Source organism: Capra hircus, chromosome 15 (genome assembly GCF_001704415.2).
Source record: "Capra hircus breed San Clemente chromosome 15, ASM170441v1, whole genome shotgun sequence".
Taxonomy (NCBI): domain Eukaryota; kingdom Metazoa; phylum Chordata; class Mammalia; order Artiodactyla; family Bovidae; genus Capra; species Capra hircus.
This window is the reverse complement of record NC_030822.1, coordinates 47,490,341-48,067,056: the sequence shown is the minus strand read 5'-3', so window position 1 is coordinate 48,067,056 and position 576,716 is coordinate 47,490,341. Positions and strand designations below refer to the sequence as shown.

The following is a 576,716-nucleotide window of genomic DNA, read 5'->3' as shown; positions in this document are numbered from 1 at the left end:
GAAATAAAAACAAGAGGAATTGACTTGCTCACTCAATTTGTAGATGGTAGAACTGTGACCCAAACATAAGGTTCTTTGTCTCCAAAACTTCAAGGACTTAACTTCTCCTATGAGAAATTCACCATCAAAAGGCACTTCTATGTGCAGATCAGTCAGAAAGGTAATGACTCATTGTGCAACGGAAAGTTCTTAGATAAATGTTGTGTGCGTATATGTGTGTGAGAAAAAGTAGGAACTCACTCAAATTCTGGGTGAATGAGAAACCTGTACTGGGAAATGGGAGATGAGAAACATAAATACAAAAGTCTTGTGGGTAAAGACATTTTGAATTTCCCAGGAAAATTAGGAAAATGTTTTATCTTTGAATCTGCAGAAACTAGCAAAGCACTTGGTAAGTAGTACTAAAGATACAATCTAGAGTGAGGATAAGACATCAGTGGTGAGAACAAGGTGGGTTCACAAATGATTGTGATACAAAATATATTAAGAGTAAAATACAGAGGATCAGGGACTCCCCCTGGCAGGCCTATGGTTAAGACTCCAAGCTTCTACTACAGGGGGCGAAGGTTTGATCCCTGGTGGAGGGAGGAAGTTCTGCAAGCCACGATGTGAGGCCAAAAACAGAAAAAAGGTAAAATACTAAAAAGCCTCTTGATGAAAATGAAAGTGGAGAGTGAAAAAGTTGGCTTAAGGCTCAACATTCAGAAAACGAAGATAATGGCATCTGGTCCCATCACTTCATGGGAAATAGAGGGGGAAACAGTGGAACCAGTGTCAGACTTTATTTTTTGGGGCTTCAAAGTCACTGCAGATGGTGACTGCAGCCATGAAATTAAAAGACGCTTACTCCTTGGAAGTAAAGTTATGACCAACCTAGATAGCATATTCAAAAGCAGAGATATTACTTTGCCGACTAAGGTCCATCTAGCCAAGGCTATGGTTTTTCCTGTGGTCATATATGGATGTGAGAGTTGGATGGTGAACAAGGCTGAGCACCGAAGAATGGATGCTTTTGAACTGCTGTGTTGGAGAAGACTCTTGAGAGTCCCTTGGACTGCAAGGAGATTCAACCAGTCCATTCTGAAGGAGATCAGCCCTGGGATTTCTTTGGAAGGAATGATGCTAAAGCTGAAACTCCAGTACTTTGGCCACTTCATGCAAAGAGTTGACTCATTGGAAAAGACCTTGATGCTGGGAGGGCTTGGGGGCAGGAGGAGAAGGGGATGACAGAGGATGAGGTGGCTGGATGGCATCACTGACTCAATGGACGTGAATCTGAGTGAACTCTGGGAGTTGGTGATGGACAGGGAGGCCTGGCATGCTGCGATTCATGGGGTTGCAGAGAGTCGGACACAACTGAGCGACTGAACTGAACTGAACTGATAGATACGCAAGGTAGTTTACATCTCAAGCAGTAAAAGGAACATGAAGGAGGTACATTTGAAACCTTCCTAAAGCAAAGATAGGACTTCAACAGGAGGTAATTGGAAAGCAAGACATTCTTGATGGGAAAACAAAATGGAGGAAAAGCTCAGAGGCAGGAAAGTTTCAGATCTGAGATGAAGAAAGTGAAAGATTTAGTTTATCTGAACACTGGACACATTTAGAGAAATGATGGTGGGTAATGCTGGAACAGTAAGTTAAGTAAATAGTCTTTAATGCCCTTTTAAAAAGTCTGATTTGATAGGTAATTGGGAGTCACTGGAGATTTCAAAGCGTATGAGTAAGGTGATAGGAAATAAGTTTAGGCAAATTAATCTGGCAGAATAGGAGACATGGAGTGGGCAAAATGGGCAAAATGACTGCAGTAGATGTAGTAAGAGGGGAGGAGGGGCTGATGTAAGAGGGCATAAGAGGGAGTGAGGGGGGAGAGGTCTGATCCTGGAGAAAACGTGAAGGTAAAAGACACTGGATTTGGCAAATGACCAGATGTGAGGTTGGGCTTCCCTGGTGGCTCAGACAGTGAAGAATCTGCCTCCAATGCAGGAGACCAGGGTTCGATCCCTGGGTTGGGAAAATCCCCTGGAGAAGGGAAAGGCTACTCACTCCAGTATTCTTGCCTGAAGAACCCCATGGACAGAGGAGCCTGGTGGGCTAAAGTGAGCGACTAACACACACAGCCATGGGGCAAGGGAGGAAAAGTCATTCTAGTTATGGTCAATGGGGAAATTTGGGGGGGCTTCCCAGGTGGCTCAGAGGTTAAAGCGTCTGCCTGCAATGCGGGAGACCCGGGTTCAATCCCTTGGTTGGGAAGATCCCCAGGAGAAGGAAATGGCAACCCACTCCAGTACTCTTGCCTGGAGAATCCCATGGAGGGAGGAGCCTGGTAGGCTACTATTCCATGGGGCCACAAAGAGTCGGACACAACTCAGTGACTTCACTTTCACTTTCACTATATATATATTTTTAACTGTGCCACTTCTTAGTTGTGGCATGTAGGATCTAGTTCCTCGACCAAGGATCGAACCCTGGTCCCTGCATTGGGATCACGAAGTCTTAGCCACTGGACCACCAGTGGAAATGGTGGGGAAATTTTTTATGTCATTAGAAGTTATAGAGAAGATAACAGGAGTGATTTAGGGGAGGTTCCTGATCAGGGAATATTCCACATGCCTCGGAGCAATTAAGCCCTTGTGTCACAACTACTGAGCCTGGGCTCTAGAGCCCAAGAGCTGCAACTGCTGAAGCCTGGGCACCTAGAGCCTGTGCTCTGCAACAGGAGAGGCCACCACACTGAGAAGGCCTGGCACTGCAACCAGAGAGCAGCCCCCGCTTGTCACAGCCAGAGAAAAGCCTGGGCAAAGCAATGAAGACACAGTGCAGCCATTAATGAATTATTGTGGTGAATGCAGTTCCAGTGACTTCCAGGATTTCTCCAATAACATTAGGCAACTGTTCCCAAAGTCTGGGTGTGACAAGGTGGAACAGAAGTAGAAAGTGTTGAGGTGTCCTAGAGTGGTAGTAAGTATGTTTGTGAAATGGTTAATTAAATGCCAAGTCAAACAGATGGATAGAAAAGGACAATAAGGAATCACAGAAGGGGACTTCCCCGGTGGCCCAGTCGTTAAGAATCCAGCTTGCAATGCAGCAGACTCAGATTCGAGCCCTGCTCTGGGAACTAAGATCCCACTTGCCGCAGGGCAACCAAGCCTGTGCACCACAGCTGCTAAGACCTGACACAGCCAAATAAATAAATGTTAAAGGAGAATCATAGAGTGACTTGTGATGACAGTAAAAATAAGAAGCAATTTTAGGGGTTGCAAGCAGCTGAGAGAAAAGGAAGAGCAGGAGATAACTGCCAGAGAAGATATACTGGGGGTTGGACTCTTTGGGATGGAGCCACACTGAGGAATAAGCAAGTCTGTATGGTGGGCATCCTGTTAAGTGACCAGGGTACATTGTAAATAGAGGACATTGGAGTTAAGGTGATCAGGATAATGCTTTTTTTTTTTAATTTACAAATTTGAATTATTTTTCCAACAAGCAAACATTACCGCAAAGCAGAAAAAAAAAAAATCAAAACAAATAGTCATGGGATTCAAAGGAATGAAACAGAGGAAGAGATTCCAAGTTCATATGGAGGTCAGTAAATCAACAATTCTTGACTAAATTCACTAAATGGTCAGCTGGACTGGACTGAAAACTGGTAGATGTTTGCAGATCTCTGGAATTTAAAAGAAAGAAAACATGTGAGGCCAAAATATAAGAAGAGTTATCAGCGTGGATTATTGACATTCGTGAAGGCAATGGTGGTATAAGAAAAGAGAACAGCCTTTCGCAGATGGAGAAGTCACTGAGGAAGATCGATGGTTTCTAGGGAAGTCGGCAGAGAACTTGGAAGAGGCTTGTATGAGCCCCACAAAGGAGGAGCTGAGTTGAGTCATTTGTATAAAACTATGGTCTCATTATGGCAACTGGGAGCCTGGATAGTGAATGCTTCTCTTCCAGGGGAATAGAAGTAAGTGGAGCACACAGCCTCCTTCCAAAGGATTCCGGGAAGATTAGTACTGATGAGAGCTGAGCGAGAAAGTACGAAAAGATCCAGTGAATAGAAATGAAAGACATACCAGTCAAAAAGGGAGGGGGGGAGTTTGTTTCTAAAGGACAAATGAAAACATAGTCTATCAATTCTAATAACAACATAGTCCTCCTGCATACACTGGAACTTACGATGCCCAAATACAACCCCAAAATAAGCATCTGTGCCTTGCCAGCAATTCCCTGAGGGCCTTAAAGACTGCGAGGGTGGAGTCAGATCTCAGAGGGAGGAGAAGATGCCTTTTGTTTTTATGAGGGAGGGAAGAGACACACACTTGGTCCTGTTTTTGTGTGTAGGAGAGGTGGCTGAAGTGATCAATGCAAAGAAATAAAAATAAACCATACAATGGGAAAGACTAGAGACCTCTTCAAGAAAATCAGAGATACCAAGGGAACATTTCAGACAAAGATGGGCTCAATGAAGGACAGAAATGGTTTGGACCTAACAGAAGCAGAGGATACTAAGAAGTGGCAACAATACACAGAAAGTGAAAGTGAAGTCGCTCAGTCGTGTCCGACTCTTTGCAACCCCATGGACTGTAGCCTATCAGGCTCCTCCGTCCATGGGATTTTCCAGGCAAGAGTGCTGGAGTGGATTGCCATTTCCTTCTCCAGGGGCTCTTCCTGACCCAGGAATCGAACCCGGGTCTCCTGCATTACAAGCAGACGCTTTACTGTCTGAGCCCCAGGGAAGAAGAGGTGGCAAGAATACACAGAAGAACTATACAAAAAAGATCTTCATGACCCAGATAACCATGATGGTGTGATCACTCAACTAGAGCCAGACATCCTGGAATGCAAAGTCAGGTGGGCCTTAGGAAGCATCACTATGAACAAAGCTAGTAGAGGTGATGAATTCCAACTGAGCTATTTCAAATCCTAAAATATGAGGCTGTTAAAGTACTGCACTCACTATGCCAGCAAATTTGGAAAATTCAGCAGTGGCCGTGGGACTGGAAAAAGTCAGTTTTCATTCCAATCCCAAAGAAAGACAATGCCAAAGAATGTTCAAACTACCACACAATTGCACTCATCTCACCAGCCAGCAAAGTAATGCTCAAAATTCTCCAAGCCAGGCTTCAACAGTACATGAACCATGAACTTCCAGATGTTCAAGCTGGATTTAGAAAAGACAGAGGAACCAGGGGTCAAATTGCCAATATCTGTTGGATCATCAGAAAAGCAAGAGAGTTCCAGAAAAACATCTACTTCTGCTTTATTGACTATGCCAAAGCCTTTGACTGTATGGATCACAACAAACTGTGGAAAGTTCTTCAAGAAATGGGAATACCAGACCACCTTACCTGCCTCCTGTATTCAGGTCAAGAAGCAACAGTTAGAAATGGACATGGAACAACAGACTGGTTCCAAATCGGGAAAGGAGTATGTCAAGTCTGAATATTGTCACCCTGGTTATTTAACTTATATGCAGAGTACATCATGTGAAATACCAGGCTGGATAAAGCACAAGCTGGAATCAAGATTGCCAGGAGAAATATCAATAACCTCAGATATGCAGATGACACCACCCTTATGGCAGAAAGTGAAGAGGAACTGAGGAGACTCTTGGTAAAAGTAAAAGAGGAGAGTGAAAAAAATGGCTTAAAACTCAACATTCAGAAAACAAAGATCATGGCATCCGGTCCCATCACTTCATGGCAAATAGATGGGTAAACAGTGGAAACAGTGAGAGACTTTATTTTGAGGGCCTCCAAAATCACTGCAGATGGTGACTGCAGCCATGAAATTAAAAGATGCTTGCTCCTTAGAAGAAAAGCTATGACCAACCTAGAAAACATATTAAAAAGCAGAGACATTACTTTGTCAACAAAGACACATCTAGTCAAAGCTATGGTTTTTCCAGTGGTCATATATGCATGTGAGAGTTGGACTATATAGAAAGCTGAGTGCCAAAGAATTGATACTTTTGAACTGTGGTATTGGAGAAGTCTTGAGAGTCCCTTGGAGTGCAAGGAAATCAAACCAGTACATCCTAAAGGAAATCAGTCCTGAATATTCATTGGAAAGACTGATACTGAAGCTGAAACTTCAATAGTTTGGTCACCTGATGCAAAGAACTGGCTCATTGGAAAAGACCCTGATGCTGGGAAAGAATGAGGCAGGAAGAAGAGGGGATGACAGAGGATGAGACGGTTCGATGGCATCACTGACTCAATGGACATGAGTTTGAGCAAGTTTCAGGAGCTTGTGATGGACATGGAGGCCTGGCATGCTGTAGTCCATGGTGTTGCAAAGAGTTGGACACAACTGAGTGACTGAACTGAAGTGGAAACTAGGAGTAAGGAGACTATTTCTTCTTTAAATCTCATCACTGGAACTTCCCTGGTGATCCAGTGGCTAAGACTCCAAGCTGCCAATGCAGGGGGCCTGGGTTCAATCCCTGGTCAGGGGGCTAGATCCCACATACCACAATTAAGAGTTCAAATGCCACAACTAAAGATCCCATGTGCTACAACTAAGACCCTGTGCAGCCAAATTTAAACAAATTAAATAAAATCAGTCTCATCACCAACCATCTACTGTTTGGGTCTTCATCTTCAGGGCCAGATGGAAAGGTGAGAGGAGGATTTCAGCTCTTTTTGATATCCTTTTCCAAAGTTTAAATTTATTTATTTTTAATTGGAGGATAATTATAACGTTATGTTGGTTTCTGCTGCATATCACCATTGAACCAGGCATAAGTATATACATGTCACTTTTCTCTTGAACTTCCCTCCCACTCCATTTTCACTTCCTTTTATGTCTCATTTTCATTTTCCTTTGTTTTTCCTTCTTCCCCCCCTTTTCGTTCCCTTTTCTTTCCTTCTTTCTCTCTGCTGGCAGCAAGGAGGCAGAGCCACAGCTACAACTCTTCTTCAGCTGACAGGATCTGTTGATGTTGTTTCATTCATGGATTGAGAAGCACCGACTCCCACTCCTCAGCTTCCAGGCTCAGCTGACCTGACAGCCCCCAGGAGAATGAAGGGCAGCGTGTACATGGCTTTCCTAGAAGTTCCTGCCCCGGCAACACAGAGTCCATTCCAACCCAGTGGGGTAAGATGAGCGTTTGCAACAGCTGCCGACTGTGGAGCTTTATTTAGACTCTCATCCAAAGTTACTTCTGCTCTCAATCTGACACTGCTCCCAGCTAGATGAGGCTGGCACTAGAGACTCCACTTGGGCTAGGGCTGTCTGTGCAGGCAGAGTTCACAACAGCACCAAAGCCTCCACGGTTCCTTAGGGGACGGCCTGACGACACCGCGCCTGAGAGTTGAACCAGGCACCCGCTGGCCATCAGTCTTTGCCCAGGTCCTCCATTCTGCCCCCTTGGGTGGTGTCATTGCTCCTCTTTGAACTAATAGAAAGAGACACATCCAGGAAGCCAAGGTTCAAAAGTAGACCTCCACTCAGAGACAAAGAAGAGTGATTCAGAAATGTTTGTTGTTTTCAGATAGACCAGAACAGGAAGAAAGGGAATACAAATTCCAGGAGTCTGAGATCAGATATAATATAATATAAAAGCATTTGAATCTAAGATATTTTTTTTTAAAAAAGTAACAACCCTTCCTGAGTAAAAACAACCATATCCTAGAACGGCCTCTTTAAATAAACTTATTTTTCTGCCTTTTTTTTTTTTTTTAACACTGAGTTGCTTTATCTCTTTAGAGATACCTATAAACCAGGAATATTTGGAAGACAAAATACTCAGTGGCAAATCTTAAATCTTTTTAAAGTTCTTGAGGAAAATAAGTTCTTGGTGGTGAGCTGGGAAGAGTAAAAAGCCCTAATTTATCAGTTTCGATAAGTACTCCTACTAGGACTAATTTCTTTTTCAGAATTTCTTTCTTTATTTATTTGGTTGCTTCGGGTCTTGGTTGTGGCACACTGGATCTTCTGCAGGCGCAGGGCTCACTAGTGGCACACAGACTCTCTAGTTTGGGGGCTTGGGCTTAGTTGCCCTGCAGCATGTGGCATCTTAGTCCTCTGACCAGGGATCGAACCCATGTGCCCTGCATTGGAAGGTGGATTCTCGACCACTGGACCACTAGCGAAGTCCTCAGGACTAATTTCAAGCTACTGACGTGATATCCCTGAGCATGGAATTGGGAAGAAAAGGACATATGGGTCTTGTGAACCAATACAAACCAACAGCAGGATAGCAGTGATGTTAATTCTAATCTGGGCTTCCCAGCCAACCTCCGGCGAGGGGCTAATGAAGATCAAGCTCAGAGAGGTAAGAGGTACGTCCTTATGTGTGCTTAGACACTCATCTGTTTGGGAAACACTTCACATTGCAGGGCGCAGGAAATCTTTGGAGTGGAGGAGATGAGCGCTTTCCCACTTCCAGAGTTCTTATTCCAGTCTCAGAGCGGCTGGTCTGCGTTAGTCCCTGATTTGCAGCCACAACATTATAAAGGGAGACACTGCTTCCCCTGAAAGAGTTTCTATGGCAACCTCACCCAGCAGGCAAAGAACAGCACTCTAAGCTTCAGGCGGAAGGTTAGGAGATAAAAATAAATTCTGATTAATCCAGGACCTGTGTATGACTAAGGTTCAGGAATTACCTGAAAACATAAAACCCCTGGTTGGAGTGAAATCTGCATGTTTTCCTTTCCTTTCTTAAGAAAACTAAAACCCACAAACAAATGAACGGATGCTTTTTCTTTATCATTATGGCTCCTTGAAAAGCAGAGCCCTTTCTCTGAGGCAGGATTTAGCTGGTAGGTTTTCTCTCTGAATTTCTTATTCCCTGTATGTCAGGTGGCAAAGGTGGCTATAAACTGAGAGCTGATACGACCCAATAGGAAACTAGTGACCACAATTCCTGTTTCAGAGTTGATCGCCACAGCCCAGAGACCTGAAATGAAACTCCATATATCATGAGTCAGTGAAATCTCTAGATTTCTTAAATCTCTTACCTTCAGAAACACCTTCCCTGACAACCTTTCAAATGAACAGTGAGGCTCAAATGAGGTCATAGATGTGAAACGATTTTGAGATAAATGAGAAGGTTCTGTGCAAATGTAGGTTGTGATGATGGCTATTATTATTATGCCTTGGGTTTGGGTGAGGGGGCCGCTGAGGGAGCAGGAAGAGCTCATGCTATGGGGGCAGGAGGGGGCTAAGTCCTCATCAGCCAGGGATCAGATGATGGAGCCAGACAATCAGTGCTCATAAGCTGAATGTTCATCCCTGCAACACTCGAACTGCAGACTCTGTGTTCTCATTTCAAAATGATTTCCTCTAGTGTCTCTCCACCCACCCTCACAGAGGTGTTCCCTCCTCCCATTCCACCCCCCCCCAAACCCAGATTTGAGCCAGCCTGTCTGACCCTGTTATTCTCTCCATGTTTGGATGTACATGAACACACAGCCCCCTTCTACTAAAATTGTAGCCCACATCCTCGCTCAAGGCATATTATTTTTCTCCCGTTAGTTCTAGAAATTTGCCCTACTTACCTCTGCTCTCTTTGGGCTTCCCAGGTGGCTCAGGGGTAAAGAATCTGCCTGCCAATGCAAGAGATGCGGGTTCAATCCCTGGGTTGGGAAGATCCCCTGGAGAAGGAAATGGCCACCCACTCCTGTATTCTTGCCTGGGAAATCTCTTGGACAGAGGAGCCTGGCGGGCTACAGTCCTGCGGGGATTACGAAGAGTCGGACACAACTTAGCGACTGAACAACAACCTCTCTTTTCTTTAGCGGCTGCTTCCTTTTCGGGCTTTCTTTCCATACCTGTCTCTATCTTCAGCGTAAGGAAGAGAATCTCTGAAGTCAGTTTAGCCTGCTTCAGAAGACTAAGAGGCCTTTGAAAATTTGAGGAGATAGGTCATTTTTTGAAATGTATTTTTATTTTTTAGTTTCCCTATTTTTTAAAACAAAAGGTTTTATTTTGAAGCAATTGTAGATTCACAAGGAGTTGTAAAAAAATAGGGAATTTCCTAGTGGTCCAATGGCTAGGATTCTGGGCATTCACTGCCGAGGACACAGGTTCAATCCCTGGTCAGGGAACTACGATCCCAAAAGCTGAGTAGCATAGCTAAAAAGAAAAATAAATGGTACAAATAATCTTGTGCCAGTCTTCAGCCAGCTTCCCACAGTGACATCATATATAGCTGTAGTATGATATCGAAACCGGAAAGTTGGCATGGTACATTAGTGTTAACTCGACTACAGATCTTATTCACTGTTTACCATTTTTAAAATCTACATTCATTTCTGTGGTTGTGTGTGTATATAGTTCTGTGCAATTTTATCGCATGTAAAGATTTGTATAACCATTCCTACAGTTAAGATCCAGAACTCTTCCATCACCACGAAAGGACACCCTTATGCTGCATCTTCCTATGAATGCCCACCCCCGCGCCATTTCAGTCCTATCCCTGTCTCCTAGCAACTGTTAATCTGTTCTCCGTTTCTATTTATTTATTTATTTATTTTTGGGTCATTTTTAGAATGTTCTATTAAGGTAACATTTTGAGATTGACTTTTTTCAGTAAGTATCAGTTCAGTTCAGTTCAGTCGCTCAGTCGTGTCTGACTCTTTGCGACCCCATGAACCGCAGCATGCCAGGCCTCCTGTCCCTCACCAACTCCTGGAGTCCACCAAACCCCTGTCCATCAAGTCGGTGACGCCATCCAATCATCTCATCCTCTGTCGTCCCCTTCTCTTCCTGCCCTCAATCTTTCCCAGCATCAGGGTCTTTTCGAATGGGTCAGCTCTTCTCATCAGGTGGACAAAGTATTGGAGTTTCAGTTTCAACATCAGTCTCTCCAATGAACATCCATAAGGTCCATGAATTCTGTTCGGGCTGTTTTATGTATCAAATTTCTTTTTATTAATAAGTACTTTCCAGTGATATGGGTATATGAGAGTTTGTTCTATCATTTATTCAAAGAAAACTTTCCAGTTGTTACCAGTATTTTGTTCTCATAAATAAAGCTGTTATTAACATTTGTGCATAGATTTTTGTGTGAACCTAAGTTTTTATTTCTCTGGGATAAATGCCCAAGAGTCATATGACCCAGAAATTGCTGGATCATATGGTAGTTGTCTGTTTACACTGATAAGAAGCTGCCAAATGTTTTCCCAGAGTGGCTGTAACAATTTCACTCCCACCAGCAATCTATGAGTGATCCGATTTTTCTGCATCCCAGCCAGCTTTGATGTTGCCATTATTTTTTTTTAAAATTTTGACTGTTCTTAAAAATGGTTTTTAACCTGGAGGGGTGGGATGGGATGTGGAGTGGGAGGGAGGCTCAAGAGGGAGTGGACGTATGTATACCTATGGCTGATTCACATTTTTGTATGACAGAAACTAAACAATAAAGCAATTATTCTTCAATTAAAAACAAATGTTCTTTAAAGTGTGTTGTGATATGATTTTGTTCATTGCTGTGATGTTGAACATCTTTGCATGTGCTTATTTGCAACCGAAATCTTCTTCTTGGTAAAATATCTGCTCATATCTTCTGTGAATTTTATAACTGTCCTTTTAAAAAATTGTTTATTATTTAGAGTTTCTTCTATGGTCTAGATATAAGGTCTTTGTCAGATACGTGGTTTATAAATATTTCCTCCTGATTGTAGTTTTTACTTTCACCCTCTTAAATATTTTTCACCAGGCAAAAGTTTTTAATTCTGATGAAGTCCAATTTATCATTTTTTTCCTTTTATGTGTTGTGCTTTCGGTATCATATCTAATTAAGTCTTCACCTAGCTCAAAGATTGTCTCCTATGGTTTCTTGTAAAAGTATTCTAGTTTCACATTGCATTTAATTTATTTTTAAAATTTCATGTATTTAGTTTTATTTTTTTAATATTGTAGTTTTATATTTACTTATGTATTTGGCCATGCTGTGCAGCATGTGGGATCTTAGTACTCTGACCAGGGATGAAAACCACACCTGCTGCAGTAGAGGTATGGAGGTGGAGTCTTAGCCACTGGGCAGCCAAGGGAGTCCCCCACACTACATTTAAATCTGTGATGTATTTTGATACATTTAATAGTTTACATAATATTAAAATTAATTTATAATTATATAAAATTTAATGTTATATCTTATATATAATATTTAAATTAATTTGTAATTATTTTGTATATAATATAAAATTGATTTATATAATTAACTTATAACTGTATAAAATTAAATATGTACATTTAATTTTTGTATATAATACAAGGTTTCTGTCAAGGTTCATTTTTTTGCCTACGTATGTCTAACTATTTCATCACCGTTTGTCAAAAAGACTATCCCTCCTCCACTGAATTACTTTTGCATCTTGTCAAATATTAGTTGGGATGTTTGTGTTGGTCTGTTTCTGAATTCTTCATTCTGTTCCACTGATCTATATAATTATTCATTCACCAGTATCATACCATCTTGATTGCACTATCTACAAAATAAATTTTATTATAGGCACAGTGGTTCTTCCCACTTTATTTTTTTCCAAAATTATTTAGGCTTGTCTCTTTTGCTTTTTTCATATAAATTGTATATGAAGCTTGTCCATATCTACAAAATTTCTTGCTTGAATTTTGACAGAAATTGCTTGCTTGCTTGATGATTTTGAAGAATAGCTTTATTGCTTTGCCAGGCTAAGGGGACCACAGAGGGCCAATGCCCTCAAAACTGTGTGTCCCCAGGAAGTGCTTTAAGTGAAAGTGAAAGTGGCTCAGTCGTGTCCGACTCTTTGCGACCCCATGGGCTATACAGTCCATGGAATTCCCCAGGCCAGCATTCTGGAGTGGGCAGCCTTTCCCTTCTCCAGGGGATCTTCCCAACCCAGGGACTGAACCCAGGTCTCCTGCATTGCAGGTAGATTCTTTACCAGCTGAGCCACAAGGGAAGCCCAAGAATACTGGAGTGGGTAGCCTATCCCTTCTCCAGTGGATCTTCCTGACCCAGGAAACAAACCAGGGTCTCCTGCACTGGCAGGCAGATTCTTTACCACTGAACCACTTGGGAAGCCCCTTCTCAAACTGGTATACCTCTTATTTCCTTTTGTTGCCTTATTGCCTTGACCAGGACCTCCACTACTATGTTGAATAGGAGAATGAGAGTGGACACCATTCCTGTGTTCCTAATCTTAGGAGGAAAACGTTCAGTCTTTCATTGTTAAATATGACGTTAACTTCTGATTTTTATCGATGATCTTTGCTAAGTTGAAGAAGTTTCCTTTTGTCCTTAATCTGCTGAGAGTTTTATCATGAATAGATGTTGAATTTTGTCAAATGTCTTTTCTATATTAATTGATTTTTAAATATTGTTCAGCCTAGCTGAATTATTCCAGTCCTTACCCCATTGGTCATTGTATATAATTCTTTCAATATATTGCTGGATTTGGTGCTCTTTCAGGTTTTTAAAAAATAAATCTTATTTTTAGCAGAGTTTTAAATTTTAGTATTTATTTATTTGGTTACATCAGATCTTAGTTGCAGCACGCGGGATCTTCATTGTGTCACGTGGTACATGGACTCTCGTTGTGGCCTGCAGGCTCTGGAGTGGGCAGGCTCAGTAATTGGGTGTGCAGGCTTAGTTGCTCCATGGCACATGGGATCTTAGTTCCCCAATGAGCGATCAAACTTGCACCCCTTGCATCGCAAGACAGATGATTCTTAACCATTGGACCACCAGGGAAGTCACTGCTAGGAGCTTTAAAAAGTATGTTTGCATCTAAGTTCATGAGAAATATAAGCCTGAAGTTTTATGGTTTTTAAAAAAATTGTATTTGTCTGGTTTGGGTATTAGAATAACATTAGCCTCATAAAATGAGCTGGGTAATGCTTTCTCCTCTTGTAGTTTCTGAGAAACATTTTGTAGAACTGATGCTAATTTTTTTTCAAATGTTTGGTAGAATTCTCCAGTGAAACTATCCGGGCCTGAGGAGTTCCTTCTTGGAAGTTTTCAATGTTTTTAATAACTACTGCTGCTGCTGCTAAGTCGCTTCAGTCATGTCCGACTCTGTGCGACCCCATAGACAGCAGCCCACCAGGCTACCCCGTACCTGGGATTCTCCAGGCAGGAACACTGGAGTGGGTTGCCATTTCCTTCTCCAGTGCATGAAAGGAAAAAGTGAAAGTGAAGTCGCTCAGTCGCGTCCGATTCTTTGCGACCCCGTGAACTGCAGCCTACCAGGCTCCTCTGTCCATGGGATTTTCCAGGCAAGAGTACTGGAATGGGGTGCCATTGTCTACAGATGATGTCATTTCTCTAATAATGTTCAGATGATCTGTTTTATATTAGATGAGATCTTTAATGTTTTTTAAGTCTGAAATCTGGATTTCCTAGAAAGAAAACTGGAGACACAAGTTTATGGGCTATTACTTGGTTAGGGTGAAATATCAGAAAGTGGGAGAGAGGGAAAGGGGAGTTGAGAAGGGAGGAGGATAAAGCAACACAAGAGCATGTTACTGACTCGATCATCAGCTGACATAGAGCAGGACTAGATGCTTGATTTCATTGGATCTCCCAAGCTATACATAACTCTATTTCAGGAAAGTTTCTTTGGGGGCTTCCCTGAAAACTCAGTTGGTAAAAAATCCGCCTGCAATGCAGGAGACCTGAGTTCGATCCCTGGGTTGGGAAGATCCCCTGGAGAAGGGAAAGGCTACCCACTCCAGTATTCTGGCCTAGAGAATTCCATGGGCTGTGTAGTCCATGGAGGCGCAAAGAGTCAGACACAACTGAGCAACTTTCACTTTCTCTGGGGAAGGAAGAGAGAATTTATCCACCAGAGCTCATCTTCCACTGGTTAGAGTTTATCACGGGGTTACTTTCTCCTGTGCTCTGAGGAGCTCATGTGTAAGTGCCCAACTGGTCCAGTGGTTTCTCACCTCCATGTCAACACCGAATCTCCTGGACCGGAGCTAAGTGGTACCAGCTCAGGCCTAAAGCAAAGCACTGTCTCATTGTGCTGCACAAAGCTGGTCTGTTTAGTAGAGATGGCTGTTACAGTGAACAGATCTAGAACAGGTGATCCAAGGCCTCCAAGATGGTGAAGCTGAGAGCTTATTCAAAGGTGCAGGAGAGGTGCATGGGGCCAGTGAAAAGCAAGAGCAAAGGGTTTAAAATAAGCCAATCATTGGTTAAGTTTCAAGAAATCTCAAAAATAGTCTCCTAAGTTTTGTACTTAATCTTCACTTGAAATATAAGTAGAGCTGAGCCTGACTTTCTCATACAATCTTTCTCCCTTCGTCTTTTGCATCCAGGAATGGAGTTTATCAGTCTCCCACTTCCCTCAGCAAGAACCCCTTCCCGCCTGGTGAGTGCATGTTTTCCTTCCACAGAAGAGGCCCCATGGATGTCACAGAAGCTCTGTCATGAAAGAGCCACACCTGGAGGAAGGAGAGAGGCTGCCAGACCCAAATGGATCATCTAGAGTCTTAAGTTCCTCAAGACGAATGCCTTCGTTCCTGTCTTCCATATAAAAAGGGAGCTTAGGCCATTCCCTGAGACAAAATATTTCCACAGTCCTTAGCCCAGAAGCCATCGTTTTTTCCCCTCTGGGCTGTCCCACTTGATCTTAGTTCCCCAGCCAGGGATTGAACTGATGCTGCCAGCAGCGAAAGTGCAGAGTCCTAACCGCTGGACTGCCAGAGAATTCTCAGAAACAAGAAAAAGATTTTCTCACCTCTAAATATCTTAAGAGTCAATGGACTATGCCTCTGTTTTCAGGCAGGACAAATCTCTACAATCCTAAACCAGAAAGAGTTTATTAAATTTTTAATTAAATTGTATTATTTTACCAAAGTAATAAATATACATAATTTTAAAGCCAAATAGTACCACAAGGCTTATAATAATAAGAGTCTTCCCTGTCGCCCTCCCCCCCGCCGCTCCATTCTGAAATTCCAGTCTCTCAGGGCAACCATTCAAATCTCCTTTAGCGGTTTCTTCTGATGTTTTCCTCTATATAACAGAACAATATGGTTGTGCTGTTATACCTTTAGGTCTGAATTGTAGACAAATATATATTTAAACATACGGGGCTTCCAGGTGGAGCAGTGGTAAACAATCTGCCTGTCAATGCAAGAGATAATCAGAATCTCTGAAATGGGCACAAACAGTAAATAACAGGTTTTTCCAATGTGGAGCCAGGGCTGAAAATCAGTAATGAGGCAGCTGGGGGTGCGGTGGTGCTGGGGCAACAGTGTTGATTCCGAAGTCTGATGACGCTTACAAAATACATCCCCCCAACCCCTTTCTCTCTCACGTGCACTCACACTTTCTCATCTGCTTCTTATGCGTGGTGGTCCATGCTTAGCTTTGGGAATGAAGCCTTTGGGACTGCTGGAACCTGCCCTGACTTTCACTTTTCTGTTCTATTCCAACAATTACTGACCTCACAAACACGAGGGAAAACATGCATCCAGAACCCTGATTCCAGTTACCTGTAGGATAAGAAGTCTCAGTTCCACCTGTCCTCTATTTACTTCACTCTGTGCTAAACAGAAGCCTCAGAATGTTGCAATTAGTAGCTAAACTGGCAGGCTGTGGAGGGAAAGAAAAAATTTAAACTAGATCATTGCTCCCAGTTTCTGGACTTTAGAAATTTGATCTTCCCCAGTCTTTGCAAAGATGTTTTTAATTTGATTATGCATTTAAGATCCTTTGGAAATTGTAATGTGCCTGGAACTGTTTTTTAAAAATCGATAGTGTGTAATTTTGCAAGGACTCACTACAAGGTCACAAATTAAGAGTCGAGTCCACGAGTCGGGTAAAATCTTTGCAATTAAGTCTAAGAAAGAAAATTTGATAAAACAATCATTTAACTAGACACAGAGACCAGATGATGGCATGTCCACAGTCATATGATTACATTTCATTGCTTTAATTACTTAATTAATAGTTTATTATTTTAATTATAATATTTACTCTGATTTAATATGATTAATTTTTAAGATTTTAGCATTCTTTGCTCAGTCTAAAGATCACATCAGCTGTTTTTATAGTTCCTCCCCACCGTTTTTTGGCCTCATAGTGTAACATGCTGCTAAGTCACTTCAGTCGTGTCCGACTCTGTGCGACCCCATAGACAGCAGCCCACCAGGCTCCCCGGTCCCTGGGATTCTCCAGGCAAGAACACTGGAGTGGGTTGCCATTTCCTTCTCCAATGCGTGAAAGTGAAAGGTGAAAGTGAAGTCACTCAATCGTGTCTGACTCTTAGCGACCCCATGGACTGCAGCCTACCAGGCTCCTCCGCCCATGGGATTTTCCAGGCAAGAGTACCGGAGTGGGTTGCCATTGCCTTCCTCCATAGTGTAACGTGCAGGATCTAAATTTCTCAACCAGAGATTGAACCCTTTCCCTGCCAATGGAAGCCCAGTGTCTTAACCGCTGGACCACAAGGGAAGTCCCCTATAGTTTTCATTACTTACATGCTGGTTTTCTCAAATTTTAAGATTCCCTGAACCAAATATAGTCTTAGTGTTGGACAGTTCTCCCCCAGTGGCTCAGTGGATAAAAAGTCAACCTGCAATGCAGGAGACACAGGAGAAGGCACTTTGATTCCTGGGTCGGGAAGATTCCCCTGGAGAAGGAAATGGCAGCCCACTCCAGTATTCTTGCCTGAAGCATCTCATGGACAGAGGAGCCTGGCGGACTTCAGGCCATGGGATCACAAAGAGTCCAACATGGCCGAGCGACTAAGCACACACACTGTGCTATGACGTGGTGTTTAGGTAGAAGGCCTAAATGTCTTCTCGCCACCTGCACATGTGTTAGACATCATCATCCCACTGAGAGAACCAGGTTCCTTCTACCTCGTATATTCGGTCCTATGTGATGCATAAGTTTTCCCTGCATGAGGAACTGGTTGCATTGTTCTCAGTTGTGTAATTGTGTGTGTGAGTGCATGTTCAGCAAGCATGCATTTGCTCATCTGGAAAATAGTGATTCAGCACCCACTCTGTGCTCCCAATGCCTCCAAGTGATGGGAATAAAGCAGTGAAAAAAATAGTAAAATTTCCTTTCATCACTGAGCTTATATTCTAATGAGGTCTTGGTGTTGGTGTGTGTTTGTAACAATATGTTGGCAGGATACCCCTTTGCCTGTCTGCTTTGGGATTCTTGACATAACAAGCAGACTACTAGGATATGAACTGGAATGAAAACCAAAGACTTTCTTAGAGAAACAGCAAAAATACTTTTGATTTGGCTTGTCAGACACCCAGACATATGGTCTTAAAGAGAAATATTCCCTTAAGTTTCATCCACTATATCAACTTTCTAAAAGAAATAACAATCAGGGACTTCCCTGGTAGTCCAGTGGTTAAGACAGTACTTCCACTACACCAGAATTGACCCCTGGTCAGGGAACTAAGATCTTGGGGGAAAAAAAAGAAAGGAAGGAAGAAATAACATTCAAAAATCAAACCCAAATTTTGAAGACTATGACCTACTGGTAGGGCTGAGCCTATCACTTCTCGCTGCTCCCTTATGAGGTCAAGATCAGTGAGAGTTAAGTACATTGTAGATGGGCTGTCCCCTTGTCCCTAACATCTAGGACCCCACCCCGATTCTGATCCTGTCCCTTTTTACAGACCTACAGTGGACAGCAGTCTGGGCTGAGCAGGTGGTTTGATGACCATTCCCTTCTGGGAACAGTCTATGAATGAAGGAACACAGATTGTCTCTTGAAATACTTTTCTAGGCTCTTTTGAAGATATCCAAAGGAGAAATGGGTTCTGGTTTGGGCTGTTCTTTAGCAGGAAAATCAATTTTAAAAAAGGACCTTGGGCCAATTCCCTGATAATCCAGTGGTTAGGACTTTGCCCTTACACTGCAGTTGTCATGGGTTCAATCCCTGGTTGGGGAACTAAGATCCTGTATACTGCTCGGCATAGCCAAAAAAAATTTTAATATAATGCAACAGTTTTTTTTTTTTTTAACAAAAGAAAAATCTTGGCTTTCCAGTCTGAGTGGGTAGCAGGGAGTGTATGTTCTGTCTCCGTCTTACTCAGAACCCAGGGACCTGGCAGCAAAGCTTCCTGAAGACAGACGGGCAGGCTAGTGTGAATATGTGCTCCTTCCTGATGCCTAGTATTCTTTTTATAAATGAATTCTTCTCATGAGAAAATGTCAGTGCAAATGAGCATTAAGTATATCACAGCCCACAAATGGGTTTTACTGGTTTGCTTTTGCTGAATAGCAGCTGGAGAGTGAATCAGACAGAACCAGTCTTCGTGACTGTTCTCTTAAAAACAGAAATCATTAATGAGTCCATATTGCTACTGAAAACTCCTAGCTCAATGCTTTTAGATCCAGGTCACCTGTTCTGTTTTCTGCTGCCAAGGCACTGCTGTCAGTCTCAAAACTTCAGTTAAAACTTCTACCAACCGCCCAAACTGGGAATTGAATTGGCAGGCCATTCCTTTGCTACATTGCATAAGGTTCCTTACAGAGGCCGGAATGGAAATACTTGCCGGTAACTAATGCATTTGGATTTGGAACCGTGGCAGAGCGATTTCTAGCAGCAATACTAGCAAACTCGTCTTGTGTTTGATTGTCACCAACTCTCCCACACATTGCGTATTATGCAAGTTGTACTGTAACTCTGAGAGGTAGATATTATTACCCCCTTTTTACAGATAAAGGAACTGAAAATTAGTTTAAGTGACTCTTTCATTGCTAGCATCTGCTTGAGTTTGGACTTAAGACCTTTTTTTGTGTATGTGGTTTAGAAAACCCCACAAAACATAAATTTACCATCCTAACCATTTCTTAGAGCACAGTTCAGTACCTGCTAAGTGTATCTGCACTGCTCTGCAGCACATCTCCAGAATTTTTTTCATCTTGCAAAACTGAAATGCTTTACCCATTAAACAAGAACATCCCTGTTTCTCCTCCCCCAGCCCATGATAACCCAATATTCTACTTTCCGTTTCTATGAATTTTACTACTTTAGATTGCTCATGTAAGTGGAATCATACAGTATTTGATTTTTGTGACTGGCTTATTTTCTGAACATGATGTTTTCAAGGTTCATCCATGTTGGTTTTTTTTCAGTCACTAAGCTGTGATCAACTCTTGCAACTCCGTGGACTGACTATATAGCTTGCCACGCTCTTCTGTCCATGGGATTTTCCAGGCAAGAATACTGAAGTAGGTCACAATTTCCATGTGATAGTATGTGTTAAAGATTTTCTTCCCTTTTAAGGCATAATGATATTCCATTTTATGTATATAAATAAATATTTTGTTTATCTCTTCACCCATTAATGCACACTTGGGTTGCTTCTACCTCTTGGCTATGATGAATAATGCTCCAATGAACATGAGTGTAGAGATATCTCTTCAATACCTTGCTTCCAATTCTTCTGGGTATATACCCAGAAGTTGAATTTCTGAATCATGTGGTAATTCTACATTTAATTTTTTGAGGAGCCACCACACTGCTTTCTATAGTGGTTGCACCATTTAACAATTCCACCAACACTGCATGAGTGTTTCAGTTGTCACACACCCTTGCCAACACTATTTTCTCTGTTTTTGAGAGTAGCCATCCTAATGGCTGATTGAAGCCTTTTCTTGCAACTGCAAATTCAGTGTGGTGACACCACAACAAAGCAACTATACCACATCACACTGACCACAACTGCCTAAGACAACAGAGAAGCCATCACAGAAATATGTGGTCCCACACCTCATGGCCCCTTCTGTCCTGGTGAGAATGGTTCATACAGTAACAGTATCTAGAGTACAACTCTGCTTTGTACTGAATTTTACAGCACAGAAAAACTGCCCATAATTCCCTTCTTAAAGCCCTCATCCCCCATATGATGGTTTTAGAGGTGAGGCCAATGGGAGGTAATAGGTTTAGATGAGGTCATGAGGTTGGGGCCTTCAGGATGAGATTAAGGTCCTTATAAGAAAAGACCCCACAGACTTCCCTTGTGGTCCAGAGGTTAAGAATCCACCTTCTAATGCAAGGGATATGTGTTTGATCCCTGGTCAGGGAACTAAGTTACTACAGGACCCAGGCCAACTAAACCTGCATGCTACAAACTAAGACCCCACACAGCCAAAAATAAATATTTTTAACAGATAAGACCCCAGAACTCTTCTCACACAGATAAGAGGTCACTGTGCCCTCACAGTGAGGAGGTGACCATCACCAACCCAGGCAGAAAGCTCTCACCAGAAATCAACAATGCTGGAATCTTCATCTTGGACTTCTAGGCTCTAGAACTGTGAAAATATAAATGTCTTGTTTAAGCTGCTCAGCCTATGGTATTTTATGGTAGCCCAAGCCGACTAAGTCTTGCCCATTGCTTTCCTCCTCAGCTTTACCCAGTGTCCACTTCTGCCAGTGATGGTGAATTCAGCCTGTTCCATAGTCACAAAGCTGCCAGGTTCCAAAACCTTATTGAACAACAGAGGCTAAGAAAAATGCTATCATCAGTGATAAATTATCTTAGAAGGATAAAAGCCAGATGTTGGTAGGGTAGGGGGACGCCCCAATGTACACAATTTTTTTCATTTTTTTGTCGTTATTGAATTGTTACGACAGTGTTTCTGTTGTATATTTTGGCTTTTTAGCTGTGAGACATGTGCTATCCTAGCCTCCCGACCAGGGGTTGAACCCTCACCCCCTGCATTGGAAGGCAATATCTTAACCACTGGATGCCAGAGAAGACCTGATATGAGTCTTTAGCATGGGGCTTGGAAGTAAAGTTTCCTGAGAACTTGAGAGGTAAACGTGGATGGCTCCCATGTGATCTGCCTGGAAATAGAGGGCTTGAACATTTCTTGCATCTCCACCCAGTGAATCTCTGATGTCTCCTCTCCATTCTTTCCCAGAATAGATTCTATAACAGCTTCCAAGACGTGAAGGAGATTTTAGACTGGCTTCATCATAGGAATAAAGTCTTTGAATTTAGCCTTGGCCCATATCCTTGGCAGAAAATAATTCCTGTATTTGCCATGTAGGCAGAGAGAAAAGGGCGATAGGCAGCTAGCTGTTCTCAGAGCATCCTTGGAAGCTTTCCCCATTTAGATACGTGAAAGAGGAAGGAAATATCTTGTTTCTCTGGCTCGTATTGATTTCCTGGCCATGCCTGATATCTGCCCGTGGACAGACTTAATGGCTGCAGATAAATGAATCTTGTTCAGCTAGCAGAAGGGAGAATGGAAAGAAAAAAAAAATCGCCCGCAAATGCTTGGTTTGTGTGGCTCTAAACAAAAGTAATGGCTTCCCAGGTGGTGCAGTGGTAAAGAATCTGCCTGCAACGCAGGAGACATGGGTTCAGTCCCTGGATGGAGAAGATCCCCTTGAGGAGGAAATGGCAACCCACTCCAATATTCTTGCCTGGAAAATCGCATGGACAGAGGAGCCTGGTGGGCTACAGTCCATAAAGTCTCAAAGAGTCAGACATGACTGAGCGACTAAGCACGCATGAGCACAAACAAAAATAAATGTGGCTTTTTAGGCCACAGTTTACTGTGACCCAGTCAGACTAGGTCCTGGGAAGAATTTAAATTATGGTGCTGGACTCCGCATCGAAAATGAGAGATTCAGGATCCTGTATGGTGAAGCACAGAAGTGGGATTCAGCTTCTGCAGTGACGTGGAGCTGGAGGTGAGGGGACATGCCATAGAGCTGCTTTGCCACCTGGCTCTTTTAGGTGAGCTCCCCCTATACCCCATTGTGCTCCCCTTAATACTAGAACGCTGGGCTTGGTGCAGAGGGCCAGCAGGAACTGTTTGGACTGTATTCTGACCACGATTCTTCACTGTTTTCCTAATGCTAAGTCTTTACTGCGTAATGAATGTCCGTGCCACTCAATCATTGCATAGTACGCACTAGCTTGTGTTGCTTTTTCTGTATTCTGTCTGCCAATGAGATTGCAAGCCCTTTGCATGCAGAGACCAGGTCTCAAACTCTTGCCATCTCTAGGACTTGCCCCACAGCATCATATGCATGAGCAGGGCTAGGCATGATTTGCTTAAAACAGCAGGAAAGGACAGAGAGGATGGGCATGGATCTGACACTAGCCCTTCCTAGGATGGGGGAGACAGCTGAAGCTGAAGGAGCAAGTACTGTCTGGTAAGCGGATCATGGCATAGAATTAAGAGGACAGCACATACAATGGGGAGCAATTCTGTACAGCAGTTTCCATCAGGGAGACTCAACAGGAGCAATGGGGGAGTGTTCCTTGGACAGACAGAACACAGTGGTAGAGAATCTGGGAGTAAGCCACACTCAGGGTCTCAACAGACAGAAGGCAGAAGCAGGGCATTTTCTCATCAGATGGCAGAAGCCTAGCCACCACCTGGGCCTCAAGGACAGGGTCCCAATCCTTGAGGATCAAAGGATGGATCTAAAGGAACAAGGAGAGGGTGTGGAGAAAAGGGAACCCTCCAACACTGTTGGCAGGAATGTAAATTGGTGCAGCCACAATGGAGGGCAGTTATGGGAGTTTCTTAAAAGACTAAAAATAGAGTGATCATATGACCCAGTAATCCCACTCCTAGGCATATACTCAGAGAAATCTGTAATTAAAAAAGATACATGTACCTCAATGTTCATAGCAGCACTATTTACAGTAGTCAACATGGAAGCCACCTACGTGTCCATTGATAGATGAATGAATAAAGAAGACATGGTATATGCCTCAGTGGAATATTACTCAATCATAAAAAGAGAATGAAATCAGGGCGGCAGCAGGGATGGACCTAGAGATGACCATACTTAGTGCAGCAAGCAGATAAAGATCATGTGATATCACTTACACGTGGAATCTAAAATAAGGATACAAATGAACTTATTTATAAAACAGGAACAGACTCACAAACATAGAAAACAAATTTATGGTACCCAAAGGAAGGAGAAAGGTCAGAGAGAGGGATAAATTAGGAGTTTGGGATTAACAGATCCATGCCACTATATATTAACTTCCCTGGTGGCTTAGACAAACAACAAACTACTTACTTAGTAACTTGTAATAACTTATAATGGGAAAAAATCTGAAAAATAATATATATATGTATATATAAATGTAACTAAATCACTTTATTATGCACTGAAACACTGTAAATCAACTATATTTCAGCCAAAAAAGAAAAGAACAAGGTAAAGTCTTGGATGCAGAAAACCTACCAGTATAGGGTATTTACAGGTGTGTAAACTCAGAATTTAACACCCTAGGCTTGTGCCACATTACAAGCTGTGTTACCTTTGAAAATTTACTAAAATTATAGATGCTTTCTCATTTGATGTATGGGGATGACAGCAGGGTGTATACCTTACTGGGTCATATACATTAAATGATATAATCCACGTGCTCATGTCACATAAGGACAGAACCTGGCATATAGAAGCATTAAATGAATGTTGGCTGCTACTGTTGGTTTCATTACAATCAATGTTACTATTATAAGATTGACTCACATAAAATTGCTGACATTTGAATGTTTTTATCTTTAAAAGGACAATTTCTTTTTCTTTCTGCCATACCACTCGGCTTTTGGAATCTTCATTCTAGGTCCTCAGCAGTGAGGGCATGGAGTCCTAACTTCTGAACCATCAGGGAAGTCCAAGGACAATTTCTTATAATAGACCTCATACTAGTCAGGTTACACAGACAGATAATCAGGAATAAGAGTGACAGTATTATTTATCATTTATTTTATGATGCTATTTTGGTTGGTCCTTTAAGCAAGTCACATGGGATTAGATCCGTTAGACGGAGGAGAGAAGAAAGGTTCAAAGAGTTAACCTGGGCTGGTTACTGCCCGGCTGGGATCTGCTCTCTAAATCAGACATTGATCCCTAGTCAAGAGAACCAACAGCGATGAGGATTATATTAGATAATGCATTAAAATATACTTAGTTATGGACAGAAAGGAGAAATGCATCTTGTGGGACAGTTGGAGTACCATGGTAGATTCCTGTTTAAAATGGGAGAGGTCCATCTTCATCATCATCTTCATCATCATAACAATAGACAATATTTACTGAGGGTTTATTTTTTCCAGATGTGTGTATAAGTACTTTGCATTTATCAGTTCACAATCTCATACAATAATTCTATGAGAAAGAGAATATGATGGCTCCCATTTTACAGATGAGAAAACTGAGGCACAGAGGGGTTACACTGCCAATGAGGGGCAACCAAGGATTTGAGTCCCACTTCAGAGTGAGTCCTTCATTTGAAGGGCTCAGCAGAAGAGATAATATTAAAAATACACACACATTTGAAGGAGAAAGAGCAGATCGATGAAAGAGGTATACAGGCAATTCCAGGCATGTAGCCTTTGACCTAAGAGATCTGAGGTGGTAGCTTTTGTTTTCAGTTTATGGATACTTTGTCTATATGGCATCACTAAGGAGCTTAAATAAAGACTCCAGAGGACAGGAAAAGAGTCAGAGGCCCTGCAAAGGTCTCAACTGGAAACAGAAGCACAGGGCTCCTCAGACCCACTTTGCAGTCACCGCCAAGAAACGTGCTTTGCTGCGACAGGTCCATGGGCCACTTGGCTGAGCTGTTCTTCAGGGAGAGTGTGGATAGCTGGGTGCTTTGGGGTCCCAAGCGTAATGGATACAGGAAGGAAAATTAGAGAATGAGGAGAATTAGAGAATGAGGGAAGTGACTGAGGTGGGGAACAGGACCCTTTTTAAAATCTTTATTGAATTTGTTACAATACTGCTTGTTTTGTTTTGGTTTTTGGCTGCAAGGCATGTGGAATCCTAGCTCCTCCGCCAGGGATCGAACCTATACTCCCTGCATTGAAAGGTGAAAGCTTAACTGCTGGACCACCAGGGAAGTTACCAAATCAGTTCATCTTTCTGGGCCCATTTCTTCTTTTGTGAAATTTAAGGCTCTTTGTTTGTTTAGCGTCTCTGAAGGCTTTTATGACTATCATCCTGTGATTCCATAGCTTTGATAGAGCGGGCTGGGTACACTGCAATGCCAATCATATCATGGGCTGTCCTGTGTCCCAGTCATGACTGTGGTCCTCTTTACTCCCCATGCCTTCATAAAGGCTGCCTAACGTTAATCGTGCTGAGTACTAGTCACTGGGATCCTATGCTGGGCTAGAGCATGGGCTCACTAAGTCATATCAGCTGTGTCTGACTCTTTTGTGACCCCATGGACTGTAACCCACCAGGCTCCTCTGTCCATGGAGTTCTTCAGGTAAGAATACTGGAGTGGGTTGCCACTTCCTTCTCCAGGGGATCTTCCAGACCCCGGAATTCCAGCCTTAAAACAGCCCTGAGAGACAGATGTTACCTTGACTTTACGGACAGGGAATTCTGAGGCTCAGTAAGCGACTTTGTCAAGAATACATAGCTAGCAATGTACTTTGGAAATCAATCCTGAATATTTATTGGAAGAACTGTTGCTGAAGCTGAAGCTCCAATACTTTGGCCACCTGATGCGAAGAGCCGAATGATTAGAAAAGACTCTGATGCTGGGAAAGATTGAAGGCAGGAGGAGAAGGGGACAACAGAGGATGGGAGGGTTGGATGGCATCATCAACTCAATGAACGTGAGTTTGAGCAAGCTCTGGGAGTTGGTGATGGATAGGGAAGCCTGGCATGCTGCAGTCCATGGGGTCTCAGCGAGTAGGACATGACTGAGCTACTGAACAATAACAACTATGTACTTTTGGGAATTCAAATTGAGGCTTGCCTTGAAATTTTTGGTGTTTTTTTTTTTTTTTTTTCCTGAAGTCCAGTGATCTTTATTTCTGTGAGGCCCCACCAGGGTTGTCATGCGAGCACAACTGGGGCACTGCAGTTCAAGGTGGGAGATTTCTTCTCCTCTCCCAGCTCAGAGCTTAGGGCCACCACCCACCCCTCAGGGAGAGGAGCTATTGCTACCCCTCACCAGTCTGGGGGAGCTCAGTTGTTTATTAACAGCTTCTGTGTTTTCTGTGGGTTTCTCCTGGCCCCCAGGCCAGCAGCGATTTTCTCTGGGGATGGTGGGATGGCAAAGCAGTGTCTGAAGTGGAAGGAAGGTACTAGGTTTGGCCCTGTAAACCATGGAGACCCCTGGAAGGGACTCAGACAGCACAAACCCTGAGGCTGAGCGCTTTCTTAACTGCTGCCTGGAGTGGGCATTAAATAAAACTTTGTATGCAAAGAACTTACAAAGAATCCCAACAGGTTACTTTCTTTTTTAAAAAAAAACAACATAGTATTTGCACGTCACAGCAGTTGCTGTAACAGAACAGTCCATTATTAGCTCTGCTCTTCCAGTAGCGTTTTCTACTTAGAGGACCCCCTGCCCACTTCCCCGGGAGGCTGGCTGGAAAGCTCAGGTAGGGGGTGGAGGCACTTGCCCCATAGGGCAGAGCTGACATTCAGCCAAGGGGGTGGGAGAGTTCAAGCTGCTGCCCTCTGAAATCTTGAAATCACTCACTCATTCATTCAGTCAGTCATTCATTTAAAAATGGCTCCTTGCTCCTATTCTGTCAGGGTCTGTTCTAGGCAGTAGAAAATCTAGTGATGTACAAAGAGAGGCACAGTCCGTGCTTTCAGAAAACCAGTATTATAGCGAGGGAGATAGAAAGAAATCAATTAGACAAATAAATACATATAACAATTAATACATAGTATAAGGACATATAGGTCTTGTAATTATAATACATACTATAACAAAGAAATACATATTAATATTATACATATTATTTGTTAGAGAAAGTAAATTATAAGATGAGGCAAGAGGTGACAGGAATGTTATTAAGTAGGGTGTCAGGAGAGGTCTCCCTGAGGAAATGACAACGGGACAGACTTGGATGTAGTCGAGGAACGGCTGCGGAAACTCTTCCCCATGCCGGGAAGAGTGGTCCAGGAGAGGAACAGGAAGAACACGGCCTGCAGGCGGGGATGGGAACAGCAAGTTCAAAGAACAGCAGGAAGCCAAGCTCGGAACTATTAAGGAATGAAGTTGGAGACACATTATGGACCATGGGAAGGATTTGGGATTTTATTTTAAATATGATGGGAGACTACTGGAACACATGGAGAAGAGAAAGGAAACACATGATGAGGTTTGTGTTGAAAATAGTCTCTGTGGTTATTTAGATTGCAAGAGGTCTGGGGAAAAGCTGGGAGACCGATTGTAACAGTCCAGGCAAGAAGTAACGGTGGCTTAGATGAGATGGATGGTGGTCAAGGTGGACAGAGGTCATAGGAGTCAGAATTTTTAAAACGATAGAAACAGTAACATTTGCTGGTAGATTGGCTGTAGGATATGAGAAAAGAGAGGTCAAGGATGACCCTGAGTTTCTTAGACTGAGTGAATGGGTAGTATATTCTACTGGGATTGGGAACATTTGGGGGAACAGCTGGTTTGGGGAGGGGAGCAGAATAGGGGTCAGTTTGGGGTGTGTTAGGACTGAGATCCCTGTTAGACATTCAAGTAGCTATTCCATTCTAACGTTGGATGTTTAGAGGGGAGACTACGATGGAGATTTAAGCTTGGGAATTACCAGTGTATCGGAGGCTTTAAAGCTGGAGGGCTGGATTATATCATTCAGGGAATAAGAATAGATACAGACAGAGAGAGATCCAAGGACTGAGCCTCAGGCACTCTGGTGCTCAGCGGGTGTATGAAGCTGACGATACAGGAGAGAAGACTGAACAGAAGTAGCCAGAGCAGGAGGAAATGAAGGAGCGTGGTTTCCAGGAGGAAGTGCTCGACTGTGTCACGTGCTACTGCAATAGCATAAAGAACTGAGACAGCGTTGCTGGATCTGGCAGCCTAAATAATGGTATTTTCAGAGGATGGTGAGGAAAAAGGCCAGACTGAACAGAGTTTAAGAGAGGAATTCTTCTTGATGGTGGTGATATTTTTAGTGAGTTGTTAGAGAGGGTTTTTTATTTTTAAATCTATCTTTCTCTAGTTCTAGGGCTTGAAAAGTAGTAGGCTGAATAATGCCCACCCAAAGAGATCAAACTCGAAGCTCTGAAACTTATAAGTATTACTCTATTTGGAAAAAGAGTGAATACTGTTTGATATGGTAAAGTGACTAAATTGGGCTTCTCCAGTACTTCAGCAGGTTAAGAATCTGCCTGCAATTCAGGAGACACAGGAGACGTAGGTTCGATCTCTGGGTCAGGAAGATCCCCTGGAGAAGGAATGGCAACCCACTCTAGTATTCTTGCCTGGGAAATTCCATGCGAGAGGAGCTTGGTGGGCGACAGTCCATGGAGTCGCAGGGTCAGACACGACTAAACACATGTGACTAAATTAAGTATCTTATAATAAGGAGATTATCAGGATGATCCGAGTGGGTCTTTGTAAGATGGAAGTTTTAAACTTACAGTGTGGAATTATGGTCTCCATAACTAAGAGGTGATGAAATTCTGTTGTTTTAAGCCACCACGTTTGTGATAAGTCCCATTTGTCGGCTTAAGTTAGGTAGTTTCCCAGTGCTGCTTTCTTTCTGCTCAAAGTCGACTTTGATCAGCGATTCTCAGTCATCTGCCCGATTTGTCTGCATTTGGATCTGGCCTGACTGGAAATGGCAAGCACGCCAATCTCCCTCTCTACCTCCCCACCTCCATCTGACAGTGACCACTCTAAACTCTCTGAATGTGCTGACTTTTCAGTGTATTGTGGGGAGGCAGGCTGAGGCACAGCTGAGGCAGTAGGTGGGGAACAGGGCTAGGAGTCAGAACCCCATATAGCACAGCGGTTAAGGGAACAGGTTCTGCGGTCACCCTGTCTGGATTCAGATACTGGCTCCACCACTCACTTCTGGGGGTCTGTGGACAGTTATTTAATCTCTCTGGTTAAGGTCAGCTGTTTTCTAATTTGCCTTAACTCTATTCTTTGCTAGCATTAAATGAATGTCACTGCCACTCTGAGCTTTATTTCCTTCAAAAAAAAAAAAAGAGAGAGAAAGAATTGGACTAGACTAGATGACTGCCTCGCAGAAGGAAATGGCACCCCACTCCAGTACTCTTGCCTGGAAAATCCCATGGATAGAGGAGCTTGGAAGGCTGCAGTCCATGGGGTCGCTGAGGGTCGGACACGACTGAGCGACTTCACTTTCACTTTTCACTTTCAAGCATTGGAGAAGGAAATGGCAGCCCACTCCAGTGTTCTTTCCTGGAGAATCCCAGGGACGGGGGAGCCTGGTGGGCTGCCGTCTGTGGGGTCGCACAGAGTCGGACACGACTGAAGTGACTTAGCAGCAGCAGCAGCAGCAGCAGGTGAATGCCTACGTGGCGCTAGTGGTAAAGAGCCTGCTTGCCATTGCAGGAGATACGAGACTCAGGTTCCACCCCAGGGTCAGGAAGATCCCCTGGAGTAGGTAACAGTAACCCACTCCAGTATTCTTGCCTGGAAACTTCCAGATAGCAGATCCCAGCGGGCTCCAGTCCATGGGGCTGCAGAGTCAGGCACATCTGATCGACTAAGCACATGTCCTGAGCTGACTGCCACGCCTTTCAAACCCAGGATTCCATAGTTCCAGTAGGAAGCAAGGGACTGGTCACATTTTGCTTCACTTGTTTGGTTCAAATTGTTTCCTCCTTTTCCTTGAAGCCTTTGCTAATCTACATCCCCAAAGACAGACGTCATCCCTCCTCCTGGGCCTTGTACAGTGGTGAAGCCATTAAGTAATGGACTAGACCTTGGACTTTATAACCAGATCTGTCTAGGTTCTTTCTCTGCCACATGCTTATTACACACACTTGGACAAGTTACTGAGCTCTCCGTCTCAGCTTCCTGATTTGTAAACTGGGATTAGCAATTGCACAACCCTCTTCCCAGGTGGCGCTAGTGGTAAAGAACCCACCTCCCAAAGCAGGAGACATAAGAGACCTGGGTTCTACATCTGGGTCAGGAAGGTGCCCTGGAGGAGGGCATGGCAACCTACTCCAGTATTCTTGCCTGGAGAATTCCATGGACAGAGAAGCCTGACGGACTACAGTCCATAGGGTTGTGGAGAGTCAGTCACGACTGAAGTGACTTAGCATGCTCATATTGTGATGACTTTAATCACCAGGGAAGTGCAAATCAAAACCACAATGAGATCACCTCACACCTATTAGAATGTATATTATTAAAAAGACAAGAAATAACAAGTGCTGGCAAGGATGTGGAGAATAGGGAACACAATACAACATTATTTAGCCATAAAAAAACCTACCATTTGCAACAACATGGATGAAACTTGAGGACATTACGCTAAGTGAAGTAAGTCCAACAAAGCCACATGCCATGTGATACCAACTGTGGCTTGGATTTGGCATGCATGCTCAGTCGTGTCCAACTCTTTGCAACCCCGTGGACTGTAGCCTGCCAGGTTCCTCTGCCCGTGGAATTCTCCAGGCAAGAATACTGGAGCGGGTTGTCATTTCCTCCTACAGGGAATCTTCCTGACCCCGAGATCAAACACGAGTCTCTTGCATCTTCTGCATTCTCAGGCAGATCCGTTACCACCGAGCCACCTGGGAAGCCTGTGGTCAAAGAGAAAAAACTTTGTTACAAGAGGACTAAGCTCTGGGGGGTCTAATACACAGCATGGTGACTGTAGTTAATAAGACTGTATTGTATACTTGAAAGTTGCTAACAGAATAGATCCTAAAAGTTCTCAACATACACCCAAACACGATAACTCTGTAAGATGATGGATGTGCTAACTAATTTATTGTGGTAATCCTTTTGTAATATATACATATATTGAATCTTCACCTTGTATACCTTAAATTTATACAATGTTATATGTCGATTATATCCCAATAGGACTAGGAAAAAGAATTACTGTGATGATGGAGATAATACATATCAAAATGCCTTACATCTAATAAACATTCAGTGATGTTAATGATTGATTTCTTTTTGTTTATTGATGAATAACTTATATTTGATGAAGTACACAAATCTTTTATAGCTCAGTAAAATTTTACATCTGTATATACCTGAGTATACAGCCTTGATAAAGACGCAGAATATTTCCAGTAAAACAGTTGGCTCATTTTCATCCCCTTCCTCTCAATATTACTCTACTCCCCCAGATAACCAATATTCTGACTTTTATCCTCACGGATTAGTTTTCTTGTTCTTGAACATCACCTAAATGTAATCACATAGTATATGCTCTCTGAGGTTTAGCTTCTTTCAGTCAACATTACATTTAGTGAGATTCACCCATGTTGCTATAGGTGGCAGTTATTTTGTTCTTCCTTGCTGTGTAATATTCCAATTATCGCATATGTTGTACACATATTATGCTATATTTATATTTTGTACTCCTGGTGGATGGGGCTTCCCAGGCGGCGCTAGTGGTAAGAAACTCACCTGCCAATACAGAAACATCAGAGATGCAAGTTTGATCCCTGTATTGGGAAGAGCCTCTGGAGGAGGGCATGGCAACCCACTCCAATATTCTTGCCTTAGAATCTCATGGACAGAGGAGGCTGGTGGGCTACAGTCCATAGGGTCGCAAAGAGTCGGACACGACTGATTCAGCTTAGCCCCTGTGCGTTAATGGATGTTGAGTTCTTTCTGTTTTTTGCTATCATAAATAACCTGCTATGAATATGTCTGTGCAACTCTTTGGTGCGTGTAAGCATTCACTTCTGTTGGTTTATACCCAGAGGTGGAAGTGCTAGGTCACAGGATGTTTGTCAGTGTAGCTTTAGTGGAGGGACCAAGCGTTCTCTAAGTGGTTGTTGAGTTCCCATTCCCCACAGCAGTGTGAAGGTTTCCGGATGCTCCACAGACTCTTCATCTTGGTTTTCTAAGTCTTTTTCATTCTCATCATTCTTACTGGGATATAACAGTATCTCACCGACCTTTTAAACATTATTTATTTCTGACTGCTCTGGGTCTTTGTTGCTGCAACAGGCTTTTGTCTAGTTGTGTGAGTGGGAGCTACTCTCTAGTTGTGGTTCTCGGGCTTTTCTCTGAAGTGTGGGCTCTAGCGAGTGTGGGCTTCAATGGTTGGGGCATGTGGCTTAGTTGCCCTGCGGTATGTGGGATCTTCCCGGACCAGGGATCAAACTCATGTCTCCTGCATTGGCAGGCAGATTCTTAACCACTGGACCACCAGGGAAGTCCTCACTGACCTTTTAAAGTGCACTTGTGTGATGACTAGTAAGTACTTTTTCATACTTTTTGTATTTGCATCCCTTGTTCATGAAGTGTCTGTTCAGGTCTTATATCCCTCAAAATGTTAGTATTATTTTCATTATCTGCATAGCTAACTACTCTCCCAATAGATTATAAACTTTTTGGTATCAAGGTCTATGTGTTATTCACTATGAATTCTTTGTGCCTAGCAAAGTCCTCCCCCTGGACATTTGCTGATTAAATTAATAAATGGCCATGACTCAATCTATCATGGGCTTCCCTTGTGGCTCAGCTGTTAAAGAATCCGCCTGCAATGCGGGAGACTTGGGTTAGATCCCTAGGTTGGAAAGATCCCGCGGAGAAGGGAACGGCTACCCACTCCACTATTCTGGCCTGGAGAATTCCATGGACTATCCATGGAGTCGCAAAGAGCTGGACACTTTTCACTTTCACTTTCAATCTATCATGATAAAATATCGCCATCTGGTGTCATTAGCGTGAATTACAAGTTGAGGATGCAAAGTCTGCGGGCTAGATGGATTCATTAAGCTTCCTGTTTGAGCTTTCCCTTGTGTGTGTTTGCTCAGTCATGTCCGACTCTTTGCGACCTCCTGGACTATATATCACACCAGACTCTTCTGTCTATAGAATTTTCCAGGCAAGAACACTGGAGTGGGTTGCTGTTTCCTACTCCAGGGAATCTTCCCCACCTAGGGATTGAACCCGAGTCCCTTACATCTCCTGTATTGGCAGGTGGATTCTTTACCACTGCACCACCTGGAGCTTTCCCTTACATAGAATTTTTTTAGATGACCTTTTATATTGCCTCTGCATATTTGATTTTAAAATTCTTATCTGGAACTTCCCTGGCAGTCCAGTGGTATAGACTCCACCCTCCTGCTGCAAGGGGCATGGGTTTGATCCTTGGTCAGGGAACTAAGATTCCACATGCCATGTGGCTCAGCCAATGAATAAATAAAAAAATAATATAATAAAATAATTAATGAATTTTTTCTGCATTTAATTTTTTCGAGGCTATTCAGATCTTGGAGGCCTTTTTCACTTTTTCAGTGATTACATTTTTAAAAGCTGAGTCGCATATCCATAAACAAGCCAATCAGTTCTTACCATATTCTAGCCCTGTGACAGGTGCTAGCATATACCCTAAAGTATATTCAAGAGACGAGGAGTTCATAGGCATATAATGGAGATATTAAAAATCAGAGTGAAGTATTGTTAATAAATGTTTAAAAAAAAGGTATTCATTCATTATTAACAGATATTTACTGAGCACTTACTATGTGCTCAGCACTGTTATAAGTACTGAGAACTCAAGGTGTGTGCTCCAAAACCTGACTGCTCTAAGAAAACCTATAGTGAAAATATATTTTTCAAGGATTTGGATTTAGATATGTTTTCCCTTTAATGTAAATGCCTGCAGACAGTGCGCCATGTGAGGCCTCCAGCCTTTATTAGGGTTCTACATAGAACATTTTTAACCTAAAATGGTCCTAGATAAAAACACTTTTCCAAAAAGCCTACTGTGGTGGAGGGCAGGTGTTCTCAATTCTGGTACTCCTCAATCACCCACTGCCAAGAAGAGCAGCTGCAATGAACTGTCAGGCTTATGAGTGTGGTGGTGTCCCTGGGCCCTTAGACATGGCCACACTGTTGGACAGCTTAGGCCTGGGGGTGACCTCCTTCTGAGAAAGGCCAGTGAGGGTGTCTTAGGCTAGCTCCATTCTAAGCACGTGGGGTGCATATTCTCTCATACCTTTCTTCTAGTACTTCTTTTTAAACAATAATTGTATTTACTTATTTATTTTTGGCTGTGCTGGGTCTTCGTTGCTGCTTGGCTTTTCTCTAGTTGCAGCAAGAGTGAGCTACCTGTGGTGTGCGGGCCGCTCGTTGCAGTAGCTTCTCTTGCTGTGGAGCATGGGCTCCAAGGTGCACTGGCTTCAGCAGTTGCGGCTTCTGGGCTCTAGAGCACAGATTCAATAGTTGTGGCGCTGGACTCAGTTGCTTCGTGGCACATGGGATCCACCCAAACTCTTGCATTGGCAGGTGAATTCTTTACCACTGAGCCACCAGGGAAGCACTCTTCTAGTGCTCCTTGTGAGCAGATATATTCCGTTATTTCTTCACGTTGGACTGTCTAGAGGTGAGATCCTGATGTGGGCTTTGGGATGAAGGAACGACATGAGGTTCCGCCACATTAACTTGAGTTTTGTGATGGTGTTTGGAGCCAAGTCCTCAGTTAACTGTCTTACTGTCTTCTCTGCTTCTGTCTATCTTCAGGAACTGGTGGTATGCAGTAACTGGTCAAAGGAAATATTCCTGGTCCTCTTCCCAAAATAACACCTTCATGAAACTGGTGTGTCCGAGACTATGTTTCCATCTTTTTATCCTCTATTATACTAGTTCCTGTATAGTTGTTGTTTAGTTTCTAAGTCATGTCTGACTCTTTGGGACCCCATGGACTGTAGCCCACCAGGCTCCTCTATCCATGGGATTTCCCAGGCAAGAATACTGGAGTGGGTTGCCATTTACTTCTTGGAGGGATCTTACTAAGCCACAGATAGAACTCAGGTCTCCTGCATTAGCAGGCAGGTTCTTTACCTCTAAGCCACCAGGGAAGCCCTCCCATAAAGTGGTTATGACTAAATCAGTCAGCTTTCACACATTCTCCTACGCTTTTTCAGATATGACATTACTAGTCAGTAACCACTTATTGACTTCCTATTATGTACCGGGAATTATGCTGTTCAGCAAATGAAACCAAGAGAAAAGTTACTTAGCAGATGATGACACACAGTTCAATGACGAAAGGGCTGCGTGAGAAGTTTATGAAGGGAATAGAAGAGCAAACTTCTGGGAGGATGTAAACCACAAGTTTTCAGAATAAAAAGGAACCTGCAGGTGAGTGGGCCATGGACAGAACTGGGAATGGACAGCGGAGCTGAATGAGAGTAGGGCTTGCATACTAGGGCCTTCGTATTCCATCCTGAACATGCTGGGGAGCTGCTGAGCAAATTTATGCTGATTTAATATTTTGAATGTTTTCCAGCAATCATGTAGAAGACGAGTTATGGAGGGGAAACAGTGGAAGCAATTAAGTCTGTTAGAATGCCATAGTAATGCACATGATAAGGCCTGCCTGCACCACTGCAGTGGGGATGGGGGCAAGAGGACATGAGAGGAAGGCACAGATGTGGGGTCACTAAGGATAACTGAGGATCAGCATTACTGATGGGACACAGAGAGGAGGCAAGATGAAAGAACCTGAGACGAATCACAGGTTTCTGATTTAGGTGGCTGGTGGCTGGTCAAGTTCAGGCAGAAGAATAGATTTGGAGGGCTTCCCTGGTGGTCTAGTGGTTAAGAATCTGCCTTGCAATGCAGGGGACACTGGTTCAATTCCTGGTCCAGGAAGATCCCACATGCTGCAGCACCACTAAGCCTGTTGAAGCCCGCAGCACCCTAGAGCCTGTGCTCTGCAACAAGAGAATCTGCCGCAACGAGAAGCCTGTGCACAACGAAAAGCAGCCTCCGCTCGCCACAGATTTGGGGATGCTGGCTTCAGTGAGGACACAATGCCCTACATTATCTTATTTTCATTTCTGAGGAGAGCTCATGGGTTTCTGGTGTAATAAGAAAAAAGGCGCATGGCATCATGTTGTATTTTTGAGGATCATGGTAGGCACCATGATCAATGTCACTGTCTGTGACAGTGCTCAGGCCAGAGTGCCAGAGGAGAAGAGACTGCCTCCCAGCCTGACTTCTTATGAGGGTTCCAGGTGCAAAGAAGTGGTGGCTCAAAAGCAGCCCAGATTTTGCACATCCACCTCTTGAAATTTGGGGGGCGGGGAGGGAATTGAAATTTTGAAAGCCGTGGGGAGATTCCAAAAATCTGGGATCCCAGACATTTCCCTATTTCTTTCCACCTAACCCCTAGCTTTGCACATCTGGAGTCCCTGGAACAAGCGTCCAGAAGGAAGAGTCGACCTCTAGTGGTAATTCCTTAAACTGCAGAGTAACTTGCTCGGAGATTTAGGTTGATTTGCAAGGCCCTGGGCAGCTCAGAGTTTGGACTTTGGTCTGATGGTGTCACACATAGCACTTACTACCCTCAGGTTCCTTCTCCTGTTTGGACAGTCTTTTAGACTCTCCCTGTATATATGTGTGACTTGGTCCACGGGATCTTTTATTAAGTCTTTCTTCAAGCGTCACCATTTCTGTAGAGCCTTCCTCCATGGCTTCCTCCCCTGTCCCTGGAGCTCTGCCTCTGCCTTCCCCGATTAATGTTTCTTCTTGGCATTTGTCTGTTAGTACGCTCCATGAATTAGTACTTTATTTCGTTTACTGTTAGTCTTTCTTCACCATAACATAAACTCCATGAAGGTAGGGATGTTTGGCTTTTTCTTTTTTTTTTTTAACTGCCATTCCCTAATCTAGAATGGCATCTGCTACATGATAAATATGTACTTTTAAAATACTTTCTGGGGACTCCCCTGGCAGTCCAGTGGTTAAGAAACCGCGATGCCACTACAGGGGGCGCAGTTTAGATTTCTGGTTGGGGAACTAAGATCCTGAGAGCTACATGACATGGACAAAATTTTCTAAAAAAACACTTTGTATGAAAGTAAGGGTAAGGAAACTCATCATGAAGCTCAGGAACTACATGTTCTGAACGTTTAGATTATATTTGCTCTAAACATGTCCAGCTTCAACAGCTTATGGTTCACTGACTGTGTGGCCTTCTAATCAGTGGGCCCCCCTGGTAAACTCTAGGCAGCTTTTCATTGAGAAAATTCATCACAAGAATTTTGTTGGTCAGTTTAGTAACAGAACTTTCTACAAGTAGCAATTATGTACAATTACTTTCCTTTTCATGTAATAGTCTTCTCCATCATGAGAATAACCAAGTGAGCTGGGTTTTTTTTGTTGTTCTTGTTAAATTTAGATAGAATGGAAGAAGACTGCAGATAGCTGTTCAATAGTTTTATCCTGGCCCCAGGCAATGGCTACTCTTCCACTATGTCCTCAGAAGATCAAAGCCTGGTTGAAAAGTCTAAACCCTCAATCCATTCTTAAAATCAATCAATAAACCAATAGAGGGACTTCCCTGGTGGTCCAGTGGCTAAGATTCCACTCTCCTAATGCCGGTTCAATCCCTGGGCAGGGAACTAGATTCTGCATGCCACAATGAAAATTAAAGATCTCACATACTGCCATTAAGACGAGGCGCAGCCAAAAACAAGACTTTCAAGATACTGAAATAAAAAATTAATAGATATCTAAGGGTAAGTGAGGGTTCCATCAGTTTAATGCAATCCATCCTGACAAAATGAGTTGAGTTTAGGTTTGAAGCTATAGGGGCCTCAAATGATTGGAGGAGGTTTAAGAAAAGCTGTCAAGCTCTGTCCAATCATCTTCAAGCTTGCAGCTCATGTAAGTTCAACAATACGAGCTACATTGTCATTCAGCTCACTCTGATAACACATTGATAGATCCTCAAATCTCAGAAGTTCTTTTAGCTGTTGTTAACCAACTCACTCTCTCAGTTCCCAAACTCGAACACTCTCCTGCTCTTTCTGGGCCTATTTCTCTGCTTTCCCATCCCTCCTGCCAGCTGATAGAAGCAGAACTTGCCACAGAAGATGGAAACCATTTGGCAATGGATTCCCTTCACTTTACTTTCCCATGTCTATAAGCTGATCAGATTTTGTACTCACCTGAACGTGTTTTACTTTTTGTCATAGAATACTTTTCCGTGCAAACCCATCCACTTCTGATCCCATCTTCTTAAAGATTTGTTTCTCCAACTATCTTTTTTTTTTTTTAATTTTGTTTAAGCCACTCAGTTTATGGTATTTTAATATTTATCTATTTGGCTGTGCCGAGTCTTAGCTGCAACATGTGGGAATCTAGTTCAACATGTTTGAACCCAGGCCCCCTGCTTTGGAAGCACAGTCTTAGCCACTGGACCACCAGAGAGGTCCTTATCCCTCTTTTTGTAGTTTTAATGTCTCAGTCTCCCTTTGCTCCTTATCCTCAGTGTCTACAACTTGATAATATGCTTAAATACACCTTTGAACACAGGGTCTAGAACTTAGCAGGTGGTTAATAAATGTTACTTTAACTTCTCTAATGCTTCAAGTCTCCCTTATCCAGAAATGCTGACATCCTTTCTTGACACTCAGTGTCCCCAAACTGCCACACTCTTTCTTTCCTTTCCAAGCTTCTTCTAGCATCCTGTATTTCCAGTCTTTCTCCACTCCTACCTGCTTATCCAATTTTCACCACATTTCATAATCAATCAAATGCACTGTCTTCATCAACTTGACTCCTTGATGACATCTGTCAACACTTAGCACTTTCTAACATTTTCTCCTCTTTGGGGTGTTTTTTTCTTTTCTGAGCCCACTCTTTAACTCTTCTTCTTCACTTTTCTTTGTTGGATAATCTGCCTCCAATTCTTCCTTAAATGCTGAAAAGCACAGATTTCTGTCATTAGCAAATTTTTCTTTTTCCATGCATTGGAGAAGAGGCTGAATATTCCTTGGTTATTCCTAAAGTAATGGCCAGATGCTACTATCATTTTCTTAACTTTGTTAGCAAATCACTTCATTTCCAACAATCTAGTAATTTTCTAAGTTGTCAATTAATTTAGACTAGGTAGCTGAGATGGTAAAGAATCTGCCTGCAATGCAGGAGAGCCAGGTTTGATCCCTGGGTTGGGAAGATCTCCTGGAGAGAGGAATGCCAACCCATTCCAGCATTCTTGCCTGGAGAATCCCATGGACAGAGGAGCCTGGCAGGCTACAGTTCATGGGGTCACAAAGAGTCAGACACAACTGAGTGACTAAGCAAGAGCACGAGGGACTTCCTTGGCAGTCCAGTGGTTAGGACGCTGTGCTTCTGCTGCAAGGGTCACAGGGTTGATCCCTGGTCAGGGAACTAAGATCCTGCATGTGCCATGGCACAGCCATAAATAAATAAATAAGGCTACATAAGGCTACTTTATATCTTCCTTCAAGTAATCTTCAAAATCTTGCCTCTTTTTCCTCACAAACTTTTATTTAGTAAGGTGTTCGAGAACGCCAGGAGTCAACTGTTTACAGAATCCTGAAGGACCCTCAGGAATGGCAGGGTGCCCTGGCCTCCAGCATCCCACTTTCAGCTGTACTGCCTGCTGCTCCTTCCAGGTTCTGGTACTGACCCTGCTGCTATCAACTGTGGACCGTGGTTCAGCTTGTGTCCAGATTAAGGAGACAGTGTGTCCTTCCAGGAACCTCAGAAAATAGTCATTTAAGGTGACCAGAGATTTAGTGTCAGTGTATGATACTTTGCAGGGGGATCAGTGATAAAAACACTCGTTGATTTTCCAACACACTGGACTGTATCTCAAACTTTCTTTCATGTGTAATTCCCTAGACAAGATTTTCACCTACTGCAGTAATGCACGGAGAAGGCAATGGCGCCCCACTCCAGTACTCTTGCCTGGAAAATCCCATGGGCGGAGGAGCCTGGTAGGCTGCAGACCATGGGGTCGCTAAGAGTCAGACACAACTGACTGAGCAATTTCACTTTCACTTTTCACTTTCATGCATTGGAGAAGGAAATGGCAACCCACTCCAGTGTTCTTGCCTGGAGAATCCCAGGGACGGCGGAGCCTAGTGGGCTGCCGTCTATGGCGTCACACAGAGTTGGACACGACTGAAGCAACTTCGCAGCAGCAGTAATGCAGCCAAGTCATCGAATTAAAAATCAACTTGCTTTCACCTCCAGAATTTTATCAACTTCCATAAATGTTATATAATCTAGGAGACATCACTTTTTTGGTGCTATGGCATTTCATCCAGACAAACTGCGTGTAGACGTTAGATCAATGGCTCAGAAGTCTGTGTATCAGGACAGTCTCCTGTGCAAAGTCCAGACTCAGATATTACCACGATTCCACTTATAGCTCTGCTAACCATGCCAAGGCTTTTCTATCCTCACAGATAGCTATCCTGTCCTCCCAGATCTCTCTGTATGAATGATCTTCAGAAGTCTTGGGAACATGAAGTCCTGAAAACTGGATGGGTGGAAAGCCCTAGGAACCAGGGATCTCGGCTGTCAGTGCTTTTTAAAAATTTCAATAAAAAAAATAAAAATAAAAATTTCATATGTACATGCTTCTAGGAGGACAACAGTCAACCGGAGTTAAAGCCAGTCAGCTGGAACACCATCATTGACCAGAACGAGAATCCCTTTTGCTGAGCTCTTGAGCTTGAGGCTCTGTCTCCCACTACCCACGCTCTTCGGGTGAACAGTGGCACACAAGAGCTCGAGAAACAGAGCAGAAGAAACCGGGCACAGAAGACAGTCTCCCTTTTCATGCTTTAATCCCATACCCTGTGCTCCATGGTCGGAGGGAATGGTCTCCCCAGTCCTGGCCATGCCCACAATCAGAGCAGACGAGGTTCATAACTATTCAGCCTCAGCTCCACAGAACCTCTACCAGACAACGGAGACCCTTGGGCCAAGAGAGCCTACACTTTAGTTCTTACATGAAAATGAAATCATGTAAGAAAAAGCAAACAAGGCAGACATGAAAGCCATTTACTCCTGGAAAATTCTTCAGGGTCTCAGGTCTCCCTGATGTCAGAGGGTGAGGCAGGGAGGATGAGGGTGGGGAGTCAGAATAGTCTGGATGGCCTTGGTCAGTAGCAACAGCTCTTTCTTAACTTTCCCATAATTTGAGCTCAGATCTTCTCCACTTTCCTTCATGTAAATAAAGTGAGCCTGTCCACCATGATTCTACAATCATTAAGAGTGCCTCTGTCAGCTGATACCATTTCAAAAATCCCCTCACAAACCCATGTGATGAGGATAGGGTGGGTGGGCTTGTATATACGTGGAAATGCAAATGATTTCACCGTGATTTTAATCAGGCTTTACTGAATCCCTTGGCACTCAAATGCTACATCCCACTTATGGCAGAGTAAGTGCCAGGGACAAAACCAAGAAACTGGGAGGCCCAGGCACAAGCCTTCTCACAGGAGAAACACACACGAGCAAAGAGGCTGCTGACTGGGCCCCCCTTTCAAGCAGTGCCTGGCACCTGGTGTCATTTTAACCTTGGAGAGGACAGCAGCCTGAAAAGGCCTACATGAAGCTGCCTTTATGTTTCTGCCCATCAAATGCTACTCACACCTCTCCCCAGAGTGAAAGGAAAGTGCATGGTGAGGAAGTGAACCAGTGAGAGGTTTGTACAGGTAACCTGTGGGGTGAGGCGTGCCCTGACTTCAGGGCTGTGTGCTTTAATGTTAGAGCCCAGGGAGGACGGCATCCTAAAGGCTGGTTCCTACCAACCCTGAGGATTGGTCCTGGGCCACTTCAAAGCTGAGACTGTTAACTTGTCTTCAGGATGGGGGCAAGTATAATAAGCCCAACCTCTTGTGTTTTCTACTCCCCCTGTTTCACACCTGCCAGGAGGAGGCGGGAGCATTTTAGCCAAGGAGAGGCCTCATTTCAGGCAAACTTTGGGAAGAAAATCTCCTCACGGTGTGGAGGAAGGCTGAGAGGTCCTGCCAGGGGCTACTTTAGCTGCCGGAAGGTGTCATCAGACTTGGGCAGGTCAGGCAGATGCCCTAGACAAGGTCTCCTCTAGCCAACAAGAGGGCCTCACCCAGTCCGTCCCCGGGAGAGGGCCGAAGGCAGATGTCCCCGCGTGCAGCCCTGGCTAGGAGGCCTTTTGTGAATGGGTCCTCTGGTGCCTGATTAAGTGGTAGCCTCTGCTGAAGCTCTTCCCGCAGGTGGGGCACGTGAACGGCTTCTCGCCTGTGTGTGTCCGCTGGTGCCTGACGAGGTGGTCCCTCCGGCTGAAGCTCTTCCCACACTCGCTGCAGCGGCAGGGCCTCACCGAGGCGTGTCCCCGCAGGTGCTTGGCGAAGGCGGCGCTGTGGCTGAAGCAGCGCCCGCACTCGCTGCACAGGTACAGCTCCTCGGCCGCGTGCGTCTTCCGGTGGGCCAGGTACCGCCTGTGGTCGCTGAAGTCCTCGCCGCACTCCCCGCACAGGTAGGGCTTGCCTCCGAGGTGGATTCTTTGGTGGGTGGTGAGCACGGATTTCTGGCTGAAGCTTTTGCCACAGATGGTACAGAAGAAGGGCTTCTCTCCCGTGTGCGTCCTCTGGTGCCTGACGAGGTCGGAAGTCCAGCGGAAGTGCTTGCCGCAGTCCTCACACCTGTAGGGTTTCTCCACGGGTGGGGTTCCCTCGGCCTGGGCCTGAGGGGCGGCCTCACCCAGACTCCTCCGGTTTAGCGGGTATTTGTGAGGAGCGTTCATCCTGTGTATTTTTTGGTGCCTGGCGAGATGGGAACTCCGTGTGTAGCTCTTCCCACACTCCATGCATTTATAGGGCTTCTCTCCTGTGTGAGTTCTCAGGTGTCGAATGAGGTGGGAGTTACAAGTGAAACTCTTTCCACACACAGGACAGTCATGATGTCTCCCTAACAGCGGGTGGACGGGCATGGTTTCCTGAAGATTCGTTGAACTACTGACTTGAGAAATCTTTGTGCCAAATCGTCTTTCAGTAATTCTAATGGGATCATCCTCAAAGACTATTTCCCAGTCTGGAGTTTGGTGAATTTCTGCATCTCCCGACACAGACCTGTGTGGATCCTCCAAACTCAGATCTTCTTGCTCAGGACGCTCTTCCTCGTCGTCACTCCTGTCTCCTGTAGAAACAGAGAGGAGAAAGGAGATTACAGACGTAAAAGGTGTGCCTTCTGCACAGTGGAGAGAGTTTTACACTGTTCTGAGAGGGCAAGACCATATAGAGAGAAACTCGCTTCTCAACTGCAGAGGCTGGAAAAAAAGAAGTAACTGGTCAACTGAGTGCCTGTTGTATGCTGAGAACTTTCTTACATGTTATCTCATGCTGGCAACAGCCTTCATGTGGACAAACATTATCATCCTCCTTTCACAAATGTGGAGGGACTTCCTTGGTGGTCTAGAGGTTAAGAATCCACCTTTAAATGCAGGGGATGTGGGTTCAATCCTTGGTTAGAAAACTAAGATCCCACATGAAGTGAGGCGACTAAACCTGTGCATCACAACCAGAGAAGTCTGTGTGCAGAACAAATGTGGAGACTGGGGATCAAGAGTTTGTGTAAAGGCTTAAAAAATGGTATAGCTGCAATTCTGAAAGTTTCCTTTTTTTCTTGTCACCATTTTGTATTACAGAGCCCTGAAACCAGTGACAGGTGTGAAGAGGGGACAAAAGACAGAATGTTTGGCTTCAGAGGGAGACAGTGGTGTTGGCTGAGCCGTTAGAAGAACCAGAGAGAGGGGCTCTCCAGAGGGCGAGGGGAACACTGGCTAGAGGAACTGCCAGCCAGGGGGTGAAGGTGGGGCAGACCCCCTATCACTCCTCACCTGTATAGGTGAAACTCAGAATTTCTGGCTCTTCAGGCTCCTGAGGCTCTGGGACCAGAGGCTCCTCTTCTCTGACGTGGGAGAGCTCGTCTAGTCTGGGGATTGGAAAGGCTGCTCAAGAGAGGGAAACAGGACATCACGATTGGCTCAACAGTCCCCTATGTCAAGAGCAGATCTTTTCTGTTCGGTAGACTGAAGAAAAATCCCATAGGCAGGCCATTCAAACCTTCTGTCCCTTTGGCTTGAGCCCCTGATGGGAACTGTGTATCTCTTGCCTTTTACCGGCAACTCAATAATCACACAACTGGCAGTGTTACTCTCTTTTCCTATATTCAAGCAAGTAGAATATTCCAAACTTTTATTGCTTGCTTCAAAACTGATATGCTTACCTACGCACACTGAACTAAAACTCACACTGAAACTATAATATTACAGCTCTATTTTCTTGTTCGAGTTTCCAACTACTTTCTAGGCATTTTCTCTTCCCTTTAATTTTGAAAGCTATCATCTTCTTCAGCTGTCCATGTCACCAGTGGGGTCAGCATAAGAGAAGTGTAGTATGTACAATCACAGGTCTAAGACACCCTCAGTTTCCAACAAGAGGAAGATCTTTGTGCTCAGGACACTCTAGAAACACTTGAAATTCCTTACACAGGGAGACCACGATTCCACAGTCTTCTTCCAAGACGTATTCCCCATAGAACTCTTTCTGGGTTGGATCCAGATCGCTCCACTGGTCCTGGGAGAAGCACACAGCCACATCCTTGAAAGTGACCAAGCCCTGAAACAACACAAGGATTCCACTACAATGTGATGCTTCATGAAGCCTCATATCTAATTCCTGGAATGAAGGTCATTGGTACAGGCACAGTCCATCCAAGAGACAGAGAAACTCAGACGGGACACCTGGTTCCTTTCAGGACACCTGTGTTTCATTTTCTGTTGCTGCTTCCCAAGTTTCTGCTCTTGCAACTGACCCTCTTCTTGTTCCCTCCAATCCAACCACTTTCCCTCAGCACCAGACTACACTGTTCTTCCCAAGGATATTATTTACAATATGAGAAAGGTCTTGGAAGTCATCAGTCTAATGCTATCTGTATCTCTGCAAAAATTCATCTTTTCTAGGAAGTTCTTCCTAACTGCCCTTACCTAATCATGTACCACTTAAACACTCTACCTAGCATCAACAGGAATTCCCTCTTCAGCTCTACAGTCTAAAAATAAGGATGAGCTCTATTCCTTTATTCTCCAGCCACTCAACTTAGTTTCAGGGCTCCTGACCTGGTGAACTCTTCATGAATGCCATGGCCTGACTGAATGAGTCTCTAGAAGAGAACAGCAACCAAAATCAGAAATCGATTTTGCAGGCCAGTCAGTCACCCTTACAAATGACTATCAAGTTTATTTCTTAAAATCAAAAACAAATCCTCATTTGACAACTTCAAAGCTGTACCAGAGTTTTCCCAAAACAACCCCATTTTGTTAGTCCCTCGGGTCAGTGGCAAATCAAGAAGCTCTGGAGCCTGCAGATCCAACTAAGATGTTCTCCGTGAGATGCAGCTCCTTCCCTTCCAGACACGCGCAGAACTCAGAGCTTAACCTGGCAATGGACAGTGGAAGCCTGTGTCCTGTCTGACCTGTTCAGCGTACAGCTAATGCTCAATGGTTCCTCTAGTTCCCTGCGGTGCAGACGGAAATGAGGGCGCACCTGTGACAGAGCAGTGAGAAGGGCAACCATCTCGGAGTTTCCAGGGTTCCTCTCTTCAGGAAGGGCTGGGTCCTGGAGCACTGGAACCTCTAAGAAGACAGGAAGGGGAGATGAGTCACGTGCAAGGCAGCCCTATAACCAGCAAAGAGCTGAGCATTCCCCATGGTCTCTGGTGGGAAGGGTGGGGTCGAGACACTGGCCTAAGGACAGTCTGAGTCACCCCGAAGCTGCCACCTATAACGTTACAGGAATGCCAGGGGAATAACCAAGAGTTCTGCTGTCCACAGTGGCCCTGCTCTTGCGAGACTACGGCTAGTACCACCTCCTTTCAACACCCTGAGTCCTGTGGCTTCCTCCACTCATGCTCTACCAGCCTCCAGGTCTGAGAGCAACACCCCCACCCGTCACTCAGCCATGACCCCCCCCTTCCTGCGGGCTTCCCACCGCTCTCCTGTAGGGGCTGGAGCTCCGACTCCTGGCACGGGGTCTGCTCTTCTGACGCCCCCAGATCTGGGCTCTGTGTGGTCTCCTCACGGAGCTCCTCGGGGGTCAAGGTCTGTGCAGGGTCCTGCAGCTCACTAGGTGACCCGGGCTCTGCTCCTGGAGGCACTGTCTCCTCGGACAGGACTTCCTGGCCGTGAACATGGACAGTCACCTGGGAACAATTCCAACTTCCAGTCACCGCTGAGTCAGGATAAAGTCCTGGGTGTCACAGAGCTTACATCAGGAGAAGCTGCGATCAGAAAACTCCCAGGGAGGCCCAGGTAAAGAGGGGAACAGTCCCCCTGGTGTGTGCGAGGGGAAGCTCAGGTTACTGTCGCCAGAACAACTGGTGGGGCAGGGAGAGGAGCGCCGGACATTCAGATACCACCCTGTTTTCTTTTTTCCTTCAACCCTGCCCATCACTGGGGCTCTGAAGTGCCATCCTTCTGATCACCCTCTGTGGAGGGGCCTCTCTGACTGAGGGGTTAAGAACCTCTGAGGAAGTCACAGAATTCTCCCCCACCCCAGGAAAATGAGGTTCAATACCCAAAGGGAAAAGGAAAGTGGTATCACCCTTGGTGATGAGGCCGCAAAGACGGCCTCCCCAGGCAGGTGTTTCAAGAGCCAGAAAGTCACACACACACACACACACACACACACACACACATACACACACACACAAACACACACTCCACTGTCCCATGGGGCGTATGGATCTAAGTGCAACCAAAGGGCAGAGCCAGTTAAGTTTACGAGGTGATTTCTGTGAGCCCTAGCCATCCTTGCAGCCGGTAGACCCCCTCCGCATCACACAGATCAGGACTCCCCCTCCTCACCCACCGCCTTGGTCTCCTGGGCTGTTTCTGCAAACCCTCCACCAGGGTCACAGCCTCCTCGCCGCTCTCGGGCCGCTGGCCCCGCACCCAGCTCTGCAGCTCTCCGGGCAGGACAGTGAGGAACTGCTCGAGCACCAGCAGCTCCAGGATCTGCTCCTTCGTCCTCCGCTCTGGCCTCAGCCACTGACGACACAGTTCTCGGAGTCGGATGAGGGCTTCCCGTGGGCTGGCTGCTTCCTGGTAGCGGAAGCGCCGGAAGTTCTGGTGCGACGTCTCAAGCACAGGGTCATCCCTCTGTGAGACAGACTCCGGCCGACAGGGGAAGTCGTCTTCCAGTTTCACCATGAGAATTCCCTCTTCTTCCCAAAGATCCTGGTCCTCCGGCTCCAAGGCAGTAGCCATTGTCTGGCTCTGAGGCGGCCTCAAACCATCGAGAGCTCACACCGTTCCCCCTCTATCAGCCTGGGCACCTCCAAGAGTTTCCTCCCAAGGGACCTGGAGTAGAGACGTGAAGACAGACAACAGGCTAAGCATGAAGGTACACACAGGAGTCACAGTTCTGAGCTCAGTCTTAGTCCTGTACACATAACACTCCCGAACTCAACTCCCCTTTCCCCTAATCTCTGTAACATACTTTACATAGACCTAGTTGGAATAGGGTAATCCATGCCTGAAGGTATGTTCTTCCATTCCTTTTCCTAGGCAAGGATCACACCTCATACAAAAACAAACTCTGCATTTCTATTTCATAAAATCTGTGAACCTTAAAGGAAAACGGTAGGAGAAAGGACACTTAAAACTGCCTGCTAAAAATGTGGTATTGATCACAACCCGTTTTACAAACACACACACATGCTGACATATACATGGGGATATATGTTCCGAGAAGTGACATCAATAGGCCTGAAATAGAGAAGACTTCATGGAGGTTCAGTGAAATGATCACACTCTGTTATCAATTTCTTCTGTAACGTGGGGACTCTCAGAGATTTGAGGGGAGGACTGTATGAGGTACCAGTGAGGAAAGCCACAGAAACAGCAGCTGGCACACAGGCACCCCCTGAAGCGACCTTCCTCCTAAGATGTCTTTAATTGGGAGAACTACAGACCCTCAAACCTGAATGCTGAAAACTAAATTCATGATTCTTACTCCCAAATCCACCCCTCTTCCTGGTATCCTCTGTTGGTTGAGATCATCACTTTGTTAAGTAAACACTCAACTTTATAATCTTTGGATTCAATGTTGATTCTTCCCTGTTGCTTATAGCTCATTAAACCAGTTCTGCCTCTTAAGCCTCTAAGTCTGTTTCCTCCTGCCTGGGCCCTCACCTCTTGCCTGGACTATTGCCATGACTTCCTTGTTGGGAGTCCTGTAGCACTCAGCTATGAGCAGAGTGCAACAAATTCACCAGTTGAGCTTTTGCAGAACACAGAATCACACATCATTCTTCTGGACACTCTGATTCAAGTCAGTCTAGACAACTGTATCTTTAAGAAATGCTACATATGGTTCTGATGTACACCCTGGTTGAGAAACACCTAAGGCATCTATGATTAAGATTGAGAGTCCTGGAGTCACACAGCCAGACTGTCAGGGTTTGAATCTTCGCTCTACTGTTTATGAGGTGTGGGGCCCATGGTCAATTTTTATCCTCCTTCCCCATTTCCAGAATGGAGGTAAGGATAGAATCCATCTAACGGGGTTACTATGAGGAGTATTTGTGAAGTGCTTAGAAGAGTGATGGTGCCCCAATGTTAACTATTATCTTTCTGAATTACAGTTACAATGGCATCACCCAACATTTTAAAACAGTAACTTTGTAAGGAAGATCAGTTCCAAAATCCTTGGCATGGCACATGAAGCCCTTCACAACCAGCCTGTTTACTGTTCAGGGCTCGTATCCTCCCCTTTCCTCTGTGGCACTTGCTATAATGAATGCATTGCTCACCTCCCTACAGTAGCGTGTCTTTACAGACCTCCAAGTCCCTAAGGGTCTGTTCCTTATGTATGGAAAACTCCCACCCCCGATGCTGCATGTGTGCTCTTATTTCTTCATTTCCGGGATTTGCAGTTTAGGTCTTAAGCAGTTTTCTGGATTACTGCAGCTGCCTCTTCATGTGAGCTTCCTGTCTACAGGTTCATTACCTTTAAGTTACCATTCATCGTTATCACCAGAGTCAGTGCTCTTCACAAATCTGGTCCTGTCCCTTCCTTATTTAAGATACTCAATCACTCCTCTCTGTCTTGTAACTGAAATATGAACTTCTAAGGATTATGTATTAGGTTGACCTTCATGTTACTCCTTTGCCTTCCTCTCCTTTCAAACACACATACACACACACACACACGCAGAGTGCACGTGGAGCACACAAAAGCCCCATCCTCTCTGTCCTCTCCACATGCAGTTCCTTCAGAATCTTGACCCTTCATTAGGTTAAACTTGTCTTTCAAGACATAGATAAGGCTTCATGTTTTCTGAGATGCTTTCTTTGAACCCATTCCCTGGCCCTTAAGCATGGTTAGGAATCACTGCTTCCCTAACTATCTGAGCCCATCTGTATCTCAAATCTGCCATATCACACAGCCAGCGTGTATCTTTCCTGTGAAACTTCTTGAAGTAGGGAGCTATGCTGTAGTCAATCTCCAATACCCGTAAGAAATCGCACAATTAATGCATCTAAATGAGTAAGTTTCCACTTTGAAGTTTCCTTCCTACATTAACAGGATGAACGTCTTTCCTACTGTAAGTTTCTATTCTTTTATTCACCAAATCTTGTTAAATCTATGTTCTAAATCTTTTAAGTTCATCCACCTCATCTCCTCTGCCATTCCCTTAGTCAAAGCTTGATGATCCACTAACCCCTATGACCGCAGAGGCATGTGTGTGGGTTCAAATATCACCAATGTCCTCCTCGTGGCTGTCCCCACCACCACTCTTCATGTGCAACCTGAGGGGTTCTTCATGTCCCCATCTTTTTCTGCTTCACTACAACTGCCCCTGGAGAAGGAAATGGCAACCCACTCCAGTGTTCTTGCCTGGAGGATCCCATGGACAGAGGAGCCTGGTGGGATACAGTCCATGGGGTCGCAGAGTCAGACACGACTGAGCAACTAAGCCATACGTGCACAACTGCCCCAGATTCACCTCAATGTCAGTAATCCACTCTTTTTAAACTTTTTGACAACACCACATGGCACGTGAAGTCTTAGTTCCGTGACCAGTGATTGAACCCATGTCCCTTGCATTGCAAGGGCAGAGTCCTAACCACTGGACCACCAGGGAAGTCCTAGCAATTCATTCTTAACAGCTATAACATGCTGTCTAATGTGCAACACTGCCCATTAACAACCAAATTATTCATTCTTAAAATCTTAATTCTTAAAATTATTCATTCTGCTTGTATCTCAAAGCAGTTTTCATTCAGGCTCACTTCATTTTTCTATTACCTTAAAACATGTACTATGTAATTTCATGGTCTGTTCTAGAAAGTTCCATAATTAACAGATCTCCCTGGGCTAATTTTCCTACATATTAAATCAGCTCTACCTCATGGTGGTTTTTCTTCATGAGCAGTTTGTAATTTTTTTAATGCTTTTGCCCATTTTCTTTGGGAGACCTGAGAGCCCTAGGTTATAAAAGTGAGCCCTTTGAATGAAATTTCATTTGCTTCTACCCAAGTACTAGTGGTTTCAATGATCTTAATTTCTCAGAGTATTTCCTGAATCATGCTGACAGTGTGTTATTTAGGCCTAAGCCTCTGACCCAAGGCTATAAAGGCCTACACTTCCCTTGCCCTTCTGTGTGATCAGTAGACACACTTTCACAGGAGTAGCTTTTCCAGGCTCCAGCTGGCAGATGGTTCAACTCCATATTCCTCCCCTGTCCCTACCAGTCCCCCACTTTCATATCACATTGTTGGGAGTACAGGTATTAGAACCCCAAATACTAGAAGCCTTTATTTTGGTGTGAAATCTCCTTGGGCTGTGGTGGAGTCAAGAGTGACTCCCTCCTCCAGCTTTTATTTCTGGAACCTACACATTTACCTTTAGCTTTGGGGAAGGGAGGTGGATGAGTGCCAGCATCCCGAAATGGACAGGAGTCATGTCCACATCAGTTCTACTTGCAATACTTTGGTAAGGTCTGAGTCTTTTTTTTTTTTTGATGTGGACTGTTTTTAAAGTCTTTATTGAATTTGTTACAATATTACTTCTGTTTTATGTTTTGTGGGATCTTAGCTACCCGACCATGGTTTGAACCTGCACACCCTGCACTAGAAGGTGAAGTCTTAACCACTGGACCACCAAGGAAGTCCCTGACTAAATTTCCTAACTTATAAAATCAGCCAACACCTCCACACTGTCCACAGGAAAAAATCTGAACTCCTTATAATTTGACTCTCGAGGCCCTGCAAGACCTTGCCCCTGCCCATCTTTATTCCCATGACTGCTACTCCATTGTACGTTGCTGCCTGCATGTACAGCTCTCTCTCTTTTCTATGCTCTCACTGGGTTTTTGTTCTTGATGATGTTGACACTCTTTGAAATACCCTTTCTACCCCCTTTACTTGGTCAACTCTATCCTTCAGACCTGCTTTTCCTGGACACCTTCCCTGGTCCTCCCAGACTGTTTGCACAGGAACCTAGACCCTGTATCACAGCACACACATCCATCTACTTTATGCGTGCTAAGAATCATTCACACTCCTGTTTAATTCACCAGACCACGAAGCTCTGAGGACAGGGCTGGACAGCACCCAGCTCAAGGCTGTCAACAGGTTCCCAGGCAAAGACCACGGTAAGTCTGTTTAAGTCTTTCTCCAGAAGGACAGATCCAGTGTCTTATTAATTTTTATTCATTCATTTGTTCAGCAAACTGTGTGCTAGACAGATGGATAAATAAGGAAAAAACACTTGTTATTTGGATTGTGAATAAAACAGAACACTGTCAGTGGTTCCTGAAGTGAGAAAACCACAACTCATCACAAGGAATCTTCAGGTTGCCCTGGGATAATCCACATATAAGTCACAAGAACTGTGTGTTTGGAAAAGAAAAACAAAGTTATTTTCCTCTGAAGATTTGAATCAATTTTAATAATCACAAAACCAGACATAAAGTAATTTAATGCAACTACAACGATTGATGCCTTCAAACTGTGGTGAGAGTCCCTTGGATAGCAAAAAGATCAAACTCGTCAATCCTTAAGGAAATCAACTCAAATATTCATTGGAAGGGCTGATGTTGACACTTCAATCCTTTGGTCACCTGATGCGAAGAGCCAACTCACTGGAAAAGACCCTGATGCTGGGAAAGAATGAAGGTAAAAGAAGAGGGTGGCAGAGGATGAGATGGTTAGAATCACCAACTCAATGGACATGAGTTTGAGCAAACTCTGGGAGATAGTGAAGGACAGGGAAGCCTGGCGTGCTGCAGTCCATGGGTCACAAAGAGTTGGACACAACTCACCAACTGAACAATGATGATTTACCAGGACAATGCCCCCCCCACCCCGGCATCTGCAAGGCAGGGGAAGAAGATGGTATTGATACACAGGGTCTCCAGCTTAATGAAGGGATTTGTATTATTAATGTCTTAAAAGTCCAAGAACTTCCCCAGCAAAGCCGGCCAGGAACTCTCACTGTTTTCATGAAGCACAGTCCACAAGATTCCCTATTACAGTGTCTATGTGCTACAAGAGAGGGTGCTGCTCTTACAGGGCTTTGCTTTCCCCAAAAAGAGGATATAATAGCACCACATAAAACCTGATTTATTTGCTTGTTTTGTATTTATCTTGGCAGACAAAGAAGATGAGGTGGAGGCAAAAGGTCAGCAACAGCGGGGACTTCCCTGGTGGTCCAGTAGCTAAGAGGACCTGGGTTCGATCCCTGGTGGGGGAACTAGATCCCACATGCCACAACTAAAGATACTGCATGCTGCAACAAAGATCAAAGATCCTGTGTGTCACAACTAAGAGCGGGCACAGCCAAACGTGTGAATAAATATTTTTTAAAAATCAGCCAACAGCAGAATAAGGGGAGGCAGAGCTGTCCTTGTTGGGGCAGGAGATGGAAAGGGAGGAGGCGGGCAGTGCTGTGGGAAGAGTACCAGATTCAGTATCCAGAGATGTATGTCCAGGCCCACATCCCTATGAACCTGGAGTTTCCTGAGACAATGGACACGAGTTCTTGTAAAGGATGAAACTCTCTGCAGACAACCACGCCCCTAATACACAGGATTCACTGAGGTCTGTGACAGCTTACAAACAAGTGTGCTGTGCAAATGTTACACGTCAGTACTAGAGTCAGAAAACGGACATTGTATTTTATTCTGCCCTTTACAGGATGGGCTACCCTGCAAGTCTGCCTAGGAATTCGTTGCCTTTGCTATTCTAATGCCTCCCCTCAGTGTCTGTCCTTGGAATGGCTCTACAGTGATAGCTAAAAACCCAAAACCAGGATGCTATAGAGAGATCTTGAGGCCAGGCCAAAAAAAGTGAAAGACCTGGTTTCAGAAGGCTTGAACATGATGTCTGCAGAGACGCTTCATGAGCCTTGGCCTGGGCAGGCCGTATGACCTAGTCTCTTCAGTGTTTCTAAGATGTCTGGGGCAAGACTGGGGGGAGAGGTGGTGAGGCAAGACATTTCTCCGGTCTTTGGTCCAGCTGTCTCTGTCTCTGAGTGAGTTCCATGCTAGTGAGCTTCCCAGGTGGCTCAGTTGGGATAGAATCCACCTGCTAATGCAGGAGACTCAAGAGACACGGATTCAATCCCTGAGTCAGGAAGATCCCCTGGAGGAGGAAGTGGCAACCCACTCTAGTATTCTTGCCTGGAGAATCCCATAGACAGAGGAGCCAGGCTACAGTCCATGGGGTGGCCAAGAGTCAGACACGACCGAGCACACATGCACGCATGCACACACACACACACACATGCACGTGCGCGCGGGCCAGTGAAGGCCCTAACTCAATCCTACTGACAAGAACAGAACACTACAGGCTGTGAAAAGATACCTGGGTCTCTAGCTTAAAATGTGACTACGTGGGTGGTCTATAGTCCTACAGCATCTAACCTAAAGACTGTTAGGATCTGCTGGATCTATTTACTGGCAAATAATCTTCAGAAGCAAACAGTGATCAGAGGTTCAAATGATGATATTCATCTGATACTTAAATCCCTCCCAGTCTCCCTTCTCTGAATGACGCAGGCCCAAAGCCTGGAGATGTGAATGTCTGTTCACTGGGGCTAACCAGACCTGGCAACTGCTCCTCCTGCTGTTCTAGAAATCAGCCAATAAAGGTTGTTCACTGCCCTTTACCACTCCTGCACTGTTCTTTAAAACTAAAGATTACCCACGAAGATCCTCCTACTGGAAAGATTCTTCCACTTTACTGTTAGTTATTCTTAGGCTAATATCTAACCACATTCTACATATAATGGTTAGGGGCTCTGGAGCCTTAGTCTGGACCCCTCTCCTCATTTATTAGCCAGGGGATACTCCTTAAACCTCAGTCCAAATTTCAGAATGTGGCCAACACTTCACACCTCACATAGTTGTTTACAGGATAAATGAAGTAACACACTGAACTGCTCAGCACAGAGCTTGGTATATGGCAGATGCTCCATATATTCTGTTCTCTTTCCTTCAAATTACTTTAAATTCTTTTGGGAAGAAGGCAAGATTTAAATGATAAGCAAAAGTCCTTTCAGTTCAGTTCAGTTCAGTTCAGTCACTCAGTCGTGTCCAACTCTTTGCGACCCCATGAATCGCGGCATGCCAGGCCTCCCTGTCCATCACCAACTCCCGGAGTTCACTCAGACTCACATCCCTCGAGTCCATGATGCCATCCAGCCATCTCATCCTCGGTCGTCCCCTTCTCCTCCTGCCCCCAATCCCTCCCAGCATCAGAGTCTTTTCCAATGAGTCAACTCTTCGCATGAGGTGGCCAAAGTACTGGAGCTTCAGCTTTAGCATCATTCCTTCCAAAGAAATCCCAGGGTTGATCTCCTTCAGAACGGACTGGTTGGATCTCCTTGCAGTCCAAGGGACTCTCAAGAGTCTTCTCCAACACCACAGTTCAAAAACATCCATTCTTCGGCGCTCAGCCTTCTTCACAGTCCAACTCTCACATCCATACATGACCACAGGAAAAACCATAGCCTTGACTAGACGGACCTTAGTCAGCAAAGTAACGTCTCTGCTTTTGAATATACTATCTAGGTTGGTCATAACTTTTCTTCCAAGGAGTAAGCGTCTTTTAATTTCATGGCTGCAGTCACCATCTGCAGTGATTTTGGAGCCCAAAAAAATAAAGCCTGACACTGTTTCCACTGTTTCCTCATCTATTTCCCATGAAGTGATGGGACCGGATGCCATGATCTTAGTTTTCTGAATGTTGAGCTCTAACCCAACTTTTTTGCTCTCCTCTTTCACTTTCATCAAAAGGCTTTTTAGCTCCTCTTCACTTTCTGCCATAAGGGTGGTGTCATCTGCATATCTGAGGTTATTGATATTTGTCCCGGCAATCTTGATTCCAGCTTGTGTTTATTTCATCATAATTCCAAGAAAAAAATTTAAATGCACAGATTTAAAATCTTGGTCTGTTTACTATTACATCTAAAGTACAGTGTCTAGGGAGTTTTCTGGGCTTCCCTGGTGTCTCAGACAGTAAAGAACCTGCCTGTGATGCAGGAGACCCAGGTTTGAATCCTGGCTCTGGAAGACCCCTGGAGAAGGAAAATGGCTACCCACTCCAGTATTCTTACCTGGAGAATTCTATGGACAGAGGAGCCTGGCGGGCTACGGTCCCTGAGGTTGCAGAGTTGGACATGACTGAGTGACTAATACAAGGGAGTTCCCTGGCAGTCCAGTGGTTAGTCCATTGTTCTCACTGCCATGGTGCAGGTTCAATCCCTGGTCAGGGAAGCAAGATCCTGCAAGCCACTCAGTGCAGCCAGAAAAAGAAAAAATAAAGTGTTAAACCAAGACGAGAGTCCTTGAAAGCACTTACAAGCAAAGATTAAACAGGGTCCCTGGGACACAGACAGGATGAAAACTTAAAGATAGGTTCTCCTAAGACCACGTTAGCAACGCTTCTACTTAAATCACAGTTCTGTCCCCTCCCTTGAACAGGAAGAGGCAACCTGAGGCAAATCCAGCGTGTACAGGCATACCCTGTTTTACTGTATTTCATCTTTATTATGCTTCAGAGATAAGGTGGGTGGTTGTTTGTTTCATTTTACAAAGAAAAGGTTTGTGGCAACCCTGCATGGAGCAAGCCATATTTCCACCAGCATTAGCTCACTTGATGTAATTACACTTTGATAATCCTTGCAGTATTTCAAACTTAATTATTTTTATATTTGTTATGGTGATCTATGATTAGTGATCCTTGATGTTACTACTGCAATTGTTTTGGAGTGCCACAAACTGCACTCATATAAGATAGCAAACAATCAATAAATGTGTACTTTCTGATTGCTCCACTGACCAGCTGTTCCCCCATCTCTCTCGTGTCCTATTCCCTTAGACACAATAATATTGAAATTAAGAAAATTAATAACCCTACAGTGGGCCCTAAGTGTTCAAGTGACAGGAAGAGTCACATGTCTCTTGCTTCAAACAAAAAATGAGAAATGATTAAACTTGATGAGGAGGGCACATTTCAAAGCTTCATCCAGAGTATGGCCCTACTGCTGCTGCTGCTAAGTCGCGTCAGTTGTGTCCGACTGTGTGTGACCCCATAGACAGAAGCCCACCAGGCCTCTGTCCCTGGGATTCTCCAGGCAAGAACACTAAAGTGGGTTGCCGTTTCCTTCTCCAATGCATGAAAGTGAAAAGTGAAAGTGAAGTCGCTCAGTTGTGTCCGACTCTTAGTGACCCCATGGACTGTAGCCTGCCAGGCTCCTCCACCCATGGGATTTCCCAGGCAAGAGTACTGGAATGGGGTGCCACTGCCTTCTCTGAGAGTATGGCCCTAGCCCTCTTCAATTCTCTGAAGGCCAAGAGAGTTAAGGCAGCTGCAAAAGAAAAGTCTGAAGCTAGGAGAGGTTAGTTCATGAGGTTTAAGGAAAGAAGTCATCTCCATAAACATAAAGTGGAGGGAGAAGCTACAAGTACTGATGAAGAAGCTACAACAAGTTATCCAGCTCTAGCTAAGAAAATTCATGAAGGTGGTTGCACTAAACAGCACATTTTCAATGTAAACAAAACAGCCTTTTACTAGAAGAAGTTGCCATCTGGAACTTTCATAGCTACAGCGTGTATATTCAGTCATGTCTGACTCTTTGCAACCCCATGGACTGTAGCCCACGAATCTCCCCTGTCCATGGGACTGTCCAGCCAAGAATACTGGAGTGGGCTGCCGTTTGCTACTCCAGGGGATCTTTCCAACCCAGGGACTGAACCCACATCTCTTCCGTTTCCTGCACTGGCAGGCGGACTCTCTACCACTGCACCCCTGGGAAGCCCTCATAGCTAGAGGGAAGTCAATAACTGGCTTCAAAGCATCAAAGGGCAGGCTGACTCTCTTGTTAAGGGTTAATGCAGCTGGTGACTTTCAGTTTAAGCCGCTGCTCATTTACTATTCTGAAAATCCTACGGCCCTTAAGAATTATGTTAAATCAACTCTGCCTGTGCCCTATAAATGGAACAACAAAGCCTGGATGACACCACATCTGTCACAACATGGTTTGTTGAGTATCTTAAACTCACTGATGAAACCTATTTCTAAGGGTGAAAAAGACTTCTTTCAAAATATTACTTCTCATTAACAATGCACCGGGTCACCCAAGAGCTTTGATGATGTACAGATTAATGTTGTTTTCATGCCTGCTCACACAACCACCATCCCATAGCCCATGGATGAAAGACTAATTTCGACCCTCAAGTCTTATTATTTAATAGCAAGAGAACTAGAATCAGAAATGGAGCCTGAAGATGTGACTGAATGCTATAATCTCATGATAAAACCTTCATGAATAAGAAACCTCTTCTTATGGAAGCAAGTGTTTTCCTGGGATGGAATCCACTCCAGGGAAGGTGCTATGAAAACTGTTGCAATGACAACTAAGGATTTAGAATTTATACAGCTTAGTTGATAAAAGCAGTGGCAGGGTTTGAGAGAAATGACTTCAATTTTGAAAGAAGTTCTACTGTGGGTAAAATGCTATCAAACAGCACTGCCTGCCACAGAGAAACTGTTTATGAAAGGAAGTCAACTGATGCAGTAAACTTCACTGTTGTCTTATTTTAAGAAACTGCCACAGACACCTCAACCTCCAGCCAACAGCAGCCTGATCAGTCACCAGCCATCAATATCAAGGCAAGACCCTCCATCAGCTAAACGATTATCATTTGCTGAAGAGTCAGATGATCGCTAGCATCTTTTTTTTTTTTTAGCAATAAAGCCTTTTAATATTAAGGTATATACATTTTTTTAGACACAATGCTATTGCAGACTATTGCATACAATTGATTACAGTACAGTGGAAACAGAATTTCTTGGGAAACCAAAAAAATTGATGTTTTTTACTGTGGGATCTCCTTTATTGCAGCCATCTGGAGCTGAACCTGTATACCCAAGATGGCCTCTGCAAACCTAATCCAGAAGGTAAAAGAAATGAAAGGGAAAAACTTCACAGACTTCTTGCCTTCTACCACATCATGATCAGTGTGCTTCAAACCATGTTTAAAAACTATATAAGACAGTCTGGCCATTTAATTTTTTCTGGCTTCATTAGACTCAACATATAAAGACATAAATATCTCCTGCCCCCAAATTTTGTAGCCTTTTGTGGTTAGGGTCAAGGTCTAAAAATGTAATTGAGAGTAAATATAAACATGAAAACTGTAAATAAAGCTATAATAATCGCAATAATTCACTTTAGTTTTAATTAAAGTGTTTCCTCAGAGAAGGTGATGGCACCCTACTCCAGTACTCTTGCCTGGAAAATCCCATGGGTGGAGGAGCCTGGTCGGCTGCAGTCCATGGGGTCGCTAAGAGTTGGACATGACTGAGCGACTTCACTTTCGCTTTTCACTTTCATGCATTGGAGAAGGAAATGGCAACCCACTCCAGTGTTCTTGCCTGGAGAATCCCAGGGACGGGGGAGCCTGGTGGGCTGCCATCTATGGGGTTGCACAGAGTCAGACACGACTGAAGCAACTTAGCAGCAGCAGCAACAGCAAAGTGTTTCCTTTAGGTAGTCAAAGCTATGGTTTTTCCAGTAGTCATGTATGGATATGAGAACTGGACTATAAAGAAAGCTGAGCGCCAAAGAACTGATGCTTTTGAACTCTGGCGTTGAAGACTCTTTAAGAGTCCCTTGGACTGCAAGGAGATCCAACCAGTCCATCCTAAAGAAAATCAGTCCTCAATATTCATTGAAAGGACAGATGCTGAAGCTGAAACTCCAATACTCTGGCCACCTGATGCAAAGAACTGACTCATCTGAAAAGACCCTGATGCTGGTAACGATTGAAGGCAGTAGGAGAAGGGGATGACAGAAGATTAAATGGTTGGAGGGCATCACCGACTCAATGGACATGAGTTTAAGCGAGCTCTGGGAGTTGGTGATGTACAGGGAAGCCTGGGGGTGCTGCAGTCCATGGGGTCACAAAGAGTCGGACACGACTGAGCAACTGAACTGAACTGATAGGTATGTCCACAGGCCCAGGAGGCACTCATGTCCCACTGTTGACAGTTCTGCCTTCAGACAACCTGTGTTCTTCCTCCTGGAGATTATCATCTGGGACAAGTCACATCAACTTATCCTGAAAATGGGGATGATTTTCTACCTAAAGGTAGAGAGCTGGATCATTTTGAGAAACTATCCAGCTTTTTGATGCTAACAGAGGAGGAGCTTTGAGGGGTACAAGGATATGTGGCCTCTTTATTGAGCACTTGAGCCATAATTTATTAGCTTAGCCTGAAGATACTGAGAGGAATTTACTCAAGAGTTGAGAAGGGCCAGAGGCCAAATACAGGCTGCCAGTCCAGAATTACACATCCTGCCACCACGAGCCTAGTGGTTAACCTCCAACATGAAGCTAGGCTTTTTAACCTTGCAGGTTTTTACTCAGTGGTTAATAGCCTGAATAAAGCGGGCCAATCTATATGCCTCAGTTTAAAACTGAACATCAAAAACTAATCTGGGAGGGGGATGGGAGAAAAAAAAAAAAAACTAATCTGAAGTAGGAAAAAGGTGACCACCCAACCTGACATCCACCCTGATGAGGGCAGCAGCTTTTATGCAGCAGCCAACAAGAGTTAAACTAGCCAAATGCATTTAATTCACTACAATGAATATGGTCAATGTCAATCACAGAGAGGAACCATTATTTAATGAGAAAAAAAAAGGATAATATATTTTGTAAATATAGTCTGACCTGAGGTGTAAATATGGATAATTCAGAATAGTTAATTCAAAAGTCATTCACTATGTTTTCAGTTTTTAATTAATATTCTGTCAAGATACTCCCTGCTCTGTATCTAGATGACTTCCTCCTGGCTTTGCTCCCCTCCATATGATGAGATGATGAAGGACGGGACCCACGCCTGCTGGACGAGAAGAATCGGAGTGGTACCAGGTTTCCACTGCAGACTACGTGACGGCCCTAAAGTAGAAGTAATCACAGGATGCCATTCTTGTGCTGTTTAGTGTCTGTCTCCCACTGTGAGCCCCATCCCTGAAGGCAAGGGCCTCCTTATATATTCTGATATTTCCAGTTCTTAACGCTTTGGTAAACACTTGATTAAAAAAGATGCTCAATAAAAAGTGTGATGCATTCAATTAAGTGGCTCACTTCTCTTCCTCCAACTTGAATATTCAGTTGTAGTTCAGAATCAGTGGGTACCAGGGCTTCTGGGGACAGTTACAGGAATTTGACATAAGCATTTATTTCAATCCCCTGCGGAGAATCAGGTGGCATGGACAAATACTACTTTGTTACAAAGAATTAGTGCAGAGAAACTTCTTCAAGAGAGGAGAAAGGTAAGGGATGAAGTTCATTCAGCCCAGAAATATCTACTGAACATCAATTGTGTTTCCCACACAATTCAAGGTGCTGGGCAAAGAAAGAGGAAAAAAAGCACAGGCCTTGATCTGAAAGAATCTAATGTAGTTAAAAAAACAGCAGGCACTTTAATATACTAGGAACTCACAGCAAAACTTGAGAATATGGGTATAAGCTATATGATCAAAATTAAAGCTCCTATTAAGAGAATTAAGAAAATCAAGGGGAAAACTCAGTATTTCACCATCAATTCAGCTTAAGATAATGTTGCACTTGGCTGCAAAGAAGGACATTTTCTTAATTTTACAAATGAAAGAACTCAGACCTGAGTAGTTATACTACCCACACGAGATCGTGTTACTAGTTTCAAGCAGAGAGGTGCTCACACACAGTTCTTTTGATGCTCAAACCACTGAGACGTGTGAAGAAGTTTGGCCAAAGGCAGTGGTTCTCATTCTGAGAAAGCCAGATCAGCAGCGCCAGCACCAGAGGACTTGTTAGAAATGCAAATGATCAAGACCCAGCTCTGACTTACAGACAGTATCTCTGGGGGTGGCTCCAGTAACCTGTGGGCCTTCCAGGGGATGCCGATACTTGCTAAGTCTGAGGACCAGTACCAAAAGCAAAGGAAGGAAATCTAAGATACGACTTTTCCAGTGCTGCCCAAATGTAAAGGCAGAAAAGTGTCTAGGACCATTATATGTTTTACGCCTCTGCCAAATAATTGGAAAAATAATGTTGTAAACCTGTAACTTACCTCATCTGTATAGTTTATAATGCTCAAGAGTCCCTCATTTAGTAGTAAACCTTGATATGCCCTTGAAATGACTGTCTACTGACATATATTATACACAGAGAGAGTGCAAAAGTGGTACAGCAGAAGAAAGGGGGAAAGCCTAGGAATCCCAGGTGTTTGGTCCTAGGAAGAAAAGTTCCCATCCTCCCTCCACCCCTGGCAACCTTCTTACACAGGACGGTAAAAGCACAAAGTTACCCAAGAAAAATGCCTGCAATCCGTAACAGCTCCCCTGTCATGTATCTCCCACTAACAAGCCTCCCATGGCTGCTTCACACTTCCTAAGTGGCTTTCTGGCTCAAGGCCCATAGAGCAGCTTGGAAGGGAAGTTGGAGGGATGAGCGACTCCACTAGCTTTCCTTGTGGCTTCTGAGTGAGGCTACCCTGGGTGTCACCAGCAGAATGTGGACAGACAAAAAGCAACAGTTGTTAAGTCTAGCCTCTAAGTAGACCCTGGATGTGCTAAGATGTGGGAGCACCCCAGGACCAAGGCAGGCAGGGTTATCAAAGTGACCAGGAGAAAAGAACATCCGTGTCCAGAAAAATTAAAACCTGGCTGACAACTTTCCGAGAAAACGAAGCAAATCCATGGCAGACAAAGTAACAAACTTTTAGTGAAACCAGACAAAAAGCCGGGCCCGGATACTCCCACTGAGGGTAGCGATGGTGTCGAGAAGTGCCAAAACTAGCTGCTAGGGGTTGAGGAAGGGACGTTGCAAGTTGCAAGTGAAGACAGCAGTCGCTAGCTTGAAAGAAGATTCGGATAGGTCACGGTGAGCTGAAAAGGCACAGACCAGATGGTCTCCAAAGCCTCCGATGATCACGGGTAATAAAATCACGGGTGGGTGTATCTACGTGTGTTGCAGCGGAGTTAGTGGTTGGCAAGTGATGGGACTCGCCAGGACAGGGAGCCTTCGGGAGGACTGCTCTAACCAGGTGAGAAGCGGGGTGAGAAAACACCGAGCCGCCGGAGAAAACAGTTCAGGCCGCCGGAACTGAAGGGGCCTCGACCACTCCTCCCTCGGTTTCAGGGGGAAGGGGGGCCGCTGGCGCGGAAGCAACGGGAGGTACGAACTAACTGCGTTTCTGCAGGCCTCAGGAGGGGGCGGAGGGCGGTGGCTGCAAAGAAAGAAGCATGGATCGCCATCGACATCCCCGGAGGCTCTAGCTTCGGCCTCCAAGACACACGGGGACCACCACGCCTCGGCCCCCTCCACGCACTGCCGCCATCCCTTCCCCAGGACAGTACGATTCCCCCGGGGCTCCAGGGGGGCGGGGTCTCCGACCCCTCCCCCTCCTCGCCGCTTAGCCCCGCTCAGCCCGCTCCGGCCCGGCCCGGCCCAGCCCCCAGCACTCACGGCTCCAACAGCTCCGGCGGCTCCTCCCCTGCCCCGGCTTCTCCCCCACCCACTCCCGGCAGAGGCAGCGCCGCCGGATCCGAGCCGCGCGGGGCCCGGCGGGTCGGAACACGTGGGGCTTTTGCGCCCGGAACCGGAAACTGCCCTTCGCTCCGCCCCCTCACCGCCCTGGGGCCTTTCTAGGCTCTGGGAGGATTGCTTGTTTCTCTGTGCCCCTTCGTTCTAGGAGGCCTCTTGTTCACCCGGACGCGAATCCGAGTCAAGGGCTTCAGACAGATCGCTTCTGTCCAGCTCTCCTGCCCCGCTCTGCAGGGGGACGGGCTATGGGGTTGTGGGGGGAGTGCATTTACACTCGTGCCCTTGCAGCGGGGGGTGTGTGGGGGGGACTCTTTTTTCTTTTTTCTGTTTCAGCTGTTTTGTTCGTTTTAATTTTGATACCTATATCTTTACCTGTTTTTCTTGGTCCCCTCCCCCCCTTTCTTTGCATTATCAGGGAAGCATGGTAGAAAAGAGCAGTTTGGGGGTTGACTACTGCCTCTTGTAGCTGCCATCAGTTGTAGGGATTCGGACAAATCCACCTCTGAACCTCAGTGTCCATCTTCTTTAATGGGCCAAATAATACTGTTACTGTAAGGGCTAAATAATATCTTGCATGTGAACTGATTGGAGCTTAGTAGAAGCTTGCTGGTCTGCTGCTTAGTGGCTTCAGTCTTGCCCAGCTCTTTACTACCCCCCGGGAACTGTAGCCCTCAAGGCTCCTCTGTCAATGGAATTTTCCAGGCAAGAATACTGGAGTGGGTTTCAGTTTCCTACTCCTTTTGTGCGTATGCACATGTATGTGTGTGTTCATGTTGGAGTCATCGGTTTGCCATTTTCTCCTAGTTGTGGAGCCAGTGTGAGGAAAGCAGGAGAGACTCCCGTCCTGAAACCTGTCATCCATCTTAAAGCAAGATGTAAACTGGGCCTGAACCCTGCCCAAGAGTGAGGAAACTGTTGCCAATGAAAATCACATCTCCTGGAGACTTCCCTTCCTACAGATGGCAAACGCATATCATAGTTCAGGTCAGGCTGCCCCTCTTAGATTAACCATGAAGACATCCCCCCTTGATGTAAAATCATTGTCCCCCCTACCCCCCTCACACATAGGGTTTAACCTTAATTGTTTATTCTCCTAGCACCTACTGTAAAACTCAGTCATATACAACAAAGAGGTTGCTAACATGTAACCAGTCCTGTGGGGGTCAGGGGGCGTGGTATAAAACTGGGCCTCTCAGAAACATCAGGGTCCTTGTTGGGAGCTGATTCCCCTTGGACCTGCTGGCATAATAAACTGTACTCCACTGTCTTGAGTGTCCTCTGAGGTGTGTTTTGTGACTCTGGATTCCACAACATTAGCAAGGGGTCTTGGACATCTGTTCATAGTACATATATTTCATCCTTATTCCTTCTGTCTTTCTGCATGACATTCCACAGTCTGAATAGCCATTCGCCTAGTAATAATATATGTTGTTTATAATTGTTATCATGGACAGTGTTGTGTCAGTCTGAGTGTGGGTTGGAAAGGAATTTCCGGACACAGAGTATTTCAGAAAGGGGTAAGTTTATTAAGAGCAGGGAGCAAACATAATGCGGTCCCAACATATGCAGCGGGCAGACCTCATGACTGACCAGAGAGAGCCAATGCTTTTCGGGGACTAGTAGCCAGTATTTATAGTTTCAACACGAAGAAAATCCTGCTGGGAAGGTGGCATTAGGTGATTGGTTAGGGTGGGTATTTTTGCCTAATACAAAATACCAGGGGCCAGGAAGCTGCCTGGTAGGGATCCGGGGTCTTTTGGCAATGGTTGCTATGGGGCTCATTCAATTCCAAAGATAACCTTGGTGCTGGGCCCTGCATCTGTGGCCTCAGTCTGGGACTCCCAGACAACACTGTAATTATGCAACAATGTCACTAGCATTCTCACAAATGCTGAGAAATGTATACACTTAATAGCTGTGTATGAGAATCTTTCCTTCCATATCCATGTGGTTACTTTATGTTGCCAAATTTGTATATTTTGATCCATCTGTTGGATAAAAGTGACATCTCCTTGTTTTACTTTTCTGTAATTAATATTGTTAAAAAGCAAGAAGCTCCAAATAGGGTCATTTGCAACCCAGGATAGCAAACCAAGACTTAATCAAAGTTTCAACCGTTACCAGAAATGTGACCTTTAAAACAGTCAGTCTGAAATTACTTCATCAACACTAGTGAGGTCATCTGCATGATAAAGATCCTGCAGTACCTTCCCTTCAAAGAAGGCAGCCTGGTCCGAAAGAATCCTTTTTCCTTTGTTTGCTCATACAGCTCATACAATCTATATATATCTTCCTATATACTTAAAAGCAGAGACATTACTTTGCCGACTAAGGTCCATCTAGTCAAGGCTATGGTTTTTCCAGTGGTCATATATGGATGTGAGAGTTGGACTGTGAAGAAGGCTGAGCACCAAAGAATTGATGCTTTTGAACTGTGGTGTTGGAGAAGACTTTTGAGAGTCCCTTGGACTGCAAGGAGATCCAACCAATCCATTCTGAAGGAGATCAGCCCTGGGATTTCTTTGGAAGGACTGATGCTAAAGCTGAAACTCCAGTACTTTGGCCACCTCATGCGAAGAGTTGACTCATTGGAAAAGACTCTGATGCTGGGAGGGATTGGGGGCAGGAGGAGAAGGGGACGACCGAGGATGAGATGGCTGGATGGCATCACGGACTCGAGGGACGTGAGTCTGAGTGAACTCCGGGAGTTGGTGATGGACGGGGAGGCCTGGCGTGCTGCAGTTCATGGGGTCGCAAAGAGTTGGACATGACTGAGCGACTGAACTGAAATGAACTGACTGATATATATATTCTTTTTTTTTAACATTCTCTTTTAAAAGCAGATTTCTTTTTTTTTTTTAATAATTCTATTTCCTTACAGATACTATTTCCTTACAGATGCAAACCCTAAAGATACTATCAGAAAATTAAACAGAGTTAATCATGAATTTAGTAAAGTCACAGGGTACAAAATCAATACACAAAAATCACTTGCATTCCTATATATATGTGCAGACAGGGATGCCTGGTGTGCTGCGATTCATGAGGTCGCAAAGAGTCGGACACGACTGAACGACTGAACTGAACTGAACTGATATACTTACAATCATCTCTGGGTTACTTATAACATGTAATAGGACGTAAATACTTGGGAAATAGCTGTAAGTACAATGTAAACACTATGAAAATAGATACTTGGGTGCAGCAAATTCAAGTTTTGCTTTTCGGAAGTTTCTGGATTTTTTTTTTTTTTTTTTTTTTTTTTGCCATGTAACATGTGGGATATTAGTTTCTTGACCAGGGATTGAAACCACACCCCTTGCTTTGGAAGCACGGAGTCTTAGACACTAGACCACCAGGGAAGTCCCATCTGGAATTTTTTTCTGGATATTTTTAATCTGTGTTGGTTAAGTTCTTAGATACAAAAAACACAGATATAGAAGGCCAACTGCATGCTCCGAAAAACAACAAAGGAAACTTTGGGCCAACCCAGTACTTGCCCCAGGCCCCAGTTAGTGATTGCTTTTTTTCAAAGTTTCAAAGGGGCAGTGAGGAGCTTGTTCCTCTGCTGGTTTACCTGGTAACTAATGAATCCACCGACGTCATTTCCCCCCATCCCCCTCCCTGCCTTGGGAATGAAGACTGCCACCATGTCCTGCTCACTGGGCCTATACTTGGAGGGGTGTTGCTCCAGCAACTGGCTTCAGATGTGTAAGATCCTCCATCCATTAAACTGTTGATGTCTCTGTTGTTGACTCCAGGCTCATTCTTTGTTCTTAAAGCTGGGCAAGTGCAGGCCTTATAGACCTGTGGGGTACAGCCCAACACTGAGTTAGATCTAGGATAAGGAGAAGTTTTTCAACAAATAATGTAGCTAAAGGCAAAGGAGAAAAGGAAAGATATACCCATTTGAATGCAGATTTCCAAAGAATAGCAATTAGAGAGAAAACCTTCCTCAGTGATCAATGCAAAGAAAGAGAGGAAAACAATAGAATGGGAAAGACTAGAGATCACTTCAAGAAAATTCTAGATACCAAGGGAACATTTCATGCAAAGATGGGCGCACTAAAGGACAGAAATGATATGGATGTAACAGAAGCAGAAAATATTAAGAAGAGGTGGCAAGAATACACAGAAGAACTGTACAAAAAAGATCGTAATGACCCAGATAACCACAACGGTGTGATCACTCACCTAGAACCAGACATCCTGTAATGAGAAGTCAAGTGGGCCTTAGGAAGCATCACTACCAACAAAGCTAGTGGAGGTGATGGAATTCCAGTGAGCTTTTTTAAATACTAAAAGATGATGCTGTGAAAGTGTTGCACTCAATATGCCAGCAAATTTGGAAAACTCAGTAGTGGCCACAGGACTGGAAAAGGTCAGTTTTCATTTCAATCCCAAAGAAAGGCAATGCCAAAGAATGTTCAAACTACCACACAATTGCACTCATTTCACACAGTAGCAAACTAAGGCTCAAAATTCTCCAAGCCAGGCTTCAACAATACGTGAACCATGAATTTCCAGATGTTCAAGCTGGATTTAGAAAAGGCAGAGGAACCAGAGATCAAATTGCCAACATCTGTTGGATCATCAAAAAAGCAAGAAAGTTCCAGAAAAACATCTACTTGTGCTTTATTGACTATGCCAAAGCCTTTGACTGTGTGGATCACAACAAACTGTGGAAAATTCTTAAAGAAATGGAAATATCAGACCACTTTATCTGTCTTCTGTCTCAAGAAGTAACAGTTTACCTGTCTCAAGAAACAACAGTTAGAACTGGACATGGAACAACCAACTGGTTCCAAATTGGGAAAATAGTACATCAAGGCTGTATATTGTCACCCTGCTTATTTAACTTATGTACAGAGTATATCATGTGAAATGCCAGGCTGGATGAAGAAAAAGCTGGAATCAAGATTGCCAGGAGAAATATCAATAACCTCAGATACACAGATGATACCACCCTTATGGCAGAAAGTGTAAGATGAACTAAAGAGCCTCTTGATGAAAGAGGAGAATGAAAAAGCTGGCTTAAAACTCAACATTCAAAAAACTAAGATCATGGCATCTGGTCCCATCACTTCATGGCAAATAGATGGGGAAACAATGGAAACGGTGACAGAGTTTATTTTAGGAGGCTCCCAAATCACTGCAGATGGTGACTGCAACCATGAAATTAAAAGATGCTTGCTCTTTGGAAGAAAACCTATGACCAACCTAGACAGCATATTAAAAAGCAGAAACATTGCTTTGCCTACGAGGTCTATCTAGTCAAAGCTATGGTTTTTCTAGTAGTCATGTATAAATGTGAGAGTTGGACTATAAAGAAAGCTGAGCACCAAAGAATTGATGCTTTTGAACTGTGGTGTTGGAGAAGATTCTTGAGAGTCCCTTGGACTGCAAGGAGATCCAACCAGTGCATCCTAAAGGAAATCAGTCCTGAATATTCATTGGAAGGACTGATGCTGAAGCTGAAACTCCAATACTTTGGCCATCTGATGTGAAGAACTGACTCATTGGAAAAGACCCTGATGCTGAGTAAGATTGAGGGCAAGAGGAGAAGCAGATGACAGAGGATGAGATGGTTGGATGGTATCCTGACTCAATGGACATGAGTTTGAGTAATCTCCGGAAGTTGGTGATGTACAGGGAAGCCTAGGGTGCTGCAGTCCATGGGGTCACAAAGAGTTGGACACAACTGAGTGACTGAACTGAACTGAATGTAGGATCATGAAACCATCGGGCTTCCCTGGTGGCTCAGGGAAGAATCCTCCTGCAATGAGGGAGATGTAGTTTCAATCCCTGAATTGGGAAAAAACCCTAGAGAAGGGAATAGCTGCCCACTCCAATATTCTTGCCTGGGAAATCCCATGGAAAGAGGAGCCTGATGAGCTACAGTCAACAGTCAATGGGATTGCAAAGAGTCAGACACCACTGAATGAATAACAACAACAACATGAAACTGTCATTTAATTGGTTAAAGGGAGGATTGCAAAGTCTTCTTTGGGAATGGTCATTGCTCTGATTTACATCATAATTATGGATACAGTTCTTTAAAAAAAAACCCAAGATTGCACTTTCATATGCATAAACCTGGGCGTTGGAAAATATTTTTTTCAACATAGTATTAAAGATTCTGAGATGTTGAGTAGTGAAGGATCCTGCTCAACCTCTAGCTCTGCATCTCCCCTAATCTGAATACTGAGCCCTGCTTTGAATAACTAGTATACTGTGGAACACATCATGGAAACACTTGTTCATACTAAAGTGTGTACACTTTCAATAGTGCGCAGACGCTTCAGTTGTGGTCGACTCTTTGCAACCCCATAAACTATAACCTGCCAGGCTTCCCTGTCCATGGGAATCTATAGGCAAGAATACTGGAATGGGTTGCCATGCCCTTCCCCAGGGGATCTTCCTGACTCAGGGATCGAACCCATATCTCTTATGTCTCCTGCATCAGTAGGCAGGTTCTTTACAATAGCACCACCTGGGAAGCCCATGTATATTTTCAGGAACAACAAGAGCTCATTGACAAGGATTTGGCTCGGATAGATCCAAGGAGTTCAACCTCGTCATTAGTGTTACAGACAGTAGAAAAATAATTAATATTCAGGGATCTGAGTAGGAGGTTGTTTATGATATTTTTGGGTGGGTCCTTGAGTAATTTCTTTCTCTCTTGGAGAAAGCAGGGATATGTACATTTGGGGATGACATTTAGCTCTTGAGCCCCAAGACACAGTAGGGTGAATGTGAAGCCTCAGGCTCTGGCATGTTGTGTCTGTGGCCAGGGCTCCTTCTCCTCAAGACAGTGCTCCAGCTCCTGCAGGTACTTGCGGGTAGACAACACTCTCCTTGGTGGTTCTGGGGGCTGCCATATTGGCAAAAGAACCTCAAGTCTAAGGCAGGGCCACATAGTCTTCTTGCAGTTCATTTCTTTACTTTTTTCTTTTGTCTCCTCCCTGTAGCATGCAGGATTTTAGTTCCCCCACCAACATGGATTGAACCTATACCTTCTGCAGTGGAAGTTCAGAGTCTTAACCACTGGACCACCAGGAAAGTCCCTCATTTCACTCTTGATGCTCAGATGTTGAAGCATCACCATTGGAAAGGCTTTTGCAACTCGCATGTCTAACTCCTAGAATTGATTCTCTGGCAGAATACAAAAAAATTTTTTTTTCAGCAGACACAGTACCAGCACAGTTTGGTACACAATACAAATACATCAATAAAGCATGGAAAATGCATGAATCCCATTGGTGTTTATTTTTAGTTTGGTGAGCCTGAATGTACTCTCACATTTGTTTTTCTCTCCTTTATAGGATCTGTCAAGGAGGCTTCCCTGGTGGCTCAGAAGGTAAAGAATCTGTCTGCAATCCAGGAGACTGGGGTTCAATCCCTGGGTTGGGAAGATCCCCTGGAGAAGGAAATGGCAACCCACTCCAGTATTTTTGCATGGAAAATCCCATGAATGGAAGAGCCCGGTGGGCTACAGTCAACTGGGTCCCAAAGAGTCAGACACAACTGAGCGACTAACACACAAGGTGTTTTACATTACCTTACCCTCTTGTCTGGGCTTCCCTGGTGGCTCAGTGGTAAAGAATCTGCCTGCCAATGCAGGAGACACAGGTTAGATCCCTGGGTCAGAAAGATCCCCTGGAGGAGGAAAGGGCAACTCACTTCTGCATTCTTGTCTGGAAAATCCCATGGACAGAGAAGCCTGATGGGTTACAGTCCATGGGATCACAGAAGAGTTCGACATGACTTAGCAAATCAACAGCAACAACAATATAGACATCCTGTTCATATGTGCATTTGGTAATGTAGGAAACTTTCTTTACTGAAGGCTTGAGAAGAAGACAGATGAACATTTTGGAAATGTGACCTCAAGTTGAGTGTTACCATCTCCTTTTTTTTTTTTTTTTTTCCGCTTAGCCAAGGGGCATGCAGGATCCTAGTATCCTGACCAGGCATTGAACCCCCATGCCCGTTGCAGTGGAAGTTCGTAGTCTCAATGACTGGACTGTCAGGAAAGTCCCAAGGCATCGCCCTTCTTAAAATATGCTGGAGGCACCCCAACTTAGGAGAATTTTCACTGGTTTCTCCCCACAGAATTTCCTGCTGTATTCCATCTTTGTAGCTCTTTCCTCCCTCTTTCCTTTTTCTTCCTTTCCATCTAATTAATTAATTAATTTTTATTTTGACTGTGCCGAGTTTTCCTTGTGATGTACGGGCTCTTCGTTGTGGCTCGTGGGGGTTCAGTAGTTGGGGCATGCCCGCTTCATTGCCCTGCAGCCTGTGTGATCTTAGGTCTCCAATCAGGTATCAAATTTGTGTCCTCTGCATCGAAAGTCAGATTCTTAACCACTAGACAACCAGGGAAGTCCCTCCCTATCCCTTTTCCTGCTTTGCTGTTTTCCTCTCTAGAGAAGCACTACATACTATGCTTATTTTCTCATTCGGGGCAATTTAAACCATTTGATTGGTGATAGGGCTCCTGATGATATTCATGCCCTTTGGTTTTTCCTCTTTGCCTTCAAATGACTCATTTCCTCTGCCCAGCCCCAAGACAGATCCTCTCGCAGAAAAGCAGGTAATAACATCTTTATCTCAATACACTTTGTTTTGCATTTGCAATTTTCAGTTCAATACTAAAAGAAATATGCAATAATCCTTTTCCAAAAATCACAATTTTACTGAACTTTAGATGACAGTCTTTTTTGCTATTGCAAAAGGGACGTATATAATGCAGTAAGTTCCCTGCACATGAACCTTCAAGTTGTGAACTTTCAAAGATATGACTGTTCGCATGTCTAATCATGTAAGTTCGTCCATGCGTCTGGAGTACATTGTCAAGTGTATGCATCTCTTGACGTGTGGTTATGCTTTACTGTAAAGTACTGTATAGAGTCCTGGAGAAGGAAATGGTAAGCCACTCCAATATTCTTGCCTGGAGAATTCCATGGACAGAGGAGCCTGGCTGGCAACAGTCCGTGGGATCAAAAAGAGTCAGACATGACTGAACGATTAAGACACACACACGCAGACACACTGCATAGAATACAAGAGTGTAGTATCTTTATTTCCAGCCTAGGCTGTCTGGAAGCAAGTGTAAAGCAGCGGTGGTGTAAACAGTACTACTGTACTTTCCAAAGAACTATATACTATAAGATTAAAAAATGTTTATTTTTTCCACGTTTGTTTTTTATGTGTCATTTGTGTGAAAAGTTTTATAAACCTATTACTGTACTATACTGTATAGCCGATTGTGTTAGCTGGGTACCTAGGCTAACTTTGTTGGACTTAACGAACAAATTGGGCTTACTTCCAAATGCACTCTTCGTATGTAGGGGACTTACTGTATTTAATATTACAAACTGTGACTCATCTGTGTCATCATTCTCTAGAAAACTTTTTCTGCCAGATGTCTTCCCTCAGAACAGGGTTAAACCAATGTTTGTCACCTGCCTTAGAGGATCTTACAGGCTAACTCAAACGTAAGATCTTAATGTAATGGGGAGGCTGAGCTTTGCAGCAAGAAAGACTCAGCAGTTACACTGGCTCTGAGACTTCTACTCATCTCCTAAACACATGGCTTACCTGGATTGAAGCATAGAAACTGGCATACTTCAACTGGAAATTTTCACCCTGATACCCTCAGGATTTGGTACTATGTGGGAATAAACACCTTAAGGTTTATCTAAAAATTTGTATTATATCAAGATAGAAGTTGCCGTACTGAGGCATTATCAAACAAAACCTGGTTCATTTCAAACAGTTTTGAAAGACCCTTAAATTGATTAAGAGGCTTTAGGTGGGAGGACTTTCCTGGTGGTCCACGGGCTAAGATTCTACACTCCTGATGCAGGGGGCCTGGGTTCAATCCCTGGTAAGGGAACTAAGATCCCATGTGCCATAACTAAGAGTTCACATGCCACAACTTAAGATCTTTGTGCCGCAACTAAGACCTGTCACAGCTGAATAAATAAATAAAATAAATACTTTTAAAAATTGGAGGGACAGTGGATACATGTATATGTATGGCCAAGTCCCCTTGCTGTCCACCTGAAACTATCACAACAGTTAATGAGCTATGTGAAAGTGTTAGTCACTCAGTTGTGTCCAACTCTTTGCGACCCCATGGACTACAGCCCTCAAGGCTCCTGTCCATGGGATTTTCCAGGCAAGAATACTGGAGCAGGAACTGTTCCCTTCTCCAAGGGATCTTCCCGACCCAGAGACTGAATCTGGGTCTCTGGCATTGCCAGCAGATTCTTTACTGTCTGAACCACCAGGGAAGCCTTAATGAGCTATAGTTCACATAAAATAAAAAATTAAAAAGAAACAGCTAATTCTGATTCTATTTAAGGTCCTTCATGACAAACCCTTCCTTTACATTTACATACACACCAAGCATTCCTTCCTTACTCATAATTTGGCTTGTTCCTTTGCCAGATAAACCAACTTTTAATGGACTTAGAAAAGCACATTTGAGTAGTGGAAAAGTACTTTTTCACCTTTATACAGCTATGAGGATAACCATTATAATTATCTGTCCATCATCTACACAGTTTTTTTTAAAATGAACACTGTATCGAGTGGGATGGGGCTTCCCAGGTGGCAGAGTGCTATTGGCCAGTGAAGTAAATGTGGGTCCCATCCCTCAGCTAGAAAGATCCCTGGAGGAGGAAATGGTAACCTACTCCAGCATTCTTGCCTAGAAAATCCCATAGACAGGGAAGCCTGGTGGGCTGCAGTCCATGGGGTTGCAGAGTCTGAAACCACGGAGCATACTTATCTACAAACACCCAGCTGTAGGCTCACAAGTAAATCACACTCACATATCCTGAAAGAAAGTTCTTAACTTATAAATATGTTTTAAAAAGCTGATTTTCATATACACACGTGTATTTTTATAAGTAAAAATCATTGCTGTTGTATATTAGCAATGAGATACAACTTAAATAATGGAGCAGATGTTTTTCTAAAGAACCTTGTTCCAATCTAATTCAGATTCATTTTTTAAAGTAAACTAAAAAATATTCAAAATTAAATGAATGAAATTACTTAGCAAGTGGGGAAATGTACTAAACTTTAATTAAAAATTCCAAGACCAACTGAATCAGGGCCTAATACATAGAACAACCTAATAAATGTATTTTGGATAAAGATTTGCAGACACAAACTTATCACAGTGAAAAGGCTAGCAAATGCTAAGGATAACAAACTGGAAACCCTTGGAATACATTCCTATCAAAACTGCCTGTTGTAGCTAAGTATCTTTCTATACCAGGACTTCCCTAGGGCCTCAGATGGTAAAGAATCTGCTTGAAATGCAGGAGACCTGGGTTCAGTCCCCGGGTCAGGAAGATCCCCTGGAGAAGGGAATGGTTACCCACTCCAGTATTCTTGCCTGGAGAGCCCCATGGACAGAGGAGCCTGGTGGGCTACAGTCCATGGGGTCACAAAGAGTCAGACATGACTGAGTGACTAACACAACACAGCAATCTTTCTATACCACAGAAAGCACTTCTGTTTGTATATGCAAAATTTCATAGACTGAGCACTTTCTTTCTGTTCCACTAAAATTCACCAGAAAATAGTAAAATTATTTATTGTCTTACTCAGGCTATTCTTTCATATGGTTCTTCTTTGATATGGGTAAGATAAACTGCTCTGAAATGAATCACCCAATTTCCAAAGTATGCAGGAAATTTAACATAAAGAGATAGGTCACAGCTGATTGATAGTTTGCTTAATTATATCTCTATATGACAGAGCATGAATTCTCTGAGAGTTCAGGGTAGAAAAATACTTCTTTCACTCCCATCTCTTTTCTAAAGAGTTATTTTTTGTCTGTAATGTCACAAACCCAGTTCTCTTCCATGAAACTATAAGAGTCAGAGATGTATTTGAATTTCTATTAATGGCTAGTATAGCTGGCCATGAGCCTGGTCCCTCTAAACAGGATAGATAGAGGTTTATCATCATTCCCCATACAGAAAACAGTGGCATTCTCTCCTGGATGAAACAAAATTTCTAAGGGCTAAACATTTCAGAATTTAAGGAATTAGACCTATTTATTTCACAGGCACTTATTGAGAGCTTACTATGTTCCAAGTCCTGCTAGGGGATTAGGGAGCCTCTCATTAAAAAAAAATTTCTTTAAAAAAAATTTTGGCCACACTGAGAGCCATGTGGGGTCTTATTTTCCTAACCAAGGGTGGAACCTGTGCCCTCTGCATTGGAAGCACCAAGTCTTAATCACTGGACCACCGGGGAAGTCCTCAGAGAGCTTATCATTTCGATAGGGAGAGAGCCCACATACAATTACAACATAACCCAGTGAGTGAGTGAAAATGTAGAGTTGTGCACAGATTGTTTAGGGAACAATCAGAAGAGAAGATTTGCCCAGCCTGGGTAGGGGTTAACGAAGTTTTTCCAGAAAGGAAGTTGCCTAAGCTGAGTCCTAGAGGATTTCAATAGGAAAACAGAGTTGGATGTGGAGGGGAAATTCATTCTGGATAAGAACCCCAATCAATGCTTGTGAAACAGAGCTGGAGCAGCAGACTGAGTTGAAGCTGGAGTCAGGATTGTCTAGGCACTTCTGATAAGCTAACACAGGTGGGACAAGCCTCCTGTAAGTCAGTTTAAAAGATGGATTCATGAAGTTTTTTTTGCGGGGAGGACCTTGAATCAGGGAGTTTGCTAACATGGGACAAATGCGTGTGTGTGTAAAACATGTTATCAGCCTTCCTCTCCAGCACACGTGCACATTTACGCTCTATAGAGAAAAGGGCTGCCAGTGGTGAATGAGCTCTTTCCAGATTCTCCAGTGACAAGGTCAGGACCTTGAGGGTAGCATCCAAATTCCTTAGTATGCCGTTCAAGGCCACTGATGATCTTGTCCTACTAACCTCATCTTCCAGCCTGAACTTCTGCCATTTTTTTTTCCTTTTGTTCCATGCTTATTGAATTATCCAGGTTCAGAATTTGGCAAACCCTGGCCCTGTTTTTGTAAACAAAGTTTTATAGGACCATACTCATTCTTTTTCATATTGCCTTTAGCTGCTTCTGTGCTCCAGTGGCAGAGCTGAGTAGTTACAACTGAGAACAGATGGCCCCCAAGCCTAGAATATTCACTGTCAGGCTCTTTACAGAAACAGTTTGTTAACCCTTGCTCTAATTCCCTGAATGTGTCAGCCTCTCTATCTTTTTAAAATATTTATTTGGCTGCACTGGGTCTTAGTTGCAGCATTCAGGATCTTCAGTTACAGGATGCAAACTCTCAGTTGCGGCATGTGGGACTGAGTTCCCTGACTGAGGATCAAACCCTGGTCCTCTGCATTAGGCGTGCAGGGTCTCAGCCACTGGACCACCAGGGAAAGCCCAGCCTCTCTCTTGTCTCTTAATCGCTGTTCCTGTTCATGCCATTCTTTTGCTTAGAATGCCCTTCCCCAATCTCTTCATTATTTGACTAAATCCTGTCTGACTTAGGATCTCAGCTGAGGAATCACCTTCTGGGAAAACTTCTCTGACTTTCCATCTCTGGTCTAGTAAAGATGTTATTCTAATGTTCTTGTGCTTGCATTACACCCTGGGCTTATCTATATCTGAACACTTAGAAAATTGTATTAACTGCTTCCTTTGCTTGCTCTGTAAACTCTAAGGCCCTTGAGGGAAGCAATATAGGATCTGTAGGACCTAAGCATAGAACTTGGGACGAAATAAGCCCTCAAAAGATGGTTTCTTAATGCTTATTTAAGTGAAAAGTTTGTTGATACCGTGTCCCCAGTTACCTATTCATTTACATAAACTGATATTTGCGTATGTTTCCAAAATGCTACCATCTCTATATTTCAAATGCTGGAGATGTGTTTTAACAGGGACGGTTTGCTGAATAATTTGTCAAGTCTGCTGCTGCTTCTAACTTTTCTTATGTAAGTTTTTCTCCATGTAAAGCTTTCTGCTCCATCTTTCCTGATCAAGGCTATGGATTTCCTATTATGTTTTGGATATTATCCTAGCTCTCCAGACTTCCCAGAGTACAGATATTTTTCTTAACCCATTTAATGCTCAATGGCTTGAGATGGAATTGAGTCATTTTTCTCCCAAGCTATGTTGTTGCAATCAAGCATCTTTCAAGTTTCTTAATCTTTTCATAGTCTCAAAAGAAGACAAAAAGTAGAAAAGTATTAATATATTTCTTTTCTGGATTTGGGCTAAGGGCAATATGTCCCAAGCTTTGGGCTTTTTTTTTTGTTGTTTGTTTTGTTTTGTTTGCTTATTCATTTTTTTTTTTGAACCTTTAACTTTGTATAACTGATTAACAATGTTGTGATAGTTTCAGGTGCATAGCAAAGGGACTCAGCAATACATATACATGTATCCATTCTTCCCCAAATCCCCTTTGCATCCAGGCTGCCACATAACCTTGAGCAGAGTTCCTTGTGCTGCACAAGAGATCCTTGTTTGCTTATTCATTTTGTTTTTTAATTGTTGATAAAGACCAACTTCAATTTTTTTAAGACTTCGATCATACAATCAAGCTGAAGATGTTTAGTTGTTTACAATCTTACAGCAGGGGCACTCAGGATCTATACTATAAACTGCCCAAGGGGAAGTGCATCAAAGATCACTACTTGGGGAATTCTCCTAGGCTAAGATGAGAACAGAGACAACCAGTTTGAAATTCATCTGAGGAACTGATGATTTTGGGTAAGATGTAGTGAATTTAGACCTTCATTTTACTTAGGAAGCTCCAAGTCCAACTCATCGTTCTGATTTTCTGCGTGAGACTGCAATTCACTTATTGGAATTTATAGCAAGGCTTCAAGGCATCAAGGCTACTGTATCCATTCATCCTAGAGAAGAGCAGACTTTTATTTCCAAAGAGTACTCTTTCCCTCTCTTTAGCAACACAATACTCACAGCACTAAGGATTCCCAGGGAGCCACTTTGGTCCTGAGATGTGTCCTTGTCCACAAGTAGACTGAAAGAAATGGAGAAACTGGTCTTAAAGGCAATCTAATTGGATCAGAAAAGTTTCCTTCTTCTTTTGCACAAGGAAAATGAATCATTCTGGGATTTAAGGCAAATGCTGTTATGCATCACTGAATTCTATTCATAAAGATTTTAAGAAATGGCGAGACTTCTGTAGCATTTAGGGAATTGTATTGAAAATGATTAGTAGATCAGTTCACACTGATCTAGGTCAAGAGTTCCTCTCTGAATATAATGATTTGTTACTGGGGCAATTTTATTGATTCCTCTGGGACATCAGTCTCCAGGGATGTGCTTCACAGACTCCCAGAAGAAAAAGGAGGACTCACTAAAAGTTTATTTGTAAGTCAAGCTGAGGAATTTGCAGTTTTCTAAATCCTAAATGGTACTAGTCATCCCTATACTCCTGAAGTAATTAATCAAAGTCTAGGAAGCAATGATGTTATGTGTTTTAGATCTTGAATTTATCTATTTCTCCAAGAAGAGAGATCAGTGGTCTCTTAGCAACTAAATGAGATCCTCTGATGAACTGAATTAAGCCTCTGTTATTTTATTGCATACTAAACTAGTGAATTAGTTGGAGAAGGCAATGGCACCCCACTCCAGTACTCTTGCCTGGAAAATCCCATGAACGGAGGAGCCTGGTAGGCTGCAGTCCATGGGGTCGCTAAGAGTCGGACACGACTGAGTAACTTCACTTTGACTTTTCACTTTCATGCATTGGAGAAGGAAATGGCAACCTACTCCAGTATTTTTGCCTAGAGAATCCCAGGGATGGGGGAGCCTGGTGGGCTGCCGTCTATAGGGTCGCACAGAGTCAGACATGACTGAAGCGACTTAGCAGCAGCAGCAGGAAATATGATTAATAATATAAAAAAATGGCCAGGTATTAAGAAATGCAAGAGTAAGAGAACTATATTTGATTTTCTTATGAACCATCTTATGGTGATAAGTGAAAAGACAAGACCTTAAATTGTTGAGGGTCATATGGAAAGTTGATGGAAATAGCATGTATATTGCTGATTGTTGGAGGAGACTGTAAAAAGAGGAAAATAGAGTTGGAATTATAACCTAAAAAACACTTTAACGAGGTATAATTTACATAGAATAAAATCCAGTCATTTTAAATATGCCATTTAATGAATTTTGGCAGATGTAGATGCCTATTTGGGTTTCCCAGGTGGCTCAGTGGTAAATAATCCTCTTGCGATGCAGGAGAGGCGGGTTCAATCCCTAGGTAAGGAAGATCCCTTGGAGGAGGAAATGGCAACCCACTCCAGTATTCTTTCCTGGACAATCCCACGGACAGAGGAGCCAGGTGGGCTGCAGTCCATGGCGTTACAGTTTTGGTTTCTCTGATGGCTCAGATAGTAAAGAATCTGCCTGCAATGCAGGAGATCCAGGTTCAATCCCTGGGTCGGGAAGATCCCCTGGAGAAGGGAAAGGCAACCCACCCCAGTAATCTTGTCTGGGAAATCCCATGGACGGAGGAAACTAGCTGGCTGCAGTTCTTGGGGTCACAAAGAGTGGGACACAACTGAGTGATTAACACTAGTATGTGCCTATTACCACTTCTATTAAGATTTAGAAAGTTCAAAGCACTCCAAAAAGTTCCATTGTGCCCATTTGCAGTTGGTCTAATTCAACGCTCTGTCATACCACACTCACTTACCTGATTTCTATATCTGTAGATTTCTTGACTGTTATGGTTTTATATTAATGAAATCATATAGTATATATACTGTTTTGTGTTTGGATGCTTTAACTTAGCAAACTACCTTTGAGATTCATCTATACTTTTGAATAGAAAAAGTTCATTCCTTCTAATTGCTGCATGACTATATTTTGTGTGTGTGTGTGTGTGTGTGTATTGAGGAGGTGGGGTATGGATTTTAGTTGCTTGACCAAGGATTGAACCTGGGCCCTCAATCATGAAAGTGCAAAGTCCTAACCACTGGACCACCAAGGAATTTCATATATCACACCTTTTAAATTCACTTATTAGTTGATGAACTTTTGAGTAGTTTCAGTTTTATTATAATTAAAGTTGTGGTGAATAGTCATGTTTATTTAACCTATATGCTGAGTACATCATGTGAAATGCCAGGCTGGACGAAGCACAAGCTGGAATCAAGATTGCCAAGAGAAATATCAATAATCTCAGATACGGAGATGACACCACCCTTATGGCAGAAAGCAAAGAGGAGCTAAAGAGCTTCTTGATGAAAGTGAAAGACGAGAGTGAAAAAGTTGGGTTAAAATTTAACATTCAAAAAATGAAGGTCATAGCATCCAGTCCCATCATTTCATGGCAAATAAATGGAGAAACAATGGAAACAATGACAGACTTTATTTTCTTGGGCTCCAAAATCACTGCAGATGGTGACTGCAGCCATTGAAAGACGCTTGCTCCTTGGAAGAAAAGTTATGACAAACCTAGACAGCATATTAAAATAAGAGACATTACTTTACCAACAAAGGTCCATCTAGTCAAAGCTATGGTTTTTCCAGTAGTCATGTATGTATTTCCAATGAGAGTTGAACCATAAAAAAAGCTGAGCACCAAAGAATTGATGCTTTTGAACTGTGTTGTTGGAGAAGATTCTTGAGCGTCTCCTGGACTGCAAGGAGATTAAACCAGTTAATCCTAAAGAAAATCAGTCCTGAATATTATCAGAAGGACTGATGCTGAAGCTGAAGCTCCAATACTTTGGCCACCTGATGTGAAGAACTGACCCATTGGAAAAGACCCTGATGCTGGGAAAGTCTGAAGGCAGGAGGAGAAGGGGACGACAGAGGATGAGATGGTTGGATGCCATCACTGACTTGATGGACATGAGTTTGAGCAAGCTCCGGGAGTTGGTGATAGACAGGGAAGCCTGGCCTGCTGCAGTCCATGGGGCCATAAAGAGTCCTACACGTCTGAGTGACTGAACTGAGCTGAACACTCATGCAGGAATGTTTTGGTGAGTATATGTTTTTATTTACTTGAGGTTAATGATTAAGACAGAATTTCAAATTATGAGCTAAGTATAAGTTTAATTTTTAAAGAAAAAGCCTACTGTTCTGCAGTGAGGTTACACTATTTTACAGTTCCATCAGCAAACGTTTGAGAGTCCCAGTGGCTCCATATTTCACCAATATTTATTATTGTTTTTCTAAGACATATCATAGGAGTATGGTTTTTCTTTTTATTCATTTAATTTGCATTTCTGTGATGACTAGTGATGTTGAGCGCATTTTTATATGCCTATTGACTGTTCATATACAATTTCTTATGGAGAATTAGTTTAAATCTTTTCTCTATTTAAAAATTAGATTGATTTTCCTTTCATTATTGTCATAAAAGTTTTAAATTCTAGTTATGAGTCCTTTGTCAGATGAAAAATTGAGAATATTTTTCCAGTCTCTAGCTTGCTGTTGATTTTCTTTCTTTCTTTTTTTGGCTGTGCCGTGAGGCATATGGGATCTTAATTACCTTAGTTCAATCCAACTGCAGGAATCAAACCCTTGGCCTCTGCAGATGAAGTACAGAGTCTTAACCACTAGACTGCCAGAGAAGTCCACTGTTGATTTTCTTTATATTTTGATATAGAGAAGTTTTAAATTTTGAGATCTAATTTATCATTTTTTCCTTCTTATGGCTCATATTATTTTTCTTTGGATTTTTCAAAAAAAACTTTGCCTACCCCAAGATTGCAAAGATTTTCTTCTATGTTTTCATTTAGATGTTGAAGTCTGTGGTCTATTTTGAGCTAATTTTAAACATTACTTGTGCTGAAGGTCTGATGGCAAATTTTTTCTCGAGCTTTGGTTTCTTTGAAATGTATTACATGTCCTTCATTTTGAAAAATATTTTTGCTGTGTAAAGAATTAAACAGTTTATTATGCCTCCCAAGTCATTTAAAGATATTGTTGCATTGTCTTTTTATTTGCATGGCTTCTAGTGAGATATCAGCAATATTATGCATATGTGTAATTTAATCTGTTTGCTTTAAATATTTTTATTATTGACTTTTGGCAATTTAATTATGATATGTATAGGTGAATTTTCTTTTCTTTGTCTTGCTTGGTATTTATTGAGCTTTGTGAACCAGTGAATTGATATTTTTCATTCAGTTTTGAAATTTTCTTGTCATTGTCTTTTTTTTGATTGTTGGATATTGTCCCAAAGGCCACTGAGGGTCTATTCACTTTGTTTTTATCAATGACTTTTATCTGTCCTCTGACATATAGCTTGGATAGTTTCTACACTTAATCTTCAAATTTTATTTTTATTCTGAAGCATTATATTAGCAATTAAACCAATCCAGTAAAATTTTGCTCCAGCTCTCTGTGCTCTTCAGTTACATTTGCCTCCTTTTTGTATTTTTCATTTCTTTCTTCATTATGTTCACGTTTAAAAAAATCTTAGAACATGTTGTTGTTGTTCAGTTGCTAAGTCGTGTCCAACTCTTTGTGACCTCATGGACTGTAGCACCCCAGGCTTCCCTGTACTTCGCTATCTCTTGGAGTTTGCTCATACTCCCGTCCTTTGAGCCGGTGATGCCATCCAACCATCTCATCCTCTGTTGCCCCCTTCTCTTCCTGCTTTCAATCTTTCCCGCATCAGCGTCTTTTCCAACGAGTCAGCTCTTTGCGTCAGGTGGTCAAAGTGTTAGAGGTTTGGCTTTAGCATCAGTCCTTTCAATGAATATTCAGAGTTGATTTTCTTTAGGATTGACAGGTTTGATCTCCTGTCTGTACAAGGGACCCTCAAGAGTCTTCTTCAGCGCCACATTTCAAAAGCATCAATTCTTTGGCATTCAGCCTTCTTTATGGTCCAACTCTCACATCCATACATGACTTCTAAAAAAAACATAGCTTTGGCTATATGGACCTTTGTTAGCAAAGTGATGTCTCTGCTTTTTAATATGCTGTCTAGGTTTGCCATGGGGGCTTCCCTGATAGCTTAGTTGGTAAAGAATCCGCCTGCAATGAAGGAGACCCTAGTTTGATTCCTGGGTTGGGAAGATCTGCTGGAGAAGGGATCGGCTACCCACTCCAGTATTCTGGCCTAGAGAATTCCATGAACTGTATAGACCATGGGGTCAACAAAGAGTCGGACATGACTGAGCGGCTTTCAGTAGGTTTGTCCTAATTTTTCTTCCAAGGAGCAAGCGTCTTTCATTTTGTGGCTGCAGTCACTGTCTGCAGTGATTTTGGAGACCAAGAAAGAAAATCTGTTGCTGTTTCCACATTTTCCCCAGCTATTTGCCATGAAGTGATGGGATTGAATGCCATCATCTTAGATTTTTGAATGTTGGGTTTTAAGCTAGCTTTTTCATTCTCCTCTTTCTCCCTCATCAAGAGGTTCTTTAGTTCCTCTTCACTTTCTGCCATTAGGCTGGTATTATCTGTGTATCTGAGACTGTTGATATTTCTCCTGACAATCTTGATTCCAGCTTGTGAGCCATCCAGCCTGGCTTTTTGCATGATGTACTTTGCATGTAAGTTAAATAAACAAGGTGAGAGTATACAGCCTTGAGTATTTCTCTTATAGTTTTTCTTTGCCTGGGCTTGTGGAGCTTCAGCCTAGGCACACACATACAGGTTATTATTTTCAGCTATAAACTACAAAACACTCCTTTGCAGATATCTGAAGATTTTTCTTTACATAGATACTTCCTTTTTTTTGTACTCTCTTCCTTAGCTGCTTCAGCCTCCTTTAACCCTGAACTTTGTCTCTTTACTTCAGTGATACTGCTATATCCTGCTTGGGTTTGCCCTCTGTACACTGGTTGCTGATAAACACCTCCAGGTGGAGAACCCTGGCTCCACTATGAGTCTACTAATCAATCTCCCTCGTCTTACAGATCAAATATCCTTGATTTCTTTATGTCCAGTGTCTGAAAATAGGTGTTTCATATATTTTGTCTAACTTTCCTTGAGTGTTTTTGATGGGATGGTTAGTCTAGTCGAGTTACTTTGTATGGTTATTTATTGAATTCTTCCAAAAATTAAAAAAAAATAATTTCTTTATTTGGCTACACTGGGTCTTAGTTGTGGCATGGCATGTGAGATCTAGTTCCCTGACCAGGGATGGAACCCAGGCCCCCTACTTTGGGAATACAGAGTCTTAGCCACTGGACCACCAGGGAAGTCCTGAATTCTTCCAAAATTTATTGAATGGAAACTGGAAAGTGCAGGGATCTCCAAGAGATAATTTATTCAGAATTGGAGAGATTTAAGAGAGTTCAAAAGCAAGTAAGACAGCACTAGGAGGGGAGAAGAGGGTGATTTTAGAGAAGGATGTTATGTAGCAGGAGTCAAAAACAGAATCACATAACCTATTTATGTGTGCAGTTATTTTATTGCTAGTATTATTGATACTCTTTACCTGTCATTTCTCAGAGTATCCTTGATCAAATATTCTGCTCTCTTTGGCAACTGCACCTCGCTTCCCTCTGCCTAATGAACTCCTTTTCCTCTTCTTTAAGAAAGCACAATTCTCTACCTTAATAAAACATTGGTCACTTAGCTATCTATCTTGGATGTATTTTATCGCACACTTTCTTAACTAATATGTATTTTAGTGTCCTGAGATTTGGTTTCCACTTCAAAATTTTAGTGAATTATATATTATACCTAAGACTGTTCTTTTAAATAATTTTTATTTTATTTATTTTTGGCTGTGCTGAATCTTCATTGCGGTGCAGGCTTTTCTCTAGTTGTGACGAGAGGGGGCTACTCTTCATTGTGGTGCGTGGGCTCATTGCAGTTGCTTCTCTTGTTGCAGAGCATGGGCTCTAGAGCACGAGGGCCTCAGTAGTTGTGGCTTCCGGCTCTAGAGATCAGGCCCAACAGTTGCAGCACATGGGCTTGGTTGCTCTACAGCACGTCGGATCTTCCCCCATCAGGGGTTGAACCCACGTCTCCCACACTGGCGGATGAATTCTTCACCACTGAGCCACCACTGAAACCCCCTTATGGCATTCTTAAGTGTTCTTATTACCTGTCAAACCCAAAAGGATTTTCTTAGTGCTCATTAAAAAGAAAATCAATCTGTATTAATCAATACCACTGACAACTTCCTTTTTGGAACTCTTCCCTCCTGTACACACTCTCATCTTCTTGGTTTCTTTCTTCCTCCTTCACCTTGTCTTCTTAAGGGGAGAACCTCAGTTTTTCTTAACCTATTCTTTCTTTTGAGCAGTAAGTCCCAATAATGACCAAAACATATTCAGTTAGATAACTTAAGTGAGAATTCTTTTGATCCTTGTGTGGAATAAAGTAATGACACCCTATTGATCTCATCTACATGTTTTGTTTAGGCCCTCCTTTTGGTTTGTAGTATTCAGCAAACTTGTCATCTATCTTTCAAATTTTGGATATTTAAATTAGATTTCTAGATCATATATCTTGTTGTAATTTAGGTCTGTGAGCTGCAGTGGGAAGCAACTTAAAGTCCATTCACAATTGAATATTTAGAAATATATCTGGGAGCTAAGGTGGTCCTTCAATGAATTACAGAAAAGCAGTCTGTAAATTCTCAGAGAAAACTTACCATGTATAGGAAATCTGGTAAGGTAGGAGTACTTTATCAGTGGGAAATCTTTAGAGAATACAGTGATGTTCCAAGTGCAGGATGGAACGAGGCTTGTCCCCTGGCCCCACCCAGTCATTCTTCCCTTGCCCTCATCGTGTTCTCTCCTTGAGTACTTGTGTGCTTGGGAAATGAGAGGACCAGGGTTAAATGGAAAACTTTGTTATGGGAGAACCAAATAGCCCTAGGAGTTGTTTCTAGGAATTGTTGGGGAACAAAAATATTCCTTGTACCCTTTCTATGTTCTTTCAGTTCAGTTCAGTTCAGTTCAGTTGCTCAGTCATGTCAGACTCTTTGCAACCCCGTGGACTGCAGCACACCAGGCCTCCCTGTCCATCATCAACTCCCGGAGTTTACTCAGACTCATGTCGATTGAGTCGGTGATGCCATCCAACCATCTCATCCTTTGTCATTGCCTTTTCCTCCTGCCTTCCATCTTTCCGAGCATCAAGGTCTTTTCAAATGAGTCTGCTCTTTTCATCAGGTGCCAAAGTATTAGACTTTCAGCTTCAACATCAGTCCTTCTAATGAACACTCAGCACTGATCTTCAGGATGGACTGGTTGAGTCTCCTTGCAGTCCAAGAGACTCTCAAGAGTCTTCTCCAACACCACAGTTCAAAAGCAGCAATTCTTCGGCACTCAGCTTTCTTTATAGTCCAGCTCTCACATCCATACATGACTACTGGAAAAACCACAGCTTTCTAGATTCTTTGAATGGTCTAGTAGTCAAATTGATAGAAGAGAGAAAAACAACCAGAAGTTTAATAACATGTATACCCTCTGTATACATGGGAGAGATTCAGGACACTGAATAGTGAAAGTCACTCAGTCTTGTCCAACTCTTTATGACCCCATGGACTATACAGTCCATGGAATTATCCAGGATAAAATACTGGAGTGAGTAGTTGTTCCCTTCTCCAGGGGATCTTCCCAACCCAGGGATCAAACCCAGGTCTCCCACATTGCAGGCAGACTCTTTACCAGCTGAGCCACCAGGGAAGCCCAAGAATTCTGGACTGGGTAGCCTATTCCTTCTCCAGCAGATCTTCCTGACCCAGGAATCAAACTGGGGTCTCCTGCATTGCAGGCAGATTCTTTATCAGCTGAGCTACTAGGGAAGCCTGTTAATTCACCAAAATGGCCAGAGCTACCACCATAAATACCATCTTCAGCTAAACACAAAAGATGTTAAGGGGAGCCAGTTAAGGGAGGTCACCAGTGGCTCAGTGGTAAAGAACCTGCCAGCAGTTCAAGAGACTGCTTGCAATGCAGGAGACTCGGATTCGATCCCTGGGTAAGGAAGATCCCCTGGAGAAGGAAATGGCAACCAACTCCAGTATTCTTGCCTGGGAAATCCCAAGGACAAAGGAGCCCGGTGGGCTACAGTCCATGGGGTTGTAAAGAGTCAGAAAAGACTGACTCAGAAGAGACTCAGTGACTGAGCATACACAAATGTAAGCCTTCCTGCCAGCTTCTGGACCCAGAACTGTCTTTCTCAAGGATGTGGGAGCCATCTTTTTGAAATGTAAACAGCAAGCAATATAGGGCTCTATCTATCTCACAGTTCCTGTGGGAGGGTAGAAGCCTAGCTGACTTGGGTGCTTTGCTCAAGTTGCAAAACTCTCTCCTGTCATAGAGATATGAGAAGTTTGTTTTTCCTCTGGATAAAGCCAATTAGCAAACACAGCTGGTCACTCCAATTACTGGATGAATCTAGGATGAACTTTGTCTTACAAAGGGTGCTGTCAAATCCTCCTACTTTGGGCCTAATTATTGTTTATCTTGAAAATATATATGTAATGGATTGTGTTTGCCTAGTTATACACAAGGTTGAGGTTTCTTTCTGTCTTTGCGAATTCTTAGCTTGTTGCCTGTGATATGCATCACATTCTGGATTAATGCTTATTTTCTTTAATTGGAGTATACTTGCTTTACAATGTTGTGTTAGTTTCTGCTGTACGACAATATGAATCAGCTATACGCGACTCTGAGTGAACTCCGGGAGCTGGTGATGGACAGGGAGGCCTGGCGTGCTGCGATTCATGGGGTCGCAAAGAGTCAGACACGACTGAGCGACTGAACTGAACTGATACGTATAAATATATCCCTTCCCTCCCAAACCTTCCTACCACCCCCTTTAACGCTTATTTAATATTGAAAGTATTTTCTTTCTCTGTTGCCTTTGTGAGAGATTTTGTTTTTAATTGTATTTCCCCAAGAACGGGTAATGAAGGAGAAGTAAGATTTAAAATGTTCAGAGTCAGAAGTAAGAGCAAGATTGAGGCTGTGAAAAAACTTCTTCCCATCATTGGTCATGTGAGAAGGCAAGCAGACGGTTATCACTGATACCCATTCAAGGCAGAAATTCCCTGCTGCTGCATGTATCCTCCACAATGCAGCGTATACTATTACAAAGGTACTGTAGACGTTTATCTTGTTTGACAGAATCATATACATTTATCCATTACAGATACGTTGTGAAGCTAAAAGTGACTTCTCTAAAACATAAATAAATTAAAAACACACTTCAGTTAACCATATTAGAAGAAATCTAAATTAATTTTCCATTTTCTTTATAGAAAATGATATTGCAAAATCACTGAATGATTAAACAGTGAAGAAGTGAAGTCGCTCAGTCATGTCCGACTCTTTGTGACCCTGTGGAGTGTAGCCTACTAGGCTCCTCCATCCATGGGATTTTCCAGGCAAGAGTACTGGAGTGGGTTGCTATTTTCTTCTCCAGGGGAATCTTCCTGACCCAGGGATTGAACCTGGGTCTCCTGCACTGTAGGCAGGTGCTTTACCATCTGAGCCACCAGAGAAGTCACCAAAATTTTCCATTTTCTTTATAGAAAATGATATTGCAAAATCATTGAATGATTAAAGAGTATGCACCTAAAAATACAGCAACATCAGCTAAAGAGAGGAGCATCAGCTCATAAAATATTGTATTTTTCTGAATTATGTGATATTTATAGTATTTTTGGTTTTTAAAATAGTAATTTGTTGTGAGTTTTACCCCCTCATTTAAAATGCATATTGGGAATTCCTTGGTGGTCCAGTAGTTAGGACTCTGTGCTTTCACTGCAGGGGGCAAGGGTTCGATCCCTGGTTGGGGAACTAAGATCTTGAAAGCAGCCTGGAAGGGCCAAAATAAAATAAAATATGTATTAATTTTTCTACCTAGTCTGTATTTGTAAGGTAGTATTCTTTTTCTTAAAGATAAGACTTCCTCTATGTGCATTAGCTGCCACAAGTTTAGTCCAGTGGTTAAAAGATTAAAACATTGTCTTCCAGGAAGATGACTCATGTTAGAATTTCCTTTGAATGGGCAACCATCACTAAGAAAAAAGTTTGGTTTTTCCTAGCTCTCAAAATATGAAATACCGTCTTTTGTTTCAGAACTCAGGTGCCTCAGAACTGCTGGTAAAATTTCTGGGTTTTGAAAATAACTACTAAGTACAAAAATGAGAAGCAGTGTATAAAATCAGAAAGGAGTTAAAAATGTTCTCAGTGTCCTTTTAAAAGTCAGACTAAGCTTTCACTACATTTAAGATTCAGACTGTTATTCTAATATGTCATTTTTTGCTCTGCAGTGATTTCAGTGAGATTACAAATTCAAGTACAAAACTTGTAGATGACCCAAATCTGATGGTATGCATTTCTCAAAGTAAAAAAATAAAGATAAGGAACTTTTTTCGTTATAAAAATTGGTTAAAATAAAAAGTCATGATAATCAAAGTCAAGCAGTCTAAATATCCATTGACAGATAAATGGATAAAGAAGTGGTACATACAAACAATGGAATAATGCTCAGCCATAAAAAAGAATGAAAGTATACCATTTGCAGCAACGTGGATGGACCTAGAGATTATAGCACTAAGCAAAGTAAGCCAGAAAAAGCAAGACAAATATCATGTGATATTACTTATATGTAGAATCTAAAAATGATACAGATGAACTGATTTATACAATCAGAAGCAGACTTACAGATATAGAAAACAAATTTATGGTTGGCAATAGAGAATTGGAGGTAGGAATAAATTAGGAGTTTGGGATTAAAATATACACACTACTATGTATAAAATAGATAATCAACAAGGACCTATCACATAGCACAAGGAACTATACTCAACATCTTGTAATGGCCTGTAATTGAAAAAAATCTGAAAAAGAATGGATATATATGAGTGTGTATAGTTGAATCACTTTTAAGTGTGCCTGAAACTAACACAACACAACATTACAAATCAACTACATTTCAATAAAAATTTTTAAAGTGATAAAGCACATTTGCACAGTGCTTACTGCATTCCAGGTACTATTCTAAGTGCTCTTTACAATCACTAAGTCTTTGTAATCTTTACAACAACCCTGTGAGTTAATGTTACTATTATTATTGCATTTATAAATGAAGGCATTTTGGAAGAACCCTTCTTGGCTACATACTTTTGATGCTATATTGCTATTATATAAACAAGTAAATTGGGCTTCAGTCCTGTGGCTCAGTGGTAAAGAATCCACCTGCCAATGCAGGAAACTCAGGGGACATAGGTTTGATTCCTGGGTCAGGAAGATCCCCTGGAGAAGGAAATGGCAACCCATTGCAGTATTCCTGCCTGGGAAATCCCATGGACAGAGGAGTGTTGTGGGCTACAGACCATGGGGTAGCAAAGAGTCAGACATGACTGAACACATCACAGTCACATACAGTCGTAATTTCCTAGAAAACCAAAGTCCAGGTAGGTAAATTTCTTTCCTTTTATTCACCTCAGAGGCAATGTTTAATCATTGTAATACTGTGAACTGAATTATTGCTTGCCATGCCAGTAAACAAGGGATGTTGGCAGCCATCATATTATGGCCGCTCCAGATGGTGAGCCCTGAGGGAACTCAGGATAGAAAAAGGATGCTGCCACCTAGCGGTCAAATCCTGCAGCCACATCCCCCCCGCCCCCCGCAATGACTGTGCACCCCGAGGAGACTCGGGATGAGAAAGCAAGGGATGCTGGCCCCAGATAGCTTATTCAGATGAGCTTCCTGCTAATGTGCCACTGTGGCAAGCAGGTTATTCTAAGTTTAAGGCAATCCAGAGCCAGCAGACTCAAGAAAAATGTTTACCCTTCCCTTAATTACCCAAATTAATTGAAATAGGGGCCTGGCCCAGAAAGAAGTAATTATTTTTCTCTGAATGACTTATCTGTATGTCAGAAAAACATCTAATTATAAGCAACTGCTCTTCTTATCATCCTGTGAATTACTCTCTTCCTCTTTGAAGTCCCAGGTCCCTATCCTAGTCCTTAGCCCAGGATAGGTTATAAGACTCAATTGCCCAACTTGTCATTGGGTCTCATTGTCCTTGTGAGGTCCTGTACATAAATAATTAAATTTGTTTTTTTCCCTATTAATCTATCTTATGTCAATTTAATTATTAGGCCAGTTGAAGAATCTAAAAGGGAAGAAGAAAAATTTACCCTCCCCAACACTTGGTAATTTTGGTAAAATTTTTCCTGCTTTATTTCTTATTTGGTGAGCCAGTTCTTCAAAGGTCTAGATTCTGGTGTAATTTACAAGCAAATCCATTTTTATTTTCCAAAAACTCTTGTTTGAGTCTTTCTTTGACAGGGGAAAAACTGTTTTCATATTCCTAAGTGTCTCCTTTTTTCCATCCTTCCTTCCTATATTGAGAACCTATTAGATGCTAGACACTTGAGCATTTGAACAGACACAGAATATAAGAAGGCAAAAAAAAAAAAAATCACAAAACACAAACATACAAGAAAGTCAAATACAATTTGGCATGGGACAAAAAGACAATAAGTAAGAATGCTAGTTGGAAATAAACCTGAAATTTTGTAAGTCTAGCCTCTTTATTATACATATAAGGAAACTGACTGCAGTGAGATAAAGCAATTTCGGTCAGTGTTGTAAGTGTTATAGCGGATGAACCTGGATAGGATCATGGTTTCTTGAGGCTTTTCAAAACTCTCTCCAAAGTATGTCCCTCATACCTTTATTTATAGCACCTCCCTTACAGGGCTCTACATGCAAGACACAAAGTCATTGTTGGCTGTCTAATTCAGTCAGACACTTATTGGGATTATACTTTCCAATGGATTTGAACCTAAAAGGAACCAATCAGTAAAAAATAAAAAGTTGACTCTGGGTGAGAGAAGTTAAGTGCTCTTATATGTCTTCAACTTTTTTTTGTCTTCTTTTTTATGTGTTAAGTTTTTATGTCAACTTTTTTATTGTCTTCAACTAATTTTTATGATGACCATGCATTAATTTAGGCTTCCCTGGTGTCTCAGATAGTAAAGAAGCTGCCTGCAATGCAGAAGACCTGGGTTTGATTCCTGGGTTGGGGAGATCCCCTGGAGAAGGGCATGACAACCCAGTATTCTTGCCTGGAGAATTCCATGGACAGAGGAGCCTGTTGGGCTACAGTCCATGGGTTCACAAAGAGTTGGACATGACTGAGTGGCTAACACACACATGTGCATTAATTTATACTTAGCAAAAAGTTGTTAAAAGGAAAAAAACAGTAAGTCTTACTATGAAAATTGGCAAAAGCATTAATGGAAATGAATCATGAAATTTCAGGGAAGGAAAGAGTGGCTGATTTGGGGAAAATGGAGAGGCATGAAAACTGGGGAGAGGGGATGTTTTGGGTGGATTTTTGTTCTGGCAGGAGAGGAATCACAAAGTGAGAACTTGCCAAGAAGAATTTTCAACTCTAGAAACTGCTGGGAATAGCTCCCCAGCAGCTGCACGCAGGCCTGCCTTAACCAAGCTTGTCCTAACTTATCCTGCAGCTATAGACATTCACAGTTCTTGAAGCTCATTTTTTTTCAAATCTTCATCTTCAGGTCTTGCTTTAAGAGATCATACAAGATGTGATTGGGTTGGATTTCCTAGGAAATAAGGTTGAACAGGCAAATAGCTTTAGAAGAGCATTTTTAAATTTATGCCATAAACATTTCTCCTAAAATACATGGTAGGCAAATAGTAGGAGAGAAGAAGAGAGTACTAGGGCTGTTATGAAGAAGGTGATGGAACCCAGAAGATTATGGAAGGTAAAATGTGAGACTGTAGGCAGAAACAAACATTTTAGTAGCCACAGTCAGAGTTGTTCAGTGGTTCAGTCATGTCCAACTCTATGCGACCCCATGATCTACAGCTTTCCAGGCTTTCCTGTCCTTCACCATCTCCCAGAGTTTGCTCAAATTAATGTTCATTGAGTCAGTGATGCCATCCAACCATCTCATCCTTTGTAGCCCTCTTCTCTTCTGTCCTCAATCTTTCCTGGCATCAGAATGTTTTCCAATGAGTCAGCACTTTGCATCAGGTAGTCAAAGACCATGGTTTTAAACTTAAAATCATGTGGAGCCCCTGTAAGCAAGATATCTTCAACATGCCTAGATAAGTGGGATCCCATTTCCTAGAGGTTTTTCCTCTGGAGAACAATTTTCGAATGACATAAGCAGTTTATATATGCAGTGGCTCAATTTAAAGAGCTTACAAGCCAATCCCAGACAGTTCAAAGAAGATGGCTTGGTTCTAGAGGAGCCAGGTTAAAGTCTTTTTAAAGCTAGTCATTAGAGGACAGCCCTTCCAAAGGAAGAGACCAAAGGCTGAAAAACTGGCACAGTTTTATTTGAAGCAACCCTTCTGGAAGGCATTGAACTAGGTTACTTTTTCATACCCTAAACAAACAAACAAAAAAACCTCAGTGGATTAAAGAGTTAAATGTAAGACCTGAACCCATAAAACTCCTAGAAGAAAACATAGGCAATACACTCTTTGACATTTCTCATATCAATATTTTTTAGATCTATCTTCTTAGGCAAGGGAAACAAAAGCAAAAATAAACAAATGATACTGCATCAAAGTAAAAATCTTTACACCGTGAAGGGAGCTATCAACAAAAATGAAATGTCTGCTTACTGAATGGGAGAGGATGTTTGCAAACAATATAGCCAATATAAGGGTTAATATCTAAAATACACAAAGAACTCCTACACTTAATAGAAAAAATAATCCGATTAAAAAATGGGCAGAGTACCTGAGCTGACATTTTTCAAAAAAAGACATATCGATGGCCGACAGACATGTGAAAAAGTGAACAACATCCATTATCCTTAATGTAAATCAAAACCACAGTGAGATATCACTTAACACCTGTCAGAGTGACTATATCAAAAACAACAAATATTAAGTGTTGGTGAGGGGGTGGAGGAAAGAGAACCCTCATGCATTGTTGGTGAGAATGTAAATTGGTACAGCTGCTGTATAAAACAGTAGGGATGTTCCTTAAAAAATTAAAAATAGAACCACTATATGAACAAGCAAAAAACAGAACCAGCAATTCTACTTATGGGTGTTTTTTCAAAGAAAGAAAAACACTAATTTGAAGCAATACATGCACTCCTATGGGGCTTCCCAGATGGTGCTGGTGTTAAAGAATCTGCCGGCCAAGGCAGGAGACGTAAGAAATGTGGGTTTGATCCCTGGGTTGGGAAGATTCCCAGGAGGAGGGCATGGCAACCCACTCCAGTATTCTTGCCTGGAGAATCCCATAGACAGAGGAGCCTGGCGGGCTACCGTCCGTAGGGTTGCAAAGAGTCGGACACGACCGACGCAGCTCAGCAGCAGCATGCACTCCTATGGCCGCTGCAGCTTATTTACAATAGCCAAGATAGAGAAGCAACTCAGGTGCCCATGAACAGATGAATGGGTAAAAAAGAGGTGGCATATACATGTACAATATGGAGCAGGAAATGCAGCCCACGCCAGTATTCTAGCTTGGAAAATCCCATGCGCAGAAGAGCCTGGCAGGCTGCAGTCCATTGGATCACACAGAGTCAGACACGACTGAAGTGCCTTAGCATGCATAGCGTGCATGGAGATAAAACAGATAGGATGGAGAATATGGTCAATAATATTTATCTTTGTTTGGTGACAGATGGTAATTAGACTTGTTATGGTGATCATAATATATGACTACATATCTTTTTCAAACAGTCATAGTATATTTACAGAGAACTTAGTCATAAACAATATCTTACAAATCAGGATCCTACCTGAACACAAGTTCTCACATTACAATGAAGTTAAATTAGAAGGAAATACTAGATAATAAAAAACAGATGACTCTAAATATCCCCCTATTTTGGAAATTTTAAAATCACACTTTTAATAAAATCTGAGGGAAAAAAGAATTCATAAAGTATACCATTGGAAAATGCTTAGGGAATTCCCTGGTGGGGTCCGGTGGTTAGGACTTGGCACTTTCACTGTCAGGGTTAGAGTTCAATCCCTGTTTGGGAAACCAAGATCCCACAAGCTGTGTGTGCAGGGTGGCCAACAAAAAAAAGAGAGAGAGAAAGAGAAGAAAATGCTTGGAACTGAATGATAATGAAAATATTATGTATCTCTGGAAGAGGAGAAAAAAAACATCTCCTCTACCCTTCTAGTTGCTTCTGGCTGATCTAAGAATTAAATTTGACATGAAACAGATTAATAGGAGTAAAACAAATGTTGGGGCCCAGGATAGGACACCACAAACTTTTAATTAAAGTTACATGAGAAATGGCTAGTGCAAGGGGGACCCTTTTATCCTCCCCTTTGTCTTCCTGAAAGCAGGAAATAAATCTCCCGTGTGAAAGGTACCCTCCTTGAGCAGAGAGGTAAAGACATCCTTATCACCAGAGACAGACAATTCAGGGTTGAGAAGCTTATATAAACAAAACTTGTAATTTTTTTACTAATTACTATCTTGTCTTAGACGTACGTTTCTTTGTCCTGTCAATTTCTCTCAAATTTATTTTTTCTTTGTCTAAGAATTATAAAACTGCCTGCTTTGGTCACTTTTGAGTTCAGTTGTGTCCAACATATTTGTGACCCCACGGACTGTAGCCTGCCAGGCTTCTCTGTCCATGGGATTTCCCAGGCAAGAGTACTGGAGTGGGGTGCCATTTCCTTCTCCAGGGGATCTTCCCAGCCCAGGGACTGAACCTGCATCTCCTGAGTCTCCTGCAGCGCAGGTGGATTCTTTACCACTGAGCCACCTGGAAACCCAGAGCCTGTATTCGCAACAAGAGAAGACAGTGCAGTGAGAAGACTATGTGCCAAAATTAGAGAGTAGCCCTGGGCCGCCCCACTAGAGACGGCCTGAGCCCAGGAACAAAGACACAATGCAGCCAAAAATTAAAGAAAAAAAGAAAACGTTGGTAAATAAGTGTGCTGGACCATGAAGTGACGACGGGACCCAGAGCAAACTCTGATTTCTAGGTCCCGCCAGGTTTCCCCACCACACTGAGTCCATATTTGCCAATAACTTTGGTGATCACTCTCTCTGAGAACAGGCCCTTTATCTAAAGTCTTTTAGGTAGTTTACAGGGAGGTAACATGAAGGACTTTCTGAATCTTCTATTTCTTAAAAACAATCGGCCTAAAGTAATCTTCATTCCAAAGAGTCACATTTTGGGGTAGCAAATTTTGTTCCCCATACATATGAAAATATATGCAACATAGCTAAAGAAGTACAATTAAAGGAATTTTTTTTCTAAGCTTTAAATGTTTAGAATTGCTTCTTAGAAAAGCATGCTGAAAACCGATGTGGCAAGCATCCAGTTTAATAAGTTATGGGGGAAAAAAAAAACAAAGAATTCCTGGAGGCGTGTTATCTTGTAAAGAGACTATCGCCCAACTTCAGCAGAAGCAGTAGGACTGACTTATCTGATTGGCACTTTGGGGAGAAAAGACTGAACATGTTTGACCAGGCTTTCTGGAGTTTTCTTTTTCAGAATCTGCTGCCTCCTGAGAGGGTGCATAGGATCTCAGGCTAAGTTCTCACCGTGTGTAAGCTTAGCTGAGCAAGTTCTACGTCTGATGAGGTGTTCATCTCATTGGCAGAACTGCTCATAACCAGAGTGTGTGACCTCTAATTCCTGGATGACATATATAGGGAAGTCAAAGCCATGTTTTCCTATTGACTCTATCAGCAGTAAAGGAGACAGCTCCATCTTTATCTGTCACTTGTGTCTTATGCCATAGTTAGTTTAATTTATTTCTTCATTTGACAAGTACTGCTGAAACTGTATAATCCAGACTGGGGCTTGAACCACAGTCTTTTAACTGAGATCACATCTAGTCTCAGGACTTAATGAAGCTCAGCTTCCTGATATCTGATAGCAGGAAGAATTCAGTGAGCGACAAAGTGGTAGGTAAGAAGTGGATTTATTTAGAGAGAACACACTCCACAGACAGTGTGGGCCGTCTCAGAAGGTGAGAGTGGCCCCAGGGTATGGGGTTGTCAGTTTTTATCCGGGTGGGTAATTTCATAGGCTAATGGGTGGGAGGAGTATTCCAGGTATTTGGGGGAAGGGGTGGAGATTTCTAGGAATTGGGCCCACTTCTTTACCTTTGTGGTTGCCCTTGAAACTGTCATGGCACCTGTAGGTGAGTCATTTAACGTGCTGATGAACATATGCTGAGGCTCAAGGTCTAGTGGAAGTCAACTGGCCCACCATCTTGGATCTGTTTGGTTCTAGTCAGTTCAGGTTGTGTCCTTGGGCCATGTTATTCTTTCAAAGGTTGTGTCCTGCCCTCTTCCCTCCAGTTTGACTGTGATCCAGAATTATGGGCAGGGAATTTTTTATTTATTTCTGGGGGATATATTTAGGCAAGGGACATGCCTTTCCTTGGCATTTGCTTTGCTCTGCAGGTGGAGGTAGCCATTCAGCACTCCACTTTCCCTATCAGAGGAGAATTTCTGAGTTCAATAGTCATGTAAACCGCAGTCTCTAAGGAAAATGGATGTAGTATGGTGCCATATAGGCAATTTGTATGCTGACTTTTATTTTCCAGGTAATGAAATTTCACCTGGCTTGATTTCTAGCTTCTTCTCTCATGTTGCGATCAAGTCATATATCTAAGGTATGTGTGTGCGCACAGTCACTCAGTCGTGTCTGACTCTTTGCGGCCCCATGGACTGTAGCCTGCCAGGCTCCTCTGTTCATGGGATTTCCCAGGCAAGAATACTGGCATGGGTTGACATTTTCTCCTCCAGGGGATCTTCCTGCCCTGGGGATCGAACCCTTGTCACTTGCGTCTCTTACATCGGCAGGTGAATTCTTTACCACTAGCAACACCTGGGAAGCCTCATCTATTTAGGGTGTCTTACATTAATTAATATTCTCCTCATTTAAAGGACCTGAGAAGATTCAAGATGACTCATGGATATTATCCTTTTAATGCAAAATGTTGAGAGGGCTGGACAGAAGATACCCACATGTAAATGGTTATATAAGCCTCTCTCTTCACTGTGTTCTATATCTCTTTCTTCTTTCCAAGCTTTTTAATGTTTTGTCTTTCTTTATCTGTGACTAGCACATAACAGATCCCTCAAATGTCTCAGAAGTTCTTTTTTTTTTTTTTTAGGATATATTCAGTTATTTTATTTATTTTTATTTTTTATTTTTTGTTTTTTAATTTTAATTTTTACTTTGTTTTACTTTACAATACTGTATTGGTTTTGCCATACATTGACATGAATCCACCATGGGTTTACATGCGTTCCCAAACATGAACCCCCCTCCCACCTCCCTCCCCATAACATCTCTCTGGGTCTGGTACTCCCAGATTATGCTTTAATGGTGAATAATTCTTTTTCCATTAACTTGTCTTCTTTATCTCTATTTAAGACATTCCTTATCTGGCAAGGTGAGGTCATGGTATATACGGGAGTAAGCATTTAACATCCATTTCTTTACTGGAGAAGTTTTATTTGTTTTGCCTAGAGAATATTTTTATGGTGTCCATTTGGGATCATGGTTAGATAGTTACAATTCCAGTAGGAGTTCTTTTCCTTCTCTGCATTTTTCTGTTTGGCTTCATGGTGCAACTTGCAGAATCTCATTTTCCCAACCAGGAACTGAACTTGGGCCTTGGCAGTGAAAGTGCTGAGCCCTAGCCACCAGACTGCCAGGAAATTCTTTTCTTCTCTTCGTTTATGATGTAGGACATGTGAAATTTGGTATGATAGGTGTATGTTAGATATTTCAAAGACATGTTTTAAAAGAAGCAGCCTTGCCATCAGGATAGTATAAACTCCCAGACTCTTCCGGGCACTTTTTAGTGCTTATTGGCAGGTATATTAGTCTGCTCAGGCTGCCGTAACAGAAGACCACAAAATAGGTGTCTTAAGTAACAGAAGTTTATTTTCGCATAGTTCTGGAGGCTGGAAGTCGAAGGTCAAAGTGCTGGCAGAGGTGGTCTCTGGTGATGCCTTCTTTCCTGGCTTGTAGATGGCCACTTTTTCCTGTTCCCCACACTCTTTTTTCCTTTTGGCCACGCTGCACGGTGGGTGAGATCTTAGTTCCATGACCAGGGATCGAAACCAAGCCCTCCTGCACTGGGAGTGTGGAGTCTTAACCACTGGACCACCAGGAAAGGCCCTCTTGGCCGTTCTTGTAAGAACTTTCCTCTCTGCTCATGCTTTGGAGCTTTCTTCCTTTTCTGCCCACATGGTCATATTGGATTTGATCTCTTCCTGATGATCTCATTTAACCTTAATTACTTCCTTCAAGGCTTTATCTTCAAATAGTCACATTGAGGACCTCATCTTATACATTTTTTGGGGGGGGACACAGTTCAGTCCAGAAAAGCAGGTGATATGTTTCACAAGCTGTCTGGGGCCCACAAGAAGGAAAGAGCACCAGATAAAACTCTTAAAGGAAATCACTGAAAGTTTTACTTTTCCTTATCTCTTGGCTCCACTCTTTTTCCTTTTTTATCAGCTGTGCTGTACAGCCTGCAGGATCTTAGTTCCCCAACAAGGGATGGAACCCCAGCCTCAGCAGAGAGAATGCGGAGTCCTAACCACTAGACCCACCAGGGAATTCCTCCCCATCTTTTCCTAGATTGATGGTTTGTGAATGGTGGGAGGGACTAGGAATAAGCGGAGAAGAGTTTAGAAAAGATGTTGCCACAGAGATCGGCTTATTCTATGTAAACTTTGGAGACTTCTGGTTTCTGTCAAGAGGGTGACGCAACATGTGTTGTTGGCTCACTCACAGAAAAACAGTCTGGGAGGAACCAGGAAGCAAGAGGGAAGCATGGTTTCCAGAATCTAACAATTACCAGGGGACAACAAAATTTATGCACCAAAAACTCCAGGGAGACAAAAGGTTGTCTTTTTTTCTTGGAAGAGGCGAATAGTTGCAACTTGGTTTCCAGGCAGGAAGAGGAGGCTTCATGAGGCTAGATTAGTCAGTGAGCACTGGGGCTGAGCTCCCTGGATCATACAGCAAATCACCACTGGTTATCTATTTTACGTACAATAATGTATATATTTCAATGCTACTCTCTTAATTCGTCCCACCCTCTCCTACTCTCACTGTGTCCACAAGTCTGTTGTGTGTCCGCATCCCTCTTCATCCTATGCTTTAAAAGGGCCAATCAGATAACTTACTGTCTCCTTTTTGGTTGATTCCACCAGGAAAACTGAACCAACAAATTCTAGTGCCTTACTAGCTAAAATGTGAATGTGAATAACATCAAATGTGATGGAAGCTTACTGGAAATACAGAACACTGGACCCCATTCAAAACCAGTGAATTAGAACCTGCGTTTTAAACGGGTTCTTTAGACTATTTGTATGCATGTTTTATTTTGACATCAGGGCCTAGGGCAGGTCATCCTAAAATATGACTCAATGGCATACTTATTTTTTTGAAATTAAGTTGCTTAAGAAGTGGCCCATACAAGAGGAACAATTTGACTCTCTCTCAGAATCAGAAAATGAATGTCCCATAAAATGGTATCCTCCCTGCACTGGGAGGTAAGAAAGACATTCTTATCACCAGAGATAGAAAATACAGGCCCATGAAGCCTGTATAAGTAAATCTTGTTATTTTTCTATTAATTTATTATCCAAGCCCAAATTTAGCTTACCCAAACCTAAATATCTTTGTCTTGGCAATTTTTTTCAAATTTATTTTTCTCTATCTAAAAAAGTATAAACGCTGCCTCCTTTGGCCACTTCTTAGAGCCTATGTTTATGAGACCTCTGTGCGCGTGGATTAAATTTGTTTCTCTTTCTCTTGTTTTGTGCCAATTTTATTATTAGTGCAGCCATAAGAACTACCAGGGGTGGGGGGGGTAATTTTCCCTTCCCTGACATTGAGAAGCACTTTTATACATCTGGACCAAGACTAATGGTGCAGAATACACAACCACCTTAATTTAGAATTGAAGAAACTGAAAAGAATAGAAATGTAGTGCCTTGCACGGAGAAGGCAATGGCACCCCACTCCAGTACTCTTGCCTAGAAAATCCCATGGACGGAGGAGCCTGGTAGGCTGCAGTCCCATTGGGTCGCAAAGAGTCAGACACGACTGAGCGACTTCCCTTTCACTTTTCACTTTCATGCATTGAAGAAGGAAATGGCAACTCATTCCAGTGTTCTTGCCTGGAGAATCCCAGGGATGGGGGAGCCTGGTGGGCTGCCGTCGATTGGGTCGCACAGAGTTGGACACGACTGAAGCGACTTAGCAGTAGCAGCAGCAGTGACTTGTATGAAGCTACTGATCTAGCTTATGGCTGGACCCTGATTGGAACCCAGGGCAACTGATTTTTATTCAAGGGTTATTATTTCTAAACCACAACATAGTTGTCATTTTCAGGTATCCTGGAGTGAACGTCTGATCCGGTTTTCATTTCTGCATCAGTTTGTCATCAGCCTCAGCTGTTCCTGGCAGCTGCTCTTATTTCTGTCAATCCCGGCTTTGGTTCACATGGAGGAGACAGCTGTGAGTTCCTCCTGCCAGCTCCTTTTTGGCATTGTTTGGCTGCCATTCTCATGCATGAAGAGCAGAGAGTACAGACAGACTTTCTATTAAATATGCCTTATGAGCCATGTCCAAAGTACAAGTTTGTATCACCTACGCCTTAATGATCTTCAAGGAAATGAGAATACTTTTAGTTTATAGAACTGGCTCATTCATGATGTCCTTGTCACCTCTAATATAGAAGACTTCTATTTTTCAACTTCTTAAACATCATTCCTTGTTAAATGGAATTCCAGTCTTCCATTCTGTGAATCTGATTCTGTTCCAAAACCAGGATGCTTCTAGGTTGGAAGCTGGAAATATATTGCTTTGTGAATTATTAAGCTTTTCAAATGCCAACTGTTTTAAAGTCTAAAGTCTTCATCACTAAATTCCTTTTATCCAGGACACAATCTGCAAACAATAAAATGTTCATTATTCACATTTGCGCAATACACTTCTGCCAATATTTTAATATTTGTGTCTAAGTTGGAAATCAATAGAAAGGGACACGGCTGGGACCCATGATTCCAAATCCTCAATTTTGTGACCAGCTGTCTTCAGCAACTGCAGTCCCTCCCATGAATCCCTAGAGGACATGGGCAAGAGAAGGAATACGCTCTGTTACTGGCCTTGGAGCCCAGTCTCAATGTATTTCTTTGATGGGCTGAGCTGGATGATGTGAGGTACGCCAAGGCTTCTCTCATCCGTTAGAGGAGGGAGATTCATGACTGAAAGTAGCCTCAGTTCACACCCTAAGTTCACACTCTAATACTGATCCTCGATATCTTACCACTCTGATGGCCTAAAGAAGCATAAAACGGAATCGACAAACAAAAGTCAGTTGCATATCTATTCATTAACAATGAACTATCCAAAAATATAGTTGTTTTACATTTTTATTTTCTTGGGCTCCAAAATCACTGTGGATGGTGACTGCAGCTATAAAGTTAAAAGATGCTTGCTCCTTGGAAAAAATACTGTGACAAACCTAGACAGCACATTAAAAAGCAGAGACATCACTTTGCCGACAAAGATCTGTAGAGTCAAAGTTATGATTTTTCCAGTAATCATGTGTAGATGTGAGAGATGGCCCATAAAGAAGGCTGAGCACCAAGGAATTGATCCTTTCTAACTGTGCTACTGGAGAAGACTCTTGAGAGTCCCTTGGACAGCAAGGCGATCAAACCAGTCAATCCTAAAGGAAATCAACCCTGAATATTCATCGGGAGGACTGATGCTGAAGCTAAAGCTCCAATATTTTCACTACCTGATGTGAAGAATTGACTCATTGGAAAAGACCCTGATGCTGGGAAAGATTGAGGCAAGAGGAGAAGTGGACGACAGAGGATGAGGTGATGTTCCAATCACTTGGCCACCAGGGTGTTCCCTATACCAGCAATATTTTATGTGGGAATTATAGTAGGGGGAGGGCACTGCCTTTAGTGGTAGGAGACCCCAGGCTTTTCTTATTGCACCAACCACACACACTGTGTGTGTGTGTAAATTTTAACTGGCTCACTTATGTCATCCAAAGCACCAAATCACCTAGGCCCTAATAGGTCTTGAATTTGAAATATGTCACAGACTGCAGTGTGAGCAGTGACCCTTATATTGTGCAATACAGTAAACTCGTTAATTACTCCTGTGTCTGGTTGCTGTTTGTTGTTGTTCAGCCACTCAGTTGTGTCTGGCTCTTTGTGAACTTATGCCCTGCAGCACACCTGGCTTCCCTGCCCTTCACTATCTCCCAGAGTTTGCTCAAACTCCTGGATAGGAGTTGGTGATGCTATCCAACCATCTCATCATCTGTCACCCTCTTCTGCTCCTACCCTCAATCTTTCCCAGTGACAGGGTCTTATCCGATAAGTCGGCTCTTCGCATCAGGTGGCCAAAGTATTGGGGCTTCAGCTTCATAATCAATCCTTCCAATGAATATTCAGGGTTGATTTCCTTTAGGATTGACTAGTTTGATCTCCTTGCTGTCCAAGGGACTCTCAAGAGTCTTCTTCAGCACCATAATTAGAAAGCATCAGTTATTTGGTGCTCAGCCTTCTTTATGGTCCAAGTCTTCCACCCATACGTGGCTATTGGAAAAACCATAGCTTTGACTTAAATGGACCTTTGTTGGCAAAATGATGTCTCTGCTCTTAACACACTGTCTAGGTTTGTCATAGCTTTTCTTCCAAGGAGCAAGCATCTTTTCACTTCATGGCTGCAGTCACCACCTGCAGTGATTCTGGAGGCCAAGAAAAAATGTCACTGTTTCCACTTTTCCCCCTTCTATTTGCCACGAAGTGTTGGGACCAGATGCCATGATCTTCGTTTTTTTGAATATTGAGTTTTAAGCCAGCTTTTTCATTCTCCTCTTTCACCTTTATCAGGAGATTCTTTAGTTCCTCTTCACTTTCTGCCACTAGAGTGGTATTTCTGCATATCTGAGGTTATTGATATTTCTCCTGGCAATCTTGATTCCAGCTTGTGCTTCATCCAGCCCAGTCCATTTTTCCATGTCTGGTTCTAGCTTGCTTCTTGACCTGCATACACGTTTCTCAGGAGACAAGTAAGGTGGTCTGGTATGGAGGTTAGGTAGAAGTGGAAGCGAGGGCAGCATGTGTGTGTCTTGCACTCCCTCTTGTGGTTGGAATGTATTACTAACAAAATGTAACTTTCAAATTTAACCCCAAGAGGATCAGGGACTCCCTTATGGTATTTAACTATGAGAAAAACAAGCACCACACAAAAAAAGTGATTAGGTATTTTAAAGGCAGAGCAAATATTTCTAGCAGTAAGGCTCAGCCTGGTCAATTACTAGACTGAGAGAATGGATTTTCAGTTTGCCACTAAGGTGAATTTATAATATAATCCTTTTGACTTTCATATATTTGATTATGTAGGGGAACAAAATTTGCCACCCCAAAATGTGTCTGTTTGTCATGAAGATTATTTTAGGCTGATGATTTTTGAAAAACCGAAGACTTAAGGAGTCTTTCTTTTTAGTCTCCCCCTTAGCTGCCCAAAGAGTTTAGACAAAGGGCTTGTTCCCAGAATAGAGCTATCAGCAGAGATGTCCACCTGTCTGTGGACCAGGTGTGTTGGGGGAACCTGGCAGGACCTGGAGACCAAAGTCCACTCTGGGTCCCATTATCTCTGCCTGGCTCAGCAAACATTTGTTTTTCCGTGTCTCTGTGAATTACCTTCTCTCCTTTGAAGTCCCAAACCACTACCCTCCGCATCCTCTTTTGTCTTTAGCTGAAGATGGTGTTTAAGATGAGGGCTTTGGTCTCTCTGCTAAGTCACTCAGTTTTCCTGGGTCTCTCCCAAGTATGCATGCATGTGTACTAAGTCACTTCAGCTGTGTTCCACTCTTTGCGATCCTATAGACTATAGCCCACCAGGCTCCTCTGTCCATGGGATTCTCCAGGCAAGAATTCTCCAAGCCAAGAGCTGCCATGCCCTCCTCCAGGGGATCTTCCCAACCCAGGGACAGAACCTAAGTCTTGCGTCTCTGCATTGGTTCTTTTACGAGTTGTGCCACCTGGGAAACCCCTCCCAAATATATGTTATTAAACTTTTGTTTGATTTTATACCCTTGATCTGTCTCATATCAATTTGCTTCTTAGACCAAGCGGAGGAACCTAGAAAGGCAGAAGAAAATCTCTTCCTCCCTGACAATTGACTATATTGAAATATTAGGGGTTACATTGATAAAGATAACAGCATCCAGGAAATATTTCTAGGGAATTCCCTGGAGGTCCAGTGCTTAGGACTCCGCCGCACTTCCACTGCCAGAGGCCTGGGTTTGATCTCTGGTAAGGGAACTAAGATCCCATAAACTGTGCAGTATGGCCCAACAAAAAACAAACAAAAAAAGCCAGAAAATATTTCTAATATATGTTCAGTTCAGTTTAGTTCAGTCGCTCAGTCGCTTCCAACTCCTTGTGACCCCATGAATCACAGAACGCCAGGCCTCCCTGTCCATCACCAACTCCCAGAGTTCACTCAAACTCATGTCCATTGAGTCGGTGATGCCATCCAGCCATACCATCCTCTGTCATCCCCTTCTCCTCCTGCCCCCAATCCCTCCCAGCATCAGAGTCTTTTCCAATGTTAACTACTCGCAAACTTTGAAGGCATTCTTGAAATCCCATTTCCAAAAATTATAATCTTCTGACTCTTTCTCTCACCCATACCTGGTAGGACAAGCATGCTCACACTGCTTTACATGTTTCCTTTCCTGAATTCCCCTGGGGTTACCTATAACAATATACATTGTTGTACAATTGTTATAAAGAACAATATACATTGTTACATTGTTATATATAACAATATCACCCTTCTTTGTATGCCTTGACAATTTTGTCTGGAGGCTGAATGTTGCCTTAAATTGTCATGGATTAGGTTTGTATTCTTTTAGGGTGGGTTAGACTGTGTTCTCCCAGGCACTTATGTTACTTGTGGACGGGGTTGATCCTTTTAGGCATTGTTCTAAAAATCGTCTTAAGAAAAAGCTTGGTTTGTTTTTGCAATAGGGATAATTTATCCCCCTTACTCTTAATAATGTCCCGTTTATTAAAAGGTCTTTCCTGTTTGGCTGGTGGGAACAAGAACTGTTTCCATCCCTACGAGATCACTGGGAATTATTTGCTTACTGATTTCTTGTGTATTTGTTCACACTTTCAGGTAAAAAAAATTTTCATGTGTGCTGAAATCTATAATTCAGAGCAAATCCCAAGGGGCCCCCTTTGCCTACTTGCAGAGTTGTCTTTCTATGCAACTCTCCCATTTCTGGTTCTCTTCCCTGGAAATGCCAGTCAAGTTATCTGGCCTCCCTGAACTCTGATCTCTGCTCATTTCAGAAATGCCAGCCCCCTGCCCCATCTCTGTGCTGTGGCCTGCAAACAGCATTCAGCCTGCAAGTTGGGGCAATTGTAGGGCTCACATTGTTTCCCTTCTCTCACTGATTACATTTCTGCACTGCTTGTTGTTCGATGTCTGAAAACTTACTGTATGTACTTTTGGCATTATTTAGTCGCTTAAATCAACAGGTTAAATAAAATCTCCATCATGGTCAAAGTCAAAAGTATTAATTCCATTAGTTTTAGAATTTATCATTCACAATATTTTCTTATGTATCATTAAAAAATAAAATATGAATTACTTAGGGGTAGAATTCATGTTTTGTTTATATCTTCAGAACCTCGCATAGAATTTTACACAGCGTCCTTAAAAGGGTAGCTAATATTTACTCCTTGGAAGGAAAGTTATGACCAACCTAGATAGCATATTCAAAAGCAGAGATATTACTTTGGCAACAAAGGTCCATCTAGTCAAGGCTATGGTTTTTCTAGTGGTCATGTATGGATGTGAGAGTTGGACTATAAAGAAAGCTGAACACCGAAAAATTGATGCTTTTGAACTGCGGTGTTGGAGAAGACTCTTGAGAGTCCCTTGGACTGCAAGGAGTCCATCCTAAAGGAGATCAGTCCTGGGTGTTCATTGGAAGGACTGATGCTGAAGCTGAAACTCCAATACTCTGGCCACCTCATGCAAAGAGTTGACTCATTGGAAAAGACCCTGATGCTGGGAGGGGTTGGGGGCAGGAGAAGGGGACGACCGAAGATGAGATGGCTGGATGGCATCACCGACTCAATGGACATGAGTTTGAGTGAACTCCAGGAGTTGGTGATGGACAGGGAGGCCTGGCATGCTGTGATTCATGGGGTCACAAGCAGTCGGACATGACTGAGCGAATGAACTGAACTGAACTGAATATTTACTCAGTGATGCACTAATATAAGTGCTTTTAAGTTTATCATACAATAACCCTACATCATAGAAATTGCTATGAAAATTCATTTTATTAATAAGGAAACTGAGGTATGAAGAGAGTAAACAACTTTCCCATGATCATACTGGCCGTAAATGTCAGAATGAATAAATGCAGAGACTGTGCTATACCAATTTAATAAGTGTACTCAACACATCTTTTATGAATAAATACCTGACTGAATATGAGTTATGAGGGAAAATGATCTTCATGTACACAATGGTAATTAAACCTTATAAACTAAAGCTTTTTGTCCCACTCCCGGAGTCAGAAAAAGCCAGAGAGAAGATTTAGATCACAAGTGATTTAGGTGACTGAGAAAAAGAGCAACAAATCTGGTTTTTGATGCTATCGCTGGGAGCTCTTTGTCTTGTGTCTTCCTTGTTTCATTACCAGGTGCCCATGGCTCATAAAAAGCAGAGCAGTTAAGCAGCTATCTAGAACTGCAGCAGAGTACTTCTCCATAGACACAATTAAACTCAGTTTTTGTAACTAATTTAATCATTTACTACCCATATGTTACTACATCTAATTAAGTACCTATGATAAGAATAGTGTTCATCATTATAATGATAATCATATTAATAATACTGTTATATAATTTAGAAAATCAGATAGCAACTACATTGTAAGGCAAGTTCCCGGGTGATACATATTTTAAAAAAATGTTTATTTATTTGGCTGTGCCGTTCTTAGTTGGGGCACGTGAGATATTCAATCTTTGTTGCAGTATGCAGGATTTTTTTTTTTTTTTTCAGTTGTGGCATGCAATCTCTTAGTGGCAGCATGTGAGATCTAGTTCCCTCACCAGGGACTGAACCTGAGGCCCCTGGACTATAAGGGCAGAGTCTCAGCCACTGGGCCACCAGGGGAAGTTCTCCTGACGACATGAATCTCTTCTTAAAGTTCACTTTGGGCCATTCATCAAAAGGCATTGTGACAATTTTCAGCTTGTTGTTACCTAGCACGGTTCAACTTCTGGGTTCATCCATTCCTATTTATCAGTATTTTTATAAACTTCTGCAAACAACTGTCCACTAGTATCAGATACGTCTGAGCAACTAAACAACAACAGGGAATCTCTGTCTCTGTGGACTGGTTCTAACCAGCTCAATATAATGTTGCTGAAGAATCTTGATGCTGAGAAATGCTACAGTCGTTGAATGGTAGGACAGATATTGGGTTTGGTTGTGTTGTGTTGCAGTTGCTGTTGATTGTGGATTCTGCCAGAAGAATGCGGTGTTGTCCTGCCTATGCACCACCAGCAGCTGGCTGAGAGGAGAAACGCGGTAGATCTGGTTTCTTAACTGGCTGTTTCTAGGTTTGAGAGTGACTGGAGCCAGACTTTGTGATTCTGGGAGGTTGGTCATTCTTTCTGACACTTGCAGCCCAGTGGACGATGTTTTCTCAGGCTCCTGGAGTGTGGGCACAGTGAGGAGCCCTCCAGAGCAGAAAGTGCTGCTGCTGCTAAGTCGCTTCAGTCGTGACCGACTCTGTGCGACCCCATAGACGGCAGCCCACCAGGCTCCCCCGTCCCTGGGATTCTCTAGGCAAGAACACCGGAATGGATTGCCATTTCCTTCTCGAATGCATGAATGTGAAAGTGAAAGTGAAGTCGCTCAGTCGTGTCCGACCTTCAGCGAAACTACCCACCTCTTAAAAGGCTGCCTCACCTCAGTATCAGGGAGCTGCTGCCCTCTACCGGATAAACCTATAGGTGCAGGTCCTGGTTTCAGGAAGAGCAGCTGTGTAAAAGGTTTTCTTTTCTGATGTATCCATTGCCCCCCACCCCCGACCCGCCGCGCCCCACCACAGTCTCCCCGCCTCACACCAAGTTTGTTTCCCTGGGGAGAAATGCAGCCACATAATCAAGAGTGTACACAAGAATTTAATATTTCTTAAGTTGTTTGAATGGAATATTCTCTTTTAATCTCCCTGAGTGAACTGAAGGATAGGGAATGGGGAATCCAGACAGGACTGAGTGACTGAGCATGCGCGCATGCCCAAATACTCCTACCGTCGTTAATTTCAAATGACCAAGACTTAACAGTTGGCTCTTCCCCGAAAATGTAGTAATCAGCTCCCCTGAGCTAATATGAGCTAATTCTAGCACACCACAGGGTAATCCACTTCTAAAGGGTAGAGACTACCAGCTAAACCTTTGAATCCAAGTTGAAAGTTTCGTAGATTTCCCAGGAGAAAATAGCAAGCAAAACAAACTCTTTTAAAAGGCACTGGCTTTTAAAGAAAACTCTGTAACTTGATCTCAATGTGGGTTCAATCCCTGGGTCAGGGAGATCCCCTGGAGGAGGAAAGGCAATCCACTCCAGCATTCTTGTCTGGAAAATCTCATGGACAGAGGAGCTTGGTGGGCTACATAGTGTCCCAAAGAGTTGGACATGACTGAGCGACTGAACATGCACTGTAACTGGAGAGAAAAACGAAAGTTTACCTCTAAATGTGCTTGCAAAGATAGCTATGTCATAGGTTATATATATTCTGTACCTTGAGCAAATACATTAGCAAATTATAAAAGTTGGTTGTCAGAGGAATGAATAAGATAATTTTTCACTTTAAAAGATGGTTCCTAATTGAAAAAAATGTTACGACAAGGGTAAGCATTAGTAGTCATCAAAAGATACCAGAAGGAAATTTTTTAAAAAGCAAAATTCATTAGACAACTTTGGAGTTCCTAGGATTAAAATTTATTACTCTAAAAATTGAAAAATAAAGGGAAATAAAAAGTATTTTAAAAGAATTAGTGCATGGCTGTACATTATCATTTTGTTGAATCATAAGTTCATTAAATATAAAACCAAACACCTTACTCCATAAAAATGACCGAAAACAGATGAAAATAAAGGCCACAAACTGGGGGAAGATTCTTGCAACATACATAATCAAAAGTATGAATTATGTAATGAACTCTTCAGTTTAGTTTAGTTCAGTTCAGTTCAGTTCAGTCGCTCAGTCATGTCTGACTCTTTGCGACCCCATGGACCGCGTAGCACGCCAGGCCTCCTTGTCCATCACAAACTGCCAGAGTTTACTCAAACTCATGTCCATTGAGTCGATGATGCCTCTTACTCATCAATAAAAAAGGAAAAAGAAATGAATATAAACTTCACAGGAGAGGAAGCACAAGTGGCTCATCAATGTATAAAAATAACAAATCCCACTGACAATCAGAAAAACAAATTTAAAATACAATGTGATACTATTTATCACCCACAAACTTGACATAGAAAACAAATATGGCCTAGAATGTGACGCAAAGGGGCCATGGATCCACTGCTTGTGGGGATATAAATATGTAAAATATATAAATATGTAAGTATATATATATATGACCATTTTGGAAAGACAATTTGGTATTATCAACTAAACTTCAACATAACCATATTCTGTTTCACTTCTAGGTCTGTGCCATTTGAACTCTCTTACCAGGATATGTGTACAAGATTGCCAGAAGCAACACTATAATACCAAGACAGGAAAAAAACCCCACAAATGTCAAAATAAACTGTGATAAATCCATGTTTTGCAATAATCTTCAGTGCTGAAAATGAAAGAACTACTGTATTTCATCAACATGCCTGTATTTAAAGAACATATTGTTGATCAAAATAAGTAAATGACCAGTGAACTATACAATATAAATCTAGTTACAGAAGTTCAAAACCTGGCAAAAATCTTAAAAATATATTGTTTATGGATACACATATGTGATAAAAAAATTATTTTAAAACAGCAAGGGAATGATAACCCTAAGTTTAGGATGGAAATTACCTTTGGAGAGAAACGTGTGGAAGAGAGAGGGACATGACAGGCTTCTGCGATGTTAGTAATATGCTGTTTTCTGGATTGGGGGCTTCTTGGAGAGGAATACTTTAAACGATTTAGCTGGTAAAGTAATTAAATTAATATATTAATTTTAATTATTCTGCCACTGACCTTCATAAGAACAAAATTACATAAATTCTAAAACTGCTCAGCAAAAGATATGGGTATTGAACAAGAGCCTACTGCATAGCACAGTGGACCCCGCCAAGTTTTGTGTGGCAGCTTGGATGGGAGGGGAGTTTGAGGGAGAACGGACACATGCATGTGTGTGGCTGAGCCCCTTCTCTGTCCACCTGAAACTGTCACAACAATGTTCATCAGTTATACCCCAATGCAAAATGAAAAGGTTTTTTTTAAAAAAGGTTTTGGGTATAGCACACATTGTTGCTTTTTAAAAATTTTTATAGGAGTATAGTAGATTTACAATAGTGTGTTAGTTTCAGATGAGCAGCAAAGTGATTCCGTTACACATACATTGTTTCTTAAATCAGTCTGTTGTGTGTCTAATTCTTTTGTGATCCCATGGACTGTAGCCCCCCAGGCTCCTCTGTCCACAGGATTTTCCAGACAACAGTACTGAAGTGGGTTGCCATGACCTTCTCCACGGAATCATCCCCACCCAGGAATCAAACTCAAGTCTCCTGCATTGCAGGTGGGTTCTTCACCGCCTGAGCCACCAGGGAAGTCTTTGAATCAGTCTAGTAATTTCCAAATAATTTGTTGATTTTTTGGTTGGTGTGTGTGTTATCTGATACAGCTGAGACTAATCAAGTGGTGACCTTCTTGCTGTGATTTGACATGGAGGATCCGTGTGCTCGTCAATACTTACCCATCAAATTGATATTAATAGTTGTTGGATGATATGTAGTATTGAGAGAATCATTTCCTAGGCAGGTTGATGAGAAGTCCAGAGGTCCCCAAGGAGAGAGGGGTCTGGAATTCTCAAGGAGGAAGAAAGGACAAACTTTTCCCCCTCTACATTCCTTAGGATTATATAACAATAATGTATCCTGCTTGAGGACAGTCTCTGGAAAAAACCTTCTGGCTAATCCTGTTATCTTAAAATGTAAATTATGGGAGTAGGTCTGCTGCTGCAGTTGCTGCTGCTGTTGCTGCTGCTGCTAAGTCGCTTCAGTCGTGTCTGACTCTGTGCGACCCCATGGACGGCAGGTCTAGTGAGGTCTTTACAACCTCCAGACATTCTTTTGATTCATTGTAATAACTAATTGGAGAGTATATAACTCCATTGCTAACACTAGCAAGGGGGTACTCTTCCTGCCCCCTTCTGATGTCTATGTCAGAAGCTTTCTCTATCCCTTTTATACTTTAATAAAACTCTATTGCACAAAAACTCTGAGTGATCAAGCCTCGTCTCTGGCCCCGGATTGAATTCTTCTCCTCTGGAGGCCAAGAATCCTGGCGTCTTTTCATGGTTCATCAACAGCGTTTCAGTATCAATAGGTGGAGAAAGAAAGGGTCCATGGTGCTGAATTCTTTCTGTAAGGTAACATATTCAATTAATTAACACTGGGATATAATTGATGTAGAAAATTACATTGATTTCATGTGTACAACATAATGAACTTCCCATCCACAAGTTCCATATCTGAGGACTCAACTAAACTGGGACCTAAAATATTTGAAAAACAAAATTTCCAGAAAGCAAAACTTGAATTTCTTTGGTTTGGCAACTATTTACATAGCATTTATAATGTACTAGGTATTATAGGTAAAATAGAGATAATTTAAAGCATATGGGAGGAAGGTCTGAGGTTATATGCAACTACTACACCATTTTATATATGGGACATGAGCACCTGAGGACTCTGGTATCCACAGGAGTCTTGGAACCAGTCCTCCACAGATATTATAGGACGACTGTATTGTGAAATTACTGCCACAAGAAGTATAGATAGCATCCACTACCACCACACATAGCTACAATTCTTTTTTCTTGTGATAAGAATTTTAAGATTTATTCTCTTAGCAACTTTCAAATATACAATATTATTAACTATAGTCACCATGCTGCATATTACATCCCTAGGATTTGATTATTTTATAGCTGGAAGTTTGTACCTTTTGATTCCCTTCATTCCACTCATTCATTTCCCACTCCCTGCCTCTAGCAATGATTAATCTGTATCTATAAATTCAGCTTTTGATTTTTATTTTAGATTCAACATATGAGTGAGATCATGTGCTATTTGTCTTTTTCTGTCTGACTTATTTAAATACTTTAGACTGCCCTTAAGGTCCATGCAGATGACACCACCCTTATGGCAGAAAGCGAAGAGGAACTAAAAAGCCTCTTGATGAAAGTGAAAGAGAAGAGTGAAAAGTTTGGCTTAAAGCTCAACATTCAGAAATCGAAGATCATGGGGTCTGGTTCCATCACTTCATGGGAAATAGATGGGGAAACAGTGGAAACAGTGTCAGACTTTATGTTTGGGGGGCTCCAAAATCACTGCAGATGGTGATTACAGCCATGAAATTAAAAGATGCTTACTCCTTGGAAGAAAAGTTATGACCAACCTAGATAGCATATTGAAAAGCAGAGGCATTACTTTGCCAACAAAGGTCCGTCTAGTCAAGGCTATGGTTTTTCCAGTGGTCATGTATGGATGTGAGAGTTGGATTATAAAGAAAGCTGAGCGCCAAAGAATTGATGCTTTTGAACTGTGGTGTTGGAGAAGACTCTTGAGAGTCCCTTGGACTGCAAGGAGATCCAACCAGTCCATTCTGAAGGAGATCAGCCCTGGGTGTTCTTTGGAAGGAATGATGCTAAAGCTGAAACTCCAGTACTTTGGCCACCTCATGTGAAGAGTTGACTCATTGGAAACGACTCTGATGCTGGGAGGGATTGGGGGCAAGAGGAGAACAGGATGACAGAGGATGAGATGGCTGGATGGCATCACCGACTCAATGGATATGAGTTTGGGTGAACTCCGGGAGTTGGTCATGGACAGGGAGGCCTGGTGTACTGCGATTCATGGGGTCGCAAAGAGTAGGACACGACTGAGCAACTGAACTGAACTGAACTGAAGGTCCATCCAAGTCATAGTAAATGGCAAACTTTCTCCTTTTTCATGGCTGAATAATATTTCTATGTATGAATATATGTGTGTGTGTGTGTACATATGCACGTGCACATATGTTCTATTAGTATATAAATAACCTTTTCTTTATGCATTCATTCATCAACAGACTCTTAGGTTGATTCCATGTCTTGACTAGTGTAAATAATACTGCAATGAACATGGAGCTGCATATATCTTTTCCAGTTAACGCTTTCCTTTCTTTCAGATAAGTACTCAGGAGTGGAATTGTTAGATCATTTAGTTATACTTTTAAACTAATATTTTAGGTAGTTCTATTTTTAATTTTTAAAGGATCCTCCATACTGTTTTCCTTAGTGGCTGCTGCAATTTACATTCCCACTGACAGCACACAATTATGCCTTTTCCCCCACATCTTTGCCAACACTTGCTGTTTCTTTTTTAAAAGAGCCATTCTAATGGGTGTGAGATGATATCTCATTATGGTTTTTGTATTTCCCTAATGATTAGTGATGTTGAGCACCTTCACATGTGTCTGTTGACCATTTATATGTCTTCTTTGGAAAAAATGTCTACTGAGATCCTCTGCCCATTTTTAAGTCAGATTGTTTTATTTTGCCATTGAATTGAATGAGTTCTTAATATATTTTGGAAATTAACCCATTACCAGATATATGATTTGCAAATATTTCCTCTCATTTGGTAGTTACTTTTTCATTCTGTTGATGGTTTCCTTTGCCGTGCAGAAGCTTTTTAGTTTAAGATAGTCCTGCTGCTGCTGCTAAGTCGCTTCAGTCGTGTCCGACTCTTTGAGGCCCCATAGACGGTAGCCCACCAGGCTCCCCCATCCCTGGGATTCTCCAGGCAAGAACACTGGAGTGGGTTGCCATTTCCTTCTCCAATGCATGAAAGTGAAAAGCGAAAGTGAAGTCGCTCAGTTGTGCCCGACTCTTAGCGACCCCATGGACTGCAGCCTACCAGGCTTCTCTGTTCATGGGATTTTCCAGACTAGAGTACTGGAGTGGGGTGCCATTGCCTTCTCCGAAGATAGTCCTACTTGTTTATTTTTGCTTTTGTTGCCTCTGCCATTGGTGTTAAACCCCCCAAAAAATCTTTACAAGACTGATGTCAAGGAGCTCCCGGTGCTATGCATGTGTGCTGAGTCATTTTAGTCATGTCCGACTCTTTGTGACCCTATGGACTGTAGCCAGCAGGCTCCTCTGTCCATGGGAATCTCCAGGCAAGAATACTAGAGTGGTTTGCCATGCTTTTTTCCAGGGGATCTTCCTGATCCACGGCTCGAACCCGTGTCTCCTCCTTCTTCTGCACTGCAGCTCTTTCACAGCTGAGCTACCTGGGAAGCCCCAAGGAGCTTACTTCCTATGTTTCTCCTGGGACCTTAATGGCTTCAGGTCTTACATCCATGTCTTTATCTATTTGAGTCAAGTTAAGTTAATGGTATGAGATAGTGTTTCAGTTTCATGCTCTTAGAAGACTGTCTGCCCAGTTTTCAAACACCAGCTGTCCTTTGCCCATTATATATTCTTGGCTCCTTTGTCATCAATTAATTAACCATATATGCATAAGGCTCTCCATTCTGGTCCATTGATCTATGTGCCGGTTTTTAATGTAAACATCATACTGTTTGGACCACTATAGCTCATTTTGAAATGAGGAATTATGATACCTTTAACTTTGTTCTTTATTCTTAAAATTACTTTGGCTATTTGGGGTCTTTTGCAGTTTCATGTGAATTTTAGGATTGTTCTATTTTTGTGAAAAATGGCATTGGAATTTTAATAGGGATTGCATTGATTCAGTAGATTACTTTGGGTAGTATGGATATTTTAACACTACTAATTCTTCCAGTCCATGAAGACTTAAATTTTTTAGAAAAGGTATTTTAATGAGGCTGAATATAATACTTATTTTTCAAACCAGTAATATTTTAAATGCTACGTGAGTTTTAACCCTTAAAGGATGCTCACAAATGTTCTCACCTGGATACTAAACAGGCATTTTATAGTAGGCAGACAAATCTGAAAAGTAAGAGAATAAGGAACCCATGTCGACAGAAATTCAGATAAAATATTAACTATAACAAAATGGGGCTTCCCAGGTGGTGCAGTGGTAAAGAATCTGCCTGCCAGTGCAAGAAATGCAAGAGACACAGGTTTGATCCCTGGGTTGAGAAGACCCCCTAGGGAAGGGAATGGCAGCCCCTTCCAGTATTCTTGCCTGGAACATTCCACGGACAGAGTAATCTGGTGGGCTACAGTCCATGATGTTGCAAAGAGTCGGACATGACTGAGTTACTGAGCATACACACACATAACAAAACGGGTGACTTTAGACGCAAAAGATTACATACTCAATATTCCACGCTCACTATCCTACTTTGGCCTTTTATCCTTTCAGTAAATTTTGAATTTCTCAAGCCAGTCTCTTTTTCTCTCAGTGCTATGTAGTGGGATTCCAGGGCTTAGTCTTAGAAAAACTATATGTCCACTCAACTGCTGGTGAAAGAAGTCGTGCCAGCATAAGGGGAGACTGTCTCCTCTTCTCTAGCAACTTCAAGAAATACAGATGGTTTTCTACATCAAAAACTATCCTTGTAATAGTTATTTCTAACAAAGAAAACTTGAAAGACACCCAGGCTTCAGAAAATGTTGCTATACCCTATAAAATTAAACCTTGATCTTTAAAACTTTAATTCTGTTTGATAGTCTTACGTGTTAATATATTAATACTGCATGGCTTTCACAATAATATATTAGTTTATCTTTCTGTCTTCTACAAAGTATAAATTATTATGAATTTTCTTGCTTACTCTAGAAGAGTTAAAAAGTATTAAATATTTCACATGTGCCCAGAACTGATCCAAGCCCTAAAACATTAACCATTTAATCCTAAAAACAACTCTATAAGGTAGGTATTATTTTCTTCACTTTACAGTGATGGAACTGCTCATGAGTGTTTCCTTTTGTCCCGCTGAGTCTGGGACTTAGGCCTCAGATGCTATTCTGTGGGGCTTTTTTTGTTTGTTATTCTGTTTTCTGATTCTTCATAGCCTTGGTATTCTCTACAGCTTATATTAAGTGTGAGAGAAAAATGGAGATCCCTTAGGTGTCTCAATAGCCTTGTCACACACGGCTTTTGGAGTAGGGGGTACCATCTAATTTCTTATGTAACCCAGGTTAAATGTAGAACTGTTTATAACTGTCACTATTAACACCCTGGGACCATAGACGCTAGCAGAGACCATCTATGCAAATCAGGACACAGCGACTCATGGGAGACTCTTGGGAGATCCCTTTAAAGCCTGAAGATTCTGATATGGCCAAGACAGGGTGCCTTTCTTTTGCAGGAAAAACAAATGAAAAGAACTGACCACCATTGTTGTCTATTATTCTAAGCATGTCCCTGCCAGGAAGACAAAGTGCATTAAGAAACAAGGTGAAGAACTCGCAATGCTTGACTTGGTTTCTAGAGATTGTACTTGCTTTCTCTCTAATGATTCTATCAAAGAAGAAATGACGGGAGTGACATGAGGAAGTGGGGAGTGGATTTCCAGTAATGAATGGCTCCAAACTAAGTAAAAGAGTTGCAACAGAATGTGATCACTGGCTCATGATTTCTGCCCTGAGGAAAGTAGGAGGACAGCAGGAGAAAGGGGGGTGGATGTCACAGCCCCCCTCTACGGAGTAGCCCCCAGTGCATGCCCAGCGTCAGTGACTCTGGGTGACTGACAGCATCCCTTCTCCCCTCCATGCATACTCATATTCAGCTGAGCCAGCTCAGGGACCTGGAATACCTGGACCACAGGGAACCCCCATCTTTCCCAAGGAGTATAAGTTCTGTTGGGAATATTTGAATGTTACTTAGTTTTTGCCTGGATAAGAACCAGAGGGACAGAGAAATCCTTTAGACAGCTATCTGCCTTACATGTTCATCTCATTACACCTACAAGAAATAAAATATGATCCAGACCCAGGGGGAGGCATCATCCTTATTCTGAGAGGCTCTATTCTAAGACAATGATTCCCACAGACCAGAGTCACCCTCACTTGGCTTGCTTCCTCCGGGGCCAGTGTTCTTCTGTCTAATGTCCTCCTCCTATTTCCCCAAGTCTGCTATTAATAACAGATTGCAGGTTCTTCACCCTTCTTCCCTTTCTCAGGGTTACCACTTGAGCACAAGTCCCATGTCCTTCCAGACTCTTATTTACCATCTCCTAGCGTCTCAGTTCCCAAGCCTCTGCGATTGGCTTGTATCTGTGTTGGAGATTGCTTTTCTGTGTCTCCAATGCATTCCCTCTCTCCTATAAACACTCCAGGCAAGAATCCTGAGGTGGTGCTCCCTGCGCTGGGCCTTACTTGCCCTCCTGAGGCTTCCAACTCATGGTCGCACCATCAGGAAGAGCAGATCTGAAGTCCTCTGAATCACCAACCATCTCTGGCGTATTACACACGCACCATCCCTTCTCCTCTAGGGAAATCCAGTGGCCTTTGAAATTTCCCTTTTGGATGAGGAGGCAGAGACGGGGCAAGGAGTTCATCAGAGACTCCTGCTTGTGATAGCACCTGCATGAAGTTTCCTCTCAGGATTGTCTCACGAAACTCACAGAATAAAGCCCAGTCCTGTTTTCTGGTTGAAACAACTGTTCTCTGACATCACACCCTCCCAGCATTCTTGTACTAAGTTCCAGCTTTCTCTGCATCCTTCTCAGATCTTCGATTCTGGCCATGTAACAGCCAGTGGGTCCATTCCTGATCATTTTTATGAGGTGTCATTGCTACACAACATTATGGCAAATTTCTACACTGTAGTTCAACATTCCTGGGGTTACAGTGCTCTCTCCACATAGCCTGTCATGATCTTCAACAGTGTCTGTTCACAGATACACTCGAGTGGAGAATTCCCTTTCCCAGTGCTAAGTCCACCCTATGTGGGTGCTGGAAGTTTGATTTTCCTTGGTTTCTATTTCCTTCTTTCCTACTGCTGTACCCTGGGGTCCCAGCTTCATCCTGAGCTGTCCTTTGCAATGGACCTATTCTGCTGTTCCATTCACCCTGTATCCTCACATTCTTTAGGCAATCAACTCTCTTTTTCTAATATTGATTACCCTTCACAGAAAGTATCAGTACATTATTGTGTGGGGGGAAACACACCTTGTCCCCACCAGGAGACTGGAAACAGGACAGAAAAAGCCTAAATTTCTACTCTCTTGAAAGCTGCAGGATTGCACAATTTAGGGAAATTAGATGTGAGTGAAGAATAATACTGAATGCTGTGTTCTGGTCAAGAGGGATTTCCCCAAATTTCCCTTCTTTTTTCTTTTTTTGCTTCAAACCCATCTTCTGATTTGTTCCTCTAGCTGAGTTTCAGTATATAAAGCACCAGTGCCATCTCCCAGGCAGCCAGCACAGGCAGCTCAGCTTCACCAGGAACCTCAGCAGGAAGACACAGCCAAAGGTGAGGTGCTAGAACTTTCCAACTCTTTTCCTCCTTGAAGACTCTCTCTCTTCACCAGCATTCCTGTGCTGCAGCCCCAGCTCTCTGCTGCCTTCCTGAGTCTACTATTCTGACAGAAATCACCAGGTGTGAGTGCTTCAGGGGGCAGGACTTCCCTCATATGCTTCTCCTGTGTGAAGGCAGAGATGGGGTGAGCAGGTGGTCCACAAACACCAGAGCATTGCTCACCTTGTCTCATCACCGCAGAGGCGTGGTGCCCAGACTCCTCATGCCTTTGGGTAACTTGCAGTACATTGGGTTTCAGGGCTGACAGAGGATGACTGGACTGGAATGTGGTTTATGCTAAAAGCCCATTGCAATCCTTCATACTGGAAATCATTGGGATTCCGAGGATTCACACGAAAATGAGAACTGGATCTTCCATAATACAATTTATCATCTATCTATCTGTTGAGATAAAATTCAGTGGCATTTATTTTTGGAAAGTAAGGATGTATCAACATTACAACTCCCTCCCCAAGACCTCTCATCCTTGGTTGAGTCTGCGTATCTCTCTGCAGCAGGATGAAGCTCTCCATGGACATCATTTTCTGCTTCCTGATCCTGGGTATCAGCAGTCAGAGATGGGGAACATTCTTCAAGGAAGCTAGTCAAAATGAGGACCAAAGGATGGGCCAGGGGAGGCTGTGTCTGCTTCCTCCAGGATTCACCTGAGCAGAGGCCACATCCTCACAGGGCAAAGGCCACAAACAGGCAGAAAAGGAGCTTGCTTTTTGTGGTAGCACTTTGTCAGGCTTTTCTGACCAGCTTTGCACTCTTCTTTGGAGATCCCCAAACCTGAAGTCACATGAAGTTTGGGCCCCAACTTTCAACAGGAGTGAGGAAGAAATCTGGGTTCAGGGGTGAAAATGAAAGTGAAAGTTGCTCAGTTGTGTCCAACTCTTTATGACCCCGTGGACTATACAGTCCACGGAATTCTCCAGGCCAGAATACTGGAGTGGGTAGCCTTTCCCTTCTCCAGGGATCTTCCCAACCCAGGGATGTAACCCAGGTCTCCCTCATTGCAGGAGGATTCTTTATCAGCTGAGCTATAAGGTAAGTCCAAGAATACCGAAGTGGGTAGCCTATCCCTTCTCCAGCGGATCTTTCTGACCCAGGAATCGAACCAGGGTCTCCTGCATTGCAGGAGGATTCTTTACCAACTGAGCTATCAGGAAAGCCTTTCAAAGTCACTCAGTCGTGTCTGACTCTTTACGACCCCATAGACTATACAGTCCATGGAATTCTCTAGGCCAGAATACTGGAGTGGGTAGAGTTTCCCTTCTCCAGGGGATTTTCCCAACCCAGGGATCGAACCACGTCTCCCACATTGCAGGCGGATTCATACCCAGCTGAGCCACGAGGGAAGCACAAGAATACTGGAGTGGGTATCCTATCCCTTCTCCAGGGGATCTTCCCGACCCAGGAATATAACCCGGTCTCCTGCATTGCAGGCTGATTCTTTACCAACTGGCTGTCAGGGAAGCCCCATCAGGTGTTCCTTAAATACAAGAATGGCTCTGCTTCCCCCCTGTGGGCAACCAGGGGACAGCTCATTTCCAAGTCTGGTAGCCATGAGATACATGCACCCAATGGTTGGGGAGTGTTCACACTCTCCACCCACTTAATACTTGCAACTAAAATAACTGAGCCTCCTCTAGGCACTGTTCTAAAAGCTTTGTATGTATAAATGAACTCGTTTTCATCCTCAGGTTTTAATCCTTTAGCTCTGAAATGTAGGTACCATTATCCCTTAACAGAGAACCCGAGGCAACAAGAGATTTAGACACATAACAAAGTCCTTCAACAGAGCAGGATTTAACCCTGGATGGTGAGCTCCCAGACCTTGCTGTTAATGCCGGCACTTCTACTGCCTCCTAGACAAGAGTTCATGTAGGAGAGTGAGGGGTTTGTGCACACACGTCCTGCTCTTTATCTGAGCAGGTGACAGATGGTGGGGATGTGGTGTCTTTGGAAGGAAACTCTATAGAGTTCTCCTCCCCACAAAAAATGGCACCATGAGTTACCTTGACAATGGTTCTACTGAGGCTGAGACCTGGTGAGAATCCTACAGCAAGATATGTAGACCTCACTAGCCAGAGTGAAGTGCCCAAAATTTGTTTATTTCACAAAATTATTTTTTGTGTTTTTCTTCTCTGATAGTTTTTGACTTAACAGTTTTAAAAGTTTGCTGTTAATTTTATCAAAATTCTCACAGACCCAGCTAAAAATTTCTTTTCATCTCTGAGGTCAATGTTCTTCCAAGGGTTGTTCTAGGATCACTTGCTTGAGAATCACCTGTGGTCTGTGGTGCTCTGTGGAAATGCCTGGGTCTACACACAACTCCTCCCCTGAACACAACCCCTGGGGCTGAGACTGGAAATGTGGCCTTTATTAAGCACCCCAGTTAATTTTTATACACACTGAAGTATGCACAGTTACCTCTGGTTTTCCTGTTCTTAGGTGACAAGATATGTACGTCAAGCACTTTGGAAATATTTTTATGAGAATTCTGGATTCCAAGGAGCTATTTAAATCAGTGTGAATAATAGAGATGTCATAACTCTCAACAATACTATCTTTCCAAATGCCAAAATAACAAATATATAAAAAGGAGACAGGTTATCTCATAGAGTCACCATATAAACCATGATTATAATTCTATATTAGATTTTTCTTGTTTTCCTGATAAGCAGTTTTTTTTTTTTTAGAAAAAAGATGTTGTCATTTAATTTTAGTTGACCAGATCCCTTCTGTCCATAACTCTCTGCTCCTCATCTTAGTTCATTCTTTTTCTTCTTTTATCACACTCTTCCTAAGAACCAGATAGTGTACTGAGCACCTACAATGTTCTATAAACTAAACCTGTATTTCCCTCAATTCCTCTGCATAAACATCCCCAGGGAGGCAACACTCCTCCATTTTACTGGAGAGGACACAGAACTTTAGAACTGGTGGACCAGTTGCCCTTTTACTGCATCTAATTACCCTGTTTCTTCAAATCTCTTAGGGAACTCACTTTTATCACCTGCTAATTGAATTTTCCCAGGTGCCAAATACGCCCATACCACTCTGACTTAAATTGAAGAAAGTAGGGAAAACTTCTAGACCATTCAGGTATGACCTAAATCAAAACCCTTACGATTATACAGTGGAAGTGACAAATAGATTCAAGGGATTAGATCTGATAGACAGAATACCTGAAAAACTATGGATGGAGGTTCATGACATTGTACAGGAGGCAGTGATCAAGATCATCCCCAAGAAAAAGAAATGCAAAAAGGCAAAAATAATTGTCTCAGGAGGGGTTACAAATAACTGTGAAAAGAAGAGAAGCAAAAGGCAAAGGAGGAAAGGAAAGATATACCCATTTGAATGCAGAGTTCCAAAGAATAGCAAGGAGAGATAAGAAAGCCTTCCTCAGTGGTCAATGCAAAGAAATAGAGAAAAACAATAGAATGGGAAAGACTAGAGGTCTCTTCAAAAAAATTAGGTACCAAGGGAACATTTCATGCAAAGATGGGCACAATAAAGGACAGAAAAGGTATGGACCTAACAGAAGCAGAAGATACTAAGAAAAGATGGCGAGAATACACAGAAGAAGTATACAAAAAAGATCTTCATGACCCAGATAGCCATGATGGTGTGAGTACTCACCTAGAGCCAGATATCCTGGAATGTGAAGTCAAGTGGGCCTTAGGAAGCATCACTACGAACAAAGCTAGTGGAGGTGATGGAATACCAGCTAAGCTATTTCAAATCCTGAAAGATGATGCTGTGGAAGTGCTGCACTCAATATGCCAGCAAATTTGGAAAACTCAGCAGTGGCCACAGGACTGGAAAAGATCAGTTTTCATTCTAATCCCAAACGAAGGCAATGCCAAAGAATGTTCAAACTACAGCACAATTGCACTCATCTCACATGCTAGCAAAGTAATGCTCAAAATTCTCCAAGCCAGGCTTCAACAGTACATGAACCATGAACTTCCAGATGTTCAAGCTGGTTTTAGAAAAGGCAGAGGAACCAGAGATTTCCAACATTTGTTGGATCATTGATAAAACAAGAGAGTTCCAGACAAACATCTACTTCTTTATTGACTATGCCAAAGCCTTTGAATGTGTGGCTCACAACAAACTGGAAAATTCTTCAAGAGATAGGAATACCAGACCACCTGACCTGCCTCTTGAGAAATCTGTATACAAGTCAAGAAGCCACAGTTAGAACTGGACATGGAACAACAGACTGGTTCCAAATCAGGAAAGGAGTACATTAAGGCTGTATATTGTCACCCTGGTAATTTAACTTATATGCAGAGTATATCATGTGAAATGCTGGGCTGAATGAAGCAAAAGCTGGAATCAAGATTGCTGGGAGAAATGTCAATAACCTCAGATATGCAGTGATACCACCCTTATGGCAGAAATCAAAGAAGAACTAAAGAGCCTCTTGATGAAAGTGAAAGAGGGGAGTGAAAAAGTTGGCTTAAAACTCAATATTCAGAAAACTGAGATCATGGCATCTGGTCCCATCACTTCATGGCAAATAGATGGGGAAACAATGGAAACAGTGAGAGACTTTATTTGGGGGGGCTCCAAAATCACTGCAGATGGTGACTGCAGCCATAAAATTAAAAGATGCTTGCTCCTTGGAAGAAAAGCTATGACCAACCTAGACAGCATGATAAAAAGCAGAGACATTGCTTTACCAACAAAGGTCTGTCTAATCAAAGCTATGGTTTTTCCAATAGTCATATATGGATGTGAGAGTTGGACTATAAAGAAAGCTGAGCACCAAAGAATTGATGCTTTTGAACTGTGGCGTTAGAGAAGACTCTTGAGAGTCCCTTGGACTGCAAGGAGATCCAACCAGTCCATCCTAAAGGAAATTAGTCCTAAATATTCATTGGAAGGACTGATGCTGAAGCTGAAACTCCAATACTTTGGCCACCTGATGTGAAGAACTGACTCATTGGAAAAGACCCCAGTGCTGGGAAAGATTGAAGACAGGAGTAGAAGGGGATCACAGAGGATGAGACGGTTGGATGGCATCGCTGACTCCATGGACATGAGTTTGAGTAAGCTCTGGGAGTTGGTGACCAACAGGAAGCCTGGCGTGCTGCAGTCCATGGGGTCGCAAAGAATCGGACACGATTCAGTGACTGAACTGAACTCAGATGTATGCAGAACCAAGTTGTCCTCACTAAGTGTACAGGGATGAATATTTTCCCCTTTACTCTGTTAGAGCTATCCTGTATCTGCAGCCTCCCTTAGTATTGCCTTTGTTCTCAAGTTCTGGTCAGAGCCTTTCCTGTATTTTTCCAGGTAGAGGCTCATTGTACAAACAAATGTCCTTTAAAGAGCATCTGACTTCTTGCACACATCACACCCCACCAGAAACAAAGTACCAACAGGCTTAAAATGGAATCAAACAGAATAAAACTTGCACCAAGTGTGATTCTCACAAGTTTAAATCAGAGAAGTGAAAAGTAAAGGAATGTTTATTTCAAGCCAATATAATAATTTCCATGGGCTTACTCAAAGGCTGAAATTTGGACGCAGTGGGAAGAAAATGTATCATTTCTCTATTTTGCCAAGACATGATCACATTCATCTCATCATTTTCTTTCCCTTTCCAGTGGCTAAAGACATATGGAGGGCCTACTTGACATGACAGAGTATTAGTAGTTTTAGTCACTCAGTCGTGTCTGACTCTCTGTGGCCCCATGGACTGTAGCCTGCCAGGCTTCCCTGTCCATGGAATTCTCCAGGCAAGAATACTGGAGATTAATTATTATTAATGGCCAGTATTATTGGTACATTTTCTCCTTTTTAAAAACAATCATGTTTATTGATCATCCCCATAGTATTACATCATGTCCAACCCTTCTGAGACTCCATGGACTGTAGCCCGCCAGGCTCCTCTGTCCATGGGATTTCCCAGGCAAGAATACTGGAGTGGGGTGCCATTTCCATCTTCAGGGGATCGAACCTGAATACTGGCCATTTCTTACTGACATGAGAGAAGCCAACTACAAAGATTCAGACAAATACTTCCACTCCCAGGGAACTATTATGCTGCCTAAAGAGGATCAGGGAGCACCTGGGCTGCTAAAGTGATCAGGTACCAAGGATGCTGGCGATGCAGGGATGGGTGAGCAGAGCTCGGCTGTGGGCCCTCCTCCTCTTACCCACCCTCCTGCTCTGTGCCCAGTGTGGGGTCTGAGTGGCTGAAGAGCAGAATGAGGCTGGTGGAACCAGCAATTCTCAGCCCTCTCCCTATGAGAGCTATTCACCAAGCAAGGGCTAAGTTGGGCTGACGTGTGCTGTTTCAGAGTTTTAGCCCCTCTTTCCTTGGCTCCTCTCAGAGTCATTGATTCCTTGGAAAGAGGAGAGGTGGGGAGGGTGCAGCTGTGGCTCATCAGTCCTGGATTAATCTCCTCCCCACGCTTGTCCATTCCAGTGATGCCAGAGAGAATGCTAAGAGAGTCACAGGCTTGTCTAAGTATGGCGACAGTGGCTATGGGTGAGGGGACTCGAGGGCCGACCAGTGTGCCGATGAATGGGACTGGAGCGGCAAAGACCCAATCACTGCAGACCTGCTGGCCGGCCTCAGGAATAATTCAGAGTAAAACTACAGTTATCCATTGATAACTGTTGGGGATGGTTTCAGGACCTCTGCAGAAACCAAAATCCGCAAATACTAAGTGCTTCATATAAAATGACACAGTATAGTCGGCCCTCCACATGGAGGGCATGCCAGTTTTATGTCCAGAACATGAACCATGCTTTATAAACCATATATGGACCATTATATGGAACAGTTATCTGTCCACAACTCTGTGCTCCAAATCCTGGAGAGGATATTAAGAACACCATGAAAAACTTCGGCAGTAAAGCTTAAAACTTGATAAAAATCATCAAATTCTTAGAAAAACCCAATTTACCGAAACCGACTCAAGAAGAAATGAAAACTTTGATTAGTCTACAATCATTGTAAAAGATCAAATCCTCCTCCAAGGAATACAGTACTCCCAAAGGGTCCTACAGACAAATCTAACCCTTCAAAAAAGTGAATAATTATTTTTTTGTACAAACAATTCTGCTGAGTAGAAAATACTCCCCCAGCATAGGGAAGCTTGACACTGTGAAAATGAAAGAAAAGTACAAGTGGTCAAAACTTTACAGAATATTATCAATAACAAGTTGTGAAGCTGAAAGGAGCTTTCAACTATCAATAATAATTTCCTGCTGCTGCTGCTGCTGCTAAAACGCTTCAGTCGTGTCTGACTCTGTGCGACCCCGTAGACGGAAGCCCACCAGGCTCCCCCATCCCATAATTTCCTAAACTACCAATAATAATTTTTAAATATTTAAACAACTATGCTAAAGACAAAATTACCATTTTTTTTTGTCACAGAAAATGACCTTACAAGGCCATTGTCATGATCAAAGAAATCATAGCAAAAACTATATTGAAAAAGGATTGCAAATACTCAGAGCACAGAGGATTTTTAGCACAGTGAAACTAACTACTCTGTATGATACTATAATGGTAGATACTTGCCATTACAAATTTGCCAGAGTCATAGATTGTACAACCCCAAGAGTGAGCCCTAATGAAAACTATGGATTCTGGATGATAAAGATGCCCCAGTGGGCTTGCATGCATGCTAAGTGGCTTAAGTCATGTCCAACTCTTTGCAACCCTATGGACTATAGCCCCCCAGGCTCCTCTGTCCACGGGATTCTCCAGGCAAGAATCCTGGAGTGGGTTACTATGCCCTCCTCCAGGGGATCTTTTCAACCCAGGGATTGAACGCCTGTCTCTTACCATCTCCTGCATTGGCAGGTGGATTCTTTACCACCAGTACCACCGAATTTGCCAAATTCATAGGATGTACAACACCAAGAGTAAGCCCTAATGTAAACTATCAACTCTGGGTGGTAATGATACCCCAATGTAAGTTCAACAATTGTATCAAATGTTGTTTATTGTTTTTGGTGGAGAATGTTGATAATGGTGGAGGCTATCTATAAATGGGGGTAAGGATTCTATGGGAAATCTCTGTACCTTCTGCTTAATACTGCTGTGAACCTAAAACTTGAAAAATAAAGTCTATTAAAACAAGAAAAAAGGATTGTGGAAGTATGTCAGGCTGCTTATTAATAAAAACAGGTATTTTTCTGGATTTCACTTTAAGGTATTTGTTGGCTACTTTAAATTGGTGATTTGCTGTGATTTCTTTTTTCCCATTCTAAATTAATATTTCATATTGTAACTAACTTACTGTTTGTAATTTTGTAGTGTTTTCCCTAAAATGGGCTTCCAAAACGGAATAATTCAAATACCACAAAGTCTGCCCCTGAACAAAAGATGAAAAAATGTGGATAATTATTTGAGCCTAAGACCCACATGTATTTTATATAATAATGCAGAGTATTTTTGCTCACTTTTAATATATTTAAAAATTTTCCATAACTGCAATTGCTATGTAAATTGGAACTTTATTTTGTTAGAAATTTTACCATCATCTGTTCATGATTTTGAGAAGCAGGGTCCCTCAGGAACCACACCTAAGTCATTCTCCATTTGTAAATATGAGGCTCACAGTAATCTGATATGTATGTGCCAAAACTGGAGATCTTTCCTGCCGTGCTGCGATTCATGGGGTTGCAAAGAGTCAGACACGACTGAGAGACTGAACTGAACTGAACTGAACTGAGTATATTGATATCTTCTAGTACTGTTGTGCCTGAGCAGTTAAAACATTAAAATACATACTATTATTTAACTTATATGCAGAGTACATCATGAGAAACGCTGGACTGGAAGAAACACAAGCTGGAATCAAGATTGCCGGGAGAAATATCAATAACCTCAGATATGCAGATGACACCACCCTTATGGCAGAAAGTGAGGAGGAACTAAAAAGCCTCTTGATGAAAGTAAAAGTGGAGAGTGAAAAAGTTGGCTTAAAGCTCAACATTCAGAAAACGAAGATCATGGCATCTTGTCCCATCACTTCATGGGAAATAGATGGGAAAACAGTGGAAACAGTGTCAGACTTAATTTTTTGGGGCTCCAAAATCACTGCAGATGGTGACTGCAGCCATGAAATTAATAAACGCTTACTCCTTGGAAGGAAAGCTATGACCAACCTAGATAGCATATTGAAAAGCAGAGACATTACTTTGCCGACTAAGGTCCGTCTAGTCAAGGCTATGGTTTTTCCTGTGGTCATGTATGGATGTGAGAGTTGGACTGTGAAGAAGGCTGAGTGCCGAAGAATTGATGCTTTTGAACTGTAGTGTTGGAAGAAGACTCTTGAGAGCCCCTTGGACTGCAAGGAGATCCAACCAGTCCATTCTGAAGGAGATCAGCCCTGGGTGTTCTTTGGAAGGAATGATGCTAAAGCTGAAACTCCAGTACTTTGGCCACCTCATGCAAAGAGTTGACTCATTGGAAAAGACTCTGATGCTGGGAGGAATTGGGGGCAGAAGGAGAAGGGGACGACAGAGGATGAGATGGCTGGATGGCATCACTGACTCGATGGATGTGAGTCTGAGTGAACTCCCGGGAGTTGGTGATGGACAGGGAGGCCTGGTGTGCTGCAGTTCATGGGGTCGCAGAGTTGGACACGACTGAGTGACTGAACTGAACTGACTTTATTTTAAATTAATTTTGTTTGTCATTTCTGTAAGGGAATCATATTGCGTGTGTATGTGTTAGTCACTCAGTCGTGTCTCACTCTCTGTGACCCCATGGACTGCAGCCTGCCAGGCTTCTCCATCCGTGGAATTCTCCAGGTGAGAATACTGGAGTGGGTTGCCATTTCCTTCTCTAAGGAATCATATTGGTATTATTGACATTACCTTTTGAGGTAGGTTATATCATCTGTAAATTTCACTTCCTTAAAGGGGTGTTCTAAAATATTTGCTGTGGGGTGTGGAGGAGCATGGGGTCTGAGGTTTAGTACCATCAGACTAAATAGTAGCAGGAACTGAAAATACATCACCGACTCAATGGCATCACCGATTCAATGGACTTGAGTCTGGGTAAACTCCGGGAGTTGGTCATGGACAAGGAGGCCTGGTGTGCTGCAGTCCATGGGGTCGCAAAGAGTCGGACACGACTGACCGACTGAACTGAACTGAGTTGTAATACTGACATTCTTACTGGTGACTTTCGTCTTTTCCAGGATTCCGAACACACCTGGGAGAAGAGCGATGTTTTTAAGAATGGCAACTGTGCCCAAAGGGCAGAGGTCCGAATAGTTTCACGTCTGTAGCGGATACATCTTCCTGTTCCCTGTCCCCGCACCCTGGCCATTCCAATCAGGCTAAGAGCTCCTGGAGAGATGGAATATGTGGTCCAGGGAGGGTGACAAATAACAATTATGAATATAACCGCGCTGGGGTCCTGGGTAGAGAGCTGGGGTAAGACCAAGACATTTGGGCTCCCCATCCCAGTCGGCAAATGCATTCGGCGGGTATTCAGGCCGGCAGGGCTCCGGGCAGCAGAGGGCGCTGTGGCGGGAGCTGCGCTGGGCCCTCTGGCCCCTGGCGGTCTCTCGCCTCCTCCCGCGGCTTCCGGAGGAGCTCCCGCGCGCCAGAGGCGGCCGAGACATGGACCGCAACCCGTCGCCACCGCCGCCGAGTCGGGACGAGGACGAGGAGGCTGCGGCCGGGGGGGACTGCATAGGCAGCACGGTCTACAGCAAGCACTGGCTCTTCGGCGTCCTCAGCGGGCTCATCCAGGTGCGGAAACGCGCCTCGCGTGGGCTCCCCCTACTCTCCCCAGGCTGCCGCCCCGCCTCGGGCAGCCCCCCTCCTGCCCCGGGAGCGCCGTCCCTTCGACGACCCCTTCCCAGGCCCCGCGGCCGGGCCTTACCCCTGGCCTCGCCTCCAGGCTGTCTACCCGCGGACCCCAAAACTGCCGGGCGCCACTCTTTGTGCCCCTCAGTACAAACGGAAGTGTAACGGTAGGGATGCTGGAATGCTTTTGGTTAGAATGTTTTATTTTTACAAAATTTCCAAATATACGTGACCGTGTAAATGCATTGCTTACATGCAATGCATGGGATGCAGTGGGTTTTTGCGCCCCGTTGCCGCTGCTGTTTCTGAAGCCCACGTCGTAATTTATCTGTTTCGAGGACTTTCGCTGAGGTAGAATAAATGGGCTTCCTGCAGCTCTAATGTCAAAAGCGCGGTTTGCCCTCCGTGACTTTGGGCAAGTCACGTAACCGACTTCTTTCCTAGTTTCTATAAAGTGGGGTAGTATTTGTATTATTGTTTATAGAGTTAAATAAGATTATGATAGCCAGAGAATGCTTACCGTAGTTTGCCTTATAGGAACCTCTCAATAAATGTGAACGTTCTTCTCATGTTTCCCTAACTTTTCCCTCTGCTTTCAATCACTGCCCTCCGTAGTCCATCTTCTGCACAGCTGCCCGAATCATCTAAAAAAAAAAAAAGTCGTCCATGGGAGTTCTCATAGTTACTGTTGCCTACAGTGGAAAACTCGTATTTCTTAGACTGAAATCCAGGGCTCTTAGCAGCTTTTCCAGATTTATCTGCCCATGGCATGCTAAACTGCTCACCATTCCCCACACATGCTAGGCCTTTTCTTAACTCTGAACTCTTGTACTTTTCTCTGTCTCCTCTTCTTCAGGATGACAAACTGATTTCCCCTCAGATTTAGCTTCAATATCCCCTCCTAAGAGAAGTTTGGGAAAGCTCCCAGACATAGGTCACTGGTCCATCTTTTTGTTTTCACGACTCTGTCCACAATTCAGTTGAGTCACTTACCTTTTCTGTTGTGATTATCAGTTTATATGTCTTCCCCACTGGATCCTTAACTACTTGGAAGTAAGTAAGTAAATCTTATTTACCTTTATATTTCTACCCCGGTGCCTAGCAGCAGTATTTCCCCAAGGTGCCCCAGGTACTAACTAGTTTTTTAAAATAAGCTTCTTGGAGAAGAAGGTACTTTGAGGATACTAATCTTTGTGACTTCTAAACGATTATGGGATAATATTACTGGAGGAGTGCTGTGGACAGCCTTTATTCATCTCCTTACTTTGTGTTTCTGAAGATGGTTAGCCCTGAAAATGCCAAGTCCAGCTCGGATGACGAGGAGCAGCAGATGGAGCTTGATGAAGAAATGGAGAATGAAATTTGCAGAGTATGGGATATGTCCATGGATGAGGTATGGGATTGGAAATGAAGCTGAAAAGACTGTTGAGTAAGGAGATGGTGAATGCTTCAGTCCTTAAGTCTCTGGATTTTATCATGTTTTCACTAAATCTGTTGAGTTGGTCATGTGGTTTTTCTTTTTGGTTTGTGAATATGAACTACATTGATTGATTTTCAAGTTACTAAAATGTAGTTTAGAAATTTCATGTATATTCATGAGAGAGATTCATTTCTTTTCATTGTCTGGTTTGGTACCAAGGTAATGCTGTCTTCACAGAATGAGATGGTAAGTTTTCCCTCTTCGCATTTCGGGAAGAGTTTGTGTACAATTACTGTCAATGCTTCCTTAAATATTTGGTGAAATTCACCAGTGAAGCCATCTGATATTGGAGTTTTCTTTGTGGGAAGATTTTGTTTTTTGTTTGTTTTTAGTTTTGTGTGTGTGTGTATATATATATATGTTACTTTAAAAAAAATGAGTTTTATTGAGATACAAATCATTACGATAAAACTCACCATTTAGTGGTTGTTAGTATGTTTGGAGAAGGCAATGGCACCCCACTCCAGTACTCTTGCCTGGAAAATCCCATGGACGGAGGAGCCTGGTAGGCTGCAGTCCGTGGGGTCGCTAAGAGTCGGACACAACTGAGCGACTTCACTTTCACTTTTCACTTTCATGCATTGGAGAAGAAAATGGCAACCCACTCCAGTGTTCTTGCCTGGAGAATCCCAGGGACGAGGGAGCCTGGTGGGCTGCTGTCTCCGGGGTCCCACAGAGTCGAACACGACTGAAGTGACTTAGCAGCAGCAGCAGCAGCAGTATGTTTGGAGAAGGCAGTGGCACCCCACTCCAGTACTCTTGCCTGGAAAATCCCATGGATGGAGGAGCCTGGTAGGCTGCAGTCAATGGGGTCTCGAAGAGTCCGACACGACTGAGCGACTTCACTTTCACTTTTCACTTTCATGCATTGGAGAAGGAAATGGCAACCCACTCCAGTGTTCTTGCCTGGAGAATCCCAGGGACGGGGGAGGCTGGTGGGCTGCCGTCTCTGGGGTCGCACAGAGTTGGACACGACTGAAGCGACTTAGCAGTATGTTGTGGGGAAGACTGTAAATTCAGTTTCTTTAATAGATACAGGGTTGTTCTGGTTACTTTGGTAGTTTGTGTTCTTCAGGAAGTTAATCCACTTTATCCAAGTTATTGAATTTATTGGCATAGTAGGAGAAGGCAATGGCACCCCACTCCAGTACTCTTGGCCTGGAAAGTCCCATGGATGGAGGAGCCTGGTGGGCTGCAGTCCATGGGGTCGCTAAGAGTCGGACACGACTGAGCGACTTCACTTTGACTTTTCAATTTCATGCATCGGAGAAGGAAATGGCAACTCACTCCAGTATTCTTGCCTGGAGAATCCCAGGGACAGTGGAGCCTGGTGGGCTGCCGTCTGTGGGGTTGCACAGAGTCGGACACGACTGAAGCGACTTAGCAGCAGCAGGAGCAGCAGTAGTCTGTTGTTATCCTTCTAATATCTGTAGTGATGGTTCCTTAATCTTCACAGGTTTTTCTTTGTTGCTTTACTGTTTTCTGCTTCATTGATTTCCACTCTGATCTTTTATTATTTCCTTTCTTCTGCTTACTCTTGTTTAATATGCTCTTCTTTGTATAATTTCTTAAGGTAGAAGCTGAGGTTGTTAATTTGAGATCATTCTTTTTTAATATAGGCATTTAACACTATAAATATTCCTCTAAATATTGCTTTAGAACTGTTGTACAGCTTCTGATATGTTGATATGTTTCATTGCATTTAGTTCAATTGATATTTTCTAATTTTCCTTAATTTTTTTGGTTAATGAGTTGGCAGTACGTTGTTTAAGTTTCAGATATTTGGGGATTTTTCAGCTGTCTTTCTATTACTGTGGTTAGTGAACACTCTGACTTCTGTTAAATGTATTGAGACTTGTTTTATGGCCCAGTATTTGATCTGTCTTGGTAAGTGTTCCGTGTTCTCTTAAAAAGAATGTGTATACTCCTGTTGCTGGGTGGTGTCCTGTAAATGTCAGTTTGATCAGGTAGGTTGAGAGTATTGTTCAAGTCTTCTCTGTTTGTCCTCCAATTGTTAAGAAGCTATGGTGTGAAAACATTTTTTTAAAGAAATAAAACTCTTTCTTCAAATGAAATGTTAGTGTGAAAACCTCAAATGTAAAAAGGTGAAATAGAGCCACTGTTTGAGATCATGGGTGGAGGGAAGGTCATGCTCTTGGTCTTCTCTTTGTCCCTTGTGGTGGTTCTTGAAGCGCCTCTGGAGAACAGAGCTGCTTGCTGATTCTCTGGGGTAGAGTCCTTCCAGTGAAGCTCATCCCAGCCTTATCCCCTGCCACTCAGTGTCTGAGCAGGGCCAGAGGCTTCCAGGCGCTTCCTGCATTCTCACGCGCTCATGCTCTGCTCATGCAGCTCCCGGCACGGAATGTCCTCCACCCCACAAAATCTTCCCCGTCTTTCATGGCCCAGCTCTGATGTCACCTCTCCTGTGATGTCTCCGGAGACACTCCAGGCAGGATTCCTCTCCTCTGCTTTTGTGGAACCTGTTCATTCTTGTTATTCAGTGATTGTTTTGAGCCTGTTTCTTCTGATAGATTTAAGTTCCTTCTCTTCAAAGCTTAACGTCACTTCTTCAGAGATACCGTCTCTGATATATCTAGAGTAGGCCCCATTACCTTGGTTTCTAGCACATACCATCTTGTTATCTTCTTTGTAGTACTTAGAATTTATGTATTAATAGATTAGTTGTTTGTATGTTTATTATTTGTTTATACCTCTAGAAGGAAAACTAGATGGGATTGAGACCTTATCCCTAGTATGTCTCCAGAGTTCAGAACAGTGCCTATTACTTGAGTTTTTCAGTAAATATTTTATGAGGACCAAATGAGTGGATGAATACCTACGAGTTAGAGTTAGGATGGTGTGCTGGCTAAGAGCATGGGCTTGATCAGATTTCAAATTCTGACTTTGTTCTCCTACTTTTTGTATAACCTTGGGCAGGTTACGTACCTTTTAAAACCTGAGTTTGCTTATTAGTGTAATGATCGTAACTACTTCTTAAGATTGTTTTTAGAATTAAATGAGATAGTGTGCAAACCACTTCACTGGGATTTACTGCTTGTTCAATAAATGTTCACTGCTGTTACTATTACTGGCATTGATATTATTAGGCTACCTTGTGCTACTGCAGGAGTCATTAACTGTCATTAAATAAGTAAATCCCTGCATGCTGCGGAGAGATGCGCACTTGACAGACAGCTTGATCACTTAGGGTGAAGAGCATCTGGTGCTGTGACTTTCAGTTTGGAGTATATCTTTGAAGATATTGTTCTGTCTGACCATGATCTCTGAATAAGTATAGTATTTCTCTCCTAGCCAGCAGTCATGCAAGTTACCACGGTTTCAGCTGCTTTGAAGGATTACTGCCTTTCTCTTTGAGGGCGTTTTGAAGGGCATTTTCATTTGAGCCACTTATCATGTGTTCTAAGTTAAACTAATGGGACTACACTCCATAGGTTTGGTGAATATCCAAGGCAATAGGCAGCCAGAAGCTTAATTTTATTTCAGTATTTTACAATGAAAATCTCTACAGCTAATTGATTTAGTTTTGGAGTTCACATTTCTAGTGAGGTTGGGCCACATGTCCACCCCTGGTTCATTCACCTGTGTGATGTGTCCCTTTAGGCCCTGGGGACCCGGCAGACTCTCTAGGCTGAACATGTGAAGCTGTTGCAATTACATTGTGATCAGAATTTTTTCTGTTGAGGATTTTGAAAACAAAAGTTCTGATTTGGGCATGACCCAATAGGAGCTTTTATCTCTTTTTCTCTGTCAAGTGTTAAGCTCTTAGAAGACAAAAAAATTATGACTTACTTTTTTCCCCCTTCTCCCATGTTCTAGCATGATACCTGGAATCAGCAATGTGTTTGAATGAATTAATGAGAATTCCTGGTGGGTAGAAAGATCATTAAGATAACTACATCCAAGGCAGAGAAAGGAGGACGGTGCTCTGGAATATCACAGTCACTTCCGATTTGCTTGTGGAATTGTTCCATTGCCTTGAGGCCGGATACCACAGTGCTCTCATATTGCTTTTGTCTGTTGACACAATTCCTAGCCTTATGCATTTTTTCCCTTGTGCCTGAAAAGAAGTGTATATGAAATTCATTTTTTTTTAAGGTTGCCTAAGCTATTGGGTTTCAGGAGGAATATTCAGCATCCAAGTTAATAATCACTTTTCTTTTCAGGATGTAGCTTTGTTTCTCCAAGAATTTAATGCTCCTGACATATTTATGGGAGTATTGGCCAAATCCAGATGTCCTCGATTAAGAGTGAGTATGTACATTTCTAAAGCTGCCTCTCTGGAACAGTGACCTAAGATGCTGGATAGTCTTTCATTTCTCACTTTACTGTTCTGAAGTGGTTACAGATCAGTCTGCAAGTTGTTACCTTCTCTGTGTTTTGATTTCCTCATCTGAAAAATGGGGATAATGATGGGACATACCTAGTAAATTATTAATGAAATGGTACATGGAAAGTGCATGGGAATAGTAAGTGCTAAATAAATATTAGCTGTTACTACTGAAGTTAGCGTCTTTAAAAAAATTTTCCCTATCATGTGTTATACATTTTGCTGCCAAAATAACTTTCCTAAAATATTACAGTATGTTGACCACTTTCTTGAGGACCTTCATGACTTCAGATAACTCAGATTAAGTCTAAACTCTTCAACATGACATTTAGGGCCCTTAATCCTGATCCTTTCTATCTGCTGTATTTATCTCTATCTGCTGTATTCCTCCCACCATGTGCTACTAATATTGGGTTGGCCAAAAAGTTTGTTTGTGTATGATGTCATGGGAAAACCTGAATGGGCCTTTTGTCTGACCCAGTAACTGTGATAATACAGGCAGCTTTGGGTGTTAGCTTTTGTTCACCCTATTGCATTATCCCCTTCCTGCCTCGGCTGACACTTTCCCTCTCATTTGAATACCTGTCTTGTTTGTACATTTGAGTCCTATCAAACAGTTATAACTCGGTTCATCCATAAGGTTTCTTCTTCCACAAACTCCTGCCTGCTTTTGATCTTTCTATTTCTTGTGTTTTTCATCTCCTCTCAAATACTACTGGATAGTTGTCAAATTAGGGTACAGGTAGTATACTCCCATGTGCTGCTTCCCTTTTTCTCTTCCCAGACTTTGCTCAGTAAAAGTTGTTTTTTTTTTTTTCCAAGTCGTTATTTTTGTATATATGTCTTTCACCTTGTCACCATTGTGACATGTGAAATTTGATTTGGCAGGAAATCTGTGTGGGGATATTAGGTAATATGGCCTGTTTCCAGGAGATATGTGTGTCCATCAGCAGTGATAAAAATCTTGGGTAAGTTTTACTACGTAATAACTGTGTTTTTAAAAAGACAGATCCATGTTTCGCATCCCTAAGGAAATCCTTATACATAAGAGAGAGGGAAATGTGGAATGTAGTACTTCCTTTCTCCTGGTGAGCACGCTCCTGGAACTTCACTCTGTGTTGATGATGGTATCTGAGGGCTTCCATACTGTTTGTGGACATGATTCAGAATTTAAGCCTGTCTTCAGCATTGGTTGCAGAGGAGCCCGAATTGTCACCCACATGGGATAAGAACCAGTGGGGCAGAGCTTGGAGATGGAGCCCCTGACCAGAGTCCAGAACAGTTCAGGCTCAGGGAATGCAGAGGCGCAGAGCTGCAGTCTAAAACAGCTAGACTTGTTGACCACAGTCACCCTGGCAGTTGTGGCTTAGATGGTCGGTGGATTGGCTTGCCAACAGACTAGAGGATACAGGGTTGCCCCTGTGATTCAAAGGCTCTCATGCTTCTGCTTAGAGGATAGGTCTCTTTTTAATTCTGTTAATCAGAATCTTAAAGAAATACGTTCCTACAGTAGGTCAAGAAAACTGTTCTAGATTATTTTCAGGAAGAGCTGTAGGGCTTATCACAGGATTCAAGCACCTGGGGCTTCCAAAATAGAGGTTATTACCTCTTCTAGGTGTGGAAGGACTTTAAGATCCTAGTTTAAGGTATTTATTCTTCCATAGCTGGCAATCATTCATGGAATAAATGACTCAGGATTATGTTTGGTGTCTAGTGATACCTATTAAAAATCTGAATGAGTAATATTGATGAGTTTTATAAATTTAATTAAATACTTTTCTTAAAAGTAATATGGAACAGTGTACGTTGCTGATAAAGATATACATTTCTTCAACCACTTTGGGACAGTTGGGCATTACCTAGTCAAATTAGAAGATGCACTGTGACCCAGTGATGCCACTTACAGGTATATGGTAAGAGAAATTGCACACATAAATCAGGATACTCATACAAAAAGTATTATGACTATTGCTTGAAATAGCCCCAAATTGGAATCAACCCAAATGTTCATCAGTAGTAGGCTGGAAAAATAAATTGTTTTATATTCATTCAATGAAATGCTCCACAGCAGTGAGTCGGCAGCTACAGGAACAAGATGGATAGATTGTAAAGAGATGGTGTTGGGCAGAAGAGCTCAGATGCAGTAGAGTACATACAATATCATTTCTTTCATATAAAGTTCAAAACCAAAATATATAAGTGAACTATAGGGTAAACCAGGAAACTGATTGCTGGAAAAGTCAGGATAGTACTCATTCTAGGTGAGAAGGAGAACTGTGATTTGCAAAGAGACACAGAGTGGCTACAGAGGTGCAGCTCTGTTCTGTGTCTTGCTTTATAATTGTTCCCCAAGTGTAGATTTGCATCTTACTGGTTTTTATGTTTGTAAGCCATTTTTCCACAATTAAAATGCTTGAAAAGCTAAAAATTCTGTTATGGTGTTTGAAATGAGAGAAGGGAGGCACATTGGGTTACTGGTTTTGTTTTCGTAGCCAGGTATTGCTGCACTGTTTGCATGATTCAGACCCTCCTACTCTGCTGGAAACAAGCAGGTATGCTTTCTTCTTTTTATGGATTCTCTATACTCACCCATAAGGGGACCCAGGAGAATAGAGTTGCCCTTTCCCTCTTGAATTTTCTTTACTGTTTTTGAAAGATAGGTATTAAGCTCACATTTTTCACGTAGGTTGTTGCTTACTTGCCTTTCCCAGACAGAAGTGGCCAGTGTCTGGGTTGAAAGAATTCGAGACAATCCAGCTATTTATGATAGTATTTGCTTTATCATGTCAAGTTCAACAAATGGTAAGTCACCATGTAATCTAGAAAAAAAATCTTTAAAATTATATTTAATTTTTAGGAAACCACGAAACTGTTTCTAGAGGTCACTTAAAAACTGTTAGGTGAGAAACTATTTCAGTTCAAGATATAAACTTTCTTCTTAAGCTCTCGAGATACCGATAAATCTCCCACTTGAAGGAATGCAAGCAAATTTAAATGAAGGTAGAAAACAGATTGTGCTTGGAATAAGTAATGCTTTGATAAGATTTAGCTTTCAAATTTTAGGAATTTTAATTGGATAAGTGACTGCCTTTTGGGCTCTGGTATCTTCCTAAGAGTGATAACTAGATCTTGTAGAGCACCGAAACTGGTTTTTGCTAGTCAGTAGAAAATTAATTTATGAATTGATCTGCCTGCTCATTCTTAATGCTTTTTGACCTACTTTTTTTGGGGGGTACTCCCTGTGGCTTGTAGGATCTTAGTTCCCAGACCAGGGATTGAACCTGGGCCTTTTAGCCTTTTTTGATAAGATTTAGCCTTCAAAGTTTAGGAATTTTGATTAAACTTACTGCTTTAAAAATTTTGATTCTTATTTTAATATCTCTTTTATTCTCTGCAGTTGACTTGCTGGTAAAGGTTGGGGAGGTTGTGGACAAGCTGTTTGATTTGGATGAGAAGCTAATGTTGGAATGGATTAGAATTGGGGCTGTTCAGGCTCTGGACCAACCCCAGGAAGATTCTGAACAGCAGCCAGTGTTTCGAATTGTGCCGTGTGTACTTGAAGCTGCCAAACAAGTGCGGTAGGTGAGCCCTTCTGTGCAAAATGCTCTGGGAAAACCCTGTTGCTAGAAGCATCCTTATATCACATGTCTTCTTAGTTACCTTTCAGTGGGATGAGTAGCACATAGCTGATCTTTGACAGGTTTGATTCACTACTAATATTGGTGACAGTGTATTTGCTCTTTGCAAGAATCATAATGGTTGCAAAATACCTGTTCTAATAGTAGTATTACCTGGCAGTAGGCTAAAATCTTATGCAGTTTTGTATAGTTTTATATCAAATGGAAAAGATTTTCTTTGTGCTTTATTTTTTACTGGCCGTGTGACAACTTCTTCCTTTAATGTCAGATATCATTTGTTTTCTTGCTCCTTGCATGTTTGTGTCAGTCTCGGTAAGTGACTGCCTTTTGGGCTCTGGTGTCTTCCTTGTAGAGCACCGAAACTGGTTTTTGCTAGTCAGTAGAAGATTAATTTATGAATTGATCTGCCTGTTGGTCAACTCATGCTTAATGCTTTTTGACCTACTTTTTTGGGGGGTACTCCCTGTGGCTTGTAGGATCTTAGTTCCCTGACCAGGGATTGAAACTGGGCCTTCAGCAGTGACAGTGCAGGGTTTTAACAAATAATCCACACTGAAACCTATAAATTTTATGTCCTTTATCCAGGTGAGCATAAAACTCATCATTTTCCCCCAGACCTGCTTCTTCAGTATTCTCAATCTCAATAAATGAGGTAATCATTAATTCCATTTGGATAATGTGGGAGAAATGTGGAAGCCATTACTGACACTTCCCTATCCCACCCTTTTCCCATGGCCAGTCAACCTCCAAGCCTTGTTCCTAACTTTCTAAAAATACTTAATTTATTTGGCTTCAGCAGGCCTTAGTTGTGACATGTAGGGTCTTTGTTTGCCCCACGCAGACTCACTAGTTGCGGTATACCAGGCTTAGTTGCCCCTTGGCATGTGGGCATTGAACCACCTGGGGATTGAACCTGCATCCCCTACATTGCAAGGCAAATTCTTAACTACTGGACCACCAGGGAAGTCTCTTTTCCTGGCTTTTCTGGAACTTTGTCTGTGCCCCTGCCAGGCTACGATGGACAGTTATACAGCTGGACAGCTGCACCATTCTCTTAACCTGAGTTCCCAGCCTCAAGGCTCGCTCTTCCAGGCCTAGACTATAGAGCTGTCTTTCCAGAACATACACTGATCATCTCACTTTCATGCTTCAGACTCTTCAGTTGCCTTCCTTTGAATGAGGTCCAGATTTTTCTGGCTTACAAGGCCCTATACAGTGCTTCTCCATTTTTATTTCCGTCCTCTGTTTCAGCTACAGGAAATTTCCTTCATTTCTTCAACTGAACCAAGCCACCGTGACTCCAGGCCATTGCACACCATGTTGTCTCTGCCTCCAACATTTCTCTGGCCCTTTCAGGGCAAAATGTTTCTCTTAGGATACATTCCCTAACTCTCCAAACTAAATTAAGTCTGCTACTTGGATATCTTCTAGTGTTACATTCATATCACTTTACTATTATTTATTATCCCTGTAATTATCGTCTTTGCTTTTAGACAGTAAATTTCATGAAGGTAAGGGTGTCGTATATGTATCTGTTTTCCCAGCCTCTAACATAGTGCCTACAAGCTGTAGGCACTTATGAACCATCTTTTAGTTGTTCACTATCTTTTCACTTAATTGTGTGGTTGAAGAACTAAGTCTGTGAGTTTAGGAATCCAGATTGTTTATCACAAAAATTATACTTACCAGGTTTTAGCATTCCCAGCTCAGCGGGTAAGATGATCCTGTGAAGTTTTAAGAACAGCATTATTGTCAGTGCTGGGTGCCGTGGGCCTTACATTCGTGCTATAGAAGTCTCAGTCACTTTTTGTCTGATGATTCAAGTAAACCAGCATGGTGAAGTATCTGTCGCCTGGTAGGTTTCTGCATTGTTACTTTCATGGGCCAAGGTCAAAATGAATTTTTACTTCTTGCCCAGTGTGTGTTGATTGTACTACATAATATTTGTTTTTTGACTGTTTCCTCCATTAGAATGTAAGGACTTTGTCCTGTTCCCTCTTTTATCCTTAGCATGTAGGGCAGTGCCTAGTACCACGATAAATATTTACTGAATAAATGAATGGTCACAATTCCACAGACTGAGAGTTGATTCAGGGCTTTTGCTTTTTGTATTTAGCTCTGAAAATCCAGAAGGGCTCGATGTTTACATGCATGTCTTACAGCTGCTCACCACAGTAGATGAAGGAATTCAAGCAATTGGTAAGATGTTGAGTGGGGGAGTACAATAGTTATTCATTTAAGTGTTTTCTGTTTTTCAATTATTACTTTCTTGATCATCTTTATCAAGTACAGTGTCCAGATACTGGAAAAGACACTTGGAATTTACTTTTTGACCTGGTGTGCCATGAATTCTGCCAGTCTGATGATCCGCCCATCATACTGCAGGAACAGAAAACAGTGCTGGCCTCGGTTTTTTCAGTGTTGTCTGCCATCTGTGCTTCCCAGACTGAACAGGAGTATCTAAAGAAAGGAAAAGGCAAGTGTAATTTTAGTTCACTAAGTTAAATTCTGGTTCATCAGAGGTGTTTGTTGTTCATTTTATTCCTTTCTTCCATTTTTTCCGGTGCTTTTATTCCCTTGAATAAAAAATACCACATGCTCAACACACAAAAATATTAAATTTATAACAGGAAATCTAGTGCTTGTAATCTGACCATTCAGAGATAACTGCTATACACTCACATCCATAAGTATTTTTTTTCCCTGTTTTTTTTTTTTCCCCTGTTTTTTAGGCAGCTTTTTTCATTGAGAAATAAAAATGAATATTTTCCTATGCAAACACATTGTCTTTCACAGAGTAATTTTTTATGACTAATACAATTAAATCCATGACCCATCTAGAATTTATTCTGGTGTTACATGTGCGATGTGGTTTCACATTTTTTCCAGATGGCTGCCCAGCTGTCTCAACATTGCTGAGTGAATGAACCAGTTTACGCACACAGATTTGAAAGATCCTTGTTACTGTGTTTTATATTTCCATATATACTTGATTCATTTTTGTTGCTCTATTCATATATTCATAGCAATAGTGTTTTAATTATTAAGACTTTATGTTTTGATACCTAGTAGGGCTAGTCCTCCTTCATTCTAATATTTCAGTATGTTTTTGACTATTATTCTTTTTGTTTAACACTGAATTAGATTGACAAGTTCCAAACAAAACAAAACCAAAATGTCTTCTTGACTTTTTTGATTGAGATGTTAAATTTATAAGAGTATCTGAGAACATGTGCTTTTCCATTTGTTCAGTAATGTTTTATGAGTTTTATGTCTTATGTCTCTCAGTAATGTTTTATGATTTTTTTCATACAGATCTTCATATTTCTCATTAGGTTTATTCGCAAATATTTTGTGTGTTGCTGTTGTCTGTGGTATTGTCCACTGATTACTGTTGGAATATATGAGGACTGTTGGGTTTCTGTATATTAATTTTGCATCTGTTGCTTAGTCACTGAGTCATGTCAGCTGTTTGCAACCTCATGGACAGTAGCCCGCCAGGCTTCTCTATCCTTGGGATTTCCCAGGCAATAATACTGGAGTGCGTTGCCATTTCCTTCTCCAACTGAACTCTCTTAGTGGTTGTTCCAGTGGTAATTTTGGACTTTATCTGACACTCCTTTTAGTTGAACCTAGATGTTTTTTCACTTTTCTACCTCTTTGTTGTTTAATGGATTGCCTTGTACCTCTGGGGTTATGTAATAATGGTGATCTTTACCTTTTTCCTGACTTTAATTGGCCATGATTCTAGAGCTTCATTAATCATGATGCTGTTTTAGGGTTAAGCTATTTATGTTGTACCATTTGAGGAGATACTAATCTAGTTTTATTTTATTCAGTTCAGTTCAGTCGCTCAGTCGTGTCCGACTCTTTGTGACCCGGTGAATCGCAGCTGCCAGGCCTCCTGTTGGTCACCAACTCCTGGAGTCTACCCAAACCTATGTCCATCAAGTCGGTGATGCCATCCAGCCATCTCATCCTCTATCGTCCCCTTCTCCTCCTGCCCCCAATCCCTCCCAGCATTAGTGTCTTTTCCAGTGAGTCAACTCTTCACATGAGGTGGCCAAAGTATTGGAGTTTCAGCCTCAGCATCAGTCCTTCCAATGAACACCCAGGACTGATCTCCTTTAGGATGGACTGGTTGGATCTCCTTGCAGTCCAAGGGACTCTCAAGAGTCCCTTGAACAACAGTTCAAAAGCATCAGTTCTTTGGTGCTCAGCTTTCTTCACTGTCCAACTCTCACATCCATGCATGACTACTGGAAAAACCATAGCCTTGACTAGACGGACCTTTGTTGGCAAAGTGATGTCTCTGCTTTTGAATATGCTATCTAGGTTGGTCATAACTTTCCTTCCAAGGAATAAGCGTCTTTTAATTTCATGGCTGTAATCACCATCTGCAGTGATTTTGGAGCCAAGAAAAATAAAGTCTGACATTGTTTCCACTGTTTCCCCATCTATTTCCCATGAAGTGATGGGACCGGATGCCATGATCTTAGTTTTCTGAATGTTGAGTTTTAAGCCAACTTTTTCACTCTCCTCTTTCACTTTCATCAAGAGGCTTTTTATTCCTCTTCACTTTCTGCCATAAGGGTGGTGTCATCTGCATACCTGAGGTTATTGATATTTTTCCCAGCAATTTTGATTCCAGCTTGTGCTTCTTCCAGCCCAGCATTTCTCATTGTCTAATCTGCATATAAGTTAAATAAGCAGGGTGACAATATACAGCCTTGACATACTCCTTTACCTATTTGGAACCAGTCTGTTGTTCCATGTCCAGTTCTAACTGTTGCTTCCTGACCTGCATACAGGTTTCTCAAGAGAAAGGTCAGATGGTCTGGTATTCCCATCTCTTCCAGAATTTTCCACAGTTTATTGTGATCCACACAGTCAAAGGCTTTGGCATAGTCAATAAAGCAGAAATAGATGTTTTTCTGGAACTCTCTTGCTTTTTCTGTGATCCAGTGGATGTTGGCAATTTGATCTCTGGTTCCTCTGCCTTTTCTAAAACCAGCTTGAATGTCAGGAAGTTCACAGTTCACGTATTGCTGAAGCCTAGCTTGGAGAATTTTGAGCATTACTTTACTATCGTATGAGATGAGTGCAATTGTGCAGTACTTTAAGCATTCTTTGGCATTGCCTTTCTTTGGCATTGGAATGAAAACTGACCTTTTCCAGTCCTGTGGCCACTGCTGAGTTTCCCAAATTTGCTGGCATATTGAGTGCAGCACTATCACAGCATCATCTTTCAGGATTTGAAATAGCTCAACTGGAATTCCATCACCTCCACTAGGTTTGTTCTTTTTCAAGTGTCTTTTTTGCGTTTATGGATTAGTTACCTGACTGAGGAGATGACATTGAGTACAAATGTGAGGGAAGTAATGAAGTGACTCATGTGAATACTTGGGCAGAAAGCATTCCAGACAGAACGGCAAGTGTAAAAGCCCCGAATTAGAAGTATGCCTGGTATATTTGAAGAAGAGCAATGAAGCTGTATATGGTTGGGATAGGACCACATGGGAAAGAGAAATAGCACCTGGGGCCAGAGAGGTAATGGGGGTTGGGTGGGGAGGGCTTGATTTTGCATTTTGCTCTGAATGAGCTAGGAAACTGTGGGAGTTTAAAGCAGAGGATGGACAGACATGAGCAGACTTTAACAGGCTTTCTGTGGGGGCAAAAGGGAGACTAGTTAGGAGGCTGCTGTGAACTTGAGGCAAGAGGTGGTATAATTTGATTAAGGTAATGGGGAGGTGGTGGGGAAAAATAGTCAGATTCTGATTGTTTTTATATAGTGCCAAGATTTGCCGACTAGTGGAATGAACGTTAGAAAAGTCAAGCTCTGTCTGGCATTTTTGTGCTAAAGAATTGCCATTTACTAAGGTAGAAAAGACTGGTTTTAAAACCTAGTAAGGTTGAGATGTCGACTCCATGACCAGCTGGAGCAGTTGAGCTGACAGTCTTGAGTCTAGAGCGGAGAAGAGAGGCCTGAGCTGGACTGTAAATGTTGGCGTTGTCAGCTGTTACGCTTATTAGGTCTTGCATAAACCTTAGTTACTTCTTTCGACTTGATTTGATATGAAAAGAGGGAAAATTAATATCTTTTACTGCCAATATGTTTGCCCTTTTCATCGTTTGTAGTTTAATGAATGTTGATGGCATATTGTTTAGTATAGAGACATTCATTATAAATTTGTCCATCTTTGTCTCCCATAATACTTACTTTTTTTGCTCAAATCCTCTTATATCAGATATAAAGTTCATATCCCCTGTTTTCCTTTTGTTTGCATTTGCCTCTAATACCTTTGTCTATATTATTTTTTTCAACCTTTCTGAATACTTTGCTTTAGATGTGTTATTTCTTTTCAGTAAATGAGTTAAACCATTTAAATATGTTGATAGTTATGTTTGATCTGAATATTGTCATATTTCTCATGATGTACATTTATATTGAAATACTTCAGCATGATTTATTTGCTTTGTTTTGTGAGTATATTTGAGATTTAATAAGGTTAATAACTATAACTGTCTCAAAATACAATTATAATGCCCCTCATTTTAAAAAAATCCTTAAAATCTGATAAAGCATATATCTCCATGTTGACTATTTTTTATCCATTTCCCTGGTATTTTCAAACTACAAACTTAAATCTTGAGGGAGGAGGCAGTTCCTGAATTATATTTTTCGATATCTATTCTTTTTCATCATTTTGGGTTTCTTTTTCAATCTGTTTTATTCATTTGCTTATTTGAGAGTATGAAAACGTAAGCCTCTTGAAGTCTGAGGCCTTGACAATCTTGTTTACCGCCATATCTACAGTACCTAAAATACAGTGGTGTCTAGTATTAGTAGGTGTTCAGTACATGTGCAGGAATGAATGAATGGTAACCAAATTTAACTGGCTGATTTCTTGCCCCTTGATTTGTTTGTACAGTGGATCTTCCTCTAATTGACAGCCTGATTCGTGTCTTACAAAATATAGAACATTGTCAGAAGAAACCAGAGAACTCAGTGGAGTCTAACACAGAAGAAACTAAAAAGTCTGATTTAACCCAAGAGGATTTCCACTTGAAAATCTTGAAGGATATTTCATGTGAATTTCTTTCTAATATTTTCCAAGTGTTAACAAAGGTAAGAGAAAAGTATAAATGCTTTCTTCAGCAAAAGAAAGTATGGATTGCTTTCTGCTCTCAAATTTTACTGTTAGTGTTTTTATTTTTTAATTTTACATAAATTTGGGGAAATAGAGAAAGAAAAAACTTATCACTATAAGTTTATACTCAAACTAACAGCTGATGTAAATTGGTATATTTATTTATGTGCTTTTCATGTACTTCTCACTAGTTATACAGTTTTTAAAGGCTGCTCTTTTCACTTAACATTATAAGCACTTTTCCTGACTTCACATCAATACACTGAAAAACTTTTCACCGAGAACCAGTTTGTTTAATACTCAATTTGCCAAAAAATCGGTTTTCAAAATTTACTGTAAACTTGTCTTAAGAAGTATTCTTCCTGAATATGTGCAGGATTATTAGCATATTCTTTCTTTGAGCATATTCTTTCTCAGTTCAGTTCAGTTCAGTTGCGTCCCACTCCTTGCGACCCCATGAATTGTAGCATGCCAGGCCTCCCTGTCCATCACCATCTCCCGGAGTTCACTCAAACTCACGTCCATCGAGTCTGTGATGCCATCCAGCCATCTCATCCTCTATCGTCCCCTCTTTCTCCTGTCCCCAGTCCTTCCCAGCATCAGAGTCTTCTCCAGTGAGTCAACTCTTTGCATGAGGTGGCCAAAGTACTGGAGTTTCAGCTTTAGCATCATTCCTTCCAAAGAACACCTAGGGCTGATCTCCTTCAGAATGGACTGGTTGGATCTCCTTGCAGTCCAAGGGACTCTCAAGAGTCTTCTCCAACACAGCAGTTCAAAAGCATCAATTCTTTGGTGCTCAGCTTTTTTCACCATCCACTCTCACATCCATACATGACTACTGGAAAAACCATAGCCTTGACTAGACGGACCTTTGTTGACAAAGTAATGTCTCTGCTTTTGAATATGCTATCTAGGTTGGCCATAACTTTTCTTCCAAGGAGTAAGCGTCTTTTAATTTCATGGCTGCAGTCCCCATCTGCAGTGATTTTGGAGCCCCCCAAAATAAAGTCTGACACTGTTTCCACTGTTTCCCCATCTATTTCCCATGAAGCCATGTATTTTAGGAAGAATATATTTATGCATGCAGTTATGAAGATCATATTCATTGATGCTTTTAAGAAGAATATTCCTTAAAACAAGCTTTAGTTATTCTGATGATTTGTATTTTTGGTGATTTATCATGCTTCCCTTTTCTAGATTTGGGATTATTACCTTAACATAGATTTTCAGAAGCTAAATGGTTGGGTTCGACATGATAAATGTAAAGATGACTGAGGCATAAATTGCTATATATTGCCAAAATGCTCTTGACATGTGAAAAATGTTGATTTTACTTGATCCTTGTTGTTGCGTATTATAATTTTTATTTCAAGTAAAATGCAACAGATATTGTACCTTATTTTGGTTGCATTTTTTTTTATTATTCAGTTCAATTCAGTTCAGTCACTCAGTCGTGTCCAACTCTTTGCGACCCCATGAATTGTAGCACGCCAGGCCTCCCTGTCCATCACCAACTCCCAGAGTTTACCCAAACTCATGTCCATCGAGTCGGTGATGCCATCCAGCCATCTCATCCTCTGTCGTCCCCTTCTCCTCCTGCCCCTAATCCCTCCCAGCATCAGGGTCTTTTCCAATGAGTCAACTCTTCGCATGAGGTGGCCAAAGTATCAGAGTTTCAGCTTCAGCCCTTCCAGTGAACACCCAGGACTGATTTCCTTTAGGATGGACTGGTTGGATCTCCTTGCAGGCCAAGGGACTCTCAAGAGTCTTCTCCAACACCATAGTTCAAAAGCATCAATTCTTTGGTGCTCAGCTATCTTCACAGTCCAACTCTCACATCCATACAGGACTACTGGAAAAACCTTAGCCTTAATAATTTTTTATTATTAGTGAGATTGAATATCTCTCCATATATTTGTATATTATTTGTGTTTCCTGCTTTATAAACTTATCCATCTTGATTTTTGTATGAACTCCTTGGGTAACTCTATATCTTTTGCATGTTTGATACAAGTATTTTTCCCTTTGTTGTTGTTTTTGTTTTTTTGGAGGGAGGAATGTAGGTGTTTCTTAATTTTTATGTGATAAGAATATAGGAAGAAAGTGGGCTGAGAATAAACCAGGGATATGTCTTGAAAATTCTGATATGCCATACTTAATGGAATTTGGACTTAACCTTGAGGAAACGGAGGAACTACTAGAGTTTTTTTTTTGAAGCATCAAGTGATATGACCTGTTTAGAAAGATTCCTCCAGAAGTAGTAGAGGATTAGAATGAGTTGAAGCTGCAAGACAGGAGACCAACCAATAGGCTCTTGTGGCTGGTAATCCTCAAGGAAAAAGAGTGAGAGCTTAGACAGTGGAAGAGTGGATGGAGAGCAGGGGTGAGATGAGAGAGATTTAGCAGAGTAGAACTAAACACTTAGGTGGAGGGGCTAGCAGCAGAGGAGGACGTCTTGGCGATACCCTACGTTTTGGTTTGTGCAGCAGGCCTGGGGGGTGGTGGTGCCTTCAATGGAGCACACGTTTGGGTTAGACAAGGAGAAATGATGGCGGGTTCAGTTTGGAACATTTGACATGCCTGTAGGATCAGCGGAGAACTGGATACACTGATTTGTATTTATTCACCAGATGTAGCTTTAGAAATTTTCCTTTTTTTGATAACATCTTTTTATTTATTTGTTTTAGGAGACTGTAACTCAGGGACTAAAGGAGGGCCAGTTAAGCAAACAGAAGTGTTCCTGTGCATTTGAAAATCTTCTTCCTTTCTATAGCCCTGTGGTGAGTATGAGTAGATGTATAGGTGGCTGAGTCTCAGGGGGTTACTCCGTAAAATGCTTTAAGTAGTGAGCACTAGATCTCTGAGGCCTTTGTGCAGAAAGAGCGCGTATACTGCACATGACTCGGTGCCTTTGTCAGATAGATGACTGCTGGATAATTCGTGGCACTAGCCTGAGCAACAAAGGGATCAGCCCTGAATTTATAGCATCCTTTTCTGTTGTAGCATATATATTAATTAAAAATAAGATTCTTAGATAGGTACAGTCAATAGGTTTTAATGGTCCTTCAAATTACATTGCCTTTGCTACCATTAGAGGCAATTTCAAAACAATGTTTTTTGAGAAAAATGGAATGTGGAATGTGGGAGTGAGGAAGTGGGTCAGAAAGGAGGATGATAATATAACTGGTAATGGACCCTCAAGGGGAATCAACAGGAGGAGAAATATTAGTTTAAAAATAAATGAGGGGACTTCTCTTGTGGACCAGTTGGATAAGAATCCTCCTGACAATGCAGGGGACATGGGTTCAAACCCTAGTCTGGGAAGATTCCATATGCCTCAGAGCAACTAAGCCATGCGCCCCAGCTACGGAGCCTGTCCTCTAGAGCCCGTGAGCCATGACTGCTGAGCCTGAGCGCCCTAGAGCCACATGCCGCAACTGCTGAGCTCGTCCGCATAGAGCCTGCACTCCACAACAAGAGAAGCCACTGCAGTGAGAAACCCCTGCTTGCCGCAACTGGAGAAAGCCCTCACACAGCAGCGGAGTCCCAGCACAACCAAAAACAGATAAAAGTAAAAGTAAACGAAGTGATAAGGGCTGGGCATTTCCTTGGTGTTTCAGAGGACTATCCAGGAAGTACTATTCTTGTTATCTGACAATCTGTTAACATTTATTTTCCATTGGACTATTTAGAAGACATAGATAGAGCGTTTTTATAGACAGTAGTCAGTATCTTTTTAAGGTATCTTTTCCTCTGCTTATTTTTATTTGATTCTTTTGTTTAACTCACAGGTAGAAGACTTTCTCAAAATCCTCCGTGAAGTTGATAAGACTCTTGCTGGTAACCTGGAGGAAAGCTTCCCAAGTCTGAAGATTCAGACTTAAAAACTATTAGAATCCTCTGCCCAAGAAATGGACTCGCTGACTGTTGAAATTGACAAATAGGAAATATTGCACCATAATTGTTTGGTATTATACTCATGCCCTTCTCCTCCAGCCTTGTCTTGTTTTTGTTTGGCATTGAAATATTTTCACTACCATCAAACATCATCCCCCTCCCCTCCTTTTTTTTCGGTGCATGTGTGTTGGTTGTATAGTATTTGTCTTCAGATAAAACAAAATTATTATAGAGATCCTTTTTAGAATATTTGAGAGGTCACTGAGGATTTTCTTCATAACTCAATTTGATTTTTACTCAGAATTTTGTATTCATATCTGCTGCAAGTGCATTCAGCTGCACTAATAGAAAACCCTACTACAGTAGCTTAATCTGTTAACTTGTATGTATTTTATGCAATAAGAAGTCCAGAAGTGTGCAGTCCAGCCCTGATAAGGTGGCTCAGGGACCATGACTCCTTTTATCTCTATGTGATCTGCCGGATAGACCTTTGTGTTCATTATTGTTGTCTTTTGGTTAAAGGGACTATAATATCTCTGGTCCTTTCTTCCACATTCATGGAAGAAAAAAGAGAAAGAGGCCAAGGGGCTTTCTCTTAACAAATCTTTACTTTTTATTTAGAAAAGATAGCTCTCCCTGGCCAGAACCGTGTCTTATGTCTGTCCCTAATTGCAGGTATTTGAAATTAAGTACTTGTTTTCTTTCTGGCCTCTATAGGAGAGAAAGGCAAGAGAGAAGGGAAATAGGAATGGCTTTTGAGTATACCCAGTTCATGGTATTTGCTGCAATATGCAAACCTTTCTATCCATTTTAATTGTATTGATTCCATGCTAGGTTGTTAGTAACAATCAAAAGCAACTACTAGTTTAGCTTTGTTACAGTTCAGGTTTTTTCCAGTGTTTTACGTATGAAGATAAAAATGCTAACATTCTGATGAAAGCACATTAGCAAAATTATCTGGTTTAATTTCAGAAAACGATTTTCTTTAGTGACTTCAGATAAGTTAAGATTGAGGAAGTTTCATAACTTGGTTGTTTACAGACTGTTATACGTGATTTTCCTGTCACACTGTATCATTTAGTGTAGTGCTTCCTAATGAAACGTATTCTGAGAATCAACCAGGTAGACTTATAGGAAGTACCCAGTTTGTATTATTTCAGTTACTGAAAGTGGACTTTTAGTAGATTTTCAGAAAATAGCGGTTATGAATGAAAAAGCCAGCTTTTAAAGCCTCTCTTCTGGTATAGCCTCTTCTCAGTCTGTTGCAGAATCTTTTAAATTTTTAATCTTTAAAGCATTAGTCTTGCCTCACACTTTGTATTCTTTCCTTGAATGACCTTTGCTGATAAAACACAGGGTTTTCCTGTGCTGTTTGTAAGAGATATAGCATTTCCAGTTTGGGGGTAATTTTAGTGTTGAAACTACCCTGCCAAAAAGAATTGAACTGTGAAATTAAAATCTTATCGATTAAACTCTTAATTGGTAGGTTTGCTTTATGTATATTTGTATGTCTTTGGTGGTAGCCTGTCTGCCAAGTGGAATGTGACTTTAATGTGAGCTTTCAAAGGCACCTATGTAATCACTCCTACCGGCTAGCCAGTGGTAAAAATTCTACTTCTGTTATCTCTTAAAGTTTAAGGGTAAAGATGCAAAGAAGCCTATTAGAGTAATACTCCAAGTTATTGTCATGTTTAACGTCAGTGTATAAATTCGCATTCTCTTTTCCTGAGGGCACATTTTAAAAGGGGGAGCACAGGAACCTTGGGTGTCTGAACAAAACAGTGCCATTCAGAGTGGCCAGGTTACAGAGGGAGAAAAAGGATACATGGGGGGAGGCTCGGGATGTCCATGTTATTTTCCACTTCCATTTCTGCCTTGAACCTGCCTTATTGATGCTTCTTGCTATTGTAACATTATGAAGTGGTGCATATTTTCATAGTACTTCGATATGTTTGAAAACTTCCTAAATCTGTAAATTGTAATAAATAGTTTTTTTTAAGTGAGCAATGTTAAAACTTTTTTTTTAAATGCTACACAGTTTGAAGAGTTTACCAAAAATTAACTTATATCAATTACAGTGATATTTTAAAATGGTACTTTCTGCAGAAGCAGGTTCAGGGCTGGACTCTGAAAATCATGTAACTTGCAAGGCTGAAGACCCTATTTGGGGGCAGCCAGTCATATTTATTGTCTACTATGTACCAGGTGTTCTAAATATTAGGAAGACAGCAGCCAACTTAATGGACAGGATATGCATACTGGAAATTTTGTAGTGGACAAAGAGACATGAATCTGGCCAAGTGGAGCTCACATTCTAGAGTCTTCTGTGGAGTAACAGGGGAAGAAATGGTCCTGCATAGAAGAACAGAAGGGTCACTCAGCCTGGAGCAGAGCAGATCATTGTCCACAGTTCTTCACCTCTCTGTGTCCATTCTCTTCCCATGGCTTCTTGGTGACTGGAGTGTGTTTCTCTGCCCTTTGATTTTGAGCTTGGCCAAGTCGTTTTGCTTCAGCCAATTGAGCATTAAGTTAATATAAGCAGTCTAAATGCACTCGTCTTTTTAAAGGCTGTATAGTATTCCATTGTGTGTATATGCCGTATTCTCTTCCCCGTCAGTGGGCACTTAGGTTGCTTCTGTGTCTTGGCTTTGTGGAGAGTGCTGCAGTGAACATGAGGGTGAAGCTCTCTCTTCGAGATCCTGGTTTCAGTTCCTTTGGTTAGATACTCAGAAGTGAGGTTGCTGAAGTGTAAGTAACTTAGCTAAGAAAACGGTTAATTCATCCCCTCTCCCAACACTTTTTTCCTAAAATAATGATTTTTTTCCCATCTTTGTCAGGATAAGGCTGATCTGGAGCATGCTAACCCTGATCACCTTGCCGTGGTATTATTGAGATGTCACTTTCAGTTTACATTCCTACCAACAGTGTGCAAGGGTACCTTTTTCTCCACATGCTCAGTAACACTTATCTTTCGTTACTGTATGTAGATAATAGCCACCCTAACTGGTGTGAAGTGGTAATCTCATTTTGGTTTTGATTTGTGTTTCCCTGGTGATTAGTGGCATTGAGCACTTTTTCATATATGTGTCAGCCATTCACATCTTCATTGGTGAAATGTCTATTCAGTTCCTTGGCCAAATTTTTAATCAGGTTGTTTGTGAAGTTTTTTTTGCTAGTGAGTTGCAGATTTCCCATTATATTGTAATATTAACTCTTTATCAAATATATGGCTTAGAAATATTTTTTCCCTTTCTGTAGGCTGCCTATTCATTTTGTTGATTGCTTCCTTTGCTATGCAGAATAGTTTGATGTAGGCCCACTTGTCTGTTTTTGGCTGCGCTCTTGGTATCATATCCAAGAAATAATTACAAAGACTACTATCAAGAAACTTCCCTCCATGTTTTCTTCCCAGAGTTTTTACAGTCCGAGTTTTACATTTATGTTTTTATCCATTTTGAGTTAATTTTTATGTATGATGTAAGAGAGGTACATTTTCATTCTTACACACATGGACATCCAGTTTTCCCCAGCACTACTTATTGAAGAGACTGTCCTTCCCCCATGGTATATTCTTGCCACCTTTGTCAAAGATTGGTTGCGTGTGTATGGGTTTCTTTCTGGGCTCCGTTCTATTTTTTTGGTCTATATGTCTGTTCTTAAAACAATCCCACTTAGAGTAGCATCAAAAAGGCAGTGAAAGACTTACACACTGAAAAATTATAAAACACTGACAGAAGAAATTAAGGCAGACACAAATGAAAAGATATCCATGATCATGAATTCTAAGAATTAATATTGTTAAATTGGCCATACTATGCAACATAATCTACAGGCTCATTGTAGCACTTCTCAAAATCCTGATTTTTTTACGGAAATAGAAAAAAAAATCATAAATTTGTGTGGAAGCATAAAAGACACCTAATAGCCAAAGCATTTTTGAGCCAAAAAAAAAAAAAAAAAAGCTGGAGATGTCATGTGTCATGATTTCAAAATATATTGCAAAGCCTTTTAAGTTTTCTTGAATGAGATCTGAAAAGTCTCAAGTATCTGAAAATTATGCAACCTCATTTATTTTTCACTAGGGATATATTAAGTGAACTATACCATATTTGAAACTTTATTGCAAACATGATTTGTACTAGAACATCAAGAGCTCTTTAGCGGCAGTCTTAACTATGTGCCTCTTGCTGCCTCTAAATACGTTTCCTTGCGAAATGATTTTAAATTAACTTTTAAACACCAGGTTCCGTGTTCTACTGCTAAGACTACAGCATGTATTTATAAAAACATTTCTGCTCACTAGGACACCTAGTTAATTACATACTGAGCTTGTATCAATATTGGGCTTGGTGACCTGCAGGCTGTTTAGAAGTGGGAGGCTTAGGAGACCATCTGCCCATCTCTGCCATTGGAAATGCTTTTCTCTGTTACTGTAATGAAATCACTAAAATCATTTCCTGTTTCCAGTCCTTGTTCAGTTCTTCTATCTATTGTCAATAAGAGGATATTAAAAAACTCAGGAAAGTCCACATGTCCTTTTCATCCTGGTCCATAATGTGGCAAGTGTCTTTGTGTTTTAGTATTGGAAATAATAAATAATGACGTCAAGTCTATTGTAATAAAAGAAGCCTGCTTATTAAACTCTTTCTTTTCCTTTGACATCACGGCATCTGTTTATAATTTTATGGGTTTTCCCGCTTACCATTCAGGGTTTATATGATTACATGAGAAATTGAAATATTTTAGGGAACAGTCCCTAAACTGACAATTTCCTGCTTGGTCAGGCCTGTTGTGCATGCAGACTCCAGCAATGAGACAGTGGAAGAAAGGACAGGGAGGCTTTCTGTATTCTGAAGGAGCTTGACTTCCTGAAGTTTGGGCTTGCTTCCACGAAGGAGTATATGTTTTGAAAGCAAGGCGTGTGGGTTAGTGGGGAATGTATATTTATCATAGTCCACAGTTCAAGAATATATATATGTAGACATATGGCTTTATTATAAGTCACTCAGTCAATGTAGGATCATGTAATTTTATTTTGAATGGCTCTTTCTGACCCTATACCGTTTGAAGAAATTGGCATCTTTGGAAGTTAACTCTCCTAGGACCTGTGTCTGGGAAGGCTGGTGGCATTTGTAAAGCTATGAGTGTGCTTTCTTCAAAATGCAGCTGGTGTTAACCAGGAACAAACATCTATGTGGTCAGTCAGCTAGCATTCACGTGGACGAACTTACGTCCTTTAACTTCCCCACCACAGAGAAGTCTGTATTCTGTCACCAGTGGTAGAAAAAAAAATCTGTCAACGTTGTGGACCCTGGAACACAGTCCTCAAATTGAATTCTTTAATTAAAAAAAAAAAAAAGTTTGGACAGACCAGGTAACTGTCTTTTGTGTCCTGACTGACTTATAGAAGTTACTTTAATTTTTGTGATTATAGTATTCAATATTTAAAGCAATTTGGAGATTTCTTACTCCAAATGTACCCCTTTGCTTGTTGCCCCCATAAAGTGATACCTAAATGATCTTTAAAGATCCAAATTTCACCTTTTCAGATCAGTCTTGACTAATGTGAAATCTTAGTAGGTTTTTATCGTTCATTTCTATTTGAACATGTTTTAATGTGGGTTGGCTATTTAGGACTATTGCTGAAAAGACACACAGTTTTCCAGAACGACTCACAAGGCACTCAAGGATTATTTTATCTTTTAGGAAGTTGCCACAGGTTGTGCCCTGAGCACTTACAGCCCAAACGAAACCAGGAGGATCATGCTGCAGAAGCCCTTTGGAGGAACGTGCCAGCTGCTCCGTAACCATGACTTGGCTCTCCTTTGATGGAGAGATTAATAGTTTCCATAATCATATCATCCTGGTTGCTCTGTGCTCAGAGTTTACTCAGACTTGAAAGAAATGGAAATTAATTGAAAAGGAAAAAAAAAATTCTTCCTCTCGCCTCTCCTTGAAACCTGGAAAAGTGATGAGACAGATTCAAGGGTTTGTTGCCAGCTGGAGCTGGTATTTATTTTTTTGCAATTCTGGATATAGAGAACCAGAAGAAAGCAATTGGACTGTGAGGAAGAGATAGGTACAGGAAGAGAGTCTAATGCTCAAAGGCCTAAGTAACTCCAAATACAACAGAATCACTGGGCATTGGACCCAAGATATACATGGAAGGTTATCTGTGCTCCTGGAAATAAACGCAAAGGGAGCAGAAAGGGGATTTTGTAGCTTATGTCATTGTCATCAAATGAATTGGGTTGGTCTAGTGCATTGGAGAAGGAAATGGCAACCCACTCCATTATTCCTGCCTGGAGAATCCCAGGGACGGGGGAACCTGGTGGGCTGTTGTCCATGGGGTCGCACAGAGTTGGACATGACTGAAGCGACTTAGCAGCAGCAGTGATTTTTATCTGTGTCTACTTCTACTACAGAAGCGCTGCCATGAATTTATTTGCCACATCCTGAGTTTGGAAAATGCTTTGGTTAAAATCTATTCATTTCCAGCTCTGAAATTTGAGCTCAGTTCTTTTTAGGCTGTACCATCACTTTGTCCCTGGTAGCTCAGATGGTAAAGAATCTGCCTGCAATGCAGGAGACCTGGGTTCAATCCCTGGGTTGGGACGATCCCCTGGAGAAGAAAATGGTAACCCACTCCAGTATTCTTCCCTGGGAAATCCATGGACAGAGGAGCCTCTCGGGCTACAATCCATGGAGTCTCAAAGAACTGGATAGACTGAGTAACTCACACTTTTACTTTCATCACTTTGGACCAGTTCTCTCACCCTATATGCTAGTATTGATTTCTGTTAACATTGCTCTTGAGTCTTGAAGTGTTCCAGTAGCAGAGGATTTAGTCTTCTGTGGGAGAGAATGGATGTTCATAGAACACAGGTCTCTGTCACATCTCAAACCAGGGATAAACTTCCAATATGTGGTTAGTAAGTGCTTTGTTGGAGTTTGCTGAACCAGGAAGAGAGAAACTGAATTGTGAATGAACACTTCTCAGTGATGCATGCCATGGTGTGAAAGTTGTAGTGTGCTGAATTTGCCATGTGTTTAGCACGATGCTCAGTGGGATTAAGAAGTTGACAGTTCGGTACAAGAAGAAAACAAAGTTAACAAGCGTTTATTTTATCTCCAAAAATCAGAGTCCATGTCTCTTCTGAAATGACTTACTTTCACTTCTCAAAGTTACATGCTGGTCAGAGATTGGGGCTCTCTTGAGGCTTACATAACTCTAAGAGATATATAGGTCTCTTTGTGGGTAGAGAGCTCCCTGCAGTTAAATACAGGCCTAACAGCAAGCTCCCTTCCACTGTTGCCCATCCGCCATCACAGTTAAGGACATCAGATAAATACTTGCCCCTCTTCTCGTGGGACCACATAAGGAAAGCATCTCCAGCCTGGGGCTTGACTCCATCCCGCCTGCAGAGGGAGGCTCTGAGAGCTGGTGAATATGCCAGCAGGCCTGCTGTAGCAGGACATGGTGATGCCACAGCAGAGGCTGGAGAGGACGAGGCCTTGATCCAGGAGGTTGGAGCAATGATGTGTATGTAGGAGACTCAAGGGTTTGTTGCCAGTGAGAGCTGAGATGAGGCCTAGTCACTCGGAGCACTGTGGAGCCCGAGGCAAATCCAACAAGATAAAATGCTGAATTTACAGAAACTAGGACACTACCTCAAGTGAGGATGAAGCAACAACAAGACCCCTGGAAGCCAAGAAGTCCAAGTGGAAAAGAACATAATCTTCACATCTACCGTGACATCTTGGCTACACCCCTCCTCTATGTACCTGGACAGCATCTTAGGAGGCAGCTGTGTAAGACACCAGCCTTTTTTATTTCTTTCTAATTAAAGATTGCAGTCTTGAAGGACCTCTTTAAATTATTGGACCAGAGTGAATTTCATTGGAATTGGATATTTGGTTTTTAAATTTTCCTGCTACTAACAGATGGAGACCCAGAAAATATCAGCTTTATTATGGGAACAAAATGAAGCTGTTACTTTTGCTCTCTCTATCAGAGTACCAGTGTGAATTGAATTTTGAGACCCTGTAACATGAGGAAACGGAGAAGGCAATGGCACCCCACTCCAGTACTCTTGCCTGGAAGATCCCATGGACGGAGGAGCCTGGTAGGCTGCAGTCCATGGGGTCGGTAAGAGTCAGACACGACTGAGCGACTTCACCTTCACTTTTCACTTTCATACATTGGAGGAGGAAATGGCAACCCACTCCAGTGTTCTTGCCTGGAGAATCCCAGGGATGTGGGAGCTTGGTCGGCTGCCGTCCATGGGGTCACACAGTCGGACACGACTGAAGCAACTTAGCAGCAGCAGCAGCAGCAGCAGCAGCAACATGAGGAAAGAGGAGAAGGAGTTGCCAAAGTTTTAGCAGATAAGTGAGAATCCTTACAGACTCCTTTTGGAATTTCTGCAGTCAGATATACTCAGTGTTTCTCTGCATAGATTCATTTCCAAGAAAACAGAGGAAGACAATAGATGAAAAAGATTTCATTTCAGGAGGCTTGCTGACTGACATCTGTATCTAGAATTTATAGGGACCACCTAATATGTATGGTGGAGCCATGAAGGGTCTCTATCATGGGGTGAAACCCTGTGTTCCTTTAAAAGCTGGCCTATCTAAAGGAAAAGAGAAACTGGAGAATTCCAGGTCTAACACACAACCAGTCTTCTATGTGAAACGAGAGACTGCGTAAGTAGAGTTCATTTATTCATTCAACAAGCATTTAGCAGTTGCCAGCTACATGAAGTCACAATGCCTAGTGCTGGGGATACAGTGCTTGGGATGTAACATTTGCTCCACAAATGTTAAATGAGTAAATAAAAACTATGCTCCATTTCCAGAGGGAGGCTTACCTGAAGCTAATGAACTTAAATCAGTGGTTCCCAAACTGATGCACCTAGAAATCACCTAGGGGAATCTAAATCTTTAAAAAAAGATTACTGACGCCCAACTCTCATCTCTAGACATTCTGATTGGTATGGGGTACAAACTGGACATCAGGATTTTTAAAGCCCCCCGAGTGGTTCTCATGTACAGCGAATTTGGGGACCATTGGTTTAAGGACCCTTCACTTGCTTGGGCCTCTTCCAGGACCACTATATTGATTGGATTTCACGGTCAGCACAAAGTTTATGATGTCATAGCATTTCCAGTGCAAGGGCCTTTTCAAGAGACACACTTGTCTTTTTACTGTCCCTGGAGGTCTGTATCTCACCATCCCCCGCTCCTTTTCCTGGAGGAGTTGCCTGGTGACGGTTAGGCAGCTGATTTAAAGCTCTACAGAATTCACTCAATGACTTTATTACAGAGACAAACAATAACCATGTCTGCTGCACATGTGGGCCAGTTGGCAGAAAGCAGGGCCATGTGCAGCACTTCCTCTTCCTTGCCTTTGGCCAGGTACCCACCTGGGAGGTCACCTCCCTGACTCTCGATAGGGTGAGCATGACCACAGCCTGCAGAGGAAGCGGTAGAACACCTCGCTGTGCAGCTGCTGATGAGAGGCTCTCAGCGGTGTTTGGAAGTGGCTCTGAACTTGCCAAGTGGCTGTGTGATCTGTATTTACCCATATCATCCACAGGGTGCACAGGCTGCTCGGGGTTCTCTGAGGCTTCCTTTTCCTGATCATGCTTTGGTGTGAGTCCTCTTGGCTCTTTCTGTTATTAAACACCTACTTAGCAGGTCACATTCAAGTTATTGATGCATCTGATTATCAGTGTCTTTGTTGCACTCTGAGGAAAATATTATGTAACACATAAGCCAGAGCCCCCAGTGATGACTAAAGGCAGATTAAGGGCATGGCTGCTTCTCTCTCTGTAGGGAAAGACTGGGGCTTTTTGGATTAAATTCTGCTGTAATAGCATCTATAGTCTTCTAATATCTGGCACTTAAGAAAATGTGCCCCCAACTAACCTCTTCTGGGGTGAGATCCAGGGTATAAATGCCAGCTAGGTAGATTTTCCCATCTCTCCTTTCTGACCCTGTGGAACTCCAAGAGGGGTACTCCTTGTCTGTCCGAATGGTATACCTTCCTCTCTTGACTCTTCCGAGTGGTCACTTTTAGAGTCTTTCAGAATCTTCCTGATAATGTGAAAACTTGGTCACACTATCTTGAGCTCAATTGGAGAAACAAAGGAGAAGGGATGTTAATCATCAAGTTTGCTCATTTTTCTTGATGTAGGCTCAGTGATACCCTTTCATAGAAGCTTCGGAGATCATTAATTAGAAAAATGGTACTGGCTTTTCTTTCTGCAGCTGCAGCTAATGCTGTTTGACTTGTAGGAGGAATGACTAGTTGTGTTGAATGAGAGGAGGGATGATGCCTCTTTAAACAGTACAAAGCAAACAGGCCAGCAGCGGGGGGAACCAAGTATGCCCAGGCAGTGGGGCCTGTTACTCCAGTTGTTTCTCAAGCTGTAAGATGGTCTCTTTCGTCCTAAAAGTCTGAATAACCAGCATGACCTTGTAGTTAGTGGCATTTTTTCACACTTTGATTTATTAACTTGAGCAGGATTGCTGTTTTGCACAACTCAAGGGAGCACCATTGGCATTGCCTTTTATGTAAATCTTGCTTCCTGGATCTGGACTGTCTTGGGTCTTTCAGATGGTATTCGTAATTACCTCTCAGTAATGGACTAGGAGGTTTCCATATGACTCACAGCCCAAAGCCAAAGAAGTCTAGAAACCTGAAGAAACTGAGAAAAGAAGTCCTTTGGATTCCTTAATTTTTTTTTTTAATTTGGTGGTACATTGAGGTGAGAAATTCTCTGGGTTAAGTGAGGTCTTGGATTCTGGCTCCCCGTTGTCCTTCCCTGTGTGACTTCAGGCAATGCACAAAAAGTAGAAGGCTTTTGTCTGTTTGGACTGCTTTGTTCACTGTGTTAGAAATGACCACAAGCCAGGATCTCTTGGAGTAATGTGTTGAAGCAAGAATGTTCAAATGATAAACAGGGTTTCCAGTTGTAATTTTTAGAAGTGGAATTGAGAATTGAAGCAGATCTGGAATGAAACTTGCGTTAAAGCTGTGTGTCAACAGACTAGTACACAACTCTCCCCCATAAAGCCATGTGAGTGTTATCAGAAATGCGTGATCCCTGAAGACACCATGGTGTGAAGATTACTGTTTTTGGAGGGAGATTTAGTAGATTTAGATCTTGAGGACTCAAAAGATTATGTGTGGCCTGATCTCTCTCATCCCTTGGCATCATCAAATGAATTCCATTTGAAAATAGATAGAACCCCATATGGCTTCTAACATCTGAGGTCTTACTACACAAAAAAGAGAAAGCCCTCCATACATTCCATACAATATACACTCAGATTTGATATATTATTTAATATATCAAAACTCAAAACTGAAAATTCAGCATGACTCTGGCTATCTTAGAAGTATGTTATCTTGGGACTGCAACTTTAAAAAAATAATTGTGTAGATCATGAATGCTATTTTTCAACTCAACAAAGTATTTGTATTAAGACATGTATTTAAATGTTCCTGTCTCTGGTGCTATTCTACTTTATATTCAAGAGATTTAAAGAAAGGGAAAAAGAAGGAAACTTGCAGTTATTGAGTGCTTAGTGTATGCTGGGACCTGATCCCTGAACCAGGGAATTTACATACATAGTCTTATTAATACAATAGTTTCACAAGGGAGATTATATCATCTTTGTTTTCTGGATGAAGAAAAGTTCAGAAAGGTTAAGAAAATTTTTGATGATCACAGAGATAGTTGGAATTCAAATCGAAATTTGTCTGACTGTAAAGCCTATTTCTTTACCTAAAAATTCTCCTTTTCCTATATCTATCATATTGAACATGGGACTGCCATGGTATGAAATGCTCTGTGAGTTTTACTTATTCTTTTCCCGAAGAGACACATGAAATGACAAAGACAGTAAGTAAGTCTCCAGAACTGGAACACTTTTCCTTGTGTGAGTATTCTGAAAATATAATTAATACCCATCCAAGTCTTTCTAGAAAAAAAAAAGTCAAGGATTTACTTCAAGAAAATAAAATATGAATTCATGGTAAACTTAGTCCTTGGTTTAATAAAAAATGGGAGGCAAGCTTCGGGTATGGCTGGTTCCAGACGTTCAAACAAAGTCATTAGTCCTAATTTCTCTTCGTCTTTCAGTCGTCTCTTCATGTTGGTGTCCTTCTCCACTGGCTAACTTTCATTCACTCCAGGCTTTTATCCTCCAAGGTTAAAGATAAGAAAGAGGATCTTTTTCTGAATTATAAATAAGTCATAGGCCTGATTCGTATGGGCTCATATCAGATCATGTTACCATCGTTGAACTGATTAATCTGGCTAAAGGCTTACAATTCTCTGATCAGCAGTTTAGAGTCATGTGATTACCCTAGAACTGGGTGGAAAGTAGGTAGAATAAAATCTACCCAAAGCAAACGGACTGAGACTAGGAGAGGTGAGGATCTCCAGAGGAAAACGGGTTCTGCTAACGGAAGAAGAGAAAATAGATGCAAAGAGTAAAAACAGTAATATCCTCTACAAGCAATGAACCAATAAATCAGGAAGTTTGTTGGTTAATATCAAACAATCACTGGTAAAAGTTGATGGGGTGTTTGTTACAACTGTTAAGTGTTAATGTATGAACATTAGCATTTAAGTATGTTAAGCATTCAAAGATAATTACTATTGAAATAAGAAAAAATTGTGGAACCACTACTTAAAAAAGAAGGAGACCAAAGAAAATTTGATCTATCCAGCAAAAGTTTGGCTAGGAAAGAAAAATATACATTTTAGGGTGAAATATATGCATAATATGAATGAGTTAAATCTCATTATTAAAAGGTAAAGATTTTTCTAAGAGACAAAATCAAGTTTTTTGTTGTTTACAAGAGACAAACCTAAGACAGACAGCACTCAATAAAGGGGTGGATAATGATTAAGTAAGTAATAAAATAGAAAACAAGAATTGAAAAAATTAAGAATAAAGTTAATAGCAAAAAGAGACACTTGGTTTATTTCATAAACTATAAGTGATAATAAGATATAACAATCATAAACTTTAAAATGCCGAATAATAGAGGGAACAAATATATTGTTAGAAATACAAGGAGATTTTTCTTTTAATTGTAAGAAACTTAAACTTGCCTTTCAGAAATGGACAAACCAAGTTTAAAAAAAATTAAAGTAAATTAAAAGTAAGGACATGGAGAATGTGAATAACTATTTTAAAATGTTGATTTTATGTTTTAATTATCAAATCTATGAGCTAGACATTGTTCTAAATACTTTATAAGCATGTATTCATTTAATCCTTATAACAGTCCTATGGGATAGACATGTTACTATCTTCATTTTACAAATGGAAAAAACCAGTTACGGAAAACGTAAGTAACTTGCCTTGGATCACACAGCTAAGTAAATGGCAAGACTGTGTATGGCCCCACAGTCCATGCTCTTAACTCCTATGCTCTGAATGCACACATACATAGACCTTTGTGCTCTATAGTAAAGAATACTTGGGCTCTCCATATTTGGTTCTTCTGAGCTTATCGGGAGACTAGACCTCAAAGCTCTCTTGCAGTAAGAAAGAACAATACAATTAGTGATAACCAATGAAGTGAGAACAGTGATGACAAGTATCATTTTTGGGCCAAAGCATTTAAAAGCTGGCATACTACTGGGAAACTCTCCCTTTGGGTGACAGCCATGGCTTGAGATGGCAGAGCAACAGGATGAAGTTGTTTGAATCCCTGAGTAACCACACAGAACCACATGGAGGGAAGCTTCCCCAGAGAGTCACCCAATACACGCTGGACTTAGAGTGAGAGAGAAATAAACCTTTACCATAACCTATGTAATGATAAATATGTTATGATAATAAAAGGATAATTCATTACTATAGAGTTGCTTACTCTGCCTTGATTATTACATTACCCCCCAAATGAAAAATTCACATTATTTTCAAATTTAATATAACATCCATAAGAGATAATGTGATGAGCCACAAAAGACATCCTAATAAATTTTTCTAAGTAGAAATCATACAGATACATTCTCTGACTCAGGTGCAATAAAGAAAAAAAAATTTAGAAGGAAAACCAGAACATAACCACAAGGAAATTAAAAAAAAATTTTTTAGGGAAAGATTCAATACTAAACCCAGAAAGAGGCAGAAAACTGTAAAAGACTAATATTGATGTTGAAAAGGTAATAAAAGAACTACCCCATCTCTACTTCAAGGCAACAGAAAATGGTGGAAAATTTTTGAATTATTTCTACAGAGATAACAACTGGATAAGAAGAGTCATACACAAAGAAACTATGTGGTGATGGTTTTGTCACTTCAGTCACGTCCGACTCTTGTGACTCCATGGACTGTAGCCTGCCAGGCTCCTCTGTCCATGGGATTTCCCAGGCAGCTGGAGTGGGTTGCCATTTCCTTCTTCAGGGGATCTTCCTGACCCAAGAATCAAACCCGGGTCTCCTGCATTGCAGGCAGATTCTTTACTGACTGAGCCAGAAACTGTAGATCAGTCTTATTTATTGATATGGATGCAAAAATTCTAAACAAAATACCAAGAAATACAATTTAACACCATATTAAAAGATGTATGAATTATATATTATTTGGGTTTCCCAGGTGGCACTAGTGGTAAGGAATTGGCATGCCAAAGTAGGAGATGCAAGAGACAGGTTTGATCCCTGGGTTGGGAAGATCTGGAGTAGGAAATGGCAACCCACTCTAGTATTCTTGCCTGGAAAATTCCATGGACAGAGGAGCCTAGCAGGCTACAGTCCATGGAGCTACAGAGAGTTGAACGTGACTGAGCAAACACACAAAATATATATTAAAAAAACCATAAAACCATCATGAACAATAGGTGAGTTTATCCTATGAATGCAAGGATAAGTTAACATTAGGAAATGAACTAAAAAGAGAACTCAAATCAGTAAATGCTAACAATTTGATAAAATTTGTAACATCTAAGAAAAACTCCTTTATAATCTGAAATAAAAGAAAATTTCATTAACATAATACCTGAAGCAGATAGGATTCTTAATTGAAACAGAAACATTTGCATTAAAGTCTGGAACAAAACAGGATGTTATTATTGAAAATTGCTCTGACAGCCCGACTAATAGAATAGGATGAAAAACAAATAAGATTTAAATATTAGAAAGGGTCAAATTGTTATTTTTCATAACTTCTGTTTTTCTTCAGTCTTTTTCTTGTCAAAATATAAAGGCAGAAAACTGAATTTCATTGATTATTAAAAGGCAAATACTCCTGTTTCCATCGGCCAATTCGAGAAACAACTTTGTCAGCCAACCAGATATCCCTCTATATGGCCTCCAAACCATTCTACTCACTTAGGATGATCTTTTTTCACTTATTTGAAAAGTACTAAGATGTTTTTCAGATGCCTTTTCAGTGGATATGATTATATACCTAGGAAATCAGGAGGCTTACCTGACTGACCTATTAGAACTAATGAGATCAGCGGGGTGGACTTCGGCTCCTACAGTTATCTTCTCACTTCCTTAAGTCACCCATTTCTTCTGCCCTATTGGATCATTCTTTCTCTATTATCTCCTATTTAAAAAAAAAAATCCCTTCCTTCACCTCATATTCCCCTCCAGTTTCTACCACATTTTTTATGCTCCTCTCTACGATAAACCTCCTGAAGGAGCTGATATTATTTCTGAAGCCTAATCTTACCTCTGCACATACAAACTGGATTCCCTCTGCCATATATCACTGATGTCGCTTTTATCAAGGATCCCAGTGACTTCCCTGTTGCTGAATCCAGTGGTGACACTTCTGTCCTTAACTTGGAAAGTAGCATTAAAGGCAATTGAAAGTCTCTTAAAATTTTTTTTTAATTTATTTTGATTGAAGTAGAGTTGATTTACAATGTGTCTTTTTCGGGTGTATAGTAAAGTGATTCAGTTATATTCTTTTTCATATTCCTTTCCACTATGGTTTATTACTGCCAAGGAACACAGGGGACCTCTAGAAGCTAGGAAAGGCAAGAGAACAGATTTTCTTCTGGAGCCTCCAAAAGGAACATAAGCCAGTTGACACCTTGATTTTAGATTAGTGAAACCCATTTTGGATCTGACCTTCAGAACTATAAGATAATAAATGTGTGTTGTTTTAAACCACTAAGCTTGTTGCAAATTGTTCCAGCAATGGTGGAAAATGAATACATTTACTGAGACGGCTTCTTTTCTTCAAGTCTTGATTAATTTACCTCTTCCATAACTTCCATGGAAATGCAATTTTTTCATTCTATGATATCAGTTTCATATTAATTATAAGCTCTTCTAATTAGGCAAATATATATATATATAATTTTTCTCCAACTGATAGTTCTTTCTCTGTGCCTTGTCAGAGTGTATGAATTTAATTTAAATTGTATCATTAGCTCCAGTGAAAATTATTCTTTGGTGGAATTCCAAGCACAATGTTTGAGATGTCAAACATTATACCTAGGGGAGAGTCAGCATTACCTTAGAATTCTGTCAGAGTAGTGGGAAAGCCCAAATGCCTGCAAGCTCCTAGGATTTTGGGAGCTGAGTATGTTCAGTGAGGTCCAGAGACAATTCCTGCTTTGTGCAGTCCTTCAAAGTGACCTTAGATAGATTTATATCAATTACTCAAAACTTTTCACATAGAGCTAGTGCCCAACTTATTCTCCTGATTTCTTTGAATGACTTAACAGAGGTGGTTCAAGTGCTCCCATAGACCTAACTTACTTTAGGAAAGCAGTCTTTCACCACAGCTTGATTCTGAAACGTCTGTACCTGGCTAGTGATTTTCATGGAGTTGTAGTAAAAACACCAGATTTAAAGTCAAAATACTTTTGTTTAATTTGTGATTCTATTTACCAGCCTGTGCCAGAGAAGGGTCACAGAACCTCTCTGAGCCTGAATTTCCTTATCTGTAAAATGAGGATAATATTTATCTCATAGAATTATTAGGCAGATAAAAGGAAGAGTGCACTTGAAAGCAGTAGGTGTCCTGCATTTTAAAAATATATCCATATTCAACAATGAAAAGGAACAAATTACTGATAGACAGGCAACAAAATGGATGATATTCAAAAACATCATGTTAAGTGCCAGGAGCCAAAAAACACATGCCAGTATAATTCCATTTGTATGACATTCCAGAAAAGGAAAAACTAGATTGACATAAATTATATCAGCGGTTGTCAAGGGTTGGATGTAGGGGGAGAGAGTTGAAATGGGAGCTTTTTTGAGGTGAGTAAAACGTTCTATATTCTGTTCGTTTGGTGGCTACACAACTATATCTGTCAGAACTCAGAAATGTACTTCTCAAAAGGGTGAATTTTACTGGGAGTAAATTATACATCAACAAACTTGACTTTAAAAAAATTGAAGCACATATATAGCCTTTTGGGACAGGATCTTATGGACTGAGTGCTCAGTCAACAAGTACTTTAGTCCAAATTTTTGACCTTAGTGCCACGTTGTTCACGTACGATTTTCTGCTAATATAGCGTGCTCATCTGTTTGCAGCTTTAAAGTTTCTTAAGTTGGAAAGGTACTGAGCACTTCTTAAAAGGTCAATTGCCTTGTTTTAAGGAACAAGGGAAGGCACCAAGAGAACGATGAGGCTGGGTTGGACTATTAACCTAAGAGCACATATTCTGGGAGGTGGGGTAGGGGTGAGGCGACGGATTCCTGCTTCTGTCGCCAAGCAGGAAAAGCAGTGCAAGCCTACGATGTCAATAACGGATGTTATCTTGATTTGGAGGGAATTTCCAACTCGATTGCTTAATATTGGTCGGACTTCTGTAGTTAAGGATGGCCCCTGGAGAAGGAAATAGCAACCCACTCCAGTATTCTTGCCTGGAGAATCCCATGGACGGAGGAGCCTGGTGGGCTACAGTCCACGGGGTCGCAAAGAGTCGGACACGACTGAGCCACTTCACTTCACTTCACATTAGTTTAGTTAAAAGGCTAAGGGCGTGCCAGTCTCCGCGCAGGCTGGCAGGGACAGTCAGCACCCAGAGGAGGTCAGCTCCTTGGGTGCCCCGTCAACCCCCGCCCGGCAGGCGAACCCTTTCCTCATTGGTCACTGCACGGCCGTCTCGGGCTCCCATTGGTCGGCTCTGACGCCCGCCTCTATAAGAGGCGGGCAGCGCGAGGCTGCGCGCGGACCTAGCTCACAGCTAAGCTGCCTTCGAGGTGAGTGGATTGGTGCCTTCTCGTTGGGATCAGGGACCACCGTCAAGGATTTGGGGGCGTTGGGCTGGCTCGGGGAGAGGCAGGATCATCCTCCGGGAGGTAAATGCTTGTGGGGAGCTGGGTCTGGGAAGTCGAAGTTGTGCTCCTGTGCTCACTCATTCTTCTCCCTTCCGCCTACTCTCTTTGGGGCGAAAAGATACTATTTTTGAGGACCTCTTGAGTGCCAGAAACAGGCTCTTTACATGTCATCTGATTTCACCTCCCCAACAAACCCTGTGAAGTAGATATGTCTTGAATTTTACAGATGAGGAAACTGAAGTGGAGGTGAACCCAAGAGTGCACGATTCCTCTATGCTAGCAGAAACAGACGCACTCTTCCTTCTCTTCTATGTCAAACTGCAACATCTCTTTTTTTCCTTCTACTCCTGCAGAGGGAACCTTCCCTTAGACACTCCCAAAGAAAAGGGTGTCTCTGATGCAAAGCCTCTCAGCATCTCATCTCATCACCTCCACCCCAACACAGGACTAAGAGCTCCAGTACAAGGTTGCAGCTAACAAAGAGGCATCCGACCTACTAGTTCAGATTCTGTTAATAGTCGAGGTAAGCTTAATCTTGCCTCTGGCCATTTGGTTTACAGAGGTTTAAAATTAACTCCCCACTGATGCTCTACTCTAATTGACTTAGGGCAAAAAGACTAGAGTTGAACATTCGAAGCCAGTGAAAGTTTGCACCTGTCAATTAATTCTCAAAGAAGGATGGAATTCACTTATTTGGTTTAAAAGTAGAAGTGAGCACAGCTTAAAATAACTATACATTGTTCTGTAAAGCTATAATCTGTGACCTATGAAGTTCACTGGAGTTCATTTGGAGATGTATTATTGTCAGATTATCTTCAAGCAGGGATGTATCTTCTATTACCATTTTGTTTGCTGGTGCCTTTATTTCCTGAAATAATGTTTTTCACATTTTCATATTTTATTTTTTATTTCATCGTTACTTTCATCCTCATTCCCTTCCTCCATTCAGAAAAGAACATCAAGGTTCTATGGAGGGTTCTCTTCTTTCACACCAGTCTTTCCAGAAGCTTTTAATTCTGTCTTCAAATAGCATCCATGCTTTCAAAATACTTTAATTTAATAATGCTCTGTGCTTCCTAGATCATAGAAATTTAAGTTACACTGTTACTGATTAAACTAAATGGAGAAAACAGTCAGTGTAAACACCTTGACCTCTTCTATACCAAGGGCATGTTGGACTTCAGACTGCCTTCTTGGTATGTGTTCATTATTTCACATGGCAGGTTCCTATATCCCAGTGTATCTTTACTCAGGTCAGGAAAGGTGATAGGAGAATAGCTCACTGCCTCTCACAGAAAAATGGGAAGTACCAGTTGGCACTGGCCTATTAGAGTGTTGCTTTCAAAGTAAAATATACACTTCTTCATGAGACATATGTCCCAACAAGTGTGACCCATTGAATAGTTCATAACCTTTTATCTTACTAGGCTAGTATGGTGGGCTTTGCCCCGAAGGAGTAAGAGGGGGTAGGTAGCCTGAAGGGGGAAAGAAAAAAAGTGACAAGGGGAAAATGTTTAGGTTCTAAAAGGGATTTGGGAGTAACAATAAAGACAGAATAAAAATGCTTCATAAGTTCTATCAGGTCAAGCTGCGGCCAAATTTTAGTAAAGATCAAAGCCCTGTGTTCCTAAGTTGATTTTGGGGTGAGAGTTGGGGAGTGGAGAGAACTCTTTTCTTCTAGTTTCTTAGCAGAAGTCCCTTTTGCGAAACTTCATTCTTATATTGACTTAACAAGAGGGATAGGAATATTTCAAAATCTCAGTATACAAAATGCCCTACCTGTCATAAATATTCAGTTAATGTATCCTTCACCTTCCTCTACCCCCATGCATTAGGCAACACTGGATCCATTTCAGAACCAGGGAGAAAAGAAAGAATTATGAAGCCCAAAATGATGGATTAGCTATGAGCATTAGTACTTTCTTACAGCGGCTCCTGCCACAGGAGGTTAAGGGTCAGTTTGAAATGTGAAATAAAGTCTTGATACAGTTTGATATGAAGAGTTGCATTCTAAGCTCTGAGGGACTGTTGAAGGATGAACTATCAGGAGATCTGAACTCTGCTGGTGTTACCACTGACTGGAAAAAACATCATTTTTCTTTCCTGTTTTCTGTTCCTTGCTTGTTGTTAAAGTTTGCTTATATTCTGAAAACAGTGGTAGACCAGGAAATAACTTATAGTTTCAGTATGCTGTTACCTCAGCATGTTATGGTGATAATATGAGGGAAAATGGGGACTCAGTAAATATAGACTGACTCAGTAAATTGTACTTTGGAGTCTTCATCTGTTTGTTTGCAAAAGAATTGCTAAACTATTCACTTGAGATTTTGAACTTAATACACTTAGGGGTTTCATAGCAAATAAACAAATAAAACTGAAAAACACCTTAAGACAAAAGAATACTTAAATTTTATGTCATAACACAATCTTTTCATGTGCTTTCTATTATAAGAAGTAGATTTATAACTATCTTGTGAAATGCTTAATTCCCAGGGAAAGAAAAGTTTTTAGCCAGGGAACTTTAGGATATCAATTTTATTATGTTTAATATTTTTTTTGAAAGACTGGAAAATGTGGGATGCACTTCCCATTGTTAGAGCTAATATTTACTGAGTACTTAGTGTAGGTCAGCATCTGTTCTAAGAGTTTCATATATTATACTGCTTCTCCTTATAGCCACAAACTTGGGGCTAATTAGCCTCCATCCAATTTTGCATATAAGGAAATTAATGCACATAGAAATTATAACTTGTCTACATGGATTTGTAGTTGGATTTATTACAGAAATCTGCTTTGTCATTTTACATCTCTCTTATTTTTGGCAGTTGTACACTATAGGACAAAGTCACCAATACTGTGAGGAAAAACAGTGCATGGTCTTTGAGTGATGGTTAGACATGTAAGAACTGTTTCCAAAGGTTTTCACATCTCTAAGAATGCAAATCTGAGACCATCCCTGAATTTTTAGCTCTAGAGCCACCAATTCAGAATTTCCTGTGTATAATTAAGCTTGCCTTAAGAAATGGTCAATTCCTTTGAAGCTGAAAATCCCTTTTTGGATGTCTTGTTTCCCATCCATAAATCTTTTCTGCTCAGAGACTTAGGGATGGGCCACAAACCATCTCCAACACCTTTAGAATCTCATGGGATATTGGTCACAGGGTGGGGAAGTAGGTGAGGTTTGGTGTGCTTCTCAGATATCATAGCTCGGATCTCAGTATACTGTTCTCTTCTGCCTATTTTTCCTTGCTGGAAAGTCTGTCTCTCCTCCTCCCCCTCATAATAAATCTGTGAATTCCTTTGAGACAAATAGTCTTCGTCTTTTTCATCTTTACTGCCATAATACTGACTATAGTAATTCATTCACGTAAATGTGCTTGTATTGAAATTGTATTTGTTTTACCACTAGTAATCATTTGAATCATAGAAAAAATCCACTTTATCATTAAGTTTAACTGGCCATTTGGTTTTAAAGCATTTGACACAGAGATTGTCTTAGTTGCAGAGAATAAATTGACACGGTTAGAAATATCTACGCAGTTTCAGTTTTAATGTCAATGACTTGATAAGTATTTGTTAAATTTTGAATTTTATATTTTTGGGTACCTGAAGTAGCTTAGTTTCTTCTCTGGGGAAAACACCAGAATACCAAGTCACATTATGTGTTTAAAATGTGTAAGCGAGTTTTGAATGCTGTGAGTTCTGATTAACTGTTTGGTTGCTTTGCTGTATTAGAAAAGTTAGGTAGTGTGCCCAAGGTCATACACTGACAAATGTTAGACCAGTGATTAGATATTTCCTTACACTGTTGCAGTGTAAATAGTGGTTGAGAAGATGCCAAGGTAGATATCTAGTTCATCTGAGACATCAACTTTCAACTAGATCCTAGGAATTTTGCTCTACTTTTTGTGTTTCTGAACATTTTTAGGGTAATTCTGTGAAGGCAGATACACACATTAGCATTCACATTTTCATAGGCCAGTTTTCAATATGTGTTCTTACATTTCTAGCTGTGTTACCATGGACAGGTTAGTTTCTCTAAGCTTCAGTTTTCTCATTTATAAAATGAATATAATTCCTATCTCTCTCCACCAAGATTTTTATAAGAATTATATGGGACAATATTAGTGCATGATATATATATAGGTATTTGACAAGTATCACCCACCTCTTGGGTTGTTAAAAATGGATGGAGTCTTGTTATCATGGCATGGGAAATTCTTTATCTTCACACTCTCTGAACTTATATGTAGAAGTCCCTCAACTTAGTATCTGCCTGATAAATATTTTTTAAAACTAAATTTCGAAGGTATCAAAGACTGGATTCTGAAACAGAAAATTGTACTCCATTGGCAAATTTAGTAGCAGACTATTGTTTATGACCATACAGTTGGAAATTCCTGAGCTTTATTTGGTACTTTATAACCTCTATCAAGCCAGATAGGGCTCTTAGGGTTACTTCTTATAAGGTGCCCCCAAATGTTACACAGTATGGGTTTTAAAAAGGGCATTATGGCCAAAAGAGAAAACTCACAAAGTTCTCTGGTCAGAAGGACAGAAATTCATGAAGCCCCTCATTTTGCATCAGCCTATAGAAAGCATTTCCAAGCCAAGAATTTAGCTTAATGGAAAATTACCTTGTCCTAACTTTTCTCATTTAGCCTTTCATCGGGCTGGTCATTGTATGGGTACCTGAGATGGGTATCTGAATGGGCATAGAAGATCAAGTCCAGACTCCTCTGCATTAACTGCACAGAGCCTTTTGAAGGCTCTGACCCGCTTACCATGCCTACGTGATCCCTCAGTGCTCTGAAATACTTGGTCACCTCCTGTTGTCTTTCCCCTGTCATCTGTCATCTTTCACATCTTCATGAGCTCTTTCCCCTTTTTCTTTAGGAGAGGAATCCAAACACGTCTTCAGTGAAGCACCTCTAAATACACAGTGAGATAGTTAATCTAGCCACTGCCATCACTCTACCATCCGTGTTCTCTGTTACAGTGCTTAGCCTTCACATGATTCTTCTATATAAGACTCTTATAGTTTCCTGAGGGTAGGGACCATGTCTGTCGCCAGTCTTTCATTCATTTATTCATTCTGTGACATCTGTTTGGTCCCTGTTATGTGCAGAGACTGTGCTAGGAACTAACAATGGTGAATAAAAGTATATGTGATCCCTGCCCCACACAGAACTCCTAGGCTAGTTGTAAATACAGAACAACCATATATACAGGTGAGCTACAGCTGCACCTGTGACTGTTGTTATGAGTAGGAAGTATCTGGTGCAATGAGAATCAACACTAGGGGTTGACTTGGGGAGGTCAGGGAAGGCTTCCACGAGTTTGTGAAGTTTGAACTGCGGGGTACTGGAACACAGTCTCTCTGGCTTCAAGCCCATGCCATCCTATGATACTTGCTCCACAGTCTTGGATCAATGTATGCAAGGTGGCAAAAGGCAGTGAGATTGGTTATGTCAATTTAAGTTGTTAAATGTCAGTTCTGCTAGAACAATGATGTGAAACTGGGCAATTAGGAAGAATTAATAACCCAAAGAAAACTAATAACCGTAAATCTTCAACATGCAGTTTCCATGTACTAATCTAACTCTTATTTCTCAAGTGTGTATTTCTCAATTGAGAGTCACCAGTACAAAGTTACTGTACCCTACATCTATCTGCTATACTATTCTCACCTTCCCCAACACATATACACACAGTTGTATTTGTAATCATATGGCACTTGTAGGCCAATACTAAAATGGCTTCAGGGCTCATGGCCTAGGGGGTTCCATAGTCAGAGAGAAAGCACATACTTACCTGGAACCAGAATTCTCTGGGCTAGCAGTTATCCATCTAGTCCACCTGTGTCCAGAGCTGTCCAGACTCTTGAATTTACAAAAGAAATAAAAGGCCCTATCCCTGTTCTGAAGGAGTTTGCTCTCTTTTTAGAAGCCATGTATGAGTGACACTTTTGAGGAAAGCCATTCAAGACCCAGTATAACTACAATTAACAAATGGTGAGATGTGGAGAAAAGGTAACCCTTCTGCTTTGCTGGTGGGAATGGAAATTGGTGCAGCCACAATGGAAAACAGTATGGAAGTGCCTCAAAAAACTAAAAATAGAACTACTATGTGATCCAGAAATTCCTCTTGGGCTTACACTCAAAGAAAATGAAAACACTACTTTGAAAAGATACACGCACCCCAATATTCACAGTAGCATTATTTATAATAGCCAAGATACAGAGACATATATATATGATTGAATGCAAAAGAAGGGGGCAGCAGAGGACGAGATAGTTGGATGGCATCACCCATTCAATGGACATGAATTTGAGTAAACTCCGGGAGATAGTGAAGGACAGAGGAGCCTTGTGAGAGCTGGACATGATTTAGTGGCTGAACAACAACAATATATAAATATGTATACACACGCAATGGAATATTAGCCATAAAAAGAATGAAAGTCTGCCATTGGCAGCAATATGGATGGACCCCAAGGGTATGATGCTTACTGAAATAAGTCAGAGAAAGACAAATCCTGTATATTATCACTTACATGTGAAATCTAAAATATGAAACAAGTAAATGAAAATAACAGAAACAGACTTACAGATATAGAGAACAGCTGGTGGTTACCAGTGGGAGAGTAGAGGAGGAAAGGGGCAAAATAGCATAGGAGATTAACAGTAAAAGTTATTACCTATAAAATAAATAAGCTACAAGGATATATATATTATACAGCACAGAGAATATATCAGTATTTTATGATAATTTTAAATGGAATATAATCTATGAAAACACTGAATCACTAAGTTGTACATCTGACACTAAAAAAACAAGAAAGATCCAGTTTAACAAAGTGCTAAAATTGTAGGGGGAGAGGAGGTAGGTTCTCATAGAGGAAGAGTGCTCAGTTCAGACCACAACAGTCAGGACGACTGCAAGAAGCCCATGGGCTTGAGTCATACCCCAAAAGCACTGGATTAGGAAAAAAAAGAGAAGGAAACTACTAACAAGTATTGTATGCCTATTATATTCTAAGTACTATGCTAGGCAATCTTTTAGCTTATTTTGGTCTCATTATGGCCTTGCAAAGTATATCTGTACACTCATGTTTTATAGGTGAAGAAACTAAAACTTGGTTAATGTTATCAAATATTGTCTGAGTTTCAAATATCTGTATTATCAAACATTGCCTACATCGCATAACTTTCTTTTTTAGATCTTTCTATTTTCATACTTTGTTTTTAGAGAAGTACACCAAACTGATCATGATTGAAGACAATAAGGAAAACAAAGACCATTCCTTCGAAAGGGAAAGAGCAACCCTTATTTTTTCCTTAAAAAATGAAGTTGGAGGACTTATAAAAGCACTGAAAATCTTCCAGGTAAATACTCTCCATATTTTTGTATAAAACTTTTATGAAATGGATCTATAAGATTATTTGTAAATTTGTCATTGGTGGACTACAGAAATGTTTTAAGCATTTAAGTTTCTAAAATACTGCTCAGTTCTATCAGGTGGGCAAGGGATACAAACAATTTATAGAAATAATTTATTATTTAAGTAATAAAGAAGTGCAGAAAGAAAGATTTACTTCATAGATTTTGAAGAAGCAAATTTTAATTTTAGCTAAATAAATATTCAGATTTTAATGATATCATTGATATGAATATGTTAAATTATATTTTTATACAGCAAAATAGCAAAGATTCTACAATTATACTACTCCTTACTGTCAAAGCTTCAGTGCATTTGGCACTTAACTACACCTTTGATGTGAAGGAAAATTGCTGTGATGTGTAGGGAAACAACCTGGCAATATGTATTGTGAGTCTGAAAGTGTTCACACATTTCGGCCCAGTAGTTTTACTTTCATAAATCTGTCTTAAAGAAATTGGGTCAGCCAGTCAGAACACGAGTGCTTACTGAGTGCCAGTTGTGATTCATGGGGTTGCAAAGACTTGGACACGACCGAGCGACTGAACTGAACTGAACTGAAGGGCACGGTACTTCCCCCCTGGTGGCTCAGACGGTAAAGCGTCTGTCTACAATGTGGGAGACCCGGGTTTGATCCCTGGATCGGGAAGATCCTCTGGAGAAGGAAATGGCAATCCACTTCAGTACTATTGCCTGGAAAATCCCATGGACAGAGGAGCCTGGTAGGCTACAGTCCATGGGGTTGCGAAGAGTTGGACACAACTGAGCGACTTCACTTCACTAAGGGCACAGTGCCCCGCTGGATACAGAGATGTGGGCGGGAGCAGAGCAGACCCAGTGCCCGTCCTCCCAGTGTACACAGTCCAGTGCAGAAGACAAACACTGAACAGTTATGTTAGTAGAGAAATGATTGTTGTTGTCTAGTCACTAAGTTGTGTTTGACTCTTCTGTGACCCCATGCACTGTAGCCTGCCAGGCTCCTCTCCCAGGCAAGGATACTGGCATGGGTTGCCTTTCCCTTCCCCAGGGGATCTTACTGACCCAGGGAGTGAACTCGTGACCTCTGCATTAGCTGGCAGATTCCTATCCACTGAGCTTCGCTGGTGGCTCAGATGGTAAAGAATCTGTCTGCACTGCAGGAGACCCAGGTTTGACTTCTCTTTCTTCACTTTTTCAACCTATAGGGGGCAACCATTTTCAACTCTTTTAACTATATTGTATGGTATTAACTTCTACATTTATAAACAGTATGTGTATTCTGCTGCTATTTCTTGATTTTTCCGTTTGTAGATATTACCTATTGGTTTTCTCCGATAGAAGTAAACATTTAGCTTCCTTGGCACAACTCCCTTTCTAGAGGCCTCCTCAACTCCCCTTTCCCCCACCTTCCCAGAGTAGTTATGCCCCAATTTTTGGCTATATCAGTCTTTAGTGTTTTCATTATTAAGATTATGTAAGTCTTGCTCAGAGAAAAGCCATATTATCCATTATTCTGACTTTTTATTTCTTTATGTACCTAGTACAAGATTACAACGTAGTGTTTAAGGGCATAGACTATGGATTTGGACAGCCTGACTTTGAATTCCAGCTTGAACACTTACTAACTGTGTGCCTTTGGGTAAACTGCTTAACCTCTCTGTGCCTCTCTTTCTGTAATTGAAATATCTGATAGGGAATGTCTCACTTATTGCTTTAACTTTACTGGAATTTTCTTGGATCTTCTTGACTAAATTTTTCTCCTGGATGGACTTTTAAATTATTTGATTATATTTCCTTGCCACATTCCATCAATATTTTGATTTTAATAGCACTCAATTTTAGATTGATTTAGGAAGAAATGACATTTTGTGTCTTTTTCTCCAAAAACATAATGTATAGCTTTACATTTGTTCAAGTAATCATTCAAAAAATATTTCTAATTATAAAAGTCATAAGAAATAGATTCACTGAAACTCTCCTTTGTTCCTGATCAGCTCCAGTATTTGTAGCTCACTTTCTTCTGTTGGTTCCATGATAGATTCTACATTCCAGGATGAACCCTGCCTATTCCAGTTCCCAACATCCCTGACACTCACTCTCTATTGTTATTTATCAAGTTCATGTTCCCTGATAATTATCTCATCCCTACTTTTACTCATACAAGTCCCTCTTGTTTGGAATCCCACTTCTCCCCTTCTGTTTATTAAGACTCACCTCAGTTCCTATCTACTTCGTAGAAGCTTCTACTTTCTCTAGCTCATGATGCTTTTTCCCTTTGTGGAACATCTTCTGCACCTGAAGCCAAACTATTTGTATTTTCTTAAGTCTTTCAGGCTCCCTAGGTGGTGCTAGTGGTAAAGAATCCACTTGCTGATGCAGGAGACACAAGAAATGAAGGTTTGATCCCTGGGTGGGGAAGATCCTCTGGAGTAGGAAATGGCAACCCACTCCAGTATTCTTGCCTGGAAAATTCCGTGGACAGAGGAGGATCCTGGCGGGCTACAGTCCACAGAGCCACAAAAAGTTGGACACGACTGAACACACACACACACACACACACACACACACACACACACACACACTTAGTCTTTCATGTATTAGCCAACTAGATTGTCAACTTCTTGTATGTCTTGTCTTTCTTCGTATGCTTCACCGCCCTTACCTGGCTATACAGGTGTTCATGAAGTTAATTTAGATTCGACATGTTAGTATTGGAGAGCATCTACTCTTTCTCATTTTTTAGATGTTGGATGATTGGTTCTTATGTTTCATGATTATGTCACCAGGGTTTTCCCTCACCACCCAAACTGGTAACAGAAGATACCCTCCCCTAGCAGGTTTACGCATATGGCACCCATAGCTCAGGCTGGCATGGGAAGACATCAGAAGAAGCAATCTGATTCAGCTTGTTGCTTGAGTTTGTAGCCTAGGAGATTGGAGGTATTCAACATTTTGTGTTCAAGCTGTTCATCTAGTTTTAGTAAATGGATTTTTTCAAAGGAAACTTTTCTTTCTGAAGGACTAGACACTAAGATAACTTTTTCAAAAAGCTAGCCTTTATTTGTGAGAATTTTCAAAGAGTTCTTTTCATCTAGAAGACTAGGTCTTTCGATTTGAATACCAATCAGTTGTGGAAATCTGGGGGACTCCCTAGTGGGTGTTCATTTCATTTATTGGTTTCTGGAGGGTGTGATGAATTTTTCAAACTTAAAAAAAAAGTACCTAACATTTAGGAGGAATTGTTTTGCTGCTGGCAGGACTGAAAATGGACTTTTCCCCCCGCTGGCTACCGTGACAAATGATGAGATTGATTTTCAGCGGTAATGAAAGCAGTTCGCTCAGAGACTATAACCATTTGCGGCAGCCATGGATACTCTTCACCTTCTTCTTTCCACAGGAGAAGCATGTGAACCTGTTACACATCGAGTCCCGAAAATCAAAGAGAAGAAGCTCAGAATTTGAGATTTTTGTTGACTGTGATATCAGTAGAGAACAACTGAATGATATTTTTCATCTGTTGAAGTCTCATTCTAATATTCTCTCTGTGAATCTACCAGATAATTTTACTGTGAAGGAAGACAGTAAGTTGAAAGGTGAAAATGCTACTCAGATGATTAAGTGCATAATATATGTGTCTGATCTTATGTTTATCTTAAAGGCATGAAAGTAAAACCCAAACACTGTCTCTTCAAATTGCTTACAATCTGATAATAAAGAAATACAAAATGTAACTGCTCAAGGTGGTAAAGAAAAATTATAAAGCAACACTTTATCAAAGGTGAGAGAAGTGAAAAGGAAACCTTGAGTATAATAAAGAATTCAGAATAGTTAGAAATCCATTTAGTTATCTCAATTTTTAAATTGTCAGGCATTTCTTGGTTTCACAAATCTCAAATTCACAATCTCTGAGCACTTAATAACTCTTACAGCGCAGATTCTTAGCAGATATTAAATGGATATTTAAATCTGCTGAAACTGTTGACAATTACTGACAACTATGATATGAAATACTTTATATGTGAAATACAACATTCTTCCTTGCCCTCACTTCCACCAAAACCAAATGGAAAAGCAGTAAAGCCCTCTAAGTTTTTGGATGCTCAGATAGCAAGGATATAGTCTAAAATCTCTACTGTGAAAAAATCCTTGTAGTTTACCTAGGGCAAAACACAAGCAAATAAATCAGTCATTTTTGTATATGGTCCTCAATTTTAAATAATCCCTTCAGATTATGTTACAAGATTGGGGATGTAATAAGTGCTGGTAGTCATCTGTTATGTGTTTGTATGCCTATGTGTGCTAAGTCACTTCAGTCATGTCCAGCTATTTGTGACCCCAAGGACTATAGCCCGCCAGGCTCCTCTGTTCATGGGATTCTCCAGGCAAGAATACTGGAGTGGGTTGCCATTCTCTTCTCCAGGGGATCTTCCTGACCCAGGGATCGAACCTGTGTTCCTTGCATTGGCAGGCAGATTATTTACTTGGGAAGCCCTGGACCTTGGTTACCTCGTCTATAAAATGATGAGTCTTATAGTGGCTAAATTGTTCAGTTGATATTTAGGGAACAGCAGCTTGTGTCAGATATTTCTACTAAGAAATGGGGATATAAAAAAATAATCGTACCCTGGAGTCATTCCAGTTCTTTTCTGTAAGACAGCCATATACGGTTTCATTACAATAAAACATAGTAAAAGCTTTTGAAGAATTAGAATCATAGTCCCGGGAACCTAGAAGATAGAGAATTAGCGCCACCTACAGGGTCAGGGAAGGCTCATTTGATTTGGGTCTTGAAGGAGAAGGATATTCTCAGGAAAATTGAACGATGAGGTGGAGCAGGACTGGGAGTGGAACAGTTATTCCAGGGAGAAGAGCTTTAGGAAGGCTTGTATGTATGAGGGATGGCAAGAAGATCAAAGTGGCAAAGACATATGTGATATCTAGGATACTCTTAATCAACAAAAATAAACATTCAGTGAAAGTGAAAGTTTCTTGTGTCCAACTCTTTGCGACCCCATGGACTATACAGTCCATGGAATTCTCCAGGTCAGAATACTGAAGTGGATAGCCTTTTCCTTCTCCAGGGGATCTTCCGAACCCAGGTATCAAACCCAGGTGTCCTGCATTAAAGGCAGATTTTTTTAACAGCTAAGCCACACATTCAGAGTTTTTAATAATTTAAAAGCATTTAAATTTAAAGACATTCAGAGTTTTAAACATTTAAATTTAAAAACATTCAGAGTTTTTAATAAATTTGCACCTTAATCTGTAGAGTTCATCCTTATCTACTTTTTTTTTTCCAAGATGTCTATAGCTCCTTATTTAGAATTAAAGACAATGAATGGCAGAAATAAGAAACAAAACAGGAGAATTTTCTTTTTGTATTTAAATATTTTAGCTATTGGAACTTTAAATATTGAAAGGCCAATTAAAAGTGCATTTGACATAATTTTTTTTCTTTTTTATTTATTATTATTATTATTTTTTTAGTTTTTTATTTTTAAAATTTTAAAATCTTTAATTCTTACATGCATTCCCAAACATGAACCCCCCTCCCACCTCCCTCCCCATAACATCTCTCTGGGTCATCCCCATGCACCAGCCCCAAGCATGCTGTATCCTGCATCAGACATAGACTGGCGATTCAATTCTTACATGATAGTATACATGTTAGAATGCCATTCTCCCAAATCATCCCACCCTCTCCCTCCCCCTCTGAGTCCAAAAGTCCGTTATACACATCTGTGTCTTTTTTCCTGTCTTGCATACAGGGTCGTCATTGCCATCTTCCTAAGTTCCATATATATGTGTTAGTATACTGTATTGGTGTTTTTCTTTCTGGCTTACTTCACTCTGTATAATAAGCTCCAGTTTCATCCATCTCATCAGAACTGATTCAAATGAATTCTTTTTAACGGCTGAGTAATACTCCATTGTGTATATGTACCACAGCTTTCTTATCCATTCATCTGCTGATGGACATCTAAGTTGTTTCCATGTCCTGGCTATTATAAACAGTGCTGCAATGAACATTGGGGTACATGTGTCTCTTTCAATTCTGGTTTCCTCGGTGTGTATGCCTAGCAGTGGGATTGCTGGGTCATAAGGTAGTTCTATTTGCAATTTTTTAAGGAATCTCCACACTGTTCTCCATAGTGGCTGTACTAGTTTGCATTCCTACCAACAGTGTAGGAGGGTTCCCTTTTCTCCACACCCTCTCCAGCATTTATTGCTTGCAGATTTTTGGATAGCAGCCATTCTGACTGGTGTGAAGTGGTACCTCATTGTGGTTTTGATTTGCATTTCTCTAATAATGAGTGATGTTGAGCATCTTTTCATGTGTTTGTTAGCCATCCGTATGTCTTCTTTGGAGAAATGTCTATTGAGTTCTTTGGCCCATTTTTTGATTGGGTCGTTTATTTTTCTGGAATTGAGCTGCATAAGTTGCTTGTATATTTTTGAGATTAGTTGTTTGTCAGTTGCTTCATTTGCTATTATTTTCTCCCATTCAGAAGGCTGTCTTTTCACCTTGCTTATATTTTCCTTTGTTGTGCAGAAGCTTTTAATTTTAATTAGATCCCATTTGTTTATTTTTGCTTTTATTTCCAGAATTCTGGGAGGTGGATCATAGAGGATCCTGCTGTGATTTATGTCTGAGAGTGTTTTGCCTATGTTCTCCTCTAGGAGTTTTATAGTTTCTGATCTTACATTTAGATCTTTAATCCATTTTGAGTTTATTTTTGTGTGCGGTGTTAGAAAGTGATCTAGTTTCATTCTTTTACAAGTGGTTGACCAGTTTTCCCAGCACCACTTGTTAAAGAGATTGTCTTTACTCCATTGTATATTCTTGCCTCCTTTGTCAAAGATAAGGTGTCCATACGTGTGTGGATTTATCTCTGGGCTTTCTATTTTGTTCCATTGATCTATATGTCTGTCTTTGTGCCAGTACCATACTGTCTTGATGACTGTGGCTTTGTAGTAGAGCCTGAAGTCAGGCAGGTTGATTCCTCCAGTTCCATTCTTATTTCTCAAGATTGCTTTGGCTATTCGAGGTTTTTTGTATTTCCATACAGATCTTGAAATTATTTGTTCTAGTTCTGTGAAAAATATTGCTGGTAGCTTGATAGGGATTGCATTGAATTTGTAAATTGCTTTGGGTAGTATACTCATTTTCACTATATTGATCCTTCCGATCCATGAACATGGTATATTTCTCCATCTATTAGTGTCCTCTTTGATTTCTTTCATCAGTGTTTTATAGTTTTCTATATATAGGTCTTTAGTTTCTTTAGGTAGATATATTCCTAAGTATTTTATTCTTTTCGTTGCAATGGTGAATAGAATTGTTTCCTTAATTTCTTTTTCTACTTTCTCATTATTCGTGTATAGGAATGCAAGGGATTTCTGTGTGTTGATTTTATATCCTGCAGCTTTACTATATTCATTGATGAGCTCTAGTAATTTTCTGGTGGAGTCTTTAGGGTTTTCTATGTAGAGGATCATGTCATCTGCAAACAGTGAGAGTTTTACTTCTTCTTTTCCAATTTGGATTCCTTTTATTTCTTTTTCTGCTCTGACTGCTGTGGCCAAAACTTCCAGAACTATGTTGAATAGTAGCGGTGAAAGTGGACACCCTTGTCTTGTTCCTGACTTTAGGGGAAATGCTTTCAATTTTTCACCATTGAGGATAATGTTTGCTGTGGGTTTGTCATATATAGCTTTTATTATGTTGAGGTATGTTCCTTCTATTCCTGCTTTCTGGAGAGTTTTTATCATAAATGGATGTTGAATTTTGTCAAAGGCCTTCTCTGCATCTATTGAGATAATCATATGGTTTTTATTTTTCAATTTGTTAATGTGGTGAATTACATTGATTGATTTGCGGATATTGAAGAATCCTTGCATCCCTGGGATAAAGCCCACTTGGTCATGGTGTATGATCTTTTTAATGTGTTGTTGGATTCTGATTGCTAGAATTTTGTTGAGGATTTTTGCATCTATGTTCATCAGTGATATTGGCCTGTAGTTTTCTTTTTTTGTGACATCTTTGTCAGGTTTTGGTATTAGGGTGATGGTGGCCTCATAGAATGAGTTTGGAAGTTTACCTTCCTCTGCAATTTTCTGGAAGAGTTTGAGGAGGATAGGTGTTAGCTCTTCTCTAAATTTTTGGTAGAATTCAGCTGTGAAGCCGTCTGGACCTGGGCTTTTGTTTGCTGGAAGATTTCTGATTACAGTTTCAATTTCCATGCTTGTGATGGGTCTGTTAAGATTTTCTATTTCTTCCTGGTTCAGTTTTGGAAAATTGTACTTTTCTAAGAATTTGTCCATTTCTTCCACGTTGTCCGTTTTATTGGCGTACAACTGCTGATAGTAGTCTCTTATGATCCTTTGTATTTCTGTGTTGTCTGTTGTGATCTCTCCATTTTCATTTCTAATTTTATTGATTTGATTTTTCTCTCTTTGCTTCTTGATGAGTCTGGCTAATGGTTTGTCAATTTTATTTATCCTTTCAAAGAACCAGCTTTTGGCTTTGTTGATTTTTGCTATGGTCTCTTTTGTTTCTTTTGCATTTATTTCTGCCCTAATTTTTAAGATTTCTTTCCTTCTACTAACTCTGGGGTTCTCCAATTCTTCCTTTTCTAGTTGCTTTAGTTGCAGAGTTAGGTTATTTATTTGACTTTTTTCTTGTTTCTTGAGGTATGCCTGTATTGCTATGAACTTTCCTCTTAGCACTGCTTTTATAGTGTCCCACAGGTTTTGGGTTGTTGTGTTTTCATTTTCATTAGTTTCTATGCATATTTTGATTTCTTTTTTGATTTCTTCTGTGATTTGTTGGTTATTCAGAAGTGAGTTGTTCAACCTTCATATGTTGGAATTTTTAATAGTTTTTCTCCTGTAATTGAGATATAATCTTAATGCATTATGGTCAGAAAAGATGCTTGGAATGATTTGGATTTTTTTGAATTTATCAAGTTTAGATTTATGGCCCAGGATGTGATCTATCCTGGAGAAGGTTCCATGAGCACTTGAAAAAAAGGTGAAATTCATTGTTTTGGGGTGAAATGTCCTATAGATATCAATTAGGTCTAACTGATCTAATGTATCATTTAAAGTTTGCGTTTCTCTGTTAATTTTCTGTTTAGTTGATCTGTCCATAGGTGTGAGTGGGGTATTAAAGTCTCCCACTATTATTGTGTTATTGTTGATTTCCCCTTTCATACTTGTTAGCATTTGTCTTACATATTGCGGTGCTCCTATATTGGGTGCATATATATTTATAATTGTTATATCTTCTTCTTGGATTGTTCCTTTGATCATTATGTAGTGGCCTTCTTTGTCTCTTTTCACAGCCTTTGTTTTAAAGTCTATTTTGTCGGATATGAGTATTGCCACTACTGCTTTCTTTTGGTCTCTATTTGCGTGGTATATCTTTTTCCAGCCCTTCACTTTCAGTCTGTATGTGTCCCTTGTTTTGAGGTGGGTCTCTTGTAAGCAGCAAATAGAGGGGTCTTGTTTTTGTATCCATTCGGCCAGTCTTTGCCTTTTGGTTGGGGCGTTCAACCCATTTACGTTTAAGGTAATTATTGATAAGTATGATCCCGTTACCATTTACTTTATTGTTTTGGGTTCGGGTTTATACACCCTTTTAGTGTTTCCTGTCTAGAGAATATCCTTTAGAATTTGTTGGAGAGCTGGTTTGGTGGTGCTGAATTCTCTCAGCTTTTGCTTGTCTGTAAAGCTTTTGATTTCTCGTTCGTATTTGAATGAGATCCTTGCTGGGTACAGTAATCTGGGCTGTAGGTTATTGTCTTTCATCACTTTAAGTATGTCTTGCTATTCCCTCCTGGCCTGAAGAGTTTCTATTGAAAGATCAGCTGTTATCCTTATGGGAATCCCCTTGTGTGTTATTTGTTGTTTTTCCCTTGCTGCTTTTAATATTTGTTCTTTGTGTTTGATCTTTGTTAATTTGATGAATATGTGTCTTGGGGTGTTTCGCCTTGGGTTTATCCTATTTGGAACTCTCTGTGTTTCTTGGACTTGGGTGATTATTTCCTTCCCATTTTAGGGAAGTTTTCAACTATTATCTCCTCAAGGATTTTCTCATGATCTTTCTTTCTGTCTTCTTCTTCTGGGACTCCTATAATTCGAATGTTGGAGCGTTTCATATTGTCCTGGAGGTCTCTGAGATTGTCCTCGTTTCTTTTAATTCGTTTTTCTTGTTTCCTCTCTGATTCATTTATTTCTACCATTCTATCTTCTATTTCACTAATCCTATCTTCTGCCTCCGTTATTCTACTATTTGTTGCCTCCAAAGTGTTTCTGATCTCATTTATTGCATTATTCACTATATTTTGACTCTTTTTTATTTCTTCTAGGTCCTTGTTAAACCTTTCTTGCATCTTCTCAATCCTTGTCTCTAGGCTATTTATCTGTGATTCCATTTTGATTTCAAGATTTTGGATCATTTTCACTATCAATATTCGAAATTCCTTCGAAGGTAGATTCCCTACTTCTTCCTCTTTTGTTTGGTTTGGTGGGCAACTCTCCTGTTCCTTTACCTGCTGAGTATTCCTCTGTCTCTTCATCTTGGTTATATTGCTGCGTTTGGGGTGGCCTTTTTATATTCTGGTAATTTGTGGAGTTCTCTTTATTATGGAGCTTCCTCACTGTGGGTGGGGTTCTATCAGTGGCTTGTCAAGGTTTCCTGGTTTGGGAGGCTTGTGTTGGAGTTCTGGTGGGTGGAGCTGGGTTTCTTCTCTCTGGAGTGCAGTGGAGTGACCCGTAATGGGTTATGAGACATCAAAGGTTTGGGGATAATTTTGAGCTGCCTGTATATTGAAGCTCAGGGGAGTGTTCCTGTGTTGCTGGAGAATTTGCATGGCATGTCTTGTTTTGGAACTTGTTGGCCCTTGGGTGGAGCTTGGTTTTGGTGTAGGTATGAAGGCATTTGATGAGCTCCTATTGCTTAATGTTCCCTGAATTCAAGAGTTCTCTAATGTTTTCAGGCTTTGGATTTAAGCCCCCTGCTTCTGGTTTTCAGTTTTATTTTTACAGTAGCCTCTAGACTTCTCCATCTATACAGCACCAATGATAAAACATCTAGGTTAAAGATGAAAAGTTTCTCCACATTGAGGGACACTCAGAGAGGTTCACTGAGTTACAAGGAGAAGAGAAGATGGAGGGGGTAGTTAGAGGTAACTGGAACGAGATGCGGTGAGATCAAAAGAGGACAGAGCAAGCTAGCCAGTAGTCACTTCCTTATGTGCGCTCTATAGTCTGGACCGCTCAGAGTTATTTACAGAGTTATACGGGGAAGAGGAGAGGGAGGAAGTAGACAGAGGTGACCAGGAGGATAAGAGAGAGGAATGAGTAGGAGGGAGACAAATCCTGCCAGTAACCAGTTCCTTAGGTGTTCTCCACCGTCTGGAACACACAGAGATTCACAGAGTTGGATAGAGAAGAGATGGGGGAGAAAAGAGACAGAGGCCACCTGGTGGAGAAAAAGGAGAGTCCAGAGGAGGAGAGAGTGGTCAAGCCAGTAATCTCGCTCTCAGGTAAACTTGGGTAGTGAAGTTTGGGTTTTTAAATGTACAAAATTGACAACAAAAACCTAAGAGCAAAGATTAAAAATCTAGAGTAGAGGTTGGATTTTCAAAGATACAATATTAAAGAAAAGCAGAAGGAAAAAGGAAGAAAGAAAAAGAAAAGAATTATTAAAAAACAAACAAACAAACAAAAAAAAACCCACCAACAACCATCCAAAGACTATATATGGTGTTTGCCTTAAAAAAAAAAAAAGTCTTTTTTTAAAAAATAGTAATAATAGGTTATAGAAATAAAAATTAGAGGAGAAATAGAAGACTTAACAATTAAAAAAGTTAGAAAAAAAAAGAAAAAAGAAAAAAAGGCAAGAAAAAAAAAAAAGGAATGATTTTAAAAATAGTAAAAATATATCTGGCCCTTCTCTGATGTTATGGGCCATGTGGGATCACTTCCAAGGTGGTTCCCTCTGTTTAACTTCTTCTGTTTGCTGGTTTTTTAGGCTCACTAGTTCAGTCGCGCTGTGGGGAGGGGGGATGCTGCAAACAAATAGCACTGTCGTGTGCACACAGTATCTCAGCCCCGCTTGACCTGTCCTTTCTCGCGGCGCACAAACCGCTCCGGCTCTACGATGCTTAGCCGGGAACAGTCTGGGGCCGGCCCTAGGCTGCGTGCACTTCCCCGGTCCAGGCCGCTCAGGTTCGGCACTCAGGCAGCCCTCAGAGGCACAAATTTGGCTGGGACTGCGCTTTGTGCCCTTCCCAGGTCCGAGTAGCTCAGGAGTTTGGCGAGCGCGATCGCCGCGGCTTGTCACCTTTTCTGCCGCTGCTTCTCAGCTTTCTGGGTGGTCCGCTGGCGCACCCTGTGAGGCAGATTGTGACTGTCCAGCACCCCCAGAAGTCTTAGCAAAGGAGCCTGCTTGCAGTTAGGTAAGTCAAGTCTCTTCGGGTCTGCAATTGCCCCTTTCCAGTCCTTACGGCTCTGGCTGCCTGTCCCCGGCAGGGGATGGTCTGCAGCCGGCTTTTTCCGTTCCGTCCTTTGTTCTGTACTCGGTCCTGGCGGTGTCTTATGTTCGAGCTTTTCGGTGGTAGCTATCCCACAGTCTGGTTTGCTAGCTCAAGTTAGATCGTTCTGGTTGCGTGTGGGGCATTCCTGCCCGATTCTTACAAAGCACTTGCAGCCCGCACCTCCCGCGCGTCCCTGCCCTGCCCCCACTTCCCAATGGCGGATGCAGGCGTCTGTGCTGCTTTTCCGCTGGGGGAGTTACCGTTGGGCTTGTAATCTGTTGGTTTTAACTATTTATCTGTTTTTCCTTCCTGTCATGTTGCCCTCTGTGTTTCCAAGGCTCGCCGCAGACTCGGCAGGGAGAGTGTTTCCTGGTGTTTGGAAACCTCTCTTCTTAAAATTCCCTTCCCGGGACTGGCTTCCCTTCCCGGGACGGAGCTCCCTCCCCACCTCCTTTGTCTCCTTTCTCGTCTTTTATATTTTTTCCTACCTGTTTTTGAAGACAATGGTCTGCTTTTCTGGTTGCCTGATGTCCTCTGCCAGCCTACAGAAGTTGTTTTGTGGAGTTTGCTCGGCGTTGAAATGTTCTTTTGAGGAATTTGTGAGGGAGAAAGTGGTCTTCCCGTCCTATTCCTCCACCATCTTTCCCTCCCTCCCCCTTATCTACTTTTTAAAGACAGCTAAAGTTGTAGCTATGCCAAAGCCTTTGACTGTGTGGATCACAATAAACTGTGGAAAATTCTGAAAGAGATGGGAATGCCAGACCACCTAATCTGCCTCTTGAGAAAAGTATATGCAGGTCAGGAAGCAACAGTTAGAACTGGACATGGAACAACAGACTGGTTCCAAATAGGAAAAGGAGTACGTCAAGGCTGTATATTGTCACCCTGCTTATTTAACTTATATGCAGAGCACATCATGAGAAACGCTGGGCTGGAGGAGGTGCAAGCTAGAATCAAGATTGCTGGGAGAAATATCAAAAACCTTAGATATGCAGATGACACCACCCTTATGGCAGAAAGTGAAGAGGAACTAAAGAGCCTCTTGATGAAAGTGAAAGAGGAGAGTGAAAAAGTTGGCTTAAAGCTCAGCATTCAGAAAATGAAGATCATGGCATCTGGTCCCATCACTTCATGGGAAATAGATGGGGAAACAGTGGAAACAGTGTCAGACTATTTTTCTTGGCTCCAAAATCACTGCAGATGGTGATTACAGCCATGAAATTAAAAGATGCTTACTTCTTGGAAGGAAAGTTATGACTAACCTAGACAGCCTATTAAAAAGCAGAGACATCACTTTGCCAACAAAGGTCCGTCTAGTCAAGGCTATGGTTTTTCCAGTGGTCATGTATGGATGTGAGAGTTGGACTGTGAAGAAGGCTAAGTGCTGAAGAATTGATGCTTTTGAACTGTGGTGTTGGAGAAGACTCTTGAGAGTCCCTTTGGACTGCAAGGAGATCCAACCAGTCCATTCTAAAGGAGGTCAGTCCTGGGTGTTCTTTGGAAGGACTGATGCTAAAGCTGAAATTCCAATACTTTGGCCACCTCATGCGAAGAGTTGACTCACTGGGAAAGACCCTGAGGCTGGGAGGGATTGGGGGCAGGAGGAGAACGGGACGACAGAGGATGAGATGGCTGGATGGCATCATGGACTCAATGGACATGAGTTTGAGTAAACTCTGGGAGTTGGTGATGGACAGGGAGGCCTGGCCTGCTGCAATTCATGGGGTTGGAAAGATTCAGACACAACTGAGCGACTGAACTAAACTGAAAGTTGTAGCTTACACTGTTTTGAACTTTTGGTCTGTGACTAAAATATATCATTTCTCCAAGACTTAGGAAGTTAAGGCTCAAAACATTTTTAAATTCAAAAATTTTGAATAAAAGATGTACTTATTAGAACCAGAGCAACTTACTTGTTTACATTTTGCCTCAAAGTGCAAGCCAAAATAAAAAATCTCATCCAAATGGGTTTGTAACTTCCTTAATTTCTTCTTTCTTATTGCCTAATTTAAGAGGATCTCTTCAACTGTTAGTGGTTTTTGTATTTTGCAGGTATGGAAACTGTTCCTTGGTTTCCAAAGAAGATTTCTGACCTGGACCATTGTTCCAACAGAGTTCTGATGTATGGATCCGAACTGGATGCTGACCATCCTGTAAATATTTTAAATATAGAATATAAAAATATAATATTTTCATGAAAATAATTTAAAACAAACTAAAATGTTAAGGGTATTATTTTTCTTTTTTAGAGAAAGTGCTTATTCTAGACTAAATAAGGATCTTGATTAATCTGAGTTTCAGGAAGTGTTATTAGACCTTCATGTTGGTGGACTTGATACCAAGTGACTGAAGAGCATCCAATTTCATTGGCTCCAAAACATCTGTCCCATGTCTGGAATTCTTAAAATTGAGAGCTCTTCCAAGAATTATGCTACAGTTAAGACTGTGTCTGCAGTTTCTATTAAAATGTGATACAGTACAGGTGTGAGTTGGAGCATTACTAAGTCTGGAGCATTAGGACTTCTTATGGACATCTAGGATCCTGGGAGGGGAGGAGAAGAGCAAGTCCACATTAGAGTTGTACAGGCCAGGGGTTTAATCTAGCTTCTGTCACTCATTAGCTGTATAAATGTGACCATGTACTGCTGTAGACAGCTCCCAGCTGATCAGTGAATTTATAATAATATCTTATCAAGTAAGTATTGGAATGAATGAATTCCTATAACTGCCCTTGGGGAGCTTACAGTCTAGCAGCAAAAGTAAATCAGGTATATATAAACACACACACAAGATTTAAATATGAAAAGTGTGCTAAGTGGCATGCAAAGGCTGTTTTGAGATGTGCACAAGGGAGGAAACACTTCTAGCTGAAGAGATCAGAGAAAGGCAACCTGTTAACTTTGCCTTAGAGAATTTGGGCAGTAAAGAGATGGAGAGAAATGACAATTCATTGCAAAATGAGCAAAGATTCAAAGGTAAGAAAATCTGGGGCATGTTTATGGAAAGGGGAAAAGGATGTAAATCAGTTTTACTGACCTACTACCAAGGCGTGCTGATTTTCACCTCCTAACTACTTCTTAAATTTGCTCCTTGTTTATTCTTACCATATCCCTTGACTGGTTTCCCTGCCTTCATCCTTGCAACCTCCATTCTGTTCTCCTTATAGTCACAAGAATGATCTAAAGCCTGAGTGTCACAATTACCCCTTTTGTGCGTAAGTACAGATCTAAGAGAATTGAAAATATAAGTCCATGTGAAAACTTGTAAACGGATGTTCATGAAAGCATTATTCATAGTAGCAAAAAGGTAGAAACAACCCAAATATCCATCATGATGAATGGATAACTTAAGCATGGTATGTCCCCAAAATGAAATACTAATGGCCATGAGGCTTCCCTGGTGGCTCAGATGGTAAAGCCTGCAATGTGGGCAACCCGGGTTCCATCCCTGGGTTGGGAAGATCCTCTGGAGAAGGAAATGGCAACCCACTCCACTACCCTTGCCTGAAAAATCCCATTAGAGGAGCCTGGTATGCTGCAGTCCACGGAGTCACAAACTGAGCGACTTCACTTTCCTTTTAATGGCCATAGAAAAGCGTGAAACACTCAACATGCTACAGCATGGGTGAAGAACTTTGAAATCTCTGTCATAGTGAAAGAAAAGCCATTCACACAAGGCCATATATTGTGTGATTTCTTTTATATACAATGTCCAGAACAGGCACATTCCTAGCAATTGGAAGTAGATTAGTGGCTTTCAGGGCTGGGGATGAGGGAAAACGGGAATAGTCTGCAAATGAGTAGGGTGTTTCTTTTGGGGTGATAAAGTGTTCTGGAATCATGGTGGAGGCGGTTGCACAATATCCTAGAAGCCACTAAATTATACACTTTAAAATGTCAATTTTAAGGTATGTGATTTTACATCTTGATAAAGTTGTTATTTAAAAAAAAATCCCAATGGCTTCCAATTAACCCAAGACTAAAATCCAGGCTCTCAAACAGACCTTTGTTAGCAGGCCTATAACTAGTCTTCACCATGCTCCAGCTCGCTCTCCAGACTTCCGCAATGTCGGATCGTGTTTGTTTTCCCAGGCACAACATGCTATTATTTCTGCGTTGTCCTTGGTGCTGTGCTTCCTGTCCTACACCTAGCTCTCTCAGCTCCTCTTCCGAGACTTAGCTTAGGAGTCAATGCCGGGGACCCTTTCCTTACCCCCACTGTCCTCTTCACATACTTTGGATTCGAGTTTCTCTTGTGAGTTCGAGTGGTATTTGTGCCTGTCTCTAACAAGCCATTTATCATATGCTTCAAAATCATTGGTTAAAATAAGCTCCTTGAAGACCCAGATTGTGCTGTGTTTTTCTGAATCTTAGCACAAGGCCAGGTGCATAGTAGGGACTTGTAAATCTACATTAAACATACAAGTCTCATTCTTTCCTTTCAGGTGTCCTCCCTTTCTTTCCAATTTTGTATTATGGATTATTTCCTCCTGAGACTTACTGTTTGATGCCTTATTTTGCCTATTGTTTTTATTAAATATCTTTTATAGGTATAAATTCTAATGTTGCTATTTTGTCTGTTTTTATTATCATTATTTTCTTCTGCAAGTGATTAATTTGTCAGCATTTTGCAATAAACTCTGAGGCTAGATTCAGCTGCCATGATATCAGATATTAGTAATTACTACTTTGTTATTAATTACTTTATAGGAAAATATAACTGAAGATGTAGTCAAACAATTAAGAAAAAAATCTTGCCCTTGGAAAACAGCCATGTACTTTAACTAGGGTGGTACTTTTCTTTTTCCTCAAACTATTTTATTTTTGTAGCTACTGTAGTATTTTTATATCCATAGTATCTTTTATCTTTGTAGTCACTATCATATAAAGCTATCATATAACATTGACTTTAAAATGATCGTGAACTTCTAAACAGTGCTTGCTCAAAATAAGTTATACAGCCCTTCTTTATAGTCACTTGCATAATAATGAAATGTTTTCTAAATCATTTGTCAAGTATATTTTAGAGTGGATATTTAAAAACTTTTCTTTAATTATTAGGGCTTCAAAGACAACGTCTACCGTAAAAGACGAAAGTATTTTGCAGATTTGGCTATGAACTATAAACAGTAAGTGTACTATAAAAATAACTTAAAACTTTGAAAAAATGAAATAAATGGCATAAATTATGCTCATACAGTAAATAGAAAACAAAATATATGCTACTGTTTATTGGATGCTAATTCAAAATGACTTCTTCTCTTTATCTCATTAGTGGAGACCCCATTCCTAGGGTTGAATTCACTGAAGAAGAGATTAAGACCTGGGGAACTGTGTTCCGAGAGCTCAACAAACTTTACCCAACTCACGCCTGCAGAGAGTATCTCAAAAACTTACCTTTGCTTTCTAAATACTGTGGATACCGGGAAGATAATATTCCACAATTGGAAGATGTCTCAAACTTTTTAAAAGGTAATGAGCTAATTAATTTTTATAGGAGGAGTATTGAACTCTTTTTCAACCACAAGAGAATTTTTTTATAGAGGACTAACATCTGGTTATATGGAAAGTCAGAATTTTTTTGTATTCTGTCCTGGAGAATTGGGCACCACATTTGAAGAGGAACATTCATAACCTGGAGCAAATGTGGAGGAAAGTAAGCAGAATTGTGAGGGGATAGAAAAATGTATCAGATACATAAAATCTGAAGGATTCTTAGGGAACCTGGGAATTTAGGGGAGTTTATAGCTTTATTTAAATATTTGAAGGTCATCTTATGTATTGGAGGGATTATTATACAGCTCTAAAGTAAAGGACAGTTGGATAGAAAGAGCAAACTTTTAGTTCAAAATGGAGATCTTGCTAAAATAGCCATTTGAAATGCAGCCTGCTAATAAGATGATTAGTTCTACATCCATGGAAATGTTCATGCAAAAGTTCCATACCCACCTGTGATAGAGAAGATTCAGGCATCTTCGGAAAGCTTGGAGTAAATGATCTCTGAAGCCCCTTTCTACACTAAGATTCTACTGTCTTCCCAAGAAAGAGATGTTTTAGGGGAAGCATAAATGAAGAGTAAGGACAACTTTCCTCCTTTTAGTCCATCATGCTTACTTGGGCCAGGTTTCCTTATTTTTTCCTAGCTAAAATAAGAAATAAAATGATCAGTGATCTCCAGAGTCTACAATATGTAAGAGAAATAAACATCCCCTTTGATCTCAGCAGATTAGAACCTTAGGGGAAAAAATAGAAGTTATGTTGTTGACTCAAAGAGAGTTTAGAGAAAGTAAGAGTTGCTCAGTCATGTCTGACTCTTTGCGACCCCATGGACTGTACAGTCCATGGAATTCTCCAGGCCGGAATACTGGAGTGGGTAGCCTTTCCCTTCTCCAGGGGATCTTCCCAGCCCAGGGATCGAACCCAGGTCTCCTGCACTGCAGACAGATTCTTTACCAGCTGAGCCACAAGGGAAGCCCAAGAATACTGAAGTGGGTAGTTTATCCCTTCTCCAGCAGATCTTCCTGACCCAGGAATTGAACCAGGGTCTCCTGCATTACAGGCGGATTCTTTACCAACTGAGCTATCAGGAAAGCCTCAAAGGGAGTTTATCTTATGGAGTTGAATAGATATGTAGATGTTTATAACAGTCTATGTAATAAATTCAAAAATAGTATCTTCCAATCACAGTAGAATTTATTACATAGACTGTTATAAACATCTACATATTTTTTCAACTCCATAATTCTCACTCCTCAACCACTGTATACAAAACTAAGAACTAAACAGAAGATGGCAATATAGTTTTTACAAGGGAAGAACTCATGATAGTAGTTCCTATGAAAACTAGATTTAAAAATAGCAGTGATTAAGAATGGCAGAGAACCAAAGCACATGAACTTGTGGGGCTTAACAAAGATAGACTAGCATATGCTACAGAAGTTATTATCAAATCACATTTGCATGAGATTTAGAGGAAATATTTTGTTATGGATATGAAACTGAAAGCTGATCACTTGGGGTCTGGAGTTTGAGCAGGCTGCAGAGCTTACAGCTAAAGATGTTTCAAGGAAAAGTGTCAAAGACAGAAACCAAAATTAAGAGTCAGTTCCAACAAAATGTGAGTTGGAAAGGGCTACCTACCCTGGCAAATATGGTGGCCACTAGACAACTGTGGTTGTTTAAATAATTAAAATAAATGTAAATCAAGATGTTAGTTCCCCAACCATATTAGCCACATTTCAGTGCTCAGTAGCCACACATGGCTAGTGGATACCCTATTGGGTAGTCCACATAATGAACATCTCCATCTTTGTGGAAAATTCTTTTGCCCATCAGAGTGGGAGAATCCAAGTACAAGGGAATGGGGTAGAACTGGAATTACCAGAATGTGAGAACTGAAGTTGAAAGGTTCTAGGATGACCCATAAGGCCTGCTAGAACTAACATCAGAACAAGATGTCCTTTTCATCATAGGGGATTGGAATGCAAAAGTAGATACCTGGAGTAACAGGCAAGTTTGGCCTTGAAGTACAAAATGAAGTAGGGCAAAGGCTAACAGAGTTTTGCCAAGAGAATGCGCTGGTTGTAGCAAATACCCTCTTTTGACAACACAAGAGACAACTCTACACATGGACGTCACCAGATGGTCAATACTGAAATCAGATTGATTATATTCTTTGCAGCTGAAGATGGAGAAGCTCTATACAGTTAGCAAAAACAAGACCGGGAGCTGACTGTGGCTCAGATCATGAACTCCTTATTGCAAAATTCAGACTTAAATGGAAGAAAATAGGGAAAACCACTAGACCATACAAGTATAAGCTAAATCAAATCCCTTATGATTATACTGTGGAAGTGACAAATAGATTCAAGGGAATAGATTTGATAAACAGAATGCCTGAAGAACTATAGATGGAGGTTTGTGACGTTGTACAGAAGGCAGTGATCAAGACCATCTCCAAGAAAAAGAAATGCAAAAAGGCGAAATGGTTGTCTGAGGCTGTCTTAGAAATATCTGAGAAAAGAAGAGTAGCTAAAGGCAAAGGAGAAAAGGAAAGCTATACCCATCTGAATGCAGAGTTCCGAAGAATAGCAAAGAGAGATAAGAAAGCCTTCCTCAGTGATCCATGCAAAGAAATAGAGGAAAACAATAGAATGGGAAAGACTAGAGATCTTTTCAGGAAAATTAGAGATACCAAGCAAACATTTCATGCAAAGATGGGCACAATAAAGGACAGATATGGTATGGACCTAATAGAAGCAGAAGACATTAAGAAGAGGTGGCAAGAATACACAGAACTATGCAAAAAAGATCTTCAAGAACCAGATAACCATGATGGTGTGATCACTCACCTACAGCCAGACATCCTGGAATGCAAAGTCAAGTGGGTGTTAGGAAACATCAGTACGAACAAAGCTAGTGGAGGTGATGGAATACCAGCTGAGCTGTTTTAAATCCTAAAAACGATGCTGTTAAAGTGCTGCACTGAATATGCCAGCAAATTTGGAAAACTCAGCAGTGGTCATAGGACTGGAAAAGGTCAGTTTTCATTCCAGTCCCAAAGAAAAGCAATGCCAAAAAATGTTCAAACTACTGCACAGTTGCACTCATCTCAGATGCTAGCAAAATAATGCTCAAAATTTTCCAAGCCATACTTCAACAGTACGTGAACCAAGAACTTCCAGATGTTCAAACTGGATTTAGAAAAGGTAGAGGAACCAAATAGGAAAAGGAGTACGTCAAGGCTGTATATTGTTGCCCTGCTTATTTAACTTATACTCAGAGTACATCATGAGAAACGCTGGGCTGGAAGACTCATAAGCTGGAATCAAGATTGCCGGGAGAAATATCAATAACCTCAGATATGCAGATGACACCACCCTTATGGCAGAAAGTGAAGAGGAACTAAAAAATCTCTAGATGAAAGTGAAAGAGGAGAGTGAAAAAGTTGGCTTAAAGCTCAACATTCAGAAAACTAAGATCATGGCATCTGGTCCCATCACTTCATGGGAAATAGATGGGGAAACAGCGGAAACAGTGTCAGACTTTATTTTTGGGGGCTCCAAAATCACTGCAGATGGTGACTGCAGCCATGAAATTAAAAGAAGCTTACTCCTTGGAAGAAAAGTTATGACCAACCTAGACAGCATATTCAAAAGCAGAGACATTGCTTTGCCAACAAAGATCCGTCTAGTCAAGGCTATGGTTTTTCCATTGGTCATGTATGGATGTGAGGGTTGAACTGTGAAGAAGGCTGAGTGCTGAAGAATTGATGCTTTTGAACTGTGGTGTTGGAGAAGACTCTTGGACTGCAAGGAGATCCAACCAGTCCATTCTGAAGGAGATCAGCCCTGGGATTTCTTTGGAAGGAATGATGCTAAAGCTGAAACTCCAGTACTTTAGCCACCTCATGTGAAGAGTTGACTCATTGGAAAAGACTCTGATGCTGGGAGGGATTGGGGGCAGGAGGAGAAGGGGATGACAGAGGATGAGACGGCTGGACAGCATCACTGACTCGATGGACTTGAGTCTGAGTGAACTCCGGGAGTTGGTGAAGGACAGGGAGGCCTGGTGTGCTACGATTCATGGGGTCACAAAGAGTCAGACACGACTGAGTGACGGAACTGAACTGAACTGAACTGAGAGGAACCTGAGATCAAATTGCCAACATCTATTGGATCAGAAAAAGCAAGAGAGTTCCAGAAAAAGATCTACTTCTGCTTTATTGACTATGCCAAAACCTTTGACTGTGTAGATCCCAACAAACTATGGAAAATTCTTCAAGAAATGGGAATACCAGACCACCTGACCTGCCTTCTGAGAAATCTGTGTGCAGGTCAAGAAGCAACAGTTAGAACTGAACATGGAACAATAGACTGGTTCCAAATTGGGAAAGGAGTATATTGTCAAGGCTGTATATTGTCACCCTGCTTATTTAACTTACATGCAGAGTACATCATGCAAAATGCCAGGCTGGATGAAGCACAAGGTAGAATCAAGATTGCCAGGAGAAATATCAATAACCTCACAAATGCAGATGACACTACCCTTATGGAAGAAAGCAAAGAGGAACTGAGGAGACTCTTGGCAAATGTAAAAGAGGAGAGTGAAAAAGCTGGCTTAAAATACAACATTCAAAAAACTAAGATCATAGCATCCGGTCCCATCACTTCATGGCAAATAGATGGGGAAACAATGGAAACAGTGAGAGAAACAATTATTTTCTTGGGTTCCAAAATCACTGCAGATGGTGACTGCAGCCATGAAATTAAAAAATGCTTGCTCCTTGGAAGAAAAGCTATGACCAACCTAGATGGCATATTAAAAAGCAGATACATTACTTTGCCAACAAAAAGGTCCATCTAGTCAAAGCTATGGTTTTTTCCAGTAGTCATATATAGATGTGAGAGTTGGACCATAAAGAAAGCTGAACACTGAAGAATTGATGCTTTTGAACTGTGGTGTTGGAGAAGAGTCTTGAGTGTCCCTTGGACTGCAAGGAGATCCAACCAGTACATCCTAAAGGAAATCAGTTCTGAATATTCATTGGAAGGACCAATGCTGTAGCTGAAACTCCAATACCTTGGCCACCTGATGAGAAGAACTGACTCACTGGAAAAGACCCTGATGCTGGGAAAGATTGAAGGTGGGAGGAGAAGGGGATGACAGAGGATGAAATGGTTGAATGGTATCATTGACTCTATGGACATGAGTTTGAGCAAACTGCTGGAGTTGATGATGGACAGGGAAGCCTGGTGTGCTGCAGTCCATGGGGTTGCAAATAATCAGACACTACTGAGTGATTGAACTGAACTGAACTGAGAGTTTGAAATGAAGGACAGGATTAGAGCTTATAGAGGTCCCCAGAGCCACTGCAGCAAATAACTTTTAGAGTGGGCATGCAGTCTCAACTGCTGGGGAATGAAAGAGCACCAGTCAGTTCACATAAAATAAAGAAACTACAAGAGGGTACTGGCTAAAAATGTCATAGTTTCAAAAAATGGTTGATCTAAACTAACAGATTTTTAAAGTTTTTTTTTTAATAAAAAGAGAAAAGAAAGATTGTCTAAAGAATAGTTTAACCTCTTCATGGAGACAGCAAGGTGTAGTATAGGGCCTGGGTTCTTCCTACATTTATCATCTACTATGTGGCCTTGGGCACATTATTGAGTCTTTGAGCCATAGTTTTATAGCTGGCTCAATCATAAACATGAAAGGAGATGTCATGTGTAAAAATTCTTAACTCACTGTCTGGCCACTGTAAGTGGTAAATAATTATGACTTATATGACACATTTTAGTTTCATGTTCTCCCTCAAAGCGTTAACTTGGTGCCACTGGCAGAATTAAAATGTTGCAGTAATCAGTCTATTCTGGTGAACATTTTTCTCCTTTGCTTTGCAGAACGCACAGGTTTTTCCATCCGTCCTGTGGCTGGTTACTTATCACCAAGGGATTTCTTATCAGGTTTAGCCTTTCGAGTTTTTCACTGCACACAGTATGTGAGACACAGTTCGGATCCTCTCTACACTCCAGAACCGTAAGTACTTCTATTGCAGCATCCATCCATCAATATGGTACTTACCTCATGAGTTTGTTTTTTTTTCCTTGAAGATCAAGTGAATTAGCACATGTAAAGCATTTTGAATGGTGCCTGGCCTGTAATACATGTTCTTATGTGCTATACATGTTAGCCATTATTATTACCAGTAGTAATTGACAACCTGTTAGGTACCAAGTACTGTTCTAAGCATAGGGGATGTAAGACTGAAAAAAATTCAAAGTTTCCTGCCTTCATAGGGCTTATATTCCAATGGGAAATACAGAAAATAAACAAGTAAATATGAATAAATTAGAATATAAGTTCCATGGAGAAAAATAAAGCAGGGAAGGGGGACAGATGTGTGTGTGTACGTGTGCGTGTTTCTATTTTGAAAAGAGTGATCAGAGAAGGACTCTCTGAGAAGGTGACATTTGAACAGAGACCTGATTTGGGGGTGGAGGTGGGGCGACATGTGGAAGTCTGTGGGTATTTGCATGAATTTATGTATGTGTGTTTGTGAATGCTCAAGGTTTTGAACCAAAATGATTTCTTTACTATAATAATGTCCTTTATGGTCCATTTCCAAAGTAATACCACCTGATCAGTTTGAATAAAAGTAAGATCAGGTTTTTATTTGATTGAATGGTTGGTCATGCATTTATGTTAAACATCATGGTGTGACAACTTGTACCTCTTTTTTCAGAGATACCTGCCATGAACTCTTAGGTCATGTCCCTCTTTTGGCTGAACCTAGTTTTGCTCAGTTCTCCCAAGAAATTGGCCTGGCTTCTCTTGGAGCTTCAGAAGAGGCTGTTCAAAAACTGGCAACGGTATAAATCTGGAAATCGCTGTACAGATCATTAATTCTTAACTGGGGTGGGATGTGGGTATTTGTGTAGTTTAAAAGTACATATTCCAGATGAGCATTAGAAAATTTGTCTCTGCTCATATTTAATTTAATTTAAATAATTTAAATAACATTAAAGGAAGAGGTTTAAGGTTTATCCAAAGAAGATGTGGTAGGCTACAGTCCATGGGGTTGCAAAGAGTTGGACACGACTGAACAACTTCACTTCACTTCACTTCAAAGAAGACATGAGCTTAAAAAAAAAGGCAGAGAAACGAAGAACACCAGAATACAACAATGTTAATAGTTTACATACCCTTTTTGCAGTAAAAATGATAGGTTCTCTAAAAATGATGCTAAAAGTATTTTTTAGCACTTTATAAGACAACATGCTGGAAATATAAAGATGAGTAAAGTCTAATTCCCACCTTCAAGGAACTTAATGTGTTAGTCACTCAGTCGTGTACTACTCTTTGTCACCTCATGAACTGTACCCCGCTAGGCTCCTCTGTCCATGAAATTCTCCAGGCAAGAATACTGGAGTGGTAGCCATTCCCTTCTCCAGGGGATCTTCCTGACCCAGGGATTGAACCTGGGTCTCCTGCATTGGTGGCAGATTCCTTACCGCAGAGCCACCTGGGAAGCCCATAAAATGGTTTATTATATTTTAAAATTAATTAGTCAATATTTAAATTTTGTCTCAGTTTACATATGAATATGGTAAATATAGTTAGCTATATCCCACATAAACGGAAGGTCCTTAGGGTCCTCAGTTATTTTTAAAAGTATGTAAGAATTCCCAGAACAAAACTTTGAGAAGTCTGACTTGGTCAAGGCCAGACTGTAGAAATACTTGTGAGCTAGTCTGGGGGTCTTGGATTTTATTCCAGGGTAATTTGGGTCAGTGACTAAGAGTCATAATTTGTTTTAAGTTGAGCCATTCATGATGTGAGAGAAATACTGATGTCCTTTTGCAGTGCTACTTCTTCACTGTGGAGTTTGGTCTGTGCAAACAAGAGGGGCAGCTCAGAGTCTTTGGTGCCGGCTTACTTTCTTCCATCAGTGAACTCAAAGTAAGAGTTGTAAATATTTGCATGTAACCATATTCACTTAATGTAATTGATACGACCTGAAATAGTTTTTGGATTTGAACAAGAGCTTACTGCGGAAAATACTTGGGGTGGCAGTAAGCATACCTAAGAGGTATTTTTCTCTCTTTCCTAAGTTTTCTGAATATAGATGCCTATTCAGAATATAGATATATCTTCTAAATAAATAAGTATTTTAAAGTTTTTGCTTAACAAAGTCTTGCTGTTTCCTCACTGTTTTTTGTGTGCTAATAATAACTTCAGTACTTTCTAGGGAATTCTTCAATGAGATTTATTACGTATCCAATAAAGGAATGAACCTCTGTTTGTTAGGTGGTGAGTGTGTATTCAGTATTGTCCAAAGTACAGTCCTACTCTCAAAGAGCCCACCACCTGCTGGAGGGTACAAGTCATGTACAGGAATAACTACTGTTGGGTAGAAAGCAGATGCCATATTAACAGTAAATAAATAAAGATCCTTAGGTACATCCTACATGGAGAAGAGTGTTATAAAGAGTGGGGCATTTATAGGGAATAGCAGTTCATTTGTTTTGGTTTAGCATATTGTGGATTAAATAGAGATGTAGGAAATAAGTTTGGAATTGTAGATTGGGACCACTGTGTTAATAATATATTCAGAGGTGTGCTGATTCTGGCAGCTGTGTGAAAAAGGTGATCTATGAAAATGGATAGTATTTTTTGATTTACGGACTCTTTGTCTTCTAGCACGCTCTTTCCGGACATGCCAAAGTAAAGCCCTTTGACCCCAAGATTACATGCAAACAGGAGTGTCTCATCACAACTTTTCAGGATGTCTACTTTGTATCTGAAAGCTTTGAAGATGCAAAGGAGAAGATGAGGTAAAGTATATCTTCCTCATGCCTTAATTTGCCTCTGCCTTAGATAGGTCCGGTAATGTTAACAAGTCACAGAAGTAAGCAGCTAATAATTAGAGGCCCTCTAGGCACCTTCTGCCTGGAACATATCTCCCTTCCACAGTAAATATTTAGGATGTGTTGTTTACAGTGATGTTCAGGGTTGCAAATATGAATCAGATACACTGAGAAACTGGTTACTTCCCATTCCTTCCTATCAGAGAGTTTATAATCTAATAGGGAAAACAAAATGTATGCAAATTACTATATAACAAATTGGAAGCCTTAAAGAGATACAGATGAAACATTGTTATTTTATCTAGGAGCAATTCATTCCAGCTAGGGGAAAGGGAAAGCTTAATGGCATTTGAAAAAGGACTTGTAGTATACATAGGGTTTAGATATGTTCAACATTAGACCACCTCATGCGAGGAGCTGACTCATTGGAAAAGACTCTGATGCTGGGAGGGATGGGGGGGAGGAGGAGAAGGGGACGACAGAACATAAGATGGCTGAATGGCATCACTGACTCAATGGACGTGAGTTTGAGTGAACTCTGGGAGTTGGTGATGGACAGGGAGGCCTGGCGTGCTGCAATTCATGGGGTCGCAAAGACTGAACCAAACTGAACTGAATGTTAGACTAATGGACAGTATTCTGTTTTCATCATTTTCCCCCTAGAAACTGATTGCCTCTTATTTGTTTTCTTATATAGAGAATTTACCAAAACAATCAAGCGTCCATTTGGAGTGAAGTATAATCCATATACACGGAGTATTCAGCTCTTGAAAGATACCAAGAGTATAACCAGCGCCATGAATGAGCTTCAGCATGAGCTTGATGTTGTCAGTGATGCCCTTGCTAAGGTCAGCAGGCAGCTGAGCATCTGACAGTTACCAGTTCTAATGCCGAAAGCATCTGAACACCAATTCGGAGGCCTGTGGGGCAACTGTGGCTTTGCTTGAAGAGCCGATTGTGGAGGGACAGCAGCCAAACAATAGTCTCTACTCCCATTCTTTAAGGGACCATTATTCTTTGAAAATGTGTACCCAGATACCCCTAGTACACATCTAGATATTTTAGCCACTACTTATTTTTTTCTTTTGGTAACAGCTTTTGTGAAGTATAATTCACATGCTATACAATTCACCAACCATCCCAGTTTTTATAGAGAATTTGCTTGACCCAATGTATAGATCTGTTCTTAGCCTGATTTTGTTTTCCCCAGTTCTTCTTGAGTACAATGATCACTTAAAACACCTTGATGGTTATTATGGAGCTAATCCATATTGTTATCTAAGATCCTCTTATTTCTACAGCATCTAACTTATCATCAAATTTGGGCCAAGCTTGGTCACATTCACATGCCTCAATTTAATAGGAAACCAACTCTCTCCACTGCTAGCTTGAGCAAAAGCAGAGAGAGCTTTGCATATGAAATGTGCCTAGTAAAGAGCAGATAGTCTAATTTTAAGTGTAACGTCTTATAGGGAAAGAGGAGTATCTAAATCTAGAAAGGCTGATTGGGACATAATCGTTAAGAATTTGTGACTTTATTTTGTAGGCACTAGGGAGCCCCTGCCGAGTGACCATCCTCCTTGGGGATGGTCTTTTCTTTCTATGGCGCTGTGTATGTTTTACAAGATCTGTCCTACTCAGGAGGCCAAAGGGAACTTGGTGGGCATGCCACTTGCAAGGTCCTGAACTCAGACATGCAGCCCCAGAGAATGTCCTCAGGTTAGTAGGAGACAGTGTTAGAGGGAGAGTTCAAACTGAGTCAGATGAGAGACATACCAAGTTAAAGTTGGAAAGCAGTGCCAAGCACTTTAAGGGGAGACCATAAATAGGAAGGCCAGGTGTGAGGGTATAGGGTAGGAAATGGGGAAGAAAATGGTGTAAGAAATGTCAGGAAGAGCATTTTCGGACTGACACTGAAACAGTGAAGATAGCTAGCACTGGCTTTTATGTGGTGTCAGCGGTGTAGTACAGGGAGCAGGTCTGGTATTAACGGGTAACTCTGGAGTCCACAGGACAGGCTTTATTTCTTCAGTTTGCTCCTATTCTCCCTGCACCCGCGAAAAGAAGACTTTCCTCAAGTTTCTGCTTTTGGCCCTCTTTCCTCTCTGCTTTCTGTTCATGGAGATGTCATCCATGTCCATAACTTCAATTCTTATTACCTATGTCTCCCATATTTGCAGTTCTAACTCTTAACACCTGTCTTGAGTTTTTGCCTTTTAAATCCAACTGCCTACTAGATATTTCCATCTAATGCCCCATAACTTAGGCCAATGTTGTGTAAGTTCTTGTCACACTATTTACATAGAATGAAATGGAGTTGTGCAACATGGCAGCCCTGCCAAGAATTTTAAACTCTATAGGTCCAAAAAGGAACTCAGAATCTCCTGAATATTGTGCTCCATCAGTTTCCTCTCCCAGTGATCTCATTTCTATTAATGGTGAATGAAACTGAAACTGGCAGTCGCTCAGTCATGTTTGACTCTTTGTGATGCCATGGACTGTAGACCACCAGACTTCTCTGTCTGTGGGATTCTCCAGGCAAAAATACTGGAGTGGGTAGCCATTCTCTTCTCCAGGGGATCTTCCCGACCCCAGGATCGAACCTGAGTCTCCTGCATTGCAGGCAGATTCGTTACTGTCTGAGCCACCAGGGAAGCCAGGGTCATATTTTCAGCCAATTTTCTGTTCTTAATCAGCTACTTTAAAAACTGTGTCTTTAATTTTTTTCACATTAATAGTCAAATTGTATACCATGTAACATTTTTTTCCCAACAGATCACTAGATATTTTAATGCTTTTTAGGCCTCAAAGGAAAATTTAAAAACTCTTAAAATTTATTTCATTTTATGTTATACAAGGAAATAGAATTAGGAAGAGTAATTTATGCTACTTCAGATTTTTACATTACTTGTAAATTTTAATAGCTGATCAACTGTTAAATATACCTTTGATAGTACTAGATCTAAGTCAGTTAATCTGAAACCATTTGAAATACTTGTTAGGTAGTTTATAGTATTTGGTTGCAAGGAAATCTATGAAGCAAACCATGATAGATAGCAAATAACAACAAATTATGCATACTGTGCCTGCTTATTTTCATACAACCTAAAAACGATGGTATCTCAAATCACTATGATTAAAGCACACTAAAGTAAATGTTAAAGATACAACAATTATAATTCACATCTTCAGAATAATGGAAATATTTTATGATTGATTTCAGATCTTCTAACCTCTGAATTTGTGATATCTGGTAAATGAGGAATCCTGAGAGTCTTAAGAGTTTTCATGCATTTTAAATATATCTCTTCAAAGCCTCAAGGAATATGTTAATACTTACTCAAATATCAGAATAGATTTGAACAAAAAGTGTGGTTCATAATTCTTAATCAGTGAGTTATTACTCAGAGACATAGATGGTATTTTCCTGACTTTTTGAAGAACACTTTAAAATCTGGTTGTCAGAATGCCTACATTTCTTAATCTGCCTATTTTGTCATTTGGAGTTATACAGTGGTAATGACGCACCAAAGTGTGTCCAAACTGAAAGAAAAAAATCCTGGAGTTACTAGAGCAACACATAATAGAGTTCATATATTAATCTCTAGGAAATGTATAAAGACACTGTGGTCTTATTTCAGTCTTGTCTTTATTTTACAATGTGATACACATTTATGATTTGAAAGTTTGTTAGTCATTTGGATAATGAAAGGACACAAAATTTATGTTTTCAATAAGTATATATTTTTTGTCAAAGGTATGTTAAAATGGATTTAAATGTATATTAGCAATTTTATTAGTTTCAAAAATCTGTAACATCCTTATTCTTTTTAAAAAGCCTATGAATATGTGATATAAGTGAAATCAAATACACCTGGAAAACCTGGTAACAAGTTTCAGTCTCATATTTCTCATCTGTTAAGTGGGTTAGATGTACTTTCCTGGGTTATTGTAAGAATTACATTGTGAGAGGACTCTGTAAAAATAAACTTACTAGCCGTATGTAAAGAATCACTGGGGCTTCCCAGGTGGCTCAGTGGTAAAGAATCAGCCTACCAATGCAGGGGACGTGGGTTTGATCTCTGGTCCAGGAAGATCCCCGAAGAAGGAAATGGCAACTCACTCCAGTGAGAACCCCATGGGCAGAGGAGCCTGCCATGCTATACTCCTTGGGGTCACAAAAGAATCAGAAATGACTTAGCCACTGAACAACAGCAAAGAATCATTAATCTCCTCATCAGAAATCCTTCATAGCTTCTGGATGACTTTATCTTCCTCCAAAAGGAATTGACTTTTGCTTGAGCAGGCAGTGTATAATGGCAGGGGATGCTCATCTCAGTCCAAGTAGGAACTAAGTCAGCTGGATGATACGTTTCAGTCTTTGAGGGCTGGTCTATTTCCAGGTCACCTCTGCTTTTAGGGAATCTCAAAGGAGAGCTTTGAGTAGGTACCAGGGCTTCTCCGTGGGGATCCTGGACTTCTGCTCTCCTTCCCTTTACTCTGATTCCTCCTGATTGCATAAAACTGCTAAAAGTACTGTTCAGTTTCTCAGCAGCTGCTTTCAGCCCAGCTCCTTTTTTTTCTTTCGGCCCAGCTTCTTAGCCTCCAAGTCACTGCTTGCTAATTAGCAAATGCTTCAAACAGAAAAGTAGTGCCAAATGAAATCCCTCAGCTTTTAGATCCTGGCCCTCCAAGTTCTGGCTGCTTTCATAGCTCTCCAATGACTTAAAACAAATTTTAAAAATATTTTCCCATCTTTCCTAATTGTTTTTGGTGAGAGAACTGGTCTGTAGCTAGCTAATCTGCCTATATTAAAAGCGGAAATCTGGCCTTGGAGTAAATAATTTAATTTTGAGCTTCAGTTTTCTCATCTATAAAATAATGATCCCAACAATACTTATTATACCAGTAATATTGAGAGGATCAAATAAGATAATCTAAAAGAAAAAACTTCCTAACCTGTATAGGATACAGATGTATTCCACATACTCAAAAAACTTCATATTTTCCTCTTATGGGGAGACAAGGCACCTGAAAGTGTTACCATCAAATAATTCAAATTTAGCTTCATTCAATAATTCATCAAATAATTTGTATCTAGCTTCATTGCTCAAACTCACGTCTGACTCGATGGACATGAGTTTGAGCAAGCTTGGGGAGCTTGTGACAGACAGGGAAGCCTGGCATGCTGCAGTCAATGGGGTCGCAAAGAGTTGGACATGACTGAGTGACTGAACTGAACTGAGCTTCATTCAAGAACTGAACTCAACCAGGCTGCTAATGGGAAGAGCTAGTCGGTGGTATGTACATAGTTCAAATATTGATAGTAGCTTTACTGCAACACTTTCAAGAAATTGTATTAAGGGATATAACATAATAATATGTTAGTTAAAGTACTGATGCATGTACCTTCAAGGGATGAAACTGGTTAACAACTGTATTCTTCCAGATCCTCTCATTATGAAAACTGACTCTAGGTTGTTCCTTCATGTGCCCCTTTGGACGAAATCTCAGGTCCCTGTCTTGAATTTTCTGCTCACTTTAAGTCCTTAGCTTCTAAGCTCTTTCTCTCATTTCAGTATTTAAAAATTCCAGTGTTATGAAAAAGTTCAAAACAGTAAATTTTAAGATTAAAGTTTTTCTTCTCTAGAACTGAGAAAGGAAGAGATGTGCTTTGTGTTTTTATTTTCTTGCGGCTCATTCTCTACTCACAAGAATGCTTCTGGCTCCTCCAGGGTTTGGGGATGGTGATAAGGAGGAGAGGTAAGGAGTAAGAAGTTTTTTTTGGTTTGATACTATTAACTTGGTATATATGCTTTCTGTACTTGGTAAGTATTTAGTGTTGACTCATTGTCTGTGGGTGTTTTGAAAGAGCTTCCCATTTCTTATTTCTTGGAATCTCTTAATTCGGGTATATTAATGTCTCTGACTGGGATGTTGAATTCATCTTGCTCAGCCTCTATGAATCAAGTAGTCAACTCTCCTGTGGGGGTCCCTTCAGCCCTCCAGAAATTCCCATGGGTTGGGTCTAACACTATACCCTGGGCAATTTGCTCACGCATGGGAAACACTCACATAGGAGATATTCAGACATTCTTTGTCTTAAAAAACTCTGGACATGAAAGACCCCTCCAAAGTATCAATATCTCTGCTCACTATCAGAGCAGTTATCTGGCCAGAAGCCATTGGACATTTCTAAGCATGAACTGGACAGCAATCTGAAGTGAAAATCGCTTAGTTGTGTCTGACTCTTTGCAACCACATGGACTATACAGTCCATGGAATTCTCCAGGCCAAAATACTGGAGTGGGTAGCCTTTCCCTTCTCCAGGGGATCTTCCCAACCCAGGGACTGAACCCAGGTCTCCCGCATTGCAGGCGGATTCTTTACCAGCTGAGCCACCAGGGAAGCCCAGACAGCAACCTGCCTGGTCCCAATCTGGAGGGATACATGCCAAGCTCTCTCAGTGGCCCTGCTGACACTTGCCTTTCCTTAGACACAGAATGGGCAGGATTCACATACACTGACAATATTGCACATATCCTCTCAGAATTCTCTCTCAGTCTCTTCAATCTCTTTCATAGACTTCCAGGGTATGTGAAGGTTTCTAGACACCTTCACAAGTTCTGCTTTGGTGGTTTTGTACCTCATTTAATAATGTGGGAGTAATTGGCACTTACTACTTTAGAGTCTTAGCCAAATGGAGGTGAGGAGGGTCTCATTTTATACTATTAAGTAAATAAAGTCGCTCAATCATGTCCGACTCTTTGCGACTCCATGGACTGTAGCCTACCAGGTTCCTCCCTCCATGGGATTCTCCAGGCAAGAGTACTGGATTGGGTTGCCATTTCCTTCTCCAGGGGATCTTCCCAACCCAGGGATCGAACCCAGGTCTCCTGCATTGCAGGCAGCCACCAGGGAATTACATATGCTTAAAAGGAATGGTCAGGGACTTTCTTGGTGATCCAGTGGTTAAGAACCCACCTGCCAATGCAGGAGACAAGGGTTTGATCCTTGGTTGGGAAAGATACCACCTGCAGCGGGACAACTGAGCCCCATGTGCTGCAACTACTGAAGTCCTCGCGCCTAGAGCCCATCCTCTGCAATAAGAAAAGCCACTGCGATGAGAAGCTTGCACACTGCAATGAAGAGTAGCCCTTGCTCACCACAACTAGGGAAAGACTGTGTGCAGCAATGAAGATCCACCACAGCCAAAAACATTAATCAATTAATTAGTTTTTAAAAAAGGAACAATATTCTGATCATATAAAAGGCCACTCTTATAAAACAGGCTTCCCTGGTGGCTCAGCTGGTAGAGAATCTGCCTCTGGGTTTGATCCCTGGGTTGGGAAGATCCCCTGGAGAAGGAAACAGCTACCCACTCCAGTATTCTGGCCTGCAAAATTCCATGGGCTGTATGTGGTCACAAAGAACGGGATATGACTGAGTGACTTTCACTAAATCATTTAACTCATAAAACAATCAGCAAACAGTATAGTTTTTGCACATCAAGTTCTCTTGAGAACAAAGAGCTGCTTTGCCTCTAAGCTTTTCATTTTTATTAGCACAGTCCTCCATGTTTTCAAGATGCCACAGACTGGACAGGGAAACATGAGGTGCTGTCCTTGAGTGGTCTTAAGGCAGAAACACCAAGGAGTGGGTGGAGTGAAAGAATGGGAAGTACTATAAGAGCTCAGGGAGATACTGGCAAGGGCCTTTCAGGTATGAAGGGTGAAGAGTACTGGAGGCTTGTGTCAGTAGAGGGGTCAAGAACCACTGAATATGAACTCTTTTTAATGTGACCCCATTTGTACCTGCAAGATAATTTGTAGCTTGGAGTCTGGGTTATGTACAAAAAGTACAAAAAAGAAAATAAAAATCACCTGTAATCCAACACCCAGCGTGTGTGTGCATGAAATTGATATAATATTTGCTTTAATGATACATCAGGAATATGTCTGTTACTATTTTACAAAACGTTTTTTTTTAAATGGCAGCCTAGTATTCAAGTGCATGGCTATACAATTTAATCAATTTGTTTTTGAAATTTAAGGACTTTAGATTCTAAGTTCTTTACTATTATATGTAACCCCATAATGCATAACTTGCAGTACAAGGGTTTGTGCATAGTTCCAATTTTTTTTTCTTGTGATAAATGAGCAGAAGTGGAATTACTAGCTAAATTTCATATTCTTAGTATTCTTTGCTACATTTTCCTTCAGAAAAATGGTCCGGTAGTATATGAAGGTGTGTTTGATAAAAGCTGTTTTATATGAAAATTTTTGCTGGATGAAAATCATTCAGTTATTACCCAATAATCAGAATCTGGGCCGGGGCTATGCTGGCAGCGCTGAGGGTTAGAAGGCCACCCTGGCAGGCAGGAAGCAGTTCAAAACCAGCCTCCTTAGTTCAGTATCGCGGGGGTGAGTTCCCGCTCCGTGCCAGGAGCTTAGGGCGTTGAGCAACGCTGTAAGACACTACATTCGCCCACTAGGAAGCACCCTTCGATTTTGCAAACCACACCAAAGCAGGCCCGAAGCCAGTTCGGCCTAAGACAGAGTCAGGACCCTTTCCACCCCCCTTCCCAGGCTCAATTTCTTCCCCATCAAAATGGTGATACAATCCCCGTCCTGTCAGCCACTCTGGGCCGTCATGGGGCTCTAACCTGAGCGAGCTTGGTGAACCGTTTAGCGTAGTGCAAGCGTACAGAATTATTACTAAAAATAGAGTGCGAGGGGAGGGAAGGAGAAGCCAAGCGGCCGGGCAAGACCGGAGGCAGGGGGCGGAGACGCTCGTAGCGCGCCGGGGCGGGGTGATGGGGGAGCTGCAAACCCGCTCCCGTCGGAGCCAGGTTAGCAGCTGCAAGAGGGGCGGCCCACAGCCACCGCAGACCCTTCCCCGGCGTGGGCGCCGCACACCCTTCACCAATTCCTTCCCAGGCCTGCCCCACTTCCGCAAGCCTCTCCCCCGGCGGGCCCCGCCCCACCCCCTGCCCGGCCGGTCCCGCCCCGCTCCCTCCCTGGCGGGTCCCACCCCGCTGCCGGGAGGGCTCCGCCCCCGCCCCGCCCCACCCCGCCCCACCCCGCCCTCTACCCTGGAGGGCCCGCCCTACCCCGCCCCCTGCCCAGGAGGGCCCCGCCCCGCCCCGCCCCCGCCCCGCCCTCTCTCCGGGAGGGCCGGTTCCCGCGCCGGCCCCCACGGAAGCGCCTGCTGAGAGTGCCCGCATGGAGCCAGAACCGCACTCCTTGGAGGCCGTCCCTACAGCGGCCGCGCTCTTCGCTTGGGTACGTGACTCCGCCCCCGGGCCGAGGCAGCTGGGACTGAGGGTCGCACAGACCCTGGGAAGCCCCCGGCCTGGGTGTGGGCGGCGCTGGGGCCCAGTGGTCGCGGTCGGAGAGGCGCTCCGGGTTGGAGGATCCTGGGCTGGGGTCTGGGTAGGAGAGGATCGGGAGGGAAGGGTCTTCGTGGGGTGACTTAGGGGCTTCGGATCAGAGGAGCTGCGGCGCAGAGGGAAGAACCTGCTACCCGGACACAGTGTCTGAGTCCGCGACAGACTTAAGGCCTCGATAGCGCTGGGAAAGACGGCGCGGCGGGCTCTGTGCAGAGACTACCGCCCTGTGGGGCCACCTGTGTTTCTCATCCTCCCGTTGCCAGGAGGATGGAGGCCTTTCCCCAGCTCCACCCCCGCCTAGTTGGAGCATCCTTTGGTGTGAGGCCTGCCGTGTTGAACCGTGCACGCGGCGGAGACCCTGCATAGTTGCAGATATTCGGCTCTGGTTGGAACCTGCCTGCACTGGTGTTGGTTTGACCAGAGCACTGAGAGACGGGGTCATCTTTATGTATCGTGGTTGGGCGAGAGGAGAGCCTGTGTACAGGAGAGCGTGGCAGGCATCCGACCAGATGCACGGGAACAAGCAGACACAGTGTCTTGTAGTTCTTCACAGCGCATAATTGTATTGAAATGTATGACTTGTTAATAATATCAGTCTCCTTCGCTAGAATGTAGGCATCAGGAGGGTGGGTACTGTGTCTGCCTTGTATGGTGCAGGGCTTATGCCTGGCACATTGTAAGGTGCTCAGTACACATTTGTTGACTAATGGATGAATGAGTACCTGTTGTGTGCAGAACTATGTGCAGGTCTTTTGGGAAAAGCACAAGAATTAAAGACTTGCAGCTCTTGCGCTGGGGATGGTGGAGAAGCAGGTGGGAGAGGATAAGACCTGTATTGCTGTTAAAACCAGTATGTATTGACTAATTTTTTTAAAAGCTAATTATCAGTACTGGGTATCATTTATTGAATGCAGGATTGCTTCTGACGGGCAGAATGGAGAGCCTGGCGTGGCTTGAGGTAGTCTGACTCTTTATGTGCCTTTGAGATGGCCCTTGAGCTGGGGGTGGAATTAGGGATTGGCTGTGTGCCTGGAATGGGTGTTTGTCCCAGGCCAGAGATTGAGGTCTGTGTAGACAGAGTACTGACAAGGCCTTTCAAATATGGCCTTATCAGTACTAAAGCAAAAATACTGTTGAACCTAACCTCCTTGCTGTGCTTGGAGTCTTGATGGTGTATTCTTCCTGCCGCGTTATCTGTGTGGAGGGATGTATTAGTTTGCTAAGGCTGCCATAACAAAATACCACAGATGGGGAGGCTTAATCAATGGAAATTTATTTTCTCACAGTCTGGAGGGTAGAAATCCAAGATCAAGGTATCAGCACGTTTAGTTTCGTGTGGGTCCTATCTCTTTGGCTTATGGATGGGATGGCCTCCTGTTTGCTGTGTCCTCATGCGGCTTTTTCTGTGGGTGGGGAGTGTTCACGTGTTTCCTCTTATAAGGATACCAGTCATATTGGATTTGGGACCCATCCTTATGATCTCATGGAACCTTAGTTACCTTTTAGAAGGCCCTGAATCCAAATCCAAATCACATTCTGAGGCACTGAGATTAGGGTTTCAACAGATGAATTTCAGTGGAACACAGTTCAGTTCATAACATGGGAATTTACCTTTATAGAGACGTGTGTGTGTGTGTGTGTGTGATGTATGGACTGTTTATAAGGATGAGAAGCAAGTACAGGTGTAATAGGTTGTATTAAAATTTCCCTTTGTTTTGCTCTATCATGGGTGTAGGGCCTCTTGCTGCATCACAAAAATTTGGTGCCAAATTTGAATCCCATAATGTTGGTGCATTACTTTCTGTTCAGCCACCTGTAGCCCTGGTCGTGGGCAGCCATGGAGCTCTTACAGCTAACAGAGAAATCCTGTACACTTGTTCTCCACCTCACACTTTCATTTGGTCTTTCCTAGGTAGAGACTCATAGGGTCTTACATTCATTCACTGTAAAATACGTGCCCACCTTCTTGGGACCAGCACCATTTCAGATGCAGGGGAAACAGCAGTGAAAAGAACAAGGTTCCTGCCCTCATGGAGTTTACTTTTTAGTGGGAGAGGTAGGCAGTAAACAAGTAAACATGTAATGTAATGCCAGGGAGTGCTATGAAGAAAAACAGCAGAAAAAGGACGTAAAGGGCTTGGGGTGCTATTTTAGATAGGGTCATACAGTTAGCTTCCTGCTAGGTAAGGTCTGGGCTGGTTCACCATATATGCCTTTTTTCTTTATTCTTAGGGGCAAAATAGGGTATAATGAAAGGAGTGGGGCATTTGACTTGTCTACTCAGCTGTGTGACCATGGAAAGTTATTTAACCTCTCTGAGCCTTAGTTTCTTCATCTGTGAACTGAGAGCAATAATACCCTCTCCTCTGTTGTGAGAATTAATGCCCAGCATACAGAGAAGCAAGCACTCAGCTGTTGGTAGCTAATATTGCCCTGGGGACTTCTGGGACTTCTGGGACCTGTGTCCCTGCATGGCTTGCTCGTCCAGCAGGGAGTCATTGCAGCCGGGATGGCTGTGGAATAGACCACACGGGACAGGAGTTTGTATGCATGCATGCGTTTTTGAGTTTTCTTCATTCAGGTGACTTACAAAACGAACATGTTTTGAAAGTTTTACTACTTAAGAACCAACCAGCAGTAGGTAGTTGGAGAAATTATAAGGATTCTCAAAATCTTAATAAGATTTTCCCTGCAGGCCCACCCATAATCCCTTATCTTCAATTTTGAATACAGGAAACTCTGAAAACCCAATACTGACTTGACATGAGGCTGTTTACAGTCTTTGACCACTAACTGTGAGTATTCGTACCATTCACCGCAGAAATAATATTTTACTCACGGAGTGCTGCTCCCAGTCCTTGCAGCCGCGTGTATGATTTATATACCACATTGCTTTTCTGAAGTCTGTAAACTTCCAAAACTGAAATACATCTGGCTGCAAAGGTTTCAGATTAGGGATTCTGGACCTTTATCATATAATAATGATGACACACATATTGCCCACCAAGGAGAAATATGTTTCCTTAGAGGAATCTCATGGCGTGAGTCTTACAGTCCCAAAACAGTGTACTTGGAAAGGTCCTTAGAGATCATTGCCAATCTCTTTCACTGTGCATATGAAATAACAGTGATGCGCTCTGTTGTGGGCACAAATCCGCAGCTAACTTTGATTCCAGAAACTCATTGCCAGTTTCCCCAGTGAGGCTGTGGGGAGAAGGGATAAGAACTAGTACTACTACATTCTTCCCCGCCCACTTTGTTCCTATTTTTCCTGATTATATCTTACTTTAGCTATCCTAGATAATTAGCTTTTATCAGAAGGAAATCCTACGCTGTCTCCCTGAAGCAACACGTATTGGCTGGGACTTTGGAAGGGGAAGCTGAGGAGTATCCCAGGATGAGCTGTGGATGCTGATGGCTCCTCCCACATGGAAATTGAGGTGTTCTGGGATCTCTGTCCAAGTGTAGGTGTTGTATAACATCTTCTTAAGAAGGAGCCTATGGCGTCTTATCTGTCATAGGCTCAGGGAGGAGTGTCAGGGTGAGAAAGGTGGGGACTGGTAGATACAAATCGACCAGTTGAGGTTATTGAGGTTCCCATACGTTTCATGATTGGCTTGTTTTATCCCTAGGGTGCAAATAGCTATGGGCAACTTGGCCTTGGCCACAAGGAAGATGTGCTTTCTGCCCAGCAACTGAGTGACTTCTGTAAATCTGGTTGTATCAAGCAGATCACAGGAGGAGGGGGACACTCTGCTGTTGTCACAGGTAACTTTCTTCAAGAACGTCTAGTTTTCTCACTTTCTTATTTGGACATTTCCCCCTAGGGTGTTATATTACCATCTTTCAGCCTTTTGCATTTTGCAGAGGACAGCATTTTTGTGATGAAATCAGGCTACCATCAGAGAATCCTAGGTTGTCAGAGCCAAAAGGATTTCAGAGATCAAGACCACCCCTTTCTTCCCCTCCCTCTCCTCTCCACATGAGGCTCAGAGAGGAAAACTGCTTCAAGTTATAAGACAAATAGTGGCCAAGTTGCAATGTATATTATACTTTATGCTGTATATTGATATTTAACTTTCACCTATGAATTAGAAGTCTTTGAAGTTAAGTTGAATATTCCCTGAGAGCAAGAACTTTGTATTTTCCTTAATCTTCCCTCACAGTAGCTGGAGTAGTACTTAGTAAGTACTTAGTAAGGATTACAAGTGCTATAATATTGCCAAAGAGGGCATGTTCCATCCTGATTAAGAACTTGAGCTCTGGAATCAAACCTCCTGGGTTTAAATCCTGGTTCTTTTAATTATTGGCTGTGTGGCCTTGGGCAAATTACTTAATTTCTCTGTGCCACAGTTGTTTCTCTGTTATATGAAGATAATGATGGTGGATGAGGAGAATCTGTAAGTTAACAGGACTGCATTATGACTTTCATGGGTATTTGACACTTTGGCCTCCCTCTATAAAGAAATATTTAAAATTATACTTACAGTGGCACTGATATGAAGATTAATATAATCCAGGCTAGATTTAATATTATATATTTTTATTACATATATTTTATATTAAAAAATTTAAATTAAAACATATTTGTGGGCCTCTACCAGTATTGTGCACCCTGGCACTATGCATAAAGGATAAGTTGGCCGCACACACGAGGCCCTTAGAAGAGTACTTGGCACATTTTATATTCCAAATAGATAATGGCTTTTATTGTTACAGTAGATGCTCAATTTGGTGATTGATTGGCCACTGCTGTAGAACTTGGAGTTTCCATTTAGATATTAGGTTGTAACCCCTTGGCCCTGTGCCATTAGGTCCAGAGCATATTAACATGCATGGCTTATTAACTTGGGTGGGAAAAAAGTTAGTGGGCCCATGATTCCAAATAATTTATGAAATCCTTTTGCTCACTTTGGCGGTTGTAATTTCCCCTGCACATACTACCACCAAAACCTTTGTATTTTGCAGATGAAGGAAGCCTTTTTGTGTGTGGCCTCAACAAAGATGGGCAGCTGGGGCTGGGTCACACAGAGGAGGTCCTGTATTTTACCCCCTGCAAATCGCTCCTTGGCTGTGCCATCCAGCAGGTGGCCTGTGGCTGGGACTTTACTATTATACTTACAGGTGAGTGCCGCTGCTGCTAAGTCACAGGTGAGTCCACTTCTAGGTAAATCTGTATCACTGCCAAGGCTTTTGGTGAGAAGAGCATGACGCTGAGCGCCCTGATTCAATGAAACCCACTTTGTATTTAAAAACACACACAAAGGACTTCCCTAGTAGTCCAGTAGCTAAGACTCCATGCTCCCAATGCAGGGGTCTGGGTTTAATCCCTGGTCAGGGAACTAGATCCCATGTGCTGCAAGTAAGAGTTCACATGACACAACTAAATATCCCACATGCCACAGAGAAGATCCGGTTCAGCCAAATAAATATTGACACACACACACACACATGTGCTTTCTAGCGTCAAGGCAAGTTGTGGGGTGCATTTTGCAAGGAGAGTCTTAACAGTAAAGGAGATTGGGATGGAAAATCTGGAGGGTAATTATTAGAATCTAAACAGTTGCTAGTGGTAAAGAACCTGCCTGCCAATGCGGAGACGCAAGAGACCTGAGTTCGATCCCTGGGTTGGGAAGATCCCCTGGAGGAGGAAATGGCAAGCTACTCCAGTATTCTTGCCTGGAGAATTACATGGGCAGAGGAGCCTGGTGGGCTACAGTCCATGGGGCCACAAAGAGTCAGACACGACTGAGCAACTGAGCACACACAAACGATAGTTCTCGTTTATGAAATACTCAGAGTGTGGGCCTGGGTCGGAGCTGTAGGCAGTCAGTCAGTAGATACCACTGTTTCTGGCTATTCGGGACCACTTGTGAGACAGACTCAGAACGCTCAGACAGATGGAGAGCAAATGATTAGCTTTTTACTGATACAAGATAAGTTGGAGGATGGGGTTGACTGTCACACCAAGAAGTTCTGCTGACACTCTTCTAATCCAAGCCTGCCCCCTAAACTTTAACAGGGGAGACCCTCCTGTGTGTCAGCCCAGGGTGCCTGAGAGGAAGGTGCTAAGCCATACATGTCCTGTTTCTTCTCTGAAATTCACCAGGTGGCTAGGTTATCCCTTCTTCTTCAGAAAGCAGTGCAAATGGAGAAGGGCAGGGAAAAGACCTGAAGTATATTAAAGTAGGGGCTTCCCTGGTAGCTCAGTTGGTAAAGAATCCGCCTGCAATGCAGGAGACCCTGGTTCGATTCCTGGGTCGGGAAGATCCTGAAGAAGTGATAGGCTATCCACTCCAGTATTCTTGGGCTTCCCTGGTGGCTCAGGTAGTAAAGAATCCCCCTGCAATGCAGGAGACTTGGGTTTGATCCTTGGGTTGGGAAGATCCCCTGGATGAGGACATGGCAACCCACTCCAGTATTCTAGCCTGGAGAATCCTCACAGACAGAAGAGCCTGGTGGGCTATAGTCCATGGGGTTGCAAAGAGTCAGACACAACTGAGTGACTAAGCACAGCACATATTAAAGTAATGGAAATTCTGTTCCACGGAAATGTGAAAAGTGGGAGATAAGTATCCTGCATCTCAACATGAGGCACACAGCTAAGCGTTCTTCATGGTTAACCTGTCATTAATCAGGCATGGAGTGGGCAGTGTGTGTGAGATGCTCAGCCCAGTGCCCAGTCTTTATTCCTAGGGAAACAGAGCAGGAACTATGGGTTGAATGGGCTGAAGCACTGGTGCCTCTCATTCCTTTGGCTGTTATCATCCTGCAGAATTTACCCATTGGACTTTAGATATCTTACTTCTTAGATCTGCAGTTCAAGTATTTGTATTTTTTTGCAGAAAATGGTCAAGTTCTATCATGTGGATCCAACTCCTTTGGCCAGCTGGGAGTTCCTCATGGGCCTCAAAGATGTGTGATCCCCCAGGCCATCGAGGTAAGGACGGCACTTGATATTGAGCTTGCCTATGTCCTGTTAAAGGGTCTCCAGGTATCACAGTTATCCCCCCAGCCCTGAAAGGCTGGCTGGGTCCCTGAAAACTCATGGGGTAGTTAGAATGTATGTTGGAAAACTTAGGTTCTCCTGGGAAAATTAGGTTGGAGGGATGGATGCTGTGAGTGAAAAGCCTCTGCTAGCTCTCATACATGTTATAATTTTTTGTGAAGTAAAAGAATGAAACTAATATATCTTATAATGACATTAATGACATCTTACAATTCTAAAAGTTATAGTGGAAACTGTGTTAGATATAGGTCTGATTGGAAGTGACTTCCCTAAGGACACTAAAGGAGGCAGATGGCATAGGTCAGTGCTGGCCAGTGGAAATGTAACGTGAGCCACATATGTAGCTTAAAATTTTCTAGGAGCACTATTTAAAAAATGTGTTTCAGGACTTCCCTGGTATTCCAGTGGTTAAGACTCCATGCTTCCAATGCAGGGGGTTGGAGGAGGGGGCAGGTTCGATCCCTGGTTGGGGAATTAGGCTCTCACATGCTGTGTGGTGCAGCCAAAAAGTAAAAATAAAAATGTAAATAAATAATGTATGTTTCAGTGGTTTTTAGTATATTCACAGAGATGTGCAGCCATCACCATCATCTACTTTTAGACCCTTTTTATTATCACGAAAGAAACTGCATGCCCAATAGCCGTCAACTCCCATTTTCACCTCTCAACAGCCCCTTATTGTTGTTGCTCTTGTGATTCAATTGCTCAGTCGTATCTGACTCTTTGCGACCCCATGAACTGCAGCATGCCAGGCTTCTCTCTCTCTTTTACTATCTGACTGAGTTTGTTCAAACTCATGTCCATTGAGACAGTGATGCCATCCAACCATCTTATCCTCTGTCACCCCCTTTTCCTCTTGCCCTCAATTTTTTCCAGCATTAAAATCTTTTCCAATGAGTTGGCTCTTCAGATCAGGTGGCCAAAGTCTTGGAGCTTCAGCCTCAGTCCTTCCAGCAAATATTCAGGGTTGATTTCCTTTAGGATTGACTGGTTTGATCTCCTTGCTGCCCAAGGGACTCTGAGGAGTCTTCGCCAGTACCAGGGTTTGAAAGCATCAATTCTTATGGGCATTTCATATAAATGGAATCATATAATATGTAGCCTTTTGTGTGTGGTTTCTTTCATTGCATATGATTTTTAAGTCATGGTATGACATGGTAAAATTAATTTTAATAACTTTTAAACTAGTCTCATGTATCCAATCTATGATTATTTCATTTTATGTATCATCAATATAAATCTTTATTAATGAGACATTTTATATTCTTTAACTTATATGAAGATTCTTTCTGTGGTATAGATTTTCTTTAGAGTATATCTCAGTTCAGTATAGTCACCTTTTAAGTGTTCAACAGCCACATGTAGTTAGAGGCTACCGTATTGGATGGCGCAAGTATTAGGACTCCTGGTTTTAGTTCAGAGCTCTTTTCACTGCATTGTACTTAAAATGTACACATTTTTCTGAAGATATGGAAGCAAATTTTTAGAGAAATTACATTGGAATCTAAAATGAGTTTCACCTAAGCTGCTCCATTCATACTTAATTTTCTTAAACTGTGACTAAGAATGGGGTCTGTTTTCATTGGACAGAGCTTGGGTCTGCGCCTATCACCTGAATTCTAATTGGCTGGTATTGGGGGAATATTATTTGGGGTCATGGTTTCCATGGTGTTTTAGTTCCTTTGGGCTATTCTAACAAAAATGTCATACAGTGGGTGGCTCAAACAGCAAACATTTATTTTTCACAGCTCTGGAGGCTGAGAAGTCCAAAATCAAGGCACCAGCAGATTTGGTATTTGGTGAGGGCTCACTTTCTGGTCCATAGACAGCCTTGTTTTTGCTGTGTCCTTAAACGTGAGAAGGGGAAACGCATTGTCTTTTATAAAGGCATTAATTTCATTCATAAGGGCTCTGCTCTCATGACCTAATCACCTTCCAACGGCCTCACCTCCAAATACTATCATGTTGGGGATTAGTCAACATATGACTTTTCAACGAGGACAGACACTCGGTCTGTATAGCATATGGTATACACGGAACTCTAGAATGTGTAGTCCCTGTTGTAAGGAGTGCTCCAGCTTCTATTAATAGTAGCAAATAGATGAGTTTTTAAGAACCTGTGTAAAAGTTGTAATTAATTTAGCTTGAGTCACATGATGAAAGAAGACAGAGGAACAAAGGTTAAAATATGTTGGATGACAAAATAAGAAGGTAAGAATATTTTGACATGCGTATCTTATAGAACAATGGGAGAAATGTGCTAAAGTGAAGTGTAAGAGAAATTCATTCATTTATTTAATAGCAGCTATTGTGTGAAGGTGCTGTATTTAGGCAGGAGAGACAAAGGGGAGTAAGACCAAACCTAACATTCGAGGACCTTATAGTTTAGTAGTACATGTTGACATAGAAACACCTAGATGCATTACCATGTTAGAACTATGACAGATGCTTGTGGAGCCTCCAAAAGGCAGTGTTGAACTCTTTCTAGGGGAAGGTAGGGTGAGAACAGACCTGTGCTGAATCTTGAAAGTTGAGGAGAAATTGACCTGGTGTGGGATAGGAGGATGTGCACAGTAGGTACAAAAGAAGCGCATTGCAAACAGGATAAAACGGGCTTAAAACAGGAGTTTTAGAGATGCTGCAAGCAACTTAGTATGATTGTAATGTAAGGAAGTGGTAGAAGTGCCAGCGGGGAGCAGGCCGGTAGTATCTGACAAATGGTAAGAACAGTGAATTAGAGAGGGGCCACGTGGGGATGTGTGGGGGCGTGGAGTGAAGGAAGATTCCTCAGCAAGAAAACTCTTGCTAATAATCCACCTGAGAGATGATCCTGCCCCAAGCTAAAGCAGCAGCAGTGAGGTGGAGAGAAAGGATTGGAGATAAGTTGTTTTGGAGAGATTGAATCCACATGTAAAGCCCCTTATTTACCTTTGAAAAGAAAAAAAAATTAAAGTAAAAAAATTTAAAGGTAGTGTTTTCAAATTCTGCGAACAGTAAGATTTGATCTTCCCTGAAGCTAATGTGATTGTGGGCTGAATTAATAGAAGTATAGTCTACAGAAGAAGGGAGGCCAGAGCTCTGTCCTTCTTTGTGCTGGTCATACTACGTCAGCGATGTTGTGTCCTGGTGTGGGTTTGGTTCTTCGGCTCTGGGCACTGAGGTGAATAAGACTCAGACCCTGCCTTTGAGGACTCTAAAGTTTAGAAAGACACTGTTGTTGTTCAGTCACCAAGTCATGTCTGACTCTGTGACTCCATGGACTGTGGCATGCCAGGCCTCCTTTAGAAAGACACTGTGGAACTAAATCAGCAAATATGGTAAAGCCTCACAGGGGCTGTGATTGTGCATATACAGTCCCTTAAAAGAGAGTCTGAATAACCAGAGCGTAGAGGAGAGAAAACAAGAGAGGGAGGGAATTGGAAACTCGATGATAGCTGATAGAATTGGGGATGTTTGGCCTAAAGAAAAGATATGTATGTGTTATGTATAGCTGTGTAATAAACGTCCCCTGAAATTTAGCAGCTTACAACAGCAAGCATTCATTGTCTCACAGTTTGGAGGGTCAGGAATCTGGGAACAGCTTAGCTGGTCTCATGAGGCTGCAGTCAAGATGTCAGTCAGGCTGCTGGAGGTCTGCTGGAGGTCTGCTGGGGGCTTGACTGGGCTGGCGGTTCCTCCTTCCGCTTTCTCATGGGCAGGAGACTAGTTCCTTGCCATATGGCCCTTTCTGTAGGACTGTTCAGACGTGATATGGCTTCCTCCAAAAGTGGCTGACTTTATTTTTCTGGCTCCAAAATCACTGTAGACGGTGATTGCAGCTGTGAAATTAAAAGACGCTTACTCCTTGCAAGGAAAGTTATGACCAACCTAGACAGCATATTCAAAAGCAGAGACATCATTTTGTCAACAAAGGTCCGTCTAGTCAAGGCTCTGGTTTTTCCAGTTGGTCTTGTATGGATGTGAGAGTTGGGCTATAAAGAAAGCTGAGCACCAAAGAACTGATGCTTTTGAACTGTGGTGTTGGAGAAGACTCTTGAGAGTCCCTTGGACTGCAATGAGATCCAACCAGTCAATCCTAAAGGAGATCAGTCCCGGGTATTCGTTGCAAGGACTGATGCTGAAGCTGAAACTCCAATACTTTGGCCACCTGATGTGAAGAGCTGACTCATTTGAAAAGACTCTGATGCTGGGAAAGATTGAGGGCAGGAGGAGAAGGGGACGACAGAGGATGAGATGGTTGGATGGCATCACCGACTCAATGGACATGGGTTTGGGTGGACTCCGGGAGTTGGTGATGGACAGGGAGGCCTGGCATGCTGTGGTTCATGGGGTTGCAAAAAGTTGGACACGACTGAGCGACTGAACTGAACTGAAAAGTGATGAGAGGGAAAGAAAACTTCACTGCCTTTGGTCACGCAAGAGGCTTTAATACCTTTTATCGTCTAGTCTCTGAGTCACTCAACACTTCCTTATTCCATTCACTAAAAGCAAGTCACTAAGACCAGCCTACAGTGAAAGTGAGGGAAATTAAGCTGCATATCTTGAAGGGAGGAGTCTAAAAGAATTTGAGGACCTGTTTTTAAATTTTAGTTTTTGGAGTATAATGGCTTTGCAATGTTGTGTTAGTTTACCTTTGTACAACAAAATGAATCAGCTCTATGTATACATATATCCCCTCCGTCTTGAGCCTCCCACACCCACCCCCGGAGGACCTATTTTTAAAGCCACTGCAAGATGTCTTAGAGAGGACGTGACAACTGACTTCAAATGTTTGGAAAGCCTTGTCAGAAGCAATAGCCAGTTAGCTTTGGTTCCACGTAGGGAGACAGATGGAACCGTGCAGATATGGGCAGGCACCTGGGGAGATGGTGAGCCTGTGTTACTGGAAGAAGGTATTTGGGCAGGGGTTAGATGACCCTTGGTGGGGTGTTGTTGAAGGGTTTCTAGCATTGAGTGTGGATTGGACTAGATCAGAGATCAGCAAACTAGACCCCTTGGTAAATAAAGATTTATTGGAACACAACCACACCTGTTCATATATTTATGAGTGTTTTTATGTTACAATGGCAGAGTATAGTGGTGTGACAGAGTCTAAACTTTTCACTATCTAGCCCTTTATGGAAAACTTTTGCCAACCCCTGGACTGAATGACCTTGCAGGTGCCTCCTAGCCCTGAGTGGCATATGGTATTTGGTAAATATTTTGCCTTTTAGGGATACATATAGAGGCATTTGTGAATGGGAATGTTGGGAATTGGGAGCGCCACACTAATCAGACACATAGTGAGGGCCATGCTGCATTGTATTTGGGCATAAATCACGTAACACTTTGTAGGTGGAGAGATCTGAGATCACCATCCTTTTCTTTGTTTTGACAGCTCCTGAGAGAGAAGGTTGTTAGTATTGCTGCTGGACTGAGGCATGCTTTAGCTGCAACAGGTGATCATTTTGCTATTATTTTCTTAATGGGCATTTAATAAGGAGACATGGAGCTTTGGAAGAAATAAACTTTAAGGAGTAATTCAGAGTGTCTGCTGTGCTCCAGTCTGATTAAAAGGAGGGGATGCAAGGCAGAGGTCATGTGGGAGAGCCTTCAGCAGGTAGGGAGGAAGGAAATGAGGTGGTCTAGCTTTTCACTGTGTTCTAGGCTTGGTGCTAGGTTCTCTTGGTTTAATTGTTTGGTGTTGTTCAGTCGCTAAGTCACATCCGACTTTTTTGAGACCCCATGGACTGAAGCCCTGCCAGGCTCCTCTGTCCATGGGATTGCCCAGGCAAGAATTCTGGGGTGGGAGCCATTTCTGGAGCTATTTCCTTCTCCAGGGGATCTTCCCAACCTAGGGATGGAACCTATATCTCTTGCGTCTCCTGCATTGGCAGGTGGATTCTTTACTGCTAAGCCATCAGGGAAGCTCCCTTCGTTTAATTAGTAGCTCATTAATCTTCATAGCCATGCAGTAATGTGAGTTAAGTTTTTTTTTTAAATTGAGGTATAGTTGATTTATAATATTACATAAGTGTTAGGTATACAACATAGTGATTCACAGTTTTTAAAGATTACATTCCATTTATGGTCATTAGAAAATATTGACCATGTTCCTTGTACAATATATCCTAATTGCTTGTTTTATTTTATACATAATTGTTTGTATGTCTTACATATGAAGAAACTGAGATCCAGAGAGCTAAAGAGCTTGTCTGAGGTTACACAGGGAGTTGGGAAATAAAAGGTGAGCTGGGATCAGAGTCTAGGCTGGATTCCAAGACCCATATTCTTTGTCATGAGCTGCATTGCTTTTCTAGTGGATTTTAATGTTTATTAATTTAAAAGCTTCTAGTGAGCTTGTCTCCTGCCCTCTAAGAGGGTGATGGGTATAGGGCTGACAGAGTGTGTGAGGTCAGAGGTGGAAAGTGGAGGAGGCATGACCCTTTTTTCTCTCTCTTGCTCATTTTTCTGCTTTCTGCTCCCACTCCTCTGGGCTGAAGGACAGCCTGAACCGGCTCTGGCAGCCGAGGCCCAAGCGTTGGTGAGTCCAGTCTTGGAACTAGGGGAGGAGTAGAGATGAGCAAGTGTCTGGTGCTACATGGTGGTCACCTGGGGCTTCGGGTTGATTATAGTTTTTTGAAAAATTAAGGTTTTTATTTTGATAGACTTACAGATTCACATGCAGTTGTAAGAAGTGAAATAGATCACACACACTGTTTGTCCAGTTTCTCCCAGTGATAACATCTTGTGAAACTATGAACAATACCTTCACAAGGATCCCCCTTATTGCTCTTTTATAGCTGCACCCACTTTCTACCTACCCTCACCCCCTTCTTAGCTCTTCTGTTCTCCCATAATAATGTCATTGTAAGAATGTTATAAAATGGTATCATGCAGTGTATAGCCATTTGGGGTTGGCATTTTTGCTCAGCTTATGATTCCATGGAGATTCATCCAAGCTGGGAGTATCAATAACTTGTTCCTTGTTATTGCTAAGTAGTATTCCATGAAAAAGTGAAAGTGAATTTGCTCAGTCGTGTCCGACTCTTTGCGACCCCATGGACGGTACTGTACCTGCCAGGCTCCTCCATCCATAGGATTTTCCAGGGAAGATTACTGGAGTGGGTTGCCATTTCCTTCTCCAGGGGATCTTCCCAACCCAGGGATCGAACCCAGGTCTCCTGCATTGCAGGCAGACTCTACTGTCTGAGCCACAAGGGGGCTTCAGTATTCCATAGTATAGCTGTATTAGTTATATATACTCTGTTAGTTAAATGCTATTAGCTTGCTAGGGTGGCCATAACAAAATATCACAGAATGGGTGGCTTAAACAACAGGAGTTTATTAATATTTTCTCACAGTTAAGGAGGCTGGAAGCCCAAGATCAAGATGAGGGTTGGTTTCTGGTGACATTTCTCCCCCTGGCTTGCGGATGCTACCTTCTTGCTCTCTCCTCACATGGTTTTTCCTCTATACATGCATGTGGAGAGAGACAGAGATCTCGGGTGAATCTTTCTCTTTTTAAAAGGACACCAGTTCTTTCAGAAGCCTCACTCTTATGGCCCATTTAACTTTCATCACGTCCTGTAGGCCCTATCTCCAAATACAGTCACATTGGAGTTTAGGACTTCAATATATGAATTTACGGGGGATACAATTCAGTCTATAATAACCACAGTTTGTTTAACCAGTCACCCATTGAAGCACATTTGGCTGTTTCCGGTTTTTAGCTATTAAGAATAAAGCTATAAACATTTGTGGACAAGTTTTTATGTGAACATAAATTTTCATTTCTCTGGGATAAGTGCCCAGGAGTGTGATGACTGAGTTGTATGGTAGTGATTATACTTTTATAAGCAGATTCCCTTAGAAATTAGCAGGGCCAGCCAGAGAATTGCCTGTCATTGGTTTCCTTGCCCCTTGCCCACCAAGATTCTGTGACGGCTGGTCTCATGTATACATTTTTGTCAAGTTACAAAGAAACAGTTATGTGTTTAATTTTAAGGTCCTTTTCTTCCCCCACTTCTTTCAGTAACTATTTCTACCTGCATCTCAAAAAGATAAGGACTTTTTCTGAAAACATTACCAAAAAAAAAAAAAAACAAACCACCATCATATCTGCAAAAAATTATCAGTAATTCTGTAATTTCATTAAGCATCCAGTCAGTATTTAAATTTCCCTGATTGTCTCAAAAATACTTTTTATGGTTTTGTTTAATTCAGAATCCAAATTAGATCTATCATTGCAGTTAGTTAATATGTATCTCAAGTCTCTCTCTTTCTCTTTTAAAATTTATTTATTCCTTTTTGAAAATATCTGTTTATTTATTTTGGTTGTGCCAGGTCTCGGCTGTGGCATGCAGGATCTTCAACGAGGATCTTCCGTTGTAGCATGTGGGATAGTTCCCTGACCGGGGATCAAACCTGGGCCCCCTGCATTGGGAGCATGGTGTTCTAGCCATTGAACTACCAGGGAAGTCCCTATTCCTTTTAGTTTTTTGCTGTGATAAAATACACATGACATAGTTTTATCATCTTAATCATTTTTAAGTGTACGATTGAGTGGGATTAGGTGCATTCACATCATTGTGCAACTATTACCACAGTCCATTGCAGAACTTTTTTCATCTTGCAAAACTGAAACCCTATGTCCATTAAACAAGAGATCCTCATTTCCCCTCCTCCCAGTCCCTGGCACCCACCATTCTTTCTATCTCCATGATTTTGACCACTCGTACAGGTACCTCATGTGAGTGGGATCATACATACCTCATGTAAGTGGAATCTCTGTCTTTTTGTGGCTTATTTCACTCAATATAATATCCTCAGAGGCTGTCCATGCTATAGCAAATGTCAGGATTCCCTTCTTTTTTAAGCCCTAATGGTGTTCTCCTGTGTGTGGGTACCACATTTTGCTTATCCATTCATCTGCTGATGGACAGTTGGTTGTGTCCGTATTTTAGCTATTGCGAATAATACGGCCATGAACATGGGTGTACAGATATCACTTTGAGATCTTGCTTTCAATTCTTTCAGATATTTACCTGGAAGTACTATTGCTGGATCATACAGGAATTCTATTTTTAGTTTTGGGGGGAATTGCCATACTGTTTTCCACAGTGGCTGTACCAATTTACATGACCACCAGTAGTGCAGAAGATTTCCAAATTTCTTCACATCCTTGCCAACCCTGGTTGTAGTAGCAATCCCAGTGCCATCCCAATGAGGGTAAAGTGGCAATTTCAGGGTAGTTTTGATTTCATTTCCCTAATGATTAGTGATGTTGATCATCTTTTCATGTGCTTATGGCCATTTGTGTATTTTCTTTGGAGAAAAGTCTATTCAAGTCGTTTGCTCATTTTTGAGTCAGGTTTTGTTTTTGTTGTTATATGTTTTAAATATTAGTCCTTTATTGGATATCTCCAGTTTCTTTATGTACCTTTTCCTCTGTTTTTTCTCTTGCAATTTGTTGAAGAGTTGGTAAGTTTCGTTTTACTTCAACACTGTGTTTTGTTCACTTTGCACTCAATCATCACCACTTACATTTCACACAGTAAGCTTGTCTGTTTTCAGCCTAGAGTACCATTGGGTATAGGATGCTTCTGGAAGAGCAGTAAGTTGATGTTGCTGTTGGGTGATGGAGCCTAGTTACACACATCTGACTGTAAGCCAAAAATATGATATTTCATCTACACATTTGTATGAGTTTCAGAACATTGGTATATGAATTAGATCCAGTGAATATGGAAACAAAAGACCATTCCACGTGTGGAAATGGTGGCTATTAAGAAGCTATCTTGCAGTCATAAATATGTATTTATTTAACAATTAGGAATCTCAGAATTCATCTTGGTGTAGTAGAAAAGGCACTATGTTAGGTGCAGGAGAGTTGAGTCCTGGTGTTTTCTCTGCTCCCTGCTCCCTGTATGACCTTGGACAAATCACGTGCCTTCTTCAGGCTTCAGTTTCTCATCCAGTGAATGTGAGGCATGGACGTGGTAGGCTTCAAGGTTGTTTCCTGCTTGGTCTGGAGTCTGGGTTGTCTTTTCAGCTTAATCATGAGAAAGATATCATTCCAGTAATTTGACTCTGAAGGAGTCAAATTTGACTCCAGGGGAGTCAAGGGAGAACTTTCTGAAGGGAATTTTGCTATGTTGGGATTTCCACTGATGGGCTTAGATTGCCCTGAAGATTGGATTTGTGATTGGCTTGGTGGCAATCCCTAGGACCAGCCATAGGACTGCTTGAGGCATAAAACTTTTTCGTTCATGCTAACTAACCATGAATGGGGAATCTCTTATGGCATGAGGTTGAAAGCGCCATCTAGTCTTAATCCAGGTAAACATTTTCTCTTTTTTCTCTCCTATGCTGCGGGAAGCTAGTGGCACTGTGTTCCAGTGGGGAACTGGTTTGGCATCATCTGGACGGCGACTGTGTCCTGGGCAGACTCTCCCACTGTTTCTGACAGCAAAGGAACCCAGCACAGTGACAGGTAAGGCCCTTATTTCTTCTGAGTCCTGTATTCATTCTTTGTCTGGAAATGGAGATACAGGCATGCAGAAAATGGGTAAATGGCATTTTTCTTTTTGCTGTTTCTTGGTCTCTCTGCTTAACTCTCTGTTGGTAGGTCTCTTAATTTTGGGAGATTTTTATAGGCCCAGTAAAAGTACCCCTGTTAGGTGCCAGAGTTCAGAACCCATTGAGAGACAGATGCAAGTCAGGTATGTAGAAATCAAAATGGTGGTTCTAAAACTGTTAACAGTTAGATTGGAAGACATGAGTTAGGTGTTTGGAAAATAACGGGTAGCAGTAGTGAGCCTCCAAGTTCTGAATCCCAGCTTGGATTTACCCACCAGGTACAGGAGCAGCTGCAGGCAGTCCTGCTAAATTCCTGGTGCCACTGAGCACCTGGAGGAGGGGCCCTCTGCAGGCAGGCACAGCCCAGAGAGAGAAGCCACGAAGTCCATGCCTGCCCAGCCACTCCCCAAAGGAAAGCAGGAGCGGGTGAGGACGTAGAGAGAGGGGCCAGAAGCGTTCCCTTAGGGAAGTCTCTCCATGAGCATGAAGAGCAGATAGGAAGGGTGCTACCAGCCTTTTGTTGGGAAGGTGGCCTCTAGGACTTCCTGTCTCTCTCCCTCTGCACTCTCTTGGTGGGCCTTTCTCTCCCCATATGTAGTACACGTCTCCACCTCCTCCTTCTCTTCCTCTCTGGCTCTCTGACTTTGTGATCCAGTTAACTGAGGGTTGGCTTTAGGAAAAAGCTGTCAGGAAACCTCTACTCTCCTCTAGCTCAGAACAAAGGAGGGATTTTTGAGGGTGGTAGGAAGCAGGGAAAGAAGACTGAGAAGTGAGCCACAGTGGGAGTGTGCTACAAGTTGTTGGGGTGCTCTGATTCCCACTCTCTCTCTCTCCTTTAAAAAAGTATTTATTTGTTTATTTGGCTGTACCCGGTCTTAGTTATAGCATGAGGAATCTTTAGTTGTAGCACGTGGGATCTAGTTCTCTGACCAGGGATCGAACCCAGGCCCCCTGCATTGGAGTGTGGAGTCTTAGGCACTGGACCACCAGGGAAGTCCCTGATCTGATTTAGTCCTCAAGGCTTCCCCCTGCTGCGGGGGTAAAAGGTTAGCCCTCTGAAGCCCAGAGGTTGAGCTGGGGAGAGTTCTCTCAGAGAAGGAGAAGGGACCAGTGGACACACACCAGAGAGTCTGCCTCACATTGAAAGCATTTGTAATATAAACTCATCCTTCCCAAACATTTTTCCTGCCTCACCAAGGTATTCACTGCTCCCTGGGCATGTACTGTGTTCTCATCCCTCTGTGCTTGTGGGCAGACTATTACCTCTGTGCAGAATGCCTTTTCCTTTCTGTTCTCCGTGGAAAAATCCTGATAATTTTTCAGGTCCTAGCTCAGCTGCAACTGAAAGACTCTTCCCTCTTCTCGCCTCCGCTGGCATTTTCTTTCTCTGTAGGGACAGCACAGTGTGTTTTATTGTTATGAGTTGTTTACATGTTTTCCCAAATGCCAAAGATGATGAGCATTTTAAGGCCAGGGACTGTGTCTACTTTCTGTTTTTGTACAGATTTTGTATCTAAAAGGAATCAGTAATATTTTTATTTGATTTGACTTAACCTGGTTGGGAATCTTCTCAGGGCACAGCTCAGATCCAGAGGTGATTTGGGGGAGTTTTCTGAAGAGACAGTAGCAGAGATATCAGCTTCCTGCCCTCAAAGTCTTTTGCTTTACCTTCCCTCCATCTTTACATCATCACCATCAGTTCTGGAGCTGGGACCCTGGGCGTCCTCTCCCAACCTGGCCACTAGAGGACCATTTCGTCCTCTCTGATGAAAGTGGCAAAAACATCTGCTTTGTCCCTTTCTAATTCTATAGGATACTTGACGTCATGAGGGATATTTTAAGACACTGGAGAAGCTCTATACAGTCCACAAAAACAAGACCCAGAGCTGACTGTGGCTCAGATCATGAATTCCTTACTGCAAAATTCAGACTTATATTGAAGAAAGTAGGGAAAACCACTAGACCATTCAAGTATAACCTAAATCAAATCCCTTACAGGTATATAGTGGAAGTGACAAATAGATTCAAGGGATTAGATCTGATAAGAGTGCCTGAAGAACCATGGCTGGAGATTCATGAGATTGTATAGGAGGCAGTGATCAAGACCACCCCCAAGAAAAAGCAATGCAAAAAGACAAAATGTTTGTCAGAGGAGGCCTTACAAATATCTGAGAAAAGAAGAGAAGCTAAAGGCAAAGGAGAAAAGGAAAACTCTACCCATCTGAATGCAGAGTTCAAAAGAATAGCAAGGAGAGATAAGAAAGCCTTCCTCAGTGATCAATGCAAAGAAACAGAGGAAAACAATAGAATGGGAAAGATTAGTGATCTCTTCAGAAAAATTAGAGATACCAAGGGAACATGTAATGCAAAGATGGGTACAATAAAGGACAGAAATGGTATGGACCTAACAGAAGCAGAAGATATTAAGAAGAGGTGGCAAGAATACACAGAAGAACTATATAAAAAAGATCTTCAAGAACCAGATAACCATGATGGTGTGATCACTCACCTAGAGCCAGGCATCCTGGAATGTGAAATCAAGTGCGCCTTAAGAAGCATCACTATGAACAAAGCTAGTGGAGGTGATGGAATTCCAGTTGAGCTGTTTCAAATCCTGAAAGATGATGCTGTGAAAGAGCTGCATTCAATATGCCAGCAAATCTGGAAAACTCAGCTGTAGCCACAGGACTGAAAATGGTCAGTTTTCATTTCAATCCCTAAGAAAGGCAATGCCAAAGAATGTTCAGACTACTGTACAATTGCACTCATCTCACACACTAGCAAAGTAATGCTCAAAATTCTCCAAGCCAGGCTTCAACAGTACATGAACCATGAACTTCCAGATGTTCAAGCTGGATTTAGAAAAGGTAGAGGAACCAGGGATCAAATTGCCAATATCTGTTGGATCATAGAAAAAGTAAGAGAGTTCCAGAAAAATATCTACTTTTCCTTTATTGACTACTCTTACTACTATAGCCCTGGGTGTTCTTTGGAAGGAATGATGCTAAAGCTGAAACTTCAGTATTTTGGCCACCTCATGCGAAGAGCTGACTCATTGGAAAAAACTCTGATGCTGGGAGGGACTGGGGGCAAGAGGAAAAGAGGACAACAGAGGATGAGATGGTTGGATGGCATCACTGATGCGATGGACATGAGTTTGCGCAAACTCCAGGAATTGGTGATGGACAGGGAAGCCTGGCATGCTACAGTCCATGGGGTCACAAATAGTTGGACATGACTGAGTGACTGAACTGAACTGAGTAAATTAAACAAATGTCAGAAGAAAGTTACGAAATAAGACTGCATATCTGCATGCCAGACAAGATAATCACAGCTTTGAGCAGAGTTGATTGGGGTTATACCTCATCACTGAAAGCGGTGTATTTAGGGAGGAAGAGCCTGGATTTGAGATGAGAGGCAAGTTCAAATTCTAGTTCTGTCTGTGTGTCGTTAGACGGCCTGGACTTGTGTCTCAGTGTCCGCACTTGATAGCAGCTAAATATAAGATGTGTCATTGCTGCTGGGCCCACTCCATGGACAGAGCAAGGAAATATACAGGGACACACACTTGTGTTTATACCTAAGTACACCTATGTTTGTTTATCTTTTGTAGAAACCATGAGTTTACACTGACTTCAGTTATAATCCAGTGTCAAATGGTTGATTCTAGCCTTCTGCCTTTTCAGATCTGTTCCTTCCTTCTCTTTTCTGATAGTGGGAAATCTGACTCCTTTATCCTCAAAATATTTACTTATTTGTTCAGCCTCCTGGATATCACCAGTCTCTCTACCACGCCACTCATCTTGGCCAGAGCTGCTGACTCAGACCTTCACGCTTTGGCTTAGTTTCTCCCCAGGAGCTGGTGGGTCACTGCTTGTGGCCCTTCTCTACCCAATTTGTTCTGTTATAAATGTGATTTCAAAAGAATTTTTTTTTTTTTTTTTGGTAGGCCTAGAGAATTCTCAAGCAGTATGTGTTCTTGCTGGCTCTGATCACTCAGCTTCACTGACAGGTAGGTTGCATACCATTCAGAATTCCAGGTGTTTCTGCCTCACGTGTTGCTATTGGGATACAGATGGAAGAGCATAGACGATGGAGTCGGGATAATGATGCCACTGCTGATGTGATCTTAGCAAGTCACTCGACCTTCCTGAGACCATTGACTTGTCTATAAAATATTTTGGGGGTAGTTTTCAGAATTTCTTATGATAATACACATTAAAACACTCATGTGAAATAGAGGCTCACTTCCTTTCCTCTGAGTTTGTTTTCTCAGCTGTACAATAGGGATAAAAATATCTTTCAGAGTAGTTGTGATTGTCAAATCGTATAAGCAACAGTAAATTTATGTATAACGTAGCCTGGTGTGCTGCGATTCATGGGGTCGCAAAGAGTCGGACACGACTGAGCGACTGAACTGAATTGAACTGAACTGACTGTTATTCATCTAATCTGTTCTGATGTCTGATGTAACTATTTTAAACTTCCCTAGTGGCTCAGTCAGTAAAGAGTCTCCAGCAATGCAGGAGGCCCGAGTTTGATCCCTGGGTCAGGAAGATCCCCTAGAGAAGGGAATGGCTGCCCACGCCAGTATTTTTGCCTGGAGAATCTCATGGACAGAGAAGCCTGGCGGGCTACAGTCCATGGGGTTGCAAAGAGTCAGACATGACTGAGTGACTAACACATACACGCGTATAACTATCTAAGCTGTCTAGGTTCTCTGGCTTTCTCTTCTCTAGCTATTTAATCCCAAACTAGCATATTTTTGCTTTGCTTTGTCACTCAATCATGTCAGACTCTTTGCGATCTTGTTTAGTCCATGGAATTCTCCAGGCCAGAATACTGGAATGAATAGCTGTTCCCTTCTCTAAGGGATCTTCCCCACCCAGGGATTGAACCCAAGTCTCCTGCATTAAAGGCAGATTCTTTACCAGCTGAGTCACCAGGGAAGCCCTGTGCCTTTCTACTCCTTTTATCTCTTGCCCTGTCTGTTCTCTCTGTTTATCTCTATTTTATTTAACTACGTTTCTATTTTTATCTTCCATCTTTATATCTAACCAAGGTCTCCGTATACCGCTAAGCTGCTCCTGCTGCTGCTAAGTCGCTTCAGTCGTGTCCGACTCTGTGCAGCCCCATAGACGGCAGCCCACCAGGCTCCCCCGTCCCTGGGATTCTCCAGGCAAGAATACTGGAGTGGGTTGCCATTGCCTTCTCCTTGTGTGTATATTTTTCTAATTAATTTTATGTTTTTATCTATTTCTCTAGTTGATCTCTCTATTCCATCTCTTTAATCTGCCCCCACTCCAGTATTCTGGCCTGGAGAATTCCATGGACTGTATAGTCCATGGGGTCTCAAAGAGTCAGACATGACTGAGTGACTTTCGCTTTCACTATCTAGCCTTTTTTCTCTCACACACTACGTACATCTGTCTGTCTTGGCTATGTATCCATCCATCCGTCTATTTGACACACTTAGTCAATACAGTATAAACTGTCTGGTGACAATGCAGCATTTTTTTTTTGTTGCGTTGGCTCTTTGTAGCTGCACAGGCTTTTCTCTAGTTGCAGCAAGTGGGAGCTCCTCTCTGATTGTGGTCCGAGGGCTTCTCACTGTGATAGCTTCTCTTGTTGCAGAGCACGTGCCCTAGGGTGCGTGGGCTTCACCCTAGTCGTCTACCACCCCTAGTGGTTTACCACCCCTAGTCGTTGTGGCACGGGAGCTCAGCAGTTGCGACTTCCAGGCTCTACAGCACAGGCTCAGTAGTTGTAGGCTTAGTTGCTCTGTAACGTGGGATCTTCCCGGATCAGGGATTGAACCCATGTCTCCTGGATTGGCAGGTGGATTCTTTACCACTGAACCACCAGGATTTCTTGAAAGTGAAAGTTATCTCTCTCAAAGTTTATCTTTTTCAAAGCCCAGATTGCCCTGACTCCTGCAGGTAGTCTGGAGACTATAGCTATGAGAGATTTATGTTGGTAAGCCTTCTTGCCCAGAGTTGAACGCATTTCACTTTTTAAGCCAAGGGAAATGACTTTCCTACACTGTATTTTCAGTGTTTTATGTGGAAATTAAAGATGCGTACACTGTATCTGTAAAATAATGGAGGCATGCATTCTTCAACATCAAATTTGAGGAGTTGTTATGGTGTCCAGAACACAAGAGCAATGGCACCCCACTCCAGTACTCTTGCCTGGAAAATCCCATGGACGGAGGAGCCTGGTAGGCTGCAGTCCATGGGGTCGCTGAGTCAGACATGACTGAGCAACTTCACTTTCACTTTTCACTTTCACGCTTTGGAGAAGGAAATGGCAACCCACTCCAGTGTTCTTGCCTGGAGAATCCCAGGGACGGTGGAGCCTGGTGGGCTGCTGTTTATGGGGTCGCACAGAGTCGGACACGACTGAAGTGACTTAGCAGTAGCAAACACTTTATAAATTCTGAATTATAGATAATTTGATATTTAATGAATTAAAAGCAACTAACTAATGAAGGAAATACCTGCTTTTAGCCTCTGGCTCATATTAGGTAGATTTGTAGATATGCTAAAAAGGGTGAGCTGAAATGAATGACAGCTCTAAGGGACTCTTCTGGGCATGTGATCCCCCACCTCCCCTTTTATAGAGGGGACGAGAAGTGACTAGTTCATCCCTTGTAGTCCTCAGTAGCTCTGGGAGAAGGCATTCTTTTTTCCAAGAATAAGAATAGACTAAGAGGTTTCAACTTTTAGTCTAACTTAAAATGGCTAGTATTATGTAAACCTAGAGATTCTTCTAATTGCTCGTTAATATCGATTTCTTCAAAAATCTTATATTACCAAAACGATTTATTATTTCATATGCGGGTACTTTTGTTATGGTGTTTTAAAAAACACAGATGTTAAATTTTTTATTGAGATGTGCTTCATATATGAAACTCACTCCTTTAAAGTGTGCAATTTAGTGATTTTTAGAGTATATGCACAAGATAAATTTGTTTTGGATATTTTGAAAGTGACTTAAAAGGGTCAATATTAATATCCCTCTTTCCTGGTCCGGTTCAAGCTGTGACACACTGCGTTTTGTTCGGTGCTCTCTAGACCTCTCTGGAGTTGCAGCTTATGTAACTATTTGGCATTGCAGCAGAATTTAATTTTGCCTGCTGATGCACAGCGTAATGATCTGCATGTGGAAGACAGTTTGTCTTTGCAAAAAGATGGTTTAGACTTACTAAGATAAATGAAGGCTTATAACGGACACAGGCTCATTGTCAGTGGCACCTTGGTAGCTCAGCAGTCTCTTTCATGGGTGGAGGCTTTGCCGAGGGGCTCCACTTCCCTCTTGTAAGGGATCCTCATACTTAACACACCCTGGTGAGGTCTAGGGAGGTTGTCTTCTCTCTAGGCATGAAACAGACCAAATTTGCTGTATAGAACTGCAGTATGTCAGTGCTGCAAGGTCACCCGGGGCACACAAAGACTCCACTGATTTATGGTCCTTCATTTTAGACTTGGGCTTCCCCGGGGGCCCTAGTGGTAAAGAGCCCCTCTGCCAGTGCAGGAGATGTAAGAGACACAGGTTCGATCCCTGGGTTGGGAAAATGCCCTGGAGAAGGAAATGGCAACCCACCCCAGTATTCTTGCCTGGAAAATTCTGTAGGCAGAGGAGCCTGGCGGGCTACCCTCCATGGGGTTGCAAAGAGTCAGACACGACTGAGGGACCGAGCACAGAGTTTAGACTATGAAACAGAGACCCAGAATGTGAAGTGACGTGCCCAGTGTCAAAGAGTGATCCAGCAGCAGATCTGGGACTTAAACTCCAAGTCTTGGCCTCATATCCTTTAATGATACTGTTTGGCTTCTGATTGGTTTTTGAGAATAGATCAAGCTGCTCCAGGGCAAGCGATGCTGTAAACCTTTATTGGGAGGTCACAGGATGCAGTGGAAGTGGAAAATCCGGCTTCTGGTCCTGCTTGATCCCTAATAAGCCTCGCAATCTTGAAAGTCACTTAATGTCTCTGAGCCTTGGTTAATTTATCTTCCAGAAGAGTGCTGTCTAGGAGAAATATAATGTGAGCTGCATTGTAAAAAGTAAAAAGAAACAGGCGAATTAATTTTAATAATTTATTTTGCTTAACCCAGTACATCCAAAATATTATTGCAACGTGTAATCAATATGAAAATTCTTAAGGAGCCATCCTCTTTGTGTTTGCACAAACAAAAGTTTTAAGTTTTTGTACAAACAAAAGTCATAAGTTTTTGCAGTACATTGTGCTTTTTTTTTTTTTTTTTGTCTTCAAAACATCTCATTTGAGCCTCACAATAATCCTGTGATATAAGCAGGAATAAGACTGACTGACATTGTGATTTAATAGAAAGAGCAATTTCAGAGTCAGGTGACTGTGGCTTCTTAGCCGCCTGTGGGCACCATGTGCTGTCCTGCACAGTGTTGCATGTTAGGGTTGGGGAAACACTGAGAGATCATCCGAGGAGTCACAGACTGTAGATTCATAAGCCAGACTGTGGCCCATGCCCCCTTTTGTTTGACTTCCAGTTAAAGATTTGCTGAATTTGAATGCCTTCTGGACAGCCATGTGCCCTCTGGTTTGCCACAGTCGCCCGCTAATCTCTACTGTACATCAGTTAGAGTGCCCTTCTCCACCATCAGCTTTCCCTCCAGTCTTCACCTGGTGAAACCAAGGTTTGGAGAGGAAGTGGTTTGTGCAAGGTCAGTAACTAGTTAGCAGATCCAAGAATAGAAGCCAGAGTCACTTGACTCTGAATTTGCTCTCTTTCTATTAAATCACAATGTCAGTCAGTCTCATTCCTGCTTATATCAAAGGATTATTGTGAGGTTCAAATGAGCTTAGGTGCTATGCGAATGTGATACAATAACTATATTTTCCGCTGAACAGGGCATGTGGTGAAATCATCAGATATTTATAAAGTTTAAACTTTAAATAATTTGTCTTTTAACTTGTTATTTTGAAAAGCTAATATATATTTTTCCTAACAAAAGGTAAGCATTTATTTAAAAAATGTAGAAAACAGAGAACCATATGTCTTGCACATGGTGGATGTTGAATAAATATTTGTTGAATGAATTAATGAAAAAATAAACTCACTTTCCTGTTCCTTGACAAACTGTTAAGAACATTTGGCCTTTTTTCCTATTTATAGAATTACAAAAAAATCTTATGTATTATGCTATACATGAATTTGGTATCTTGCTTTGCCCTATTCAACATTGTAGGGTAAGAATAATACAACTTCTCTGAACCACTTTTTTCCCCCAGACTCTGGTTATTTTCCATCATTTTGGGCTAATGTTTCTTCACCTCTTTTGTTTCCCTTCTGTTTGTTTAAAGATGCAGGAGAGCTGTATGTTTGGGGAAGCAACAAACACGGGCAACTGGCTTCCCAGGCTGCTTTCCTCCTCCTGCCCCAGAGAATAGAAGCACATTGTTTCCAGAATGAAAAGATCGCTGCTGTCTGGAGTGGGTGGACACACCTGGTTGCTCAGACAGGTGAGAGAACAGCAGGGAATTTGTGGTTGGGAAGAGCAGCTGGGGGACAGCTGTCTAAATAGCTATGAATGCGCGGCAGTAGGTAGGTTGGTTTTCCGTGATGAGAAGCTTGAAGGACTGGGAAGGGGAGGACCTGAGATCTATTAATAGTTCTGCAGTCAGTCAGATCTGCGGCTTTACCTCTCTGGATCATAGATTTGTATCCAAAAATGTAAGGCTGGGTTAGGTTAACTCCTTGTGGTTCTAAGGGTCCATGAGGTGTCGAGAGGGAACAGACACCACCCAGAAATTTGTCCAGGTTGTTGGGAAGATCTTTGCCTTCTCATAGCTAAAGGAGTGACTCTATTTGCATTTCCACCTGAGTCTAAATTCAAGGCATCAGAAACTGTTAAGTTAAATGTTCAAGATTGAGGCAGGAGCATTATTTTGAGTCATAGCTGGCATGGTGTTTTGGTTTGGATTTTTATTAACCCTAAGAAACTGTACATTGATTTGAATATCTCATGTGTTCCCTGAGACTTTACTTTACCAGGCCAGGCCATCCAGCTTTTGGCATCTTTGTCTTTTCTTGATTCATCCTCATTGTTTCTCATCTTTCCCATAGGGCATTTCTTCTTTCCTAGTCTTCATATTCCTGACTGTGTTCTCAGGGTTTGTTTTTTCATAGCCGCCCTTCCTCCCAACCTTTCTAGAGCTCTTGCTGACTGACACAGAGTTTCCCAGGCTGGCAGGTTGTGATTCTTGAGATCCATCATCGTGTCAAGGCCTTCTGAACTTCAGGGGTTCTCAGGAGTCCCTTTGCCTGCTCTTGGCCTGCTTGTTAGCGCCATGCTGATCAGCAGACCCCCAAATACCTGATGACTTATTCCAGTGCCTTCTGACTTCTGCAGGTTTTCAAGTCCGCTTCAGTTATCCTTGGTTAGTCACACATACTACATGTTTGAACACACAAACATAGGCTTAGAAGTATTTACATCCATGATGCTTTTAATTGGTTCTCAAATTTTTTTTTTAAGATTGCTTTGAAACAGAGGCCTGTATAACCAAGGTGTATAATAAACTTTGTGCATTTACTTTTTCAGAGGATGCTCTAATGATGTCATTCATTTGGAGGCAAGTCATGACTTTCCTCACAGTAGTTCAGACTGCTTAAAGATTGGGACCATCTACAGAAATTTATCTTAAAGAGACTCTCTGAGCATAGTAGCTACTTATTTGTATAATTGTTAACTGTTTCTCTTCTCCTCCTGACAGTGAGTTCTGTGAGAGGAAGCCCCATATTAGCCTTGCTCACATCTGTATCTCCACCGCCTCCCAAAGAAAGTATTCATTGGCTGCATTAAACCTTCTAGTTAAAAGAGACTAAACATACTCAAATGAGGCAGGGTAGACTGCGAGGATTCCTCTTAAGAGGTCCATGATCAGAAGGCTTCAGTTTGTCTCTTTGAATTCGATTATTGTTTATTGGGAACCTTTTGAGCAGTGGGCTGAGCTTGAAGAAACAGAGGAGACGGGCCATGCCCTGTTGGGGCTTCCCAGGTGGCGCTAGTGGTAAAGAACCTGCCTGCCAATGCAGGAGACATAAGAGACACAGGTTCAATCCCTGGGATGGGAAGATCCCTTGGAGAAGGCAATGGCTACCCACTCTAGTATTCTTGCCTGGAGAACCCCATGGACGGAGGAGCCCAGTGGGCTGTAGTTGATGGGGTCGAAAAGAGTTGTTCATGACTGAAGTCACTTCGCATGCACGCATGCCCTGTCCTTGCCGTGTGTGGACGGGCTGAAGAGTGCAGAGGCAGAAGGTTTTACCCATCCGTCCACCGTACACATGGTGAGGATCCGTTTAGGTACCATTCCTTGTGCTTGCTCCTGGTCCTGCCCTCGAGGAGCCCACTGTCAGTGGGGGAGACAGGCCTGGCGTCCGATACCAGTGCATCAGTGGAGCCAAGTCACCGTGCAGGGGGCACAGACACTAGCAGTAGTGTGAGTCACTGGGTGTTAACAGGTGGGCGTTTCATGCTTAGTCGGTCTTCAGAGAATTGCAGTGCAGCAGGATACACTTACTACCAAGTGGCAGTGGGTTTAGTTGAGTCTGTCAGTAAGCCTGTTAGCTGGTTAGGCAGCTGACTAAAGAAAGGCATAGAGGTGTTGCTGCTTTGATTCTGACTTTGCACCGTTGGAACTCATTCTGATCTCCATGTCTGGGCAAACGGCACGGCCCTCGGGGTGGGAGGTTGGAATCCTTGTCCCTGATACTGCCTGAGTCACCCCAGGTTCTCTGTGGGGCTCAGCTTCAGGTTTTTATCGCCCCTTGAAAGCATGGTCTTTGGGTAAAGTTTCACTGTTTAATTACCTTGATTCGGATCTCTTGTTTGTGTGCTTTGTCCCTTTTCCCTTTCTCCCGAGTGCAGAGTGGTTGGAAGCTGAGATGTTGAAGTGGCCTGGTTGCCGCAGTGAGTTTCGGGTGGATGAGAGACCCCTGCTGTTTGACTCACCAGTTTTACCCTCTTTCCCAGCAGCCATGGACGCCTTTGCCCTGGCACGGTGTCATTGAAAAGAAAACAGCCAGGGCCTCCAGTTTAATCAGACCCAGCTGCTCATGTTAACAGGAACAAAATTTGCTTAGAGGGTCAGAAGCAACTCATTATTGGAACAAGGAGTTATTTGATTCGAGTTGTTTTCACAAGCTCCGGAGGAGAATGGTTCCTGGGACCTACCTGCAGCCACATCAGCATAGAAGGCTGCCTCCTGTCTCATTCTGCAAGGCATTAGGGTGTGATATTGATTAAAAACAGCTTATGGGCCGTGACCATGGATCTGCCCAGTAAGGTGGGCTGGACTGGGTTAGGATGAGAGCGGGGAAGTAGACAGTGCTGTCCCCTTACTGGTGTGATAGTCCCTACACCAGTGACTCCCAGCCAGAGGCCACTTTGTACCTTGGGGGATGTCTGCAAGGTTTCAGAATGTGTGTGGTTGTAACATCTGGGGTTGGGGTGCTGCTGGCCTCTAGTCGGTACAGGCGAGGGATGCTGCTAAATGTCCTACCATGCAGAGGTGGCCCCCGCAACACAGAACACCCAGCCCCAGCTGGTAGTGGTGCCCTCATCAAGGAACGCTGCCCAAGATGGCCACCCCCGGAGCAGGTGCTGAGCGAGGGCAGGCCACATGGTACCAGGATAACTTTTGCAGTTCATGCTCATGGGACTCTGGGATGCAGCCTCTGCTCTCCCCCACCAGGAGTCTGGTGCCTGCCTGCAGTGCTTGCGATGGAAAAATACTTTCCTCCGTTAGTCAGAAGCACTTGGAAAGAGTCCAGGAGAACCTGTTCTAATCTGGGAAAGTTGGCAAGGTACCTGTGTCTCAGGCTGGTGGAGCTGCATTCTAGAAACCTTTCCCAAGCTGCTTAATGTCCCTGATCATTGTTCTCGGGAACTTCATGGGACTCCTGGGTGACTTTATCCGGGCTCGGTGACCTGCAGCTGTCTCCTCTGAGATTCATGATTTCCTGGCCTGAAGTGGTTCCTGTGAGAACTGGATGGCAGATCTGGGTGCCTTCTTAGTTGATGACCTTAGTGAAGTCACTTCACCTGTCTAGGCTTCAGTTTCCTCATTTCTCAAGCCAGGATGTTAAAACCTACCTCCCTTCCGTCAGCTGCCGTAGGGTCCAAATGAGTCAGTCTGTTGAATGGTGCCGCGCTGTGTGCTGTGCTTAAGCGGCTCAGTTGCGTCCAACTCTTTGCAACCCTATGGACAGTAGCCTGCCAGGCTCCTCTGTCCAAGTAATTCTCCAGGCAAGAATACTAGAATAGGTCGCCATGATCTCCTCCAGGGGATCTTTACAAACCAGGGATCGAACCCAGGTCTCCCACGTTGCAGGCAGATTCTTTAGTCTGGGTCACCAGGGAAGCCCAAGAATACTGGAGTGGGTAGCCTATTCCTTCTTCAGGGGATCTTCCCGACCCAGGAATCAAAGTGGGGTCTCCTGCATTGCAGGTGGATTCTTTGTCAGCTGAGCTACATGAATGTTCCTAACTAATTGTACAATGCTCCATATACCTAAGTGGGGACGACTGTGGTTAGGGTGTGTGAGTATAATATTAAGGAATTAGCAGGTGCTTTTAGAAAGGCTTCTATTTCAGCAGGGTCTGTGCAGGGCTGGAAACAGGGCTCATGAACTGGCTAGGGATGCCTTGCTTGAGATCCAGCTCTGACAGGCAGTTTTCTAAGGTTTTTCACTTACATGCAGCAGGCATGTAGCTCTCTGATATGATCAATGTAGGACTGTCATGGCCTTACAGGTAGTTTTCCCTGTTAAAATCTCTGATCACACTCCTCCACCCCAATTTGTAACTGTATACATCCATTTGCATTCTTTTTAAAAAAGTGTTTATTTATTATTCTTTGGCTGTGCGGGGTCTTCACTGCTGTGTGTGGATTTTCTCTAGTTGTGGTGGCCGGGGGCTACTCTCTAGTTTCTTTGCGTGGACTCTCGTTGTAGTATCTTGTCTTGCTGTGGCTCCCAGGCTCTGGAGCGCAGGCTCAGTAGTTGTGGCCCATGGGCTTAGGTGCCCTGAGGCATATGGGCTCTTCCTGGACCAAGGATTGAACCGGTATCCCCTGCAGTAGCCATTGGACCAGCAGGGGAGTCTCATTTACATTCTTATTTGTTTAACGTCTAGGCTGTAAATTCCATGAGAGCAGCGTTTGTTCACAGCTATATCCCCAGCACCTGGCACAGGCCTGGGCACAGGGTAAAGGATTAGTAACTAATCGCTGAATGAATGACCAAATGGTGAGGTAGAGAGAAGCCTGGCTTTGGAGTCAGACAGACCGAGCTGTGACTCTCGGCTCTGCCAGCTTCTGACTGTGGTGGCAGCTCCACCTCTCCCCACCACCAGCCCGCCCGCCCCACCCCGTGGTTCAGGCCATGTCACCTCTTGCGGGGTCCCACAGTGGCCCCTGCCTGGTGACCTTATCTTCCCACATTCATTCAGTCCCTCTCACCCACTCTGTTCCCCATCTCTCAGTTGGAAGATCTTTTCAAGCCCATGTGTCGAGTTCTAGCGTCTTCCCATTGCGCTTAGGATAAAGACAAGTCCCTAGTGGTTGCCAGGTCCTGCATGGTCTGCCCTCTGCCTGCCTTTCCAGCCCTGTTTCTGACCATGCAAACCCTTGATCTCTAGCTGACCTCTTGTCTGATACCTGGGTGCATCCTGTGTGTCCCATCATAGTGCCTTTGCAACTGATCTTCCTTCTATTTGTCACGCTTATCCCTGCTCTCCTTCTTCATTTTGACTTAAATACGTTTCCCCCACCCCGCTGGACCTCAACTTAATCATCACGTCCTCAGGGAGGCCTTCCCTTGACATTCCTGACTCATCACTTTTCCCTTTTCTCTCTTCTCAAGCACTACAGCCTCTCCTTTGTGCTATTTTCTATAGGATTCTTTAACTCGTTTCCATCCCACTAGATTGTAAGCTCCATCTGGACAGGAGCCACATCTGTTTTGCTCAGCATTGTGTCCTCTGTGCTTAGCAAAGTACTTGGCACATCCAAGGTAGGTACTCAGTGCGTGCCGGACTAATGAATAAGCCTAATTTCTCTGAGCTTATTTCCTCATTAGGAAAGCAGGGAAATTTTGCTGACCTTGGATGAGGATTAAATAAGATGGTGTATCAAAGCTTCCAGCATCCAGCACAGGACTGGGCTTGTGTCGGTTCAGTATACCTTAGCTTCCTCTGTCCTTTGAAACTGGAGTGATCAGGAGGTCAGATGCCCCATATCTTCTCTTTCCAGCAGAGATCTCTGTGGGGCTGGCTCTGAATGTCTCTGGATAGGTAACAGGTTGACTCAGGACTGTCCTGGCGAGTGCAGAAAGATCAGTGTTTAAAGATGCTAAGTGCTGGTTGCTGGTGATTTATTAGAATTTCATGGAGAACGATTTACCTGAGATCCAAACCTTAATATAGGATTGGTTAGAATGTTTAGAGCCCAGCTGCCTTGGGGATGCTAGAAGTGTTCCCTGGGCCATGCAGTATCCCCAAACAGCCTTGCGGTCTCACGCAGGCTATGGACTGAAAAAGTGAGCCCCAACACAGAGTTCTTGACACTCTTCACTCTCTTCAATGTCACCTTAAAAGGTCCTGAAGTCTTATCTTTTCAAGAATCAGAAATGGAAAGAGAAACTTCCTCACCTGGGAAGTGAGAAAACTGAAACCGAGAGGCAGGAACGTGCATCTATGGCAGCATCGAGGCTGGAAATTCAGTTCTACTTTTCAGTAATTCCCCCCCCCCCCCCCCCCCCCGCCTTTCAGTATTTTCCTGGTTCTTGGTTATGTCCTTTTGGTTGAGATATTTTTTATTCTTTCATTTCTTCAAAGTGGGGAATTGCATGGCACGTGTGGAAGGGACCGGATCTTAGCCATTCTCCTTTCTTCAAGAGTCACAGATGGAGAAATATTTTATTGCATTTGATGTCTAAGCATTAGTGAAATCCAAGCCCAGCCATTGATTCACACTAAACTGAGTTTATAAATATACTTAATGCTGATTTTTCTGTTTGGGGGCCAAGATCCCTCCAGAATAGGGTGATAGTGAATATTACTCTGTCTTCTTTGGGACCTTATATCATGAAACCTCAACCGAGCTCAGGGAGGTTCTGACCTCATGGGCTCTATATAAAGCAGGGGTGTTGGAATTCTTGATGTTTGTGCTTTAGAACTTTGAAAACCCAAAGGTTGAAAGTCAAATGGAACCCAAAGGACTCTTTTTAAAAAAATTTTTATTCATTTATTTATTTATTCAAAGGACTCTCTTTGAAGTGGATAGTTTTTGCTTCTTGTTTAAACCACTATTTTTTATCCTAGAATCCTTAGCATGTCAGGAATGGATGAGAACTTAGATCTCATCTGGTCTGACTCTCTCAGCTTAGAGATGGCAAAACTGAAGCCTGAAGAGGTGGACGCACTGGGAGTGAGGTAGGAGGGAGGACAGAACTGGGGTCTCATGGCCTGGGTTTAGTGCTCTTTACACCTTGTCACTTTCTCTGCAGAGATGAGGAGGAAATGTGCGTGATTTAACTACACACACCAAGCGACCTAAACCAGGCATGATAGTTCCTTCTGTACATGCAGTTCAGCCTCAATAAAACACCAATTCTTACCTGAAATGTGTAGCCAGAGGTTCCTTTAATGGATTTGCACGTGGAGTAGAAACTGGAGCTGGTGCTCCGGGAGCACAGGTCTGGAGGCCATCCCGGGACTCACAGAAGCAACTCCTTTCCCCATAAGTCTTGTAACACATTATCATATTATAATAACATAACAGCAGTCCTAGCTCTCGTCGACCACTGTATCACTGTCAAGTGCCTTCACCTCCATTTTCTCATAGGAAGGTGGCAAGATGGGTGTTATTATCCTTGCTTTCCAGACAGGTCCCTAATCAGTTAACTGTACTGCCCTGGTTCACGTAGTTGGACATAGTTAAAACTTGAACCTGGTGTTTTGTCCCCAAATCTGCTACTCTGACTCTAAGAAGCACATATCTCAGAATGCTCTAACCGATGAAATAAATTTCTTTTACTCTTCAAAGAAGCATCTTTTCTCAATTTTTGCCCATGATTCTCACAAGCAGCAAGAAAGAACATTCCTAGTTATCCTTGATCCTTCAGCAGGTATTAGTGGAATGCTTGTATGTTAGTCACTCAGTCGTGTCCGACTCTTTGCAACCCCATGAACTGTAGCCCACCAGGCTCCTCTGTCCACGGAATTCTCCAGGCAAGAACGTTGGAGTGGGTTGCCATTCCCTTCTCCAAATGGAATGCTTACCTAGATGAAATTAACAGTATGCTATAGACTACAGGGAAACATACAATCCGGAACTACCTTCAGGAATTTTATAGTTGGGTGAACAAATGAAATATTTAGTAGAAAAATTATAAAACATGGCAAAGAGCCAGAGGAGTGGCCCAGACACTGAAGGTTCTAGGGTTTCAGGGGAAGGGGAGGTCAGTGTGGTCACAGGGGGGTGTGAAATCCTTGGGGAAGGTCTCATTTTAATGTGTGGAGGGTTTGGGACTTGGTTCTGTTGCTTTCTCTTTGTCCTCTGGTAAGACACAGAGCTCTCTGGTCCCCTTCTTCCCATCTGAGCAATAGCAGGTTATGGACAGGATATCCAAAGGCCATCCCAGCTCTGAAATTCCATTATATTAAAAAAAAGTAAAACTGACCTAAGGAAATTATTATGGATACATTGGAAGATTAAGTGTAATACCATTCATTGCAGCCTAATTTATAATGACAAAAACAAATCCGTGGAAACAAATGAAATTGTAGGGGGTTTGGTTAAATAAATTATGGTACAAACATATGTTGGAATATATACCCACTAAATAGAATGTTTTAGAAGGATATTTAATAACAGAAGAATATGCTCATGATATGGTAAGTAAAAAGAGTACATTGCAAGGTTACTGTACTACAGCTTCTATTTTTTTTTTCTGAAAAGAATGTTTACATGGGTGAATTTTCTTTTCTTTGGTATTTTCTATGCTGAATATGTAATTTGCAGCCTGATTATATCCCCCATAAATGTCAGTGAATAAACTTTCTTGTCCCTCAGTGCAGGGAACTGGCCCCTTTGCTGGTGTATTCTTGTGTGTGATGCCCTTGACATCACTTCCATGGGCCTCGTTTGGGAGGTCGCATGGAAAAGAGGCAAGAGATTGTAGAAGGAGGCAGGAGAGCATAGGTCTATTTTTGGCTCAGTCATGAGTCAGCTTTGTGGCCTGAGGAAACTTTGTGACCTTTCTGCACATCTCTGAGCCTTGGTTTCCTCATCTGAAGAAGGGAATTGGAGGTCACAAACAGTCCTTAGAGCTCAAGATACACTCATTCCTAAAAGTGGAGAATTTCTTCACTGTCATGGAACCAGCTGAGAGCTGATTCAGCTGAGAGCTGAACCAGCTGATTCCTTGAGACTCGGTCCTTTCTTTCTCTTTCACTCCTCTGTACCTGGATTTAGCTGGCTAGCTGTAAGATCTTACAACTGAACGGGGCTGAGACCAGAGGGTGTAGTGACAGTGTTACACCACTAGAGGGAAGCATTGTTTGACTACTTGCCCTATCTGCTCTGCGGGTGAAGAGTGGCCTTGATTTGTCTCAATTTGATTTCAGATTCTAGAATTTTAGATTGAAGAGGACTTTGAAGACCACCCAGCAGAACTCAGTTATGCATATATGAGATAATAGAGGCCAGAAAAGGCAAGGGACCTACTTTAAGTCACATAGGTTTTTTTTTTTTTCCCCTCTGGGTCTTTATTATAGAGTTAAGAAGAAGGCTATAGACAGAGCTAAGAATGTGATCAGTTGCACGCACAGGAGATGGACTGTTTCTTCTGATTGTGCAGGAATCTGAGGGATCTGCTTGTGTACACATTCACCCAGCTCTTCTGGCCAGGTGCCAAGAGGCCTGGAGGTAGAGAAGAGAAGATAAAACAAGACCCCAAGGGGCAGCATCTGGTGGGGGAAACCCATGCAAACACGTGATGCTACCCATGTGTCTTCCTCCATCTCTGTCACCCTCCTGTGGTCTGCCTAGCCTAGGATCCAGGCTGTGGTAGTGCTTGGAGGCTGGTTTACTGAAGACCTGCAGACATCCTCCTGAATGACGTCCTCCAAGGGCAGGAGGCACGCTGACCGTCTCCAGTTTGTTATTCCCAGTGAACTTCTGCAAGCAGTACTCACATGTTCACTTGTCCTCTCTTGCCGTTTCTTGAGGTTTGCAAGGAGTCCTGGCACTTTATTTGCCACCTTCCAAAGGTTTTATTTCCTTGACCCGGGGTTGACTTCACTTTTGGTTTCCAGGGTGCTCACTGGCCCTAAGCATTGTGGTAAAGTAGAACTGTGCTCTGGTAGGACACCCCTGGTGGTCCAGTGATTAAAACTCCATGCTTCCAATGCGGGGACTTGAGCTCGATCCCTGGCTTGGAAACTTGGAAACTAAGATCCCAAATGCTGAGCAGCATGACCAAAAAAAACCCCCCAAAAAACCAGCACTCAAACAAAAAAGAACACCGCACCCCCCACATAAAAAAACCAAACAACAGTGCAGAAATGAGCATGGTCTGGGAGCTGGCAGCGGTGTGACCTTGGGCAGGTTCCTCCTTTCTTTGGGCAGGGAAGTCAAGCTCTCAGCTGCAGCTGTGTCATCTCTGCTAGAGAGCTGAAGTTTTGGCGTTATTTTTGGTTTTTGTGTTTGGCAATGAATACCCATTGATCCGTGGTCTAGAGGAGTGCAGTGTCTGTCCAGCTGCAGCAGAAGCAAAATTTACCCTTTGAAGTGTGTTTTTCTATAAGGGCCTTGCAGAGGGCCTGGCCCAAGCCAAGTCCAGCTGGTCCCACGAGGCCACCAGATGGCAGCAGTGGGCAGGCAGATAGTCGTGGGGTGAGCCGATAAAGCCAGCATCCAGAGTTAGAATTAGCAAGGTCAGAGCTGAAAGCACCCCAGAGGTCACTCCCAGGCCCGGAGAAAGAAGTAGGGTGCCTGAGATCTCTGGCTTCCCTGGTGGCTCAGTGGTAAAGAATCCACTGGCAATGCAGGAGGCTTGGGTTTGATCCTGTTTGATCCCTGGGTTGGGAAGATCCCCTGGAGAAGGCAATGGCAACCCACTCCAGTATTCTTGCCTGGGAATCTCATGCATAGAGGAGCCTGGTGGGCAATAGTCCATGCAGTCACAAAAGAGTCAGACATGACCTAGGGACTAAACAACAACAATACCTGAGGTCTCACCGTGCGTTAACACGTGATTATCTCCTCGCTTGTTAGAAGAACTGAGATTGGTTTGTTTTCTAGCTGGCCGCTGCACAGGAAGAACCAGGAGACAAAGACCTAGGCCATGGACCAGTGACGTGGAGGTGGGAAGGGAAGGGGGCAGTAGTTAACTGTCCGCGTTGGTCTTAATCTCTTCGAGCGTCTGGTCTTAACGGTCTCCACCCTCCCACCCTCAGTAAGGACGGTATCCGTTGTCTTTCTGCTCCCCTCCTGCCTGCACAGTCGTCCTCTGGTTCACAGTCCTCCTATCAGGTTGTACCATGATGGAATCTTTGTCAAGGGTCATCTCAGAGTCCCACACCCAACAGATCTGCAGGCCCAGGGCCTTGCACATTGCAGTAAGTTAGCACAATTGGTTGAACAAAAAAATTCTCTTAAAAAAATTTCCCAGGGAGTCAGAGTAGGGCAGGGAACCAATCTTGCCAAGCAAGTATCATGTTCTGGGTACATGCTAAGTACCCATGCTCTGCTGGGTACACATCCATACTTCCCAGAACCCTCTGAGGTGGGGTTCATCTCCCCTGCAGTCCAGGTGAGGAACTTGAGGCTCAGAGAGGCTCAGTGACTTGTCTAAAGTAACACAGCTGATTAACCAAGCAGACAGTGGAAGCAGGCTCTGTTTGATATCAAAGGTCAGACTCATTTCTTTTGCCTTTGCTACCTCCCTTCAAAGAGACTGCCCTTGAAAAGTAGCAAGTGACTCCCCCAGGCTGGAGGGCAGGGAGGAACAAATAGGTTTTTCTCTTCTGTAGAGAAAGCTGGTGGTGGGCTGCTGGGGAGAGGGGGCCTGAGAAGCAGTGAAGGGCAGGTGTTTGTGGAGCAGGTTCGGGGCGGCACCTGGCAGTGGAAGGCCATCTGAGAAGAGCTCGAGTGCCTTTCCTGTCCAGCAGTTCCCTCTGCAGGGCGTGCTCGTCTCCCTGAGCCCTGCCTGTGTAGCAACTGCCACATGCCCCTTGCCCTCTGCCCATTGTCACCTCTCACGGGCCCTCCCTGTCCGCCACGCCGGAGGTGGCCCCCTCGCCTATCTCAGACGCAGTCTACTCTGCCCGCCTTTATCTTCCACCCAAACAGCTTTCACTCCCTGAAACCACATATGGCTTGTTTACTCATTTGTCATCATTCTCTCCTCACCAGGTGTGAGCAAGTTAGGTGAAATAAACCAGTCTGGTTTATGCTCCTCAGCTCTCCCCTGGCATAGAAAAGGGCTCCATGAGAGTTAGCTGCATGGGCGCCTGGAGCTTTGGATGTGGGAGAGATGCCATTTTTGGAGGCTGGCATCCGAAATTGGATGACTTGGCTCGAGGCCCTGCCCTCTTCCCACCTTCTTGGAGAGGCCCAGGGCCAGGGAGCTTCGGCTCCTTGAGGCTGACGGTGAGGCCTAGGGCCCCAGGCTGCTGCTGCATGTCTGCCAGACCCTGCCTTGGGCCTGTGGCTGCCCAGTCTGTCCAGGGGAGGCAGGGGTGGGGGCCCACCCTGCCGCGAGCTCACAGGGTGCTTCTGGGAAGGGCTCCTTGGTCCCTGGCAAGAGGGCTGAGTTTCCATTCAGAGAACCCTCCTCCTCTTTCCTGGTGGGGATTGATTTGTTCCAGGAGCTCTCTAAAAGTGAGCATTAAGTGACCGGGCTGTAATTGCACCATCATTTTTAGGTTCTTGACAGATGGCACTGTGCTTGCCCTTCCTCTGGGGACCTTGCCTGTCTCACGGGAATGCTCAATAATCATAGTGACAGCCAGTGCCTTAAAGTGCTCTCGGATGTGGGCCAGGATGAAATTGGCCCATTTTGAGGAATCTTGGATCAGCTTTTTCCTAATCTAAGAGTGACTTTCTGCCTTAGGAGGAAGCCTGATGCAGCCAAAAGAGCCCGGAAGAGCCAGGTTCAAGTCCTACTTCGGCTGCTAGTTGGCCGGGCGATCTTGGGCTGGTCGTTTAGCCTCTCCGGGCCTGAATACCCTCATCTGTTGAATGAGAAACGTAATCCCTAATTTGGCTGCCTCCAGGGGGAGATACCGTGTCATTCATGCCTTCGCACACTCCTTCTTCCACGTCCTCGTTCTGCTGCTGCTGCTGCTGCTGCCGAGTCGCTTCAGTCGTGTCCGACTCTGTGCGACCCCGTAGACGGCAGCCCACCCGGCTCCCCGGTCCCTGGGACTCTCCAGGCAAGAACACTGGTGTGGGTTGCCATTTCCTTCTCCAATGCATGAAAGTGAAAAGTGAAAGGGAAGTCGCTCAGTCGTGTCCAACTCTTAGCGACCCCATGGACTGCAGCCCACCAGGCTCCTCCGTCCATGGGATTTTCCAGGCAAGAGTTCTGGAGTGGGGTGCCATCACCTTCTCCCATCCTCACTCTACTATTCAACAGATTCTTGTTGAATAGGCTGAGGAGAGGGGAGGGCATTCCAGGCAGAAGGAATCCTGGAAACAAATGTATAGCAGTAGGAAGTGCTCCCTGGTGTAGTTTGCTTACCACAGGGTCAGATGGGATCAGAAGGGACTGGAATCCCTCAGGAATATAGCTGTGGATTTATTCTGGCTTTGCTGTGAGCAGTGGGGGGAGGGGCTGAAGGTTTCGGGGAAGGGGTGAGAGACGGGAGGCCCTTCCTTGGAGCGGCTCTTATAGGCAGCTTTCTGCTGCAGCCTCTTCTCTGTGGCTGATTTTGAGGTACTGTGGATTCTAGGGAGTCCTCTCCCTTGTGATCTAATAGAAAGTGCAAAACAGATGGGGACTGGAGTCACCTGGCTCGCTGGTTCGGCCTCTGGGGAGCTGTCTCAGGCCCCGGGGACCACGGCACATTTCCTTCCATCTTGAATCACTGGATGAGCAGCTTTGGGTTTCTCCCACACCTCCCCAAGGAGATGAAGGGTGTAGGGAATGGTTATTCATGTTTACCAAGGATCCACTGTGTGCCAGGCGTTTTGCCAGGGCTTTGCAAAATCGTCTATTTAATCCTTACACAAAGTTTGCCTAGCAAGGCTCCCTCTCCATTGTATGTGTGAGGAAGAGAGGTTAAGAGACGTGGCCTCACCCCACCCGGTTACTTGGCCTTATCTTGCTCAGTGTGAAATGGGGTTGGCAATGTCACCTTGTCAACTGGAGGGCGTTACGAGGAGGATCAGGTAAGATCCTGGATATGAAGGCACTGCGTACAATACACGCAGATGCTGCGTGCATAGGCCATGGCTCATTGAAGCACTGCTTCCCAGAGAACTACGTGTGACTCCCTTGGGCCTTTCCTGCCTGGTGCTAGAAGGTTCGAAGCTCTGGTCTCTCTTCTGGGCACCTTCCCCTAGCCAGCCCCTGGGCCAGGGGCTCCACTCAGCACTGTTCTCATTTAGTCTGCAAATATGAAGGCATCGCTCTTCTTCAGAAAACTCTACAGTACAAAATTCATATCAATGTATGCTTACTTTTTGGCCATTTTGGTGAAAACAGTAAGAAGTTATGGAATTTTAATGCTGGAAGAGACATTCTCATCCTTACTTGAAATATGAGGAAAGAGAAGCCTGGGGAGATGGTCCCACAGCTCATGGATACAGGGCCAGGATTAGAACCCAGGGGTCTTGAGCCCATGGCCCTTTCGCTGCCCTGCAGCACCTCTTATGAGAGAGACTTTAATTGCTTCATCTCCTTTGTGGAGGAAGGAAGAATCCAGTTTAATAAATTTCATTACACCAGCCCCTTTATGTAACAGGGCTGTTTCCGGGTCCTGGCAGATGGTCCATAGTAACAGTGCTGTGCTGATTTGCTTGGAGCTGATCCTCTGCAATGAAACACCCCATGCAGCAGATGCCTTTCCCAGTCCCTGGCCCGGGAAAAGCCAGCCACTTGGGGAAGGCACTGTAGCTTCACCGTTTCTGGTGGGACTTAGTGTCAGTCCCCGAGGTCATCTTAAACTGGCTTGGGTTTTTACAGAAGGGTCACATTGGTGCAGTTTGTTGGTGGGTGGGGTACTGGTAAAAAGGATGTTTCTTCTGGGGCCTGAGGGACAGATGGGCTCAGGGAGCAGAGTGGGAGAGATCAGATGTGGACGGTGGAAGACGGGCTGTCCCTCTGTGGATCTGGCCTGGTGGCCCTTCTTCACACCGTGAGGCCTTGGACCCCCAGGTGAGCAATTGGAGTGTAACTTGCAGTGCCCCTTTTGTTGAAATTACTGGGACTCCACGTCTGATTATCTTCCCTTTCCTGATGAGTGCTTGATTGTAATGGTCCTCCTTATGGCCTCTTCTGGTGATGCTCCTTACTGACATTGCTTGAGGCAAGTGGGACATTCTCGGGCACCAACAGTGAGTGGGTGTTACTTCTACAGACTCTTCCTGCCCTTGTCCTGCTTCTCAGGTCTCCCTCTTGCAGGGTCCTCCAAGGTGGGGATGGGAGAACCCCCCTGCCCCACCCCATCTGTGAGTACAGCTCTTTTAGGGCTCCAATAGGTATTAAAAAATTTTTCTTTTAAATGCCATGTGGCATGTGGGATCTTAGTTTCCCCACCAGGGACTGAACTCACGTCCCCTGCGTTGGAAGTGCCGAGTCTTAACCACTGGACTGCCAGGGAAGTCTCCCCAGAAGGTCTTTTACACTCACGTCTCCAGTGTCCTAGCCTGGAGAATCCCCTGGATGGAGAAACCTGGCGGGCTGCAATCCATGGGGTTGCAAAGAGTCAGACACAGCTGAGCAACTGGGCACACACACATGCTGCTGAAGAACCTGGGATAGTCTGTGGGTTTAGAAGAAATTCGAGGCACCATCCAGAGTCAGGTCCCAAGGTGTTCTTGCTGGTTGATCACAGACTGGCATCCCAGGACAGGCTGCTTTCCCTCCGTGCTCCTACCCCGGGTGAATTTTTTGCCCTGCCAAAGTTCGGGGGCAACATCTGCCTCTCTGCTTGAAGATCTTAATCTGGGCCTCCTATTAACTAACAGTTCAGTTTCTCTTTGAAAACTAAGGATGCAAATAGTGTTGTGGGATCTCTTGGGGTTTCGGAGGTGCAATCCTGGTTTCCTAACATAACAGCTTGGATGCCGCGGTGAATTCTGTAGGATGCCCTGGCCCCAGGTAATGGTTTGTTCCTGCTCCCGGTCCCGCTGGCCTCAGGTTGGCCTGCAGGGGGAGCTGTGTTCACACAGCCGAGTGCCGGGAATTCACCCAAGGGACCCAGGCAGCGCCTCTCTGCAGGCCCAGGCGTGCTGGAGAACTGCGGCTTTCCCTTGGCCCTGCCAGATCTCCCAAGTCTCATTCCCAGCTCAGCCTCCAGCTTGGGCACCGTGAGTCATCGTCATCAGTGGAAAACTCGGCCTCACCAACAGCTGGGTGCAGTGCTTGGCCTTTTTTCTTCTTTTTTTTTTTTGTAGCTTCACAGAGATGGAAACTGCTGATGATCATTTGCAAGAGACAGCAATTGAAGGCGAAGTTCAGGGCCAGGACGGCAGTTCTAGGTGGGGAGAGGAGAACTCTGAGATAAGGGTGGGGATGTGTTTCTTTCCATTACCTTGCCCTTGGGCCTTCCAAGAAGCCATGCTAGGGAGGCAGGCAGTGAGGGGCTGTGTGGGCCTCACTGGTCTCTTCTTTTCTGCCAAGCAGCCCAGGAGGCCTTGGGTAATTAACGGATGCAGGTGACAATGAAAGCTTTGATAGGTTGACTGAGGTTTTTCTAAGAATCTGTGAGGAGAATATGCTAGAAGCCAGAATGACCTGAGTTCTAGTCCTGTTTTGCTTCTAAGCCACTATGTGACCTTGGGTAAGTTAGTCCCTCTGCTCACTGGACTGCACTTCTATGGCTGAAGCACATGGTGGGCGTGGGGTTTGAGTCCCTTGAGGACCCTTGCTGCTCTGGTGCTCTGTGAGTCTGAACTGAGTGTAAGAATTTTGAGCCTTGGTCCCACAGTCACCTTCAGCAGTTGAGACCTGTAGCTGTTTGTCCTGACGCAGTGAGCGCTGCTGACAGACAGTCACACAGGTACAGGTTCCTTGTTATCATTTAATCGCTCAGTCGTGTCCAGCTCTTTGTGACGCCATGGACTGCAGCATACCAGGCCTCCCTGTCCATCACCAACTCCCAGAGCTTGCTCAAACTCATGTCCATCCAACCATCTCATCCTCTGTCGTCCCCTTCTCCTCCTACCCTCAGTCTTTCCCAGCATCAGAGTCTTTTCCAGTGAGTCAGCTCTTTGCATCGGGTGGCCAAAATATTGGAGCTTCAGCTTCAGCACCAGTCTTTCCAATGAATATTCAGAATTGATGTCCTTTAGGATGGACTGGTTTGATCTTGCTGTCCAAGGGACTCTCAAGAGTCTTCTCCAGCACCACAATTCGAAAACATTAGTTCTTCAGCGCTCAGGCTTCTTTATGGTCCAGCTCTCACATCCATATATGACTACTAGAAAAACCATAACTTTGACTGTACGGACCTTTGTTGACAAAGTGAGGTCTTTGCTTTTTAATGCGCTGTCTAGGTTCAGGAACGTCCTGGTGGCCTGCTTCCTCTCCTCTCCCCACGAGGCCGTGGACAGAGGCTCTTGGAAAGCAGGAAGCTGAAATTCTGGTTCTGGCTCTGCCAAAATACATTGTATATCCTCGGGCAAATCCCTCACCTCCTTTTCCATTTTCTTGAAAATCAAGGATTAGATTCCCTTCTTGGCTTCAACTCCCCCCAACTCCCACCCGCCACCCAGGCTCCTGCTAGCTTTTCTGCAGGGTGTGATTCTTAGCTGCAGAAGCCCTGGGGTATAGTTCCCTTTCTTGCCGGGAGGGAGAGAAGCAAGATTATTTTTTTAATTACGCAGCTAAGATTAGGCAGCAATCTACATTTTAAAATGTTATTAATAAGACTCTGAAAGTGTGCAGAAAAGCTTTGGAGTTGGAATGTGGAATGAGATGGAAAACATCTGCAGAGCCAGCGGCCTCTATTGGGATTTTTTTTTTCCCTGTGGGTGCCAAGTGACTGCTAGGTGTGACTAGTGGTCCTGTGTGCCACTGGGCCCCTGGAGGAGCAGGAAGCCCTTGCACTCAGCCAGAGAAGCATCCTCAGGGCCGGGGATCGCGGTCCAGCCTCTCAGGATGGTTCTTGCAAACTGGCTTTAGAGAAAGAGTTACAGTCATATTGCCAGTTCCTCTATTTAGAGTTTATAAAGTGCTTTCGTATTTATTGTCTCCTTTTTCATCATAGACCTGAGAGGTAGTTAGAGCCGATCTCACTGCCCCTTCAGGAGTTGGATGAGGTCTCCTCAATGCAAGAGTCTTCCTTTAAGAAGGGGGCTGTGCTACAGAGGAAAAGCCCCAGACAGGAAGTGTGGAGCTGGGCACCTGTCCTGGCCTCCCCCTCCCACGCCCGCTTTGCCCGGCCCCTTTCCCTACTTTGTATTTCTCTATAGCACTTAAAATCCTTTGCCAGGGGGTATTTTCATGTGATTTTTGTCTGTTGTTCTGTCTTCCTCTCCCCACCCCCCCGCCCCCAAATGCTAGAATGTAAACCTCATCAAGGAAGGGGGTTTTGTCTGTTTCCTTCCCTGCTGTGGCCCCTAGCACTGGGACAGCACCCGGTGTGTAGAAAGTGCTCAGGAACTATTTATTGAGTATTAAGAGTGCTTGGCTCTGCTTCCAAGTAGTCTGTGTGACTTGGAAGAGTTATTTATTTTCCTTACTTTTGTTTTCTTTTGTGGGGAGTTGGATGGGATGGTCTGTGACATCCTTGTGGCAAACAAAAGCCTGTGGTAAGCAATGCCTGCAACTCTTCTTCCTTTCAGCAAATACTGAGCACCTGCTCTGGGCAGGCCCTGTGCTAGGTGCTGTGAGGGATACAGCGAGCATAGGAAGGGTCACTGTTCTGCACCCTTTGGTTTATATGATTGTTAATTTTTTAATGTGTCACCTTTACTGGGCCATAGGTGCCCAGATATTTGCATGAATGTTATTCTAGGTGTTTCTATAAGGGTGTTTTTGGAGATTAACATTCATATATGTAGACTGAGTAAAGCATGCTGCCCTCCCTAATGTGGGTGGGCCTCATCCAATCAGTTGAAGACCTGAATGGCCCAAAAAGCTGACCCTTCTCTGAGTAAAACTCTCCTGCCTGACACCAACCAACAGCCTCTGAACTTGGACTCTGGCTCTGCAGATTTTGGACTTGCCAGCCTCCATAACTGGGTGAGCTAGTTCCTTCTACTTCATCTTGCTCTATAGGACCCCCTGGTTCTTTTTCACTGGAGAACCTTGACCAAGACAGTGGGCGATGTAAGACATCTCATCAAATGATCTCCTATTTGGCAGCATAGGATAGTAGTTGGAACAGGGTATAAGCACCATGCCAGTGGCTCCTAAGAAAGGGATGGCCTGTTTTGACTTAGGGGATAATGGAATGTTTTAGGGAGGCAGTGGCATTGGAGCCAGACTCTGAACAGTGAGAAGGGATCCTGTGGGTGGAACAAGTAGGCTGACCGGCAATACGGGCTGGGGCACAGCACAGCCCTGAGGCCTGGGAGCAAGGAGGTGGAATGTGCCCTTGACAGAAGGGCTGTCATCGGTGCTGAGAGAACAGAGGTGCTTGGAGGGACAGGCTTGTGGAGGGCGAGAGAGCTAAACATAGGAACCGGGGCTTCCCGAGACGCCCTCACCAGGACTGGAGAAGAAACCAGCCCTCCCTGCGTTTGTCCGGGAAGCCCCATCCTGCAGGGCATAGACAGTCCTGCAGCTGGTCTGGGGCTCCTCAGGTAGAGTCTGTCTGGTCTTCTCTCACCAGTGCCCCCAGCTGAACAGCTAATAAAGTCGGTGGTGAAAATGGAGCAGCTCTGTGGAGCGTCTGGCATGTCTTTGCTGTATGGGCCGAGGATGATGCTCCCTTAGTAAACTGACCAGGCCAGCTTTGTTCCCCTAGTCCACACAGGTGTCCCTGGGACTCTGAACAACCTCTGGAAGTCCGTGCACTGTTCCCTTTTGGAGAGGCAGTGTGAGCCAGACACGGACTGGTGGGTCCTCTGCAGGGCAGTGACCAGGGGCACTGACTAGGGGCAGCTCTAAGCTCTGAACCTGAGACTTCACCCCTCCCTATGCTTTAACTTACCTGTAACTGGAGGATTGTAATAATGCCTTCTCACGGGCAGTTCATGGACTAAACAGGACAATCCATGTCAAGAGTTTGGCATAAAGTTAGTGCTCTCAAATATTAGTTATTATTGGGGCTTTCCAGGTGGCTCAGTGGTAAAGAATCCACTTGCAATGCAGGAGATGTAGGAGATGTGGGTTTGATCCCTGGGTTGGGAAGATCCCTTGGAAGAGGGCATCGTAACCCACTCCACTACTCTTGCCAGGAAAATCCCATGGATAGAGGAGCCTGGCAGGCTTACAGTTCATGGGGTTGCAGAGAGTCAGACATGACTGAAATCACTTAGGACACACGCTATTATCATTGTTGCAGGTTTGTCGCTCACAAGCTGTGTGATCTTGAGCAAGTCATTTAACCTCTGTGACCTGTTTCTTTTTCTGTAAAATGGGGTTCACACCCATTGTTCAGTGTTGATCAAATTATAGAACTTCATGGCAATGCCTAAAATAGAGTTTTGCACAGAGTCAGCTCCCAATAAGTAATTCTCCCCAGGCCCTTATGTTTTTATTCAGTCTCTTTGCAGATTACTTCTCTTCTTTTTAGCTGGACAGCTCATGTTTGGAATTTTTATTTCTATATTAATTTTTAAAAAATTCCAAACCTTTGTTATGTGATATTCTTCATGGTACAACTTTGGAGACTTGGGAAATTTTACAAAAAAAAAAAAAAAAAGAAAAAATAAGATATACAGCCAGGTTTCCAATTTTTAAAACTGGTTACCACAACACTGCAAATCAACTGTACTTCAAAAAAAAAAAAAGAATTATGTATGTGTATAATCGAGTCACTTTGCTGTATAGCAGAGATTGGCACAGCATTATAAATCAACTATACTGAAGTAAAAAAGGATTGTTAACCACATTAGTGGCCTTTGATATTCAGTTCAGTTCAGTCGCTCAGGTGTGTCTGAATCTTTGCAACCCCGTGAACTGCAGCATGCCAGGCCTCCCTGTCCATCACCAACTCCCTAAGTTTACCCCAACTCATGTCCATTGAGTTGGTGATGCCATCCAGCCATCTCATCCTCTGTCGTCCCCTTCTCCTCCTGCCTTCAATCTTTCCCAGCATCAGGGTCTTTTCAAATGAGTCAGCTCCTCACATCAGGTGGCCAGAGTATTGGAGTTTCAGCTTCAACATTAGTCCTTCCAGTGTACACCCAGGACTGATGGACTGGTTGGATCTCCTTGCAGTCCAAGGGACTCTCAAGAGTCTTCTCCAACACCACAGTTCAAAAGCACCAATTCTTTGGTGCTCAGCTTTCTCTATAGTCCAACTCTCACATCCATACATGACTACTGGAAAAATCATAGCCTTGACTAAACAGACCTTTGTTGGCAAAGTAATGTCTCTGCTTTTTAATATGCTGTCTAGGTTGGTCATAACTTTCCTTGCACGGAGTAAGCATCTTTTACTTCCATGGCTGCAATCACCATCTGCGGTGGTTTTGGAGCCCCCCCACCAAATAAAGTCAGCCTGTGTTTCCACTGTTTCCCCATCTATTTGCCATGAAGTGATGATATTCACTTTGATATTAAAGTGGATATTTTAGTTGAGGACACTGGTCAGACTAGACATTCAGAAGGTGCCTATAAGATTAGATTGTACACCACTCATTTTTAAAATTAATTAATTTATTTTAATTGGAGGCTAAATGCTTTACAGTATTGTGGTGGTTTTGCCATACTTCGACATGAATCACCCATGGGTGCACATGTGTCCTCCCCATCCTGGACCCCCCTCCCACTTCCCTCCCCACCCCATCCCTCTGGGTTGTCCCAGAGCACAGGCTTTGAGTGCTCTGCTTCACACATTGAACTTGAACTGGTCATCTATTTTACGTATGGGAATATAGATGTTTCAATGCTATTCTCTCAAATCATCTGACCCTCGCCTTCTCCCACTGAGTCCAAAAGTCTGTTCTTTACATCTGTGTCTTTTTTGCTGTCTTGCATATAGGATCGTCATTACCATTTTTCTAAATTCCATATATATGGATTAACATACTGCATTAGTGTTTCTTTTTCTGACTTCACTCTGTATAATGGGCTCCAGTTTCATCCACCTCATTAGAACGGACTCAAATGTGTTCTTTTTTATAGCTGAGTAATACTCCACTGTGTGTATGTACCACAACTTCCTTATCCATTCATCTGCTGATGGACATCTAGGTTGCTTCCATGTCCTAGCTATTGTAAACAGTGCTGAAATGAACATTGGGGTACATGTGTCTCTCAGTTCTGGTTTCCTTGTACACCACTCATTTTGACCCTGAAAATTTTTAGACATCATTATTAAAGTTTAGACCAGGAGAATGTCTCCGAGGTCATCTCTCCCAGTCCTCTTACTGTGTGGATGGGAAAAGCAGGTCCCAAAGGGAAGGGACGTGTTCAAGGTAATGTAGTCTTGGAGAAAAGCCTGGCTTAGGATCCAGGTCTCTGAGTCTCTGGTTAAAGCATCTTATCTTCTCCAGCTCACCTTGCTTCATCTGCTTTCCATTGCTCTCTTCCACCCTCTTCCTTTTCACCCTTGAGTTTAAATTTATTTGTGCTCTATGATGCGATGTGCCAGATACTATGCTTGCATCTAATAAAAATCCCAAAATCCAATGGTGAAATTTCAGTACTCTTCTCTTATTGTTAGTAGAAGCAATGGCCCGAAGATATTGGTAGTCGGCAGCTGGCAGAGAAGATTTGGCAAATCGGTAGAAACTGGGAGTGGAGCGATGGAAATCCTGGTGGTGTTGAGTTGAGGAGGATAATAGTAATAGGGCTAACATTTACTGTTATGTGTCATGCACTTTATGAAAAAGTATCCTTGCAACAGCCCTACAAAGAAGGTGTTCTTATTCCCATTTTTCATATGTTGAGTCATTTGTTCAAGATTATAGAGCCAGCAAGTGACAAAGGTTAGTAGTGGGGAGCAAGAAGTAGGTGAGTGGAGATGGTTAGATTGTTCATATGTTCATTCAGGCAACAAATATTTTATTGAGCATCTACTCTGTGCTGGCATTTTTCTAAGATACAGGAATGGGCAGACACAGCGCCTGCTATCATGAGCCAACTCTCTGGAGGGGAGACAGACTTTAATCAACAGTCCTTCTAATGAGTGTACATTTGTAAACTGAGACAAGTGCTCCCCAGATGAGGAAAGTGCTTCTCTGAGATCATCTCACAGAAGAGTCTGATTTGGGTTGAGGACTGAGCAGAGCTGTAGAGTGATTAGGAGTTGACTAGGTGAATGGGGTGGGGGGTAGAGGAGACAGTGGGATGAAGGGAAGCAGTGTAGAGGCCTTGAGAAACAGCAGGATGACACGTCTACCCGAGGGCAGTAGCCTGGTGTGCTGGCTTCCGGCCCCTGTGCTCTGAGCTCCCCTCTCTGTTTTCCTCTCTCCTGCTCGGTGACTCTCGGGCAGTTAGTTCTGTGTTGAAAACTTCTTGGTTTTTATCATCAAGTGCCTTTTTATAAAGTCTCTGTCCACATGGCAGAATGGAGGATGGGTTATAGAAATGAGGTGCTTATACTCCAAGGACTTAGAATTAATAACCCTGAGAGTAATAGGTGTTTGTAAACAGGTGAATTATAAATATAACTCCTCAGTGCACAGAGGTTTCCTCCGTGTGTGTGTGTACTCCAGAAGGTGTCATAGCATCTTGGAACATTCCAGGTGGGAGGGACTAAAGAGCTTGTGTGGACTTTCCTCTGCCTGCCCTGTGGGATTCTTTTTGTAACACCCACCTCTATTTGCTATAACTCCATTTTGATATCTTCAGTGGCATTGTTTCCTCCTGGGACAGATTCTGTTAAGAAAATATGGATGTTCCTTATATTACAGTGTAGTCTATCTTCTTGTTGCCTCCAGGACCCCTTTTCCTGAACAGGGTGAAGATTCCCCTTCCCCCGAGGACTGATGATACTGTGGGTGCTGCTTCTCACTGCGCCTATTGCTGTGGCTGCAGCCCTTGCCTTTACCAACATCTCGGGCAGCCCCCTGGATGGTAAAGGAAGCTGGCTCCATGACCATTCCCCACCCACCCCCCTTCCCGAGTCTGCTCTGACTCCACAGCACCCAGGGCTTGGCACCTCGTCTTCTTTCTCCTCATTCACTCCCCCTTTATTTGTATTTGACTGTTTGTTAAGATGCTTATCAAAAGGGGCCTATAAAAGGCCCAGAGGATTTAAATCACTTAGTAACGAAATAACGTTTCCTGAGTCCCAACAGTGGAGCCCCCAGTCTAACATCTCTGCCCCTTTGTTCCTTTTCATGGCATCACCACCTTCCCACTAACCTTGAAGTCCTGAAATCAGAGTGCTGTTTACCTCCTCCCATCCCCTTTCTCTCACATCAAATGGGGTGTCAAGCCTTGCAAATCCTTACCTCCCCAGCCCCTCGTGACTTCAGCCTTGGCCGTGGCTGATCCATCCCAGGCTTGTGTCACTGTGGCGGCTTCTTTCCCTTCCTTCCTTTCCTTTTAACTTACTCCTACTATGACTTTGCTTATCCCCTCTCCTCACCCCTAGAACCTTCTCCATGTCAGTAAGAAGGGGCTGGTAAGAGTACCTATCTCATGGTGTTGTTAGGATACTACATAGAGATGGTTTAGAACAGTATGTAGAGAATTCCTAGAACAGAGTGCTTAGGCACACAGTGGGTGCTGTGGAAGGAAATGTTAGCTATGAGTGTTATTACTGCCCCCCTAATTCTTTGCAGACGTCGCACCCCCAAGACACTCATTTCATCAGATCCCACCTCTGTCCCAAAGTCTGCAGTCTGAGACTGAGAGCCCGTGTAGCAGTCATCCCTAGAGTGAGCATGCCCGATGAATTGCCAGGGCGTGGGGACAGAAAATTATGATGGCTTTTGTGTTTTTATTTCATTCTTTTAAATTTTCTACTTTTGGAGTGTGTTTTATACTCAGTTCAGTTCAGTTGCTCAGTTGTGTCTGACTCTTTGCGACCCCATGGACTGCAGCACACCAGGCTTCCCTGTCCTTCACCAACTCCTGGAGCTTGCTCAAACTCATGTCCATCAGGTTGGTGATGCCATCCAACCATCTCATCCTCTGTCATCCCCTTCTCCTGCCTCCAATTTTTCCCAGCATCAGGGTCTTTTATACTGGATAGTTTTGAATAAAGGTGTTTTTCTTATTGTTCAGTCACTAAGCCATGTCTGACTCTTTGCAACCCCATGGACTGTAGCCCACCAGGCTTCCTTGTCCTTCACTATCTCCCAGAGTTTGCTCAAACTCATATCCATTAAGTCGATGGTGCCATCCTACCATCTCACCCTCTGTTGCTCCCTTCTCCTCCTGTCCTCAATCTTTCCCAGCATCAGGGTCTTTTCCAGTGAGTTGGTTCTTGCATCAGGTGGCCAAATATTGGCCACTTTCACATTCATCAAGAAGCTCTTTAATTCTTCACTTTCTGCCACGAGGATGGTGTCATCTGCATATTTGAGGTTATTGATATTTCTCCCGGCAATCTGAATTCCAGCTTGTGCTTCTTCCAGCCCAGCGTTTCTCAGGATGTACTCTGCATGTAAGTTAAATAAGCAGGGTGACAATATACAGCCTTGACGTACTCCTTTTCCTATTTGAAACCAGTCTGTTGTTCCATGTCCAGTTCTAACTGTTGCTTCCTGACCTGCATACAGGTTTCTCAAGAGGCAGATGGTCTGGTATTCCCATCTCTTTCAGAATTTTCCACAGTTTATTGTGATCCACACAGTCAAAGGCTTTGGCATAGTCAATAAGGCAGAATTAGATGTTTTTCTGGAACTGCTTTTTCGATGATCCAGCAGATGTTAGCCATTTGATCTCTGGTTCCTCTGCCTTTTCTAAAACCAGCTTGAACATCAGGAAGTTCACGGTTCATGTATTGCTGAAGCCTGGCTTGGAGAATTCTGAGCATCACTTTACTAGCATGTGAGATGAGTGGAATTGTGGGGCAGTTTGAGCATTCTTTGGCATTGCCACCTTTACTTTTATCTTTATCTTTGCATAAAAGTATCTAATTCACAAATATGTATAATGCAAGTGCGTACGTTAATAAATAAATGAATATATATGTGTATATATATATATATATATATATGGATATACAATCAGTGGTATGTTGAAAGTATTTTGCTGACAGAAGTGCAAGCAAACAAGTCTTGAAGGTCAGGTCCAGAGCCTGAGCCTGGCGTTGCCCTGTGGTGGCCCCAGGCTGGCAGCCCTGACTCGCCTCCACCTCCCAGCCTCATGACCCTCACACTCTCCACCTGCCCACCTCGTGCTTTTGGATTTCTGTCATTGCTTCTCCCCTCTCCCTGCTCCTGGAGTGTTCTCCCTGATTTTCTCATTTTCTTTTCCTATCCGGAAGTTCAGCTTAATGCCACCTGTTCCATCAAGCCTTCTGGGACAATTCCAACTTGGAACGCTCCCTCTAAGTTCCCTAGACCTACCTTGTCAATACCACTCATGTGGCCCCATTGCTTTCTCCATTGCTTTGGGACCCTTGGCCATGTATGTTTCTTGGTTATCCTATGTTAACTCTCACATGGATGTGCCTTTAAATTATAATTTACTTGCTGACTTTATTTTGAGGTGTATACACACCTATACTTGTTGGATGACATTAATGTATCTATTTTTTTTTATCACAGTAAAATATAGTTATCTGTGCTTATGTGCTGTGTGCTCACTTGTGTCTGACTCATTGCGACCCCATGGACTGTAGCCTGCCAGACACCCCGGTCCATGGGGTTTTCCAGACAAGAATACTGGAGTGGGTTGTCATTTCCTTCTCCAAGGGATCTCCCCAACCCAGGGATCGAACCCGCGTCTCTTGCGTCTCCCGCATTGCAGGTGGATTCTTAGCTGCTTGAACCACTGGGGAAGCCCTGTGCTATTATTTACTATAAGGTAAAGATTCATTTGTTATACATTTGGGATCGGAATGTGCTTGATTTGCCAGCATGCTTCAGCTCGAGGCAGGCAGACATTGATCTACAGTGCATTAATGAACGTCTTTTGTACGTGGATTCATTGTTTTCTTTTATTCCAGGTGACCTAAAAATCGCAATCCTTGTGTTTAATGCCTTTATTTCAGTGCTTGTAGTTCCAAGTTCTGAATGGTCTCCTGGGAAGGAGGCCATTCTAGTGAGGAAAGCTGGATGGTACACAGAACATATCCATTTAATCTGAGTTTTCCCCCTCTTCAAACATTGTGAGAACGGCTGTTTCATCAGCCAGGTTTCATCAGTTTGTGACAGCAGCTGTGCAATCACTGAATCTGCCATTGGTCTTAGAATCAGAAGACAGAGGTTTGAATCTTGCTTTTTATCACCCGCTGGTTTCATGGACTTGATCAAGTCATCTAACCTCTCAAGTCATCTAATCTTATCTGTAAAATAAGCTTAATAAACTATAATTCCCAGAATTCTTATGAGGATTGATTGAGATATGGTCTGTGAATATGCTAGACCCCTGGAAGGTGGTCAGCTTAAAGGAAAAGAAAAAAGGGATCACTTCCTCTGTCCCCTGTGAGCCTTCTGATGCAAAATGCATTTTGGGGAGAAACAGACAGCTTCGGGGAGTGGACCTACCTGACTGAGCAATCTTAGGTTGGCGCTCGAAGGCTGGCCATCCAGGCAGCCTGACTGTCTCTAATAAAATGTCTGTGGCATCCCCAGGGAGCATGGAGATTAATTAGTTCATTTTTGTAAAGTGCTTTGAAGGTGAAAAGTGCTGTATAAGTGGAATGGTTGAATTGCTATTGGAAATGTAATCATGGTAGTGCCATATTCTGGCAGTCTTGCCTGTCTTGGACATCAGTAATCAATAGCAGAGAAGATTCTAAGACGTCTTACTTGATAAGAAAGGATTCACTGTGGAGTTTGTGATAACACAGTTCTTTCTGTAGTCTTGCAGTTAGCAACTTGCCAGTTCTTCTCAGCGGAGGAATGCTAGTGTCCTTTAAGAAATAGCAGTCTCATCCTCTGGCTTCTTGGGGCTCTTCTTGCTAGGGCAGCCTGGTGGTAAATCCCAGCCAGCTCAAGCAGAGGGACAGTTTCCCAGCTGGGAATGCTTTGTGGGTCCTGGGCCCTTGAGCTTCCGCCCCTCCACCCACCGCTAACCCTACAGAAGTTAAGGAAGAGTTAAGAGACGTTGATGTGGGCCAGTGTGGACAACCAATGCAGAGTGGTGCCGTGAACTAGTAGAAGGAGATGTGGCTTAACTGTGTGACCCGGGGCTGGTCACTTCTCTGAACCTTAATCTTCTCACCTGTTTCATGGGATCATAGTGGTTGATGAGCACAGTAATAAAGGTGCTTGCAGGAAGGAGGTTTCTTCCATTTTGAGGAGAGTTTAAAGTCAGGAAAGGTTTTGCAGAACTGGGATCCATGAGCTGGACTCTAAAGGTTGAGTCATAGTTTGTCAGGTGAATGATGTAAGGAAAGGGCATCCATGGCAAAAGGAACAGCGCGTGTGGGGCCAGGAAACAGCACATCTGAATGGACCCTCTCCCTGTTCTTGTAATATATCTGCTACCCCATGGGTTGCACAGACTTGGTTCCCTCTTTGAGGAAGCCAGGAAGAACTTCTTGGTATTGACGTTGGTGTCTGTGAGCAGATTGGTCCTGAGAACTGTGTTCCTGCGGAGCCCTGTACCCCTTCACAACTCTGACATTTCCCCTGTGAGTTCTCTGGTTGTTTTTTCACTGACACTATAAACCATAAGTTGAATGTGGGGCCAGATGAAGCTCTGATACTAAAACACAGAGTATGTAGTAGATTCATCTAGAATTTAATATGCATTACTTGGTGTTTTGTCTCTTAAGCAAAGTTTTTCTTTGTTAAAACAAACATGTATAAAGAATTTATACAGCGCACATGGTTATGCATATTTATTGCAGAGAATCTGTTAATAATCTATGCCTCGTCAGATTTTGCATTTCTGTTGAAATAACAAACGTGGCACTTGGTACAACTGAATAAGTTCGGTGAATTCTCTCTTATCGGGGAGAGGAAAGGCCAGTTCCTTTTTTCCGAACTTCATTTTCTTCAGTCGTCTTTAGCGCTGGCCAGCTTCCCAGATGGTGCATCTGAGGGGTGGGCTGACTGCTTTTCTGGCTCCAAGTGATTTTGTCTTTTTTTTTCCCCTCTCACTCCCTTCGCTCTAGCACACATAGGCACTCGCCTTGGGACTGTTAGCATTGCTCCTGTGGGTAAGAGCACAGACTCTGGAAGGTCCTCTGTGTTACATGGAGGGGAAGACATGTGCCAGTGGCCACTGAGAGGTTGTGGCCGGGGGCAGATCAGGAGCCTGGGGAACCGCAAAGTGGCTGATGGGGGGCTCTGGATTAGATGAGAGGGAGGGGAGCCCAAGAACAGATATCATTTTCCCCTGCAAAGTGCAAGGCGGGTGTGGGGAAGGGGAGGGGGGTTAGAAGTGTTACATACAGAGCGGTTGAAGTGTTCTCGGTGGCCATGTCCACATGTAAAAGGCAGGAGCCCAGGCTGCAGGAGCAGCCTCTGTTAGAACCCAGCTTTGGCATTCACCCCTTGTTGGATCTTGGTCAAGCCAGACATCTCACCTCTCTGAGCCTCACTTCCCATATCTGTAAACATGTGCATGCGTGCACTTTCTTTACAGGAAGGTAGGAAGGCCCCTGCTGCGTGGTACTGGTACTGAAATGAGTGATCACGCATTCTCTTGTAGTTCTTTGCTTACCCCTGGGAGCACAGCCATGGAATATAGCCTTAATTCAAGTTTTGCTTTTGTTGTAGTAACCGGCAAGGTGTTCACCTGGGGCCGAGCGGACTACGGGCAGCTGGGGAGGACAGTGGAGACTCGTGAAGGCTGGCAGTCAGAGAAGCGGGATCCATCCCTCCCTGGCTCCGGGCCACAGAAGGGCACACCTTCGTGTCTGCCTTGCTTAACGGGAGCAACCGAGGTAGGAAGTGACCTCTTTCCACAGGGGTGATGTGTCTCTCTTCCTTGTCGTTTGGGGGAGTGTTCACTGAAGGCCTACTGTGTGCTTATAGTCCAGGCCATACAGTGAGTTCCACACAGGAGGCTGAAGGGGTCTTTGCTTTGTTGTTCATGTTGAATATGGTAGAAAAGGTAGTTACCCAGATACCTGTACTGTAGGGCAGACTGTCTGTGACTCCTTTAGAGATTCCAGGGGCTCCGGGTCTGCTTTGGAGGGTGAGAGCTGCATTCAGGGTACAGGGCTGGGTTGGGCTTTGTGGAGGGCCTGGCTTGAGCTGTGCCTTGGAGTATGGGTGAGACTTGAGCAGGCATGAGAGGGAAAGGAGGACTTTCTGGTGGGCACAGCAGCTGCAGCAGAGTCGGGGTGGGGAAGTGAGGACAGTGTTTGGGGAGCATTGGTGGTTCTGTTTGGCTGGAGCCTGGGGTGTCTGTGGTGGGGAATATGAGGTAATGTCAGAAGGATGAGTTGGAACTTTATCAGAGGGGCCTCTACTACTAAGCTGAGTAGTTTGCGCTTCTGTTTATATTTCCCAGTGTAGAAAGCACAGTCTTTCAGCTGCTTATTCAAGCCCCTTGGTTCCCTGAAATGTCTTGAATTTCTCCGTTTAAGGCAGGAGTCTTCATTCCTGCAGGGTATGTGTTTCTATTACTAGACTGTATTTTACTGCTGTCCTTAAAAAAGAAAAGAAAAGGAAAGGCTAGGTTTCTGAGGAGAAGGAGGATGGCCACTCAGGAAATGTGCCTCTGAACCCAAGCTGGCTTCATGTAGGAGTTCAGTCTTCATTGAGTCTGCCAAAAAAATTAATAAGCTAGTGAGACTTCTGTAATTAGCATCAGACTAATTACAACCCTCTCCATACCTAGAGGGCTTCCCCTCCCCCGGGGCCTGCCTGGCCTCCTCCTTCCGGGTATGTAGGACGGTTCTCAATTTCTGCCTCACATCCCAGCCCTGGTCCTCCTGGGTCTTTCCTTGGTGCTGGATTGAGTCTGTCTGTTTTTTCCTTTCGTTGTAAAGGAACTGAACAATACCAATTTAGAGATGATAACGCTAGTAATAAAACCACCTGTTATCTTGCCACCCTAACACAACCACATTCCTTTTCTGCCTATACACATGTAGATACTTCACAAAGTTGTAGTGATGGCATTTATGATGTTTTATACTCAGACTTCATTTATTTGATCACAAATGCCTTGCTTTGTTTCTTCCTGGTCTTTGATTACTCAAAATGACTGTCTAATATTATATGGTTTGAAGGTTCTGGGGTTTTCCAAACCATTCTGTGAATATTGGACATTGAGATCATTTCTTTTCTTTCCTTTTTTTTTTTTTAATTTTTTTAGTCACTATAGTGAATTCTGCAGCAAATATTCTGTTAACTGTTTCTTGAAGGGAAAATCTTGGGGATGACATTGCAGGGGCAAAGGCCATGAGCATCTTCATGGCTTCTGCTGTATTTCTGTAGATTGTGTTTGAGAGACGCTGACTCCAGTGAAGGAGGGAATGCAGAACTTGAGCTAGTGCTGTCTGCTGAGCGAGGAAGGTGCTGAGAGCTTGGTACCTGTTGCTGCAGACTCTTTTGCTTTCCTTTTCTTTCCCAGGATGCTTAAGATGTAGTGGTCAGGTAGCATAGCAGAGGCACACTGGCTTCATGGATTTTTCTGAGTCTCTGGTTTTATTGGCAAGGTGAGGCAAGAGTACCTACCACAGAAGGTCATCGATGAAGATCACACGCAGTTTTTGGCATCCGCCCAGCATGCAGTACCTGTGGGGTCCTTTCTCTTCTTCCCCTTTGGAGCCTTGGAAGGCCCGGTGGTGGTCATGCTATGCAGCCCTGTGGCAGTGCAAGCAGATAGCTGGAGAGCCTCACCCTGATGTGATTTTTTTATTGAGCTTCTTGGCAGGGCGGTGTGAGGAGTCAGCTTGAGCTCTGAGCCCTGTAGCAGCTTCATTTCTGTGCTCCCCTCTGTTTCCTCTCCAGACTCCGGAAAGCTGGTACCAGTGTGTGTACTCACTGGTCTCACTGCAGGCGCAGACCCCAGGTCGTTTCCTGTTGGTAAATTGGATCTGGGAATTCTGTCTGCTGTTGATGTCTAGGTCTGGCTGCTCAGGCAGCTATTTGCCGGAGGCCCAGAGCTGTAAGCTGCTAGGAGTGGGTTCACCTTAGGGAAGACCAGAGCGGTAATAAACTGGGGGATACCCTGGTAGGGGCTTGGCCAGGGAGGTGCACAGACACCTGGGAAGAAAGGAACAGCCTTGGACTGAGCTGATTGCTGACCGGAGTAGCCCGTAGCTGACCTGTTACCTTCTGCTATGTCCAGGGATAAACAGGGAGGAGGGAGCTATCTGGGCTGAGGCCTCAGGTAGGATGTCTGCCCAGGAGGATCCAGAGAGACAACCAAGTGGGAGAGGAAGGCACAGGTAGACACAGCTGGACTCCGGTCTGACTGACCCCTCCCACGAACAAAGGAAAGCAAATAAATCCTGTGTAACTTGGTGGTTATTATGGCCCAGGAAGCATGCTAAATGCTTTACATTTATTCTTTCATTTTTACAATAAACTTGGACATAGATGTTATAATCACTGTAGTAAAAATAAGGAGACTAATGGGTTAGTTGCTGGCCTTGGATCACACAGTAGGTAAACTGTGGGGCTGGGACTTAGACTTGAAGCTCTCATACTCTCTGTAGAGATGAAACAATGTTGCCTGTGTATGCTCACCCGCAGGGAAGTTCTGGGAGTCAGGATCTCTGATTCTTTGAGAGTCCCAATTCTTTTCTTCTGAGCCCTGTCTTATCTCTAGCCTGAGAAAGACTGAGATTTTAGACCAGACAGGCCGTGGTTCAGTGTTCTTACAGTACTGAAGACTGTGTTTCATGTACTTTCAGCTTTGCCTTAGGTACTAGCCCTCTCTAACCACTCTTGGAAAATTCCAGGGTGAGCATAATGGTTGGGATTACCCCCATGCACATATCAGGGTAGGGTGTGGGTGAACTGGTTTGTCTGCTCCCTGCCAGGAGCCTTTTGCTTTCTAAGTTCCCGGTGGGGCTACTCTCTGTTCATCTCCTGTGGAACACTGCTTCCGAACTCCACCCAAAGGGAGAAGCCCACACTTCCCAGTAGGACAGAAGTATCTTTACTCACTTAGTGGGTTCAGTGGGGCTCCCCCAGGATTCTGAAGCAGCTAGAGTAGGGTACCTGTTATGTTAGTAGAACTATCAGGAGACATTCTTGACTGAAGGTCAACAGCCTCTGAGGGTACAAGGTCCAGCTTGGGGTTCAAAAGACCTGGGTCTAGCCATGATTCTTCCCTGAATGGGCAAACTTGGGCAAACCCCTTTCCTCCTGTACCCATCCCCTTTTTTTTGGAGAGTTGTTCAGTCATGTCCAACTCTTTTTGACCCCATAGACTGTTGTCTATCAGGCTCTTCTGTCCATGGAATTCTCTAGGCCAGGATACTGGAGTGAGTAGCTAGCTGATCCCTTCTCCAGGTGATCTTTTGAACCCAGGGATCGAACCCAGGTCTCCCACATTGCAGGTGAATTCTTTACCGTCTGAGCTACCAGGGAAGCCCAAGAGTACTGGGCTATCCTTTCTCCAGCGGATCTTCCTGATCCAGGAATTGAACTAGGGTCTCCTGCATTGCAGGTGGATTCTTTACCAGCTGAGCTACCAGGGAAGCCCCATGATTCTGCCCTGACTGGCTAAATTTGGATAAACCCCATTCCTCCTGTACGCTTAGTTCTCCAATATATAGGTTAGGGTTGTTAGACCAGGTGATTCCTCAAGTTTCTTATACCTCTTAAAGTCCCTTCCACGTCTGATTCTTATTTTAAGGAGATGATCATTACTTAAATTTGTAATGACTCCTGCCTCTAGAGTCCCTAGGTGTCATAGCCAAGGTCACTCAACCCCAAGCTGCTGGCCCAACTTTGGCAGATCTGGAAATGTTGGCTCTGCTTTCTGCCCTTGTTCCTCATGCCCAGGGCCTCCAGTTCCAGTTTAGGTCATTGGGACTTCGATGCTCCCACCTGGCCCTCCCAGGACCTGCAGTTCGGCTCTGACTCCTGTCCCTGTGGCTGTGACCTTATTGCTGGTAACAGCAGACCTGGGTGACTCCAAGTTCCTACATCCCCCTCCTGCCACTCCCGTTGCTGGTTCTGTGTGTGTTATCCCACCTTTGTGCATGTCTCTTGGGTTTATCCCCTTCTTGGCTTTGGGCTGTTGCCCATTCTGTAGGCAACTTGGGGAACATTGGTTGACATCTACCATATGCTTACTTTGGATCACACGGTGGTGGCTGGGGAGGTGGGCACAAAGATAAATACTCTTTGCCATCAAAGAATTTCCAGGTGTATAAATAAATTCCTTACCATGTAGAGTGAAAAGTGCTGTGGGAGACATGTGCAAAAGGGCCAAGGGAGCAGTGAAGATGGAATGATTTACTCTGAAGACAATAACCAAAAAAAAGTGTTTGGACTGGGTTCTTAGAGATGCATAGGAGTTTAGCTAAGGGAGAAGGACATTCCAGGCAGAGGGGACAACATGAACTAAAGCCTTGAATCTGGATCTGCTTTTAGCTCCTGGACGGAAGGTCGAGGAGCGGGATGGCTGCCCCGGCCAGTGGTCCAGCTGAGTTTTATAGTCTGGCTGCCTGTTTCACGTGTTCCATCACTGCCATCCATCCTTCTGGTAGGAATCCTGTCTAAAAGAAAGTAACTCTCATGTGCGTTCTCTCTCTTGATCCCAGTGTGATGCTGTGAAGTAGGCCAGAATAGGAATGTTTATCCTTGTTTTATAAGTGAGGAAACTGAGACCCGGAGAGGCTTGCTGAGACAAAGAGCCTGCTTCCCACTGTTTCTGAGAGCCTGGCTCTGGGCTCCGTCTGCAGCCATGGTCCTGAGTCATGTTCCTGGTTTAAATTCTGCCCACGTCTGGTTGAAGAGCACCAGATCCCAGCCAGGGAGCTCAGTGCACACGTGCACGTGTGCACATATGCAGCCATTGGAGCAAGAAACATGGAAATAAACAAAAGTTGAACCAGGGATTGGGTAATTGTCAAGCCCAAATGTCACCAACCCTCATTTTGCTACAGGACTGAAACTGTTTGTTGGAGAATCAACCTGTGCACAGGGTCTAAGTGAAATCTGTCAGAATGAGTGGGAAAGAAGCTATTTTTAGTTTGCAGAGTCACTCACTCAGCTGTGTTAGCTGAGGTTTGAGCCAGTCCCCTACGCTTTCCACAGTGTTATTTCTGAAGGAGAAATACCACTTGAATGCTGTGTAAAACCCATTAATGAACCTGGAAGTTTCCAGGGCGTCTTTGTCCTGCATCTCCCTCAGAAGGCTGCCTTTCCTGAATGACCTTCCTCCTTTCCTATATTTAATATATTTCTAATTTTAAGTTTGTGTCAAGACTGTGGGACTTTGGTGCCCTAAATAACACAGAAATCTACCACCAGCAATCAGCTGAGTCCGGAGGGCTCTGACAGAATGGAACACAACCTGAAAAAGCATCCCCAAGTAGCTTTCTGGGAAGTAATCCGCAGCATCCTGGCTCTTCTTAAGGGGCGGGAGGTCTCTGAGACCAAGGCGTCTGGCTGCCCAAGCTGTCCGCGTGGAGCGGTTTCAGAGGCCTCCGCAGATGCGGGGGGCAGTGTTCATCCAAACAGGGTTTCGTTGGAGATTAAAAAAGCCAGCACATCTATGCTGTAGCTGCTGACCTAACCGGAGGAGAAAAACACAAAACAAACCTCGAAGCAGGGAACTGGATTTGTTTGTGTGAACACTCAGGAGAGAGAAGGAGTCACCAGTCAGGGCTGACTTTGTTTGAAATTGATGGTCAAGGATCTGATGCAGAAGCGCTTATTTACTGCCCGCTGTTTTTCTTATTTATTTGTATTTATTCACCTCTTCTCACCGAACTATATAAGATCCAGGAGGGCAAGGACCTTATCATCTTGTTCAAAGCCGTGTTCCCAGTGTCTGGCATAGATCCTGGCGCCTCAGAGGTGCTTAGTGGATGTTCACTGATTGAACACATTGAGAAAGAGATGGTTTCCGAGGCTGCGGTCCTCTTCAGCTCCTCTTCAGCTTCTCCCTCTCTGTCTCTGTCGCTACAGTCTGTGCTTCTCAATCCCAGGCCAGTTCCGGAATAAGCACTTCCATGTTCTCAGGCATTTGGACATCAAATGTCCAACAGAGCCAGAAAATGGACAGACCTGTAAAATGCCCGAGCAACCTGGAAGTTTCCTATGAAGTCTGTTGATGGCGAGCCTTATCGTCTTTTAGTGTTTCACAGTTGACCAGTTTATGCCTTCACGCATGTTCAACTTTGGTTTTTCTTCTTTTATCCATTAGATGCTTATGTCTGCCTGTCTGTCTGAGCACTCCATGAGCCGAACGGGGGCAGCAGAGCAGAGTGGGACAGGTCCTGTCTTAGGAGCTTGTGAGCTGGTGGCAGGGCTAGGTAAAAAGTTCATTGCAGGACAAGCAGAATGTGTCAGAGGCGGTGAGAGTCTGACATTGAAACTCTGTTGATCCCATCCCTTCCCCTGCCCTCGGGGACCTTTTTCTTTCTTGCATTTTCAGTCCCTGTGGTTCTTTTGGGTTCTACAGGGTTGGGGTGGGGTGGGGTGGTGGGGGTGGGAGGTGGTGACTGGAAAGGCTTCCTGAATTGGAAGCTTTGACATTAAATTAGTTCTCAAGGGAGTTAATGTGAAGTAACAGGGGAATCTTGGCAGGAACTTGCATTAAGAGGAAAGCAGAGGAAGAGCAGCCAGATAGAGATGATTATTGACAGGAGAGGGAGAAAGCGAGCCAGGAACTGCAGCGTCGCAGAAGCCCGGGGGATTTCAGCAGGAGGTCAGGGAGCTGGGAACCGGAGATGAGACCACTGGCCTTGGCGATGGGGATTGGGGATGATGCATCAGAGACCAGCTCAGGTGGAGGCTAACGCAAGGACGTGGTACAAATGGAAGGCTGAGGAGAAACCCAGCTGCAGGCGTGAACAACAGAATCAGGAGATTCGATGGTCAAAGGAGGTTGAGGACGAGCATAGACACTTGAAAGGAGAGCTTGGTTTGTTAGTTTTATAAGCTCGGGGAACCTGGGGTGGGACAGAAACCTGAACACAAGGATCAGAGAGCAGGGAAGAGAGAAATCTTCTGAGGACAGAGGCAAGGGCGGGGGCTGGGGGATGTGGCTGGAACAGGGCTGCCAATGCAATGAGGCTGAAGAGGGACATCGCTGTGAAGGGCTTAGTTCCAACAGGAAAGAAGGATGCTTTTTCTTTCAGCACAGGCATAAAGAGAAAAGGGGCTGTGGGAAGATGGAAGTTTTAAGGTGGAGAAGAGCAATGCTTTCACTGAAGCGTGTGCACCATTTGTTGTCATGTTTTGTCTTAGTTTCATTTATTTATCCAGTCAGTGTCTACTGCATCCTGCTGTGGGCCAGGCACAGCGCTGTGGGCCAAGTTTTCACAAAGAAAAGGCCAAGTTGCTAACCCGATGCTGTAATACCATATTTATTAGTAATACAGTCCTTACTAATCTGTCCATCTCTAAATCAACCTGGAGCTCTTTGAGGGCCTACACTGTCTTATTTATTTTTATATAATTAGGGCGAGGCTTGGTACAAAGTAAATCATCAGGAGAAGTGTGCTGACACAGTGCAAGAACTCCTGTTGGTGGGCATAAATCTTGCTTAGATCAAAAGACAAATTGTCTGCTGCCATGATGAGGTTGGTGTGAGGAGGCTTCCAGGGAGGGATAGTTCGCTTTACTCTGCAGTGGGTGCATCCTGGTAGCACTCTGCAGACTCCAGACTGGGTCCTTGTCTTATGAGGAAAAGCAGCAAAGAGAGGACCAGCCTCAATGAGGACTGGCACAGAGATGTTAACTCATGACCACGGTCAACCCTACTGCTTTCTGGAGTTGGATCTCTGGTGGACAGAGGCTTGAATATGGAGTGAAACCTGGGTTGGAATTTCTGCTCTGTCACCTATAGTCCATATGTCTCTGGGCCAGTCAAAACCTCTCCCAGCGTCAGTTTTCTCACCTACAAAATGGGAGTAATAATATCTAGTTTACCTTGCCCACAGGATTATTGAAAAATGCAAATAAACTATATAAGGGCTCTTATGAACTGTAAAGTGCTATACAAAAGAGCTACTATTGGGTTCATAACATGCGAGCCACTCTGTACTTCAGATACATGTTTTATTATAAGTTTGAATCAGAGCTGCTCTTCTGTCTTAATCACTTGAGATCTTAGGAGCTACAAAGAACCATCTTAGATCTTGTGGCAAAACTTCTTAGAATCGTGAAAGTGAAAGTTGCTCAGTCGTGTCCAAGTCTTTGGGACCCCCACGGAGACTACACAGTCCATGGAATTCTCCAGGCCAGAATTCTGGAGTGGGTAGCCTTTCCCTTCTCCAGGTGATCTTCCCAACCCAGGGATCGAACCCAGGTCTCCCACATGGCAGGCGGGTTCTTTACCAGCTGAGCTACAAGAGAAGCCCAAGAATACTGGAGTGGGTAGCCTATCCCTTCTCCAGCAGATCTTCCCAACCGAGAATCAAACCGGGGTCACCTGCATTGCAGGTGGATTCTTTACCAACTGAGCTATGAGGGAAGCCCTTAGAATCACAACCAGTGGAAATACTGGAGGCCAGGTACTTGGGAATCCATGGCCAATCTCCATGCAGTTCCTAGGAGCGTGAATTCCTGTCTTTTGAAGTAGCCATCAGCATCCGCAGCAAGGATGTTTCCAGCGCTTCCTCTCAGCAGCAGAGGAAATTCATCAGGGCTGATTTAAAGTCCCAGTGACCTCATGTGTCACCACCACGCTCTGCAGCATTACGACTGCCCCAGGCTGTGCCCAGGGTCATCCTGGAGCTGACCAAGCTCTCTACTGTTGCCTTTGACCTTGAAAACCTGGCTGTCCCAGGGTAAAAGTAAATCATGCTGAGGTTTAGAGTGAAAACAGGAGCCAATGAGGGTTCAAAGAAGGCTGCAGTGGTTTGATGAGAGACGTACAAAGTCTGTGAAGGCTGAGTGAGCTGTCAGTGAATCAGTCGTCCAGGGGACTAAAACTACCTCCGTCTCCACCACTGTCCCTCTAGCTTGGACCCCTACTATCTGTTGATGACAATGACCACCCCTTAGTTGAGAACCCCTTGTTTCTAGCTGGGCTCATTCTGGCTGCCTCCACCCAGCTGCCAAAATAATGAACTAAAATATAAATCTGACCATGTTAGGATCTTATTTTTTAAAAACATTTAAAAAAAATACAGAAAACACCCTTTCCCACAATAAACACTAATTGGAAACCCAACTGGAAAACTTTATATGGAAGAAATTTAGCTGAGCCTTCAGGATATAGTAGAAAATGAGACCCAACCTCTGCCCTCAAGAGGTACAAGAAACACAGAGTCCCTAATCCCCACAGCCAGTGTGCCAAGAATGCGGTTATTAGAGCATGAGTTTCAGAATTGTTGCTGGCCTTGTTCACCACTGTGTCTCCATCACCTTAACTAGTGCCTAGCACACAGTAGGTCATCAGCAAATAATTGTCATGGGGATGAATGTACTTTTTAATGGCTTCCCATACAGGATGAAGTCCAGAATCTCTGACTTGTCCTAAGAGATTGATCCCACCCCTGTCAATATCCAACCTCACCTTCTATCACTTCTCCCTTGCACTTTGCAACTCATCGTGGCCAAACCAGAGAAATCATGTTGTTTGTTACTTCTGGGTCTTTGCATGGATTGGTTCTTCTGCCTTCCTTTGCCCTTAGCTGCTTGGACAACTGCTGCCCGCTCCCCCCACCCCCAGTGAATAACAAGGGTGATGTCTTGTATTCATCTCAGTTTTTCTGCCATCCAGCTTGACAGACTTGTCTTTTCTTTCAAAGTTTTCCTTCATTTGGTGTCATTACCCACCTGCCCTGACTCTGTTGAGCTGCTTTCCACTTTCTCTCCACCTCCCTTGTCCCTGAGACCTCTTGAGATTCCAGCTCTGGAATTTGGTAGGCTGCTGGAGGCCTGGCTTCTTGGCTGTGATGAACTCTGGCCTTCCTTTTGCCTTTCTTAAATGCCTTCTCCCTCCCACACTCATCCAGTCCAGACAGCTGGATCTCTCTGCCAGTTCTAGCAGAGAACTGGGACAGGAACCTTACCCTGGATTTTGCTGGTCTCATTGCCCGGGGAATAGATTCTGTGTCCTGGACCCCTGGTCACTGTTTGGGACCTTGTTTGGAATGGCTGGTTCCCCAGTAGAGTGTCAAGTGTTTAATTCCAAGGGTTATCACTGCTTGGAGCTTCCTGCTGGAGGCCTTCTTTGGTATTGGCAATGGCCTGAATCAAGCCTCTCTTTGCCAGTTCCTTTGGATATATTATACTGAATGGTTGCCTTAGGAACCAACCCTGTAGTTACCCCTCTTCCCCAAGGTTAATCCCATTCAGTTCCAGACTCTTCTTTGCCTCCAGTGTCCTGAGGTGCTGAGGCCTTGGCTGGTAGGCTCCCCATGAGGTAGGTAAAGAGAAAACATTCTCATCACTTCCAAGGAAGCAAAACCAGGCCTTTCTTTTGGCATGTAGCCTTAAGAACCTCAAGACGCCAGGTCATTTGATAGTGGGACCACCCAATTATGACTAGAAGGAAGAAGTTAGTCTTTGTGTGATTCTGTAATTCCCTTCTGTGATGCAGTGGTTCTGTCTGTGGGAGCTCTGCAGGTGGTGGCCACCACCTCCTGCATCTGCAGCTTGCTATTTGTATGGGAGCTTTTTTTACTGGATGCCTGGTATCATCCAAGATGGGGGAGACTGACTGTGGTAGCAGAAATGGAAGCAGTCAGAGATGTCTTTGTGAAAAGAGCAGCTGCTGTGACAATCAGCCGTGAATCTTCTGGCTTTTCAGAGGGGCCAAAAGTGCAAGGAGAAAGGAGAGCAGGAGGCAGAGTCGAAGCCACTCGTAGGTGCTGGGGACTGCTTGTTGCTGCCTTTAGGACCTTCCAGGTGCCACTTCAGGAGATCCAGCTTGCTGGGGACAGTTGTTCATGGCTTCTGATCAAAATATATATGTCGCTGTAGCCAGCACTGCCGGGATTGCTTGAGGAAAGTTCCTCATCTAGAAAGATAATTTAGTCATTGTTGAGTATCTTCTCTGGTTTTATTTCCATGGGAGCCCTTTTGGGTAAGATTTTTTTTATATCATTACTAACCTAGAGCATGCACATCATTTGAGGATAAGAGTCTGTGTGAAGGAGCAACCAGTAGGAGAGGGAATTGGGAGAATTGAGTGACTTTACATTGTCATTTGATTTTTGGACCAACTGCTCTGAGCCTCTGGTTTTGCATCTGTCAGGTATAATCCTGCTTATTAGGCCTGCTTCTCCGAGTGGTTGTCAAAATGATGTTATGAATGTGAAAGTATTTTATAACCATGAAGCAACAAACAAATGTTAGTTAAGCTGGTTGATTTCTTTGTCATATCCAGTCTTCTGTGGGTTTTCAGGCAACTTCCATTTCTTACAGCTCTTTGGAAATTGTTGTCAGTTGTCATAGAGCTGGAGTTTGATATGAATCATTTCCGTGATTCTTGGGTTCCTCTTTATCCATTATTACCTGTCAGTGCATTTGAGCTGTGGACTTAGAATGTGACAACAGGGAGGACACAGAGTTCTACAGCTTTCGAAATGGGATGTGACTGACGGCATGAATCTCCTACAGGTAAGAACTGAGACGGTGAGAGCAGAAAGATCTAGGGGCAGTGTCATAGAATAGTTGTTGGCCAGGCATCTTGAATCTTTGGGAGAGCTTCTCATAGGAGTTGAAATTTGCAGTCTTGGGGAGACTGAATTTGGTAGGTGAGAAGAAGATCAAGCCTTTTAGGCTCCTGAAAGATCTATGGGAAGCGGCTGGTTGCTTCTGAGATGATAAACATGGGGATGGTGTTGGCAGGCTTGGGTCTGAGCACAGAGATTGGCAATTAAGAAAGACATGATGGGGAACCCTAGGATTTTTTTTTTTTTTTAGGATTTTTAAGAAATAATAAAGGCTCCTTTTTATTGAACATTGACTATGTGCCATCCATCATACGCTGTATAAACATCCCTTTCAATTCTTACCGCATTCCCATGAAGCAGTATACTACGTTATTCCCATTCGTAGATGGGGAAATCAAAGCTTGGGGAAGTAACTTATCTGGGGACATAGCTGGGAAGTGGCAGAGCTACACAGTGGCTCTGTGGCAGTATCATGGAAGAATGGACATCCAGGTGACTGGATAGTGGTTGAGCAGGCTACAGGGCAGAGGTGATTGAGAATGGTGCTCACCAACCACCACCTCCTAAACGGCCAGATGGTGCCAGAGGAGACAGAAGCTGTGACATTCATTCTCCCCTCTTTGGTATCTGGGCACAGACTAGGCCAGTGGTGCCCTTCCTTCCCCCAAAACTGCCACTTTGAAGCTGGGACAGTGAAATGTACCCTTGAAGAATTAGGAGGAGTTATTTTAATTGCTCAGGGTCCTTTCTTGAGCTTTTATATTTGCATTCATAGTGGCAATGAGCCATGCTGTGTAGGGTCACCTAAGACGGATGGGTCATGGTGGAGAGCTCTGACAAAACGTGATCCACTGGAGAAGGGAATGGCAAACCACTTTGGTAATCTTGCCTTGAGAACCCCATCAACAGTATGAAAAAGCAAAAAGATGTAACATGGATGAGTTTTGGCATATTTCAACCCCAGCCCCCTTACCTGCAAATCCAAGTTGTATGACTTTACAAGATTCAGATTAGAGCTTACCCAGCTGATTACCTTAGACAGTTACCATTTCAAATGTAAGCTACCTGAGGACAAATACCATGTCTTGGTTGTGGCTGTATCTTTCGTGCATGACACAGTGCCTAGAAGGCAGTAGTTGCTTCAATTCCAGTTATGGAATTGAATGGAAACCTCTCCTCAGAAGTCTGAGTCACTTGTTACTATTTAGTTTTACTCTAGCATCTAATCACCCCATGTGTGGTGGTCTTCCAGAGGAAAGCATATGGTACTGCAGAGTAGACACGGTATTTTAGGATTTGGGGGCAATCTCATACCCTGATGGGCAGGGGGCAAGAGGCTAGGTCACACAGCAGGTGCTTGGAGAATCCTTAGGGATTTGAGCTCCACCTACTCAGAAGCAGGCTTGGACAGGTCTGCAGGTGGGTAGCTGCTGATTGCTAACAGAGTTGTGATGTATTCATTCTGGAGGAAGAGGAATGGAAACAGAACACTGACTCCTCTGGTTGTCTCAGCTTGAGGGTCATTGAAACAGAAGGAGCTTTCTTAGTCTGCAGCGTTCCATTCCTCAGATGCTGATGTAAAGGCAAGAGCACAGAGGCAAGAAAATGGTGCATTTCCCTTGGCGCCCCTCAAGGTGAAATTCCGCTACTGCATGGCGACCTGTGGGAGCAGTTCCATAGTTACTACTATACAGGCATTTCTCATTCTGCTCCCCGGGCACGTTTTGCCAAGCTGCATTAATTTCCCCACTTTTTCCGACACTCACCAGCTCTGTGGTGATGATGCATGTGGGGGCCGAAGCCTTCCCCATCAGAGTTTGCAGGGTAGTGGAAAGAGCAGTGTCTTAGCTATAATGCCAGCAGGTAGCATCCTCTAAGTCTCGGTGGGGTGCCAGGTTCTTTGCTAAGCCCTTTAATCCTCGTGACAACCCAGAATCATTGCGGTTATTGTTCCTCAGTTTTTAGATAAGGAGAGTGAGGCTTGGGGGTGGTCACTTGTCCAAGGCCACATAGTTAGTAAGTGACAGAGTTGTGATTAAAATCCAGATGCTACTGCAAAGCCTAGGCTGTGAAATAACCAGGATTGCATTTCAAACTTGAATGTTAATTTTCTGTGGGGCTTGGAGTAAGAGAATCTGCTTCCTGGGCTTCAGCTTTTAGATCTGTGTAATGACAAGCAATTCCAAGGTTTTTTTCCCAAGCTCTAAGGCCACTACCAGAGAAGGAAGTGGCAACCCACTCCAATATTCTTGCCTGGAGAACTCCATGGACAGGAGCCTGGCAAGGTACAGTCTATGCGGTGGCAGAGTCAGACACGACTGAGTGCCTAACACACACACAAGGCCACTACCATTCTGGTTTGGTTAGAACTCTTCCCTATCTGGATTTCTTTTTAGCTTTAAAACTTTTTTTGTTGTTGTTTCATAGGCTAGTTGCTATGTATTAATTCCACAGAAACAACATTAACAACATTAATATCAATAATTAACAACATTAATATCAGGCAGTTAAGAATATATATTATATAAAATAATATAGATCAGTACTCTCCTTTAGAACTTTATATGGTAATGGAAATGGTCTGCATTGGTTCAGTGCAGTAGTTGATAGTATAATAATATAAAACCAAGCAGAATATGGATTCTTCCATTCACATCTCATCTTTAATTTGTCTCCCATGTTCCAGCTAAGTCTTCTGATTTCCATGTTGATTTTTCCAGAGGTCTAATACTTGATATATTATTATATTTGTGTTATGCTTTTAACTTGCAGCACACCCAAACGCACAATATTGCATCATTATTTTCCTGCCTGTGAGGCATATGGAAAAGATGGATACTGTTATGTGCATTTCACAAATAAGGAAACAGATGCAGAGAGTTATATATGCTACCAAGAGCTAAGTAAATACTTTTTGCATGAATCAGTGACTTACCTAAAGCCATTTTTGGAGCAGTAGCACCAGGATTGGAAACTCAGATCTTCTGATTCTCAGCTAGAGTTTCTTTATCACTGGTGTGTCAAGCATAGAGAGACTCTGCTCATGAAGGAGAATTCTTTTAATGTTAGATATGGGAGTTTTTCTTTTCACTTGATATTTTTCTGTATTATTTGATCTTTAACTCCAAATAGGTGTCATCTTAATTATAATAATAAAATAGATGTTTGGAAAAACTATAAGAAAAAGTGAAAGTCACTAAGTCGTGTCTGACTCTGTGACCCCATGGACTATACAGTCCGTGGAATTCTCTAGGCCAGAATACTGGAGTGGGTAGCCTTTCCCTTCTTCAGGGGGGTCTTCCCACCCCAGGGATCAAACCCAGGTCTCCCGCATTGCAGGCAGATTCTTTACCAACTGAGCTATCAGGGAAGCCCGAGGCTGCTTATCAGAGCTTTTCCTCTTTTGTAGATGTGAGAACACTCATGCTAGTCGGATAGACAGGTTTTCCATGTGGTATCTGCTGTGAGAAGAGGTTTGAACCCCCGTCTTGATTCCATTTCTGGTAATGGTGAAGTAGTTCTTTTGGAGCAGGTCCCACAGAAAGCAACTGTAAACTCAGATAAAATGTAAAAATATAACCCCATGAAGGAAGTGGAGAGTGACCAAAAACAGGCCTATTTTTCACAAGGTCCTGAAAGTCAAGGACAGACTGCGAAACTGTTCCAAACTGAAGGATTCTAAAGGGGTGTGGCTTCTAAATGAAATATACCATTGTGAATTGGAGCCTTTGTTGTATAGGTCTTTAGTGGAATGATGGGAGAAATCTAAATGGAGTCTGTAGTTGTGTGGGTACTCACATACCAGTGTTACTTTTTTAGTTTTGATAGTTGAATTCTTGTTATGTAGAGAGTATTGATGGTTTTGGTGATAAATACACTCACATATTTTAGATTGATAAGGCATCAGATTGGTAACTGGCTCAGAGATAGTTCAGGAAAAAAAAAATGGAGAAAGAGAGGAAAGGGAGCAAAGATAGTAAAATGTTAATATTTGGAGTATAGGAGTGTTCTTTATATAGTACTGCAACTTTGCTAGAATTTATTTCAAAATATATAGTATTGCAACTTTGCTAGAATTTATTTCAAAAAAAGGTTTAAAAACTTCATGCTGATTTCCTTAAAAATTTTTTCTGCACCTATTGAGAGATGATCATATGATTGTTATTCTTCAACTTGTTAATATGATCTATCACAATGATTTGCAGAAATTGAACCATACTTGCGACTCTGGGATAAACCCCATTTGATCATGATGTATGATTCTTTTAATGTCTTGTTGAATTTAGGTTGTTAATATTTTTGCTGAGGACTTTGCATCTATGTTCATCAGTGATGTATGTGTGTTAGTTGTTTAGTCATATCTGACTCTTTGCAGCCTCATGGACTGTAGCCTGCCAGGTCTCCTCTCTCCGTGGAATTCTCCAGGCAAGAATACTGGAGTGGGTTGCCATTCCCTTTTCCAGAGGGTCTTCCCAACCCAGGGATTGAACATTGGTCTCCTGCATTACAGGCAGATTGTTTACCATCTGAGCCACCAGGCAAGCCCTGGCCTGTAAATTTTTGTGTATGTATGTGGTAGCTTTGTCTGATTTTGGTATTAGGGTGGTGCTGGCCTTACAGAATGAGTCGAGAAATGTTCCTTCTGTGATTCTGGGGACTAGTTTAAGAATATAGGTGTTGACTCTTCTTTAAGTGTTTGGTAATGTTTAAATTCACCTGTGAAGCTGTCTGGTCCTGGACTTTTTGTTGTTGGTAAGTTGTTTATTTATTTTTCTAATTTGATTTTATACTGGTAATTGGCCTGCTCATATTTCTATTCCTTCCTGATTCAGTCTTGGGAGATTGTCTATTTCTAAGAATTTGTCCACTTCTTCTAGGTTGTCCATCTTATTGGCCGAATAATAATGAGAATTTGTAGAATGCAGCCAAAGCAATGCTTTTGGGGAAATTGATAATTTTAAGTGCACATATTAGAAAGTGTTCAATTCAGTGACTTAAGGTTTTGCCTTTAGAAGCTGAAAAAAGAAAAGTAAGCCCCAAGTAAGTAGAAAGAAGGAAACAATAAAGATAAGAGTAGGAATTAATGAAATAGGAAACTGACAAAGATAGAGAAAAATAACAAAGCCAAAATAATTCTTTGAAAATATCAACAAACAACTAGCTGGACTGATTAAGAAAAAAGAGAAATATATGTTTCAAAAAAAATCAAACTCATAGAAGGAGAGTAGAATGGTAATTGCCAGGTGGAGGAAATACGGGGTTGTTGGTCAAAGGATTCAGTTATGTGGGATGAATAAATTCTAGAGATTAATGTGTAGTATGGTGTGTGTATGTGCTAAGTCACTTTCAGTCATGTCCAACTCTTTGTGGCCCTGTGAATTGTAGCCCACCAGCCTCCTCTGTCCATGGGATTCTCCAGGCAAGCATAGTGGAGTGGGTTGCCACAACCTCCTCCAGGGGATCCTCCCAACCCAGGGACTGAACCCATGTCTCTTATGTCTCCTGCATTGGCAGGTAGGTTCTTGCCACTAGCACCACATGGGAAGCCCATGTAGTATGGTAGCTATAGATAATAATACTGTATTATATACTTGCGATTTGCTAAGTGAGTTGTAGATCTTAAGTGTTAACACACACACAGTAACTATGTGAAGTGATAGGTGTGCTAATTAGCTTGATTGTAGTAATCATTTTACAGTGTATATATATATCAAATTCCATTGCACATCTTAGATACATACAATTTTTATTTGTCGATTATACCTCAATAAAGTTGGAAAAAATTTTAACATCCATTTGTGATAATAACTCTAATTTTGGCAAATTAGAAATAGAAGGGAACTTCTACAGTCTAATAAAGGGCATTTATAAAAAGCAAATGTCATAATTAATGGTAAAAAATTGGAAGTGTTCCTTTTAAGATTAAACTAAGGCAAGTGTGCCCTCTCTCAGCATTTTTATTAAACCTCATACTGGAAGGAGATTCTAGTGAGTTCCATAAGGTAAGAAAACACAAAATTAGGCTTAAAAATGAGAAAGGAATAAATCTGTTTTTATTTGCAGATGAGATGATTGCTGACACAGGAAGTCTTAAGGAATCTAGAAGATAACTTTAGATAGAAGCAAGAAGTGAATTTAACAGAGTAAAGGCTCAACATTCAGAAATTGATTTTTTTTATACAGCAGCAACAAAAAATTGAAAGATCTTAAAAGTATTCTTTTATGATTATATTGCAAAGCATAATAAAATATTCAGGTATAAACTTAACAACAACAAAAATATCTGAAAGACCTGTATATAAGAACTGTGAAACAGTGCTGTGAGAAGTTAAAGACCTAAATAAATGGAAAGATAAATAACATTTATGGATTGAAAGACTCAGTATTGTCAGTCCTCCCCAAGTTGATATATAGATTTAAAGCAGCCCCAGTCAAAGAGGCTTTTCTTGGGGTAGAAATTGACAAACCGATTCCAACATTTATATGGCAACATAAAGAACCTTGATTATCCAAAGCAGTCTTGAAAAACAAGAAAAGTTAAAGGATTCACATTACCTAACTTGAAGGTTTGCTGTAAAAGTACAGTATGTTAACAATAAAAATGAAAATAATTTGATTTACAGATATACAATGGAATATTACACAGCCATAAAAAGGAATGGATTCAAGTCAGTTCTGATGAGGTTGATGAACCTAGAGCCTGTTATACAGAGTGAAGTAAATCAGAAAGGGAAAAATGATTATTGTATATTATCACATATATGGAATCTAGGAAAATGGTGCTGATGAACCTATTTGCAGGGCAGGAATAGAGACACAGACATAGAGAATGGACTTGCGGACACAGTTGGGGATGAAGAATGGGATGAGTTGAGAGAGTTGCATTGAAACATATACACTACCATGTGTAAAACAGAGAGCTAGTGGGAAGTTGCTGTGTAACACAGGGAGCTCCACCTGGGGCTCTGTGACAACCTAGAAGGGTGGGATGAGGTGAGAGGTGGGAGGGAGGCTCAAGAGGGAGGGGACATACATACATATGGCTGATTCATGTTGATGTATGGCAGAAACCAGCACAATATTGTAAAGCAATTATCCTCCAATTAAAACTAAATTTAAATTTTAAAAATTAATTCATTAAAAAAAAAGAATCTGCCTGCCAATGCAGGAGATGCAAGAGACACAGACTTGATCCCTGGGTCAGGAAGATGCCCTGGATTAGGACATGGCAACCCTCTCCAGTATTCTTGCCTGGAAAATTCCATGGACAGAGTCTGGTGGAGAGTCCATGGGGTTGCAGAGAGTCGGGCATGACTGAGCACGCATGCATGCACACTCGAACTCAGGGAAGACAAGCGCCTGGTCCACGGCTGCACCGCAGGCCAGTGCTCAAAGTCAGGGAAGATGAGCGCCTGGCCCACGGCTGCGCCGCAGGCCAGTGGCAGTGCTGGGCCTGCGCCCAGCCTCCTAGAGCACTGTCTTCCGTGCTCTCCCAGGTAGCCTTGTCAGCATTCTCAGACTACATTAGTACCTTGAGAGGAGTACTGAGGTTTCAGGGTGGCTCAGGTTTCCTCTGACTCCTCTTTTTGGTCTGAAAAGTGGTTTTCCAGCTTCCCTGTGATGCCTGTGAGAGTGAATTCAGTTGATTCACTAGACCCTGTTCAGCTTTCCTTTTCTGTGCTAGGATGGAATAGGGAAGGAGCAGCCCGCTGGAGGGTGTACTGCCTATGTTACTACAACGGTTTTTTTGGGTCTCTTTCCTCTGCAGTTAGCACCTTTAATTAAAAACAAAATAAACAAATAACGGTGTTCCTTCTCCTTTCCAAATATTGCTGAGAATCTTTGTGTTGTTGCTCTTGGTTGCGTGTTCTGATGATGTCTGAGCACTAAGAGCAAATTGAGAAAGGGACTGAGAACACCATTATGGAAGAGGTTTTCTCAAGGGGAATGGCCAAGTCTAGAATAGAACAGCCATCTGCTGCCAGATGGACAGGGTGCCCCTGAGCTACGAATCTGACCCAGGAGCTGGCCTTGCAGTGTGTTTGCTCTTTGGGGATACCCCTTGTGTCTTTGTTCCCTGCTGGCTCGTGGATTCCCCCTCCCTCACCCAGGCTGCTCTGGCCCCCAGGATCCTGCTGCCTGTGATGTCTGGGCACACACAGATGATCCAGCAGAAGCCAGCAGCACACTGTATTCATGCAGCGAGGTGGCACCTCTGCTCCTCTGCAGTGAAACGCCCAAATTAATTCACCGTTGTTAGCAGTCCTTCCAGCCGAGGAGACTCATGGCAGTTCAGAGTATTCTGGTGAAAGAGGTGGGGTTGAGGTGGATTTTTCTGTCCACACTCAAAATGCTCTTGCCAGATATACCCTGATACTTCATTATCCTGGAAGCTGACAGGCTAGGGGAGGGAGGCAGAGACAGGTCTGCGGGTGGATAAAATTCAGAGTAATGAAGTCCACCGTCCTTTTTTTATGTTAGAAGAAACTCTTATGTTTCCTGCATTGTCATCCAACTTGTTTACTATGAATATGCTTTTCTGCTCTCACTTCTTTCCTCTACCCTAATCTTCCTTTCTCTTTTTCCTTGTCCTGCCACTCTTCTTCCTCCCAGCCCTGCCCCACCTTCTACTTCTGTATCATTTGTTCTTCTGAGAATATGAAAATATGGAATGGTAGGGAAAATACCACCGCCAAACTCCTACCCCTTCCCCAGGTATTAGAGTCATCATTTAAAGAGGGAGTCAAGAATGTGACTTTCCTGCATTCAAGGTTTATTACGTTTGTTATACGCTGTCCCACACAGGGAACTGTCTGATGAGAGCGAAGCTGCAGCCAAGCTAAGGAGGAACAAGAAACCAAGGTGAAAATGGATCATCTTTCCCTCACCATCATCTGTTTCATCAATTCAGTCTTCTCTGAGAGCCACAAGTATTCCTGCCTGTCTGCTCTGGGGAGCTGTATGAATATGTAGCTTTGTTTATGCATCTCTTTAGCATTAAGATGCTGTTTGTTCACTTGCTTTAACTTGGTTCTATATCAGCCACCCTGGGGAAGCAGGGCTTCTCTCATTTCCTCATGCCGTCCTTCCTAGCATGTGCTGTTATTTCCTGTTTGCTTACAGTCACTCTTGAGTCCCAAGTATGAACTTCATATTTCCCCATATTGTAGTCACTGACAACGTGAAATAATGACTGAAGTCTCCTGTGATACTGAGCGAAGAGACCCATAGAAGGTTGGAGAGTATGGGGGCATCTCCTGATATCAGGGGTTCTAGAGTCCCTGCTGGGTCAGAGATTCTGTAATGTCACACATCAAACTGGAAGTCAGGATACCAGGTTTAGACCCTATAACCTGTATTCTAGCTAGTAACTTGCTGCATGGACAGATCCCCATCCTTCTCTTAGTTTTCTTCATTTATTACAAGCTTCAGTACCTGCTGGGGCATCAGTTTAAGTTAAGCTGCTTATTCTCTATTGTTGACCAAGCTATTCAACTATTGAAGTATATATTTTTTTGAAACTTGTTGGCTCAAACAAATAGTGGGACAAAGGAAAAACATCTCAGGTTTATATTTCACAGTCTCACTTGTCCTTCCTTCCATGCCATGAGTGGATCACAGCTGCAGAACAAAGCTTTTAGGACCAGTTTAGGTCTTCAGAAAGGTTATCATGAGGACTGTTATCTGGGGGCCAGTAGCAGGGGTCCCAGCAACATGTGTGCTGGGCAGAAGGACCTTTACCACTTGGGGCTGTAAGGGTACAGTGGCTATTGTCTGCTAGGATTGGTTCCCTAGAGGGTTCCTCTTTCTTGGCCACTTGCTTGACTGCTTGCTTTACTCCTCACAGCACATACTGCTAAGCAGCAGGAAGAATGGGACCAACCCAACTCAGTCTGCCCTGCCAATAATGCAAGACACATGCTGAGGGTGGAGGGATTTCACAGAAAGCTCTAGAATTCCAAGTTCCAAATGTTTGATCTAATCAAGGGCTGTGTGGTCACACGGCGATGCTTGTACCCTCTCCCTGGGGATTCCATTTTAGGATAATTCTTACTGTTAGAAAGCTCAGCCTTCATATTTGCTTTCATCACTACTTTGGGAGGTAGGTAGGACAAGGATTTTTTAAAAAATAACTTTTAATTTCTGGTTGTAAAAATAGGGCATGCTCATTGCAGAATTATAGAACACCAAGATCATTTATAATTTCACTATTTAGTGAAGATAACTTGTAACATTCTAATGTATTTTTCCAGTTTTTCCTACATGTATTTTAAAAAAAAAAGCACCACAAGATGTGCATATTGTATGTTTGCTTTACAGCCAGATTTTCCATCTACAACTATATTGGGAACATTTCCCCTATATTGCTAAATATTTTTTAAAAAATAATTATTTAACATTAAAAATAGCATTCTATTATTTGGATATGCCACAATTTATGTGGTTATTTGTGGAAGTGTAGGTTGTTTCCAAATTTTTTGCTACTAAAACTTATGCTGTGATCAACATCTTTGTACTTAAAAATTTGGTCAAATCTCTGATTGTTTTCTCAAGAAGGATTTCTAGAAATAGGATTCTTGGATGAAAGGATATAGAATTTTTAAGGATCTTGATATACATACATACACACATTTTGCATTTCTCAAATTTATTGCCAATAAAACTGTTATTTTTGAAAAATACAAAACAGACACAAAAGGAACCGTTGAGTGTTTGCTTTGACAGATATTTTAAAGACATTTTATTTTTAAAAACTTTATTTTTTATTGACATATAGCAGATTTACAATGTTTTATTCATTTCTGGTGTACAGCAGAATGATTCAGTTATGTATAAATATATATTCTTTTTCAGGTTCATTTCTATTATAGGTTATTACAAGGTATTGAATATAGTGCTGTAAATAGGAAATTGCTATTTGTTTTATATATAGTAGTGTGTATCTGTTAATCCCAGACTCCTAATTTATCCCTTCTGTGGTAATCATAAATTAGTTTTCTATGTCTGTGAGTCTGTTTCTGTTTTGTAAGTAAGTTCATTTGTATCATTTTTGTTGATTCCACACATAAGTGATATCATATGATATTTGTCTTTGTCTGACTTACTTTACTGCGTATAATCTCTAGGTCCATTTATATTGTTGCAAATGGCATTATTTCATTCTTTTTATGGCTAAGTAATATTCCTTTGTACATATACAAAGTCTTCTTTATTCATTCATCTGCTGATTGACATTTAGGTTGCTTCCATGTCTTGGTTACTGTAAACAGTGCTGTTATGAACATTGGGGTGTGTGTATCTTTTTGAATTAGAGTTTTCGTCTTTTCTGGGTATATAATATACCCAGGAGTAGGGTTGATGGATCATATGGTAGCTCTATTTTTAGTTTTTTTACTGTTCTCCATAGTGCCTACACCAATTTACATTTCCACCAACAATCCTGACACATATTTAGTATGGCAAGAATTACCACCATACTGCCATCAAGAATTTCGTTCCTTGATCCCTGTGCTGATTACTTCTCACTAGAAAAGATGCCAGAGTAGCTGAAGCATCTCATTGGAAAATTTCCTGTTCCCCTCAAATGAGGAAGGGATTTTAAAGGGACTTTAAAATGCTCTTGCCATCTTCAATCCTGTTGAATGGCACCCCTCACTGTTAGTTTCTGTGTGAGGGGTTTGTTTATTTCCTTGGTCAGAGCTACACGCAGAAAAGAGAATAGGCCCTGGAGAGCAGGAAACCTCATTTTGCCTTGGAATGATGGAGGACCAGCTTTCCCTATTAGAACATGAAAAAAAAAATGCTGTTCTGTTACTTGTCAGATTAGAATAATGCATGTGAAAACACATTGAAACCTGTGAAGAACTCTATAAATGTAATGTGTTATTATTAGGGTTATTTTGGATTCAGATAATAATGCTGATATGATTACTGAGATATTATGTAATGTTTTTGGCAGAATAAAGGATGTTGAGCTGTGAATGATAGCATGGAACTTCAGAGAGAATATTTACTCTGACCTCCTTATAAGGGAAGGCAGATAAGGCAACTGAGTCTCAGAGAACTTAGCCATCCAATGTCACATAGCAGAATAAGCTGGCGGGCAGGTCTCCTTATTTCTTTCTTTCTCTCTCTCTCTCTTTTTTTTTTTGGGCCGGGAGGGTTATATTCTTGACTTTTAGAGCCAAGTGCAACCAAGTGCAAGCCAAGTGCAACCAAGTGCAAGCCAAGTGCAGTCTTGCTCATGTGTGCTTCTAAAGTACCATTTTACATTTTAATTGTATTACTTTTAATTGAGGTATAATTGACATACATTATATTAGTTTCAGATGTTATAGTGTAATGATTTGGTATTTGTATATATTGCAAAGTGATCGCTATAATTAGTCTAGTTAACATCTGTCACCATACGTTTACAGAATATTTTTTTCTTGTGATTAGAACTTTTAATGTATATTCTCTCAGCCGCTTTCAAATATGCAGTGCAGTGTTATTAAGTGTACTTGCCACGTTAGACACTACATCCCCATGACTTACTTATTTTATAACTGGAAGTTTGTATACCATCGCCTATTTTGCTCATCCCTCTCCCCACCTCCTCTGTGAGTATGTGCTCAGTTGCTCAGTCGTATCTGACTCTTTGCAACCCTAGCGACTTGGTTACTGTAAACAGTGCTGTTATAAACATTGGGGTGTGTGTATCTTTTTGAATTAGAGTTTTCAGTCTTTCAGAAGAGTCCGCCAGGCTCTTCTGTTCATGGGATTTCTCAGGCAAGAATATTGGAGTGGGTTGCCATTTCCTTCTCCAGGGGATCTTCCCAATCCAGGGATCAAACTTGTGTCTCTTGCATTTCCTTCATTGGCAGACAGATGGGAAGCCCTTACCCTCATTCTCTGGCAACCATCAATTTGTTCTCTGTATGTATAAGCTTATTATTTTTTATTATTTAAAACTTTTTAAATTTTAAGATTCCACATATAAATCAGATCATATGGTATTTGTCTTTCTCTGTCTGGCTTATTTCACTTAGCATAATGCCCTCAAGGTTTATCCATGCATCCGTGTTGTCATAAATGGCAAAATTTCTTTATTTTATAAGACTGAATAATATTCTAGTGTGTGTGTGTATATCATATCTTCTTTATACATCTGTTCTTGATCTGTCTGTATATACCCATCTTCTTTATCTATTGATGTAGGATACTTAGTATGTTTCCATACTTCAGCGATTATGAATAATGCTGCAGTAAGCATAGGAATGCATGTACCTTTTTGAGTTAGTGTTCTCTTTTTGTTCAGGTAGATACCCAGAAATGGACTTCCTGGATCATATGGTTACCTGGATCATATGGTAGTTCTATTTATAATTTTTCAAGGAACCACCTCCATACTGTTTTCCATAGTGGCTGCACCAAATTACATCCCCACCAACAATGCACAAAGGTTCCCTTTTCTGCACATCCTTGTCAATACTTGTTATTTCTTTTCTTTTTATAATAGTTGTTCTAACAGGCATGGTTTTGATATTTCATTGTAGCTCTGATTTCTATTTCCTTTATTTTTTTTAAAATAAGGTAAACAGCAAGGATTTACTGTATAGCACAGTGAACTATATTCAATATCTTGTAATAAACTATAATGAAAAAGAATTGGAAAAAAGAATATATACATATATGAAATGAAAGTGAAAGTTGCTCAGTCGTGTCTGACTCTTTGCGACCGCATGGAGACTATACAGTCCATGGAATTCTCCAGGCCACAATTCTGGAGTGGGTAGCTTTTTCCTTCTCCAGGGGATCTTCCTAACCCAGGGATTGAACCCAGATCTTCCACATTGCAGGCAGATTCTTTACCAGCTGAGCCACAAAGGAAGCCCAAGAATACTGGAGTGGGTAGCCTATCCCTTCTCCAGTGGATCTTCCTGACCCAGGAATCCAACTGGGGTCCCCTGCATTGCAGGCGGATTCTTTACCAACTAAATCACTGTGCTGTACACTTGAAGCTAACACACATTGTAAATAAAATGTACTTCAATTAAAAAAAAGAGAGAACTAGATGGTAATATGGAGAACGAGACAGATTTAGGGTATTATTAACATGAATTCTTTCTTAGGATTATACAGCCCTTTTTTCCTTTTGATAATTTGTACACAGTGAACTTTAAATACTTGATTGTAACTTTTAAATTGACACCTTAGTATTAGTAGAAATAGTTACATATTATATCAATAAACTTTAAGAATATCATATCTACTCAGCCGTTAAAAAGAATTCATTTGAATCAGTTCTGATGAGATGGATGAAACTGGAGCCGATTATACAGAGTGAAGTAAGCCAGAAAGAAAAACACCAATACAGTATACTAACACATATATATGGAATTTAGAAAGATGGCAATGACGACCCTGTATGCAAGACAGCAAAAAAGACTCAGATGTGTATAACGGACTTTTGGACTCAGAGGGAGAGGGAGAGGGTGGGATGATTTGGGAGAATGGCATTCTAACATGTATATTATCATGTAAGAATCGAATCGCCAGTCTATGTCTGACGCAAGATACAGCATGCATGGGGCTGGTGCATGGGGATGATCCAGAGAGATGTTATGGGGAGGGAGGTGGGAGGGGGGTTCATGTTTGGGAACGCATGTAAGAATTAAAGATTTTAAAATTTAAAAAAAAAGAATAGCATATCTAACAGCATATCTAATATTAATTGTGGTTTTTGTTTAGTCTCTAAGTTGTGTCTGACTCTTTTGTGACCCCATGGACTATATAGCCCACCAGGCTCCTCTGTCCATGGAATTTCCCAGGCACAAATACTGGAGTGGGTTGTCATTTCCTTCTCCTTGCATTTCCCTTATGATTAGTGATGTTAAACATCTTTTTATGTACCTATTGGCCATTTGTCTTCTTTAGAAAGAATTCTGTTCAGATCCTCTGACCATTTTTTAATTGATTTTTAATATTTTAATATAAATTTATTTATTTTAATTGGAGGCTAATTACTTTACAATATTGTACTGGTTTTGCCATACATTGACATGACTCTGCCACGGGTGTACACGTGTTCCCCATTCTGAACCCCGCTCCCACCTCCCTCCCTATACCATCCCTCTGGGTCATCCCAGTGCACCAGCCCCGAGCATCCTGTATCATGCCTCGAATCTGGACTGGCGATTCATTTCACATATGATAACATACATGTTTCAGTACCATTCTCCCAAATCATCCCACCCTCGACCTCTCCCGCAGAGTCCAAAAGACTGTTCTATAAGTCTGTGTCTCTTTTGCTGTCTCGCCTATAGGGTTATCGTTACCATCTTTCTAAATTCCATAAATATGCATTAGTATACTGTATTGATGTTTTTCTTTCTGGCTTACTTCACTCTGTATAACAGGCTTCAGTTTCATCCACCTCATTAGAACTGATTCAAATGTATTCTTTTTAATGGCTGAGTAATACTCCATTGTATATATGTACCACAGCTTTCTTATCCATCCATCTGCTGATGGACATCTAGGTTGCTTCCATGTCCTGGCTATTATAAAGAGTGCTGTGATGAACACTGGGGTACACGTGTCTCTTTCAATTCTGGTTTCCTCGGTGTGTATGCCCAGCAGTGGGATTGCCAGGTCTATGGCAGTTCTATTTCCAGTTTTTTAAGGAATCTCCACACTGTTCTCCATAGTGGCTGTACTAGTTTGCATTCCTACCAACAGTTGTAAGAGGGCTCCCTTTTCTCCACACCCTCTCCAGCATTTATTGCTTGTAGACTTTTGAATAGCAGCCATTCTGACTGGCGTGAAATGGTACCTCATTGTGGTTTTGGTTTGCATTTCTCTGATAATGAGTGATGTTGAGCATCTTTTCATGTGTTTGTTAGCCATCTGTATGTCTTCTTTGGAGAAATGTCTGTTTAGTTCTTTGGTCCATTTTTTGATTGGGTCATTTATTTTTCTGGAATTGAGCTGCAGGAGTTGCTTGTATATTTTTGAGATTAATTCTTTGTCAGTTGCTTCATTTGCTGTTATTTTCTCCCATTCTGAAGGTTGTCTTTTCACCTTGCTTATAGTTTCCTTTGTTGTGCAGAAACTTTTAATTTTAATTAGCTCCCATTTGTTTATTTTTGCTTTTATTTCCAATATTCTGGGAGGTGTGTCATAGAGGATCCTGCTGTGATTTATGTCGGAGAGTGTTTTGCCTATGTTCTCCTCTAGGAGTTTTATAGTTTCTAGTCTTACATTTAGATCTTTAATCCATTTTGAGTTTATTTTTGTGTATGGTGTTAGAAAGTATTCTAGTTTCATTCTTTTACAAGTGGTTGACCAGTTTTCCTAGTACCACTTGTTAAAGAGATAGTCTTTTCTCCATTGTATATTCTTGCCTCCTTTGTCAAAGATAAGGTGTCCATAGGTGCATGGATTTATCTCTGGGCTTTCTATTTTGTCCCATTGATCTATATTCCTGTCTTTGTGCCAGTACCATACTGTCTTGATGACTGTGGCTTTGTAGTAGTGCCTGAAGTCAGGCAGGTTGATTCCTCCAGTTCCATTCTTCTTTCTCAAGATTGCTTTGACTATTCAAGGTTTTTTGTATTTCCATACAAATTGTGAAATTATTTGTTCTAGCTCTGTGAAAAATACCGTTGGTAGCTTGATAGGGATTGCATTGAATCTATAGATTGCTTTGGGTAGTATACTCATTTTTACTATATTGATTCTTCCGATCCATGAACACGATATATTTTCCCATCTATTAGTGTCCTCTTTGATTTCTTTCACCAGTGTTTTATAGTTTTCTATATATAGGTCTTTAGTTTCTTTAGGTAGATATATTCCTAAGTATTTTATTCTTTTCATTGCAATGGTGAATGGAATTGTTTCCTTAATTTCTTTTTCTATTTTCTCATTATTAGTGTATAGGAATGCAAGGGATTTCTGTGTGTTGATTTTATATCCTGCAACTTTACTGTATTCATTGATGAGCTCTAGTAATTTTTGGTGGAGTCTTTAGGGTTTTCTTTGTAGAGGATCATGTCATCTGCAAACAGCGAGAGTTTTACTTCTTCTTTTCCAATTTGGATTCCTTTTATTTCTTTTTCTGCTCCGATTGCTGTGGCCAGAACTTCCAAAACTATGTTGAATAGTAGTGGTGAGAGTGGGCACCCTTGTCTTGTTCCTGACTTTAGGGGAGATGCTTTCAATTTTTCACCATTGAGGATAATGTTTGCTGTGGGTTTGTTGTATATAGCTTTTATTATGTTGAGGTATGTTCCTCCTATTCCTGCTTTCTGGAGGGTTTTTATTATAAATGGATGTTGAGTTTTGTCAAAGGCTTTCTCTGCTTCTATTGAGATAATCATATGGCTTTTATTTTTCAATTTGTTAATGTGGTGTATTACATTGATTGATTTGCGGATTTTGAAGAATCCTTGCATCCTTGGGATAAAGCCCACTTGGTCATGATGTATGATCTTTTTAATATGTTGTTGGATTCTCATTGCTAGTACTTTGTTAAGAATTTTTGCATCTATGTTCATCAGTGATATTGACCTGTAGTTTTCTTTTTTTGTGGCATCTTTGTCAGATTTTGGTATTAGGGTGATGGTGGCCTCATAGAATGAGTTTGGAAGTTTACCTACCTCTGCAATTTTCTGGAAAAGTTTGAGTAGGATAGGTGTTAGCTCTTCTCTAAATTTTTGGTAGAATTCAGCTGTGAAGCTGTCTGGACCTGGGCTTTTGTTTGCTGGAAGATTTCTGATTACAGTTTCAATTTCCGTGCTTATGAATGGTCTGTTAAGATTTTCTATTTCTTCCTGGATCAGCTTTTAAAAGTTGTACTTTTCTAAGAATTTGTCCATTTCTCCCAGGTTGTCCATTTTATTGGCATATAATTGCTGATTATATGTAGTCTTTTATGATCCTTTGTATTTCTGTGTTGTCTGTTGTGATCTCTCCATTTTCATTTCTAATTTTACTGATTTGATTTTTCTCCCTTTGTTTCGTGATAAGTCTGGCTAATGGTTTGTCAATTTTATTTATCCTTTCAAAGAACCAGTTTTTGGCTTTGTTGATTTTTGCTATAGTCTCTTTTGTTTCTTTTGCATTTATTTCTGCCCTAATTTTTAAGATTTCTTTCCTTCTACTAACCCTGGGGTTCTTCATTTCTTCCTTTTCTAGTTGCTTTAGGTGTAGGGTTAGGTTATTTATGTGACTTTTTTCTTGTTTCTTAGGGTATGCCTGTATTGCTATGAACCTTCCCCTTGCCACTGCTTTTACAGTGTCCCACAGGTTTTGAGTTGTTGTGTTTTCATTTTCATTCATTTCTATGCATATTTTGATTTCTTCTGTGATTTGTTGTATTGAGCAGCATGTTGTTCAGCCTCCATATGTTGGAATTTTTAATAGTTTTTCTCCTGTAATTGAGATCTAATCTTACTGCATTGTGGTCAGATAAGATGCTTGGAATGATTTCAATTTTTTTTTGGATTTACAAAGGCTAGATTTATGGCCCAGGTTGTGATCTGTCCTGGAGAAGGTTCTGTGTGCTCTTGAAAAAAAGGTGAAATTCATTGTTTTGGGGTGAAATGTCCTATAGATATCAATTAGGTCTAACTGGTCTATTGTATCATTTAAAGTTTGTGTTTCCTTGTTAATTTTCTGTTTAGTTGATCTATCCATAGGTGCGAGCGGCGTATTAAAGTCTCCCACTGTTATTGTGTTATTGTTAATTTCCCCTTTCATACTTGTTAGCATTTGTCTTACATATTGTGGTGCTCCTATGTTGGATGCATATATATTTATAATTGTTATATCTTCTTCTTGGATTGATCCTTTGATCATTGTGTAGTGTCCTTCTTTGTCTCTTTTCACAGTCTTTGTTTTAAAGTCTATTTTATCTGATATGAGTATTGCTACTCCTGCTTTCTTTTGGTCTCTATTTGTGTGGAATATCTTTTTCTAGCCCTTCACTTTCAGTCAGTATGTGTCCCTTGTTTCAAGGTGGGTCTCTTGTAGACAACATATATAGGGGTCTTGTTTTTGTATCCATTCAGCCAGTCTTTGTCTTTTGGTTGGGGCATTCAATCCACTTACGTTTAAGGTAACTATTGATAAATATGATCCCATTGCCATTTACTTTATTGTTTTGGGTTCGAGTTTATACACCCTTTCTGTGTTTCCTGTCTAGAAAAGATTCTTTAGCAATTGTTGAAGAGCTGGTTTGGTGGTGCTGAATTCTCTCAGCTGTTGCTTGTCTGTAAAGCTTTTGATTTCTCCTCCATATTTGAATGAGATCCTTGCTGGGTACCATAATCTGGGCTGTAGGTTATTTTCTTTCATCACTTTAAGTATGTCCTTGCCATTCCTCCTGACCTGAAGAGTTTCTATGGAAAGATCAGCTGTTATCCTGATGGGAATCCCCTTGTGTGTTATTTATTGTTTTTCCCTTGCTGCTTTTAATATTTGTTCTTTGTGTTTGATCTTTGTTAATTTGGTTAATATGTGTCTTGGGGCGTTTTGCCTTGGGTTTATCCTGTTTGAGACTCTCTGGGTTTCTTGGACTTGGGTGGCTATTTCCTTCTCCATTTTAGGGAAGTTTTCAACTGTTATCTCCTCAAGTATTTTCTCATGGTCTTTCTTTTTGTCTTCTTCTTCTGGGACTCCTATAATTCGAATGCTGGGGCATTTAACATTGTCCCAGATGTCTCTGAGATTGTCCTCATTTCTTTTAATTTGTTTTTCTTTTTTCCTCTCTGTTTCATTTATTTCTACCATTCTATCTTCTACCTCACTTATCCTATCTTCTGCCTCTGTTATTCTACTATTTGTTGCCTCCAGAGTGTTTTTGATCTCATTTATTGCATTATTCATTATATATTGACTCTTTTTTATTTCTTCTAGGTCCTTGTTAAAACTTTCTTGCATCATCTCAATCCTTGTCTCCAGGCTATTTATCTGTAACTTCATTTTGTTTTCAAGATTTTGAATCATTTTCACTATTATTATTTGGAATTCTTTATCAGGTAGATTCCCCATCTCTTCCTTTTTTGTTTGGTTTGGTGTGCATTTATCCTGTTCCTTTACCTGCTGGGTACTTCTCTGCCTCTTCATCTTGTTTATATTGCTGTGTTTGGGCTGGCCTTTCCGTATTCTGGCAGTTTGTCGAGTTCTCTTTATTGTGGAGTTTCCTTGCTGTGGGTTGGGGTTGGACGGGTGGCTTGTCAAGGTTTCCTGGTTAGGGAAGCTTATGTTGGTATTCTGGTGGGTGGAGCTGGATTTCTTTTCTCTGGAGTGCAATGAAGTGTCCGGTGATGAGTTATGAGATGTCAATGGGTTTGGAGTGACTTTGGGCAGCCTGAATATTGAAGCTCAGGGCTATGTTCCTGTGTTCCTGGAGAATTTGTGTGGTATGTCTTGCTCTGGAACTTGTTGGCCCTTGGGTGGTGCTTGGTTTCAGTGTAGGTATGGAGGTGTTTGATGAGCTCCTATCGATTAATGTTCTCTGGAGTCAGTTCTCTGGTGTTCTCAGGATTTGGACTTAAGCCTCCTGCCCGTGGTTTTCAGTCTTATTCTTACAGTAGCCTCAAGACTTCTCCATCTTTAAAGGTTCTCTATTTCTTTGCATCTCCATCACGACCATGCTAGTCCAACTTTCCACTCTCTCCTGTTTGAACTTTATTTATGATCTCACTCATTTCTCCCCAAAATACACTTTCTACTCTCTTATCATCAGTAAGCAGAGAAGTGAAGAAGTTGCCATCACATGGAGTCTCTTCTCCAATTCCCCACTAATTGAATTTTTAATATTAAGTTATGTAAGTTCTTTTTACAGTTGACCCTTAAATAACTTATATGTGGATTTTTTTCAGTAGGTAATACTACAGTACTTACAGTTGGTTGAATCTATTGATGTAGAACTACAGATGAGGAGGAACCACATGTATAGAGGGCCAACTACAAGTTACATGTAGATTTTTGACTGACAGAGAGTTCATGCCCCTAATCCCCTGGATATTAACTGCTTATAAGATATATAATTTATAAATATTTTTTTTCCCATTTGATAGGTTACCTCTTCATTTTGTTGATGGTTTCCTTTGCTGTGGAGAGCTTTTTAGTTAGAAATAGTCCCAGTGGTTTACTTTTGGTGTTGTTGCCCTTGCCTTTGGGGTCAGATCCAAAAACTCATCACCAAGATCAATATAGGAGCTTACCACCTATTTCCCCCTCTAGGAATTATATGATTTTCAGGTCTTACATTCAAGTCTTTAATCTATTTGAGGTCATTTTTGTGTATGGTATAAGATAGTGGTCCCATGTCATTCTTTTTCATATAACTGTCTGGTTTTCGCAACACTATTTATTGAAGAGATTATTCTTTCCCATTGTGTATTCTTGGCTCCTTGGTCATAAATTAATTGACATTTATGTTTGGTTTATTTCTGGGTTCTTTTAATTACGATAGTTTTGTAATATGCCTCCAGCTTCATTCTTCTTTCTCAAGATTGCTTTTGCTATTTGGGGTCTTTTGTGCTTCCAAACAAATTTTAGAATTGTTTATTCTATTTATGTGAAAAATGCCTTTGGAATTTTCATACGGATTGTATTGATTCTGCAGATTGCTTTGGGTAATATAGACATTTTAAGAATATTTATTCTTCTAATTCATGAGCAGGGAATATCTTTCCATTATTTTGTGTTTTCTTTGGCCATTTTCTTATGGTTTTAGGTGTATGCCTTTGACCTTCTTGTTTAATATTATTCCTAGGTATTTTATTCTTTTTGATACATTCATAAATGGGATTGTTTTCTTAATTTCACTTCCTGATAATTTGTTACTAATGTACAGACATGTGGTGAATTTTTGTCTATTGATTTTGTATCCTGCAACTTTACTGAATTAATTTATTCTAACAGTTTTTTTTTTTCTGGATGGATTTTTTAGAGGTTTTTTTTTTTTTTAAAATATCAAGTCATCAACAAATAGTGAGTTTTGCTTCTTCCTACCCAATTTGGATGCCTTTTATTTCTTTGCTTTGCCTGTTGCTCTGGATCGGTTCAGTTCAGTCGCTCAGTCGTGTCTGACTCTTTGCGACCCGATGAATTGCAGCACGCCCAGCCTCCCTGTCCATCACCAAACCCAGAGTTCACTCAAACTAACGTCCATCGAGTCCGTGGTGCCATCCAGCCATCTCATCCTCTGTCATCAGCTTCTCCTCCTGCCCCCAATCCCTCTCAGCATCAGAGTCTTTTCCAATGAGTCAACTCTTCGCATGAGGTAGCCAAAGTATTGAAGTTTCAGCATCAGCATCAGTCCTTCCAAAGAACACCCAGAACTGATCTCCTTTAGGATGGACTGGTTGGATCTCCTTGCAGTCCAAGGGACTTTCAAGAGTCTTCTCCAACACCACAGTTCAAAAGCATCAATTCTTCCGCACTCAGCCTTCTTCACAGTCCAACTCTCACATCCATACATGACCACAGGAAAAACCATAGCCTTGACTAGACAGACCTTGTTGGCAAAGTAATGTCTTTGCTTTTGAATACACTGTCTAGGTTGGTCATAACTTTCCTTCCAAGGAGTAAGCATCTCTTAATTTCTTGGCTGCAATCACCATCTGCAATGATTTTGGAGGCCAAAAAAATTAAGTCTGACCTTGTTTCCACTGTTTCCCCATCTATTTCCCATGAAGTGATGGGACCAGATGCCATGATCTTCGTTTTCTGAATGTTGAGCTTTAAGCCAACTTTTTCACTCTCCTCTTTCACTTTCATCAAGAAGTTTTTTTAGTTCCTCTTCGCTTTCTGCCATAAGAGTGGTGTCATCTGCATATCTGAGGTTATTGTTATTTCCCCCGGCAATCTTGATTCCAGCTTGTGCTTCTTCCAGCCCAGCGTTTCTCATGATGTACTCTGCATATAAGTTAAAGAAGCAGGGTGACACTATACAGCCCTGACGTACTCCTTTTCCTATTTGGAACCAGTCTGTTGTTCCATGTCCAGTTCTAACTGTTGCTTCCTGACCTGCATACAGATTTCTCATGAGGCAGATGGTCTGGTATTCCCATCTCTTTCAGAATTTTCCACAGTTTATTGTGATCCACACAGTCAAAGGCTTTGGCATAGTCAATAAAGCAGAAATAGATGTTTTTCTGGAACTCTCTTGCTTTTTTCCATGATCCAGCAGATGGTGGAAATTTGATCTCTGGTTCCTCTGCCTTTTCTAAAACCAGCTTGAACATCTGGAAGTTCATGGTTCACATATTGCTGAAGTCTGGCTTGGAGAATTTTGAGCATTACTTTACTAGCGTGTGAGATGGTGCAATTGTGCGGTAGTCTGAGCATTCTTTGGCATTGCCTTTCTTTGGGATTGGAATGAAAACTGACCTTTTCCAGTCCTGTGGCCACTGCTGGCCAAATTTGCTGGCATATTGAGTGCAGCACTTTCAGAGCATCATCTTTCAGGATTTGAAATAGCTCAACTGGAATTCCATCACCTCCACTAGCTTTGTTCATAGTGATGCTTTCTAGGCCCATTTGACTTCACATTCCAGGATGTCTGGCTCCAGGTGAGTGTTCACACCATTGTGATTATCTTGGTTGTGAAGAACTTTTTTGTACAGTTCTTCTGTGTATTCTTGCCACCTCTCCTTAATATCTTCTGCTTCTGTTAGTTCCATACCTTTTCTGTCCTTTATCGAGCCCATCTTTGCATGAAATGTTCCCTTGGTATCTCTAATTTTCTTGAAGAGATCTCTAGTCTTTCCCATTCTGTTGTTTTTGTCTATTTCTTTGCATTGATCACTGAGGAAGGCTTTCTTATCTCTTCTTGCTATTCTTTGAAGCTCTGCATTCAGATGCTTATATCTTCCCTTTTCTCCTTTGCTTTTCACTTCTCTTCTTTTCACAGCTATTTGTAAGGCCTCCCCAGACAGCCATTTTGCTTTTTTGCATTTCTTTTCCATGGGGATGGTCTTGATCCCTGTCTCCTGTACAGTGTCAGGAACCTCCGTCCATAGTTCATCAGGCACTCCATCTATCAGATCTAGTCTCTTAAATCTATTTCTCACTTCCACTGTATAATCATAAGGGATTTGATTTAGGTCATACCTGAATGGTCTAGTGGTTTTCCCTACTTTCTTCAATTTAAGTCTGAATTTGGAGAAAGCTGAGCGCCGAAGAATTGATGCTTTTGAACTGTGGTGTTGGAGAAGACTCTTGAGAGTCCTTTGGACTGCAAAGAGATCCAACCAGTCCATTCTAAAGGAGATCAGCCCTGAGTGTTCTTTGGAAGGACTGATGCTAAAGCTGAAACTCCAGTACTTTGGCCACCTCATGCGAAGAGTTGACTCACTGGGAAAGACTTTGATGCTGGGAGGGATTGGGGGCAAGAGAAGAAGGGGACGACCGAGGATGAGATGGCTGGATGGCATCACTGACTCAATGAACATGAGTCTGAGTGAACTCCGGGAGTAGGTGATGGACAGGGAGGCCTGGCATGCTGCGATTCATGGGGTGGCAAAGAGTTGGACACGACTGAGTGGCTGAATTGAACTGAACTGAACTGAATCCAGTTTGCTAATATTTTGTTGTATATTTTTTCATCTTTGTTCGTCAAGGATATTGGCCTGTAATGATCTCTTCTTATAGTACCTTGTATGATTTTGATATCAGGGTAATGGTGGCCTTATAAAATGAGTTTGAAAAGCGTCACCTCTTCTGTTTTTTGGAAGACTTTGAGAAGGACTGGAAGTAATTCTTTGAATGTGTGGTTGAATTCACTAGGGAAGGTGTCTAGTTCTGCACTTTTGTTTATAGAGGGTTTTTAATTACTGATTCAATCTCCTTACTAGTAGTTAGTCTGTTCGGATTTTTCTATTTCTTCATGATTCAGTCCTTGTAGGTTATATGTAGGAATTTATCCATTTTTTCCTAGGCTGTCTAATTTGTTGGTATATAATTATTTGTGATAGTCTCTTATGATCCTTTGCATTTTTGTTTTATCAGTTGATATCAGTTGTAATGTCTCCTCTTTCATTTCTGACTTATTTGTTTGAGCCCTCTGTTTTTCTTGGTGAGCTTAGCTATGGGTTTGTCAATTTTGTTTATCTTTTCAAAGAACCAGTTCTTGGTTTCATTCATCTTTTGTTTTGTCTTTTTAGTCTCTTTTTCATTCATTTCTGCTTTGATCTTTGTTATTGCCTTCCTTCTGCTAACTTTGGGCTTTGTTCTTTTTCTAGTTTCTTGAGGTGTAAGGTTCAGTTCAGTTCAGTTCAGTCGGTCAGTCGTGTCTGACTCTTTGCCACCCCATGAATCGCAGCACACCAGGCCTCCCTGTCCATCACCATCTCCCGGAGTTCACTCAGACTCATGTCCATTGAGTCTGTGATGCCATCCAGCCATCTCATCCTCTGCTGTCCCCTTTTCCTCCTGCCCCCAGTCCCTCCCAGCATCAGAGTCTTTTCCAATGAGTCAACTCTTTGCATGATGTGGCCAAAGTACTGGAGCTTCAGCTTTAGCGTCATAGGTTGTTTATTTTAGATAGTTCTTCTTTCTTTAGATAGGCATTAATTTCTATGAGCTTTCCTCTTAGAAATCCTTTTGCTGCATTCCACAAATGTTCGTGTGTCATATTTTCATTTTGTTTGTTTCAAGGTAGATTTTTATTTCACATTTGATTTCTTCATTGACCCTTTGGCCATTCAGTAGCATCTTGCTTAGGCTCCACATATTTATGACTTTTCCAGTTTTCTTCTTGTTTTTGATTTCTAGTGTGATCCAAAAAGATATTTGATATGGTTTCAGTTTTCTTAAATTTGTTAAGGCCTATTTTGTGGCCTATCATTTAATCTGTCTTGAAAAATGTTCCATGTGCAGTTGAGAAGAATGTTTATTCTTTTGGTTTTGGATGAACTATTTTGTATGTATCTGTTAAGTTCATCTGGTCTATCATGTCATTTAAAGCTTCTTGATTTTTTTGTATGGATGATCTACCTCTTGATTGTAAATGAGATATTAAAGTCTCCTATGATTATTGTGTTGCTATGTATTTCTCCCTTTAGTTCTGTTAATATTTACTTTATATATTTAGGTGTTCCTTTGTTGGGTGCACAAATATTTACAAGTTATATCATGTTGTTCAATTGACCTCCTTATCAATGTGTAATGTCCTTGACTTTTATTACAGTCTTTGTTTTAAAGCCTATTTTGTCTGATATAAGTATAGCTACCCCAGCTTTCTTTTGGTTTCCATTTACATGGAATATCTTTTTCTGTCCCTTCATGTTAAGTCTGTGTATAGTATGTTTCAAACAAAATAACAAGGTAAAACCTCAGGGGGGAAGAAAGCTCAATAAAATTGAAATAAGTAATTTACCTGATAAAGAGTTCAAAGTAGTGGTCATAAAAATGCTCACTGGACTTCAGATAAGAATGATGAACAAAATGAAAACTTCAACAAAGAGATGGAAAATGTGAGAAAATCTCAAACAGAAATCATGGAACTGAAAAATACAATAAGTGAAATGAAAAATATGCTTGAGTAGTTAAGCAGCAAACTAGATGAAGCAGAAGAAAGATTCAATGAGCTCAGAGACAGGGCAAAGGAACTCACCCAATAAAAGCAGCAAAAAAAAAAAAAAAAGAAGAAGAAGAAGAAGAAAGTAAGAAAGAAGGAAAAAAGGGAAGATAGCTCAAGGGATTTATAGGTCAACATCAAGCAGACTAATATTCACATTATAGGAGTCCCAGAAGGGAAAGAGAGGTGAAGATACAATGTGCTTGAAACATACTCCTCCATTTCCCCATTTTGCTTGACTTTGCTTTTTATGCATTATATGAAACAAGCTACTTCTCCCAGTCTTGAAGGATTACCTTCTGTAGGACATGAACCTTAGCATTCAGGTCTACCCTAATTCTTGGTTGTCTATCCAACCTTTGTGATTTTTCCAAGCAGCCTATTTTATTTTTAACAGTTGCCAGTAGTTGAGGATGTGCCAGGACCAGTCTGTGTCCCAGACAGGAGGCTCTCGGTCAGCAGCTAGATTTAGGCTGATTGAAAGCTAGACCCTCAGGCAACAGCTTTTAAAGGATATAAATATACACAGTTTTGTGGGACTGCAAGCATAAGCCCCACTGGCCTCTAGAGCCAGTTAATTTGGAGGTGTCTCCTAGGAAGCAGTTGCAAAAACTGAGGCTCCAGATGTGTGCACAAACTCCTTTCTGGAAGATACCAGTGAGCTTTAGAGAGGCAGGGGAAGAGTGCAAAGATGGCATCCTCTGGCCTACATTGCCTGGGAGCACCTCTGTAGGCTCCAGATGCGTGCTGAGGCTGAAGCTCCAGGACCAGCAGCAGAAAGGTTGGGAGTCTGTTTCAGTGTCCTGCCAGTGCAGTGCCCTGGCTGTGGTGGCCTGCCTAGAACTGCCTCTCCGATTGTTATAGTCCCATGGGACCCAGGAACACACGCTTACCTGGTCTTCAGAGGCAGGTGATTAAAGGGTATCCCTTGGGCGGCAGCTGCAAAAACCAGGGCACCTGATGTAAAAACTGGTGTGCCAGATACGTTTAAGAGCTCCCCTCTCAGAGACCGTGACTCTCTGGGGTACGGCAGAGGGGGAGCACAAAGATAGTGCCCATCCTCTGAGCTCTCAGGAAAGGTTTGCAGTCAACCTTGGATGTGTGTTTACTTAGAAGCCTGCCCGTCAGGCTGCAGCTAATAGGTCTCTTTCTAGAAGGATTGAGCTCCTGGGTCTATTGCCTCTTTCAATGCCCTGAGGGTGGTAGCTGTTTCAGAACTCTTTCTCGCTTGTTTATAGTTTTGTGAGACGCATGAGCATAAGCTCCACTATTCATCAGAGCTAGGTGATGGAGAGGGGTCCCCTGGAAGCAGATGCAAAAACTGGGGTGCCAGAGAAGGATGTAAGCTGCTTTCTGTAAGATGAGCTGGTGTAAGGCAGAGAGAGAGAGTGTAAAAATTGCATTCTCCAACAAATTAGTGGTTACCAGTGGGGAGAAGGAAGGTGGGGAGGGGAATATAGGGCAGTGGATTAAGAGGTATAAGCTGTTAGGTATAAGATAAGTTGCAAGGATATATTGTACAACACAGGGAATATAGCCAATATTCTATAGTAACTATAAATGGAGTGTGACCTTTAAAAATTGTGAATCATTTTTATCATACACCTGTAACTTATATACTATTGTATAGCAACTATACTTCAGTTAAGAAAGATAAAAAGAAAAAAAAAATGCATCCTTCAGCCTTCATTCCCAGAGAGCCCCTCTGTTAGTTCCTCTAAGTGTGCCAGACCAGACGCTTGCCCCTCAGACCACAGTTCCTGCACAAGCATGTTAGGCCTCTTTCTCAGAAAGGCGGGGGGTGTGTTTCAGTCTGTGGTCCGCACAGTACCCCAGGAGTGGCAGTCTGCCAAGAACTGTCTCTCTGATTGTTAGGCCCATGGCACCCAGAAACTCAAGACCCCCAGCCTCCAGAGCCGTGTGATCAAGGGGCTTCCCCTGGGTGGCAGCCACAAAAACCACGCCCCCATACAGAAAAACCAGACCACTAGAGGGTGTGTGGGAACTCCCCTCTCTGAGATACTGGTGCTGTAGAATAAGGCAGAGGGAAAGTAACTCTCACTGCAAAAAGGAGAAAGAAAAAGAAAAAAAACAACCAGAAAACAAAAGGAAAAGAGAAAAATGAAAAGAAAAGTAAGAAAAAAAGAAAGGAAGTATTGGATTGACCAAAAAATTCATTTGGGTTTTTCTGTAACATCCTATAGAAACTGGAATGAAATTGTTGGCCAACCCAATACAAAGAAAAAAAGAAAAGATGATGCCTACTGGCTTTAGTGAGGCTGTTTTGGACTTTTCTCCTGGTATGCCTTTTAGGGCTTCCCTGGTAGCTCATTCAGTAAAGAGTCTGCCTGCAATGCAAGAGACCCAGGTTCAATTCCTGGTTCAAGAAGATCCCCTGGAGAAGGAAATGGCAACCTACTCCAGTGTTCTTGCCTGGAGAATCCCATGAATAGAGGAGCCTGGTAGGCTACAGTCCATGAGGTCACAAGAATCAGACATGACTTAGCAACTAAACCACCACCAGGAGAGCGTAGAAGATGGCTCCCAAACAGCCTCAGTCCTTGGAGTGTCCCAGCAGGCCCCTGTCCCTCAGACTAACATTTCAAATTAGGGAATGAGTCTCGTTCATGTAAAGTGGGCTTTTTTCAGATCACTGCTTCTGTATGGGACTCTGGCACAGGTGAGTCCAGGGCCCTTTAAAAGACCTTCTTCAGTTTACCACAGCCTCATGCAAGTGGATTGGACTTCAGAGCTCCGTGTTCTAGGGACTTGTCTCTCAGGTGCTGGTCTTAAAATCTGGGATGCTTGATGTGGGGTACAAACTCTTTGCTCCTCTGGGAGAAGCTCTGGGTTTTTACTCCCACCATCCGCCAATTATGGGTTGCTGTGCTAGGCATGCGTATCATGGCAAGACTGTGTCTTAGCCTGTCCTACCTGCTATGATGTGTCTTCCCTCTCATTTGCTCAAGGTGAAGGGGTTGTTCTGCCAGTATTTAGGTTTTCTTCAGAGAAAATCATTCCATGATGACTGTGGGTTCAATGTATCAGTGGGGGGAGTTGAGTTTGGGATTGTCCTATGTTGCCATCTTCCTGTCTAACATTTTTACCAAAGAGTTTTTAACACTCTGCTTATTATACTTATTTGTTTTGTATGCCATTAAAAGAAGCGTTGGACTTTTATTTCCAACAGATAGAGTCCTGGGAAATTTCAGACAGACTCACCATTAGATTATTTCTTTTTCTGAGTTAGTTAGTCTGAATTAGTGAGAACTACAGCACATACATACATATTCTTATCATATGATAAGGGACATAAAGGCCTCACGACTGTAGTCTTTGAGGACATTCATTAGTTGCAACCTCCAGTCTCGCATCCTGGTGCCTCTATCCCCCTTCCTTACTTGATTCTAATATACTGTATCCTGTATTCATCTGTTGTTTTTATCATCTATGTTCCTCTACTAAATTCTAAGTGCCATGAGGTTAGGATTGGGGGTTTCTTTTAACTTCTCAATGTTTAAATCAGTGTACACAGTAGCATTTGTTAACTATTTATTGTAGGAGCAAATGAATAGTTCCCAAATTAGTTGGGGATGGAGACCTGGGATCTAATTCTAGTTCTGAATCACCTGTATAAGTTTAGACAAGTCTTTGTTTTTTTGAGGTCTCCTTTTAGTGCCTGTAAAATAAAAGCATTGGATCTCTAACTTAAGTTAGCGTTCTTTCTAGCTCTAACATTTCATGACTGTGCATCCTTAGTTTTTAAATGCTTAGTAGAAATAGAACAATATTTTGTTTTATTTTCAAATAAAATTTTATGCAGAATCTTAATATCTAAGACAGATAAAAATGGAGCTGCTCTGAATGAATTGGGCTTAGGGATAGGAACAGGAGAATGAGGCCTTTCAACGTGGCTGCCTGCTGGCAGGCTGGTTCTTCTGTGAGCTCCACGGGTTTGTCTAAGAAATGCAAGGTCTCTCTCAGACACAGTTTGAAAATTCTTTCTCTAGATTAAGTGAGAAATGGGAAGTAGCCATATATCTGCATAAAATTCTGTTTGTGTGGAGATATGGATTTGATGGAGATGTTGAATAATGAAAAAAAGATGTGGTTTAGATGATGGAATTGTAGATTGAGTTTTCTTTCTGCAAATAATCTTATCTATTGTTATACAAAAATAAAATTAGGATAAATTATTTTTGGTTCTGTGATCTAATTAGAAACTCATTTATTGAGGTTGCTTAATGCAGCTTGGCCTCTAGTTCCTTCTTCTTCCATGGCTACCAATCTCATGTAGCCTGAGGCCTAGAGCTCTGTTTGTTTTGGAATTGCCAGAGAATTATGGGCCTTTATGTCTTCCCTGGTGGCTCAGACGGTAAAGCGTCTGCCTGCAATGTGGGAGACCCAGGTACAATCCCTGGGTTGGGAAGATCCCTGGAGAAGAAAATGGCAACCCACTCCAGTACTCTTGCCTGGAAAATTCCATGGATGGAGGAGCCTGGTAGGCTACAGTCCACAGGGGTAGCAAAGAGTCGGACACGACTGAGCTACTTCACTTTTCACTTATGAAGTTTTTACATTAAGATTCCCCCAGTCATGACCCACCACTAGTCCCATTGCACTGAAGTAGACCACTGTTGTTAATAATACAGCTAATGTCTAAGCCATGGGTCTCACCTGGAGGAAAGCTGTCAGATATATGGGTTCAACAAGATGGTGAGTTAAAGATAAATGACACAGGAAGTTTATTTTCATATGTAACTGGATTGAACTCTGTCTGGGCACCAGCTGGGAAGCAAGCTAAGCTAATATTTGTCTAACTCTGTGATCTGAATTGTTTGAAGGATGGTTTGGCTTATTTGAATTTGAGTATCCACTAATAATCAAGAAAGGTTGAAAGCTTTTGTTTTGTTGAGTACATATTTACCATGTATTATATTACCTTTTATTAATATGGCAGCTTAAGAAACATTCAGAGTAAATTGTTTGTGGACTCATTTAGTTGGTATTCCTTCCTGGATAATAGCAGTGATAAAAAAAATACCCAGGTAATAGCTTTCATTCAAGTATCTCAACATTTTTTTAAAAATCCTAGTGTTTTTTGTTATTCAGTTTTTTTCTAAAGCATTATTGTTAATTCTGTGAGCATTTAAAAACTGTATGTATAAGTGCAGAGGTATCACCTTTAGTAGAAACTTTCTTGTAGCTGTCATCATAGTACAAGCAGAGCCTCTTATTGATTGCCTCAACTGAATGGTCCTATCTGTTGCTATGGTAACTCTAACATCATGTTTGAGATTATTCAAACTCAATTTTTCCAAAGACAGTTATTTTGACGATCCAAAATCAGGGTATCTAACAACTCCGAGAGCTATTTTTCAGTTTTACTACCTGACTGTCCTGATATCTGCAATCCTTAAAGCAGCATAGTTTTCTTTGTCTAATTTTAAAAGTTTTTCACACCAGTTCATTCTTCAGCAAGGGTATGTTTGCTTGCTTGGTTCGAATTTAGTGGAATCTAGGTACTATCTCAGAGTAACAACTTTTTGTTTTCTCGATTGCTCATCACAAAAATTTGGTGAATCGTTACAAAGATTATTTTATTGTGTAATAATATAAAGAGGAACTTGAAGCCCAGAGAGATGAAGTGACTTTCCCTGGGGTGAAAACCCAGTAGATGCAACACCAGATGCAAACACCAGAACCCAGTTCTCTTTGAGTCCCAGGTTAGCCTTCTTTCTAAGAGGGGCTCAACTCAATGCATATCATTTTTCTTCCTCAATCTGCCAATTGGATGTCACAAAATGACATTAATCAATCAATACAGATTAAAATGAGAGAAAATCAATGGGACCCAGTAGTGAATTGGAACAACATCATTAAATTTACAACCTTCCAAGCCCAGAGAGTTGTTTAAGCTTCCATTTAAAATGAAAGATATTAGAAATAAACTGTCTTTAGATGGATTTATGATTAACAATGTGTGTCTTTTCCTTTGTGACCTGTAGAACCTCAGACCATTTCTACAGGAAATTTGCTGTTACAATACAGCTGACTTTTCATTATTATTGTCTTCCTCAGTATTTAACATTTTGTGGTGTGCTGGAGGAAAATTGCATTTGGATCATAAAATTAGACCTAACTTGACATTGAGTTTCATTCCAGGAAAATAGATATTTTAAACTAAAATGTACTATCTTAAAATTTAGTTGTGGTAAAATATTAATGTATAAAACTCAGTATATAGCCTTTATCATCATAGGCACTTTTTATTACATTGTTGCTCCCACATTTTAAATATTATGATACTCCTTAATTAAGGTCACTGATTGAATTAACATGCATAACAGCCATCCATTGCTTATAATTCTCTCCCTTCCCCCAGTTACCCCACTGCAAGTTGCTCTGCATCACCATTCTTACCACATAGCAATAAAAACAAGACAAGACAAATCACCATGAAAGCTTTGGACAGCAACTAAGCTGTGCTGGGTTTATTTTGTCACCTCGTGGCATAGACCAACAATATTTTTCCAAAGAAGACATAGATGGCCAAAAGGCACATGAAAAAATACTTAACATTGCTAAGTATTAGAGAAATGCAAATCAAAACTACAATGAGGTATCACCTTACACCAGTCAGAATGGCCATCATCAAAAAGTCTACAAATAGTAAATGCTGGAGAGAGTGTGGAGAAAAAGGAACCATCCTATGGTGTCGGTGGGAATATAAATTGGTACAACCACTAAGGAGAAGTTATGAAGGTTCCTTAAAAAATCTAAAAATATGGCTTACCATATGATCCTACAATCTCACTTCTGGGCATATATCTGGAGAAAGCCATAATTTGAAAAGATACACGCACGCCAGTGTTCATTGCTTCACTAAGTGCAATAGTGAAGACACTGAAGCAACCTAAGTGGCCATTGACAGATGAAAGGATAAAGAAGATGTGGTATATTTATGCAATGGAATATCAGTCATCCATAAAAAAGAATGAAATAATGCCATTTGGAACAACATGGATGAACCTAAAGATTATTATACTAAGTGATATGAGACAAATATCATATGCTATTGCTTATATGTGGAATCTAAAGATACAAATGAACTTACATATAAACAGAAATAGATCCACAAAGGTAAGAAAACAAGCTTATGGTTATCAAAGGAAAGGGAGGGGAATGGATACATTATGAGTTTGGGGTTAATACATACACACTACTATATAAAATAGGTAACCAACATGGACCTACTGTATAGCACAGGGAACTCTGCTCAGTATTTTTAATAAGCTATAAAGGAAAAGAATCTGAAAAAAATACATATATCTGTGTAATTGAATCATTTTGATATACACCAAAAACTAACAGTACATTATAAATCAACTGTACTCCAATTAAAGAGAAAAGAAATATCTCAACATTTTTTCTTTACCTCTTTTCTCCTTCTTGGACTGGTCCTATCCCTCTTCTTCTTTCGTTTGTTATTCAGAGCTCAACAAATCCTACCTTAATTTCCTTCTCATATGTACTCACATGTTTCTTTCTCCCTCTTACTTTTAGTACTCCCTTCATTTTTTAATTTAGTGACTTCACAACATTCATTGCTCCTTTTTGACTTTTCATCATCCTATTTATGAGTCCTAAAAAAAAAAAAAGTGACTTTATTTGTAGTTACTGAGAGCCCTGCTAGTGAATGTGTGGGAACACCCTCTAAAGTGATGAGTTCTCAGCTAAGGGCCAGAAAAGGCCTATATTTGGAAATGAAGTACCACACAGGAAAAGGCCTGAGGCCCTACACCCCAGAGGCCCCTGAATCGTGGAGACATTCCCCTCTGCATCAGAACCAGCAGTTCTGATGTCTCTGTCTCTTCCTTCCTCTTCTGATAAGCCTGCTTTTTCTAAAAATGCCAACCCTCAAGATAATTTTAAAAACCTATTTCTTACCTGGTTTCCTTGTTTTTCTCTAAGGTTTAATTTTTTTTCTTTTACTGCAAATATTCGGCATTTGGGGTGCTCTAAGGCAGTGATTCTCACACTTAAGCATGCATTCTCTGGAGGACTTGTTATAACAGACTGCTGAACCCAACCCAACAGTTTTAATTGAGTAGTCCTGGGATGGAGCACGAGAATTTGATTTCTAACTAGTCCCCAGGTGGTGTTGATACTGACACCGTGGGACTACACTCTGAAAACCCACTGCCCCAGGGTTATGTGGTCTCTCTGGTGTGGGTATTGGGCAGTGTTTTGCAATTCATTCTCGGGCCTGTGTGCCTACAGAGAACATTTTCTAGCATTCAGACTGGGTTCCTGTCTGCCACTTTTTTTCCCATAGCTGAGACCTCTTAACCTGTAGCCTCAGACTTTAAGGACAGAATGTGTGTTTTAACACTGTTTCTCCATCCCTAAGAAAAATGGCTACATTAAGAGCTATTATTTGGGTATATGTTTGGGGGTGAGGGTGGATATTGTTGCAAGGCAGCAGGCCTGGGATATTGAGTATCACTTATAGTATTGTTTCCATAAAAGAAAGGCTCTGGGTTATGAATGGGATATATTGATGCTACACTGTGTAGCATCACTTGTTTGAAAGTAGGCATTAAATATTTGCCCCCATGTCTCTTCTGATGGTAGTCTGATTTCTAGGACAGGTCAACAACTCATTAAAGGTATTGCTTTTGTGATGGAAACAAAGTAAAGAGAAGATTGTTTTCTGGGCCAACTTTATTTAGCAATTTTACTGATGAATCTTTATAATACTCTGGTCTTAAAAAAAAAAGACCTGAGATACTCAAGCAAGTGACAAATGGTAGCTGTTCTGGGTGTGCCTGTGATGATATTGCCTAGTAAATTGCCAGCCTGGAAGGGACAGGTGCAAGGCTGAACTGGGAGACAAAATAGGCTCAGGAAATACTGTGTTAGCTTTTCCTTCTGACCATTTTGTCTGCTGTGTAACTGAAGGTGCAGGAGAACATTAGGTCAGTGATGTGCGTGATTGGCGAGCTTCCCTCTGCCCGCTGGTCACAGCTGATAGACATGCATCTGGAATCTCAGCTCTTCCATGCTCTCAGGGCCCTGGGACACCATCCTAGTCTAGGCCATTCCATTTACAGATGGTGATATGAGGCGTAGATAAGGAAAAGACTTGCCCCAAAGCACAGGTGAAGAAGAACTAAAGAGCCTCTTGATGAAAGTGAAAGAGGAGAGTGAAAAAGTTGGCTTAAAGCTCAACATTCAGAAAAGTAAGATCATAGCATCTGGTCCCATCACTTCATGGGAAACAGATGGGAAAACAGTGGAAACAGTGGCTGACTTTATTTTGGGGGGCTCCAAAATCACTGCAGATGGTGATTGCAGCCATGAAATTAAAAGACGCTTACTCCTTGGAAGGAAAGTTATGACCAACCTAGGTAGCACATTAAAAAGCAGAGACATTACTTTGCCGACAAAGGTCCATCTAGTCAAGGCTATGGTTTTTCCAGTGGTCATATATGGATGTGAGATTTGGACTATAAAGAAAGCTGAGCACCGAAAATTGATGCTTTTGAACTGTGATGTTGGAGAAGACTCTTGAGAGTCCCTTGGACTGCAAGAAGATCCAACCAGTCCCTCCTTAAAGGAGATCAGTCCTGGGTGTTCTTTGGAAGGACTGATGTTGAAGCTGAAAGTCCAGTACTTTGGCCACCTGATGCGAAGAGCTGACTCATTGGGAAAGACCCTGATGCTGGGAGGGATTGGGGGCAGGAGGAGAAGGGGATGACAGAAGATGAGATGGTTAGATGGCGTCACCGGCTTGATGGACATGGGTTTGTGTGAACTCCAGGAGTTGGTGATGGACAGGGAAGCCTGGCGTGCTGCAGTTCATGGGGTTGCAAAGAGTTGGACACGACTGAGCGACCGAACTGAACTGAAAGCACAGGTGAGAGGTGGCAGAGTCTGGACTTGAGTCCTGCTCCGAGTCTAGGCTCTGCTCTCCTCCCATTGCACTGCACTACTTTCCCCTTGCCGGTCTTACAGGGTAACTGTAGTCTGTTTTAGACCTTTGGGTTCCCTTCAGTTAGCTACAGACAGCAGGTTTATGGAGGAGAGTTGTGTGTGCTTTTTTCTCTATGCTTCAAAGGCCATTTTCTGCCACCTTCTCCCAAAGCCACAGCTATTTGATCTCCAGCTTCAGGCTCAGTCCTGGGCCCAGTGTTGTACCTTGATCAGGTAGATTGAAGAGGCTCCAGTTCACAGCCTGGGAGTCAGTAAGATGTCATCTGGGTGGTTACTACCCCTATCCTGACCTGCCCAGTTCCAATCTTGTTACTCTGTGCTTGATTCCTGTCTTGATAAACTGATAAGTTCTTAGAGGGTTGGTGCCCTGTCTTACTGTTATTAATTTGTTTTTTACTGTAAAGAGTTGGGGTAGGGGTGGAGGGTTAGGAAGTATTATTTGTTGATGTCTATTTTGTGCCAATCGCTTTACTCACATCATATTATTTAATCTTTGCCACAGTTTAATGAGGGGCTTCCCAGGTAGCTCAGTCATAAAGAATCTGCCTCCCAATGCAGGAGATGCAGAAGACTCAGGTTCAATCCCTGGGTCAGGAAGCTCCCCTGGAGGAGGAAATGGCAACCACTCCAGTATTCTTGCCTGGGAAATCCCATGGACAGAGAAGCCGGGCAAGCCGTAGTCCATGGAGTCACAAAGAGTTGGACATGACTCAGTGACTGAGCATGCAAGCACATTTTCATCAAGTTTAATTTCATTTTACAGATAAGGAAGCTGAAGTGCTGAGAGATCATGGGACTTGCTTAGGGTGACACAGCTAATGAGTGCTGGAGCTGGGGTTCAAGTTTGAGTCTGTTGAACTCCAGATCCCATACTTTCTGTACTATACCTGTCAGGGCCTGTGGTTCACCCATAAATCCCAGTCCATTTATTTGTTCAGTGAGTATTTATTGAGTTCTATTGTTTTTCAGCCCCTATGCTAGTCACTGGAGAGGCAGTCCCTTCCCACATGGAGCTTACTACCATCTATTGGGGAAGACAGAGTAATGATGAGTATATAGAGTGTTAGAAGGAGATGCTTATCTAGCAATGAAGGGGGTTGGGGTATAAATCAAACAAGACCTTTTGGAGGAGAAATGTTTACATTGAGCCCTGTGCTGAAGGGTGAAAGGACCTTGCACAGTGACCGGAAGGAAAGCTAGTTAGGCAGGAACATAGTGAGCAGTTGTGGATTGATGTCCTGCTATTTACTAGAAATCCACCTTCTGCTGCCGCCTTCCTAGCACAGTGCCTGGCACATGATGGGCGCCCAGTGAATGTTGGCTGAATGAATGAATGGATGGATGAAACAATAAATGAATGGCAATTCTGGAAGTTCATTTTGTTTCTTACGTAATAGCATAAGTTACCTTGGAATGAGTCATAGTTCCAAACAGCCTTTTCCTCCATCTCTTCTTAGCTTTCTGTTGTTTTGGGTTTCCTCGCTATATTTTGAATGTCCTCACACGGGTCCTGCTTTTCCCTCACAGCCATGGGGTGTCTTCCTGCCTCAAAGAGAGCAAAAGCTGAACTGCCCCATTATCCTCTTAGTGGCTGCCTTGAGCATGAAGTTTGAAATAGCGTCAGTGATTTGATTTTTTCCTCTGGGGATCCAGCAATTGAAAATAAATGTAGAAAGAGCCCCAAAGGAGGTTTTTCTTGGGGGCATGAGAGATGACAGCACCAGTTATTGGTGCACTTTGACAATGCAGAGTTATATAAGTGGATGAAAAATAGAGGCTATTCCACCAAAGTCAGCTTGCCTTACTTAAGTGCTTTTATATTCACAAAAGTGGGTGGCCCAGAGTGCTTCTGTAACTCTGACTATTTGCAAATTCCTAGTTCATGACAGAGAAATAGAATTCTACAGACAGAGGTTCAACAAATGTTACTTTAAACAACAAATATGCGCTGTTTCACATTGCATTTAATATCTAAAATATCAACAGTATTCTGTTTCTAAAGAAGAAACAGTTCTGATAGGAGTAGCACAACACTGCAGACCTTGAAATAGGTGAGAATAGCCTATCATTAGTATACCTTGGTCCAGAAAAAATTCCAAGCCACTTTGTATCCCAGTTTTTTCCTGATTTAAGCTCCTGGGTCTTCTCTTTTTCTTCTAACTTCTGGGCTGAGGAGTAGGCCTAACTAAATGAGTTTGAAGGTCAGACAATGACAAAACTGAGGAAATGGTCTTTGGCTCTTGTTTGTTTTTCATTGCTTGGTCCATTCATTCACTCATGAAGCAGTGTTGAATGACTCCTGTGTGTAGACCACCACAGATGTAGAGACAAGTTTTACAGTCCTGTCCTTGCAAAGCTTGCAGTGCCTGGGTAAGACAGATACAAGATGGGGGGGCGGTGGTTTGGGGTGGCATCTAATGCAACAGTGATGGCCAGAGAGGGCATCCTTGGAGAAGGTGAATCCTAGGGGTCTCACAAAGGCAAGCCCCTCACCCCTCCCTAAGTGAGGCCAGAGCTGGCCAGAGTCCATTCAATAAGTACTCAGAGTAATCTTGTCCATGTCCCCCACCACAGTAAGAGCAGGGGTATTTAAGAATGATAATCAAGAGGTAATCAGGAGTCCTGTCACCTTGCTCCTTTAGGAGTTCTTGGAGGTTGATTTTTGGAAGCAGAGTATAGCTGTAGCTAACGGCTTACGGAGAATTCTATAGTCAGATTTCCACTTGAGATTTCTATCAAAGTCAGGGAAATCAGGTGGTCAGAAATCCTCCTGAACAATGTATGCAGTTATTGTGTCATCCTAAAACCATCTCGTAGAGGAGGGTCCTTTGGCAGGTGCAGTGACAGGTTTTGGAGCTGGGCTCTGAGGGCTATAAATTATTTTTCATAGTGTATTCAGAATGAAATATGTGCACTGTGACACTGAGAGTGTCTCAAGAAAGGAGTCCCTTTCTAACTTGCTGATGACCTGCACAGTCATCAAGTCTGAGCCCCTTCTCCCCTCCTTTCTCCTCCTATCCCCACCAGGCAGCTGAGATATAGCCCTTGCGTAGTGGCTGATATTGGTTTTCCTGGTGGCTCAGTGGTAAAGAATCCACCTGCCAGTGCAGGAGACAGAGGTTCAGTCCCTGGTTCTGGAAGATCCCCTGGAGGAGGAAATGACAACCCACTCAATTATTCTTGCCTGGAAAATCCCATGAACAGAGGAGTCTGGTGGATTGCAGTCCGCAAAGAGTTGGACACGATTTAGTGACTGAACAACAAGTGAGTGATGTAGCCATACAATCAAAGATGAATAATTCTACGGTGCAGAGTAGAGCGATGGGGAGCAGGAGACGGGGATGGACAGGGAGACTCGCTCCCAGGGACACGTAGAACCCAAGGCTTAGAATTTTTTCTCTGCTTGTCTCAAAGCCTCATTGGCCAAATGAGACTTTCTCAGCTGGATATCACCAAATTCAAAGCTGGTCTCCCTGGATTTGGAAGAGAGGACAAGGTTTGTTTAATCTGTGCTGCTTCCAATCTCTGCTTCTCCCCTTCTTTTTCTGCCCCATGGGACTGACTCCGTATGGGTCTATCACCTTAGAGGTTATGACCCTCTCCCATTTCTGTCCTGCTAGTAAGCTCAGGCAGTGTTCCTTTGAGTATGGTCTTATCCATGAGATTCCAATAAAGACTGAAATCGGCCAGTAAGTGAGGACCAGTCAGGGGACAGTGGGGCTGGGAAGAGTGCTGTCGTTTCAGAGGTGACCTCTTTGCTGATTTTAGAGTTCTGTTCAGTGCTTGCTGGCCACCTGCCAGTACAGAAGGAGCTCTGGATTCACTAATGCTTGGTTCATGGTTAGACTTCCGTGCATAATTAGTATTTTTAAGTCATTTTGTCTAAAGGCTTCAAATTTAGAGACGCTAAGTACTCGAGAGATATTTTATGGATCGCAGCTGAGTTTGAAAGGATCTTGCAGCATCCCTCCCCAGCCCTTACTACTGGCCAGCTGCTTCTAATCACATCCAGCAAAGTCCTGTGACAGACTCATTCTTCTTCCAGCTTCTTGCAGAAGATGTCATGCTCTAGGTCGGCCTGGGTCTTTCTGAGAGCTGTAGAACAGTGTCTCTCAAACTGCAGTGTGTGTTTAGATCACTTAGGCATCTTGTTAAAATGCACATTCTGATTCTGTAGGTCTGCTCTGCAGCTCTAACAAGCTCCCAGGTGATGCTGATGCTGGGGTCTGAGAACTCCCCCTTTGAGTAGCTAGGAAATTGCTGAATGTCAGGCATATAAAGGGCCTTAGAAATGGATTACCAGATCTTACCCTGTGACTGTACAACAGAGGATATAGAGGCCCAGATAAGAAGAGTGGCTTGCCTGAGGTCACACAGCAAATTAGTGGAAGAGACCAGGACTAAATCTCACTTCATCACTTTCCCTTGATGTTGTATATGCTTTTCATCTGATGATCTGAAAACTAGAAATAAGGAATGAAGGAAATGAAAATGTTTCCTGTTGGCATTATCAAGTTTTGAGCAACCTCATAGAGCCAAAATGTAATATGTTATAGTTTAGACCCACCTGTATTTCTTCTTTCTTAGGTTTTAGTGAGACATTTTCTGTGTTAGGGGCTTCCCTGGTGGCCCAGATGGTAAAGAATCTGCCTGCAATGCAGGAGATCCAGGCTCAATCTCTGGGTCAGGAAGATCCCCTGGAGAAGGGAATGGCAACGCACTCCAGTATTCTTGCCTGGAGAATTCCATGTACGGAGGAGCTTGTTGAGCTACAGTCCATGGGGTCGCAAAGAGTTGGATATGACTGAGTGAATAACACTCACTTTCTTTCACTTTTCTGTATTAACCTCAGGATCTTAAATGGAGCCCCCCTCACACCACTCTTGGTATCAGCGGTACTTGTTGAACAGAACTTGAGTCCCTTTCACACAGCAGCCAGAAGGTGCCAGGTAGCCCCAGCTGAGCATATAGACTGAACTAACCCTCAGATTCCAGGAACAGAAAGGGTGGTATATGACACTGAGCCAGTCGTCAGACTTGCTTAGCCCTTTGGCTTATACAGGCCAGTGGCAAAGGGGACGTCCTTGGAATGCAATAGGTAGGTTTGACCCAGAGATGCCACTGAGGACCTGGGGTTGTGGGAAAAGCATGGCACCCAGAGAACAGTACAATAGCAACCACACTTTTGTCCGTCGAGAAGGTCCTGGGAGTTGGGGAGGGGACATAGGTGCAGGCAGTTTGTGGTCATCTCAGCAAGTGGGCAAGGGCTTCCCAGATGGCTCAGTGGTAAAGAATCTACCTGCCAACGCAGGAGACGCCAGTTTGATCTCTGGGTCAGGAAGATACCCTGGAGGAAAAAATGGCAACATACTCCAGTATTCGTGCCTGAAAAATCCCACAAATAGAGGAGCCTGGGGGTGCAGTCCATGGGGTCACAAAGAGTTGGACACGACTAAGCGACTGAACACGCAGGCAAGTGGGCTCACTTTTCATTCTGTAAGTATTTACTGTGTGCCTGTAACATACCAGCTGCTGAGCTGTGCGCTTGCGGATGTGGAAGGTGAGTTCCTAAGAGCTCTGGTTGCAGGAGGCTCCCAGCTAGATTCTGCATCACAGTCATTTCTTGGAGTAATATCAAAGTGGGACTCTGATCTTGGTTGAACGATTTGATAGGTGGGGATTCAGATAGAGGACAGAATTTAGGGGCATACTTGCTGGATGTCTAGCACAGAGCAAGGATGGCATGGTTTCTGGAGTAATGCCCAGTGAGGAAAGCCAAGGAAAAGGTCAAAACAGAAATGGCACCACCCCGAGTTTGCTTCTGAGCTGCTAACCTCAGATACTTGAAACCTCTCCTAACTGAGGGCAGGGCTGACTACTCAGGACTGGGCTGGGACTGAGCCCACAGGGAAGATCACCTGGTGAGAACATAGGGCCAGGCACTCTGAGACCAGAAAAATGTAATCATGCAGGCTTACCGTCTGTTTACCTGCTCACCCTTCTTGCCTTTGGCTACTTTCATTGTAAGAATCATCTTATTCTGTGGTTATAGAGATTAAGGTGCAGGAAGCTTCTCAGGTCTGGCCCTTTGAGGGATCAGAGGTGCCAAGAGGCTCCCATCATCACTTATACTAACATCTCCAAGGGTTGAGATATCATTAGGTGTCTCCTGATGAGGCAAGTGACTAAATGCTTCAATGGGAGAAGACTGGATGAATGGGTACTTGATTTGAGACCCCTCAGCCAGGCTGTGTTTGAAATTGACATCCAGGGACCAAGCTGGAAGGGGTGCAGTGTTGGTAGTGCTAGTGACAGTCAAGCGGGGAGCAATGTCTGGTGCCTGCTAGGCCCACAGTAAATACGTCTTGACTGAGTAGGTATTGACAAAATGCTTTATAGTGTGCAAAACACTTCCCAAGGCATTCCTCTCCCAGACTCTGTGAGATAGGCAGAGCATTCTACCCATTTGATACCGAGGAAGTGGAGGCTCAGGGTGTTACATATTTTGCCCAAGATCACATAGCTGGTAAATGGCCAAGCTGATACGAGGGCTCAGCTGAGTCTCTTTCTAATATTCTGTCTTTGAAGACGGGTTTGAAAATACACACAGGTACCGCTGGGGACCTGGATGTTGCACATTCAGTTTTTGGTAGTTAATAAAAAGATATCACTTTTTTAATGCAAAACTTTTTTTTCCAAAGGAAATGTGCCTCTCTGTGTGCATTTCCCCCAAATTGAGCCCTTGGGTGTCTTTATTTTTAATAAGGAAGGAACATTTGGGTCTGGAACAGCTGAACCAAGCACCATTGCTGCCTACTCATTAGCTCCGTCTAATTAGATTGAAACCAAGGAAGGAAGTGGCAGAAGCAACCATTTTGTTGTAGCAGGAATGGTCACATATGGCCTTGAACCAGCCTTCCTTCTCCAGAAGACCATTAAGATGCAGCTTGTTTCACAGGACAATAGTATATTTCCATCACAGAGAGAGAGAAATTGAGAGAGACAGACAGAGTGACAGATTGATTTCTGGGACCCTAGAGACTTGGTGACTCATTGTATCTTTTTGTTGGCACTCAGACATGTAGGGCAGAGAGGCTAGTGGTTTTTCTTTAAGAACAAACTAGATACAAGCCATTTCTCTGAAGTACTTGGAGGACCTTGGGTTCCTGTAAATAGCTTTAAAAAAAAAAGTACACCTGAAAGGTTTTGTCCCTGAAGCTTGGGTCCCAAGTTTGCATGTGAGTACAGCAGTGCTGGCCCTGATCCCAGGCCTGCTGTAGGTGGTTTTGTCCAGTTCTCAGTGGCAACTCTGACCTCTGGGTCTGCTTACTTGAATCAAAGCTTTCAGGCGGAATTTTCCATATTCATGCCTCTTTGTTGTTGCACAAATTGTAAGGTAGCAAATGAGGAGAGAAGGTGACTGATCGAACTCCTAGGCCCGTACTTTATGTGAAGGAGCCTTGGGGAGTGCCAAGGGCCAGTTGTGCTTTTTCTGAGACTAGTTTCTACCAGCTCCTTGGGCTGGCTTGCTTCCTTTCCCCCTGGCTTTACTCCCATCTCTGTTCCCTTCCCCCACCCCACATCAATCCCTCTTACTACCCTGTGCTCTCCCTGTTCATCCCTAGTCTTGCCCTCTTTCCTCACTTTCCACACAGGAATTGCCTATGCACTTCCTTCCTTCCTTGCTCAGGGTCTCCCAGAAGCAGTCTGTTCTCCTTGGCAGAGCTTGCGGGGAATTGCTGGCTCTTTCTGGTCTCTTCAATCCATGTACTACCCACTGCTCCTTTGCACGGACCCTGTTTGTGGCCAGACTTAGAGCAGTTCCTGATTGCTCGGATTCCCTCCCTGCCCCTGTGCCTTTGCAATTGCCAGTCCTTTGAGAAGATTTTAGTTCTTTAGTTTCTAATTCAAGTATATGCCCAGGCAAAATTAGGTGTTTTCTTTCTCTTTTCTGCTTTTAGTAATTCAGATGTATTCTTGCTCTTTTTTTAATTGTATAATTTTGTAATCATTTGTTTGAATGTTTATCCCTCTTTCTTACCACAAATACATCAAGCATTTGCTTGTACATTTGATTTTTGGTGCTTTTTAAACAGCATATTTATGTATATATTTATTTATTTATTTATTTTGGCCACACAGCTTGCAGGATATCAGTTCCTCCACCAGGGATTTTCAAACCCAGGCTCCGGCAGTGGAAGTGTACAGTCATAACCACTGGACTACCAGGGAATTCCCATTAGATAGCATTTTTCAAATGCTAAACTTTAAAAAAAAAAAAAAAACAACCTAAATGTGCCTCTCTGTGTGCATTTTTACCAAATTGGGTTGAATCCTTGGGTCTCTTTATAAAGTAAATATATGAATATAAGTGTCTGCTTTGTGCTATTACTATCTAGCCATTGTTGAGTTCTGACTCTGAGTCAGGCATTAGGCTACAGTTAGGGCTTTCCATTCACTCATTTCCTCCTCCATGGGCATAGAGCTTATTATTTTCTCCAGTGTACAGACTAGGAAATTGTGGCTTAGAGTGTTTCAGTGACTTAGAAAGATCCTAGAACTAGTAATTAGGAGATCCGGGGCTCAGGCCAGGCATGCTAGATACTGTAGATATAACATGCAAGATGACATCAGCTTTTCCCTCAAGGAGCTTGTGGTCTACTTGGTGAGACAGGTAAGTCAGTATCAGGCCAGGATGCTGAGTCCCATGCGGAATGGGTGCAGGGCGCCTTAGTGGGGGGGGGAGGGCAGACCGGGGCTGTGCTCCGTGTCCGCGCACCCAGCCCTGCGTTGCTTCCCTCTGTGACCCGCACTCTGCGTCTCACTCCACTTTTGCTCCACTCTGTGTTTCTCATCAGTCCTTCTGCAGCGCCTCCTCCATCAAGTTTGGAGCGTGTGCTGTCTCCCTCCTGCCCCATTCACACAAACCGCCCCAAGCGGGTGAGGGCGTGGGTGAGAGTGGGATGGTTTCTGGAGTACCAGGAGTCTCTGGAGATTGCCTGTGCTCAGCTCATTTGTCATTGCCTCGGCTTCCTGCAGCGTTTCCATCCTAGGAAAATTTTTCTTGGCCTCAGGACAGAACTTCTAAGAACATGTCCCAGGATTGGGCCCTCTGGCACCCTGTCTCTCTCACCCCACAGGCTCTGGCTAGGCCTCTGCCACGCGCTGGATTCTTGCAGGTCAGAGAGCTCTGAGATGTGACCGCTGTTCTTCAGGGGCTCGGGATACAGTAGCCCAGACCAGGTGAGGGGCTGAGGCCTATGTAGGTCTGGAGGGTGATCCCTGGGCCTGTGGCAGTGCTGAACCAGCATAGGAATCAGGTGTGAGGAGAGAAGGTTGCACCGACGGGGACCTCATAGATGAGTCAGTGGGGGTTGGAGGTGCGGTGGACTGTCTGAGGTCAGAGTAAGGAGAGATGCGAGCTATCCCCAGGATCTTACCCACATTTCTCCCTGTTAGAGTAACCCCCCATGTGGATGTTAGTGTCAAACCAGGTAGAGGCTCTAAAGGATAACTGTTTTGATCCAACATCAAAAGAGGCAAATCCAGTGCCTACAGAAGAAAACATTCTAATTCTTCAGGGGCACAAAGAAAGGGAATAAAAGAGTGGGGAGCAAACTATAAGGAGCCCCTCCTGTGTGTATTGTGCCAGGTTATTATGTAATAATATGTGTGTTAGTTAAGTTCATAGCAACTGCTTGAATCTTTATTTATCGATGGGAAACTGAGACTGAGGTTGTGTCGCCGGTAAACAGAGAGTAGCCTTTGAAGCCTGGTCAGTCCTAAGCATTACCTCAGCTTGCTGCTGTTCCCCAGGCACTGAAAAATACCCGCAGAGGAGATGATTGAGGAAGCTTAACATACCACACAGGAAGCCTCAGACTGGCCCCTATGAAAGTGCCAACCAAGGAGCAAAAAGTTGTTAATAAGATCTTTGTCAGCAGGGGCTAGGAAAGAAGCCCTGTGTTTGCTACCAAGAGTGGTGGAAGGTTCTTTTGACCTTCTCTTCCCTGCCCTGGGCATGGCGGTCTCTTCCTAGGGTCCTCCACAAGCTCTGGGTATGATCCCACAATCTCTGAGGGAGCCCTCTGTCTCACCCCGTCTGTTGGCGTCTTGATGAATAACCTCAAGACGATTTAGGCTGGCCTGCCGGAGCCCTCTCCATGAGTGTGTGTGATCTGTCTTACTGCCAGAGCTCATTTGGGCTCCTTTAATAATTGAAGGCCAACGTTAAACGTTTCAGTTTGTCCTTCACGGACAGGAGCAGTTTTCTGGGTGTAAGTGATATGCCCCGTCCCCCAAGGACGCTGTGTTTCCTGAAGTGCAGCTGATTCAGCACGCTTGGTTGTGGCCGCCAGGTCACCGAGGTTTCGTCAAGTCCTCCTTTCAAGAGCCATCTCTCCTGTTTCACCTTTGTGAACAATCCTGGGAGGCTCCGTGGCTAGGGCCGAAGATCACTTGACTGGGAATTTGGACTAAGGGGGGTGATCTATGGCAGCCGTTTCCCACTGTTCAGAGGAGTCAGTGCCTTTTGTCACTTCAGCACAGAAAGAGGGGCCGCTGTAGGTCTAGGTGCCATCTGTTTACCCTGTACTGGTCATTTGAGGACAGTTCTAATTGCCGTTTACCCAAGTCATGTGCTTGTTTTCGCCTCCAGGCCCCTCTGCCTTCGTCACCTTCCCCCACACCCTGCAGACCTCTGTTCCTCCTTCTGGCTCGGTTAGGTTGGCTCTCCCAGGGGCTCTGTGGTAAAGGGTCTTTCTCTGCATGTCCATGGCCCTCTGTGTCTCCTCTTTCTTGGCACTCATCCCCATGTGTGGAATTGTCTGTTTACTTGTCTTTCCCTGGTGGACTGAGAGCTCTTGGGAGATGATGGGATAATGAACCAATGAACAAATGGAAGTAGTTTGTAAATTCTGCTGCTGGAAAAATCACAATAACAATTAAGGAGGAAAGTTGACATTTATGGAGGACCTATTCTGGCCTGGGTGCTGGGCTGGCTGTGCCATCTCATTTAATCTTCACAATGGCCTTGGATGGTGGATGCTAGAGGTTACATGAAGAAGTCAAGCTTTCTGCAGTGTTTCGTTGTGATCCTTCCGGTTTGGGACTGACTCACCACAAATGACCTGCCTTATAATTTAATAATGAGTACGTTAGAAACTTAAAAAAAAATGCTTTCTTCTAATTTTGCAGTTTCACAGCTTTGAGTTTTAGCATCGAGTACAATAATATATCAGATGACTGTCAAAATGCAGCACCAACTCTTTTGCTGGAAATAATTACAGTTTGCCAACCCTGTTTATTTTAAGCGGCTCCAGTGCCTTAATGTACTGTGCTGTGAATTGAGCCTGTGATGTACGGATTATGCAGGGGGATTGGAAAAGCGAGGAAACCAAGGGCAGATCCACTGGATGGGTGGTAAAAAAGGAAATAGAACATGTCCCTTTGTTAAATGCATTCTCCTGAAGATGTGTTTATAATTTGACAAATTAGACAGCTGGAAAAATTAGGAGCTGCTTTGCTGGAGAACTTGGCCTGATTCTTCAGACTTGCACTTGGAAAATGAAGCCATTGGTTCTCTTGGTGATTCTCTGGTCAAAGTGCTTGTTTCTCAGGCCATAGGCAGTTCAGGCCTCAGCCAGGCCAAGTCTACTGTCTTATGGGCCTGGTTGTTGTCGGTTCTAATTTCACATTTCTTACTGCCTTCTTATTATTGCCTCCTAGGTAGACCACTGCCTCCTCTAAGTTGTCTAAAGCAAGACTCAGCCTGGCAGAGTGGAAGCTGGAGTTAGATTTGTGTTTGAGTATAGGATGCCACTTTTATTGAGGGAAAGTTGTGTGACCTCTCTGAGCCTCAGTTTCCTCGTCTATAAAAGGAGGTTATTCACTGAAAAATTATTTATTGAGTGTCTGTTATGTGCCAGCCACTATTCAAGGCATTTGGGAAATAGAAATTCTTGGTAGAATTTACATTTTATTGAGGGGAGACAGACATTAAATTGTAAACCTAGTGATTAAGAAAAGTATATCATGTGTTAGAAGATAATGAGTACAAGAAAAAGAAGAAAAGAGAAAGAGAGTAGGGTAAGGCCTTTGGGAAATCCTTAGGGACTTCCAGAGGGAAGCATTTGAGAAAAGATGTGGGGTTAGTGAGGGGGTGGCCATGCAGGTATCTGGTGAAGAATGTCCCAATATGAAGGCCCTAAAGTGGGGGCGGGCCTAGTGTGTTTGAGAAACAGCAAGGAAGCCAGCATGGCTCAAGCAGACAGAGTGAGCATGGGCAAGAATAAGGGAAACTGAGGACAGAGGTCATGGGGTTATGAGGATTCAGTGAAAAGGCATCTGTAGCGCACCTTGCTCTTCCATTGGACTTCCAGGTTTCCCAATGGCATTTTCATTCTCCCAGTCACCCAGGCTCCAAACCAGGGATCGAACCCACACACCCTGCGCTGGAAGATGAAGCCTTCACTGCTGGACTGCTGGGGAAGTCCCTCACACCCTCCATGCCTTTGTTCACACTCTTCCGCCTGCCGGAAGTGCTGGTTTTCCCTAATCTATGATCTGCCTGCTTTTCTGGACTCGGCTTTAGATGGCACCTCCTTGTGAAGTCTTCCCTGATCCTTGTGTCCTAAGTGATCTCCCCCTTCTCTGAACTTCCACAGCATTTCTCTTGTCATTCACAGCTTTCCACCTTGGATTTTAGGTTGGGATGTAGGTGTGTGTACTTTATTTCCCTTCTAGGACTGTAAATTCATTGAGGCAGGGATCATTTTCATCTTTTACCACCCATAGCACCTGGCGCAGCACCTTTTCCAGAGGAGGCACTCAGTGAATCTTTGAGTGAGAGACTGAGTGGATGTTTTCCAAACCAGAACATCTGGAGAGAGATTTGCCTTGGCAATTCTTTCCCTTATGCTGATAGGAATGCAGTACTAACAAGTTTCTGGAGTCCAGGTGTATTGAGTCTGCATGGAGCTGCTATCGTCTGGTGCTATAACTCAGAAGGCATTTTCTCGTGGAAGCCATGATGTAAATAGTTGTTATGAGTAATTCCATTAGTAGTTCCAAATATCTGACTTAGAATCACACAATTCTGGCAGCTTGTTCATTCATAAGTTGGGGACTGCCTCTTTTTTTCAAGGTGCCCCATTTGTACTGGCAGGCAGGTAATGTCTGCTTAGCCAGACTGCCAGCCACTATCCAAAGGCACTCTGAGGTGAAAGGTCACAGAGAGATAACCAGCTCTACCACTTATTAGCTGTGTGATTTTCCACAAGGTACTTCACTGACCTGAGCCTCGATTTTCTAATCTGTAAAGCAGGAATAAACATTTCTACCACTAGGCTTAATGAGGATCAGCAAGGTAACCTGAATAAAGGACAGTAAGTCCTAATAAGTACTTATAAATGTCATTTAACAACATCCAAAACAACAGAACATTTATTTTCCTTTTATTTTGTGCATTGGAAGTTTCTGTGGTCTAGGACAGTGCTGCTCGAATATTATGGTGGGTGTGAATCACCTGGGAGCTTCATTAAAATGCAGAATCTGATTTTGTAGGTCTGGGATGGGGCCTGAGATTCTGTTTCTAATATGCCACGCTGCTGATCCTGGGACCATATTTGGAGTAGCAAGAGGTTAGGGTGATGGCTCTCAAGCTACGGCCTGCCTCCAGGTCACCTGAAAAGCTTGTTAAAATTGGATTTCTGGGCCCCACTGCTAATGATGTATTCATTAAGTACATCTGGGCTGGGTTCTGAAAATTTTCATTTCTAATAATTTCCAAAATGATGCCAATGCTGCTGGCGAGGGACCACACTTTGAGAACCGTTGTGGTTGTGAGGTAATGGGCATGAAATTAATAAGAAAAAAGAGGGAAGTAATGGTAATTCTTGAATGCCAGGGTACTTGTGCTCTCTGCTCTTTTGGTTGTAGAAGTCCATATGATAATTATTAACTGACAAGGCTCTGGAATGTCTTATTAATAATTAAATAACGACAGTAAGCAATACTTGCTGAGCACTTATTATGTGCCAGGCACTGTGCCAAAAGCTTTATATAGTCCCACTTAATTCTGGTAAAAATTCTATTGAAGTGGATACTGTGATTTTCTGTCTCGGTGTTTCCCATGTTAACTGATTTGTAAGAGTCAACTGGTGTGGTTGCTAAAAATACACATTTCTAGGTCTCTACCCTGGTGATTTAATTTGGTGAGGCCTAGTGTCTCCGGTGGTTCTTTCAATCAGGTAGACCTGGAACTCTCTCATCTAGTTAATCATCTCTCTACTTCTCTTTCATCTATGTCCCATATTAAAACTGCCAGTTTCAAAGAAATACTATAATAGAGGGGCTTCCCTGACTTCCCAGGTGGCTCAGTGGTAAAGAAATCGCTTGCCTCTGAGGAGATACAGGAGACCTTGGTTCGATCCCTGGGTTGGGAAGATCCCCTGGAGTAGGAAATGGTAAACCCACTCCAGTATTCTTTCCGGGAAAATGCCATGGACAGAGGAGGCTGGCCGGCTACAGTCCATGGGGTCACAAAGAGTCAGACACGACCGAGCACACGCACACACACACAGCAATAGAACACGATATGTTTATGTTAAAAGTTACATTAAGTCTGGTTTTTCTTTGATGTTTCAGAAAACCCTTTGAGAGCCCTAGATGCCTTGGGAGCCTGCATTTTGACCATCCCTTGATTGTAAAGGTGCAGAAAGACTAGGTGATGGAGCATTCTATTTATTAGAAGGCCAAGGAAGCCCAGGCGAGTCAAGGAAGCCCGGGCTGACTGTATAATATTTGGCTGTCTTGAGGAAAAGCATTTTGTTTGGAATATTTTTCTAGGAAATCGGTCTCCATCTCATCCAGATGGATTCTATGATTCCACAGGATTTTAAGAAAGATGAAAAGAAAATGTTGTACTTGCTTCTCTATGGTCAGGGCTTGTTTTCCCACAACAAAGCCAGCCTCTTGATTGGAGCACACATACCCCATCACTTCATCAACAGCCCCAGTTGATGGTCTCCCTCACTTTGCCGGGGCCTTAAGCTCTTCTCTGGTTTTCCAGCCAGTGGCTTCTTTGCATAGGATTTTGCATTTAGCCTGGGGTTGTGTATTCCATATTTCATTGAAACTATGGCTAAGGATAGAAAATGGGAAATGTTTCGAGTTATATTTACAGTTGGAAATAACCGACTGCTCGCCTACTCTGGGGAGGGAGGAGGTCCTGTCTGCCTGTCTTGATGGGGGTGGAATGGGGCAGTGAGGTGTAGCAAGGATAAAGTTGTCTGTTAAATGTACCATGTTTTAGCCATCAGGAAAGATTGTTGTGAAACCAAAGAAAACTGAGACTTTCTTTAGTTCTGGTGATGCTAATTTGAATTAGTTTTTGAGCCATTTGATGTAACAGCTCTCAGGGTAACTTTCTGATGCTAATGGGAGCAGTATTTCAGTTTGATGGAATGAGCACTGGACCCAGAGTCAAAAGAGGTAGGGACTCAGGTCAGCTGTCCCTCTGATTTCTTCTGTGTTCTTAGGTTAGATAATCACCTCTCTGGATATCACCTTTATCTTTAAAATAAGGAGATTGAGCTCAGTGATCTCAGGATCAGCTTGATATTATGTGCTCTTTTGATGACCTATTCCCAGGAACACGTGCCATCATAATAACTTGTCCCAAAATGCAGTCAGATTCACCCACTCAACCACTATCTATTGAGCATCTAGTCTGCAGTATTTCAAGTACTGCCCTGTATGCTATGGGTGATGTAGCTGTAGATAAGCCACACAAATCCATTCACTCATTCATTCTTTCATTCATTCATATACAATCATTTATTTATTGAGCATCTATTATGTGCCAAGCACTATGCAAAAAGCTATGAATGAAACAAAAGTAAATTAAACGCAGGTTTCATTGTCACGTAACATGCTGTCTTAGGGGTAGATAAGTTGTGTACACACTGTAACCACTGTCTCTAAAAGAGGCCCTCTCCTTTTGTTCTCTGTCTCCTTACCCTACTTTTAGTAGCATTTATCACCTGACTTTGTGTTATTTGTCTTGTATCTGTCTATCAGAATGTAAGCCCCATGAGAGCAGGGGTTTTGTTTTGATCACTGCTATACTCAAGCACCTAGGTTAGTGCATGGATAAAATAAACACTCAGTAAAATCTTTTAAAAATAAAAATACACAAGAAGCTAGAAATTATGTCTATTTATATAAAACTTCCCTTCAGCTCAGTGAAGAGAAAGGTTACTTCTAACTAGGACAATGATCTTTAAATCCTGCACATTAGAAACACCTTGTGAACTTAAAAAAAAAAAAATCAGTTGCCAGGTCCTACTCCATACTAAGTCAGCATCTCTGAGTGATGGTTGGACATCAGTATTTTATAGGAGCTTCCCAAGTATAGATAATGGGTAGCTAAAATAATGTAAACTAGAAAAATCAGGGAAAGCTTCATGGAAGAGGTAGGGTTTGAGATGGTTTGAAAATCCAGTAGGATTTGGATAAGAAAGAAGCATTCCAAATGGAGTACACAGCATAGACAAAGTGCAAAGACAAGAATTACAGGCTGAGTTCAGGTATCAGAAGGAGTTCATTTGGGGCTGGAGCCTAAAGAGCATGAAAGGGAATAATTAAAGCAACATTTGTAATTGTTGGCTGTGGCCAGCTTGAGAAGGTCTTTGAATTCTAGGCTTAGAGATTTCAGCTTCATTCAGTTTTGCAGTCAGAGAGAACTATGAATGGTTTTTAAACAGAAGCGATATCATCAGACTTTCCCCTGACTGCTCTTGGAGGATGAATGGCTTGGAAGCTGGCAGGGAGGCTAGTTAAGAGGTGGTACCATGGTCCGTGTAATTTGGACCTAGGGTTGCATCACTGGTATTGGAGACAAGGGGTGAGGTACAGCTAGGCTGCAAAGCCTGCCCACCCTCCAGCTGTGGTCTTCTTTGAGGGCTCTTGGTGGAATCACTGGCATTGCAGTGATCAGTGCCTTTTGATCAAGCCAGGGGAGCCAAGTGCCACTGCACCCCTAGCCCACTTTTGTCCTAGGCGTAACTGATGAACTGATAGTGCTGTTAAGGCCTCCTTCCTGAAACAATAGGCCATTTTATCTGGGGAAGAATTTTTACACATGAAACTCAGAACCTTTGAGACAGAGGTTTCTGTTATTTTAATGTGGCAGTGTGTGCTTTTACTTTATCTCTGGTTAATTCCAGCACCATGGATACCATCGGGTATGACGACCAGTATCTGGAGCTGCTAATTTCTTAAGCTTTGTCTGGGTGTACTGAGCACAGCCTGCCTCCAGAGACAGCTTTGAGCAAGGGCTGGGAGCCATGGGCCAGGGGGTATATTTCCAGGAGCCTCTCATTATCTGAATATGTTCATCTACAAAGAGCTGAAGTTTCTGAGTGCATAGGACATCTGCATAGGCTAGGACACCATATGTGTGGGGGGCTGGAGGAAAGCAGGGTTGATGGGGGGAGGTGGTGACTGGGTCTAGTTTGCTGATACAGGCTTGTGCAGAGAGGACTGCCTGCCCTTGGCCAGATGCTGCCTGTAGCTGGTGCATCCCCAGGGTCATATGCTACTCAAAAGGACAGGCAAAGCCAGAGTTGCTAGTACAGATTATTTTTTTTCCTCCCTGGATCTGTTTTGCCAGGGTTGACCTTATTCACAGTCTGTTTCAGAATGTCAGTCCCTCAGATATGCACCGACTTTACAGCTTGCAAGGAGCTTTCACACCCTTTATCTCATTGGAATCTCAGAACAGTCCTGTGACTTAATTAGGACAGGAGTTGTTCATCCATTTTATTGATGAGAAAACTGGGGTTGGGATGGGCTTAGGCAGCTTATTCTAAACTCATGTAGATATAAAGCATAAAGGTTGGGGCTTTTTCATGCAAGAGCCAAGAGGCCGATGGTTGGGGCTGCTTTAATGGCATTTATGCACATGGCAATAGGAAAAGTTAAGGTTTTGGCACCTTCATGTCTGTCTCCCCATTCCTTACAGAGGTAGTTCTGGCTTGTCCTCTATATGAGTCTCATAGTATAATGATGCTTACTTAGTCATATCATCAATAAGATATCCACACTGTGATAGTTACTCACACAAAATGACACATTACTCTGTGCCTGCTGGGCTCTGATCTAGCTTGCAGGCTCATCCTTGTTAGCACCATTCTTTGCAGCAGCATCTCCCACTGGAAATGATAACATATTGGGCCCCTCGTATCTTGGAGCACGTTCATTTATCAGTGGGTTCCTTCCCTTCACAAGGAATATGGAACAACTTAGAAGCACCAGATGCCTTGGGACAGAAGAAGCACGGCTCTGGTCAACATTCGTAATAATAGATGGCCAATTACATTGTTCCTTTCACTTACAAAGTGTAACATATCTCATATGTTCCTTTAAAGAATTCTAGGAAATGGGTATTATGTTCCCATTTTACCAATGAAGAATCTAAGCTCCCTAGAGAAAAAGAAAAGGCTTGGCTTGCCCAAGGTCCCCAGAGCCATCTCACTCCAAACCCTGTTCTCTTTCCATTGTACTCCTGGCTTCTCCTACCAGTACTCTTTGATCTTTTAGACTTGTTCTGGCATAAGCTCCAGCTTTTTCTGTGATTCCAAGCTAAACTATTTATTACCTTTTCTGCAGCTTCTCCATCTTTTTAGTCTTGGAAGTGTTCCATAGAATTCAGCAGGAAGGAGTTTATTTCTCTCAGACCCTGAGATTTTTCTCTGACTTCCCATGCTGACCATGGAACTCCATTCATCTCTCTTAGCTAGAGCTCCTGCTGGTCTCTGCCTTTATTTTTCCCACTGTCAAGTTTACCCTTGATCTGAACCTTAGACCCTTGTCCTTTTTCTCCTAATCTGTTCAATGTTGTTCAAGGTTCTTCCTGTCAGTCTTGCCTCTGTGATAGACTAAGGCTCTCCCTCCTATCAGGTAGGCTCAGTTTCATGCATGTATTTATTCGTTCATTCACTTACTCATCAAGCATTTCCTGTATGCCAATGTCAACCACTGTGTTTAAGGACTGGGGGCTCTGAGATGTTAAAACATGGTTGAGAAAACCATAAAGAATCAGGAGCCTTTATGGTTCAATTTGGTAATGATTGTTAAAGCATAAACAAACGTTTTTGTGGGAGCATAGGAGGAGGGACATGTGATCCAGATTTGGCAGAGGGCAGGGGCTTGTCACAGAAGTTCTTGGAAGAGAGCCTGATGTCTGAACTGAGTCCTAAGGGGTGGGTTGAAGTTGGCTTAGAGCGAGTGGTGGTGCTGGTGGTTGGGGGGAATTGTGGGGAGAGCAGAGTGCCAGTTAGAAAGATCTGCTTATATAAAGACCCAGAGCATCAAGTTTAGGGAATTGCAAGCACTTTGACCTGATTGGAGTAGAGATTGTAAGGATGGTGAGGATTAGGCAAGAGAAGTAGTCTGGAACCAGATTGTACAGGACTCTTATTTCATTTTAAAGGTGATGAAGGGTCATAGAAAGATCTTAAGTAGAAGAGTGACTTGTTAAGCATAGCATTTTAGAAAGATAGATATGGTGGCAGGCAAAGAATGGATCAGAGAGAGAGAGAAGAGGTGAGTCAGAAGACTGTGGCAGTAACTGAGGCCTGAGCTGATGAGAGCTTGAACTGAGGTTAGGGCAGCAATAATGGACAGACTGAGTGAATGGATTCAGAATATACGGAAGGTGGAATTTCTGGAGCTACTAACTGGTTAGGTGTCCATGCAATTGAGAGGACACATGCTCTTTTGTCTCTCCCTTACATGTGCTGCCTTGCCTTCTCCTTTATGCGGTCCCTATTTGCAGTCGGAAGAGAAATCTGATGTTTGTTTTCCAGTTGGCTCTCTTCCCTTACCCCATTCTCCCTGCAAGGTCCTTCTTCTTCTGGCTAACCCTACCTTTATTATCTGTCTGGTCAGTGTCCAGGGCATTCTTTCTGTTTGCACTTGGAAACAGTGACGCTGCAGATCAACCAAGAGGTATCACTCAGGTTTCCTCTGGTAGCCATCATTCCCCCTCTGTCTGGATAGTGCCAGCCTCTTCTAAGAGGCTACCTGGGGGGGAGTGAGATACAAGGTGACTTTATTTGCTAAGTTACCACTAAAGGAGGAGAGGACAAGTATTTTGCACTTTTGGAATAGAAAAATCTTTAAACACAGAAAAGAGCAAGTAACTACTCCCCATCAAGAGAAGAGGAAGCATGGTGTGGGCAGATTGAGATGCTCCAGGTTGGTGACACTCGGAACTGTCCTCTCCATGGCTGTGCTGATGGGTTTGATCTTCTACGGAACAGAATAGAGCATCAGCACCAGAAGGGGCCTTGGAGATCATCCAGCTCATCTTCCTTGTTTTGCAGAAGACTCTGAGATCTCTAGGGGATGGTGTGGTTTGCCCAAGGTCGCGATTAGCTAGTAGCAAAGCTAGGACCAGAACCAAGGCCCTCTACTTCAGTTTTTGTTTCAGTCGCTCCATAAAATACATGATTCTTTTTTTCCATAAAAAAACTTTTTTTTTTGACAGTTTGGAGAATCAGACTTACAGGCTGCTTTAGCAATAAGTGTATGTTATTAGATGGTTTCCCATACCCCCCACTTCCAAAGGGACTGGAAATAGACTGTCTAAGGTTGCAGGGTGAGCGAGGGGTAGAGGGGTCTCCAGACTTGGACTCTAATGCTCTTTCCAGCACAGCCCAAGCTCTCACCTAGGGCCCAAGACTCTTGGCTCTAAAGACAACGGGCAGACTCATTCTTCAAATGCATCGCAACCACAGTCGATTTTATAAGATCCAAAAGACATGATTTCCTTCTTTTCTCTTTTTTCCTTGAGTGTTCTTTTTTTTTTTTTTTCTCATTTGACAAAAGTGTATGGTGGTGGAAATGACGTCAGTTTAATCAGGCTGCTTGACACAGTACTTTTCCACTGAATTTACTAGGAACTGTGAATTTGTTGTAGCAAACTGCCCTGAAGGCTGCAGTGTCTGATTGGCATGCCAGAAGCATCACTAGCGAACAGTTAGAGATTGGGGAGAAAACTGGGTCAGGAAACAGGCCTCCTGTACCTGCAGCGGCTGCGGAAGGCGGCGCACAGGCGGCAGGTGGCCACAGCATGGCACTGTCTCCCAGAGCCTGGGCCGGCGAGCACCCCGCCCCCCAAGCTCTGCGCTGCAGCACCGCCCCCCCCCCCCCCCCCAACTTGCCTGTGCAGGTGATCCTCCCTGTGGCCATTTTGCCTTCTGTTTCTCTACAGCTGCAAAGCTCTTATATCTGGCAGCTCAGGAATGGCTTTTTCTTAATTAAAAAAAAAGAAAGCCAAAGATTAATTCACATGAAACCTTCATCAGCCACTGGTGTTCCAAACCGTGGAGCAAGTCTTTTGGTTTTCCAGAGCTGGATTTGTCAAGGGGTTTGAGAGTCCTGCACAGTGTTGAGGAAAGGCTTGGTCCTGTTGCAGGAAGAGGGACCCCTTCCAGGGCCCGAAACTGGGCTCTTGTCTAATACTTGGAAATGAATTGTCCAAGGAGACACATGTGCTGACAAAGCAAGATGTTTTATTGGGAAAGGGCACCCAGGAGGAGAGCAGGAGGGTAAGGGAACCCAGGAGAACTGCTCTGCCATGTGGCTTGCATGTGGTTTTATGGTGATGGTGATTGTCTTTGGCCAATCATTCTGACTCAGAGTCCTTCCTGGTGATGCATGCTTTGTTCAGCCAAGATGCATGCCAGAGAGAAGGCTTCTGGGAGGTTGTCGGACAGGTGATGTCTCCTTCTGACCTTTCCCAAACTCTTGTGGTTGGTGGAGGCTTATTAGTTCCCTGTTCCTCACTAGGACCTCTTGTCATAAAACAACTCATGCAAATGGTTACTATGGTGCCTGGCCAGGGTGGGCGTTTTCAATCAGTATGCTTCCTCTAACAACTCCCCCCTGAGAGACTTCACACTCAAGATATTTCTTGGGAATTGGGGCGGAGGTCTCTTTCTTCTGTAGCTTCTTCCTGCTGTGCATGGGGATAGATTTGCCTAGCAGAGCAGAAGTCTCTCTCTACCTGATCTAAGTCAAAGTATTTTTTTGTCTGAAACCAGCATTTACCCTTGTAATAACAGCAATTTAGTTTGAAATTGTTGGCTCTTCTCAGAGATGAAATAGACAGGGGCCAAACAGGAGACCTAACAGGATGGTCATCACTGGTCCCCAGAAACAGGAGGCAACATTTGGGGTGAGGGCTGCAGGGTTTGTGACTTTTTTTTGTTTGTTTGATTGGTTGGTGGTGAGGCAACAGAGCTGTGCTCCAGGAATCTTGTGTTCAGTCTAAAGTTACCATCCTCCGCTTGGGTGGGGGCTCCAGTTCTGTAGAAGAACTCAAACACATTGTTACGCATATTTCTTTGAGTAGGAATCAGGACCTGCCTCAAGGCTGTACCACCATTTGATTGTTTCTCCTCTGTTTCTGCATCCCCTCCCTTCCCTGATTAGCAATTGTTTGAATCCACCCTTTGGAACTCAGGGAAGGTCAAGGAGGCTGAAGGAAGCCGATATCCTACAGACAAGAAATGGAGAACACAGAACAGATCTCTACACCAGAGCCCCACAGAGTCCTGCTCAGTTTTAATTTAGGGAATAGGGCAACTATGACTGTGATAACTTCCTGTCAAAATGGGGCATAACTTGGAGAATAGACACTGAATTGGAAGTATTCCTGAGTTCCAAGTCCTAGATCTGAGCCTTGTATGATTAAAATCTCAATCCCTTGGTCTGCCATTTTATTGTAACAGAGCCAGTTAGAAGTAGCTGGAGGAGGGATAACTGGAATTTTAATAGACAAAATAAATCTCATTTCTCTTTAGAAGAATAGGCCTGAAACCCAGTCTGGACCTGGTACTTTGGGGAGACTTGTGGCCAGGTAGCCAGTTGCCTAGTTTTATAAAAAAGTAAGGTTGCATTGAAAAAGCAAGAGAGTTCCAGAAAAACATATATTTCTAGTTTATTGACTATGCCAAAGCCTTTGTGTGGATCACAATAAACTGTGGGAAATTCTGAAAGAGATGGGAATACCAGACCACCTGACCTGCCTCTTGAGAAACCTATATGCAGGTCAGGAAGCAGCAGTTAGAACTGGACATGGAACAACAGACTGGTTCCAAATAGGAAAAGGAGTACATCAAGGCTGTATATTGTCACCCTGCTTATTTAACTTCTATGCAGAGTACATCATGAGAAATGCTGGGCTGGAAGAAGCACAAGCTGGAATCAAGATTGCCAGGAGAAATATCAATAACCTCAGATATGCAGATGATACCACCCTTATGGTAGAAATTGAAGAGGAACTCAAAAGCCTCTTGATGAAAGTGAAAGAGGAAAGTGAAAAAGTTGGCTTAAAGCTCAACATTCAGAAAATGAAGATCATGGCATCTGGTCCCATCACTTCATGGGAAATAGATGGGGAAACAGTGGAAACAGTGTTAGACTTTATTTTTGGGGGGCTCCAAAATCACTGCAGATGGTGATTGCAGCCATGAAATTAAAAGACACTTACTCCTTGGAAGGAAAGTTATGACCAACCTAGATGGACAGGGAGACCTGGCGTGCTGCGATTCATGGGGTCGCAAAGAGTCAGATACGACTGAGCGACTGAACTGAACTGAACTGAGATAGCATATTAAAAAGCAGAGACGTTACTTTGCCAACAAACGTCCGTCTAGTCAAGGCTATGGTTTTTCCAGTGGTCATGTATGGATGTGAGAGTTGGACTGTGAAGAAAGCTGAGTGCTGAAGAATTGATGCTTTTGAACTGTGGTGTTGGAGAAGACTCTTGAGAGTCCCTTGGACTGCAAGGAGATCCATCCAGTCCATTCTAAAGGAGATCAATCCTGGGTGTTCATTGGAAGGACTGATGCTAAAGCTGAAGCTCCAGTACTTTGGCCACATCATGCAAAGAGTTGACTCATGGAAAAGACGCTGATGCTGGGAGGGATTGGGGGCAGGAGGAGAAGGGGACGACGGAGGATGAGATGGCTGGATGGCATCACCGACTCGATGGACATGAGTTTGAGTGAACTCCGGGAGTTGGTGATAGACAGGGAGGCCTGGTGTGCTACGATTCATGGGGTTGCAGAGTCGGACACAACTGAGTGACTGAACTGAACTGAAGGTTACAATTACTAGCTTCCAGCAGACATTGATTTGAGAATGGTGGCACCTAAGCCTGACACGACTCAGAAAACTCAAGTGTTTAGCAATACAACATCTAATCTGAAATTACACCTATAGTATCACCTAGTTATTTTCCAGGATGTCTGAACCATAGCTACTCTATTTTGACTTTTGATTGTAAATTTTTTTTTAATAGCCAAAACAGATGTCACCATTAATGACGTCAGTGTTTTCCTGTGTATGAGAAGATTCAAGAATTGGAACTCGTAAAATCTTTTCTTGAAAAGATCTAACTATCTGAAGGCCTGTTTTGCCAATTTTTCCCAGAGCACAGAGTGCCTTATTCCTGATTTTCACCCTGAACTCCTTTCAGGGGCGTTGAAAATCAGCAGTTGCAGTGGTCATGATTTAATCTTTGTAGATGTAGATGGCAAATGTCAGTCTTGAGTTGACAGAGCCCCTTTTTGTTCATAAACTTTACCATGATTTTGAGGAGGGTATTTTATGATCATTTTATCTCATGGAGCTAAGAATGTTCATTCTCAGGTTTGGCAAAGATTTTGTTGACAGGCCACTCAATGTGCTGTTACTGGACTAGGCCGTAAAACAGTATCCAGAATTTTCTGGACCACTTGTTGCTTCTTCCCATATCTAAAGTTATATTGTTATCATCATCAATCTCATATGGGACTATATATTATTTTTATTAGAAGCCTCAGACACACATTTGGCAGTGTAAGAAACAGCAATTTTGTAAAACAGGTGAAATACAAATAACATAGCCAGCAGTATTCGTAAAGTCACAAGTAAGACTTAAGAGCTTCCATTAGATGTAGTCCAGTATATCTCAGGTCATCTAACTTGGTCTACTCTGTAGAATCTTTATCTTCCAGGGAAATTATATATTGGCACCACCGTCTATAAGGCACATAGCCCAGTGTTACTAGACTGATTATCCTTCAGTTCAGTTCAGTTCAGTCACTCAGTCGTGTCCCACTCTTTGCGACCCCATGAATCACAGCACGCGAGGCCTCCCTGTCCATCACCATCTCCCAGAGTTCACTCAGACTCACATCCAACGAGTCCGTGATGCCATCCAACCATCTCATCCTCGGCCGTCCCCTTCTCCTCCTGCCCCCAATCCCTCCAGGCATCAGAGTCTTTTCCAATGAGTCAACTCTTCGCATGAGGTGGCCAAAGTACTGGAGTTTCAGCTTTAGCATCATTCCTTCCAAAGAAATCCCAGGGTTGATCTCCTTCAGAATGGACTGGTTGGATCTCCTTGCAGTCCAAGGGACTCTCAAGAGTCTTCTCCAACACCACAGTTCAAAAGCATCAATTCTTCGGCGCTCAGCCTTCTTCACAGGCATCCGGTCCCATCACTTCATGGGAAATAGATGGGGAAACAGTGGAAACAGCGTCAGACTTTATTTTTTTGGGCTCCGAAATCACTGCAGATGGTGACTGCAGCCATGAAATTAAAAGACGCTTACTCCTTGGAAGAAAAGTTATGACCAACCTAGATAGTATATTCAAAAGCAGAGACATTACTTTGCCGACTAAGGTCCGTCTAGTCAAGGCTATGGTTTTTCCTGTGGTCATGTATGGATGTGATTGTCCTTAGTATGATTTAATTGTTTCCAACACAGAGGAGACTTTAAACCTAAATTACCATAGCCTGGTGTTATCTATATAAATCCATCCCATAATTGTGGGAGATTTTTTCTTCCTTTGCTGAAACTTTTCTTGTTGCTCTGATTGAGCTTGAGTAACAGAAAAAAGCTCAAATTTATAGCCAGAGTCAGAGCAAGCATTATTAATTGGCCTGGTGAGGGGATCCCATCTAGTAATATCACAGTGACCTGAATATGACTATAATTTTTTAAGTAAATTTTTTCAGGGCCAACCAGTTAGAATCTTGTAGTAGAGAAATTTACTAAGGTAACCCAGAACTAGACACAGGTAATTGGCCACAAACACAACAATTGGATTGTTTTCTAAAACTGGCACAGGATCAGGCCTATGATAGAAAAGCATTTGATTTATATGCAAAGGTCTAAGAAGTCAAAAAAAAACATTATAACTAATCATACGAATCGGGTCCAGCATCTTGGACAAGCTGTCTACCTCTGATATCATCGTCTTCTCATCCTGGTGTAGTGTAGTTTCTCCTGATTAAAAAGTCCTTCCATCCAGGTTGGAGACAGTCCCTTAAATTATGTCTCTTTCCAGTCCTGGTTGCAGGTCATGAGGCATCTGATCTTCATCCAAAGATAGATTACTGAGATAAGCTTCAGAAACAAATTTAGGGTGTTCTTTAAGAATGCAATTAAATTTTACATTAATATCACATAACAGCAAAGAACTGTCTAAGAAATGAGTCTTACTACCTCCATTGGTAGACCTCCATTAACAAACTGGGATTTAACATTTATTGAAACATCTTTTTCTCCCTAAAATTTCCCTCATTTTGATCAAATATAACCAAATTAAGGCTAGCTTGTTTGCAAAATAGGTCTGTTCTCACTAATTTTGGTCTGATGATTTATATAACCATAATTGATCATAGACTTTTTATTTTGCTGAAACCTTTATAGAATCTCAGACTGAACTTTTAAAATAAAACAGGGCTGGGAAACTCACACCAAAGGCTTATCACAGATTTTGCCTAACAAATCTAGGTGAATTCTTTCCTTTTTAAGGTCTCAAAAATTCCTTGAGATTTTTGTACCTGTTAGTGAGATAACCCTCCTAGCTCATTTGATAAACTTACTGGAAAACTAAGAGTTTCAAATTTCTGGAGGAGTCAGATAAAGAGAAAATATAATTGTTTTGTTTATAATGTATAATTTTACCAAATTATTTTCATAATTAGTTTGAGAGGAAGGTTTTCCCTACTCCCGGGAAACTCAAGATTCAAACCTGTAATTTTTCAGATAGAAACCATAAAAGTTATAGGCATATTCGCTGGTTCATTCAGTCTTTTGTTAACTTTTGTGAAGTCATCAGGTTTTTCATTAGAATACCAGGACATATCAAAATGTTAAGAACTCCATATAATTTCTAGGATATCTGTATTAGTAATTTTACCATATATTATAACATGAGTGGATTTCTTACTCATTCAAAATCTTTTTCATGTAATTTAACCAACCAAATAAACACAGTTTAGTATCTTTCTTTGGGATGTTTCAGGGGCCCTCTGAAGCGGGAACTTAAGGAACTTCAAAAGAATTTGATTTAGGAAGTTTTATCGAAAAGATCAATGAAAAACATTTAGAACATTTGGTCAGATTTAGTCAATGTTGATGGGTGTATCATTTAGCTTGCTGATATATCATAATGAGCGTAAATACCAAGGCTCAAGGTCTAGTGAAAGTCAGCTCCTGCCATCGTGGACCTAGTTGGCTCTAACCAGTTTTTTTTTTTTTTTATGGTTGTGTCATTTTAAACAAAATCCATTTATCTAACTAATTGTAATCCAATTTTAGAAAATCCTGATCATGCATAACTGTTTAGTATTTTTTATACCTTTTTTTTTAACTGAAAACACACTTTCCTTTATACTTTATACTTTCCTTTAGCAACCAAGAACTAACTTTTATATTAGCATTTTATAAATTGGTGAGCATAAATACCAGTGATAATTTCTAAAACCCTTGCCTTCTTAGAATGTGTTAGGATGGCACCAAACATTATTCATTTACAGTCCCAAATTTCTTTAGTTTCTCTGTAAAAGGAAATTAGTGTTTAGCAGTAAAAGTTTCAAAATCTTAATTTATTTTGAAATGACCTAACTATTTAGTAGACTTTCAACACTTAGCACACTTAGCACACCCCTTAGAAATTTAAGTTACACCAATCTGGATACACCAATAGTTACACTATTTTAGACAGATATTTCTTTTTTTTTGTTTTTGTTTTTTTTTTAATTTTTATTTTTACTTTATTTTACTTTACAATACTGTATTGGTTTTGCCATACATTGACATGAATCCACCACGGGTGTACATGCGTTCCCAAACATGAACCCCCCTCCCACCTCCCTCCCCATAACATCTCTCTGGGTCATCCCCGTGCACCAGCCCCAAGCATGCTGTATCCTGCGTCGGACATAGACTGGCGATTCGATTCTTACATGATAGTATACATGTTAGAATGCCATTCTCCCAAATCATCCCACCCTCTCCCTCTCCCTCTGAGTCCAAAAGTCCGTTATACACCTCTGTGTCTTTTTTGCTGTCTTGCATACAGGGTCGTATTTGCCATCTTTCTAAATTCCATATATATGTGTTAGTATACTGTATTGGTGTTTTTCTTTCTGGCTTACTTCACTCTGTATAATAGGCTCCAGTTTCATCCATCTCATTAGAACTGATTCAAATGAATTCTTTTTAAAGGCTGAGTAGTACTCCATTGTGTATATGTACCACAGCTTTCTTATCCATTCATCTACTGATGGACATCTAGGTTGTTTCCATGTCCTGGCTATTATAAACAGTGCTGCGATGAACATTGGGGTACATGTGTCTCTTTCAATTCTGGTTTCCTTGGTGTGTATGCCCAGCAGTGGGATTGCTGGGTCATAAGGTAGTTTTATTTGCAATTTTTAAAGGAATCTCCACACTGTTCTCCATAGTGGCTGTACTAGTTTGCATTCCCACCAATAGTGTAGGAGAGTTCCCTTTTCTCCACACCCTCTCCAGCATTTATTGCTTGCAGATTTTTGGATCGCAGACATTCTGACTGGTGTGAAGTGGTACCTCATTGTGGTTTTGATTTGCATTTCTCTAATAATGAGTGATGTTGAGCATCTTTTCATGTGTTTGTTAGCCATCCGTATGTCTTCTTTGGAGAAATGTCTATTTAGTTCTTTGGCCCACTATTTGATTGGGTTGTTTATTTTTCTGGAATTGAGCTGCATAAGTTGCTTGTATATTTTTGAGATTAGTTGTTTGTCAGTTGCTTCATTTGCTATTATTTTCTCCCATTCCGAAGGCTGTCTTTTCACCTTGCTTATAGTTTCCTTTGTTGTGCAGAAGCTTTTAATTTTAGTTAGATCCCATTTGTTTATTTTTGCTTTTATTTCCAGTATTCTGGGAGGTGGATCATAGAGGATCCTGCTGTGATTTATGTCTGAGAGTGTTTTGCCTATGTTCTCCTCTAGGAGTTTTATAGTTTCTGACCTTACATTTAGATCTTTAATCCATTTTGAGTTTATTTTTGTGTGTGGTGTTAGAAAGTGATCTAGTTTCATTCTTTTACAAGTGGTTGACCAGTTTTCCCAGCACCACTTGCTAAAGAGATTGTCTTTACTCCATTGTATATTCTTGCCTCCTTTGTCAAAGATAAGGTGTCCATATGTGTGTGGATTTATCTCTGGGCTTTCTATTTTGTTCCATTGATCTATATGTCTGTCTTTGTGCCGGTACCATACTGTCTTGATGACTGTGGCTTTGTAGTAGTGCCTGAAGTCAGGCAGGTTGATTCCTCCAGTTCCATTCTCCTTTCTCAAGATTGCTTTGGCTATTCGAGGTTTTTTGTATTTCCATACAAATCTTGAAATTATTTGTTCTAGTTCTGTGAAAAATATGGCTGGTAGCTTGATAGGGATTGCATTGAATTTGTAAATTGCTTTGGGTAGTATACTCATTTTCACTATATTGATTCTTCCGATCCATGAACATGGTATATTTCTCCATCTATTAGTGTCCTCTTTGATTTCTTTCATCAGTGTTTTATAGTTTTCTATATATAGGTCTTTAGTTTCTTTAGGTAGATATATTCCTAAGTATTTTATTCTTTTCGTTGCAACGGTGAATGGAATTGTTTCCTTAATTTCTTTTTCTACTTTCTCATTATTCGTGTATAGGAATGCAAGGGATTTCTGTGTGTTGATTTTATATCCTGCAACTTTACTATATTCATTGATGAGCTCTAGTAATTTTCTGGTGGAGTCTTTAGGGTTTTCTATGTAGAGGATCATGTCATCTGTAAACAGTGAAAGTTTTACTTCTTCCTTTCCAATTTGGATTCCTTTTATTTCTTTTTCTTCTCTGATTGCTGTGGCCAAAACTTCCAGAACTATGTTGAATAGTAGCGGTGAAAGTGGGCACCCTTGTCTTGTTCCTGACTTTAGGGGAAATGCTTTCAATTTTTCACCATTGAGGATAATGTTTGCTGTGGGTTTGTCATATATAGCTTTTATTATGTTAGACAGATATTTCTAAAAAATAATTATTCATAATAGAGTTTATATAAAAGCTCATATCTCATTTACATTTTTTAGAAGTTTCTTCACTTGAGGTAATTTCCTTGTTGACACACTTGTAACATATATAATATTTAACTTATATTAAACCTAGGTACAAAGAAAATATTTTACTTGATATTAATTACTCTAAGACATGTCTATGTTAGATAGGTCAACAGACAAACATTAGTCAATTCAGTTCGGTTGCTCAGTCATGTCCAACTCTTTGTGACCCCATGAACTGCAGCACGCCAGGCTTCCCTGTCCATCACCAACTCCCGGAGTTTACTGAAACTTACGTCCATCGAGTTAGTGATGCTATCCAGCCATCTCATCCTCAGTCATCCCCTTCTCCTTCTGCCCCCAATCCCTCCCAGCATCAGAGTCTTTTCCAATGAGTCAACTCTTTGCATGATGTGGCCAAAGTACTGGAGCTTCAGCTTTAGCATCAGTCCTTCCAATGAACACCCAGGACTGATCTCCTTTAGGATGGACTGGTTGGATCTCCTTGCAGTCCAAGGGACTCTCAAGAGTCTTCTCCAACACCACAGTTCAAAATTCTTCAGCACTCAGCTTTCTTCACAGTTCAACTCTCACATCCGTACATGACCACAGGAAAAACCATAGCCTTGACTAGATGGACCTTTGTTGACAAAGTAATGCCTCTGCTTTTGAATATGCTACCTAGGTTGGTCATCACTTTCCTTCCAAGGAATAAGCGTCTTTTAATTTCATGGCTGCAGTCACCATCTGCAGTGATTTTGGAGCCCCCCCAAATTAAGTCTGACACTGTTTCCACTGCTTCCCCATCTATTTCCCATGAAGTGATGGGACCAGATGCCATGATCTTCGTTTTCTGAATGTTGATCTTTAAGCCAACTTTTTCACTCTCTTCTTTCACTTTCATCAAGAGGCTTTTTAGTTCCTCTTCACTTTCTGCCATAAGGGTGGTGTCATCTGCATGTCTGAGGTTATTGATATTTCTCCTGGCAATCTTGATTCCATCTTGTGCTTCTTCCAGCCCAGCATTTCTCATGATGTACTCTGCATAGAAGTTAAATAAGCAGGGTGACAACATACAGCCTTGATGTACTCCTTTTCCTATTTGGAACCAGTCTTGTTGTTCCATGTCCAGATCTAACTGTTGCTTCCTGACCAACATTAATATCAGGTATTTAATACTGAATATTTCCCAGTTCACATGAACCTGGAATTTACTGTTTAATTTATAATTATTTGATTTGTAAGTGCTTACCTTTTTAAAAACCAATTAATAGAGCTCATTTACAAATTAACCTCAAAAATATTACCCAGAGATAAAGACATACCAAGACATTTAGACACAGTGCAAGACCTAGCTTCATTTTCTAGGTTGAGTCATGAATTAGATATTACAATATAAAATTTACTAGTTTATAAAAAAAAGTTGGAATAAATAAAAATTTTAAAGGCTTTTTCCCATTTTTCCTCAGTCTTAGGAGTTAGAGATGGTCTAGATAACTGTTCCTGAGAGCCCTGGTCTCAAGGCACAGGGAAAGAAAATCAAGTTCTAACAAAATGGCGGCAGGTCTAAACCAAATGGTGGCCAGACAAAGCAAAATGGCCATCAAAAATCACAACACAGAGGACAGAGTTAAAACAGGCACATATAAACCTGGCAGTCCTCATCAGACACTCCCTTAAATACAAGAATACAGTCTCTCAGAAAACCTCCTGTAGAGACACAGAACTTCAGATCCAAGTACTAACAGAGTAAAGGAAAGTATCTCAGGTCTTCAAAGATTTCAAAGGGAGGAAAAGAAGCCAGGTTGAAAGAAGAAGGGGGAGGAGGCGGGAGAGGGGGAAAAAGGGGTGGCCCTACAGACATCTCCTGCCACCTGCAGATACCCAGGCATTATGGGACTTTACCCTGGGCCTTCAGAGAAGGGAGGGCTGGAACTCGGCCCTACCAGAAATCAGACCAGACCAGAACCAGAATTCGAGTTCTCTGCCAAGAGGAGGTGATCAGTCTCCAATCTTCAGCTCAGGCTGAGGCCCTTCGACCAGATTCCTGTGTCCAGGACTGGGGGACTAGAAAAACAGGGAAGGATAGGAAGGGTTAAGGAGAGGAAAGAGACAGGGAAGGGGAGAGAGGTCAATAAAGTCTCTTGTTCCTCACTGCTCGGGGCACTCTGGCCAGTTGTCCACATCAGGAGGAGACCAGGGACAAAAGGGTCCCAGTTGTGGCCACTGGGTCTGGTCCATTGGCAGGCAAGCTGGCCCCTGAGTACCCTGAATGGTCAGGATGTCAGTCTCAGCGAAGAAGAGTCCCCGCCAGAGTTGCCATTTGTTACAGGAAGGGGGACCCCTTCCAGGGCCCGAAACTGGGCTCTTGTCTAACACGAAAATGAATTGTCTGAGGAGACACATGTGCTGAAAAGCAAGAGATTTTATTGGGAAAGGGCACCCGGGTGGAGAGCAGGAGGGTAAGGGAACCCAGGAGAACAGCTCTAGCACGTGGCTAGCAGTTTCGGGTTTTATGGTGATGGGATTAGTTTCCGGGTTGTCTTTGGCCAATCATTCTGACTCAGAGTCCTTCCTGGTGGTGCACGCCTTGTTCAGCCAAGATGGATGCCAGAGAGAAGGCTTCTGGGAGGTTGTCGGACAGGTGGTGTCTCCTTTTGACCTTTCCTGAACTCTTGTGATTGGTGGAGGCTTATTAATTCCCTGTTCCTCCCCAGGACCTCCTGTCATAAAACAACCTATGCAAATTGTTACTATGGTGCCTGGCCAGGGTGGGCGTTTTCAATAAGTGTGCTTCCCCAGCTGTTGCTGCTGCTGCTAAGTTGCGTCAGTCGTGTCCAAATCTGTGCGACCCCATAGACGGCAGCCCAACAGGCTCCTCCGTCCCTGGGATTCCCCAGGCAAGCACACTGGAGTGGGTTGCCATTTCCTTCTCCAATGCATGAAAGTGAAAAGTGAAAGTGAAGTCACTCAGTCATGTCCGACTGTTAGCGACCCCATGGACTGCAGCCCACCAGGCTTCTCCGTCCATGGGATTCTCTAGGCAAGAGTACTGGAGTGGGTTGCCGTTGCCTTTTCCGATGCTTCCCCTAACAGTCCCATTTCCATTTGCCTTTCTCCTGATTTTTCTTCCTTCCTCTCTCACCCTGCACCCCCCAAAGATTATTGAATTTATCTCTGAAAGTCTCGGTGCTGAGCACCAAGATAAATCAGGGTCTTCTAAAAGGAGATGGGAGTGATTATGCCAGAAGGTTCAGGGGCAAGTTCTTGAAGGCAGTGGCATTCAAGCTACGCTTTGAGCAATGAATTGGGTCAACATGGCAGGCACTGAGGGGAGGATGCTGCCTCTGGACTGCCTTGTGGTGACTGGAGACCTCCTCACTGTTCTGGGGCTAGAATCTATCTCAGCATGTAGGAGCTGATAGATCCTCAAGAATCTGTTCTTCTAGGCTCCTTATTTTGTAGATGGGCAAATGAAGGCATGAGAGGAAGGGGTGGGAAGATAGGCCAGCTCAGTGCTGTTGTAACCATACTCTGCCCAGTCATGCACTTGGCCTCATTTCTGACAGAGTCTGGAGAACATCCACTCCTCCTTCTGGGTTTCACTCCTATTATTGTTTTTTGATCCCATTATGTGAACCCAGAGATACTCAGTAGTCTCTACCTATAAATTACCAGTTAGGGAATGGACCTGGGCCCTGCTGGCACTGGGCTCCTAGATCACTTGGATCCTTGATGGTTAGTTACAGTCCATTCCTTCCTCAAGCCAAACCAGATCAGGCCAGGAATGCTTTTTCAGAAGGGCTGGTGCCTCCCCAAGAATGCTTGGTAGAAATGGGTCTTGTCTCAGAGCAAGGGCTCAAATTCTCAGTCAGAAAAGTTGAGCATGGCAGGAATCCAGGTCACTGAATTTTTATGTTATTCTGTGAGAGAATTTGGCTCATTTTGGCTGAAAATTGTTTTTAATAAAATATACTTAAATTTACTGAAATTTGCTTTAAATACAACTTCTGCCTGACCATTTTAACTCTATACAGCATCTCTTTTTCCCTTTTAAGGCAAAATCAGAGAGTAAGAATGAAACAAACTCTCTAGTAATTTTCCCTGAATCTTTTGGATAGTCTCAATTCAATGTGAGGAGTTCTGTCTTTGGATCAAGTATTGATGTTACAGTTGAAATGCAGAAATGTATACTAGTTTTGGATAGATATACCAAAGTTTTCTGAGCAAATGTACAATCTGTACAGGATCTTTCAAAGCCAACCTCAAGGCCAGCTTGTTTTGAAATACAGTTGATATTGATAACTCACATGTCAGGTAGCCTCTGGCGTGAGCTAAGTGGAATGAACAGAAGAATAAGCCCCATTAGAATAGTCATCAGACATTCCAGCTCTGAAGATCAGCCTCTGATGGTCCTGGTAGTTGGATGGCCAGAACAGATCCTGTCCTCAAATCAGAATTTCTTTTATTTTATTTTAGGTCAGAGCAGGTGGTTTTAAATGCCTCTAAATAATTTTCCTGGCTTTAGAAGGTTATATTCACTTGCAAATTAGTAGGCCTAGCATCTAATTGGTATTTGCTGAAAGAAAGGGAGAGAAGGAAGGGAGGGAAGGAAAGAAGAAATGCTTCTTGATACTTGGCAGGTTTCCACCCAGAGGCTGACACATTCATAGAAATTTCCATATATTCTCATTTTAGGGTCATACTAGGACTTGTCAGTAGAGTGAACATCATCTGAACATTCACAGAAGTGGTTGGAAGAGACAGAAAAGCTGTAATTTGAAGTTTGTCAAGAGCCACCTATCTTCCTTAACATGGTTACATAAAGGAAGCGAAAGGCAGGCGTCACAGTAGAATGCCCATACAGGCTCAGTGTGGCTTGGCCAGGATCCTCTATAGTCTTTCCTGAGCTTATCCACCCCTGGCCTTGGCCTCATTAGTCAGGGACACTTAAGAGTGGTCCCTAGTTCTCAGCTGTTCATGCTGGCTGTTGCCAAGGCAGCTTGGAGGACCCAGGCTCTTCTCCTGGAGGACCCCCTCCGCCCCACTGGTTCTGCTGTGACCCATGCTTCCACTTCCAGCCTTGACGATGCTTTTCTGGTTCTTGGAGCCCTCATTCACCCTCTCTAAGGAACACAGGGTACGAGACACACAACCAGGATAAGGTCTAATGCAGTGGGCTTCTCATATTTTCTCCTCTTCCCTCTGAAACTTCCCCTAATGTACCCCACTCTCCGGCCCCAGATGCCCACTGCTGTGTTCTGGGCATGGAACAGATATGGGCTGGCTGCTCTGGTGCTTTCTGCTCATGCCTTCAAAGCCTGTAAAGATGAGGTAGAGGAGGATTGTTCACTGCTGATGGCTGTTGTTTTCTTAAAGATCATCAGCACAGAGGGCATAGAGTTTCCCCTTTTTTCTCTCTCCATGGCTGACCTCTTGCCTACTTTGGTGACTCCCTAATTCTGGGAACAGTTAGAAAGGTCAGGCAGCTTCAGTGTGCCCCGTCCTCTCTTTCATATCTATCCATTTAGTGATCAAATACTGGGACCTTCCTGGTGGTCTACTGATTGAGACTTTGCCTTCCAACACAAGGTATGGGTTCCATCCCTGGACTAGGAGCTAAGATCCCGTATACCTCATGGCCAAAAGACCAAAACAGAAGCAACATTGTAACAAATTCAATAAAGACCTTTAAAAAATTATAAAATCCTGTGATTTCACCTCTGCAGTGTCCCTCGAATCTACCCCTGTCTTCTCATTTCTCTTGTTGTGTTGCCGCATATTGTTCAGTTGCTCAGTCATGTCCGACTCTGCGACCCCATGGACTGCAGCACCTCCGGCTTCCCTGTCCTTCACGATCTCCTGGAGCGTGCTCAGATTCATGTCCATTGAGTCGGTGATGCCATCCACCCATCTCATCTTCTGCTGCCCCCTTCTCCTCCTGCCCTCAATCTTTCCCAGCATCAGGGTCTTTTCCAAGGAGTCGGCTCTTGTCACATGAACAATTGCAAATAAGCTTCTCTTCTCAAACCTCTTCTCTGGAAACCTCTGCCCTGGTTGCAGTTTTTACAATGTCAGCTTCCGCTGCTTGCTTCCAAGGCCCCTCATCATTTACTTGTTTGCATCTCAGGCTCTCATATTAAATGTTCATTAAACATTCTATGATCCATCCAGAGCAACCTTGTCAGAACAGAGTGGGGAGAAAAGCAAATATCTATCTTCTCTCTTGTCATTTCTCTCAGATGAATGAACTAAATATTTTTATTGCGTTGAAGATTAATTATCTTTTGTCCCTGGGCCAGCTTTAATATTCTTGCTGTGCCTTCTTGTGACTGGGACCCGAGAGCTGGAACTTCTACCCCCACCCTGAACTATGCTCTTGCCAGGTTTCTCAGCATCTCTGTACCATGTGGGGTTCTGCAGTGAGTCACAGCCCAGGGGTTCAGAGAGACTGGAGTCTGACCTGCGGGGTTTAGATTAAGTACCGGATCATAGATCTCTGAACTGAGAGACCTCCTGAAATCTTCTGGTCCATTCTGGCACATGAGATACTGCTATTGCATTTTAACAGATAAAACACCCGAGAGCCAAAGAATTTAAGTGACTAAGCCATGGTCACCCAGCTCATAAATTTTAAGCTCTAATGCCAGACTGGACGTTAGGCTCTCAATGTACTTTATCCTCTCTGGGTAATCCAGCTCTCTATTTAGGGAAGGCATTGAATCTCTGAATTTCTCTCTGCATGTGAAACAATATGGGACCCCCGTTTTGCAGTCCTGTGTCTTGTCAATGTATGGAAGGAAAGCAGCCTAGACGTGACCTCCTCCCAGACAGGTGATGGCTGGTGGACAGGCAGACACGCGCTGCATCCCCTGTTCCTTGTTCCCCAGAGAGTTCAGGGGGTTGGCCTGCGGGACCCTTTGTCTTACCTGATTCTTCTTCAGGGAATCCGTGTCGGCCCTCATGTACCAAAGGAGGATTTTGTTTCTACAGTGGTTTCTCAGTCCTTCAGGACCACTAAGCACTACTTCTTCATTTCCACCTGTGTTGCACCTCAAACCAAAAGGGCAATTTGTATTCTCTCTGCGTGTGCCCTATGCTCGCCCCACCTCCTGGCTATCTCTCGGTTCTCTGGTTGTTCTTCTGTTCTCCTAATTACCGGAGCCTGGAGCCCTCTGTGACTTGGCTTGATAGGCGTCCTCCAGTCACTTGATCTGTCAGCACTCACCAATCCTGTCATTTTCCCCGCCTATCCCTGTCTGCTCCCTTGTGGCCAGAATCCCCTCATGGCCAGGTAGCTGTGCCCTTCTGTCCTGCAGCACGACAGCAGCCTCTTCATGACCTCCTGGTCCTTTGTCCTTCATCACCTCATGTAGACTGGTAGACTCTAAACACTTCCTGAATCCGGAATCTAAAACTCCCTGAAGCTATCAGGTTAAGCATTCCAGCTCTTTCATAGTGTAACCTGCCATCTCCAGTGTGGGTTGTTCATACCTGTCAGACAGGGCTACTCATATCTCCTACATATTTAGTGACTCGGTGCTCATGTATTTCCTCCATCTCTCTTTCCCTCCTTCACTGAAAAAAAAACATAATAACATTTCTTTGCAAACTATGAAGCATGCAGGGTTTTATTGGTTCAACAAACCCTGCTGTGTGAAAGAGAGGAATGGGTTTTAGATTTGATGATTTACCTACTGTGTGCTGGTAATTTGCATGTATTACCTGATATAATTCTCTCGATATTCCTGTGAGTTGGGTTGGATTATGTTCATATTACAGATGTGGAAGCTGAGGCCATGAGGGGAAAAGCCTGTTCTCTTCTGCTATGCCATGGACTGGGTGCTAGAGGTGGGTAAGAACTAAAAAGTCTCCAGGCTGGTGTGGAATAAAATTCCTGTTGTCCAAGGACTACAGAAGTGGTGCTGCAGAGATTCTGAGAACGGTGAATTTCTCCTAGCAGGGGGATTAGGGAAGACTTCATGGAGGAGGTAGATTTCTACTGAGAAGGAAGGATGGGCAATAGTATTTGACAGAAAGATGTAGGAAACTAGGCCAAGAAAAGAGGGACTAGCATAGACAGAGTCACAGAGAGGGAAACGCCTTTGGTGTCAGCAGAGATCATCAATGAGTGGTCCACTTTGGTCGAAACACAGAGTTCTCATAGGGGACAACGTAGTGGGAAGTGAGGCTACAAAGATAAGCTGTAGCCTGTTCACAGATCAACTTCAATGTCTGGTTAAAAGATTCACGGTCTGGGGAATTCCTGGTGGTCCAGTGGTTAAGACTTGGCACTTTCACTGCCATGACCAGGGTTCAATCTCTGGTTGGAGAACTAAGATCCCACAAGCTACGCAGCTGAAAAAAAAAAAAAAAAAAGATTTATGGCCTGGTCTATAGGTGCAGGGGAGCCATTAGCACATTTTGAGCAAGTGAGTTGCTAGTTAGAGCTGAGATTTAGAAAGCTTACCTTGGGCACCCAATAAATTAGAAGAGGAAACAGGAAATAATTAGCAGCTATTGCAACTGTCCAGTGCAACTTGTTCTGAGGCCTGAAATATCACAGTGGCAATGGGATGGAGAAAAGGGGCAATATGAGAGCAGAACCTGGGAGACAGAATTACAGAGCTTGGTGACTGGCTGGGCTTGGGGTGTGAGGGAACTCCAAGATGATTCCAAGGTGACTGCAGAGATGATGATGGCAATGCCTAACAGAGAGAGTCAGATGGGAAACAGATATGGGGGTGGGAAGGGCTCGTTTGGTGATAGATGATTCGTTTTGTTTGAGCAGGTGGAATTTCAGGTGCTGGTGGGTAGCCTAAATCGTGTCTGTGTTCAGTGCTCTTCACCACTGCTATCCCCCTCCCTTCTGTCCTTCCTCTTTGTTAAGCAAATGTTTGGTTGTCTTTTACAGTCCAGCTGAACGTCGCCCTCTGGCGAACTTTGTTTGTCTCTGAACCTCTGATGTACTGTCCATGCCACTGGATATTGCCTGAGTCCAGTCTCCCCAGCGCGTGCCCTCAGACGCAAATATATACCTGATGTGTGTGAGATGAATGTCTGGTGATTATAACTGACATTATCACAACTGAAGTTCATGTTTGTATGAAAGTTTAAAGGAGCACTTAGAATGGTCAGAAATGTGTTGTCATTTTCTCCCAGTCCCTCCAGGTAAAATCAATGAGCCACTGACCCTCCATACGCTGAAAAGGTTATTAGGGAATAAATGGCAACTTTTAGTTTAATAATAAGCACAGTTGAAGGCATTCAGTTCACTTCAATCGCTGAGTCGTGTCCGACTCTTTGCGACCCCATGAATCGCAACACACCAGGCCTCCCTGTCCATCACCAACTCCTGGAGTTCACCGAAACCCATGTCAATCGAGTTGGTGATGCCATCCAGCCATCTCATCCTCGGTCATCCCCTTCTCCTCCTGCTCCTAATCCCTCCCAGCATCAGAGTCTTTTCCAGTGAGTCAGCTCTTTGCATCAGGTGGCCAGAATACTGGAGTTTCAGCTGCAACATCAGTCCTTCCAATGAACACCCAGGACTGATCTCCTTTAGGATGGACTGGTTGGATCTCCTTGCAGTCCAAGGGACTCGCAAGAGTCTTCTCCAACACCACAGTTCAAAAGCATCAATTCTTCGGCACTCAGCTTTCTTCACAGTCCAACTCTTACATCCATACATGACCACAGGAAAAACCATAGCCTTGACTAGACAGACCTTTGTTGACAAAGTAATGTCTCTGCTTTTTAATATGCTATCTAGTTTGGTCATAACTTTCCTTCCAAGAAGTGAGCGTCTTTTAATTTCATGGCTGCAGTCACCATCTGCAGTGATTTTGGAGCCCAGAAAATCAAATGAGAGAGTTGGAATGATTTTTAGTTGTTTAAGTAGATAGACTGTAGAATGGTTAAAGTAAAAAGTATATTTCAGGTGACATTGATGCTGAGATTGATGTTTTGTGTGTATTAAAAAAAAGACTCTTAGCATTGTACTTGGCTCATAGCGCTCAATAAAGCTGGACTGTGTTATTACTGATGGAAAATTTGAAACTGTAAATAGAAAAAAAGCCATTTTTAAGGATAAAATCAACATTTGATTAATATGGAAATATATACAATGCTTTTAAAATTAATTTATTTATCTTAATTGGAGGATAATTTCTTTACAATATTGTGGTGGTTTCTGCCATACATTGACACAAATCACCCATGGGTACTCATGTGTACCCCCAACCTGAACTCCTCTCCTACCTCCCTCCTCACCCTATCCTTCTGGGTTGTCCCAGAGCACTAGCTTTGAGTGCCCTGTTTCATGCATCGAACTTGCACTGGTCATCTATTTTACGTATGGTAATATAGACGTTTCAATGCTATTCTCTCAAATCATCCCACCCTCGCCTTCTCCCACAGAGTCCAAAAGTCTGTTCTTTACATCTGTGTCTCTTTTGCTGTCTTGCATATAGGATCGTCGTTACCATCTTTCTAAATTCTATAGGTATGTGTTAATATACTGTACTGGTGTTTCTCTTTCTAATTTACTTTACTCTGTATAATAGGCTTCAGTTTCATCCATATCATTAGAACTGACTCAAATCCATTCTTTTTTATAGCTGAGTAATACTCCATTGTGTACCTCAATTTCCTTATCCATCGTCACCTATGGACATCTAGGTTGCTTCCATGTCCTGGCTATTGTAAACAGTGCTGCGATGAACATTGGGGTCCATGAGTCTCTTTCAGTTCTGGCTTCTTTGGTTTTTATGCCCAGCAGTGGGATTGCTGGGTCATATATCAGTTTTATTTCTGTTTTTTTGAGGAATCTCTGCACTGTTCTCCACAGTAGCTGTACTAGTTTGCATTCCCACCAACAGTGTAAGAGGATTCCCTTTTCTTCACACCCTCTCCAGCATTTATTGTTTGTGGGCTTTTTGACCGCAGCCATTCTGACCAGTGTGAGATGATACCTTATTGTGGTTTTGATTTGCATTTCTCTAATAATGAATGATGTTAAGCATCTTTTCATGCATTTATTAGCCATCTGTATGTCTTCTTTGGAGAAATGTCTGTTTAGTTCTTTGGCCCATTTTTTGATTGGGTTGTTCATTTTTCTGGTGTTGAGCTGCATGAGCTCCTTGTATACTTTGGAGATTAATTTTTTGTCAGTTGTTTCGTTTGCTATTATTTTCTCCCTTTCTGAAGCCTGCCTTTTCACCTTGCTTAAGCTTTCTTCATTGTGCAAAGTTTAAGTTTAAGTTTAATTAGGTCCCCTTTGTTTATTTTTGTTTTTATTTCCATTACTCTGGGAGGTGGGTCATAGAGGATCTTGTTGTGATTTATGTCAGAGAGTGTTCTGCCTATGTTTTCCTCTAAGAGTTTTATAGTTTCTGGTCTTACATTTAGGTCTTTAATACATTTCGAGTTTATTTTTGTGTATATACAATGTTTTTAAAGTGCCATTTAGAGGTCTAAAGTCATTGTTGATGAATATAAAAATGTTTTGTTTGCTCATAAAATTATCATGACTGACATATTTGGAGAGAATCAAATTCAAAAAACTAGGAAGAGTTGTTTTTCTCTTCTAAATATTTAGTGAAAGATAAAAGGGGTATGGGGAAAAAAACACTTCCCGACCTTTCAACAACTTTCCATCTCCTCTTTTGTTTCTCTGGACCATCAGATTTCCAGTGACCAAAGTGGAAAGGGAACTAACCTAAGTATCTACTTTGTCCGAAATATTAAATACAGGTAACTGAATTCAATCCTGGTGATAGTCCTGTGAGATTATTGCTGTAATTCCAGCTATGCAGATGAGAAAATAGGCTTAGAAAGTCTTGGTAACTTGGCCAAGTTCACAGGACTACCAGGTGCTAGAACCAGAAGTGAGACCTCTTTCACTTCGTCTCTTGCAGTAGCTTCCTGACAGTCTGTGATGGAAGAGCACATGCTCCTCCCCGTTGCCATGCAGCTTTCTTGCTGTGTGAGGCTCAGGGCGGGGGGCAGGGGGTGGTGGGGGCATTTTATGGTTACAACTTCACATGACATTTGCTAGAACAAGTAATTCATTCAACAATATTTGGCCTCTGTTTTGTTTGAAGGCAGGACCAGAGTCTTGAGTTCCTCAGTCATCACTGCTGCCTGTTACTCATTTTAAATATGTTTAAAAATAGTGTTAAATTATTGTGAATACTCAGCCCTTCTCGATACATGGGGCATATTGTAAGAGGAACTTGACAAGAGAAGTCTATGAGACTCTAGGGAAGAGTCTGCTTCTAAGCTCATTCAGCTTCTTGGCAGATTTCGGTTCCTTGTGGCAACAGGGCTGAGGTCCCATCTCCTTGCTGGTTGTTGGTCTGGGATTAGATGGCGCCCTCCAGGCCTTGTTTCTCCATTTTTAAAGCCAGCAACAGTGCTGCAGGTCCTTCTGGTGCTTGAATCTTTCTGACTTTTCCTGTCGTCAGCCACAGAAAACGCTCTGCTTCTAAAGGGTGTGATTCGATTAGGCCAGCTGGAGACAGCCCTTCCATTTCTCATAGACTTTCATTTTTAGAACGGCCTTTTGGATATTAAGCTATACTCTGACATTTTAACCATTTCTATCCATTGATCCTCATTCTGCCATCTCATTCTGCAATCTGATTCCCTTTCTCCCTGCCCCATGGCCCTTGCACCATTCAGGTTTTCTCTTCTCTAGATTGAAAACACTCACAGTGTTCCCTTTATTATTTGCAGGACATGTTGTAGCATAGCAGTCAGTGTACACTTGAGTCACACATGCTGTGCTGTGCTTAGTCGCTCAGTCGTGTCTGACTCTTTGTGACCCCGTGGACTGTAGCCCTCCAGGCTCCTCTGTCCATAGGATTATCCAGGCAAGATTACTGGAGTGGGTTGCCATGCCCTCCGGCAGGGGAACTTCCTGACCCAGGAATCAAACCTGGGTCTCCTGCATTGCAGGCAGATTCTTTACCAGCTGAGCTACCAGGGAAGCCAGGAATCACACATAATTGGATTTAAATTCAGCTATACCACTTACTGAGATATTGGACAAGTTAACTTCTCTGAACTTTGGTTTCTTTATCTATGCATACTTTATAAGATAAATTCAGAGATTAAATGAGCTAATGTATGCAAAGCTGTTAATCACTTTCTCATGTCACATTACATATAACTAATATATGTTAGCCAGTATTATTCTTTCTACATTGTTACTCTTTCCCCATTTTGTTCTTTTTTTTTCTGGATGTGATCTATTTTGGCACTGACATTAATAAAACATGCTGCCTGTATTACACAAGTGTCTTAAAAAAAATTCAAAGTTCTATATCCAATAATTCTCCTTTTTATAAAATTTATCCCAAGGAAATAATCAGATCTAGGCAAAGATTTTTGTTCAAGAATATTTGTCATAACACAATTTATAATGGTGAAATATTGAAAGCAATCTAGATAACTAAGAATAGGGAAACAATGAAATTAGGGTACATTCGTTTGATGCTACAAAGCCATAAAAATCACATTTTTAATGAAAGTAATGACATGAGAAATATAAGATTGTTTATTGCTGCTGCTGCTGCTGCTGCTAAGTCACTTCAGTCGTGTCCGACTCTGTGTGACCCCATAGATGGCAGCCCATCAGGATCCCCCATCCCTGGGATTCTCCAGGCAAGAACACTGGAGTGGGTTGCCATTTCCTTCTCCAATGCATGAAAGTGAAAAGTGAAAGTGAAGTCGCTCAGTCATGTCTGACTCTTCGCAACCCCATGGACTACAGCCTACCAGGCTCCTCTGTCCATGGGATTTTCCAGGCAAGAGTACTGGAGTGGGTTGCCATTGCCTTCTCCCTGTCTATTGCAAAAGTCATAATATAAGACAGAATATATAGCATGACCCTAACTGTGTTTCTGAAATTATGTCTATTTTATTCACACACAGACAGATATTGTTAGGGAAAAGAAAGACTGAAAGGAAATCTGCTATGTGTTAATAATGAGTGGTGGGATTATTTTCCTTATGGTGTTATTTTCCTTATTATATTTTTTTGTAATAACTGTGTGTTACTTTTATAATCTGAAAAAAATTAATAAATGTTATTTTAAAATTACTTTAAATAGGGAGCCCAGAATAATACCTGGTAGTCCACAACTTTGTTTGGAATGAGAAAAGTTGCAGAGTCACATCAGTAGATCGACAGCACCTCTGATGATCACTCAGCTGGGAACAGGCCTGAAGGCAGTGGGATTCTAGCAGGCCGCCCCTGGGGTCAGGATGGCAGCTCTCATTAGACTGTTGACCAGTGGGACTGCCACCTCATAAGGACACATGTCGGGCTGGGTCACATGGCACAGTCAGCTGCTGCTGACGCAAGGTCACTCTTGGTGCTGCATTCAGTGTTATACCGCACCCGCTTGTTATGATAAGTTTTGACATCTCTGTCACATCTTATCTGCATTCTGGGCTTTGTAATCCCAGAAAGAATAAAGTTTTGGGATCTGAACCTCTAGACTTTGTTTTGTTCTAATCAGAAAAGCAAATTGATCCTCAGTGTGAGGAGCTCCAGGGCACCAGAGGGGCCTCTTGGTCAAGAGCCATATTCAGGTGGTCCTGCCCCATGCCTGGCAGTGGCCCAACCAAGCTCTGCTGTATAGTTGCAGCAAAGGCAAAAAAAGGTTCTCGGGTCTTGTGCACAAACAGCTCAGAGTTGTAGGCTTGTTTTTGCTGTTCTGTTGCGGAGAACAGAACTGAGAGAGGGTAGGGTTGTGCTGTCTCCATCCACACACTAGGAGTTCACTTTCTAAAACTGTTCCCATCCAGGGGCTTTTCCTCAGACCTTGTGGGATCTAGCTGTCATTGTCCTGAGAGGCCATTCTGTTTATCCAGTGACTTAAAATCTGAACATCTGAAGGATCATCTAGTCTCTGAATTAAACCATTACTTACAGAGTTCAAAGCATTTATGAGAGCATGGTGAGAGCTGAGGAAATTCAGATAAATACAGTGTCATTCATCTAGCATTTCCTAATGCTGCCGCTGCTGCTAAGTCGCTTCAGTCGTGTCCGACTCTGTGCGACCCCATAGACGGCAGCTCACCAGGCTCCTCCGTCCCTGGGATTCTCCAGGCAAGAACACTGGAGTGGGTTGCCATGTCCTTCTCCAGTGCATGAAAGTGAAGAGTGAAAGTGAAGTCGCTCAGTTGTGTCTGACTCTTAGCTACCCTATGGTCTGCAGCCTATCAGGCTCCTCCACCCATGGGATTTTCCAGGCAAGAATACTGGAGTGGGTCGCCATTGCCTTCTCCGCATTTCCTAATATCTACCCTGAATGTCAGATTCTGAGCCAAAAGCTGGGGGAGGTACACAGATAAGTGACTTCAATTTGGCAAACATCTGTTTGGGACCTACTATGTTCAGGGCACTGTGCAAGGCACTGAGGAAATAGATTAATGAGACACAACCCTTATGCTTAAGGAAGTTACAACTTAAAAAGTCTGGGATGAGAGACATGGGAACCACTTAATAATAAGTGGAATGAGTGCTATTTCTATAGCAGAGCCCAGAGGAGGGAGTAATTACTTCTGAACTGGCCTGGCTACTTAATAGCTATGTGCTTTTATTCAAGGTATTTAACCATTCGATTCCTCAGGTAATGTATCAAATGAAGATATAATGAGTTAATTCCCATGCAGTGTCTACATGGGATTTAGCAGTCATAGATGTTAGCAGTCCTCTCCCTTCTCCTCTTCTGCTGTCTCCCTCCTTCCCAAGAATGAATGGTGAGACTTACCCCGAACCAAGGGGACAGCGTGAGCTGGGTGTGATGAGGAGTAGGGCGATACAATGTCTGGGATCTGATGAGGCTGGCATGCAAGTATCTGTGGATAATTCAACTGGAAGAGAGGCCAGAGAACCACTCTAGGTCTAGACCATGGAGGATTTTCAATGCCAGATAAGGAGTGTGGGTTTGGGTGACACGGAGACAGCTGATCCATGTACACTTTCAGAAGAGCATCTTGGCAGAGTAGGGAGAGGGTGAGAAGGAGAGGGACACTACAGAAGCTGCTGCAGAATTCCAGGCAAGAGTTAAGGCCAGAACTAAGACCACTTCTCTGACTCCCTTAGTGTAGTGGGGCCTGTGGTTTTCTTGTTATAGAAACATTGGTTTGAGTGGCAGTTTATCCCATGTAGCCCATCAATTTTAATATTCTGAGATTATGTTCAGCCTCTTGACCTCAAGGCTGATCCACCCATGCATCTCTGCCCATGTAACTGCGCTCATTGTATTGCCTATGAGATGAGCATATACTTGAGTCTTCCTGTGTGTGGACACCAATGGCTTACACAGAGCATCTGTAGAACCTGCTGAAATATGAAATAGTCTTATTGCAGGGGAACCTTTATGAAGAAAAGCCTAATATTTAAAATCATTTACAACAATGAAAATTAATATAAAGACATATTTTCCAAAGGCTTTATAATATAAAAAGAGTTGGGATATCACAGGAGATGGAGGTAACATTTATTGAACTATGTCTAAGTATTGAGTTGGCAAAAAAAAAATTCATGCAGGTTTTTCCATAACGTCTTATAGGAAACCTGCACAAACTTCTTGGCCAACCCAGTATCAGGAGTGGGGTTGGATGCTTTGGTATACTTGATCTTATGGAATGTCTGCAATCTTGTGATGCAGGTATTAGGATATACACTGAAGAAATGAAGGATTAAAGGTGAAATCCCTAGGCCTAAGGTCAGGTAATTTAGCAAGTATCAGATTTAGGACCAGATTCTTAATCTCCATGAGCCTCAACTTTCTCATCTGTTTTCACTGCTTTTACTTCTTTGATCAGTTCCCCTGTATGAAACCAGTGCACTGCCCACAGTCCTGCTATGATCTTCCTTGCCTGGGGTCCCGCGGTCCAGCAGGCCACTGCTGTCGAGCCAGGCTCTGAGCTCCCCAGGCTGCTGCCAACCCTGCTGAACCACTTGCCTCACGTGGGCTCCTATCGTCCACTCCCCTGCTTGGCCACCTTCCTTCCTTCAGCTTTTGAACTGAATGATTCAGGAAGGAAGACTGTGCTTTTTTGCTTTGTGTGTGTGTGTGTATGTGTGTCAGCCATGTCCGACACTTTGCAACCCCATGGACTATAGCCCAACCAGGCTCCCCTGTCCGTGGGATTTCCCAGGCAAGAATACTGGAGTGAGTTGCCATTTCCTCCTCCAGGGGATCTTCTCAACCCAGGAATGAACCCGTGTCTCCTGCATTGGCAGGTGGATTCATTACCATTGAGCCACCCCGGGAAGCCTACTTTTTACTGTACTTTTCTCTTTTTCTTGTTTGTTTGTTTTGATTGAAGTATAACTTAAACACAGTAAAATATGCAGATCTTAAGTGTTCAACTCAATGAAACTTTACATTTGTAAATACCTATGTAATCACCCAAATTAGGCACCTCAGCACCTCAGCAAAGCATCCCTCTTGACCTTTCTCAGATACACCTACCCCAGGATTACCACTGCTCTACACTTCCACCATAGATTAGTTTTGCTTATTTATATTTTTTAACTTTTTATTTTGAAATATCAAATTTATAGAAAAGTTGCAAGAATAAAGAACTCTCCAAATCCTTCACCCAGACACAGCATGTTTTAACATTTTACCACACTTGTGTGCATTTATGTGTGTGTGTCTCTCTCTTTTCTAAAAACTTAACATTGATAGAACACTGTTGTCTAATCTACAGAGCATCTTCATATTTCTCCAGTTGTCTCAATGACATCTTTTATAACAATTTTTCACTTTGATGTAGGATCCAATCCAGGATCATATATTGCATTTACCTGTCATGTCTTTTAGCTTCCTTTAATCTGGAATAGCTTTTCTTATCTTTTATGACATTGATTTTTTTTTTTTAAGAGCACAGGACAGTTGTTTAGTACAATGACCCTCAATTTGGTTCTATCTGATTTCATTAGGTACTTTCAGCAGGAATATTAAGTAAGTGATATTTCTTTAATATATCACATGAAGAGGCAACTGATATTGATTTATGCCATTGTCAGTGATGCTAACTTAGTGAGGTGACGTCTGCCTCCCTTACTATAAAGCTACCATTTCTCCTTTCTTCATAATTAAGAAGTAATCTGTGAAGAGATACTATGTGAGTCAGTGAAGTGAGACTATGTAAATATCCTGTTCCTCTTCATACTTTGGCCCAATAGTTTCAACATCTATTAATGTTTCTTGCCTGAATTCACCATTATATTGCAAAAAATTATTTTCTTGATAAAAAAAATAATTATTACTTTTACATTTATAATTTTCTACACTTTACTATAAGGGAGAGCTTTCCTTGCTCCCTTATTTATTTATTATTCATAACTATAGTATATACTTAGGATTCGTTCTTGTATTTAATGAGCTATAATATATTATCATTATTCATTTTGATGCCCCAATTTTCCCTGACTTAGCCAGTGGGGGATCCTTCAAGCTTCTATATCCTTTTGACATATCCCTGTCATTCTTTGATCACTTCTTTTCTTCTTGGCACAAATAGATGTTCCAGGCTCAAACTGTTCTTTCCCAGTCTTAACCCTGGAATCAGCCATTCCTTCAGGGAGCTCCGATTCTTCTTAAACAGTATTAAAAAAACCCCAAAATCGGTTCATCAAGTGACCTCACTGCTGCTGGGGTGTCATTGCTTCTAGACAATTTCATATTGGTTTAACTCAACCTCTGTGTGTGTACATGTAGAAAACTGTGAGTTCATACTGATATGTCTAATTCTAACCTTATATCCACAGAGTTCCTCTTGGCCCTCTCTCATTACATATTTGTGTTTTCTTTATCTACTGTGAAAACTCTAGCTCCCAAGAACATTCATATATTTCATGTGCACAGTCCTAAAATATACACAAAATACTTTCAGAACTAATACATGCATACTGCTATGGGAAAAAAATGAATCCACTAAGTAGAGTAAGGGTATTTTTAACAGTTCTTTTTGTTTTTAAACAGAATTTATTTAGTCAAAGTACTGGGCTGAAAAGTTACTAGGACTGGTTCTTTTTCCCCTCTTCAGAACAATTATATTATTTATTTGAAATAAATTTGCCTGTTTTTGAGCTTCATGTAGATAGTGTCTTACAATATTTACTCTTCTGTGTCTGGTGTCTTTTGTTCACTATTATTCTTGAAGATTTATCCATTTTTTGAATAGCAGTAGGGTTTTTATCCCCCCAAAGTTATAAAGTATTCTGATTATACTATACTTTATTCATTCTATTGATGATGAATATTTGGGTAATTTTATGTTTTTATTTATTATGAATAAAGCAGCTGTGAACATTCTTATACATGTCTTTTGATGGAAGTAAGTAATCATTTATTTTGGGTACTTGAGTCTCCTGGTGTGTGTGTCTGTGTGTATTTACTTTTAGCAGATACTGCCAAACAATTTTTCAGTGCAGTTGAGTTTATATTCCTGCTAGGCATGTAAGAGATTTCCAGTTGTTCCACATCCTCATCAGCATTTGGTATTGGCAGTCTTTTAAATTTCAGCCTGTCTTGGCTGTTAGGCAAAGGGTTCAGTTTTTTGGAGAAGCATGCTGGTCTGAATCTGTTAATTACCTGTCTCTGAGGTTAGCTGCTCAGCTCACGTGGTTGTATCTTGTTTTCATGAGCACAAGTAACTTCCTGGTGTTGCCTTTACTGAAATTCAGATGCACTGTTGTGTTTGGCACTTTTAGTCTGTAAGGATCAGAGATACTCTCAGGTTACTTTAGTATGGGCATAAGTACTGGAAACAGGTGAAGCAAATGCCTTATAAAAGAACAACTGGAAAGTCACTTAAAACACAAGGTAGCTCAAAAATATAGACTTTCTTGCACTGTCAGCAGTAGGATCTAGAAATCTCACATTCCAGTGACTTAGCTACTCTTCTTTAGTTTGCTCCTATTGCTTCTGACTCTTCTGACTGTAGCTCCTCTTTATATTAACCTTTCTTGTGTCTATTTTTTCCGGTTACCGCTCCAGCTACCAACAAGACGACTTATACCGTACAACATTTTTCAGGCAGAATTTTCACATTAAGCCACTGCACAGACTGTGGCCAATCTCTGCGTTAACCTTCTCTGTACAGGTATCCATCAATAGCCCATTCACACCAATTATACCACAGTGCACATAGTATCAACATAACAACTTAGGAGAAAGGAATTTTCTTTGAGTGCACTATGGGAAAAGCAAGCATTCTGAGTGGCTGGCTGGCTAGTTTAATTGTGTATATTATATTCTAATTAACTAGACATTTCTCAAGTCCTCTCCTTATCTGGCAGTAAGTAATTGTTGAAAAAAGGAAATGAACTGTTCATAGTGAACATATGCCAGTTCCAAGTGCTTATAGTTTCCTTTTATATGTTCTCCAAATTATATATTTTATATGTTTTGGAGAGATGTCTACAGAACACGGTCAAATTCAAAGTGAATTCTATTCTGTAGAAGTTGGGATAGGGTGTGAAAGGGTTTTAGGATGTATGAGATTCACTTGTTTGTTACCATCCCATCCTAAAGTTGAGGGAACTGAAATCCAGAGAGGTGAAGAGATTTGCCCAAGGTCCTATGACAAGGAGGTGGCAAGGCAAGGACTCAAAATCTAGATCTTCTGGTTCCAAGCTCTTCCCACTACCCTACACTGCCTGGGGAGATATGCCCTACCCCCATACCCAAATTATTAATAGTAGAAAGGAGGTTTGACAAAAGCCAACTTTAGCCAAGGCAAGTGGTAGGATTTGAGAGAAGACAGATCTTTTAAGGGCTGAGATGATCTGGGAGACTTCCTCCAGGCAGTGAGTTTTGAACTGGGCCTTGTAAAGTTGGTAGGTTTAGAATGGTATGGAGAAGGGAGAATGGTGCAAATAATGGTGCAAAAGAGGGAAAACACAGAGATTTCCCAGGGACAGAGAAGAGACTTGTGTTGCTGGGTTAATGTAGGAAAGGAGTGAGAGATCAAGTGTGGCAGGAAGTTGGAGGCTTTGAGACTATGACAACTTAAAAAATTTCTTTTTAAATCAGGTCATGACAGGATGGCGAAAAGAAAGCTTGAGAGGCAGCTCTCAAAAGCTTCCAAGTTGGAGTGGAAAGGACTGAACTAAGATGGTAGCAGCTAGAAAAATCAAGACACGGAGAAGGCAGAATTAACAGGCTCTTGAGACAGAGTAGGAGAGAGACAAAGGAGTCAGAGAGCTGTTAGTCTCTTGAGAGTTTGAGCCTTAATGCCGGGGGCAGTCTGAAACCAGAAGAAGAGGGGCAGGATGTGTAGCGGGTAAAGCTCACAGGCTTTGGATCAAGGCTCACCTAGTAAATAGACCAGTGTGACTTATTTAACTTCTCTAAGTGTGTTTGCTGACCTGTTAGAAGATTGGTCCCCACTTCTAAGAGTAGATGGGAGGATGCAGGTTTGCGATTAAAGTGAAATTCCATAATATCACACATTTGGCATCCAGGCACTTAACAAATTTTAGCTCTCTTCCTCCCCACCCCAACCTCTCCATTTGAGAAGGAAGTAGGACCTAGTTTAAGGTTCATCATCTTAGGTATCAGTCAGTCAGTTCAGTCGTTCAGTCGTGTCCAACTCTGCAATCCCATGGACTGCAGCACCCCAGGCTTCCCTGTCCATCACCAACTCTCAGAGCTTGCTCAAACTCATGTCCATCAAGACGGTGGTGCCATCCAACCATCTCATCCTTTGTCGTCCCCCTCTCCTCCTGCCTTCAATATTTCCCAGCACCAGGGTCTTGTCCAATGAGTCAGTTCTTTGCATTAGGTGGCCTATTCTTAGGTATAGATTGTGCAAAAGGAGGGAGAATGGATACATGTATATGTATGGCTGAGTCCCTTGGCTGTTCACCTGAAACTATCACAACATTGTTGGTCGGCTGTATCCTGATACAAAACAAAAAGTTCAAAAGAAAAACAATAGTAAATCTATTTAAAAAACAAAAGAAAGAAAAATAGGCTTTGCAGGGTGCATGCGTTCTTCCTTCCCTAGATTTTGAGGTGGACAAGCTGAAACCCCTGGCCCCAGATGTCTCATTTTTTTTGGCCTCCTTTGACATCTAGGCTTCAGTCAAAAGTTGACGCCCCCACAAAGGGAGTCAGAGGTGTCTTTGTAAGGGTAGGTGCTTCCAGAAACAAGCAACCGCGCTGCCGCTCTGCTGTCACCAAGGACCACCTTTGAAGCTTTTTCGGAGTCTAGTGGTAAAACGCCTTTGACTGACAGGACTGCAGGTTGCTGTAAAACATGCCCAGCCTCCCAGCCTGCTTTTCTAACAGGCTGGGAAATTCTGGTTTCTCTCCCTTGAGTTCTATGCAGGTGGCAGCTGGGTTAGGGCAGAATTTAGCAAAGGCTGCGCTGAGGCGCCCATTCCCTTCCCTGTTAACCCGTTAATCCCAGTCGGCGCGAGGCTGCCGTTCTGGCGCTGCTTGCCAGTCTGTTCTTTCTCCGACCGGGGGTCGCTGGCCAAGGACCTGCGGTGAAGCGGGGGAGCCGAGGCTGTATCGCCAAAGCTCTCTTTCCGCAGAGTACCCTACGGAGTGGACGACCCGCCCGCCCGCCGTCACGTGCGTTCACACGTGCGCCTTGTTGCCATGGCATCGGCCGGCGCCCAGGCCCATTGGCGCGAGGCAGAACCAATCAGTAGGCCTGTCACGCTGCTACGCACCAGGGTGGTCCCTGAGCTGCCACCTCGCCGTTGGGAGGTCCCCGCGCTGAGGAAGGTCCCTGGATAGTGACGGGCACCAGCTTCGGCGTTGGTCTGGCCTCTGCCTGGTTTCCCTCATTGGAATCTCAATGCTTCTTTCCCTGTGTTCTGGTTGCTCCCCGCTCTACTCTGATTTCCCTGATCAAGTGTGTGGAGTGGAACAACCTGGTGGCCTTCCCCACGAGGTGATAGCTTCCACAAATCTTTGTTGCCATTTTACAGCCATGTCCCCTGAGAAAAAGCCCTGGACCAGCCCTTGATCGAGGTAAACCTAGATCTACCAGAGGTAGATACTCGTAACCCGAGGCAGATGGTTGAGCCTTGTAAACCTGGGGCTTTCCCAGCATAAGATTCCTTGATAATTGACACAGGGTTGCCAGATGTGAGAACATACTATGTGGCACTAGGAAGGGTTTGGACAGTTAACAGGACAGAAATGTTGAAGGAGAATGAGCACAGAATCCAGCACCTCCACCAGCTGTAAGACTCTGATCAGTTACCTCACCTCTCTGAACCCCAGTTGTCTCATTTGTAAAGCGGTTGTAACAAAAGAATCTTAGATTTGGTTTCTGTTTAAATGAAATAATATAGGCAAAGCAGTTAGCCAGGTTCTTGGCCATTAGCGCTCAATAAGGGCCAGTCAGCAGCTTTTAGAAATGGTACAAGTGTGATGGTGGAAACTAAAGCGCTCACACTCAACGTTTGGCAAATATTTTCCTAGTCATCTAATTTCTACTTACGCTTCTAGCTATTCCTTTACTTGGCCCATTAATGTTTCAGCATCTACTGATAGTGTCCACTACCAGTCAGTTCTTGCCCCAGCCTATCACTGTCCAACTGTATTTAGTGGGATCCTGCCCAGGGGGAGTTGTGGCCTCCTTCATGAGAACTGATAGAGTCCAGCTCCACAGGAGGGATCCTGGGAGATCTTGTCCCCATGGCAGTTGAGGCTTTGGAAATTGTTTTCTGCAGCTCTGCCTCCTCAGGCTGAGTTGCCTGAGCAGAGCAGACCCCTCTAGTGTTTGGACCGAGTGACCAGACAACTTTCCATAAACTCCTCTGTCCCCTACTCCTCACTGTTGGGGAGATGTGCCCCCTGAATCCTGAAGGCCTGAACCAGCAAGCTGAAACCCACCCTGGAACAGTCCTGTGCTCTTGACACCCTCTCTCATCTCTCCCGTCTATTCTTCTAATACCTTTCCCTTCCTGCCTTCATGGTGCATTGCAGTGCCTTTCTGCATTTGGACTGGCATCTCCACACCATCTCCATACCACTACTCACACTGTTTTGGGATCATCTCACATCTCTGGGCCCATCTTTGTCTGGGCCCCTCCATGCCTTGTGCTTGGGCTATGTGGCAGACACATTACTGGGCAGGCACCCTGCTGGATCTGTGAGAGACAGAGGTGCTTAACACATGCACAGTTCAAAAGCAAACATCATGCGGTAGGGGCCGTGGTGCATGGTGCTGTGGCAGTAGCCAGGCTGGAGCAGCTGGCTCGACTTTGAGAAGTCCGAGAAGGCTTTACCACGAGGTGATGTGGCACTAGTGGTAAGGGACCTGCCTGCCAATGCAGAAGACATAAGAGATACAGGTTCAACCCCTGGATTGGGAAGATCCCCTGGAGAAGGAAATGGCAACCCACTCCAGTATTCTTGTCTGGGAAATCCCATGGACAAAGGAGCCTGGCAGACTACAGTCCATGGGGTTGCAAAGAGTTGGACAGGACTGAGCATACAGGCACAATGTAAACAATCATAAAGGATTTTGCTAGATGGAGAGTAGGAGAAAGGGAAGTCAAGTCAAGGAGAACAGCATGTGTTAAAGTCTGAAATCATGTGATATTCTTACAGAAAATGTAGCTAGTGTGAATGGGAAAAGGAATATGTTACTTGGGGTTGAGAGTTCATGAGTAGCAAGGGGGAAAAGGGAGGCCAGAGAGGTAAACAGGGGCCTACTTGTAAGGACCTTGTAAGCCATACCATGTTCCTTAGACTTTGCCCTTCCAATGCTGCAATCCTGTGGAGGGTTTTCTATAGGGGCATGACGTGTGCAGGGTTATATGTAAGGAAGATGACAGTCATGGATGTCAGGGGATGGACTGTGTCATTTGTCCTCTAGCAATTCTGTCAGGCAGATGGGAGGATACTCTTTTCTATCTTGTACTCCTGAGAACGCTGAGGCTCCAGGACTAAATACCTTGCCGAAGGTCTGAGAGCCAAAAAGCGGAGGGCTTAGCATTCACCTGGTTCTGACCCTGACTCTCTTTCTGCTGGGCACACTACCATTGTTAACAGAGTCTTCTAGAAAGCTGGGCAGTGGGTAGATGCTGACAGAGGCAATGTGAACCAAATGGCCATTGACACAATCTTGTTGAAGGAGTGCAGCGCTGGGATTTTGTGGCCTGTGGCGTTCAGTCTCCTGACCTCTGTGCCAACGCGCAGACAGCAAGAAACAGCAGGGAACTTTGAGCTTCAAGCACTATATTGCCTTGACAAAATCCATTCATCACTGTCTCGCTCATTAATTCACAGCAGCATCTGCTGCCTGATGCTGGCGTTTGTCAGTGACTTGTTTCTGGAACCCCTGGTCTTCACGGCTGGTCAGCTCTGCAGCCTGCAGCCCCAGGGTGAGCCCTGGCAGTCAGAGGCAGGCCCTTTCTGCCTGCATTTATAAAATGAAATAACTTCATTAAAAAAAAAATAAAGGTAGTGTAACCTGGCAGTATAGAACATGAGCTTGGAGATAGACAGACCTGGCTTTTAGTTTTATGGCTGCCACTTGGCAAGCTAGGAAGTTATGAATATATATGAACCTCAGTTCTCTTCTCTCTGAAATGAGCAAAGTCAAACCTATCTAAAAGATTACTGTTATGAGTAAGGTGAGATAGTGTTTATTAAGTGTCTTGGCATGACACCTGGCACATATGAGTCCTCAGTGTATGGTGGCTTTAATTTTGAACATTTAAAGAATGTTTGAAAAATAGAGAATTAAAAGAAAAAAAATCTTTTAATCTTACCACCATGATACAATTACCTTTATAATTTAGTGAATTGTTTCCTTCAAATTTTTATCCCCTACTTCAGAACATGTCAGATTTTATAGAATATTTATTTTATAGTCAAGAGCCTTTTTTTTTTTTTTTTGCTCCTCTGTGGTGGGAACTGCATTAGATTTATTTTTCTTATTTTTACTAGATAATTTTTCTGATTATTAAAATTGTATATAAAATTTAAAGAGCATAGAAAAAAGCAAAGGGAAAACCATACTCATCAGTTCAGTTCAGTTCAGCTGCTCAGTTGTGTCCGATTCTCTGCGACTCTTTGCAACCCCATGAACCGCAGCACGCCAGGCCTCCCTGTCCATCACCAACTCCTGGAGTCCACCCAAACCCACGTCCATTGTGTCGGTGGTGCCATCCAACCATCTCATCTTCTGTCGTCCCCTTCTCCTCCTGCCCTCAATCTTTCCCAGCATCAGGGTGTTTTCAAATGACTCAGCTCTCTGCATCAGGTGGTCAAAGTATTGGAGTTTCAGCTTCAACATCAGTCCCTCCAGTGAACACCCAGGACTGATCTCCTTTAGGATGGACTGGTTGGATCTCCTTGCAGTCCAAGGGAATCTCAAGAGTCTTCTCCAACACCACAGTTCAAAAGCATCAATTCTTTGGCATTCAGCTTTCTTTATAGTCCAACTCTTACATCCATACGTGACCACTGGAAAAACCATAGCCTTGACGAGATGGACCTTTGTTGGCAAAGTAATGTCTCTGCTTTTTAATATGCTGAATAGGTTGGTCATAGCTTTCTTTCCAAGGATCAACCATCTTTTAATTTCATGGCTGCAGTCACCATCTGTAGTGATTTTGGAGCCCCCAAAATAAAGTCAGCCACTGTTTCCACTGTTTCCCCATCTATTTGCCATGAAGTAATGGGACTGGATACCATGATCTTAGTTTTCCGAATGTTGAGCTTTAAGCCAACTTTTTCACTCTTCTCTTTCACTTTCATCAAGAGGCTCTTTAGTTCTTCACTTTCTGCCAGAAGGGTGGTGTCATCTGCATATCTGAGGCTATTGATATTTTTCCCGGCAATCTTGATTCCATCTTGTTTCATCCAGCCTAATGTTTCTCATGATGTACTCTGCATATAAGTTAAATAAGCAGGGTGACAATATATAGCCTTGACATACTCCTTTCCCAATTTGGAACCAGTCTGTTGTTCCATGTCCAGTTCTAACTGTTGTTTCCTGACCTGCATACAGATTTCTCAAGAAGGTCAGGTGGTCTGGTGTTCCCATATCTTTCAGAATTTTCCACAATTTATTGTGATCCACACAGTCAAAGGCTTTGGCATAGTCATACTCATAATTCCCCCCTTATCTTTATTTTTATCCTTACCCTTACCTTATCCTTACCCCAGAGGCTATCACTATTAAATTTTTGGAATAACTCCTTCCAGTCTTTTATTCATGTTTTATTATAGAGTTGAGATCATATTACATATATAATTTTTATGTAGTTTTTCAGTTCATAGGATATCACACGTATTTTCCTTTATTGTAAGCATCATTTCCCAAGGCTGCATAATAATTTCCAAGTCATCAGATGGCTCTACTGTAACTTACATAGAATTCTCCTATTGTTAGACATCTAAGTTTGTTCCTAATTCTTCCATCTAAGTAGCTTCCTATGACAAAACCAAGGGAACCAGCCTCAGTATAACCAGGAAGCGCATGATGAACTTGTGCTGTGTGTATGGCCTGGGTGAGGCCTAGGGGGACCCCTCAGATAAATCAGATACAGAGCCTGCCTCAAAGGAGCTCAGAGACTAGTCACCCTGGAAATATTTAATATCCAGGTACTTCTTTGCCAGACAGTGTCAGGGACTCCAACTAAACGTGGGTAGCCCTCTTCCCTGCGGAAACTAAGATCCTAGACCCATAGATTTTACAAAGGAAAAAGCCGGAGAAGCCTGGCTGCCCCTTCTTACTTGAAGTGAAGTGAAAGTCGCTCAGTCATGACCAGCTCTTTGCGACTCCATGGTCTTGGTCCATGGACTTCTCCAGGCTAGAATACTGGAGTGGTAGCCTTTCCCTTCTTCGGGGGATCTTCCCAACCCAGGGATCGAACCCAGGTTCGAATGCAGGATCGAACCCCTGCATTGCAGGCAGATTCTTTATCAGCTGAGCCACCAGGCCTGCCATACTCAAATGTCTTTTGAGCCTGTTACCTTGACTGTCAGGGGCCTGTGCTAGTTACCCTTGAATATCACTGCCAAGTGGTTTTTCACTGGCAAAGAGTAAGAAGTTACGGCACCAGGAAACTGTGAGAATGAGGGACTCAGAGAGGCTCTAGTCTTAATTTAGGCACACACACACTTCCACTGGCACCTGATGCAAGTTATATTTCCTCCTCCTAAGCCCATTTTCTCCACGTTGTGTGAAAGATCGGACTCGGTGATCTCCAGGGCTCTTCCAGTTGACATTCCGTAAGTACCTGAAGCCCTTTTTCTTGCCAGGAGCTAAAGTAAGCATCACAGTAAAAGTTGCAGGATCTTCTCCAGAGCTTAGAGTTCCTTTTAATTAGTACCTGGGGGACAATTTATGTTCTTATTTTCCCAGTCACTTCCTTCTGGTAGCATTTGGGACATGCGGAGACTGAGAGGCAAGAAATAGCTCTCACTGGGTACAGCACTGGATTCAGAACCCCAAATGATTGTCTCGTAGGTATTTCTTCTTTAGGTACTTTGTTCTGTCATTCATTTTCTCCGAGCCCCAGACCTTGTACAGTCCATCTGTGAGTAGTGCAGAGGGGAATGAAGCAGAGCGCTGTCTTCAAGATACACACAGTCTAGTGAGGAAATGGGAAAAAATGTAAAAGACGACAAGATGATTGCTGCAGTGGGGATACATATAAACTGCCTAATGGAAGCAGTGCTTCAGTCAGCTAGAAGCAGGAGCAAGGGAGTGTCTGAATGCTTTGGAATTTTAAAGGATGAAAAGAAGTTTTCGAGGTAGGCGGTTCAGGAGAGGCCATGCAGAGCAGAGGAGCAGCATGTGTAAAGGCCCGGAGGTGTGGCAGGACGTGTTCAGAGAACTGCAGGTGGTTTGTGTGGCTAGAAGGTAGAAGGGAGGGTGAGCGGATGGGCAGAAGTCAAGCGTTTTCCCTTGGGCAAGTCTGTTTCCACTGAATTCTTTGCTCATTTTATCATTCCAGGCCAGAGTGAGGGACCTTTTAGCTCAGTTTTCCAAAACTGTCATTTGTATTGCCTTATATTTTCATTTTTTTTACAGTAACACATGCTCATTATAGAAAATTAAAAAAAATAAAAAAGAGTATAAAGAATAAAGGATTAAAAAAAATCACTTATGGTCTCTGCCTACAAGCAAATGCATTAACATGGTGGTATTTTTCCATTGAATTTTTTTTTTTTCACTTTTTATGGAGTTGTGAGTGTATTGTAATTATAGCCTTTTGTTCATTGTGCCCCTTTCTACTTCCTAAAATTGCTCAAAAACTGGATGTTAATATCCTTAAAAATAACTCTGATCATGAAATATAATGGCTTAAATATTCTATTTATATCTATCATATAACTTATTTTATTTCTTTTTACAGATCTCCTGTGGCTCAGAGCATAATCTGGCGGTGATTCGTAAGTAATTTGTGTCCTGATAACTGCATTTATTCTGAAACTCATGGGCAGAACTGGAGGACTCTTGGTTAAGCAAAGGCCAAAGTGCGTGTGTGTGTGTGTATGTTGGGGGAGATTCTGGGAAATGGAAGTGTTTAGTTGACCAAGGCTTTGCTAGAGGCCCTTTCTCTAAAATTTCTATTCATATTATTGAGCATCTAAAAAGGTACCTGAGCTAGCCTCCCTGCTTTAGGAAGAGGCATTTTGGGGGAAATTAAAGATCTTACAGGTTGAGGGCATCATGTGCAGAGAGCCGAACATAGGAGGCGAAGAGGATTGGGCTGCTCCTGGCTCTTGAGTCAGTCCTTTGCGCCGAGTTCTTCCCTCTTGCTTGGCTCTTTCTTTGGAGACGGGTTGGTGGTTGAGGGGGAGGGGGCTTGGCCCACCGCTTTCCTGCCTTGTGTTTCATGGCACTCAGGAACTCCCAAGCCTCTGATTAATTGATGTTTCTTCTTATTGACTGTTGATAACCAAGGTTCAGTGGTTTTTATAATCAGGCCTGTGAGTAATTCCTTCAAAAAGGTTTCTCGTTACTTCCGCAGGTAGACTCAGTCGGTAGGTTAAAGAGACAGCGTAGAGTCTGGCTATCTGAGTTCAATGCAGGCTTCTACTTATTAGTTGTGTGACCCCAGACAAGGTGCTTAGCTCTCCATGCCTCATCTTTCTCATTTTTAAAATGAGAAGGGCAATAGCATCTTGGGGTTATTGGGGCTGTTGTGAGGGTTAAAGGAGTCGATATGTGTATAGCACTTAGAAGAGCACTTAGCTCCTAGTAGGGGTTTTAGAAGTGTTAGTTGATATTATCTAATATCATTCGTTCAAATAATTGCCCCCATCTTTAGGTCCCCCATCTGTGGAATGGAGCAGTTAAAACAGAAAACCAAATTCCCTTCAGCCCCAGTATTTTATTTTTAAGGGTATTTTTTAACTGGAGTATAATTACTTTACAGTGCTGTTAGTTTCTGCTATACAGCAGTATCAATTGGCTATAAATATACATATATCCCTTCTCTCTTGAGCCTCCCTCCCACCCCCTCCATCTCACCCTTTTAGGTCATCACAGCCCAATATCTTAGGGCTCTATTACAACCCCACTGCTGTCTGCTTTGAGTAGGTGATATCTGTTCTGTGAACATCCCTCTCCCAGCCTCTGAATCTCAGCCTCTGAAGGGCAAGGCCCCTGCATTTTCCTTTTGTTTCCTGCTTATTTGCAGCACCCAGAGCAGTGCCTGGCACTCAGAAGAAACTCAAGCACTGTTTTCTGGATTAAGCTAGACTGGCTGGCTCAGCTGCCTGGGGTGGCAGTTTGAAGCACTGCTATGCAGGCCCAAATGTGATGTGCAAGAAGGCAGAACCAAGGACAGCAGAGGAGGTAGGCTGCCAGCCAGCAGAGGGGGTGGGGGGGAGGAAAGGGGCTGGAGTCAGAGAGGGAGTGAGAAAATGTAACAGCAAACCTGTGTGCTTTGCAACGCCAGATACTTTATACTGGAATTGCTCCAGCCTGGGTGTAATTAAGACAAGCTAATCAAAGAATCAGAGGCAGTGCCTCGGATGTTGCGGCTGCTGCTGTCACTGGACTGGAAGAGAGGTTGGCTTCTTCTGGGACCAGCACAAACAATAAGATTGCAGGGAATCTAAATACGAGAAAGAACAAAATACTGCTGACGGAGGGGGCCGGAGTCAGCAGGGTGGCAGGCAGAGCCGACAGGCAGCCTAGGGCTGTAGACAGAGCGCAGACAGCCCTGGTTTAAACCGGCTCCATCTCTGTGTGAGCTTCCATCTTTTCCTCATCTGTGTAATGGGGATAATTCCACCTTGCAGGATTGTTGTTGTAAGGATTAGAGAAGATAATATATCTGAAGTACCTGGTATTATATAGGAGGTGTGTAAGAAATAAAGTAACTATTCCATTTCTTTTTCAGTTCTCGTCAGCGTAGGAAGAGGGGAAAGTCACTTGTTAGTGTAACTGTTCTAGTGAAGTAATTCTTGGTTGGGAGAGAGAAATGATGACATTCTGGAAAGGTGTGTCCAGCGTTCCTACATAAGTGAGGAAAACAGCAGAGCCAGTGGGAGAGCAGGGCATGGCATACTGGTGAACTCCTTGAGGGCAAACCTCTTATTTTCCATTTAGTTCCCAAAGCCTGGGGCTTGGCTCAGTCTGCTGAATGAGTGGTTTCAGAGTCAGGAAAGGTGGGCCCAGTCCCAGGACTCTGGACACGTATACCTGCCTGCGTGTGAGCTGGGATCAGAGGCTGAGCGCCCCTGGGGGCATGGTGCTCTCAGTGGGTGCCCGGCAGGGTGCAAGCTGTGCAGCAGGAAGCGACAAGAAGCCCCTGTGAGCCCTGGCAGGAGGCCAGCAAGAGGGAGACAAGCTGGAGGAGCAGAGTTCCTACCAGCTGGATGCCTGGCTCTCACGGCCGGCTCCCCTCGCCACCCTCCTGCCCCTGCTGCCTTCAAGTGGACTTCTCTGCCTTCAGTCTCCGCCCCGAGATCCAGGCCCTCCATGCCTGTGCTGGGTCACACAGGCGATGGGTGCAAAACAGTTACCGAATAGACTGGAGCAGAATGTAGAGAAGCCACACTTCGCTGGTTGAGGGGAGAAGAAACACATCAAACCAGAAGGGAGGGGGAAGGGAGATGGTTGAAACAATGTAACTTGGGCCCTACTCTGTCTTAAAATGCACAGGACTCCACAAAGCCTATTTGTTGTACCCACTTCATGGAGAAGAAAACTGAGACTCAGAGGTGAAACAAGGTGCTCAGGGCTAAGTAGCAGTAGATGACAGCACTCTGTGCCTGACTTTTCCAAAAATGCTTCTTCGACTCTCTCACCTCCTCAGGGCCAAGGAGGGTGGGGAGTGACTAAGAGCACAGATGCTGGGATCCTATCTCCTGGATCCAAATCCTGGTACCTCTGTTTATGAGCCGTATAGCCTTGAATATGAATGACTTAGCCTCTCTGTGTCTTAAAAAAAAAAAAATTATTTTAATTGAAAGATAATTACTTTACAATATTGTGCTGGTTTTTGCCATACATCATTGTGAATCGGCCATAGGTACAGTGTGTCCCCTCCAGCCTGAACCCCCCTCCCACCTCCCTCCCCGCCCTATCCCTCCAGGTTGTCACAGTGCACTGACTTTGGGTGCCCTGTGTCACATGTCAAACTCATCCTGGTTGTCTCTTTTACATATTGTAATGTGTATGTTTCAGTGCTATCCTCTCAAACCATCCCACCCTCCCCTTCTCCCTCTGAGTCTAAAAATCTGTTCTTTATGTCTTGGTCTCTTTTGCTGTCCTGCACGTAGGATTGTTGGTACCATCTTTCTAGATCCCATATATGTGTGTTAATATATGGTATTTATCTTCTTCTTTCTGACTTACTTCACTCTGTATAGTAGGCTCTACATTCATCCACGTTTTTAGAACTGACTCAAATGCATTCATTTTTATAGCTGAGTAATATTCCATTGTGTATATGTACCACAGCTTCCCTATCCATTTATCTGCCGGTAGACAGCTAGGTGGCTTCCATGTCCTAGCTATCGTAAACAGTGCTGCAGTGAACACTGGGGTACATGTGTGTCTTTCAGTTCTGGTTTCCTCAGGGTACTCTCTGTGGCTTGACTACCTCATCTGGAAGATCATGTTATTGACCTCATAGTGTTGTTATGTAAAGTGCTGACAGTGCCTGACTCAAAAATAAAGGCTCAGTAAATGTTAGCTGTTGTTGGTGTTGCTTTTATTATATGTTGAGAATATAATTTAAGGAAGTAATATTAAGGTGACTGTAAGAAGGCTGAAGCTCATGGTAGGAATTCCAGAAAGTGGAGAGAGAAGTGTCTCCCTCACCTAGCTTGTCAGGGTCCAGGATCTCGGCAGAGCGGCAGAATGGATTTGTAAGCTGCAGCCTGGGTACACTGATCTGGGGGATCTCGAAACCCCAACAGCCCTGGAAAGAGTGCCAGCCCAGCTTTGCTCAATGTCAGGGTTCTACTGTTCACTGTCCCAGACAGGGACTGGGGCCCTGCGTGTTCCAGCCCAAGAGAAGCCCCACAGCAGCCACGTTAGCTTCTTGAAGTGAAAGTGTTAGTTGCTCAGTCATGTTCGACTCTTTGCGACCCTACGGAACTGTAGCCTGGCATGCTCCTCTGTCCATGGAATTCTCCAGTCAAGAACACTGGAGTGGGTAGCCATTCCCTTCTCCAGGGGATCTTCCCGACCCAGGGATCAAACCGGAGTCTCCTGCATCTCAGGCAGATTCTTTACTGTCTGAGCCACTGGGGAAACCCATCAAGTCAAAACATCAATGATTCAACTCTGCTACTTCATTTGCTTCCGGGCCTCTTTGTTCCTCCTTCTTTTGCAGTTTGGTTTGGTTCTTTCCTTAGTTGTCCAGTGAAGTTTCTCTTGACCTGGGCTGTGTTTGCCACAAGGTTGCCCCCATGGCTAGAGAGGATGGTGAGGCAGGGCAGGCTCCCGTATTAGACAAAGGAAGAGCCTCTGGAGCTGAGTGTAGACAAACTCAGTGCAGGAAGGAAAAGCGGGAGCCATTGGCCATGGCCGGCCTGGTCCCTGTCTTGCTGTGTGCCTTGTACAATCGTTCTTCCCCACTGAGCCTGATTCCTCATCTGTAAAACCAGCATCACAATACCCAACTCTAAAAGATATTATTCCAAATGGCACAGGTGTGTCAGGCGCCTGCCCAGTGCCTGTCATAGCATAGGTGCTCAGCGGGTGAACTTGGCAGGTTCACGAGTTCAGCTGCTTGCTTGCGTGCTTCCTTCCTTCCTTTTCACCCAGGATTCCCCTCCGCATTCTGACGAAGCTGGCCAGCTCCCCTTCGTGGGCATAGCTGAGGTGAGCAGGGGTGAGATGAGGGCGTGTGGCCGCCACTTGCTCAGAGGATCCCTGGCTGCCAGGGGCAGGTGTCCCAGGCCCAGCTCTGTCTTTGGGGCCCTCACCTCTGTGTCTGGCTGAATTGGCTCCAGCTGTTTCCCTTCCCCTTGGGAGCGGCTTACTTTGGCTTGAATGGGCAATTTGTTTGCCTTTTCTCCTGATGTGCAGTTGTTCAGCCTCCCCTTCCTGCAGAGAAAAAAGAGCTGACTGCATTTCCTCTCTCCCACTCCATGCAGGCCCTTAGAAGGGATTTTACTGGGGGCGCTTTCCTGGAGCACTCATGCATGCCACACAGGCATTGGTAAAGGGTTAGATATTTGGCAGCAAAGTGTAGTGCCTCCTCCTCCAAGCAAAAGCAGCTCTTTTACCAAACTGGAACTATAATCTGTGCAAGGATCTTTTATTTTTTATTATTTTCCTTTCACTGATTATTTCCAACTGTTGAACCTTTGTGCTTTTCTAATATGTGTGGCAGAACAGCTGACTGGCGTGGCCTGAGACCTGTCAAGTGGGGTCGCATAGGAATTGAATCGAGAGAGCTAACTTATTTGACACTGGCTGTAGATCTGAGAGGCAGTACCTCCAAACCCCAGGGCCTTGTAGAGATCTTCGAGGCAAGGACAGGCTTATATGGTCCTGTGCACAATGGGATGGGCAGAGTGGAAATGCTTTACTTATTTTGTCCCATTTAATCCTCAAACCCAGTTGGTGCACGGTTGTTAACCCTGCTTTCTAGATGAGAGAATCTGAAGCTTAGGTTGAGCTGTTTGCACCACCAGGTCATCAGGTCAGGAGGAATCTGTGCGTCGAGTCTTTAACCCAGGCCTCTAACTCCAGAGTCTGTGGTCTCCTGCCTGCTGCTGCCTTCCTGCAGACCCTGACAGTCTAGCCTGTTTTTAAGGCCACCAGATAAGATTATTTCATCTCTTCATTTCAATATTTAGTTCCCCTTCATGTTGGCAAGTTCTGTATATTTAGATTCTATGCAGTCTGGTTCAGATTAAGCAGCTCTCTGCATAGTAACTAGGTAAAATTGTGACATTGATAACATTGTGTTGTTATCGCGTTTCCCTCTTTACCTTCTGAGGGTCCCATCCCTTTTAGGATTCTTCTTCTGGTGTCCCTTCTCTTTAAAATTTTCTTTTACTTATTTAATTTGTGAATAATTAATACATGTACATTATTTAAAACTTAAAAAGCACAAAAAGATATTAAATGAAAAACTTCCCTCCTGCTTTATCTTCCTTCTATCCAGTGCCCCAAAACCCTTCTACTACATGTGAAACTAATGCTATTATTAGTTTCTTCATATCCTTCTAGTTGCTTTTTGCATACATAAGTGAATGCTAAGATTTATTTTTATCTTCTCTTTTACATAAATTGTAGTATACTTTACATGCTTTTTACTGTCTGATTTTTTTCTTTCAGTAATTGATCTAGGAGATCTTTTCATATCAGTATAAAAGCCTTTCTAGGGACTTCCCTGGTGGTCCAGTGGTTAAGAATTTGCCTTGCAATGCAGAGACTTGGGCACAATCCCTGGTCAGGGAACTAAGATCCCACAGGATATGGGGCAGCTAAGCCCTTGTGCCACAACTGCTGAGCCCACGTGCCACAACTAGAGAGTTTGTGCACCACAATGAAGATGCAAAACAGCCAAATTAAATTAATTAATTTTTTAAAAGCCTTTCTAGTTCATTATTACCACTACGTAATATTCTGGTATACCTATGTTCAGTTCAGTTCAGTTCAGTCGCTCAGTCATGTCCGACTCTTTGCGACCCCATGAAACACAGCACGCCAGGCCTCCCTGTCTATCACCAACTCCTGGAGTCCACCCAAACCCATGTCCATCAAGCTGGTGATGCCATCCGACCATCTCATCCTCTGTCATCCCCTTCTCTTCCTGCCCTCAATCTTTCCCAGCATCAGGGTCTTTTCATATGAGTCAGCTCTTCGCATCAGGTGGCTAAAGTATTGGAGTTTCAACTTCAACATCAGTCCTTCCAATAACACCCAGGACTGATCTCCTTTAGGATTGACTGGTTGGATCTCCTTGCAGTCCAAGGGACTCTCAAGAGTCTTCAACATCACAGTTCAAAAAGTGTCGATTTTTTGGTGCTCAGCTTTCTTTATAGTCCAACTCTCACATCCATACATGACCAACTGGAGAAACCATAGCCTTGTCTGGACAGACCTTTGTTAACAAAATAATGTCTCTGCTTTTTAATATGCTATCTAGGTTGGTCATAACTTTCCTTGCAAGGAGTAAGCATCTTTTAATTTCATGGCTGCAATCATCATCTGCAGTGATTTTGGAGCCCAGAAAAATAAAGTCAGCCACTGACTTTCACTGTTTCCCCATCTATTTGCCATGAAGTGATGGGACCAGATGCATGAACTTAGTACCTATGTACCTATGTACCGTGATTTATTTAACCAGTGCCCTGTTGCTGGAGATTTAGGTGATTTCCTGTCTTTTGCTTATTACAAGTTGTGACATAGTGAATTACCTTGTATATGTGTGTTATTTCATGTTTAGGTGAGTATAGCAGTAGGATAAATTCCTAGAAGTAAAATTATTTTGTTAAAGAGTATTTATTATTTTGCAAGATACTGCAGAAATTGGCTTCTATAGGAATTGTACCATTTTCTACTCCCAACAGCAGTGTATGAGAGTGTCTGCTTCTGCAGCCTCCCTAATAGTGTGTTAGGAAACTTTGGGATTTTTGCCAATTTAATAGGTGAAAAACTGCTCAGGGTGGTTTTGGCTTATCTTACTTTTTCAATTGAAGTATAGTATGTAAATAGTAAAGTGCACAAATCTTAATGGTTCAGATTGATGAGTGTTTACACATGTATCTACTTAAGAAACCACCATCCAGCACAAGATACAAACCATCTCCAGCACCCCAGAAGGCTGCTTCCTGCTTGTTCTCAGTCAGTAACCCACCGGGAACCACTGTCCCACTTCTGTTTCCAGAGATCAGTTCTTCCCTGTTCTTAAACTTCATATAAATGGCATCATAAAGCATGAACTCCTGTGTGGCTTCTTTAGTTCAACACACTGTGTCCATTAAAACCATCCACTCTCTGTGTAGCAATCGTTTTCTTCTATTGATGAGTAATATGTCACTTATGAATATACTACAATTTATTAATCCATATAACTGCTGAAGAGCGTTTGAATTGTTTCCAGTTTGAAAATGATGAATAAAGCTGCTATGAACGTTCTTCTACATGCTTTTTGGTGAACATACACATTTATTTCTCTTGAGAATGTAACTAAGAGGAGGATTTCTATGTTACTAGGTCATATGTATAGCATTAGTAGATTCTGCTCAACAGTTTTACAAAGTAGTTGTACCAATTTATACTCCTACCAGCAACATATGAGAGCTCTAATTGTGCCATATCTTTGCCAGGTATTTTCAGTCTTATTGATTTAGGCCATTCTGCTGGGTGTGTAGTGTGGAGTCTCACTGTGATTTAATTTGCATTTCTCTGGTAACCAATGATGTGGAGCACTTTTGTATATGCTTATAGGCCACGCACATAGCTTCTGTTTGTCTAGCATGAAGACTTTGCTCATTGTTTTAAAGTGAGTTTTGTCTCTGCTTTTCGTAACAATTTGTAGAGATCCTTTGTCTTATGAATTTAGTTTCTTTGTAGCATATATATATTGTGAACATCTCCTGGGCAGTGACTTTCTCCTTTGTTCTTTTAATGTAAACAGTGATGATATTTATCTTTTGGTAAATATCAATAGATATTCTTAATTTTAATGAAGTCTAGCTAATCAATCTTTTCTTTAATGATTTGAGGTGTTTGGGTCCTACTTAAAACACTTTGCCTATTTCAAGGTCATCAAAATGAAAATATCCCTCCATGTTCTCTCCTTTTTTTTCCCCCCTTTTGGCTGTGCTGCACGACAGGCAGGATCTTAATTCCCTGACCAGGGACTGAACACCTACTGCATGCAAAGTAGTGTCGTACATAAACTGTGTTGTTCATCTTAATAGACCTGCACTGTCTATACTTGCTTTGCGTGCAGTAGGTGCTTGTTCCATGCAGTAGGAGGAAATACATGCCCCCTGCAGGGGAAGAGCTGAGTCTTAACCACTGGACCACCAGGGAAGTTCTCCTTTGTCCTTTTCAGCAATTGAGTTGTTGGTCTTCTGCTAATAAGTTTCTAGGAGCTCTTTATATATTAGGAAGATTAGGCCTTTGTCTGTGATTTGCATTGCTCATGTATTTTCCTAGATCTTTGCCTTTTGTTTTTGCTTTTGATGTTTTTATTTTGTCCTGTTTTTATCATGCAACTTTTCTTTCACTGTAAATGGAATTGACCAGTCTTTTCCTAGAGTTCTGGATGCCTTTAGAATATGGCTTCTGGATTTTGAGTTAGAGAATCCCTCCCCATCCCAGGGTATAAAGGACTTTCCTTGTTTTTTATTCTGGTACTTTATGGTTTTATAGTCTACATGTGAATCTTTGATCTATTTGGAATTTATCCTGATATATGTCAGGTGCAGATTCAACTTCATTATTTTTCCAGATGGCTACTCAATTGTCTCAACACTGTTTATTGAATTCACTCTTTTTGGCTGCCTTCCTGGGTCCTGTCACTACCAGTATAGCCCTCAGGCATAATGAGGAGCAATGACTTAACCCAAGATTGCCCAACTAATCAGTGGCACAGTTGGGGCCAGTACTTGGGTCCAGCTCCTATTGCTTAGACAGGGCTTGTGGCTGGCTCTCGAGGAACTTTCTAAGTGATTGTGATCTCCCAGGCTGTTTGCTAAGTGGAGGGGGTCTGCTAAAGGCAGAGAGGCCTCTTTTACTTCGTTTCTTAGGTCCTGAGTACTCTGTCCCAGGTCCCACTTTTCTTAGCCTTGGAGGTGATATACTTGTTGCCTCTATCACACCACTTGAGGCACCTTATTTTCTTCACTGCCAGGCTAGAATGTGGTCAGATCTGCATTCAAGAGAAGTGTTTCACAATTAATCAGAGATATTTTTGCAGACCAGTGGTTATCATTTGAGTCACATTTCTGTTGAGTCATTTGTTTTCAAAGCATAGCCTCACATCACAAAAAAATGCCTCCTTGCTGCTATTGCTGCTAAGTCGCTTCAGTCATGTCTGACTCTGTGTGACCCCAGAGACGGCAGCCCACCAGGCTCCCCCGTCCCTGGGATCCTCCAGGCAAGAACACTGGAGTGGGTTGCCATTTCCTTCTCCAGTGCATGAAAGTGAAAAGTGAAAGTGAAGTCGCTCAGTCGTGTCCTACTCTTAGTGACCCCACGGACTGCAGCCTACCAGGCTCCTCTGTCCATGGGATTTTCCAGGCAAGAGTACTGGAGTGGGTTGCCATTGCCTTCTCCTCCTTAGCTCTCCATAAAAATGGAATTTTTCCCCCCACTATTACTCCTAAATAAGCAATGTTGTGTCACTCCACAGTAGTCATTCCACATGAGACCTCAGGTGAAGGTGCCAGAATGTCAAGGAGGCTCACAGAATTGCTAAATTACTCATCTCTATGCAGCCTTTTTGGGCACAAGATTCGGCACCATGTTTTGGCTTAATATTCTGATCCTTCTAGAGTTGCTTACAGTATCAAAACCTGTAATTGTGTCTCACTGCAGTTGTTTGCAAATACTCAAGAGGCCTGTGGCCTTGCAAAAGTAAGTCTTACTAAAGTGAATTCAAAGTAAAAAAAAAATACAGAGTTAGCATGAGATAGAGACAGCCTTCTGCAACAGAAGGGCTGAGCTTTGGTCCCAGCTCTGTCCGCCACTAAGCTCTGTCTGGGCAAGCACCCTCCCTCTCTTGACCTTAGGATCCCCTCTGGGAAATATTTCTGAAGTCTGCTTCATTGCTCAAGTCTGTCCTCATGTGCATGAACTGTGTTGTACATCTTAATAGACCTGCACTGTCTATACTTGCTTTGCATGCAGTAGGTGTTTGTATGTTTGTTAAATGCTGAATGAATATTACATACAGTATTTCCCTTATCCCTTCCCATCAGCTTGCTAGTGACTACTAATGTGCCCTGTAGCATTCTGGGTGCTGAGGTGGAATACAGCAAATGGTCTTAGCTTATGGAGCTCATGTTTAATGGGAAAGGGAGCTACGTTAGGCCTGACACATGATATGTACTTAAATACTAAGTGAACATATGAATGAGTGCAAAGCAGAGGGTGATAACACTTAAAAGAAAGAGTGAAGAGGGAGGAATGATTAATTTGGGAAATCCTCATGGCAGAGGGGCTTCTTGAGTGGAGGAAGGGTAAAGGGCATTCTGAGGGATCAACACGAGCAGAGGGAAGGAAGGCTTTAAAGTGTGAATTATGGTTGAGAGACAATTGGTCCACCAGCAAGACAGCAGAGGGTCAGCTAAGGCCATGTCTCTGGGGGCATTAACTTTACTATATAGACAGTGTGGCTCCATTAAGCATTATTTAGGAAGACACTCAGAAGTTGATGGTTGCAGCAGCAAACTTTTTTTCTTTTAATAATGCTTTTTTACAGAGCAAAAGAGAACTGACAGTAATGGGTACCTACTATATGTACTCTGAGCATTTTGCTTACATCATTTTATTAGGTCATCACCATGCAAGGTAGAAAGAAGACACATAAGAATTATCCCTACTTTCCAGATGGGAAAATAGAGACTCAAAGAGGTGAAGCCCTGGATTCAGGCTGACATCCACTGACTCTGAGGTCTGCATTTTCCCCCCTCACCACATGCTCCCTGCAGCGGTCAGGCTTTGGCTTAATCAACACATCAAGCAGCATCTACCAAGCCTATAGCATGCACATGGCTTCTGAAGACAGGAAAAGGCAGCAGAAACTGATAGTACTTGTCTAGAGGAGCAGAGACCAGCCTGTATCCCAGTGTGTCCTCAGAGCACTGCATCTAGAGACCATGTGCAGCGTGGGGCAGCTCAAACAGTGGCCGAGAAGTCAGGTCCAGAAGCCTGCTCTATCCTTTCTTCGACAGGAGCAAGCTTCCTGAGTCTGGGTGACACCCTGATATCTCCCTGTGAACACCCAGTCTCACAATGCTGCCCCTTAGCAGCCACAGGCCTCAGCATGCACCAGGGCCCCTAAACAACACCTACCCCACAGCCACTATCTCTGTTACTGCTCATCTCTGTGGAATTCCCCATTCCGCCTGGGTGCACCTAAGCTCTTAAATGCAGAACAGCTGTGACTCTTCCTTCCGAAGTGCTCTCTTCAGCATTCTGTTTGCCCATTTGCTCATTCATAGATTTAGTCATTCATTAAGAAGCTGCACCAAGTACTAGAAAGAGTCCTGGGCCAAGGGACCTGAGTACAGACTGGTTGCTTTCATCTTGGGCAGGTACTTTCCTTCTCTGGGTGTGTTTTTCTTCATGGATAAAATAAAAGAAATCTGTAAGGTAATCTTCAAGGTCTCTTCCACCTCTGACACTTTGGGTCTTGTTCATAAAATTCATAAATTCACACCTTTACCCTAGCATGGGGTTAGGGAATACTTCTAAGAAGACATAATGTTTGAGGTGAGTCTTCAAGGATAAGCAGGAGGAAGAGAAAGGCTTTCCAAGGAGTGGGATCAATTTGAACAATGGCTTGCAGAAGGCATGCAAACTGGGGGCGAAGAAGGGATCGGGAGGGGAACCAAGCCGTGGGAGACAAGGCTGCGGGGATGTCTGCAGGTTGAAGAGCTAGGACTTCATCCTGTATGGCAACAGGGAGCAGGAAAGGTCTTAAGGCAGAGTTGGGACTTGATCTGATCTGTTTCCAGGAGCAAATAGCTGTTCAACAAAGGAGTCTTGGAGGAATGGCAGTGGGTTTGATTTTGTGGCTTTGTAAGATATGAATTCGGTAAGTTTGTGGTTTTCAGCTTGAGGCAAGGAAGTTGCTGCTGCCCTTTGGGTTCAGAACACTGGATGTCTGATTGTTACCTGCAGCATCGTGGCGCCAGAGTCCCCATCAGACTCCTTGGCCCAGACTTGGTCCCACCCTAAACACAACTCCAGGTCCAGCCCAAGGCCAGTCCCAGCCTTTTCCTGTGGCAGCCAAGAGGCTGACTTGGTCAGGAAGCTACACAGTGTGGCCCTAGAGCAGCACACAAGCTTATACCAGTAGCCTCTTACGTGGCCTTTGTGTTTTGTGAGTTTTTGTGAGTCTGTTCGCTTTACTCAGGCAGCACCTTTTAGATAAATTCTGCATATGAAGGGAATTTACTATCATCAGTTGGGAACTGACTTGCAAAAATGTTTGGCAAATGGCATTTTATATATCAAGAAGGAAAAAAAAAACACACAAGTAAAATGATAGGGATTCTTGGATAGACACTTTTTGAAATTTAATTTTTTCAAGTGGAATGGATGACCAAAGGCTTACAGGTTTCTACTCTGGGAGGAAACTGCCTTTCTGAGTAAGGCAAGGAGAATTTTAACTGCTCTAATGTAAGAAGAGATATAGGGTCCTAGAATCACAGTCTGAAGGTGGAGGAGACTTCAGAAATGACCTCATCCCTACCGAAGAGGAAATGGAAGGCCCAAGTGAAGAAATTATCTGCCCAAAGTCACGCAGTAATTCAGAGGCTGAGCCCAGGATGCCAGCCCCCAAGTCCTGACTGCATGGCACCACCACGTCTTTGGAGACAGAGCGTCGGCAACTTTTGAGGCGAGTTCCAAGGCCCCCGCCCATGTCACGCTGACCTGGCAGCCCTGGCATCAGGAGTCCTTGGCCCGGCTCTCTGCTGGGTAGTTTCTGTGCATCCACACCCGAGGTCCCACATCCGCCGTCGCCCTCTGCAGCAGCACATCGCAGGTTTTCAGCGAATGCAGCCCAGGAATAGAAATCAGACCTCTTTCCTTTGATTTCTTAATGTTTGAGTCTCTCCTAGGGGTTGCTACATGAACTCAGCTGTGCTTAAAAAAAAAGTAAAGGTTTCAGTAATTCAGTTTTAAGGGGAAGGGAAGGGGAAATAAGGGCCTAGGAAGCCAAAACAGGAAATTATCAACTCTCAAATATTTATGGACCATATGCAGTTTTTTTCCTTTAAAAATTTTTTTACATTATTGAAGTATAGTTGATTTACAATGTTGTGTTCATTTCTGCTTTACAGCAGAGTGATTCAGTTATACATATACATACATTCTTTTTAATATTCTTTTTCATATATGCAGTTTTATACAATATGAATTTATTCTTTGTATCAACCATAAAGTAGGTACTGTTATTATACCTGTTTCAAGATAGAGAAACTAAGGCACAAAGAGGTTAAATCATTCACTCAAGGAGAAGAGTATTGTCCTGGGCGCTCTCCAGTATAAGGGTCTGGGTATCCAAAGTGGTGGATTCATAATTAGTGAGTGATATTCTCCCCAATTATTCAGCAATAAATCAATAAGAGCTGCAAAGGGAATCTCTTGTGACTGCCAGAAGGCTCTAGCCTCAGCCTGTCCCCATGAAAGCATAGCAGAGTGTTCTACTTTCTGTGATATCAGGAAACTGGGAGGGTTTATATATACACAGGATGATAAGATCAGAATCTAGCAAGGGCAGATATGTGAGCTGAAGTCAACAAAGTAACACTTAATTGGGCATAAATGTCAGAGGAGGGCTAATGGTAGACATTGGGTGTTGACTGTTTTGATGATTCCTGGTCAACTTGCAGTAGTGAAACAGAGCAGGGGGCAGACAGTCAGAGCAGCAGAAATATTGGCAGAGGGGTAAGGATGAGCTCATGGGTTGTGCTGCCTTTACGCTTTCCATTGTCAGTGGAACTGGCAGTGGAGCGCCCTGAAGACAAAAAGTGAAAGGGGTCCAGTCTGTGGGTAGGGACAAGGGTGTAGTTTTGAAATGTCTCAGGTTGCAGCATCACCTCTGTATGCCCACACTGCACGTTAACCTTGATCCACTCCAGGGAGAGCCCCCACAGTGCCTGGAAATGTTCATTCTGTAGAAGTAATGTGGGTGGAAGCCAAAGGACCCCAGAGACTATTTATCCCCAGTTCGCCTCTATGAATGAGATACCCAAGTCTTGGAGCGGGCAGTGACAGGGTTCAGCTGGGAGCTGTCAGGGAGGAGGCCCAGGCTGACTGAGAAAGCGGATCTTCCACCACTTAGTCCAGAACCCTTTGCTTCAAACAATGTGTTCTCAGAAACCGATACCATCCAAATCTAAGACTTCCCTTCCCTTGGGGAAGATTTCTCTTTAATCTGGACCTTTATAGGCTATTTAGATGCTTTTATTAATCTTCTGTTTCTTTGTGACTTTAAGTAATTTGCTTGCCCTTCAGGAGCTATAATTGCACAACTATAAAAATAAAGATAGGGACTTCCCCGGTGGTCCAGTGGCTAAGACTCTGTGCTCCCAATACAGGAGGCACAGTTTTGATTCCTGGTTGGGGAACTAGATCCCTTGAGCCACAACTAAGTGTTTTAATGCTGCAGCGAAGGTTGTGTGAGCCACAGCTAAGACCCAACACAGCCAAAATAATAAATAAATATTAAAAAAATAATAATAATCTGGTACCCCCTTCTTGCTCATAAAGCCTTCCTGGTGTTGTAAAAAGTATAAGTTTGATTAGAAAGAAAAAGTGATCATTTTGAATAAAAAGCAAGATAGAATATCATAGTTTGAGTAAATATTGTTTTATACATCTCAAGTTAATTTGATGTGATTTAGGGGGGACACTAAGTCCATGAAAGTCACTTGACTAGGCTTCAGATCAGCCCTGCCATTTTCTAGCTCTGTTCCTCTGAGTACATTACAACCTCCCTGAGCCTCCGTTTTCCTTTGTGGATAAAGAGAATGAGAATACTTAAAATGTTACAATGACAATTAAACAGGACGCTATATGTGAAGGACCTGGTTCATGACACCGACAGCACGTGAAAATTTCCACAGTTCCACATCCTGCCCAAACCAGGAGCTGGCAATTTTCACTAGTCTAGTAGGTTCTATCCAAGTAAGGATTTTGTTTCAGAGACAAGACCCCTCTGCTGGATCAACCAGAGAATCAGACCCAGTAAGAGACATACAGTTAAGAGATTTAATGCACAGAATCTGCTTACACAACAGGAGGATGGAGAGGCAAGTCTGAAACCCAGAGGGAAAATCTTCAGGAAGGGCAAGCTGTTGCTCCAGCAACAGGCAGAACTTCTGCCTCGGGGAAACCCCAGTTCTCTTCTTAGGATTGTCAACTGACTGACTCAGACCCACCCAGATTATCTAGAATAATCTCTGTTACATAAAATCAGCTAATTATAGAGGTTAATCACAACTACAATATACCTTCACATCAAGTACTTAGATTAGTATTTGATCGATTAACTGGGTACAGATTGACACATAGAACCAACCATCACAGGGTCCAACTTGTATTTTAAGAAAATCATTCTGGGCATTGGAGGAAGGCTGAGCTGAAGGTGAGAGAAGCTGGAAACAGAGAGATGAATAGAGAAACTAGCGCATTACATCAGGGGAAGGCATTTAAGTAGCGGTGGCTGAGGTAGAAAGTCAGAAGCAATTTGAAAGGCCAGGCTCAGCTTGTTGGGACTAAGTGACCTGCTACGAACAGGGTTGAGAAAAGAAGGAGAAGAATGAGCAGGATCAGGGATGGTACTGAGGTTTCTGCTGGCCAGACTGGGTGGATGTGTTGTCATTGACCGGTGAGGGATATACATAGAAAAGAGTAGGCTTAAGCAAGGTGATGGCTTTATTTATTTTTAACATAACCAAGTGTGAGATGGGCTTCTCAGGTGGCTGCCTGCCAATGCCAGAGATGCAGGTTTGATCCCTGGGTCAGAAAGATTCCCTGGAGGAGGAAATGGCAACTGATTCCAGTATTCTTACTGGAATAATTGCATGTACAGAGGAGCCCGGTGGGCTAGAGTCCATGGGGTTGCAAAGAGTCAGACACAGCTGAGTGTGCACGCATATCATACACAACTGTGAGATGCCTGTGAAACACCCAAATAGACGTTCCTGGTAGGAGATTGGCAGGAAGACGTTTAGCTCTGTGGAGAGGCCAGAGAGTTTCTGGAAAGAGAGCTTGGTGAAGCAGATCTTCATAAGTAGTTTTTGGATAATGTTTCTGCTAAGTGGCTATAGGGTATGCTGTCACGGTGCCTTTGGTAATGTTACATCAGCATGACCATTCTGTGATTATTCCTGCTGCTGCAGTGATTTAGCCCAGGGCAGAAACTGCTTTCTTGGCCAACTGTTGCAGGGGCCTACCTGGATGCCATTGTGAGAGTTAGAGCCTCAGTAGGATCCATACCTGCAAAAGCTGTCTTCTGAGGAAAATCCAGGATGGGGTCACTAATTGCTGGGCTGTGACCTGAGAGCATATAGAAAAGGCGTGATTAATGACCATGTGCCAGCTCAGTACCCCCCGCCCCAAAGCAAGGCTAGCCCCGGCAGGCTGCCTGGGAAGAAGCAAGCCCCCTTTGGCTCTTCCAACCCTAGACCTCCTCTGACAGGTCTGCAGATAATGGATGGAGGGTTGTGCACTGGGAGGTATGGGAGCAAGGGAAAGAAGAAGGAATGAACACTCACTGAGCACCTCCTTTGTGCCTTCAAAATGATGATGGTGAAAATGGTGACAGCTAACACCAAGGTTTGCCTTGGTGTAGATGGCATGTATGGTTTATTTTCTCGTATTTAATTGTCACAGCAATCATATAAGATGGATACTATCATGAAGCACATTTTACAAGATAGATGAAGTAACTTGCCCAAGTTCATACAAAGGGAGGATTTGGAAAAAAAGTTTTGATTCTCAAGGCCAGAGTTTCAGATTCTGTGCTGCCTCTGCCCGATACTGACACAGCCACTCTCCCCTCCCTGGTCCTGTCATTCAGGAGGACAAGACTACAGGGTTCTTCCTCCTACACTTCTTACAGATTTTTGTCTTCACAACTTTAAGGAGCCAGATGGGTTGGAGGAAGCACTAGGTAGGGATTAGGACACTTAGGTTGCTATCCCAACCTCTGTCTGACTTTGAACCTTAGACCTTAACTTTTCGTTAGGGTTCGTCATCTGTGAAATGGAGACGCTTACATCTGAGGGTCCGATGCAGGACTTGCTAGGGAAGTGTTTTTGTAAACTTCGACAGGTATTCCTTTGCATCTGTACCTACTGCCCTGCTATTCAGAAGGTCCTCTGCCTGTTACTGTCCCAACCCTGACTGTGCTCATCCTCTATTATGATTTATGACAGTTTTATCACTTAAAGGTCTCTGATGATCATGCCTTGAGGCAGGAGGCCACTAAAATTCTTATTTAAATAATCTCAACTCCCTGAGCCAGCTGGAGGGGGCAGGAAGGTGTAGCAGATTTAGCAGCTGCTGAAGCTATAACCAAGAGGAGTCTTCTTGTCAGTCATAGGAGTGAATCATTCAAATGGCTGCATTGCTGAGTCCTTTCCTAAGGCAAGGTGGATGGCAGTGTTGCTTTCCTCACTCACTAAGCCTAAGATGAAGCTCAGCTTCTTACTTTGAAATGTACCAGGCATAGGTATTTGAAAGAGCATGGGCTCTGGAGTCAGCACTGTCACCTACTAGCTAAGTGACCTTGAGCAAGTCCTATTGCCCAGCTGGGCCTCAGTTTCCTCATCTGTAAAATGGGAGTGAAAATACCTGCTTCACAGGGTTGTTGTACAGTTCAGATGAGATCGTGGGTGTAAGGGGCCCTGCAACTATACCACTTGGTCATTAGACTCTCAATGATTCTTGCTGCCCTGAGTCTCTGAGCTGTGGGAACCAGCACCTTGGGGAGGTTGATTTGATGGGGGGTGAAACGATCTGGTTTCCAGAGTGCAGAGGCAGAGGACTCAGGAATAGACATTGGAATCACAGTCCTATTTTTAGTTACATCCCGCCTAAGGTTTGAGAATGTGGTGTCTTCCGCATGTGTCCCTTCCTCCTTTTCAGGGTGAGCAGCGGAGGATCAGGGTGAGGAGGCCGCTGCCCAGCTTCCCCTGTCTTCAGAATCCATCTTTCTCCTCACTGGAATCTACCGTCAGCTTCAGGGAAATCCGTGCTGATCCTTGGACATGAGGGCTTCACTTTAGTCTTCAGTCTTCCAGTTTTTACTCTAGGTTCTCTCACCACCAAACCAGCCTTCACCTTAAAACTGTGGAGGAATTTCATCCATCACCCCTGCCCGTGTCCACAGTGTGGCTGATTTCATGAATTTGGGGAGCACAGCAGTACATGTTTTTCCAGCAGGGCTTGTTCTCACAATGTACAGTGCCCCACAGGGGCCCCTCCAAGCTCAGAGCTCTAGAGAGCCTCCTAGGTCTCATGTGACATAGAAGTGGAGTGCAGACCGCGGGCTACCCGTCACTTAAGAGTAATAGTAACAGCACATGTTGTTTCATGTCTTCCCTGTAGCACCTCTCTGGTGGGCAGGAATGTGGTTTAGTGGCTGAGAGCACAGGGTTTCAAATCAAAGAGACCAGGGTTCGAGTCCTAGCTCTGCAGCTTAACACTGTGACCTAAGACAGGTTAGTGAAGTCCTCTGAGTGCAGGTCACCATTTCTGTCAATGGGAGATAATAGTCCCCATCCCACAGAGCTGTGAAGACAAGTGAAAGAATACCTGCGGAGCCTCAGCACAGGCCAGGGACACAATAAGCATGTCACGCAAAGTGACTGTGGCATCGGTTTTATAGCAGAGGAAACAGCAGCCCAGGGAGGTTAACTCATGTATCTAAGATAGGCATTATCCCTATTTTATGTAAAAGGAAATGAGGCTGAGAGGTCAAGAATCTAGCCCAAGATTATATAAATGCTAAGCAGCAGAGTCTGAACCTTAAACCAGGTCTCCTGATATTTTACCAGAAGCCTCTGGAAAGCTGGAATAAATACCCCCAACTCATTTATAACTGGCCCCGTAGTGGTGGAATCCCAGCTCAACCTTCCTTCTGCTGAATCCCTCTTCCTAGACATGGACTGCTGGTGATAGATGTGTGTGGGTGCACACACATTTGTGTACAAATACATACATCTAAAATGACAGAGTAGGAAAATGTCCTGGGAGACCACGATTCCCCAGAGTGCTCTGGGGTGCAGTGTTCCGGTTAATGAATTTTCTATGAGTATTAACCCCTTGGCTTCAGTCATTGTTGAAGATGATTTTGAAATGCATTGCAGCCATCCACTTTCTGATGCTATTGATAGAAGAGGCTGTCTAGTGAGTGCAATTAAATCCTCCTTAAATGACAGAGAATCTTGGCAGGGTCTCCAGGCATCATCACAATGGCCATGGTGATGTTCAGGACTCTAATAGCAATCTGTGCATCTGTGTAGGTCTGCTACATTCACTGTATGATTTAATCATGGCAGCAGCCCTGGGTGTGTTGGGTGGGAGTGAGGGGCAGGATGGGGACAAAATTATCCCCATCTCACACGTGAGCAAACTAGGGCTCAGCGGGAAGGCTTCATCAGGGTCCATCTAGCTTGAGATTAGCAGAGCTAGAACTGAAGTGACATTTGCCAAGACAGTGCAGTAAAGCAGAAAAAAAAAACAAAACCAACAATCAGATTTTTGAGTCAGACATACCTGGGTTTAAATCTCAGTTTTGACACTTACTAATGGTATTGACCTTGAGCAAGTTACTCAATCTCTCTGGTCCCAACATTTCTCATCTGTAAAAACAGGGAGAATAATAGTGCCCTTGCTGGAATTATTTTAAGGTTATTCTAAGTGTGTAATGCATATAAAGTAGCTGGTATTGTGCCTGGTCAGAGTAGGTCCTTAGCACATTTTGTTGTTGTTTAGTCGCTAAGTCGTGTCCGACTCTTTTGCAACCCGATGAACTATAGCTTGCCAGGCTCCTCTCCCCATGGGATTCTCCAGACAGGAATACTGGAGTGGGTTGCCATTTTATTCTCCAACCTTAGCACATGGAAACATTCTGTCTCCTAGTCCAGCACTGTTTCTGTTCTACCAAGATATCCGTTGGTGTGATGTGGAAGGTCAGAGGGAATGGATTGAACTGTCTTTGAGCCCATCAAACTCTAGAAGTGCCTTTTTGGAGTAAATATATTCTCATTAGCTTTAGGAGGGTGGGTTTTTTTGTTTTATCTCTTTCTGATAACAGATGCCTTTGAGATTTTTATTCATAGGTAAACTTAAATAATTTTAATATAAGAGGTCAGATGTGACAGAGGTCACCGTCAATACAAGAGGTACTGCAAAGCAATATAGTATCATATATGGATGTTATGATAGTAAATGCTCATAGCCTGGAAATTCTTTTTGGATCATGTAGGTCTGTCTTAAAATATGCATAGAATTTGACTAGGAGAACAGGACACATTTCATATAGGGTCAAAGGTAAGAAGGTAAGACAGTGTAAGATATGCTTGACTTGACTGAAGTGGAAACTATACAGGGAGCATACACGATAAGCTTGAGGAGAAAAGCTCATATGTAGAGGCTCACATGTTACTCTCATCTTCTACCCATATACGTTGCTAATCTAAAGCCACTTCCTTAGCTGGAAGTGATCAGAGACTCTGGCTGAATAAATCTTACTGTCCTTCTTGATCTGTAGGAAGACAGTGTATATAAAGAAAGGACCCTGGGCTTGGGGTTAGGAGACTCCAGAATTGCTCTAGGTTCCATCTCTTTTCAACAGTGTGACTTGGAAGAGACATGTAACCTCCCTGGGCTTTACATCCTCATTTATAAAAAATGGGCCACTTTTGGAAAATCCTTTGAAACTATTTTTCAAGAGCCTTGAAGCTGTCCATTCACTTTTATTGATTCATATCCTGAAACTGTCTCCTAAGGACCCATCTTAAATGTGGAAAAAGTCATTATGATTAAAGATGTTGATCCTAGTGTTTCATAATCTAGTAAAATTAGAAGTTGCCTAAACATCTAGCAATTGGGATTAGATAAATTTATGGCCCATCTACTAGACTAATTTGTTGTGTTTACTAAGAATAACAACCTTGGACACATAAACAGGAAAACCAAAAGGCATATATGAAGTACTAGGAAAATCATACTCCCCGATGTAGGCAACATTCTTGATGTCCTCCGGGATTCTTCACGATCTGGCCCCAGGCATTCACACCAGTGTCCCATGCCACCACTGTTTACCATATAGGGTGACCTCACTTTGGTGACCCTAGGACATTTTCTTAACAAATGCCTTTCTCCTTTGTGTTTGCATGTCCTGACATCCCTCCTGAGATGCCCCTCTCTCCCTTGTCCAGCAGATGATCCCCTGTTCTCGTTCCAGTCCAGCTTTAGCTTTCCCCGGCTTCCTAGAAAGAATCAATTGTTCCCTCACCTCTGTTCTGGTACACTGCATAAGGGGCCTCTCACCCCTGGGTATCGTGTTAGTCTTCTGTGTCTGATTCTGTCGTCTGCCTCCATGCATAGCCTGGACATCTCTGGAGAGTCAAAACTGCCTTATGGCCAAATTCTCTGTACTTAGAAGAGGGCCTGGCGTTTAATGGGCATGCAATAGGTATTGATTATTTTTCACTTCTTACTTTTACTTTTTGTTTTTCCATGTTTTCTGCATATTTTGTAATGACCTTGCGTTATGCTCAAAATGGAAGGGGAAAAAAACCTCAGTAATCCATTCATCCATTTATTTTTAAGGAGGTGACTGGCCTAATTCAAAGATTCTCAAACCTAGTAGTGCGTCAGAATCACTAGGAAAGGTTATTAAAATGCAAATTCCCACACCCCTAGACAAGCTTCCTGAACGCAGTCTTCAGGGCAAAGACTTGGAATCAGTATTAACAAGCCACTTGGTTATTGTGATGCTTAGTCACGGGTGGGACCCCTTGACCTAAGTACCTCTAAGGTGCTTTTAGCCTAGATTCTTCCTCCTTCTTGGAGGGCCTCCTGTTCCTTGCTGCGCCTGCCACAAGCAGTGTCAGTATGAAGGCATTGTGGAGCAGCAGGCCAGGCAACAGGAATAACTGTGATGGCTGTGTTATGCGCACCTGTTCTGGGCCAACGACTGCTTTTTTTAAAAAATCTGTACAACAATGCTTTAAGATCAGTTTCACTATCTCCATTTTTATAGATGAGGGAAAGAGGAGTTAAGTGTTTGAAAGTGTTAGTCGCTCTGTCATGTCTGACTCTTTGCCACCCCATGGACTATAGCCTCCTAGCTGCTCTGTCCATGGCATTCTCCAGGCAAGAATACTGGAGTGGGTTGCTAGTCCCTTCTTCAGGTAATGAACCTGGGTCTCCTGCATTGCAGGCAGATTCTTTACCATTTGAGCCACCAGAGAAGCCCAGTGGGTTGCTATGCCCTCCTCCAGGGCGTCTTCCCAACCCAGGGATTGAACCCAGATCTCCTGCATTGCAGGTGGATTCTTTACCTTCTGAGCCACCAGGGAAGCCCAAAAATACTGGAGTGGGTAGTATATCCCTTCTCCAGGGGAAGTTCCTGACCCAGGGATTGAACTGGGGTCTCCTCCATTGCAGGCGGATTCTTTATCAGCTGAGCTACCTGGGAAGCCCAGTGTCTGGCCCAAGGTTAAATAACAAGAAGGGAGTGGAGCTCCTATTTGAATTCAGTTATTCAGACATGAAAGCCCAGGAACCAGAACCTCCCTTCCGGCCCCTTCTCTACCTCCCCTGGCAGCAGGGCCAGGTGTAGCCTGCTGTGTGTGGAGAGGAGAGGCCGGGTGCAGTGGGGTGGGCCCTGGAGCCCCTGTCCTCTGTGCAGACGTGTAGGATTAGCAGACTTGGGCAGCCATGCGCCACAGAAGCGGGGGCTCCTGCTCACCAAATGTGCTCTGACACCCACCCACCTGCCTACCGGGCGCAGTGAAGCAGCGGAATTCAATTTGCGGCAGTGACCTAAGAGGGGCTATTTTTAGTAAGAAAGTAGGTCAGGGGCTGCAGCGGTGCTGCCTGAGAAACGAGCAGCCTCCCCTCTCACCGGGAGGCTTGTTCATCTCTCACACAGCCGGTGTGGAGGTGAGGAAGGCCGACCTGGCATCCTCACATGACTGCAGTCGTCACTGTGGAGCCACTCCAGGGAAAACACACACACACACATCTAAGACAGAGGTTCTTGTCTGGCTTTGCCTAGGGTCCTGGCCCCAGGATTCCTCAGGAGGTTAGAATCCCCCCAGGGAATATGATGGGGGGTTCTTATACTGTGTTCCCACTACATACCAGCTACTGTTCTGGGTTTGATATGTATTATCACTTAATCCTTGCAAATACCACTGCAAAGTAGGTATTATTATCCCCATTTTACAGATGTAGAAACTGAGTCACAGAGAAATTGAGAATTACTGAAGATCACAGAGCTCATGTGTAGTGGATGCAGATTTTGAATCCCCATGTCAGACTTCAAAGCTGATGACCAAATGACCAGTCCATCAAATCATGCTGGAGGTGATTTTTTAAATTACCATTCTACTTCTGCCCTGTTTTATTTGGCACTTCAGAGAAAACAGCACAGAGATGTCTTTCTCTAGCTGGATTTACCTGAGTCAGACAACCTATTCCTTCCAGGACAGGAAAGGGTGTACCGACCTCTTCCCTAGAGAGGAGAAAGCACATTTCTCCATGCTGCTGCCCAATCATCGAAGCCAGCAGCTGCCAAAAACAAACCAGCCACCTGATTTCCCTGGACCTGGGATGTCTCAAAATGCTCTGTCCCACTTGCTCTGCCACATATTAACTGCAGATCTGTGGCAAATTGCAGGGCGCTCATTGGCGATGCACAGGCAGACGCGAGCTTGTTAACAGAATGCAGTAATTGACACATCGTGATTCATTATGCACAGCACGGAGGATTCGAGCAGAAGCCCACTTTGTGGCCAGCCGCCGCGGGCACCACGAGCCTTGAGAATCTGTTCCTGGCTCTGCTCTGGCTCTCCAGCTGGAGAGCACGGTACCTTCAGGGCCAGAAGCAGTCGGAGGCTCCCACCTTATCCTGCTCCCTCCCTCCAAGCAAGTGGTGAGGATGTTTCCTCTGCCCCAGGCTGCATCATCTCAGAGGAGGGGGGTCGTTTGTTCATTCATTCATTCAACATGTAGTTTTGAAAATGCGCCAGGCGTGTCACAGAGAATAAGACCGACGGTTCCTGCCCTCACGCACTTGCAGTCCCTCTCTGGGCTTTCTTCTGCTTGTCATCAAATCAGTAGGAAAGAGAGAGATGGATTGCTCAATCTCTTCTAGCTCTAAGATTTCAGAATCTGTGATCCTGGATTATAAACATTTATTATTGAATCCTAGTGTCAATCTTACTCATTCGTATACAATGCCAAAGGGGGAAAAATGAAAATCTAGAATTTCAGAATCAGAAATTGGATCAGAATCAGAAATGAGAACCATGGACACAAGCTAGTTCAATTTCTTCACTTACAGATGAGAAAAATGTGAGAGAGAGAAAAGAGTGGGACTTGGCCCAGTGGCAGAGCAGGCTGGGGAGGCCAGTGCCCGGTGAAGCCAAACCTCACCTCCAGCCTGTCCAAGGCTGCCTCCTCTCTCAGCACTGCTGATGAGCCCCTCCTCAGAACCCTTTCTACATCCAGCTCCTTGAATGCTGAGCTCTCCTGAGTCTTTCCTTCCTACTTCTCTGACCCCTGCTTCTGGGCTCTCTTACCAGCCTTGGAGCCTTCAGCCTGCAAGTGGACGAGGAAAGATCAGCTCTGCCTCGGAGGTGGTTAATCTGGTAGGCGAGCCTTAGAAGGTGAATAGGATTGGAATTCCTTTCACCAAGACCTCCAGGGAGATGGCCAAGAAGGAGAGGAAGAAGAGCAGGTAGAGTTTGCTGCGAGTTCTCAAATAGGCAGATAACGGCAAACGACAGTGAACCAGAAAGGAGAGGGGAGCTGATGGAGGTGGCTGGTGAACAGCTCGCTGGAGCCCCACGGAGGGGCCAGCCTTACCTCATGCTGCAGAACCCCTCTGTATCTCTGCCCTTTGCCTGACTCCTCCATTTAGCCCCATGGAAAGAACCTCAAGCTGGGATGAAGAGAAGATCTTTCTGATGATCTAGTAAGGCAGGGGGATTGAGTTCAGTGCAGAGAAGTCAGCACCGGGAGGCTCAACACTTTTTCAGTGACCAGGGACATCACTCTGGGTAGAGGAAGATGCTGTGAGTAGATAAGGCTTTAGCCAGCAAAATAACTTGATTAATTAATAAAGTTTTCTGTCCTACCATGCTCCTCCCCTAGGATGGAGGTGGTCAGAGGTAGGAGGTAGGTCAGATGTAGGTCAGAGGCAATCGGAGGGTGAGAATATTGTTAATTATGAAAACCTGCATCCATTTTGTATATCTTTGTACAACTTTAGTCTCCTAAATTGATCTGTGTTATTTTCCATACTGTACTTTTGTAGAATATAGTTTTCCAGTAGGCACATAAGTCATCCTTAAAGCAGTACTTACTCCATGTCCATAAAATATGTCATATGTGCACTTAAAAAATGCATCTGTCACACTCAAAAATAAATCATTCTGAAGTTTTGAAAAATGATTTTCAAGTCATCTGACTTTTTCAAGTGAGCTGGAAACGTGAGTCTGAAGCATTGACTCTTGTGTGTCCTTGGGCTGGTCACTTTCCCCTTCTGTCCCTCAGCTCTCAAACCTGAATGAAGGGGATGGATTAGTGTAGTTTTACACATCTGGCCTGTGAACTGGTGCTATTGACTCACTTAGGATAATTGTTACATATACGGATTACTGGGGCCAGTTGCCCATGTATAGAACTGGGAATTGAGTACTTGGAAATTTTTACTTCTAGCAATCCTCCAGGTGATGCCAGGTCATGCAGCCAGGTTTGAAATAGTTATCTTCCAAGAACCCCACTGGTTCTGTTTTAGAATCCTCTGCCTTCTCTTTCTTGCCCAGTTTTCCTGATTTTCTCCTATCTTTTTTTCTTTCCCTAGAGAGCTCCCCTCATGAGACCGTGAACCTCTCAGGAGCAGGGGCCACATCTTGCCCACCTCTGTATCCCTGGAGTTCAGCACAGTTCCTGGCACACGGAATGTGCTGAGTGAGCAGAAGAAGGAAATGACCGAGTTTTCATGGCTTCGCTACCATTTGTGCACATCCAAGTAGTTTTCATAATTTTTCCTATAAGACTCAGTCATATACATCTTCTGATTTGATAAGAACAGAGATTTCAGAAACTCACAAAAATGGATGTGAATCTTAGTTCCACCACTTACTGTATAGTAATTTATTCCAAGTCATGTAATCTCTTTAAACTCCAGATTCCTTGATTGTACAATAAGAATAATGGCACCTGTTGCTACAGATAATTGTAATGATTAACTTACTATTAATACATGAGAATATACATGTGAAAGTGCTTGACATTCTCAAATACTTCAGTTGCTTTCTTCCTTTACATGGTAAGTGATAGGAAAAGGAGGGAAAGAGACTCAGAAGAGTGGATCGTCCCCAAGCCAGCCACTAGGGATGAAATAAGGCCCTTCGTCATTCCCTGGCTTCCCAGGACCCTGAGACTCTGACTGAAGCCCAGGCAGCTTGGTTGCCCCCTACTTGCTCTGTCCCGAGCACACCAGTATTTGGACTTAGACTCTCCTGACTCCAAATGCAGTGTATTCTCTCTATTACTCTGCTACAGGAAGGTAGGAAAAGAGGTAGCAAAAGAAATTCAAGGAATGGTTATAGGTTTGGGTCCCTCATGTAGGCCCAATGTCTGGGGCTTGCAGTGGGAAACCCAAGTTTATTTAGAGAGGAGAATTTCCAGGGTCAAAGATCTTTGGGTTGGTTTTGTTAGCACGTCAGCTCCCCTCTCTGCAGACTCTGTGTTGGAACTGCCACAGCATGCTGGTTCCTATTAAAATCTTTTTCAAACTAGGTCTAGCTGTTTCAGCCCTGGAAGGAAAGCTGGATTATTCTCTGAGAAAAATGGTCAGTGGTTATCCCTCCCCGCAATACTTTCAACATCACAATAGCAGCAACAGCCATCCTTTCCCAAGTGCCTCCTGTGCTGAGTCTTCCTGACATCACTATGAGTAGGTGTTATTAGCTCCATTTTGTAGGGGAGCAGGTTGTCATTAAGAGTGTAGACTTCAGAGTTAGACCAAGGTTCAGATTCTGGCCCCACCATGTTTTAGCCAACCCTCTCTGAGTCTCAGTTTCTTCATCAGCAAATAGGGTTAGTAATGTATACATTATAGTTGTTGTTCAGTCGCTCAGTATTGAACCTTATAGTGTCAATACTATTAATATGAGGACTGTGTGAATATCACCTACTGATACTTGACATAGTGCCTAACACATAGTAAGGAAATCCTCCATCAGTGTTGTCGTCTTTCAGTCATTCAGTTGCATCTGACTCTGCCACCCCATGGCCTGTAGCACGCCTGCAGACTTCCCTGTCCTTCACCATCTCCTGGAGCTTGCTCAGACTCATGCCCATCAAGTTGGTGATGCCATCCAACAATCTCATCCTCTGTCGCCCCCTTCTCCTCCTGCCCTCAATCTTTCCCAGCATCAGGGTCTTTTCCAGTGACCCTGGAAAAGGGTCTCTTTGCATCAGGTGGCCAAAGGATTGGCGCTTCAGCTTCAGCATCAATCCTTCCAATGAATATTCAGGGTGGAATTCCTTTAGGACTGACTGGTTTGATCTCCTTACAGTCCAAGGGACTCTCAAGAGTCTTCTCCAGTACCACAGTTTGAAAGCATCAATTCTTCAGCGCTCAGCCTTCTTTATGGCCTAACTCTCACATCCATACATGACTACTGGAAAAACCATATTTTTGACTATGTGGACTTTTGTCAGCAAAGTGGTATCTCTGCTTTTTAATATGCTGTCTAGGTTTGTCATAGCTTTCCTTCCAAGGAGCAAGCATCTTTTAATTTCATGGCTGCAGTCACCATCTGCAGTGATTTTGGAGCCCATCAGTGTATGGTGATGACCCATTATAATGAAGGTGACAGCGGTATGGTCTCTTGATCTGTAGAAGGTTGGCCATCGTAGTAGATTCTAGAGGGAGGAGGAGAGATGGTAAAACCCCCAGAAGTTCCTAAGATAAACTCAGGAGAACTTCAGAAATGGTGTTGGAAGGAACCTGGTATGATTGGTTGGAATAAAATCAGAGAAGAGCTGTATTTTATTCATTCAGTGTGTTTTTATCAACTACTTACTCTGTGTCGGGCCTTGTGCTGAAACCTGGAGATGCAATGGTGATAAAACAGATGTGATTTCTGCCTTCAAGGAGCTTGCAGTCTCATGGGGGAATCAAACACTATTAAAATACTTACACTAGGATAATTATTAAAATAATTATAAAATTGCAATCTAGGATAAATGCTATGAGATAAAGGGACAGGTTGCCAAGAGAACATATAACAGGGGTCCTGACCTACTTCAGGTGATCAGGGATAGTTTCACTGGGAAAGTAACATCTGAGCTGAGAGTTGAAGGATCGTTTGTTTATTAGGTGAGGGAGTGAATAAAGTGAGGGAAGGCTTCCTAAGCATATGGACCAATATGGCCCCTAAGGTGACAGGCAGCTTAGTGCTTTCAGAGAACTGAGGAAATCAGTGGGACCTGAGTATAGAGAATGGGGAAGAGTGTGAGGCTGGAGAGACAGCTCAGGCCCTCGCTGATCTGTCTTTTTTTTTTTCCTTCTCTAAGAGCTTGGAGGCCATTGAAGGATTTGAAGCAGAGGCTAATGTATGTGTGTGTTGCACACATAGGGAGCAATATGAACAATTGGTATTTATAAGAGATCTTTTGGTAGTGGTCTTGAGAATGGGTGGGAGGTTACAAGAATACCTGTGGGGAAACCAGGATGCTTTGCGTTAGTCCCAGAAAGAAAGAATGCTGGATTGGGCTGAGTGGTGAGATCAGAGGAGAAGGGCTTTGAGATGTTTAGGAAGTAAAATTGGCAGGACTTCATGATGGACCAATGAAGAAAGAGAAAGTATGTAGGACAGCTCCCAGGTTTCTGTAGAGACAAATGGATTATGGCCCTGCCATTCTAATCTGAAACAAACAAACAAAAACAGGCAGAAAAAAAAAAAAAAAAAAACACCTAGATTTGGGTAGAAAGATCTTGATCTGATTTTGAATGCACTACATTTGAGGTGCCTTTTAGATATCCAACTGTAGAGGATCCAGGCTGAGGGCTAGGCTGCCAATCGTAGGACACACTGACCTTGGAACATTTTGGGTGCTCTGGCCCAGATCCAGCCTCTTTAGTGCTCAGGCTTGTTTAGTCCAGTTGGTCTGAGGACTCGTGAATCTGCTTCTCACCCTTCATAGTTCTGGTTCCTTAACTGACTTAAAAGGGGTGTTATGAGAGAATTCAGCCTAAGGGAGGGGTATGAACAATCTAGGGAGAGAGTCAGCATCCCGAGGGGAAAGGATTTAGGCAATGATGCATGTTATCATAGGTGTTTTTCCTCCAAATTTGTGGTTGAGATGTGTTTATTTCCGTATTCATTTATTAATTATAATATTTCCTATGAATATATATCTTTAATATGGCAAGCATGATGCCAAGTCAGAAAGGACCCCTGGTTCTTTGGGAAATGTCATCTCCAGAAACGTCCTGGCATTTCTGTTCTTGTGACCAGAAAGAAACCACACAGGATACTGTCCTTTCTCTGAACACTGAAGCTCCAGGATGCTGCCTGCGGACTTTCATCAAGGGGACACGTCCTTGACTTCAGAGAGCTGGTTTGTCAGAGGGGCTCCCTCTGCAGCTAAGAATCCCCGCCCCCCTCCGTCTGTCTCTGGGCCTCTCCTCTCTCGCAGAGGCTTCCTAGATAGGATCTGCATCAATGCCAGTTCTTCACTGTAAAAGGGGCACAGCTGGACAGCCTGAGCTCCACCTCCCACGCCTAAGTCTGGGCCATGTGTTCTGGTTTGTCGTCCAAGAGCATCCCTTTGTGTCCAGGTGAGGGTGAGAGACGTGGCAGCACCGGCTCTGCGTCCTAGTCTGAAATGGCCGAGGAAGTGGGGCTGGCGGGCAGTAGGGGGAGAGCGGAGGAGTGACTCACCCAGCCCTGGCACCATGTGATAGGATCTGTGAATACCCATGTGCTCTAAGAACATTTGCCTTGTGAAAATCTAAACTCACAAGCCACATGAATTCAGGACAGTGATTACCATCCTGAAAGGGAGCATAGTGTCCTTGCAGAAATCCTCTAGTATATTTAACATGCAGTACAGTGAGGGAGCCCAGATAGCGCTAGTGGTAAGGAATCCGCCTGCCAATGCAGGAGACACAAGAAACGCAGATTGGATCCAGAAGATCCCCTGGAGAAGGGAATGACAACCCACTCCAATGTTCTTGCCTGGAAAATCCCATGGACAGAAGAGCCTGGCGGGCCACAGTCCATGGGACCTCAGAGAGTTGGATGCAACTGAGCTCACATTCAGAGTGAGGGAGGAGAAAAACTATGCCGTTTAGGCACTCAGGAGAAGTTGACACAACTGCAGTGGATGGTGAGCCCATGTTTGGGGAGATCTTGCTGCAGAGAATGGCCATGTGTCCGGTGGGGCTGAGCCACTCCTTCCCGGGCTGGGATGGTAGACTGAGAATTCCATCTCTAAGATTCCCTGAGTCTTGGCTTTGCCTTGCATCTTGAAAAGTAAGTCTGCCTTGGGCAAGTCTGCCAAGTGGAAGTGTCCTTGAAGTCAGAAGTTGTTCAGTTGCCAGGTCATGTCTGGCTCTTTGCGACCCCATGAACTGTAGCACACTAGGCTTCCCTGTCCTTCACTATCTCCCAGAGTTTGCTCAAACTCATGTCCATCGAGTCGGTGATGTCATCCAACCATCTCATCCTCTCTCGCCCCCTTCTTCTCCTGTTCTCAATCTCTCCCACCATCAGAGTCTTTTCCAATGAGTCAGCTCTTTGCATCAGGTGGCCAAAGGGTTGGTGCTTCAGCTTTAGCATCAATCCTTCCAATGGATATTCAGGGTTGAATTCCTTTAGAAATGACTGGTTGGATCTCCTTGCAGTCCAAGGGACATTCAAAAGTCTTCTCCAGTGCAACAATTCAAAAGCATCAATTCTTCAGTGCTCAGCCTTCTTTATGGTCCAACTCTCACATCCATACATGACTACTGGAAAAACCATAGCTATAACTGTATGGACCTTTGTCAGTAAATTGATGTCTCTGCTTTTTAATATGGTGTCTAGATTTGTCATAGCTTTCCTTTCGAGGAGCAAGGATCTTTTAATTTCATGGCTGCAGTCACTGTTTGCAGTGATTTGGGAGCCCAAGAAAATAAAGTCTGTCACTGTTTCCACTTTTTCCTCATCTATTTGCCATGAAGTGATGGGACCGGATGCCATGATCTTCGTTTTTTGAATGTTGAGTTTTAAGCCAGTTTTTTTTTTTTTCACACTCCTCTTTCACCTTCATCAAAAGCCTCTTTAGTTCTTCTTTACTTTCTCCCATTACAGTAGTATCATCTGCATATCTGAGGTCATAGATGTTCCTCCAAGTAATCTTGATTTCAGCTTGTGATTCATCCAGCCCAGCATTTCGCACAATATACTCTGCATATTAATTAAATAAGCAGGGTGACAATATACAGCCTTGATGTACTCCTTTCCCAATTTTGAACAAGTCTGTTGTTCCATGTCCCATTCTAGCTGTTGCTTCTTGACCTGCATACAGGTTTCTCAGGAGCAAGTAAGGTGGTCTGGTATTCCCATCTCTTTAAGACTTTTCCACAGTTTGTTGTTATCCACACGAAAGCTTTAGCATAGCCAGTGAAGCAGAAGTATATGTTGTTTTGGAATATCCTTGTTTTTTCTATGATCAATGAATGTTGGCAATTTGATCTCTGGTTCCTCTGCCTTTTCTAAATCCAGCTTGTACATCTGGAAGTTCTTAGTTCACTGTTAAAGCCTAGCTTGAAGGATTTTGAGCATTACCTTACTAGCATGTGAAATGAGTGCAATTGCAGGGTAGTTTGAACATTCTTTGGCATTGCCTTTCTCCTGACCTTTTCCAATCAGGAGGACCACAGCTCAATCCCAGCTCTACGTCTCCTAACTGTGTGACTTGGGCGGGCCACTGTCTGAACCTCCTCCTGGTCTGTAAAACCAGGTCCGTAATACTTTGCAGAGTTTTGTGTGTATGAGGGTCAATTGAGTTAAGCCTAGCAGCCAGCACCCCAGGATATAAAACAGGGAGAAGCTTTGAGGAGCTCCCGCTCAGCTGCTCTGCATCGGCCGTCAACTGCGGTGTGTGCGCATGGCCTGGGTCTGCACGCTCTGCTCAGACAGAACATTCGTTGCTCCCCAGAGCACAAAAGCAGGGCATATGTCAGCTCACTGGCAGCCTGCGGTGGCCCGGAACACACTGTCCTGTTTCTGCCCGGGGAGACATGGGCTCAACAAACAGTTAGCCCACCTGGCCTAAGTTTCCCCGGAAAGCTCGGTCCTCATTACAGAGAAATCCTTTCGGGTTCTGAGGGTAGCGTGTTGCTGCAATCTGACCCCTGTAAGAATTCTGGCTATGTCCCCTTCTCATGCCAGCTCTCTCCTAAAGCCAGTTTTATGAGGAGTTATTTTCTGACATGTTGGATAAAATCTCAGTGCGTGTTTCTGATGGTGTCTTAGGAGGATCCCACTGTTTTTATTTTCCAGGGGAGCATTGGCAAAATATGGACTAGCCTTTGGATAGAGCTAGCAAAGTCACTGTCAGCTCAAGGCCATTTGCTGCCTGCAAGATCCTTGGTGCCCTCGGCATGACTCTGGCTTCATCTGTCAGCATCTAATGCATGTGAATCACGCCAGCCCGAAGATACTTGTCCTGGTTCAGGGTGCCCATCCCAGTCATCACAGTTTCCATCTGCACACACACAATGCAGATTTGTATTAATTGGTGATTTTCCCCTCTAGCATCCCTGCAGACTCTGTAGGGTCGAGTTCTTGGCCCCTTTATTCAGATTAAGAGAACATGGATCTTACAAGGGGCACTGATTTGTCTGATGCATGCAGCTAATAATTGCGTGCTAAGTCACTTCAGTCATGTCTGGCTCTTTGTGACCCCATGGACTGTAGCATGCCAGGCTCCTTTGTTTATGGGATTCTTTAGGCAAGAATACTGGAGTGGGTTGCCATGCCCTCCTCCAGGGGATCTTCCCGACCCAGGGATCAAACCCCCATCTCTTATGTCTCCTGTGTTGGCAGGCAGGTTCTTTTCCACTAACGTGCCACCTGGGAAGAGTTCTTGGCCTCTTTATTCAGATTAAGAGAACATAGATCTTACAAGGTGCACTGATTTGTCTGATGTCATGCAGCTAATGATTGGCAGAGCAGTCTTTCAAACCATGGCCTTGTAGGCGGCAGCCTGACAGAGTGAGAACATTGTCCAGCATTTGCACCTCTCACCTGTGACCTTCCGGAGCTGTGTGACCTCACCCATACTAGTCATTAGTATTATAGATGGTTATTGATACTGGTGATAACAGTGAAGTTTCCAAAGCATCTGGCATAGTGGTAGGTTCTCTAAACCGTATCTCACTGCATTCTCACACTAGACATGAGAGATGGGTTTTGTTACTATCTGTTTCACAGATAGTTCAGTTCAGTTCAGTTCAGTTGCTCAGTCATGTCTGACTCTTTGTGATCCCATGAATTGCAGCACGCCAGGCCTCCCTGTCCATCACCATCTCCCGGAGTTCACTCAGACTCACGTCCATTGAGTCCATGATGCCATCCAGCCATCTCATCCTCGGTCGTCCCCTACTCCTCCTGCCCGCAATCCCTTCCAACATCAGAGTCTTTTCCAATGAGTCAACTCGTCACATGAGGTGGCCAAAGTACTGGAGCTTCAGCTTTAGCATCATTCCTTCCAAAGAAATCCCAGGGTTGATCTCCTTCAGAATGGACCGGTTGGATCTCCTTGTAGTCCAAGGGACTTTCAAGAGTCTTCTCCAACATCACAGTTCAAACGCATCAATTCTTCGGCACTCAGCCTTCTTCACAGTCCAACTCTCACATCCATACATGACCACAGGAAAAACCATAGTCTTGACTAGACGGACCTTAGTCGGCAAAGTAATGTCTCTGCTTTTGAATATACTGTCTAGGTTGGTCATAACTTTTCTTCCAAGGAGTAAGCGTCTTTTAATTTCATGGCTGCAGTCACCATCTGCAGTGGTTTCACAGATAAGCATCCTGAAATTCAGAGAGCTAGAGTATCTTTTCTGAGCCTCAGTTTCTGTATAAAATAAGGATATGAATACCCCCCTGGAAGGGTGATTACAGGGACTGAATGAATGTGCATAAACTTCATGTGTGTGTGTTAGTTGCTCAGTCGTGTCCGATTCTTTGCAACCCCGTGGACACTAGTTGCCAGGCTCCTCTGTTCATGGGATTCTCCAGGCAAAAATACTGGAGTGGGTTGCCATTCTCTTCTCCAGAGGATCTTTCTGACCCAGGGATTGAACCCAGGTCTCCTGAATTGCAGGCAGATTCTTTACCAACTGAGCCACCAGGAACTCAGAGCACAGGGCTATGATGGCTGAGGCACTCAGTTAATGCTTCCTTCCTTTTTCTAGCTCCTCCTCTGACTCCTAATCCAAGTCTTTCCGTTGCAGCCCCTTTAACCCATTTGGAAGCTGAGGTCATGCTGGAGTCCTTCCATAACTTTCTTTCTCACTATCCCCGCACCCCTCAGAGGGTCACTTCAAGTCTCTGACCTGAGCTTTCTGGCAGGTACCGCCTCTTTAGTCTTCTGCCAGTTCAGGAAACACCATCCTCTCCTGGCATGACGCTACACACCCCTGACATTTGCCCCACGGCTGTGTTCTGGAACGCTAAAGCCTGCCCTGGCCTCTCCAGCTGGGGCTCTCCCCTTTCCCAACTTTCTCTAAGGCAAATAGAGGTTGTTTTTCTTATTTTGGCATCTTGCCTGAGTCCCTCATGTTATTATGTTGTGTTTCATGAGGGCCCGCATATGGAAGTGACCTGAAACCAGGTCTCCTGACTTCCAGCATCATGTTCTACAGCTTATTATTTAAAGTTTAAGAGGCATACACAATAGGTCATGGGGAGAATACAGGAGCCCCATCTTTGGAGATCCTGAGAAATGTATTTATTGGGCTCTCAGTAAATTTATTTATTTAGCACCTGCTCTCAGCCAAGCCCTAGGTGTGGCCATAAAGGAGGCAGGCAGGTCTGTCCTTCAAGAAGCTTTCATGGAACTCACATTCTAGGGTGAGAGGTGGAGAATAAAAACATAAAGTCCAGGTTCAATGCATGAGACAGGGTGCTCAGGGCTGGGGCACTGGGATGACCCTGAGGGATGGGATGGGGAGGGAGGTGGGAGGGGGGTTCAGGATGGGGAATACATGTACACCCATGGCTAGTTCATGTCAATGTGTGGCAAAAACCACTACAATGTTGTAAAGTAATTAGCCTCCAATTAAAATAATTAATTAAAAAAAACATAAAGTCAATTGGTAAGAGAATTTTAGATTTTAAGTGCCATGAAATAAATTGACTGTGGAATAGAGAGTATCTGCAAAGTGCGTTGTGCACTTTGGATGGACAGAGTGGCCAGGGAAGGACTCCTTGAGAAGGTCCCATTTTGAGCTGTGATCTTCAAGGAAAAGCTGGAGCATCCCAGGCTGAGGGAGCAGTGAGAACAAAGACCTGGAGGCGGAAGGGGCTTGGCCATTCGGGGAGTGAAATGCAGATCTGGACAGCTAGGGGCACAGGGCAGCAGAGGGACAAGGCTGAAGCTCAGAGAGCAGGAGCTGGAAGATAGTGGGTTTCAGAGGCCATGGAGAGACGGCATGTCTAGGATCAGCAGGGAGCCACCGAAGGGCTTTCAGCAGAGGAGTGATGTGACCTGAAGGAAAGCTGAGGCAGCCAAATGGAGAATGGATTGTAAAACGTGAACAGTGAAGCAATACCAGTTAGCCGCTATTAGAATAGCCCAGGAGAGCTGACCGTGGCCTGGCCTGGGTTATTGCAGTGGAGACAAATGACCTGAATTTGTGATTATGTTGAGGTTAGGACAGCAGGGCTCAGTAAAAGAATTAGATGAAATAATCCATTCTGCTCCATCTATTCAGTACCCCATTAGTGTAAACCCAGATGATACCTAGCTTCAGTTCTAAACTGGGAGTTGTGGGGGATGGCACACGCCTGGCAGTAGGTAGACTGGAAGGGCTGCAGACCTGACTGCCAGGATGTGTCTCTGCAAGTCTGAGAGACCGCAGATAGAGAGAGGCTGGTCCTTGCATCTCTGAAAGGCAGCTCGGAGGAGTGACACGGGGAGATTTTCAAAGAATCGGTTCATTCAGCAGTCCTATAGCAAGGGCCTTATCTGTGGCTGGTGTTCTGTCCCTGGTGAGTGAGATAGGCTCTGCTCTTTAGCACTTCCCTTCTCTTGGGGGAGGTAGAAATGTAAATAGATACATCTCAGTGGGTAAGGATAATGACAAAGGGATAAACAAGAGGATGTGGAAATATGAAGGACAGGACTCTTCATAGAGGAAGTAAAGGAAGGCCTCACAGAGAAATCAGACATCAAAAGGAGCTAGGAGTACATTCCAGAAAAGGGAATTGTATGTGCAAAGGCCAGACTCCTGAAAGAGAGGGCTACATCCAAGAAGCAGAAAACAGCTGAGTGTGGCGGGGGTTTAGGGGGGATGGGGAGGCTTATGGACTGCTATGAAAGGTTGTTGACTGCACTGCAAAGTGCCTTGTGCGCCATGGTGAGTATATTGGACTTAATCCTTTATGCATCCAGGAACCATTGGAGGTCTTAAAACCAGGGTCTAGATAATGCAAAGCAAATAGCTGCCCCACAGACTGCCAATCAATCAAATCCTCATTTCCTACTGCGTCTGGATGCAGCCTCAGAAACATTCTTAACACAGCACTCTAGGTGGTCACTTCCAGTCAGCCAGAATTGGCAGGGGATGAGGCTTATTTGCCATTCTCGAAAGAAGATGAATCTGTGGATGAGTTTAAAGAGAGAAGTGTTCTAGGACCAAAAACTATCTTTTACAGTTACTTCATCAGCCACAAGTACAAATTGCCTTCATTGTGCAAGACCTGGAGGACAGTCAGAGAGAACCCAGCGTCCCTGCTGTTCATAGGAGAATGGCTGTTGGACTGATGGGAGAAATAACCATCTAGCCTGTAGGAACATATTTCTGAGTATGGCCATGGTTGTATGAACGGCAAGGAGGCAGTGCTGAGCAGAAAGTACCAGATTTCCAAGGAATTCTGCTTCACCAATCCCTAAATGGATGCCTTTGATCTATAGGGAAGTACAGTGTTTTAGTAAATGTAAGTAAGGCTTCCTTGTCCAACTGACATTGATCCTTTTCGCCAGGAAGTTCTTTTGAAAATGTCATGTAGCTCCTTTGAAGAAGGCAGGATATCCTGGGCTGAGAAACCAGGAAGTAACCGTTCATCTGAGAGTTCAGTGGTGGCTGGGATTGTCTCTGCCAGTTCCATATCCCTGACACCCAGCATGGGACCTGGCACACAGTGTGTACTCAGTGGTGTGTGTTGAGTAAATTAACTAGGAAAAGAAAATAACCAGCCAACCAAACATCCAACCTGGGTTCTAATCCCAGCTCTTGAATTTTGTTTCTCTTAGCTATACAATGACCTGGTTGGTTTCCGTGGCCCTTCAAGACATTCTGCTGTCCTCAGATTCTAGGATGATGAATAGATTGGTTCAGAGCAAGCCAAGTCATCACTCATATTTCTGATATGCCTCAAATTTAATCAGAATAAAATACCAAAATCAAGCAGTACTTTACAACATCTCTGATATGCCTTCTAAAAACAGAACCTGCGTCTGTCTCTGAGTTGTGAAGAAAATGTATTAGGTTATATTAAACAGCAAGATTGTCCTTTTGGTAGGAAGGAAAATGAATTAAATCTTATCTTCCTGACTGGGGATTTTAATTGGGATTTGAGTCAATTTGATCTAAATTTGAGCATCCATCCAGAAAACATTTATTGACATCTGCTATGAGAAGGGCTTTGTGCTAGGCACGTGGGAGAGAGGGAGATGAACAAGACACAAGATGTACGAGAGCCTTCTAGGCAGAAACTGACAGTCTAGTCAGCAAGATAAAATGTGCACAGTTGACCGTGGCCCCAGGTAGACTGAGAATTAACTGGGACAGGACTAGGGGAGGTCGGAGGAGGAAGCCCCTTCAAGTACATCATACAGGCAGGAAGTCAGCCTCTTAATACACCGTGTAGGGCTTAGAATTCACTGAGCCATTGTGGCCATGAGGATATACTCTCATGGGATGGAGCTGCCCAGAACTCCTGGTTAGCCTGCAGCCACTGAGTCAAGCCCCTTGGCCCAAGCTCTGGTTGGCAGGGAAAACCACCCCAGGCATTCAGCCATTGGTCTTTATGAGGAATGGGTACACCGCACCACCAAGCTCAGGGGCCCCTTTTCATGGCTGTTATCCTTGGGGCCAATTCAAAGAAAAAGATGTTTACTGCAATAGGAATTCCTATTTTTTCTTTTGTCCATGTTACCCTTTCTGCCTCAGCTCCCACTGAAATTCAAGATCTAACTAAAATGGAGGCACATGCTTTCTGACATTTATCCAACAGTTACTTGTCAAACTCTTCTCTGTGTAGGGCCCTGTGCCAAGTGGGTAGCAGACCATAGAGGCCCTGACCTCAAGGAGCTGACAGAAGGCTGCATGAGCCAGGCCGAGGGAAGACTGTAATCCCAGCTGTGAGAGGGGGCAAATGAAGTGCTCGCAGTCAGAAGAGGAGCACCTTATTTTAAGGCTATAAAAACGGAAAACCTAAAAGAGATCCATGGGATTTGGGCCTCAAAAAATGTAAGGACCATACACATTGAAATAGATGTAGTAGGTTTTCTAAGATAAAATGATGACCAAAGCGTTGAGGAAGCAAAAAAAAAAAAAATCCAGGCATGTTTAGGGAACAGGGAATACCTCAGTCTGACTATATATAATAAAAGGAATGTAAAGGAGAACAATGCTTTGGAAAAAAAAAATTTGAGGCCCACCTGAGTCAGTTTAGAATGCTGTATAACAGGGTTCCCTAGACTGACTGACTTAAACATCACGCATTTATCTCTTATAGTTTTGGAGGGTGGAAGTTCAAGATCAGGCTGACAGCATGGTTGGGTTCTTGGTGAAAACTCTCATTTTAATTCACAAATGGCTTTCTTGCTGTGTCCTTATGTGGTAGAGAGAAAGAGAGAAAACTCTCTTTTTATCAGGGCACTAATTCATGGGGTTGCAAAGAGTCGGACACGACTGAGCGACTGAACTGAACTGAACTGAACTGAATCCCATCATGAGGACTCCACCCTCATCATCTAATCACCTCCTAAAGGCCCCATCTCCAAACACCATCACATCAGGGATTAGAGTTTTGACATGAAGAATTTTAGAGGAACACAAGCATTTAGTCCTTAGTAGGGCCAGACTGGACTTCCCTGGTGACTCAGACGGTAAAGCGTCTGCCTACAATGCGGGAGACCCGGGTTCAATCCCTGGGTCAGGAAGATCCTCTGGAGAAGGAAATGGCAACCCACTCCATACTCTTGCCTGGAAAATCCCATGGACAGAGGAGCATGGTAGACTCCTACAGTCCATGGGGTTGCAAAGAGTCGGACACAACTGAACGACTTCACTATCTCTCTCTCAGGGCCAGACTATAGCGGGCCTCCTTAGGTGTTCCAGGGTAAAGCAATTATATATTTAATTCTGTAAGCAATAAGATGTCACTGATGGTTTTTAAGCAGCAGCTGCTGCTGCTGCTGCTAAGTCACTTCAGTCGTGTCTGACCCTGTGCGATCCCAGAGATGGCAGCCCACCAGGCTCCCCCATCCCTGGGATTCTCCAGGCAAGAACACTGGAGTGGGTTGTCATTTCCTTCTCCAATGCATGAAAGTGAAAAGTGAAAGAAGTTTCTCAGTTGTGTCCGACTCTTCATGACCCCATGGATTGCAGCCTACCAGGCTCCTCTGTCCACGGGATTTTCCAGGCAAGAGTACTGGAGTGGGGTGCCGTTGCAGTGTGCTTAAAATCCAAGGGTTGGAGAGGACTTTGGAGATGACCCAGTCCAGCCTTCCATCTCACACATAAAGACTGAATCCCAAAACGGGGAAGTTACTAACCCAAAGTCAGACAGCTCGTTCTGGAGCCAGGGCCAGCACCGGATCCAGATGTTCCAGCTTCAAATACAGTGGTCTTTCTCCCACCAGGATGAGATCTGCGCTAGGGAGAGATTCGTGAGTCTTTCTAGTGGAGGTCAATTGGGAAAGGAGAGGCAATTTGGATGAAAGGCAACACCTGAGGCTTTTAGGGCCTTGACAGTGGACTGACAAGGAAGGAGCTGATGGGGGAGAAACACCGAGGTCCAGCTGGTGGGGCTTGGGTGTGGAAGACAGATGGAAAGAAGGAGTCTACTGGTACGTGCTCTGGCTTCTGTTCTTTACCAAGTTGTCCCATTTTGGTAACAATTTGGTAAACTACCTTCAAGTTTTCCCTTCCCAGAAGCAGGACGGGAAACAAATTGAACATAAATGCATCAAACACCCTCAACATTTCCTATGTTAACCCTTTTTTTGTAATTTTGTTTTTGTTTGTTTGTTTGTTTTTGGTCCTTCTTGCCTAGAGGACCTTTTCCAGAGCCTGACCTTCCAGGTTGTAAGTCCTCAGCAATGCTATCCATTTACCAGCCAGCACTCTGACTTCGTGGCTTTACATATGGGACACTGGAGCTACCATCATCATCTGAGTGTCCCCGATTTTAGGTTTCCTGCCAGACCCTGTGAAGGTCTGTGCGTGTGACTTGCCTCCCATCACATCACTCTAGGTTTGGAACCAAAGCCCTGAGACAACCTCCAGCAAATACCGAGCTCCTGACTCCTGGCCTGAGGACGGTCTGGGCTGAGACCACCTGCCTCAGAACCTGGAAGCATGAAAATGCATATTCCTGGGTTCTCCCTTACCCCTTCTGAATCAGAACTGCAGAGTGGGGGCCAGGAATCTGTATTTTGGATAAGTGCCCCCAGGTGATTTTTATGTACCTGAAGTTTGAGACTCTGCCGTAGATCACTTAATACTTTTTCTGGGCCTCAGTTTCCTTGTTTGAAAATTGAGAAACTGTGTACTCAATTTACTGTGAAAAAAGAAATGCACTTGGAAAAAAAGTGTTAAAAGTTAAGTACATATATTTATAAAACTAATGGGCTTCCCTTGTGGCTCAGATGGGAAATAATCCACCTGCAGTGTGGGAGACCTGGGTTCAATCCCTGGATTGGGAAGATCCCCTGGAGGAGGGCATGGAAACCTACTCCAGCATTGTTGCCTGGAGAATTCCCAGGACAGAGGAGCCTGGTGGGCTACAGTCCATGGGGTTGTAAAGAGTTGGACATGACTGAGTGACTAAGCACAACACAGCATACATGTACATAAAATTATTATGTGTATCGCTCAGTTTACAATCTTGGGGTCAAGGAAGTTTGAAATATTTCTCAGACTGAAATACACTGAGTACTGGTAAAAGATCTGAGTGCTCACATCTGGAGCATGTCTGCTTACCAAGTAAGAGACAATATGAATGAATAACTCCAGGAAAGATAAACCCGAAGCAAAATCGTTAAGCTTTCTCTTCAATATCCTGTACCTCATGCATTCAGTCAGCATCATTCACTGAGTGCCTAATATGTGTCAGGGCACCGTGCCAGGCTAAGAATATAGAGACAAATAAGACATGGTCCCTGACCTCGAGGGGCTGGAGATCAATATGGAAATGAATGTTCAATACAGTGTGATAAGCACTGGCTCCAGGGAGGGTAGAGGCTGGGTATTACTACTCTGGCAACAAGAACAGGTATCAGGTGTCAGGAAAGGTGTCACCAAGGAGATGACCCTAGAGCTCTGTCTTGAACACAAGTATCATTGTTCCAAGAAGGAAAGCCCCTTACATAGTCCTTGTCACTCACTGGCTGCCTCCTTCCATCCCATCCAATTCTCTCATCAGTTTCCTCCCCCATCAAACCAGTTTCAGGAATTCAGTTTTCTCCTTTCACCAAAATCTGCTATCATTCTAAGTCAATTTTTAGGTTTAGTCATAAACACTGGGGTTTAAAACAATGCTTTTTTGGGGGGAAGGGGTGCAATGTACATTGTTACCCCCAAACTAACCTCAACTGGAGATTTGTTTGTTTGCCTTTTATATCAGCCAGCTGATGGGAGAGGTGTTGTGCTTGATTGGTTAGATTTGTTGTTGTTTTTTTTCTTTAGGGGAAAGAGTATTGGTGACAAGTGGTTTTTCCCAGCCCTTGTTGTTTTACTAGATAAATGATTACTACTTTGCTTATCTGTAAAGAATTAAGGGTTAATACATAGTCAAAGTTGACTTGTAGAACTTCTCTCTTAGTGTTTTAAGGCAGAAGAACAATGGATAATGAATCAGATCCTAAATTAAACTAGCCCTTCAAAATGTACCAAGTGTCACGACCAGGTATATCCTTCCTACTCTAAAGGTGATCATCAAGTCCTCAGCCTCAACCTTGGCTAGCTCTGAGTTTAAATGCAGAATCTCAAACTAGCTTATGGTTTCTAGGGGGTGAGGGGAAGAGGGATAAATTAGGAGATTGGGATTTGCATATGCAAATGACTATAAAATATAAAATAAATAATTAATAAGGACCTACTATATAGCACAGGGAACTCTATTCAATATTCTGAAATGGCCTATATGGGAAAAAAATCTAAAAAGAGTGGATATACGTATATGTTTAACTGATTCACTCTGCTGTACACTTGAAACTAATATAACATTGTAAATCAACTATACTCCAATAAAAATAAAAAGAAATAAATGTAGAACTTGAGTCCCTACCTGAGATCTGCTGAATCAGAATATGTATTTTAACAAAATTCCCTGGCAATTCTTATGCACGTTAAAGTTTGAAAAGGACTACAAAGTTAGGGATTAATCCCCATTTATTGATTAGGACACTCATCTCCAGACAGATTAAGGAACTTTCTCAAGATCATGTAAAAAGTAGTGGAGCCAGGATTCAAGCTCTGATTACTTGAATTCCAAGTTCAACACTTGGTCCACTGTACAGCTTAGCTTCTTTGTACTGTATTAATTAACAACACTTCTTCAGTAGTTCATGATAAATTAAGAGGGGGAAAAATAATATTTTTTCAAGGTATAAATGTGTCTTCTTGAGAGCTTCAGGAGACAAGGAGAGTCAAAGAGCTCACCAAGTGAGCTTTGACTTTATGCCAGGCATGTAGCCTTGTCTCCTTTTTACAGTTGGTGAGAATCCTTAGCCTTTTACTGAGCATAAATGACCCATAGGGACTTGCGAAGGTAAGGATTGAAGATGGTATTTAAAGGTATGATACTGAGACTTCCTAGATCAGAGGTCAAGGGATCAGAGAGATTGTGAATGTTTTTTCATCCTTGAAGTAAGATCCTCTTTCTCTATGAGGTCAGCTTCTTCCTCAACTAATCAGATTTGGTGGCTGCTCACTGCCTCCAAAGTCAGAAATTCAGGAATTCAATCTTCGGTCACTTGGAGCTCCTCTTGATTTATGAACAACTGTCTCGTAGAGTAAAAGTGGTTTTCCCAAAGAGGGAAAAAATAGCTTAAAAGAAGGCCTTGAAGAATCAAGATGACAGAATGTATTATTTATAAGGGCCTAAAATAAGTGCTGGATCCTCCACTCAAAGTGAGCAGGAGACAGCCAAGCCCTGTGTGGAGCGGAGCCCAGCCAACTCCAGCTAGATCCATGTGGCAGGGTGGTCAGCCACACTCTGCTCAGGATGCCAGGGGTCCTTCTCAAAAGGTGACTCTCGCTGCCAGTATAGAGCAGCCCGTGTAGCTCATGCCTCCCAGCTCACAAGTGTTCACGATAGCATCAGTGAAACAAAGTAATTCATTTTTAAGAAAACTTTTTATTTTATGTTGGAATATAGCCAATTAACAGTGTTGTGATAGTTTCAGGTGGACAGCAAAGGAACTCAGCCATATATATATATACACATACCCATTCTCCCCCAAACTCCCCTCCCATCCAGGCTGCCACTTAACATTGAGCAGAGTTCCTTGTGCTGTAGCAAGAAGGCAATTCTTGAAGGAGAATGAAGGGAATGCAGCGAGAGCCTGTGGATTGGTGGGAACACACACGCAGGCACACGCATAAGTGCACGCACATACACATGCATGCACGCACCATTTGTAAGATTATTTTGAGTTCTGACTTAATGACTCGAGGATACAGGTATGTGTTGGGAATGAGGACAGGAGTAGGTACAGGGTCTCTGGGCCTTGTCTTTGATAATGGCTCCTGGTTCTGTAACAGAGCATACCTCTGCTGCTGACTCTGGCCATGCAGAGTAGGTCCTGCCACATCTGGGTAACAGCCACTTCTTGCTACATTACAGGTGTTTATTTTATTTTATTTTTTATTACTCAAGGCTTGGCTCATTATTCTTGAGGAACTTATAACAATTTCTCTGTTTTCCTTTAAGGGAATGTTTACAAACATCTCTCCTACAAAAGGCTCTCCTGCTTTCTGAAAGAACCTCAGACTCAGCAAGTCTGCATTTTGCCCAGTGGGGAAGAGGCAGTCAGTGTCCAGGGTTCTCACATCAACAGCCAGCATCACAGAAAACCCATTTCCCTGGCACTAGTCCCTTGACTCTGCCATAATACCTTTGTTATCTGGGGGTTTGTGGTACTGACTTAGACCTGAGGACTATTTCCAAGTCCATTTGTCTATAGAAGCCATGACTCAATGACAGAAGGGAGGTCACTGAGAAGTAGAAGGGGTGCCAAGAGACTTCGGAAGAAACCCCAGGCAGTCGTGAGATTGTGCTCCAGCTTCAGAGTGATTACAAGTCTGCTTTCACCAGCAGAACAGTAGGCCAGGATTCGAACAGAGGCTTGAGAACCCTCTCATCTGTCTCTGGTCCTTCCTCTCCTTCACCCTCTTCCATCCTCTTACTCTTCAAAATTTCTCTTCTGGGCTGTGGTGACTACGCTGTGGGGGAGTAATGCTTTCAGCAGCTCTCGCTGTATTTGGAACTTGCTTCGTGTTCTCTGTTGGCTGGCGGCCTCCTCCCCGGCCCTGGGAGCTCACTGTGACCCATGGCACTGCTGCAGCCACGGCAGCATCAGCTCGTATTGTCTCCAGTTCTAATCTCAAAGGTCTCCAGGTTCCTGTCATCAGAACAGCTATCGCTGGAGTGTAGGACGGTCAGTAGGCTCAGGTTTACCCACATGCCCTGGCAATCCAGGGAGCCTTCAAGAAGATGGACGTCTGCCCTTCCTACCACCCTCTCCACCCCAGTTCAGAATAGGCTCTGAAGACTAAAGGAAATCTCAGCATTTTAAGATCCAGGTAGCTGTTTCATATTTGAATGAGGCATTGTGGTATAGGAGGATGTGGTATATTGAACTGGTTCAGTTCAAATCTCATCATTACCACTGTGGACCAAATGTGTGGTCCTGGGCTCATCACCTGATCCCTCTAAACAAGAAATGCCTGGTAGAGCCATAATGGAGAATAAAGGGTGATACAGATAAAGTGCCTGTGTATATGATGTGCTTGATAAGTAGTGACTAATATTCTCATTATCCTGAAAACCAGGGGTTTTCAAAAACTTTTACCTGCAGAATACATGAGTTCTTTTGGGTGCTTTCCATCATATATGTTTTTTAGACCCCTTACCACTCTGGTTATTTTATTTTATTTTATTTTATTTTTTTTCCACTCTGGTTATTTTAGTAGTAATGTTATTACTATTACTATTTTTATTGTGGTAAAATATACATAATAAAATTCACCATTTTATGTGTACAACTCAGTGGCATTAAGTAGATTCACCTTGTTGTACAGCCATCACCCCCATTCATCTCCAGAACGTTTTCATCCACCCACTTTGAGACTCTGTATCCATTAAATAGTAACTCCCCATTCCTGCCAGCCTCCCAGCCTGGTCACTGTCTTGGAATAGCACTCTCCAAGTTCTTCAGTGTCTTTCTTCCTACCGTAAATGGGGCTTGGAAAGAGCTTCCTGCTAGGGTTTTCTTTGAGTTCTACAAACTCCCACCAGCAAGCCCAAGAGTTAAAGCTCTATGTCAGTTGCAGCAAACTTTGGGGATTACAGATAGTTACCAAATGGATGTAGAGCAAAGCTGCTTTGCATGGAATGGATTCTCAAAGAGCCTTCCAAGGACTAGTACGTTCCTTCCAAAGATATCCAAGGATGTGGCTTGGCATAACTTTGGGGAGAAACCAACAGCTTTTGAATTCTTCAATAGCATGTATCTCATGGTGAAGATTAAATGAGCTAATTCATGTTAAGTGTGTAATACAGTGCCTGGCATGGATAGCGTCTTTATAGGTACACTGTTGTTGCTATGATTGCACTGTGGAAAAGTTGTTATGTATGTTCTGTTATTTAATCCCCACAGTAGGTAGATATCAGTTTCATTTAACATGAGAAAGCGAGGGCTCTGGGCTGTTAACACCCCTGAAATTACAGAGCTAGTAACAGAGTAACAGAGCTGCCCTTCAAACCCATACTCAGTAAGATGCCACCTGATATGATATACCAAGAAGGGAACTCTATGGGTGAGTGAATCATATTGACTTCATTTCAGTATTACATCTTTCCATCTACCCTGCCCTTTTTCTGAGGCCCTGTCTTTTTGCTGTTTCTTCTTCTTGAATCATTCACCTAATGTCCAAGCCTCAGAGCTTTGTGAATTTACTAGCCCCCATTCTTTGCACCATCTGAGAGGGATCGCTCATGGTCTTCAGTAAGCCCTCTGCTCCAGGATAGGAAACTGAAGCCATGCCTGTAAACCATGGAGCTTTCTGGCTTTATTCTATGAGCACCTAAGAGCTAATGCATTGTTCGTGGAATTTAGAGCAATCATTGGGGTTTGGGTCAGGAAATAGTAGTTTGCAGGACATTCAAGTCACTTGGCTGGAATTTGTTCAGAAAGGAAAACACTTACATCTGGCTTCCATGAGTGACCAAGATTCATTCTCCTTTCAGAAAGCAGGACCAAATCACTCTGTACTTTGTCACGACTCCTAGGAAGCTCAAGGCCAGCTTGAATGCTTGAGTCACACATAGCGTGTACATCAATTTGCAGGGATAACATGTTTGATCCTCCTCCTTTTCCTGGTTTTGCATCTCCATTTCTGTTTTACTCACTGTGTTATAGAAATTCCCTTTGGAAAGAGATGAGTTTAGGGTAAGTCAATCACTAAAGACTATAAATGTGTTGAAGTCAAGGACCATATTTGGTTATGGTAGTGTCCTCAGCCCATAGCCCAGGATCTGGCATGTGGTAGGTGCTGAATACATGTCTGTCAGTTGAAAGAATCAAATATGTTAATGAATCAGCGTTCAAAGTGACTTGAAGGGTGGCATCTTTGGTACTTTCCTTTGGACTCTCAGCTCATAGGGTCATCAAAGTGGAAGCTTTAGAAAGCGTTCCTTAGACTTTGATGGTCTGTCATTAAGGATTTGTGTGCACATGCTAGCAATAGACACCAGAAATAATAATGACTGAAAAAAAAGATAAGTCAGTTTTCTGTGACTATTATGCGCTGAATTGTGTCTGCTCAAGAGTTGTAGGTCAAAGCCCTTGCCCCCAATCTGACTGTACTTGGAGTGAGGGCCTCGAAGGAGATAACAGAGATTGAGTTGTAAAGCTTGAGTCTTGATCTGACAGGGCTGGTGTCCTTAGAGAAGAGGAAGAGACACTAGAGCTCACTCTCCCTTCTTGTAAGCACAGAGGAAAGGCCATCTGCAAGCCAGGAAGACAGGCCTCACCAGAAACCAACCCTGGTATTTTTTCTTGACTCTGCCACCTAGCTTGTGGGATCTCAGTTCCCTGACCAGGAATTGAAACTGAGCCGTGGGAGTGAAAGCCCAGAATCCTAACCATTAGGCGACCAGGGAACTTTTGATCTTGGACTTCTGTCCTGCACAACTGTGAGAAAGTCTTCTGTCCTTTAAGCCAGTCTGTGTTATTTTGTATGGCAGCCCAAGGAATCTAATGCATTCACATATGAGAGGTCTAGTGATACTCAGTTCACCCAGCTCACTAGGGTGTAGTAGCCCTAAGGATAGCAAAAATTGTTTCCAGTAATCTCCATCTTTGTATTTTACTATCCTTAGCATAGGTTTTCATGGTCAAGGTTTCCTCATGGCCCGAGATGGCTGCTAGAGTTCTAACTGCCACATCCACATTCAGGCAGGAAGCACCCAGAAGGGAAAAAAGGCAAAAAGAGGACCTACAAAGACACTCTGGGCTTCCCCGGTGGCTCAGTGGTAAAGAATTCACCTGCCAGAGCAGGAGATGCAGCTTCGATCCCTGGGTCGGGAAGATCCCCTAGAAAAGGACACGGCAGCCTACTCTAGTATTCCTGCCTGGGAAATCCCATGGACAGAGGAGCCTGGTGGGCTATAGTCCATGGGGTTGCAAAGAGGCAGGCACAACTTAGCAACTGAGCACACAAGCACTAAGGCACTTTTCCTGAAGTGGTACCTCGCCGTGTCCACTTGCAACTTTTTGGCTAGAACCTAGCCACACCTAACCATAATGAAGGCTGGGAAGTTAGTCTTTTAGCTGGGCACTTGACTGCTCTGAATAAAATTTGGAGAGAATGAGAGTTGAGTAGATCACCAGTAGTCTATGCCTAAGAAACATGAGCATTTTGGAAATAAGGAAGCTGGAAGTGAGCCTCTCACTCACAAGAACAGTTCCACTTCTCAGAGCCTGTGAGCTACCACCAGTCTATAAATCCCTGCTCTCCCACACAGAAGAATTCCAAATAATTTATGTAGAGGCTCCCTACTTTAGGAGCTGGAACTTAACTTCCCATTCCTTGAGTATAGGCTCTGCTTGGTAATATGCTTCCAAAGAGTAGACCACAGAAGGGGGAGTGGTGGGAGGGAGGGCAACTCTACGGTGAACAAACCTGGTAGATATTACCTTGGCCAGGTGATCGAAGTTATAATAACATCATTAGTAATAAATCGTTTTGTACCTGTGATATGACCTGATGAGAGGGTACTTCTCTGTGATCTTCCTCTCCAAAACCCGTAATCACAATCTAACCATGAGTAAAACATCAGAAAAACCTAAATTGAAGGCATCCTACAAAATAGCTGACTAGTACTTTTTGAAACTGTCAAGATCATCAAAAAACAAGGAAAGTGAGAGGACCTCTAACAGACCAGAAGATCTTAAGGAAACATGACAACCAAATATAATGCGGTATCCATACCCTGGAGCAGAAAAGGACATTAAAGAAAAAAAGTCAAAATCTATACAAAGTATAGCATTTAGTCAGTAGTAATGTACCAGTGTTGGTCCCTTAGGCATGACAAATATACCATAGTGACCTAAGATGTTAACAGTAACAGTAGGGGCAACTAGGGGAGGGGTGTTTGGAAACTACTGTGTCTCTTCAAGTTTTCTGTAAAATAACACTCTTGTAAAATTAGCAGTTTATTGAAATAAATCCCTGCTCTCCTGCTTACTCACTGAATGACTTGGGCAGGTCACTTCACCCCATTAGGCTCAGTACCTCAGCTGTGTGATGGGGTGATAGAACCTTCACTGCAGGATTGAGAAATGGCTTCAGTGAGACTGTGTGACAGGGCTTTGAGACAGTATCCCCTCGGTGTGGCTTTGCATGCAGCATTCCCTCCTGCCTCTGCAGTTCCACACAAGGGTCTTCCAGAAATTTCCTCCAAGGCCATTGCCGCTGTGGCAGCTAGCAGGCCCCAGCCCCACCCCACTGGAGTTCCTTTATAGCCAGAATTCCCTGCAGGAACTTCTCTTGACAGGTTGCTCTGAGGGACTAAGATTGCATTTTTATTTTCATATTTCACTTCATTTCTCCCCTCCTTGAATTTAGTTTTTCTCTTCAGGAATCAGCATATGACTCAAACTGCCAGTTCTAAATTTAGTATTGCCTGTGATAGGGAGAATGCATTTAGTGCTGCCTAGGATATGTATTTGGAAATAATGGTTTTATTTACCACATCCAGTAATTCTGACTGCCTGCTGGGTTCTTTCAGGAAAGAATTTGTCATCTCCTTTCCTCCTAATGATGAAATGTTGCCGGCTCAGGTCCCAGAGGCCCAGCCCGGGCCAGACACTGGTGACTTGAGTCTCGGTTTAATTAAACAACATCATCCCCAGGATTCTGCAGTCCTGGGTTCTCTCCAAGCCTTCTGTTTAGAGGTAGTTTGGAAACAGGTCTATTCTTTGGAGCCTGGAAGGTTATCTCTGGGCTCCAGGCCGAGAAGATTTGCCCCTTTTTTCATTGTTGCCCCTTTAGTGCTGGAATATAGGGGAGAGGAGGAAGTTCCGCATATATGGAGCATGTGTCCTCGACATGCTGAGGGTATAGAAGTAAATCATAGACAGCTCTTGTTCTCTGAGAACTATAATTCATTCATTTATTTTAAAAAATGCCTCAGGCATCTACCATGGACCCAACACCATGCTAATCGTTAGGGTTACAGCAGTGACCAAATCAAACGAAGTTTCATTCCCCGAATCATGCTTCCTTGTGCACGTGGTATGTATGGCTCTTGTGCATATATGGCTTGTATGGCTCTGGTGCACATAATCTCTATGGCTCTTGTGCCCATGGTGTGTATGGCTCTTGTGCACGTGGTTTCTATGGTGTATATGGCTCTTGTGCATGTGATTTCTATGGTGTATATGGCTCTTGTGCATGTGATTTCTATGGTGTGTATGGCTCTTGTGCATGTGATTTCTATGGTGTGTATGGCTCTTGTGCACGTGGTTTCTATGGTGTATATGGCTCTTGTGCACGTGATTTCTATGGTGTGTATGGCTCTTGTGCATGTGATTTCTATGGTGTGTATGGCTCTTGTGCACGTGGTTTCTATGGTGTGTATGGCTCTTGTGCATGTGATTTCTATGGTGTGTATGGCTCTTGTGCATGTGATTTCTATGGTGTGTATGGCTCTTGTGCACGTGGTTTCTATGGTGTGTATGGCTCTTGTGCATGTGGTTTGTATGGCTCTTGTGCACGTGGTTTGTACAGCTCTTGTGCATGTGGTTTGTACAGCTCTTGTGCACGTGGTTTGTATGGCTCTGACATAATACGGGAGATGAAGGATGATATGTGGTATTAGGGAGATACACAATGTGTGTTCGTTTCCCAGGGCTGCAGTAATTAAGTACCATAGTCTGAGTGGCTCACAGCAGCAGAAATATATTCACCACAGGTCTGGAGGCCAGAAGTCTGAAAACAAGGCTTTGACAGGGTCAGACTCCTTTTGGAGACTTTAGGAGCAAATCCTCCGTTGCCTCTTCTGTCTTCTGCTGGCCCTAGGCATCCCTTGTCCTGTGAATGCAAACACCAGTCTCTGCCTTCTTCTCCACACAGCCTTCTCTCTGTGTCTTCCTCCTCTTCTGTCCCTTCAAGGACACGTGTCTGGTTTAGGGTCCACTTGGATAATCCAGGATGATCTCACTTTGGGGTCCTCAATTTAGGTACATCTGCAGAGGCTCTAGGGAAGAACCTGTTCCTGGCTTCCCCCAGCTTCCGGTGTTTCTTGGCGTTCCCTGACCTCACTCTAGTCTCTGTCTCGCGGTCGCCTTGCCTCCTCCTCTTCTCTCTGTGTGTCAGACTCCCCTTTGCCTTTCTCTTCAAGGACACTTGTGGTGGCACTTAGGATCCACGTCCATGATTTAGGACAATCATTTCATCGCAAAATCCTTGACTTAAAATCTTATCTGTAGAGACTCTTTTTTCCAGATAAGGCCACATTCAGAGGTTCTGGGGGTTAAGATGCGGAGCTGTCTTTCGGAGGGCCACTGTTCATCCTACCGTGCGGTATGAGAGTGTAAGACCTGTGCATATTCACCCTGGGAGGTCGATTTTATTCTCATTTTCCATGGGAGGACACTACGACCCAGGGAAATTACGTGATTAACCCAGGGTCACTCAGAAAGGAAGCAGCAGAGCCTGGGATGGACGCCTGGAGGTATCTGACACTGAAGCCCATTCCTGTCCCCCCCTGGCCTCCTGACCAACCAGAATTTCTGAGAAATCTCTCCTTTGGTTTCATACACAAGTGGCTGTTAGGCAGACCACACCTAGCTTTACCAGGCATTGGGATCAAATATGAACTAGCCTGAGGGAACTGTTAGCTGAGAGCAACTGCTGTGCAGCCGGACAGGAAGTTTGTGGGAAGGAAGGGAGTGGGGGCAGAGCACTGGTTGCGAAGAAGGGGCTCAGAGCCCAGAGCTGGGGCAGGAGTACCTACTAAATAAGGGAAACAGCAGCTAAATGAGATGCAGCCATGCTGTGCTGTCTTAGAGCTTTGCCCAGCGCCTTCTCTGGTTCCTTGATGTCTGAAGGACCTCTCTGCTTGCCCACAGCTGGGGGTGGTCTCTGACCAAAGACTCCCTGCTACAAGCTGGAGGGCCTGAGAACGTAGGGAAGGGCTCTCGGTTTGAGTCATTTGTTCCCTGACATTTCCAAGCAAAGCCAGAAGTGAGGCGCCGGACACTCAGAGATGAACACCTGTGGTCCTTGCCCCGAGGCAGAGTGACAAGAGGAGAGAAAGATCCAGAACCAGATTCTGCTCTGCCTCCCTCACTGTGTGACCTCCCACAAGGCACTGTACCTTTCCAGGCTCTGTTTTCTTACTTGGAAAATGTGGACTTTTTTGAGATTTAATGGAGATAAAGATGAAAAGTAACTGTCACAGCCTTAGAATATAATAGGGTCGATGGACGTTACTTCCTTTTCATCAGAAGACTGCCTCTTCAGGCCAGAGCAGTGGTTCCCAAACTGTAGGCTCTGGTGCCTTAGAATCCAGAGTCTGCCTGCCACAAGGCCCCCAGATTCCTCTGTACACCCGCAAGAAGCATTGTTTTCAACTATATATAGATGGTATTGTGGTGACTCTAATTTAAAAGCTTTTCTGAATTTGTGGTGACTTTGTCATTAAATGTTGCTTTGATCGGTGTGTATGGAAAAACCCTGAAATTCTCTGATATTAAAAGGGAGCCTTCATGCTCAAATATGTTGGCAACCACAGGTATAGTGTGGGAGACAGATTTGTAAACTGACAAATCAGATTATGCGCAATCAGTGCTTTTACAGAGCTGCATTCAGGTTCTAGAGAAGGAGAGAGGAAAAGCTAGACACACTTCCTGGAGAAGTCTGGGAAGGCGGAGGTGACATTTAGGCTAGGCCTTCAAAGATGAATAGGAGTTTGCCTTATTTGGTGAGTGGGCATTTCAGTTGTAGAGAATAGTAAGGTGAAAGGCGCAGAGTCCAGCTGGTGAAGACTTGGGTTTTAGTGGGTGTTAGGAGAGGGGAAAGGCCAGAAAAAGCAGATAGAAGCTGGGTCAGGGCCAGACCTGAATGTCATGCCAGAGTTTACGATGACTGTAAGCAGAGGGAAGCAAGCAAAGGTATGAAGTAGAGGAGTGGCAATATTAAATTGGCCTTTAGAAAGATCACTGGCTTGAAGGATGGAACTTGGGAGTCCTGTAAGTAGGAGAGAAGGTGTGGGGCTCATCGCAGAGTGGGAAAGCATAAGGTTTCAGGAGTGACACAGCCTGGGCCCAAACCCCAGCTCTGCTTCCTACCAGATGAATGACCCATTTAATTAGACTCTCTGTTCCTCAGTTTCTTTTCTGTAAAATGGACATAATAATGTATCTACCTCATAGAAACTATTAGGAGGATTAAATAAGAAAATGTATTTCATGGAATATTAACTCAGCCTTAAAAGAGAAAGGGGATTCTGACACACATCACAGCATGGGCGAACCTTGAAAACATTATGCTGAGTGAAAGAAGCCGGCTGTCAAAGGACAAATGCTGTGTGACTCCACGTTTATGAGGTTCTGAAAGTAGTCAAACTCATAGCAGACGGAAGGTACGATAGTGGTTGGCAGGGACTTAGAAGGGAAAGGAATGGGGAGTTATTGTTTAATGGGTACAGGGTTTCATTATGAAAAGATAGGAAGCACTCTGAAGATGGATGGTGGTGATGGTTACCCAATAGTATGAATATACTTAATATCCCTGAATAGAACACTTAAAAATGGTTAAGTTAGTAAACTTCGTGTCATATGTGTTTTATGACAGTTTTTAAAAAAAGAATAAGAATTTAAAAAATGTATTTAGAGTGTCTGCACATAGGAAGAAATTAGTGAGTATTGTTAGTTAATATTATTGTGCCAGGTAAGGGAGGATGCAGGCCTAAACTAGGACAGGAAGAATGAAGGCAGAGAGGAGAAAACATTACCTGGCTCTTTTTAGGCAGAGGCCCCAGGGCTGGGTGACAGTGAGCCAGGGACACGAGGCAGAGCTGCAGCAGTTTTACTGGGACTGCGCAGAGCCCAGCCCCCGTCACAGACCTCCATCAGAGGCACTCTGAAGACCCAGCTTTGACTTCTCAGCCCATGAATTTCTGAAGGATGTCCTCCCATGGCAGAGGGCCAGGGCCAGCTGGTGCTGAGTCACCCACTGGGCCTGGAGCTGCCCAGGCCAGGCTCTGTACCCATCTTGCAGATGAGAGAACCTGCTGCATCCCAGATCCTGGAGGCTCAAGGCTCTGCAAGGAAACGCCTCCCCAGAATCAAGCTGTACGACCTTAACCATCACAGCCTCTCCTCCTTCCCCTGAGATCTGAGAGCTAGAGAGGAGTCCCACCGGAAACCTGGGAGAAGACACAGGAGGGTCTTTCACCTTCTGTTCGATCACTTAAGTGCAAGCGTGAAATTCCTGCTCATGTATTTTATTGAAACCTCACAGAAACAAATTCTGGGGAGGTTTGTGCAGCCTTGGCCCTGCAGAAGAGGGCCAAGTTGGCAGGCAAAAGCCTGAGGCCCGCCCCCCACCCCAGTGGAATTGGAGAGCCTATTGTGCCTTTTCAGGGAGGAGTTTGGTGAGGTGGTAAGTTTCCAGGCGCATTCCAGACAATCTGGGTTCACCGCTCAGGTGTGGCACTTACTAGTGGTGTGGCTTTCAACAGCATTCACCTCCCTGAGTTCCAGTTTTGTCTATAAAGTGGAGATATCTCTCTTGTGTGATTTTTATGAAACATAAATGAGATGCATACACAGAGAGCCTAGCATATTATAGGTGCTTAGTAAACATGTTTTCTTTCTCTGCTATAAAATTTCATACTTTTTTTTTTCATAACCACCCCAAAAGGAAGATTTTTTTTTCCTTTTTTTTTTTGCTTCAGAGAAGGAAATTGGAACTCTCAGAGATTAAGAAACTTGCCTAAATCCCCACCAGAAAAGAACAGTAGCTCTCAGACTCTCTAAGCCTTTGCCCTTCCGCTGGGAAACACTGCTTCCTGTATCTCACTCAGTACTGGGTACAAGAATGTTCATATATAACTAGACTACTTCTAGAAGAGCACCTGGGCAGAAACCTGCAACCCTACAGAGTCCATGCAGTGTAATAGAAAAGTGTGCCCACTGTCCCAGGAGGGTGGCTCATCTCGGTCTTCTGTTTCCCTAAGGGGAAACGGGCTGTGTACGTAATCATCTATAAAAAGTACTGTGGAGACCCATTCAGAATGACCTGCTGAAAGAACAGTGGACATCCATTGCTGGTTCTCATCCCAGAAGACAGATGAGGTCAGCTGGCCTCCCTGAATTCAGCCTAGAGTGTTTGTAACACAATCCTTACAAGGAAGAGCTTGAGAAAGGATGCAGCCCTTGGGTTGAATACTTGATTTGCTTCTTTTTAGCTATGGCACCCCACTCCAGTACTCTTGCCTGGAACATCCCATGGACGGAGGAGCTTGGTGGGCTGCAGTCCATGGGATTGCGAAGAGTCGGACACGACTGAGCGACTTCACTTTCACTTTTCACTTTCATGCATTGGAGAAAGAAATGGCAACCCACTCCAGTGTTCTTGCCTGGAGAATCCCAGGGACGGGGGAGCCTGGTGGGCTGCCGTCTATGGGGTCGCACATAGTCGGACATGACTGAAGCGACTTAGCAGCAGTAGCAGCAGCAGCTATGTGGTCTTAGCTGACAATGCTTATGCCTCAGTTTCCTCAACCTCTAAAGCGGAATTAATAAGACCAACTTGGCAAAGTTGTTGTTTGGGATTAAAGGATATGGAGCTAGAATGCCTTGGTTTGAATCCCCACTCTGCTAGTTATTAGATGTATAATATGGGCAAATAGTTTAATCTCTCTGTGCCTTGGTTTTCTTGACTATAAAATGAATGTGATGATGGTCCCTAACTTTAAGGGTTATGATGAAGATAAATGAATAAACATTAAAGCATGTAAAGTGCTCAGAGTAGTGCTTAGTACCTTGTATGAGGTAAAAGCAGAAAAGTTAAGGTGTTAGTCACTCAGTCATGTCTAACTCTTTGTGACCCCATGGACTGTAGGCCGCCAGGCTCCTCTGTACATGGAATTCTCCACGCAAGAATACTGGAATGGGTTGCCATGCTCTCCTCCGAGGGATCTTCCCCACCCAGGGATTGAACCTGGGTCTCCTGTATTGCAGATGGATTCTTTACTGTCTGAGCCACCAGGGAAACACAATACCTTGTATACTGTCAGTAAATTTTAGTTATTATTATTATCGGTAGCTTCTGTGTCCGTCTCACTGGAGTGCTGGTTGTTGGGGATCCCAAGGTCTAGCAGCTGTGTGAACATGCAGACAACTCTTTGTTTGTGTTGACACAGCAGCAGAGGAGAGGATGGGTTCTTGGTGTCTCAGTTGACACAGGGGAGACTGTGTCTGCCAGGCAGGCTTCCTGGGGGAGCAGCGCTTTTCCTGGTCCTCTGAGGACTCTTTGGTCTATAATGTGCAAGGTTACTCATCTGTTGAGGGGGGATAAGATTTCATCTGAAAGATGATGTCTTTTACCTATCACCACGACCCAACCCATTACCTGTGGAGCAAGCATGACCCTCTGACCAGTCCCAGGAGTGAAGGGGTTGGCCCAGCCAGGAGGCTGAGTTGGTTCCGGATCTCTTGACTTGGGCCCGAGTGGGACAAGACTTCGCAGGACGGATTTCCCAGGCAGGGTGTCAAGAGAGCGATGCCCTCAGCACTAAAGGGTGGTAGCCAGGCCTGGGCTAGCAAAAACCAGTCCTCGGACTGCACATCCACCTCCACATTTACCCAAACAGTATCATTTCTTTCTTTCTTTTCTGGCCACACCACGTGGCATACAGGATCTTAGTTCCCTGACCAGGGATGGAGCTGTGCCCCCTGCAATGCAAGCGCAGATTCTTAACCGCTGGACCACCAGAGACGTCCCAAACAGTATCATCTTTTGACGTGGGCCTGAAAACATGTTGGGAGGTTCTACCCCGGAGGCCATGCCTTTGAGGCAGTAAGCCAAATAGCAATCAAGAGGAAACTACTGCATGTTCAGATGACTGGAAGCTGAGCGGAGGCTGCTGCAGATGTATGTCTCAGCCCTTTGGAGAGAGGAGAGAGCTATTAAAGAGTCGAGGCTCATCTTGGCAGCCCTGCCTGCCAGTGGATGTGCTTGAATTGCTGTAATGGTTTCCTTTTCAGGGGCCCCCTAGCATTTAACAAACTTCCTCCTGCAAATCCCACTCCGCCTCAGCTGCTTTAACGGGAATGGAAGCAAGAGGGCTCTTCGATCCTCCGATCCTCCGGTAAAAGTTGTTCAGGAGAAGAATGCTTCCCCTCCCCCAGGGGACACTGTGGTGGTGAGAAACCTCTGGGGATGGGAGAAAGGACAGATGAGAGGTGGAGGAAGGCTGCGGCTCACATAGAGAAAGCACCCAGTGAGGGCTCATCGCTTGAGCACAGCCTTCCTGCTTCCCGGCAGGAGCTTACTGAGACAAGCAAAGCCCACTCCCTCAAAGGCTAACAGTAAGGGCTCATGTGCAGAAGTGATGAGACCCCACAGTGTTCATACAGACCCAAGTCTTGGGTCCAGATACAGATCCCGGAAAGGATGGAAATCCTAAAGACAGCATTCTGCAAATCAAGTCTTCCTGCTTGAGTGAGCAGGGCTCAGGCCTATTCATACCCCTAATTTCTGTTGGCATTAATTGCCTCTCCACCAAGAAGGGCTTCCCTTGTGACTCAGCTGCTAAAGAATCCTCCTGCAATGCAGGAGACCTGGGTTCAATCCCTGGGTTGGGAAGATCCCCCAGAGAAGGGAAAGGATACCTCACTCCAAGAAGGAGAACTCAGAGGAATCAGCAGCACTATTTGGCCAGGAATTCTTGTCCCAGTCTTCTTTAGAGAAATTCTGCTTCTTCATGGCCCTGTGGTAAAACTGATAAAGTAAGGGCTTTGAAGTCTTCCTTACCAAATGGCTCAGTTTCCTCATCTGTGAACAAACATCAGAATAGCAAAACCTACCTCTCCATTCATTTGGAGGATTCAGTAAGGTGAATTAGATGGAAACACTCATCTCTGCCTGTGTTGCTGCTGCTGCTGGTGCTGAGTCGCTTCACTCGTGTCCAACTCTGTGCGACCCCATAGATGGCAGCCCACCAGGCTCCCCTGTCCCTGGGATTCTCCAAGCAAGAACACTGGAGTGTGTTGCCATTTCCTTCTCCAATGCATGAAAGTGAAAAGTGAAAGTGAAGTTGTTCAGTCATGTCCAACTCTTTGCAACCCCATGGACTGCAGCCTACCAGGCTCCTCCATCCATGGGATGTTCCAGGCAAGAGTACTGGAATGGGGTGCCATCGCCTTCTCTGCTACCTGTGTTAGGATTCTCTAAAGGAACAGAACCAATAAGATATACTATACCTATTTATCTAGGTTTATTTTAAACAATTGTCTCCCATTGTGGTGGGGGTTGGCAAGTCTGAAATCCTTGGGGCAAGCCAGCAGGTTGGAGATTCAGGTAAGAATTGATGTTTCAGTCTGAAGTCCAAAGGCTGGAAACACAGGCAGGATTTCTTATGTTGCAGCCTTGGGGCAGAATTCTTTCTTCTTCGGGGAATTTCTGTCTTTGTTTTTAAGGCCTGCAACTGATTGGACAAGGCCCACTGTAATCGATCATGAATGTTAATCAGATCTTAAAAAATACCTTTACCCAGGGCTTCCCTGGTGGTCCAGTGGTTAGGAATCCACCTTGCAATGTAGAGAACCCAGTTTCAATCCCTGGTCAGGGAACTAAGATCCCACATGCCACAGAGCAACTAAACCCATGCGCCACAACTGCTGAGCCTACACCACAACCAGAGAGTCTGTGCACAGCAACAAAAGATCCTACGTGATGTAATGAAGATCCCACATGCTGCAGCTGAGACCCAATGCAGCCAAACTAATGTTTTAAAAAATACCTTTACTGGAACATCTAGACTAGTGTTTAGCCAAACAACTGGTCGCCATGGGCTAGCCAAGGTGACACAAAATTAACCATCACACCACGAATGGGTTAGGGTTCTAGACAAGGACATATCCTTCCCTCTCTTCCACCTTTTCTCCTTTTTGAAATCATTACAGAGGTCTGAAGAAGCCTCACTCAGTGACATCTTTGACATGAGGGCCTGGAGCTGTTAGATTGAGGGCCTTTGTGTCCCTCTTATGACCCTCAGATCTGTTTCTCCTGACCTCACACTCCAGGGAATCAGTGTCCCTACTTCCCGAGTCAAGCCTAGAGTAGCCTTGGTGGTTTTCCATTGAAGTCTGTGCTCCAAGCCATATCAAGTTTTCTCTATATCCAGTCCAGGTTATTCCGATCTGCTTCTCTGATATGTGCAGTGCTGCCGTTTCTAGGGTCAAATCAGAAGACCTGGGCTCTGCCGCAGCAAAGCTGTGTTACTGCCAGAATGAGATTTCTGGCATGGGTAAGTTAGCAGTGACCAAGAAATTGAAAGGAAAGCCTTGATGCGGGGCTCAAGAGTTAACTTCCTGCTTACAATGTTTCAAGTGTCATTCAGCCTGGAAATACAGAGCTGTTCCTGGTCAGAGACTTATCCTCCCCAGGTGATCTAGAATGCTTCTTGTTTTAATGGAATGTGGAGTTGGTTTTGCCAAAGTTGAAGAAGGCCTGGATGGAACCTCTAAGGCAGCATGAGGTTGGGAAAAAGCTCTGGACCAAGAATTAGAAGACCTGGACTTTGCTCCATCACAGTCTCCCTGTGTGGTCGTGAGCAAGTCACTTGCCCCGTGCAGGCCTCAGATGCCTCCCTCATAAGAGGCTGGAAGCCACACTCCTCCTTACCTTTGCCCAGAGACCACTTTGTGGCTTCCAGAGCATCTTCACGATTCATCATCCTTATACCAGACTCATGAGGTAGGCAGGATATAGGTATGGAGATGAATTGTTCCCATTTTGCAGAGAAGGTCCAGTGAGATTAAATGACTTGCCTTAGTTCACACAGATGGAAGGTGATACAGCTAGCGCTAAACCCAGGATCCGTAGTCCAGCTTGTTCTTGGGTCCCCTTTTGAATACAGTGATGTCTATGAAACTACAAGGGAAGGAACACATTGGAGTTGGCAGAAAGCTAGTGGGGGGACCCAGCAGGAAAGACAGCAGCATAGAAGAGGGGAAGACACTGCCTTCATGCCCCCAAAACACCAAGGCTTTGGAGGGGAATGAGTGAATGCCCTTAAACTGACAGAGGGCCGATTTAGCGACTAAAATTAAAATGTTTTCTCATGCTGTAGATTCCATTCAGAAAACATTTACTGAGGCTTTATCACAGACCAGGTTCTCTACTGGGGGCAGAATAAGTGCGTAAAAGTGTGATGCAAAGCAGATTGTCTGTCTGCTTCTGTAAGCAGACGTATATAATGGAAAGTTTCATGTTTGAAATGTAAACAGAAAGCTTTGGATTTACAGTGCAAGGTGTGTACGATTAAGCCATCCCGGGGAGACGAAGGCAAACACCGCTGAGCCCTGAAGGCTGAAGCAGGATGTGACCATCAGGAGACAGAGGGGAGAGGGGTCTCTGACCTGCTCGTCCTCCCTGCCAACCCCCTACCCCGCTGCAGCTACCCCTGCCCTGGTGCGCCAGGATGCCGGCTGCCACAGCCTGCTTGCTGCAGGTCCTGGCCAGCCCTGACCCTCTCTTGTCAGAGTTGGTGTGGTGCCCTGAAGCATGGACTGCAGAGCGAGAGCGATTCTGCCTGACAGCTCTGGGAAGGTTCACAGCAGGAGGGGAGGCACCCGGGGCCCTGGGCAGGGGATGGCAGGTCGGAAGGAGCTTCCTTTCCTAGGGGTTATGCCCACCCTTCCTGAGGGGCTGGGAGGCAGGAGCTACTGCTCTGCATGTGTGATTTTAGACTGCGAGTGACTTTATTTTAAAATAAAACGGCCTTCCCAGTCTCCTGTGCAGTTTCCTATCAGCTCGTTGCCATGGAGAAGTTGGTTGCGGCTGAAAGCTCTGTCCCTCTCTGTGTCAGCATTTCTGGACCTGCCAGCTGCCTCCTGCTCCTTCTACAGATGGAGAGAGCACTCCCCACCTCGGGGTGGGGGGACAGCCCCTTCCTCTGAGAGGCCTGGAGCTGCATCTCGACTCCCTGCCGGGGAGGAACCTCCCTCATCCGCGCGTCCGCCCAGCAGCCCTGCCCCGCGCCTTCCTGTGTCCCCGTGCGGGGCTCACCCCGTGCGGGGCTCACCCCGTGCGGGGCTCACCCCGTGCGGGGCTCACCCCGTGCGGGGCTCACCCCGTGCGGGGCTCACCCCGTGCGGGGCTCACCCCGTGCGGGGCTCCACGAGGAGGGTGACGGCCGTGGCCAGGGGCACGCATCCCCAGGCAGGACCCGCCAGCATGCCGTCACGCCGTCCCTGTGCGTCAGCCTCATTCTTGCTTCCGAATTTAAAGGACAGGGTTTGTTTCTCTTTCAGTCACGAAGGCTGCTCCTTTAGAGTCTTCCTGGAAGTCACCTCCTAGTCTCTGCACTCCTGGTCTCGTTTCTTCTCCGTGTCCCCCACGCCCAGCACGGGGCTCACCTGGAAGCTGGTCTTGTTTCTTCTCCGTGTCCCCCACGCCCAGCACGGGGCTCACCTGGAAGCATGTGTCTAACGGGGCGCTTCGTCGGACCCCTCGGATGTCCGTCCATCCTGTCTTCCTCCCTCACTTCTGAGCACAGAGACAGCATGTGTGGCAGTGTGAGCCAGCGGAAAAAGGAAGGACTTCGAGGCCAGGGTGTCTTTGACTTTGCTTCCACTTTTTCCTAGCTCTGTAAACTCAAGCAGGAGGCTTCTTCAGTTGGAGGCTTAGTCAAACCCGGTACTTTTCTTTACATCCACATCACCCGTCAGGGATTCAGTAACTGAGTTTTGGCATTTTAAAAAACAATGTAGAACTTACCGATGGCCACTAATTCCATCAGGTAGTCTCCTTCTACACCCATGTGGAGCCCCACTGAGAAAAGGTGCTTTGCAGAGAGCCCTGGGTTGGGATTGAGAGCCCTGGACCGTGTCCTCACTGTGACCCTTGATGAGTTGTATGACCTGATCAAATCCCTTTCCTTACCAAGACCTCAGTTACCCTGTTCAAAAAATTCAGGAATTGGAGTGGGTCATCTTGAAGGGTTCTTTTTCTCTAAAAATCTGAAGACTCAGCTTTAAAAGAGAAGTCTTCCCTCAGCTGCTGCTACCAACATCCCCAGTGCCCCAGGCTGGAAGCTGACCTCAGCATGAACCGTTCTGCCAGCCTCTGGAAGCTGCTTTCCCGGGAAGCTCTGTAGAAATCTCTTTTGGATATAAAAGTCCCTTTGAATGCATCATCTCTGTTCCCACCCCCAATCCAGTGGCTGAGCTTGGCTTGCATCCCAGAAACAGTGGAGAGTTGCTGGAAGGAGGGTTTTTGCCTTCTTCACCCATGTCTTGATTTTCCACAGACCTGTTGCCTTTGGGAGCCTTCAGCTACTGAGAATTCTATTTCCCAAGCTCCCTGCAATCCAGGACTCTGTGCTCAGCACTGAGAAGGATGCAAAGATGTGGAAGTCATCGTCCCCACAGACAGTCTCACAATCTGTGACATGGATGGGAGACACAAAGTAGAACTGTGAAGGTCACAGGAAGCTGTCCAGAGAATCTATCAATAGCTCTTCGTCTGTCTTGGGCAAGTTCTTCCCTTCTCCAGACCCAGGTTTCCTCTTCTGTGTAGTTGGGACGTCTGGGCCTGTGATCACTTCATTCCCTTCCTGCTTTGAAACTTCCATTCTAAGTGCTCAGTGAAGGGATGGTTGCTGTAGACTTTCTTGAGGAAGGAGACTTGAGCTGAGCCTTGAAGGCTAGGCTAGCATTTGGCCTGGCCCAGGAGAAAGAGAGGGAAGGAGGGTGCAGGAACACAAGCAGAGACCAGGGAGCCCAGGCTGAGGGTGGAGCGAGGCGGGAGGCCTACTCACCAGAGCAGTCTCTGAAGAGATGGCTCTTGCCTTCCACCCAAGGACACTTGTCCCCAAGAGCTTGGGGCCCTGGTGGGACCTGCAGGAAAGTGTTAGTCGCTCAGTCATGTCCAACTCTTTGTAACCCCGTGGATCCATGGAGTTCTCCAGGCAAGAATACTGGAGTGGGTTGCCATTCCCTTCTCCAGAGGATTTTTCCAACCCAGGAATTGAATTTGGCTCTCCTGCATTGCAGGTGGATTCTTTGCCATCTGAGCCACCAGACAGAGAAGAAAATGAGACAGGTGGAAACCAGGGTTTCCTCCCTACCTTGGGGCCCCAGCCTGATGTACACTGTGGCAGAAGGACCTCCACCAGGAAGACCCAGGATCAGAGCCAGGAGAGGCCAACCCTTTCCAGGTCTTTACCTTCTCGTCCAGTCAGCAGGTTCTGATTCTGCTACTCTCTTGCCTGAAAGCTTCTGAATAAAGTCCATATCTTCGTTCTTCTTTTGACTATGCGGCATGTGGGATCTTCCTACCAGGGACTGAATCCATGTCCCCTGCATCTGGAGCAGGGAGTCTTAACCACTGGACCACCAGGGAGGTTCCTGAGGTCCATATCTTTAGTCAAGCATTTTGAGGATTGTATTTCCCCCCTACCTATTACCCCCAATTTACTTCCTTCTACTTCTTTTTACACTTCTTCCAAGCTTAACTACCACCATTAGATCTATAGGCTCCATCTGCCTTCTCAGCTAGGCCTCTGTTTGCCCTGTGCTTCCTTCTTGGAATGCCCTTCCTCTCCTCTCCTCTAACTTTCTTTTTCTGCTTGGAAGTCTCTACTGATCCCCTAGATTTGATGGCAGATGCCACAAACAGTTCATTCTATATTCCTGGTGGCATCTACCAATAAAACTCAATAAGTGTTTTATGAATGACTAGAAAGACCTGGTTAAGTCCCTGTTTTCAAGCAGCTAGAGTTTGCATTGGAAGTTCAGTGGCCAAGGCCTGTCAAGCCAGGTCTTGATGCCTGTATATTTTCTTGAAGATTTTGGAAGTTCCCCAGGGTCTGTGGGCACGTATTCAGTTAGCTAGTTCCATGTGGTCATGACCCCTTTGTTCAGTGTATGAGCAAACTGGCAGAAAAGGGTAGAAACCCGGGGGACTCATATCAGCTGTGGAGTTAGCTCCTGCCAGGTGGGGATCGGGCTCAGTCCAGGTGTAGGGGCCTGTGTGAGCCTGGGAATGTCAGTATCCTGGAGGGCCCATTGAGGGGTCCTCTGACAGGGGAATCTTAAGGTGATCACCACCGGGCATTCAAATTCCAAGAGGCTCCAGTCAGAGAGCAACCTGGGGATACATAAAAGGTTCAGATAAAAGGCTCAGGTGGTGGGATGGCAGGAGAGTCTAGGCAGGGTGTCAGGGTCCTGCCCAGATGGCTAGAGTTTGACTCAGGCCTCTAACTTCAGGAGCCCCTAGTTTAGGGCTCATTGGTCCTATGGCTGGGCGTTCCCAGCAGGAGTCAGCAGGGATGCTATTAAAGGGAAATGGACTCCCTTTCTGGACAAGATTGGCTTGGAAATAGGCATGACCTCAGTTTGGAAATAGCTTCTGGGCTTCATTTCCTTTTCAGTGGGTAGTTCTAGGGGAGGCAATGGCTGATACGTTCTTGGGCTCAGAGGTGAGTCCTGCCTTCCTTCTGGGTCACTGACTGGCCCACCAGGCCCTTGCTCCATTTCAAGCCCAAGCCATGATCGTGCCTCCCTCTGGGCTACCATTTGGAAAAGCCAATCTCAGGCTGACACTGGCTGCCTGTAAATGGCACGGAATTAGGCTAATCAGTGGCTCTTAATTCCCCAACAAATGTGGATGCTGTGCTAATTGCCAGGGTCCATGCCGGCAGAACTTTGGTTGGTGGCATCAAACAAGAGAAGTGGTAATTTGGGGGCTGGAGTGGGGAAGGACCTGCTTTGTTGGCTGAGCCAGTTGAAAACCATATTACCCTTTGAGCAAGGCACAGTGCAGACAGCCAGGGCCTGGCCTCTTTTTACAGCCGAGGGGCTGGGGAAGTAGCCCACAAGTGTGTTTGCAGAAGCTGAAACTCGGCACCAGCAGAGCAGTTTTTGGTCCATTAATGGGATTTTGTTGTTATTGTTGTCCCTCAAGGAAGATTCCACCAGCAGCCTGGAGTAGCACTGCCAGGGCAGCTCACTGGGGATAAAGCATCCCAAACCTTGGTCTGTTGTTACCATGGCAACATGGCATTTCCAGACTCTCCAGGCAACCTTACCGGCATCTGCTGCTATGAACGATTCAGGTGGAGAAGGGCCACTGCTCTTTCTCCGTTAGAGACAGAGCAAATTGGGAAGACAAGGAGCCTTGCACCAAGGACCAGGGTCTTAAAGGAAAAGGCTGTTCCATTGATGTGATGTCTTCTTGATGCGATAGAATTTGAATGTCTGTTATAGTCTCCTGGAGAAAGCTGCAGGATCAGAAGAGAACTCCTGGCGGAGAAAAATAAGGGGAGCTGGGGGAACGTAGGGGAACTGCATGACAGAGGCCTCCCTGGGCAGGTGGCTGGAGTAGGGGGATGGGGTAGGCAGTTCAGTGTGAAGGGAAAACTGAGGTTGGTGGAGGGGCCTCTCTGAAACCTGCTGGCTTGAGCCCTATTTGACAAATCCCAGCTTTTGGCCTCATTTCACCCAGATTATGTCATACCCCTTCCTCTCCTGAGGTTTGGGAACCAGTCTCCACACCTCATGTCAGGTGGATAAGTCTTGCTTTCTGTCTTGGTTTGTAGTCATTTGCAGTATGGTGTGTGCCCACTGGAATCACTGATCCTCTACGTTCATAGAGGGAGTTGAGACCCACGAGGAAGGTAGGTTGTTTAAGGTCCCCAGCAACACAGAGGCCATGGACCATAGTGGTTAGAACTGAGGATCTGGAGATGGAACCAAGATGACCTTGGTTCGAGTCCTGGCTGCATCACTTAGTTTTCCAGTGAGCCTAAACCTCAGTTTCTTTAGAGGTAAATTAGGAATCCTGAACATTCCCACCCTGTTGCAGTATTATGGGTGTGAAATGAGATCATGGAAGTTGTACAGTGGGGTCCCTGGTATATAGTAAGAGCTCAGGAAATGTTATTAATTAAGAGACTGGAAATTCCTTAAAAATGGGGACTATCTTATTCATCTTTTCTCCTTCCCTCCTCTTCCTTCCTTGTACACCCAAGGCAGCGAAGTAGTACTCTCTCTGAAGTTGATATAAGAGGGATGTTTGTTAACTGGGTGAACACATGAATGCTTGGGATAGAGAACGGTCCACATTGATGGGCTCTGTGCTCCTATTGACTGCTTTCAGTTTCAGTACTGCCTGGTCTCCATCGGACTGGAACCAGGCCAGGCCAAGAGTCTTTTCTGTGTAGCTCAGCTCACACAGTGAAGTAACTTGCCATTCAGGTCTCATACCCACCTGTCCTGAGGCCCAGGACTTATACTCCCCAGGGCTATGTGTTTCTTAAAGGACCAGTAGAGTCGGTCCCTCTCAATCTTTGGGCACAATATATGGTGTTGCTGGTAACTAATGTATAGCTTTACAATATACAAGAAGTTTCCATTCACTCTCACACGAGCCTCATCATAGCACTGGATTTGTCCTGTGTAATAGCCCAGGTTGTGGTGGAGACCCTGAAGCTTGGTAGCAGGGAGTGGCTGGTCCCAAAGCACACAGCAGGAAGGGCTGGAGGAGGGGCACAGTCCTATCCTCTGATGCCAACTCTGGTGGTCTTCCCACCGGATGAAGCCTCTCTGGGTCTGTAGTTCTTCCTGGGACCCCATCACCTCCAAAGGTGCAGCTCTTAGGTGAGCCACCTCTCTCCTCTACATGCTTACTTCCTCGTCTTCCTTCTTTGGGTTTGTAGTAGGGCTGAGGGTGCTTTGGAAAGTATGAGATTCTGATTTAGTGACTGGGGAGAGAGACATTGTTTTCAGCAAAGGCGGTCTCCCTGAGCCATCTCGAGCCCAGCAAAACTGCAGGTGCTTCTGTGCTGTGGAGGACTGCCTGGGGGTGCTGGAAGCTACACACTGTTGTCCTAAAACACTAACCATCAGAGCTGGCAGGGCCCTTGGAGATCAGTAAAGCTGCTGCCTTTGGTTTATAGGTGGGGAAACAGAGGCCCTTTGAGAGGTGGTGACTCACCCAAGATCTGAGCTGAGTTGGTGGCAGGACCGCCCCGTGCTCCTCCTGTAGGGCCATGCTGCAGCCCTGCCCAGCCTGGCATTTGCCCTTGCTCTGGGTGCCTCATTTGAAATCATTTTGAAGAATCAGATGTTTAAAAAGAGTTTCTGGGGAAAGAACTGTGTATTTCAGACAATATTTTCAACGGTGTTAGTTTTTCAAATTGTTTATATGATCATTGAAGAAAATTTGGGTAATATAGAAATGTTCTATTTAGAAGATAACAAACTGAGCCATATTTGTTGCTGTTTTTTTTTTTTTAATGGAAGCTTTTAGACCAATGGTCCCCTATACCCTGTAACATTTTCTGCAGGTTTAGCTGCAAAGAGTAGGAAAGTAACAGTCCATAGGGGCCTGAAAGGACTTAATTCAGTTCTGCAGATTTCAGATAGTTAGGCTACTAACACTAGTTGTTGGCATCTATAGAGTCTTTTCCAAGTAACAAACCACTGGTTCATAGGTGTTCTCATTTGATTATTTGATCATTGTAAGAGTCCTGTGAGGTAGGGAAAACAAGTATTATTTTCCCAATGCAAATGAAAAATTTGAGCCCCAGGGAGATAAAGTAGCAGAGCTATGACTTCAAACTAAGACTTGGGATAAAGAAAGCAAAAAGCACCTAATAAATGTTGGTAAATGAATGAATGAATATTTGACTCCCCTTCTAGGGAAGGCCCTGCAAATCATCTGGTCCAATGATTTTCAAACTGTGCTCTGGGAAAACCTAGGATTCCTTGGAGTCAGTTGAGGGTACCGGGAGGCTGTGTTGGCTCTGAGCCACTCACCCCTGCTCCAACCAGAGTAGCTTCAGTGTTATCTTTTACCCACTGGGAGGCTGAAAACATCTTAACTAATCTGACTCCTCCACCAGGGGCTCTCAAACTCTGGTGTGTATCACAGCCTCCCTGGGAGACTCCAACAGTTGGTCTGAGATGGGTGCCAGGACTCTGACTGTTTACAAGTGCAGATGGTCATCAGGCCATGCTCTGAGAAACAGGGGCCTACTTCTTGGAGTTGAGGTAAGTCAGATCCAAGGAAAAGCAGGGTGTTCCCTTGGGCCGTACAGCCCCGTGGGAGCAGAGGCCCCTGTGGGGACTGTAACCCCCCGGTACAGCATCCGCTGCCCTTCCCCCCACACCACCACTGCAGCTCAGCCAGGAAACAAATGACACCGCAGAGAATACCAGAATGGTTTCCGTGGCAACGCTTCACGGTTTGTGCCTGTCAGGACACCTCAGACAAACACTCATATGAACCCTCGGCGAGAACCTGTGTGGAATCTGATCTGCTGGCTCCACGCAGGGGGTCTGGCAGAAAGGAGGGAGGAAGAGGGTGGAAGGCGTGCTTCTGTCATGCGCCCCGTACTGGGGGCTTCTCCCAAGCTTACCCACGGCTGGCAGCAAGATAGAGCACACCGAGGAGGGGTAGGGGTAGATTCTGGGCAAGAGGCCTGCGGCTGTCCACCAGTGGATGGAGAGATGTGGGTGGGATTGAGGGCCATCTAGGGGTGTACAGTGTGATGAACTCCGCTGGGCATGCTACCTGTTCATTCAAAAAAAAAGGAAAAGAAAGATGATCGTCCTTACTTACAGATGAAGAAACTGAAGCTCAGACCCACATAGTAGGTGACAGAGGCAAGATCAAATCCAAGTCTGGCAGGCTCCGTAGCCAGTGAGCAACAGTTGCTTTTGGAGCCTCTGGCCGGCGAGTGAGGACTGGGATGTCTGCTCCACAGCTGGCCTCTCCTTGTCTCGGGAAGGGGAGGGTCGGCCTGCAGGCAGCTAGGTGAGTCCTGGTGCTTCTGCAAAGAGCTGCAACGTGCCAGGCCCTGGTGCTCCTAGAACTGGAGATGGAGTCTGCCCAGTCTTTAGCTATAATGTTTCCCTGCCCCCACAGTGGGGGCCCCAGTGCCCTTCAAACTGCAGGTGCCTTCGACATGGGCCTCCCCAACTGCCCCTCTATTCACACCCACTGCAGGTCCGCTGGATTGATGGCCCCTGTGGACGGCCTGCCCAGCTCTCAGAGTTGGCTTCTCCTCAAGGAGATGAGTTCCTCGTGGGGCAAGTGACACCCATTCATTCCTAGAATAGATGTTCACTGAGCACCTTTTATGTGCCTGTCACTGTTCTAGGTGCTGGGGATGCTGCAGTTGAACAAAATGAAATTTTTGCTCTCTTGAAAGTGTCTGTTCCAGTGGGAAGACAGGTATATGGTGGGGGGTGTGACATACTAGGGGGCTCATTTAGTTTTTCCTATAATGCTGTGGGCCTGCCAATGCAGAAGGTGTAAGAGACGTGGGTTCAATTCCTGGGTCAGAAAGATCCCCTGGAGGAGGAAATGGCAACCCATTCCAGTATTCTTGCCTGAAGAATCCCATGGACAGAGGAGCCTGGCGGGCTATGGTTGGTCCATAGGGTCGCAAAGAGTTGGGCATAACTGAAGCAGCTTAACACACATTCACACATGACATACTAGGAAGGAAAACAGCAGTGTGAGGGGTGGAGGGGTGGTTGAGTGGTCAGAGAATGCTCTCTGAGAAGGTGACATTTGAACTAAGAACCAAGTGAAAGGAGGGAGAGGAAGAACCTTGTGGATGTCTAAGGAGGAATGTTCCAGGCACAAGGAACCGCCAGTGTGAAAGCTGATGCAGGAAGCATGCCTGGGAGTTGGAGGAATAGCAAGGAGGCCACTGTGGCTGGAGAGGAGTGAGTGAGGACCAGAGAAGCAGCAGTGGGCATGAGGGAGGGGCCTGGGGACCAGACGGTGTGGAACCTTAGAGGCCAAGAGCCAGACTTCTGGTTTTCTTCTGAGCTAGGGCGCCTTTGGAGGACTAGCACCCTGCACCTGGCTTCAGCCTTAGAGCCTCCACTCCTGTTATCTGCGAGGGGAATCTGTCACCTGGGACTGAGACCACAGGAGGCTGAGTAGCCCCTTCTGGAGACGTGATCAGTCACACAGCCTGGGACTCACTGGTCCTCCCTGGATGCGGCTCTGTTTCTTCTCAGGGCCAGGGAGCTGCCTGCCCCGAGGCCCTGACTTCTGGGTGGCCCCACACTCCCTGGGAGTTAGAAGGCACCCCAAGCAGAGTTTGGCAGCAGGGCTGCAGTGTTCCCGTGCCAGCCCTGCATCCTCTGGGAATGCTGCTTCTGCTGTCTCCTGGCCCCGGGAGAACCCCAAGCCTGTGCACCCCAGCCCAGCAGCCTGGCCATTCACAGACTTGAACGAAGAATGCCACTTCCCATGGGACCAGTGGGAGAACTTGGGCTGGTGGGTTATAATTATCCGAAGTGGTAATTTTGTTTCCAGTGTAATGTGTTTTTTATGAAGTAGGGACGTTCATGGAAGAAATCTATATATTAGCCCACGTAGCATGCATACATCCCAGTCGTGCGCTTCATTCAGAAAGCTGGAATTCAGAGTGATAAAGGCGCCATCTGGGCCCCATCACATCATAAACTTACCTGGTAGCTCCTGCCTTTAGTTATTCCCACATCTCATAGCCCCTGCCTTTTGTTATTCCCATGGTTTCCCACTTCTCACTCAGGTCACTCACTCATTTCTTTAAAGTCCTTCCATCTTAAAATGTCCAAAGCAGAACTCCAGACATGCTCCCCAGGCTGACCACTCCCCACAGGCTGCCTCACCTTAATAAGCATGTTCTTTGCCCGTCGTTCAGGGAGTCCCTCTTGATCCCTTCTTTCACTCTTTCCCTGTAAATTTCCATCAGCAGGTCCTACACACCCTGCTTCTGAAATAGACTGTGAATCCGTTTGCTCCTCCGTCCCCACTCCTGCTGGCCCTCTCCGAGCACCACCCCATCCTGGCCAGCTTGATCCCCAGCACTGCAGGAGCCTCCTGACCCGTCTCCCTCCTTGTTTGCCTGTCACCAAGCGGCCCTTTCAGATGTGAGTCAGAGCTGATCACCCCCCTTCTTAACCCTCCAGTGGCTTCTTAGCCCACCTGCCACACACTCTGGCCCTCTCCCCCCGCCTCTGCATGGCCCTGCCTCCCCTTCACTCGGAGGCCTGCCTCTCCCCTGGCTCTGATCCCTGGACCCGACCGGCCTCCTGCCTGTTCCTGGAACCAGCAAAACTCCCTCTGGCTTTGGGCCTTTCCTGGAAACCCCTTCCTCCAGGTGACTGTATGGCTGGCTCCTCATCTTTCAGGTCATAGCTCAGAGGCCACCTTATTGGAAAGACTTCTTACAACCTGTCCTTCTAATTCTATCACTCTATTTTGGTTTCTGCGTAACTCATGTAACCTGTCACGTGCTGAAAAGTTACGTGTCTGCTTGCCTGTTGGTCCCCTGTTGGAATGTAAGCCCTTTGAGTACCGGAACCTTGGGCCTTGTTCTCTGCTATACCCCTCCTGCTAGAACTGAGCTGGAACCTTATGGACACTCTAACTCTTCATTCACTCACTCATTCATTCATCTCTGGTAGGTAAAACCAGAGGGAAATAAGTAGACCTCAGAATTTTAGGACAATTAAATAATAATGGTGGATAGCTGTCTATACATTTGTTCAAACCCATAGAATATAAATGGCAACCCACTCCAGTATTCCTGCCTGGAGAATCCCATAGACAAAAGAGCCTGGTGGGCTACAGTCCATAGCGTCACAAAGAGTTGGACATGACTGAAGCAACTTTAGCACACATGCACACATAGAATGTACAGCAGCAAGTTCATTCAGTTCAGTCGCTCAGTCGTGTCCGACTCTTTGCGACCCCACGAATCGCAGCACACCAGGCCTCCCTGTCCATCACCAACTCCCGGAGTTCACTCAGACTCCCGTTCATTGAGTCACTGATGCCATCCAGCCATCCCATCCTCTGTTGTCCCCTTCTCCTCCAGCCCCCAATCCCTCCCAGCATCAGAGTCTTTTCCAATGAGTTAACTCTTCGCATCAGGTGGCCAAAGTACTGGAGCTTCAGCTTTAGCATCATTCCTTCCGAAGAAATCCCAGGGCTGATCTCCTTCAGAATGGACTGGTTGGATCTCCTTGCAGTCCAAGGGACTCTCAAGAGTCTTCTCCAACACCACAGTTCAAAAGCATCAATTCTTCGGCGCTCAGCCTTCTTCACAGTCCAACTCTCACATCCATACATGACCACAAGAAAAACCATAGCCTTGACTAGACGGACCTTAGTCGGCAAAGTAATGTCTCTGCTTTTGAATATGCTATCTAGGTTGGTCATAACTTTTCTTCCAAGGAGTAAGAGTCTTTTAATTTCAGCAAGAGTGACCCCTAAATGTACACTGTGGGCTTTGGGTCATAATGATGTCAGTGTAGGTTTGTTGACTGTGACAATGTATTGCTCAAGTAGGGAATGTTGACAGTGGGGAGGCTATGAGTGTGGGGGCAGGAAACTGTATACTTTCTTCCAATTTTTCTGTGACCCTAAAACTGCTCTAAAAAAATAACATTTTTTTAAAAAGGAAAAAAAGTGCACTAATGTAAATTGAAAGTATTAATCCCTTAGTTGTTTCCTATATTGTACTATAATTTTTTTAATGTCATGAAATTCAAGAAAATTTTACCATCTGGAATAAAAAGAGATCAATAAGAGACAGACCCTATTCCCAAGGGAGTGTGGTCCCTTTGAAGAACTGACCGCCGCCTTTCTGGGTGTACCCTCTCCAGGGCACCCAGCTCCCGGCACCGTCGCAGTGGGATGAGCACCCCACCTGTGTGGGAGCCGGGTCGTTGTGGATCAAATGGATCAGGCTGAGCCGGGCACAGCTCCCCGCCCAGAGTAGACATTCAGCAGGTATTTATGAAGTGGCTGGAAAGCATAAGGAGAATTCCTGGTCAGGTTTGTGTCATCCCGTGGCTTCTCAATGGACTCTAGTGCCCGAACCTCCGAACCTGAGTGTGGTTCCTTCTGGACCTACTGCTGGACTCAAGAACAGATGCTCTTCCTCCCACCCCCGCTAATGCACTAGTGTCCTGCCTCCTCTTCTGAACCCTGGGGGTTCCCAAACAGGCGTGGGGAGCAAAGTGTCAGGAGGCTCTGCTGTGGCCAGGCTCCAGGCCTCAGTGCTGCACTGCGCCCCTCTGCTGGTGCCCCTCAGAAGTGGCTGTGTTCACTTAGAAAAGTGATATTTGATGGAGACATCTTGAAATTCCCAGTCAGGTCCAGACACCAGCACTGAGGCCAGTGTTTGTACATCACAGTACAGCAGCTCCTGCAGAAACAGTTTTGGGGTGGAAGCAGGCTGTGGGAAGAGTCAGCCGACTTGGACAACGCAGCTGTTGTGGCCTCAGGCTGCACTGATGCAGGCAGCCGCTGGGAACCAAGTGTGCGTCTAGATAGAGCCCTCGGCCAGCTCTGGGGACCAAACTTCTAGGACGGATGATGACAACTTGGGACCTACCAAGAGGAGGGGCTGTGGGACAGGCCACTAGGTTATCTGAATTCAGTTCAGTTCAGTTCAGTTGCTCAGTCGTGTTTGACTCTTTGCGACCCCATGGACTACAGCACGCCAGGCCTCCCTGTCCATCACCAACTCCCAGAGTTTACTCAAACTCATGTCCATTGAGTCGGTGATGCCATTCAACCATCTCATCCTCTGTCATCCCCTTCTCCTCCCGCATTCAGTCTTTCCCTATTACCTGCAGTGGAGAAGTCTGGAGGACAGAAGAGCGATGTGCAAACACTGAAAGGGATTAAGCCCCACAGGCACCACGCTGTGGCCTTACCACTCCATCTCCAGGGCAGACCCCTGCTGGCAGCAGCAGACTCCACCCTGGGCCTCCTCACTCACAGCCTCGCCTCCCAGGCTGTGCTGATCTGGGGCCTCTCCCAGCCTCTGTTTCTTCTTCCATAGAGTGTGATCAAAACACCTCCTTCCCAGAGCGGCTGTATTCAGTGAGTGGGTCGTGCAGAGCCCTTGGCTGCACTTGGGGTCCTGGCAGGCCCTCGAGAGGGCGGGCTGTCTTTTCTGTTCCTTCTCCCAGTGCAGCCAAGAAGCCCAGAAAGTCTGCAGTTCTGACGGAGAACACAGAATTCAGAAAGGCAGTCTGTGGGGAGGAGTTTGGTTGTTTATAAAACAGGCCAACACGTTTCCACCTCGTAAGTTCTAAATCCATCGCTCCTAGCTCCCTGAATCTAAGAATAGTCACCCAGTGGGACCGACGTGCCGCAGCACACTCTCTCCGCAGGTGACCCAGGCCGCCACGGCAGCCACAGCACCTCCTTACCCCTGGGTGTGTGTTGGGAGGTAGGGTGCATACAGCTGGCCTCCGTCTCTCTCAGCCTGGCTGTTTCTGAACCTTCTCAGACCCGGCTTTCCCTTCCTTCCCAACCCTTCCTCACTGGGCTGTTTTCATCATCAAATGTTGCACCCGCAGAGATGCAGAGGGGGACATAGCAGTAGAAGGCTTGCAGGTGGGGACCTTTGGCGTGACATTGCCTCACTCTGGGCCTGCTTCCTCTTATGTAAAGGGAGAGAGATCAACAGGGAAAACTGAACAACAGTTTAAGCGATCAGATTCTAACAGAGGTGCTAGAACAGTCCCAGCCTTGCAGCCTCAGATTGAAACCTCTGAGGGCAAACCCCATCCATTCAACCCATTTTTATTTATCATCTGAACCAAGGCCATTCCTCTGTCAGGTCCGAGGAAGCCAGCCTCAGGCCCAGGGCCTGTGTCCCCCTCGGCTCTTCTACTTCCATCTTCTTCCTCTCTCTCTCTTTCTCTCATTCACATCCAAACCCACCCACACCACCACGCAAGTTCTCCAGACTTAGAAGGACTTCTGCTCTGTCTCATCTCAGACTCTGCCCACCACAGGAATGCCGTCACCAGCTGGAGGCTCAGAACCTCTGGCACAGGCGACCTGCCCCTCTCCAGGGCAGTCCTTATAGTGTTCTTCTTGATGGTAGGCAGAAATCAGCCTGCGTGTGGCATCTCCTCCCCAGGTCTGTGGGCTCTTTTAGCCTCTGGGAGAGATCTGACAGCTCCTTGCTCTTGCCAGCCTTTCGTTCATTCGAGTGTGCGTTCATTCAAACAACAGGTGTGAGTGCCAGTGTACTGTGAGTATTGTTTCAGGTGCAGAAATAGCAGCAAACAGAGTCCTGCTCTCAAAGGGCTTGTATTCTGGTCAGGAGACAGATTGTAAATAACAAGTTAAAAATACAAAGAAAAATAGAGCAAATGAGGAGACAAGAGATGGGGAGGGGTGTAGATGGCTATTTCATATAGAGTTGCCAGGGGAGGCCTCTCAGATAATGTGTGTGCACGTGTGCTAAGTTGCTTCAGTCGTGTCTGACTCTTTGTGACTCTATGGACCGCAGCCCGCCAGGCTCCTCTGTCCCTGAGATTCTCCAGGCAAGAATACTGGAGTGGGTTGCCATGCCCTCCTCCAGGGAATCTTCCCAACTCAGGTATCAAACCCACGTCTCTTATGTCTCCTGCGTTGGTAGGCAGGTTCTTTATCACTAGCACCACCTGGGAAGCCCAGATAAGGTGACATTTGAACAAGTGCTTGACAACATGAGGGAGTGAACCTGTGGACGTCAGGGCAAGAGCATTCCAGACAGCGAGAACAGCAAAGGCCCAGAGGCCAGTGCTCTTTGAAGAACAGGAAGGGAGTCAGTCACTGTAGCTCTGGTGATGTCAGCAAGGTGGAACTTGATAGAACCTGAGGTCCAGGAAGAAGCTGACACCAGCTGTTATTTATCTGAGTCAATGAAGAGGCATCGGAGGATCTGAGCAGAGCAGTGCCGTGCTGACTTACTGCCAGGTTTGAACAGCCTCACTCAGGTTTTGTGTAGAGAATACAACAGGGGCAGCAGAGAGAGCAGTTAGGACACCCTTGCAGGAGCACCTGTGCAGAGTGATTGGCTGGTGAGATCCTGGATGTCCTTTAAACATTGCCTTCCTGAATCCTTCATCGTTCCTACCTGGTGCACAGCCACAGCCTCCTCTCTGGCCCCCTCACCTTCAGTCCCAAACCCCACCTCTTCCTCTCACCCTGTTCTCAGCGCTGTCGTGGATCCTCATCTGGAAAGGACCCCAGGCCAGTCAGCTTCTGCTTGGCCTCTTGGGCTGCAGTCACGAAAGCATCTCCAGAGTAACGCTGTGGGCCAGCAGGGCCCCCCCTCCTGATTTTGGAAGCCTGCTTCCTCCTGCTGCCTTGGAGCCTGCCTGGAGGGCGTCAGTGGCCCCGGAGAGGGACAAACGGACGCATTATTAGACATGTCCTGCACTGAGAGTGCCTCTTCCCTCAGACTGGCCCGGGGGGACCATTGTCCTCGCAGCCACTCTCTAGGCTGTTCTGGCGGAGGAGCTGCCCCTCTCTGGGCGGCGTGACCATGGCCCTCTGTTCTTGAGGCCAGTGGCCAGGAGGCGGCTCTGGCCACAGATAGGGAGATGGAGATAAGGATCCAGGCACAGGACTGGCGTTGATGGCACTAGATCTCAGTGTCAGGGGTGCGCTCCAGCTCTGCTGCTCTCCAGACAGAGCAGGGGCCTCAGAAAGACTGTGGGCAGGGGAACGGCCCAGATGTATCCACGTTCGCTCAGTAGCTCCATCCTGAGTTGCCCATACTGCGTACCTGAGGGCTGGTTGACAAGTGTGACCCAGACCCCAGGCCTGGCTCTCATCCCAGCTCACAGACCAGTGAGACATTACACGTCTAGATCCAGGAGGAGTGTGGTGTGTGTGCTTGGAGAGCTCTGGGTACCTTAAGAACTCAGTGGAAGTGAGATCAACAGCCTTCCAACAGCGCAGGAGGACCCGGCCCTACACTGGGCCAAAATTTACTCCTGCAGCCAAAAAGATGCCAGCAAGATCAGTGAAGGTCGCTCCAAGTAGGCAAATCTCAGTGAGTACCTTCTACTTAAGACGGGTGAACTCTTATTCATCCTTCAAAATCCAGCTCAAAATTAATTCCTGGAACTTTCAGTGACACCTGCCTCATGTCCACTACAGAGCATATAATTCTCTCCTCTATGCTACCTCTGTCCCTTAGAAATACTGTGGCTTTTTTTTTTAATCATCATCCTATATTATTGGTTTTTAAAATATTTGAACACACAACAGAGAAAATATCAGTCATCCTTCCCCCATGTCTCCCTCTCTTCCTCAGAGACTGTGTGTTCTCAGTTTGGGATGTATTCTTCAGAATCTATACATACAGAAATATATAGTGGCTTTGCATAAATTAAGTCATAATCCCTCTATATTGTTCTGTATCCTATTTTCTCTTAAAAATGTCCGAGGTATTGTCCCATGTCAGGCCACGGAGTGCTACCTCATTATTTTAAATAGCTGTGTATTATTCAAGACATAATATTATTCAGTATTACTCGCTATTATTCATAATATTATTCAATATTATTCAATTATTATAAATAACTCATAATATTATTCAATATTATTCAATATACTTGACCCATATATGGTTCAAATGGTAGGGTCAAACCATAGTTTCTTTGCATATTCCTTTGTTGATGGGTATTTTGGGGTTTCCGTTCAAATCTTTCACAATTAGAAACAATACCACAGTAAACACTGTCGTGCCAGCCCCCTTGTACATGCCATTGGTCCCCATAATTGTCTTTCCCCATGGTGGCACTGGAGAAGGAAATGGCATCCCACTCCAGTGTTCTTGCCTAGAGAATCCCGTGGCCAGAGAAGCCTGCTGGGCTGCTGTCCATGGGGTCACACAGAGTCGGACACGACTGAAGCGACTCAGCAGCAGCAGCAGCACGGTGGCACCAGTGGTAAAGAACCTGCCTGTCAATGCAGGAGACGTAAGAGACTCAGGTTCAATCCCTGAGTCAGAAAGATCCCCTGGGGAAGGAAATGGCAACCCTCTCCAGTATTCTTGCCTGGAGAATTCCATGGATAGAGGTGCCTCAAAGGCTATAGTCCGTGGAGTCACACAGAGTCGGATGCGACGGAAGTGGCTGAGCACGCACGCATACGGTGTGTACCCTAATGGCCTGGGAGCCCCAAGGCAGAAACTCAATTTTCCTCTTCAGGGTCTTGTGTCCAGTACAGGGTCCAAGCCAGGGGAGGCGTCCACACGATGAAATAAATGGACCATCTGAGCAGAATCGTGACTGTGTGAAAGATCTGGGTGAACTCAGGGAATAGTGGCAAGCCTGTGGGGCTGGAAGAGAGGAAAGAACACTGATGCAGCCAAGAGGGACAGGCCGCCGTGAGAGTCGGTTAAGAGGTCCCTTGCAGATGGTGGGGAGACAGGAAATTGTCCACGAGAGGGCCTAGTCCACACTGTTTCAGCCTGACTTCCCCCACCCAGAAACCAGCTGTTGAAATTGTCCAGGCAAGAGAGACTCTGGCCCTGAATCTCATCTTTCTGTCCTGAGGTTGCCACCTGGATCCAAAACACATCAGGAAGCCTGAATTCCTTGCTCACAGCACCTAGGGACCACCAGTTACAGCCCACATGGTGAGATACCCGTGAACTTGGGCGACTGGACACTCAGACATTTCTCTGAAACTTGCCTGGCCCTGAGGCCAGCTCCATCCACACTGACATCTACCACCTTCCTGAATCCAGAGGCTTGCTCTCCGTGAGGTGCTCAGACCTCACCCCTCCTGTCTCTCTCTCTGTCTCTGTCTCTGCCTGGTGTTGCAGAAGAGCAGCTCTGCCTGAGGCCCAAGGCCCATGTTTGGCCTCTGGCAGGCAGCAGGCAAGGTGAACCATTGGCAGCCTGACTTTTTGCACCATCTCTCCCCCTTCTTCCCCCTCCCCAAGATGTGGTGGGGTGGGTGGTGGCAGAAGGAAGCAGGGTCTTCTGCAGCTGCCGCGGCCTCATCCCAGTGCTCATGAGGGCTCGGGGAGGATCCTGCTCTTCTATAGGATGCTCTTCCTCCCACCTGCTACACCTCTTGCCTCCCATCACTGACCTTGTCCCTGTGCAGTTGGGCCATGACTTTGAACCTGTCTTCATTACCTGAGGAGCAGGGCTTTTGCTAGAGAGGATGACATATTGACAAGAGAGATTCTGGAGTCCTTCTGCCTGGCTTGGAATTCAGGTCCACTTCTCACCAGGTGTGTTAGGTTGTATCTCACAGGCTTGCTATGGGGATTCAGTGAATTAACACACATAAAGTGTTTCTCACAGGGCCTGGCGTACACTAAGTATTCAGTGACTTTATTACCATTTTGGAACTACTGAAGCACCCTGAGACTCGGGAGCCCTGGATTCTAGTCCTGACTAAAATGGCCATGGGCAAGTTCTTTTACCTCTCTGAGCTTAGTTACTTCATCTATAAAATGGAGGCAAGAACGCTTCAGAGGGTTGCTGTGAGAATTAAAGTAACATTTATATGAAACTGAGAAACACCATCCCTAGGTTGTAGCCCTCATCTTCATGGTCAGAGGAGGCAGCTAGAGCTCCAGCCATCATATCCACATTTCCAGTGACAGGATGGAGGAAGGGACAAAGAAGAAAGGGGCAAAGGGCACATGCCACCTGTCTTTGAAGAAGAGTTCTATAAACTAATACAAAACATTTCAGCTTGCTTCAAAAAACTAAGCTCATGGCATCCAGTCCCATCACTTCATGGCAAATAGATGGGAAAAAGTGGAAACAGTGGCAGATTTTATTTTCTTGGGCTCCCAAATCACTGTGAACAGTAACTGCAAATTAAACAGTGACTGCAAATATAATTAAAAGACATTTGCTCCTTGAGAGGAAAGCTATGACCTACCTAGACAGCATATTAGAAGGCAGAGGCATCACTTTGCCAACAGAGGTCTATTATCAACAATGCTATGGTTTTTCCAGTAGTCATGTACGGATGTGAGAGTTGGACCATAGAGAAGGCTGAGCACCAACAAATTGATGTTTTTCAACTGTGGTGTTGGAGAAGACTCTTGAGAGTCCCTTGGACAGTAAGGAGATCAAACCAGTCAATCCTAAAGGAAATCAACCCTGAGTATTCATTGGAAGCTGAAGCTCCAATACTCATGCTGAAGCCGGAGCTCCAATACTTTGGTCACCTGATGTGAAGAACTGACTCCTTAGAAAAGACCCTGATGCTGGGAAAGATTGAAGGCAGGAGGAGAAGGGGACAACAGAGGGTGAGATGGTTGGATGGCATCACTGACTCAATGGACACGAGTTGAGCAAACTCCGGGAGATAGTGAAGGGCAGGAAAGCCATGGGGTCGCGAAGAATTGGACACGGCTTAGCAACTGAACAATGAACAACTCATTGGCCACACTCCACTGTGTAAGAAGTAGGGAAATATAGTCTCAATTCTGTGGTTCAGGGACAACAAAGGGTTTCTGCCACACATGCTCAGGTGTGTGCCTCTTCTAGGTAAGTATGCTCCCACAGAAAAGCTGCCCTCTTCCTAGCGCTGGGCTGCAGTCCCAGCACCATAAGGCCCTGTGAGGACCCAGGTTGCCAAGAAGCTCAGGCAGGTGCCACAGACCTGAACAGATTGAGGTGCTGTGTCCAACCTGTGCCAGGGACCGTCCCACCCTGAGATTCTGCCGCCCGCAGGGCTCTTAGGCTGATGCAAGTGTGGTGGGCTCTAAGCTTTGTCACTTGTCACAGCCCAAATCAGCTCCACTGAGCCCCATAGGCAGGGCACTGAACTCTAGAGGTTGAGGAATCCTTCTGTACCTATGAGCTCTCTACCCAAGTCTCGGAGCTTCCCTGGTGACTCAGTGGTAAAGCATCCACCTGGAATACAGGAGTTGCAGGGGTTTGATCCCTGGGTTGGGAAGATCCCCAGGAGGAGGGCATGGCAACCCACTCCAGTATTCTTGCCTGGAGAACCCCATGGACAGAGGAGCCTGGCAGGCTATGGTTGGTCCATAGGGTTGCAAAGAGTTGGACACGACTGAAGTGATTGAGACCCAAGGCTCAGACAGGTGTCCCAGGTCCCGTGGAGCAGCTCTGGGTCAATCAGGTGGGATCTCAGTGTCCTCGAGAGCCTGGTGAGTGCCAGACACACTGCAGAGATCCCTGTGTAACTCCAGGAGTCATGAATGCACTTGTTTTGGAAACTGGGTGTCCCATATGCCAGTTAGCTTAGGAGGAGACTTGTCATGGGCTCCCACCTCTACATGAGAACAGTAGCACCTTGCTGACTCCAGAGGGCCCTCCTGTCTTCACTGTGCCCCTGAATAGGTGGCCGTCAGTGAGGGTGGGAGGCGGGTATGTGTGTGAAACATCTTCTAAAATGCTGGAGGAGCTCAGAACTTAAGTCTTGAGTGAGCCCTTCTATTACAGGGCAGCCCATCTTTCACTCTCCAAGTTCAGCAGCCTGGTCTTTTTCTACAGGAGGTTTCTTTGCAGTGTTGGGGAACCCTTGACTTGTCATTCCACCCTCAGCCTCCCCATCTACGGGGAGGGTTTCCCACCAGCATGGCCTTCCTTGCCTTTTCCTGCTTCTCATGCGGGTGTGAGCTGTCCCCATGTGTCAGGCAGGGTACCAGGCATCAATGTATATCAGCACATGTGGGCTTCCTCCTAGGAGCCCGTGAGGGAGGTGGGGACAGACGTGCCATTGTCACACAGCTGTGTGGTGATGTGAGAACCATGGCAAGCGTAGCATAGTCCACAGTCATCCATAGTATGTGTTATATATGTCCCAGGGGCTGGTGGGTTACAAGCCACGGGCCAGATCTAATTCATGGCCTGTTTTGTATGGCCTCACAAGCTAAGAATGATTTTTAAAGTCTTGTAATAAAGAATAAGAATAGGCAACAGAGACCATATGAGACCATCGAACCTGAAGTATTTCCTGTCTGCCTTTACAGAATAAATTCGGCAAGCCCCGATATAGAACGTGCAGAGTTTAGCATAGATTCTGAAGCCACACCTCCTGGGTTCTAGAGCCTCAGTTTCATAATCTCTAAAATGAGAATAATCTTTGAAGTATGACTGCCCTACAGGATTGTTGGAATAAAGTGAGATAAAGAATATAAAGCACCTACCCTCGTGCCAGCCTCTTTGGGAGGGCTGGAAGAAGCTGTATCTGAGCCTGTGCCAGGCTTCTCAACCCAGTGGGCTACCCCAGCCCTGCACATGGCTTCCTCAGAGCGTTTCCTTTGGCAGGAGGAGAGGGGCCTGCCAGGTGCCCATTGTGCCATGTCCTGCTGCTAGGTCAGCGCTGCCTTCCTCCCACCCCCATTCCTGCTGACTGTCAGCTGGTGCCGCTCACCAGGGCCGGGCGCGAAGCCCACAGCAGGTGCCGAATGAAGCCCACAGGTCTGAAGCCTGTCCCACTGTCCACCTTGTGCCTCAGATCGGCCTGGATGAAACGCCTGCTGAACTGCAGGACTTGCAGCCTGGGGCTCATCCTCTCTGTGTGCATTTCCTCACTCATGGGCCAAACAGGCAGACATCTGTGTTTCCCCAAGCCCAAGCTTTTGGCTAATGACTGCCTTCCTCCCAGGGAAAAGGAAGAAGGGTAATCCCAGGCCAGCCAGGCTCCCTCTGTGAAAGAGTGGTCCACAAAACAGATTTTTCAGTGGCTAATGAGTGAAATGTAAAGATAATTACGAACTCAGATCATTGAAAAAAAAAAACAATCAAAGTATTTTCTGATCTGGATGGGGACGGGCTTCCAATTCTTACAGCAATGGGAGAAATGATTAGATAAAAGAGCGAGAAACTGTACTATGTGGAACCATAAAATTTATGTTTTACATCAAAACACCCAAAGCAAAATTTTAAATAAAACTGAGGGAAAAAATATTTATGCCACATATACACAGAATTAATACTCTTAAAATAATCTTAGTAAGGCTCTTGAGAACAATAATGGCAAATATTTATTTAGTGCAGTAGTGCCCCCTCATCCACAATTTTGCTTTCTGTGGTTTCAGTTACCCACTGTCAACCATGGTCAGTCAATATTAAATGGAAAATTCCAGCAGTAAACAATTCACAAGGTTTGAATTGCATGCCATTCCGAGTAGTGTAATGAAAACTTGCTCTGTCCTGCTCCATCCTGCCCAGGATATAAATCAACCCTTTGTCCAGCCCATCCATGCAGTACATGCTACATGCCCACTATTATAGGAAGAACCAGTATAGGATTTGGTACCACCCATGGTTTCAGGCATTCACTGAGGGTCTTGAAAAGTGTCCCCTGCACATAAGGGCGGACTGCGATACTATGTATTTTATATATATACTTATTCGTTTAATCCTTGTAAATGAATCAGTTCAGTTCAGTTGCTCAGTTGTGTCCGACTCTTTGCAACCCCATGAGCCGCAGCACACCAGGCCTCCCTGTCTATCACCAACTCCCAGAGTTCACTGAAACTCATGTCCATCGAGTCAGTGATGCCATCCAGCCATCTCATCCTCTGTCGTCCCCTTCTCCTCCTGTCCCCAGTCCCTCCCAGCATCAGGGTCTTTTCCAATGAGTCAACTCTTCACATGAGGTGGCCAAAGTATTGGAGTTTCAGCCTCAGCATCAGTTCTTCCAATGAACACCCAGGACTGATCTCCTTTAGAATGGACTGGTTGGATCTCCTTGCAGTCCAAGGGACTCTCAAGAGTCTTCTCCAACACCACAGTTTAAAAGCATCAATTCTTTGGTGCTCAACTTTCTTCACAGTCCAACTCTCACATCCATACATGACTACTGGAAAAACCATAGCCTTGACTAGATGGACCTTTGTTGGCAAAGTAATGTCTCTGCTTTTGAATATGCTATCGAGGGTGGTCATAACTTTACTTCCAAGAAGTAAGCGTCTTTTAATTTCATGGCTGCAGTCACCATCTTCAGTGATTTTGGAGCCCAGAAAAATAAAAAGTCTGACAAGAATTCCAGAAAAACATCTATTTCTGCTTTATTGACTATGCCGAAGCCTTTGACTGTGGGGATCACTATAAACTGTGGAAGATTCTGAAAGAGATGGGAATACCAGACCATCTGACCTGCCTCTTGAGAAACCTGTATGCAGGTCAGGAAGCAACAGTTAGAACTGGACATGGAACAACAGACTGGTTCCAAATAGGAAAAGGAGTACGTCAAGGCTGTATATTGTCACCCTGCTTATTTAACTTCTATGCAGAGTACATCACGAGAAACACTGGGCTGGAAGAAGCACAAGCTGGAATCAAGATTGCTGGGAGAAATATCAATAACCTCAGATATGCAGATGACACCACCCTTATGGCAAAAAGTGAAGAGGAACTAAAAGGCCTCTTGATGAAAGTGAAGAGAGTGGAAAAGTTGGCTTAAAGCTCAACATTCAGAAAACGAAGATCATGGCATCTGGTCCCATCACTTCATGCAAATAGATGGGGAAACAGTAGAAACAGTGCAAATGAATAAGTATGTATAAACTTTATAAAAAAGATACTATTATTATCCCCATTTAACAGATGAGACTGAAGCTCAGAGAAGCTAAGTAACTCGCCCAGGGTCACAGCTAATACATGGAGGAGTTGGGATTTTGAACCCAGGCCATCTGGCTTTTGGGTCTGAACACTTAAACTCTTCTATGCAAAACAGGGAAAACTTGTAAAGCAGAAAGTACACAAAAGAGGAAATACAGATATCCGAGAAAAATAAGAATTATTTTTCAGTTTCAGTGGGAATGAGAAAAGTACAATAAAAATAATGATAATGATGGACAGGGAGGCCTGGTGTGCTGCGATTCCTGGGGTTGCAAAGAATCAGACACGACTGAATGACTGAATAATCTTTGAGTAATAATCTTTGCCTTCAAATTAGAAAATATTTTAAAATATTATAATAACGAATAACTACTGACAATACTGGAGTGCTACAGAGATTCGCACAGATTGCTGTAGTTACATTCGAGTGGCCTTTGTGAAAAGTATTCTGGCAGTACTCAAAGCAATACTCAGGAATCTCAAAAATGTCCATGCCATTTGACCAGAAATTCCCATTCTAAGAATCTTAATTTGAGAAAATAATTAGAAATGTAGGCAAAGATTCGTGCACAAAGATGTTGATACAAATGTTATACAAAATAATGAAAAATTAGCAACAACCTATCTGATAATAAAATGCAGATTAAGGAAACTGTTTAATCTCCGTAATGGGCAAAACTAGGCAGTCATTTTAAATAATCTTTATAACAAAAGACACCATAAACAAAGTGAAGAGACACCACAGACTTCTGGGAGAAGACACGATGCTTATAACAAAGGATTATATAAACAAAAGAATACACAAAGAACACTTACAAATTAGGAAGAAAGAAAAGGCAAGCAACCAAAAACAGGCAAAGAATGAAAGAATGTAAACACACAATACATAGAAGAAGCAATTTAGGGGTAGTATCATAAAGAGATGCTTCATCTCACTAGTAGTCAAAATTGCAAAATAATTACATGTATTTAATAAGAATCGAAAGAATGTAACGGCAAAGATAGAAGGAAACAAATTCATGTCCACTGCTGACGGGACTATAAACGATGAGGCTGCAGCCACAGTGAGGAGCGGTTTGGCCGAACCTGCACGCGTGCCCAGTTGCGTCTGACTTTCTGTCACCCGCACGGACTGTAGCCCACCAGGCTCCTCTGTCTATGAGATTTTCCTGACAAGAATGCTGGGGTGGGTTGCCATTTCCTCCTCCAGGGGATCTTCCCGACCCAAGGACCAAGCCCACGTCTCCAGTGGCTGCTGCACTGGCAGGCGGATGCTTTACCACTGAGCCACCTGGGAAGCCCTTGGCCATACCTGGTAAATGTAAACGTGTGATTCCACCACAGTCACACTTCTAGGAATCAGTGTGCACAAACACCAATTTGTATAAGGACATGTGTTCCATACTGCAGTGCTGCTTATAGTAGCAACAATAGTAATAGGATTGTTGTAAATTATATATTGTGTGATAAAATAGCAGCAATGATCATCATTAAAGAACTGTCCATCAGAAGGGAAATGGGTGAGTAAAATATGATTTATGCATAATAATATACTATGCACAGTTGAAATAAATGAACTAAATCTGTAACTATCAGCTGAGATAGATTTCAAAAACAATGGTATAAAAAGCAAGTTAAAACAAAAGATATATTTGAGTGACGCTACTTATGTAAATCTTTAAAACAAACTAAAAATATTACATTGTATTTAAGGACACATATATGTAGAAAAATATAAAACAAGCATGCAAGCAATGTAAACCAACTTCAAATAGTTGGTTTGGAGGGCCAAGGATGAGAGGTGGGTCTTAAATGGTATATTTATAATTTATTTTTTTAAAGGTTGAAACAAATATGGTAAAATGTTAACTTATGTTCTAAATCTGATTGGGGAACATGTCTTTCTGTTAAATTATTTGTACTTTTCTGCATATTGAGTATTTTCAAAATTTCAAACAATTTATTTTTAATTTACTTTTCGAATAATCTGTAATTCTATGGAGAAATGTTTATGTTATTAAGGCAGAAAAGCAAGATGATATGTACACAAATATTTACAGGTTTCACAAATTGAAGATTTGAAAGAGAGACTGAAAATATTCATAGTGGGAATATTCACTGGCAGTCCAGTGGTTAAGATGCAGGAGGCATGGGTCAGCTCCTGGTCGGGGAGTTAAGATCCCACATGCTGTGTTGTGCAGCCAAAAAAAAGTAAAATAAAATAGTTAAAATATCCATTGCAGTGGGCAAGATTCTAGGAGTCTTCTTTTCTTTACACCTATCCATATTTGTCTCTACACCCCCCCTCGCTTTTACCACGAAGATGTATTACTTTTATATCCAGAAAAAAAATTTTTTTTTTAACAACCATAGAAAAATGTGAGTGAGTTTAGTTAGACTCCAGGAAAGGGTCCAAAACCTAGGAAGAGGTGCTGTGATGCGGTGGGAGCCTCATGGGCTTTCGGAGAGACATGCGCTCAAATGCTGGCTCAGAGATTGGCTGTAGGAGTCTGAGTTCTTTAATTGTTGATCAATTCAGTGAACCTTGTTGAGCCACAACTGAGATAGGGCAGTGAACAGAACATCCATGTTCCTCCCTCACTGTAGGGCAGACAGTCTTGTGAGGAGTGGCGAATAAACCCATCACCACCCAGACCATCTATCCACCGCCCACAGGGAAAAGTACAAGGGCGATGACAGGAATCCAGGTTGACTGGGTGCCGGGAAATCCGGCCTCTGAGCATGATCTAAACAGAATCTGAAGGATGAGGGGGATGTAAAGCCCAGCAAAGCCGGGACTTGGAGAGAAAGGTCAGTCCCGCAGGGCATGTTTTAGGAGCTGAAGGAAGCAGGGGTTCTGGCATGCAATGAGGTGGGGACAGTGTGAAAGGGGAGCCCCGCAGGCTGGTCCAGAGCCAGACCACTCTGCCTCACTGGCCAGAAAAGGCCTTTAAGGGCGGTGGGAAGTCAGTGAAGGGTTGAAGCAGGGGAGTGACCTGGTTAGATCTGCCGTTGTCAGAGATTATCCTGATGCTCCTTGAAGATCAGAGTGGATGGTGAGCAGCCTGGTTAGTTGGCTGTTGGTGTGACCCAGATGAGAGAAAATGGGGCTGGGATCAGGAGATGGAGGGGTGGGGAAGGACTGGAGAGAGTTTCAGAGGCAGAATTGGCGGGTCTAGGAGTGTGTGTGTGTGTGTGTGTGTGTGTGTGTGTGTGTGTGTGTGTGTGTGTGTGTGTGTGTGTGTTTGCGCGGGAAAGCGTGCCAGCATGCAAGAGAGAGAGAGGTGCCTGTAGGGGGAGGGAGAGGGAGGGGCCAAGGAGGAGAGCCAGGTTTGAGGCAGAAAGGTGGCGAGTGGGGGGAGTGAAGTAGAGCAGCCTCGGAAGGGCAGGGGAGGAAGCCAGGAGGGCAGGCAGGCCCCCAGGTGTGGCCAAGCTTTGGTTTCCTCAGGTGTAACCTGGGGTCCTCGGGGATACCGCACCCACAGAGGGAGTGTTTTGGGCCTGTTCCCCAGAACCACGGCTACAACAGTCTGTTTCTGTCTCTGTCTCAGGTGGCGTGTGTCACTCCTGGGGCTGGAACGAGCATGGCATGTGCGGGGACGGCACTGAAGCGGATGTCTGGGCCCCGAAGCCCGTGCCGGGCCTGCGTTCCTCCTTGGGACTCCATGTGGGCTGCGGGGCTGGCCACTCCCTGGCCCTTTGCCAGCTGCCAGCCCTCCCTGACCTGGGCCAGCACCCCAGGGTCACCAGTCCTTCCCCGGACGCCACCTAGGAAGCCAGATCTCAAGTAGCCATGGAGCAAGAAAGAAACCAGAAGGAAAGACACGCAGAAACTTCTCCCCAAGCCCAATCTGACAGGTTCAGAAATGGGGGGCTTGTGGCAGAGACCCTTGAATAAAGTGACCTTACCCACCTAACGTGTCCCTGGAGAATTGCTTTGTCAGGTTGCAGCAATCCTGAGAGGGATTCAGGAGGCACTGTAGGTGGGCCGACAAGACCAGAATGATGGGTGGCTGCCTGCCTGGGCTCTAGAAACAGACATCATTTCTACCCAGTGCATGAGAGGTCTTTACCCAAGGACATAGGAAGCAGCAGGAAGTCTCCAGCCTGTCCCTAACTGGTAGGGACAGAAAGTCCAGCTCTGGGGTTTCATTCTCAGCATCCAGAGCATACAGTCTGCTGGTTCAAGGTACTCTGGTTTGATGTACCCTGATCCGGTGACTGAATCCTTGGACAGGATGGAGTTCTTCCCTTGGTGACTGGGACCGAGGGAGAGGGCTCTGGAGTGGGAGTGGAGGAAGTGTAGATGAGTAAGTGGAGGAAGAGACAAGACTTCTGGAAAGACCAGGCCAAAGAGACCCCTGGGCCAGATGAGGGAATCTTCAGAACCAATGAAACTCCCAAGGTCAGTGTCTTCCTCTGAGCCAGGCAGGACTCTGCAGCCAGTCTGTGTGACTGTAGTTGCCAAGCTGTATTTCTGGGTGAGGGACCAGGACCCTGTGGAGGGGGGGAACTTATGGGAAAGCAGCATCAAGAGCCATAACCCTTGATCTCTGCCCCCCAGGCCCTTGGCTTCTGCAGGAAGAGGGCCTTCGGGTGAAATGGGGGCCAGGCCAGACCACAGGCCTCAGGCTTCCCTGGTGGCGGCTATGGCTCTGGGGGCCATGGCACCTTTCCCTCTGCTGTGACTGCCAGCAGGCCTTTGTCCAGAGGCCTCAGAAAGTGGCTTTCCCTGGGGGGCAGTATCACCAACCAGCCAGCCAGGGCTGTGGTGCATTGCACAGCGCCTCCTTCTGACTCAGAAGAGCATTTGACTCTGCGAATGCTAGGCTCCAAAGGCTTGAGAATATTACAAAAGCCCAGAACATCATGACTGGAGGACTGTAATCACCTTCTAGCCTAGTGGCCTCTAAACTGTATTCCAGACCCTAGCAGTCTCCTGAGACTGAGAGCAACCTCCTGACAGTGGCCACCGCGTGGGCTGTGGGTAAAGGAAAGCCACTACACAGAGGTCTGCCCCCGCCGCAACCTTATTCACAGCAGCATCATTTTAACCTGGCTTCACATATGATTTCACTTGACAAGGGGTCCTTGAAAAAGTTTTAAAACCACTGCTCTTATCCAACATTTTTGTTGTTCATGTGGGAAAAGAGAGGCCCAAAAAGGGGAACGGACCATCTTAAGGTCACACACCTCACTCCTGACCCAGGGTCCTAATTGGGAGGTGACCCATCCAGTACTTTGAGCCAGGAAAGGAGTACAGACAAGGGGTGGTCCTGAGATCAGCAGGGGGTTCGACTCAGGAGAGTGGGGATGAGGGCCACCCTGAGCTCCTCAGGCCTGCACCTAGAGACCACCCATGGCCAGTGGCTGACCTTGAACACCAGTGCATGGAGTCTACATCACTGCGCTGGCCAGCAAAGCCTTTGGTCCTCCCACATCTCAGGACCAGTGGAGGCCAGTACAACCTCTAAGCACTTCCAGAGTGGAAGGAAGGGCTTGTCTGGACACTGAGCTGGTCTTGCCAAGGAGACCAAGCCTTCTGAGATGGAGTAATCGGATGGCCCAGAAATGACCCAAACTGGAGCAAGTCCACCATTACTGGCTGCCACCTGCTATCCTACAGGCTGAATGGTCTGCATCAGAGGCAGCCCCACATGGGTGAGTCCTCAGGCCCGTACCTTCTAGACAGGGTTTCCATGCCTGAGGAACCCACATGCAGTCTGTCTTGCAGCACAGCCGTGTAGAGTTCTCCCTACCTGTTCTGGCACCTGCTGGAAGAGATCTGAACCCTGAAGCCTCTGCTGCTGAGCCCTCATGCTCCTGCCAAGGCTTCTTTGTGGGCACAAGATCGTGGGGCTCCTTCCCAGCCTGAGTCAGGGTAAGGTGGTGCACTGGCCCTAAGCCTCAGAACCTGAGCCAGACTCTTCTTAGAAGCCTGTGGAGCCCAGCTAATCCACTCATGCCAGAATGAATGGCTCTTGGCAGTAGACGACACCTTGGACCCTTCAGTCCCCTCCGGTGACAGCAGTGGACAGGCTTCTCCATGTCAGCTCACTGGCCGGATCAGAGCAGCGCCGGAAAGCCCCAGGGCTTTCACTGGGGTGAGAGGCTGTTGGCAGTGTCTCCCAGACTTTTGGGGTCCTCTGAACCCTATTGGTTATTCACAGACTTGTAGATGCCCAAGCCCTTCATTCCTACTAGGTCTCGAGCTCTTCATGAGCAAGGGACCAGGTCTTGGTTGATTCTGGAACCCTTCACCAAGGACGGGTCCTGGGACAGAGGACGTGCCCAATGGGTAATAATGAATGAGCTGGTCAGTACACACTTAGGGTTACCATAGGGTGGAGAGGCTGACCGCGTGAGCTCTAAGATGCCCTCACCCCCACCCACCCTCTGCTTTCATCTCTAACAAATGTTTGTTAACTATGCTGTGGATAGCCAATCATTTGACGGTGATTAGCTAATGAGCCATAGAAGCCAGCTTGAGAAAAGGCCCACTGATCTCTAAGAATGACTTTTTTTCTGCTAGACTAAGCTGATTGGCCTTCCCCCTGCCCCCACCATGCTGCCCTATGAGAATGAGGGAAGGAAGAAAGAGAGGGGAGTGAGATCCCCTGTGTGCTCACAGGTCTTAGGTCTGAGGCTCCTGGAACGACTGTTGAAGGGCAGCCACATACCAGGTTTTTGGGGATGTTTACATCCTAACCTGCCACACAGGCTCCCCTCCCAGGCACTCCGGCTCCCCTTGACACCCCACCACCTTCAGTCCCAGTGGGTTATCAGGTCAAAATTTGATGAGGCTGTGCTTGAGAATGGTGAACCCAGGCCAGGGGCTCAGAGTAAAGCCCTCCACCTGCATCCACCACTTCTGAGTGAAGTGACTTAGTGATAAATAGAAATTGGAGGGTAGTGAGTCAGAAAGTGGAAAGGGGGTTCCAGGTCCTAAGGGGCAGTGTCCAAATTCCCCAGCGACCAGAGCACAGAGAGGTGAGAGTTGGGAGAGGAGATCCGGAGGGCCTTGCCAGCCAATTTAAGGAACTCTGGCTTCATTCTCAGGACAACAGCTGTTTAAGCGGGAAATTGAGGTAGTCAAATATGTGCATGGAAAGCTCAGAGCAGCAGGTAAATGGCCCTTCTGTCACACCCATGGCCTGAGGACCCTGGTATTCAGGACCAATAACTCCGGTGTTCCAATCAATTCCACCTCCAGCCCCAGGAAGTCCTCGATGAGGACTTGAGATGGCTTCACCTAAGCTCTGGAGTCAGACCACCTGGGTTAAAAACTCAGCTTCATCATTCATCAGCTGCGTGGCTTTGAACCAGTGACTTTATCTTTCTGTGCCTCTTCTCTTGCCTCTATAATGGGCATGTTGAGTTATTGTGGGTCCTCATCAGACAGCTTGTCTCGGGTGTCCTGCACATGACAGATGCTCAGTGTATGTTAATCCCTGTTCCCCATCAGCTCCCGTGTCCCTGAAAACCCCTATTCCAAATGGCCTCGTGCCAAGCCCCACTTGAGTCCACCAGAGGCACTTCTCCCAGGACGGACCCCAGGTCGAGGGAACTCTGGCCTCCCTGCAGCCGCTGACACCGCTTGGCTCTCTGTCCTGATGCTTCTGAATGACTGTTATTCAGGTGGAGTGGATTAGGCAGCTCTGTGGCAGCGTGACCCCTGGGCAGAGGTCTTGCTCACTGCTGCACTCCTCACTCCCTATTCATTGGTGGCTGGACTGCACAGGGAGCTGAGAAGTTGAGGTAAGTGCTCAGAGGGGATGAGAAACTGTTGGGTGAGAACTCGACACCCACCTTCAGACTTCTACCCACCATATAATTGTTGACTTGGTCATACTGGCAGGGATCAAGGGAATGGAAATCCAGGAGGAACTGACCTCCACTTGTGTGTGGTCCTGGTCAGAGGCCCCTGATCTGGGCCTCAATTTCTCATCTGTAAAGTGTTCAGAGGTGGCCTGCCATGACCATTAGGGACTTTACCACCTGAGATTCTCTAATGATTCTCTAAGAATTGGAACTCCGATCCCCACCCTACCCCTGACCAAAACCAAATGAAATACCCGAACAAATCAAGACCAAGTGAGCAAATCAAGACTCTAGGAGAGGCCTGCACCCCTTCCAAGATGCCACCAGGCTGAATGAGGGGTATGTGATGGGGTGGCTGCCGGACAGCGCCCAGCAAGGGTACAGCTGGGTGGGGCACCCAGACCCATCAGACCCCTGCCTCTGGCTCCATCAGATTCAAGAATGGCCCTAGGAGGGAGGTGACCATGGTCTACATGAAGGGCAGTGGCAGGGGCAGGGGTTAGGAACTCCACATAACCAGATTCAAGGGTCATGAATACGGCAGGATCCATAGAGACGTTTCCATGTTGGTGAACCCCCAGAGGATGGGCCCGTCTTAGGTCAAGGCCTTTTTTGTTGATTCTTCCTGAGGGCTGCCTCCCCCCACAGCCAACCAACAGGATCTGGGGAGGGGCAGGGTGGGGTGGTCAGAGCGGTCCTGGCTTTCTCCCAGTGAGAGGACAGCCTGCACCTTGGATGGGTCCCTGAGACCAGAGGAGCCAGGGCTCAGGCTCAGCCCAGCCCAGCCCAGCCGCAGAAGGCCCGACCAGGGGCCCAGAACCGAATTGCAACACTGCTGGAGGCAATAAAAACCCAAATTCATGCTTTATGTCCAAAGTCAGCTTTTTATTATCGAGGGCCAGGGCCCAGGGAGGGGAGGGTGCTGAACTAAAGCAGCATTGCTCTCTTTCCAGGAATGTTGCGAGCTGCAGTGAGAGCTTGAGATGTTGCATTTTTTTTTTTTCAACTCAAGCATGTGTTTTTCAAAAATATCATCCTTCCCCACCCCCCACCCCACCACTAATTTTAGAATCAGACCAAAGCCAAGCTACTGTCCTCTGTTTCTGTTGGGAAAATACTATATTTATTCGAGATGCAGAACTCCGTCTCTGCAAACCTCCGATTGCTTCAGGAAAACAAATCTGCTTTAGACTATACAGAAACCATGATACAAAATTTATTTCATGCTAGAATCGCTTTGCATAACATTGGGCATGCAGTTTTTTTGTTTTTTGTTTGTTTTTTTTGTTAAACTCTGAAGTACTAAATTGCATACAATGCCGGGTTGTGCCTTGATAAAGGTGGAGGAGGACTGGCCTTCCCACAGTCCTGATCTTTTTTGGTGCTCTGAAAGAACACTTGAAAAATCCATACGGTGCTGATTATCTACTATGAACAATTTGTTATGAAAGTTGGTCACACTGAATCTACACACTGCTAAGATGATTGAATCAACCTAGACTAGCCGCTGTCAGGGATCTTGGGGAGACGTCCGCTGGGTCGCAAGCATGCCAAACAGAGGGAAGAAGGCGGCAGTGCGTTTCCACAATTCTACTTGGAGCAAAGTTTTCAGTTTCCACGTGAGAGATGAACTATGAAGGTGAGGTCAATATGACCAACGACTGACCGACTGCCCTTTGGGGAACCTTTACTCTCGAATCTCCGAATCTCCGTGTACAAAAGGGAAGCAATCCATTACTCATCCCCACTCCTGCCCCCACCCTGCTCATTCCCCTCCCCTCCCAAAAAAACCGTACAGGTTTCTACCGAACGCCTTTACAGTTTGGCTCCAACAACATGTATAAAAAGAAAGAGCTTTGAAAGAAAATAGAGGACTCTTGCTTGTTTTTCTTCATGTTGTCATGGTTTAGGGTAATCATACAGTTGTTGGGGGGTGGGTTCGTGGGTTTGGATTGCTGGGTTTTCTGTTGAACTTCATGCAAGTCATGCTAAGGAACCCCTCCATCCCACCCCCTCCCCGAATAAATTAAAAGTTGTTGTTGTTGTTTTTTTAAAAAAAAAAAAAAGGAAAAGAAGGAAAAGAAATCCTCTACGGTCGGTTACCATTTGGCCGTAGAAAAGCTACGTCCGTCCTAGTACAAGGCCTGGGCCACTCGGACTCGTCCGGCAAACCTGCATGGCGTGAATTTACTCTGTCCGAGGGCGAGGAGGGGCTGCAGGTCCACCCAGATGCTTAATAGCCACCAGTGTCCTGGGCCAAGTCGCCTGGTCAAGTCACTCTCACAGCCTCTGTCGGCATATACTTAGCAATGACAGGGCTTTCTTTGCAAAGATCTGTATGTAAAGAATACAATTAACACTTGAGCTTCTCTTCTTGGCTTTCCCATCCCGCTTGGTACTTAGTTTTTAAGGAAGGAGGAGGAAAGACCGAACAGCCGCATGCAGAGGCAGGCAGGATCTTCTCCAGTTGGCTTGGTTCTCCCATGCAATGAGCCAGCCCAGCACGCCTCTTTCTCTCCCTCCTGGGGGAATGGGTTGAGCCCCTAACTGTTCTCTACCCCACACACAGCTCATGGCCTGGCAGTATCCTGAGAAAAGCAAGTCCTCAGCGGCTGTCATGACTCCATGAGAGCGGGACCAGGTGGATGTGGGTGGGGGCTCCCCACCCTCAGTGCCTCCGGGGGACTGCGGAGTGGGTACCACCTGCAGACAGTGGTTGCCATCGGACTCCTTGCTCCCTACGGGCTGCTTCTGTCCCACACACCCTGGGCTTCTGGAAGCCCAGTCAAGAAACTCTCCTATCTGCTCTTTCAGGCCACACAGACTGATCCAACATTCAAGATGAGGGAGACAGGCAGCCCCATAAGACCTTACCAGCAGAGCACAGCCATGGGGAAAGGTCTACGTGCCTTCCTCTCCCATCCCCTGGGCTTGCCCCTGATCCTGGTTTTCTAGAGCCTCCACTTGGGAGAAAGCCGATTGTGAAGGGGAGCTTCAGGCCTATCCATGGAAGGTGCTGAGGATGGGGCAGGCAGCCCCCAGGCCAGCAGCCCCCCTTCCATGCAGCACCATGCGGGGCGTGGTATGCCGCACTGGGGTCCATGGGCCCTCCAGGCAGGGCAAGGAAGCAGAGGCCAGCCTGGATCAGGAGAGCACACCAAGCACCAGAAGGACTTCCCCGCCTCCATGTGGGCTGCCTCTCCTCTTCTGGGTTTGCCCTTTATTTTGAATTCTCTATTTTCTCCTCGCATATGATTGAACCATTTCAAATACTGGAGCAGTTGTGAATGGCCACCAGCTATGCCAACTGTTGCTCTAAAAAGCCGACTATCTAGCCCAACCTGCTCACCCCAGTCAGCATGCAACCATCCTGTGTGAGCCTGTGAGCCGCTCCCCAACATGCATGAGCCGCCCAGCCAGCCCGCTGTGCCGAGTATGGCTTCCTCCACCTTCCAGGCCCCGCCCAGTGTCCGGAGCCTGGATCCCTAGGGTGCACTGAGCCCCTGCCCCAAACCTCTCCCCAGTCCATGCTCAAGCTCTTTTGGAAGCCTTGTCCCCAGGAGGTCGGTTTACAAGACAAGGGTCTGATCCAACCCTGACCACCACGGAGCTCCGCCTTCACCAACCACAAGGGGGCGCTGACCACACCTGGGGCCGCTAAATGGGTGCTGGGAGTGGAAGGGGCTGCACAGAGCCGTACTAACCACCTCCTCTTGGCTAGTTTCCTATCTGCCACTGGCAGTGTCCTGACTGGCACATACCTTACCTCTGCAAGGACGCTGACCTCACTGCCAAGCCTTTAAACTGTCTCTCTCGTCATGACTGCCCCCCACCCCAACTGGTCTATGGATTCTCTTTAGAGAATGCCTCTTCCAGAACATGGATCTTGGGTGGCTAGGCCCACAAGGTCCCAGCCAGCCCATGCCTACCCTGTTGGTCTCCCCAGCCAAGGGACAGGGGAGATCACTTTGCCTTTGGGGTCTGACCTGCCATCTGCCAGAGTAGCCTGGGGGAAGTCGAGGATCTTCCCACATCTCTGGGTACCCCTCTGCCTTGGGGGAACGTAGTCGGCCAGCCTGTCCTCAAGTCCCCTCCTACTCCCGAGCTCAATTCCAACCCACAGCTGCATGGACCTCAGGTTCTCTCTGCCAGCCTGCCGTCCCACTTGGGGAGGGTGGGACTCAGACCTCCGGGGGCCGACCCTGGGGCTCCTCCTGCTCCTTGCCCCCCTCAGTGTGCCTGCCTGCCCCTCAGCGCCCCTCACCCGCCGCCCCGCCCACCCCTGTGCAGGAGCGCGAGGCAGGCCTGCTGACGCAGAGCACCCCGGCCTCCTCTACATACCCTTTCTCACTCCTCCACCAGGTGGGCACGCGTACTCCCCAGTTGATAAGAGGAAGCAGGGTCCGTATCTCTCGCGGGTGCCCGAGCGCGTAAAAGGCAGGCCCTCATCGGGAGTGAGGGCCTGGTCTATGTGGGGGCAGTCTTCGTTCGCCAGCGCGGCCTTCGCCACCTCCCCATTCAGTTTGGAATCTTCAAACATATAAGCAGAAGCTATTGAGACACTGAAAACTGTTTAGTGCGGGGGGAGGGGGACAGGCCAGAGTGGGACATCAGCAAAGGGCAGCCCATGACTGAGGACGGAAAAGTGAGTGGGAGAGGCACAAGGCTGGAGGTCCCCAGCTCGTTCGGGCAGCCTTTGGGCTGCCCATAGTGCTGGGGAGGAGGGTTCCTGGGTTTGCTCAAAGTTTGCAAAAAGATGAGTTGGTGATGGGCCCAGCAAGCGCGGTGCTGAGGGGCCAGGCCCAACGTCCAAGGCGGGGCCGATGAGACAGGATGGTGTGGATGCGATCATGGGTAGAGGGCCAGACACAGAGCTCAGGGAGAAGACAGACAGACATGCAGAAACACTCCTGTCCAGAGTGGCAGCCTTTTCTGATCCCTCTGCTGCTGACCAGAGCCCGGCTGCCCCCTCCACATCCAGCTGTCTGCTCAGGCATCCCTGGGCCCCACCCAAACCCCAAGGGTCAACTCCACTCCAGGCCCTTGTGGATCCTCTCTGGTCATTTGCTTTACGCTGTTCCCCCACCACACCCTATCTGATCACTCTATCCCACCCCCATATGGGCCTAATCCGATCACTCTCTATGCTCCATCACCCATACAGACTAGGCCTGGTCACGCAGTCTCCTGGTCCCCCATGCAGTTGACCACTCGATCAGCTCCCTCTCCGTACAGACTTAAGCTGGTCACTCAGTCCACTCCGATCACCACCCAGACCACGCCAGGGTCTTCCACCTCACTCTGCCTCAAGCAGGCCTCGTCAGCTTGCACAGGCGCAACAAGAATGCAGGCGTGAGGCAGTGACAGCAGCCAGGGTTTGGGAGGGGCTCCCATTCCTCCGTCTCCTTTCGGCAGCGTCCCCCGCAAAGCAGAGCAAATGGATGTGTAAAGACAACAGCGGCTGATGGACTCGGGTGGGAAAGACGAGTCTTGGCCTCTGCGGTAGCCTGAGAAGGAACCTGGGAAGAGGTTTGGGGGCACATTTGGTGAGGGCGCAGCTCTGGCCAGAGCAGGGCGCTCCCCCAAATCCAAGAGCAGCATCGTGGATGCCTCTGGAGCTGGCAGAGAGGGCTCTGTCGGCCTCTGTCCCCACCCATCACTCTTGGGGACCCCTCCCCGGCTTTCTGCCCTCCAAGCAGACTCTTCCTGGTTAGGGTGGCACCGACTCAGTCCCCAGGGTGGGCCCTGGTGGTGGTAGTGGTGGTTTAGTTGCTAAGTCGTGTCCGACTCTTGTGACCGCATGGACTGAAGCCCTCCAGGCTCCTCTGTCCATGGGATTTTCCAGGCAAGAATACTGGAGCGGGTTGCCATTTCCTTCTCCAGGGGATCTTCTCAACCCAAGAATCAAACCCGTGTCTCCTGAAGTGCAGGCAGATTCTTCACCGACTGAGTTACGAGGGAAGCCTGCGGTTTCCTCAAAGACTTCCTCCAGGGTGAGAGCCTCAGGGGAAGACAGACCCAACATGGGTGTGACCACAGGGGGAGGCCCTCTGAAAGGCTAAAGAAGGGCAAAAAGCTGGAGAGAGTCTCCACTCGATTTGACCCTCTTCCGTGACCCTGTTCACATCATGTAACTACACGCAGAAGTGATCCTTCTCCGTGTGCACACACTCGGCGTGCCCGCGGGCGGGACCACCACCCGTGTACACATCATGTCACTACAAAGAGGCAGTCAGTCAAAAGAGAAATGGACCAATCAGGTTTATTCGTAAAGCAAATCCAAAAAAAAAAAAAAATCCCATCATAATTTTGGAACTTAAAAAAAAAGTCTGTCGTACAAGATGGCAAAGCATTTCATGTACAGTGTGTTTCTTGACAAATCCCAGGGGCTTCAGTCCCCAATTCACTCTGAACCAGAAAGGCCAGTTACCAGGGTAACTCGGATACCATGTGACTGGGGTTGGGGCCTCTCTGGGGAACTGGGCGCTGCCTAACCCTGGGGGTGTGTCTGAGGGCACACAGGTGCGCACACAGACCAGCCTGGCCCTGCCTCCCAGTCTGGCTGGCCCTCCCAGCGGTCTCTGGGGAGAGGGGAATGGAGTTCAAGAGGGCAGGCAGTGGACAGGGGGACGGAAGTTGGAGCCCATAGTACCCTGTGCACGTTCTCTTCTAGGGGAAAACAGCAAGTCCCCCCAGGCAGCATCTCCATCTGGGGGAGAGCCAGAACTTGCGATCTCTCCACTGGCCATCGCCTGCCAGCAGAGGCATCTACCGCCTGCAGGGCTCACCCAGGGTTGGATAGCCAAGCCTGAGACCCTCCATGTGACTCTGCCCCCCAGTGCCGTGCCCCTGCGGCAGCCAGCTCCCACAGCCTTTAGAGGACCTGAAGTTGAGGCTGGTTTCCCTGCAGGGGTCGGGCCAGGGGGCAGCTGAAGGGGCTGCCTGGGTGGGTGTGAGCCAGACCCCCTTCCCTTCTCAGAGCCTCCTTCTTCTCCCAAACACGTCCTCTGAGAAGAGGCCGAGCCTGGGTGGGAGTGTTTGGGTCCTGCTCTTTGAAGGAGCCAGCCTCCCTGGGCTGTGGGCTTATCTGTGATGTGGGGTGCTCTCAGAAACTGGGAACCATACTCTCCCTCCCCAACTCCAGAGGAGGGCTGGAAAAGAGACTGGCCAAGAAGTGGCCAGCTCACCAAACCTGGGGAACTCATGAAAAAAGCCAGAGGCGCCAGCTCACCCAAGAATGCCCCCTCATACCCCGACCTTGTCCTTTAGATGAGATGGTCACCAGGTCCCTCAGTTCCCACCAGCTCCCCAGAAGGCTGGGAGCCCTGCCCTCCCTGGCCCAGGGCCCCTTGGCCCCCACTAGACCCGAGGGCCTGCGATGATGAAATGGCAGCATGGGCAGCGTCTCACAAAGATGGTTTCCAGGCTTTGAAATGGGCTGAGAGAGATGAGTGTCCGCGAGAGGGTCATTTTTTTTTAAACTTTGGAGCAAGGAGAACCCGATGTCCGGCCCTGAGCCAGCAGGCTGGCTTGTGTGCCCTGGTCTCCGGGCACCACCAAGGTACTTACTGTTCACACCAGCAGCGGGCGCCGGGGGCGCACGCAGGGCTAGGGTGGGGCAGGTGGGGTGGCTGGGAATGTCCTTGGGTTTAGCCCCCCCAGAGGGGGGCTGCCCAGCTGGGGGCTCAGGGTAAAAGCCCCAGGTTAACTGGGGACGGTCTGTGAGAGACACGAGCTGAGTACAATCACAAGAACCGGCACAAGTCATGCAACAGAACGAGGAGAGAGAGAGAGAAACATGATTAGTGGAGAGAGAGAAAGAGAGAGCATGTGAACAACACAGAAAAGAACACCCAGTCCTGGCCTCAGAGCCCCTTATTTCTCTGCTCCTTCCCCCTAAGCCACCTGGGGGCCTCGCTGACCCCACTCAGGGCCCCCCGCTGCCCACCCTGGCCCTGCATCTGAGCAGAAACTTGGTTAGCCCCTGCAGAGGGGCCCTGCCCACACCCTGCCTGGTCACCCCCGTCCCAATCCCGCCACCTCCCCTGGCCCGGGGGGGTACGCCACTTCCCACACCCACTGCAGCCAGCAGGCGAGACGTGGAGGGCCGGGGCAGGGGGCGCTTTGAACTCAGCTGCTCAGGGCAGACCCTGGAGGCTGCAGGGGCAGCTCTGTCCCAGCTCGGGGCAGGCCCAGACGGGGGTGCTTTTCAGGACCTCGCTGCTGCCCTAGGTGCTGATGGACAGGAAGGGGGAGGTTTGGCCACCACCCGTCCCTTGTGCCAGCCCCCTGCTCACCTATGGTGGGACCCCACAGCCCCAGACGCAGCACCACAGAGGAGCAGCCCACATCACAGGAGCAGAGATGGACGAGACATACGTGAATGCACATGGCAGGACAGAGGGAGCACTCTGAACTGCCCAGAGCAGGGGGTCTGGGCCCCCGACTGCAGGTCGGGGAGGGACCCCCTTTCTGCGAGAGAAGCAGCTTCTCCTGGACTATCAACCCCAGTCCCTGACCATGGGGGTGCCATCCTGGCATCCTCCCATGAGACCCTACAACCCCTGCCGGGACAAACCCCCCAAACACTGGGGCCACATCAGCCTTGGTACCGAGGATACCAGACACTCAACCTTAGGCTGCAGCAGAGACCAAGAAGGGGAGGGGAGGGGAGGGTGTCGCTGGCATGACTGGGACGGCTTGCCTAAGTCCCAGGAATCTGACCCTGGGCAGGGAGTGCCCTCAGAGCCCAGCATGTTGCACTTTGCCCCAACCCGGGTTCTAAAGGTAGAAATGGAGAACCCCAGGTCTCACTGGGCCAACTGACTGCCCTTGGGGTGGAGAAAGGTTGTCAAGGTTTTGGGGACTGCATCTCAGCTCTCAGTTCCTGCAGGGTCCAGCCTCCCATCACATTTGCCTTCCTCACTTCTGGCCTCCTCCACACCCACTCACCAACACACCCCAACCCCATGCCCCTCAAGGAGCATAGCTGCAAGCAGAAAAGGAGGCCAACAGAAAGAGACTCGGGGATGCAGAGATAGGGAGACACCCCCTAAGGATCACACACTTATCCTTATCACTTGGGTGATAATTTGGTTCTCACACACCAGCTTTCAGAGGGAGGAGGGTTCAGGTGAGGGACCAGGCTCAGAGCAGGTCTGGGATGTCAAGACAGCACCCCTAGGAGCAATAAGAACTTGGGAAAGGGGAGGAGGCAGAGTGTGGGGGATGGGAGGGAGTGAGGCATCTGGGCCGCAGAGAGAAGGGCTCCAAGTACCTGGCTTAAGCCAGGGCAGTCTGGATCCCTGAGACCTGGGGCCAGGGCTGTCGTGGTGGTGGGGTGCAGGGGCTCTGGGAGGAGGGCACAGGCTTTCCGGGAAGAGGGCCTGTGTCCTGGGGCTAGCTGGTGTACATATCAGAACACACATCTGCACTCTGTGTGTGTGCGCATGCATGCATGTGTACACGTGTGTGTGCATGTGTGTGTGTGTGTGTGTGTGCATGCACACATGCCCTCAGCACATGGAGAGTGCTGGCACTGTGTGGGACTGAAGGATTTGTGCCCGACTGGAGTGAATGACGGGAGGATGGGACAGGGGGCCAAGGAGTGCTACTGTGATGCCACTCAGGCTCAACTCTTCCTGCTGAGGCCTGGAGTGAAGCTAGGGGCAAGGCCCACCCAGACCCTTGCCCAGGGCCCCAGGAATTTTCCTCACTGTGACAGTGCTCCTGAGGTTGAACAGGAGGGCAAGATGATCCAAAGCAGAGAGGTGGGGCAGGGGCTTTCCACGGCCCATGCCTGGCTGGCTAAGCAGAAGCCATGCATTGGCCGAGGAGTCCAGCCCCACCCCAGGCCCTCCCATTCCAGCCTCTGAGACCCCTGTCCTGCTCCTGGCCCAGCCCAGAACACTAGCCACTTTCCTCTCAGGTGTCTACAGGGATCCCAGGGGGTGGGAAGGGGTATGGGACCAGGTGAAGGGGCTAGAAAGACCTCAGACAGAGATGTGGACTTTGGGGGTACCACTCTGGGCAGAATAACTATGGGATGAAGCCGGATGAGGAGGAGGATGGGGTGGTGGGCCAGAGAGTGGGGCATCAGGGAAGAAAGAATCAGTCAACCACTGGGGAGGCCATTCAAACCAGGGGACAACTTGCTCCTCTAGGGCTGAGGGAGCCTGCAGCCCCTACCTCCTGCCCTGGGCACAGGGGTGTCTTCTGCAGACTACACACTACGTCACCCACTCAGCCTCCCTCGCCCCGGCACTCCTTCTGAGCTCAGCGTTGCCATGCTGTTCTGGGCCATTCATTCCCTTCAACTCCCTGTGTCCACAGAATAAGTCGATGGTATTCCATGGGTAGAGGTAGACTATGGGCTTTTTATCTTCGGACCAGAGCCCCATGATCAACTTTATGTGCTATGTGCAGGTTCTCATAAAACTGAGATAGTCCCATAATGAGCCACTAGCCATGGAATATGAGAATATATCCCACGGTGACTAGTATTGTTTCATGGCCCCCCTCCCCCCTCCCTGACCCCCACTGAATTCACGGGAAAGTGGGCGTACACTGGTTGGGATGTCGTGTATTGCTGCTGCAGTCCCTACCGCCGGAAACAGGGAACACTCTCAGTGGGAGGTTGTTGCTGGTCTGAAGTGCTTTCATCTAAGCTGCCCGGGTGGTGGCCCCCTCTAGTCCTTCGCTCACCAGCCGCTTCCATCAGAAAGAAGGCCACCGGAAACTCCCACTGGACCATCAACCCAAACAGACAACGTGAAAGCTAGAGTCACTCCAACAGGTTCCTAAAGATAAACGCTAAACTCTAGAGTGGTGGTAGAAGATGAGCTGGTTCCGCATGCTGTGGGGTGAGTAAGCTTGTTACGGAGGGCAAGAGGCGTCTCCGAGGACATGCCTGGAGCTAGGCAGCCGGCATCGGAGCAGGAATGCTACTCAGCTATGGAGACAGGCTCTGCTGGGGGGTGAGAATCCTTGCTGCTGTCTCTGCAGGGACCTCCTGCCAGAGCCCAGGCACCATCCGTGCCACGGGCACTGCCCGAAGGGAGCCATGTAAAGACCAAATGGGCAGCTGTCTGGCGTTTCCCAATCACACCCACCCCACCCCGCCGTGACTCTGGGTCAGTGGCCTGAGTCAGCGACTCATGCCCAACTCCTGCCCATCGAGCAGCGGAGCCCCTGGGCTCCTGCTAAGAGAGTCCTCAGCAACCTCGCGGGCCGTGGCATCTCTTCAGAACCCCATGAGACCAGTGTGTCAACCTCCTTACCGGGGGCCACCAGTGAGGTTCTAGCAGGCTCTCGCCTCGTGAATTTGGCTGCCCAGCATCTCCCTGGGCCCCCAGACGCCACACCTCGAGACTGAGCGTGGGGTCCAGAGTCACCCACGGAACTAAGGAAGCAGTCTGACTGAATCTGGAGTCATCGCTACAGGGGGCAGAGGTGAAAGGTCAGATCGACATGCCTCTAAGCGGTTTCCTACCTGCTCTGTTAATTTCTAAAATCTCTTCCTGGGCCAGCGGGCATGTGTCACTCTGAGTACTGTGATGTGGAGAGTTTACGACAGATTTACAATAATTGGGAGATCCCAGCTGCGGTGGCCGCGGAATATGCTTCTTTTTTTTCTTTGGTAGTTTCTGCTTAGCCATGGCTAAGGAGTAATACATCCCAAAATTGTTCACGATGACGGGCACGGGCATGGCGATGGTCAGCACGCCCGCCAGCGCACACAGTGCTCCCACCAGCATGCCGGACCACGTCTGCGGGTACATGTCTCCGTAGCCCAGCGTCGTCATGGTGACCACAGCCCACCAGAAGCCGATGGGGATGTTCTTAAAGTGGGTGTGCTCACTGGCGCTGGGGTCATTGGGCTGAGCCCCTATCCTCTCGGCATAGTAGATCATGGTGGCGAAGATCAGGACGCCCAGAGCCAGGAAGATGATGAGCAGTAAGAACTCATTGGTGCTGGCTCGTAGAGTGTGGCCCAAGACCCGGAGCCCCACGAAGTGGCGGGTCAGCTTGAAGATGCGCAGGATACGCACGAAGCGGACGACGCGCAGGAAGCCCAGCACATCCTTGGCAGCCTTAGAGGACAGGCCGCTCAGGCCCACCTCCAGGTAGAAGGGGAGGATGGCCACAAAGTCGATGATGTTGAGCGAGTTCTTGATGAACTCCACCTTGTTGGGGCAGAAGACCACACGCATGAGGAACTCGAAGGTGAACCAGACCACGCAGACGCCCTCGATGTAGGTGAGGAAGGCCTCCGTCTCCGCCTCCCGGTAGTAGCGCACTTGCGTGCCGTTCCGCACGTTCTCGATCTCCGTCTTGTTCACGATGGGGTTGAAGCGCTCGTGGGTCTCCAGGCAGAAGGTAGTGATGGAGACCAGGATGAAGAACAGGGAGGCAAAGGCCACATACTGTGGAGGAGAAACACACAGTGTCAGAGGGGAGGCCCTACCCCCAAAGCAGAGAGACTGGGTAACTCTGGGCCAGGTCCAGTCTGGGGCCAGGCTGGGCAAGATGCCTGCAGGACGCCCCTTCTGACATCGGCCAGGCAGGCAGGCTACCGTTCCCTCTTCAGAGCGTGGAGTATGGGGTTAAGAGACCTGAAGGGTTAAGAGGCTGTGGCGGAGATTTTGCTGTCTTGACAAATGCCTTTCCTTTCTTCCTGGATGAGTGGCTAGACCATAATTTCCCAGCCTGCCCTCCAGGCTGGGCGGGGTCATATGACTGGTCTCAGGCCAGTGCACAAAAGGGTGTGCGTGAAGGCCCACCCTGGCTCACAAAACCTTCCTGCTCAACCTTTCATGCCCTCTCTCTTTCCCTGATTCCCAGTCAAATGCTGAAGCCCAAGGAAGCCAGCAGGGCCACCATAAGAAAGTAGCTGGGTCCCTGGAAAGACACCTACTAAATACACGGGTGGGAAATGAACTTCTCCTTTGTTGAGATGTTGCACTCTAGATGTGATTTATTAAAGCATTTAGTACCCCACCCCACCACTGATAAAAGTGACCTAGGTGGCTGAGGCTGAGGTTGGCAAAGAAAGGAGGGTAGGGAAGCTATGGTGGAGCCAGGCCCCACAAAGGCCACATTTCCCACCTTTCTTCCATCCCTAGGCTAGGCTGTTCACTCTCTTTTTCATGGATCTGTACTTCATGCAGGCAGTCTCTTCATATTCTATCCTATGTTGAATTGCAAAAGATGTATCTTCCCCAAGGCCTCACACAACTCCTTTACCCACTTCTCTCTATTGTCCCAGGAACTCACATCGTGTATTGGAAGTGAGTTACCCATCCTGGAGATACAGAAATAAAGACTAAATAGTCATTTGTCAGAGATACTGGGTTGAAGATTCAGGCATAAGAAGAATGGGACCAGGGGTCCTCAAATGCACCATAAACCATAGAGATGGCTTTGCTCCTGCTGCGGCCGGCTGGCCCCAGGGGAAGTGGGTGGGTGGGAGGAAGGAAGAAGCTGCTGGGGAACTAAGGTTTTCCAAACATATGTGGGCGCCTGGTCCTTTTCAGATCCCCAACCCGGGTGAGAAGGAAATGGCCAGGATAACCCAGTCTATCCAGAATGGCCTGCTGTGGACCTGCTCCCTGAGAGAGGTTCAGGAAACCTTGTGGTTTGGTTCAGTCACTCTCACCCCCATCTGATGACCCACTGGGCTCCTCTAGCCACAAGCAAACATGGGTACCCTAGGAAAGAAAATCAAGCAGCTGTCAGAGTTTCAAACCTTCCCTCTCAGACTGAATTCCAGACAAGGGCTCTTCTTACAGCCTCCAGTGTGGGATCATGGAACTTTAACACTGCCCTTGGTAGATGAACCCTGGCCAGGGGATTCTTCCCCAGGAACCCAGCCTTCATGTTCCTGCTGCTTCCCTCCCCTCTGGACTCCCCTCCTCCCAGCCTGTCAAGACAGACCATGAACGGCGTAAGGCCATCTCCCTGGAGGCGGTTCTGGGCTACAGACTAGAATGGGTGGCAAGTTCATTCTCCAGAGCTGCCTTCACAGAAAACTTCAAGGAGTGCCAAGGTGCCACTCTTTATCTGCCACAAGAGGCAGCCGTGCTGCTTCTAGTAATTTCTTTGGTTTGTATTGACATAGCTCCCCACTCGGTGGTGACCCTATCTGGGTCAACCGTGGCCATCCTGACACCCAACCTAGCACAGATCTAGAAATGAAGAACTGTGTGGACCTTCAAAGACACATTCCAGGTTGACAGAAAGGGAGAGGAGAGGGGAAGGGACAAAGTCAGCATTTTAGAATACCAGAGTAAGAGCAGCCTTCAGAGATTATCCGGTCCAAGACACTGCATGCTATAAATGGGAAGTCTGGGGCACAGAAACAGGAAATGATCTACCCAGGCCACTCATCATGGCATGCTGGCTCCTGCTGGCTTTAGAGAGTCATGCAATTTTAAAAAACTTGATACTTGACTACTATCGAGTGTAACCCCTCTGCCTTCTTCCTTCCATCTGTCCTTCCTTCTTCCCTTTCTTTGTTTCTTCCTTTCTTTATCCCTTTCACCCACTCATCCTTCCTTCTACCCTCTCTCCCTCCTTTTTATCCACATATTCATTTATCCTTCTTTTCTCCCTTCTTCTATCCCTTCCTTTGCTCCTCCTCCCTTCTCTCCCTCTTTTCCATCTGACATGCATTTATTCATTTGTCTCTTCCTTCTCTCTTTTTCCTCCCTCCCTCCCTTCCTTCCTTCCACCTACTCATCTATCTACCTGTCCATCCATCCACCCATCCATACTTTTTTCCTTCCATTCCTCACCGAGCGCCAGGCTATGCCCAGCACAGAGCGCAATAAGACCTCAGCCCTGCCCCCAGGGAGCCCCCTGCACAGCTGAAGATAAAGGACACACACAGAGACAAGTAAAATGCAGTGGGTTGAAAAGGTGAGCCCCCATCAGCCCTGTGAAGTACATGGGGTTTGGACACGATGGGGGCAGTGCGGGGACTTTAGCCAGGTTTTCCGACTCTGGAAATAGCACTTTAAGGGTCCAGATAGTGCTGACCTGGGACACCACAGGGGCAGGCCAGGAAAGCAAACTGGAAGCCACTGGAAGAGGTCACCAACTCTGATCCAGGTTCATCCAGCTCCAGCACTTTTTCCTTTAGCAGTTGTCAAAGCTCTTGGAGCCAAGAACATTTCCCCAAATGCTGGGTATTTGGCCTCAGATTCCCTCTGAAGGGCCCCGTCTTAGAGGTTGGAATTCACAGCCCAGACTCCCAGGGCCAGGTCATGTTCCTGCCCTGGTCTTTTTTAGAGAGGAGAGGAACATGGACACTGTGAGTTTCTAAACGATGCCAAGAGGCTGGGCCTGCTGCACCTCTGGGCTCCTGATCCTGGCCAGTGGTGGAAGGCAGGAGGCGCTGTCTCTCCTCTCTGCTCCATCAGCCATGGCATCCCCTTCTTAAATCGTCCCACAGCTGTCCTCCTCTGTCCCCTCCATGCACATGGGACTCTCTCTCAATGGGGTCACTGCCATAAAGGCCAGCATACGGTAGGCTTCAATCTCAGCCACGAGTACAGCATCCACCCAGTTATCAGAGGGGGCAACCACCAGAATCCCAGCTCTCTGCTTGGCCATCTGGCCACAGAGAAAAGCCCTGACTTCTCAGCCTAGCCTGTGAGGCTCCCTGTGCCCTGACCGCATTGACTTCCCAGGGACCTCTCCCTGCAAGCACCCAACATTCTTGCCACATGCAACCCTCTGCCATTTCTGACCTTCCGTCTCGGTGTCTCTGCACCTGCTGCCCTTTCCTCCAGGGTGTTCCTGCTGATCTCCACGTGGAAAAACCCATCTACCCATCAGTGCCCCACTAAGTAGCCCTTCTCCTGGGACACCTCTCCAGGGAAGACTTCTTCTTGGCCCTGAGCCCCTTAGGAGGCAGCAAATGAAGTCCCCCCCCACCGCCCAAGGAGCCTCTAAATTTCCCCCAGGGAGGCAGCGAGGCTGTCTCCAACTTGTGCTCATTAGTGCTTGGGGAGCCTCACAGGAACAGCCCAGAGAGGGCACTGATGTCCCTGGGGGCTTCTCACTTCCTCCCAGGTGCCCTCAAAGGCCCTCAGAGCTCTACACCCATTGGCTCTTCTTGAACAACAGGTCTTGACAGGAAAACTGATGCCCAGGAAGCAATCAGGTCTTCTGAAATTAGGATAGACAAATCCTGGGTTCTCAGGGATCAATGGCCATCCCTTTCAGATTCTTTCCTCTCTGGGCCTCAGTAACCAAGGAGTGGGGGTGCCAGGGTGGGCAGCAGTGATTAGCCTTAGAGTCAGATACTAGCTGGGGAGGTGGAAGTCAGGCTTCCTAGGCTCTGCTGCTGGCACCTAGTCCCTTATCACAGGCAGGGCCCCAGCAACATCTGGGTCCAAGTGGGCCCTTCGGATCACTGTGGAGAAAAGCGCCCCAGCTTGCTCAGACTGCCACAATCTCCTAAGCCTAGCGACTAGCAAGTCAGCCCAGTGCATCAAAGCCAAAGCAAGAGCCCATGGCCAAGCAAGTTCCTAGTGCCCTCCCGCCCATCCTCGGGGAAGCTGAGCCAGGAAGGAGAGAGGAGAAGCTGTCTAAGCTAAAGGCCTGGGGCTTCCCTGGTGGTCTAGCCATTAAGAATCTGCCTGCCAATGCAGGGACGCGGCTTTGATCCCTGGTTGGGGAAGGTCCCACATGCCGTGGCAGCTGAGACTGTTCACCACAGCTACGGAGCCTGTGCTCTAGAGCCCACGAGCTGCAACTGCTGAAGCCCACACGCCCCACAGCCTGTGCTCTGCAACAAGAAGGGCCGCCGTAAGGAGAAGCCCAAGCGAAGAAGAGCAGCCCCAACTCGCCACAACTAGAGAAAGCCCGTGCACAGTAACAAAGACCCAGTACATCCATTAAAAAAAAAAAAGAAGAAGCTAAAAGGCCTACTGTGCACCTTTAACCTTCCCACAGAGCTGGTGAGACAGGTGGTTGGACCTTATTGTGCCAAAAAGGAAACAGAGAGGTTCAGGGACTAAACCAAGGTTTAAGGCTAGTGATGAAGCTGAGGCTTGGACCCAAGTTGATCTGGCTCCACTGTCTAAGCTCTGTCCACCACCAGAGATGCCAAAGCTTTGGGGGCCAAAAACACAGCTCTGTGCACCAGGGAGCCGGCCCTGATGGGGTCCGGATGGCTCAGTCTTGGAGCTTGACACCCATAGCTCGGACTCCCTGAGGTCAGGTTATGTCTGTCCCCAGTGAGAGAGAGAACCAGCATACCTGAATCCACAGGCTGGAGCCCAGAATGCCTGAAATGGTCTTGGGCCTCGGTGCCCAGTGCTCGCTAGTGCCTGGGGCGGGGAGGCTGCCCCATCTTGCTCGGGGAATCAATGCCGACAGCAGCCTCAGATGGCCCAGCCTGCATCTCTATCTGGCCCACCGTGTTCTGGCAGACCCAGAGAGGGCAGGCTGAGAGACGACCACAACTTGTTCAGGGAGCTCAGCCAGAGGGACAGGGTGGATGCACAAGGATGGGGAGTTCCCAGAATCAGCTGACCCCTGGCAGGGAGGGAACCTCTGCCCGGCAGGCCCAGGCAGTGAGCCTTAGGAGCTGTCCCTGCGGCACCCTGGGCTGGCACACAGAGTCCAAGCTATGGGTGTAAAGCTCCAAGATCGAGTCATCCAGACACAGTTAAGGCCAGCTCCCTTGTGCACAGAGCTGTGTTTTTAGCCCCCAAAGCTGGCTGGAATATAGGAGCTGCCGTCAAGGGCTGGGCACCTGAGGACGGTCACCCCCAGACACACACTGCTGCCCAGAGTAGGCACCTGACCCATTACCTAAGCACACACCTGTGACGAGTGACCACACAAACTACAGCCCAGGGTCCTGACCACACACACACAGAAAACACAGGGCAGACGGATTGTACTGGAACACGTCACTGCCCATCGGGCACGAGCACGCAGGCGCTGTGCCATGAGGCACACACCCACACAGCCCCCACACTCCCTCTGCGTATACACTCAGAGCACACGGATGGTCACCACACAGCATGCCTCCTACAAACACCCCGAACGCTGGGCGTCACTGCACAGCTGGCCCCTCCTCTGCCCGCCTCACCCCCGCTGGGTGTGACTGACTCAATGTCTGACTCTCCCACAGGATGGCAGTCCCAGCCTGCCTCAGCCTCCCCAGCCTTCCCTGATGCCCTCAGCCTGCCTCCCTGCCCAGACTCCTGATTTCCTGCCATTTGCCAGACCGTATCCTTTCTCCCCAGCCCTCTCCAGCAGCAGTAGCTATATGCCCCCACATCGAGGACCCAGACCAGCTGGAGGGCTGACCCTCCTGAGCGTCTAGTCTAACAGGCGGCCACAAAGGGAGCTTCGCCTGGCAGCCCAGGGCCAGCCGTCACCCAGTCTGGCCGCACCTCAGAGGTTACTCTGAGAAATTTCAAGACAGTGCAGGCAATATTGCCTGATAAGGCAGCATAAACCCAAACTGGTAGTTCTGGCTTTTCTTCTTTCTTTTTTTCAGAATCACAAACTGTGAGAGACCCACCAATTGTGTTCTAGAAAGGTAGCCATGGCAACAGAGAGAGGCATCCTGTTTCTATGGTAACCAGGGTGGTGAGACTGTTGGCTGTAAAGTCAGACAAACCTACTAACGATCTGTTGACTTAAGAAGATGTTTTATAAATCACCAAGTTATTTTTATCGTAGCCCCACCCCTAAAACTATAAATCAGAAAGGCAATTTACTATCTATTAAAATGACCAAGATGTGCTGTGACTTTCATTATAAATTATTTATATCACAGTCATCTTTAGAAAATTGTGCTTGTCTTTCAGAACTGTTCAGGGGTTCACCGTGGGGAATCTGTGTTCTTGCAGTTTGGCATTCCAGAAGTAAGGCCATGGTTGTGATGTGGTGCGTGGGCCAACATGCTGATCTGGCCATTCCCTCGCTGTGTGACCTTGGCAGATCACCTCCCCTCTCTGAGCCTCAGTTTCATCTTGGTATAGTAGGGCTGGACTTGGTCACTTCTGAGGATACTGACACTGGGCAAGGCTCCGGCCAGTGGGACTAATCAGGGGAGCCCTGGCTGGTGTCCAGGCCCCAAGCCCCTAGAGGCGTCAGGTCAGTTTTTCTGCCTAATTAAATCTGCCCAGCAGGGGTGTGCTGCGTTTAAGTTAATCCATGCGGAGTCAGTGATGCAGAGCAAGCGGGATGGCCAATTGGCCTAAATAAATTGTCGGTCGAGTTGAGTTTGGAAACTGAATTAGGCTTGTCTGGACTTCCTTGGGCTGGGCACGCCCACACTGTGCTGGCCTAGCTGAGGGCTCTGAGGGGGACAGGAGGCTCTTTGGGGTCCATCTCCTTTTTGGTCCATAAATAAATGCCTCCACTATGAATGCCCAGTCAGAGGCCTGGCTGCATCCTGAGTGCTCTGTCCAGCATCCGCATTCCAGCCCTGGTCCTTCGCACTGATCCTGCCCTCTTGGCACCCAGTTCAGGGAGCAGCAGGCAGGAGATGCTTCCCACTGTACTATACATCTGACTTGTCAAAGGAGGCAGCCGCTGGAGCAGAAACGGCTGGACCTCGAGGTGAGACCAGCTTGAGTTTGGAGCCTGGCCCGGCTGGTGACCTTGGACAGCACCCCTTTCTGAGCCTTCATTCCTGGACAGGGAGGGGGAAGATAATATCCCCTGCCTCTGGGTGGCTGTGATTAAGAAGAAACAGCACACAGAAAGAAAGAAGGAGGTGTCTGAACGCGCTGCTTCAGTCCCCATGAACCAGAGGTGGACCTCTCCCACCTCTGGCCCTCTCCCATCAAAATAGCACCTGCAGCATCAGAGCATGTCAGATGTAAAAGCTGAGAATCTTATGGTCAGGGAATCGCTGAGTTGGAGGCACCGGGAGACTCAGGCGGACCTGCCCCCCCGCCCCCACTCCCATCACAAAACAGCACCCTGGTCCTTCAGAGAGTCACCCCATGCCCACGCTCAGCCATACGACACAAGTGAGGACGAGTCCACGCTCCTGCCCAAGCCTGCCCATCGGAGGTCAGCCCTGGCCCCTGAGGACAAGGGAGCCATGTTTCCTAAGAGACGGGCAGGACAGGGTCAGGGAGAACTTTCTGGATTTAACAACAAGGAGAACTTAGGGGGAGAGCTAACCCAGAGCCCCCAGAAGCATGAAGGGAAAGCAGGGAGTAAGAGGCCCTCTCTGGGGCATTTGGTATAGCACAAAGGAGCCAGGGGTGGGTAGAGGCCACTATGCTGGGGAAGCAGGACTGAGCAGAGACTCAAATGCAGAGTCCTGGGCTGCACACACAGCAGTGGGCAGGGCTGGACATTTATCTTTAATCTATGTCTTCTGTGGCTCTGATGCTGCCAGCCCTGTCCTGGACTTTGGGATCCACGAGGCCAATGAGACCCAAGTGCCTGGTAGCTCTGATGCACAAGGGACCTCTTCAGCCTGAGACCACACTGAGGGCTGCGAAGTAGGTGGCATGGTAGAAGGGAGAGAGTCCCGGGCTTGACTTCCGAGACCTGAGTTCAAATCCCAGCTCTGCCACTGGCTGTGTGAGGGCAGGTAAGTCACTTTGCAGAGGCTCAATCCCATCCTTCTTCAAATGGGGACAATCATAAGAATAATAACATGCCCCAGGAAGCAAGGCACAAGGAGGCACCTGGGGAAAGGCGGAGTGTCTAGGGCTTTCCCAGATCCAGGGTGGAATTCCAGGGCAGGGAGAAACCCCAAGACTGCCAGTTCCCTTGCACACTGGTATTCCAGGAGCTGGGCCAAGGCTTCCCTCCACAAAAATCCAAACACAGCATTTTGGGTTTTTTCCACCCAAATTGTTGGGGGTGGGGGAGTGATTGCAAGGAACAGCAGCAACAGCTAAAGGGAGAAATGTGTCTAATTTAGGTTTTTTCCCTCTATTTTTTTTTTTGCTCCTGTTGCAACTACTTGCCTGCAAACAACAAACCAGAAGAAAATGACAGTCTTGTGGAGAGCCAACACCTGGCCCTGCAGAGCCTGTTTCCCAGGGTCACAGCCCAAGATGGGGCCATGTCCCAGACCCAGCACTGTGGCCTCATGCTGCTCAGAGTGGGGGTGATCAACAGGCTCACTTCCGTGGGGTCTTCCATGTGAGCCCCAGGCTGAGGACTGCAAGGAAATGAGGCTTGACGGGAAAGGACACCCAAGGTCACACAGTGAGCTCCGGGCTTCCTGGCCCTAACTCGGGTGACAAAATGATGATGGAGCTTCCTGGTGTCGAGCAGGCTTCCTGGGGCTCTCTTAGCATCGTGTCTCGTGTAAACCTCACGCCAGCCCAGGGAGGTAAGTTCTGCTGTTATTACTGCTTTTCAGACGAGTCTGGGGTTTAGGGAAGAGAAGATTCTTGCTCCAGATCTCAGAGGTTCTCAGTGGCAGGATCGGTTTTGCTCCAAAGCCCTGCATTTCAGACCCTCCAAAGGCTCCTTAGACAGCCATGGAAAATGTCCACAGTGCAGGTTGGCCTGGCTGTGCCCTATGAGATGAATGAGGCTGCTCCAGCTTGGCTTCGACCTCAGTCAGCTGCAAGCCCCGGAGCCTCAGAGGAGCGGGGCTGTGCGGTTACAGAGCTCCCCTGCCGTGCCTCAGGCCAAGGAGACCAGGTGTCAGGGCCCCAGAGAAGGTGCCCTTCCCACCTGCTCCTGTGACCTGAGGGTTCCTGCTGGAAAATGGACAGTAAACATCTTCCATTAGCATCTTTTAAACGTTTAACTTGTTTTTTTTTTCAGCTGCGCTGGGTCTTTGTTGCTGCACGAGGGCTTTCTCTGGTTGCGGGGCAATGGGCTTATTGAGGCGGCCCCTCTTGCTGTGGAGCACGGGCTCTAGGATGAGTGGGCTTCAGGAGCTGCAGCACACAGGCTCAGTAGTTGCGGCTCTCAGACTCCAGAGCTCAGTAGTTGTGGCGTTTGGGCTTAGTTTCCCCTCGGCATGTGGGGATCTTCCTGGACCAGGGATCAAACCTGCATCTCCTGCACTGCAAGGTGGAAACCCTCCCATTATCTTAAACTTGGAGGAATACCAGTCTTCCACATGGGAAATTCCTCTTCTAGTTTAGGATACAGAACTATGTCTGTTTCCGGATGAGCTTGTCTACTTTCCTATTAGCAAATGATGACTTATGGAACCCTTCATATTTCCTCTTTTGCTCTGACTGCCAGGAAGCTCAGTTAAATTTGATGCTCAAGGCTGAACCCATCATTTACCTAGGTGTGAAAGTGAAAGTGAAGTCACTCAGTCTTGTCTGACTCTTTGTGACCCCATGGATTGTAGCCTACCAGGCTCCTCTGTCCATGGGATTTTCCAGGCAAGAATACTGGAGTGGTTGCCATTTCCTCCTCCAGGAGATCTTCCCGACCCAGGGATCAAACCCGGGTCTCCCACATCATAGGCAGATGCTTTACCATCTGAGCCATCAGGGAAGTATGGAGAGTTGCTATTTCTTGTTTTCATTATCCAACTCATATTTTCTTTTCTTTCCTTCCTTATTGCTAAGGATTCTGTTGTACGTGTGTCTCATGGGCCTCAAACCTTCTTGTGCCACAGACTGGAATAAGAAACACCTGACTCAGACTCCCAGATGAGGAAGTGAGCAGGAAGGCACTCCCTCTGGGGCTGGGTCAATAACCCAGAGCAGATGTCTCTGCTGGTGACCACCAGTGACAGGAGCTCCTGAGACTACATTCTGTCTTTGGACAGCTATCCAGACAGGTATTTCTTATTTAAGCCAGCCTCCCTGCCTCTTTCTGCCAGGGATCCCAGTTCTGCCCTCTGGGGTCACCAGGACACTTCCTCCCTCTGACAGCCCTGCCCACGCCTGCAGATAGGCCACAGGGCCCACCCTGAGCTGTCCCTCCCATGTGCCAGGCTTCCTCTGGCTCCATCCATGCTTCCTATCTTGGGCCAGCTCCCGGCCTGTTTCAGAGCTTGATTGTGTTAGGCACCCACTTGCAGGTGGCCACATGGATGGCACACGTGGCCTTTTTCAGCACTCACAGCCGCCTCAGTGGTGAGAGTACTGGGCTCCGTTGAGCCTCACTGACCTCTGCCGTAAAGGAATAATGACTACTCTCGCAAACATGATCTCATTTATCTTTAAAAACCTCCCCAGGGGAGGCGTCAGTAACTCCATTTAGCAGATGAGAAAATTGAGGCTCAGATTGGTTAAGATGTGTGCAAAAAAATAAATAAATAAAACCCCAGTGTGTTCCACACACACACACACACACACACACATTAGCTGGGCCATCAGTAGGACAGCCTTTATTGCCCCCATTTGGTAGATCAGAAAACTGAGGCTCCAAGCTCTACGAAGTGTCCACTAGGAATCCACAGGGAAATTTTCCCCTAGGGCTCACTTATGTTTTTGCACTGAGTCAAAGGTCCTGACTCCCCATAGGGTATGCATGTGTGTGTACATATGTGTGTGTATGTGTGTGTGTTGAGAGACACAAAAAGATGACCCCAAGGGGGACAGGTCAGGGAGGGCAGTGGACACAATACAGGTGGGACCACAGCTGACTGCCCACCTGTGTTTCCTCCAAAAATATTTAAGCTTTACCCCAGGCCTGTGCCAAGCACTGGATACAAGGTGAGCAAAAACAGCCATAGGTCTTGCTGGGAAAGACTGACATTTATCAAATAGCCAGGCAGGCAAACACATATTTGTATGAGGAGATGAGGACTTTGGGGGGGAATGCACACAGCATTCGATGGGCTTTTAACAACAAGCCTGGGAACTGGAGAGGCCTCCAGGAGGAAGTGACAAGGGTACAGGGGTTGGAAAGGCAGGTAAAAATCACTAGGGAAATGCAAGGTCCAAGGACAAGCATTCTAAGCAGAAAGAACAGGAACAATTCCCCATCCTTGCCTTCCTTGACCATCAGCAGCCTCTAAGACAGCTCACCACTCCCTCTTTTCTGTCACACTTTCCAGGTCCCCACAGTCTCTTGATTTTCCTCCCACCTCACTGGCTGCTCCTTCTTGACATCCTTGGCAAACTTGTCCCCAGCCTCTAACTTGTGGGGTGCTCCAGAGTGCAGTCCTTGGTCCTCTTCTCCATTGACACGCATTCCCTTAGTGACCCATCCAGTTTGAAAGCTTAAATACCATCACCTATTCAAATACCACTAACTGCACACTCCCAAATGCTTATCTGCGTCAGGACTCCAGCATCCTCCTCCCTCGTGTCTCTGTGGTGGAGATCTACTAGTGTCTCTGCAGCTCAGCACGTCAAATAAGCTCCCATTTACCACCCCCACTGCCGGCAGCCTTCTGCATTGCAAGAGATGGCAACTCTATCCTCCCAGGACATTCTTGCCAAAAAACCCTGGAGTCATCCTTGACACCTCTCTTTCTGTCACACCTCACATTTAATTGTAAGGAAATTCTGTTGGCTCAGATCTAAATAAATCCAGAATCTGACCACTTCCCACCACCACAATTACAACCCCATCCGTAGATTTACGGTAACAGCCTCTTAACTGGTCCCTCAGCTTCCAATATTCCTGGAGCTCTCGGAGTGTTTTCAACACAGCAGCCACATGATCCTTTTAAAATGTAAATCTGATTGTGTCATTTCTCTGCTCAAAACCCTGCTTCAGCTCCCCGTTTCTCTTGGAGGAAGAGCCTCACAACACCCTGAGGTCCCCACGGGATTGGGTTCTCCATTTGCCTCCAAGCTCATCTCCTATCGCTGTCCCCCTTGGCTTGTTCCAGCCACACCGCCTCCTCAAACACAATCCTTAAACATGCCAGACACACGCCCGTCTGAGGGCCCTCACACCAGCTCAGGGTGCCCTTCCCCAGCGTCCTCGTGGCTCATTCTCCTGCCATTGCAGGCGGCCCACTGACCACTCTAAAATGTCAGCCAGCACCCCATGCGGATCTGATTCTCCTTCTTCTGCTCGCCCCATGGAGCACATCCCCCTTTGACAAACACTAACTCTCCCCAGCTTTACTGAGGTACGAGGTATATACAGCAACACTTACCCATTCTAAGCATCCACCTGGACAATGTTGGCACTTCACACCATCCAATTAGCTCATTTTCATGTCTGTTGTTTGCCTTTCTCCCCCTTAGCATGTAAGGCCCATGCGGCGGCCAGATCAGAGGATCAGGACTGGCCCTGCCGTTAGACTCAAGTCACACGCTCCACACTAGTAGGGGAAGAGGGGTCCCTTCCTTGGGAACCAGGGGCACAGCTAAGCAAGAGCACAGCTTCCCATCCTATGCATCTGCTTGCCTCAACCCATCTGTCTACATAGTGGGCACAACAACTCCCTTAGCCTCCTCAGGAGGAGATCACCTCCTCTGACGCCCACTTTCCCTTGCCTGCACGGGCAGTGCACGCAGTCACAGACTCACTAATACAGCATCTGCTTCTACTCTGCAACATGCACAGTCGTTGGCTTCGAACTTGTGTTTACACCAGCACTGGCCACACTCTCAGCAGATCGATATCCACGCTGGTAAAAGCATAATCTCTCTCCATGAATCCATGACGAACCTGGTCTCAGATGCAGTCACTAATCATTTCCCTGTGTTGTCATCAGCTTCATTCCCATAGAGGTGGTGTGTTACACTGGCAAGGGGCACTGTGACTGAGAGCAGATCCAGGTCTACACTGGCAGCGGGTATACTCGTTGACAGCAGACTCATGTCTACACAGGTGGCAGGCCCAGTCACACTCATCTCTTGTCCAGGGGCAAAGACCTGCACCGTTACCGGCTGAGAACATGAATGAGGGGAATGGGCACAAGGGCACCAAAGTTCCTTTCCAGAGGCCAGACAGTCTCCCCTCCCAGCAGGCTGCCAGCTGAAGGTGCTTACTGCGGAATTCAGCAGCCTGAGTCCTGCCTAGGGGGCAGAACTGGCATGGGAACACGAAATTCAAAACCCGAGTGCAGGCTGTGGGGTGAGGATGCTGGAATCTGGGACACATGGCGAGGAGATGAGACCATGTCTATTCCCAGCACCTCGAGATCACTCAAGGTGAGGAGAGACTCGGGCTGTGTGACTCCTGGTGCTGCCCGCCCCCTCCCCACCCCACACCCGGGCCTGGCCCAGCCAGCCTGGGCTTAAAAAAGAACCAGGAAATGTCACTTTCTTTTTGAGGAGGTGCGATGGGAGGAGAAAGGCCAGGCAGTTCAGCTGCTGGCCTATTCAAAGGTAGGGAACGGTGACACTGCCCTCAAATCCTGAATCTTGTTTCCTACCCAGGTTGGAAATTTCATGTTCCCACGCCAGTTCCAGCCCCTGCTCCAGTGGATGGAGTGCTGTCTAGGGCCAGCCCAGAGGCCCCAGACTGCCCGACAGCCCCAGCCAAGGCTCTGCTGCGGCTGTATGACTCCTGTGTTTGCCCAAGCCGGGACCGGGCCTGTGGCCTGAGCAGGCTCAGAGACTCAGAGGCTGTGGCTGAGCCAGATACCATCCACTGCGCTGGGTTGCTGTGCTAGGCTGGCTCATGGCGGTAGCTCTAGACTCAGGGCCGAATGTTCGGCCTGGACGATGCCCGCTGCCGGGTGCCATTGTGCTGCCGTTTCCCCATCTGCAAAATGAGAGGGGGCCCAGACCTGCTCCAGCTCCTCTTGTAGGATCCCCATGTTACCCGTAAGAACATCTCAGTCCTACCAGAGACACAGCCTGGACGAGAGACAAGTGAGCGTGGAGTCTTCCATCCAGCGAGCCACGGATGCAGCTTTCACTCACATGGTCATTCATTCAAGCTTCGTGCATTCACTGAGTGCCTATTTTACGTCTCACAGGAACCTCCAGAAATCACAGCTTTAAATAAAGCTTCCGGCACTGGGGAAGGCACATAGTAGGAATTCAATAGTGAGGGTAAAAACATCCACTGAGTGCTACATCCTGAGCTGGACTCATCATCAGCACTCCCAGTGCCCCATCTCATTGACCCCTGCACCATCTCAGAGGTCCATACTGCAGTTACCATCCCAATTTCACAAAGAAGGAAACTGAGGCTCAGAGAGGTTAAAGAAGTTGCCCATGATCAGACACCTGGAAGGTGATGGAGTTAGGATTTGAAATCCAGCTTTCCATGACTCCAAAACACATGCTCTTAACCAAACACCTCACCCCTGGATAAACACTGACTGAATGACTGCCTGGGTGAATGAGTAAAACTTTGTATTGGTGCAAGTATGGGTTCATGGGTGTCCGAGCCCATGAGCGTGGGGAGCACGCGTGTGCGGGTGTTTATGTGTTTGCATGCGGAACTGTTTTATGGAAAGACTCTCCCTGTTGTCTTGGTCTTGTGTGTGCTGGAGCTATACTTAGCTATAGCCGTGACTGTAATGAGCAGTTAGCAGCACACCAGGCACTCTCACTGGGACCTGGTTTCCCAGGGAGATCGCCAGGGCCAGTGGCCAGTGTGTGTGTGTGTGTGTGTGTGTGTGTGTGTGTGTGTGTGTGCACGCGTGTGTATGCAGCGGGTGCAGCCTGGTGCTGGGGAACACTGAAGCAGGGCTTGGGGAGGGGGCCTGGTAGGCTCAGCACTGTGCCTTATGCAAGGGGAGAGCCTCAGCTCCAGACTAGTTGCATCTAAGCTGCCAAGCCCTGCTAAGCTCAACTCTTGGCCCCTCATGTCCATGGTCCCTTGACTGGCCCTTGTTAGGCAATTAAAAGCCTTGGAGTTTGTGTCTAGAGCTTGGGGATTGATGGAGAAAAGCAGCTGGGTGTGGATGGACCTCAGCATACCTGAGCCAGGCTCATCCAGGGTCTCAGGAGAGCCCCTCCTCAGCCAGCACATCAGAGGTATTAAGGAAGCCTGCTTGCCAAGGCTGGGAACCTAAGGAGAAAGAGTGGCCTCCCCACCCCAGAACAGATTGAAACCACAGGTATGCTCAGTGCGGTCTGAGGTCAATCCTCAGGGACTGAAGGCCAATCCTCCTCTCACGGCCTCCTCCAGTGGCTGCAAAGAGCCTGGAAAACCCCCAGGCCCTGAGGACCTCCCTGTCACATGGTTCTTCCTGCAATTTCTTTCCAGCCCATCCTGGTTCTGCTCCATCAGAGCCTCTCACCTTTGAGATTGAGCCAGTTCCCCAGGCCAGTCCCTGCCCCTAGCTTCCAGCTCCTTCACTCCACAAACCATCCATTCCTTGTATCAGCAAACCCACAGATAGGCTGGGTGGCTCCACCCTGCCTTCTACCCTGAAGTCCTCAGCATCCAAATCCCATCCTCTAGAATGTTATCATTTAGTGAGAAATAGGACTTCCTCTGCTGCCTTGAAGTCAAGGGTGGCATTTCCTGGGGTAGCGCAACAGGGTCTGGGAAGAGCCCTGGACGTGGAAAGCCTCAGCAAGTCAGTATAAACCATGGTGACTTCTTACACTGAGGCCTTTACTCAGATCCCCAGACTGCCAGTCAAGGAAAAAATATCTTCTTGGTGACAGCCAGGCCTCAGGAGACATGATTCCTGCCGCCTAGAAGGGAAGCCAGTGTCTGGCATTTCTGACCTTTGTGCCACTAAATATATCATTGGTGACAGTGGTTCATGACCCTGAGGTTATGGGGCTACTGGACAAGGCTTCTACGGCTGCCTCCCTGTCTGCGGCTCAGCCAGGCCTCCTTATACCAGCACCCCCAGGGAATCTGAACCCAGCACTAGGTTCAGTGTGCCCTAGACACCCAGCTCCAACCACTGGCGAGCACCTTCTGTGTACCGGGCTCCGTGCCGAGGGCTCCACCCCTCTGGGACTCTTCCCCATCTCACACAGGAGAAAATGGCTCAAGACCACCTGCCCGAGCCCACACTGAGGCGGGGGGCACCAAAAGCCAGGCCCAGCCAGATCCAAGTCTTGTCCTCTCATCTCTACCCTGTCCGCTCCTCACATTCCCTCCGCCTTTGGGATCTGGTCTCCCTCCATCGACCCCACACCCAACCACAGCCCTGTTCTGACTATATTTTCTCCCTCAGAAACTACTTTTCTGCCTCTGGTCTAAGTGGGTTCTTCCAGCATCCCTGAGAAGCAGGTGACACCATCATGTACACTTTATAGGTGAGGCAACTAAGGCCCAGAAGGACAAGGGCCATGTTCCAGGGGTGCGGGCCACTCAGGGTCCATGTGACCAGTGCACGGCACCACGAGGAGAAGCACGCTGTCCGGGGCTGACCCTTAGCAGATGACAGCCCTGTGGGCTTCCAAAAGGGCAGCCCTCAGCCCAGGGCTCAGGCGGTCTCCAGGTGACCCAGTGGGTGGCTGTGTCCTTCCCAGCTGCTCAGAGAGCCCCTGAGGTTGAGCATAAAACATTCATCTCTAAGTGCTAAGATGGTGGCCCCGGCAGGAGGCTGTCGTCCAAAGTATGTTCAGTCCCGTCCTGCTGACAAGGTCCAAAGGAGTCCCACTCCCCCATTCTACCACCTGCACAGGCAGAGAAGGGCCCTGGGGAACCACTGAAGCCCCCCGTTACAGCACCTCTCTTCACAGACATCAGGTTCATGTTCTCAGAACCCCCCACAGCAGGTGAGGCCAGCGTCTGCAGAACACCCTTTACAGCTGAGGCAGCCAAGGCTGACAAGGTCATACGGCTCACAGCCAACAGAGCTACATTTGGACCCTGGCAGCCTGGCTCCAGTCTGGCCCATCACCACCACACTAACCATCTCTCTCAGTACACTCGGAGTGAGGGTTCTGCCACAGGAAACTGCAGACAGGACCTTTGCCTGAACAGGCCCCCACCTCTGACTCCCTCACCAACTTCCAGCCCAACAACCCCTCAGAGAGCAGCTCATCCTTCCGCCCCTACCCTGGTGGCAGCCCCATGTGGCCCAGTGTCTCCTCCTGGGCGCAGCTGCCTTTGAGGAGAGGACAGAGGTCCCCCAGGATGGTGAAGCAAGAGCCCTTCCCTGAGGCCCAGCTTCCTGGAGGTCCGGACTGGGCAGCGCCTTTGGCCAGGAGAGGGGAGGAGACGGCAGTGCAGATGTGAGCACAGCCAAGTGCTGGAAAGACACGCAGTGTGGGTAAGATCCCACTGTCAGGGACCCCGGGGGGCTGTGCGGAGCTCTGCTCTCCTCCTACCGTCCCCCGGTTCAGCTCTGGACCCTGGTCTCTCTCTGCGCCTTGAACCCCAGGCACACACCTGCTTGGGGTTTTTACCTGTCCCATCCATTCTGCTCTGCAGATGCCATGTGTCTTCCTCCCTCTCCTCCTGCAAGTCTTTGCTGAAATATCACCTGCCCAGGGAGGCCTTCCCTGCCACAGGAGTTAAGTCACCACCTCCAGCCTTCCCCGGGTCTTCCCTCTGTTGTATATCCCCCTAGCACTGCTTACCATCTGACACACGAAATAGTACAAGTATTTCTTTCTTTTTATTCTCCCTGCTTGAGAATGTAAGCTTCTTGAGGGCAGGGATTCTTGACTGCTTTATTCTTTGCTCCACTCTCAGCTTCTAGAACAGTGTCTGCAACCTAGTAAGTAGGTGCTCAATAAATATTTGTGGAATGAATGACCAGGTGCTAAGAGCAGTCCCCTGGCAGGGTAACCACACAGACTGTCTTCATGTGGACAGTCGGGACGTAGGGACAGCAGTCCCTTCCTACACTGTGGATGGGGGAGGTAGAAAGTGAGATGGAGTGCACCATGGGCAGAGGGTCAGGGGGAAAGTAAAGCAGAATTAGGGTTGCCAGGCTGGCAGGGAAGGGCCAAGTTAAGCCAGGGAAGAAGGGGCATGCATCTGAGGCCCTGAGGCTTGAGTGAGCTTCCTCTGGCTGCCGTGGGCCCGGCTGACAGAGTATTAGACTCTGGGCCCAGCAAGGCTGGCTCTGGTCCCCTGAGCTCAGTTGTCTGGGGCTACTCCAGCTAAAATTAGCCTGTTCCCACTCAGCCTGGTGGGGCAGTCCAGCCTGAGGATAGGTACTGCCCACTGGCACCAACAGGAGCCCCAGTCCTTAGCCCCGAGGCCCCAGCAGCTCCTGGGGTCGGCCTGGGCCCTGCTTGCCACTGCTCCCTGAGCCTGCGCATCCCCTGCAAAGATATGTCTCAACACCCTGCACTGGGATGCCTGGACACGGCCCACCACCCCCGCCACACTGGCACACTTCTCAGCACCTTAGGTCCCTGGGCTTGGCTCCCGACCACAGCCTGATGTCAGCGGCCTCCCTCCCTCTCTGCCCGTGGGCGGGAGTTCCATCATCCATCTCTCTCACCCCCCTACGCCTGGAGAGGGAGGCAGAGCAGGGGTGAGTGGCCCGTGACAACAGAGGGGGTGACCAAGCCCTCTGAAGAGGGCTATGACCTGCCCATGGCACACGGCAGGTTTACGGCAGGACCAAGACGGAATCCAGGCCTGCCTCCAAAGACAACACCACTGAGATCTGGTTCCTGGGAGAGAGATGATTCTGGAAGAAGGGGCCCCTGGGGCCAAGTAGGTGAGGTGACCCTCAGAGAGGTATTGAAGGGAGAGTCAGTTGCTGAAAAAGGAAGCAGGTAGTGAACAGGCCAGGATTTGGTTCTTCTAGAGCCACGCACTGTTAAAAAGACAATAATGGAACCCACGATAATTAAGCACTTATTATGTTTCGGGTTCTGGGCTAAGTGCTTAACACATTCAATCCTCCCGACTTCCCTATGAGTCAGGTGCTATTAATAACCCTCTCTTGAGGCACAGACAGGTTAGGGAACTTGTCCAAGGTCACACAGCTGAAAAGAGGAAGTGGGGCTGGGATTCGAATGCAGGCCTCCTGGCTCAAGAGGCCATGCTTTTAAGGAGAGAACGGGGCTCCGGGGGCATATCGCTAAGACTGGGTCACTAGGAAGTGGGGGCCGGCCCCGAAGCCCATGCACTTTCTACTGAACACAGGACTGCGGCTTTAAGCAGGGGAATTTGGGACAAAAGGCATCCGAGGACTTCCAGGGGATGAGTCTGTATTGAAAGCCAGTAACTAATACCTAGAACTTCACGCAAACACAGCTGACAGAGGAAAGGGGTCGATGGGAGCGGTAAAGTGAGGGAAGGAGGTGAATGGAGAAGGAGGTGGGGAAGGAGAGGGAGAAAAAGAACCTGGCTAGTCTTTAGGAGAAACAGAGTCCCAAAGGAAGTCAGATGTGGGCATTCGGCTGGACCAAGTGGACCTGAGAGCTCAGAGTCCTTGCAATGCACAATGTCATCACCCCAAGAGCTTGCACATCCTGGTTTTCAAAAATACTTTTTCAGTCTCTGAGCTCTGGTTGTGGGCAGTGAGTTGGGATGGAGGGCTTGTGTTCCCAGGTGAGGCAAAGAAGGACAGGGTCAGCCAGTAATAGGCTCTGAAGCATAGTGCTGATGTCTGGCCTAGGTCTTGAACTCTGGTCTCCTTATCTATTCTCCCAATAACTATGTTTAGAACCTGCTATGTGCCAGGCCCTATTCCAGGTACCAAGCATGGAACAATGGGTAAAAGACAAAAATCCCTGTCTTCCTGGAGCTTAAATTCTAGTGAAACTTTTATTCTTATATAAGAATATAGAGTTTATATTCTAGTAGAACATTCTTTACTATTTCATTGGAAAAGACCCCAATCCTGGGAAAGATTGAAGGCAGGAGGAGAAGGGGACGACAGAGGATGAGATGGTTGGATGGCGTCACCGATGTGATGGACATGAGTTTGCGTAAACTCCGGGAGATAGTGGACAGGGAAGCCTGGTGTGCTGCAGTTCATGGATTACAAAGAGTCGGACACGGCTGGGCAACTGAACAACAACATATTCTAGTGGGGGAAGCGGACAATAAACAAGGTCAATAATAAAATACAGTTGGATGCTGTTAAATGCCAAGAAGAAAACGGGAAAGCAAGAAATGGGGGAAGGGATCGCGAGGGTGCAACCTGAGGGGACGACTTCTGAGTACAGGCCTAACGGAGGTGAGGGAGTAAACAGTGAGGGGGAAGTGCTCCAGGTAGAAGGCAGGGTGAGAGGACAGGTCTTGAGGCAGAAGCCCAAGCGCTGTGCTGGCGGAAAACCAAGGAGCCAGATGAGCGGGGAGGAAACAGAGCTGGGTGCGGGCAGCTCCTGCAGAGCCTTATAACCCCTGTAGGGGACTGGGCTGCTCCCTGAGTGAGCAGAGCACAGGGGTGGCTCAACCTGACAAGCGGAGGGCCCTGGCTGCTGTGTGCAGAAGGCGCTGCAAAGGGCAGAAGCAGGCGGACAGTTCACAGGAATCCGGGGTGGGGGGGAGACAATGGTCGCTTCAGCTAGGGAGGTAGCGGTGGAGGCAATGTGACGAGGTTGGGTTCTGGCTGTATTTTCAGCACGGAGACAACAGGATTTGCTGATGTGTGAGAGAAAAAGAGGAATCAAGGATGGGTGCCGAGGTTTTTGGTCTCAGCACCCGGATGGAAGCGGCTGTCATTTATCCAGCTGGGAGCTCACCCTCCAGGCCCATCACCCCGATGTCAGTGTCTTGGGCACAAGGAAAGATCAGAATCACCCACGAAGCTCTGCCAACCCGCAGACATCCGTCCAGGCCTCTCTGTGTCCTGATACTTCCCCTCCACTGGGAACGGTTTCCTGCCTCAGCACTTCTCAGAATCTGGTGTGCGTATGATTCATCTGAAGATCTTGTTAAAACGCAGATTCTGAATTGGTAGGACTGGGGGCAGGGCTGGGACCTGTAACGCTTTCTTTCTACCACGTTCCTAGGTGATGTTGATTCTCTTGGTCAGAAGACCACACTGAGGAGCAACAACGCCTGTGTCCCAGTCCCCACGGCAAATCCTCCTTCTCTGAGTATCAGCATTGCCGGAGAACAGACTCTGGAGCGTAAGCATCCTGACCATCTCCTTCCAGACCCAGGAGTCAAGTTCTCCAGGGACAGAGCCCAGGAGTTGGACCTGTCTTCTGCTTTTGGCTGCTTAGCATGTGGGATCTTCCCTGACCAAGGACTGAACCTGTGCTCTGTGTTGGGAATGTGGAATCGTAACCAGTGGATTGCCAGGGAAGTTCAAGCCTGATGTTTTTGAAGGATCCTAAGTAAACTGAAGAATTGATGCTTTTGAACTGTGGTGTTGCAGAAGACTCTTGAGAGTCCCTTGGACTGAAAGGAGATCCAACCAGTCCATTCTGAAGGAGATCAGCCCTGGGATGTCTTTGGAAGGAGTGATGCTAAAGCTGAAACTCCAGTACTTTGGCCACCTCATGCGAAGAGTTGACTCATTGGAAAAGACCCTGATGCTGGGAGGGATTGGGGGCAGGAGGAGAACGGGATGACAGAGGATGAGATGGCTGGATGGCATCACTGACTCGATGGACGTGAGTCTGAGTGAACTCCGGGAGTTGGTGATGGACAGGGAGGCCTGGCGTGCTGCGGTTCATGGGGTCGCAAAGAGTCACACACGACTGAGCGACTGAACTGAACTGAAGTAAACTGAAAGTTAGCTACGGATGGGGGTCCCCAGCAAACACCCCTCTAGCCCCATTACAATGATTGCAAACACCCCTGGCCCGTCCAGCACAGCAGCAGCCCACTGCCTCCCTTCTTAGCAGTGCCCCAGCACCATCGAAGATAGCCCCAGCCTGCCCTGCTCCAGCTCCTAGAGTCTGGCATAGCATCTGGTCTCTCAGTACACCTTTCTGCAACTCGTGAAGGGCAGACAGCTAAGAGAAGGGCCCGGAGAAGAGAGCTGTAGGTGCCACCCGCTGGGCCAGAGCAAGCACACCATAGGGAGGTGGTACCCCCCGGTTTATGCCATGAGAAGACTGGGGGAGTTTACACACCCGGTGACTCGCAGGGGTCCAGCGCCTGTGGCGATGCCAGGCAGGACGGGATTACTACGGGAGCCTGAATGAATGGAGGAGGAAGCTTCTCAGACCCCCTCCCCTGGGCTCCTGCCCGCTTGACACCAGGAGAGCTCACATGTGCCCTAGCGAGGAGCTGGGCCCAGAATGTGGAAGGAGAAATAGGTAAGGACTAACCCAGCTCCCGGGGCTTCCCAGGTGGCGCTAGTGGTAAAGAACCTGCCTGTCAATGCAAGAGACACAAGAGATGCAGGTTCAGTCCCTGGGTTGGGAAGATCCCCTGGAGGAGGGCATGGCAACCCACTCCAGTATTCATGCCTGGAGAATCCCACGGATAGAGGAGCCTGGCGAGTTATGGTCCATAGGGTCCCAGAGAGTCAGAGACAACTGAAGCAGCTTAGCATGCATGCACAGCCTGGCTCCCACAGTGCCTTCGGGAAGCTGAAGCTTGGAACTCTAGACTCCTGGAGTGTCAGAGTGGTGAAGGGACTTGGTGGTCATTTAGAACAGGGGTCCCCAGTCTCTGAGATCTAATGCCCTATGACCTGAAGTGGAGCTGATATAATAATAATAGAAATAAAATGTATAATAAATGTATTGTGCTTGAATCATCCTGAACCCATCCTCCACCCTGGTTCATAGAAAAACTGCTTTCCACAAAACTGGTCCCTGTGGTCAAAAAGGTTGGGGACTGCTGATTTAGAAGGTCCTCTACCAGTCCACTCTAAAGGAGATCAGTCCTGGGTGTTCATTGGAAGGACTGATGTTGAAGCTGAAACTCCAGTACTCTGGTCACCTCATGCAAAGAGTTGACTCTTCGCATTGGAAAAGACCCTGCTGCTGGGAGGGATTGGGGGCAGGAGAAGGGGACGACAGAGGATGAGATGGCTGGATGGCATCACTGACTCGATGGACATGAGTTTGAGTAAACTCCGGGAGTTGGTGATGGACAAGGAGGCCTGGTGTGCTGCAATTCATGGGGTCGAAAAGAGTCGAACACGACTGAGTGACCTTAACTGAACTATCTTCCAAAGGGAGAGAAACTATAGCCTAAACCTGCCTATGGGAGCCTGGTTGGCTTAGTGGCCTGGCTACAGATCTTGCCCTGGTGTAGTTGCCTCATGCCCACAACGGGGGTCCTGTCTGTGGCCTCGTCTCTCCTCGCCTCTGGGCTGGTGCTAAGCCCCAGGCCCCCAGGAGTGACCTACTGACCATCAGCTCAAATCAGGCAAGCCTGGTGACTTCTTGCCCAACCCAAACCATGCACTTCCAAAGGAGTCACAGAGGGCAGGAGTAGTCCGGCTAAGCATTAGGGACCTGGGGGAATGGATTTTCGGTTCAGCAAAAACTAGAAAGGCTACTGGGAGAGGGAATAGATGAGCAAAAACCCGGAGGCTGGACTGAGGGCTGAAGATGAGGTCAGGGAGGAGCCTGGCAGAAGGGAGGAGCCTGGCAGAAGGGAGCAGCAGGACCCGTGGCCGGCTTCCAGAGCAGAAGGCCTCGAACGCGGAGCTGAGGAGGAGCCAGCATGCCCACCAGGTGTCACCTCTTGCAGGATAACTTCTGATCCTCCCAAGCCCCCCAGCCATTTCCGGGGGCCTGCACGGCTGGCAGGGGCAGGAGAGACACCTGAAAAGCCTCTTCTTGGGGGCTGCCAGGGCATCATCTTACCCCACCAGGCTGGGCCTTCACCTGCCATGGTTCAGGGGCCAGAACTGCAGAGCAGGATTCCCGAACAGGTTTCTGGGAAAGAGAGTTTGCTGAAGGAGGAAGGAAAACAGAAGGAAACCCAAGCCTGTGCCACAGCCAGCCACAGCCCCCAGTTCCCTGGAATAGCGACAAGAGGCGGTACTGAATTGTGGTTATGGATGGAACTCCGGGGTCAGGTGGTCCTACAGCTAAATGCTGGTCCACTACTCAGGGTCTCCAATGACCTTGGAAAGGCTACTTAACCTGTCTGAGCTGCAACAGCCTCATCTGGGACATTGGTGTGATAATCATGGTACAGCTCCATGGGTGTTCGTATGACAATTGAATGAGAATACGTAAATCAAACCCTTAAGGCTGTCTGATACATAGTAAGTGCTTTAGTAAATAAAGTGCGTGTGTGCTAAGTCGCTTCGGTTGTGTCTGACTCTCTGTGACGCTATGGACTGTAGCTTGCCAGGATCCTCTGTGTGTGGCATTCTCCAGGCAAGAAAACAGGAGTGGGTTGCCCTTTCCTGCTCCAGGAGATCTTCCCGACCCAGGGATTGAATTTGAGTCTCTTAAATATCCTGCACTGGCAGGAGAGTTCTTTACCTCTAACACCACCTGGGTAGTAAACAGTAGCCATTAGTATGGTGACTCAAGAAAGGGGCTTCTGGAAAATCTTGCCTGGGGGATGAATACAGGATCTGGGCCAAGTCGGGGTTGACTGGGTAAGAGAGGTCTCTACCAGCTGTACTGGGCCCTGGGAGGGGAGTGGGGAAGGGAGGAAGGAGGGCAGCTAACTGCTGCCCAGGTGGAATTTAACATTCTCTTAAAACTGACAGAGCAAATAAATACAAACGGCCAGCCCCTAGGCCAAGAGGCTTGGGTTGGAGTTTGAGCCTCGTTGATGGGCTGTGTGGTCTTAGGCAAGTGTCTTCCCCGCTCTGAGCCTGATTTCCCTCTGCCGGATGAGGGCAGTAGCTAGAGGTGGCCTGGCAGCACCCAACAGTCCTGTGCATGTGAAAGGCGGTCTCTCCCCGCAAGTGGTTCCCCGGCACTAGGACCGGGCATCTCACCGTCCCCAGAGCCTCTTAGGTTCCCCTTTCCCTGGAGCCTGCACCCAGGGTGTGGCCAGGCTGGCCCAGGGCCCATGGGAGGCTGCAGCCTGAGGCCCTGACCTTTTGGTCCAGAGTGAATACACTGGTCATGGGACTGCTCAGAATAGTCATAGCACTATATTCAGCTGTCTTGGGAGGCCCCGAGATCCCTGGTCCAGGCAGTGGGCCCTGGAACGAGCCCCCACCAGCTCCCTTCCCCCACCTCTGAAACAACATACTTCCCTCTCTTGGAGGTTCAGGCCAGTCTCCTCTAAAGCTCTGGCATATTCTAGACTGCCCAGAGTTAGGGAGCACCGATTCCTGCCCCAAGAGTGCCAGACCCCGGTACTCGCTGAGGTGTTGTAAGGTGGACGGGGCTTCCAGCCACAGAACCAGGAAGTAGAGACCTGAGTTTCTAAACCAGCCCCCTAACTTGGTCACACGTGACCTTGGACAAAGCATGCCTCTTTGGGCCTCGCCTTCCTCGTCTGTTTCAATAATGGCTCCTATTAAACCGAGTATGTAAGAAGCTTAGATTCTGGAGCAGGAGACAGATTGGAATCAAGCAAGACTGTTAATGAGCATTTTGTTACACACTAGATTGCTACTTTAAAGGGAAGGACTCTGGTCTTAGACCCAGCCTGTGGGGTCCAGAAAGGCATTGCCAGGGAGCTGAGGTTTGAGGAGGGGTGTCAGGGATAAAGAGGGGCAACTCAGGAGGAAAAAGGGAACAGCATATGCAAAGGCCGTGAGGCAGGGGGACCTGTCATGTGCAAGAAACTGAATTGCAGCCAGGATGACTGAAGCTCATCTGATGTGATGGAGAGAGCCAGGCCAGAGGAGCCTAGAGAGACAGGCAGGGCCCGAGGGGCCACAGAATGGGCTGGGCAAGCACCGAAGGGTTTTAAGCAGGCAAGGCTGTGAGCTGACAGATTTGTGAGTTGAAGAGATCTCTGTGGCTTACAAGTGGAGGATGACATGGAAGGGCCAGGGGCTGGAGGCAGGACAGGAGTCAGGAAGCTACAGGAGGGTGGGCCTGAGGGACACAAAGATGGCTGGAAACCAGGATAGTGGGCATAGGACAGAGGGCAAAGGGTGGAGTCTAGAGAAAGTCATGGAGTGAAATGCTAATCCGACCAACAGGAGTTTAATAACAGAAGCCAGCATTTATTGAGCACTGACTGCATGCCAGGCCCTGTGACTTGGGGCTTTCCACCAACAGACAGGTAACTCAGTTAATCTTTCCATCAGTCTCTGGGACAGGTTCTATCATTATGCCCATTTTAGAGGTGAAGAGGCTGAGGAACTCACTAGAAGACACTCGGTTGGTGACTTTCATTACTGGTTGGAGGGCTTCCCTGGTGGCTTAGAGGATAAAGCATCTGCCCACAATACGGGAGACCTGGGTTCAATCCCTGGGTAGGGAAGATTCCCTGGAGAAGGAAATGGCAACCCACTCCAGTACTCTTGCCTGGAAAATCCCATGGACGGAGGAGCCTGATAGGCTATAGTCCATGGGGTAGCAAAGAGTCGGACACGACTGAGCGACTTCACTTCAACTTCATTACTGGTTGGCGGGCTGGCGCAGGGAAGGCTGTCTACCATTCAAAGACATGCGGACACCTGTCAAAACATTGCGAGAAGGTGAGGAACACCGGATGGTGGACACACTTGGTGAGGAGTGCTTAGAGTGGCCAGAGGGGAAGGCACCGAGCCCTTCTGCCCTGCTCATGGGTCTCCTTCACATGTGCCCATGAATTAGCACCCCTGTCCCCAGTCCCTCCACATGCCAAGCCAAGAGCCCAGTGTCACCTGGGACCCGAGGGAGGGCCGAAGTCTCTGGCTGGGCAATTCATCCCAGCTGCCAGGGGAGGATCCTGCCAGGGGGTTGGGGGAGAGGAGAACTACATCAGGTTCCAAACAGGTGGAGGCAAGAAAGAGAGATGGAGACCTGGTGTCAGAGGAGAGCTGGGCAGTGGGGTGGGTGGAAGTGGGGCTTCCCAAGCTTGGGGTCACTGGCACTTCTTTGTCACTGGAAAGTCAAGTGACTTTGGGGGAGAGATGTCCACACATCAACACACACACACACACGCACAGGACACTCTGCGGTCTGTAGCACAGGGCACACCACTGGTGACGTGTGACCTGACACCAAACAATGTTCCTGATGACAACATGAACATCAAAGATAAAAGCCAAGAGCCTCAGACCTGTGCTGGCCCCCAGGGGAGAGAGGAGGGCAGTTTTCAAGGCTGGGCTGCTCCAGGCTGCTCCACATGACCCTGCCTGCTCCCACACCTCCGCAGTTTTGCATGCTAGCACTGCTGTTCCCTGCCCTCTGCCTGGGTAATTCCTACTTGCCCCTCAAAGTCCATCCCCGAGTTACCTCCTCCGGGATAGATCTTACTCTCACAGTCCCAGGAAGCCCCTTCACGGCCCTCACCACAAAGTGTCATTGTCATCTCTTGCTTGTGTGTGTCTGGGGCATGACCCCTCACGCCAAAAGACAAGTTGGGCTCATCCTGCCCCAGCTCACCTCCCTACCCCTCACTCCCTCAGCCTGGGAACCCAGGAACCAGTAGGAGAAAGGGGCCAGCAAACCAGCAGCTCTGGCTAGCACTGTCACCTCCAAAGAGCTCAGACGGAACCTCCCACCCGCCTGGGTCGCCCTATCTCCCAGGGCCACCACTAAGGCCTGCAGTGTGGTGGCCTCACTGTCCACCAACAACTATCTGGCCTGGGCTAGAGTAGCGTTTCCACTGAGGATGGGAGAATAGGGGGCAAAACCACTCACTAAGGCAGCTCAGGAGCCCCAGGAGATAAAGGCAGCAGGCAGGAAGCGGGTCTGAGTTTCACCTCCCTCAAGGCACACACACACAGGTAACCCAAAGCCCCTCTCCCATACGAGTGCCCACAGCCACAGTGACACCAGGTTCCCGTACAGAGCTCCTGCCTCACACGCGCCTCGCATACCCACAGGGTCTCTGTCACACACACAGAGCTCCCCCCCACAGCCTCTCACACAGATGGTCTCGCACACGCAACCTTACGTGCAGAGCTTCCTGTGTCCCACCCGCCACACACAGAAATACACTCACCTCAAGTCTCACACCCTCCCCAAGAACCCTGCTCTCTCACACATGCACAGAGCAGCTCTCTGACACACACAGTCCCCTCTCTCTGTTACACACGCACTCTCTCCCACACAGTCCCATTCTCACACACAAAGTCCATCTCTCAAAACCCATGGAATCTGTCTTTTTCACATTCACACGGGATTACTCTGATACAGAAACACACAGAATCTCTCTCACGTAGTCAATCTCAACACATACACCCACCCACCCCCCGAGTCTCACTCACACATGCTTTTATTCTCATGTGGCCTTACACACACACACACACACACACACACACACACACACACACGAAGACCCTCTCACACCCACACAGAATCTCTCTTACACAGATTCTCACACATACAGCTTGTCTTTCACACACATCTACAATGTCACACACAGGATTCTGGTCTGGAATCCTGAATAAACATTTGAATCCCTACACAGCAATCTGAGGCGGCCTGGGGCCCGGGAGGGGGAGGGGTAAACAAAGGGGACAGCGGTGGCGGAGCCGGAGCCGAGACGGAGGAGGGAGTTTGGGCGGGCAGCCGGCTGGGCTCTGCGCAGATGAGCCGCAGAGAGAGGCAGCGCAATGCAGCTAGGCCAGCCGGGTGTGCAGCAGGAAGCCTGGGTTCTAATCCAGGCTCTGCCCTCACTTCCTGTGTGCCCTTGGGCAGGCCCCAGTGTCCTCAGCTGTCACCCAAGGGAGCTGGAACAACTCTATGTGGCCACTGGGGAAAGAATGTTGCACAGACAGGCTGAAGGGGCACCTTCTACACACCCCCTCACCCCCCCACCCCCATCCACTGCTCAACTTTTCCCTCAGGCTGCTCTTCAGTGGACGCTGGAGAGAACCAGGGCTTTTCTGTAAGACTCTGTACACCAACAAGACCCCCTTTAGTCAACTCATGTATCTGCATGGGGGGATGGCCTGTGGGAGGAGATGGGCAGGGTAGGGGGCTATAATATCTCCCACATGACCCCTGCCTATCCTGAAACTCACGGGCTAGAGGCAGAGCCCTGAAGCTGACCCCAGGAGTTGGGTGGGGGACTCAGCCTCTTGCTAGGGCACCAGGAGGTGGAGAGGACCATATGGAAGTTGGGCCTACTCCTTGCTTCTGGGGACAAGGGGGTGGTGGTGGTAGCAAGATGCTTCCCAAGGTCAAATGCAGGCTAATGGGCAGCTGCTCTAACCTAGGCCTCTGCAACCCCTGTCCCCTGCCCCCTGCCCCCACATGCCCCAGTTCAACCTCCCAGTCCCTTTTCTCCTGCCCCTCCTCACAGCTCAGCTACAGCTTCCAGTTACATAATCCCCTGGCTATGGTGGCCTCTGTCAGGAGAGGGGAGGGGGGAGACCTCTGAGGATCCCAGTCTCCTCTGGAGATGGCAGGGAGCTGGTGGCCAGCTGAGTGGAGGACGGGGTCCCAGGGGACTTGGGTCACAGTACACCATGGCCTCTAACTCCCTGGGTGACCTTGGGCAGGCTTTCCAAAACAGAGGGTTTAACTCTCTCCCTATTACTGCATCTCCACACACCCCCTCTCCGCCCCAAACACACACAGATCTGACCTAGGATTTAATATATAAGACCTGTTGCCCTCTCCCTCAGATGCTAAAACACTGAGTGTTAGATCTCAGTAACACGTCCATCAGGCCTATGCCTAAACAGCCTTTTCCTGCTGTGGACGCTTCAGTGCCCCCTGGTCCCTTCACCCCACTGAAGTCAGCCAGGCAGGCACTCCTGCTCCCTCCCCTGCCCGAACCTCCATCCCTGGTTCGGAGAGCAGGAGGGAAGGGGTGTGGAGCAGTAAAGGAGATTGGGCATTGAAGGTAATGTCTTGCCTGGGAGGGGATTAAGGGGTGGCTCACACATGGGGGAGGGACTCTGCTTTAAATTCCCAGCTCTGACCCTTCCCCTCTGTTCAGATCTCTGAGGGCAAAGCCTAGCAAAGGCAAGAGGGGTTTCTTCCAGGGTAGGTGGCTGCTACCCCCGTCTCCCTTTTGGACTCAGCTAAGCAGCAAAGACCCTTAGAATTCACCAGTCCCCCTCTCTCTCTTTACATTTGAGGGAACTGATCGGAGGAGCCAGTTGATGGGCCAGGGTGGGCAGCAGGGTGCCCTTTCTCCCTGGCAACAAGCTGCTGTCACTAAGGGGGAGTGGCTGATGAAGACATACCTCCCTGTCACACCCCTGTAGACACCCTCCCTGTCCGGACAGGTCTTAGAGGCAGCACAGGCAGAAGCCCAGAGGCCCCCCTCCAGCCCTCTCTCCTTTTGACAAGGAAGAGGGCAGGCTCTGTTTCCAGCAGCAGGTCTCAGAGGGATCACACCCTCCCTCCCACCCCATCTATCAGCTAATTAGCCATAAAGACTGCCCCTTGACCATCTCCCTGGGATGGTCTGAGGCTGCTTCCCAGGGTGGGGTGGTCCATCTCAGGCAGCAGATCAGCCCCCTCTTCTGTGGGCCCTGGCTGGTCCCACATGCCCCTTACCTGGGAGAGAGAAAGGGCTCCTACTTCCCTCCCCACACCCAAATCTAAAGGACAGTTCAGAGCTTCACCTGTACACCTGCAGAGATGGCAATGCGCATGCACAGGCACGCCTGCACACTCAAACACACAACACACGCTCACTCATTCTCACCGCATACCTTACCACCCAAATATACACCACCACACTTACATAAACATGCCACACTATCAACTCATGCACAATGCACACAAACACACCCATTCACTCTCACTTATACATACTCAACTCAGAAATACATCAACTCATGCACACAAACACACCCATTCACACTCACTTATACATACTCAATTCAGAAATACATCAACTCATGCACACAAACACACCCATTCACACTCACACATACTCAATTCAGAAATACACAGGCCTTTACATGTGTACCAAGCTAGCCACCCTTGAGGAGAGTCACTGTCTCGGCCACACGCACACAAACATCCTCCTTTCTGCTGCGACTCCCCTGGCACCAGTTCTCGCATCCAACCCTGCCCGAGGGAGGCAGAGGACGCTGCCTTCCCCGCCCCACTCTTCTCATGGCTAAGTTGTCACTTACCCTCGCGTAGCGGGATGAGTAGGGGTCCTCGAAGAGGGCCCAGATGCGCGGCTGCCAGCGGCGCCAGAAGCCGCCAGGCCGTCCGTCTGGGGAGTCGCTGAGCGCCAGGCGCTTGGTCATCTCCAACTCGTCCTCGCCGTCGCCTGAGTCGCCGGGGCCGTCGGCGTCCGCGTCGTCCGCGCTGTTGTCCAGGGGCGCGCCGCCGAAGCTGTCCAGCGCCTCCTCGGCGTCGCGGTGCTGGCGGTAAGTCATCCAGCAGCACGGCTCCACGTCGGTCTCGTCGATGCCCCAGAAGGCCAGCTCCTCCTCGTAGAGTGGCCCGCACACGTCGGCCGGGCAGTGCAGCTTGCCCGTGCGGTAGTAGTTCAGGATGTGCGCGAAGACGCCGGGGTGGCGGTCGAAAAAGAACTCGTCTGCGCGCGGGTCATAGTCGAAGTGGCTGTGGGCGTCGGGCTCCGCCAGCCAGGCGAGCCGCGTGCCGGGCAGCGTGCGCAGCGTCGAGCGGTACGTCTGGTGGCGCGTGCCGCCCACGTTGATCACGATGCGCTCGCTTTCGTCCCCTTGGCCCATCGCGGCGCCTCCTTAGGCATGGCGCGGCCCAGCGACACCCATGGGAGCGGCCGCCAGGGGGAGTTGGCGCCGGGGAGGGGGGCGCGCGGCCTCCTCCCCCCTCCCCCCAAGCCGTCGGGGGGACAGAGGACCGCGGCTCCGGCTACTCCGAGAGCAACCCAAGCCCTTCAGGGCGCTTTCTGTCGGGTGCTGGTTCAAGGGAGTGTGTGCGGGATCCCCAGGGTCTCCGGGCGCCAGATGTGGGAGGGAGCTAGTCCGGCTGCGGAGGAGGCAGAGGAGGAAAGAAGGGAGGGAGGGAGAGAGGGAAGGGGTTGAGGGATGGGGAGGCGGCGCTCAGCGGCGAGCCCCGGGAGGAGGAAAAAGAGGGTGGGGGGGCCGGGCTCCCGTCCCCATCTCAGAGGGAAGATAGAGAAATCGACACAAAGCTATCCCGGGGAAGGTCAGCTGCTTCCAGGGCCGGACATAGATCAGCTCCTGGAAGGGGGAGGGGAAAGGAGGAGAGGGAGCCGGGAAACTCGCGCTCTGCTGTGAGGTGGTCGTCGCAGCGCGCTCTCGGCGCGGGGGAGATGGATGCCCGCTGCCTTCCTCCCTGCGTGGCCCGGCTGCAGCTCGGGGCGCAGGGCGGACTCCGGCCCCCTCCCTCTCCTTGCCTGGCTGCCTGCTCCCCCCGGCGGCAGGCGCGCCTGTCCGCTCGCCCGCCCTCCTCTCTCCTTCTCCCCGCCTCTCGAAGGAGATGGCGGGTCCCCCGGGCAGGGGCACCAGGGGTGCTGTTCGGTGCTGCTGCCGCGGAGCGCTGCGCTCCGTGCGCTCCGGTTGGATCTGGGGCTCTCCGCTGGATTGCGCTCCGACTCAGGCTCCGGCTCCGGCGGCGGTGCTGAAGGGACAGCTCCCGGACTGTTGCGGAGCTGCGCGGGGCCGGGCTAGGGTTCTCCCGACTGGGCTCCGTCTGCGGGGCCGGCGGGCACTGACTCCGGTGCCTCTGCGCCCTGCGCTCTGCGCCCTGCTTCGGGCAGGCGGTTGGCGCTGTTGACCGAGGCGAGGGGGCTGCGGCGGTCGGGCCGGGGAGGCGAGGGTGGCGGGTCTGGGCGCGGCGAGGCAAGGCTGGTGAGGCCGGGGAGGCGAGGCGCGGAGCGGCGGCCGCCGCCGCCCGCGACGCTGCTGCTGCCGGGGCTGCTGCTGGGTTTAGCTGGCTCGCTTGCTCGCTCGCGCGGTCCGCGTCCAGCCCGCCGCTCTCCGGACACGGGCACACGGCGCGCGCAGCCGCACTCGCCCCCGGAGGGAGGCGCCGCGCTGGGTCCTAAAAAGCCCTGATTCCGCGCCCCTCTCCCAGGCCCGCGCGGAGCCCGGCCTCCTTCAACCCCGGCGCTGGGGGCGCCAGCCGGGCACCCATCCTGCGGCTCCCGGGGAGGGGTGGGAGAGAGGAACCCGCCAACGCTCCGCCCTGGGGAGCGCCACTCAGTGGGTGGGGGCTCTAGGAGACGTCTCGACCCGCGCCCCTGGGTCAAATTGAGGTGAGAAGGCGGTTTGGTACCCGCCCCTATCTTTCCCAACTAGGGACTGTCTGATTCCCTAGTGAAATGAAACACCCTTGACCGCTATTAGAGACACCTCGATCCGGATCGCTCCAAGCAGTTCTTTAATATCGACCTTTCCAGGGAACCTGGAATCCCCATGTCGCTTTCATGGGTACCCTATCGCATGGATTCCAAATTCTCCGCGCTCCCCTATACACCACACACACCTCCACTAGGTTGTATTGTCCTCTAAGCCATCTGCTAACAACCTAATAATCCTGGACCCCTATTAACTCCTTTCGACCCTTTTCTGACCCTGGGCCCTTCTTAACTCCAGGCTGAACCCTAGTCTCCCGTGAGTGCCTCTTGCGCATATTGATCCCAGCTCACTGATCCTTCCACACTAGTCCAGGATCCTTAGTGGGGATTCCGTCCTTAGAGGTGAGAAGAAGCAACTCCTAGTGGTCCTGAACATTGACAGGCCGCCTTTCTCGAAGGGTTTCAGCTACACTGGAGGGGAGGCTGATGCAATATCTGGGGGCTATATAGGAGCAGCCCCCTGCGGTGATTCTGGGCTTCACGGTTGATGCTGGGGTGGGAGCTGCACTTTGGGCCTTCTCAGCCCATGTTTGCTGGCAGCCCCTCAGTTTACTCAATGAAGCCATCACCCCTTCACTCCTTACTTGTTCCAGGCTTGGTCCCAGGCAGAGAGGCACAAGCCCCTCCAGGGGCTCCAGGCAGTCAGGAAAGTGGGCAGGTGGGCCAGGACAGGGCTGAGGAGGTCAGGCCCAGCTCCAGGGGTGGCTGTGCTGGGAAAAGAGACTTATTGATCCAGCCCAGCCCAATCGAACACAAGGCTGCCTGGGCAAAGGGCGATTTAATTAAGAAGACACAAGGCTCTATTTACCTGTCGGCACTTGCTCACTGTGCAGACAGCTGTCCCTCGACACTGACCCACAGACCTGCTTGTGGGCTTGGGGACGAAGCTGTGCTGCAGGCATCTCTGTCCTTACTTGCCAGGGGAATCCCAGCCCAGCTCTAGGGAAAGCTGTGTGTGCTGGGGCAAAGGTCTGGAGGAATGGAGAGGTTTGGAGAGGGGCAAGGGGCAGAGCAAGAGATGAAGGGTCATGGAAGGACAACTGAGAGACAGAGAGAGGCAGAGTTATGGCAGAAACAAGGGCAGAGATGGGCAGAAGCACAGAGAGAGCTGGAGTCCGGGGCCAGAATGGCACTTCCTCCCTCCAGAGATTGATCTGTATTCTTCTTGTAAAGGGGAGATGTTTCCCCTTCAATACGATGACTTCAGAGTAATACAAAGGTGAGAGTGTTTTTCAGTGTCCTCTCACCCTGATCTGTGTGAATCCCACCCCCTACCCAAGAGGAGGCTGGACCTGGTGCAGCCCAGGTTGGCCCAAATTCAGATTCCCAGGACATAGTTCTGTCACAAAGTTCTGCCTCAACCCAAGGAGGTGATAAAATGGAGAAACAGAGTCCCCAGAAGGGACAGAAAAAGATGGACACAGAGAGATGGTCTCTCTTTCACACACACAGAGCTGGGAGAAATCAAGATGGGGAGACACAAGACCGAAGCCTTTTCAAACCTTCCCTTCCTTCCAGCCAGATATCCAGTCCCTCTTCTCCTCATGGAAGCTTTTTGTGATTCTGCCAACCAGAGGGGCACAGGGCTCCACCTCTTCCCTCTCCTGCAGGGCCACATGGATCAGCCTGTGGCTCCTTAGCCTCCACTGTAGCTTACTTCATTTCCTCGGGAAAGAGCTCTCAGCTGCACCAGGGCTTCCTGCTTGCTTCCCCTCACAGTGCACAGAGCCACAGTAGCTCCTCATTGAGGGCGAGGTGATTTGAGAAAGGCCAGGAGAGGGGCTGGGCTCCTAGAATCCTCATGTGAGAGGCCATAGGAGTCTGGAGCCCTACACCAGGGCTGAGTCAAGGGGAAACCCACCCAGGTTTTCTTGGGGAGTCAGTGCAGACCCCACTCAGGCTTCTACCCCATGGTGAACCATAATGGGAAACTGAAGCATGCCCCCGGGGGTGGGTAGGAGCAGAGGGAGAGGCAGAGAGAGGCAAAGGGTGCTTAGGAGAGGGAAGCTGGAAGAAGGCCTGGTCAGGCCTGGCCATGTAGGGCTAGAGAAAGAAGCAGGACAGGGCTGGAGGGAGGGGGAGTGTAAAAGTGTATCCATCGCACCTAAAATTCCCTACAAGGTAAGCAGAGCAGGCTCAGAAAGAGGAGCCTCCCAGGTGGGAGAGGGTAGCTGCCCATGAGATGCCCCATGCTGTCCCACCTTCATCCTTGATGACACTGAGGCCCCAAATGATGCACCCCTTCTCTATCCTAAGCAGAGACATAAAAGTTCCTTCTCTCACTTCCTCTTCACACTGTGAGAAGGCTGGCATTTGCATAAAGCCCAGAAAAACCAAGAGGGCATCATGGCATGGGGGAAGGGAAATAACCCCAGAGATATGGGGGTTGGGAGGAGGAACCACTGAACAGAGCCTTAGCCTCTTACCCACAGACTAACCACAGACCCTCGGCCCAGATGAGAACATCACCACTTTTGAGCTGTTCCTCTTACTCGTAGACATTTGCTCCCTCCCTTGCAGAGGAAAGCAATGGTACTATGCAGAGTGTCTCTGATATCAGTGGCTGATACTAAAGAGCATACAGGCAGGGCTCAGGGTACAGTGAACTAACAGTGGGGTGATGTTATTCAGTGGTCAAGAGCATAAACCTTGGAGCCAAATTACTTGTGTTCAAATCCTAGCTCCACCATTGACTAGCTATGACCTTGGGCAAATTACTCAACTTCTCTGTGTCAGTTTCTTTATTGATGGATAATAATAAGCCCTGTATCATAACACCTCAGCTCTGTCATTTCTCTTGTTGAGGCTGGAGGAAGGGGCTGATGGGAGTGATGAAGAATGAACTAAGGCAGAATATGGGCTAGAAAGAGGTGAAGGGAGTCCTGAAGCCAAGTTTGGCCTGTGTTCTCACACCTGGCCCTTGCAGACCTTAGATCTGGTCCTGCTAGGCTCTGGAACTGGCCCAAGTCCAGAGCCCGCAGGCCTTGATACAGGTTGGCCCATCCTATGTGCTCTCTCCCAGGCCAAGAGCCTTCATATTCCTGGTGGGTTGGGGTGCCATCTTGTGGCCAAATCTGAAAACTAACCTAACCAGGGCACAGAGCAGGCATTGGGGAGATAATCAGCAGTGCACCACACAGGCCCATCTCTTCTGCAGATCAGAACTCCTCCCTCCAATGGACAGGGGAGGGTGAAACTAGAGGTGCCATGGTTGGAAACTGGTGACGGTGGCTGTCAGATGCGAGCACTGAGCCTGGTGCCGAAGCTGGGAATGGGGTGGGGCGCACAGTTGTTTTTTTCCTGTGATCCCTGGGCGAGTGGATCTCAGATCTCTTAGTCCAGCGAAAGTCTAGAAAAGGGCCAAGGTAAAGAATCTTCCAGGCAAGTGCGAGAGCAGGGTTTGTCAATCTCTGCGCTATTCACATTTTGGACCAGATTATCCTTTGTCGTGGGGCTCTCCTAGGAGGTTTAGTAGCATTCCTAGCCTCTACCCACTAGATGTCAGTAGAAAGTGAAAGTCGCTCAGTCGTGTCCTACTCTTTGCGACCCCATGGACTATACAGTCCATGGAATTCTCCAGGCCAGAATACTGGAGTCGGTAGCCTTTCCCTTCTCCAGGGGATCTTTCCAACCCAGGGATTGAACCCAGGCCTCCTGCATTGCAGGCGGATTCTTTACCACCAAGCCACCAGGGAAGCCCAGATGTCAGTAGAACTCCTTCCCCATTCAGGACAAATCAGAAAGGTCTGTGGATATTGTCAAAACTCCTTGGAGAGGGGTAAAACTTCCTCTGGTTGCAAGAACCACTGATGGAGAGTGATTTGGTTACAAAGCTCATTTTGCTACTTACTAGCTGTGTAAACTAGCCACATTCTCTCTCCACCCTTCTGTTTCCTCAGCTGTGTAAAGGGAGTATTTTGTGAGGATTCAGTGAGCTAGCCTCTCTCATTAACTTCCTCTCCTTCCCTCATCCCCCTTCCCTTGGATTGCCCATCTCCTCCAAACCCTCTGTGACCAGCCTTATCCTGTGTCTCTCTCCTGGGCTCCTGCCATTCACAGCCAAGCCCATTGCTCAGTGGCAGTATGGCCTCAGGGGCAGAGCGTCAGCCCTCCCTGGCCTTGACTTGGAGGAAGAAGGACCTCAATACCTGGCCTCTTGTTCTTAAATGTAGGAGGGAGGTGAGGAGTGGGAAATGATGATGGCTGTGGTGAAGGATGCATAGGATGGTCAGGTGTGCAAATGTAGGAAAAATGGGTGGATGTGGGCACTACAGCAAGAGTGTCCCCACAGGACCAGTCGGCACCACCGAGTTCTCCCAGAAGTAGCTGGAGATGCATGGCTGTACCAAGAGTCTTCCCCCCTCTGCGACTCCCTATAGGAACCTTGTGTGTTCTCCTGGGCCCTCATGTCTGAGTCAGCCTGCAGGTAAGCTTGGTTGGCAAGCCTTGCAGGGCTGGGTCCAGATTCTGTGAGTCCTGAAAGTGAAAGTGAATGTGAAAGTTGCTCAGTTGTGTCCGTCCGACTCTTTGCAACCCCATGGACTGTAGCCCACCAGCCTCCTCCATCCATGGAATTCTCCAGGCCAGAATACTGGAGTGGGTGGCCTTCCCCTTCTTCAGTGGATCTTCCCAACCCAGAAATCGAACCAGGGTCTCCTGTATTGCAGGCAGATTCTTTACAAGCTGAGCTACCAGGGAGGCCTGAAGTTTAGACATTTGGTGGGGCATGGAGGTGAGGGTGGGGAGAGGGGTTGGGGTCACATTAAAAAAAAAAAAAAACCCAGAAAGTTATGTACAAAAGTGAATATTTATTGAGACTTAGAGAAGAAATCAGGACCAAATGTAAAATTTAGAAAGCCAACAAATACCAAAAATGTTTTATAAAATCCAGAAAAACAATAGCTTAATATTGTTATTAACTTTCTAACACACCTACATAATACTTTTAAATATGCTGTATTTACTTGGAAGCATTCATAATACCAATGAAAACAGTTGCAACTTTTTTTGCAACTACCAAATGATGTTCAGTTAACAAAACCACATTTGTTGTATTAAAGCTTCATCAAATATGGCTGAAAATGAAAAAAAAATCATCATCCTCCCTTATAACTATTTCTTTCTGTGCATCAACATGAATCTGCTTTAAATTTACATGCCACTTTATAGCCTCCCATAGTGTATCAGGCAAGGTTTGTGACTACTGAAAATACCACCAGGACTGGGTTATTCAGACACATTCATGAAATGGATGGGACCCAGAGTAGCCAAAATAATCTTGAAGAAGAACAAAGTTGGAGGATTCACACTTCCTCATTTCAAAACTTACTATGAAGCTATGTAATCAGACTGTGTGGTACTGGCATAAGGGTAGATACGCAGATCAATGGAATAGAATTAAGAGTCCAGCAATAAGCCCATACATTTTATAGTCATTTAATTGTTGCCAACGATGCCAAGACAATTCAATGGAAGAAAGAAGAGTCTTTTCAACGAATAGCACTGGAACAATTGGCTACCCACATGCAAAAGAATGAAGTTGGATCCCCTCTTCAGATCCTCTAGAAAAATCAACTAAAACTAAATGAATACCTAAAATGTGAGAGCTAAAACTATAAAATTCTTCCTTGAATTAGGTCATGGTTTCTTAGATATGATGCCTCAAATACAAGCAGCAAAAGGAAAATATAGATAAATTGGACTCCAAAACCAAAAAGACTTTTGTGCTTCAGGAAACAATATCAACAAAGAGAAAAGACAATCCATAAAAGGAGAGAAAATATTTTCAGACTATATATCTGATAAGGGTCTACTATCTAGAATATATAAAAACCCTCATAACTCAATAATAAAAAGACAAATGACCTCATTTTAAAATGGACATAAGATTTGAATAGACATTTCTCCAAAGAAGATATACAAATAGCCAAGAAGAACATAAAAAATGCTAACATCGTTAGTCATTAAGGAAATGCAAATCAAACCACAATGAGATACAGTTCACACCCACGAGGACAGCTAGAATAAAAAGACCATAACAGCGCTTGTTGAGGAAGCAGAGAAATTGGAACACTCATACCTTGCTGATGGGAATGTGAAATGGTGCAGCTGCTTTGGGGAAGACTTTGATAGTTTCTCAAAAATTTAAACATAGAGTTATGATATACCCAACAATTTCACTTTGAAGTATACACCCAAAAGAATTATAATCCTATGTTTACACAATAAGTTGCACACAACTGTTTATAACAGCATTATTCATAAGAGCTAAAAAAAAATGGAGACAAGCCAAATATCTATCACTTGATGAATGGACAAACAAAATATGATGTATTCACACAGTAGAATATTATTCAGCTATAAAAAGGAATGAAGTACTTTTAAGCTGCTACACTATGGATGAACCGTGAAAACGTGCCAAGTGAAGGAAGCCATGCACCAAAGGTCGCCTAGTGTGCGGTTCCATTCATGTCAAATGTCCAGAATAGGCCAGTTCATAGGGACAGACAATAACTGAATGGTTGCCTCAGGCTGGGGCAAGAAGAGAGAGGGGGAGTGACGGCTAAGGGGTATGGGTTTCTTTGGGGAGTAATGTTTTGGAATTTGATAATAATGATGGTTGCTATGGCTGTGGCTATAGTACAAACCGTTGAATTCAACACTTTACCAGTGTGAATTTTGTGATATGTAAATTGTATCCCTTTTTTTTTTCATTGTGAAAAGTAAAAGAAGGATTAATAAACCAGGAGGCTATAAATAATTTGCTTATGCTAAGAAGAATCTGTCATGGTGCCAGCTCCCTTATCTGTAGTGACCTATTTTGTTATCTTTTTCTTTCTCTGAAATGCTTTAAGTTAGTTTCAGAACTGGAACATACCTTTTAAATTCACTAATTCATTACACAGAGAGAGAGCTCAAGTCCAAAAGGGTGAAGCCACGTTCCCAAGGTCTCAGAGCTGGTCAGTGGCACAGCCAGGCCCACATCCTGGAAAACATGTGGCCATTGACATCAGCTGGAACTTGCACCTCACTTCTACTGGGAAAGTTCTTTGTGAATTAATATCCACAGTTAAATGTTACCTGGGGAAAAAAGTTAACTATACAAAAGTGACGCTGTATGGTATAAAAACAAATACTACACAGCCTCACACTGTCCCCCTTAATACTAGTGAGCTGTGTGCCGAGGATTTAAGTGTTTTATAGGAGAGAAAAAACTTGAGTTAGAACCAATTTATTTTTTTCCATCATTATCGCCATCACCATTTTGGTCTTTCTCTTCCTTCTCATCTCCTCATCCTTTCTGCCTTCCTCTTCTGGATCTCGCTCTCTTTTTTAAATTTTTTTATTTTGCCTTTTTCAGTCTTGCCCACCCCTTTACACCCATGCTGCTAAGTCGCTTCAGTCGTGTCTGACTCTGTGTGACCCCAGAGACAGCAGCCCACCAAGCTCCCCCGTCCCTGGGATTCTCCAGGCAAGAACACTGGAGTGGGTTGCCATTTCCTTCTCCAATGCATGAAAGTGAAAAGTGAAAGTGAAGTTGCTCAGTTGTGTCTGGTCAGGCTGTATATTCCTTAATTGCCTCTTCATGTGGTTCTATAATATCATTTTCTATACAGAGAACTGAGAGCTAATTCAGTCTCTCCCTCAACACAGTTGATCAAAACTTGTTTTGGTATCATTGATAATTTAGGAAAGTTTCTTTCAGGCGTACCACTCTATTGGAAACATCTATTGGAAAGTGTATCTAAAATGTACACTTTTAAAATTGTCAAATTTGGCAGAAGCTCCATCAAATTTCTCTCATCTGTGGACTATAGGAGTTCAAAGCATTTTCAGTTTTCCTGTGTGGTGATTAATTATAAATACTTTTAAATTGGTAATGTTCATTTAAAAATTTGTTGATGCTAAGCAAGGAGATCCAACCAGTCCATTCTAAAGGAGATCAGCCCTGGGTGTTCTTTGGAAGGAATGATGCTAAAGCTGAAACTCCAGTACTCTGGCCACCTCATACGAAGAGTTGACTCATTGGAAAAGACCCTGATGCTGGGAGGGATTGGGGGCAGGAGAAGGGGACGACAGAGGATGAGATGGCTGGATGGCATCACTGACTTGATGGACGTGAGTCTGAGTGAACTCCAGGAGTTGGTGATGGACAGGGAGGCCTGGCATGCTGCGATTCATGGGGTCGCAAAGAGTCGGACATGACTGAGCGACTGAACTGAACTGAACTGAACTGAACTGGAGGTCATGTTATAGTGGCATATTATGAATTTTATTCTTTGTTGATGTAACTATTTTGTGTTAGACCAGCACAAAACTTAAATCGTTTTCCAATATGCTCAGATAATTCACTCTTCTTTGTTGATTAGATTACCAAACAATGCAAGAGTCTTATCAATAATTCCCTTTGAAAGTTATCTCTTTTAATAAATTGCTTTTGGCTGTTGTTGTTTATTTGCTAAGTCATGTTCGATTCTTTTTGCAACCCCGTGGACTATTGCCTGCCAGATTCCTCTGTCCATGGGATTTCCTGGGCAAGAACACTGGAGTGGGTTGCCATTTCCTTCTCCAGGCGACCCTCCTGACCCAGGGATGGAACTTGCATCCTCCACATTGACAGGTGAGTTCTTCACCACTGAGCCACCAGGGAAACCTGCCAGTACATTTTTTATACTGGTATTATTTTACATAATTAAGAATTAAGTGAATGTTAGTCAGAGACAATTCCATCTATAATTTGTCCTAGGATACGACATCAAAAATATTTAAAACTATATAGATGTATACGGCGAGTCAAGGCTCTGCATAACTCTTTAGAGAATAATGTTTACTGCACTGCCTGTATCACTCTAGCTCCACAGGAAAATAATCATTTTCTCTTTATGCTGAAGATAATGAAATTTAATGCTACAAGAGTAACATCCTTTTTAAAAATAATTTTTAACAATGGAATTTCAACTTATCATTCCTCTAATGAAGGTAGAATAAAATTATACCTTTAAGCATACTAACAAAGAAACTGAAAGCAAAAATTTGTATTTAATCATTATTCAATAGATTATAGATATATTTCAAATTTTAAGGAATTAAATTACACTAACAAAATATACAGTATTTTCACATGTAAAAGGGCTTATTAATTCTAAAAAAGTTCTCAGATGGGCTTTGATAAGAAAGACAGGTTTAAATATGAAGAATGCAGCCTGTTCAAAATTAAGAAAAATTCCTTGAACTTACGAGGGTAACAGCTCCATTTGGTATGATCTAAATAGATGTTAGGGGTACAATTGTCTTCTCAATGTCAGAATCATTGTAATTTATTTCATTGTTCATTGTTACTGCTTCTGTTTTATATTTCATTTATTTTAAATATATTCCACTATACCCAAACAAGCTGTACACCTCTTGAGAGGACCTCAACATGCCCATAAATGCCACCCAACATGAGGGAAGAAGTCAGAATAGAAACAATGGTCATAACCAGTTTCCTAAAATATTTTACTTTGAAATATGTGGGGGAAAAAAAAAACTAAACCATGTGAACCTATTTCTAGGGCTTTTTATGCCAGGGACAGGACCTAAAGCTTAAATGTCCTTAGCTTCCAGGAACACCAGCTTTGACGGTATGTTCTGAGGACTTGTGTACTGTTGTGTGAGCACACGTGTGTACAGACATACACGTCTCTATGGAGAGCATGGCCCAGTGTCTCCTCAGATCCAGCCCAGGAGGAAATGGCCCCAAGAAGAGGGATGTTTCATCTACACTGCAAATGGGGTTCAGCTAGATATCCCCCACTTCTGGCCCTGCCCAGGGAACTGAGATGAAAAACAGGTCAGGAGGGGACCTCAAACCCCATCATTCATGGGGTGATTTGATCTCTAGCTGAAAGTGTTAGACACTCCGTCACATCTGACTTTGCAACCCCGTGGAATGTAGCCTACCAGGCTCCTCTGTGCATGGGATTTTCCAAGCAAGAATACTGGAGTGGATTGCCATGGGCTCCTGCAGTGGATCTTCCCAGTCCGGGGATCGAACCCAGGTCTTCTGCATTGGCAGGTGGATTCTTTACCGTCTGAGCCACTCTGGTGGCCGCTCTCTAGCTACTCCCCTGCATCCTGACATGCTCTCTTCCTCTCCTTACTTCCTCTGCAGAGGCTCTAGGGCCGGGCCACTAAGCATGCAATCTCTGGAACCTCTCTGCCTGGGTTCAAATCTTCCCTCATGATTTAAGCTGATCTAGTTGAAGTTTTTTTCTGGGAATTTTCAAAGTGGAGTTAAATGGTGAGGTAACCCCCTGAGTTGCTGCAGAAAACCAATATGGACCAGGAGAGAGAGAGAAAGCAAGAAGGAGGTATGTCGAAGAGCAAGAGGGGCTCCAGTCCCAGCTCTCAAGGCCCACGGGTGCTGTGGTGCTTGCAGCCCTGCTCCCTTATGTGAACGGCCCTTCGTCCTTCCAACATATCCCCTGTAGGGTTTAACCTTGTTTGAATTGGGTTTCTGTCACTTGTAACCAAAGTGCCCTTGACTAAGTCTGCCCCCATGCATGCCTGCTGCTTCTTCTGCAGAGGCCTCTATCTCTGTAACAGCACCACCTTCCACCCTGAAGCAAACAAGAGCCCAGGGTCACCCTTGGCTCCTTCTCCCTCCTTCCTCAGGGCCTCCAGACACAAGGCTCTGTGAAGAGTTCAGTGCACCTGGCCGTGAGGGTGAGAGACGGGTGAAGGCCAGCCTGCTCTCCGTCCCTACCCATGAACCCTGGTGCAGGACAGCATCCTTGGGGAAGAGGAGACCCCCTTTTCAAATTGCACAGTAGCTCTCTATAGGCTGTAGTAACCCTATAGGCTACTGGGGCCTTCTTATATACAGGAGCCCATAACCCTCTAAACTACTGGTTCCTTGGTGCAGAAGCTCTGTCTCCTCCTCTCTTTGCCGGATTACTCTCTCATACTCCATCATCATCTCCCACTGCGCACTCCCTTTGTTTCTTCTTATGGTATTACCCACCATTTCTAACATCACTTGAGTCTCTGTCTAGTGGCTGTTTCCCTCTTTAAGCTCTGTGAAGGTAGGAACTCTGCCCTCAAGTTTCTCCGGTGTCCTGTCAACACCTACACTTTATCTGGCACCACTGTCTCTATTCCTCTTTCTCTCCCATCCCCAGTCACTACCCCAGTTCGGGCCATACCATGTCTCCTCAGAGCAACCCTGGTGGCCTCCTGACAAGTCTCCAGTCTTGTTCCCTCCTATACATTCTGCCAGCGCAGACTGGTCTTAATAAATACACATTTCTTTGTTTCCTTCCCCTGGTTAGATTCGTCTGTGGCTCCCTATGGCCTTCAGGATAAAGCCTAATTGAGGTCCATTGTGGCCCCACCTCTGCCTTTTCCCCATCTCACCTCTGGCCCCTTGTGTGAAGGCATAGCTTACCTTCTGTCACCTCTGGGCCTTTGGCCTTTGCTATATCCTTAGCTTGGAGCATCCTTCTTTGGCGGCTCTTTCCTGGCCAGCTCCTTCAAGATTCTTATTAGGGGCTGCTTGCTGTCTATACCTTCTGTTCCTACTGTACTCCTCTCCACGTACGTCCCCATTCTAGCACTTAATTCATCACCGTGTAACCAGTTGCTAAAAGATCCAGCCTCCCAAAATGTCTGGGTGCATCCCAAGGTCAGAACTGTGTCCACGAGTCTGTCTTCACCCAGCCTGGCACCTGGCATCATTTGAATGAATAAATTCATGAATGAGCCCCAAGGGGTCTCAAGGGAGTGTAAGGAACCCCAAGGCACATCTGGGGTGGCAGCCAGATGAAAAGTGGAGAATCATTAGTAGCAGCAAAGAGCCCTGGGTGGCTCCCCAGGGGCCCTACACGGGGGAGAGCTGAGGCTCTCCTAGAGCAGAGAGCAGAACCCCGGCTCTTCCTTCTGCCATTATGTATTGCCTGCATTCCCCAGGCACTCTTCACATCTGCCCCTCCTGGGTGAGAGGAGCCCTTGAAAGTGGGCCTATAAGGTTTTCAGGGAAAAAAAACGTTTGTAGTAGTGGGATTATAGGAGCCATTGAGGTCCTGGTGACACGTGTATGTGAATTAGGGGTTGGGGTTGGGCTGAACTTTGGCCAAGCCATCCATCCGGGGTGCCCTCCCAGAGGTACTTCTATGTGTGTGTGTTCCCTGAGTATGTCTGTGTGTCCCCCGTGTGTATGTGTGTGAGGGGAGGTCAGTGGCATTGGGCATGCGTCATCTTCTTTTGTTCCTCAGGACATAGTTCAAGTGGCACCTCTTCCAGGAAGCCCTCTCCAGCACCCTGACTAAATCAGAAGCCCCTTCTCAGCTCTCAGGGTGTTTATAGCTTGAAACCAGCACTGATGCCACCTGTGACGATGCAGCTGTGCACGCTCCCCTCTCCCTGCAGGCTCTGGACCCGTGTCTTCTTAATGAGATCCGACAGTGCCAAGACGCTCTAAGTGCTGGGCTGCTCACAGTAGATGTGTCTGTGCCTGCCTGGCCTTCCCTGCTGTCCTTTCGTGATCACACCCATCACCGAGAGCCTGGAGGTACCCCTTTACACTCATTTAGTTTTCCCTCATAATGCTCTAAGCCCCTTATGATACCTATGAGGATTTCGAGTGGCATCTGGAAGACATAATTTTCCAGGGATCCTTCTGGACACCATACCTGGCTTCACTCTGTGTTTGGAGGGGCGTGATTCTCAAAGGTATGCACTTCGGCATGAACTGAGTAGTTTTGAAAAATACCAGTATCTGGCTGGGGGTATCTGGGGGGCAGATATTTTACATCAGAATCTCATGGACCTTTTATTAACTACTCAGATCGCTCTAATATCCATCCTGACATGAGAACTACTGATCTGTGTGCTGTGACGAGCTGTTATGGTCAGAAGAACCTCCTCACGTAATAGAAACATACGCGCCCCTTCCTCCCAAAGGCCTCAAGCTTCCTCCTTGCAGTCCGTCTGACGCCTACAGGGGTCGCTGCGGTACAGCTGGCCCAGTTTGCGGATTTCCCTCGCTGTCAAAATCCAGTCCCCAACCCCAGCGAAAGCCGGAGCCACCGCGGTATAAATTAGCGTCTTTATTTCAAACACCTGAGCGAGCGCCCGCGGCTCGCCTGCCTGCCGTATAAACATACAAAGTCCCTGTCGCACCGCACACCATGCCTCAGAGATAAATACAGCCCGAGGGGCTCCTGCTCTGGCAAAGCAACTCTTATTTACAGGAATAGATTACAAAAGTATTACAAAAAGTGGTCCTGAACCGGGGGTGGGGGGTGGGGGGTGGGAGTGGTTACCATTACACCTGTTAACACTTGGGAAGGGAGCGGCGGGAAAGAGCTAAAGTCACCAGGGGGCTCCGGAAAGGAGGGGCTCGCCCCTTTAAGCGGTCGGGGGTCTTGGGGGCGGGGCTTAGGCCTGCGTGGGTCCCACCCCGCCATGGGGGAGGGGGCGAGGAAGAGGAAGGGCCTGGCTCCTCAAGGGTCAGCCCTGGCCCACGGAGTAACATCAAGTGGCCACCACAGCGGGTCTCAGGGAAGAGCGCTGAGTGGGGCGGGGGGGCGGGGCGGGGGTGTTGGGGGGGAAGGACCATGTCCTTGCCCTGGGGTGCGGGAGGCGGAAACACAACAGTTCCCTCGCCTCTCCTACCTCGGGAGGGTCGCTTTTAAAGCGCTGTTGGGAGGAGAGTGGTTGGCACTTAAGCGCAATCTTTTGGGCGCGAGGGACCCTAGGGGCACCATCCCTCGGGCCCGTGGGCAGCGGCGCCCCCCGATGAGGCCGCCCAACCCCTCAGAGCACCTGGTAAATCGGGTTGGGGTTCGCGCCCGCGAGGCCCTGAGGGGCAGTGTCGGGGGAAGGGGCGGGGGTGCCGCACTCCACCTCGCTCCCGGCGGCCGCCTCCTGCGGGCCGGGAGACGACTCCGGCGGCGCGTCGGCCAGTAGAAGCGCGGGCGCGGCGGGGCTCTCGGTGGAGATGCGCTCCACGATGCTGGACAGGCAGTCGAGGCTCGACACCGCAGCGCTCTTCCCGGGCCGGGGTTCTGCGCGGGGAGGGGTAGGTTAGTATGCAGGGGTGCATAAGTCTCCCACCTCCGAGTTCAGTGCTTTGAGGCAGACGGGGAAACTGAGGGCCAGCCAGAATTCGTGAGGATCCCACGAAACTTCAGGATGAAAAAGGAGGGAACTACATGCTTAGTATTTCATTCCCGGTACCATCTCCCAGGATGGGGGCAAGGAGGTCTTAGATAAAGAGAAGCCAGAGTAGCTCAAAAGGGATGGGGAAGGAGGCGCGATTACGCACCATTGGGCGCCTCGCTGTAGTAAGCACGGTCGTAGCAGTTCCGTCGCCGGGCACCACTCGGGGGGCCGCTGTAGTCCATCTGCAAATGGAAAGGAAGACCGAGTCAGGCCTGGGAACTGCGCAGGGCAGGAGCTCCATTCCCTGCAGCCGCCCCCTCCCCGACTCCCCAACTCCCCAGATCTCAGCAACGAGAGTTCCGGGCCCGGATCTGTCTGGGTTGGGGAGCAAGGGTGGGCAGGAGCTGTCTGCAGCATGCCGGGCCAAAGAGAGGGCAGACAGTCACCCAGGAGCACAAATCTGCATTTCGGCAACAGGGATTAGAGGAGAAAAAGCAGATTTTCGTGTCGGCGCAGCGGTGTTCTAACAGTGCCCCCAGTCGGGTGGATCGTATTCCTCCTGTGCGTCCCCAAAGCCCCAGGCCACCCCAGTGACAGCTGCTTGGGGTGGCAGCGGACTCCACCGGGGGTCCTCTCCCTGGAGGGTTCCCCGCCCAACCCTCCCTACCAGATGGCCAGCTCCTTGCCCTCTCGTAAACACATTCCTGATACACCAAGAGCTGCCCGCACTTCTCTAGCCCAGGGTCCTGGCCTTACCATGCCGTCGGAACAGTTGGAGCGCGGGCTGGAAGCGTCCGAGTCGCCGCTGTAGTGTTCGCCGCTGCGGCCGGGGGGCAACGGGCCAGGCGCGTAAAAGGCAGCGGCAGCGCCGGGAGGCGCGGCGTCCTGGTCGCGAAGCAGCGCCTGCAGGCCTTCGATATAGCGGATGGCGTTGCGCAGGATCTCCACCTTGGGCAGCCGCTGGTTTGGGTTGCTAGACGTGCAGCGTTTGAGCGTCTCGAAGGCCTCGTTGACTTTGCTCAGGCGGCGCCGCTCGCGCATGGTAGCAGCCTTGCGGCGGTCGGCGTTAGTCGTCTTGCGTTTGCACGCCTTGCAGGCCCACAGTAAACAGCGGCCCGCCTGGTGGTGCCCGCTGGGCGCGCGCACATGTTCGTCCTCGCGCGCGCCCGGGGCCGGGTGCGCCGCTGCAGGGAAGTGCGAGTGTTCCTCCGGCTTCAGGAGCGCGCCCACGTGCACGAGGCGCGGATCCAGGTCCTCGAAGAAGCGCAGATCCGGGGAGTCGAAACACGGGTCATCATAGAAGTCATCCGCTGTTGCAAAGTTGCAGAGAGAGCCGTCGGGGCCCGTCAAGTCTACGTCGCGGAGCGGCGGCGACAGCAGCTCCATATCCCGGCGTGGGGCGGCGCGGTCCTGGCTTTGCCCAGCCTCAGCGGCAGCGGCAGGGGTTGCCAGAAACTTACTGCGGTTCTGGAGCCCCGGCAATGAGATAGCAAAGCACTGAGGGTCTGAATGTATAACCAGCTGTTCCTCACCCTCCCCGGTCCTGTCCCGCCTGAGGGACGGACGGCGAGGAGAGCCGCGGCAGCGCCCTGGGGCCTCCCCACCCCTACCTTCACACTAGGCTCCCAGGGCTATTTATCCCGTAGTAGCCTAAGGGCCCCCGAGCCCCAGCTAGCGGCTAGGGGCGGGGGCGCCCGAGGCCAATAGGAACAGAGCAGGGAGGAGCTTGGGATCCCCAGGGTGGCAGCAGGGGCCAGAGACTGGCCAGCCCCCTACCCCTTGACACCCGCGCGCGAGCGCTCGGGCCCCTCCCCAGGCGGGGAGGAAGGCAGAGGCTGGCAGCCCAACGCAACTGCACTTGGCTCTGGGGCACACTCTTTCCAAATTTCTCCAGCCCTGGACTCCTCGTGTTTCCGCGGGAAACGCTGGCAACGCGCGCTTACCTTTGGGCTGACTTTGGGGTCCCCTTGGTCCACTGATTTGTGGGGACCCAGGAGCAGGATAGGGGTAGAAATCAGATCGGGAGAGATTTGGAAAGAGACACACGGCAATAAGGCAGAGGTACACTCAAAGCTGAGTTAGTGAGACGGTGAGGGGTAAACCCAAGAGGCACTGAGAGACATTGAGAGAGCAGAAAGCTAGAGTCAGAGGCAGGAAAATGAGCAACGAGAAATGAGACTCAGTCCAAGTGGGGGAACCTGAGACTGAACGTTGCGGTCGTACCACTTGGCCAGCTCCTGCCAAGGGAATCACTCAGAGGGTCGCGGGCCCATTTTCTCTGCTCGCTTGGAAACCCAGCCGCATCTACACAGGAGTCGGTGATCGCTGCTAAAGCTTCGTGCCAATCTCTCCAAACTCAGGGCCTGTCCCAGTCTGAAGGGAAGGAGGCAAACTTCTGCCCAATTCAACCTGCACGTTTCCGCAGGGAGATGTCTAGTGCGGGTCTCAGCCGCGATGTCTCTCTCTTCTGCTGGGGGAAAAAGGGAAAGTTCATTGCACAAAGGCTTAGAACGCCGAGACCACATGAGAACCTGACTTCAGGGTGGAGTCTTTGAGAGCCGAGTTTGCAGACCAATGAGCAGAACCCCACAGTTCCCTGTGTGATTTTGTGGAAGTCACATCTCCTTCTGAACCTCAGTTTCCCCACTTTGTAAATCTGAGGATATTAATAGCGATCTCTCAGAGTGATTGCGGGGTGGGGGCGGGGGCGGTGAGAATCTAAAGAGAGCGAAGATGTGGAAGCCCTCAGTCCGAGGTACAAGGATATACTAACAAGAGGGCTTGCTTCTGTCGTTGACACCAGCTGGACAGCTGTAAGTTGTGCTTCTTATAGCCCTCTCCGCTGTCAGCTGGGGCACTGAGCTCCTATGGAGGCCAAGGTAGTCTTAGGGCTAGGCTCCTGTGAAGGTCTCAGGGCATTTCTCCCCAGCCAGGACCACGGACTGCTACTGCTGCTGCTAAGTCGCTTCAGTTGTGTCCGACTCTGTGTGACCCCATAGACAGCAGCCCACCAGGCTCCCCCGTCCCTGGGATTCTCCAGGCAAGAACACTGGAGTGGGTTGCCATTTCCTTCTCCAGTGCATGAAAGTGGAAAGTGAAAGTGAAGTCGCTCAGTCATGCTGACTCTTAGCGACCCCATGGACTGCAGCCCACCAGGCTCCTCCGTCCATGGGATTTTCCAGGCAAGAGTATTGGAGTGGGGTGCCATTGCCTTCTTGGCAGGACCACAGGAGAGACTAGTAATAGAAGGAAGAGGCAGCCTGGAACTCTGGAACTCTGGCTCTCTCACAAGCTCTGGGGTGGGCTCCCTGTCCAGTCCTGTAGGGTGGCTCAGCCTCTTCCTGGAACTTCAGTCCACACCTTCCTCTCCACACCTGGGCTAGAGATCTCTTGGACCAGACACCCCTACTGGGTCTCTCCCCCTGGAGCCCAAAGATACAAGCAAGAGTGATCCTTGTTCCTTTCCCACTAACTTCTGGAAGCTGTCCAAACTGTCCCTCTGTGCTCTGAGAATTCAGTCCTTCCCTTCTCTGGAGCCCTGTCTTCTTTACTTCTCTGCCACTTCTACACCTCTGGCACTAGCAGTGCCGAAGGTCCCCCTTTAGGAAGTGCTCACCTCCTCTCACTCCATAGCACCATCTTCATTTATTCATTCAGCACACCTCATGGAGTGTCCACTGTGTACCAAATGCTGGTCTAGGTGTTGGGGATACAGCAATGAACAAAATCAAGGCTCTGCTCTCATGGTGCTCACACTGTAGGGTTAGTTGGCAGATAATAAGCAAATAAGCAAGGAAATGTATAATGTCAGGAGGTTATAAGTTCAATGAAGAAAAATAAAGCAAGACAGGGAAAAAAGTGGTGGAAATTATTTCATTATGTGGAGTGGTCAGGGAGGACCTCTCTAGCTTGATTCCATTTGAGCAGAGACCAGAATGAAGGGAGGGCAGAAGCAGCTATCTGGAGTCAGATAGAAGGAAGAGCATGTGCAAAGGTCCTGGGAAAGGACTGTTTATCAGCTTTAAAGTACATGAAGGAGGCTGGTATATCTGAAGCAGAATGAGAAAATGTGAGAGTGGTAAGATATGGGGTCAGAGAGGGAGCAAAGGATTTGTATTCTGAGATGGAAAGTCACCAGGAAGGTTGAGCAGCAAAGAATTACCATCTGACTTACATTTTAACAGGAGCAAGCTGGCTATGGAGGGCAAAGGCGCAGCAGGGAGACCAACTAGGAGGCCACTGAAATAATCCAAGTGAGTGGTGATTGTGGCTTAGATCTGGGTGGTCATGGTGCTGACCACTACAATGGAATCTTCACAATTTCTTTGTGATTGGATGAAGGCAAGAGAAATTTGGATGACTCCTGGAAGAATGGAATTGGAGAAGAGCAGGATTGTAGGTGGCAGACCCAGAGTTCAGGATGGCACAATATTTGAAATGCATTTTCAACATCCAGGTAGAAAGGTCGAGTAGGGAGGGGGTTTATGAGGCTGGAGTGTCAAAGGGGAGGTCTAGGCCCATGGGTAGCCTGACCACGCCACCTCTAAGACATCGCTCAAGTCTCTGCATCTCCACTGTAATCATTCTGGACTGCACTGCCACACTGCTGGCCTGGATGCCCACCATAGCCTCCTGGTTCCTCCTCTCACTTCCACTCTTGTCTCCATAGGATCCATTCACTACACAGCAGCTTGAATAATCTTTTAAACATGTACATGGGATTATATTTCTGTCCTGCTTCAAATTCCGTAAAGCTTCCCATTGCATTTTAAATAAACTATCATCTCCTCACCTGGGCTATCAGGCCCTACATGAACTGGCCTTAGCCCATCTCTGCAGTTGCGCCTAGACCCACCATCCCCTTCGATCATTCAGTGCTAGCCTGACCTTCTTTCCTGTCTGCCAACACTCTGAGCATGGTCCTACCTTGATGCTTTATACTTGCTGCTTCTCTGCCAAGCCCTTCCCAAGACTGGCTGATTTTTATATATCAGGTCTCAGCTCAAACTCACCTCCTTGGGATATCTCTGACTATCCTCTCTATGGTAGCTGAGTCACGTCACCCTGCTCATTTTCTTCTTAGCACAGCCACTCTTAACTTCTTAGTTGGTTCGTTCATTGATTGATGTGGCCCCAAGAAGTCAAGGATGCTTTATCCACCATGGTAGTCTCTGAAACCATCAGAGTGGCTGTCACATAGTAGGAACTTGATAAATGTCAAATGACTGAATGGGTGGCCTCATAGCCTTGAATCTCTATGCATATATTTGAACATCTTGAAAAGTGTCATTAATGAGGCTGCATGTATTTCTTCTGAACAAGATAGTCACATACACGATTAGAAGTTCATGCTGGGTCACTCTTCCCAGGAAAGACTCAGATCCATCTGCCTGAAGGATGATCTTTAGTTCATCAAATATGCATGGCCTGCTGCAATATTGTCATAGCATACTATAGGAAGATTTGGTGTTTATAATAAACTTGAGTCTTTTCCTTTGACTTACATTTACAATGAGGAATGTGAATAGTTATCATATTAGTAATTTAGTTTGAAATAAATATTTCTTCCCACTGGTTCAAGCCTCAGCAGAATGCCTGGCACACTGTGTGTGTGTGTGTGTGTGTGTGTGTGTGTGTGTGTGTGCTCATGTGTGTGTGCTCAGTTGTGTTTGACTCTTTGAGACCCCATAGACTGTAGCCCACAGGCCCCTTTGTCCACGGAATTTTCCAGGCAAGAATACTGGAGTGGGTTGCCATTTCCTCCTCCAGGGGATCTTTCCAACCCAAGGAATGAACCCAGGTCTCCTGCGTTGGCAGGCAGATTCTTTACCACTGCACCACCTGGGAAGGTAGCCACATAGTAGGCACTCGATAAATGTTTCTTGGATAAATGAATCAAACTCTTTAATTGAAGGGTACCATGAGATTTCCAGGTAAAGCTCTTCAAGCCATTTATTCATGCAGATCTGGATTCTTCTCAAACCTGAGCAAGCAAAGAAAACACAGAAATATATTAGATTCTGACACTTAAATGATCAGAACTTTGCTCTTTGTGTTTTGCATTCATAAAAACCACCTCAGGGCTGTTATCAAGGTGCCTTTACAATAAGTAAATGTTGCATGTTCAAACTTACCAAACACATTTAATATTTTATCTCTTTTGGCTTAGAAATCTAAACTCCATTGACAGTTTTTGACTTGATTTGTAGCTTCATCTCCTCTGGAAATTAGAAAGCATGGTTTTAAAATGCATACACATTTTGGGGGTATGATGCCATTTTTCTATTAGACTTCCAAGTGGGATTTTGTTTGCAGCAAGTCTTTGGCTGCTTGAAGAGCTTGGGAAACACTGAACTTGGTGACCTTTCCAGACCTTTCCAGGGCTGGCCCCCATGCCTGCCTGGGGTCACTCTCTTGGACATGCCACCACATCTTTTGGCAAAGGTTTGCCAACACCACCATCCCATCCCTGTTGCCAAAAGATTAGGGAGAAATGTGTCTGCCCAGGGACCTGGGACCTTTTAGTTGTAGTGCTGGCTTGGGGGCAGAGAGGGAAAAAGATGTCAAGTCTGGAAGCAGAAAGAGTCCAAGCTCTTACGTTGTAGAGTCTAGTCAAGGACTTGTCTTGGGAGCGGCCAACAGCAATGGACTGGGGGACCTACGGAGTGGGCTTCCCCCAGCACCTCTCCTTCCATCTCAAGGCTAAGCAGAGTGGTGGGCGGTGTGGTCTGGAGCAAGGGCACACCTCATCCTGCCCGAGTTTGCTTCTGGTCTTTACAATGAGGGGCTCCTTTGGCAGCAGGGAGGGAGGGAGGGCTCTCTTCTCTCTCCATCCTTTCCAGTCCTCCCTCCTCAATTCCCTTGGCCCTGCCTGCCTGGGGCTATAAATGGAGAGCCGGCCTCTGGGCAGGAATGCATGCCTGGCTGGGCCCCACAGAGTTGCACCCTCAGGGAGCAGCCAGCTCCAGGGCACCCGGCAGCCTTTATATATATATAGCCTCTGGAAACCCAATCCAGCCTGCACCTGCCCCGGTCTTCAAGCACCCTGCCCTTGCCCAGGCTGGACCTGTGGCTTCTTCCCCCAGGGCTGGCACAGGCCATGTATCTGCTGGGAGAGGGGACAAGACACAGGGCCAGGGGGTGAACACAGGAGCGGGTCATGTGGGGGACGGCCAGCTTCAGATCCCCTCTGTCTCCCGGCTTCCCCTTCCTGCCCCTGGATCCACCTCGATAACCCTGTTCTGTCTCTGCCAACGAGATCCCTAGTCCTGAACTGAGGCCAGTCTGGGTTGAGGACAGTAATAGATGTGGTCCTAGATTCAGGGTCAGGGTCCCAGAGATCCTCCACAGGTGGCCGTATTTCCCACTTTACCCTTCTCCCCAGCCTCCCACGTATAAATAGGGCTTGGGAGTCTAGTAGTTGAACTGGGAGTTGGAGAAAAGGGGTGCAACTGGGAGTTGGATAGGGAAGGGGACAGGGAGACCACAAATGGTAGGTGTAACCTGCACCCCCTCGTGTGCAGGGGGGGGCTTCATGGAGTGGTGTGCGCACGGTGGGGCGTATGCCCAGTGCCGGCCATCCGCTCTGTGCTTCGTTCACTCATTCAGCAAATATTTACGCAGCACCTTCTGTGCCAGGAAGTATAAGCAGAGAACAAACCCTGCCCTCGTGGAGCTGACCATCTAACAGGTAGACTAAACAATAAGCACTCTAATAAGTAATCATGGAGCAGGTTAGGAGGCACAGAGATATTGAAAGCAGAGCAGGGTGAGTGGACCTGGGGCGCCAGGGCAGAATTAAACAGAGGGGTCAGGTTGACACAGTGACATTTGAGCGAAGAGGTAAAAGAGGCTTGGGAGCCAGCCTCATGCCCATCTGGGGAAGAAAGTTCTGGGTGGGGAGAACAGATCACCATTGAGTATCTTCTCTAGGATAACTGCCTCCGCCAGAAGCAGATGATTCATTGAGGAAGAGACAGGTGTGGCTTCCACTGTTCTAGGAGCCCTTGGCCTGAATGTCTGATGCTGTGTAGGCAGGCTAAGGGTGAGAGGGTGGCATGAGATGGGGCTTGGGGATGGCTTGGATGGGTGACATAATGACAGGGTGAGGTGAGGATGTGATGCTTTGTTCACACAGAAACACGTGTACCAGGCGTTGCGTGTTGACAGAGTGGGTGGAAGGCTTGGGAGAGAGCTTGGCACTGAGGGGAGGGAAGGGCGTGTCTCCCCACAGGCTGCACAGATTTTCACCCTGCCTACCCCAACTCACACAGGGGCCAAGTGCACCTCACTGCACGCACACCTCAGTCTCTGGGTATCCCTCCCACCTCCAGGTTCTTCTCCAAGCCCTGAGAAGCCAGGGAAGGGAAATTAATGGGAGCCCTGACTGTTTAACTGAGGCAGGGAAAGCTGAGGCCCAGATTCTGAACCGCTGATGCTTGGCTTCTGGAAAGACCTACGGATTTCACTCATACAGTCTCTTGCCCTTCAAGCTTATCCTTAATGTAATTAAAGCCTTTCTCAGTCACACAGGTGAGCACAGAGGTCTTCATGGACCCAGGTTCCTGAAGTTTGAAGTACAAACTTGCTCTGGTTTACTAAACTGCACAAATAAGGTGACAAGAGCTTAATGACCAGAGGTGCTAATGCAGGCAGGATTCTGGAAGGTGCTAATTAGCCTTCCAGCCTGAGTGCTTTAGGCTCCTGGGGTGAGGAGAACTTCATGAAAGGAGAGTTCACCGTCCTCACCGAATATACTCTCAAAAATAATTTCTAAAATGCAAGTTTAACTTGAAGCATCACAGATTTAAGTCAGGCACAAGAAATAATATTATCAAAGTATGCGCATTGTCCTTGTGCTAAGATGGTGTGGATGCTGCAGAAGGTCGAGGAAGAGGCCTCTCCAAGTCACCCTCCACTCTGTGCACGTAAGGATCTGTGAGAAACCAGATGTCTGTCTGTCTCCTCTGCCTATGACAGCCCACAGGAGGGCCCAGGACAGAGCTGCCAGGCGCGTTTCCTCGGAAGGGCCGTTGCCCTCACTGCCGTCCCTCCATGCATCTATGGACAACAAGGACGTCTGTTGCACCGCGTGCACCTCACACCCCATGGACACCTCAGTCACACTCTGGGCACATCTCACACAGCATGTACGACTCACATTCTGTCTGTATCTCCCACCCCATGCCCACCTCATACATCTGTATATCCTATATAGAGGACGTATCGCCTACACTGTGCATACTTCTTACACTCATTTCACATCGTATTCAATGTGCACACCTCACACTCCATGTATACCTCGCAAGCACGTATACCTTACACACTGTGCACACCAACCTTATGGAACACTCCTGTGTCCCACATGCTTGTATTCTAGGCCAGGTACAACTATCCCTTGGATACATCACAGACTTAAGGTTGCATAGCATCACTGACTCAATGGACATGAACTTGAACAAACTCCAGAAGACTCCAAAGAAGCCTGGCATGCCGTCGTCCACAGGTTTGCAAAGAGTTGGACACAGCTTAGCCACTGAACAACAATACCTGTACCTTTGTCTCAGTGTAAACACTTGTCTCCACCTATGTGCCTGGAATTCTCCTACGCCATCGAGAAAAAAAGATACCAAGTGGGCGTATTGGTGGTGGCATCCATCTTTTTCTTGCAGTTTCTACTTTGAACTTTTTAAGCTGAGTCTTCCTGCTGAGAGAAGGTCAGGCCTCCATGTCAGGGTTGAGGAGGAGCAGCTCAGGGCCGAGGGAAGAGCTAGTGATGGGGGGGCCCAGCCATAGGGCCGGCACACGTGGCAGGATCCAGTGGGCAGCTGTGGGGTCTGGGGAGGGGCCTCAGTTCCTCCCCACCGTCCCATTGCCTCCTCTCTGCCTAATCAGCCCACCTGCCAGCCTGGGGGCTCCAAGGAACCAGGATTAAGGCACACACAGCCGCTGGGCTCCAGGGACAGACACCAGCTGCTGCCCCCAGCAGCTGCCCCAGCCACACGCCTCTGAGGGGAGGTCGGGCGCCTGGGGGAGGCCTGATTCTCTCCCCCAAACCTGCCCACCCTTGGCCAGTGGCGCCCAGGACAGGGGTTTCCTGGCAGAGACAGACGGCAGAGAGCCTCATGACTGGTACCCAGGCTGCCCTGGACATCTGTCATCTGTCTCTGCCCTACATCCTGCCCTGCTCCACGAAGCCTCCTCGATTCCTGTCTCCCCTTTGGTTTGGGCAAGAGATTTATGGCCCAGGTGCCCCAACCGGCCTACCCCTCCCTCCATTCCTCCATAAGCACCCACTCTGGTTGCAGGCTCCAAGCTGGGCAATGCAGCAAAATCTGAAGCCGATTCAGACAGGGTCTCTGGGAGTTCCATCAAGTGGGAGGAGGAAGACTCATGAATGAATCCTCAAAACACCCCTGAAAGGGGTAAGGAACTCTCCTGTGGATAGCTGTGAAGACTGCCCCAACGAGGATGTGTGGGAATACTTCTTCCTGAGGTGTTGGAGGGTAAGCAGAGTTGCCTAGTAGGATTACTGAAGGGAAAGACATTCTAGGCTTAGAGACCAGCCCAAGCCAGGCCAGAGGATGTCCCCATATGGCTGACTGACACTATCTGGGGTTCCTCTGGTCATTTGACACCTGTGGTCTCAGACCCCCCAGAAGGATAAATGGGCCCCCCTTCGGAGGTGAAGCCCACTAGTTTCCCAGGTAGGACAACGGGTTCAGTCATGGGCAGAGAGTTGTGTAAGGAGGGCTTGCAGGAAGAGGACAGCGAGTTTGTACAGAAAGAGAGGCTGGACTGGAGCCCAAACCAGAGTGTTTGCTGTGCTTGGGGTTGCCCGGCCCTGAATCCTTCCACACCCCTACTTGGGGCTCACTCTCTGGACAAGGAGAGAGACATTGGCCTCCTGTCTCTACTCTCATTAAGGGAGGGGTCTGGCCAGGGGTCCCTGCCTGCTTGGCCTCCCTGCCTCCCTATTGGGGCTCCCTTCTTGGCACGCAGAGCAGAGGCCTTTCCTTTGATCTGTCCGCTGGCCCAGCGGGACGGGGGTGAGTGAAAGGGAGCCCTGAGTGAGGGGGATGCTCAGCATAGCTGTGGAAGTCTGTTCCTCAGACTGGAAAGGCAGTTAACATGAGGGTCCCCACTCCAAGGAGCACTGGGGGGCCATGAATGTCAGTCCTCGGCTTTGCTTGAAGGTGTGGCTTACCTTCTCTCAGGCCCTGTCTGAATGTGGCCTTGGAGAATATGATGCTGCTCTTCCTTGACACAGAGACTGGGTCACTGGTGCCTGGAGCTGTGCTCCCAGCACCTCCACTGGACTTAAGGGTCCAATGGACAAAGACTCAAATGCTGGCCCTGCCCCTCACTTCCCTTGGGGGAAGTCACTTTCCTTCTCCGAATCTCACCTTTCTTAGCTGTCAAACGTGACTACTCCTGGTGCCCATCTCTCAGGATTGTAACGGATCAATATGCCAAGGCTTGTGGCATCCTTGAGTGAGGCCCATCTCACGGTGCTCAGTAGGGGCTTGGGAATTACTTTTGCCTGGCGAGCTCTCCCTTTGGATGGAAACTCTGAGTAAGCAGTGGGTGGGGTGAGGATGGGGCAGTGTGGGGGCTGGCCTGGTTATTCTGGGCTCTGAACCTTTTGGAGCCGGGGGCCATGGCGGGCACAAGGCTGCTGGAAACGTGGGGAACCGTATAGCCGTGAAGCCTTGTCTGCCACAGTGGGTGTCACTGCCTCCACCGTGCACATGGGCAGCCTGCCAGTCGCCCCCAAACAAAGCCTGGCCCGGGGAGGGGAGCAGAGCAGGCTGATGACAGATGCAGCGAGGCTGGTGCGGGCAGGGCGGGGGGGCGGGGGCTGGGAGAGGCCAGAGGAGGCAGCTCTGTGGAAGGCAGCCCTGGAAAAGGCTGGGGTCCAGCAAAGTGTCCAGCTCAGTGGCCATGGCCCTGCCCCACCCCAACACCAGTAACAATATTCATCCCTGCTGTATAGTGTAGAAATCTGAGGCCCAGGGTTCTAGGCAACTTGTCCAGGGCTCACGAAGGCTTAGCTATGGAGGCCCTGGGTTGGGAACTCTGGTCTCTTGGCTCTACACATCTGGCCAGCTCTTGGAAGCCCAGATCTTGGAGACAGGGGAAAGGATTTGATGGTTTCTTGAGGGCCCTTTATGCCCAGGATTCTCTGAATAGATAAGGATGAATTTGCCCCCACTTCATGCCCTCTAAGCAAGGACACTCCCATATGCTGGGCATGGGCAATTGTAAGGTCACCAGGGGCTGGCATTGATTTGGTTTCTCTGTGGTCAAAGGTGGCCACCTTTGCCCTGACATCTGACCTCTGAGCTGCCAGGCTCAGAAGTCTCTAGTCTCACTTTCCCTCCTTAGTTGATTGGGCTTGGGGGCTCAGTGGCTTGTCCCAGAGGCCAGGGAGGTGGGGAGAACATGGGAAGAGACATCTGGGCTTGGGGTCGTGCTGGACCCATGAAATATGCTCCCTGTCCACTCAGCCACTCCTCTGCCTCTTATTCCCTCCCTAACCAAAATTCCTTCTTCTTCTTTTTTTTTTTTTTACAGTTTTTTGAAATTATAAATAACTTCAAATGTAGAAAGAGACATAGCAGCATAAAGAGCCTGGCTACCAGCTCTGACAACCATTAGCTCTTATCCAAAGCTGACCTGTTCGTGCACTGCCCCCGTTTTCCCCTCCTGTCGTGGAACAAATTTCAGACATTAGATCATTTCACTTGTGCATATCTGATTATGTATTTCTAAAAGATCAGAACTTTTGTTGTCATAAGCACAATACCATCAGGTTACTTAAAAAATTGATAGTAACTCCTTTTACCACCAAATATCCAAACAATAATCAAATTTCCAATTATCTCAGATATGTTTTTATTTGTTCATTTGTTTGCTTGACCCATGATCCAAATTGGGCTTACACATTGTGATTGGGTCATCTTTTTAAGCCCCTGTAAATCTAACTTCAATATCTTTCTTCCTTTGTAATTTATTAATTGAAAAACAAAACCTCGATTTTTTAGGGAATTCTCCGGTGGTCCAGTGGTTAGGACTGGGCACTTCCACTGTCATGGTCCAGTTCAATCCCTGGTTGGGAAGTAAGATCCCACAACTCTTGCAGTGTGGCCAAACAAAAGCTGGTTTTTTTTGTCCTGCAGAGTTTCCTATAGTCTGGAGTTTCCTGATTGCACCTCTGTGGCATATGTTTGTTTGTTTGTTTTGTTGCTGTTTTGTTTACTAATATAATTTTTAGACTGAAACGCAACCAGAAGCCTGCATTTTCCAGATTTCCTTGCAGCTATCTGTGGCCATGTGAGTAAGTTCCGAATGGAACTTTCACGTATGAATGGAAGGACTTTGTAAGCATCTTCTTGGTTATGACTTCTCCTTTCCTCCTCCCCGTTGGTTGGAATAAGGGTGAATGACAGGAGCTGGAGTGGCCATCTGTGTTAGATTAATGGGCCACCAAAGACATCCCTTTTCTAATCTCCAGAACCTGTGGATCACATGGCATAGAGGACTTTGCAGGTGTGATTAACTTAGAGATCTTGATAGAGAGATAATCCTGCATTACCTAGGTGAGCCCAAGGTAATCACAAGAGTCCATAAAGGAAAAGGCAGAAGCAGGAAATCAGAGAAGAAGACTGGTTACAGAAGCACCCGTCAGAGTGATGTGGCCATGAGCCAAGGAATGCAGATGGCTTCTAGAAGCTGGAACAGGGAAGGAAAGAGAGTTACCCTCCAAAGCCTTGCAAAGGGATGCTGCTCTGCCAGCACCTCAATCTTAGCCCTGGAAGGCCACTTGTAAGATAATGGTGGTGGTGTTTGTTCTTCACTGTCTTCCGAAGTTTGCTCAAACTCATGTTCATTGAGTCGGTGATGCAGTCCAACTGTCTCCATCCTCTGTTGCCCTCCTTCTCCTCCTACACTCAGTCTTTCCCAGCATCAGGGTCTTTTCCAATGAGTCAGTTCTTCGCATCAGGTGGACAAAGTATTGGAGCTTCAGCTTCAGCATCAGTCCTTCCAATGAATGTTCAGGGTTGATTTCCTTTAGGATTGACTGGCTTGATCTCCTTGCAGTCCAAGGGACTCTCAAGAGTCTTCTCCAACATCACAGATCAAAAGCATCAGTCCTTCGGTGCTCAGCTTTCTTTATGATCCAACTCTCACATCCATACATGACTACTGGGAAAACCATAGCTTTGACTAGACGGACCTTTGTTGGCAAAGTAATGTCTCTGCTTTTTAATATACTGTCTAAGTTGGTCATAACTTTTCTTCCAAGGAGCAAGCGTCTTTTAATTTCATGGTTGTAGTCACCATCTGCAGTGATTTTGAAGCCCCCAAAATAAAATCTGCACTGTTTCCACTTTTTTTTCCCATTTATTTGCCATGAAGTGATAGGACAGGATGCCACGATCTTAGTTTTTTGAAATGTTGAGTTTTAAGCTGGCTTTTTCACTCTTCTCTTTCACCCTCATCAAGAACCTTTTTAGTTCCTTGTCACTTTCTATCATTAGAGTAGTGTCATCTGCATATCTGAGGTTGTTGATATTTCTGCCAGCAATCCTGATTCCAGCTTGTGCTTCATCCAGCCTGGCATTTCGCGTGATGTACTCTGCATATATGTTAAACAATCAGGGTGACAATATACAGCCTTGAGGTACTCCTTTCCTAACTTTGAACCAGTCCATTGTTCCATGGCTGGTTCTAACGTACTTTCCAACCTGCATACCGGTTTCTCAGGAGACAGGTAAGGTGGTCTGGTATTCCCATCTCTTTAAGAATTTTCTATGGTTTGTTGTGATCTACACAGTCAAAGGCTTTAGCATAGTCAATGAAGCAGAAGTAGATGTCTTTCTGGAGTTCTCTTGCTTATTCTATGATCCAACAAATGTTAGCAATTTGATCTCTGGTTCCTCTGCCTTTTCTAAATCCAGTTTGTACACTGGGAAGTTCTTAGTTCATGTTCTGCTGAATCCTAGCTTGAAAAATTTTGAGCATTACTTTGCTAGTATGTGAAACGAGCACAACTGTACGGTAGTTTGAGCATTCTTTGGCATTGTCCTTCTTTAGGATTGAAATGAAAACTGACCTTTTCCAATCCTATGGCCATTGCTGAGTTTTTTTAATTTGCTCACCTACTGAGTGCAGTATTTTAACAGCATCATCTTTTAGGATTTGAAATAGCTCAGCTGGAATTTTATCACCTCCACTAGATTTGTTCATAGTAATGCTTTATAAGGCCCCCTTGACTTCACACTCCAAGATGTCTGGCTCTAGGTGTGTGTATGTTTTTGTTTTTGTTTTAAATTGGAGGATAATTGCTTTGCAATGTCATGTTGGTTTCACTGTACAACAAAGTGAATCAACCATAAGTATACATATATCCCCTCCCTCTTGAGCCACCTTCTCATTCCACCATCCTTTGCCATCCCATCCCTCTAGTTATTTTAAACTACTAACTTTGTGGCACTTTGTTTCAGCAGTGATAGGAAACTAATATAACAATTTTAGATCATGTGATGGAAGTTATTTACTAAAGATCACAAAGCAACAAAATAGAAAGAACCTGGATCCCCAGTATTGTTAAGCTTCCCTACAAGTCTTTGGCCCCTCCCTGGAATTTAATGTAGGAAAGAAACAAACTGTACTTTTAGTCATCTTTGTTGTTTTAGCAGCTTAACCTATATCCTAATTATATGCATCTCTACTATGTGTCTGGAAATGACATGGGTCCTGACGAAATAAACTGTATAAAGCACATGGTAAGTGTGGTGGCTGAGACACATCCAGGAAACTACGCAGGCATAAACAAAGGAGACAAGAAACCTTTGCTGGACTGAATTGCTGCTTTTTCTCCAAGAAAAAGAAATCCAGAAAGGCAAAATAGTTGTCTTAGGAGGCTTTACAAATAGCCGAGAAAAGAAGAGAAGTGAAAGGCAAAGGGGAAAAGGAAAGATATACCCATCTGAATGCAGAGTTCCAAAGAACAGCAAGGTGAGATAAGAAAGCCTTCCTCAGCCATCAATGCAAAGAAATAGAGTAAAATAACGGAATGGGAAAGACTAGAGATCTCTTCAAATAAATTAGATATACCAAGGGAACGTTTCATGAAAAGATGGGCTCGATAAAGGACAGAAATGGTATGGACCTAACAGAAGGAGAAGACACTAAGAAGAGGGGGCAAGAATACACAGAAGAACTATATTTATATATCTTTTTAAAAAGATCTTAGACCTAGATAACCACAATGGTGTGATCTTACCTAGAGCCAAACATCCTGGAATGTGAAGTCAAGTGGGCCTTAGGAAGTATCACTATGAACAGAGGTAGTGGAGGTGATGGAATTCCAGCTGAGTTATTTAAAATCCTAAAAGAGGATGCTGTGAAAGTGCTGCACTCAATATATCAGCAAATTTGGAAAAGAGCTGCTGCTGCTGCTGCTGCGTCACTTCAGTCGTGTCTGACTCTGTGCGACCCCATAAATGGCAGCTCACCAGGCTCCCCGGTCCCTGGGATTCTCCAGGCAAGAACACTGGAGTGAGTTGCCATTTTCCTCTCTAATGCATGAAAGTGAAAAGTGAAAGTGAAGTTGCTCAGTCATGTCTGACTCTTCGTGACTCCATTGACTGCAGCCCACCAGGCTCCTCCGTTCATGGGATTTTCCAGGCAAGCGTACTGGAGTAGGGTGCCAGTGCCTTCTCTGGGAAAACTCAGCAGAGTTATTTAAAATCCTAAAAGAAAGTGCTGCACTCAATATGCCAGCAAATTTGGAAAACTCACAGGACTGGAAAAGGTCAGTTTTCATTCCAATCCCAAAGAAAGGCAATGCCAAAGAATGTTCAAACTACTGCACAATTGCACTCATCTCACATACTAGCAAAGTAATGCTCAAAATTCTCCAAACTAGGCTTCAACAGTATGTGAACAGAGAAATTCCAGATGTCCAAGCTGGATTGAGAAAAGGCAGGGGAACCAGAAATCAAATTGCCAACATCCATTGGATCATAGAAGCAAAAGAATTCCAGAAGAATATGTACTTCTGCTTCATTGACTATGCTAAACCCTTTGACTGTGTAGATCACAACAAACCGTGGAAAAGTCTTAAAGAGATGGGAATACCAGACCACCTTTCCTGTCTCCTGAGAAACCTGTATGCAGGTCAAGAAGCAACAATTAGAACCAGCCATGGAACAATGGACCGGTTCAAAATTGGGAACGGAGTACGTCAAGGCTGTATATTGTCACCCTGCTGATTTAATTTATATGCAGAGTACGCCATATGAAATGCCAGGCTGGATGAAGCACAAGCTGGAATCAAGATTGCCAGGAGAAATATCAATAACCTCAGATATGCAGATGACACCACCCTTATGGCAGAAAGTGAAGAGGAATTAAAGAAGCTCTTGATGAAAGTGAAAGAGGAGAGTGAAAAAGTGGGCTTAAAACTCAACATTCAGAAAACTAAGATCATGGCATCCAGTCCGATCACTTCATGGCAAATAGATGGGGAAACAATGGAAATAGTGACAGACTTTATTTTCTTGAGCTCCAAAATCACTGCAGTTGATGACTGCAGCCATGACATTAAAAGATGCCTGCTCCTTGGGAGAAATCTATGAAAAACCAAGACAGTATACTAAAAAGCAGAGACATCACTTTGCCAACAAAGGCCCATAAAGTCAAATCTATGGTTTTTCCAGTAGTCATGTATGGATGTGAGAGTTGGATATAAAGAAAGCCCAGTGTTGAAGAACTGATGCTTTTGGAATACTGTGGTTTTGAAGAAGGCTCTTGAGAGTCCCTTGGACTGCAAGGAGATCATGCTGGTCAGTCCTAAAGGAAATCAATCCTGAATATTCATTGGAGAGACTGATGCTGAAGCTGAAGCTCCAATACTTTGTCCACCTGATGCGAAGAGCCAACTCATTAGAAAAGACCCTGGTGCTGAGACATACTGAAGGCAGGAGGAGAAGGGGATGACAGGATGAGATGGTTGGATGGCATCATTGACTCAATGGGCATGAGTTTAAGCAAGCTCCAGGAGATGGGGAAGGACAGGGAAGGCTGGTGTGCTGCAGTCTATGGGGTTGCAAAGAGATGGACATGACTGAGGGATTGAACAACAACAACAAACTCCTGCTAGGTAAGCAAGGATAGTTTTCTTCATTTTGCAGAGATGGCCAAGAGGTTGGTGACTGTTCCCCAGGCTAGTAGATGGTGTGCCCCTGAGATGGAAGCAGAGATTCTGGAGTAACCTTTAAGGAAGATGAAAAATAAGAGCCACAGGAAGGGAAGTAATGTCAATAGTATGGTTAAGACTGTGGGCTCTGGGAGTCAAGCTGCCTACGACGATTCTGCTACTGACTATGTGACTTTGGCAAGCTCCTTAATGTCTCTGAGCCTCACTCTCCACATATGTAAATTTACATTTGTCAAAGTGCTGTTGTGGATATTAAATAAGAGCTTGTATGAAAAGTGGATCCAAAGCACAGAGCTGGGAACATAGTAAGGAATCAATAAACTGCTATGTTTAAGGTTGCACCTGTCCACAACTCAGTGGTGGGGTCCACCTATTGAATGTTTAGAGAGATCCTACACTCCTCAGTTTGTGATTTCTGGAATGAAACCTAAATTTGCATCCCAGACCTGCCACTTATGGCTATGTACTACTTAACCACTTTGTGCTTCTGTTTCCTCACCTAAAAATGGCATATCAAAACTAGAAAGCAACCAAGATATCCATCAGCAGGGCAATGCATAAATAAACTGTGATACATCCAACAATGAATTATTATTCAGTACTAGAAAGAAATGATCTATCTAGCCATGAAAAGACATGAAGAAAACTTAAGTGCATATTGCTAAGTGGAAGAAAACATTACATACTGTATGATTCCAGCTATATGATATCCTAAGAAAAGCAAAAAAACAATGGTTGCCAAGGGTCAGGCAGGAGGAACACATGAATAGGCAAAGCACAGGGGTTTCAAGGCAGTAAGACTATTCTCTTTGAAACTATAATGGTAGATACACATCACAATAAATTTGTCTAAACTTATAGGATGTAAGGGGCTTCCTTGATGGTTCAGATGGTAAAGAATCCACTGCAAATGTGAGAGACCTGGGTTCAATCCCTGGGTTGGGAAGATCTCCTGGAGAAGGGCATGGCAACCCACTCCAGTATTCTTGCTTGGAGAATTCCCATGGACAGAGAAGCCTGGTGGGCTACAGTCCATGGGGGTTGCAAAGAGTTGGCTGAGAGACTAAGGAGCACAGCATGGCATGTAAGACACCAAGAGTGAACCCTGATAAAAACTATGGCCGTTGGGTGATTATGATGTGTCAGAGAAGGTTGATTGATGGTGACAAATAATGTATCAGGATGCTGATAGCTGGGGAGATTGTGTGTGTTAAGGGGGATGGTGGATAGATGGGAATCCTCTCTACTTTCCACTCAATTCTTCTGTGAATCTGGAAAAGGTCAGTTTTCATTCTAGTACCAAAGAAAGGCAATGCCAAATAATGCTCAAACTACCGCACAATTGCACTCATTTCACACGCTAGTAAAGTAATGCTCAAAATTCTCCAAACCAGGCTTCAGCAATACGTGAACCATGAACTTCCAGATGTTCAAGCTGGTTTTAGAAAAGGCAGAGGGACAAGAGATCAAATTGCCAACATCCGCTGGATCATCGAAAAAGCAAGAGAGTTCCAGAAAAACATTTATTTCTGCTTTATTGACTATTCCAAAGCCTTTGACTGTGTGGATCACAATAAACTGTGAAAAATTCTGAAAGAGATGGAAATACCAGAACACCTGACCTGCCTCTTGAGAAACCTGTATGCAGGTCAGGAAGCAACAGTTAGAACTGGACATGGAACAACAGACTGGTTCCAAATAGGAAAAGCTAAGGCTGTATATTATCACCCTGCTTATTTAACTTATATGCAGAGTACATCATGAGAAACGCTGGGCTGGAAGAAGCACAAGCTAGAATCAAGATTGCCGGAAGAAATATTAATAACCTCAGATATGCAGATGACACCACCCTTATGGCAGAAAGTGAAGAGGAACTTCACTTTCAAAAAGCCTCTTGATGAAAGTGAAAGAGGAGAGTGAAAAAGTTGGCTTAAAGCTCAACATTCAGAAAATGAAGATCATGGCATCTGGTCCCATCACTTCATGGGAAATAGATGGGGAAACAGCGGAAATAGTGTCAGACTTTATTTTTGGGGGCCCCCAAATCACTGCAGATGATTGCAGCCATGAAATTAAAAGATGCTTACTCCTTGAAAGGAAAGTTATGACCAACCTAGATAGCATATTCAAAAGCAGAGACGATGTTGTGGGGAGGGAGGTGGGAGGGGGTTCATGTTTGGGAACGCATGTAAGAATTAAAGATTTTAAAATTTGTAAAAAAAAAAAAAAAAAAAAAAAAAGCAGAGACATTCCTTTGCTAACAAAGGTCTGTTTAGCCAAGGCTATGGTTTTTCCAGTAGTCATGTATGGATGTGAGAGTTGGACTGTGAAGAAAGCTGAGTGCTGAAGAATTGATGCTTTTGAACTGTGGTGTTGGAGAAGACTCTTGAGAGTCCCTTGGACTGCAAGGAGATCCAACCAATCCATCGTAAAGGAGATCAGTCCTGGGTGTTCTTTGGAAGGACTGATGCTAAAGCTGAAGCTCCAGTACTTTGGCCACCTGATGCAAAGAGTTGACTCATTGGAAAAGACCCTGATGCTGGGAGGGATTGGGGGCAGGAGGAGAAGGGGACGACAGAGGATGAGATGGCTGGATGGCATCACCGACTCTATGGGCATGAGTTTGAGTGGACTCCGGGAGTTGGAGATGGACAGGGAGGCCTGGCATGCTGCGATTCATGGGGTCGCAAAAAGTCGGACACTACTGAGCGACTGAACTGAAATGAACTGAAAACTACTCTAAAAAATAGTCTATTTTTTGAAAAAGGTTTGTGTCTATTATCCGTTCCTATGATAACGCTTATATGTCATGTTCCACTCCACAACTCAGTGGCTTCAAACAATGAGCATTTAGTTTATGAATCTGCAGGGGGGCTATGCAGATAGGGCTGCTGTGGGCTCAGCTGGGCTCCTCACCTGTTGTGGCTGCTCCATGCTGGTCTTGACTGGGGTGACTCAGTTCTTCTCTGCAGGTCTCTCATCATCCTGCAGGCTGGCTGGGCATGTTTTCATGGTGAGAGAAGTGGTGCAAAAGTGCAAGCCAAAGCATGTAACATGTTTTCAAACCTCTGCTCAAGCCCCTTGGGAGCCACAACAAGTTACCTGATTGAACTGAGAACTGAGGGATGAAGAAATAGGCTTCTTGATGTGAAGAGCTGCAGAGTCTCACGACAGTGGGGACAATGAGCGTTAGGCATGAGGAACTAGGTCTACTAATGTGATTAGTTTACCCTCTGGGGACAATGGTGTGTCTTCCCCACGAACATCAGATGTGGTCAGATATGTGAGTCTAACAGAGGCCTGCCTGGCCCATGAAGGGAACTGATAAGTGGTTAGTTCCTCCTTACACAGGAATCTTAGGCTGCTTCCAGGACCGTTGGGATAGAGTAGAAGATACTGAGAATTGCTAGGGACACAGCAGCAAAGGGTGACAAAGATGTGTGCTTTACTTGGTAGAGCCCTTCCCTCAGGTACCTGCCGTGGCTCTTTCTTGAGTTTGGTCTTCAGCCTTGATGAGCACAGTGTCACTGGTTGACAGACATTCGCTGATCATTTGCAGTGTCCTGCTCATCTACATAGATTCCTGTCAAATGAGAGGAGTCACTGAAAGACTTTCAAACCATTAGCTTCCCTACAACTACACAGACACAGGTCCTTGACAAATAAAAATGTGCCTTTTGCCTTCTGAGCTATAATGATGATGATGATGATATCAGTAATAATATTCATAGCTCCCACCTACTAAGTAGGCAAAACTGAGTCTCATCTGATTCTAACATTAACTCACCGAAGTTAGTACTATTACTCAGCCCATTTTACAGATGAAGAAACTGAGGCTCAGAGAAGTCATTCAGCTAACAAGTGGCAGAGTTGGGACTTGAACCCAAGTCTCTACAACTCCAAGGCCAGTTCACTTTTTTCCCTTAAAGCTCTTGTATTTATTCTGCCCACGTCAGGCTACTTGACATTTGTGTTACTTTTTGCAAGCCTGCTTCAGCCATTACTCATGGGCTTCAAGTCACACACTGACAAGCAACAGCAGCTCTGAAGCGAGGGGGTCATAGTTGAAGGGAATTTTTTCAGGTCCGTACAGGTAAGGGTCCCCCAGCTGTAGGGCTTCCTCTGCTCACTCCCAGAGTTACACTTGAAACCTCACCCTTCCCTTGAAGGCCACTGCCTGCTGGTCATTCCTGGGGACAGCCTGAGGTCTTGGCCAAAGCCAAGGCATGGAGCTGGCCCTCCTCCCAGGGCCCCAGCATCTCATGGCTCGAATCTAGGGGTCAGTGAGGAGCAGGACTCTGGGAGGGGAGGCAGAGCCCCGAATATCAGACCTGAGTTGGAGAAACTCGAGAAGGTCCCCAGACAGCTGACTCTGGGCGCCACGTTTTGGAGGCGGCTGCCCCCTCCCCCACACTGGCTGTGCTGTGAGTCACGGGTTTTAGGCTGAGCACTCTGGGAGATTAACCAGCTTTGTGACCAGCTGCTGGAGGAGAATACTTGGCCGAAAGAAGCAGGATAAAGTTACCCACTCAGAAGTTTATAGGAAGGCCCATAAATGCCCCCAACTGCTGTGGGGCCCATGATGCGGGGCGCTTCTGGATCCCCCCCTTGCCGAGGCCCTCGTTGGCTGTACCCATCCCCCTACTCCTCACCCACCCTAACCTGGAACCCACTGGGAATGCCTGCCAGGGTTCCAAGAAGGGTCTTGGGCCATGGGCCTTCCTTCGCCGGATGACACACATTAGGAACAGAGCCCGGACTGGAGTCAGTTGGGAAGGGCCTGGCTCCCTCCTGGCTCCAGCCTGGGGCAGAGGCTGGTGGGAAATGTCTGGAACAGGATGGTGGGCCGCTGGCACCCAGGGCGAAATGAACAGGAAGGACCACATTGCATCATGGCTCCAGAATGCATCATGCTGAGGGTTTGAGAGGATGAAAGGGAGCCCTGGGACAGGGAGCAGGAGGCCTGGGTTCAGCCCAGCTTTGCTGCTGACCCTCTGTCCTCATTCACTAAAAGGAGAGCTGGACAAGTTGTTTTCAAACTATGCTTGGTGGAGTCCTGGGCTGTTCAGAAGTGCCTCGGGGCTACCACAAAGGCTGGATGAGCATTTCAGCCCAGTAGGATTCTCCAATTATCTTAGTGACCCCATCTCACATATTCGTATTTATCGAAATAACCTCATTTCCCCCCCACCACCAATTGACTATCCATTCCGTCAACAATTATTTATTGAGGGCCTAGCCTGTGCCAGGCTCAGTTGTAGCTGATAGAGACAAACAGTGTTCCTTACAAGAAATAAGAACTATACATTTGAACTGATAAAATTAACTTGTAACAACAAAATGGCATGCCCACATCTGCTCTATGGATCTGAAGGTAGGATTCTGTTTCTAAAGAAGTTTGGCTTGGGATATCTCCTGGGTGACTTCTGGTCCACTTGACACCATTCCCAAAGCCTAAGCTGCCAGTTACTCAGGGAAGACCCAGAAAAGGGTGAGAAGGAGGCATCTTGATCCCAGGGTGTGTATGTGGGGGTTTCCCACACAGTGGAGGAGGCTCTGTCTGCCTTCTGCCCTGGGACCTGAAGGGTATGTGGGCCAGGGGACTGTGCTGCTTGTAGCCCCTACCCTGGATCCAAAGATGGGGTGTCCACACTACTTTATACAAAATAAACAACAAGGTCCTATTGTATAGCACAGGAAACTATATTCAATAGCATATAATAACTTATGGGCTTCTCAGGTGGCTCCAGTGGTAAAAAAAATTCATCTGCCAGTGCAGGAGACGCAAGAGATGTGGGTTCGATCCCTGGGTCAGGAAGATCCCCTAGAGGAGGACATGGCAACCCACAACAGTATTCCTGCCTAGAGAATCCCATGGACAGAGGAGCCTGCCGGGCTACAGTCCATGTGGCTGCAGAGAGTTGGATGTGACTGAGCAACTAAGCAGCTATAACCCATAGCAGAAAAGAATCTGGAAAAGATTTAAAATGTTGTGTTGGTTACCAGGGTAAAGTGACTTCTAGGCTAGTGGGAGACAATACCAACAATAATATCTAACACATATACTGCCTACTGTATGACAAGAATTACTTCTGAGTTAACTCCACTCCTAACACTAGAGGACGGTTATCTCTTCCATGTTATAGATGAGGAAACAGGGATGGAGGATTAGTGTCCCAAGGTCATAGAGCAGGTAAGATAGAGCTGGGACTTGAAGGCTACCACTTGCCATGCTGGCAACCCACTCCAGTACTCTTGCCTGGAAAATCCCATGGACAGAGGAGCCTGGTAGGCTGCAGTCCATGGGGTCACAGAGAGTTGGACACAACTAAGTGACTTCACTTCACTCACTTGCCATACTAACAGCCAAGGTAACACCATCCATTAGCATTTCCAATGCCTCCACTGGGGCAATTGACAGGGAGCCTTGCCTGCACCCACAGCTCCCACCTAATATGGAAGGCAGAGGTCTGCCGAAGTCACCATTCATGGGGATGAGAGCAGCACCCAAGGGTCAGCACTGGGGACAAGGGCATAGACAGATCTGAGTAGGAATCCTCACTCTGCCTCTGGCTAGTGAGGTGACCTTGGACAAGGCATCTGACCTCTCTGAATCATTACTGTGTCATTGGAAAGTTGGAGATGGTAACACCCACATTTTGGGATTGCTTTAGGATTAAATAGCATACCTACAGCATCAAGCACTGTGTAAGGCAGACAATAAGCACACAGAAAAGGGCTCTAGTGGTAAAGAACCCACCTGCCAAGTCAAGAGACATAAGAGACACAGGTTCAATCCCTGGGTCGGAAAGATCCCCTGGAGGAGGGCCTGGCAACCCACTCCAGTATTCTTGCCTGAGAAATCCCATGGACAGAGGAGCCTGGCGGGCTTAATGGGGTCGCCAAGAGTTGGACACAACTGAAGCAACTTAGCACGCAAGGAGGGGGCAGGGAGAAGGAGGAAGAGGAGGATTTGGGAACTTGTTTCTCTATGAGTCTTGTTCTTGGCTAGAGGCTGGCCTGCTGCGCCCAGGCCTGCTCTCCAGCCCCAAGTCTGTCCAGGCACCTGCTGCGGGGCCTGGCTTCTGCAGACAGGACCAGGAAGGGCCAGGGTGAGGCCGGAGGGCGGGTGAGGACAGCTCAGCCCAGCTTCTCACTGCTGGGAGCTTAGGGCTGCTCCAGCAGCTTGGAGCCTCCCTGGAAGGACAGAGGACATGAGTGTATATGGAGGAGTGAGCCAGACTCTCCTGCCTCTTAGAAATGAGGTCCCCAGCAGCCTCTGCTAGTTGTTGGTGGGCAGGGGCAGGGTCCATGTCTCTGCCTGCCCAGCATCTCCGCTCAGAGAGCATTCTCTGTTATCATGTGTCTAGACCTGCCTTTTCTCAGGGAGCTCCTGTCTCCAGGAGATGCAGATGACACTGGAGTGGCCTAAGCCAGGTGTGATCCAAGGTTCTTCAAGGAGAGAAAAGAGCAGGCTGGGCTGGTGCTACAGGAAGGGCTTCCTGGTGGAGGTGGCTCCTGCGTTCTAGGAAAGGGAAGGACCTTCTTCTAGGCAGAAAAGAAAGAAGGTGAAGTCGCTCTGTCGTGTCCGACTTTCTGCAACCCTGTGGACTGTAGCCTACCAGACTCCTCTGTCCATGGGATTCTCCAGGCAAGAATACTGGGGTGGATTGCCATTTCCTTCTCCAGGGGAATCTTCTAAACCCAGGGATGGAACCCGGCTCTCCTGCATTGCAGGCAGATGCTTTACGTCTGAGCCGCCAGGGAAGTCTAGGGAACCTCAGGTGCAAGGGCTAAGAGGCTTATCTGCGACATTAGATAAGAATTTTCAATTCTGACTTTGCCAAGATCTGGTTATTTCGGCCATGTGAAAGCAAGTCTGGGGCCCCTGAGCTAAGGCGCTGGGCTCCAGATGGGCTTGAGGGGGCAGGTCTGAATTTAGAGAGCCCCACTCAGCACCAGGCGGATACATGGCTGAGATACTGCTGTGGGGAAACAGCTTGAGGGAGGAGACTGCTGCAAAGGCTACGTCTGCACAGGGGATGTGGGCACCCGGCCCAGGGAAGGTGGACGTTCTTCCTGATGCTAAAGACACAGAGACATCCCTGTAAAGTCTATGGGTCTCACAGTAGCCTTAAGGTCCTGGACAGTGGCACACGGTCAGCACAGGGTGATAACAGAAACTGTCGTGTCGGAGAGACACACTCAGTCAGAGCCCCTGGGAATCGGACCCGCGAGACACCATCACAAGGTGATGGCTGTCCCAGTGGCACACAGTCACGGGGCCCCCACGTGCCCCTCTAAGTCCCCACACACCTTCAAACCACTGCCCCCCGGCAGCTCACTGTTGAGACCCTCTCAGGCCCGCGCAGCCTCCGGCCATCAGCGACAGCCGCAGGGCCCCCGGTGGCACACGTGCGCACGCGCCCTCGGCCGCACACCCCCGCGCACACGCCCTGCTCGGCGGGAGGGAGCCAGTTGTCGGGCGGGGCCGCGCGGTCACACAGCATTAGCCCTGCGGCCGCCCCGCCAGGTGCGGCCACTGCCCCTAATCCCTGGCCCTGGCCCGCTAAGCCGGGCCTGAGCGACGCCACAGCTGGGGGCGGCCGGCCACGCGCCGCCCATCACCGCAGCCCCAGCCCACCGCGGGGCCACCCTCCACCCGGCTCCCACCTCCCCAGTCCCGGGCAACCCTCGCGCTTCCTCCGCAGCCACTGACCTTGGGCTCCCACCCTATCTAGCCCTTAGCGCCCCACTGCCCCGCCCCCAGCTCCTCCCACTACAGCCTCCATCTGGGTCCTCGGCTGGTTAGAGCTCCCCGCACCTCCCCGACCCCATTCCAGTCTCTCCACTGCAAGACCGGCGGTGCCCTACTCTGCCCCAGAGCCATTCAATGCCAGCTCCGTGCCCACTCCTCCACCGGATTTGACTTGGGCTCCACCCTCCTCACGTCTCACCCCTCTCATTTACCTGCCCTGCCCCTTCTGCTGGCCAGAGCTGGGGTCCCCCTCCCCTACTTGGATCTGTAAAGTTCCAGGATCCCCTCTTCCCCCACCACACGTATTTCCAGCCTCCAACTGCTCATCCTGTTGCCAGGCAGAAGTCATCTCCCCCCAGGGAAGCTGAACTTCAGTTCTGGATTTCCGACTCTTGCTGGGCCTTGGGATGGATCCCAGGACCTTCAGAGGTATTCTGCGGCCTCTTTGAATCTGTTTTCCTTGTCTGAAAAATAAAGAAGTGTGATTGAGATGACCTCCGAGAAGCTTTTGTCTTTTCCAATCCCGTAAGGATAGCAAGGTCATGTACTTCCTGTCACCTGAATGTCGAAGGCAGATGAATGTGGAAGGGCACCCACTGGCTATGTGTCCCCACCCCGTCTCATCCCATTATTTAGCTTTCACTGTCTGAGTCGTCCAAGGCGACTTTTAGCCTCTGGTATGGGAATGAGTCGGAAAAGGCAATGGCACCCCACTCCAGTACTCTTGCCTGGAAGATCCCATGGGCGGAGGAGCCTGGTAGGCTACAGTCCGGGTCGCTAAGAGTCGGACACGACTGAGTGACTTCACTTTCACTTTTCACTTTCATGCATTGGAGAAGGAAATGGTAACCCACTCCAGTGTTCTTGCCTGGAGAATCCCAGGGACGGGTGAGCCTGGTGGGCTGCCATCTATGGGGTCGCACAGAGTCAGACACGACGCAGCAGCAGCAGCAGCAGCAGCAGCAGCAGCAGCACGGGGATGAGTGGGCTTCCCAGGTGGCTCAGTGGTAAAGAATCTGCCTGCCAGGAGACACAGGAGTCGCAGGTTCAATCCCTGGGTGGGAATGATCCCCTTGAAGAGGAAATGACAACCCACTCCAGTATTCTTGCCTGGGAAATCCCATGGACAGAGGAGCCTGGTAGGCTACAGTCCAAGGGGTCACAAAAGAGTCAGACACGACTGAGCGACTGAGGATGCATGAATGCATGGGGGATGAGTAAGAGAGAACAAGGTGGAATCTGGGTGCTTAGGGCTTGGCCAAGGCTTGGGACTGGCTGTGGGCAGGGGGTCTCTGCCACCTTGGGATGTCCCCTGGAAGGGTGCACATCTGGGACTGGCCTGGCGGGGGTCCTGGCCTCAGGCACTGTCAGCATTGGTGCTGATGGACAGCCCTGGCAGGTGGGAGCTGGCCAGTCACCCCCGACAGCCCTGCCCACCTGTCGCCCTCCTGCTCGGGTGACTGGCTGCCTGACCCACTGACCAACTTCCTGCTGCTTCGCTGCACCCTGGGCACTGTATGATCAGGGCTGCTGTGCCCTGCCCCCTTCCTTTCAGATTTTCCCCAACACCCTCCTGGTTCAGAGCACACAGGCACACAAATATCAGGTTAATATTATGCAGATTCACATAACACAGACAGACACAGGGATTGCAGGCATGCATGCCCATGTCTGAGCCTGCTTCATTCTCATGCAAGCTGAGCCAAGATGCTTCTTCCCAGGTATGACAACATGGGCATTGCCTTCTCTGTGGCCACAGGGCCCCATGATAAAGGTGAAGGCAGGCAGTCTGGGTTGCCAGCCCTGACTCTGTGATATCCTAACTGGGTGACTTGTCAAGTGACGTAATTTCTCTGGACCTCAGATTCTCCATCTGTTCAATAGAACTGATAATAAATATCCATCTTATAGTATTGTTTTGAGAATCAGATGAAACAACCATGGAAAGTACTCAGAATGGTTTCTCGTATTAATACAATAGAAATCCATAATACATGCTAACTGTTAACATTATTAACCAGTGGGGGCTGACAGGTTTCTGGGATATTCTCAGTGATAATTTTCCTTTAATTGGTCATTTCTGGTCATAATTGTTTAAATGTTTATAAATATCCCTAAAACTACTTTTATTCCACTTTCCACATTAGGAGATGTCAACTGGCAGATGAAATCAGGATATGCCATTTCCACAGCCTTCCCTGGATCCTGGTCAGGTATGATTGCTCATGCTTTGCTGTTTAAAAACTAAGAAACTGCACAAGGCTAGACCTGAGTTGTTTAGGGGATGCTGGGCTGGGCCCTGGGACTCACCATCTTCTCTTCAGAATCTAAGCTAGACCCTCTCCCCGGGTCAGGACCCCCAGCCCATGTATCTATGGATCCGTCTCCTTCTTTCTGAAAATCAGGACGTCTGCTCCAACCCGTATGACCTCTTCCATCCCCCAGATCTTCCTAAGGGCCACCCATAGCACTTCAACAATCTCACTTCGCATGCTCTTGGGATTTCTTGAGGCCTAAAGAGAAGACTGCACTTGGCAGAGTTTTGAGTTCTAGAACATTCTTCTTCAGCATCTCCTTCTTCAGTCTGCTCCAACCAAACCAAGTCTGCTCTTGGCAACCTTTGAGCAATGAATGAATGAGGCTCATGTTCCCAGTGGAGGCAACAGATGCAGGATAAAGTTGGGGAGTTCTCACCACTCTCACCCCGACAGGAAGTCTTCTTTATTCTGCTTCTAAACAAAACTCAAGAAATCCTGTTTTCCACCTTGAGCATTTTCCCAACTCTCACGCCACATGAGTCCTCTCCCCTCCTGACTCCCTCCTGTCGAGCCCTGTCTTTGTTTTATCCTCAGGTGCATGTCTTGCCTCTGATTTGGGGTATATTCTTCATTTATATTCTTTATCATAACTGTTGTCAAGTACTGTCACTTCTAGTATAAAGCTTCCTGTACTAGTTATCTATTGTTGCACAACAAAATACAGTCAAATTTACCAGCTAAAAACAATAAACTTTTATTATCCTGCTGTGTCTGTGGGTCAGGAGTCCAGCAGCAGCTTAGCCCAGGGTTTCTCTCAGGCTGTAACTAAGGTGTTGGCTGGGGCTAACGTTATCTTGTGGCAAGACTAGGAGCAGATCCATGTCCAGCTCACTCATGTGGCTGTTGGCAGGCCTCAGTTCCGTGCTGGCTGTTGGCTGGAGATGTCAGTTCCTTGCCACGAGGGACTCTCCATGGGGCAAGTTGCAACATGGCAGCTGGCTTCTCTCAGAGCGAGTGATCAGAGAGAGGAAAGAGACAGAGAATGCACCCAAAACAAAGATGTGTCTTTTGATATTGCTGCTGCCAGTGCCTCTGACCCCACAGCAGGCCACTGTCAACCCACGCCTCCGCAGGAGACTCCCAAACCCTCACAGGTATAGAAGGATTATTTGCCTCCCGTTTTCTTCTTATCTGGGCCAAATCACTTCCGAACTGCCAGTTGGTCTTAATGAGAGTGCTTCTCAACTCCAGGTCTCCAATGCTTGTGGTGGGTGATGGCTACTACACTGGAAAGCACGGCCGTGACCTGACCTGGATACCCGGGGGCCACAGGGGCAGCAACACTGGACTGGATAATGTGAAGACCACTTAGCAGATTCTGGTGCCCCAGACAAAATAGGCAGACAAAGACACCTGGGCTCAAATCCCAACCCCCTCCCAGAAGATGCATCTTTTTATAACCTGATCTTGGAAGTAACTTCCATTACTTCCACTGATATTCATATTCAAAGGGGAGGGATTACATTAAACCAGGAGGCAGAGATCACCTATCACAGTGTGGTTGTCCCTGAACTAGCCCACCTATCACTGTGCTCTCAGGAGATGCTTGTTGAAAGAACGAGTGCAGTCACCAGAAGACACTTGCCAGAGGCCCTATTATCTAGACTGTTCTCCTTGGATATGACCCTTCCCCCCGAACTGCCCCCAATTTTCTTCTTGGGAGTCATTTGAAATTAAACTGAAAAATAATGTTACCGTTGAATAACTTATCTGCTCCTGGGAGTTTGTCTGCTCTCCCACTTTCTATAATTTGCCTTTCCAAAACTGGGCACATGCTTGGCATTATCTCATGCAGATAATCTCTGTGGTTATCACAAGTTCTAAGGTGACGTGGTTACTTTCTTTCAGGGTTCCTATCTCTTCTCTTCATCTAAGTCAAGACTAGTTTCAAAGAAATGGCCTCCCATGTGCCCCTAGCACGTATACCCTCCTCTCACAGTGACCAGCACTTGAAGCTTTCCCATGTGTTTATGGTTCTGTCTTCTCAGCTGAACAGAGACCTACTGTAGGGTAGGGACAGTTCAGCAAATACTTGGTGAGTATTCATGGAGTGCGTATCCTGTGCTGGGGCTGGGCTAGGGACCAGGAAGACAAGAGGGTCATTCATGGAACTCCCAGCATCAAAGTGGAACAGGTGCTCAGGAATGCTTGCTCCTCTGGGAGATCAAACTGTCAGCAAGTCCACCTCAAATATTTATCAGGTGCTGTTGTGACAGAATTTCCAGGAATGGCTCCCAAGATGCCACACTTTAATCCCTAGAATCTGAGGATGTGATGAGATACAATACACTCCCCTGATTGTATTATGCTGTGTGTTATACAGTTGACCTTAAAGAGGGGTGATTATCTGAGGGGGCCTAACCTACTCACATAAGTCGTTGCCAGCAAGGAACTCTCACACCCTGGTGGCAGAAAGGGAAGTCAGAGAGATCTGAAGCATAAGGAGGACTCAGAGCTCTGATTTGTTAGCTTGGAGGTAGAGGGGGCCATGTGAGAAGGAACGCAGGTGGCGTGCAGGTGCTGAGAGACGGCAGGCAACAGGGACCCCAGCTCTGTAATCACAAGGACTGGACTCTGCCAACAAGCAAGTATGTTTGGAAGCAGATTCTTAGAATACGCCTCATGCCACCCTCCACACCTTCATTTCAGGCTTGTAAGTCCTTGAGATTAGAGCCCAGCCAAGTCTGTCCAGACATCCAATCTACAGAACCATGAACTAATTAATGAATATTTTAAAGTGTATAATTCGATGCTTTTTAGTATATTCACAAAGTGTGCAACCATCATCGCTGTATAATTCCAGAACATTTTACTCACCTCCCCCAAATGAAGCCTGTTAAGTAGTCATTCCCTGATCCTCACTTCCTCCAGCCCCTGGCAAACACTAATCCATTTTCTGTATATATGCATTTGCCTATTCTGAACATTTCATATAAATAGGATCATGTAATATGCAGCCTTTTGCATCTGGCTCCTTTTGCTTAGCATAATATTTCCAAGATTCATCCAAATTGTAATATGTATCAGTCTTTCACTCCTTTTTATGGATGAGTAATAATCCCTTGTATAGATACAGCACATTATATTTATCCATTCAACAGCTGATAGATATTTGGGTTGTTTCTACTTTTTGGTTATTATGAAGAAAGCACTCTGAACATTCATGAACAGGTTTTTATGTGGACTCACATTTACAATTCTCTTAAGCGTATACCTAGGAGCAGAATTGCTGAGTCACATAATAACCCTATGTTCAAATTTTTGAGGAACTGCCAGACTGCTTCCCAAAGTAACTGCACACTTTTACACTCCCACCAGTTGTGTGTGAGGATTCCAATTTCTCCATCCCCATGAACAACTGTTAATTCTCTCTCTCTCTTTTTTTTTTAAATTAAAACCATCCTAGCAAGGATGAAGTATTTCTTCTTTGTGGCTTTAGCTTGCATTTCCCTAATGACAGTTGATATTGAGTAGATATGGTTTAAATCCACTAAGTTTGGGGTGACTTGTTCTTCAGCAATAGAAATCTAATAAAGGTGCTTCCTCAAACCCAGATGGCAAAAATGGAAATGGGGAAAAAGTTGACCACAAAAGAAGCCATATGAGTTGAGTGGCAAAGAATCAATAAATGGCATTGTCATGAGGTAGGTCTGGAACCACCCTGGGTGGGAGGACAGACCTCTAATGTTAAGAGGTGGGACTAAATCAAGAACTAGGACAGTTATCCTGTTATAACAGGGCAGCATACATGGAATAAATCAGGGGAATATTGTGAGTAAGCTGCTTCTAGTTTTTGCCCTTTTCGGTTGAATCAGTCATAACTATAGCTGTGCTGAAGGCACCTCAGAGTCTGCAGCATGTTTGACTTTTAGCCATTAAGTCCCTTGTAGCAGGACATCCGGATGGATGGAGACCTCATGTGCTTACATAGGTCTCTGGGTCAGCCCTGGGACATGCTTCAGTATGCCAAACTCCGTTTCTATAACGTGGCCGGTGAGCTTTAGGCGACTTCCTTCTCCCCTTCCCCACCTTGATTCATTCATGAATGGGCTAGGTTTTGTTCTAGGCACCTGGGATACAACAGTGAACAAAATACAGGCCTTGTGTCACTGCCTTTCAGCTGGGAGAGACGGCAACAAGCATAAAGATAGTAAATAGTGAATTATATACTTTGTGTGTATTTGTGTTATATATGAAAAACAGAAGAAAAGTAGATTGTGGTATGGGAGATCAGGCTGCTGGAAGAGGGAAACTGACTGTAGTTGAAGGATAATCAGGGCAGACTTTGGCTTGTTGAAAAGGTGAAATTTGAGCAAAGACCTGAAGGAGTCTTTGGAAGGAGGAGTTAGGAAGGCAGATACCTGGTGGGAGAATATTCCAGGTAGTGAGAAAAATTACAAAGGTGGTTCTAAGGCAGAAGCATGTCTACCAAGTTTGAGAAATAACAAGGTGGTCAGTATACCTGGGGCAGAGAAAGAGGAAGAGGAGCAGGAGATGAAGGCCAAGTGTGGATGAAACAAGACCATGTAGAGCTTTGCAGGCATTGCCAGGACTTTGGATTTTAGTTTGAAAGAAATGTGGAGCCTTGAAGAGTTTTGAGCAGAAAAATTATGAAGAACTAACTTGCATTTTCAAAAGGATTCCCCTAGCTATTGTGCTTAGAACAGGTCGGGTGGGGAGGTAGGGTGTTGGCCAGTGGGGAGAGGTTAGAAACAAGAGGTCTTGCACAAGACCTCTTCTGCAGTGAGAGATGGCTACAGCTTGGTCCGGATTGGGAGTGGTGGAGAGAGTGAGAAGTAGTCAGCTTTTTGATACAGTTTTTGAAAGTAGAGCCAACAGGATCTCATGACAGACTGGCTGTGGGAATGGAGAGGAGAGACAAAGAGAAGATTCAAAGGTAGTGTTTTACCTGAGCAACATGATGGGTGGAGTTGCCGCAAGCTCAGATGGAAAAGGTTATATGTAGAGCAAGCTTCGTAGAGCAGATCAGGAGTTCAGTTTTGGATGAGTTAAGGTTGAGAGCTTTATTGTATATCCAAGTGATGATATCAAGCAGGCTAATATAAGGTCAGAGTTTAGTTGAGAAATCTTGGCTGAAGATAGAAATTGGATAGCCATCAGCATATACGTGGTATTTAAAGCAGGGCTGAAACACAAACATTGATGCTTTTGACACACAGGATTGTCTGTTCTTCTCTCTCAACAGATTCATTTTCTTTGTGCAAGTGAAATGTTTCCATCTGGTTTCTGAGGGCTGAGTCCTCATCCCACTATGTCTCCATGAAGTCTAAAAGATGATATTGACTTTGCTGACTTAAAATCTCAAGCTCATGCGGTTCATCACCCAACTCTGATCTCTACATCGAAAGCCACTGCAATATTTGCCAGCTCCTCCTCCCAGGGTGCATCTCTGAAAAGCTGGGTGGCTCTTCTTTCTAGGTCAGACCAGTAGGTGCCACATCAGTTTTATCTGGCCATCTTTCTCCCTCTTCCTCCAGTTTCAGTTTTTGGTAGATCAGTGTCAGGCCGGGAAGCTCTTGGTGTGAACTTCAATACATCATATGTGTAGACAGTCTTAGATGGTGTTTTAAAGTCAGAGAATGATAGAATTCCAAGGTCGGCCCTATAGATCTTGCTCTTAGGGGCAGGAGGTTAGCACAGCTCCTTCCACCACAGCCCCTCAACACAGGGATTTGGGGTGAGTCCTAGAGTGAGGTGTTCCCTATTCTTGTCAGTTGACTATTCTCTGTCCACGTAAGGGATGGAGACATGACAGTTAGGGGTGTGGCATGTGGAAGAGGTGGAGTTAGGCAGGCAGGGCATGACAAAGAAGCTAACGTGCAGGCTCCGTGCCCTATCACACTGGTGTATGGATTTGGGGCCTCACACAGGTGACAGGGAAGGCAGTTGAGCGAGAACACCTCTAGGAGTCCGGCCTGGTTCTGCATAGTCCCCACACCCTTTCCATCCTCTGGGTTCCGGCTTCCCTCTTCCCTTATGCCTGGTTCTCCTTGCCACCTCCTCCCTCACCCCAGGCAGAGAGGGGGCCAGTTCAGGGCCTTATGACTCAGGCACAGGGTGGGGGAGGATGTTTTGGATGCCGCTCTGCTGACGCTGGTGCCCTCTGTTCTTACATCCTCCTTAATTTACTGCCTGAGGAGGGGGCCGGGGCTCTAGAGAGGGGATTAGATGGTCCACACTGATCTGAGGCAACAGCTGCTGGGCTGGCGGCCGAGGAGTGAGCAGGAGGCGGGGGAGGCTCATGCCTCCGCTAGGGCCGGAAGGGAACTAAGCGGGCATCTGGATGGGGCCCCTAGGTGAGGCTGGCTCTGGAAGAAGCTGCCGTTGGCCTGAGGGGTAGGGCTAGGTCTGCTCAACCAGTAAAGTCAAATCTAGGTGTCACACAGGAAGACCAAGGGGGGCCATCTGGTCAACCATCTTGCCAGTTTTCTAAAGAAAATTAGGAAGTGCTTTCTTTAGCATCCTTCAACCCAGGGAGGGGAAGATTGGCTCTGGGGCCTAAAAGGCCATCTTATCAAGCCCTAAGATGCCAGATAATTGTGTGAGAAGCTCCCTAACGTCAAGAATGCCCCACATCAGTTGGAACAGTTCCTTACAGAGAATCTCTTTTCCCTCGCTTACAGTCCACTCACTTGTTTCTTACAAAGCAGAAGGCAAACAGTTAGCAGCATTCCCATTTGACAGATGGGTAAACTGAGACCCACAGAAGTTCAGTGCCTTGCTCCAGGTCACAGTTGGGGTCCATGGTGTGGCTGTGATTAGAGCCCAATGCTTTTAGCATTTTGAATACCTGGGCACATGTGTTGACATTTTGCACTGGGACTGGCCTCTTTTCTTCCTTCTAATCCATAATTCCAGGTGATAGTCTTGTCTAAAGGAAAATGGCCCAGGCGCAGAAGCCATAAACCTAGAATCTTTGAATCAGTTAATGTCCCCTTTCGATGACATCAATATAATGGACAATATCTTGAATAGTCCTATGACTATCTTTAAAAGCCTAATAGAGTATTTGTCTTATTCAGCCAAAGGACAGGAAGGGCTTTGGGGACCATTAAAAAAGTAAAGATTTGAGCTCTGGAGTTAAAATATGTGGGATCAAATACAATCTCTGCCACTTACCATTATTTTTAGTGAGTTTTCCCTCTCTTTGAATTCAATTATTTCATCTTCTGTAGTCAAGTGATAACAACACCTACCACAAATGGCTATTATGAGGATTAAAATAAGTCATTCTAAGAGCAAAACATTATTTTTGGTGCCTAGTAAATGTTAAATTAATTACAGAAAGAGCAATAGCTATAGTAGTTGTTGGGTGTTACTTATTGCTTGCTTACAAGTAGCCACTGAGATTGGGCCAAGAGATCCTGGGCTAGTGGCTAGCTTAGGGCAGTGGTTCTCAACCTTGGCTGACCTATCAGGATCACTGTTTTGGAGATGGATGCTTACAAGTTTCCTAGATGACCTTGAGGATCACCCGAGATTGGTAATCACTATCTAGGGGGCCTTCTTTGATGCTTGGATAATTGACATATCAGTTGTTTGTAAGTAAACAGGTGCTTAGTCATTTAATAGTTTAAACACTTTCCCTGATTGGCACTTCTACTCCTAATTAACTTCTAACAAGCCCTTCCTTCCCTGGGTCATGAGCAGGAATTCCCCACTGGGGGTTCCCAATTAATGAGGTTTACCCAGCTTGGGGGCCTCTGGGAAGCAGGCAGGACTAATTATGCTCTTGTCCCCCAACCCCCTGGCCAAATCCTCTCCCTGTCCTTCATCAATCTTGTCCTGGCCTCCAGCTGGCTTGCATTAGCTCTGGTTTTCCAGCCCCCATGGCTGCGGCTGTAGCTGAGAGGTTGAGCCAGTCCAGGCTGGATGGATCTGTCACCCGATCCTGGGTCTGTGCTGCAGCCAGTGCTGGAATCTGGGGCAACGTGATCCTGCCCTGCGGGAGCCCCTAGCCAAACCAGGGACGCCATGGCGGAGCTCAGGAAATCCCAGCTATCCAGGGACCTCTGCCTATGCCCCCAAGGATCATATCCACTTATTCTCAGAGCACCTCTTGTCTAAGTGCCTTACCTTAAAGAACAGGAACTGGGGCCCAGAATGTGAGTCACCTGCCCAAGGTCACACAACCTGTCCATGGAAGAGCTTACCTAGAGCTCTGATCTCTTTGGTTACAGTCCAGGCTCTTTCCCTTGCTCCTCCCGAAGAAGTGTTTCTGCAGACCATTGTCTGGGTGATGGGGTCTGATATGGGGGCTCCCATCCAACCCCAGACACCAGGCAGAGGAGATCAGGGGAGGGAAGTTTTGAACCAAAGCACATGATCCTTTTAACCCAGATTAAAGAAGTCCAATTTCAGGTCATTGGAATTTGGAAATTTAGGGAGTAGCAGGAATAAAAATACGGAAATAATTGAAATAAGAGCAATATGTTTTAAAAATGTATTTTATAGATGTAACACTTTTCAGCACAATTGAGGAACACAGATGGATGGATCTGACGCATAGGAACACTCGTCTCTGGAATCTGAGTTTGCTTATTATCATGGTCACCCAAAGGTTATTACTTCATCCCGAAGTATGGACACCTAGACCATGAAACAGAAAATTTTATAGAGGAAAGTTTGAAGTTTTTCTTTAGTACTCAGTTCAGTTCAGTCACTCAGTCATGTCCGACTCTTTGCGACCCCATGAATTGCAGCATGCCAGGCCTACCTGTCCATCACCAACTCCCGGAGTTCACTCAGACTCACGTCCATTGAGTCCGTGATGCCATCCAGCCATCTCATCCTCGGTCGTCCCCTTCTCCTCCTGCCCCCAATCCCTCCCAGCATCAGAATCTTTTCCAATGAGTCAACTCTTCGCATGAGGTGGTCAAAGTATTGGAGTTTCAGCTTCAGCATCAGTCCCTCCAAAGAAATCCCAGGGCTGATCTTCAGAATGGACTGGTTGGATCTCCTTGCAGTCCAAGGGACTCTCAAGAGTCTTCTCCAACACCACAGTTCAAAAGCATCAATTATTCAGCACTCAGCCTTCTTCACAGTCCAACTCTCACATCCAAACATGACCACAGGAAAAACCATAGCCTTGACTAGATGGATCTTAGTCGGCAAAGTAATGTCTCTGCTTTTGAATATGCTATCTAGGTTGGCATGCTGCGATTCATGGGGTCGCAAAGAGTCAGATATGACTGAGCGACTGAACTGAACTGAACTGAACTGAGTTGAGAAAAAAGACTAGTTTCCTAAAGACTGATCTTTCCCACATAATTTCATTTTTTAAATACCCAGATTTTACATATCTCACTCACACCTGCTTCCCTTGTTCCTCTTAAATGATTCGAACCTAATATCTAAGACAAGAAGTGGTTTTGTTGAGGTTCTGAGGGGGAGGACGGCAGAGACCATAGAGCTGTGAGGTCTTGGCCTTCAAAGCCCCAGGATGTCAGGCAGCTCCTGTCTAGAAAAGGTGAAATAGCCTCCTTCCCTCAGAGATGATCTGGGGCTTCGAGGTGGCTGAGGGTGTGGAAAACATGCTGGCCCTTTGGCAAGAGCTGCCATATATTGACAAAGGGCGTACTATGTCCGAGGGGCTTTGCACATCACTGTTTTTATAAGGTAAGTATTTTTATACCTATCATATATTTGGGGAAACTGAGGCTTAAAGCAGTCAGGTAGCATACCTAATGTCACTAATTTACTAAGTAGATTTGAACCCAAATATTTAGAGTTCAAAAGTCATATGGTTTTCTCCAGTGCCTTTTGGATAGAAGTGTGAAGCCCTCCATACTTCAGTTTGGGTTCACATTTTTTGTTCCTTTTGACTTTATTTCCCTGTTGCTTTCCCTCAGCGTCTGTAACACTGTTCAGGAGGGCTGCAGTCAGGGTGTGTAGCCAGTGTTGTCTGCTCTGCCAGCACCTGGCCTGCCTCTGATTTCAGTCACAGCCGAAGAGGACAGACCTATGTGGAACTATGTGAGCTCTGACTCATTCTCAGTGTCCTCCCTCAAGCAGAGCCAGTCTTTCTGATTCTGATTCAGGATTATCTCCTATACCACACAAGCTTTCTCACAGCCTGCAAATGCTACCCGGAAGCGTAAGGGAGTTAACTTCCCCAGGAACAACTTCCCAATCAGTGAGGGGGGTGGGGGGAAGACAAAGACTCCAGCTATCATACATGGGGTGGACCCTTCTGCGAGGCATCTGCTGCCTTCTCAGAGGTTCCAGTGGACTCGAGCCTGCTATGCCTACAGGCCTGAAGGAAACACACCCTCATTTTGGCTTTTCCTATTTCCCTGGTTCGCTCTTCCTACTCCACACTTCTTCCTGGGGTCACCTGAGTAGACCGCCTCCATCAAATCCTTGCCTTGCTTGTTCTGCTTTCAGAGTGACCCAAACTAACCTGATGTGGTGCCTGGAAGGCTGTGTGAATTGGGAGCAGCACCTCGTTTGTGTGCAGGGGTGAGGCAGGGGATATGGTGGCAAAGGAAGAAAGAACTTTGAACAGAAAATAAACTTAGAGGGACACAGGAGCCAGGATCTCCTTCCATGGAGATTCTCCATATATAAAATTCCAGGAGCTCTTGAAATTTCTGTCCAAATGGGAGGCACGTGACCTCAATTTGGGGCAATGGGTGGGGTCATCACTGAGCAGGGTGTTTCAGGATGTGGCTGTCTCTGTCTCTAGTTAGGGAGCTCCCTCAGTCCTTGGTGGTGGCTCTCACCCGTGGAGCTGTCTCAGGTAGATCACTACCTGGCCACAGTTTCGGTGAGCCAGTTTCACTGATCCCAGAGGCTCCCATCTTGCTTGCAGTGGGGGACTGTTTTACCTGGTAACATCTTTGGAGCTGATATCCAGCCATATCCTAAGCCTCTGTATAAAAACAAAGGGGAGAATTTAACCAGCTGTAAAAATCAATTTAAATGCTTACAGAGAAACAGTAAGGCCTGACACTGCCGCCTCATTTTCACGAGGTGAGTCACTGAAACGGTTGACCTCATGGCTAATCTATGAGCAAAGGCGCGCTGGCAGTTGCTGCTGGCGCGGGAATGGCCTCCGACCTGTTTCCTGGAACCCTGGCGCCAGTCAGAGCTCAGAGTGGCCTTTAGCCATTTTGGAAGTCAGATTACCTTTCCAAGGAGAACGTTCCCAGCTCAGAGATGCAGGTCTAGCTGTGACTCCTCGATTTGTCAGTTTCACCAACTAGGGCCCTTTTTGAAGTTACTGATTGGTCAGATCCACCACCCACTCCTCGCAATGTGCAGCTTTCATTGGTCGAATCCACCATGTGCTCACCAAAGATCGCCTTTTCTGGTTGGTAAGTCCCACCAGCCAGTCAGTGGGAAGAACCCTGCTCTCACACACCTTTGAAATAATTTCTGCTTAAAGGCTAATAATTCCTGCTGTGATCTTCTGCATTTATGCAACTCTAATAAACCTACTTTAAAATGCCTGCTCCCCGTCCTGTAGGGTGAGGAAGTAAGGATTGGAGATAGATGAGCTCTGGATTTGAATCCCAGATTAGGCTCGTCTTAGCTTTGTGATTATGAGTCGGACACAACTGAGTGACTTCCCTTTCACTTTTCACTTTCATGCATTGGAGAAGGAAATGGCAACCCTCTCCAGTGTTCTTGCCTCGAGAGTCCCAGGGAAGGGGGAGCCTGGTGGGCTGCCGTCTATGGGGTCGCACAGAGTCGGACACGACTGAAGCGACTTAGCAGCAGCAGCAGCATAGACCAACTATTTGACTTTTGTATGCCTTAAATTTAATAGCTGAGAGCATTGCAGTTAGATGGGTTCAAATATAATTTGCTGGCTGTGTGATTTCAGATGGGTTGCTTAAGTTTTCTGAGCCTCACTTTCCACAGATACAAGATAGGGGTTGTAGTAATACATACTTGGAGAACAGAATGATAACCCACTCCAGTATTCTTGCCTAGAGAATTCCATGGGCAGAGGAGCCTGGCGGGCTACAGTCCATGGGGTCCCAAAGAGTTAGACTAACACACACACAGAGTACATAGTATCTACGACTGGGTGTGTGTGTGTGTGTGTGTGTGTGTGTGTGTATGTGACTAACACACACACAGTACATAGTATCTACATGTTATGAGGATTAAAGGAGATAATGAATATAAAACATTTGGCACGTAATACATTCTCAACAAGTATTAGCTGTTTATACTGTGCATTTAGAGAGAAGGAAACTGGTAGAATAATAAAGACCCAGTCCTAAGTGGTTAAGGATACTGCCCGAAGATCAGCCAGTGGGAAGACCTGGATGGTGGTCAGTGATCTCATGGATGCAGTTCTTCTCTTTCTGGATGTGGACAACCTCAGAGGCTGGTCCTACCTGGACCTGTTCTTCATGAGTGGCAGGCAGAGTCTTCATGTGTAGACTAGAGGCTCAAGACAGGGAAGAGGAGGTATTAAGACGTTGCATTAAGACCAGTGCTCTGAGAGAACGATGTGATTCAGGAGTGGCAAGAATATTGGCTGTGGCTGTTAAATACTCTGAAGCGTTTTAAAATGAACATGAAAGCATTAGAAAAGGAAGAAATGCATACTTGCGTAGGATTCAAATATAGGATGAAGACTCTGGTTTCAAACACATGACTACAGTATCATGATGTGCAACAATTAAACAACAGAGGAAGTAAGATCTAAGGTGTATTAAAGTGTGTCTTTGCACCATTCCATTAATACAACATTCTGTCAATTGTCCAATAACAATAACTATCCTCCTAGTCCTTACTTTGTTAAGTAGCTATGAAAGCAAAATGCATTGTTCTGATAAAAATTAAAACACCAGTGGGTTTTTTTTTAAAGGGTACAAGATATTGCTGTGTTGGTCAAATCCAGCTTTTGGAATTTAGACTTTGTCAAAGAATGTTTCACCTGTATTTATTACTCTAAAATCTTGTGTTGCATTAGTTGCTCAGTCGTGTCTGACTCTGCAATCCCATGGACTGCAGCCCTCCAGGCATCTCTGTCCATGGGATTCTCCAGGCAAGAAAACTGGAGTGGATTGCCATTCCCTTATCCAACTCTAAAATCTTAGGGTTAGGTTGTCCTATGCAATCATTTTCATGTGCAAAAATAATATACATATACCTGGTCAGTATATTGGAAGGTCCTACGTGAACTGGTCATTGCCTGCTCTTTGCAAGAAGAATCTGGAAGCTTGTGTGAACATTGATACAGCTAGACCACTGTGTCAGTATCTGTTGGTCCTTTGGGACTTGGTTGCTTGTTAGCTGAAAGTATATGGAAATCTGCAGAATCATGTGTCATGGATTTTATATATATGTGTGTGTATACACACACACAGTAATACCAAGTGGTTTGGGCTTGTGCCCTATAGCATTTCCACCATCAACCTTGAGGTTGTAGGGCTGGAGTGGGGAAGGAGGAGAGGATGATATAAGAGCAGCCCTGACAGACAGGAGGGAGAAGCTGAGAGCCCTTCAGTTGCTAGGAAAAGATAACGTAAGATGAGGGTGCTGCCTTAGCCCAGGGATACAGAGAAGGAAGATGAAAGATGCCGCAGAGGAAATACTTATCTACCACCAACATCAGGAAATGCTGCAGGCATTCATGCCACTGTTGCGCTTTCTCCCACTCTCGCCGTCTGACTGTAAGACATGTCTGGACTGGTAGCCTGAAGTGGTCTTCACATGCTATCAAAGAGATCCCAAAGCCTCCACAGGTCTCTGGCAAACAGAGAAAGTGGCTGAGAACTGAGGATTGGCGGTCATGGTGTGGAGACACAAGGACTCCCCCATTGTGAGGAGGCATGAGGATCCCACGACAAGACGCTGCAGTTAGCAGGCCAAAACTGGAGGTCCAGGTAGCAGCTGAAGCTGGAGAAAACAATCATCTCCCAGAAAGCAATCACTGAGTTATCTGCCTGTGCTCAGCACAGACTGCAAGGTGTCCAGGCATAGCAGTGGATGAGGTTTGTGACCAGAAGCCTGGTGGGTTGAGCTCCCCTTTCCCCAGCAGAAGCCAGGCCAGAGACCTCTCTCCTCCAGGGTCCCTGTAGCACTCAGGGAGCAGAGACAGAGGAGTGAGTGAGGAGCGTCTTGAAGGACTGAGTAACTACCACAGAGAGAACTTATGCACAGCATTTTTTAACTAGAAGAGTTGGAGTACAGTTTTTCTCCTACCTGCATCTGTTAGGGAACTTTTAATTAAGAAAAAAAATGCTTAGAGAGTAATAAACAGAAGTATATTTTCTTGCGTATCTGACCTGTGATGCATAAATCGTAATCCAGTTATTACTAAAGTGTACAGTGGCCAATGGCATTGTCTTAAAGCCTATGCAAAACTCAACTGTTTTAAATCATATTTCCCACATCGTGAAACTCTCTTGGTTGAAAGGATAATACTTTAAACATTTTTGTGTCATCTGCTGCTGAGCATATGATGGTTCTCTGATCTGCAGATTCTTTAGAGGAAAGGATTATAGTTCATCATTTTTCATCCTGTAATTGATACACTAGCTGCCTATCAAGACCAAATATTTCCAGAGGCAAAGTCCAGCTTCGTTTGCATGTCTTACTCCAAACCCACTAAAACTGGGTGAAAAATCCAGTGTAGCAGGCACACTAACAATGTAAAAGGACTTCTCAAGTGATCCTTCAGAAGTACT

General features: G+C 44.9%; 6 protein-coding genes across 14 annotated transcripts; 3 read left to right on the top strand and 3 right to left on the bottom strand.

Moving 5' to 3' along the window:
- ZNF202 (zinc finger protein 202) lies at positions 40,836-63,801 on the bottom strand. Of its 4 annotated transcripts, none has more exons than XM_018059621.1 (7): positions 63,691-63,801; positions 47,525-48,019; positions 46,650-46,860; positions 46,206-46,294; positions 45,149-45,278; positions 44,498-44,608; positions 40,836-43,797 (listed from the first exon to the last, which is right to left on the bottom strand). In XM_018059621.1, exons 2-7 carry the CDS (start codon positions 47,924-47,926, stop codon positions 42,803-42,805), a joined length of 1,938 nt encoding a protein of 645 aa, XP_017915110.1. In that variant the 5' UTR covers positions 47,927-48,019; positions 63,691-63,801; the 3' UTR covers positions 40,836-42,802. The 4 variants fall into 4 exon arrangements, with proteins under 4 accessions (XP_017915110.1, XP_017915111.1, XP_017915113.1 ...); XM_018059622.1 differs by lacking the exon at positions 63,691-63,801 and adding an exon at positions 56,286-56,320; XM_018059624.1 differs by lacking the exon at positions 63,691-63,801 and having other exon boundaries at positions 47,529-47,798.
- On the top strand, positions 131,021-156,427 carry SAAL1 (serum amyloid A like 1). 2 transcript variants are annotated; one of them, XM_005689572.3, is made up of 12 exons: positions 131,021-131,197; positions 132,534-132,647; positions 136,919-137,002; positions 137,971-138,050; positions 139,575-139,634; positions 139,769-139,884; positions 140,480-140,660; positions 142,837-142,919; positions 143,008-143,196; positions 147,653-147,849; positions 150,559-150,651; positions 151,663-156,427. In XM_005689572.3, exons 1-12 carry the CDS (start codon positions 131,066-131,068, stop codon positions 151,753-151,755), a joined length of 1,422 nt encoding a protein of 473 aa, XP_005689629.2. In that variant the 5' UTR covers positions 131,021-131,065; the 3' UTR covers positions 151,756-156,427. The 2 variants fall into 2 exon arrangements, with proteins under 2 accessions (XP_005689629.2, XP_005689630.2); XM_005689573.3 differs by having other exon boundaries at positions 131,029-131,197; positions 147,701-147,849.
- On the top strand, positions 169,952-206,915 carry TPH1 (tryptophan hydroxylase 1). Of its 2 annotated transcripts, XM_005689574.3 has the most exons (13): positions 169,952-169,974; positions 170,406-170,575; positions 175,999-176,066; positions 177,304-177,440; positions 180,870-181,053; positions 192,070-192,170; positions 195,078-195,145; positions 195,292-195,488; positions 201,419-201,554; positions 202,261-202,387; positions 203,382-203,477; positions 204,219-204,352; positions 205,083-206,915. In XM_005689574.3, the coding sequence occupies exons 4-13, from the start codon at positions 177,324-177,326 to the stop codon at positions 205,255-205,257; spliced, it is 1,335 nt and encodes a 444-aa protein (XP_005689631.2). In that variant the 5' UTR covers positions 169,952-169,974; positions 170,406-170,575; positions 175,999-176,066; positions 177,304-177,323; the 3' UTR covers positions 205,258-206,915. The 2 variants fall into 2 exon arrangements, with proteins under 2 accessions (XP_005689631.2, XP_005689632.2); XM_005689575.3 differs by lacking the exon at positions 175,999-176,066.
- On the top strand, positions 213,552-468,736 carry SERGEF (secretion regulating guanine nucleotide exchange factor). Of its 4 annotated transcripts, none has more exons than XM_018059619.1 (12): positions 213,552-213,669; positions 217,409-217,544; positions 218,745-218,900; positions 220,622-220,716; positions 226,163-226,223; positions 231,146-231,259; positions 235,295-235,357; positions 240,689-240,847; positions 270,536-270,702; positions 275,324-275,435; positions 378,928-378,964; positions 468,371-468,476. In XM_018059619.1, exons 1-11 carry the CDS (start codon positions 213,610-213,612, stop codon positions 378,948-378,950), a joined length of 1,146 nt encoding a protein of 381 aa, XP_017915108.1. In that variant the 5' UTR covers positions 213,552-213,609; the 3' UTR covers positions 378,951-378,964; positions 468,371-468,476. The 4 variants fall into 4 exon arrangements, with proteins under 4 accessions (XP_017915108.1, XP_017915109.1, XP_017915106.1 ...); XM_018059620.1 differs by lacking the exon at positions 468,371-468,476 and adding an exon at positions 405,799-405,889; XM_018059617.1 differs by lacking the exon at positions 275,324-275,435 and having other exon boundaries at positions 468,371-468,736.
- On the bottom strand, positions 473,505-518,178 carry KCNC1 (potassium voltage-gated channel subfamily C member 1). Its single transcript, XM_005689577.3, has 4 exons — positions 516,409-518,178; positions 484,132-485,065; positions 476,982-477,170; positions 473,505-474,974 (listed from the first exon to the last, which is right to left on the bottom strand). Exons 1-4 carry the CDS (start codon positions 516,976-516,978, stop codon positions 474,910-474,912), a joined length of 1,758 nt encoding a protein of 585 aa, XP_005689634.3. The 5' UTR covers positions 516,979-518,178; the 3' UTR covers positions 473,505-474,909.
- On the bottom strand, positions 532,157-534,354 carry MYOD1 (myogenic differentiation 1). Its single transcript, XM_018058990.1, has 3 exons — positions 533,493-534,354; positions 532,900-532,978; positions 532,157-532,639 (listed from the first exon to the last, which is right to left on the bottom strand). The coding sequence occupies exons 1-3, from the start codon at positions 534,120-534,122 to the stop codon at positions 532,389-532,391; spliced, it is 960 nt and encodes a 319-aa protein (XP_017914479.1). The 5' UTR covers positions 534,123-534,354; the 3' UTR covers positions 532,157-532,388.

Coding starts and splice junctions, on each gene's coding strand:
- ZNF202 (XM_018059621.1), bottom strand. CDS start 47,926: ATGGCTACTGCCTTGGAGCCGGAGGACCAGGATCTTTGGGAAGAAGAG. Junction 45,279..46,205: donor TTCTCACTGCTCTGTCACAG/GTGCGCCCTCAT, acceptor GTGTTGTTTCAG/GGCTTGGTCACTTTCAAGGA. Junction 43,798..44,497: donor TCTGAGTTTCACCTATACAG/GTGAGGAGTGAT, acceptor CTGTTTCTACAG/GAGACAGGAGTGACGACGAG.
- MYOD1 (XM_018058990.1), bottom strand. CDS start 534,122: ATGGAGCTGCTGTCGCCGCCGCTCCGCGACGTAGACTTGACGGGCCCC. Junction 532,979..533,492: donor CCAACTGTTCCGACGGCATG/GTAAGGCCAGGA, acceptor TTCCATTTGCAG/ATGGACTACAGCGGCCCCCC. Junction 532,640..532,899: donor CTACAGCGAGGCGCCCAATG/GTGCGTAATCGC, acceptor CTCCCCGCGCAG/AACCCCGGCCCGGGAAGAGC.
- TPH1 (XM_005689575.3), top strand. CDS start 177,324: ATGATTGAAGACAATAAGGAAAACAAAGACCATTCCTTCGAAAGGGAA. Junction 195,146..195,291: donor TTGGCTATGAACTATAAACA/GTAAGTGTACTA, acceptor TTATCTCATTAG/TGGAGACCCCATTCCTAGGG. Junction 202,388..203,381: donor CTGTTCAAAAACTGGCAACG/GTATAAATCTGG, acceptor GTCCTTTTGCAG/TGCTACTTCTTCACTGTGGA.
- SAAL1 (XM_005689572.3), top strand. CDS start 131,066: ATGGACCGCAACCCGTCGCCACCGCCGCCGAGTCGGGACGAGGACGAG. Junction 142,920..143,007: donor TGAAGGAATTCAAGCAATTG/GTAAGATGTTGA, acceptor ATCTTTATCAAG/TACAGTGTCCAGATACTGGA. Junction 150,652..151,662: donor TTCCTTTCTATAGCCCTGTG/GTGAGTATGAGT, acceptor TTTAACTCACAG/GTAGAAGACTTTCTCAAAAT.
- KCNC1 (XM_005689577.3), bottom strand. CDS start 516,978: ATGGGCCAAGGGGACGAAAGCGAGCGCATCGTGATCAACGTGGGCGGC. Junction 485,066..516,408: donor ACTCATCCCGCTACGCGAGG/GTAAGTGACAAC, acceptor TCTCCTCCACAG/TATGTGGCCTTTGCCTCCCT. Junction 474,975..476,981: donor TGGTGGAGGAGTGAGAAAGG/GTATGTAGAGGA, acceptor CTTTACATACAG/ATCTTTGCAAAGAAAGCCCT.
- SERGEF (XM_018059617.1), top strand. CDS start 213,610: ATGGAGCCAGAACCGCACTCCTTGGAGGCCGTCCCTACAGCGGCCGCG. Junction 220,717..226,162: donor TGATCCCCCAGGCCATCGAG/GTAAGGACGGCA, acceptor TTGTTTTGACAG/CTCCTGAGAGAGAAGGTTGT. Junction 378,965..468,370: donor GCATAATCTGGCGGTGATTC/GTAAGTAATTTG, acceptor TCTCTGTCTCAG/GTGGCGTGTGTCACTCCTGG.